Source organism: Meleagris gallopavo, chromosome 6 (genome assembly GCF_905368555.1).
Source record: "Meleagris gallopavo chromosome 6, MGAL_WU_HG_1.1, whole genome shotgun sequence".
NCBI lineage: Eukaryota > Metazoa > Chordata > Aves > Galliformes > Phasianidae > Meleagris > Meleagris gallopavo.
In genome coordinates this window covers 1,937,352-2,505,433 of record NC_139409.1, presented here as the reverse complement: position 1 = coordinate 2,505,433, position 568,082 = coordinate 1,937,352, and the positions used below count along the sequence as shown (strand labels likewise).

Here is a 568,082-nt window from a genome sequence, read left to right as displayed (position 1 = left end):
CGCCTGGGGAAGGGGTGGGAGCTCCAACCTGGGAGGTTTTTGAGAACAGGTTAGGCAAACATCTGTCAGGGATAGCTTAGGCAGACTGGATCCTGCCTTTAGGCAGAGAGGGGCAAGGTCCAGCTCTGATATTTATGATTTTAAGCTTTTCTGGATCTTTTCTGAGCCGGTCAGTGCATCTCTAATGTGCTTTCCTTCAGAGCAAAGTACTTCCAAACAACAGCTTCCTGCAAAACTGCAGGAAGTGAGGTGTCTCAGAATAATAATTCTCTAACAAGAGGCACCCTCAGTAACACTGGCTTAACTTCTCTTCTCCTTCCACAACATCAGACAAAGGCCTCTCTAATTTAGAGCAGGCCAAGAGGAGAATCAAGCCCCATATTTTTCTGCTGATGGCCAAACTACATTTTCTGCTTTACCAGATTTATTCAGTAACTGATTTTCAAAGACATTTCCTAAGGGTTCTTGGTTGTTTTCTTATTTTTTTCACTCTTCGCATACCATCCGCCTCCACTTATTACATAGGGCAGTGTCAGCGTTGTCACCAAGGGAGATTACATTTAATAGCAAGAGAGAAATCTTCCGCAGCTTCCATCCCAAGAGACCACAGATGCATGACTTTGATTTGCTGCTGTAAGATAGGCAGGGATGAAAGCGATGTGTGCTGTTAGGAAACCCTTAAGGTACTGGGTTCATCCAGCAGCCTGATAAATGCCTTCCACTCCCATTAAAGTCACTGAAGACAGTGGATGCAGATCAGGTCATCATTCTTCCTTCTCATCCCAGTTGATGTGTTGGACCAGGGGTCCTGCGTTATTCCCACCAGCTCTGGGCTGCCCACACTCCAGCTAAGGGATGTGGATGCTCTTTTGCACCCTGCATAAGAGCTACAAGAGCATTTGGGATGCAAAATCAGGAATGACATCATGATCAGTTGTCAGACATGAAGGCAGGGCTGGTATAGGAGCAAACAGGCATTTAGTGTATTTGAAACAAAAAGAATAAGAGGTATAAGCTGGGAGTTGCAAGATTTTGTGCTAAAATAGAGTCATAGAGTCATTTGAGTTGGAAGGAACCCTTAAAGGCCATCTGGTCCAAATCCCCTTCAGTGAACAGGGATGCCCACAGCCCCATCAGGTGCTCACATCCCCATCTGCCCTGACCTTGAGTGTCTTTGGGGATGGGGTACCCACCACCTCTCTGGGCAGGCACCTCTCTCAAAGCTCTGTAGCAGACGCACAATACAAAAGAGAAGAATCAAAATTAGTAGTGATGTATAGCCTGAGGAAGAGACTGCTTCATCAAAGCAAAGGTTTTCATTTGGCTTATGATGGATTAATGCAGATGAACCCATAGACAGAGGTGGAAGCTGGAACCCTACATTTCTTCTGCGAAATAAAACCCACAGCACCTGTCTCTTCTTCCCACTTGCTCACACACCTTGTTTTCAAAGAAGCTTTCAACACCACCTGGCAGTTATGCAGTTTATGTGTCCATCATTTTCCTTGCCTGGAAGGATCAAACCCATGTGCAGATCAGGCTGGAAGAGATCATCTCCATAGCAGAGCATCTCCATAGTCTGCACGCTTCCAGCTCCACTCACCACAAGGACTGACGAGTGTATGACACGGGGCTGGGTGAGAAAAATGCATCTGTCTAACTAGGTGGGTGGGTGTTGTGTGAGTTAAGGAACCTTAAAATAATTTAAGCATAAGATTAATGAAATTGGCTTGTTTTGTGAATACAAATGATGACTGGTTGAGAAAGAGTTGTCTGGAGGTGTTAGGTATCGTTTGCTTTCGCAGCAAGTTGGGTCTTTTTGAGGTCAGGTCGCTATCTCATGCTGCAACGACTCTGCTGCCATTCTGATTATGGGAAGGATCAGGTAGCAGGAGACCAAAGCTTTACAGTACTAACAGCTATTCCTAATTTTAAACATGTTCGCTGGTCACCAGTTCAGAAATCTGTGTGACTCAGTGAGGAACAGAAAACTATCATGTCTGAAAGTTTCTTGGTGGGCATGAGGTTGCATGTTCCAGTTGAAGACGTATTGCTCATGGAGCTCATCCCTGCAATAAGAGAATGTTTCACAGCAGGTCGATCCTTAAGGCCCCTTCCAACCTAAGCCTTTCTATGATTCTACGCTTCTATGACATTTGTCATAGAATGTCATGTCTATGTCATGTGGAATGAGAACTGTATGGCATCCATCCTCAGGCACATATTTGGTGGGGCCTACCTAGACAGTTTGTGTGAGATCTTCCAGTATTTAAAATCCCAAGTAGATCCAAGCTACAAACTTTGTATTGTCGTTATTGCTATTGAAACTCTGTCTAACACTTGACACCCTAATTAAATAGGCCAACATTGACAGTGAAGCTGAAGGAGACCTTCCATTTATCTAATTTCTGTGGTCTTAGTATTTATCAAGAGCTAAAGTCTTTGGCTTTACATTAAATATGACAGACTGCCAGATGATCTCCTAGCCAAGCATTCACCCTGCATGCTCTTGCTCAGCTTCCTGATTCAAACTGATGACATATTTTCTATTCTGCAGAGTAAAAGGCTAACTCTTCATGGCAGCTGAAATGAACCATTATGGACATACATGCAACACAGGGAGAGCTGTAGGTTAAAAGCACTGTGTTCAGATTCTCCTCATCAGTTTTCAAGTAGAATGACCCATTTCTCCATGACCAGGACCAAGACCAGGATGATCACCATTTCACAGACTTCTCTTAGCAAAACTACCTTTGCACAGGGATGTGTGGCCATAAGATTTATGCATGACAAAGTTCAAGATTTACACCCACCCACCCATCCAGCAGATGTCTTTATGGAGTAACAGAGCTATTTCCTTCAGAAAAGGGTAGTGTATTTCCATTCTTGAGGTTACAGCTTTGATGAACTTATAGATCTCTTCATTTGCACATCTTTAGAAAATACACTCCGTGCTGTATTGTCCTTACATGCACTCTGATGGACAAGTACAGAACTGAATACATTTTTAGACAGATGTTCCATATATTTAGCTCACTTTTCCACTTGCAGATAGTACAACAGCTTCAACTATAATCAGAATATCTGTCATCCAGAGCTTATCTCCTGACTCATAATTGCTTGTAAATCATCCAGTCGGTGTCCCAGGCTTTGTAATTTTCTTATTCCTCTCTGTCTAAATAGATGTTCAGTCCCATTGCTTCAGCTGCTAGCTGAAGTACCAGGGATCAGAAAGCAGGGCAACTGAGGCAGAGGCAGAGCAGGTGAGCTGCTCTGAAGTCAAGCTGTGAGAGTGAGCCCCTCATTCACCAGGAACCACAGATCCAGACTCCAAATCATGTGTCCTTTCCCAAGCTATTGATAGTGTATTGTGTGCTCTGGAAGTTGCATAAAACGTCTCTGCCTCTCCAGCTATGTGAAACTGAAACCCAAAAAAGAAAAGGAAAGAAAAGAGGAAGGGAGGGAGGATGGAAAGAGAGACAAAGAAAGAGGAGGAAGGAAGGAAGGAAGGAAGGAAGGAAGGAAATGGAAGGAAGGAAATGCGGAAAAGGGGGAAGGAGGAAAGGGAAAGGGAAAAGGAAAAAGGAAAAAGGAAAAAGGAGAAGGAAAGAAAGAATTGTCAAAGGTTGCTGGGGAGTGAGCAGTTCCCCTGAAGTTTCTCCAGCACCCAAACCTCCTTCCTTTTTCAACTGAAGCCTGCAAAGCAAATGCTTCTGCAAGCCGAAAAAAAAAAAAAAATTGCTTAATTGCCTCAAATTGATTCCATGGTTTTATTAAGATATTTGCCCAGCTCTATTATGGTTAATTATTTGTGTTACAGTAGACTCCAAGGCCCCAAGCAGAGATCAGGGCTCCATTGTGCTGAATACTGTACAAGCACATAATAACAAAATCACTCCTTGCCCCAGATAGCTTACGATTAGGTGGAAAGCTGCAGTGGAAGCATACCACAGCTGGTGTGAACATCTTCTGGTAGAGGCTAGTGTAGATTTCCAAAGCTAAAAGGGAACTTGGAGAGAGCATGGGCTGCTTTCAATGTGGGTGAGCCTGCAGCCCCTCTCTTTTTGCAAGGGAGAATATTGAGCAATGGAAGAACCCTTTCCAACCAACACTTCGTGTTGGAATGTGGGGGAGAAGAGGGAATAGAGAAGAGCAAAGAGGGGAAAAAAAAGAGTTCCTGTGCATCTCAAAGCTTTGGCCTTGGAAGCCTGGCTGTGGGAGGTTCATGAAAGAGATTGTTTCCCTGGGGATTTCCAGGTACGTTTTGCAGATGCACCAATGCAACACGTTCCAGTGTTTAGGTAAATGCTGAAACGGAAGCACTCGATTCTTCCTCAGCCTTGTGGAGACCCTGTGCCTGCTGCCACTGCCTGCCTCTGCTCCCCAGCCAGAGCGAGAAATAGGAGCAAAAACCACGAAGGGGAACCCTACACTTCTCCTTCCTCTCCACTTGCGCCCTGGGTGCTGCTCAAGCTCTGGGTGCAGCTCTGGGCTGTGTAAGAGGCACCTTGCATTGCCCATCACTTGCTTGCACTTTCCCTCTCAGTGCAGGGTTGAAAGGATGCAAAAGACAGCAAACTGTAGGCAATAATAATAATAATAATAATAATAATGGGAAAATCCCACTGTTTCTAACACCAAACTCAAGCCTCAAGTGGGAACCTAAGTAGAGATAGCTCAGTGCCTGTGTGTGTGTGTGTGTCTGTCTGTGTGCAAAACGGCCCGGCAGAATCCCCCAGCTTTAGCCAGGCTTTGAAAAAGATCTGGGTGGTGATTCAAAATCCAGGTTACGACCTGTGACCTTTGGATGAGAAATTGTTGCCATTTAGGATGTGTTAGGAGGTCCATCCTTTTCATCAAATGCGTGTTTCTTCTTGCTGCGGGAGGCAATCACACCGGTATATCATTAACTCGCAGAAAAGGAGGCTGTAAAAGAAGTTGATGGGGGACCTTAGCCCACACCCTGCTGGGGTCTGCTCGGAGCACAATATCCCAGCGACCATGAGATTAAGCTAAAGAGAAAAGTGAAAATGCTTTTCACGATTCACACGCCCTTTAGATTGTTTTATTAAACCATTTGAATAGGGATTTCCCTTTCGGCCGACAACGGGGCCCGGCCAATGCATAGTTCTAGGTTGCTATGACTTAGTTGGTGCTGGCTAATCACAAGTGAGGGCAAATTTCATATAAAATATCTGGGGCCATTGTCAACCTAATGCGGCGTGACAGTGCCAGCACAAAGGGGGATTCATTCACCCCAGCAGGTAATAAGGACGATTTGCCATACCAACCAGGCAGTCTCGAGGGGGGCTGTCAAATACGATCAGAGCAGCAAAATGGAGCCTTGCATTCCATTCTCAGGTGGGCGAAGGCAATCCTTTTGTTGGACCATGTTGCTTCTGATAACAGAATACAATTATTTTTCTTTTCTTGCTCATATCCTATTGACCAGCGGGGCTGTTTTGCATAGCACTCTTTGGGACTTGTCTTTTCTTCTTGCCTTCTTTCGAGGCCAGGAGAGACCCCCGTGATCCCTTTAACCTGGAAGGCGCCGCGGAGAATTTCAGCCTTGTCCTTCCCTGCTCCCTCTCCGCCTTCCCCTTTCATTAAGGACTCAGTCCTGCCACAATGAGCATGGTGTATCTCTGCTAATAACCCCCAATTGGCACACAGCTTCCTTTTGTCTCAAGCCTTCCAGGGACATCAGGCGGATGGGGAGACAAGGGTAATTTGGGGCAGTTTGAGAGACCCTGAGTTTCAGGCCTTGAGACAGAGATGAAATATTCAGAAGACATTTACTGGAGGTGGGGGGGAACCACCGCTGAGCTTTTCACACATGACCAAGCCAACAGAAAGACAGATAAAACGTGCTTGCATTGAGCAGAGTAGGTAGAGAGACATACATGACAATGATTAGATCGACAGAGAGATTGGGCGATAGAGAAGGAGATAGGGGGATGTTTGCTTTGCGAGCAGCAGACGCGGGTTACTGATACCAGACCATCCTGCTGATTTGCTTATCTTGGGGGTCTGCTTACCTGCAGTCACCTGGGGTTATTTTGACAGCAGCTAATTAGCGAGAGCATTCCAGCCCCCGACCCACCCTGCTCTGCTCAGCAGGCAGCGCGCATTGGCCCCGCTCCATGAGCTGGCTCTACCTGTTTGGGAGCGCAGGCACTGGAGGTTGCAGCCTCAGTGTGCTGAGTGCAGTGATAACCAGGAGCAACCAACAAGGGAAATAAATAAATAAATAAAAGAATAAATAAAACCACTGTTCACATGCTTTAGAGGAACTCGGCCATCAGGATTTTACAAACTGAGTTCATCCAACTTCATTCCATCCAACGTTCGCTCTTATCCTTCGTGTTCCTTGGCAGGAATTGCCCATTTAATAATTTCCCTCCAATGATCTGAATCACGGCTAATCTGATCAAATGTCTTTTTAGGGCCTTTCATCTTTGCAGGGATGTGTTGACACTAGCACGCTGGTTCAGAGGAAACAAGAACTCAATCAGAACTTCGTTCAAAACACAGATGGGACCCAAACCTAACCTTTCCTTTGAGATATGCAAAAGTGTGGTTAGCTTCTTGTTATTATGCTTTGCATTTGCATAAGTCTTTGCATTTTGGGGCCTGATTTTTACGAGGATAAAATAGTCAAACAAACCCTGGAGCTGGATTTTGATGAGAAACAGTGCAGAATCAGCTGGGCATGGAGTTGGCATGGCTTCTTGTGGTGAAGGGCAGAGGCTGTGGCATCATGCAGAGCCCAGCGTGGAGCTGTGGGGGAGCTCTGTGGGATCTGTGGGTATTCTGCACTCATGGATGCTCTGAAGCCTGTGGTGGGAGAGCTGCATGTATTCCATCTCTTTTGGAGGTTAGACCTAATATTGTTGTTTACCTGCAGCCACCAAACACTGGGATTTTTGCAAAGTAGTCTCCCCTAAGCACAGAGAGAAGCCTGCTTAGGAAATGCACCTAAAGACCAGGGGATCCAAGACAAACCTATACATCTCCAAAAGGCAGCAGGTTCAGATTTCAATAGCATGTGGCTCCAAACCATTCAGATCAGTCTGTAAACCTATGCCGAGACTGTCATCTTACAAGGGGCTGGTAGGGGAAAGGATTTGATGATCCTTCTGTGTCCAGGGATCCTGTGCCATAGTAGATTCTACTCTCTTGGACTCTCGTCCAAGGGATCCCATGCAATCCTGCTCTTCTGGAAAAGATTGATGGAGGCTTGAGTAGTTGTGGACATGTCTTCCCTGTGCAGTACAGAGCTGCTCTGGAAAGTCCTGGAGGTACTGCCAAGACATGCAGTAGCTATAAGTCCAGATGAGGTGCTGATTAGAAGGTAGCCATGGTCTGCAGAAATCAGCACACATGCACTTTGAGGTACCAGTGCTCTCCTGGAATCATAGAATCATAGAATCACTAAGGTTGGAAAAGACCTCCAGGATCATCCATTCCAACCATCCACCTACCACCAATATTTCCCCACTAATCCATGTGCCCTGGAAGGCTCTATGCAAGAGTGACCCAAGCATGAGAATCACTCTTTGTGTAATGAGACATGATGCAGTATAGAGCAAAGAGAAAAATTCTCCCTTTTGCCCTTCTCCCCCGTAGGCTGATAGAATACTTAAAGCTCCAGCTATAGGGTGTAAGCTGAACTTTTTGACTATCCTTTATGGATAGTGCACCAAATCTGCTCAGTGGTGTGAGTCATTAGAGCACATCATTTGAATGCATCCATGAGTGTTTCTTTGTATATATATCTGAGTGTTCCATGATATATGAATTTAGTGCATTTCTGCAAATAGAGAAACCGAGGCAGGTTACATGGTTGCTCATATCCAGAGAGGGACTTTGGTCAATATTTGTAGCCTACTGTGATGCAGTCATTGGGATCCAACCTTTTTGTAGTCTCCCTAAAGCCCCCAGAGATATCTGAAAATAACATGGACTTTGAAAGCTTCCTGCCTGACTGACAGTGTTGTGATTAAATGGAAACTCAGAGCCTGGCACTTGACTACTTGGCATTTAGACTTGGAGGACCACCAAGTACAGAAATGGAAGCTTTAAGCAAGTTCAAGATCTCTTCCTACTGCTTTGACTTTGGAAAGCGCTTTTATAGTCAGCATAATTATAGGCAGAATGAATACAGCATGCACTGCTGAAATTGGGAATGTGCTCTTTGGAATGATTTGCCCTACCACCAAGAAGCACAGCTTGCCCCTTTCTTTCTTGTGATGAGCACATCCAAGGCCACCGCTTGCTCCTCTTCACCATCCCTAATGGGTGGAAGGGGAATCTTTAAAAACAACCCATAGCCTTGGTAAAAGGATCCCCTCTCACTGTGCTCAGGGTGTAATTGAGGAGACTCCAGCGGCAGGCCTGGAGATGCTGATGGAAGTCAATGTGTTGAGGTTGGCAAGGCTGGGTTGAGGGAACATGAACACTGGGACCACTCTTGCGCAGAGCTAAAGGAAGCCTGAAGCTGAGCCAGTTAGCTTCTATAAACTCTCTTAGTTGGTTTATCTGAGCTGAAATCTTCTATTGCTACAAACAGGAGGAATACATCTGAGGCTATGAAAGCGAATATTTTGTTTCCAGCATTCCCACTATTTTCCCTGTGACACCTCTGTGATCCTCTCCCACTTTTACTATGGGAACAACTCTTGTTCCCCTCCAGCACTTGGACACTGGCTCTGCAGCATGGATGGATCTTTCAGAAAACATGTGCCATGGGGCTCCCTGTTCCCCATTTTCACCTGGTGCTATGCCAATATTTAATAGTTCTGATTGGCATACCGTTTCTTCTTTGTGAACATAAAAATAAACTGCCTTTAGACACTTTTTATTTCACCTTTCCTCCTCCTTTCCCTGGGGGAAAAAATGCATCCAATGATCAGAGGTGTGACCCTTCACTTCTTTCCTCATCAGTTTTTGCAGAAGGAATTGACCTTGTGCAAGGAGCATCACATGGGGGAAGACTTCATCTCCACGTACTGAATCCTTGGTCCTTGGCTCTGAGGGATCTGTTGGTTGGTAGGTTTAGCACCAGAGGCTGACTGAGTTGTGGGGACTTGAGTCAAAGACTAGGCTTCCTAATCCCTCAAAGCTCATATAACAAATTCCTCACCGTCTTTGGACAATTCCTTCCATCTCTGTAGTATCCATGATGTCTTATCTGCAAGAACTCCCTACCATAGTAACTAGGAGGAGGCTGAGCCACTAAGAAAGGCTCTCAGTATAAGAGGTGGGGCTGTGCTGACTCCAAATTCTAGAATCGCCAGCCTGCATCCAGTTTTATTTCCAGTTTCTTTGGTTGAGGGTTTTATTTAGATTATTTTTTAATCCAGAGTAAATGTAGTGTCAACTCTTGAGCAAATCCAAGCATGAGAGCTGTGGGTTTGTATTCCCTCAGGCCAGGGAGGGAATTCAAACCCTTTCTCACACTCTCTGGGTGCATGCCCTACCAGACAAATGTTGGAAAGGCTTTACACTTTCAAACCCTCAGAGATGAGTTTTCTGAAACAGGTTGCCTGGGCATCTAAAATAGCTGACACAACAGTTAGCTTTCTCTTCTGTGTTAGCTTTGAAAAACAAAGCAGAGTGCTCCTCCTTGAAGTCCTGTTCAGCAGTGGGGACATTTTCTTCATTTTAACCTGCTTCTTAAATAATTCTCCCAAGATCTCTAAAGAAATTGCTGGAAATTTGATGTTTCCAGCCACATCACTGCAGTGCCATTCCTAGTGTGGGCTTGGGAGAATGATCCTCTATTCAAGAGCAGAGAAGCTTATGATCAACGAGGAGGAGTGCCAAAAACCTGAAGACTCTTTCCTTCACTGTTATATATCTCCAGGGGCAATCTGTGACACTTCTATTGTTTCCATGACGTTCATACATCACTCAGACCAAAAAGGTACCGAGTCAGCGTTTCATACTAATGTTTTGAAAAGGATGGCAGCTAGATCCTGGCAAGTAGAATGCTGCTGGCATGGGAGGTTTAGCTCCACAGAGTAGTTGAGTAGCAGTCCTAGAGACATCAGGGTCCCATATACTGAGGAACTTCCATACTTTCAATAGGAGCACCCAGAAAAGTGGGATGCTGAGTCCCTGCTGCTCATCTCTCTGTTCTCCAGGTTGCTGAGGTCTCCTTCCTTCCTCAGAAGGTGTACAGCCCAAGCAAGAGACCCTCCTTTCTTTTCTTTCTAAGAGTGCACAGATCTCACTGCTTTCTTTTAAGAAGTCCCCAGTTTAAATAGAAGTTCCTCCCTCATAAGAAACATCCTAGCTCTTCCAGCTGTGGTCCAGGGCAGAGAATTTGCAGTTTCAGTTCCTAACATACCTGAGGGTGGGTTATGTGGCCTCTCACCAGGAGGCTGCTGCTACCTCTATTCAGCTGAGCAGAGAGCAAGGAAAGATGTAGGGTGTCAATGTCAACAGCAGAGAGAAGAGGGCTCAGTGCTGTGAGACAGAAGTAGTGGACTGCGGATTTTTAAAACAGAAATGAACCATTACATTTGTCCTTCTGCTTCACCATAGCCTTTCTTTCCTCACATCTGGAATATCTGTCTGACCTGGGGTTAATCTTTTAGTCACCAAGAGAAAGACTGAGGAAAAATAAGTCACTGTCTGGGCAGCAGAACCTATAAGAGCAGGTTTCGTATGTCAGACAGTCAAAATATTTATGTGGTTATTCATTTGCCTTTCTCATCCCACATCTTGATGGAACCTTTGTTCAGCTCCAATGCCTTCTGCCTACGGTTCTGAAGACATCACTAAACTGAGCATTGCAGACTCCTGGGGAGATAGGCAGGATTGTTTTCAGGTGTGTGGATAAGGAAGCAGAAGCACAGGCTGACAAGTCACGTAAGAAAGCTGTGCAAAAGCAGGAAATCGAATCTTATGTTACATCATCCTCAGAACTTTGAATTCTTATACCACTACTGCCCAACCGTATCTTTCTGCATCCTGAAATGATGCTCCTGCTGAGCACAGGGGTGTTCTACATTGACCATTCAGACTCCCACCCCCACAGAATGGGCTCTTTAGAAAACAATTTCCAGAAATGACAGTGGATTGGTTGGACAGTCAAGTTGGAAAAGACTACTATGATCCCCAAGTCCAACCCCAACCTATCCCACCGTGCCCACTGACCACATCCCTCAGTGACACATCTCCACAATCCTTAAACACCTCCAGGGATGGTGACCCCACCACCTCCCTGGGCAGCCTGTGCCACTGCCTCACTGCTCTTTCAGAGAAGAAGTTATTCCTAATATCCAATCTAAAGCTCCCCTGGTGCAACTTGAGGCCATCCCCTTCCATATTATTGAGAAGAAGCCAACCCTTGTCTTGCTCCTTTCAGGCAGTTGTAGAGAATGATGAGATCTCCCCTGAGCCTCCTCTTCTCCAGGCTGAACCATCCCAGTTCCCTCAGCTGCTCCCCATCAAAACTTCTGCACCAGACCCTTCACAGCTCCATTACCCTTCTCTGGACAAATTCCAGAGCCTCAATGTCTTTCTTGTGGTGAGGGGCCCAGAACTGAACACAGTATCAGGGTACCTTAGATCCCCACCAAGTCAGGGAAACTTGAGAGCAGGAGCAGGCAGGAATTAAACAAACCAGAGCTATGGTGACCTTGTGCTGCACTGAAAACAAAGTGTTTAAGATGCTCTTAAGCCAGCATCCCCATGAGATATGAGTCCCTAGCAACCTTCCCTTGCCAGATGACTTTCCAGAAGCCCTCTTCAAGTCCTAACGAGATGCTTGTCTCCTGCTACCAGAACCACCCAGAGAGGAATGAGGCGACCTGACCAACGTACTGCACTTTCCTGTTATCTTTGCTAAGTCTCTTGCATTTTTATATGGCACCTTAATAACCCCTCATTTCCATTACAAGTGCATGCTTTCCTTCTGCTTATCTGTATCTCTATACACTCCTTCTCCATTCCTGCAGCCACACCGCCTCCAGCTACAACCTGGGGAGCTCTCTGGTGCTCCATAGGGTCAGGTCTGCTCGGTAATGGGAGTTCAGTCCCATAACTGGGGAGGTGGCAGGACGTGATTCAGGCGATGGCTCTCCTCCATCTGCGTCAATATTGAACTTGCTGCCTGAAGTTAGGGGCAGGAGAAGTAAACCCAGTGCCCTAATTTCATGCAGTCATTAAAGAGATTGGCTGCAACTTTCTCAAGAGACAAACTCCTAACCTCAGTGCCCGGGGCCAGATTTCAGCTTTGCTCTGCCTGCCTGCATTCCCCAGGTAGTTACCATCAGATACAATGCTATTTGCTTCCTGTTGTGTGCTGTTAAGTGGTGGCTGCACTCCACCCCAGGGGTGGCTGCATTTCAAAAGCAGGGGAGTGATTACCGCATATACAGGCTGTAAAAGGCAGTGGGCTTTTTTTTTTTTTTTTTTTTTTTTTTTTTCTGGGAAGAGAAGAGCCAAGCATAATTCGGAGCTTCTTAAGGCAAATCCTATCAATACCCTCCCGGAGCTGAAGACTTTCAGTAAGGGCCAGCAGCAGTGCACAGTTGATGCAATGGACTGGGATTTAGGCAGAGCTGGGTACCTGCAGAAAAAGCTGTGCTTCTGTGCTCCCCTGTTCAGTTGTGCCCAAGTCCTGGAAAAGGCACAGGTTTTGCAGCCCCTCTGCCAGCATTGCTTGATGTTCCCTGGGTTTTGGAGAGCTCTGCAGCTGCATGCAGGGAAACACCTCTTTTCTGAGCTCACGAGTCCCTCCAAAGCTCAAGTAGAATGCAGGACCTGTGGACTCCTAACCCTCCTAACACAGGGCTATACCTCTCACACACACTCAGGATAAAGCCTTCTGCACAAACACTGTGGTTGCAGCTGCTTTCTTTTCAGTCCTAGCATGGTAGGGCCCAGGGGATCTCCAAGGCATTTGCAAACATCCTCTTCTGTCAACCTCTTCTCCCATGTAACAGCAATAAGACAAGAGAGGATGGCCTCAAATTGTGCCAGGGAGGTTCAGGTCAGATATTTGGAAAAACATCTCAGAAAGAGCAGTGATGCAGTGGCACAGGCTGCCCAGGGAGGTGGTGGGGTCACCATCCCTGAAGATGTTCAAGGACCATGGAGATGTGGCACTGAGGGATGTGGTCAGTGGGCATGGTGGGATGGGCTGGGGTTGGACTTGGGGATCATAGTAGTCTTTTCCAACCTGAATGATTCTATGAGTAATCTCTGATCATATGAAAAAAATTTAGGATTAGTTAGGCTGCAGCTGGAGGCAGCAGAGATGTTTCAGCTATTCTCTGGTCACTATATCCTCCAACTCTCTGCCAGAGGATAATGGAACTCATCCCAGCAGTTTATCTGACTGGATTCTGTGAGAAGCATTTGCCTTTCACAGACCATGGGACTGGCCATCGATCTCCTTGGAGACACCATATCAACCTCACCATGCCAGAGGTTTAGTTTCTGGATCCCATTTGAGCTTAGGCAAGAGCAAAGTGCTGAGTCCTCAGTCCTGTTAGAACTGGACTCACCTGGTCATGCTCTGAAGCCAAGCTTTTGCACAACCAAAGAGCTGCATGGTCACTGCATTGGGAAGCTGAGATCCTTCAGGGTGGAGAGATGCTGAATAGGGATTTTTAAAAATCACATTGTGGAACGGAGTGTTCCTTTGGTTCTGGCTCCCAGGGACTTACTAACCTCAAGATGCGCAGCAACGTTGTGTTCCAGGACATTGCTCATACCTTCTGCTTGTAAGTTCATGCACAGTATTTGATTTGCCTATTGCTGTGTTTGGTAGTCTTCCCAAAGCAAAGCAGCACTGCACAAGTTCTTGCTTAAGCCTTCAGACCAGATGAGACTTCTCTGCATGCATGCAGGTTTGATTTCTCCCTGAGAACATACTGGTATTTTGGCTTGGCATATTAAACTCTCCTTGTGTTTGTAAAGCCTGGAAGCATCTAGAAATTAAAGATTAAGCCAAAATGCCCTGGGAAAGCTCAGATCAGCAAAAAGTGGTGCAGAGAACATTAGGGAGGATTTGTGGAGTTCTATGATCAGATGAAGCAAAGCTCGATGAAAGTTGGTGAAGCTGCATCAACTGGAACCTGACCTCCTACCTTCATGGGTCCAGTCATATTTCAGTGCTGTCCTACTCTGATCATTCAACCATTCAAAAGGTTCTTGGTCAACTGGTCTATAGGCAGGAGGTGAGCTCATGTGCTAAAATATACAAGGTTAAAGGAGGCAGGTTAGCAGAACCATAGTCTTCTTAGAACTGCCTCAAGGGATTGAGAACAATCTTTTGAATGATAAAATGTCATTTTCCTGAAGCCAAAACACATTGCAGAGGTGTTTTCTGAGGTGTAGTGCTGAACTCCATAGTCATTTCCAATGAGTGAAGAAACAGAATGAAATGAAAACTGAAAATAAAGCCGATCCTTTGGTATATTCCTATTTTCAAAGCAGTTTGAAAGGTTTTCTTTTCAGTATATTGTGGAAAAAGCACTGGAAACCAGGAAAGCCAGGCCAACACTGAGCTGCCCTTCTCCTCTCATCTCTATCTATGATGAAAGGCTGTAAAGGAAGGTTTCCTCAGAGATTTACTCAGAAACTTTTGGCTGATTCCATCCAGCATATGAGGCAATGGACAGAAAAGGAGAGCTCATTCCAGTCCCCTTGGTCTGGAATTTAGTTAGGCAAAGTGAGCAAAGCTTTAGGTACCTGCACAGTGCCATATGCTGAGCACCATCTCCAAGGTGGCTTTAGAGTGGAGGGTGGGGATAATGCTTAGTTAGATAAGGAAGCATCTGTCCATCCTGATATTTACCCACCTTCCAGCCATCAGCAGCTCTCCCAGAGAAGGAGCATTGAGTGTTGGTCTCACCATGAAATGCAAAGGCTGATGTTAACTGTAGATTTGCATTTTTATGGCCCAAATTCTACTCATCAGAAGCCAACACTGAGGCTCTGTGCATGGCTAAGTGATGCACTGCCTGCAAATTAGTACGTAATATAATTTGTATGCCCTGAGATATTTTGGTTTTGATTGCTTTTTGTTTTGCCATAACTCCATCCTAAGAACTTACACAGAATCACAGAATGGCCAGGGTTGGAAGGGACCTCAAGGATCATGAATCTCCAACCCCCCACCACAGGCAGGGCCACCAACCTCCACATTTCATACCAGCCCAGGCTGCCCAGGGCCCCATCCAACCTGGCCTTGAACACCTCCAGGGGTGGACGGAGCATCCACAGCCTCTCTGGGCAGCTGTTCCAGCACCTCACCACTTTGATAGTACAGAACTTCCCCCTGACATCCAACCCAAATCTTCCCTCCCTCAACTTCAAACCATTTCCCCTTGTCCTGCTGTTATCTACCCTTTCAAAGAGTTGATTCCCCTCCTGTCTGTAGGCTCCCTTTAGGTACTGAAAGGCTGTAATGAGGTCACCCTGCAGCCTTCTGTTCTCCAGGCTGAACAAGCCCAGCTCCCTCAGCCTGTCTTCATAGGGAAGGTGCTCCAGTCCCCTGATTGTCTTTGTGGCTCTCCTCTGGACCCTCTCCAACAGCTCTCTGTTTAACTTACTTAAATTGTGTTTTCTGACCTCAGTGAGCTTGCATCCAGCCTGGTTACTCAGAGAAACTGTGAATGCCCCATCCCTGGAGGTGCTCAAAGCCAAGTTGGATGGGACCCTGACCAGCCTGACCTGGTGAGGGGCAACCCTCATGGCAAAGGGTTTGGAACTGGATGATCTTTAAGATTTCTTCCAACTCAAGCCAATCTATGATTCTATGGTTGCCTACTGTAAGACAATGTCTTTGCACCACAGATGAGAGGAGAGTTTCGTGGCTTTCTGCCACGCCCTCAAGAGAAGATGTTCACAGCACTGATCACGGCCACACGTGGTCTTTTTGCTGGCCAATGTTCACTGATTTCTTTCTTTCACAGCTACCAGGGAATCCGCCTTCGTCCATGCCATTGCCTCTGCCGGAGTGGCTTTTGCAGTGACCAGGTCCTGTGCTGAAGGCTCGGCCACCATCTGCGGCTGTGACACTCGTCATAAGGGCTCTCCAGGGGAAGGCTGGAAATGGGGAGGCTGCAGTGAGGACGTGGAGTTTGGGAGCATGGTGTCTCGGGAATTCGCTGATGCCCGAGAGAACAGACCGGATGCTCGGTCAGCCATGAACAGGCACAACAATGAAGCTGGAAGGACCGTAAGGACATTTATTTTTACCTTTCTTGATCTCCTATACTGATTTCTTACCTCCATAGGGAACTAAGAGGAGTAATCAAACATAAATCTGGGCTGCTTTATGTCATGAAGTGATGATACATGTCCCAAAATGGTTCTTTGCTGGGAGGTGACCAATGGATTCCTGTGCCTGGTCTTAAAGTAAATTCACCCACTCAGATGTAAATGTCTAACTTGGAGTTCATTGTCCATATCATTCCGTAGTAAGTGGATTAAAACAGGCAGCACTATGGTGGAATATGAAGTTTTGGATCTTGAAATAGCTCAGTTGGGTGATGCCCTATTTGTACCTGGGTATAGGAAGCTGTATGGCCAGAGATGTCTGTACTGCAGACATCTGAAGTTAGGAGAGATGGACCAAAGTTTATGGGCAGGATTCAGCTGGTTAAGCAAAGGCAGTTTAGTTTAACCCAAGAAAGATATTCTGAAGCATCCAGTCTGTCCTTGGACTTCTAATGGGAAAGACTGTGGGCCTTCTGGAGGTTCTCTTCCATCTCTGATCTGATGCCTTGGACACTCATGGAGCTTGGAAGCGATGTTATGTCCTTGTGTTTTGGCAGCTGAATCCTAATCTGAGTGCAGCAGTCATGCAGAACACGTGCATCCAGGCCTAGCTATAAAAGAACTCAGCTGCCTAAAGTGAGATTTAGGTAGCCAAATGTACAACTGCAAGTCCCTTCTTTCATACTACAGACCTATAAAATCTATCGATATCTCAGTTTGTGCCTCAGAAGTCCCCAGCATTTGTACCACTCCGGGCATGTTGTCTAGAAGGGCCCATCCTGGTGGAGAAAGCTGAATTGATGGTGTCTGTGGAGTGTGATCCTGCAGGAGTTCTTGAAGGAAGCCAAATGGCTTGGAGCCTTTTTCCCTGCTATCCTTGTCCCGCCCTGTAGAATTGAAGGTGGGGAAAAGCAGGAGAGCATTTCCCACCACCCCTCTTCTCAACAGTGTTCTGTTTCCCAGGGAATATTTAAAGGAGAATGAGAATGTGACTCTGGTGCCTTCAGATTTAACATGGACCATGCCGCAAAGCCAGCTAGTGCATTTTCACTTCTGCCACTGAAAAAAATATACTGAATATATATATAGGGAACTGAAAGTATAAAGTTTTGCCCTTATCATAATGGCTGACTCATAAACAGTGATTCTTTTTTGTAAGGTGGAAAAGTCCCTATCACAGGATATTCTCTTTTTATCTCAAGAATAGTCCATAAATGCCCAAAGAACATAATTTATGGGAAGCAATTTGTGAAATTAAATCACAAAGCTTTTGCTAATGTGGACGATTCCACTGCTCTTATGAGAAAGCTGCTTTTCTTTCTCATGTAGTAAACTCAAATTAGTTCATCCCTCAGTGGAAGAAAGATACATCACTGCAATCAAAAGAGGTTAATGTGGTCTTTTTCCTTCAGGATAAGCCCTCACACGTGCCTAGGAAGATGTATGACTGTGCAGAGCCATAGCAAAGCCAGCACAGTTGTGCAATGCTAGGAAGCCTCTGTTTTGCTAGGATTTTGTGTGAGATCTTCAGGTAGATGCTGTCTAATCTCTGTGGAGTTATTCCACCTCACACCATAAGACAGCTGGTCTGAAACATGGAGTACAATCTATCAAGATAAAGAAATACCACCTGAAACAGAACTTGTCTGCAAGACAAATACAAGGAGTAATGTGGTTTCCTCGAGCCCTGACCCAAATTATCCTAGGTATCTCAGGAAAAAGATGTGCTGTGAGCAAAATCCCTGTGATCTCAGGTCTGGAGAGGTCTTATGACGGTCAGTTTTGGCACTGATTTATCTCTGGATCTTCTACATATTTCAACAACTCTGAACATCTGAAATCCTCTGTTTTATAAAATGGTGTTTGTTATTCTCACCATGCCAGCACCCATGGGTAGCTGTTCCAACCCTCCATGCTCAAGTGGTTTGAGCTAAGCTTGAGCCCATAGGCAATGTTTCATATTAGTTCCCATGTTAGTTCAAACCCTACCACTAGGCCAGCAGCTTTGATTAAGTTCAGCATGATTACATGGACCAAGCATTTTGTGGTTCTCTCTCATTGCTAATTACAACCTCTTTTGTGGCATGTGATACTCTGTAAATAACACAGGAAAGCACCTAGTGAACATCAAGGTGCTGAATCATGGCAAATCTCTTGGACTCAGGCTGCCACTCGTCTGTTCATGTACCCAGAAATTTGCTGATCAGTCTGAAAGTGCAGATTATCAAGTGAGTTGCATAAGGCTGAGAATACCTGAGGGCAGCATCAATAGAAACCTCTGGACTAATTTTATGAGTGGTGAGGGCAACCAATGATCAATAATCTCCTTCCTCATATATTCTAGGGCGATGCTTTATGTTGAAATGTGAGCTTTTCAAATTCAGAAGTTGAGCTCCTATTTTTTTTTTTTCCTTCTAAATGGTTTTATGAAAATCATATTTGCTTGAAAATAAATAATGCATTAGTTTTCAGGTTTCTGAACACAGCCACCAGTAATGCTAGAAACTTGTTTGATGAAGCAAACATGAAAACATACGTAATAAATGGAGTTATGGTCTAGATGTTTAGGACGTTTCTCATTCCTTTGATTTCCAAATGGAATAGCTGTATATTTCACTCCTGAATGCATTATTTTAGTAGCTTTCTCCATTCTTTGTTTTTCTGCATGGATATCTCCAAATTGTGTTCTTGGGTGACAACACTGAAATATTCATATATGAACACAGGTAGGAAAATGTTAATGTATGCGAAATCACTTCAACCCGTACTGAAAGCAATCGATAGATGTTTAAAATTGGGGTGAGAATCTGAGATAGCTACTGAAAATAACAAGTTGTGAATGTTTTGTTTGCCTCAGTAACTTACAGTGCACTGACTGAGGGAAAAAGATGATTCTTGTTCACAAGGTGCAAATGTATCTATGGAAACACTTACAGCTTTAGATATGTAGGATTCTATGATTCTAAATCCTGGCTGAATTGGAAAATGCAGTATGTGTTTCGATGGCAGGCTAATGTCTTCCCTCTTCTTTGCTTTTTTCTCGTCTTCTCTTTTCCAGTCTATTATTGAACTCATGCATCTGAAGTGCAAATGTCACGGCCTCTCGGGCAGCTGTGAAGTGAAGACTTGCTGGTGGTCTCAGCCTGACTTCAGGGTCATCGGGGACTACCTGAAGGACAAATACGACAGCGCTTCGGAAATGGTGGTGGAAAAACACCGGGAATCCCGTGGTTGGGTGGAGACCCTCCGGCCCAAATACAACTTCTTCAAGGCTCCGACTGAGAAGGACCTGGTTTACTATGAGAACTCACCCAACTTTTGTGAGCCCAACCCTGAAACGGGTTCCTTCGGGACTCGTGACAGGATCTGTAACGTCACTTCCCATGGGATTGACGGTTGTGACCTTTTGTGCTGCGGCCGCGGGCACAACACGAGGACTGAGAAACGGAAAGAGAAGTGCCACTGTATCTTCCACTGGTGCTGCTACGTCCGTTGCCAGGAATGCATACGAGTCTACGATGTCCACACGTGCAAATAAAACGGGCAAGCCCCTTTGCAGGGCTCCAGGAGGAGAAATAGATTCGAGCCTACTTTCTCTGAGGTTGGAGACAAGAGAGAAGTCTACTTTTTTGATAATAAAGGAATAATTAAAAAAAAAAAAAATTAAAGGCTAAAAACTGGTTGGATAGAATAGGTCTAATGACTTCTGGGCTATCCTGAGGTACACCTGGCAGTCACACAAGTTACACCGCAATGATGCATCCCATAGGAAACAGCGGCTTTTTAGCTGGCCGACAACGCAGAGCTGGAAAGAAGAGCATCAGCAAAAGCATGGATTGGCTCTGCTCTCGCCCACCCGAAGTGATTTGTGTGATTAAGTGTCCTTTGAAAGACTTCCATCTTCCTAGATATCTCCTTTTCCCTCAGCCAGAGAAAGGCTGTGTTGGACACCAGCACTAAGCTTTCTGAGATCTATCTACATACTCAAACAGCCAGACTCTGTGCATAAGAGCAACAACAACAACAGCAAAAGAAATAAAAGCAGATAAGTTAATGATGTTAAAAAAAAAAAAAAAAAAAGAATGAAATTCTCCTTTACTTTTGCCCTGGAACCAGAGAAGTCTAGAAATATATGATAGAGCTGTAGAGTGGGCAGGCTCTTCGCGTGAACTTTTTAGCATAGTAGCTTCTGCCAAATTTGACATAGGATGCAGTGGCACCTACATAGAGGGAGGGAGGGAGAAGGCGAAGAAAAGGGAGAGAGAACTGCCGGTGGTTTCCTGCAAATGCCTTGTTGGTGCACAGGTGACGTGCATGGTACAGAAAAGTTCAGTACCTGGTATGTGAAGGGAAGAGGACTCCGTGTGTGCATTGAGAAGGAGATGGTCCCACGATGGGGCATGTTGCTCCACCTGTGTCCCACTACGAGGCTCAGCCAGTGAGTTTTCCTTGGGGACATGGTGCAGGGCAATTCTCCTTGGGATGAACTCTTGCTGCTGGGAAGAGGACATCTGGCTCCTCAGCATCCTGGCTCGCTCCAGAAGAGGAGGAAAGGGAAAATGTTTATTTCCCCCACGCCATCACCAAGAGTGGAAAGTGCACTTAGTCCATCCACTCTCCGCACCTCATGCAGGCTTCCCCTGGGCACTTAGCAAAACCCTTAGACCGCAAATGTGTCAGGAATTTGACTCCGAATGACAATTTGTCACCTGTGCATTTACATGACAGTGACCCAAACTTCACCCCCAAAGCTGGAGTGGTTTCAGCCTCTAGCCAAATTTGGTTCTTCACCTACTTTCTACAGCCATTCCCATCTCTAAAAGTGGCACAGATTAAGATGTATGGAATCCAGACTCCAAATCAGCTCAGAGTTTGGACACAGAGCCAAATCTCTACTGTGCAGTGTTGCCCCATCTCTGCTGTACACTTCCAACTCCCCTTCTATACATGTTACTCTACTTTTAATTTCATATTGCCAGGTACAGAAAGAGCTTTCACTTCTGATGCATCATGGCTTCCGTAAACCATGTGGATATTGGGCCAAACTCTCAGCCTTGGTATTTACAACACCAGAGTTATTCCTGTTCATTATTGGCATAAACGAGTACTGAATCAAACATGGAGTTGTAGTCTGCTTAACTTCTAATGTGCTTGCCCAATGTCCTCTTTGTCTTTCTCATACCTTGAGTTCCTATCTTTGGAAAAAGACCAAGGATTGACATTTTTTCTTTCCTATCAATACAGGGAGTGAAATGGGTTGTGATTCATCTCTCAGTGAATCACAGGAGTCTTTTCATGGACATCAAAGCAATGTAATTATGACTGTTGGCTAGTTCAGCCCTGGAAGTTTATGTAGAGAAATCAGAGTGCTCTTCTCTCCCAGAATGTCAGCTTATTCCCAGAACTGAGAGAGAGAATATGCAGAAGAGATAGGGAATGAACAGAGCTTAATCAGAAAGAAAACAGTAAGAAATGAGACCTCCAAGGGTTGGCTCTGAGTCAAGGCATCTCCTGAGACTACTCCTAGGCTGGTGCAGTTTGTGCATCACTGTATGTCTCAGGGCTGTGCCCAAGGACACAAGCAAGTTCTGTGTATTGGTGGAAGCACTTCTACTGGTGCACTGCAAAATAGCTGCAATGAAATGAGAGGAGATATACAAGAGAGAGGGAAGGAAAGATCAAGAGACAGAAGGAAAGAAATGGAAAGAGAAACAACTGATCTGTACATGTGAACACTGCATACAGTGGATGACCACACATCATCTGGTAGAAAGCAACAGATGACTAAAAATTGAGAAAAAGACGAACCAATGAATGGATAGATGGCTGATTTTTATAAAGCAGTCAAGTGGAAAAGGAAAATCTGATCATTATATCAAATAGAAAAGAAGGCCATTGCAGGGGGACATTGCCACAGTAACAAATATTGACACAAACTGTCAGGAAAGAAAACTCTGGGAAGGCATTGATGAATTGTAAAGATGGGATAAGGGAGATAAGTCTGATTTATTTAATATAATGCAGTGCTAGCAGTCTCAGCAAGAGATGTCAGACATCTTCTGCCAGAGACTTCTATCCAAAAAGAATGCAGATGATGCAGATGATATTCTGTGTCAAACCATTGACGTCAGCAGGATCACACCCACAACTAAATTTACCCAAATATCTTTAAGGAAGGTGCTTTCACATTCCTTCTTGTACACCATGTCAGTGAAGGAATGGCTCAAAGGAGCTGGCTTCTCTGAATGGAAGTTGGATTCTGACCCCGTGCCATCCACAGCATGCTAACATTCACAGTTTCTGCATTTGCACCAGAACCAAGCCCAACATCATTAGTGGGTGGAGCTCTTTGGGAAGCATGGGGAAAAAAAGAGACATCTGCTGAGCAATTGCCTCTTATGGTGAAGAGACAGCTTTGGCTGCAGTAGTGGGATCTATTTCTATGTCTGTGTCAAAGTCAAGCATCTACTCTAAACTATTTGTCTAATTTTCTACTAGGATCAATGGCAAGACACAAACAAGTGCAGAAGGTGATTCATCATGGGCTAGGATGGTATCTAAGCTGGGTTTGGTAAATTGCCCTCTGGATGTACCTCTGTCTTTCCACTGACCTGAGCTGATGAGCTCATACAAGATGATGAACTTTCAGACTGAGTACAGTCTGATGATGTGAAGTCCACCATGAGTCAAAGAGGTGAAGCTACAATCTGATCATCAGCTGAGATGGGCTGGAAACTCTACTCCTTCTTTTAAATCTGGGGTCAGGCTCAGTGCTTGGGGACTTCCAGCCCATTCAAAGTATTTTTAACAAAGCCTATGCATATTTAATAGGTTTTCTTATGTAATTAGTCATCTACTAATAGTAGTAAGGGGTTGTATAGTGTAAGGGATTGAGCAGCTGCTATTGAAATCGATGACGTATGCCTCTGTGTATTCTGCTCATGACCTCATGTCCATCTGAGGGTTCTAGTCCAAGGTCTGTCTCTACCCACATGGAGGGGAAAGGACGCACCTGGTATGGGTCTAGGACTGATAAGTAGACATGCTAAGCCTGCATCTGGCCCCATGGCTTTGGAGAAATCACTCTGAACCTCAATAGTTCATGCACATCAATTCAGGAAATGTGTATGAAAAACTAAGATCCCACTCTGCTATCTTCTCTTGGTGTCTCATATCAGGGTTCCCACTGCAATGAGCAGTGAGGTGCCATCCCTCCCTATCTGTCATCTCAGATACATGGGGCCTCATTTAGAGAACTTTCTAAATGCAACCCAAACCCTTCTTCTGCCTGTTTCTCCAAGTTTTTCAGAATGGTAGGGTCTTCCTCACAGAGGAGATTTGGGGTTTTGTTCAGTGATACAAACATCTAGCCACATTTTAGGCCCTGAAATGTTCTATCGGAATGCAGCTGTTGCTGCAGTGGCATGGGACTCCCACAGGTCCTGTGTCACACGTGCTAAATCTAGTCAGTTGTGTCAGAGACCATGGGGTACCTAAAAGGACTCATGTCTCATGATGCCTGTGTATAGATGCTTGAATTGCTCACTTGTCTGGTGATGGTTTTCTGGAAACTTCCTTCCCCCTCAGCTTGTGCTTGTGTGTACTCAAAAGGAAAAGATCATTCATCCCCAACTCAGCCTCCATGGTCCATGGTGCCTTTCCCTTCAGCCTTCACTTGTGGTGAGGTTTATAGTAAAAATATCATCCAGAAAAGTAACACAGAAGTAAAAAATAAAAATAAAGGTATATAATTTAATTCCTCTTACATGCTGCTATCCAGCCTTTCCTTTTGCTGAGCAGATGGGCTTGATGGCCACCATCAGTTCTGCAACCAACCTTGTTCAAGTTAGCAGAGTTACATGCAAGGGGTGAATTTGGTCTCATCTCTTCTCTTTCTATGAAAGAAATTGAAAGTGTAGTTTTTATTGTCTCAGTTTAGTTCTAGAATTTGGAGATTTCTCATTCTCAGAGAAAACAAACAAACAAACAAACAAACAAAAAACATGAGGAGGAGAAAGCACAACGTTTTCTATTACTGGTCTCCTATGTATCTCTTTTAGCTGAGTGCCATGCTCAGCACTTCTCCAAAATATTTCAGAAGTCTCCAAAATTATCTTCATTCCTTACAAGGAACTTCATGTGCACGATGAAAGCAGTCAGAGTTTAATCTTGAGAGGGGACTGCAGGGACTGCCACACCACAAAATGCCATTTGAGGCAGAAATCTCTGAGTTAGCACCAGGCACATCAACCCTGTTAACCTCATAGTACAATTTCATCTGATATTCAATCTAAAATACGTTTGGATTTTCGGTGCATTTAGCTCTATTTCTGCAGGAATATCCATAGATTGTAATGCACTTGTCATGTGTGTGCGTGTTTGCCATTTCCCCAGCCTTAAATTCAAATATTGGAGAAACGCTTCCTTGTCTTATGGTCACATTTTAGCTTCAAGGAAAGGCTTCAGTGCAAAAAATCTGTGGGTATTCAGAGTTACAGCTTGAGTACTATGCAGGAGCTGGGAGTCATGAATCCAGTCCTGGGTTCTGTGCTATGGAAATTAGTTCGGGCTTCCCTCTATGCCTTAATTATAGACTTCAGGAAGATAATATAGGGCCACAAAAAGGCCACAATCAAACTGCACTTCAGCCATCAGCCACAGGCTAAAATTAATAAACAGCATCAGATGCCCATAGGAAAATGACTCCTGGCTCCTCCTCAGAACTGCTGGTTGTCTGGGAGCTGTACAGAGGGTGCAGATGATGAGAGAGAATGTGAGCTGGGTGGGAGGAGGCCCTGTCTCTTCTCCATAGCTGTACTTCTGCTCTCCATCTCCCCCCAAGCTAAATCTTGTCTGTTACAACAGAGACTTAGCACAGGGGAGAATCTCTTCTAGATTTCCCTTATCCCATGGGGCAGCAGTGGTGGGATCTGGCTCCCTTTTTGCACAATGGTCTTTCTGCATGGCTTAACCCCCCATTACGTTTCCAGCTCTCTTTTATGTGCTCTGACAAAAGCTAATGAACCGCACTTCATCAGTGCTCAGCACTGGGACAGGATCTTGCTGTCTCAGTTCTCTGTTAGCTGCTGCTGGGTGCAGATGCTTCCATTTGGAGGGAGGCAGAGGCTCTGGTGGCCTCTATTTTGAGAAATGGGGAGATTTTTCTCAAGCACTAATGAGAGGCCAGAATCTGACTCCCAGGCCTGAGAATGGGATTCAGGAAATGTAGGTATCTACATGTGAGCTGGGTCCTTGAAGTCCCATAAAAGCAATGATGATGAGATCCATTTGCCTAAATGTAGCATCTAGGGCTGAATTGAATTATTGAAAATAGGCATCTAGGTCATTTTGGGTACCCCAGGGTATCCCAATGGCTTCTGGCAGCTGCTCTGGAAGAGTGCAGCCTCCCCTTAAATCCCATGGCATATTTGCCAGCCCTATGCAGATGTCTCAGAAACCCTAGGGCATCTCAGATGGCACTAGATGTCTATGCATGAGCAACCCAGTTGATCTCCTACTCAGTAGACAGTGAAGGCTAGAGAACAATTCAGCTGGCCAAATGTAAGTGGCCACCATAGGGCAGGTTGAACTACTTTGGGCCCCACTGACTATGCTGATGATCCCCATAAAACATGGGTCTTTAGACATCTAACTGATATGTAGACACATGCTTGTGAGCATCTACAAGTGGGTTTCTCAATCTCTGAGCTGGACTCCACTTTGGAGACTCTAAGATGGAAATCTGTGTCTGAACTCAGTTCTACATCATTTCCATAATGCCTGACTTACAAGCATTCCAAAGGGAGCAGAAATAGGACCTATTCTATAAAAATAGTTGAAACCAATTTACTGAATGGTATGTAATGTGTTTGACCCTAAGAGAGGGTCTCTGCTGCCCCTCTTAGTGAACATATAATGAAAATAAACAAGTCCCACCAAGTCATCTGTGGGCAAAATCTTGCTCTTATGTGCATACTATCTAGATAGAGAAAGCTCCTGAGGCACAACAGTCACAAGCATGTTCTCCACCTGACTTTGTCTCCTTGTCTCTCTCTGTATACCTTGCTCTTATACGTGTTCTGTGGACCAAGGGAGGTCTTGGACAGCCCTGCATGGAAGTGGAGAGTGGAGAAGATGTGAGGAGATGCTTTCCTCATTTTCCTCTCTTTTTTCAAGTTCCTTTTCCTTATTTATTAGTATTTATTTATTTCTCACCACTCGTTCCACTCTACCAAAAAGCCTGAAGGCACATCTGCCACAGACATAGGCCAGCAAGCAGCCAAGTGTCACCTATGCTTTTGAGGGAAGGCATCATTTCATCAGAGCTTCTTCCCAACACGCACTTGCACCACTTGCTAAGCACTGGAAGTGTTCCCACAGCAGGCTCCTAAAACCTCCCATATCCTCCTATATGTGATGAAATCCTCCCCAGTGGAACCTCCATTCCGTTGATGGCCATTCCTCCGTACCTGGTTGTCCCACTGCCCACCTGTCCCCCACTGACTGCAGCTCAGCCTTACACCTCTTCATCTCAGTGAAGATGTCTCTATCGTGGCATCACTTTCAGTCATTCCTCGGCCAAAATCTGCCCAAACAGGAGACCTCTCATTGCTTTGGACTATCTGACGAGCCCACCAGCATTGTCAAAGGCATAAAACACAGCTCTGTAGCACCACAGGGGATTTCCCCATGGTATGAAACATACTTGTCCAGAAGTCAAGGACAAGTATCTTCTTGTAGGTGGGTTTTTTGCTGTTACTTTCCCTTCCCACAGACTGTCTGCCTGATCACATCACCCTGTTCAGAGCTACGTCACTGTCTGTAACCCTTCCCTAGCCTGCTCCTGCCCCCACCCCACCGAGCACCCCTTTGTACAGAATGCATGTATGATACAACCTGAAATTCCAAAGCTATTGTACAAAGTAGGATCGTCACTTTTTTCCTCAGTATTTTGTTAAGTCTGATGATTTTTTTTTAATGATTATTTATTTTATGAATAAATGTATATATTAGTAAGAGTATATATTTGCGGAAATAACTCATCAGGACAGTGTTGTTGCTCTGCTGTTGTGCTTGTGACCTCATTGGCTTTTCCAGTTTTTTCCAATACCCTCTTTTCTACTGACAGCACACTAGAGATGTCTTGTAACTGTTCTTTTGTTATCAGTTAAGTTTGATAGATGTGTTAACTTTATAATGAAAATTAAAAAAAAAAAAAAAAAAAGCATTAATTTTAACCTGCGTTTGGGTATTTCTCCAACCATACCACAGCCCCAGTTTTGATGGGATGCTATGCCATATCGTGGGCTGAAATATAGCTGGAAAGAGGCCAGGAAGGAATATACATATATTCCCTTGTAGGACAGAAGCTGTGTGTTATGAAAGAACAGATGCCACTTGAGCTGGTGCCAAACCCATGCCCACTTTCTGCAGTGACAATCCAGTTCAGAATAGAACATGTACACTTAAACAGCCACGAGCCCATTTCTCAGCTGAGCATCTCTGGGGCAGGGAACCATAGAATGGTTTGGGTTGGAAGGGACTTAAAGAACAGCCAGTTCCAACCCCCTGCCATGGGTAGGGTTGCTCCCCCACCAGACCAGGCTGCTCACGGCCCCATCCATCCTGGCCTTGAGCACTTCCAAGGATGGGGCATTCACAACATGCATCAAGGCCTCTCCACCCTCTCTGTGAAAAACTTCCCCCTGACTTCTAATCTAAATCTCCCCTTTTTTAGTTTAAAACCATTCCCGATTGACGTAATTAGGGTAGGGCAGTTCTGATTGGGAAAGCTCTGGTGTTCTTTTCACTGGATCCCCGTGCTTGTTTGCTATCATATTCACAAAAACAGAAGCAGATCACATCCTATAGGTCTTCTTGCATCCTTAGCCACTCACTTAGGAAGGATTTAAACCACCCAGCTTTAGCCCTCAGGCCAGATATCGCCTCTATGTCCATCCTCAATGACCTCCTTATAGAAAATTGAGGGAGCTGAATACACCCAGAGATTCATTTCACTTTTTTAAAACAAATTGCTGTGATGGTATAGATCATCTTCTGGAGATTTCTGGGTTGTTTTTTTTCTTTCTTTTTTTTTTTTTTTTTTTCCCTACAATGTTTCTAAATAAGAAAAAAAAAAAAAAAAAAGACCATTTCCTATGGTTGGACAGGATGATCTTGGAGGTCTTTTCCAACCTTGGTTATTCTATGATTCTATGGGAAAATCCTGGGTGACAAGTAGCATATTGTGTTGTCCCAGACACAATATCCCCCCCCCCAAACACATACCCACACCTTGTTTCAAATAACACAGGTCAAACACCACAGAGAGCTCTCGGCATACCGGGCTCAGCATATTTTCCAGAAATAAATGATAAACATTCTTATTAAAGAGCCCTTAAGATAAGTTTGTGAAGCTGAGCTACCTGCTTCCCCAGGTTCAAGCAAGAGTATTGTTTGGGTTTATTTTGGCTTATGTAGAAAAAAACTAAGAAATCTGTGTACATCTCAGTGATTCTTACCTTCTCCATGAGGGCATATTTGCTATTAACCCCTATAGATCCTTTGTGAACTAAAGAAGAGAATCTGGTATTGATAACCCATTGCTGCCCCATGCCCTGAAATTTTCACCATGGGGGGATCTGCCAAAATCCTCTCTTTTGCAGAACAGTCCCTTTCCTCTGTAAGGTAGGTAGCATGGTCTAACTATAGTCACATTTAGCCATACCAGAGGGTTTTGCTCATGACAACATAGCTCATAGAAGTAATCTAAAGCCATTCCAGTACCAAGTGGCAGCTCTTAGATCCACACAGACAGGGTTTAGTCCTATCTCCAAGTGAAATTTAAGGACTAATGTACAGACATGTTGACACATGGAGAGAATTAAGTATCTATCCTCCTTGTGAAGAGCAGAGTTGAGATTTTAGCATTTCTTTGACAAACAATGCTCTGAACTTGGGCAAAGACCTCATTTCCAGCAAAGAGTTGGTACTGGACTGACAAGACTACTTCTCCTAACCAAACTCGTGGCCAGGCTCACATGCCACAATGCTGGTAGCACATCACCTCTTCTGACTTCTTTCATTTATGAGATTCATAAATTCATAAGAATCATTAAGCCTAGAAAAAACCTCTAAGATCACCAAATCCAGCAATCAATCCATCCCCACCATGCCCAATAAGCCATGTCCCTCAGTGCCACATCTCCATGGTACTTGAACACCTCGAGGGATGGTGACTCCATTAATCCCTGGGCAGCCTGTGCCAATGCATTACCACTCTTTCTGAAAATAAATTTTTCCTAATGTCCAACCTTCCATGCACAAGCATCCCGTTCGCATACAAACAGTAACTCAAGCAGGTGTGAGATATGTTAGATCCACAGCACATGTGCAAATTGGTCTCTATATGATTATCCCAAGGCTGCTGAGAGCCCACAGTGTCCTTGTGCCTGAACACAAGCCTGGTGGAATCAAGACACCAAGAGTCAGACAAATCTGCATATGAGCAAGGTATCCAAAGCCTCCACAAACTTGCAGACTTGACACACAGGCTTCACTGATTACAAGGAGTGGGATTCAGCTTGCAGACTCAAACACAGAAATGTAGGTGTCCACAGAATCACAAACAAGCCTATCAGTGTCCTGCAGGCATTTCAATCTGGAGCAATCTGCCTGTCCTCCAGGAGCAGTTCCAGAACCATCATGGATCTATGTCATGCCTGGCAGCTCTAGGAAGATGTCTCAGATGACCCAAGATGTGCCAAAAGCAACAGACCGTTGAGATTTGGCAGGTGAATTGAGCCAAAATTTCCAGTGAACTTCCTGTTTTATGTTCCCATTTTTTTGTCAGTAAAGTCAAGAGAGGGCTTTCTTTCAGCTTCCCTAGGTGCAACATTGCCTGGGCTTGGTACTTGTTACACCAAAGACCCTGTAGGAGACCCATGCCCTTTGAATCATTAGTTGGATACTCAAAGAAATTACCCCACGTGATATCAGATACCTGTGTTTAGGCAAACACATTGAAAATTCAGTCTCCAATGGCTGTAGCAGGAGTTTAGACTCTCTGAGCACATGCAGTGCTCTCCTACACATATTGAGATGTTTTAATCTGCAAGTTGAATCCTGCTTGAGCAATCAGTCTAATACAGCATCCTTTGAAGCTGCGAAACCCAGCAGCAAGCAATTCTTTGACCAGCAGCTAACCAGGCCATGAAGAAAGAAGCTGTGACCCAATGTAATTTGAAAGCTTTGCCGTTTCATTCTACCCAGCCTGGCTTTGGAATTTGCTTACTGATCTCTTTTATTTGCAGGTGTGGATTATTTTCCCTCATCGTACAGTCATTTGGAGGCACATAGCCAGATTTACATTCCATAGGGCTACAATCCGGTCTGGGATTTGCCTGCGAGTGTCAACAGGTGAAGTGTTAAGTAATGAACTTGGTGGTAGTGTTAAGAGGAGGTCAGCTCCACTTCTCTTCAGGTTGGTTTCATGCAAGGTACCTGCAGCATTAGGTAGATTCAAACGGCCATCTAAAATAGATCTGTGCTCTGAGCCTGACCCTTTGAAGCCTTATTCCATCTTCTGCATTTCCCAACACCCTAAATTGTGTTTCCTTTTGTCAAAGAGGAGGTATAACAAGGCTATGTTGAGAACCTCTCAGCTAGCAGTTGAGAAATGAGAAATAAACTAGTTCTGTGATATTCCTTCCTGAGATACGTGAGACAGTGGCCATTCCCAATTCTGCAGCACTGATGTGTGCAGGAAGTGGTGGTAGCCATGAGGTGCCACACTGTTATAGTGAGGATTTATTTCAGGCAAGCATCCATGGTCTTGGACCTGTTTTTTCTGTCCTAGTCATTGATGTTGGAAGTATCAACCAGGGAATATCAAGGCCACTGTGTAAAACTGGGTATCTTTAGTGAGAAAACTATCCCAGCACAGCCACACAGCAAGGGCAAGAGGCAGCAGTTAGAAATCCATGTGCAAGCCTCCCTTCCCTATCAGACAGGGTAGAGACTTGAACCATAGTAGAGACTTGACTCCCCTGGCTGAGTCACCAGCCATCCTGAGTGACTGATAACTCCAGCCCAGTCTTGAGCAACCTTACAGGAACTCTGATTTCAACAATCTGTAGCTTTCCCGAGGAAAAATTCTTCCTTTGAAATTGCTGCTCCCCTCTCTGTTTCTCGTGCTGTTACCTCACAAAGCTTGGATTCCAAGCGCTCTCAAAATAAAGAAGTAACTGGGTCCCACCCCTCTTTTAGACCCACGTTCACGGTTGAAATTGCAAGTAGCCTTCAGCTAGTTGGTGTGAATGAAGATAGGTTGTTTTTATTTTAAATATTGATTACCATCACACCTAGACTGAGATGATACACAGCACCTTCAAACACCCAGGAGATGGTTTTGTCCTCCATGCTGCCAGAATAGAAGATTGGACTTTGCAGGAGTTCTCTCAGAGGCATGGTTTCTGCAGTGTCAGCTCAGACAATAGAGTGTCTTAATGAAGTCGAGCTGGGAGGACAAGTAAATAGCCCTGAAGTGGGTACGTGAAGGACTTGGGCTGATATGAACAGCTAAATCAATAAACATACATTTACTGGTTCAAATGCAGAGTGAGAACACCATCCCCCATCCTTCCTCGCTGGGTCACCAGGGAGGAGTTTGGCATAAGGAGGGCTGTGAAGGAGCTAACCTTTAAGCTTGTTAATTAGTGATAATTGAGTGGTCCTCAAGAGCTCTGAATGAGTTCCTTGGCTGTTACAGGTTGGCAGAGCCTGCTTGGCACACCCAGTCTTAACTGCAGATGTTGTTCCTGTGAGAAAGAGGAAGGTTACACGTGAAAATGCAGCAGACGCTCCAAATTCACACGGAATGACACGCAACCCAAAGGCTGGCTGCGCAACTCCGTCGAATTAGTTTTTCCTCCCCTGTAATTAGGAGGGTTTGAGATCTGGCTGCTACTGTTGTGATGATAGTCTCGATTACAATCATACCCCCTGCTTTGTGGAGGTGTCTCCAGTGCCCACCACCACTGAGGACCACTCCTAGTGCTAGGTGATGTGCAAATACAAGACAAAGCAATGGACCTGATCCTAAAGCTTTCAAGTCCAAGAGATCTTTTTTTACCTAACCCCATTTACATCCATCAGTAATGATGGCATATAAACACCCCCTGGCTATTAGTGTAGGTTACCTGAGCCAGTTTGCCTGCTGGCAGAACAGCCATAGCCAAGGAGGCCACCAAGTCATACCTGTCAAGCAGATGTTTTGTATGTCATCTAAATGCAAAACTAACATTAAAGTCATAACAGTAACATGGTCTGGCTTAACTAGAGAAAAATGAGGCTCACCTTTTAGCAACAGTTATCAGAAGTGTTATATCAAGGAAATTATTTTTTTCCACGTGAAGTTTGGAAGTAGTACAAGTCAATAAAAAAGTTGTTGGAATTCTGCTAGCTCACCAAGCATGTGTTTATACCTTGCTGGCATAAAGAAGGTGGGAACTGCTCTGCAAGTAGAGGCCATGGGCTAAAAGCTGACATGATCTGCAAAAAAGAAATCCCAGAAGTAGCCAGGCATGGAGAGACAATACGTCTGAAAAGGGAATAAAGCACAACCAACCACCATTTCTCATAAAATTAAAACTAGGAAACATCTACTGCAATTAACAGGTCAAAAGCAAAAGAGAAGTGTTTTTTTCCTCATGGGACATAGTTCCAACAGTGGAACTCATTGTTGCTGGGATCCGAGGATAAATATTTAAATTTATCTGGGTTTAAAGGTAGTGAAACAAAATTCATTGAGGAAAAATGCGTGAAGATTTTTTTAACTCGAAGATAGAACTCAATTAGAAATCTCTGTGCTGGAGATTGCTGGAAGTACCCACCAGTGGAACCCTGTGTTTGTTCTGTTCTACTCTTCCCAAGGCATCTACTCTTGGCCTCTGCTAGACACAGGAGGTGTTAGATACAGCCAACGCAACCTGCCCTCTGATCCAACATAAAAGATTCACCAAGAGGTAAATGGCCATAAAAAAAAACCTGGGAGAGGTTAATGTTCTTTTCCGCACTGGGGGGGAATGGCTCTCAGTAAAAAAGTGATTTATTCTTTCAACCTGACTAAAGAACGTGAAGACTGGGTTAATCTCACCTCACTTGAAGCAATAAAAGAGTTCAGTAAATAGAACAGGACATGTCCAGCTGATGATTTGTGTGACCAACCTTAGGTGTCTCTTTTAGAGATGAATTTCCCTCTAGGGGTGGCTCTTCTCTGTCTCTCGACTACGTAGAAAGCCTGGGCCAAGTAACATCTAAGTTTTAGAAGCCTGTGTTAGGACGGATGAAACTCTCCCAGAACTGCAAGACTCATCTCAAACTTGCAGGAATCTCAATTGTGGCAAGAAGGTAGAACATAGGAAAAGTTAAAAAAGAAAAAAATATATATATATGTATATATATAAAATATATATATATAGCATTAAGCACTGAATAAAATACATGTATGTGAGTAAACAGTGTTGTGTTGGATAACTAAATTTTGACACCAACATTTATGTCGGACCATCAGGTTAGCGTGTCATCTCCTAGCCCAACAGTAGTTTTTACTTGGGAATTTTAGAAGTCTACAACGTTTCCCATGATCACAGAACCATTGGCTTGGTTTGGAAGGGACCTTAAAGACAGTGTAGTTCCAACCCCCTTGCTGTGGGCAGGGTTACCACCCACTAGATCAGGCTGTCCAGGGCCTGATCCAACTTGGCCTTACTGAAACTCTTTAGGTTCTTATGGGTCCACTTTTCAAGCCTGCCCAGATCCCTCTGGATGGCATCCCTTCCTTCAGTTGTATCATCAACACCACACGACTTGGCAAACTTGTTGAGGGTGCACTTGATCCCACTGTCTGTGTAATGGATCACACAACAGACCCTTGGGGAACACCACTCATGACCAGCCTACAACTAGATGTAGATCTGTTGACCACAGTGCTCTGGCTGCAGCCATCCAAACAATTCTTTATCCAGAGAATAGTCCAGTCTTCAGATCCATCTCTCTCCAATTTAGGTATAAGAATGTGGTGCAGGACCATGTCAAAGGTCTTGCACAAGCCCGGTTAGATGACATCAGCTGCCCTTTCTTTGTCCACTGATGCCATCAGTCCATTACAAAAGGCCACCAGATTGGTCAGGCACGATTTGCCTGAAGGAAAAAGCTCTTGAAAATCACAAGAATTTCAAGTAAAGGCCATTTCTAACCAGGGATAAACTCACAGCTGAAAACACTGAAGTAGATTTCATTTCTGTCCCCAGAAAAGGCCTAGAAGTCTGTCCAGACCACAAGACAGTGTATCCTTAGCAGGACTAATCTGAAGATACAGTACTCAACTACAGACAAAGCATGAAAGTTTGTGCTGAGTCAGCTGGATTTTGATCCTGTGGTTGCAGTGAATCTAGATAGTTCAAACCCTGCACTCACCGTGCTAAGCCTTCCTGTGACAAGTCTTTCAGAGCATGAAATGAATCCTCTTTCTGGCCCAAAGTCTTAAGAGCTGTGTTGTCTTTTCACTTCCACAAGAGAAGATCTTCTTGACAGATTCAGGTGCTGGTTGTAAATCCAAATTGTGTGTGAGTTAGAAGAGTCTGCAAGTGCCACAGACTCAACTCATATTGCAGGTTTTTAAAGAAAAATATGAATGTACTGTGGAGAAAAAAGAAAAAGAAAAAAAAAAAAAAAGAGAGAGAGAAAAAGCTTTAGGACATTTCCTTCCCAACCTGCTATAGACTAACTATCAAAGAGAATAAAACAATCTGTTCCTAGAAACCGAAGTCATTCACAATTTGTGAGGACATAGTAAGTTGCATGTACTTATTCCAGGTCTTTGATCCCTTAGCATCAGCAATTTCCCCCCTTCTTTTGTAATACTCCAAAATATCATGGTGTCACAATGGTCTTTAATTGTAAAATTCTCAAAATAAGTAGGATGAAAAAGTTACTTCAGACTCCAGCTCGTGTAAATGCGGGGTATTTGAAGGATGAAACGCTTTAGAATCAACATTCTGGAGAAACAGAAATGAGACCTCTGTTGCCTTGTTCTCCATTCAATAAATTGACATTTGGATGTTCTTTAACTACTCCAGTCCATCTCAGATGCTCCAAGTGATGATAATGCTTTTACTATATCTCCCCTTTCATATTCACTTAGATGCTCTGGGTTACCAAATGACTTGTGCCCTTTGTTTTTAAACCTTCTCATTAAAGGTCATCTCCTCCATAATGCTCCCCCACTTCTGACCTCCTTAGTGACCTTCTTATTGCTAATCTTTCAACATTGCTGTCATGTATAGCCATGGGCAGACAAAAACTTTAGATTCACAAAGCCTTGGGGAATATTTATTCTGTGCCCCTCAACCGAGGGAAATCTAGAAAAGCCCACCCCTGAAGCAGAGCATCTCTTGAGATGGTGTAAAGCCAACTCCTGGAAGAAGATATTAAGTAAAAGAGTTACAACTCATAAATAAGCATCTTGACTTGAGTTCCAGAATTGTCTTCCTTGTTCACCAGGGGAGCACGGAGAGACATCTGGCGGCTGAATAATTTTCTGCAGGTAAGCACATCTTGGGACATGTCTTTGTTAGGCAGGTGTGCCATTTAGTTCACACGAAACGCTATATCAAATCTCACATATCCCAACTCATCAACAAATCTGTTCAGTGGGGGCAAAATGTCAAAAATGTGTCTGATTGCTTCTTGATTTCTTCAACAGTGTGTTTTGCTGGGAATTACTACCAGATCTGAAAGGAACTGGGCATGGTTCTCACCTCTTAATCCACTGAGAAAGACTATAGATTGGAACATGAGCAAGTCTGGGTCTGACGTGTTTGTATAAACAGCTTCTTGTACTCATCATACACAAATCCTTTTGCTCTAAAAACCTCCTACCATTTAACCTCAACAGTCAATAATCTCAGAACTGCATGTGAGCAGATACATGAGCATTGTCCTTGAAGAAGACAGTGGTGAGCATGTCCATATTGTACTCTGCAGTGATAGTCACAGTATTCTGTTCAGGTAGAGCATGAACGCCACAATTATGTTGTCTCCGTTGTGCCAGGGGTAAATCACAGAAATATGTTGCACTCTCAGAGAGAGAGCTGCAGAGTAGCAAGAAATAGAAGCAAAATCTTAAGAATTCCAGTCCTGGCCTCAAGACTATATCTCTCATCCCCAACCCTCTTTGTGTTCTCTCATTTCACCTTGAAGACATCCTGAAGGTGGTGATCACCAAGGTCTTGTTTTCTCCTTTTGTCAACTAAACGTTAGCAAATCTTTTCTCCCACCAGGCTTCATAAGAAACTCTTCTATACTCAACAGTAGAGGTTCAGGTGAAGCACAAGATTGGTTAATGCTTGCAGCCTTCCTGAGCAAAAGCTAATTAAAGAGAAGAGCTACGAAATTCTAAGCAGCAACAAGAGAGTAATCCAACAGAGGCACTGTCAGTAACTCCAGCTAATCCTCCACTGCATGACTGGTGCGGAAACTTCCTCAAGATCTTTAGATGCTAGACTTGCTGGAGATGCCACACCTTGTCTGATGGTTAATCCCTCCTCAGACTCAACTTGAAGACTCATCAAGATAGAAATTTACTTCTGGGATGAAATAAAAGGCAAGAAAATATTGACAAAAATGAGCTTTTGTCTGCTCTGCATTACTCTATTCTCCTGTTTCTTGACATCCTGGAAACTGAAGTGCTGCACAGAGCTGGATGACTATCACTATCTCCATCTTGCTATGGGATTCACTAAGGCACAGCAGTCCACAGCAGCTGTTTCAAGCTGTAAATACCCATCATCAGAAGTACTGCAGTAGTGGCATACACTCTTTGCCCATCTGTGCCAGAGAAGGCTTTTAGAACAGCTCTTCAGTTGGATTCAGGAAAACAAACTGAGGAAGATACAGTCAAAGGAGAAGGTTAAATTCCTTTTCCCACTCCAGCTTCCTAACAATCAAAAGGCTTTTTGGCTCTCACTAAACTCAAAGGTTGGAAAAGACCCACAGGATCACCCAGTCCAACCATCCACCATTTTGTCTCCTATTATCAGAATTACACTATTTTGCACTGTTTCCCCTTTACAAATCCTCCTCAACACTCATGACCACTTCAGAGGGCAACAGTGAGTAGCAATGCAACAAGAGTACAGCCACTCTTTACAGAAGCCTGGACATAAAACCAACAGTTAAATTTGTCAGTGAACTGTTGGTGTTGACAAAATGGAATAACTCCTCACTTCTATCCATCTCAAACATGATTTTTCAGGCCTAGCAAAGACCACACCATTCTAGTTTTGTTAAAACTCTTTAGCACAGACCTTCTGCTTCAGTCAAAGGGACTGAGCATGGAAAGGACCTAAAGTTTAAGCACAGTGATGGGCCAACCTACCCACAAGGCCACACTAGGCATTAACACCAAAACCATGGCAACTGTTCTCTACGTCTTTCCACAACTAGTTCTTCTGGTAGTGAGCCAATATGTACATAAATTCCTTAGTCCATTTTATTTCAGGCAAGCAGATACACTTCCTTATCTCAGGACCCAACTGGTTGTTTCACCAACAGAAGTGCAACCCCTGTGTAACTGAGACTCTCTGCTACCAGTGATGCCTCCCAGTGGTAGCATTTGATTTTGGCTACTGAGCATATAGGAAAAGGGACGACTTTCTCTGAACAACATGCTTTCCCTCACTGTCCAACAAAGCAAAAGACAGCAGATGCTGGGATAATTAACCTACACTGCCCTTACAGCTTTGTGACCTCAGCATTTGAGCACCTCACGGTCTTTAACATATTATTCCCCACATCTTCTCCATGATACAGTGAAGTAGTCTATATTTTATGAATGAGAAACAGAGGTATCAAGAAACCAAGAGGTGAGCCATTTCACCTAAGTTCATTCCTCTCAACATTAGGTACTAAATCTCCTGCTGCCCTCGAGAGAGACAGATGGGCACATCTCCCTCTACAAAGCCTGCTGAAATGAGAATTTGACTGGCAGCACCTTGAGCTTATGATCTTGCTCTGCCCTTGAAATGGGTGGGATAAATCACTTTCTGGACAACTAGATCTCTCTAACTGTAGGAAGTGAAAGACTAGCTCAGATTAATGTGTTGTGAGAGGTGCCCCATTTCAAATAACGTCCCCACTGTTACATTAAGGAATTGCATCACAGCTATCAAACCCCTTCATCCAAAGAGTCCACCTTTCAACCTTTCTAAGATGCCTTTCAGCAAAAAGGGAAAATATTTGATCCATGTATTGGGTAGGGAATGGGTCTTGCAACAGACTGACCTTGCAACTCCTTCTCCTCCTAGATGTCAACTGACGTCCTCAGGACCTTTTTCTCAAATAAGGTGAGGCAGTACAAATGATTGTAGCTGGAAAAGGCCCCGAAGCTTCATTCTGAGCGTAGCTTGATGAGATAAGGCTCTGCTGATGCTACAGCTGGGAGGCTGAAAACCATTTAACACCACAGGGCACAATCTAATCTACCTATTTTGTTGGTCTAATCTCTCCTAATTTTGAGTAATCTGGATAAGGAGATGTTTTGTACCCAGAAGTACTTTCTGCTCCAGGTGTATCAGATGGCTTACATAAGACATCTCTCCTCCCTGCAACCTCGAAGTGGCCTAAATCTGTTGTTGTAGTGTTGATTTTCCCCTGCATATACAGTCCATTTCTCACTACAAGTTCAAGGTCCTGACTAAAGGAACATCTCTCACTCTCCTTTTCCCCTATAAACTGCCCGGATTTTTAATTTTCTGTCAAACTACCAGAAAACACATAGGCTGCTCTCTCATGGAACAGCTGCCACGAAGGCCCAGAGGCTCAGAGATGCTTTCTGATGCTGCCTAAATGCATAAGCCTCATCATTCAAAAGGCTGATGAAACAGAAGCAACACCTCCACCAGGGTTGGATTGGGTGATCCTGGAGGCTGGTCACTAGCCAGCAGCAGAGGCCAGTTTGCCAGCTGGAGCCAACTGACCTGCTTAAACACATACTAGATCCAAAGCAGAGTCCCACCCCCTCTTTCAGAATAGAAGTCACCTGAGGGAGGATTTGCTTTATCATTACTCTTGCAAGTCTGTGTCTAAACCAAGCAGTGCGTTTTGGCTTCTTCTCTCATCAGGATAGAAGTGTCTACAGAAAAGAGTTTGCCCACCCTACGCTACCTCTCCAAGGCATGTGAGAGCACCAGGCTCCTGGAGGAGCCTCTTGGACCCTGTTATATGTAGCTCACCTTGGATGACTTGCTTTTAGACAACTACATTTTAACCAAGAATACCCTGTTTTTGCTGGGTGCACGAAACCCATACAGTGCTCTAAGAATGGCATGAATGTGGCCACTTTGTTCCTGACCTTCATTAGTTCAGAAATTCCAGTTCATTATCACTGTTATCTTGTTCTACACATACACATTTCAACTGCAAAACAGCAAGGGTTTTCCTAAGCAGAGTAATTAATTGGAACAAAATTGCTTTCCTTTGGAATAGTGGAAAGCTAATTCTGAAATATCTATTCCGGTCACATTTGCCATGAAGACAAGTCCTAAGGAGATGTAAAACTGGCAGCACAGACCTTAGCTTCATATCCCCTGTAGTGAATTTCTCAAAGAATGCCTATTGTCTTGCTCGCCTCTGACTGAGAAATGATAAAACCAAGGAGCTGAGGGGAGCGCAGAAAGGAAAAGCTCTGCTGCATAGGGAGTGCTGCACATTGCATGGGAAATCTGGGCTCCTTTCTGGCAAATGTATTTTAATTACCTCCTTTTGTTGACAGGACCAGTTCTCGTACTGCCCTACAGCGCTGCCCTTGTCAAGCAACCCAACCTCTCCAATCCTTCCCCCATCGAAATGATAAGATCTATTTAGAAATTGTGATGCTTTAGGAATAGTTCAAGCTGGATTTGTGTCACTTATTCTGATTTCTGAGTCCTTGTGACCTCAAGTCTGGCTCTGAGTACTGAAATTCCAGGGAAGATATATATATTTTGACTTTTCAATTCATTTATCACGTATCTGACAATGGGAACATCAGCAAAGTCCAACATGACAGTTTTCTAGTGTAATCACGAGTTACCATACGCAAGGAAAGAGTCAGCCAGAAGATACGGATCATTGGACACTGCACACAAAGATAGATATGTGTATGTATAAAAATGCATGTATCGTTCATCCTAACACTGATGTGGGTGGGCACCTACACTATAAGGCACCTGTTATAATGCATCTCCAGTGAATTTTGCCCACCCAAAAAAATATCTATAAATTTCTCTTTTGCAAATTGCCCTTAGCCAGGATGTAAAAGCTCCAGCATGTGTCTTGGGGAGAGCAGAGGCTCTGTACAAGGGGACATGCTGGCATACAATTTATTCCAGTGAAACTCAGAAGCCACTCAAAATGAAAGATGAGCAGCTGAATAATTTCTGGTTGAGAATTCATTTGTGGACCCAGAGAGAAAGATCTGGATTTACTGAATATTTCTGCTGTGCTGATGCTTCCCAGCACCTGTTGCTGTCCTTGAATTTTTCCATCCTTTTGTCGCTGTTTTGAATTGTCATTCTATTTATCCAGGCCAGTTCTTGTGCATGATAGTAGATCTATCCATTTTGATACGAACCTGGAGTGAATGACGAGTGCCTGTGGTAAGGCAGCCAGGAAAAGGTCTGATCCTCCACTTATCTCCAGGCAGGGACCTTTCATTTCTAAATTGTTAATAAAGGGACGTGTGCACCACCAGCAACCACCACCCACCTATTTAACAAACTTAACTGTGAAATTGGATCCTTCCCATTTAGCCTGGTTTTGCCTTTGATGCAGTTCCAAAGCTTAGGTTGCCTTATTTGCCTTTAATTTCTAATCCAGGCATATAGCCAAGTTTAGGACACATTGTATGTATTACAATAACCTCAGCACCACTGTTACACCAGCATCCTACAGCTCAATAACAGCTCTGATGGGTCAGACCAAGAGTCCTCCAAGCCCCCAAACCTATCTTCATTAGTAAACAGAAGAAGATGCTTAGAGATGACTGCAAGAAGCAAGAGAAGGATCCCTTCTCCTGCTAGCCCTCCTCTGAGCCCCACAATGGTGAAGAGGATGGCTGGATATCACCAAGATGAGGCCTGTCCTCATGAAGGTTTTGCTCAACCAAACACTGTTGTGTCAGTTGTCCCTTCTTGGCCATATCCAGATGTTCAGCCTTCATCTCTGATGTGCCAAATTGGTGTAGAGGTGTGGCTGTGGGGTCGGTAATGGGAATCACAGTGGGGAAAGCCATGGAGCTTCAGGGCTCTCTTTCCTCCGTACCCATGGGAGTTATCAGCTGGTATTTCTGTATGATGTCTGACAGCAGGCAGAGAGGGATCCAGACACGGAATGGAGAACAGGTTTGGCTAACTAGGAAAATAGATGTATGGCCATGATCTTATATCCGTGCACTATCTAGGATGGGGTAATGATGTTCTTTAGTCAGGAATATTCGTATCATCAATGCTGAAAGACGTGAGGATGCTTTGAAAAGGCTCAGGAGCAACAGTACCATCAAAGGTGGTGCAAGTAAAACACTTGGGTTGCTGCACCATCATCTCAGATGGAAAGAGAGGTGATTTTGCCCTGTCCTTCCCTGAAGTAAAGATGGGATGGGTAATAAACATCTTGCCCAAAAGAGGGTAAATCCACAGCTTCTCTGTGCATGGCTCATCACAAGACATCTCAGTGTCTTGGACCATAGCATAAGATCTGCCCACACTGCTGGTGACTCATCTGTGAGATCCCTCACCACTGCCAACCTCAAAGACGCCCTTTGTTCTTCTCCCACTGTTGTAGAGGATTCAAGCAGGCAAGGGGGGACTTGTTTTCTTGAAGAGTGACAGAAGAGTAAAATCATAGAATCACAGAATCATAGCATCACAGAATGGCTTGAGTTTGAAGGGATCTTACAGACCATTCAGTGCCAATCCCCCCCCTGCCCTGGGAAGAGTTGCCACCCACTAGACCAGATTGGCCAGGGCCCCATCCAATAAAAAGGACTTTGCACATCTCCTTCCTGAGTAAGCCTTGTGCCAGGGATACAGAGAGACAACTCCATCTATGCCAAAAAAGACCCAACTTAGGAAAATACCACGATAATGCCACTCCTCCCTTCTCCTAGCTGGCAAGCAAGCCTTGCATCCCTCCACCTTTCCCCCAGTTTAAAACATCTCAGGCTTCCTGGCTGAACTTGGCTGAGGTCTAAAAACATGAATAAGCTTCCCCTGTCCAAAAGCCAACTGGCAAGGCCAGCTTGGATGGGACCCTCTATTTGTTATGGGGAAAATGGCTGGTCCAGTTCTCCTTGTTCAGCAGCGCGCTGCTGGTTGGGAAATAAAGACAGAAGGTCTGTTTGTAACACTGAACACACAATCCCTTCCAGCCTCAAAGACACTGAGACGGCAGAAAATCTACCCTATTCACCAAGATGACCTAGTTCTGTTGTCAATAGGTTAGAGTGGAGCAAAGTTGAGGGAGAATATCCTGATTAGAGGGATCTCCCACAATGGGACAGTGAGTACCCTTTTGTCCTTTAATTTACCCCCCACAGCCCCATGCCCTAATGCCAGGCTTGCTATCAACACATAGCCCAGTGAGTTATGGACTCGTCCTCTTCACCTCCTCCTCACTGCGTTGGCATCTCAAAGCAACTTTTTACACTGGGGCAGATCCTGCCTCGTGCTTTGTGTCACCTGGTGTGCATCGCCACATGCAGCAGAGAAAGCGTCAAGCAAAGATATATAACTCATGCCTGGAAAGCTTCAAAGTCCCTGAATAAAAGAGCAGGGATTAAATTGCTTGTCTGCATCCCTCCAGTGGATGGAGGATGGACAAACCGACAGACAGACAGGCAGACAGTTTCCTTTCCGTTCTTTAATCACATTACACCAAAAACCTTTTCCAAATTCTAAATGCTGAGACATCTGAAAACATGACGTGCTGCAAAGCCATCCCTCTGGATGGCACACTAATGATTTATCGATCGTTAATAAATGTTAAAAATAGAAGGTTGGAAGGAAGCGTTTCCCATTCCTCTCCTCCTTTTCTGGTGGCAACTGTTAATAAGGGATTTAATCACCCGTTTTACATCCTGTTTGAAAGAGAAGGGGCTTTCCCCATAACAGATGCCCCTCTGGCCAACTGGCAGGGAAAAGGCAAAGATATGGGGTATATAAATCTGTTTGAGATGAGAGGGAACAAACTGAGGGAGAGGGGAAGACAGAGAGAGTGAGAAGGAGGGAGGGAGGAAGAAGAGGTTGGGGAGGGGGGGGGAGAAAGAAAAAAAAAAAAAAGAAAAAAAAAGAACCTGAAAGGATTAGAAATGAAAAAGAAGGTATTTTGTGCTGAGCTAAATATTATTTTGTTTCCATTGAAAGGGTTAAGAAAACAAAGACAGAGTTGACAATTTCTCCCGACTGGAAGCTGGGAATGGCCCACGGTGGCACAATGCTATTATTCTTGCATGGGCCCATTCTCACTGGATTTTCCACAAAATCTTTAATAATTTGATTCTTTTCAGCCTCAGCAGCCAGCTGAGCTCTTTAAGAAACAGTAACAAAAACCCAGAGAAAAACCCACTACTGAGAGGGGAGCTTTGGCGGAGAGCTGAGCTGAAGCCGATTAGTTTGGCCTGAATAGAGGCAGCCGGGTCCTCGAGCTCTTGCTCAGCCTGGAGCCCTCCGCCTCATTCATCCCAGCACAATATCACCACCAGAGCCCGGGCCTAGACACTAAATTACACTATTATAAAACTAGATTGATACACAAACTTTCCCTCCCAGGCCGAGTGGGGGACTTTGAAAACAATGTTTTTGGGGGCTCGGGGCTCTATTCAAGCATTTCGAAGCATCCCCATTCATATTGAGCATATCAATTCTTAATTGTGCCACACACACAAGTTGAGGGGAGGGGATGCAATCCTCACCGGGGGGGGGCTCGTATTGTCCCCAGGAATTCACCTCAGAGCGGGGCCAGGGGAACGCGGGCGCTTGGCCCTCATCCCATGCCGGTCCTCAGGGCTCTGTGGGCATGCCATGGTTGTGCCCTTCCCCTGTGTCTTTGCTGGGGGGGGGAGGAGAAATAAAAGAATAACCCCTCTCGTGGTGCCCGGCGGGGATCTGTCCTTCATTTTGAAGCTGTCCACAAATGGGTTTTGCTGTGCGCTCCTAAATGGCGTCATGGAGGATCCCCAAAGGTGCTGCATGGCTCCAGGTGGACGGATGTGGTTTGGGTCACAATGTCCCATCTTGCCTTCCTACAGCTGATGTCTGCTCTTTTTTTTTTTTTTTTTTTCTCCAAAAATACTAAATCTGTATTTAGGAGAGAGGTGTCCCCAACAGGCTCACCTCCTTCCTCAGCCTGCAGGGAAATAATGCTCGTTTCAGGCTGTGAAAGGCAAAATTAGAAACACCACGTGGAAAAGAATCAAGTTTGGGGAAGGGAGAGGGTAGAAGGGGTCGGGAAGGAGGTGTTTTAAATACTAGAAATCACAGATGTGTCCCATATACCCAAAAACATGGCACTTGGATGTGTCCCAACTCCATGTACCCTCATCCTTATGGATAGCCCCCACTTGGCAAACCCACACAGACGTGCAGGACTCAATGATGTGTCTGGAGATCTTCACCTTTGTCTCTCTGTGTCCCTTCTTCAGCCCATCTGTGGGCAGTATTTATGTGTCTTCATTCATTATCTTTCATAAAACCATAGAATCATAGAATCGTAGAATCATAGAATCGTAGAATCATAGAATCATAGAATGGCTTGGTTTGGAAGGGGATTCTTCCAAGGATTCTCAGCCTTGCCTTTTATTATTATTATTACTTCTTTATTTGTCATCAGTGCAATGATTACTTTTAAAGGAGATGTCATTAAAGAAATAATTATAAAGAAGGAAGGATAGGCTTTTTAAGGATTTTCCCTGGGAAAAACTTAGGAAAAAATCACTTTCCTTGCCAGTGCTGGCACCTGTGGAATTTATTTTCTCCATTTTTTTCATTTCTTTACTGAAAGCCACATTCACCAGTGGAAACAATCTCACTCTCCAAACCTCAGGCTTCCCAAACACTATGAATACATTAAATGCAAGACAAAAAGAGCAGCAACCCAACATGCAAATGAAATTAAAACTCCCTTTCCGCAAGAGGGAAATAAACAAACAAACAAAACCCCCACAGCTTATATATACACACAAAGAGGAGAAATTAAAAGAGACTTAACAGTTCCAAGGAATTTGGACGCTTTTCAATGGCTTTGCTGAATGGGAGCTGTTAAATGACATCAGCACTGAATTTCGGCCATTTCTGGAAAAGAGAGATTTTCACGAATCATTCATTAACCGGAAAGTCCTTTCAAGTAGTTCCCACTTCACATATTTTGGACACAATAAATATCACGAAAGGCAATCTTGGCACCGGTTATCAATGCTATCTATCTCCACAGTTTATAAGTGCTATCTCCAGAGTGAGTGATACAAATTTGGTACGCGGCCACAGCAGACTTCAAGCTTGGGAATCACTCTAATTGAGATAGCACGATTACAAAGCAACAGCAGCATTGCAGAGATGGGGTATGTTCTCAGGCACCCAGATCTTGGCTTTGCTTCATCCTACGTGTGCCCATGGGGAGGTTTCATCACGGGAATGTGACAAACATAGACCAGTGTGCAGCATGGGCAGCATGGCCAGGAGTGATACCTGAAAACCCAATTAGGGCTGAAGAAGTCATTAGCTTCACAGCATATGGGGGAATGACCCTAAAGCTGCTTGTGGAGAGAAAGAAAAGAGGCAAAAGGGAGAATAGCAATTAGAAAGGAGAGAATGAGCTGGGCTGCTGAACCACAGATCTGCAAACAGACACAAAATTTTTTTCACTGGCTGAGCAAAAAGTCGTGTAGCAAGGATAAGATCAGCCCTACAAACTCAAGGACCAGGGTCCAGTCTCTCTGGGTTAAGGCCAGTGCAGATTCTTGGATTTTAATTCAGTTAATTCTGATATTCACCAAAATTACTGAAATATATTCCTGGGAAGGAAGCAGACATTTCCTTGAAAAGGTGTGGTTTTAGAATATAGTGTAATCACAAATTACCATTCTTTCCAAAATTATACAACTCCCATGCTCCATCAGCTCTCCTGTAACAAAACAAAAACCACGTGTAGGACAAGGCAGGGATATGGAGATGCTCAGCAACTGCTTGGCTCTGAATCAAGGCACGAGGTGGCTTCCTCCTTCCAATGGCTGAGAGGAGGGAGCGGGGAGCAGCATCTTGGCTGCTGTATGTTATCAGGGAGGGAACATGAGCACTGGCATTCAGCAGTATCCAGCCTGACAAAGACACATTTTGCACTTCACATGAGGTAAAAGATTGGAAAAGAGAGCAGATTGTATTGGCATTGCTGGGTTAGCTAACCATTAGGGTAGGTACCCTGAAAACCTCCAGAAACAGAGGAAAAATAAAAACTCATGATAATTTTGGACTTCTCTGCCACTGCAAGGTGCCCAATGGGAAGTGCACAGCAATCCCCTCAGCTTCTGCTGCTGAAAGTTGATATCCAACCTGGTAGCCTTCTATGACATCATAACCAGCTGGGTAGTTGAGCGGAGAGGGTGGGTGTTGTGTACCTTGACTTCAGCAAGATGTTTGACACCGTCTGCCCCAAGGACAGGTGTAGGGCTCTGCACCTGAGAAGGAATGACTGCACACATCAGTACATTCCAGGGCTGACCTACTGGAAAGGAGCTGGGTTTGACCCGATAGGCAACATGTTGACCATGAGTCAATTGGCTAACACTGCCAGTGGTGTGACCCAATGGGCACAAGGAGGACACTATGAGACTGATGTCAACCAGAGGGTTTCGTTCTGCAAAGAAAAGCAATAGAGGACTACAAGCAGCCCCATGGGGGACAGGATGCTGAGCAGGAGCCTTGCGTGTTGCTGAGTTTTTACCATCCTCTGACATCCCATGGCATCAATCTGGCAAGTTGGACAAGTGCCAGAGAGGGAATGAGTGTTTTTATTCAAGGCTGGTGCAGATGTTGGCTACCTATCTGCATGCATTTCGCCAAGTCACTCAGCACACCTCTCCATGCAGAGGGCTTCACAGCATGGCCATCCCTCCAAAGACATTTTATGGCAGTAGGGACACCGAAGCTTCAGAGATGCTCCCACACCAAGATGGGATGCACAAATTGCAGGTTAGATGCTACGGATTCCTACTTCACTACAACCTGAAATGTGAGCATTTTCAAGCCCTTGGGTTCTGTCCAAGCAGACTTTTAATATTTTTTTTATTACTCTGAAGTATTTTTATTATTATTTTATTTGTTTCAATGATACCACAGCAGCATCCTGCAGCAAGCAGTTCCCCAGATGGGAAGGTGGCACAATGGCTTTTGCACTGTGCTCACAACCCTCACTTTCACTCTGATGGAAACCCAGATGATCCATCTTCAATACAAATGCCTTTCATACCACGGACACTCCTTCCCAGCACAGAGAGAAGGGCAGAGCCAGGCCCTGGGGTGCTGGGCAGCCCCATCCAGCAGGTGCTGAGCCTTCTTGGCCAAGCTTAACCAATGTCCCATGCTGCTTCTTCACCACCACCCCCCAAACACACTTTTTCTTTTTTTTTTCCCCCACTGCATTTTTCTGGCATTTCCTAACGTGTTTTTTCTTGCGTTACATTTCTCTGCCTGATGAGCAGCAAATCATTATTAATTCCTCAGGTATTTGCTCTAATACATTTAACCCCTATATACCATACTTCAAGCTCTGCTTCCCAGAGAGCCTCCAGCCTCCATCCATCCCTAGTACACCATGGTGGTGATCAAAACCAGTCCATGGGTCAAAAAATGTGTGAGAGAGGGATCCACTGCTCTCCAGACAGTAATCAGAATCATAGAATCATTAAGGTTGGAAAAGATCACTAAGATCATCAAGTCCAACTGCCAGCCCATTCCCACCATGCCCACTGACCACATCCCTCAGTGCCACATTTGCCCTTTCTTCAAAAACCTCCAGGGATGGTAAATGTGAAAGGCCATTCATCTCTGCTGGACATGGATTTTTAAAGACCCTGTTAATATCCCATCCTCTTTTTCTGAGATTTTTAAGGGACAGTGTCCCTGGCTTCATGTCCACAAAGATATTACCCTGTACTGTCCTCAGGAGGCAACATCTAAGCACTTTGGAGTGGAAAGTGCCTATTTCTCTTGGGGAAGCCCCTGTGGATAGATAAGGAGTGACAGAACCCAAACAGTCCCTTGCTATCCAGAAAGGCACTTCTTTATGGTTCCTTGATATTAAAACTTTTCTTAAGTTCTTCAGCAGTGTTGCTCTTCTCTACAAGGTACCACCTTTCTGTAGGACATGCACTGTCCTTACACTGTCACTGTAGGCAATTTAGTAGGACATCGCCCTGAGCAATCTGACCTAACACTTGATCTAGTGGTTGGCAGAAGAGAATTAGAATTAGAATTAGAATCATAGAATTAGAATCATAGAATTAGAATTACTCAGACCTCAAGGATCATCAAGTCCAACCGCAGCCTAACCAGCCTAAGAGCTGGAACTTGAGGTCCCTTGCAACCCAAGTTATTCTATGATGTCACTGAATGTTGCAGGATGTTGTGATGGGATTTCTCTGAGCACCACAGAGGAAATTTTTCTCTCTGCCAGTCCCTACAAGGGGCTTCAGCATCGCAGCCTGTGGGAAGGAGTCAAGCATGCAATAATGCTGTTGAAATAGAAATTGTTTTGAATGAATGAAGAAAAAGATGGATAGATCCCCTGCCAGTGTAAAGCAGGAGGAGAGAGAACATAAAGCCCTTTCAAACAAAACTGCATGGCCCCTCCCAAAATTCAGCTCAAAAGCTGTGACTCACTGCCCCTGTTGTGCCAGTGGAGAAAACGAGGCAGGAAGGCTTGCTGGCAGCAGGCAAAAGAACTGCATGGTACACAGACCTATAGGCTCCCATACATCCTTCTGGAAGCACTCTCCACTCAGTGACTCTAGGAGCTGTTTATATACATATTTTCTACTGTGGTGTCTGGAGATGCCAAGGTATTCATTTGGTGTGTGGACCAGCACATCCTTCCCTCCTATGGCTGGGGTGAGACAGCAGAGCTAATTCTCTCCATCACCTACAGCAAAGCAAGGAGGTAGAGCAGACCTGCTGCCTTCCTGAAGCCACAGTCAAGTATTTAGAGAGCAGAGTGACCTCCTCTGATGGAGAAAGGTCTTTGCAAAACTGCTCAGAGAGTGCTAACCTTTTTTCAGTGCTATCTACAGCAATTTCTACAGGCATATGCAACGTTAAAGGATATCCACTTCAATGTTAACAGTCAAAAGTCTTTCATCTATTTCTAAATCCTCAGCTCTGGTACTTATGTGGTGAGCAGGAGATACCTCCACAGGGTGAATGCAAGTTGTTGTCCCCTCCCCATAGCCCACCTGGGACACTAAAGGGCACTTAGATACCAGAAAAGCATGGTTTCCTATGGATTCATGTCTCACGAGTGGACCTTCTGGGGTCTGATGAAGGCTGAGCTTGGCAGAAGGAGCATCCACTCACACCTTGTTCCCACTCTGATTTTGGAAAGGGTGTGTGGGCCACACTAATGATTTGAGCTAGAAACAGTGAATCTGAGTCAAATCTGGGCCTGATCCCTCACTGCTCCCAATGCACTGGGAAAAGAGCTCACAACCAAGTTGGGAACAACCAGATGAAGAGCAAAACCATCCGAATGCCAGGCTCTTGATCAGACTCCCATTGCAATGGTTTTGCTGCTCTGATTCACAGCCAGACTCTTGGCTGGTAAATCCAGAGCTTTGAGGCCAGCTGTGCTCCACCCAGTTCTACCTCCAGTGGTTCAACAGAAGGACAAGGAGGATTTTCAGCCCTGTCCAGCTACAGTATGCCTAAAGGGGACCCTGCCCCAAGCCTGGGCATCATTTGCCACTGCAAAAGATGGGGAAGTTCCTGGAAAGACTCAATGGATACTGGTCTGAGAGCAATGTGGATTTGCACTGGTATCACCAGAAACAAGAAAGGCTGTCCCTCAGATAAAGAAGTCTGTTGACTTTTAACACCACCTGGGAGGAAAGAACAAGGAAGCAGAAAAACAAACCCAGAGAAGGAGGAGAAAAACAAGAGGTTTATAGCTTTCCTTGAAAAGACCAAAAAAAAAAAAAAAAAAAAGAAAAGAAAAAAAAAAAAAAAGAGTGAAATTCTTGGCTCCCCTCACACCTCTTAGCCTAGGAAATGGTGCCCGGTCTCCGCTGAGACCTGACTGAGACCAAAGGCAAGGCGACCTGTTAGCAGGTACTTGAGAGAGGGGCTGCTGGCTGGATTGGGCTGGAGGCGTGAGAAGCCCCATCAGCCTCCTCCATTCAGGTCTCCTAATGACCATATAAAAGGGCCAGAGTGGCTTTCACGGCAATCAGCTCCCTCATCCCATCCCATCCCATACACAAAACCCCACGGCCATAACTGGCGGCCCAGGGGGACCGCGTTCCTGCATATCTATACGTCCCCACCGCTGCGGTGGGGTTATTGGAGCTGTTTTCCCAAGCTGGGGCCGTTCCTCCCAAAAGTCACACTCCTGGCCGAATAATTCGGCCTTTGATGTTGGGAGCATCGCTGGACGGCAGACAGGCTGGGGAGGTCCAAACTGGCTGCAGCATTCCAGATGTCTGTCCCCAGATAAATCAAATCCAGACCCAAAAGATTTGTTGCAAAATTCCTCTTGCTTTCTCCCAGACATGCAGTAATTCTGGCAGTGAAAGCAGCACCCAGAAAAGTTTCTATTTTTTCCAACCATCTTCCTTTTTCTGCCCTATGTCTCTGGCTGTCAAATGCATCTCAGGAGTGCATTAGCTGGGGTTCCTGGTTTAGTTTTTCTTTTTCTTTTTTCTTTTTTCTTTTTTTTCTTTTTTTTTTTTTTTTTTTTCCTTCCTCCTTCCCTTCCCTTCTCTTCCTTCCCTTCCCTTCCCTTCCCTTCCTTCCCTTCCCTTCCCTTCCCTTCCTTCCCTTCCCTTCCCTTCCCTTCCCTTCCCTTCCCTTCCCTTCCCTTCCCTTCCCTTCCCTTCCCTTCCCTTCCCTTCCCCTTCCCTTCCCCTTCCCCTTCCCCTTCCCCTTCCCCTTCCCCTTCCCCTTCCCCTTCCCCTTCCCCTTCCCCTTCCCCTTCCCCTTCCCCTTCCCCTTCCCCTTCCCCTTCCCCTTTCCCCTTCCCCTTCCCCTTCCCCTCTTTTTGTCCTCTCCATTTCTTTTCTTTTCAAAAGATATCTGTCCATGGGCAATCAGATGAAAATGGAAATGTTTGATATGAGTATTTCCAAAGAAAAAGCAATGGATTCCAATCTTAACAAGACTGAATGCTATTTTGGTTATAAAAATTGTTCTTTTCATTGTCCTAAACAAATATATCTAAAATAAGGAAGGTTGAAAAAAGTTGAAAGAACAAACCAACTTTATATGCATCAGTCCAGAGCCATTTTCTTTTCACTCATTTAGTTGACTACAAATACTGCTTTTGGTTTTCTCCAAGCCACAGCCCTTTTTGTTGTTCTTTGGCTTTTTTTAGAGGGGAGGAGGTGCAGTTTTGTTGAATGGGGGAAACCCCCCACGTATCACTATAAGACATGAAGTTTTAAACATACCTCTCCCATAGAGGCCAACATTCACCTTCTAGGATTCAACCTCCCAGACCCATCTAAGCTCTCCATATGCTCAGTGTGAAGTCTCAGTCATCTCAAGAAGTCGAGACATCCTTTCACCATCCATTTGCTTTTCTACTTCACCTCATATTTTGGCTTAACTTTGAACTTTGGTTCATTATTGAATGTTCTGCCCCAGACATGCTTGTGGGTCCTTAGTACACGTAGGTACACCCAGTTTTCTCTTTCTCTTTGTCCCTGTCCCCAGCCACAGAGTATTAAATCTGACTTTATTTTGCCTTCCCTCTCTCAATAAGTCCCGTATGGCTTCCGCTGTTCTCTTCCTGGTCTTTAGCCCTGCAATTGGTAAGGAATTAATTTACTCAACCACATCCCTTAAATTTAAATCCCCAAGTTTTATTTCATTTGATTGTCTGCGAGCAACACGTTCTTCTCATGGAATGAAGACAAAAAGGAGAAAATGAAAGCAACCAAAAATAAAAAGGACAGCTCACCTCTCCAGTCACAACATGCTGGAAGCATTTGCTAAAGCTCTGATTTCAAAAGAAAAAGGTGCTGCTTTCTAAGTCATCCCTATCTTATGCCATGACAGCCTTAGCAATTATTTAAGCAACAGCAGGAGAAGCTGTGGATTTTCCCCATAATAAATCACACACTTCTGCTTTCTTGGCTGCCCAAATAATTTTTCCTTCCACCCCCAAAAATAAAGGATTCAGAGGTTCTGGAGCTGCAGCAAGCTCCCTGCAGGGGGAACACTGCCTTCATGAAGTGAGAACCAAGCTCTGCACAACCTGTCCATTCTCCATGGCCAACCCAGATGGCTTCACCTGGTCCTCCTCACTCTGACTTAAGGAGGGAAGATTTAGATTGGATACCAGGGGGAAGTTCTGTACTATCAAAGTGGTGAGGTGCTGGAACAGCTGCCCAGAAAGGTTGTGGATGCCCTGTCCATCCCTGGAGGTGTTCAAGGCCAGGTTGGATGGGGCCCTGGGCAACCTGGTCTGATATTAAATGTGGAGGTTGGTGGCCCTGCATGTGGTGGGGGGTTGGAGATTCATGATCATTGAGGTCCCTTCCAACCCTGGCCATTCTATGCTTCATTCTATGATTCTATGACTCTCTGAATAAAGAAGGCAAACCAGTTTCCAGTTTTAAGACCAAGAAGATGGCTGAGTTTAAATGACTCACCCAGGGTCATCCAAGAGATCTTCCCCAGGGGAGTAAGTGGTCAGAACACAGAGCTTGCTGGAGTTAAAGCAGCATCTGGATGACACTCTCAGTTTTTTGAGGGGTCCTGTGTCGAGCCAGGAGGTGGACACTATGGTTCTTATGGATGCCTTCCAACTCATGATATTCTATGACTATGAGATCTGTGGCAGAAAGGAGAGTGTATCTCTATTATTTTCACCCACAGATATTGCCCCAAACACAGATCTATTCTTTGTATGTCTTTTTCAGCAATTTAAGGGTTTGGTATTTTGAGACTTCAATGGTAATAAGAGCAATCGAGCATCTATGGATGGACACTGCAGAGGACCACGGGAACTGCAAGGTCTCTGCATGTGGCTTGGAGGCAACTGAAACAGAGCATGTTGTCAGCCACTGAACTTCATCTAAACACCAAGGAGGCCAACAGAAGGAGAGATTATGGCTTTCCCCAGCACACTGAATTTTCACTTCAGGAAAAAATCTGTCCAGGATGAAACTGGCATCCCATATGCAAGGGAACAAGTGCTCCTTATCTGCTAAATATTTCAGCACAGCACAGGCATGGTGCTTCAGAGAAATACGAGCCATATACAATAGTGGGACACTTAGAACCCTTGACCAGGACTTCAGAATTTAGCAAGGAGTTCTTGGGTGGCAAAAAGGGCAGCCTCTGACAATTCCAAATCCACAGAACCATGGAATTGTAGGGTTTGGAAGGGACCTCTGGATATTGTCTAGTTCAACCCCCAATTCAGTGTAGACAGAAGCACTGAATATCCCAAGTTAGAAGAGAATCATAAGGATCATTGAGTCCAACTCCTGGATCCAGCTTTAGAAGAAGCTTCCTTCTCACTATGAGGCCCTCCTATGAGCAGGGTAGTCAGCCAGCTTCAGCCTTACACCAGTGCTGGAGATTTCAGCTATCCCATGGAAATTCAACCTGGGAAGGTCAGGAGCAGACTGAAAATGGAAACACAGTGGTTTCAGCCCCTGAAGATTGCTCACCAAAACCCACCCAATTTGCACATCTAGACCTCTCAATGAGCAGAGCACACTCAGGAAAGCTGTTCAGTGGGCGTGTTATGCAGATGCCCAGCAGGGACTGAGGATGAGAAGCCCATCCATAGCTCTGTGCAATCCCAAAACCAACACTACCTATTTAATGTGAAAATTCATGTTGCAGTGTATGAAGATGCTTTGGGTGCTCTTGGCTCACAGCCTTAGAGGTTCACCCCAGGAGAAGAACAGAGCTCTACTCAGTACATAATTTCTTTGATGTTCCTTTTCTCCCTGCGAACAGCTGGGAGTTCAAAGCATTTATCAAAAGCTGAGGGAATTCCCTTGCAATATAAATGTGTGCTTTAAAACAAAACAACACAACCTTTTTTTTTTTTAAATCCGAGTCACTCTGAAGGCTTAACCCAGCCACTTGTTCCTGCTTGCAACCTCAAGTCTGAATTGTATCCTGCTGGCAAAGGGAAAAGGCAGCGCCAAGATAGGAAATGTCTTGCCTTGGAAATCCCAGCTGTGTAAAAATAGTGGTTTGTAAGATGGTTGCTTTGTGTGTTTGCTTGCTCCTGGGAAAGCTGGTGCAGGATAAAACCCTCTTAGACACATCACTGGGTCTGTTTGTTGGCAAGGGCATCCCACCTGTTGGCCATCTCTTCACTCTGGTGGAATTTAAGCTCACGAGTTTAAGCTCACAAACCTAATTTTTCCAAGTTTGGAGTTCCCATCACACAGAAAGAAAGGAAAAAAACGCACTTCAGCCAACCTTTTAAAAGCAGCAATAACTGCACCATAGGGCACCACAGCCTGTCAGGGCTGAGCACAGTTTTGATGAGTTGGAGACCAGTGTCTCCTTCTGGAAAGGTGTGGAAGTCAATGCTATGACTGAAATATCTACTCCCTTACTTATTTCAGTTTCAGTAGTCCTCATATCAACCCTGGCATAGAAAAGTTCCCAGGTACACTTAGGGAAAATGAGAAAGCTGGATGGGGCTCTGAGCACCTGATGGAGCTGTAGGTGTTCCTGTTCATTGCAGGAGCCTTGGACCAAGTGGCCTTTCAACTCAAACGATTCTATGATTCTATTCCAAGAATTAGGTTCCTTGAACAGGAGAAATACATCTGAGCATAGATCAAGATGAAGATACTTAGCCTAAAGGTATTATCATTTGGAAAATAAAAATAGAAAGGAAACTAGAAAACAGCACAAGTAAAAGGCACAAAAAATGTAATCAGGAAACTAGGGCAGTAGAAAGGTTCTCAGTAAATAATTCTTGCTTTGCACTGATTTATTTTCCAGTGGTGAGCATGGAGCCCAGAAAGCAACCATGGGTGTCCCTGGGCCAGGTATGTCCCTGGGTCTCACTAAATCATCTGCAGTGGGAGAATGAGAGGCTCAGTGATGGACGGAAGGGGGACAAGAGGAGGGGTGAGAAGTGCAGATGGCCACAGTGATGGTACCACTGCATGGCTTTGCATGAAACAGGGTTGAGGCTCTGGTGCAAGGTCCCATCCAAGCACCTTCCTCCTTGATGAGTCCCAACCAAACAAAACCAACTGAGCTGCCCTCAGCTGTCATTCTCAGGCACCGTTTCTCATTTCTGCTCCCTCCTAAAGAATGGCTGGTCATGAAGTTCACCATTTCTTTCCTATTTTGCAGCTGCCATTGCTGCTCATCAAAGTTTTGCAGTCTGCCAGAGCGAAAGAAAGATGATGGATCTTTTGCAAGGAGAGGGAAAAAAAATTCCCCAACCCATAAATAAATAGTGAAGGAAGTATAAAAGACAAAGCTTTCTCAAAGCAATGGCTTGCAGCTAAGTATTTTCCGTCACCTCTACTGACCAGACAGGTTATCCGGAGTCGTCCCTGCCCTAGAGATGACATTTAACATGACATGTACATGAGATGTATCAGTTAGGTCACTGTGCTAAAGCACAACCACCACCCCTTCCTCCTCCTGCCCCCAGCACCCCTCAGGGAATACAAAAGTTCAGGGTCTTTAAAGTTGAATTCCCCACACAAGAGTTCAGCACCTTTCAACCTTTTCAGACCTATTACAGGAAGAAAACCGGGTGGAAGGAGTGCAGGGAGGGAGGAGTGGGGTCAGGGGTTATTTTATGGACAGGTTTAGAAGCCTGAGAGAAAAAGAGACTTGTTGCATTGGTCAGAAAGGAGGTAAATGTCACTAGATTGGTTCACGACCAGGACCAGCGGCAGAGTGCAGACTCCTACTAAAAGCCTTATAAATACACCTTTAATTCTACAGTAATCCCTGTATAATTAAGAGATAAAGCCGACAGAGAGGGCTGTATCACCACAGGATACCAGCACAGTGGATTAAAATTAAAATCAAAGAGTTTAGGAAGAAAAAAATAATAATGCAGAGTGATCTGTCAGTCACAATTGAGTCATATCAACTGATTCACACTTGCAGACACGCTCAGGGGTGCTGGTCTGGCACGGAATGACAACTTGGGATGGGAAGGTGCTATCTGGGTTTCAAACAAACTCACGTTCACTATTTGATCAGTTACTCTGACCAGAGCACACAGCAGGAGGATGAACCACCCATGAGGTTCAGTTCTTCATTCTAAATCCTTTGGTATTCATATTTCCACCCTGTTGCTTTCTTTCCCCTCACATTTTTAGAAGCTCCACTCATTTCAGAGGAAAGTAACAAAACAATCAGTGTTAAGGGTACGGTCCTGCAGGGGACACAGTATTCCAGATGTGGCCTCAGCAGGGCGGAGTAGAAAGGGAAGATCACCTCCCTCAACCTGTTAGCCATGCTCTTTTTCATGCACTCCAGGGTCCCATTGACCTTCTTAGCCATAAGAGCATAGCACTAGCTCCACTAGGACACCCAGATCCTTCTCTGCAGAGCTAATCCCCAGCAGCTCAGCTACTAACCATGCACCCATCATCACCCTGCCCTCTATACCTGACCTGGACAGGCTTCAGAGGTGCACCCATGCCAACCTCATGGAATTCAACAAGGCCAAGTGCAAGGTCCTGCATCTGGGTTAGAGCAATCCCAAGCACAGATACAGGTTGGGTGGAGAATGACATGAGAGCAGCCCTGAGGAGAAAGATTTGGGAGTTGTCAGTTGATGGCAGATTCAACATGAGCTGCAGTGTGCACTTGCAGCCCAGTAGGCCAACACTATCCTGAGTTGCATCAAGAGAAGTGTGACCAGCAGGTCAAGGGTGGCCATTCTGTTCCTCTACTCTGCTCTGATGAGACCCCTCTGGAGTACTGCATCCAGTTCTCCAACACAAGGAGGACATGGAGCTGTTGGAGCAGGTCCAGAGGAGGGACATGCAATTAATCAGAGGGCTGGAGCACCTCCTCTTCAGGGACAGGCTGAACGAGCTGGGGCTCTTCAGCCTGGAGAAGTGAAGGCTCCAAAGAGACCTTATAGTGGCCTTCCAGTACTTGAAGGGGCCTGCAGGAAAGCTGGGGAGGGACTTCTTATAAGAGCAGGTAACAGCATTACAAGGGGAAGTGGTTTTAAACAGGAAGAGGGTAGATTTAGACTAGATATTAGGAAGAAAATCTTTACTGTGAGGGTGGTGAGACACTGCAACAGGTTGCCCAGGCTGGATGGGGCTGTGAGCAGCCTGGTCTAGAGGGAGGTATCCCTGCCTACAGCAGGGGGTTGGAACTGGATGACCTTAAAGGTCCCTTACAACCCAAACCATTCTATGATTCTGTGATTCAAACTGTGCCCACACAAATGGACATTGCCCCTCAGAGAGGCTGCCATTTCACTAGCATTTCAACTAATAGTTTCCCTGCGGTGTCTGGCTGCATCCCAATTTGCAATATTGCTATTTATGATCTATGAGACTTCTCTAATTGCATGCCTCACAGCTGGATACGCTACTCTATCCCTCAACACCAATTGCCTTACTGAAGGGGCCAACCTGGATTTCAAACAGCCTTGAGCCTGGAGGCAAGCTTGGATCCTGGGGTTCATGGAATAGAACTGGAGAACACATTGTGACCTTACAGCTCCATAGCAGCATCAGCGGACAGCAGCTCACATTTTGGAATGTGAATATCTGCATAACTCCTTGTAGCTCAGAGCTCATTCCCAACCAACAAAATGCTTTAGAGGGAAACAACTTTGGCAAAAGTTGAAAATGCCTTAAAAAATCTGTGATGGCTCATCTGTAGATCAGTATTTAATAGTGACAGCTGGTCATATCTGGCCTCATTCATAGGCAATTGAAATGAATTCAAGTATTTCATCCCAAATGAAGATCAGAAAAGCATCCATAGGTATGTCTACTTCTACCCATTGGATATAAAAGGAAAAGTAAGTTGTCTTATTTGACATGAAGTTTTTTGACATCTCAAGCTGGCTAATATGATTTGTTAACACAGTTCCAGGAACAAGAAATTTGCCTTATAAGACATTTGTTAATTTGTGTCTTTACCCCACAGTTTTTCATTCACTCCATTCCATTTGTCTTTTCACACGTTGAAACAAAGTGCAAACTATTTCTTCTCCTTACTTGCAGAAAGCCTTGGAGAAAAGGGCCAATGGACATAAAAAAAAACGTATAAATCTAAGCATGACCTTTCAGTGAAACACTTTTCATACTCTGTTCTAAAAATGGACACTACTTTGTCTGGATGCAATTTCTTGGGTAACAACCCTTTGTCATTTCCTACTTCAACTTCTACACAGTGGAAAAGATCTGTGTTAATCATGTTACCTCTGTCGTCTTATATTTCTGCATCTATTGTTGCTTCTGACAGCTGCCCATGCCTGGAGTCTAGCCCTGCTTCATTTGAGATCATCAACAGTTTTTCTCCATGAGTTCCTCAGCAGTGAGACTCCAGCCTTGGGTTTTCAAAGCCACTAAACCTTTTGGAAGGACCTTTGCAGACCAGAACTTTTGCAGCACACTGGGAGCTCCCGTGTTGCATTAAGGAATAGCAGTAGTGCAAATAAAAAATAACGTGTTTTCCTCCCAGCCCCATGCCTCACCTTGTCCCAACCCATCTGCCAAATATAAAAGAGCATTCGTAATCTAATTAATCTAACCATTGCCTGTCACGGCTGGAAGGCAATTTTGAAAGACTATCGCCTTGTGTTTTACTTTGCTGGAAAGTTAATCTCCTCAAAGCAAAGGGACTTCCCACTCCCTCAAGCTCCACAACCCTTAATCTTTCTTCTTAACCAGTTGCTGGTGAATGTGCCTCTGTAGCTGGATGTAAGAATGTGTAAGAGGAGGCATCCCCTCCTCCTCTACCGCCATACAAAAGAAGACTTGTGAGAGGAGATGCCATTCAAGAGACACTTCTCCCAGTGATCAGAATCACAGCTCCCCAGCATCACTTTGTGGTTAACCAGTTAACCTATCTCTCCCATCACCCAGTTCTTTGTTTCATTTTTTCTCTCTCTCTCTTTTTTTTTTTTTTTTTGTTAAGATTAAAAGATCTCACACGTTTGGAGAGAAGAAAGAGCCCCCAGTCCATCTCCACATCGTCAATTATAAGCAAAGGTCTAGGAAGGGGGAGAGGCAGGTTGCACACTGTTATTGACTTAAGCACTTTGGAAAGGTCATCTTCAAGGTCTGGTCCTTCCCTTTCCCACTCCACGCTCACCTGAGCCCATTAAGGAGGAATTTCTGGGCCCTTCAGTATTTCATTTTGGGCCCACTGGCACTTCTGAGGAGTAATAGAGAAGGAGGAGGTGGGATGTGGGGAGCGGAGGGGAAAATGAAGGCAGGTGAGGGGAAAGAAAAGTCATTGAGAGACTTCAAAGCAGAACAAAGACCCATCCAGATGTGAATAATTGCTAGGTCAGCACGTTAATCACAGGCAAGGGCTGCAGTGCGAACCATCCCTGGTCACTTCACAGGGGCAAAGAGGGGAGAGGGGGGGACACACAGGGAGAGATACAGAAGTAAGGCTTTGTGACAGCAAAGAACAAGCCTGAGAAATACATTTTCCAGGTGATTATGTGAATAATGAGCCAACCTCTGCTTTATTAAGGGCACACCGGGGCTGTAATTGCAGCTGAGCTGCAGCTCAGAGGGCAGTGAGGGAGGCCCTGCACACACAACCCACCGCCCCACAGGAGCTCCATCTCACCATCCAACAGAGGATTTCCTGCATTGCCCACCACAATATCTGGCAAGTGGGAATGGTGAGGGTTTTGTCCTGTGTCTTTGAGGTAAATTACTCTAGCCAACTCTAGCCAACAGCTTCTAACCAAGGGTTGGGAAGATGCTGGCTTGTCTCCTTTGCCTCTTTTTGTTGTTTTGTTTTTCCAGTCCTGTGTTCTCATGCCACAGCACCAGCTGTGTTTATCTTGGTAACGTCCTTCTTCTAAATAAGGCCACAAGGTTCCACTGAAGGTAGACAAAATCCCTTCCCACGTGGCTTTTTGCTGTGTAAATAAATACATATTTACATTGCATTTACACAGCTGGGGGTATTGCTGATATCTGCATATTCAGTGATATAGAGGAAGTTTCTTATTGCAAGTGCATGAGCTGCAGTATTACTACAGGGCAGTTACCAGTGTCTCTTTTTTCCTATGCCCGCTTCTAAACTGAGGATTCTTACCAAAATTCTTATCTTTAATCCTATGTTCTCAGTGTAATATCAGAGTCCCTTCCAGAATTACATGACATGACTCATCCGGGATTTTTGCTTGGCCCCACAGATGTTTGTTTTGGTAGGGTATTTTCATTTGCTAGGGTGTTTTGGGTAGGTAGGGCTGTGGTCCTGCTGTGTTGCATGGGGTCAGTGTAACCAAGGACAGAAGAGGGAAAATGTTACATCATCCAGGACTCAGGAGTCTCCTGCAGATTTCTCCTGATGGTGGAGCCTCCCTTCAGGTTGTAAATGACATTTCTTCATCAGTCAGTCCCCTTCCATTAATCACTTCCAACTCCTGTGCCAGCACCTGCCATTCCTTTTGGATGTAGTCACTCCACTGTGAAACACTTCTAAAACACAACTTGCTCCAGCTGTGACTTCAACATTGGCACAAAAAGTTAAAACAGACAAGTAAAATGAGGTTCTCCCTCATCAGAGAATCATAGAATCATTAAAGTTGGAAAAGACAATCAAGATCATTTAGTCCAACCATTTCAACTGGATTCTTGACTTGCAACCCAACATGAGTAGTTTGCACCAGAGGTCTTCCAGACTGTGTCTCACCTGCCCAAAGACCACAGTGCAGAGCTCAGACAAAACCGAACAAGAGGGATGTTTGCATTTATAAAGAATGTGGCAAAGACTCTGTCCTGAGACTCTTCTTGAAATAATTCTCCTTTAATATTATTTGTGAGACACTGTGAGATACTCAAAGGGTCAACAAAGGCAGACCCTTGTACTAAGGGATGTGGGTTAGTTGGGAAATATTGATGGTAGGTGGATGGTTGGGCTGGATGATCTTGGAGCTCTTTTCCAACCTCTGTGATTCTCTGATTCTATGGCACTGGGGAGCTACAAGGGCTGGAGAGAATGACAAGGAGAGAGAGAAGCTACTTGTCTAAAACTTATTTCCTGAGAAAGCGTATGTATAAGGGGCTAAAGGTCTAATGTGGGACACTAATGTTAGAAAAGATGTAAACAAACTGGAAGAGGTTCAGAGTAGAGAGAGGAAAATGCTAAGGTGCTTAAGAAAAAACTGACTATGAGGAATCTTAAAAGGATGATGAAACTCAGAAGGTTAGACAAGCATCTGTCCAGAATATCTGGACTTTGGATGAAAGGCAGCTATTGTTAAGAAGCCTTTCTCCCATTAAGATCTGATGGATCTCAGTCATATAGCTTCTGCGTGCAAGAGGTTCATAAGATCTCCACAGGACAAGAAAGAATATGATACCAGTGCAAGTCAACAGCTCATAATTATTTCCTATTAAAAATTAAATGCTAGAAGCATACAAGACCTCAAATTCCAAGGTCATAAGACCTCAGGTCTCTGAAGGCTAAGGTCTGAAGCAGCATTGTAGTCCCCACATGAGGGCAAGCTGCAAGGGTAGCAAAGAAGCTGTACTTTCAGGCTTACAGATTAGTGATGAAAAGGCACCAAGGCTATTTTTCTCTCACAGATTTTTCTGTCTTCTTTGCAAAGTCTCTCCTACTGCCAGAACATAGTTTCTTCCCCATCCATCTCACCACTGGGTTAATTGTAAAGAGTGCTTCATCAGATGCACCAGAGAATTCAATAAGCTCTCCTCTGCAGCTGAGCCCGAAGAGATGGTTCTGTGCCAGTCATTGCTTAAAGGCACTATTTGACTTTGGCACCACCACTGCCTCATAAATACCTACTTGGCCTCTGCCTCATAAACATCTCATAAACAACTGTTTGGCGTGGTGTGGATCTTCCAATTAATGCTTATATCCATGTAGAGAGAAAGCTGTTTGCATAAGTAATCCTGAAGCAAAATTTGCCTTCTTAGCAAAAAATAAAAATTAAAAAAATGAGGTGATTGCTTGGCTGTACCCACTCATTTGCTGCACATGCATAAAGGGACCCTGGTGTTACCAGCTCTGTACATGGCATAACCCAAGGGAGAATGCTCTGCTCCTATAACCTAAACCTTGATTTCTTGAGTTAAGGGATATATTTCACTTTCCAGGACTAGAATGATGTGTAGTTTCCAGCTACTTGCACACAGTGCAACTGTATTGAGCTGAACAAGTCTGATATTGAAGCTCACACAAACCAGCCAAGGGCAAGCAGCAGGGATGGGGTTTGTCTCAGCTCACTTCAGGTGTGAGCTACCCATGCAAATCCTTTTGGTGTCAAAAGAGAGAAATAAGCACCACTAGAGAGCAGTTTATCTGATTTATTTTAGATGAATAGGCTTGGGCAGAAAAATGCATAGGGAATCAGAGATTGCAGCACTAAGGGGACAGAGTGAGAAAGCTCAGGATCTACTGCACTACAGCAGAGTTGTTCAATCAGGAGATAAATTTAGCCTCCATGACTTTTTTCAGTGTTTTCTTTGAGCAAACCTCAGCTACCTGAATTGTACGATTTTAACAGCTTCATTAAAAGCAGTCAAGCTGCTGCCTACTGTGGTTGAAAAGAAAGAGATTTAAATGTGATCTCAGACCCTCAGAGATACCATGGGAAGTGGAATTGGATGAGAATATGCAGTTCCTTCCTAAGAAGAGGATCATGCATTTGGCCCCGTGACCGAAGAACAGCCCTTGGCCTATACACAAATGCAGAATTCATGCTCTTGGACTAAGCTTAGCACAATGGAGACTTTGTTCCATTAAGAATTGAGGTATTGCTCTAAAACAAAGGTTAAAAGGACAACATAAATACACTCCCTCCTGTGGTTCATGGACGTCTTAGCCAGTGGTGGTACCTTCATCCACCACTTTCTTGTTCACTTGAGCTGCAGTATCAGCAGTTCATTTCTCACCCTTGGGTTTACAAAGGTTTAGAGAGGTGAGCATTGGATGAGGAAATGGAGCACTGAGCTGAAAAAGAATGTCCCTGCTATCTGCCATATATTTCTTTCAAGGAGATAGTTTAGTGAAACCCAGGGGAAATGAGAGCTTTGGTTGGGCACATTGAGGCCAACAGTGAAGCAAAAAGCAAATTAGATGCTATAATCATGTTTAATGGGGTGGAAGCAACTGTCCCATCTCTCTGTAATGTGTGGCCCACCTACAAGATAAACATTTTCTGGGACCAACAAGTGAGTTGCTTCTTCAGCTCCAGTGATCTGTTTTGTGGTACGGAGATCCTGGGATTGTAGTCTTCTGTCACTCCTGTTCTTCTCAGAAAGGGTTATTACAATCACCCAAATGGCACAGTAAACCACAGTAAATATGCTCTTAAGTCTTAGAAACCATCCCACCAGGTGGGACACAGAAGCTTCAGTTTCACTGTGTATGGGGCTCACTATCAGAAGGAGAAAAAATGGATAAAGAGAGTTCACTGGTTAAGACCAGTCAACGTAAGGAAGCATCTCATTCCAACCTGTATGTTTATTTCTTCTTCTTCTAAAGAAAAGTCAAGGAAGAGCTCAGAAAAAGAATGACAAATATATTGAATACTTTTGCATTTTCTCTTTGCCTCCCCAGCCAAATTGCCAGTGGTATGGGAAGTGTTGACCTGACAGTTCCATCCTCAGCAAGAAAAAAACTATACAAAAAAAATCTGAATATTCAACAATTCTTAATTCTTTACCTACATAATCCAGAGATAGCATTGTGATATGTTTTTTCTGTTCCTCTTGGAGTTCTCAGTCTTTCTGGAATGTTCTCATCAGTCATTGAGCTACTGCAACCCAGCAAGAAAAGGGGTTTTCATGTTTCTCACCATCACAGTGGAAATATGATTCATTGTGATGAGTCCATGCAATGAGTTGCCCCTCTCAGAGGATTTATGCTTCTGTGACATTGCTTTGTCTACTAATCATATCCTTCCTTAGAGTAAGCGGTGCTGCAGTCCAAGTCTAGGAGACTTCAACCAGCCTCATAAATGGGTGAAGGAAAACATGGAAGGATTGGGGCTTTTTATTTCCAAGTGGGATGAATATTTTGTGAATAGCTGTCTTGGAGCAGCATAAGTTTTAAAGTTTGACAGTTCATGGCTCAGCAATTCTTATCCTCTATTTTCACACACTGGTACAAAGTTAATTTGGGGCTTAATGGCTCCTTCCTTTTCTCTTCCCACAGGTTGGGCAGAAGTCCATGAGAAACTCACTTGGACGCATCATTCCCTTAGGGCATTGCTCAGCTAAAATGAACGTAAGAAGTAACCCTTGACTTACAGCTTGATCAAAACAAAGGAAATAGAACTAAAACCTTGTTGCCCACCATCATCCCAAAGAGGGTTCAGAATTTGCCTCCACCAGTGATTCTTTTCCCAGCCTGGAAGGGACAAAGTTGGCCATTTGACATATCCTGCTAATCCTGAGAAGTGTAAATGTCCACTTAGACAAGAAACACATTTAAGATCTTACCCTGGCAGCAGCTGTTGTTCAAAGATGGGAGATGAGATTGAGACCAGGATATTGCTGATAGAAATCAGTCATCATTTTGAGTCTGTGGTCACCTGGCAGCAATATTTTGTTACTCCTGTACTTTGCAGGAAGACTTTGCACTTCTGTAGGCTTTTTCCACAAAAGATTTTAGAGCACTCTTAGCCCTGGGCAGAGACTTTCACAGGTATTGGGTTGAAAGTGGGAAAAGCTGTTCCCACTATAAAGAAGAAAATATAATGCTCTGGTAACAAAGAATGTCTTGGCCCAACCTTGTACCTCTAGAGAGCATTGTTCATCTTGATCATTAAAACTACCAGTCTTCTCATACCTTCTTTTATCAACTTCTTACTACATCTAGTGGAAGGAAACACTTTTTATTGACAGAAAATATCCTATATCCTATAATTCTGCATTAAAGTTGGGATCTAAGTCAGGACTTCATTTGCACTATAAAATACATAGTCTCATGTGGTGTTCCAGGACTCAAGATGCCCTTTGGATCCCTTGCCAGGTCTTTGTGTCTCACCTGGCCTCCACCAGGTCCACCATTGTGAGGTCTCTAATAGGCCAGGTGCCATGGCTACCAACATTCTCTGGCTGTCATAGCTACCTGATGCATCTCAGAGGGTTCTGAGGTCATCTCCAACAACTGACTTTGTTCCCATAGCAATCAGAGTGAAAAGAGTCCCGCCTGAAGAGGATGCATTGAACCATTCTCCAAAGGTACTGGCCCATCTCCACTGGCTGTAAAAACAACCTGAGTGATCAGCATAGATAAAAAGCCTAAATTTCATGCGGCTAAAGTCAGAGGAACCCACTCCCACCATTTAGAGATATCCACCTTCAGAAGAGGCAGCTGACTCGGTTAGGACTCTAACCACCAGCGTCTTGTTCTTGTTTCTGCTGTAAACTTGCCCTGGGGTATTTGCATGCTCCTTCATGCTCTCCTCCCCCAAGGGCAGCAACACATCCTTTGTTGTCTTCTCTGTCTGTTCAGATTGGGAGCTCTCTGGGGCAGAGACACTCCTTTTGTGCATGTCTGTTGAGCATCTAACACCACAGGACTCGATCATGACTAGGGTTGTAACTCAGAGAGTAAATAATAATAATATGCATTAGCTGCTAAGTAGGAGAATTAGGGGTTAGCTTATATGTAAGCACCATGCATGGTGTAATGATATCCTCGTGCTAAATGCAACTGGATCCTTCCATTATTAAAGCAGCAGGCAAACTGATGTTTGATCTACAGGGCTAATTCTAGTTTTTGGAGACATCAAACAGCTGCTTTTCTTTTTTCTTGGCAAATGCGCATGTTCTAAGCAAATCTGAAATTACCAGGTTCACAAGTTGAGTTTCATGCAGAGAAATGTTTACTTTGATGCCAAAGAACCTGGCTCCTTTCCATTTACAGTAAATGAGGAAGAAAATTGATTTGCAGCAGCAGGAGGGGTGTCAAACCTTTATTGCTGTTCGGAACATGTACGCACTGCTAACCAGGAAGATAATTAACCTAAATTAACCTTCTGCCTTCAGATGAGTCATAGTTTGGGGAGGGGGGGAGGTGGGAAGTGGGGGTGGAGAGGGTGTAGGGAGGAGTATATAGTGCTATAGAGCTGTATGGACATGTCCTGTGCATTTCCAAGCAAAGATGATGGGCATGTGTAGCAACTGATTAGATTTAAGTGGAAATTTTGGACAGGCATTTTTACCTTATGAAGGTGAAGAAAAAAAGCTCGTGGTTTAAATTAGGTCTGGACTATGTAGGAGCTGTGCCTGTAAAGTGGGGAAGGAAAATGTATTTTCAGGTCCTGCTGACAGCTGCTGAGTTAGCCCATCCAGAAGAGGCAATCTGACCAGACATTAACACCGAGCAGCCTTCAATAAGGATGAAACACTGTGATTTCTGTTTTAAAAGTGGCTTTGTGCTTTGCATCAGCCAACTGCATTAGTTGTATTGTGAATAAAAAGGTTATCCGTTTCCTAAAGCAATGGTGCCTTGCACAGACGTGGACGTGGTCTGATGGGTAGAGCAACCAAATAGGATTTGTGGTGGTTGTTCATGGGGTTGGCCCTACAGCTGGGAAAACAGGAGGAAGACCACCTCCGTGCCTTCTTTTACCCATTTGTATAATGAGAATTACAGAATCATGGAACCACTGAGTTTGGAAAAGACCACTAAGATCATCAACCCAAGGTCAGTAAGGGTTATTTACTGGCCTTATCAGTGGATGGAGAGAGTTGAGAGAGGGCAGTTGCCAGTCATGGACCATTTCCTCTGGGCTGTGTGCATGAGGTTCCCAAGCTGATGTCAAGACATGAACCTGTCTGCAGTTACCCACCTATCCCAAAGCTGTTCTGTGTTTGCTTCAGGCTCCTCGAGGAGGAGCAGCAGGTGGGGCCGAAATGTCCCTTATCTAGGTCCAGACCATGCACACAGTTTGGGCCATGCCAGAGGACAAGATAAACATTACTCGCACTTTCTTCACCACGAGGTTCTGATCAGAATTAGAGGACAAGACCAAAGCTGGATTATTATTTTTTTTCCTTTGGGATTTAGGTGTCCAAATGCCTTTGGCACTGCTCCTGTAGGAAATCAAAGTCATGGGCTGTACTTGGAAAAGCCTGTAATGCAGCAGCAACAGGATTCTCTAAGCTGGCAGAAGGCTGCCCTTGGCTCTGCTGGGTTCTTCGCTTGTGCCCGTTGCTAAGCACATCTCAACACGTGCCCTCAGCTACAGCCCACTTTCACCAGGCTCGTTCTCTGTTCCCACCTCCCAGCTGCAAATGCAACCTTCACTTTGATGCAGCAGTGCAGAACTCATCCCGAATTAATCCTCATTGCCAGCAATCTCTTCCCACCCCAAAGGAATGCCTCCACTTTGTAGGTAACATCCAGGGTGCTGGGGAAGAAACGTCCAGTTTGGTGCCTTTTCTCCACCACCCATGGAGCAGGAGAAGTAAAGACAGTGAGACAACACAGTTTTGATTCATCCAAGAAGGTTCTGTGTTTGAAGTTATGCTGATTTAAACAAAAAGAAATTAGGGAGGGAGAGAACCTCTCAAATAATCTTGATTTTTGGGGGTTTGGGTTGAGTTTTTTGTGTTTGGTTGTTTTTTGTGTGTGTTTGTTTTGTTTTGTTTTGTTTTAACAAACTGGGAAAATAGTGAACCAAAAAACCAGTAATACTATGTACCACCCTCAACCTGCCAACTCTGACACTGGTAGCAAAGAAGACTGGTGTGGGAGCTCATGCATCCTGCGTCTCTGGCTCCAGCTGCCTGGACAGATGTAGCCAAAAGGGCTAACAGTCCACAGGCCACTCTCCATGATTTTAAAGCACATAAGTCAAGCCCTCCTTTTCTACTAAGCATTTTCAAGCTCGTTGGCCACTTTCAGCTGAACCCAGCAGCAGGTTCACAGTCCCAGCAAGGTTGGTCACTGCACATCTGGTGAATCTGTGCAGGACCTGCAAGCGATGGCCTGCACTCACTTTCTGAACCCCAAACCCGGTCCTGTTCCTCCTCTAAAGACAAACACACGCAGGATTTCTTTTGAAGTCTGAATGTCTGTTCCTGGGCCATTTCGGCATTTTCCCAGCAAGAAGGTAAAGGTGGTGAAAGGTGCTAGCATCTCCCTGTGAACTGCAATTAGCAGCTTGGTGAAGGGGGAAAGTGTTGGCAGAACAAGGGAAGGCGATGGCTGTCTCACCTCCCTTGAGATGGGCCAGATGGGCTGGGCACCAGACCCAACACCAGGGCTGGAAGCAGCCTGGTAATGCAGCCCTGGGGTGGTGCTAAAGGGAGGCTGAGGGGTTTCCTGATGCCGTATCTCATCCTGCCAGTGACACTTGATGAGGGTTATAGGACCAACAGGGAATAGGACCTGCATCCAGATACTCATTAGCAAGGGAGCTATTCATCTGCCTTAGCAAATGGAGGCATCGTAATTTTCCGCAGCCTTGTGAGCTGCATTTTACACGAGAATGGCCATATAACCAGATCCAGGCCTATCTCATCTGATCTCCAGCTACTAAGGAGGAGAAGTAATAAGATCTGTAGTTTCATGGCCTTCTTGAGTTGTCCGTTGTCTCAGAATGATGTGGATGTGGAGGGAAGCAGCTCTGCTTCAGGAGAAGAGAATGGGAGAGTGCTACATATCTGGAGGAGAACTGTGGCTGCTGTAAGAAAAAAAAACATGCAAATGTTGCTCTGTCATTGGTATTCCAGATAGTTTCAACAGGAAGTCATGTATCTCTTCAGACAAGAGGAAAGGAGGATAGGAAACTGCATAACACAGGCTGTGGTGTGTAAGCCTCCAAAAGCGTTATTACTGGAGATGATGGTAGTGATAATTTTGGTACAGACTTGGGAGCCCCTAAAGCATTGCTTCCATCTCACCCCTTTTGATGAAGTCAGTGTCAAGCCAACAGGACAACCCAAGGGCATTCACCAAATCAAATTTAGCCTCTCCACATGATCCTGTCTTTTTGTCAGGATCTCCTAGTAGTGCCAACTGGCCATCCTGTATGCCTTTAATTTTAATCCTGCTGTAGAAGCAACCAAACTCAGCATTGCTCTAGCTGATCAAGCTCTCTGCACTCAACACCATCATGCCTATATATAGAATCCCTTGTATCAAACCTTATTAGCTGGGAAGCATCTCTTTTTTTCAGGACTTTCATGGACCAAACATGCATGAAATCTGGAGTTTGCACATCTGTTTCTATCAACAGACAGTTCACTTGTACAAACACATCCAGTCTAAGGGCAAGGCGAATCCTTTTCAATAATAAGCCACTAAAAGACAGGCGCATAGGTTGAGGACTGGCCAGCAGCCAATGGGGTTTGCAAAACAGTGGAATCTAATAAAAATAATTGAAATATTTAAAAGCAGTTGCTTCATTTTATAAAGAAGCACCTGCAATGATTACCCAAAACATTTGCAGGTGGAAAAGGGCTGAGCACGTCATTGGTGTTAATATCGTTTTTGCTCAGAGGGCAAATTAGACATTGTAATTGTGAGGAATCATTGGAGCTATTTCAATACTGCGATGACTCTGATAATGAGGATGATTCCTTTAGATCCCCTCTAGTGTGTTAGCCTGCAAAGCCAAGGCTTGGCTGTATTAAAAACCTAACATCAAGGTGAAAGAAGTTCTCTGCAGCCAGGCACCATCTATCAAGGATTATCCACCTGCTTCAGCCTGTTAATGTCTTGAGAAAACAGAGAGTAATTCACCTAAAACCCCTACAGCCAATCCCTCAGCTGATATAATTCAGCCTGTTTCCACTGACTTCTGTAGGAAGCTGCCATTTCTTGCCAGCTGAGCATGTGGCTATTTGGATGTTAGTTCAGGTGCTGATTCACCACCTCCCATTGCCTGGCTGGATCCCAGGGCACTAAGGCATAGCTTCAAAGCACAGCAACACTAGGTAGAACCTTACATGCCATTCAGCAAGAAAGCAAAACTTCATCTCCTAATGGAGCTACAGCTTGTCCTCCAGCCTCAGTATCAGCCTGTGACCAAATGTATTGAAAGCAGGATCACATATTCTCTTTAAAAGTAGGTGTGTTTAAACATCCACACGGGATCCCCATGCTTCTGTATTCCCAGGTGGATATGGACACCCTTCAGGACCTGATCCACAGCCCACTAAAGTCCATGGAAAGAAACCTTGTATTCAACAAAATTTTAATCACTCATTATTAAAAATGATTTCAAGAGATGAGAATTAATAGAATTGATCCTCTGATTGTGTTTCACATAGGCATCAGGAGAAAAAACAACACATGCAATAAAGCCATCTTGGGCTAGGGAGTCCCCATGGGCTTCTTTTATAGGCTCTGGAGACCTGGTTGCTACTGTCAGTGGATGTACAGTTTATCTCACCCTGCAGCAGACAAGCTGAACCCCATCCTTAGTTCCCACTGACTTTAAGGACTTGAAGAATTTTGGAGGGATTCGTTGTTCCATAGGGAACATCACAAACATGAATTGCAGAGGTGTCCAAGAAACATGTGGACGTGGCACTGAGGGACATGGTTTAGTGGGCATGGAGGTGACGGATTGGTGGTTGGACTTGATGGTTAATGGTCTTCCCCAACCTGAATGATTCTATGATTCTATGTTCTCTCAGAACCATAGGCTGCCATCTGAGTGAAAAAGTTGGATGTGCTATTTCCCTTGAGCCTTGGTGCCCATGGATGGGTACCAGTGGGTAACGAAGATGGGCATCCAGCCAGCTTTTGTGCGGTTACTCTCACACCAAACTTTTCTAAAGATCTGTAGATTCCTCCCAAAATACTGTATGGCAAAACATGACAAGGTTCTCAAGCAGAAGAATTGTCCTTAACCTAACATACAGAACTGAGGATTACATGAGACAAGAGCTAAAAGACACAGCTCCTACACTGGATAGCTTTCATGTAACTAAATGTGGCAGATGTCTCTGAGCTAACCTCATTCATTTCTCATTATGGTCAGTGGGGATCTTACCAGCAAAGTCATCAGTGGCATGGGATTTAATCACTCTATCATAAAACGGATATCTAAAATAGAACAGATGACTCACTAAATCAGTCAGGGCTAGAAATAAAGCATACATTTTTTGCCTGGAGTAGAATTAATTTACTAGCTAATGAGATAAATCAAGGCCATTCTTTTATTCTAAAAAATGATATTTTGACTTGGTGTTTAAATCTCGCCCCAGGAATCACTGGATGGGGTCCTCTGGATTGTATGATGCCAGGGATCGGGCCAGGTGAGCATTTGTATTGTTACCTCCCAATTTTAGGACTCTGGGGGCTCATACTTCTATTCTTATGGTTCAGAGTGTGCAGTTGTCAAAACCACTGCAACCACAGGCCATTGACTTTGCAACAACCATTCAAGACAAATGCCTTGCTAGGTTAGTTCTACATTTTTAGGCTATCAGACTGTGGATATGAGAGGAGACAGACATTGCCCAGCTACTGTAGGAATTGCTGTGTCTGAACAGCAATTAAATTAAATAATTAAAAATAAATTAAAAAAAAAAAAAATAAGCAGACACAGCACTACCCAGGAGCTTGTTCTCAGGAGACATCCAATTCCACAGAGTCAGCAAGCTGAGGCTTTTGGAGGAGTTTTGGATAACATCTAGTGCCTCTCGCCTTGCAGAGCCATGCCTAGTCCCCTCCATAACCTTCTGAAGCCTGCTGCTTCTGCAGCACCAAGGGGTATTGGACCAGGTTCACAAACCTGAAAGCACCATTAAGAGAAAATACTACCAATATCAGCATTCTCTACTCACTTACACCTATTTTGCATTTTAAATACCAGTAAATGACTGCCCAAGGGAACAGAGAATCAGAACCATCAGCATAGGTGTATTTCAGCAACCCAGACCCCAGGAATTTTGGAAGTTCACCAGCATTAAGGATTATTAATGTATATTGAAAAATAGCTGGAAATCCACCCAGCATTGTTAAAGAATCATTTAATTATTATTAACTGAGTCACAGAGGGCAAGCAGGGAAGTTTATGAAACTGATACACTGAGTAACCACGGACTCTAGACAAGGAGTTCGCTATATACCACAGCCCGTAATTAAGTCTGTGGCCCAAGGACTCAGTCTGCTGCATTCTGCAAGTGCCCTCTGCTGGGCTCTGGTCCCAGCTGGGATCACATCTTCTGCATCCAGCCTGCAAACTTCTCCCCTGACAGGCTGTGTGCACGACAGCATCCTTCCAGCATGGCTTCCAGCCCATTACAACAGTCACTTCCAATTAGATTTCTCAGTAAGAGCAATTATTAAAAGAAAAAAACAACTCAAAACTAATAAGTTACACCCCATGTCACCACAGCTTGGTTAGACTTGAAACATGGGTGCAGCTCTGACGAGTTCGTTGCCCTTTCCTATCCCATTCCCACCAGCTCACTTTGGTGACTGGGAAATGTCCATCTTCACCAGTTAGCTCATGATGACTAAAGCAGGTGGGGCATGCACCGTGAGGAGATATGAGTGAGAGAAATGAGTGCAATTAAATAAGAGAGCTTTCAACACCCAGCTCTCAGGGCCTTATTTAACTAATTAAATAAGCCACGCTTTCCCTGCAGTGTTTCCAGTGCCCTCATGAGGAGTCTCAAGGTCAAATTTGCTGCTCATCGTTCATGATGCTGAGCCATAAGAGCCCAGTTAGATAGCATTGGGATTCCCTGGATGGAAACTACCTGGAGGGGACCAGAGTGCTGGGGAGCTCACCAGGTCACTCTCAAATGCCATGAGAACACCCTGCCCAAAGCCACCTGAATATGTCATTTCCCCACCTCACACCTCTTGATGCACATACGCTGTGTATAGCAATGCCCTCAAAGCAGTTCACCAAGGGTTATATGTATTTTTCCAGCCACCACCAACTGATCCTGCGTGAGATGCTCTCTGTGCTTTTTGTTCCATTCGTCTTTTCCAGGTCCTTTTTCTATTTTGGCCAACAGGTTTGTCTTTTGTTAGGTTTGCAAGGCCTCTAGGCATGCTTATAATGCAAACAGAAAGATTAGATTGAGCCTGGCCTCTCTCTCAAGGCTATGGGCAGCAGAAGAGTGAGTGTTTGCCTCTTATCTGGAGTCTCAGGGGAATTGGCCCAACATATTGACATAAACTTCTGCCAATATCAGTTTACACTAAGAAAACCAGGTTATAAAATGTGTTGGCTCAGAAGCAAGATCAGAGTCCTGGTAAGGCATCACTCTGTAGGGCTGGTAACCTCCAGGAAGGAGGGAGAGGAAGGGACTGTGCAAGGCACAATGGTCGTTTCCAGGGAAGAGGGGACCTGGGCAGGAGATGTAACTCAGCCAAACCAATGAGTGTGGGAGTGCTGAGGATGCATCCGTGCTGGGCTCAGGGTCTTCAGAGAAACATGTAAAGCAATTTTTGGATATCGAAATCAAGGGGCAAAAGATATATGTCAGGCAAAATAGTTGCACAGCAAGAACTGCACTTTCACATTAAGAAATGTCACAAAAAAAATAAGATTGTGTTGCTTTATTGAGTCAGATCAGCAGTTGGTGTAGCTCTATATCTTCTCTGTGACCACAGTGACAGCAGATGCTCTGCAAGGAGGCCACTTTCTGCAGTCAATTCCCTCATATTGCTCCAGCATCCACAGCCATCACATGGGAATGCTGGAGATGTACCTCTACTGACTCCTTCTATCTACAGGTGGACCTGCTGCCCACAGATTTGTCTAACCTTTTTTCACTGTGTCAATACTATCTGCCCTAAAAATCTCCTCTATTATCAAGTTCCAGAAGTTCATCAATGCTTTTTTAATATTTATGAATTAAAATACGAGAGAACTTCTAAACAAGAGACGGGAGTCATTTCCAGACTCAGTCACCAGCATGCAGGATGGCCCCATGTGCATTATGTGTCTGGGTCCCTACTGCAGTTGTCTCACATCAAGTGAGATGTCCTCAGGCTGTGGCTGTGAAGGGCACTGAAGTCCCCACAGGTGAGAGCAATCCCACAAGGCACCATGTATCCACCATACAGGCAATTCAGCAAGTAGATCTTGGAGATCCCATGCAATTCCTCCACGTGTCTGGTTGTCCAGATAGCTCTGTAGGCTCCAGTGACTGAATCTCCATAGTTCATCTGGAAATCTCAAGCACTAGGTTTGTACGGCATAAACATCTAAATCTAGACCATAAATCACAGAAGAGTTGACATTGGAAGAGACCCTTCAGATCATTAAGTCCAACCATCCATCTTACTACCATGTCCACCACTAAGCCATATCCCTAAGCACCATCTCAGTAATTTTCCTAAATACCTCCATGTATGACGACTTCACTACATGGGCAAATCAGATACCTGAGTCTGGTGTTCAAGTTTGACTAGGAAATATATTTTAACTAGAAGAGGAAATGTCGAAATTAAGACAAAATTTTATTTCTTTTTTTTTTTCTTTCAAATATTCTTTTATTTATCACCTTTAAGTGAGGAGATTAGCAAAGAATAATAAATAAATAAAATTAAAAAAATCATAGGCTTATAGGATGATAAGCCCTACAAAAATAGGCTGAGGGAGCTGGGCTTGTTCTGGAGAACAGAAGGCTGCGGGGTGACCTAATCGAAGCCTTCCAGTACCTAGAGGGAGCCTACAAACAGGAGGGGAATCAACTCTTTGAAAGGGTTGATAACAGCAGGACAAGGGGAAATGGTTTTAAGTTGAAGGAGGGAAGATTGAGGTTGGATGTCAGGGGGAAGTTCTTTACTATGAGATTGGTGAGGTGCTGGAACAGCTGCCCAAGAGAGGCTGTGGATGCCCCATCCATCCCTGGAGGTGTTCGAGGCCAGGTTGGATGGGGCCCTGGGCAGCCTGGGCTGCTGTGAAATGTGGAGGTTGGTGGTCCTGCAATGATCCTTGAGGATCCTTCCAACCCAAGCCATCCTACGATTCTATGACCCAAGTGGTCAAGTAGTAATTACTTCAACAAGAGAGACTTTGCATGTGTCAATAGGTGAACTATTCAGGAGTGCTTCCCCTTACTGATTTAAAACCTACAAACCTTATCAACAAAGGAAGAGACCATACTATTTTTTCTCTAAGCTAGATTAAAAATGAAAATAAAAGCAGGCGTTTAAGATAAGGAATAAAAAATAAGTATGTTGTCCTACTAAAGCAAAACTAGTGTAATGCATGGAGAAAAAAAAGACGTCTTTGTTACAGCTGGAATTCGAAAGTGGAGAAAATCAATAAGCGAAATAAAGGACTTCAAGAAATATTTGTAGTCAGCAAAGCTGAAGAGAAGGTGTTTTTCCTGTACACAGAACAAAAGAAATCCTGATGAGAGCGTTAATTTGTTCCTCTGGGGGAATGGCAGAGCCATGGGTAATAACTGAGAAAAGCCACGTGTGTTCAATAAATACTTCAGTTCTGCATTTTGGGTAAAAGCTGCACCAGCTACTTCTACCACACTGCTGATGATCACATTTGCAGCTCTAACCATAAGCAAGGGAGATGGTAATCAGCATCTCCCACAGCTAGCCATTAATAAATCTGCAGATTCAGATCATTTGCAGCCAGGAGCTTTTAAAGAGCTGGCCAAGAAGGGACTGGAGCCTCTTCAAAATTCTTTCAGCCCCAGGGAAGTTCTAGAGGATCAGAGGAAAATGTTCTGCTAGAGTTTTAAGAGTGGATACAGGACACCACGGGTTCTAGGCTGTCAGCCTGCCATTAATCTCAAAAAAAAAAAAAAAAAAAAAAAATGGAATAGCTAATATGAGATTTGTTTATTATGGAATCAAAGCAAGGTAATATAATTGCTGCCAATCAACTTGGGTTTATGAAAAATAGATCTTGTCAAATTAATTTGATGTATTTTCTGATAACAGCACAAGCGTGGTTAATAAGGGGAAGAGTGCTGATGTAATTTTACTTAGCTTTTCCTCAAGGCAATTGCCTGGGTACTGTATGATATTTTGATTAAGGAACTCAAGTACCAAATATGGCACACATTAAAGAGATTAAAAACAGGCTAACGTAGGTCTCGAAGTGTAACACTAAACAAGGGATCATCGCCAGATGGGTGTGCTCCTAGTCGGGTCCCACAGAGAACAGTACCTCACTGCTCATTTTAACATTTTCTCTAAAGCATGAACAAAAAAAGAATAATAATAATTGCAGGTGACTGGTGACAGCACAAGGTCTACAGGATTAGCATATAATAAAGAGGCCGAGGTCAATGATATGGAGGAAAAAGGTTCACTAGGTAAGCTATGTGCAAGCAGACAGCCAGCAGCTAGGATCAAATGTTATGGGAGGGAGATGTGCAGAAGCAAAGAATTTTACCACGTTCCCCCTACTGAGAAACAGCAGTGTTGGAAAAAAACAGAGGCATTACAGCAGGCAACCTGGCTGGCTTGCAGTAGGGTTTTGTTGCTAAAAGGTCTAGTGATCTTCTGTGAGATCTTGGATGCTCTTGCTGGGCAGGATCCAAAGCAGGCTACCAGAGCTCTTTGTGAAAGATAAATCAAATGACCCAATTCTCTCCTCCAAGGGAGTAAAAGGACACAGACTGACCGGGTCCTCCTGCTGTCCAAGACAGGCCAATAGTGGGTGCAGGTGAAACTCCCCCTACAAGCTCTTCAACCCAGGCTATAAAGAGGGCATTGCTTCTTTTCTGGGAGACATAATCCCGAAAAGGATGTTGTTCAGTTGAAAAGAAGTTGTAGAAGATTTCTGAAAATGGAGGCAAGGTTGGAAGCCCTTACAGCAAGGAGTTTGGTTCATCAACTCAGTGAACAGGAGGACGATAGTCAAATTGACCAGAGCTCATGAGTGCCAATCTGTGGAATGAAACTTCAATAATAGAGAGCTGTTTAGCCTATCATGCAAATGTACAAGATGATTTGAATGCCATAAATCAACCCTAGTCATAATTCAACACCAAATGTGGCATATACTTTAATACTTAAGTTTACTGTCTGATGGAATAACTTAGCAGAGACTATGACAATTCACATAACTTAGATTTTAAAAGGAAAGCCAAATGTTTTATTTAAACATATTTTCCAGTTTAAGCTGTAACTTATTCAGTGTTCTGCCCTGCTTGTCTTACACAGGAGGCCTGGGAGAGTAACCACAGTCCTTCTCTCTGACCTTTTAAACTCTGTCCCTAAACTGAGGCAGAGGATGGGGAGGAAGCCTGACCTCTGAGGACCATGGAAGCATTATTACCCGAGTCACACCCAGTCCACGCAGCCACCATAAGTGGGAATTTGTCATGACTTGACTGGAGATTTAATTATTTCTGTGAAGACTGCAATTTTCATGTTGGAGTCCTCCCATTCTTTCTGTCAGTTGGAGGTTTTCATCATATTCTTCCCATTTCTTGCCTACTCCTTACAGAATGTGAGTGTATACACACATACTCCATTGTACCTGTCCAATTCAGTGGAACCAGCTATGTCTTCTTTACACATCACAGATGGGCAGATTTGGTCATGCCTGTTGAGAAATAGTCACCTGCCACCTACCTTCCTGTTTTGTTTGCCACCACATCTCAGACTGGTTTTTAGACCTATGTAGTTATGTAGAGTTTCCGGCAGAGAGATGAACATTTTTATGTGTTGAATAGGAATTGAATCAGCTGTATAGGAAGATGCCATCCTTCAGCCCCTCCTGGGCATCATGGAATTATAGAATGGCTTGGATTGGAAGGAATCTCAAAGATCAGCCCCCCTGTTGAGGGCAGGGTTGTCAACCACTGAATCAGGCACCAGATCAGGCTGCCCAGTGCCCGTTCCAACCCAACCTTGAACACCCCCCAGAATGGGGCATCCAACAGTATAGGGAAGGCAGACTGACATAATGGTGTGCACCTAAAGCAAGAAGAGCCCACGGTGCTTCTTGTTGGATATCAGGAACATCTCCAACACATCGGGATTACCCCATGCAAGGTGGCAAAGCCTGAGGAGCAGCACTGCCCCACAGCCATTCCTCACCCCACGACCCCACACACCAAGCACAACCAGTCTGGGGTTGAGGTGGGGCCCAGGAGGGACTAAGAGGCTGCTCCTCAGCAGGCCCCGACGCTTCTTGAGGAATGCCTAATGAAATCTGCTCCGGAAAGCTATTTATATAGATATTTATCATGCAGATATCATGCAGAGTAATCAGCTCCAAAGCCAACACTATAATCTCTTCACATGTCAGAGCAGTGCACGAATTGTTCCAGGGAGAAGTCAGGGAATAGGAAATCAGAGCCAAGCCCCACTCTCAGCCATGGCAGCACTAAGCCACAGAGGGTTTGGTGAAGCCAATTAAGCTGCACAAGTGCCTGTAAATCAGTCTCAAACCAAATAAAGCAGAATGCATCACTTACTGCAGTTTCTACCACCCACTGCTACGAGGATCATAGCCTTCTGGGATTCACACAGCATAAAACTGTTCCCCCTTCTCCTATCACTATCTGTGTAAAAAGTTGGTCTCCATCTTTTTGTAAGAGCGAAAGAATCTGATTCACATAGTCGTTTGAGGTGGAGGGGGTTCTTAACGGCCGTCTGGTCCAACTCCTCTGCAATGCACAGGGACAACCACAGCTCCATCAGGTGCTCAGAGCCCCATTCCCTGACCTTAGGGCATCCACCACCTCTCTGGGCAACCTGTGCCAATGCTTCATCATCACCCTTATTGGAAAAAGAGCGCGTTTCATGCTATTTATAGAGAAACAGCTAGGCACGCAGAATTTAGGCAGATACACATATGCTACATATACATACCATTTTTATTTGTGTGCACAAATGCACGTTGTGTCTAGCATGATGTGCTGTATGTGCATACATGAGGTTCTTATTTCTTCACTTACTTGTATGCAGAAGTGTGTGCACAACTCACAGTGGCACAGAGCTGGCAGATCTCAGACCATCCAGCCTTGCAGGCATATCAGCAGATTAAGGGGTTTTCTGTAGGGCTCCTGAATCACTTTGCAAGAAAACCCAACTCATCTCAGCTAGCTTTTTCCTGGGGCATACCTGGACCTCTGGGGCCTCTCCCCACCACAGGGCTGTTCCCTTCTGGGAGAATTAGTTCCCAGTTGTCTGAGGAATCTATTTTAGCCAGGATGTGCCACCCCCTAAACGGCACTCATCCCTATCCACTGATTTCTGAAAGGGTCATAAGAATGGCTTCAGCTATCTGCCTCCCTTTAGACGGGGTTAAATCAGTCCTATCCAGAATAGGTAGAATCATAGAACCATAGAATCATTCACGTTGGAGAAGATGCCTAAGCTCACCAAGTCCAACCCCAACCACCCCCACCATACCCACTGACTGTGTCCCTTACTGTCACATCTCCACATTTCTTGAACACCTCCAGGGATGGTGACTCCACCACCTCCCTGGGCAGCCTGTGCCACTGCATCACCACTCTTTCTGAGAAGAAATTGTTCTGATACCCAACCTGAACCTCCCCTGGCACAGCTTAAGGCCTCTCAATCTGTCTCTGTTACCTGGGAGAAGAGACCCCCCACCCGACTACAGTTTCCTTTCAGACAGCTGTAAAAAGTAACACTGCATCATCTCTGGCCATGAACTGCAGTTTAGTGTGGTCACAAAAGGAATAAGCAGGGAAATGGAGTCAGTGAGGATGGTAATCATGAATGTATTTCAGAAGAAGGTTCATTTTTCAAAAGGATCTACCTGACTTAGAGCCCTGAACTCTGTTTCTAAAAGTGACAATGGCAGTCAGTCAGGGACATTCTTATGGAGGATAACTGGGTCATTTGAGAAGGCACTGGGGTTAGTGAGCCAAGAAATGAGGAGAAGGGCTCACCACATTATTTTGTATAGGGTCTTCATTCCTACCCTCAGCATTCAACATGAGGCAATGCTGGCTATGGCTGGGGAAGGCTGAGAAGGAAAAAACATTTTTCAAGGAGTTGCAAGACATCACCACATCAAGTGATCATGGTCATCAAATCTGGTGATGTTATGGTCACATCCCATCAAACTCTTATCACCTTACCAAGGAGAGAAGCATCACACCATCACAGAAGGCAAATTGGTTCCTTTGGGCCCAAACCAGCTGTTGGGGTGGTGAGGGAAGACAGAGGGTGTTTAGCATGGTCGATGCTAAGGGCATAGACTATTTTTCTACAGTCGTTGCCTAGCACCTTTCTCACCTTCATGCTGGGCTGCACTGGGATACCTTCCCTATTCCCCTTCTAGCTGATGGCCCTTTGAAGGAGCTGAGCCCAGGGTTTATCTCTGGGATTTTTCTAAAGAGCACTTAAACCTTCTATCAATGACACATTCCATCAGTGGATCAAGGCACCTAAATAAAATTGACATAAGGCAGGGCCTTTTAATTATCCAATTACTTTGTTTCAAGCAGCAGCTGGTAAAAAGTAAAAAGACTTAGTGTTCTTCTTTCGTCTCTCTTGACATAAAATCAAGGATCAAAGCACCTTAATTTTTGGCTTCTGATTTTTCTTTCCTTGATTTAAACACGGCTGTTATGAGTTCAGCGGCCTTCCTGCCCCTTTGCTCATTTAGCAGTGATTACTGAGTGGTGAAGCTCCAAAGCCTCAGAGTTTGCTGTCATGAGATGACATGGTGCTGGCAGTGTGCAGGATAGGCTATTGCCCCATTGCCAGAACAATTCTCTATCTAAAGAGCAGAACAGTGAAGATTTGCTGATGGGGAACCAACACACACAGAGACTGAGTCCTTTGTGCAGCATCATATAAGAAGTATTTTGGAGACCTGAGCTTATTGCCACCTTCACAGAGCAACATGTAGATCCAGCTTGAGAACCCCTTGGGTTTATTCTTCACTAAGAATGGATTTGTGTGTTCTCATCCCATGTTTGGACCCTGTTTGCACCCTCTAAGTTTCACTTAGAGCTGTGGGGAGAAAGAGACACTTCACCCCAGTGAGCAATTAGGGCTACCCCAGCTCTGACTTGCAACCAAAGAGAACTGTCCCTCTGTAGGGGGAGGTGATTCTGGGTTTTCATAAGGTAAAAGAGGTTTGAGCATAAGCTCTGCGCTAGCGTAGCAAAAAAAACCCCACATTACCCTGGTTTCCTTGTTTCCCCCTCCCAAGCCTGGACCTCCAGATGTGCTGGGGTCTGAATGGAGAGTCTCGAACATAGGAACAGAGTCCATGGCCATGTGCATGCAAGGGCATTGGTAGGTATGCATACACGGACAGATGTGAGGGTGAAGCAAAAACTCAAGAGAGTGTTTCCACTGGGCTGACATAACAGCAGGCTTTGTATGAGTTTGTATGGAGCAGAGCTTCACCAGCATGAGCACACCAGAGCATGTCAGCATCGGATCCTGCATGCACTGGCACATCTCTGGGTCGACAGCTGTGTTAATGAAGATGTCTATGGATGAGATCCAGCAGACAGAAACACTGTGAGAGAGGAGGTCTCTTTGGAAAGCTCTACCAGCCAAACAATCCTAGCAGCTCCTGCTGTGGAGGTACCTCCTGAATGAACAAACAAGTTCTTGGGTTGATGTTATGTACTCCCAGCTCCTCCAGTGACATTAGATGTCATCAGATGAAGACATTTTTTCTCTGATAGAGAAAATTTCTCTCTTGCAAGACTGGTACAAAAAAAGGGATTTGCAGACACAGCCCTAACAACCTAGCAAGGTTCTTAAACTGACATGAGCTTTGTGCTGATAAACATGATCTGAAATTCTTATTGTCACTGAGGTCAGCCATGTTAGAGCACCTGCTCCTATTTTATTTTCTCTCATCCAGTCCTTTCAAACCCATACAAAAACATCTCTCCTTCTGGAAGACATTCCAAATTCCAGGTTTCCAACCATCAGGAAAATCGTCCATTGCTCCTTCTCTAGTTGCAGCTCCAAAAGAATGTCATAGTGCCAGCCATCCTTTTGTCACTAGCATGGAGTTCATGTTAGATTTCTAATCAATTCTCACAACGTGATGCTTCATGAGATCCTCTAAACATGTGATGGGTACTAAATCAGCTCATTTGATCTGTGTCTGGACACTAAAGCTTCAGGGAGTCCTTTCTAAGATGAAGCCATGAATGGCTTCATGCTAGTTTTATGAGGAGGCTTTGCTTAGGATGCTGGTTAACTGAAAGTCTCCTGTTGGAAAGCCCAAGGAAGCATTTGCTCATTCCCTCAGCTGTGAAACATGATGTCTAGAGGAGCTGGAACGCAAACATCAGGTCCATCAGCAACCATGCATTCTGCTATTGTTGTCACAAAGATGAAGCCATTGCCTCAACCAGCACCTCTTCCTTCTTCTGTCAATCAGTTTGACTCCTACTACAACAAAGGGCAAGCCCCTTTGCTTCAGGCTGTTTCATTATGCACTGTAGAAAGGTATTTTGAGGCCCTAAACTCTAATCAAAATGTATGTCAAAATTGGTGTCCACCTGTACAATATAAATAGAGTTAGCTACTTGACCACCTTAACTTCACCAAGAACACAAGTGTAACCATGATGCTGTCTTACCTTCATTGTCAAAAATGGGTCCCCTTGGGGCAGATTAAAAGTTCTAATAGGAGATAAATAGCTTGGGAATGGTCCAAACCTCTTAACTTCGAACATCTACACAACAACAAGGTGGCAACTTCTTTGATGTGTCTTCAAGGAAACACAGAATTGTCTGAGTTGGAAGGGACCTTTAGAAGTCAACTAGTCCAACTCCCCTGCAGTGAACAGGGACACCTGCAGCTCCACCAGTGCTCACAGCCCCATCCTCTGACCTTGAGTGTCTCCTGGGATGAGGCACCACTACCTCTCAGCAGCCTGTGCTGGTGCCTCACCAACTTACTGTAAAAAAACTTTTCCTAATAACCAATATAAATCTCTCCTCTTTTAGTTTGAAACCATTTTCCCTTGTCGTATCACAACAGTCCTGGCTAAAGAGAAGTTTTCTGGGTTGTCCTTTCTACCCTTCTTATAAACAGATGTGACATTGCCTTTTTCCCGCTCATCAGACTTCACCAGACTGCCAGGACTTTTCAAATATCATTGAGATTGACTTGGTGACTATAACAGCCAACTCCCTCAGGAATTTGATGGAACCAAGGAAGACAAGATTCCTCTCTTCATTTTTTGAGCATCTGCCTCTGATGGCTTTGGGTTTCCCAAAAGTTCTGTGGTATTTAGCAGGGAAATGACCACAGAAGCACGGAAGCTCAAATAGGAACGAGGCTCCTGTGCCTCTACAGCTGCATCCCCCAACTCAAAGGCAGGAGTTTGATCATTGCAGGAATTCCAAGCTACTCCTTTCAAAATGATTGAATTACTGAAGGAGCATCTCCAAGATCCCATGGCAAAGGTTAGCACAGGGTCTCATTCTGTGGAACACGTACATGACACGGCAGACACAGGAGTGACAAACCATCATTAACATCTGGGAGCAACAGGCAAAGATTCATGAGGGAAATATTCCTATTTTAAATTAAATATCAGTTTGGTCAGAGGATCATTAAAAATATGCTTTCACCTGCTCCTAATTATTTTCTGCACTACAATAGGCATTTGTTTCCACTCACAGGAAACAGCTGGAGTTGTAAGACATGGTATGCAGAGGGTGGAATTGCCTATTATCCATAGGGTTATGACCTGCATAAGGCAGAAGCCTGTTGCATAAAGGTGCTTTTTACTCCCATGTAAAGCTCAGAGCACCTGAAAAATTGCATATTAATCAGTGTCCTGACCCATGCTGCTGAGCTGTGCATGCTGCTCGATGGCCCTGCCCAGGGGTGGCTGCAATCCAGCTGCAGCTCAAACCCTCCTCATCTGTGCAGCGTGCGTTCATGCACCTACGGGAATGGGCATGAAGTGTGCACAAAGAGCTCTCCATGCAGGGGATGGGCATGCAGTGTGCACAAAGAGCTCTCCATGCAGGGGATGGGCATGCAGTGTGCACAAAGAGCTCTCCATGCAGGGGATGGGCATGCAGTGTGCACAAAGAGCTCTCCATGCAGAGTTTGCAGCGTTTCCAAATATTATAGAATCATAGAATGGCCTGGGTTGAAAAGGGCCACAATGATCATCCAGTTCCAACCCCCTGCTGTGTGCAGGTCACCAACCAGCAGACCAGGCTGCGCAGAGCCACATCCAGCCTGGCCTGGATGCCTGCAGGGATGGGGCATCCACAACCTCCTTGGGCAACCTGTTCCAGTGCCTCACCACCCTCTGGCTGAAAAATGTCCTCCTAATATCCAACCTAAATCTCCCCTGTCTCAGTTTAAAACCATTCCCCTTGTCCTGTCATCATCCACCCTCACAAACAGCCGTTCCCCCTCCTGTTTATATGCTCCCTTCAAGCACTGGAAGGCCACAATGGGGTCTCCCCAGAGCCTTCTCTTCTCGAAACTAAACAAGCCCAGTTCCCTCAACTTTTCTTTATAGGAGAACCTTTCTTCATCATCATAAAAATAAAACTACTCCCCCTCCTAAAAGAAAAAATAAATTAATTAATTAAGCCTTCAAAACGAGCATTCTTTTCAACTCACTGGCAATTACAGAGAGGTCCTGATCCTTTCTGCATGCTACTGTCAAACAAGTTTTCAGTAGGATTCAATAAAGCGATCTGACATTTCTTTGGAGATCTTTACGCACAGTAGCTCAAGCCAGGAAAGAACTTCACTCCTGGCAGCTATGTGAATATTTTATTTTGCCCAAAGCTAGACAGGTGTGATCAAGAACAGCGGGAAAAATATATTAGCAAAAGGCCTTTCAGTGGCAGTACAGGTGTTTGCTGGAGTGCAGTCGGTTTGGGCTTTTGTGTTGGTTTTGGGGGTTTTTTTGTTGGTTTTTTTTTTTTTTTTTTTTTTTAAGAAGAAAACCTTCACAGGGCAAAATTAAAGGTGCAGTGCGTTCATTTCTTATACATTGAAAGCTATAGAAGCATTTGTGAAAGCAGATTACAGTGTTGCTGGGTGGTGAAGCTGCTAATTTTGAATTTCTAGCCAGCAGCTGTTGGCGTTTGTTGGTGAAATGGGTATTTTGAACCAGAGCTACAGGAAGGATTAAGCTGCTCATTCCTATAAGCTTGAAGGGATTTCGGCACATTAGGTAACTCCTGTATCAAAGCTTTTCTCATCGTGGAGGAGTCACTAAAGGGTTAATGGAGTTTATAATTCACGGAACAAGTCAATGCACTCATTCAAACAGTTATAGAAAGGTCACAAGCTGAGGTGCTTGAAACATTTTTTTACTCTTGGGTTGAGCTAAAGCACAGGAGATATTTCCTGGAAGAGGTCAGAGATGTTGCTAGAGCAGGAGCCAGGGAAAAGCTTGGAAAAGACCTCCAAAGTCATCACACCCAGCTGTCAGCCATCACCACCATGCCACTCACAGAAGCAGAGAATTGTTAAGGTTGGAAAGGATCTCCAGGAAGTATCCCCAAATCCCACTTGCAGCTTCTCTCCATGGAGGAGCCTGGTAGACTGTTGTCCTTACATCCTGTTTGCATCCCAGCTTCAGGGGACACCAAAGAGCAAAGGTAGGAGGGAAGCTGTTGGCCAGTGGTTCAGGTTTATGTCACTGAAAAGGAATTTATCAGGAGGTTTTATCATTACACCACTGTACACAAGTTGTCAATGACTGCAGTACAGCATTCTTTAACATCTCTCACAGACATGGATAAGATATTAATCTTCATCCTGGGCTGTAATGTGAAGTTTCCAGAGTTTCCAGAGAACAGCCCTGATGCAAAAATAAGACCCTGAAGGAAGTGAAATCACTGAAATAATGAAGATAGTTCTGGAAAGGACACTAAGGGGGTCCTCAATCAGTACAGTCTGTGACTGTATATTTTCTATCTACATTTTGTAGACAACAGAATGTTCCACAAAAAGAGACAATATTATCTTTGTGGTGCAGGGGAAAAGAGTAAGTGTGATAACAGGCACTGCACAAGTCCAGCCCCAGTGTCCATGCCATTGTTGTGGGTACCCAGCACTTCTGGACCGTCTCCAGGAGGAGCTCTTTGGAAAGGAGAGAAGAATGGGTGTGCTGAGTACCTGTGGGCTCCTGCATAAACCCAGCCTTATCTATCCCATAAATCCTTGTGGCAGTGAAACAAAGTCAACCCCAGGCATGCAGAATGACCCAAGGCCACCTCTACATGGAATCAAACCTGCCCAAGATGTTCCATGAACAACTTCAGACTGACTGTATAGTCACTGGAAGGATGCCTTCATCTGGTTGGTGTCCTCTGTTACACCTCTTAAGGAAGGGTGACCCACAGCTTGTCCCTGTGCTTTCTCAAGATGAGATAGAGGCTTTGGAGCTGGGGAGTACGGGTAGAACACACAGGACATAGAGAAAGAGAGCAGTGGTTGTTATTTGAACATAATGAGTCTGGAGGGATCTGGTGTGGATGTTGTCATCCCTCAGAGCTATGGGTGACATTAGGGACTGCAGTGACATGCCATCAGCTCATGAGAGGCCACACAGGACTGTGCTTGGGAGGAAAGGACTGTGCTTCCTTGGGCAGCCCAAGGTTTCCAGTAAGAGAAATCACAGGTTGAACCCAGCCATGGGAGAGTGACCAATAAGTGCGTAAGTCATTGTTCAGAGGTCAATCTGAGGTGAACTCAGCAGAAGAAAAAAGAAGGGTGAATCATGACAACAGGTCATCAGCAAACACCATAAGTAATGGGAGAGAGATGACCAGGGAAACCAGGAGAGAAGCCACACACCTGTCTGAAACCAATGCCTCACCTTGCGCTAGCATGGAATTCCCCCCAATGTCACTTGTCTGGGAAAATTTTGAACAACTGAGTCAGCAAACTTTACTGCTTGTGATATCCCAGGCCACAGCTAAACAGTACTTATAGTAATACTTACCTGTGTTCCAGTAAAAGTGATGAGTGGACAAGACATGGTTCATTTCCCAGCTGGGAAACTGAGGCAGGAAACTTCACCTGTGCTGCTGGCCTCATGGCTGGGCCAGGTTGTTCATCTACAAACCCACCTTCCACGTTCCCAAAGGGGATTTATAATCCCTAGGATGAGATCTTTTGCAATCACAAGTCTTCTAAGGACAGCCTTGAGCCCGCGGCTGAGAAAGTGCCCAATGCCTCTCTGCATTGCTAAAATCATCTGTTCTTGTTTGGGGGATGGAAGTAAGAGAAAGGCACATTTCTTGTTGATGCAAAGCAGTTGCTCTCAGAAGAAGAGGGCTCCTTGCTTGGAAAGCTGCAGGGTCTAAAAGCCTCTCAAAAGCTTTTTAATTACATTTGAAGCAGGACAGACCTCACTCTTTGGGGAACATCATGAGACCTGAGAGCAGAAAAGAGCTGAGAGAACTGGTCCCCACCAACTCCCAGCTCCAAGCCAAACAGGTTTGGCCAGCTCTAATGAAGGTAATTAATATCCTCAAACCTGTTATTAAGCAAGAAGCAGTAAAAGGGAGTCTCCCCTTTACCTCGGGGTCCTGCTGAACACCTCAGCCCAACAAGAAGCCCATTGTCAGCCCAGTCCATGGCCTGCTCCCCCTGGGCCATGGGGCTGGAGCCTGCAGCCCAGGGGGTGGCAGGGAGTCACTAGATGAGCCCCTATCTCCTTCTCCGTGTTGGGAAGCCTGTTTCAGGCCACATCTCACCACCCAAATTAGATGCAGCATGTGTCGGTGAGATGTTTGGATGGTGCTTGGAAGGTGGCCCATCTTACTCACTGCTATCAGGGTGAACAGTGATAGGACAAGGGGGAATGGTTTTAAATTAAGACTGGGGAGGTGTAGGTTGGATATTAGGAGGAAGTTTTTCAGTCAGAGGGTGGTGAGGCACTGGAACAGGTCACCCAAGGAGGTTGTGGATGCCCCATCCCTGCAGGCTTTCAAGGTCAGGCTGGATGAGGGTCTGGGCAGCCTGGGCTGCTGGTTGGTGACCTGCACACAGCAGGGGGTTGGAACTGGATGAGCACTGTGCTCCTTTGCAACCCAGGCCATTCTATGATTCTATGATTCCCATCTGAAAGAGTAGATCAGGTGGGACCATCCAGAGGGCAGGGTCAGGTCTGCACACCATCTCCAGAGACCTGGGGTGTATATTTGGACTTTAATTCAGACCTTTGGGAAGCAGACTATGAAGGAACACTGGAAATGGAACTGAGCTCAAAGATCCTAGTTGGTCTTCAAAATAATATAATTAATAGGACTTGAACTGAAAAGCAAGAGATTCCATTTAAATGTAAGGATAAGCTTTTTTGTTTGTGAGGGTGTTCAAACAATAGATGGGATATACCTCCATCCTTGGAGGTACATAAAACTTATCACAAAATCACAGAATATGCTGACTTGGAAGTGACCCACTTGGATCATGGAGTCCAATCCCTGGTCCCACACAGGACAGCCCAAACCCAATGTCTGTGTGCAGTGTCTCAGTGCTCCATGAGCTCCTGCAGCTTGGGCTGTGCCCACTGCCCTGGGAAGCTGTGCCATGCCCTCAGGGACAAAGCCTTTCAGCACCATCCATCCAGTTCCGTAAAAGCAGAAGGAAATCAGAGTGTGATGCCCAACACAAGGTACAATGGCAATCTCTGATGCACAGCACACACAGGAGGGATTCCAGCTGCCGAGGTGGACCTGCCCTTTCATTTGAGCAAAGAAAGGACCTGATAATCTTTTCTAACCTCATACCTGTCCGTTTAAGTCCTTTCCCCCTGTCAACCCCAGAGAGGAAAATTCCTCCCAGTGGTAAATACTATTGCAATCTATTTTTCTGTTAGTTGAGTGCAACAGTTTGGTTGGTTGGTTGGTTGGTTTTTTTTGTTCTTTTTTCCACTGGAAATTCTTCACTGATTCCTTCTCTCAAAGGTACCTAGAAGGAAAATTTACTTTTCCGCTGCTGCCCCATGAGAGCTGGAGGTGTCAGCCAGCCCACCGGAATGCAGGGCTGATACCAGCAGTGACTGATCTTGCAGGAGATGAGCAGCACCCAAAGCAGCATGCCCAGGGCCCTGCTGAGAGCATGCATCCATCTCATGAACAGCTGCTCCACTCCAAACAGCTATAAAGAAGGAAAGAAAGAACACTGAGGCTCAGAAGAGTCTCGAGATCCTGGAAATGGATCTTCTAATGGGAACTCAGACTGACCTCCATTAGAATCAGTCAGAAACCAGGACAAAGTGCACGGTGCAGCCTGATTCTCTCCTGACTGTCCTTTGCAGTTGGGGCCCTCCTTGCTCATTCGTGAGCTTGGCTGTTCCCACAGCTATTTTGTATTCAGACCAAGTCTTTCCCATGCTCTTCTGGATGATGCCACCCGTTCCTGTCTTTTCCCTGAGATATAAGGGTCACCTTGGTTGGGTGTCGGGACCCAAACCCCTGCACCAGCTTCACATTCCTGCAATGCCAGAGAGGAAAGGCACATTCATCACTTTGAACACAACCTGCTGAAACTCTGTAGAGGTGGGTAAAACATCTGCATGTCAGCAGAAATGGTAATGTCAGAGTTATTAAAAAACATCTCTTTGTGGATGGACATTAGCCCTGTAGAACAGCGAATGCTTTTCTAGTTTCAGCAGGCTTCAAAGCCAACTGAGCATTGATATAGATGGAGATGCAGAAGATAACATCTTCAATGCTTAGAGTGGAGCAGAAGCATCAGCTCTCTATTTCCCCATTGCATTTTAGTGAGGGACTTTGGAAACAATAGCTCTCTTCATTTAGAGATATCCACTATCAATTCTTTTCCTGCTCAGATATGAGTCTGCGGGCTCAGACCCTGGCTCAAAACCCACGATAGCATTGCACTGACTTTTCAAGAGGCTTTGGATCAGGCACAGAGCGAACTCAGAACCAACATTTTCAAGCTTCCTAAAGAGAAATTCCCTCTCTCAACATTTCTGAAGCCAAGCAAACACTTTAGCACAGTGGCTGCTTTCAGAGCCAGGCTTAGGTACACGCTGTCAAGTACATTTGCCACAGCACAGAGGAAGCTCTCCACACGAGTATGGGGTTTTTTGTTGATGGAGGACAAATCTCTTCAACAAAAAGTGTCTGAATGGATAAACATCCTTCCTCAGCGTAGTCCAGCCCTGATAAGATCCCAACACTAGACAGGGCAGAATCTCTCCAGAAAGTTTCTCTCGTTCCCTTTTGGGCAGATGCCAGTTGCTGTTACTCGATCCTGGTAATAATTTGCCTTGTGAATAAGTGCACCCAGACCTGCTGTGCATGACCTGTGTCATTTCTGGAAAATTAAGAGCAATCAGGGAACCACATTGGTATCAGCAAGCCTAGAGTGGCCACTTGGCAGAGCCCTGCTCCCAGTGGGTTGTCCATGTTGAGTTGCCCATCTCCTACTGCCTCATTAGGGTTGGGACCCCGCAGCCTCTCCAGGATGTTTATGCCCTGCAACAACTATATAAAATCACTGCACAGTGCTGTTCCCATGAAGACAATAGTGCTGCTGGGGAAAGTTGGATTATATTGCAGATTCACAGCTGGGAGAAAATTGGAGGCAGTGGTGCCAGCAGAGGGAATTTGCCGGCTAGCAAGATTACTGGAGCAGAGAGCCAACAATCTGTCAAGAGAGATGGAGGGGAAATGTACAGACACCAGCTCTATATTTTTCAACAGATTAATGAAATCAAACCAACTCACCTCACTTCGTGCATTCAGCAATCTATCACAAAGCAAAACAAAAAGGCAAACAATAAAAAAAGGAGGAAAGGAGATCAGCCAACTCCGTTACCTCTGATTAAGCTGATGCAAATTCTTCCCCCTGTGAAGCCCAGAGGCTGCCAGCCTCCCCTGTGTGCCCTACCTATGGATGTACAACGTGCTGGGGAAGCCCATTCAGATGCCTGCAGGGAGAGACGAGTGGCTAATTACAGTCCTGACCATGAAGGGCGCTCAACAGCTCTCTGAGGGACTCTCCCCAAAAAGAACAAATAGCACACAAGACACATTGCCAAAGAAAAACGTGCCAAGAGCAAGCTGGGAACTCGCCACACCATTCATTTCCCTTTCCTCTTTGGTTTTTTTTTCCCCTGGTGTTGTGATACTTTTTTTAGTAGCTATCCCCTTCAGTCACCCAATGCTAACCATCTCATAGCAGCATGGGGCTGACTGGCCTTTTTCTTCCACTCAGCTTTGAATCTGTAGTATCTCCTTTTCAAGGCCTGCCACACTGGTTTCTCCAAAGGGGAGCTGATCTCATTTGGATTTGTTTTGGGAGATCTTCCCTGAGATCCCCATCAGGAGACCCCTCTGCAATATTTCTGCCATGGACTAGTTCAATCTTTTCTTGCAGAAAGCACTAATCATTTTTTGCAGTGTTTTTGTACTGTTCTTTACTAGTTTATTCCATTCAGGCTTACCAGGAGAAGTTTGACCCATCAAAAAATGCAATTCAGAGAGCACGTGAACGGCAAGTTTTGTTTGGAGCCTTTTTTTGAGTTTTTTATTTCATAAAACAATGGAGTCTTCTGAGTTGCATCTCAGTCCACACTACATTTGTCAGGAAATATTCTTTGGTCCCAGAATTTCCAATTACAAACAAAGAAAACAATGTCCATCCCAGCAGTATTTCATGCTTGCTCAAATGAGTAACTACTCACACTGTCAAATCACCCCCTTCCTTAAAGAGTTTATTATGGCAGGAGCAGGGTGAAGGGTGGCAAAGAGCTTTGAACTTGAACCTCTGGGTCTAAAAAGGACTGGTCTCTCCACCAGAACATCATCATCTTGTGGAGCTACTCTTTGCTCTTTCCTCAGCGACCTGGAGTTCACCTTGCTGAGGAATGGGAAAATTGCCACCATCATTATTTCCCACCCTGTTCAAGCTGGAAGACGCCTGTGCACCCCTCACTACCCCCTGAAAGGGATGGAAACTAAGAAAGGGATGGAAAATAAAGGCTGTCCTCATCCTTATGGTGGATCCTACCAAGGGAACAGGAGCCTGGCTGGCCTTGTGAGTGTCAAGCAAGACATTACAAGACTTTAAGCTGTACTTAGTGCTGGATTTCCTGGCATGTTTTTATTTTTTTCAGTGCTGAACATTTACTTCTTGGCACTCAAGCGGCATTAAACCATTGACTTAATCCATCTGATCTGCATCAGTACATGACCTGAGTGCTTTGGCTAAAAAGTGGTGAGGAAAAGAAGAAAAGGAAGGAAAATTTGACTCCTGGTTTTATGTTGACAGCTTCACCCATTGAGTCGGTGAAAAGAAAAATAACCCCAGACCACACAACAGTATAATATTTTGCACCCTGTGCAGATCCCATGTAGCTGGGATCTGTCTCTGTGCATGAGGAAAACGAGCACAGACACTTTAATGGAGACCTGGAGTGTGGTCCCACTGCTGTTGGTCATAGTTGTAGTGGGACGGATCCTACCTAGTGTAGGTATAAAAGTCAGCAGGCAAATTAAGGCATCCAAATTGAGGTGCCTACATAGATGTCTTCTTGGGCACCCATTGAGACCAGTGGAGATGATGAGATTTTCAGGACAACCAAACCTCACTATATAGACACATTCCCATTTAACCTACTGTAGGGAACAAGCTTTAGCAGAGGATTGGACTTGATCTCCAGAGGTGTCTTCCAGCCCCTACAATTCTGTGATTCTGTGACTCAGTAAATGCAGTCAGAAGGAGTTTTGCCGTAGTGAAATGAGATCCTGAGCAAAGATGCATTGAAAAACTCTTCCTTGCTTTCAAACTGGTGCAGTTGGGCAAGCATGCATGCATGCATGCATATACAATCCATGAATCCATTGTTTCCTTTCTGCCTGTCATTCGAGGAGGCAAAGCAGAGCAGCAGACTCAAGTATCACCAGCACTGGGGATAATCTGTCTGCCTGGGTTGGCTCCATGTGACGCAACACAAGCATGCTGAAAATGGCAGGAATTGCCTCATTTTGCTTCAGGGAGGGACGTAATTAGATAATGTCTGCACTGCACTCAGAGACCATTGCATGAGAGAAGCCACAGCACCGCAAAGCATTAGAGGCATTTCAGAGCCAGCGTTTGTCACTCAGGGGTAAACGATATGGGGAAAGATGGCAGCTTGCCACAAAAATGTTCCTGATCTTCACATGGCATTCAGAGCTTAATGCCTCAGACGTGTCCCGACATGGAACTGGAAGCCTGACACGCTTCAGAGCATTTAACACCACATCTGGGGCCTGGAGAGGCCTCGGCTGACAGGCAGAATTCCGTTGGAGAGGAGCAAGTGCTGGATCTGACTGCTAGACCCGGAATCGTAGAACAGTTTGGAAGAGACCTGTAAGGATCATCAAGTCCAATCTGTCCAATTTAAGCCCCACAATGTAAATCAGGGGCTTAAAGGACCACATCTGTTTGGAGAGTGGTTATCCAAGAAGGAAGCATCTCCACGAGGGAATTCAGAAATTGAGTGGAGCAAGTTGCCTTGGAAAAGTGCCTTGGTGCCATTCCCCACTGACCGTGGCCAGGGAGAGAGATCGTTTCCCTCTACTGGAATGTATGGACACACTTTTGGTTTGGAAATGTTGATTTCTCACACAGGGGAATAAGATGGGATGGGATGGAGAAGGATGGGTTGGGATGAGGATCTGTCTCTCTTTTGGGGCATACACTTCTCTCTGTTCAGGAGACCCTCCCACCCACACCTCAGTGTGCAACAAAGTAGGTTTGATGTCCTGGGAGTTGTCAGGATGCAGGAAGGCTGTGCTCCAGTAGAGCTGAAAAAACCTCTGCTCCACTTCCATTGGCATAGAGAAGACAAAGAGAGCTAGGGATGCAAAGCTAGAAGAACCAGCAGGATCATCTTTGCTAAAGCTGACAGTAGAAAATATATTTTTTTCCTAATTGTAAGCATTTGTTTATAAGGTAAAGAGGAAGGAGAGGTTTGGGGCTTACAATGACTACAGATCCAATAAGAATAGCTCTTCCTTATATATTTCATCTCATTATAGGTTTAATTGCCATTTATTTCCACAAGTGGCCAAAGCTGCCCTCATTTCTTTTCAAAAAGCAGAAGTTGAACAGTTTATCTCCCCTCAGACAGTGTGCATATAAGAAGCCAAAAGAAAAAATGACATCAAGCTAAGCATGTCCAACAGTCCCATGAAGACCAAGACAACGCACAAACCAAGTCAAAACAGGCCTTTGGTCACTGAGAACCCCAAATGCACTCTGAAGTAAGACTCCAGGGCTGTAGAAGATCTCCCACAACTCATTATGTAGCATGTATTCTTGGATCCTGCTCCGTGGCCCTGTAATGTAGCCATTATTGTGGATGGTAATGGTAGCATTGCAAATCTGGGGGTCTGACCTTCTTATAACATCTCCTTCTTTGTCATCTTCAGCCTGTTGTTGCCTTGCTCATGTAGGTCACTGAAGAGAAATGTGTCAGTATTGAATCCTTCACTGAAAAAAAAAACCAACAATATTCCCAAGTGCCCAGCCCCCCGTCTCTTTGCCAAGATGTACCCAACTTTTCCTGGGAAGTGTTAAGTGTCACAAGTTGACTTTTTTCAGCGAGGGAAACTGAGGCACACAGCAGATGTCTTTTTCTTAAGGAAGGACAAAATCCACTTGCCATTAATATTGCAAAAAAGAAAGTTTGTTGGCTCGGTTCAACGTTCAACACCATGGACCTAAATCTCCAGGAGATACAGAATCATAGAAACATCGAGTACTAGCTGAACTGTTACAAGTAAGCTGCCATTGGCTGCATTGGTACCTGTGAGTATAAGATGATTACACAACCTTACACCGTTTGGAGACAGAAGCTGCTTTTCCACATCTGTCTTCACCTGCACAACTTGGTCTGAAATTCTGCTTGGGAGGATGCGATAAGGGGATGCCAATGCTATATGCCAGCCTGTTCAGCAGCAATGAGGCAGTTTGACAGCCAGGTGTCATGGGGAAAGGAGGAGAAATGGAGCTGGCTGCCTATCATGGGAGCAAGGCAAGACATTGAGGATGGTTTTGTCCGTCACACTCTGGAGATGGTCTTGGGGCATCTGAGGATCTTTGGTCAACGCCTGGAAGAGTGACATTCCCAGGAATGTTGTAGATGGCCACAAATCATCATCATCATCATCACCATTATTGTGATTACTGAGAAACTGCTGTCAATACCTCCTATTACTGAGGCTTGCAGTGGCAAACACTGTGGTGTTCCTAAGCCACTGGGATCCCCAAGTCCAACTGTCAACCCATCATCACCATGAACACTGACCATGTCTCCCAGTGCCATATCTACATGGTTCTTGAACATCTCCAGGGTCGGTGACCCTACCGCCTTCCTGGGCAGCTGTGCCAATGCATCACCACTCTTACAGAGAAGAAACTGCTCCTAATATCCAACCTGAATCTTGTCAGGAAGTTCCCAACTAGGATTGCCCAGGTGATCTCATAGAGACAGGCAAGAAGAGCTATGGACATGAAGGTGGGAAGTGTTGGACGGAGACCTTGTTCACCGCTAATCACTTCTGGTTTAAAAAGTAAAAAATAGATATTTAATTAGTCTTAATTAATTACTGCTATCATACTATTATCCCCAGCCTGCGTCTCCCCTGTGCTGGCATCTGCGTGCTCTCAAAGTAAATTTGCTTTGCAAGGAGGCTTAAAACATGCACTTGGAGATGAAGGGAATAGACCCAACTCGTTTACACAAACAAGCAGGAGAACAGGCTTGTCACATTCCAGGCGTGCTTCCCCAGGCCACCAGCCCCCTCCTGCTCTAGTGGAGGAAAAGCTATTTTACAAAAGAAATCCAGCACGGAAAGCTCCCCCCTCCACAATAATCCAGAAGGGAATCTATCTGTATACATGCATATTTTAGCTCCCAGGCCAATTTTAAGTCCTCTGTCCAGGTTGTGAAGCTGTTTAGCATCTGAATGCCATTGGCTTCACGGGGAAGGGTCCCCACCCTGACCCCACTGCAGATACTGGCACCGTGCCCACGCTCTCCAACGGGACAGAGGAGGACCCAGTGCCTCCGTTTGCAGAACTGGGAAAAGAAACTATGGGATGGAAATCAGATAAGGTGCATTCCTGGGCGAGCATTACTGAAATGACTTCACATCGCAGCTCAAATGCTCATACTTGACCGGGGAGCCGTCCAACTCCACTTGATTTATAGAGACGGAGGAGCAGGCAGGGAAGGGTGTTTCCCCACCCCTGTTCTCCCCCCCCCCCACCGCTGAAGGAATGGTGACAATGTGCCTCTTGTGCTTGAAGTGTGGCACAAGAGAAATGGGAAATGCCAGGGGAGTGATAAGAAGCATTCCAGCCAGAAATGCAAACTCGGCGTGCGCCCGTCACTCAGCGGCTGCTTCCCAGCCAGCCAGGCACTCTCACCACAGCAAATGTGCCTGCTCAGGGCTTGCCACCGTGAGATAAAGTCCTGACATTGAAGAGAGCTGGAAAAGGACCACAATGACCATTTAGTTCCAACTAAATCACCAGGGTCACCAACCAGCAGCCCAGGCTGCCCAGAGCCACATCCAGCCTGGCCTTGAATGCCTCCAGGGATGGGGCATCCACAACCTCCTTGGGCAACCTGTTCCAGTGTCACCACCCTCTAGGTGAAAAAATTTCTCCTAATGTCCAACCTAAACCTCACCTGTCTCAGTTTAAAACCATTCCCCCTTGTCCTATCACTGTCCACCACCTCAGTAGTCTTTTCCAAACTTAATAAATCCATGATTTTATGATTCTACCAATTCTCCACCCTCCCCAGGTGCATCAGTCCCTATCCATTTTCCAACCCATGCTTGATTCCCTCCTCAGATTTTCTCCTTCCCTCAGAAGGATGAAGTGCTCTCTCTGCTGCCTTTTGTCACTCAGCAGAAATAAATTAACAATGCCATAACTACATCCAGAGCATCCTTGGAAGAGGGCAGTTTCAGAGATCTCATTCTGCATAAGGAGAAACTGAGGCACCAAATGTGTGGCTCAGCACTGTGCAAGTCCCCTCCTGATTTGGGAAGTTTATGGGGGGATAACTGACCTTCTTTAGGTAGCAGTTGGGTGAGACTTGTTTGCCTTCATGCCTCAAGCTGGAGGGGAAATTTTGGAGGGGTGGGATGGAAAAAACCCTGCTGGAATCCAGCCCTGACAGCCAAGCTTTGGGGCTGTTTATTTTCTGCATTGGTCTGGCAGAGGGAAGAGAGCTCAGGGTCATGGCAAGGGCTCAGGGGTGTGGGGAAGAGCCTGTTCACAGGTAATGCAGTGAGAACGGGGTCTCAAAAACCCACAGCAGGCTGGAGATGGGATTGGCCCAGCTCTGCCAAGAAACACGAGCTACCACTGTCCTGCCTCAGTTTCCCCAAGCACTGATCTCTGGGAGGATGGACTTTGCTCCTATTTCCTCCCCCTCTGATCTCAGGGAAGCACTGTGCCTTTTCCTACTGTCCCAGCCCACAGCCCTGGCAGCCTGGGTGTTCCTCAGCAGCACTGCCTAAATGTGCCCTGGCCTCACACAAGAGCACAGCCTGAGGTGCTGTGATTATCAGCTGAAACCTGCTACCTTAGGCTTCATTGCTACTGTGCAGACATACCAAGCCACTGACTTTTACCTTTGTCCATCTCCACGGTGGAGTTTCCTGGCTTGCTGCTTGTTTATGCACGTTTCCTTCCCCCGCCGTGACTCAAGCCTCAGGTATTTGGGATTTGGTCATCACTGAGCTAAGCCACCTTCCTAGCACTGGGGAGATGCAGGGCAGGTTTTGAAGACTGTGATTATGATCTGTAAGGTGCCTTCCAATCCAAGCCACTCTGTGATTGATTATATGATTGTATGACTGTATGGTTGCATGGTTCTATTACTCTATGATTCTATGAATAAAGGTGAGCACCCAAGCTCTTGTTGTCCCAGCACATGCACCCCATAGCTGAGGATTTAGGAAAAGGAGGAAATTGTGATGCTGTTAATGGCTGTACACTTCACCAACATGCTGAAGGTGCAGTGGTGAAGCCTACAAGGCCCGGTGTCCCCAAAGTGTTTCACAGTGCTGGAGGAAAGATTTAGGTGTAGAGTCAGGCCAGAACAGCCAGAGCCACATCTACCTTCATGAGGAAGCCTAGCAGGAGGGGGAACATGCATCTCCTGTAGGATCTGCTGGGCAGGAGTTGAAGGCAGGTGGCCTTGAGGTTATTCCACGTGAAGACCCCTAAAGCCATATTGATGCTGGCATCCATCTCATCAAAGAGCAGGAACTTGGCTGAGCTGCCTCACTGGGAGCTGGGCACTTTCTTGAATCCAAAGACATACAGGAGCTGAATTCAGGTACAACCACCAAGGGTGCAGAGCCCAGCAAAGCAGACTCAAGGCTGAGCCCACTACACACAGAGAACAATGGCTGGTCTCCCTGCATAAGATTTGGGACCAGCTCAGTTCAAAGCCCTCCTCTTTAGCAAATGGCGAAGGTAATGGGTGTGGATGGACTGTATAAGGTCGCTCAGGGTCTTATCTTCTGGAGTTGACATGGACGTTTGTTACCATCAGGACATCTGCCCTGCTGCACCACAGGTGCCTCCCTGGTATACCAGTTCCCAAAAGGCTGATGTGAAGGCTCACTGCTAATTCACACCAGTACAACATATGAATCAGATGAGACATAGCCCACAGACGGCAAACATACAACAGCCATGAGACAGGAAGGAAAGGAGTGGTGAGGTTCTGGAGCAGGCTGCCCACAGAGGCTGTGGATGCCCCATCCATGTTGTTCAAGGCCAGGTTGGATGAGGCCCTGGGCAGCCTGGCCTGGTATTTAATGTGGAGGTTGGCAGCCCTGCCTGTGGCAGGGAAGTTGGAGCTTGATGATGCTTGAGGTCCCTTCCAACCCAGGCCATTCTATGATTCTATGACACCAGAGACAATGAATGTAGAAGGAGCCTTGTGATATGGAACTCCTAACACTTTCTCAGCATCTCACAGCACCTCCAAAGAGCTGGTTGTCTTCTAATAGCTTTCCTTCAGCTTGCAGTTTCATCCTGGAGGCTCCTGCTCATCTGATGGAAAAGGTTTATTCTACAGGGCTGAGGTACCGCAGCTCGTGTACTCTCCAAATGTGAGGGAAAATGCAATATATTGGCTAAATCTGCCCCATTAGGTCTAACTACAGATACTCTACATGGATGAAAGATGAGAAATATGTTGGAGAAGGAAGAAATGTGCAGAAGTGCTTTCCCTTTGGCTCTGCATGTTCAGAGCTTGCATGGTATGTAGGGATGAGCCAATGTGAAAGGTATGGAGCTCCCTCAGCTCTGGAGAAAACCCCAGGTCTCTTCACAGCCAGCTTGCCCACAAAGCAGGGGACTGTCCCCATTCCGTGCCTCTACCACCCCAGAGTAGGTTCAAGGGGCTGAACCCTGCCATGACAACCTCCCCAGTGGGTCCCCACTTCCCAAGGGACGGTTACCACCACCATCACTGCCATATTGCCACTCTTAATCCCCAGCCCTTGTGTGGGTGAGGGAACATCCCTTGTGTTAAAGCAAAGAGGAAATGACCCAGAGTCTGATTTCCCCGATCCCCACAAGAACTCCTCCTCTTTACCTCCCAGTTGCCAGTCCCCACAATGGGTGATGTCCCCAGTGGCAGGACCTCAATCCCTCATCCTCCGCAGGGGGCAGCTCAGGGAGGGAATGTCCCCACTGCAGGACACCAAGGGCCACCAGGCTGATAACCAGACCTGTGTGAATAAGGCCTGTTCTGCCCCGAATCCTCTTCCTAGCTGAGATACAGGAAAGGATTGACTTCAAAAAGAGAAGGATGGTTTTGCTCCTTCATGACCAGGGCCACTGCTCCATCTAGTGTTGGAAATGCCCACTCGGCTGGCAGTGGCCCCACAACTGGCCCCTCATGGCCATGCAGCCCCTCATGGCCCTACAGCTCCACACAGGGAGCAGACAGGCAATACTGAGTTCTGCTCTCTGGTGACCACAGGGTTGGAGGGAACAGCAGATAAAGTCCAGAAACACAGACTGTCAGCTGTCATGCTGAAGGCAGAGCCCACACTTCTTGCATGCCTGTTCCCATGCCAGTGGAGAATATGCCTGGATCACAGGCATCCATTGCCAGGATCCTCCATCCATTGCATCCAATCAGGCTACAGTGCGATGGGTTGAATGCCCTTTTGGCTTCCCCCCACTGAATGCAATTCCCCAGCAAATAGCAATCTGGGGAGGTTTGACCACAACATGAGGTAGCCCGGCCCTGGGGCGTTTATATCAGCATTACACACTCTGAATGCTTCAAGACAAGAAGTTACATAGAAAATGCCTTTTGTCCGGCGACACAATCTGCTTTTTTGTTTGGGCAGCCAAGATAATTGGAGCTGCGAAGCACTACCTTAACGCCCTTCCACTGGTCATGGACTTAATTCTGGGGAGAATAACTCCCCGCAGTTATTGCCATAAAGCAGTGCAGTGCTTCAGAGAGCCCCTTTCACTCGCCGATGCTGGGGGGACCACCCAGGCTCCAGCAGGACAAAGCTGAGCTCGTGCACCAGCTGCAGAGGTGTCTGCCACTGATGCATGCAAATATATGCATATAAATACATACACCTTAAGAAAATAAATAAATAAATAAATCTTTTCCTTTGTATCTATCATTTGGGTTTTACAGAGTGGGACCGGAGAGTTGTTCGTGCTAATGGTAGTTATGTAGGAACCTCAATTAACTGCAGCAGAAGTGCTGTGCTCTGTCCCCAAGCAGGGATGCTCAACAGGAGCACACCAGTGTCCCCTTCCCTCTATAAGGATCAGGACGGTCTTTGCCACTGATATCTCATCCTTGTGGCCATTGCTTGTTCCATAGTGGCACCAGGCAGAAATCCCATCCACTGGTTGTAAAGGGCATTTTTCCAGCCCTGAATGGAGTGGGAATAATTGGATCAATTATCCTATGGCTGTGGAGGATGAACACACATGCACAGACTCCATGCCAGGCATCCCTGGCTTTGGAAAATAAAAAAAAGAAGAAAGAGTGGGAAGGAGAAACACAATCATTACGAAGCACAAACCAATTAAGCAATTGATTTTCCAGTGGGAATCGCTGTTGCGGAGAAATAAGGATCAAGCTGGCTGTGTCCCAGCTCCAAAATACCACGGGAGGTGATTCAGCTCCAGCATGAAGTCCTACACACTTCCTAAAACATGATGTTTGGGAGAGGAGAGATGTACACACCAGGACCCCGAGAGAGGGAAAGGATGCTTAACCGCTCTATTAGACACCAGCAAATCCACACAGCCAAGCAATTCGAAAATGGGTTTCGATGTTTTGCTCCTGAAGAACGGGCAGGTTTCCATGGTGGTTGGTTCAGGGGTGGGGGGTTTTGTCTTGATCCTTGGGCAGAGGGCAGGGTGAAGGTGATGCTGAGCATCACCGGGGCCCCGGTGCCTTTCACAAAGCCACTGCTGCCATCTGCTGTAGGAAACCTCCCATTGAACCAGCAGCAAAAAATAAATTAAATAAATAAATAAAAAATAAAACGGCATCCGCGTTTGAAATTGCCTGCACAGTTATAGAATCACAGAATCATAGAATTGCTCAGGTTGGAAAAGATCACAAAGATCATCAAGTCCAAACACAGCCTTACCATACTACCCTAACTCTAATAACCCTACGCTAAATCATGTCCCTGAGCATCACATCCTAACAGTTTTTAAACACATCCAGGGATGGTGACTCAAGCACCTCCCTGGGGAACCTATTCCAGTGCTTAACAACCCTTTCTGTAAAGAATTTTCCCCTGATATCCAACATGAACCTTTCCTGGTGCAACTTGAGGCCATTTCCCCTCGTCCTGTCACCTGTCACCAGTGAGGACTCAAAAACGATAAGGGACCTCATTAAGACCTGGGGACCATTCAGCATCACCCAAGGATTAGAGGATTAGACCTTCCAGGAGTCCAAAACCAAGAGAGGAGCTTGGTAGAGTACCAGGGATGAAGTCAGAATGATGGTTTCTAGTTTAGGAGATGCTGTGAGAACATATGCTGGGGAAAGCTCTTTATTTTGGCACATCTTAGAAAAGCTGATTGAAGGAAGGCAATCCAAGGAAACTCACTGCTGTAGTTTGTTCCCTACAAAAAAAAAAAAAGGGTTCAGAGCCAATTTTGTACTGGAGATATTGAATGGAGTGGCTGCAGGCAGAGGAGCCAGCAGAGTGGGTGCTCTTCCAGCATGACTTAGAATTAGGACCTTGCAGCTGCCCCACATCTCCTCTGATGGACACCCCATGTTCTATAAGCAAGGAGAATCGTAGAATCATAGAGTCATAGAATGGCCTGGGTTGAAAAGGACCTCAATGATCATTGAGTTCCAACTCCCTGCTGTGTGCAGGGTCACCAACCAGCAGCCCAGGCTGCCCAGAGCCACATCCAGCCTGGCCTTGAATGCCTGCAGGGATGGGGCATCCACAACCTCCTTGGGCAACCTGTTCCAGTGCCTCACCACCCTCTGTGTGAAAAACTTCCTCCTAATATCCAACCTAAATCTCCCCTGTCTCAATTTAAGTTTCCCCCTGTCTTATCCCCATCCACCTACATAAATAGCCGTTCCCCCTCCTGTTTATATGCTCCCTTCAAGTATTGGAAGGCCACAATGAAGTCTCTCCAGAGCCTTCTCTCCTCCAAGGAGAAAGGTGTTAGAAGGAGAGCTTAGCTAAGCAGTATTTGATAGCTAAAGAATTCCCAACGACTCCTCCCAAACCTACATCTTCTCTGCTTAAGCCACCAGTCAATCTGGTGACCTTCCTCCCAACCTTCATCCCTGTGCACCATCCACGTGGCTTGTCTCAGAGCTGTGCCCTGTCACACTCATGCCATGTGCAGGGACCAAGCCCACGACGGGCTCTGCCAGCACCTTCTGTGAAGTCCCACCATGCTCCATGCCACCTACATTCTCCTGGTCTCATTTCCACACCTGCTGACCTCCAGCAATTCATGACCCATCTGGTTACTGCTCCTTGGATAGTGCAAGTTCCAGAGATGCACTGCTTCAGACCTTGGACCCCAGCTGCAAATAGGTTGGGATTGCTGCCCTGCACCCCAAAATCTCAATTTTTTTCCCTCATTTTCCAATGTGATGGCAAGGGGTAGATGGTCCCCTGCAGCCTTTCCATCAAAACACCAAAAGCAACCCCCTGCAGCAAGCCCACACCGCCAGCTTGCACCAATGCCTGCAGAATAAAATAGGAAATCAGCCTCTATTTTGGTTTATTTTCACATCACCAGCTCTAATTTAGTGAGCAGCACGTGCTCCTCGGGCGCTGCTCAGCAGATCAGGGAAGGGTGGAGTGATTTCAACAGTGCCAGCATCAGCCACGCGTTATCTGCTGGCACACGCGTGTGCCCAGCTCCCACCCAAGTGAGTTTTCAAAGGTTACGGAGCTTATTAAAAGGCTGATTCATTATATTGCCTTTGTAACCACATCACGGGTATGGGCTTAAATGTTAATTGCAATCTAACTCCGCAGGATAAATCACAGCTGTTTCCCTAGAGATAAGTGCAGGGCATATGCTGCAAATGTAAAGAGATAATTGAAATAAATGAACGTTCACCCAAGGGATGGCTAAAACAAGGAGGCCAGACCACATCATAGCATGGGGTGGGCACAGATTTTACCCTGCATCCTGGAGGGAATGAAAAAGACACCCCAGGGTCTGGAGTGTGCGGTTAGCCCTTGGCCAGTCCTTGCTTGGGAGCTGGTTGATCCAGTTCTTGCTCTGCTAATGCACTCCAACATGCTCTTGGGCAAGGAAGATGTCCTTGCAGATGATGCCCTTGCGAAGAAGACCTCCCAGTACCCTCATTTGTGATCACAGAATCATAAAGGTTGGAAAAGATCACTGTGATCACCTTGACAAGCTGTCATCCCATCACCACTGTGCCCACTAAACCTGTGATGCTCACAGGCACTATACAGAGCTGCCCACGGACATCGCAGCCACCCTAGGGCAGGCCAAGCAGATCCTCCCCAACTTCCAATCACATCTGATAGGTTTCATAAAATCATAGAATGGCCTGTGTTGAAAAGGACCACAATGATCATCTGGTTTCAACCCCCTGCTATGTGCAGGGTCACCAACCAGCAGACCAGGCTGCGCAGAGCCACATCCAGCCTGGCCTTGAATGCCTCCAGGGATGGGGTGTCCACAACCTCCTTGGCCAAACTGGATGCTCAGGTAGATTAAGGATCCTTGATGGGATTTCCATTTCATGAACTCCTTGGACCTCTGTGAACTTGTAGCACTGACAGCGTCCTTAAACAAGAATGCCCTCATCTGCAGTTAAATGGAAGGTTGCTCAAGCACTACTGGGCCATACAAGCCAGGAGCTGAGCTTAATTTACACTTGAATTTTAACTAATGGGACCTTGGGAGCAGCTGTTTGTTCGCTAGTTTCTCTGCATTGCAAGCCCAGCCCCACATGGAGGTCAAACTGTCTTTGACTTCAGGAGATTTGCCTTGGGCTGGAGGAAAAACTCATGACCTGCCTCGCATGTGACCTCATCACACTGGTACTGCCCTCACAGATCCTACTATCCATGTGGTCAGGGCAAGAAGAGGGGGAAGTTCCTCAGCTCTAGGTCTGTGGGACAGTGCAAAAACTATGACAAAGCTTAAAAAACACACGGGGACCTGTTACATTGCAGGGTCCAGGCTAGGACAAGCCATTCACCAGGAGGAAAACCTGTTGATGATTTTGGGACCTGTCTGGCAATGCAGGAGTTTGAGACCCAAAATTTGCATGGGGAATAAGCAAGCCTCCTCCACGGAGGTGGGGACACTGTGGCTACGAGGTTTGGATTGAAGCTCTCCTGGGAACAGCTGCAAGATCCCCCAGTTCTCATCTGATCTTTGCATGATCAGCCCAGGACCTCTCTCACCTCTACCCCTGCTCACCTTTCTCCATGCAGGAGTTTTGATGAAACAGAGACAGCACTCATTGAAGGCTCCTCAGGAAGTCCAGCAGTCATCTCAGGTATTTAGAAAAGAATGGATGAATCACAACCTTGGGTCAATGTTCCTCCGTAACAACTGTAAAAAGGAGCAGGGAATGTACTTGGCTGTGAATGGCTACCTTGTAGTTAGGCAAAAAAGAAATTAGATGATCCCATTTTGGACTGATTGAGGCCACCTTTTTACCATACCATACCATACCATACCATACCATACCGTACCTTTTTTCTACCTCCAATGCCTTCTCTGCAGTCCTTCCTCCTTGCACCAATACCGACTGCCTCTGCTTGGCAAACCTGGCTGCAGGCAGCCCAGGATTTCCCTTGAATATTGGCATTTCTCACTCCTACCATCATTCTAGTTGCAATTGCTCTGCAGTGTCTATCTCCACACTCCCACAAAATGGCTCCTGGATGAACAAAACTCTTCAAAGTGAAGTTTTTAGTCCCGAAAAACCCAAAGAAGCCAGGACATCTTGAGTAGTTTCACACAAGCTGGATCCCAACAGCCGCCGTCTGTTTTTTTTCTCCATCACGCAGGTGTCCAGCGGGGGTATGTGGCCTGACATTGATGTTATAATTAGGCTGGCTTCCATCTTTCTCCTCCCAACTGAAACAATCACTGCCATTCTTGCGGGCGGTCAGAGTTCAGCGTGGGCCTGGGATGGCTGTGACATTGATTGGCGGGTCCCAGGGTGAGTGCCGTCTTCCCCTTTGACACAAGTTGCCAGGTTTGGGCATGTCAATTAGTGACTGCATAACATAATGAGGTTTTGATGATGGAGAACGGCCGAAACTTCATTCCCATCCAGGAAAAAAACTCTGATAATAACCTTGATACCTCCTCTTGCAGATCTCTGTAGCTGAGGTACTTCATATGGAAAGCTGAGGTACTCTCTGTTACAGCTAATTAACTGGAAATCATTTTGGAAAAAGCCAGGGATGGCAGAACGCAATATTGGTGCTTCAGAGGTGTAATTAGTCTTACTAGCAGACCAAAGAATTTCATGGCAATGTGCTGCTACAGGTGAAATATTTCAGCCGATCATTCTAAGTCCTGTTTTTCTGTGCGTGGTCATTAAAAGCATAAGGACATCAAAACCTACCCAACAGGGTAGCACCATGGAGGTGGAAAGATAGCTTTCCCTTATGGAGCACCTTAAAATTGAATAAACCTCTCCAAATCTGACATTTTGACGTTCCTGTCTTTTGTCTTTGCCTTTGGACAGCATCTCCCATCCATGGGAGAACCTGGAAAAGCTCTGGCAATGTCACTGATGGACTAGGGATAGGATAACTCAAAGGAAGATTCTCTGGCATTGCTGCACTGCCCATCCCACATACCAAATTGGTCCCAGAGATCAGACCCAATTCAGCACACCCCACAAGACTCCATTGGAAGAAGAGCTGCCCGTTAAACTCAGTGTCACTGCCCCAGGTTTGTCCGTAAAGTTAATGTGAACAGAGCGAGCCCAAGCAGTGTTGGACCATCAGTCCATACCCGTGAAAGTAATCCCATGGATCTATCATGCTTCTGATTTGGAAGACCTGGTAGCAATGGGGTGGCATGAGTGGTGCCAAGGATACCTAAGATGAGGTACAGTGGTGTTTAAGCAGCCCAGAGGAGGGAAAATAATTAGAGTACTGGAAGGCCTCTCCTATAGAGACAGGCTGAGAGCATTGATTGTTGTTCATCTTGAAGAAGAAAAGGCTCAGGAGAGATGTTATAGCATCCTTCTACATGTGGGCCTACAGGATAGCTGGAGAGGGACTATTTACAAGGGCACGTAGTGATAGGACAAGTAGTAATGCCTTTAAGCTAAAAGAGGGTAGATTTAAATTAGGCATTAGGAAGAATTTTTTTGCTATGATGATGGTGAAGTACTGGCACTGCTGCCCAGAGAAACTGTGGATGCCCTATTTCTGGAGGTGCTGAAGGCCAGGTTGGATGGGGCTTTGGGCAACCTGGTCTGGTGTCTCTGCCCACGGCAGGGGTTGGGATCAGATAGCCCCTCCCAGTCCAAACCATTCCTTGTTTCTAGGACTCTAGGAATCCAGGATGATGACTGTAATTCTAGGATTCTGATTCTATGATCTGAGCTCCATGGATTGGGCTGCCTGATGCAGCCTCATTTCCAGCTGCAGCACCACCAGCACAGGTCTCTGTACCACTGGCACATCAGTTTCAGCATTAAAATGCTGCCCACAGAGTAAACCCAAAATTGGAGAAAGTGGAGGAAGAGACTTCTCATGGTACCAACCAATGCCTTTATCAAGACTCGAGCTTCTGCTGCCCAAAATGCTATCAGATGTAGTCCACATTAATGGTAGCACTTTCATTTTGAATGTGTTCTGTGGAGAAGGTGCACCCAGCAAGCACCACTTGACCACAGATATTTGATTTCCAGGGTAGGCTGAGCAGATCACAAAGCATTTCTCAGGCAAAGCATCATTCTGGTATTTGTTTTTCAACCCAAACGCTGAGTAAATTAAGTATGTGGAGTTTAAATGATGCTGGGGGCATTCATAGGCCCAGGAGGGCTGTGTGATCATGGACATCTCTGGAGCCATGAGTGGCTGATGGAGATGTAATGGTACAGATGGTTTATGGTCGGTGATGGAGGACCACTGAGGCGGGTTTCTGGAATAGGATGAGTGAGTCACTCCCTTCTATCTCCAATTACTCGAGGAAGACCTGAAGGACCTTCTCAGCAGGGATATCTGCCCTGCAAGAGCTAAAGGGAGGTGAGATGGATAAATGACAGCAGAAGAACCAACTTATCCTTTCTAATCCATCTTCCCCAGGTTCTGAAAGACTGATTAACAGCCTATCATCCCCTTGCATGTGCAACAGAGAGCATTGTGGCCCTAAAGTTATCACCTTAAGTTGTGCAAGGGGAGGTTCAGGCTGAATATTAGGAACAATTTCTTCTTAGAAGGAGTGGCAATGCATTGGCACAGGATGCCCAGGGAGGGGTGGGGTCACCAACCCTGGAGGTATTCAAGCACTGTGGAGATGTGGCACTGGGTTCAGTGGTCATGGTGACGATGGGTTGGGGTTGGACTTGATGATCTTCGTGGTCTTTTCCAACCTTACTGATGCTCCTGCTCTATGATTATCCAAAGGTGTCAGCAGTGGTGTTAAATATTAGCAGCACTAGCATTATACAACATTCTGCTCCCAGCTGCACGTCCCTGAGTCACGAAACGCAGCTATTTCTGAATTAAGGAGAAAAAAGTGAGGCAGAGAGAGCTGCAGTCATTTGCCCACTATCCCAAGGGAGTTGGTGTCATAGGCTGCTCTGCTTTCATCTCTCTCTGTGCTTCAGCCCCACATCTGAGGTGCTCTTGGGAACGTGGGTCTTTCTGCCACAGATAAACTTGTTCTTTTTTCTGCCTGCCGAGTTTAGCTTGCTTTTATCCTCATTTTCACCCTCCAGGATGGTAAAACATGGTAGATCTTCCAGACTATACAGCAAAGACTGGAAGTCTTCCTTTGCAAACCACCAATAGGTGACCCCAGGAACCCCAAAAGCAAGGAATAATTGCTGTTTTTTTTTTTTTTTTTTCTGTAGATAATGTAGCAAACAGATGTTGGGGGGGGAGAGTATCTCAGTTCCTGTGAGTAACTGTGATTCTCACCCAAATGTGAGAGACTCAGAGGTGAGACAACGCCGACCTGCTAACACAGCCCTGCAGAGCAGCACAAAATAGAGTGGCTATCAACCCAATGTCTGCCAAGCCCCACAGAAGCCAGGGCATATCTCTGCAGATTGGTCACCCGAGGCTGCCAAGAAGGAGGAAAGCTCAGCAGCTCTAAGGCAATCGGATGGCAAAAAGCCACCCCAAGAGCACCCAGTGTCCACATCACAGTGTCCCAGAGAATCCTATGTTGTCCTTTGCCCTGAACTCTCATTCAACAGAAAAATAAGGTGGCCACACATCTGCCCTCCCAGCTGCACAAGGAAGCCTATTTCCTTCTTCAAACGCCATGAGTCACTGGCCACCATGTTCATCTTGCATCACAGCAGCTGTGACTCAGATAGGGACACGTTGCTGCCAGCTCTGTACACAGCATCACCTCTGCTCTCTGCAAGCACTGGGTTTCTGCATGCATAACTGCGACAGGGGTGGTTTAGGTTGGATATTAGGAGAAAGTTTTTCACCCAGGGGGTAGTGACACACTGGGACAGGTTGGCCAAGGAGGTTGTGGATGCCCCATCCCTGGAGGCATTCAAGGCCAGGCTGGATGTGGCTCTGGGCAGCCTGGGCTGCTGGTTGGTGACTCTGCACATAGCAGGGGGTTGAAACTGGATGAGCACTGTGGTCCTTTGCAACCCAGGCCATTCTATGATTCTATGGTTCTATGGTTCTATGATTCTATGATTCTATGATTCTATGATTCTATGATTCTATGATTCCATGATTCTGTGGCTGAGATGCCATCAGACCCCTAAAGCCATGCACCCTACTTGGATTGACCCTGTTGACCCTGTGCCAGTCAGAGTTTTGCAGGGATAAGGAGAAAGCAACAGGACGAGCAGCTCCTCCACGCTCTGAGTCAAAATGAAGAGCTGCTCTGGGTTAAAAATAACAGAAAGTGGGGGGAGGGGGGTGGAAGAGAAGGGTTATTTTTAGTGCAGAGCACCCTCCTGATCTGGTTCAGCAACCAGGCATGGGGATCACACTGTTACACCAGCCAGTGCTCTTGACCAAGGGGATACATGTACCAATGGGGTTTTATTCTCGGGGGTGATTCTGAGACATGTAAATGCCAGGAGTTCCTTGGTAGGAAATATGGGGAGAAGGAGGGATTCAAGCATGTGGAGACCTTCAAAGCCAGGCTGGAGCAGGGCCTGGGCAATTGAGCTTTGAGCCCTTCTTCATTGCGGGGCAGTTGGACTGGATGACCTTGGTACCTTCCAACTCTGTGATTCTATGATTTTCCTGGGTCCTTCTCCATGTCCTTTGCCACTAAGTGCTCGTTTAGCAGAAGCATCACTCTGGGATGCTTTGCTGACAGCAGTCTGAGCCGAATAAACACGTGGGATGTGTCGGATGTTGAGATCATGAAGACTGGCAGTATTTTATATGAGCATGGGCTGGGAAATATGGGCTGTTCCTCAAAGGTTTGGCATGAGGTGTTTACATCCTTTATTGTCACTTCAGTTTATGTGCATGGGAAGAATTGTTCGTGGAACACTATTTGATGGGCAACCCTGTGTGGGAACAGAGAAAATTGATTTGCTCTCCTTGCAGCTGCTGGGTAAGGAAAGGAAGGATGCTGAAGGACTCAGTTTGCACTTCAGGTTCCAGTGTATGGGAATGCTGAGTGTGCTCGGCTGGCGGGCACTTACAGCCCTGTTTGAGAGCTGGATGGAGGGCTTCAAAGTGTAAATATGAGCACTGTGGAGAAACCCAGAATAAGCCGTTTTCATGGCTGCCTGCTGTCTTTTAAAACTCCTCTGCCTGTGTTTATAAAGGCAGTACTTAGGAGTTAGCCTGGGACGGCACATGGCCTCAATTTACCTTGAAGTAACTCAAAGCTGAAAGGAAACCATCCCCAACTACCAGATGTGTTCCTACTCCACTCTCTGGAGCATTCAAGCCACATTAATTTTATTTTCCACACAACTCACTCTGCGTCCCCATTCCCCCCTGCCCATCCATCATTAAGGGCGCCGTCAATCAAACCCCACACGTCCAGGGGCGTGGGCGCTGATTGGGCGTGGTTAGACGGCGGGCGGGGTTTACGTTAAGCCCCGCCCCCTCGCATCCTCGGTTACCCATGCTGCCCCGCGTGCTGGCACTGACGTGGCCCCGGAGCGCCGCCATCTTGTGTGCCTGGGCGGAGAGCGGCTGAGAGGCGCGGGGGGAGCCGGCTCCGAGCGGGACAGCCCGAGGACAGCCAGACGCACTGCCCGGGGCAGCAGCTGACACCGGTGGGTCTCCGTTATCTTCTTTCCGTCCCTTTTTCATTCTCGTCGCCCGCCGTATCCGCCCGCAGCCGCTGGGTGGAGCGGGGGAGGCCGAGGCCCGCGGGCGGCGGGGAGGCGCGGCGGCCCTGCGCTGAGGGGAGGCCCGGGGCTGCGGCTTTCCGGCTCCCTTCTGCCTTTGTCCCTTCCTGCCGTGCTGCTGGCGGAGAGGTAAGCCGCGCTGCCGTCCTATCTGCCTCCGTTCTCTCGTTGAGGGCGGGGGGGTCGGGCCGGGGGGGTGGATCGTTCACAGGGACTGGTTGGGGGGGGGGCCGCGCCGCTCCCCTCCCCCTGCTGGGAGCGAGGCGGGGTGGCCTTGTCCTCTCTGCTTCCCCAAACCCATTCTGGCCTCGGCCCCGCCCGCGGATAGGATGCGGGGAGAGGTTGCCTGGTTTTCGGGTTAGCCGAAAGCTGTGCTCCTCGCAGTTCCTCTGAGCCTGTGTGGGGCTTCGTGCTGGGCTGCTGGGAAGAAGTTCAGCTTCGGCTCGCCGCAGGCTCGATTTGGTATCCGTTGCTCGGGTCTGGTGCTCTGGGAGATCAGTTTTCCTTGGCACAGTATTCCCCCAATGGGAGGATATTACATTCTGTCCAAAAACACGATGTCATGGCTCTGAGTGGTTGAGGTGATACTTCAGGTTGATAACTTCCATCTGATGAAGTGGTAGGTTAGCAATGGGAATTTACAGAATGACTAAAATTTCACTGGGCCATAAAACCACCAAAATGTTGTGTTTGCCATTGACCTTGCTGATTTGCTGTTAGGTTTTTGCCAAAGTAAATTCCACAGGTTGATTAGAGTTCTATCTAGAGTTCTTGTTTTGAAATGTAACTTTGTCAATAAATAAAATGTGAACGATTTATCTCATACTTTGAACTTTGTTTTGCAAGCTGTAGGGCTGCAATGCCCCTCTTCTACACATTCTCTTAACTTTATTTTTCAGGCAAAGAAATCCAAGTCAAAGTAAATTGCTCAAGGTCATTTGGCGATGTGGTTATTACTGTTTTTACAGCTGATTTGAAACCTTTCTGTAAGAGAAAAGAACTCCAGCAGGACTGGAGGATTGCTTCACAGGTTTTGTAATCAACTTGTCAATACAAGTACTCATAATCTTACAGGTACAGAAAGAAAGGGATTCTTTGAAACCCAAGTTTGAGAGGCTGGTATAATACTTAGGGTTTCTTGTATTTAAAATACACTTAGTGCTCCAGAACCCTGTTGGACTGCTTTGTCTGTTGCTGCAATTACATTGGGTGAAAGGGTGAGGTAGCTTGCCTCACTTGAACTTCTTCAGCTCTATTGCTTTGCTGTGTTTGATGTCCCTTCTACTATGGCATGAGGTGGAAAAATGACTCGAGCAGATGTCATCTCTGCTCAGAACAGCATTCACTGCTATGGTAGCCTATGGTGTATGTGATAGTTGCTGGACCATACCACTGAGAGCCTGGAATTGGGGGTAAAACACAAGTAACAGAAAGTAAATCTCTCCCCAGCAGTTCTTGGCTTTTGCTGGGTTTTGGAGACTGCCTGGTTATGAAATACAGTACAGATCTGAAAAGGGTTAGGGTAGAAGTGCTGTGTTCTTGCTTGGCATGTGCAGCTCCCTGTGTTAGTCAGTGCAAAGGGGCAGGCCTGGAGCTGTGCTTTTTCAAAGCAAACACAATGAGGGGGGAAAGGGGGCTGCATTTCAGTCCTTATAATTGTAGCACTCCAGTTACACCTGTTGGAAAACCTGCTTTAAGCAACACTCATACATCACACTGAAGTTATCAGGTGAGCTATTGGTTACATTAATTGGTGAAAGGAGGAGAAGCTCACAATGCAAGGCTTCAGCTGAATTGGCAGTGCTGAAGCTGAAAGAACCTTTCTTTAAAAATAGAAGACCTGTGTAGAAATGAAAGTCCACCTTTGCACTTATCAGCAGCTTTTAAAGGTAGATTTCTTACAGATTTCATCAGCCTTCACAGGAATCGGTTTTGTTTCCTTACAGTGGATGAAGTTGGTGAAAATCAGTGCACTTTTTCTTAGAAGGAATAGTTGAGATTCATTTTTAGAAATCTTTGGAAAGCTTTGCCAAAGCTTTGCTACTGGAATGCTGCAGAGCTTTTATTAGATGCGCTGCCCTCTGCCATTATTCCCTATCTTAATTGATGAGTAAAGAGGTTTATAACTGGCTTCCTACTCCAGCAGCTGCTTTTTCTGTTGTTCAGCATATTTCTCTTTTTGCTCACAAGTATCCATTTCTGTTTCTTGTTTCTAACACATGCAAACACTGAAGGACTGTGGCAATAGCTCTGCTGATGTTTCATTTCTCATTAAACTCATGCCTAACGAAGCTCTTTTTCATACCCTGGTTCTTGTACCCAGTTAGCTGTGTAGGCACTGCTTTGACATTTTCCCCAAACCAAAAGCCAGTTTCATTACTGAAGCTCTCCAGCGAGTTCTTGCCATTTCTAATAGGAGTGTAAACATTGATTTAGTGCCCAGCTGGTATGAATGAATAACAGCTTATTTGGCTTAGAACTGGAGATTTAAAATGTGTGAAAATAGTTCAGCCTTGAAAAACTGTGCAGAGCCTGACTGAAAAGTGCTTTCTCAGTGCTGTGTTCTCACACCAGTGTGCCCCTATCTGACAGGTGAACGTGGAGTCAGTCAGATCCTGGTGTTATGAATTGTTGGCACTGCTTTATTTCCTGAGCAGTCTGCAAGGAAGCCATGAACAACTTCTAAAGCCATCAACTGTGGCCCCTCCTGTGCTCGCCCGCATGTCTCATAAAGAAAATATCATTCAGACCAGATGTACAAACCAATACATTGGAAAAATACACTTTAGAGTTCTGTGTGGTGGTGTGCCGTTGCTTAAAATAGTTTGAGATTTGGCCGTGAAATAGAAGTTGCTACATCTGCATCAAGGTGAAAGTAAGGCCAGGGCTGGCTGGCTTGAGTATGGAGTTGAGCAGCCTGCCATCTTTGCTTGATGCTGTTTTGTTGTTGGTTTTTTTCTGTTTATCTGCCTATTTTTTTTAGGATTGAGCTCTTGTGATATTGAGGAAGTAGTCATCACTCTATAGGAAATCTTCCCTCTTTCCTTTGCCCTTGCCTTGATCTTGTAAATGGAATTATTTTCTGTTTTCCTGCCACTCTGAGCCCGGCGCTCTCTGGAGACTGGTACAGCATTTGGGAAGTGCTATATCTGGGTAATGTGTACAGGCAGCAAGATGTTCAGCCTACTTCTGTTGATTGAAGGTGCTACATCAGAAGCAGCTCCGTGTTGGATTTTCATTACCTCATTTCTTGCTGGCAGTTGACGTGTCCTCCATCTGCCTCAAGCATGCACTGTGTGGTTGGGTGCCTTTCAGTTGGTTTCCTCAAACCTCTGCAGACCACATCCAGCTGTGCCTCTTCACATGGGAGTGCAGTTATGTAACTGCATCTTTTATTTTGTGATGCTTTGTGTAAGTACTTCTGAGCTTCTCTGGGAGGCAAATAACAGGCAGTGATTGCTGGGGATGTCTGCACCACCAGTGCCAAGTGGGGAGATGCATTTCTGTTGATGGAAGCCCAACAGACATGTCAGCTATTCCTGGATTTTGTGCTTAATTTATGCCTAGTGGCATCAGGATGCTCTGAAATCTCAAGTAAATCAAATCCAAATAATCTGAGCTAAATACCAGTGTTGAAGAGGCCTCAAGATGGTACTTGGTCATCTCTCACTCAGGTTACCACATCTGGAAGGCTGGTAAACTGTAACAGAGCATCTTAACCTGGGAGGAAATTGCTTCAAGTTCCAAAGAGCACAGCTGTACTTCACAGCCTGTGCCTGCAGTGAGGTGATATGAAGAACTGTGGGCCTGAATTCATCTCAGTTTTAGCAGTGTTTTAATCTTTGCTGGATCACTTCTCACGTTCCCTTCAAAGTCACACTTTAAATTGTAAAGAACAAGCTGCCAACTTGGATTTGCACTTAAATTGAAGCTCTTTGCCCAGTCTCATGTGTAACACCAACAGCTGCTGTTCTACTTGGATTTTAAAGTTTTATCACCTCTCATTTACACGTGGGTTTGGTGCTCTTTTGTGTATGATTTTGTGCTTGTTTTTGCATGCTGAGCTTCCAGTGTAGATGCTATAAAGATGGTGCAAGCCAACTAATGATAACGGGCTGGATTTCAGATCAATATTTCTGTTAAGTAACAAATTGATCAGCTTTCGTTTGCCTGTGGCTGATACAATCAGATTGTATTAATTCCAGTTTAGGAATTATGAGTTTGGTTTGGGTTTTTTGGTTCTTTTAATTATGGTAGGGGTGGAGTCAGTGCTGATGTCAGGTTGGTAGGCACACTGGTGGTCTCTGAAACAGGCATTGAAGCGAAGATGGGAACCTCTTGAGGGAAGCTCCCAGCTCAGAGGCAGCAGGTGCCTTCTGCATGGCCGTGTGCTGGGGCTGAGCTTTTCTTGCCTGACCTTATTGCTGCTGCTGTTTATCAAAGGGAGCGAACAGATTGCCAAAATGATTGCATGAAGCAACTTCTGTTGCACCGCCTGCCAAGTTCAGAGCCCTTCTTCAGCCGCTTCAGAAGTCTTGCGTGCTAAGGGTTGGTGTGTAGAAGGGAAATAAATATATTTCTATATTGCAGGCAGAATTTTGCTAATTAAATAACCTTTAATTTTGGTCTTTTATGCTGTGTTTAAAGGCAGAGATTTCGAGACACAGCTGTGCTTTCCTCGATGCACTGCATGCCCCTGTGGTCATACTGCTGTGGGATGGCTCTTTAGCTAGCAGTGCATCTGGAAAGGCGTGTGACGTCTCAGGGTAAGGGCTCTGAATGAAATGGCATTGAAATGCATTAACGTGTGGTTAAATACAGAGTGCTACAGAAGATTAAATGCTGAATGATTATTGGTCTTGAGAAGCTCCTCAGAGCTCTTACTCTAACCCCTTTCAATTAATAAAGACAATTTCTGGTTGTTACTCATGGGCTGTATTGCTTTAACAGGCACTGGCGTGCCTGCTCTGGCAGATGCTCATTCATTTTTAACTCATCATACCAAGCCTTTCTGAAAAAGGCTCCCTGTCCTCCTTATGGCTTATCTAACCATATCACTTACTAGAAAACAGGCTGCTGAAAATACCTGACTTCCTTGAAACAGAGCTGCAGCCTTACGCAGAGAGTGTCTCTTTCTTGCTGTTTACCAATGACATTATAGCTTTTCTGAACCTGCCCAGCAGGTTTCTGCTGCTTCACACCTCTGGAGGAGTAGGCCAGGTGAAGGTGAGCAGAAATGAGAGCTGTGCAGGCATACAGAGGTGGTTGGGGGCAGTGCTGGGCTTCCATCTGGAGGAGCTGGACTTGTGCTGGGGCATTGTGCACACTAGCTCTGCAGAAGGCTTTGGCTGTTGATTCAGATTGCTTTGAGTAGCCTGGTCTAGAGGCAGGTGTCCCTGCCTGTAGCTGGGGGGTGGAATTAGATGATCTTAAAGGTCCAACCCAAACCATTTTATGATGCAGGTTGCAGAAGTTTTAAGATGGCTGAGAAGTGACAGGATTACTTGGTAAACCTAACAGACTCTTAAATTTCCCCATATTTTTGGAATGTGTATGTTGTCCTGGTCTGACTAATTGACTGAAATGAGAATTGAACTAAGCAGATTCAGCTCTGAAGTACACTGCAAGCAATCGCATGATCCCTCAGCTGAGTTGTATTAATGGGTGACAGCGGAGTTGTGGGAAGCTGTTCCAGACTGTGGCAGCACTGTCTGCATGCTGGTGGAGTTTGGGCTGTCAGATGGCACAGCCAAGAGCAGAGACCAGGCTGTCAGAGGGCTGGGCAAAGTCCTGTTGCTTGTTTGGTTAAGGATTTTGCAGGCAGGGAAGAGGTAACTGAAGGTGCTTTGGCTCATTTAGTGTGGTGTTGCACAGTGGTGGCAGAGATGGCCTCCTAACGGGAGCAGGCATGGGGCAGGCTTCTCTTTCCTGTGACAGCAGGCAGACGTGCTAGCTGCTGTTAGAGGAAGGACACACAGACAGACATCTTCTCTTCTGCCTCAGCAGCATCCAGCAGCTTTCTGGTGGGAACCACAGCAGCGTGGGGGAGTTCTGCACGTGGGCTTCTCGTGATATCTTGCACTCCTATAAAGCAGAGCTGCCAGGAGAAGGGAAATCTGGTGGGATTCACCACTCTTAGAGCCAAGGCTGTGCAGTGTGTTTGGCAGTGTGGCTTTTCCAAGGGGTGGAGTGAGTGTTAAGGTTTGGTTCTGTTACCTGATTGCTGCCTTTGGTCCCAAGCATTTAACAGCTGATTATGATTTTACTCGTGGGGGGGGGGAATCTCTTGCAGGGCTTACGGCTCTTCTTCTGCAGAAGCACCATTTTGTTGTACTGTAAGAGCTCTGGTCTGAGGTAACGCTTCAGCCCTGGCGTTTTTTTTTTCAGATAAAGCAGCAGATAGAGTCAGCACAGGCAGCAGACAAAGGAAAGCCCCACAGCCTCCATCCCGGCCAGAGCTGCTGGGGAGAGACATTTCCTGCTGTGAATGATTTGGGTAAACAAGGACTCCAGCAAAACTGTTTTCTCTACTTCCTAATTAACTTTCCTGTTTATGTAAGTTCCATAGATTGAAGTGGCTGTTGAATATTCATGGTAGTGGTTCAGAAATGTGAAGGAAATGGTGAAATAATAGAACTTCCAAAACTTCCATTTGGTTTTAATCCACAGGCTGTCCTTCTGGCTAATGGAGCTGTGAAGTTCCAATCGCATTGAGCTTCAGTGTGTGAAATGAACAACCTGACACGAGTTACAACTTCAGAAGTGCTGTTTGTCGTGCAGAAACTTCGGGGTGGACTCTGCACTGTGAGGCTGCTTTGTGCTGAGACATGTGACTCCATTCACATCGCAGTGCTCAGCTCTGGGGTTCAGAGTCTCTTCCAGCACACTTCCTGGGAGGGGCAGAGCAGCTCTGGCCTCCTGGTGCTGAGCAGGGCAGGCAGAGCTGAGCAGTAGGGCAAGGCTTTAGTCTGCAGCTTCGCAGCTTGTTAATCGTCTTGAGCAGCAATTCTGGAAAACATGTCCTGTGAGAATTGTATTTCAAGCGCACAGCTGCAGTGTAAAGCACAGAACAGCTTTGAGAGCTGATTCAGAGTTCATATTTGAGTTATGACTCGATTTGCAGGAAACCCAACCCCTGAACATTACACGTCTTTGCCCTGTATGTTTCTGCTGTCTTAAGCTTGGCTTTTCAACTGGACTTGTTTTGTTTCAAACTTACATCAGCGTTGCTAGACGTGTGTAACAGCCCTAGCCACATCCGACAGCTTTCAGGCTGCTTTGTTCATCTCATGCAAGCAGAATAATGGTTCTTGGTGATGACAGTGCTGAAGTGTGTGGTGGCAGGGCTTTGTGGAAGAGCAGCACTGGGGCTGCAGTCCCTTCCCAGAGTACAGCATGGTGGTGCCCCCCGGCCCCAGCAGGAGCTCTTGAAGCTGCTGATCTCTTCTGAGTGTCCAAAGTGAAGGGAGAAACCCCTCCAATGTAGCAGTCATTTCTGATAGTTAAGGTTTGGAGACAATTGGTTCTGTAAAGAAGTTCTCCTGTGTCAGTGAACGTAATGCTGCTTTGTGTGGCATTGTGTTCACTGACCACTCCCAGAGGTTTCAAGAGGAAGGAAACTGTTCTGAGTAGAAGTGAATCCAAGCCACGTTCTCAGTTTCCTTTTCAAAAGAAGGAACAACTAAGCAGAAGACATGAGCCTGCATTTAAAGCTGTACTTCAGGTGAAGTAGTGCTTTATGGTGAGACCTTAAGCTGAACAGTGAGGGACAAACTGCCCCAAGTTGTCTGTTGTGCTGAAAGCCAATAACAAACAAACAAAAAGAATAGTTTGAGAGCAGAGTTTAATACTGAAATCAGAGCAGTGCCTTTTTATCAGGGATAACTTCTGGCAGAGCTGTTTGTCTCTTGGTTTGGCTTCGATATGGAAAAATTCCTGGTCTTCGTGGGCAGGGATTCCACAGGTTTGTATTGTCCAGTACCTTTTTGGTGGCTGGTTGTGCCCAGGTCTGAACACAGCCCTTGGTGACTCATGAGTGATACTGTGATCTCTTTCTCCAGACTTCACTGGCCAGTGAAAGCATATCTCAAGATGGGAAATATTTTTGCTAACCTCTTCAAAGGCCTTTTTGGCAAAAAAGAAATGCGTATTCTGATGGTCGGTCTGGACGCTGCAGGAAAGACGACTATCTTGTACAAACTTAAACTTGGTGAAATAGTAACTACTATTCCTACTATAGGTAAGACATTTGTCTATTAACTGCTTGCTTTGGGATCAGGGTGCAGTGTTTGCAGCAGTGCCTCACCTCTGCTGCCAGCACTGCTGGTTTAAGTGACGTAGTGCTGCACTCTGACTTTGCTATCAGAACAAACAGTTGCTGAGGCTGCTATGAGGATAGCACAGCCAAATCTTTTCACACAGGAGGAGATTTGTTTTCTTGTTGTTTTTTTTCCCCTGTGCGTTCCCTCCCTTCAGTCATCTATGGGTTAGCCCCTTGTGGGCTGGGACAGCCTGCCTGCCTTCTGCTCAGTGCACTGTGACCTCAGGTGGTTAAGGCTGAGAAATGGAGGAGTGCCTCCATGTTACCTGGGAGGAGAGTGGCTGAGAACTGTGATTCAAGATTTATTTCCTGCCCTCAGAAGCCTGTGGGTTTTTTTTGTTGTTATTTAATATAACACAGTTTGCTCTGATTCTTTTTTCACTGCTCAAGTAGCAGTTACAGCTGTTAGGTTTGTTAATTTAACTAATTGGGGCGAGGTGGTGGTGAGAGGAGCAGTTGTAGAGAGCCCACGTTTGGCTCTTCAGAGGGCCTCAGTGTAAGGCTGCTTATTTAAAGCAGACTTCAATTTCAAGGTGATGTTTTTAGTAGTGACTCTGAACATGAGTTGCTAAATAAACATGGTTGACCTGTACCCATTTTAACTGAGATTTTGCCACGATTTCTATTTCAGGTTTCAATGTGGAAACAGTAGAATACAAGAACATTAGCTTCACAGTGTGGGATGTAGGCGGCCAGGATAAGATCAGACCACTCTGGCGCCATTATTTCCAGAACACACAAGGTGAGTGCTAACACTTAAATCACCGGCTTCAGAGCAAGAGGGGTAGAAAGAAATCTAGAAAGCAGTCTTTTTTGTCCGTCTGAATCGCTGAGTTTAGAATTCCTGCTCCTCTGTAAGCATCACAGCTCCCACCCAGCACTTCAAAGCAGTCCTTACTTCTTGTTTCCTACAGGCTGTAGCAGCCTTGTGAACTGAGAGCTTGTCATTTCTCCCACTGCTGTGCCTTTAATGTGCATGCGTTGTCCTGTCAGGATTTTAAGAGATGCTTCTCATTGGAAAATATTGAGTGGTCCTGTCGCTGGAGAACGAGCTCCAAAAGCATGCACATCAACATCAGCTTGTTCTCACCAGCTCTTGGCAAGAGCAGGCTTTCTCTCAGACATGAGATTACAACAATATGAACTTGATCTTTTCGTATAGTTTCTCTTCACAGCTTAATTCTGATGTCTAGAACCAGGTATCGGATGTAAACAGCACATGCTGTGTGCTTATGCTTATTGTCTGCTTTCTCCTAGGTTTGATTTTTGTAGTTGACAGTAATGACAGAGAACGAGTGAACGAGGCCAGAGAAGAGCTGATGAGAATGCTGGCAGAAGATGAGCTTAGAGATGCTGTTCTATTAGTGTTTGCTAACAAACAGGTATGCCAAAGGAAGGTGTCTGTATTTGTGTTCTTGTCTGAAAAGCACCTTCTGTGGGTGAACTTAAAGGAGGCATAGCTTGCTGCTCCATCAGCTGTGCAGGCTCACTTGGGAAGGGTGAAAAAGCTGTGAGTCCTTTTCTAGGAGTAGGAAAATGGAGTATTAAGTGCTGAGCTGAGTACTGCTTCGTGGTAGAAGCTGAGGTTAAATCAAAGCTGCAGTTGCAGAAAATATTTCCTGAGTGGAAAGTGAATGAAAGGATGTGAACTGTAACTGTGAGCTTTCCTAACTTTATAAAGTGGGTTTAAAGCTGACAGCCAGTGAGAACTAATAGTTCAGGACGGGCAGGTGTTGCTTCTCAGCTGGCAGGAGAGAAAAACATCTCTTGTTCCTCTGCAGGACCTGCCCAACGCCATGAATGCAGCAGAAATCACAGACAAACTCGGACTGCATTCTCTTCGTCACAGGAACTGGTACATCCAGGCCACCTGCGCCACTAGTGGAGACGGGCTCTATGAAGGACTGGACTGGTTGTCCAATCAGCTCCGAAACCAGAAATGAAACCATAAACCTTCCTTTTCCCTCTTTTTCCACCCCTCCCTCTTATTTCCTCCTATTCGCCCTTCGCTTTACTCTAATGTGGCAAACTGTGCTACTTTGTGGTATTGAGTGCCGGAAGCTGTTTTCATTTCTTTTGTCACAGTATATATTGCATCATGCTGTAAATGTGGCAAATACAAGCCAGAAAACAGTTAGGTTTCTTATTTAATGTAAATAGTTTTTGTTTCCAATGAGGCAGTTTCTGGTACTCCTATGCAATATTACTCAGCTTTTTTATTGTAAAGAATCAACTCACTGTTTAGTACTTGGAAGGGATGGAGTGGCTTAACGTAGGGGTTGCCAGCAGTCCTTGTGCAGTAGAGCTGAATACTATCTCGGATGGGTTGTGAGATCTGTGAGGTCCATTTTGGTGGTTGGTTTTTAACCTGAATACTGTATTTTGTTGTTGTGTTTTTTTTTTTTTAATAGTCGAGGAAAAGTAAAAACACTTCAAGACACAAAGGTTTGCCATAGCTTCTGCTGTTCTAGCTCTGACGTGGTGGTTCCTGATTCTTTGGAAACAGTGAAGCTGCGGTTGACACCAGGTTAGCTCCATTGAGTTAGAACACAGGTCCTAACTTACAGATCTCTGGCTCTTTCTGTAGCTCATGTTTGTTCATACTAGCTCCAAGATTTGTCAGACCTGGTTTAGATGAGTTGGCAGACTCAAGCTAAACCTCTGCCTTTTGGTTCAAGTGAGATTGGTCAGATCCGTTGAACTTGAATCATTTCTGGAAGTCACATTTCTAGCCTGTTGTATTTGTCAAAAGTGTTTTGTACTTTTGTGTGTAAACCACTCCAGAAGGCAAACTTTTCCACAGAAAGCACAGCCTGTACTAGTCCTAAGCTCTATAGTCAGAAAGTACTGTACTTAAGTAAGAATTGCCATGAAAAACACCAAACATCTATGTATAGTGTCTAGGGGAATAAAAAAAAGCATGAGAGTTAGGAGAGTCATTCCACTCTAGAAGTATTCAATCCCATTTTGGAACAATCCCATATCTGTATATGTGTGAAAACCCTTGGCATCCCTCATACTGCAAGGTTCAGATTTGCCATCAGAAAAAAAGACCTCTTTACTTTTCTTTTGTATTTTGATAAACACTGAAGAAGCTGGAGCTGTTCAACTTTAACTTGAGGAACTATCAGAACTGGTTTGTTTAGTGTTGTGGAAACCTTTATTGCTTTCAATACACGATTAGTAATCAACTGTTTTGTATACTTGTTTTCAGTTTTCATTTCGACAAACAAGCACTGTAATTAAAGCTATTAGAATAAAATCTCTTAACTATTTCATGTTTTTTATGCCTTGCTGTTCATTTGATCATCTTGGCAAAATCATAATGAAATACTTGTTGAATAAAAAGTTTCATGAAACTTGCACTGGTATCGTGTTGTTCTGTATCATCTTTGTACAGTCCCCGTTCTACCTGAAGGCATCCATCAGGCTTCCTGCATAGCCCCATCTCTCCACCTCTTTCACGATAGGCTTTGTGAGCGATGCACTTCTGGGAGTGAAATCTGCCTTCCTGAGTGCTGAGCTCTGTGGGCTGCTGCCCTGGCACTGCTTTTCTCAGAGTTAATTGAGATGGTCTTCCATCGAGCTTCGCATCTGCTGGACAGATTCCACTTCCCCTCATTCCCCAGATTTTGTTTCCTCTCCAAGCAGCTGCCTCATCTGAAGGGTGTGTGTGTGTTTGCAGATAGGCCCAGAGTTCCAGCATTGTTTCATTCTGGGACTGGCTGCCTTTGTACAGCGGGAGGCTCAGAGTGAGATGCTTCTGACTGCTGTCTTCAGCTGAGGGTGCTGCAGGCAGCAATTGGGTTTATTCAAGGTTCCCAGCAAGGGCTATCTGGGCCCTGCTCCTGCACTCTGAGCTCATCTTGGTAGTAATCAGTGTTAAGCAAACAGCGAGAAGGGATTGCAAAATTCTTGTAAGTCAGGTTATTCTTTCCAAGCTGTTTGTCTCATCTTGACTTTCAAGCTCTGAATCAGGCTCTGTGCGTGCCTAGCTGAGCAGGGTATCTATTTACTCCTGTTCTGGGAGGGAACTGAACCTGAACGGCCAGCTCTCCTGCTGATGTCACTGAGCAGAGCCCCCAACTCCTCTCTCCTCCCACACCTCCTTGAAGGCGGGTGCTCTGCTGTACTCCAGCACTGTACCACCAACAGCAGAGATCCTGCTGGCCGTGTGGGTGTCTGTAAGTTAACTTCTGTGCGAGGCGTGTTGGTGTGAGGGTTGCACGATGTCCGGCCTGCCCCAGCCGTACAGCCCACGCTGGAAGGAGGAAGTGATGGGGAATGTAGTGATGTTATCTGGGATCAGTGAGCTGTGGGAGTAGCCCTCTGCTCGAGGCAGCACCAGCTTTGTTCTGGCCTGGGCTCGGCCAAGACCACAGGGATTTTAGCCATCCATCCTTCCCTGTCCACAGGAACCTGTGTAGCAGCTTGGGCAGGAAAGCAGAGGCGGCTGGATGGCTGCGCAGCCCTGAGGTGAGGATCCTTCACACCCCTTTTTGCCTTTTTTCAAAGCCTTTTGCTCCTTAGGATGTGGGGTTGGGTATGAAATAGGCATAGGTGCCTTCTTCAAACAGCACTTGGAGATGGGCTGATGGGAGTGGTGGGAGCGGAAGCAGGGACTGCAGGAGGGGACGCAGCCTGGGATGGCATGCATGAGCCACCTCAGGGGGCTTCTCTGACCCTCACCTTCAAAGCGCTCAGCTCACGTCCCCCTCGGGAGGATCCTGCCCTGCTAGGAAATGAAGCTGAATGAGGGCATCAGGGAGCAGTGTCCCATGCTGGGCCCTGGGATTGGTGCAGACTTTGTGCTTATAGTTCCCTTTATAGCCGTGCTCCACTTTCCCACCACTGCCCTGTGCTGGGATGTTCCCAGTGGGCATCGGACACTGCCCAGACCCCAAAAAGCAGCAGTAGGTAACCCTGAAGGCAGCGAGCTCAGGGAGAAGGCCTGGACTCAAATGGATTGCATGTGGACACAGGGCTGCAGCCGCTCGGATGAAGAGGACTCACGCCATGGTCCTGCTAACAGAGCATCAACCCCACCCAAAAAAACATCTCAAGGGAAAAAAAAGAATCCATGCAACATCTGCTGCCCGCACCAGCTGGGTTAAACACATGCTCACAGCCGGGAGGGGAGCGGGACAGAAGGGCTTTATTCCAGCTCATCCCGCTGCAGTGAATGCATCCCTTGTTCCACGTGAGCTGCAGGCAGTGCGGTGGCGCAGCCCCTCTGGTAACAGAAGACCCTGAAAACCACCCAAGTGCAAACTGACACCGGTCCCCGGCACGAGGTGTTTGTCTGCCAAGACACACAGACCAGCCCTGTCTTGAGTGGGAGGAATGGCATCACGACTCACACAAATGCGGCCCTTGTGCTCCGTGCTGTTGGCCCTATGAGCAGGAGCTGCTCGGGATGTCCCCTTTTCACATGAACCAATATTGCTAATTATGGATTTAAGACTCACACCCTGCACTCTGTGCGCTGAACACACAAATACCCGTATTTCTGTAGTGAGGTTTCAGATGGGAACAGCACTCTGCGTACACGTGCAGGAGGTGCCCCAGCCACATCCATCTGCCAAGGACTTATTTCAGCACTTTCCTTTTTAGTCAGAGACCATTTCTCAGCCAAAAGGGACGCGTGTCACCCTGCCATCCCCGTGAGAGCTCCCAGCTGTGACATCTCTGCTTCATCCTGCCTTGCTGGTGGCTCACGCCCAGATGTCCCCAAATTAAAGACTTTCAGGGGTCAGAGCTGTATGCTGGACCCCACAGAGGTCAGTCTGGAGAGGACAGATCCATGGAGTGAGCACCTGGCACCTGCTGTATTTTGCTCCCATTCTGTAATGGCGTTATTCTGATTTTCCATATACCACAGGTGAAACAAACAGCAGGGCGAGCTCCTGGTGCTGCCCCAGGTTTAACTGAGGGGAAGTGAAGGTGACAGCTACAGATCCCACAGAGGGGATGTGTTACAGTGTCCATATCGTAACACGCAGGCAATAACCAGTCTGCACTGAGGCCAGTGCCCAACAGCCAAACCCAGCCCCGGCAGTTGTAAAGCTGTGACTTTAATTTAGATAATAACCTTAAAAAATATATAACCTATGGAACATCCCTTCCAGGAAAACCCCTCAGTCACCCGAATCCGTATCGTGACGCTGTCTGACCCTGTGGGATCGAGGAGATCGGCTCCTGCTCCTCCTCCTGCCCTTGTGCCGCGGGGATGGGTGCCGCTGGCCGTTCCTGCTGCGGCTCCGTGCCCTCCGGCGGCGGGAGGAGGGGCTCCTGCCCGAGGCTCCGCTGCTGTGGGAGGAGTCCGTGTCACGGCGGTGCCGGTGCCGCGATGCCTCCGGACGGCCGCCGTGGGATGCAGGGCGGTCCTGGGCTTTACTCCGGTGGCGTCTGCAGGGACAGAAAGATGTCACCTCGTGGGAACAGCCCTGCTGTGTGCCTCCCCCTCTGACCCCACTACCTCTCGTCCCGGTCGGGAGAGGAGGCGGAGGATGATGGGGTGGTGTCCCGCTTGTGGTGCTTGTCTTTCTTCTTCTCCTTCTTGTGTTTCTTCTTCTTCTTTTTCTTCTTCTCCTTTTTGGATTTCTTGCTGCTCTCCGTCCTGTGGGAGCAGAACAGGGCAGCACTGATGGGTTCCTGCACTGCAAATCCCTCCAACCCTTTCTGCGCCAAACACCCACCCCTGCTGGGCCTTCATCAGGCCTCTTTAATAAAGGAGAAGCAATTAAAAACAAGGAGTTTTGAGGGTGATTCAGAGGTTTAGGGGGATTCAGACCGAAGCAGGACAAGCCCAAACCAAGCTGCGATGCAAAATGTTCAGTTCAGCACAATATTGCCAGGAAAAGCACAGCCATTCCTGGCTGGTTCTGACCCACCAACCAGGGCTGGGCAGTGCGGGATGCATCCCGGTCCTCACCGCTTCTCCTCTGCCTTCTCCTCCTTGTCCTGCTTCCTCTTGGAGCCAGATGCCTCGGGACTGCTGCACACCTTCTGATGCTGGAGCACGGGGAAGAGAAAAGCACAGAGCGAGTGCGTGGGCCTGCCCAATGCTTTGAGTGACACATACAGAATAAAAGGTCTTTCTGCCTTTAAAAAAGAACTTTGGGAACAAACGAAAATGCTCACAGCAGTCGCTTCCGACCTAAACACTCGTGGATTTTTCATGATCACATATCAATTCAACGTACCGTGAAGACAGAGAGCCCCATCTTGGCTGCCTCCTTGTCCTCCTTGGAGAGCATCACCCGCCCGGCGCTGCCGCTGCAGGCAGAAATCACATCCACGAGCCACAAAATTAAAAGACCAACATAAAAATGGCATTTTGTTTTTAAAGAGTCGCTCTGAAATGCAGCGTTTTGGTGCCCACCTGGAGCTGCCCAAGCCCACCACCCGATCCACATCCTCGGCTCGCTCTGCGCTGTCCCGTTTGCACACCTCAGCCAGGTCCTGTGGGCAAAGAGTTGAGACCCCATAAAAACACAGAGCATGGGGGATGCCCTGACCTATAGGGACAGCAGGGACGCCCTCACCTCCTTGCTGAGGCCTGTGGGCTGCCTCTTCACGTTCTTGTAGCCCCTAGAGTCAAAGAACCATGGAGTCACAGCATGTCCCCAGGAAGAATGGACTCACAAGGATCCTCAAGTGCATCCCCCAGCTCTGCACAGCACCACCCAAATCCCATCCCTGTGTATGAGAGCCCACTGTTCCATGATCTCCATTCCATACCCACTGTCCAATGGGGCAGAGCCTTTCCCTAATGCCCCGGAAAGATCTGGATCTCTCCACCCTCGATAGAGTCAACAGCTCCTCCCATTCTATCAGCAGCACCAAACTTGCTCAGAACACACTCCTGTCCAACATCCAAGTCACGGATGAAGGCATTACTGATAACTGGGCACCAGCAACGCGTGGTTGCCAGCCAAATGGAACCCCATTGGCTGTACCCCTTTGGACCTGTCAGCCTGCTGCTCACCCACCGCCCCATGGTTTTGCCTGCCTGTGTTTCTGCATGCTGTGAGAAACAGCATGGAAAGCTCGACTGGAATCCTAAAAGATAACATCGACTGGCTTCCCTTGGTCAACCACAGGGGCAACCTCATCATAAAAGGGCATTCAGTTGGTTCAACACCATGAACTCTTGGTGGTGGTGACCAACGACTACGTGGTCCTTCAGGTATTGTTTTGGAGGGGGGTTCAGAGTGTTTATTTTTGGGGGAGTGTCACAGGGGATTTGCAGGGGGGTGCTCACAGCGCTGCCATCATGGCCTCCTGCTCAGCCAGGCGCACGGCTGCCAGCTCCTCCTCACGGGACAGCGGGGCGGGCTCCTGCTTGCCCTTGGCGTACCACGTCAGGTCCTTGCCCTTCTGCCAGCGTCCCACCGGTGCCATCAGAGAGTTTCCTGCAGGGACACAACCGCCCCGTGTTGTCCCCAGCCCCTTATCTTCACCCCACACACAGGGCCAGGGATGAAGGCCTTACCCAGGTAGTTCTCGCGCTGTTTGTCTGTCTTGACATCTTCCCAGCTGAACTGGTCCTGGCCCCCCCGGACCCCTCCTCGGGATGAGCCGAACATGGTGACGGGGTGCTGCAAGGATGGGCCCTGTTATCATGGCAGAACAGCAGGCTGCCCCTGCAGTGCAATGGGGTGAGGACAAGGGAGGTGCTGGGCTCCCCCAGCAATGTACTGTGGGGGGATGAGGGAAATACAGGGCTCCCCTGCAGTGCAATGAGGAGGGGGACAGGGATTAGGATTGCCCTATTGCAATCCTAAAGTTATAGGAAGCTTTAGGTATCAAGCAAGGGTTAGTTATGCTGAGGTCCTGGGGGGGAAGTTATAAAGAATAGGGGGGAAGGGCAAAGTATGGGATGGAGGTGGAGGGGGGTGCAAAGCTTTGGGGAGGGTTGCATGGCCAGTGGGGTTGGAGTCTGGAGATGGGGGTTTCAATGGGTTTGGGGGGGAGGGGGAGAAGTTGCAAAGTCTGGCCTTGGGATCTGTATAGAGCTGGGGGGGGGAAGGCAACTGTATGACCCACTGGGGACGCATGGGCTGGAAACGGGCTTGCATGGATTAGGGGGGGCACATAGCCTGGCAGTAGAGGTCTAAGTGGGCTGGGGGGAATTACCTGGGTTGGCAATGTGGGTCTGCATGAGTTGGGACGGCCCAAGGGGGGGCTGCACGGCCCGGGGAAGGCCGCCCAGCGGTAGGGGAGAGAGGGGGGGAAACCGCGACCCCAAGGCCGGTGCCGCACACTCGGGATCACAGAAGCGCTGGAGGGGAAAACGGCCCAACCCGCGACCCCCCCAGCCCGGCCCGGCTCCCCCCCGGCACGCACCTCTCCGGGCCGTGGGGCCCGCGCGCTGTAGCCCCGCCCCGGGCGCTACCACCGGGCCGGGAGGGGCGGAGGGCTGTACCACAACGCGGAGGGGAGGGGGGAAGGGGTGAACGGCCATGCTGCCCTGAGCCGCCCAAAGCAGGCACAAAACCACCGAAAAAAAACAAATTCTTAACAAAACTGCTCTTCTCTTTATTTCTATAGCTGTGTCCATCAGCCACCACTTAGTAGAGAGTCTTGGTGCGGGGGTAATCCCAAATCGGTGCCTCATTTCTTCCAAAATTTCTTGTATTTCTCCAAGTCCAGATCCTCCAAGACCTCCTCCTGCCTGGCCTGCAGCTTGCTGGGGAACTGCCGCCGCAGCCGGGCCTTGCGCTCCGCCTCAGGCAACGTGCTGCTGTCCATGGGCAGCTGCGGAGGGAGTGATGGGAGAGAGTGAGGCTGCAACACCCAAAGCAACACACACCCCCGAGTGCCCTTATCTCTAGTTGTTGGGCTGAGTGCCTTACCATGAGGATCCTTTTGGGCTCCTTGTAGCGGATGTGGATGGTGGAGCCATCGGTGCGGACCAGCAGCAGGGGGTAGAGGCGGCCGTACACCTGGCGGCGGAGGTGGGTGACGGAGGTGCGGTTGGAGTTGTGGCGGCTGCAGGCGGTGTGCAGGCAGCGGGGCTGCAGGCTGCTGTTGGAGGCAAAGCAATCATGAACTATAGCACTGTTTGAGTTGGAAGGGACCTGTAAGGGTCATAGAATCATAAAATCATAGAATGGCCTGGGTTGAAAAGGACCACAATGCTTGTCTAGTTCCAACCCCCTGCTATGTGCAGGGTCGCCAACCAGCAGACCAGGCTGCCCAGCCTGGCCTTGAATACCTGCAGCAATGGGGCATCCACAACCTCCTTGGACAACCTGTTCCAGTGCTTCACCACCCTCTATGTGAAACACTTCTTCCTAATAACCAACCTAAACCTCCCCTGTCTCAGTTTAAAACCATCCCCCCTTGTCCTATCACTATCCACCCTCACAAACAGCTGTTCCCCCTCCTGTTTATACGCTCCCTTCAAATACTGGAAGGCCACAGTGAGGTCTCCCCGGAACCTTCTCTTCTCCAAGGTAAACAAGCCCAGTTCTCTCAACTGTTCCACCCCTGAGAGGTGCTTCAGCCCTCTGATTATCTTAACGGCATTCCTCTGGACCTGCTCCAAGAGCTAAAGGTTCCCACTCCCTGCAGGGCACAGGGTCACCCACAGCTCATCAGGTGCTCACAGCCCCATCCATGATCTCTGGTGTCTCCAGAGATGGGACATCACCACCTCCATGGGCAACCTGTGCCTCACTGCCATAACCCTCTTCCTAATCTAGATGCACCACTCCAGGTGAGGTCTGACAGCAAAGACAAGTGGGACAGACCCCCTCCCTCATCCTGCTGGTCAGATATGGCTCTGGATGCACCCAGGGTACAGTTGGGTTTTGGGGTGGGAGGGCACAGTGCTGGCTCATGCCCAGCTGCCATCCACCAGTATCCCTAGCTAGCACTCAGCAGGGCTGTGCCCCATCCTTACATCCCATGATGTGACAGTGGAGGTTGCCACAAACCAGGTACAGACTTTGCACTCGGATTTGTGAACATCATGAGGTTCACCTGGGCCCACCACTCAGCCTGTCTGGGTCTTTCTGGATGGCATCACAGAATGGCTTGGGTTGGAAGTGACCTCTGAGATCACCCAGTTCCATTGCATTAGGTGTCGGAAGAACAAATACTTGCTATCCTTAACCAACAACCGCCCAGAGGCGGGAAGCCTTGAGGAGAACATTAATCAGGAGTGGTCGTTTCACAGAATCACAGACTGGTTTGGGCTGGAAGGGACCTCAAGAATCATGAAGCTCCAACCCCTGCTTGCAGGCAGGACCACCAATCTCCACATTTAATACCAGACCAGGCTGCCCACGGCTTCATCCAATCTGGCCTGGAACACCTCCAGGGACAGGGCATCCACAACCTCTCTGGGCAGTCTGTTCGAGCACCTCAAGAACTTTTCCAGCCTTAATGATTCTGTGATACTTTGGGGGACGCTGCCAACTTATAAAGAAAACCCACAAATCCTTCACTGCAATGCCTTCATTATAGCACTAAAAACAAAAGCCAGGCAAAGGCTCTTCCCCTGAACAGGTAGTAATGGAGGCATACAGCCAGCAACGTTATAACTGTATGAAAAACTGCAACCAATCATGGTAAGAATTGGAAAATTACTCACTTTGTAACTTCTGCAAATAAATACTGTGTCAACAGTTTCCTGTCTGAGCTTGATCTGTGGGAAAGCACCAAGCACCAGGCCTGGACCTCTGACTGTGGCAGAGAGGTTGGAGATTCATGATCCTTGAGGTCCCTTCCAACCCGAGCCACTCTGTGATTCTGTGGACAACTCCAAAATATAAAATGTCTCTCCTGAGAGCATGAGGATTGATTACCACACAGCAGGTGATGAACACGCACTTCAGACCCCAGACTGGGGCTCCCAAGGGCCAAGCACCATTCTCACCTCAGTGCTCTCCACACAGCCGCCATTGTGCTCTGCGTGAGGGGATGCCGCGCTGCCTCTTAAGGACAACCTGGGGACGAGGAGGGCTGAGAACAGAACCAGGGGGTTAGCGTGAGGTGACATCCCCACAGCACAGCGCGGGGACACCCCCAACCCTCAGCCTCAAGATGGCGCCCACCCCCACATCAGCCCCAAGATGGCGCCCGCCCCTCACACCGGATCCAAGATGGCGCCCGCCCTCACACCGGATCCAAGATGGCACCCGTCCTCACACCGCACTCCTGCCCCCAAGACAGCGCCCCCGTCCCGCAATGGTTTGGCCCCAAGCAGTCTACTCCCCCCTCCAAACACCCCTTCTCCCACAATGGTTCAGCTCACGGTGATGCCCTCCCCACGCCGCCCGTAACACCAATGTCCTCACCGCCACCGCCTGGCACCGCGGTGCCCTCAACCCACACCCTCCGCTTGTTCCGACCCCTCACACCGCCTCCTCCTCACAAGAAAAGCACATACCCTCCCCCGTCCCCCCCACTCCGCGGTCATGGTTTCTCCCCCTCACGTGACCTCACCCAGCGGCGCAGCCTCCCGCCTGGCCGCCTCTCGTGACGTCAGCAGGGGCTGACGGGAACCCCCAGCGCCGCGCTCCGCCCCTCCCCCCCCCCCGCCCTCCCCTCATGAGCTGGAGGTGGCTGCGCGGGGCCATCGCCCGGGCGGCGGGTGAGCGGCGGGAGGAAGCGGCTATGTGTGGGGGAACGGGCGGGTAGAGGGCGACGAGAGCGAGGGGAGGGGGTCGGCATCCCGAGGGAGCTGTGTGTGAGGGGTGTGGGGCCTCCTCGCGTTGGTGAAGTCACTCAGCCCAGTCATACCCTGCCTGTCCCCCAGGGAGCCCTGCAGGCTTGGGGAGGAGGTTCTGTGTTCAGTTTTGGGCACCTCAGTACAGAAAGGACATGGAGGTGCTGGAGCAGGTCCAAAGAAGAGCAACAAGGCTGGGGAAGGGCTTGGAGAATATGGTCTATGAGAAGAGACTGAAGGACCTGGGGCTGTTTGGTCTGGGGAAGAGGAGGCTGAGGGGAGACCTTACTGCTCTCTTCAGGTACCTCTGTCAGGGCATTCTCTGCCCAGGGAGGTGGTTGAGTCACCATCCCTGGATGTGTTTAAAAACAGCCTGCATGTGGTGCTCAGGGACATGGTTTAGCAGAGGGCTGTTAGAGTTAGGGTAGTATGGTTAGGTCGTGGTTGGGCTTGATGATCTTTAAGGTTTTTTCCAACCCATGATTCTAAATTAGCACTTTTTGGTGATCATTTGCAGGTAAAACGTCGCTCGGTGTGCCTGCCAGCTGCATGGGGCTGCTCAGCTCCTGTCAGTGCTTCTCTGTGAAGGAGGAAGGAACTGCCAGCTGTGGGTCAGAGAAATCCCCGTATAGAATTAATGAAGGCAGGAGATAGTGCAGTGAATCTGCTTTTGATTAGCAGCATATCTGTTTTGGATCCTCATTACTTCGTTGACAGGCTGAGGGAGCTGGGCTTGTTCAGCCTGCAGAAAAGAAGGCTGCAGGGTGACCTTGTTGCAGCCTTTCAGTACCTAAAGGGAGCCTACAAACAGGAGGGGAGTCAACTCTTAGGGTAGATAACAGCAGGACAAGGGAAAGTGGTTTGAAGTTGAGGGAGGGAAGATTTAGGTTGGATGTCAGGGGGAAGTTCTGTACTATGAGAGTGGTGAGGTGCTGGAACAGCTGCCCAGAGAGGCTGTGGATGCCCTGTCCCTGGAAGTGTTCAAAGCCAGATTGGATGGGGCCCTGGGCAGCCTGGTCTAGTATGAAATGCGGAGGTTGGTGACCCTGCATGTGGCAGGGGGGTTGGAGCTTCATGACCCTTGAGGTCCCTTCCATCCCTGTCCATTCTGTGATTCTGTGGTCAGGCGCTGGAGTAGACTGCCCTGGGAGGTGGTGGAACTGACCCTGGAAGTGTTCAAGGAATATTTAGATGCTGTGTTGAGGGTTTAGTGAGAACTATTGGCAATAGGTGGACGGTTGGACTGGATGATCTTGGAGGTCTTTTCCAACCTTGGTGATTCTGTGGTTCTAAGACTTGTTTCACATGGCTGGTGAGACAGCCCAATTGCTGGGCTGGTGCTCAGGTGTGGTTCTATGCAAGCAGAGAGCTGCCCTTCTCTTCTCATGTATTGCAAGTGGAACCACTTGATAGGGCAAAGAAAAAGTTTGGAGGAAGGGTAAAAGCTAGTCGTGTCTTTTATTAAAACAACCAAACAACCCACAGTGCTTTCAGGCAGCCTCTCCTCTTAGCCCCCTGTTCTGCATAGTTCCTGTGGCTCCTGTTAATGATTGTGTGTCCAGCAGCTGTTAAGAATCAGTCCTAAAAGTTAGAAAGGAGGAGTTGGGAGTTCATGGAGAACATGCTAAAAATAGGGAATGGGATTTTATTCCTAATCCAGGAGACTTTAGCTGGGGCTCCTGACAAACTGTCCTTTAAGCTGCTTTTCTCCTTTGTAGCAGGGCTTTACCTTCTTTTCAAAGCTGTTCTGCTAATCAGCATTGATTATGTTTAACTCTTTGTGATGTCTGGTCTTTGTCCTACTGGTCGGCTTGCCACCTGCCAGGTAAAATTCAGTGTGGCTGTAGCAAGCAGGACCAGAGGGAGATTTGCTCCCTGCCTTTGGGATGGCTTCTTGTGTGCTTCTTCTTTGCGCCCTGTATCATTTTGCAGCTCAACAGCATCTCTGTGGCCTTCATCTGCAGCTGCAAAACCACACTGCTGTGGGTTTGGGTACCCGTGGTGGTTAGGCTGGGTTCAAAACCACTTTAGGAGAGATCCTTTGTGTTTGGGAATCAACTGCTCTGACAGTGCCAAAATCTGAGCAAAGGGGGGGAAAAAATAAAACCGGTGCTGAGCTGAGCTGGTTTTGTTCCACAGTGATGTGGATTTCCAGTTTGTCAGCTGGATGCTCACTGTTTGCTGCACACAGAGGACTCAGCTTCTTCAACTGGCAGTGAAAATGGATGGGGTGTTTTCCTGTAAATTGTCTTGTTTTGCTGCAGAGGTCTCTTGCAAAGAAGATGGGGTACATTTGGAGGGAGGCAGGAGTAAACATCTGTCAGTCTTTAAGTTTACTTTCAGCCTTCTTAAAGAAGTGAGACCTGTGATTGCAACACCTGTCTCTTCTCAGTATTTCAGTGGGGAAAAAAAAAGTAAAGGGTGGGGTTGCAGAATGTGGAGGAGTGTCACACAGATCAGGAATCCAGGTCCTCAGGCACAGCTCCCCGCTCAGCCATCCTTGGCTGGTTCACCTGCAGCCTTCCTCCCTCACAGCCAAGTGCCAGCAGCCTTCATTGCAAACCAGGACCTCAGCAAGTGGCTGGCACCCCTGGCTTTCAGTTCAATAACACCACAGGTGCAAGATTCTTAACATCCAGATGTCCAGAAAAGGAAAACTGGGTGTTGGAGGGGTTTGGCATTTACCCTGGTTGGGCAGAACGTTTGGCATCTGATGGAGGGGTGTGTTCTGAGATCAAGAGCCTCCAATTCAAGACTTTAAGGAAACTTAGTCCTGTCCACTGAGGATTTTGGAGGCTTAGGTTTAAAGGAGGCTTGTAGAAACACAAAAGCTGGAGTTATAGTTTGAGGTTGACCAGGCTAGGCATTCTCTGGGGATGTGGAGCCACGTCACTGCTCTGCCCTTTGCCTCTGCCTGGATGTAGAGCCATTGGCAACAGCCCTCTCATTGTCACCATCTAACCAATTCTTCATCTGCCTAACAGCCTGCCCTTCAAATCCATCTTTCTCCAATTTAGAGCTAAGAACATGGTATGGGACCACGTCAGAGGCCTCGCACAAGTGCAGATAGACATTATCAGTTGCTCTTCCTTTGTCCACCGATGCCATTGCTCCATCATAGAAGGCCATTGTGTTGGTCAGACACCTTGAGTGCGATTTTTTGTTCTGATATTGTAATATTTTAGCCAAAGTTCCAGGCAGAGAGCTTGGGTGATGTGCTATGTTGCACTGCAGAGGGCCTGGAAAAAGTGCTGGTTGGAGGTTTGGGCAAGGAAAGGAATTCATTGTCATGATAGGCAGTTGTGTAAATCACTGAGCTGAGCTCAAGCAATGGCTGGAAGCAGCAGCCATGCCAACTTCAGTCCAAAAGAAGAACATTTTCTGCAGAAGGTGATATCCCAAAGGCAGTGGGTTCCACGGCCATGCCAGCAAGTGCTGGCATCCATCAGCTTGTTAATGGTGATTGACTGTGACTTTACCTGCCAGGAGAGCAGGGAGCAGAGCAGAAAGTACAAGAGGAGATTAAAGATCAGCGAGCAATTTCCATTGGCTGTCTTAAAATCGCAGCGTGGTAATTAGGCAGCTCACAAATAGCTCAGCTCTCTGCCTGCCTGCTCAGATTGAGAGCCTGTCACCACTCTGAGGAGCTGGGCTTGGCTGTGAGGGAGCAAAAAGGTAGGGATGCACTGGAAGCCAGCACTCAGTGAGTACTGTGCCTGTTTGTTGCTCCTTCCCAATTTCCCTGGGCTTGGATGAAATAATCACAAATGATTTGAGCAGCTTTACATTCCTGTTTGCCTGATAGAGGGTAGAAGATTCCAGGGGACGGAGAGGGGAGCAGCATCCTGGCTGGGATGTTTCTCTTCTGTTGGTCAGGGTTCACTGATGTTCTCCTGCTGTTTTATGGGTGGGAGGAACAAGGAGAGACAGATGCTTCAGAAAAGTCAGCAAGAGCAGCGTTGCTTCCCTGCTCCAGGCATCGAGTTTGGTGGGGTGGTGCAGGGGGGTGTTTGTTTTATGTATTGAGCAGTTAGGGAAAACCTGGGCTATTCAGAAATTACCAGAGGCTCAGGAAAGAACAGCACGGGTCTGTACCCAAGAGGGCTTCCTAAAGATTTGTTCATCATTTATACTTTCTTTGTGGGATGATGGAGCCTCATTCAGCAGCATGGTAATGCATGTATGGTGGGACTAACCCTGCAGCAACAAAACAGTTCCTTGACAGCTGGTGATCAAACTTAGGTGTTGTTATGGCCATGTATGCACTAGATATCTGTGTTGTCTTTGGGTATCTGACCTTTTGTTCAGGCTTGGATTGCAGGTAACTTGGAGGACTGCTGATTTGCTGCTTGATAAGTGTGTGAGAGATAACAGAGCTGTGCAACAGGGATCTGAGGATAAGGAGGGACCTGACTCGGGTCAGGTAGGCAGCAGAGCCACATAAGCCAGCCACACCATCCCTGGCAGCATCTGCTTTTGTAAGAGGTTGAGTGTGGCTTAAGGCTCTTTGAAATGTGATTTGTAAGGTCAGGATGACATTGCTATGGTCTAATTTAAAATGGAAGGGCATTATGCTGTCTGTGTGCTGAATGCTCCTTGGGCCAGACTAAAGCCTTTTGGGGGCTTCACTGCTTGTGGAAGAGAGAGGATTTTAAGTAGGAAAAGTAGACCCATTGGGTTTGTCCTGCTTTTAGCATCACCTCTGCCTTAGAAGCTGCCCAGTTGCTGCTGGTGGATGACAGTCCCCTGAGAAAAACCTGCACTGTACTACAGAAATTTCCTCCTAATTCACATACTAGTAATTAACCATTTTCCCTCCCCAGAGGGGCAGGTGCATGAAAACACCCACTCTTTTCCTTCTGGCTGAAGAAACAATAGAGAAAGGTCGGTGTAACCCAAGGTTGCCTTGTTTCTTTGCTGGGAGCCAAACCCTTCTTGCTTGTTGCCACACCTCAAGCTGCAGTTTGTGCTGCAGAGTGCAGCTGTGCCCTGCTGGTGCCTGTGTCCCCAGGCACTGCTGCAGGGTCTTGAGGTTTATTTCCCTTGTGTTATGCTTGCAGACCAGGACCAGAAGCAAAGCAGAGTGATGCTGTCCTGCTGCATTGCTGGTGGCCCCATCATCAGCTTTCCAAATGCAGCCCCTCAGAGCCAGGCTGGTGCCCTTTGTCCTCGTGCAGAGGTGACAACTTTCTCTATTTGTGGCAGGTTTGCTGATGTAATTGTTCTTTGGATTTCCCTGGTGTTTCCTGCACTCCTCGGTGTTTTCCATCAGCTCTCATCTTCTGATTTCTCATAATTTAACATTTTTCACCAGAAACTTGTGTCAAATAATAAAAGACAGGCACTCGTGGTCCTGAGATGCCACTGGATGCCTGTACCCATGTTTTCTACATATTTCTAACCAGCCACGTGTTTGTTTGTCTGTGTAGCCATGCAGGGACCGAGACCAGTGGTTCTGAGTGGCCCATCAGGTGCAGGGAAGAGCACTTTGATAAAGAAATTGTTTAAGGATTATGAGAACATCTTTGGCTTCAGCGTCTCTCGTGAGTATCTGATGGACGGGCAGTGAAGGAGTTTGAGGCTACAAACCCAGAGCCCAGTTCTCTACCTCTATTTGTGTCCCATATAGCAAGCTTCTGTTCTTTGCCTGCATCTATCTGTGGGCTTTTGGTCTCTTTAAATGAGTGCAGGGGATCTTTATTCGACTTAACACGGTTCCCTGTAACATGAAAATAGCCCTGGCTTGCTGACATGACCCACTCACACCTGGCTGCAGGCAGTGCTGGCAAATACTCAAGAGAACATCTCTCTTAGTCATGGGAGATGTGGCTTGCAGTGTTGGAATGTTGCATCCTCTGCACACAACAGGTGGGTGAATGCAGCTTCTCTGTCCTTGGGAGCCTGTGGGAAAGGGGCTTTGGCTTAGGACAAAATGAGCACAGATTGAGGGATTTGTATGATAACCATCCATTTACACGAGCAGAATTATTTTAAATCCCCTTCCTCTCCTACTGAATTCTGCAGAGGGATGTGCTGCTCTCCTTGGTGTTTTGAGAGGGACTGTAGGGTCTTAATGCAGCACTGTGGTCACAGTGTTGCTATGTGCTGTTGAAGCCACGGGAGAATGCAGGGAGTTTTCCTTAGGCAGCTTGCTTGTTGGGAGACAGATGTTTCCTTTTCCCTTACTGACACCTTAAAGATTACCTTCAGAGTTTGGGCTGCACAGGCAGCTCATTCACTCCATTGCCTTACTGCACTGGGTTAACTCTTACCAGTCCTAAATAAAATAACTGGCATTGCCTTTGACTCTGACCATCAGATTTCTTTTGGTTTGCAGAGAATCTTCTTAAAATAATGCAAGTTTGAATGACTTCCAGTAGGTTTCAAAAACAGTCTGACTTATTCACCTGCTTCGTGCAGCACTTTGCCCTTGTTCCTTAAACCTGGCTATTTTAAGTATGTCTGTAGGTGCTGCTTAATCTTTTCCAATGAAGATAACTTTGCAAAGTAGGACATTGTTAATTCCTCTGCACCGAGGCAGGGATCTGAATACCAGGATTACATAGGAGGTCTGTAGCAGAATGGGAAGCTAAACCCAGTGTGTAAGTCCCAGACTGCCTGCTGTGCACCTAACAATCACAATTGCTTCCAGATTATCTAGAATTCTTCAATTAATGGCCAGTTGTGGAGTGGCTGTGCTTTACACTAGCTGATTCCAGAAGCTTTGATTGTTTTTGATCAGCTTACAGTGTGATTGAGTTAATTTCTATGTGTGTGCTCTTTTGTCTTTTATACTACTGCTTCCTTGTTCCTGCAGTTTCCAAGGCTGTTTTTTGCTTGCAGATACAACGAGGCAGCCGAGACCTGGAGAAGTAAATGGCAAAGGTGAGTGTGCTGTGACTGGGCATGTCTCACCAGCCTCATTATTGCTCTGAGAACATTTAAGTTTTTATGGGAACTGCAGGTAAGTGATGGTCCTACATTCATGTTTATAGGGTGCATTTCTGTAGGCAGAAGGAGGGAGTAGTCAGTAATGATCTATCTAAATGTATATACCTTTTGGTTTTGACCTCAGTGGCTGTGAGACTGTAGTGACTGCCATTCTGCAGCATAGGTTGTGCGCTGGGGAGAACTGAAGAGGAATGGATTTGAGAGAACAAAACTATGATTGAATTAAGCAGTGAAATGCTAACTGAGGCAGAGCGTATGCTTCCTGTCTTTCTAGACTCTCTTTCTTTGAAAATCTTGGTCTCTGTGTCAGTGTGGGGCTCTCAGTTTAAGCACTGCAGTCTGTATGCAAGCACTGAGTGGCTTGATTTCATGGAACCATAGAATGACCAGGGTTGCAAAGGACCACAATGCTTGTCTAGTTCCAACCCCCTGCGATGTGCAGGGTTGCCAACCACCAGAGCCACATCTAGCCTGGCCTTGAATGCCTGCAGGGATGGGGCATCCACAGCCTCCTTGGGCAACCTGTTCCAGTGCCTCACCACCCTCTGGCTGAAAAACTTCCTCCTAATATCCAACCTAAACCTCCCCTGTCTTAGTTTAAAACCATTCTCCCTTGTCCTATCACTACCCACCCTCAAACAGCCGTTCCCCCTCCTGTTTATATGCTCCTTTCCAAAGTGTCAAGCATCTCTGGTTAGCTCATCCAAGGCACAGTGTTTTGGGAAATGCACCTACTTAATGAGTCTTTATCTGAGTTAAAAGCTTGTGTGCACCTGACAAGATGCTTTTCCTGGTTTGTTGCCATATTTCAGAAAGAAACAAATGAGTTTTGCACTTAATTTCCAAAGGAAGCCTCCTTTCTGAAGTGAAAGGGAGATGTTTCAATAAAAGACAGAGAATCATTTCTGTTCTTTTATATTTAATCTTCCCTTTTATGTATCTCTCTGTCTTTCTAGTCTTTAATCATAAATGCTTTCAAATCACTGGCCTTGGCAGTCCTGCTGTAACACGTTCCAGGATTGCAGGGGAGTTTCTCACTGCACAAGGAGGGGAAGTGGGGAGGAGTGAGCATGAAGAGGAGTGCACAGCAGCATGCCTGGCCACACAGCGCTCCAGAAGCATTGGAGCAGGTGTGTGGTCAGTTGGTGTAGAGAGGGACTGCTGTATGTGTTGATATCTACTGTCTGCCAAGGCTGTCTGAAGCAGATTTTCTTTGTCCTGAGCATCCATGCATGACTTTGGCCATCAAATTTACCTTCCAAGCTGCTAATTTGTGTATTTTTCCCATTTTCAGATTACCACTTTGTGACCAGAGAGGAAATGAAGAAAGAAATCGATGCTGGTGAATTCATTGAGCACGCAGAGTTCTCAGGAAATATGTATGGGACGAGGTATGCATTCAGACCGTCACCACTGAGCCCAGGTGGTGCTGGAGGAGAAAATGTCTAACTTGGGGAGGCTTCCTGTCCATACATCCCACATTACCTATTGGTCTGAATGTGATAAATCCAGGGGCAGAAGGGATGGCATCCCTACTGGCTGTTATTCTCACTCAGAGGGTGGTGATGCACTGGAACAGGTTGCCCAGGGAGGTTGTGGATGCCCCATCCTTGGAGACATTCAAGGCCAGGCTGGATGTGGCTCTGGACAGCCTGGTCTGGTGGCTAGTGACCCTGCACATAGCAGAGGGGTTGAAACTACAAGATCATTGTGATCCTTTTCAACCCAGGCCATTCTGTGATTGTGAAGCAAGTATGAGTACTTCTTTACTGAAGCAGCTGATTATACATAGATATGTTGTGTGCCACCCTTGACTGTGGTTAAAGAATTAAGTGGATTTTAAAATAGCATTGCTCTGGGCATCAGAGCTGAAGATCAATAAAACATTAAGCAGCAATGTTAATTAGAAGTCAAATATCTTATGTAATTATTGTTAGGAAATTGTGGCACTGCAACAAAGGACCTGCTAAGGAGGAAAGTTAAGTATGTCTGAGAGATTTAGTTGGTTGAATGAAAGGCAGATACCTGGAATGCTTTTCAGGAAGATCTGCATTTCCTTAAGGACTCAATGTGCTTCTTTGAGAATTTTTTTGGAGACAGCAGAGTGAGCTTCTGAAGCTTGTTTCCTTATGGGATACATCAACCTGAGGCCCTGAAACAGAATGTGCAGCTCTGAAGGAATGGTTGCTGACTTTGCATTCCATTAACGTGGCTCATTCATTAGCAGCACAGTTTGGGTTTTAGTAACCACCTTGAAGTGTCGGAAGGCCACAGTGAGATCTCCCCTAAGCCTTCTCTTCTTCAGGCCAGACAACACCAGCTCTCAACCTTCCTTCCAAGGGGAGAGAGCTGTTTGAATGCACTATGCACTGACATTACTGCTTTCCCACAGCTTGGGAGTCTTCCAGGGATGTGGCCATGGCCCCCTGAAGCTGCTAGAGGAGGATGGTCTCTGCTTTGGCCTTGGTGCTTTCAGCATTGCTCATTTGGCAAGAGAATCCCAACCTGACAACTCATCTTCCAGTTTACCTCCGATGCCCAGCGCCAAGGAGAAGCCAAGTTCAGACTCCTTAATCCCAGGGTTTATGGTGTGTAGGACAGGCTTCCTTCCTTTGCGTGCTCCCTGAGTAATCCATGCTGCTTTGTGCAGAGGAGGTGGCAGTTCTCAGATGTCTGCTGTGGATTGAAGAGGTGGCAGTGCCCTTCCATCAGGGTGGGTGCTGGGAGGGCTCCTTTCTGCAGCTGATTCCCATGGAATTCAAACAGACACGAGTGGAAAAGGCTAACATGAGTCAAAAGTTACCAGGAGGAAATGGGATACCTGAACACCCTTGGAAAAACAAGGTTGTGTTGGTGTGAGCCCAGAGTATGTCACTTTGGCTGACCCTGGGCGGAGCAGAGAAGAGTGAGGGGTGTGTGTTCCTTCAATTTCTTCTGCATATGCACACAGAACATGCAGGATGGGAGGCTGAAGTTAACCCAGATCAGAAATTAACCCAAAGCATTAAATACCCCTTGGCAGACAAAATATATATCAAAACTATCCAAGTCTACAATTTCCATACAAGTGCCTATGGATATTTCTGATGAGATATGTGCTATGTGGAGAGTCCCTCATGCTTATCAGGGGAATTGAAGCTTTTGCCATCCTTTGTGCTCCCTAAATCTTACTAGCTAATGATATTTAATATCTAAATTAATTTCTTTCATAGTCCTGAAAGAGTTGAAAGATCTTTTTTGATAAGACCACAGAAACCAGGACTTCTTGGAAGCTGCCTTAAATTACAGCTGTGGTCAGGATGTAAGCATGGGGTTCTCTGCCCTGTGCTGAGAGCTGTTGTTGGCTCTTAGTGGATTGCTTGCAGCAGGAATTGCTGGACACCTGTTGATAGCAGGTGAAGCCTATAGCAAAAAAAAGAGCTCTTTTGGGGAGATCTTGTGGATTTGCTGTGGATGCTGCTCAGGTCTGGGCTTTTGCTGCTGCTCCCTTGGGCAAGGTAGCAAATCTTTGTATTCATACAGGTCACAGTGCTGGTCTCAGAGGATCACTGCAGCTTTCCCCTTCCTGCTGGTGTTTAAGTGACCTGTGCTGTGGGACCCTCATGGCTTCATGAGAGCCACCAGCTGCCCCCTGTGACAGCAGTATCTCTGTAGACAGCAGTCTGCCACCAAGCAGGTCAGCTGTGCAGATGGACTGCCTGTCAGCTTGCTCTTCCCTTCGGTCTGGTGTGAGCAGCTCTCCTCATAGGTGTGCTGAGCTGCTCCCTTGCTCATCTCTGGGGTTTTTCATTGCCACTTTCCCCATTTTGGCTCTTTGTATTCTTCTGAGAGGCACATTCTGCTCATGCTGCTTCCATCCTTTCTATTAGTGGTCGCAGAAAGTTGTACTGAGGTTGTGGCATCCATAGGCTGAGGGCTCTCCATCTATGTTACCACAATTTTCTCTGCTCATGCCCTGAAGACACCTGTGCTGTGGCCCTGAGTATCTGCTGCCTGACACCCATGGGTGCTTTGTGCTGGTGAAGGCTTTGTCTTCTCCAGCCCAGGGCACTGCTAACCAGGGAGCAGCACTAGAGAGAGCTGGGGAAGGAGTGCTGGCAGTAAGGAGTCCTCCTTGGCCAGAGCTTTGCTTCATTCCTAGGGCACAGGATGGGTCAGGAGTGCTTTTTGGAGGCGGTCTGTGTTCAGCACATCTCTGTGGAAAGCTCTTTCCATCACAGAGCAGATTTTGCAGCTGCATGTTCACGAGGAGAGATCCAAAGAGATGCCCTGATTACAGGCAAGGAATTGAGCAGGTTTAGGGCTGGCTGTAGGGCAACATTTTCTCTTTATCTCTGCTGCTTCTCCTTATTCAGCTCCCTTCAAACCTCTGCAGTGGCCACCTCTGAGCTCCTAGTGCTGTGCATTGCTGTTGTGCCTCTGAGCCCTGTCTTGGAGGAGATCCTGCCTGCTGCACTGTACAAATCCTGCCCAAGGAGTGCCCTGATGGGGCAGGAATTAATCCAGGCACCTCTGGTGTACTGGCAGAGGGATGGAGTTGCTGCTTTTCAAAGGATAACTGGAAGTATTCAGGAAAAAGCTGGAGGCAGTTGTATACAGCCCGCTTTGTAGGAAGGTACAGTCACCTTTAAGTGTATAAGAGAATCATTACAGAATTTTCTTGACTGTGCATCTTGTGGAGCAGTCCAAAGCATCCATTAAGCATCCTTCAGGAGAGTGCATGGGTACGAAATCAGGGAAGGAAAGTTCTCTGTTCTGTTCTTTGGTGAGACTGCTCCTATATTTGTCTAAGCTTAATGGGCCGTGCTTGAGCCACGAGCACAGATCATAGAATGGCCTGGGTTGCAAAGGACCACAGTGCTTATACAGTTCCAACCCCCTGCTATGTGCCCAGAGCCACATCCAGCCTGGCCTTGAATGCCTGCAGGGATGAGGCATCCACAACCTCCTTGGGCAACCTGTTCCAGTGTGTCACCACCCTCTGGCTGAAAAACTTCCTCCTAACACCCATCCTAAACCCCCCCCCAGTCTCAGTTTAAAACCATTTCCCCTTGTCCTGTCACTGTCCACTCCTCTTGGAATAGCCACGTTGTCCATTTCCACGCCCTCCATCAGGGCTTTGCCCTCTGCACTACCCTAGGACCCCAAAGGACACTCAAGGAAAGAGAAACTGCTTAGGAAGAGCAGAGCAGATGTTCTTCCCTCCTGCAGCAGTTTGGGCATATGGGAGCCCTATGAGACCTACTGCTGGGGAGCCCTAAACCTCACTGCTGTGCTGGAGGCTCTGACCCTCCCCTGTTTGGTCTGTCCCTAGTAAACGTGCAGTGCAGGCTGTTCAAGCCAAGAACCAGATCTGCATCCTGGACATTGACATCCAAGGCGTAAAGAACATCAAGAAGACAGACCTGAACCCCATCTACATCTCTGTGCAGCCTCCGTCCATAGACGTCCTGGTGAGCGGCCGCCTTCCTTTGCCGTTAAGCGGTTAGAGGTAATCGGCGTCTTGCTCTGAAGCCATGAGAGTTTCCCCACCTTGTTGTTGAAGGGAGATATGTTCTTAGGGACTGGGGGAGTGGGGAAGAGGTTGCCAAGCGTGCTGTTAGCTCTGCCCAGCCTGGGTCCCTGTGATAAACCTTTCCCAGCCCTGTTATTTGTGTCTCTCCTGCACAGTTCCCACGTGTCAGTGTGGTTGCTTGTGCTGGGTTATAAGCTCCAAACACGTTAGCTGTGCTTACACTGGGAGGTAAGCAGAGCTTGTGATGAGACTTGCTTCCAGTTATTGAAGTTAGACCTAAGGAGGCTGTCCCTCTGCAGCACTGATATACACCCCTTCCTTCTTGTGTGGTCCTGTAGAGCAGTGATCACTCTGTGCCTCTGGGAGAAGTGAATCCCTGTCGTGGTTCAGGGAGGAATGTGGGCATGAATATAGAGGGGAGAAGGAAAGACTGGGAACTGGAGCTGTGGATCAGACATCCACAGCCCAGGTTGGGCAAAGGTTTGGGCTGGAATTGAGGCCCCCAGCCTTCTGCAGAGTGTTATGTCACTCCCACTGTTGCTGACAGCAGCAGATATCTCTGCTTTGATGATGGGATGGGGGTGTTTCCTGCATGCAGTATTTGGGATATGCATTTCTTTAATGTATTTGTCATTGGGTTTAGGAAAAAAGGCTGCGTGACCGACAGACTGAGACAGAAGAAAGTCTACAGAAGCGTTTGACTGCAGCCCGTGTAGATCTGGAACTTAGTAAGTCTGGGAGTCTTTGAGCAGAGTGCCCAGGGAGAGGGGTGCACTGGGAATGGAGGACCTGTTTTCTGCACAAACATCTGACTTCTCTTCTCGGAGGAACGCTGGCGGGGTTTGGGCATTAGCTGGGTTTGATCTAAGCATCGTGCTGCATCATTTCCCATTGCAATTCCTGAGGGCATTTAGCAGAGAAGCGCATAAGCAGTGGCTGAAATGATGATAATAAAATGCTGCAGGAACTCAGGTCGGGCATGAGAGATGACACAGGAAAGGAGCATGTTCTTCTCTAAGCCCTCTGTCCTTGTCTCCTTCACTAGGTAAAGAGCCTGGCCTCTTTGACTTGGTCATTATTAATGATGATCTAGAAAAAGCCTATTCAGAACTGAAGGAGCAGCTCCTGAAGGTGAGTCCTGGGGGGCTTTGCTGCTTTCTCCCTGGGTAGGCCTGGCTGAGCAGTCAGACCACAGCCATAGAAGTGTGCCCATAGCAGATCCAGGTTGAGCTGCTGATTGATGGTGGATTTGTGGCCCAGGAGTGGGAAATGGATCCAGTTCAGTCCTGGACTGGTGGCAGAACAGGGGTACACCTCTGGAGAGCACAGGAGGGGTGTGCTGTTGTGAGGAGCCTCTCAGTCACACCTTGCTGTGTTCCAAGGCCAGTACTGACATGGGAGCCTTGATGCTGTGATGCTGGGGCTTTTCTGTGGGGCTGTTCTGCTGAGGTGATTTCTTCTGCTCTCCATATCTGTGAAACTACTGCTTCCCAAAAGTGACGGTGCTCAGTTGTTTTCCTGATCTTCTTGCAGGAAATCCAGAAGGCCCAAGAATCCAGGAAGTCCTGAGCTGAGCCTGCCTGGACGTTTTAACTTTATCACATCATTCCTGAGCCACATCACAGCATTTCATTCCAAGAGACATTCCCTTTAGGCCCATCCTCCTCCCACGTTACTCTAGGTTATTTCTATTAAAAGGAAGGAAAACAAAACCTGCTCGTGCTCATGTTTCTGTTGGCCAGCTGCTTGGTGCGTGCTCTCAGGTTTGTACCTCAGGCAGATAATTGAGAAGCAATAACACAGCACAGCACCTGCTGCTGGGGGCAGAGCTGCCAGCCTGGGCAGGAGCTGCAGCTGCTGGGCAGTGTGGGCAGATGGGCACTCATCTTTGCTGGCAGTCAGTGTCACAAGCATTGGCCTCCCTTTGCTCCCTCTGCTCTCTTCTGTGGATCTGCTACAACTCCTCTGGGCATTTCTGATCATCTCTGCCTGCACTCCTCAGGCTCTGTGCTGTTCTGGGTCTGTTGCTCTCACAGAGCAGCACGTCAGCGCAGCCTGACTGCTCTAACCACAGTCCTTGTGAACAGATGGATTTGTCTAATAAGCTGAGAGGGGATGGGAATAGTTGCAAGATATGATCTATCCACAGATATATATATTTTTTTTTTTCCTAGGAGAGAAGTACTGTGAGTTTTTCCTTCCCTCTGTTAGTTCGGCAGCAGTGTTGTAATTCAGACGTATTTGTACCATTCGACTATGGATGCAGGTAGATTTTTGGTTACTCTTATAGCTGCAAATGGGAGAAATTTAGAGAAATTGAAGCACATTTATTGGGTGCTCAAAGCCCAACATGGTTGGTGAGAGGCAGGAACAGGGATGCAGCACAGCTGCTCACAGCCTGGCTGTTCTGGAATCTCTTGTGGAGCACACAGGCATTTGGGGTTTGATACTGGAGAGTTGAGTCCCTCAGTGTCCTGCAGGTGGTTGCTTCCAGCCATCTCCATGAGGGAACACAGGCTGATGTGTAGTGCCAGGCCTGTTTGCACACCATGTCTTAGCAGGGCAGGCTTACACTTCTAACTCTTTAAGGTTTCATCCTCTTTATATCTCATCCTTGTTTACCTAGCTACCCTGCTCCAGTCCCTCATGCCAGGTCTCCTAATGTACTGAACTCAGTCCTCCATGTTGGGGATGGCAGAAGGCAGAACCAGCCCTCAAGCAACTTCTGCAGTACAGAACTTCCTTTTAGGAGGAAGTTTTTCCCCCAGAGGGTGGTGAGGCACTGGAACAGGTTGCCCAAGGAGGCTGTGGATGCCCCATCCCTGCAGGCATTCAAGGCCAGGCTGGATGTGGCTCTGGGCAGCCTGGTCTGCTGGTTGGTGACCTGCACATAGCATGGGGTTGGAACTGGATGAGCACTGTGGTCCTTTTCAAACCAGGCTGTTCTGTGATTCTATGAACCAGACCTTGGGCAGCCCTTGTAGTACCTCACTAATGTTTAGAAATGTAACAACTGCCAATTATATTGATCATTTGCCCCTCCTGGGGTGTATCTGTCGCAGATGAGCAAGCTTCTGTTGTCAGGAGTTTCGTGCAGCGAGGTTATAAGTTTTGCTTATGTGACCACAAAAACTCTTCTTGGGAACATTTTGGGGTCATACCTAATGCAGAGCATCCTACTCTCCCCATCGTGGCGCTGAGCATCTCAGTTGTGACAGCAGACGCTGATAACGCTTTGTGAGATGTTTGCAGTGGGGAAATTTCCCCTCTAGATGGCAGAGATGACAGCAGCAATAAGGCAGGGGCCCACGCTGCAGAGCAGCATAACGCGGAGGTGCGCGGCGCTCTCCCCAGTGCGGAGGTCCCCATCCATCGCGTGGGACCTGCCCAGCTGCCACCAGATGGACGTGCCCAGCAGCGTGCCCAGCCGGCCCGACAGCCCCACGGTGCCCAGAGCTGGGCTGCCAGCCCCGAGCAGAGCCTGCAGGAGAGGTAAGCAGCACCCGGTGATGGGAGATGACAAAGGCGATGCTCTGTTGGGGGGAAAAAGTCATAAGGACGGCTTCAGCCGTGGGTCTCTCCTCCTGCTGTGCTCTTCCGTGGTGGTAATGGGGAGAGAAGTCCTCAATAACCTGCTCTGGATTGGATGACCTGCTTTCCATCGCTGCCTCTGTGTGTGATGGAGTGAAGCAGCGAGTGTCTCAATGCCTGTGCTGATGTGAAGCGATGGGGTGGGCACTGGGATGGTGGTGTATGAAGGAGGGAGCGGGCGCTGCCGAGGCACGGTGAGCACCTCTGTACACAGAGCTCTGGAAAGGACCTTCTGTCCTTAAAGTACAGTGGGACTCGGGGCAAAAGAAAAGCAGGTTCTGAGGGTGTCGTGTGCTCAGCTCGTGTCCCATTCTGGAGGTGTGTGGTGTGCCCTGAGGGTCCTATCCCAGCAGATGGAAGAGCTGAGGTGTTTCCTCCTGAACTGCTCCTGTGCTGTGATGTGTGGGATGCTGTGGGATGAGGAAGCGATGGTGATGGGGAGAGCAGCTAAGAGTGGCAACCTGGGGAGCACCGGCAGCAGACAGAGCTGTGGCTGGAGGGATGCTGAGGGCAGGGACAGCCCTGTGGCCGGGGGCAGTGGCAGCTTGGAGTCATAGAATCATCATTAAGGTTGGAAAATGCCACTGAGATCATCTGGTCCTGCAAGGCTGATGGCAGCCATCCCACCTCTTTGTACAGTGACCCTAATTTGCATGCAGGGTTTTGGGCAGATATCCACAAATGAGGGGGGAGTGCGTGTGGACCCTGAGGTCACCTCCTGCTAACAGGTCGAGCAGAGGCACCTGTTGTGGCATTCCCGGTGTGCCACCAAAGCCACAGAGGGTCAGCCCAGGCAGAGAGGACAGGAGGGGACAGCCACCCCTGTCTGCTCTGCCCTTTGAGGCATCAGACAGCGGTGATCGATCTGCAGAAGTCATTTTCCATGCTCTGAACGCAGCAGCTGCCCTCGGGGGAAGGCTGGGATGTTCTCCAGCTGCATTGCTCTTTCTCAGTAGTTCTTTGCTGGCTCTGCTGTTGCTTGCATTGGAAGCTGTCCCTACCAAAAGAGCAGTTTGGGCACCCTGGGGGTCTTTATGGGTGTTTATAAGGCAGCAGAATCATGGAATCATTAAGGTTCAAAAAGATCTCTAAGGTCATCTGGTCTGACCCCACCCCTCAGTGCCACGTCTCCATGGTTCTGAAACACCTCCAGGGACAGTGGCCCCACCCCCCCCCGTGCCCATAAGGGGATGTTTACACCCCACTTCCCAACCTTCTCACATGGGAAGATTCTTGGTGCCTCATCCCACGTCCCTCCTGCAGGAAGATGCTGTGGGACAAAGGTTCATCCCTGCAACTGCGCTGCTGCACTATTTTTTGGCCGTGGACTGATAGCTTTTCCCACTTTCCTGCTCATCCAAGGGCTCTGCTGATACCAATGCAGTTTTAAAGGCCAGTGTCTGGGCGGTGGCTTTAAGATGTGCAATGGCAGGGATCTCCTCCACTCTTTGGACAGGACACCGAGGTGCTGCTCAGCAGTGACATGCTGCTATGGCAGGGACACATGAGGGCAGGCAGTGCCTCAGAGCCCGCTCTGGGTGTCCCAACCCAAATCAACCGAGGGGAAGCCAAGAAATGCTGGAGCTGTGCTCCAGGATAGCATCGAGCAGCCCAAATTAACCCAAAGCCCATCCACCAGCCCGTGGCTCTTTCCATCATCACGTCCACCCTTGAGCCCATGGGCTGCAGTGCTGTCCTTGCCGTGGCTTTTCTTGGCATTGCTGCTTTTGGAGGCAGCACTGATTTTCAAGCTTGCTTCCGTGTGATTGCAAAAAGGGCCCCTGGGGGCTGAGCAATCCTGGGAAATAATTGGGCATCTGTAGCAGAAAATAAGCAAGGAAAAAAAAAAAGAAGTGGAAAACATCATGATTTCTTGCTTTGCCCATTGTGGTCGGGTTTGTTCTGCCGTTCACTTTGCCTTCAACTTTTGCTGCTGGGCGTAGTGCTGGCACGGGGCACTATGGGATGGAGGTGGTGGTGGGGCTCAGTGGGTCAGGTTCATGATTGGGCTTGATGACCTTGAAGGCTTTTTGCAACCTAAATGATGCTGTGGTTCTAAGACCAATAGTTTTTGTCTTTTTTTTTTTTTTTTTTTTCTTATGATATTCTAAATCTGCCATACCAGCCCTGACTTTGCAGCAGGAGGGAGCTGCCTGGATGCACTGGGATGGTTTGGGGGCTCTCATACGGAGGGTAATGCAGCTCCGAGGGGAATGCGATCCCTACCTGTGCTGCTGATGTCTACCTGTGCTTCCTGCAGGACTGCGAGGGGAGTGCTGCGTGCAGGCTGCTGCCACCTCACCCTGAGGCACCAACCCGGAGCTCCACAGCGAGCAGGTAGGTCCCAGAAAATCCCAACCACTGATTAACCCTCATTTGGGATAACCAACCCCATTTGGATCCTATCCAAGGTGCTGCTCCTCCAGACACAGGTCCAGTGATGCTCTTGGAGGAGACTCTTTGTCCCCTTGCTGTGCTGGGAGGAAAGTGGGGCTGAGGGCAGCCCCACTGTGATAAATTTGGGTCATCTTATTGAGTGAGCATGCTGTGTCATTGCTGGGGATTGAGGGACACCAACCCGTGGGGTGGCAACGCACGGCACCGTGCTCGTAATTCCTCAGAGCCCAGGCATGAAAATGAGCAAAAAGCAGGGAATTCAGTATGGGTGCTGCTTTTTCTGACAATAGCAGCTGTGATTCTGCTTGTCTCAGACGTGGCTCCATCGCCATAAATAGCCCAGAGCCATCTGCAATTCAGATTGTGTGCAGTGGCAACTGGTACAACAGGATGCTGGTGCAGGCGGGGACGTGGTCCCCTCCTGGCTCTGCATTTCTTCCTCCCTGGGCATGAAAGGAGGGAGGAGCAGGATGTTTTCTAGCTTTTTCATTCCCTGTCCCGGCTGCCAGAGGTCGTGGCGGTGATTTAGGGAGGAAAAATAAAAAAGAAAGGAGGAGGAAAAGATCAAATGCTGGTGCTCACATTGAGCTCAGCACACCAAGGTTTTGTCCCACAGTAAGGAGATCCCCTGGGAGCCAGGTCCTGCTCCCGGGTCCAGGTGGAGTGGCCAAGTCCTCAGAGCAGCATTAGGCACACAACATTTCTGCTTCTCTCTGCTATGAAGTAAGTCTCAGTGATGGAAAGCAAAGCAGTTTCATAGTGGGCATCCTTTCCCCAGCAATGGTTTGATGATTTTACTGTTGATATTAGGAAAAAAATACTTTTCAGAGGGAGTGGTATTGCATTGGAATGGGATGCTCAGGTGGCGATGGGGACATTGTCAATGTGTTCAGGAACTGTGGAGATGTGGCACTGAGGGCTGTGGTGGGGATGGGCGTGTGGTTGGACTGGATGATCTCAGTGGTCTTTTCCAACCTTAACATCTCTATGAGTGGGCATGATGGTGATGAGTCTTGGACGGTGGGACAGCTGGACTTGGTGATCTCAGAGGTCTTTTCCAACCCACATGATTCTGTGAATGCCCCTTGCTTTTAACTTGTTCTGTTGCCCACAGTCATAGAGAAGGAATTCCTTTACAGAAAGGTGGAAGCTTCTTTCCCACCTCCCGGCACACCAATAGCTGCCTTTAGGTTTCCCCATCTCTCCTGCAGCCCTCTCCATCCTGGTTGCCTCCTCCCCTTGGATGCAGCATCCCACAAGGATCCCTCCCAACACCAAAGGGGCCATCCCTCTCTTTCACCCATCTCAGCCCCATTTTCCAACTACTGCTGCACCCCTGGAGTATTTTTATTATTTCCAGGATCCACGCCACGTGCATGGAGGGGGGACAATGGTAGCATTGAGCGCCCAGCAGGGCTGTGGCTGCATTGTGCCTGGCAGAGAGATGCCCAGGGATAATCGCCTCCTCCTTGGCTTTGTTGCAGGGCTGCGGGCAGCTGAGCAGCAGGGATTTACCCCCCAGGGCTGCGGTTATGCGGTGAGGATCCGCATCTTTTTTCCTGGCTGTGAAAGGTACGGGTGGCTGTGACACGGTGGGATGGGAAGGGAGATGTTGGGATGGGGGCAAAAGGATGCTCTGCTCCTCATCCCTCCCTTTGTAAGGCAAGAGTTGGTGGGAGCTGTGAAGATTATTTTGACATATGAATTGCTTTGTGCCATCCATTGTGCACATCTGTGGGGTTTGCCTGGGCATGGTCAGCCTGCACCTGGACTTATCCTGGGCTGCTTACAAAGAGAGGAAAGTGATAAAGAATTGAAGAGAACAAGAAATAAATTCATTCTTCAAGGAGAGAAACGGCTCTGGTGGAGAGCTCTGCTTTTCAGAGATGGGGAGGTAGCAGGAAGGGCAGCTGTGATCCCTTTTTTCTTTCCAATTTAAGCTATTGACATCAGGAGGAGGCTCTGAGGGAGAGCCTCATGGGTATGGGGACACTGCTGTGCTCTGGGCACTGTCTGATCCTCATCCTAAATCTCTTCCACATCCCAGAGCCACTGGAGGCATTTCCTAAAAGGGGATGAGGAGATGCCTCAGGATCTGGTTTTCCACCTGCATATGTTTGGTTGGAACCGGATGATCTTTGAGGTCCCTCCCAGCCCAGGCCGCTCAATGAACTTCAGACACAGAGCCTGACTCTTCCTCATCCCCTCTGCAACTGTGCTGCTCCTCATATACCAAACAGAATCCTATTATTGGGCCCTTGGGTTGTGTTTGTGAGACTCAGCACAGCCAGCTCTCAGGTCTGCAGCCTGCTTGCTTTGCTGCTCCACTTTGACATTGCTCCTTACAGCCCCAGCACTGATGGGAACTGGTGCATGGAGCTCAGCCCAGCAGAAGCTGCAGTTTTGCAGCTGCTGCCTTTAACCCAAGGACAAAAGGTCCATTGAGGGGATGATGCTCTCTGTGAGGTGCTTTTGTGTTGTGTATTTTTTTTTTTTTAAAAGGATGTGAGCTCAATTTGTCATCCCTTGTTAATGCCTCTAGGTCCTTAGATGGACCTAGCTTAAAGATGCTGTTGCATTTCCATAGCCTTCATTGTCTTCGTCCTCATGGAAAAAATGATCACCTTCCCCCTGGTTGGTGGGTGACCCACAGCTACATCCCTCCTCTCCCCAACTCGCTGGTATGATCAGAGTGAACGTGGTTGGGGTGGGCATAGTAAACTTGGTTGCAACTAACGTGTCCAGATGGATTCCCTGAATGCTGGAAGGACCCTCTTGAGTCCTGCTGGTCCCAGATGGAGGTGAGGCATTTCTCCTTTTCTGCCCCAAATGTCCATTTCATCTATACCAAAGAAGTTGGTATATGAAGTTGTAATAACTTCATTTAATCCATGCTGAGCAGGAGAAAGCCATGTTTTGTGCTTCCAGGTGGTGAGCAAAGGGTCCAGACCACAACTATAGAATCATAGAAATTGCTCAGGTTGGAAAAGCCCTTAGAGATCATCAAGTCCAACCACAACCTAACCATACTACCCTAATTCTATCAACACTCTGCAAAATCATGTCCCTGAGCAACCAGTGGGGAGGAGAGTAGAACCCTAATCCAAAAGTGCAACCCTTAACCCTAAATCCAACTAACAGAAAAATAACTCTTAAACCTAACTCCAAAAGGCTATTCCTTAACTCTCACTCACAAGAGTCACCCTTAACCCTAACCCAGAAGGGTTATGATTAACCATTAACCTTAACTCAAATGTGTAACCCTTAGCCCTAACCCAAAGTGGTAACCCCTAACCTTATCCCAAAAAGACTTTTAATCTTAACCCAAAATCCTACAGGCATCTTCTCATTCTGCCCAAATTCCCTTGCAGTGCCACAGGAGGGCAATCTGTCTTCCACCAAAAGCCTCCTTAGAAAGCATCCCAAGGAAGGAACTCCTGCAAACTACGCGAGCTATTTCTGAGACAATCCTTGGGTGTTCTCCAAGACAGAAATACCAGCAGATGTTTGTCAGTGTCTGTCATAAGGAAACCCCTCCTTCCCCTGTAGCGGAGGTGGAGCACGGCATGCGCTGAAGGCTCTGCTCCTAATTTATGGCTTGTCTGGAGCTCTTCCACCTGAGGTTCATCCAAGCAGCACAAGGGTCGTTTTTAAGGCTGAGCAGCTCCCTCTGACCTGCTCCGTTGCTTGGAGATCTTGGTGACTGGCCATGTAAACTGCTGTTGTTTCTGCTCTTTGTTGCCAGAAAAAGAGGAAAGACTGCAGGGCTGCTGCATGCTGTCTGTGCAACTCATAGAGAATGGGGATATGGAAACTGGGAGGAAAATGAGGATCCCTGTTTCACTCCTCCCCTATAAATTAAGGCATAAGGAGTGAAATTACTGTTTCTCACTACTAACTTTGCTGGAGCAATTTATCTTTCTCTCTGTCTCTGCAGAGGGATCAGATGATGTTTGGGGATGTTTTTTGGCATGGTGGTGTATCCCCTCAGCTCTCTGGTTGCCCTCCCAGAGGTTGGGACCCCAGTGCTGCCAGCCCCCAGAGCTCTGGGCTGTCCTTAAGGCTCTGTATAGGCAAGCCAAGCATTTGGGCGATGACTTAAGGGTCTCTGTAACCTTTGTGTCCCCTCCTGAGGTCCATCTCGTTCCTCTGGGGCAGAGCAGTGTCCTGGGGAGGCTGCCCAGCCCTCCTTGGTGTGTGTGTGAGGGATGTTGGGCAGGGGACAGATGGGAATGGTGTTGTGTGCGATTGCAGGGTGACAGGGGCTGAAGTTTCCTCGGGTGGTCTCGGAGCAGGGCCAACTTTGTTGGATGAAATTGCCCAAGGCCCTGTCCAAATGAGTTATTTCCAAGGGTGGAGATTCCACCAACTCCCTGTGCCAGTGTCTGTCATGGAGAAAATGATTTTTTTGTGTGTGTTAGGTTGAATTTTTTCTGACTGTAGCTTATCCTTTCACTCTCTGCTTCTGAGGAGATCTGGGACCATCTTCTATAGAACCTCCCCTGGAGCAGCTGTACACGTCAGCAAGCTTGTCCCCTTTTTTTTCTCTCAGAATCACAGAACATCCCGAGTTGTAAGGGACCCTCAAGGATCCCTGAGTCTAGCCATGAGGTGGCTGCTATGGAACTACAGGCCACCATGAGGGGCTGTAGGGCCATGAGGCCTCTCCTCAACTTCCTCTGCTGTCGGCCAACAAACCAAAAGAAAGGATCTGCCCTCCAGATCCCTTCCACATGGTTATGAGCTGCTCCACAGGGTCAGGACAGGCAGTGAGGCCGTATTACTGCCCTCTCCACTCGGATTAGCTCTGTCTTGACATAGTTCTCCCACCAGCGGGACACAAACAGATAGAACCTGGGAACGTGGCCCGGAAACGCAGCTCATGGCGGGCGGCCGAGCTGGAGCATCACTGCCGACCCCAAGCATCTCCTGCTTCCTTCCCACCGGGAGGGCTGGGATGTTCCTGCTGTGCTTCCTGCCCAGGGGCAGGTTGCAGCTGCAGGGTGGGAATTTTAGGGAACAGAGGAGCTGGGAGCCAGCACCCTAACATAGAATCCTAGAATGGCCTGGGTTGCAAAGGACCACAGTGCTCCTCTGGTTCCAACCTCTTGTTATGTGCAGGGTCACCAACCAGCAGACCAGGCTGCCCAGAGCCACATCCAGCCTGGCCTTGAATGCCTCCAGGGTTGGGGCATCCACAACCTCCTTGGAATAATAGAGCCATTAGGGCTGGAGAAGTCCTCTAAGCTCATCCAGGTCTGACCGTTCACCTGCCACTATTGCCTGCTGACTGTGTTCCCAAGTGCCATATCTCCATGATTCTTGAAGACCCCTCGGGACAGGGACCCCTCCCTCTCCCCCCACCTCCCTGAGCAGCCCCTGCCACTGCATTATTTTCAGAGAAGTTCTTGCTAATATCCAAGCCTGCAGGCTGAGTGGGATGCTGCTATCCCTCACCGTGGCTGAAAACGATCTCGAGGACCACATCTTTGGGTATCTGATGCAGTAAATCCAACAATAACCACTAGTGACACTCAGCCTGGGAAATGGCCCTACCCATGCATCCGATGCTCTCTGCTTTGGAAACCTGCTGCTGGTTCCTGAGCCAAATTCTTTTGGGCACGTTTTTATCATCCCGTTTTTCCTGCTGGGGACAATGGTTCTGCTGGCTGCTCTGCTCAGCCATATCCTCTTCTTTGACAGACAGAAGCAGTTAACTGGGCCTACTGCAAAGCTCATGTCCTTGTTTCCCTCCCAGGCTGCCCAGCCGTGGGGAAGAGTCACTGCACGGTGACACGGTGCAAGAGTAGACGTGCATTCCCTCACTCAGAGAGTATTTTGGGGACCTGTGTGAGCTCTGCCATGTCCCCGGGGTTTTCTGAAGCAGTCTGTGCTTTCCTCTGGCTGGGGCTGGCAGTTTAGGTCCGGTTGAGATGTTTGGGACATCTGCGTAAGCACCAATGTCAGTCCTGCAGACACCAAATCCCACCAGCCATGCAGAATCTCCAGATGCTTCAACCTGCGAGCTCTGCTGTCTGCAGCCCTCAGTGCCATCACCCTTCCAAAGCCCACCCTTCTGCCCTGCACATTGCTTCCCTCCCCACATTCAGCCTCAGGAGTTGGACTCAATGATCCTTGTGGGTCCAACTCAGGATATTCTGCATCAGGGGTTAGCCTCCAAGATCAGCTCCCCATCCCAATGCCACGTTGATGATAGAAAGGAAACGAATGCTTTCCCTCAGAAATACTGCTCCCAGGCAGGAATCTTTCAGCTTTCGACCACTTGAGATATCCTGGCTGTGAGTGCTCAGTTCTGGAAGGCTGCTGGCTCACACAGTCCTCCCGCTGCTCCCAAGGCGATGCGGTGCTGGGGAGGAGCAGCCTGTCCCTGATGTAGCCACCTCTCCAAGGGCACGAGGGGAAGGCTGACATTCAATGGGGCTTTGTTGAATGCTGACGAGGTGCTTGGCTTGGCTTAGCAGGAGGTGGGAGCTCTCAGGCTACCAGCAACTCAGGCAAAGCATTTTTCGTGCGTTGGGGACAGAGCTGGAGCAGCTGGATGTGAGTGAGGGTGAAGCAGGTGCCTGGAGGTAGGGGTGTGTGCACCCCCCTTCCTTTGCTGAGCTTGCTGCTCTATCCAGAAGACCTTTGCTGGAGAAGTCAGCTGGTTGGTTCCTGGTTGAACAGGCCTAGATGCTCGCACGGGATGGACACAGCGTTTGGTTGAGCAGGACACATTCCATCACTGTGACCAAGGCATGGAGAACTGCCCAGCATCCTTGTGTAGAGATGAGGAGATCCATTGGGCCGGCGGAGCTCCAGCGCACGTCCCCTGGTGAGATGGACTGCACATCCTCGTGGTTTTGGGAGATGTGTCTGTCCTGTTGGCTTGCCAGATGTCCTGGGGTTGATGTTGTCTGCGTTGCTGCTCTTTTGATGTGTTCTTGGGTGAGACCCGTGGCCAAAATAACTCCATCTTGGCTCTGCAGGGTGCTATAGGGTTTGAGTGAGGATGTTTCTTCCCTGAGACTGGAAAAAGCTTCAGTGGCCAACAGGGGAGGACAGGACTGCCGGGTGAGTCCATGCTGGACTGTATGTGGTGTGTAGCTGTGATCTAAGGAGGTCCTTGGGAAGGTTTTGATCTCCTGCTTTGATCCTCTAAATGAGTGAGGGCACTATCAGGTTGGATATCAGGAAGAATTTCTTCTCAGAAGGAGTGGTGATGCAGTGGCACAGAGAAGTGGTGGGGTCACCAACCCTGGAGGTGTTCAAGGACCATGGGGATGTGGCACTGAGGGATGTGGTCAGCAGGTATGATGGGTGTCAGTGGGTGGACTTGGTGATCTTAGTGGTCTTTTCCAACTTGAATGATTCCATGATTCTCCTGAGGAGTCCATGAGAGGCTCGTTTGTAAGAAAAGCTTATTTCTAGATGCTGTTGTATGGCTGCCCTAGAAAATGGAAGGAGATGGATGAAAAAAGCTGACATCCCCACTCCTCAGGGCAGCGAGACTGGGAGAGCAGCAGAGGAAAGCAGGCAGCTTTCTGCAAGAGCTGTCTAGCAGCAAAAACATGTGAGGTTTTTACATGCTGGTCAGGATGTGTGTGGGTGTGGAACTGATTTATTTGATACTCCAGGAGCAGAGTTTGCCTGGAGATCCCAAGGTGGGAGGATGAGAAGAAATCTCTGCTCCCGGCAGCTGACCTGCTGCAAGGTTTGGACTGGCAGTGCTCTTTTTAACTCAGACCTGCAGTCCTGGAGCCTCCAGGCAGGTCACAGCACTTTTTGGTCAGTCCAGAAAATTTTAGCAGCAGTTTGAGTGATTTATATCAAGCATCTCAGAGTGTTTATGTTGGCGGTGTGTAGTTTATCTACGGCTTGAAATATTTGTTGATACCTCTTACAGCTGGAGTTTAATAACAACAGAGCACTGCTGATAGACCTGCAGTCACTTGGGAAAGAGCTGATTTAGGGAGTGGAGTGAGAGCCCCATTGGTGGAGGTGGAAAAGGGGACTTCACCCACTGTTCCCAGTGAAGCTGTGACACCAATGACAGCTGTGTCCTGTGCCCAAAGAGACCAGACCGCAGTGCCCAGGGCACTGCCTGCCTGCAGCCCCTGACCTAACAGGACAAGATGGTCAGCAAAAAGGCACTGGTTTGGGGAACCTCCAAAAATAATTGCTCAAAAGTGCTGTTATATAAAGGAAGCCAGCTCATCTGTACACTCATGCAGGGGAGCACCTTCTGCTGGTATAAATACAAATCACTTCCATCCCCCTTACCTTCTCACTTTGTGAAGTTGCTGGGATCTCAGCGGCATAACTCAGGTTTTACTAAAATGAGAGAATTTAGGGAGATCCCATCAGCATCTGTGGGGTTTGGAGGAATCAAAGCTCACAAACATCCCACAGAAAGCATCTTGCTGCAGTCTTCTGCTAAAGGCAGGGTGACCCCTCTCCTGTTGGACCTAGCTGAGCTCCAAAGGGTGACTCAGCACCTAAATGGAGGCAATGAAATCCCACCCAAGCACCCTAAAGGACACTTTAGGATCCCACCTAAAATGTCCTGAAGCATCTCATCTTGGAGGACACAACGGAGTGTGGTCAGGGACTGGGGCAGGTGTTCTGCTGGAAGAAATTTCCCCCTCCTGCTTTCACATCAATCCTTTTTGGGGAGAAGCTACTGTGCTGCACGTGGCCCTGCCTCTGCACCACTTGCCCCTACAGCCCTTTTCCTAGAAGCCTCTGCAGAGCCTCCCCATCTGGGGAAAAGGGCACTTTGTCCCCAGCCAATTGATTAGGAAAGATCCCGACGTGCTTTACACCATTGTGTCCCAACAGAAAGGGAGGGAGAGAAATCCACAGGACTGGAGGCACAGCTCTGTGCCTCTGATACTAGAGAGCTGAGTAAATTTGGTGGAGACCGGCTCACTGGAGCAGTAAAACTTTGGTATGTGTGAAACCTCTATTAACCTGTGGCCCCTGTTAATGTGCGGAGGCAGAACCGAGCCATAGAGCAGGAGGGCCCATCCTGCTGATATTCCTTGTAAAGGGAAGCTTCCAACAGAGAGGCCAACACAAATATTTGTAGCACGGACAGGGGCTGCCTGATGCAGGAATGCTCCTGTGCCTGGACGGGAGGTGACATCATCCAGATTCCTTCACTGAGGAATGCAGGGTTTGCCTCTTCCCTTGCCAGTAATTGCTTCTTAAAAACAGACCTGCCCAGGGATGTACATCTGACCCTGCTCTGCCTATTGCATAGTCTAATGTCCTCCTGTTCTTTTGTGGAATTTGCAGGGATAGGAATGAAAAGTGTTGGAATTGGTAGTTCACTAAATTATAGGCAAAAGCTCCTAAAAAGCCATAAGCAGGGAATTATCAGAAATCTGGGGAGGGACTGGAGCAGATGGGGAGAGTGGACCTTGTCTTGGAGCTGGCTGGGATGGATGGAGCCAGTGATGGGCTGGGGATGTGTGTGATAGGATAAAGGGGAATGGTTTTAAACTAAGACAGGGGAGGTTTAGATTGGATATTAGGAGGAAAGTTTTCACTCAGAGGGCAGTGAGGCACTGGCACAGGTTGCCCAAGGAGGCTGTGGATGCCCCATCCCTGAAGGCACTCAAGGCCAGGCTGGATGTGGCTGTGGGCAGCCTGGGCTGCTGGTTGGTGACCTGCACATAGCAGGGGGTTGGAACTGGATGAGCACTGTGGTCCCTTGCAACCCAGGCTTTGCAACCTAGCATTCTATAAGAGCTGCAAGAGGGGGTGATTTGCATTGCTCCTTGATGACCGTTGGTCCTAGAACCCCCATTTCCTGATTCTGTGAAGCCCAGCAATCAGCTCACAACTGCAGGATTACTGTGTCACAACTGCACTGGATATGCTGACACGCAGAGTGTTCTGGCTAACCACCCTACACCCCCCTGATAGACTGATAGGACTACCCCAAAGCAAAGCCTAATTCCTCCTCCACACAACCCTTGACTTCTCCGTTGGGTTGAGCATTGTGGCAACGTCCCATCCCTGAGCTCACACCCCTCCACCTCTGCCTCTGCGTTGGCTTCAGCTCACACCACTGGAAAGTTGTCACGGTCACTGATGTCCGCATGTCATCAACACTTCCACCAGCCCCTGCTACAGCAGAGGGGTCAGTTCCTGTGGGATGAAGGCCGTTGTCGTCATTTCAATAGCTGGAACTAGGTGTAGCTGAGCTGTGCCCCCATTATGGATCCAAGGAAGGGATTTAGTGGTTGGAAAGACACAAAGCTATTTGCTCCCAGTGCTTAAAAGAGGATGGCTGGCAGGAAATGAAAGCACCCTTCTCCAAGGCTGGAGTGGTTTTACTCCTGCACTGGTTCTTTAATTTTCCGTCAGGTTTTGGAAATTCTTGGCCGTTACAACTGGACAATTAAATCCAGAGCAGAAAAGAAGGGCTCCAGCCAAAGAAATAAAACACTTAGTCAGCCAGTTTTTTGAAAGGGGGATGGAATGAGGATGCTCGAATGGAACGCAGCAGAGCAAGGGCTGCAGCCCTGAGGATGCTGAGAGGTGGCTTCAGGTGTGCATGGAGAGGACCTGCTGGATTTTGGTTATTGCTGGAGCTAGATTAAATCAGAAGGGCCAGAAGTAAAGGGGATTATGGTCTGGGGTGAAGTGATGACATTTTGGGAAGGGTGTAGGCAGGAGACACCCATCCAAGAGGGAGGCAGTGGTACAGCTGCTTTGTGTCAGGACCCACATGAGACAGAACTGCAGTAGAAGAATAGCAAAACGGTCACCCAGGAGATGGTACAAAGGCAGCTGAGCAGCACTGATGTTGGCTCTAGAGGGCTGAGGTGAAGGCTCCCAGGCTTCAAAAGCAATAGGGACCCAAAACCCATCCAGGAATAAAGGCTGAGGTGGATGAAAATCTGCATTCAGTGCAAGTCTCTGGGTACATCACAGCTCAGTGAGCTGGATGCTGCTCCTCCAGCCCCGTGCAGCAGCACCCATGGCCTGAAGGTCTCTGCCTTGTCCATCTGTGTGCAGATTGACCCATTGTAAAGCAAGGCTGCCGAGCACGGTTTGTGTTTTTGGTTTGTGTGTCTGAAGTAAGGGGCAGGGACTTCTGTAGTCACTCCTCAGGCTTCCTCGGAAACACAGATGGTGTTGTGGTTTCTTTATTATTCCTGTCTGGAGGCTAAAGGGAGGATGCCTTGCAGAGAATCATAGAGTCATTAAGGTTGGAAAAGACCGCTAAGATCATCTAATCCAGCCGTCACATGGAAGGGAGGGGAAGGGAAGGGCCAGATGTGGAAGGAGTGAATTTTCAAGAAGGTTCTCCTACAACTTCATCTTCTTTCCTCAGTTTCTGCTTGTGGCCAGGTCACTGCTTGCAGCTATTTGCTCCAGAAAGTCTCCAGAGGGGTTCAGGAGTACCGAAATGCAGTTTGCCAGGTGCCCAGCTAGTGACCAGTGCAGGAGACCAACCTGCTGTAAACAGTGTCTCAGTTCTGCCTGTAGGGTAACTGATACCTTGACTTGGCATTTCTAAGAGCTGTTTATCAGATGGTGAAGGAGGATGAGGGATTTTTCTTTTGCTCCTCTTTCCTTTGCATTTTACATGCTGTTTAGCTCTTTAAACATATCAGTGTTGACTGGAACAGTGTATAAGGAGGTTGTGGATGCTCCATCCCTGCAGGCATTCAAGGCCAGGCTGGATGTGGCTCTGGGCAGCCTGGTCTGCTGGTTGGTGACCCTGCACATAGCAGGGGGTTGGAACTGGATGTGTATTGTGGACCTTTGCAACCCAGGCCATTCTAGGATTCTATGAAATGCAAGCAGAAAACTGGGAGACCAGTTGATGAATGTCAGGATGGGCTTCTAGCATTACTGAGGGTTAAACTGTGCCTGTAGCATCCTCTGTGTCCCATCTCAACCTGGCAGAGGGGAAAGCTTGCATCACACATCTCTGCTTGGGAGCCAGACAAGTGCCTGGTACAGGGATGTGTGACCCCTGTGCAGCCCCTGTGATGCTGGCAGTACCAGTGGGCTTGTTGCTGCTCAGTGCTCCACCAAAACTCACACCCGTGCACCTGGTGATCTCTTGGAAACATTTCTACCTTCGTGAGTATTCTGTTCTATCAGCAAAGAGATAAAAAAAGCTTCATCTTGCTTTCCACTTGCTCAGCTTGCTGGTCAGCCCCAAGCATTGCTGGTTCAGCCCTGCAGCCTCTGTGCAGAGGCTTCCCTGTGTCAAAGGTGAGGAAGGGCTGTCCTCCTCCTCCCATATCTCCCCCTCTTCCCCTTCCGCCTCGACATGCTCATTCATGAAAAAACATCTGCTGGATGGATGAAGAGACAGAAATTAACACTGGCACGTTTTTCCCACTCGTTGGCCAAGGGAGGTTGTAGGCTCAGAGTGTTTTAATCTTTGTTTTCACAGCTGGATTCAATATTGCCCTTTCTTCTCTCCAGTGTTTCATTGCTGCTCATTCCCCCGAGCAACCTGCTGCAGAGCAAAGTGTGCACTCACATTGAAGGACAACCCACAGTCAGCTTCCATGGGGCTGCCTGCACCTCAGGACTAATGACCCTCACAGCCCCGTCTGCTCATTAGGGATTGTGCTGAGATTTATACTCTCCTACTGAGGGTCCAGAAGGGCAATGCTGCAGTGACGAAGGTGCCATCCCACGAGGATCCTCTGAGAGCATCTGGCTGCAGCTCAGCTCTCCCAGCTCCTTTCCACCTGACTCCACGTGGGGTGAAGAGGTCCCAGCAGCAGGGACCAGCTTGGTCCGTCCTTTGGTAGGGGCAAATGTGTGGGGTCTGCCTTAGCCCTGTGCACGTGGCCATAGCAAACCCTCAACCTATGGTGCCAACCTAGACATCATGGGTTGAGGTGCTGCAGGGTTTGGGTATAGGGTGGAGGGTGTACAGGATGGGATGTAGTCTGTGGTGGAGATGGTGGAGGGTTTTGAGACACTCATGTAGGGTTTGGTGATGGTGATGTAGGGTTTTATGATGCTTGTGTAGGGTTTACTAGTGCTTGTGTAGGGTTTGGTGGAGTTGATACACAGTTTGGTGGAGGTGGTGTAGGGCTTGGTGGTGGTGTAGGTGAAGCTTGGTGCTCCTGTAAGATCTGATGGTACTGGTGCTCCTGGCAGTGTTTTGGATCCCTGGATGCCCAGCACAGCACACAGGCAGCTGTGTGCTCATGCACATTGCAGTGGCTGGGGTGGGGAAGGTGCCATCAGCTCCCCATTGGGTGCCCAAGGGCTCGGACCTCAGGCTCTGAAGTTCTTAATGTCGAAGCTTCAGGCACCAGCATGGCCTGATGCCAGATGGGACTGGGCTCCATTCCCACTTGAACACCAGCCTGAAGGCATCTCTCCACCTCACCATATATCTCCAGGCAGAGACAGCCATCCAACACCATCCCACCCATCCTGCGAGCTTTGGGGACGAAAAGACACGTGTCCCGCCTTCTTGGCATGGGGATCCAGCTGTGAGGCTCAGTGCAGAAAGCCTCACACAGGGTGGGGGCCCACCTATATAAACAAGGCCAGGAAGGCTCCCAGCCATTCCCACTCCGTGCTCCCCTTTGGATCTGACCAGCCATCCTCCGCCGATGCTCCCACCCCCAGGTCTGCTGGGGAAGGTATTGTACCGCTCCTCCGGGCATCTCTGTCTGATATTTCTCTTTTCTGCATGTAGATACAACTGCTTAAATATCTCTGTAATTACCTAAGTGTCCATTTAAATATTTACTGGTGATACTGGTGCAACAGTAAATCTTGGTTGGGTGAGTAGAAAACTGCACCATTCGTGTCGGTACCCAGATCAAAAGGTAGGAAATCTCTCATAGTAGTATCGTTTCCTTTTTACTTTGCTTTCAGTTTTCTCTGTTATCTAAGAACACACATCCAACCTGTTTATTTCCACACTTATCGTGTTTTAGGCTCACACTCTCTTCCCTTTCAGCTGTGTTTAAATCTTATTAGTACTGGAAAATGGGTCATAAGGTTGCATCCAGGTGGGTCGCATTCCCACACGGATTGGTGGGGGATATCCTCGTGCAAAATGCATGTCTTTTCTGTGTTGTAAATACTTGCACTTGGCAAACTGCAGTTATTTTTGGAGTGGTGAAGAAGCCTTTATATCTTTGTACCCAGTTCTCATTGCTGCTGCTTTCTGGCAGGGACATAGGGCTATATTGACCTAGTTAAATCCTGGTGGGAGAGCTGTCCTGAGAGCTGTCCTGAGAGCCACATGTAATATGGGACTTTGGTCACAGTGACACTTGTCCCCACCCTGTGTCTGACAGGAGAGGTATGTGGTGTGAAGGTAACACCATCATTTTTCTGACTGGGGCTGCTAAATATAATAGTCAGACTCTCAGAGTCAGCAATCTGCCATGCACAAATGAAATAATGTATTTTCAGTATCTGCAGGATGAGGTGAGGAAAGCAGGAGGAGGTGGCAAGCATGTTCTGGTTTGCTTGTGTGGTATCACAGAGGACACAACATTCTGCCCTTGCTTTGGGACTTTGTCTTTATCTCCAATCTCTAAGATGTCCATTAATGCTGAGTTGCATTTCCCAGCCTGGTTGGGTTCACCCTGCAGGACACTGCACGAACCTCTGCTCTTTGCTCCCCTTGTTCCTTCTCCTTTTTCCTGGGGCTCTTCCAGGCTCCCCTCTAACACCTGCCTCTGCCCATGGACAGGTGCTAGAAGAAAAACAGCTCTCTGGAACAGTCAAAAATAGGGCCGTTTCTGATGCCGCTTGAATTTTTCCAGAGTTCCCTCATCTTTCCCATCCACCCTGGCCTTTCTCCTCTCAGCGCATCTCTGCTCAGTGAACCACTAAAGGAGGAGCTAAGGGCGATGACGGGTGGAGGTGAACTGTTGCACGGCCACTGTTTGCCTGGGGATCCACTTCCTCTGGTTTCTTTTGATTTTTTTTGAATTTTTTTTGCAAGTTCAGGAAGGTCTCCAGGAAGTCAAGCCTGACTGGGTTCATAGGTCTGCACTGGCAGCCAGCAGAGCTGGGAATGCCGGCTGGGAGCTTTATTGCTTCCTGTTATGAGGGTTCGGGAGATGCTCTGGGTTGTTGGGAGAGACGTGGTCCAGCACCAGCGCCAGGTTTGGCCCCAGCACATGGGGTGGGGTTGGAAATGTGCTTTTTTTTTTTTTCCTCTTTGCTTCCCTGGCTGCTTCAGGAAAGGGAAGCAAATAAAGGGAATAATTGCTCGCTTTGGCCTTTGCAGAGACCTCTGGCTGTTGAAGCAGATCTCTGCCTTGGGTCTGCTTGCTTTGGAGCAAGAACAGACAGAGAGAAGAATGCTATAAAGGGCTGTGTCCCCATCACGGTTCTTTTCTTGCCACCTCTTTGTATGTCAGCCTTGAAAAAAAAAAGGTTCCATCATAAAAAAATACGGGATTTTTTCAACATCAAAATTTATCTCAGGAATGTGTCCATTGCAGCGAAAATTTCAGCCGGGAAGGGCTGGAATAAATATCTTCTGTGCTCCTGCCCGAGCTTAAATGCTTCCTCTGGGCTTTTGTGCTTTGTGATTTAAATCTTATTGTTATTTCCCTTTATTGGATTTTTCTTGTCATTTTCAAAGAGAAGTGCTTTTACCTTTCCGCAGTTATGATTCAGTGAAATCCCAGGGAAACATTGCACTGTTTTTCAGCAGGAACATTCTTCATCCTGCTAACATCTGGCTTTTTCCTCTGATCACCAACCAAAGCAAATTTAATAGAAATTCTGTTTTCTGACTTATCTTCAATGCCAAACCGTGCTCCAAATTCAGTGGTGGTTGGGAGCGAGAATTTATTTTTGCACAGCATGTTAAAGAAATCAGCCTTCACCTTGTTTTCAGGTATCCTCTTGTCACACAGCCAGAAATCCTTATGGGCTCTTTTTCTCATTTTGGTCCTCGCAAGGAGCAGAGACCCACCACAGTGTTGTCATCCAGGTTAAAACCTTGAAGAGATTGTAGAATCATTGTGTCGTTAAGGTCCAACCATCAGCCCATCCCCACCATGCCCACTCCTAGAATCACTAAGGTTGGAAAAGATCTTTGAGATCACCATGCCCAACCATCAACCCACTGTACCTGCTCACAGAATCACTGAGGTTGGAAGAGACTCCCAAGATCACCAGGTCCTGCCATCATCCCATCACCACCTTGGCCACCAAATGGATGCAGAGAGCAGAGAGCACAGAAGAATGAACCTGATGATGATGGGGGTAACGTGCCATATCTGCAACAGGGTTGTCACCATCATTCTTCTGAAAAGTCCACACAGACTTTTGTGATGGAGCAGATTTGAACATGGGCATGATTCATCCTGCCTGTACATTTTTATTGTGAGACTGTTGAGGTTTTGGCTGCATCCTTACAGTGTGAGCCCTGATTAGTCCAACATCTTGGAGAACACCCAAAGCATCCTGGTCTAGAGTGAAATGTCCCTGCCTGTGTCAGAGATTGGAATTGGTCCCTTCCAACCCAAACCGTTCTGTGATTCTACATCAAAAATGAGCCCATAAAGCCCACTTTGTATGCGAAATAGGGTGTAAATGGCAAAGTCAGAGTTATTAATCACTAGTGCTGCTAAACAAGAGTACAAATCCACTGATTCTTGCGACTAAGGACAAGACTGTGATCTTCTTGGCCTTCTAGAGGTGGTGTTTGAGGAAACACCAATTTTAACGACCCTAGGAAGGGGACAGGTGAGAACCCACAACCTGGGCTGCATGAAAGTCAAGTGGCAGGCATGGGGCAGTCCTCCTCATCTTCCTCCCCTTCATCTTCCTCCTCCTTCTCCACACCCAGCAGTGCCCGCCCAGGACCAGCAGAAGACAATGCAGATAATGGCAGGAGGAAGGGAAGCAGAGCGCAGGAGGAAGCGCTGACACGGAGGCTGCCCTTCCCTGAAGCACATGTTTACATCTGACAAAGATCTCTGCTGAACGCTGTTTCTGGAACAGCTCTGCTGGAGGCGTGGGGCTGCAAAGAGCAGTGCAACAAACCAGAAGCACTAATGAAATCAAAACCTGTCTCTTTTTCCCTTTTTTCTTTCTTTCTTTTCTTCTTCTTTTTTTTTTTTTATTTATTTTCCCCATTTAGCTCTTATGTTTTGAAGTGTCACTTCTGCTTACAAAGCCAAGAGCTGAGCCTGTCTTTCTGTGGCTCTCACCATCACTTACTGTGAGCCGTGGGCTCCAGATTCCTTTTTCTCTCTAGATTCTGTAAAATAAGTCTCCAAACTTATGTGATGCTGCTTCATGGGTCTTCTTTTTTAATAAGCAAGCTTGTTATTTGAATGCATTTCTTCACTTTGTGTAGTTTTGAAACAAATCAAATGAAAATCCAGAAGGTGAAAATTAGAGGAGAAACTGAACTCAGTGTAATGCATTACAGAGCTGTGTTGGTCTGGGGCCAGACTGGATACTCATCACATAGCAGGAAGATGTAACACCAGATAGAACTGTAATTAATGACTGCAGTTATTCATTTCAATGGGACGTCAAGAGAAACACGTCAGGAATACCACTGGTGTCAGCTTGGTGAGGTGACCCCCAGCAGCCAGAAGTGTCCAGGCTTTTGTCACATCCATCCCCCTGTCCCTTTGTTTCCTGTTCTCAATGCCAAGCTCTAAGTGAAGCCCAGGGCACTGGATGCTGCACAGGGAGTGAAAAGGTTCCTACTGCTCTTTTAGCCCATAACATTTATTTATGGCTACAAAATCTCTGTTTGCTCTCCAGTGTCTGCCTTGGAAGGAAGAAAACACAGGCTGTGTATAAGTGTGCATACCCCTGCTGTTCTGTTATTACCCTGGATACACGCAGCCAAGGTTTTGGCCCTTGCATAACCTGCTCAAATGGTAAAAAACCAATGAAAGCAGGCAGGAGGAAATGCTCAGCCTTCCCCAGGCGATGGGTTGGGTTGGTATGATGGGAACGACACAGTCCCCAGAGCCTGGAGCAAGAGCAGATGATGTCCAACTTGTTTGCAGCGTGGATGCTCCAAGAAGACGTCCACCAGAAGAGATTACTGTGTGTATAAATAACCTTGCAAAGAGTCTGGAGAGGCTGTGTGACCCATGGGACTGGAACTGTGCTGAACTGCCTTTTATCTCAAAGCCACTGCCTGTACTCCCGCAGAGTCTGGAAGTTGCTCTCAGCTGGTTATTTTTAAATAACTAATAATACTGCTCCACAGCTCCATCCTGCACCAGCTGGAGCTGCTGGAGGTCTCACCCCAGCCTGTGGTGGGAAGGAGATGCTGGCGGCCATCCCTCAGGTCTGGTGGGTCTCACGGTCCTGTAAAGGCAGGTGTGAAATGTGTTGGGAGTGGGATGGGAGAATGGAGGTGACAGCCAGGTGACACACTGTGCTGTCCCCAGATGTGAAGGATCATGCAGGGGTGAGTATTTTATCCTTCTTGGTCTGGTCTCGATGGGAGATATCCAGGAATTTTGGGAGGAGATCCAGCTCCATATCCCTCCAGCTCCTTTGGCAGTGCAAGCTTTGTGAGTGTGCTGAGCACTGAAGCATGCAGGCAGGGTCGTTTTGCCCAAAAGGGTTCTAGATGCCTCGTCCCTGGAGGCATTCAAAGCCACGCTGGATTGTAGCTCTGGGCAGCCTGGTCTGGTGGCTGGTGATCCTTCCTATGCAGAGGGGTTGAAACTAGATGATCTTTGAGGTCCTTTTCAACCCAGGCCATGACTATTGAATCTCTTTAGAAGCTTATTTCCCCAGATCCCTCCCCAGACCTGTTCTTCTGAGTGTGACAGCCATCCCTCAAGGGTATGTTCACCTCTACTTCTGACTTCCCTGAATATGAGGCTTTTTCCACCTACCTATCAGAGGTAGCTACTTCTGAACAACGAATTAGCTTATCATTGTACAAGGGTAATTAGTTTATAACTTAAAGTTACCACAATACACCTGGATCTGCGGACACAGTGGTTTGGCTGAAGTGCTCTGCCAACATGAAGAGGTGCAGAGGATGCTTAGTGGGCATAGTGCTGATGGGTTGATGGTTGGACTCAATGATCTTTTAGGTCTTCATGATTCTGTGCTGCTGCTGCTTGCCTGAGATGCTCCAGTGAGCAGGAATTGCCACCCCACATCCCACTGGGCTCTTTGGAATATCCAGCTTAGTCAGAACCCTCTTGGGATGAAAGTTCCTGATAAATCATATGTCCCCTTTGATCAAAATGTGCATCCTCCCATGTTTTTACCCCTCAAAGGCTGGGTCTGATCCTTTCTGCTGTTTCTCTCTCCTGGGGAGGTTTTCTGCCTCAGCTCCCCACTTTGACCCCGCAGCTACCTGGAGCCCTGACCCCACTGGTGACAATAAGGTTCCTCGTGGATGGAGCAGGGATGAGAGATGCCCCCAGGGACAAGGGCTCTTCTCCACTTGCCTTAGGCTTCACGCACATTCCCACACTTATTAATTCTTTTTCCTCCCACAAAGAGACCGAAAAGCCCTAAAATGTACTCAAAAACTCTTTTCCAGCTGTCCCTACCCTTGAACAGGGGAAGCAGCAAGGCAGGACTTTCAGATCACTTCTCACTATAGAGCCTTGCCTCTTTTTCTTCCCCAGCTCTCTACCCAAGGAGCTTTTGCCAAAATGCGTTTTCCACATGTTCCCTATTAGTCATGCTCTCTGTCTTACAAATCTGTTACCAGCACCGCGAGCCGATGCTATTAATTTATTTCCAGTCCGCTCGAGAGCTCGGCAGCAAAATTCCAGGCACCGTTCCTAAAACCAGACCCGGCGGTTTGTTTGGATTTAAAAACCGATGCCTCCTTCCTGCCCGGTATATATAGCACCTTCTCCCAAAGCTTGGGGACACCCGGCGAGGAGAGGGGCTGGGTGGGAGCTGGGCTGCCCCAGAGGCGGGGTCTGCAGAGCCTTAAATCCTGCCCCAGAGCTCGGCGTCCCAGCGGAGCATGGCGTGAGCACGGCGGGACTTTATCTAGGGCAAGGCGCAGGAATGCTGGTGGAGGAGGGCAAGCAGCACCATGTCTCCGTGAGTACATTTTCCATTGTTTTGCCTTTGGTTTGAACAACTGGGTGGGAAGCGAGTAGAAAGGAAGGACGTCAAGCTAGCTGGATCTATATACTTTTTTCCTCTTTTTCTTTTTTTCTTCTCGTTCTGCTTCTTTTAGACTCAAGTTTTAAAGTTTTTCCCAGTTCCAACAGCTGCATCTGCAATTGCACAGAGGGGATTTTGGTGGTGAGAAAGTGGGACCAAGAGCTAATTGCTGGCTCCGTGGGATTTCCACTATTTTAAGGCTGAGCCGAAGGCACTCGAATCGCCGCTTGTCGCATTGAGAGATCCCAGCTTCTATTTGTAGCTGTCTGGAAGTGAAAGGTGTGCCCGGTGCCAGTCAGCCTGATGTGTGCAGCTGGAATGAATGGGTTCCAAGCTGCAGGGACGCTGTGTCCCCCCTGGGACTCTCTGCACGTAATTGAGCCACACAAACCCCCCTCACCCCATCCATTCCGTGCTGCAGCCCCACACATTCCTTGCCCCAGTGGGCTGATCATGGGAGGATTCTTCCCTTGTCTCCTTCAGCTGCAGTTGTGTGGCTGGGTACGGGGGAGCACAACGCGGTCATTGAGGTGCAGTCATGCCCAGAGGCACAGCAGGGTCCCAGCAGAGCAGGAGCAGCTGGGGGCTGTTTCCTGCAGATGTTGCTGCCTGTCCAGATGTGCACAGCAGGCTGAGCACAGGCTGTGGCTGGTAGTTGGTATTCACAGACCGTGTTTTCCAAGCAGTGGCCTTCTGGTTGTTCTGTTAGTTTGTGATTTTTCTCCCTGATGCTGGGGGATTGTGAAGGGTTTAAGCCAATGTTGCCAGGTGCTCCAGTCTGAAATGTGCTTCCTGGAGGAATCAGTGTGAGCTTTGCTAACAAACGTTAGGTCAGAACTTGAATGTTTGCTCCAAAATCCATCATTGCCTTTGTCAAGTCCTCAGTGCCCCAGCAAAACTGCTACTGGGAGGTAACTGACCTGTGGGAACTTGTGTCATGGAATCACAGAATCACAGAATTTGGGTTGGAAAGGACCTTAAAGCCCATCGAGTTTCAGCCCCTGCCATGGGCAAGAACACCTCTCACCAGGCCAGGTTGCCCAAAACCCCATCCCACCTTGCCTTGAGTGCCTCCAGAGGGACATCCACAGCTCCTCTGGGCAGCACTGCCAGTGCCTCACCACCCTCATTGTGAAGGACTTTTTCCTGCTAACCAACCTAAACTTACCAGCTTTAGTTTCAAGCCATTATCTCCTGTCCTGTCACTACGCTCCCTGACAAAGAATAAGCTTAATGTGGAGCTTGCAGCTGATGGGGGATGCTGATGGGTGGCACAGAGACCACCAGGCCGGGTCGACTACCCAAGCCCCAGCCCTGCCCTGGCTGCACAGATGCTTCAGGGATGGATGTGTCATGTCCCACAATGGGCAATCAGCACCCCAGTGCCTTCTCTTGCCACCCCTACCTGATGAGTCTTGGCCAAGGGCCAGTGTGAATCCTGCAAGTTGGGTAATGCTCCATTCTGCTCATACTGAATAGGCACACAAAGCAAAGGAAGGATTGGGATGCTTTGAAGAGGGACTTACTGAGTCTGAAAGAAGCCAAAGGCATTCACAAGGGGTGATGTCCCATCCCTGAATAAATAGTCATAGAATCGCGGAGTCGTTTGAGTTGGAAGAGATCCTTAAAGGCCATCTGGTCCAGCTCCCCTGCACTGAACTGGGAAACCCACAGCTCCACCAGGCGCTCAGAGCCCCGTCCCCTGACCCTGGGTGTCTCCAGTGATGGGTCACCCACCACCTCTGTGTGCAATCTGTGCCAATGCTTCATCACCCTTACTGTAAAAAATCTTTATCCTTATATTCAGTATAAAATTAAATAATGCAATGCTAAACCAAATTTCTCCAATAAATAAAGAATAGTGCTGTGGGGATCACTTTACACATTATTCTGTGGTTGAACCACTGTGTCTGCAGCGGTATTTCTTTACTGACTGTTGGGTCCAAGGCATCATTTCTGAGGCAGGAGATGGGGATTCTGGTTCCTGTAGCATGGACAACTTCAGCAGGTAACTTGAGGGGAGAGAGGAGACCTTCTCACCTCTCCTCCCAGCTGGGGCATGCTGCTTCCTTACTCCTCGCCTCAGTTTCCCCAGCTGCAGGACAGGAACATTCCTCAGCACCATCTGCAGAGTGCTCCCACAGTCCCCCTCTGGTGTGTGAAGACTCGGAAGTTTGGGTTCGCAGAGGATTTGTTTGATCTAGAAATAGCAGGGTTAGAAAATTCCATCTGCTGGCTCTCGGGAGCCCTCGACAGTGGAAGAATTTTGCTGCATCTTGAGCCTTGGGCCGCATCGTTACCTCCCAGGGCAGCAGCAAGGCGAGCACTGAGCAAACCAGAGCTGCTTGGCGCCCATCCTAAGAAGCAGCAGGAACAAAATAACATTCCAGGAAAGCAAAATGTGGAGAACAGAGCAAATCATGTTGCATTTCTTGCTCCTTTGCTCTTGGTTGTTCACACTCCAGGCCCAATCCATGGGGTCAAAGCCTCCAGTGCAAACCTTGGGGTGTGATTTGGTGTCTCCATGTAAAAGTGCTGCAAAGCTGAGCTAGGACCAGTCTTGTGTCTCGTGGCATGATTCGTCCTCCTTGACTTTTACCTCTGTAAATGAAAGGGCTGTGGGGCAGCACAGGGATTTGGGTAGGTTTGCTGTAAGTTGGGCTTTCAATGAAGGTTACGAGCCTGGTGCAGAGCAGGAATGCAGGTTTAAAGAAAGGATGAGCCCATTCTCTGCTGCTCAAGGGTGAGGGGCCGTCGTCCCCCCAGCATGATGCTCTTTGTGTCTGGGAGCTTTCCCCATTGCTCTCACCCCTAGGTGTCTGCCAGCCCAGCCATACTATTACCACCTGTCTTTAATGATGCCTGGAGGGCTGAGGTGCCCCAATGATGCCAGGGAGCTCAGGCTGAGACCTCACTGCAAGGCAAGCTGAGCACAAAATGGTTCCTCTTCCTCTCCAGCTGTCCAGGTCTTCTAATAAATGCATGGTTTTCTCTGAAAGCTTTTGAAGGTTTATTTATAAAAGAGTCTGCATTTGATTTAAGCATTTGTTTTTCAAGAGGGACTTAAAAGGGACATCAGCCTGTAAATATAAATATTCCCATTCTTTTTTTGATTCTTTGCATTTTTCTAGGTTCACTAATGAAAGACATTTCAGCATCCCCTGCTCCCGCATTCACCCGGATGCCTGAGCCCATGGCATGTGAGCAGCTATCACAAGTTGAGCACCTTTCTGTGTGCCTAAGTGGCTTCCATGTTGTGTTGTATTCATTATTAGTTACCCAAGAACTTCCCATCTTGAAGCAGGCAACAAAATGTGTTGGGATGTTAACTTACAGCTGTGTGTTTGTTTTTTTTTCCCCCTTCTTCCTGCAGGTTATAACTGAGTAGCCCTTATGACCAACATGAGCTGGAGCTTTCTCACCCGCCTGCTAGAAGAGATCCACAACCATTCCACCTTCGTGGGGAAGGTCTGGCTCACCGTGCTCATCGTCTTCCGCATCGTCCTGACGGCGGTCGGTGGAGAATCCATCTACTCTGATGAGCAAAGCAAGTTCACTTGCAACACCAAGCAGCCCGGCTGCGACAACGTCTGTTACGATGCCTTCGCCCCGCTGTCACACGTTAGGTTTTGGGTCTTCCAGATCATCATGATATCCACACCTTCAGTCATGTACCTGGGCTACGCCATCCACCGGATCGCCCGGTCAGCGGAGGAGGAGAAGAAGTTCAAGGGCTTCAAGAAGAAGAAGCAGTTTGCTTTGAACTGGCAGGCGGTGCGCAACATGGAGGACGCGATGGAGGCGGATGAAGAGGAGCCCATGATCTCCGACGACGCAGCAGAAAATGAGAAAGCCAAAGCCAAGCCCAAGAGCAAAGAGCAGCAAAAGCATGATGGGAGGAGGCGAATCCAGCAGGAAGGACTGATGAAAATCTACGTCTTCCAGCTGCTTACCAGAGCTTCGTTTGAAGTTTGTTTTTTGATAGGGCAGTATTTGCTCTATGGTTTTGAGGTAGAAGCTTATTTTGTATGCAACAGACTGCCTTGTCCTCACACGGTGGACTGCTTTGTGTCCCGGCCAACAGAGAAGACAATCTTTCTGCTGGTGATGTACGTGGTGAGCTGCCTGTGCTTGCTGCTGAACATGTGTGAGATGTTCCATCTGGGCTTCGGGACCATCCGAGATGCCATCCGCAACCGGAAAATCAACACCTTCAGGCAGCCCCCCTACAACTACGCCTACCCTAAGAACATCTCCTGCCCCCCTGAGTACAACCTGGTGGTGAAATCAGAGAAGTCCACCAAGATCCCCAACAGTCTGATGGCTCACGAGCAGAACTTGGCTAACGTTGCGCAGGAGCAGCAGTGCACCAGCCCGGATGAGAACATCCCAGCGGACTTGTCCACCCTCCACAAACACCTGCGAGTGGCCCAGGAGCAGCTGGACATAGCATTTCAGAGCTATGGCAGCAGCCAGGGCAACGCGCAGCCCTCCCGGACCAGCAGCCCTGCCTCGGGTGGCACGGTGGTAGAGCAAAATAGGGCCAACACCGCCCAGGAGAAGCAAAGCGCTAAGCCCAAGGCGTCCTTGGAGAAAGGCAGCTCCAGCAGTAAGGATGGAAAGACGTCTGTGTGGATATAGCTTGTCTGGCAGCAGAGAGGGCAGCGTAAGTGGGGTTTTATTTTAGGTTCTGGTTTTCAGTATGTCTTGAGTTTATTTCACAGGGCACAGACACATTTTTTCTGTGGAAGTCAAGAGAGAAAAGGAATTTCAGACCAATTTAGTACTGTCTTCCGGTGCATTAACAAAAGACATTTCCTTCCTCTTTCCAACACGTTCTCCAGCCGGGAACCTCCAGTGAGTGACAGCGACCGCTGCATCCCGCTGAGGCTGGACAGCCTGCTGTGATGGAAGCAGAGAGCAGCTCCCACACACAGTGCTGCAGTCAGACGGCCTTTAATTACTAAATATCCTTAATAAAAATTAATTTCCGATCCCTTGATTAGAAAGGAAAGTGACTGATATGTCGATGAACTCTCACGGCACGCTCCCAGCTAACGTCTCGCCGGAATTTTTCAGTGCACAGCAGGCAGCACTGGAAGTGAAGGCAGCAGAGGTGCATGCATAGCACAGCACTGATGGTCTTCATCTTTTATTCTGCGCTGAAACAAAAAGCAAACACGGCCAAGCACTCCGCAGTGTGAGTTGGCAGTGACATTGCTGCTCATACTGGTGCCTGCGTAGCGCTTGCTACAGATGGGAATCACTGCAGTTACAGTGTTTTTAACAAACTGCTGCTTCACATCATCAGAAAGTGCCTTTTTGCAACCAGGAAAACAAAGTCATAAAGGGTTTCAACTTCTTCATGTGCTAAATTTGAGTAAAGATGGGAAGATCAGCGTTGGCAGATTTGTTTTTCTGTTTAATCAAACTGTTATACATAGTGGCAGACAGCAGACCTATGCATAGCGCGTATACGATGCGTGTGTGTGTACATGTCAGTATATATATGGACACATGAACACGTGTGTGTGAATATAGATACATAGATATATATATATAAATGTGATATCAACCCTCTGGTAATTTTACAGCCTTCCACTTTCCCTGGGAAAACCTGTTGGATCCAGAAGGAGTGTCAGTGGGAAACGGGCAGGTTTCCATACCCTTGCTAGGGGGCTCAGCAGAAGACCTGGTGGACAGGACCCAGGGCAGCAGCAAGAAGTTTGCCCCTGGTTTATGGAGAGACTTTGTTGGCTTTGCTTGGTTCTAAGGCAGTCTCCTTGCAGTTGCAGGACCTCCAAGGCTCCTGCTGGTGCTGGATGTGCTTTGGTGGGTGGTTTCATCCTGGAGCTGAGGCGTTCTTGAGATGCCTGTGGCAATTCACCACCATGGAGGCAAAGTAGGCAGAGCCTTCCAGATCAAACTTTACAAGGAAGAATTAAATCCTTACAGAACACAGCATCATTCCTGTGCTGAGCTGCTCCCTTACAGCCATGCCAGCACACAAGCCCTCATGCCACAATTCCTTCCATATTACTTCTTAATGGGCTCTTACTCATGACCCTGAGATCAGTCTCTGGAAGCCTTGAGGGCATCTGCTCTCCCCAGCCAGCATGAAAGCTGTGCAATGCCCCTGGAGAACAGTGCTGGTAGCAAATAGTAGGTTTTAAAAGGTGCAAAGAAATGTTCTATGAGGTATCCAGCTGCAAATATTCGGTATGGCTTTGAGTAACAGTCTGGAGACAGCTCCAGGCTTGTTCCCGATCCTGCAGGAGGCACTGCCTGGAGCTCTGCCTGCTCTTGCTGCTGGAGTTGTTCTCTTTGGATAAAGGCAACTGCATCCCACAGGAGGCTCAGCGCATCATGCAGCAGCACTGGTCTGTAGCAGCACACACCCATCGCGTGCAGGGATGCTTTGTAATGTGAATTTTCCATGAAAGGCTCAAAAAGTTCACAGCATGGTGGTAGGACAAACATATCTGCCCGTGCTGCTCCTTGTCCTAAATACGGGCACCCACCCACTCGGGCAATGCAGGGAGACTGGGTGCTGCTGGCAGTGCTGTCGTGAAGGTATAGACAGCCCAGGGCTTATTCCTCTGAAGATTTGCGGTGTTTGAAGACTGTCTTATCTCCTTTAGCTCTGCCGTAAACCAAGCAACCCTACTCTCACCAGCCTGTCATTTCCATGCCATGAATCCAGCATGCCAAGAGGGATGATCAGGCAGTCCTGCAGCAGATTTGCAGCCTCCTCCAGGCTGGTGTCACCAGCACATTTAATACGCACACACTGTTTTCCATAGTGGGAGTCAATAATTGCAGTATTGATGAGCACTAGAGCCGGGGCAGACACTTGGGTGTTCGATACCAGCTCCTCATCAGGCAGGGTAACTGCTCGCTCTGCCGTCCTCCCAGCCAGCCCTGCTCATCTGTAGGGCTTAAAAACTTCCTTGCATAAAATGCTTTGCAAATGAGGGCTGATCTCACTTTCCCATTTTTTTTTTTCCCCAAGCTTTTTGACATGGACTGAAGCAAAAGGGCACGCTGCTGGCAGGACTGCTTGATGCTAGAATCTTGTGGTGGGCTGCCAGGCTCCCACTCACTCCTCTTATACCAAGAAGGAGCCACCCCTGTTCCTCCAGCCACCAGCATGAGTCAGATAGCCCTATAAATATGGAGGTTTATTATTATAATTAGATATTTCGAATTGCTCACTTCCCCCTTTCCTCCACTGCTTGCCCTCTGGAGCTCTTAGGATGTTGTATGCTCCACTGAGTCACCTCCACCACCAAGGCACCGACGTCTCCGCAGCAGTGACCCCTTCCAGAGCAGGAAGGGAAATCCCGTCTTTACTGTGTCTGTCAGGGCAGGAAAAGGATAGGAAGGCAAAAATGCATATATGCATAACCACAATTAAAAGCCCCACCACAAACCAAACAGGCGGTTTGAGGAATTTCAAGCAGACGATGGGCAGCATCGGCCATGGAAGAAATGCCAGTAGTATAACTAATGCTTTGCTTTCTTTTCTGCAGGTTAGTCATTTAGTTCACGCTCCAGACGGGTTTAGCTCTGTAGCTGAACTAATCATAAATGTTGGTTCTCTCACTAAGCTTTGCTGGATAAAGTGCCCGCCCTTGCATTTCTGTTCTTACCATTCAGAGCCAGGAATGTCCCACGTAAAAGCCAGATTACCTTGTTGCTTGCATTGCATTCCACTGGAAAATACTTGAACTTAACTCAAGGCCATAACCAGTCTGTGCTGTTATGAAGTTTCTGGGATATTTTTTTGTTGTTGTTGTTCATTTTTTATGTACTAACTGTATTTGTACTAGAAAATTTTTGAGTATGAGGTTGAATCTCTCTAAGTATTTCTCAGTGTAAATGTTCCATCTGGACTGTAGTTAGGTTAAGCATTGGTCAAAAGAGAATGAAACATTAGCCCGAGTCTTCAACCGGCTATTCCACGTCCATTACTAATAAAACGGAATAAAACTTACATTTTGTTACAGTATGCAAAGAGTGTGATGTTTCCGTGAGAAGGAGGACGAGTGTTGATGAGAAGAAATTCTTCCCCATCTATTGTTTGCCTGCTTTGGCCATATAAGACCTCTATTTTCCCACATACAGCTATAAATCACTGCAAAATATTTTTGCCTTAAGAAGTAGTTGACCTTCTGGTTGTTTGGGATGTGTTGTCTCTCTGATGAATCACTGCCTGCAGTTCCTTCAGGCATGGAGCTGAAGCTGCCTAGGAAAGCTTGTGCTCTGAAAAGTGAAAAAAACTTTGCTGAGTCCGGGAGAAATTACGGCTGCAGCAGAGGAAACGATGGGACGCCCTTTGAGAAAACCTGCCTTGCAAGAGAATCACAAAAACACAGAATCGTTCAGGTTGGAAAAGACCTCTGAGTTCCCCAAGTCCAACAGCAACCCATCCCAACCATGCTCACTACCCGTGTCCCTCAGTGCCACATCTCCATGGTTCTTAACACCTTGGTTTTCTTAAAGACCTCAGTTCCTGCTCCTGCCATGAACGGACAGGTACATTCACTCACCACCTCTGTCCAAAGAGGTTTCTGCAAGCCTCTGGGTGCATTTCTCTCCATTCCTCTGGCAGTTGCGGTGTCTCCAGGATTCCATTGGCTCCTACCAAGAGGCAGAGAATAACGGGGCTCTGCTGGGAGTCCATGGGGAAGGTCCACAGCCAGGAGTGCCTCAGTGCTAAGAAACCAAACGAAAAAAATTGCTAATTAACAAGGTGTCCTTAATAGAGCATGTTCTGGGAAATAGGGGGAATTCATCCTTGCTGTTGGGTGCTGGGTTGATGTCAAAGTGAAGCACACTTTGGTGACTGAACTTAGCACGGTGCTGCTGTGGCACTGACCTCTGCAGCCTTCATCCCACGTGGAGTTGTCGGGAGGGTCTGGTGGGGATGAGAGAAAGGTTCTTCCCCTGGAAGAGGCTGCCCAGGACAGTGGAGCATTTAATGCACAGGGCAAGAACAACTGTAGCTCATGAGAGTTTGTGGATGACAGCTTGTGCACCCCAGAGAAAGGCAGGAGAAAGTAAGCTAAGCTGTTTCCGAGGTGTCTGAATATGCCTGCTTGGGATGCTCCCAAGGAGGTTTAGGGGGATGTCCCTCTGTTCTTGGCTCTGGTGGGGCTGCACCTCCAGTGCTGCGCTCAGTTCTGGGCCCCCCGCTATGAGAAAGACATTGGAGCACGTCCAGAGAAGGGCAGCGGAGCTGTGAAGGGTCTGCAGCACAAGACTAATGGGGAGTGGCTGAGGGAACTGGATTGTTCAGCTTGGAGAAGGCTACAACCTGAAAGCAGTTGGTAGCAAGGTGGAAGTCAGCCTCTGAACCCAGGTAACAGTGATAGTAAAAGAGAGGATGGCCTCAAGGTTTGTCAGGGGAGGTTCAGGTTAAATATTAGGAACAAATTATTCTCTGAAAGAGTAATAATGCATTGGCACAGGCTGCCCAGGGAGGTGGTGGAGGCACCATCCCTGGAGGTGTTCCAGAACCATGGAGATGTGGCACTGAAGGAGGGGTGAGGTTGGACTTGGGGATCTCAGAGGTCTTTTCCAACCTGAATGATTCTAGGTCCTCTCTGGAACAGGGCTTGGTCAGCAGCCTTGTATTTTGTCACCCGGCCACCAATGCTCCACTGAGAGCCTTAAGTGCAGAGGAACGATGGATTTTCTCCATCTGTTCCACTCTCAGACCCCAGCTGCAGTGCTGCGATGGACTCAGGGGCATGGAGAATTAAAACAAAGGCTTCCTGTTTCTTTTCCATTTTCACTATTTTTTTTTTTTTTCCTCTTGCCACTCCCACCAGCAGCCACCCCACGCCTGACGCACGGACCCTCACGGCTCCGCTATGGGGGCGTGGCCAGCCAGAAGGGGCGTGGTCAGGCAGAGGAGGGCGTGCCCCGCTCCCCAGCGCTCCTCCCTGCCGCGAGGTGGCGCCGACACACACAAGATGGCGGCAGAGGCGGCAGGAGCCGACGGGCGCCCCTGACAACCGGCCGCCATGTTGGTGAGGGCGGCGGCCGGCCTGTCCGGGCTGCGGCGGCTGTGGGGGCGCGGTGGGAGCGGGGACGGCGCCTGGCGTTGTTTCCCGCTGGGCCGGGCGCTGCTGAGCGTGCGGGGCGCCGAGGCGGCCGTTTTCCTGCAGGGGCTGCTCACCAACGACGTCACGCGGTTGGTGGCTGTGGGGGAGGGCCCCGCTGGCCCGCCGCGCGCGCTATATGCGCATGCGCTCAACGTGCAGGGCCGCTGCCTGTACGACCTCATCGTGTACAGGTGAGAGCGAGGGGAGGAGCTGGGTGAGACCATTGCTGGGCCGGGGGGCGGAGGGCAGGCAGTAATTCCACCTTACTGCCACTGGGCTGGACTTGGGATCTTAGTGTTCTTATCCAACCTTTAAGGTTCTATGAGTTGTGATACAGGGTGCTGAGTGCTGTCCCTGGCATTTGCTATATCTGTGGATTCAGATCAGGATTGAGATAATAGAGCCTGATTGAGTCGTAGAATCGTTTGAGTTGGAAGGGATCTCTAAGGGCCATCAGGTCCCAGACACCCACAGCTCCATCAGTGCTCACAGCCCCATTCCCTGACCTCCGGTGTCTGCGGGGATGGGGCACCAGTGCCTCTCTGGGCAGCCTGTGCAGCACACTTATTATAAAAAACCTTTCTTTGTATCCAGCTGAAGTCTCCCTTCTTTTATTGTACTTCCTCTGTTGGGGGTTTGGCTTTCCTGACTTTGTAGGTGTTGCTTTTTTTAGGCTTCACGAGGGTCAAGAAGAGCCACACATCCTGCTGGAGTGTGACAGCAGCGTGCTGGATGCCGTACAGAAACATCTGAAGCTGTACAAGATCCGGAGGAAAGTCAGCATCAGCCCTTGCCTGGACCTCTCATTGTGGGCTGTCATCCCTGGGGAGCAGGCCGGGGACATCAGTGGCTCCCTCGCACAATATGCAGAGCGGGCTCTGGTTTTAACTCCTGACCCCAGGGCAGAAGTCATGGGCTGGAGACTGATTGTAAAGGCCGGAGCGAATCTACCAGAAGTTATCCCTGGAAGTCGTATTGAAAACATTCAGGATTACCACAGGCACAGGTATAAGCAAGGTAAAGCCACATCCTGTTTGATACTCTGTTGTTGGATTTGGGATAAGTAAATTTATTATCAGGATCTCATGATCAAAATGCACATTCTGATATCAAGCAGTGAGCAGTGGGTTAAAAAGCCACAGGGGTGTGTGTTGGTGTGTTTAACTTTGTAATAATGCAGGAATTGTTTGATGCTTTGAGGATGCGAGTAATCCAATGCTAACAGCTCTGTCTTGTGACAGAATCAAGAACTATTCATTTGCTCAGAGAGAAACTTCAGTGGTTTGAGTCATCCTGATTATTTTGGAATGATATACCGTTTGTGTTTTCTTTGTTACTAAGGAAAGAAAATGAAACACTGCAGTGTATGTTCCTAAAAATATACTGCTGGATTTGCAGAGTTAACTCAGAGGCCAAGGCATGTGTGTTTGATTTGAAAAGGAACTCAGTCCTGAAGGCCTCTGCAGAGCTCCCATTGATCTTAAAGTGTCCATGCAGACAGGGGATTAAATTCATTAGCAGACTGAAAGAGGATGGTCCTCTGCTAATAACGGCAACCACGACCTGAGTCCATCTGGTACAGAAAAACAAGCTGTTAATGGGTCAGAGTGGGCTGCACTGTGGTGGTGTGCTGCCTGCACTCATCCTGTGTGACACTGCACAAACCTGGGTCCAGCACTGGTCACAAAAGGAGCATTCCTAGCTTTAGCAAGGACAGTTGGCCGTCTTGCTTTCATGAAAATAAGTGTGACTGACATTGAAGCCTACCCGTGGGATGCAGGCGAAAGCGATTTTTTTTTTTTTTCCATTGACATTAAATGTTGATGTCTGTGTGGGAGTCTGTATTGCTCTGGGTGCTTTGCATTTCCACCAGTATGTCTGTGAAGTGCTATAAGTTTCACAAAATTAGGTTTCAGTGCAGTTTTTCCAATTACATTTTAAAATAATCTTTGCTAACTCTGAGTGTTTATAGCTAGTGATGTGTTAACAGCTAGACTGGGGTACTGGCAAGCTCATGGCTTTGCATTGCTTCTTCTCACCTCTGGCTTTATAACACAGAGGAAGAATACTTCAGAAATCTGAAATGCCAGAGATCTTACTGTATTTCCTTTCTTTACCTAGGAATTCCTGAAGGTGTGAAAGATCTCCCTCCTGGAGTACCCCTCCCACTGGAATCCAACCTGGCCTACATGAACGGCGTCAGCTTTACCAAAGGCTGTTACATTGGGCAGGAGCTAACAGCCAGGACCCACCATATGGGTGTCATTCGCAAGCGTTTGGTGCCCGTGCAGTTTTCAGTTCCTCTTCCTCAGGAGAGCATTCCTGAGGGTGCTGAAATCTTGACTGAAACAGGAAAGGCAGCTGGCAAGTTCCGGGCTGGAGGAGATGAACTTGGCATAGCTTTGCTGAGGCTGGCTAATATAAATGAACCACTCTGCCTAAATGTAGCAGGTAATAAAGTGAAGCTCACTGCAAGTATACCTGAGTGGTGGCCAAAAACTGCCAGCAAATAAATGAGGAACCACCACTTGCACATTTGCCTTACTGAAAATATATTTTGTGTGACAGGGTTAGAAAGGTGACTGCCTTCAGCTGTTGTTTGTGGTGTTGATGAAGGTGTATATTAGTTGAATTCTGCAAGATGGGTTTAAACTGCAGGAATGCCAACCAGCACCAAGTTGCTGTTACGTGTTGTGGAGTGACCTTTACAAGGCAGGGTACACAGGAGACAGCCCTGCTTTTATTTAGGGGATGTCAGGTGCTGCTGGGTTTGACTCTGGCTGAGTTTCGCTGCTGTATGCACTGAAATCTGTTCATGGTATCCCATCTGTGGTATTGTGTTTGTTTATTGGAGAGCATGCTGAATTTACCGTCAATAGGATATATTGTTGCTATCTGAACTCAGGCTGAAGTGTTCATTGCAAAATATTTGTTGCATTGAGCTTGTCATTAAACTTGCTGATTGGATGGGTGTTGTTTCCCAGCACTCTAACTGCTAATTAAGTTTGGGAAGAGGAATACCTTCTGCTTTCGGATCTGCTTTTAATACGTCACCCACGATGAGAAATGTGGGAAGACTCACAAATGTCCCCTTCCTGTGCCCTGCTTCAGAGCCAGCAGAGGGAGCGCAGCCAGCAGCAGCCTGCATCTGAGCACCTCTGACCATGCTCACCTTGGCGATGCACGCTTCATTCACTCAGACAACTGTTTCAGAGAGGAAAGTGATATTTTACAGAAATGAAGTTTTAGGGCACTCCCAGCAGTGACTATTGTATTGGTATACTGGTCCTTGGCTGAATAATCTGTTACTATGTTTATCCTACAGTGTTACTGATCAGGTTACCAACAACAGTTGTTGTCTTGGCATCTTAGTGATTTGTGTCTGATTGCACAGTTACACAGGAGGAAAGATTCCTGGTGCTGTTTTAGTTACACAGTTGCAAATGAAGGTAATGCCCAGGTGAAGGTGCTGTATCTAAATGCATGAAGCAGTAGGACTGTAAATGGATCCTAATGTGAACTTTCTTGAAGACTTCAACATGGCTGTGGTCTCTGGAGGTGTCAGTGCCACCTTGCTTAGCCTGGAATTCATGGCAGGATTTTCACCATACTCACTTCTCTGGCCACTCCTGTTCTCCTGAGACCAATCTGTACTCACACAAAACAAACTGTCCCTAGCTGAGGTTTTCTCACCCTCCCGTCCCCCTGTGGGTTTTCAGAACAACCCAAGACTTCATTGTTGCTTTGCTGCTTTTTATTTTCTCGCTCATGCTGCTCTTCTGCCTTCCAACTTGTTCCTGCTTCTGCAATCACTGCATCCCTCTCTGCTCCCCAAAGCCAGGCAGGTTCTGTGCTTACTAACCCTCTCAACCTGTGGTGATTTATAGGAGGCCAATTTATTTTTATATTACAATAAATCCCTTGTGTCCAGTCTGGTAATGGCATGAGTGGTGAGAAGGAGGTGATGAGAGAGTGAGCAGGTGACTGAAAAAGCTCTTGTATGTGTATTTGTAATAAAAAACATCCAAAGTGCATTTTGTTACTGTGAAGAGGAATTATCTGTGAAAAATGCTTTTATTGTTTAAAACTCCTTATGCTTGCTGTGAAAGGAATCTGTGAAATATCTCATTAAAAGTTTATTGGATTGATAATTTAAATGACTGGTCTGAGAGACTAGCTCTTGTTTACCTTGTGAGGACAAACAACAGATGAGGTTTTAGAGTTGGTTGCTGATCAGAGAGATGTTCTGCACTGCACTGACCTGTTCTGATGGGTTTGGGATTTCTAACAAAGTCTCTGTGCTGGAAAAATAAATTGCAGTTCTTCCTGCTTTTAGGATCCTCTGAATGTGAGCCTGTGGTGATGCTGCTTTGTCAGAAGCAGCGTTTTCTCTCAGCCATCCCTTGCATAAAGCCTGCCCCAAATGGTGCTATTGCCACAACGTATGTGCAGCCTGAATAAGAACAGCTTTTAATCTGCTTGGGGAAGCCCTTCACCTCATCTCTAGTGTCACACATTTCTGAAACATTTGCAAGGCTTTTCTGTTGCTAACAACTGTTTTGTTGGGGGTTTTGTTAGTTTGTTTCTGAGTGCAGGTAGTACATGTGTATGCCCAAAAAAACCACGCTTAAGTTGGGTCCTGGGTTGGTGTTGGCTCGTAGGCCACTTCTGGAGGTGATGAGGGACATAGAGAGAAGTCTGAGGTGCAGCCCCATCCCTGCCAGCCTCATTTTTTAACGAGGTTCTCCATCACTATGGGCTTTGGGCTGAAAGGTCAGAGTATCAGATGCGCTGTGCCAGGTGGCACTCATAGTGGCATGCATGCTCCTTATGGACAAGCAGTGATAAATTTCATTCAGTTGAGGCACAGCTGAATGAAGCATAAAGATATCTGGTGCTGAATGGATAAGCCGTCAGGCAGAAGCCAGTCAAAAAGGAGGTTAACCACAGCCCTTCCTGTCGGTTGCATGAGCTAACAGGCTGAAAAGGGACTTCTAGCAATAGATTTCAGCAGGAAGAAAGAAACATTGAGAAATAAATCACTGGAGAGCCACTGCCTGCATGATCTGATGCCTTTAGAGGAAGGAGTTGCCTCACTGCAGACTGCCCATATTCTTCTCAAACTGCTTGCTCTGAAATGCCTAACCAAATGTAGGCTGCAAGAAACGTCACACAGTGCAGCCCAGGCTGAGAACGGTACACTTTTATGGTACAAATTCACCACTTTTCTTTGCTGTTTTCACCTGCTGCCCCAGTGTGCCCAGTTCAACTGCATACATTACCTCAGGGATGAGGTAAACCCACACCGGCGTTGTTTGTCTCAGACCAAACATAGCTGAAAAATCTCAGCCAAAAAAAACCAACAAACAAACCCACAACAATTTGCATTTGTAAACGTGTGTAGGGATTCGTTGTTGTGACTTCTAAGAATTGTGGCAGCTTTGTCTGTAAGAAGATTCTGGGCTCTGTGTGGGGAGGGGCTCCATGAGTGCCAGGAGGGGATAGCAGGAGAAGGGCTGTTATTTCTGACAAAAAAAAAAAAATTATCTCAGAATCATTAAGGTTGGAAAAGCCCCCTAAGATCATCTAGTCCAACCGTCAACCCATAAGCTCTGTAAGCGCTCGGGTCCCTCTTAACCTCCAAAGCTATGGGAATCACCTGGTTCTGCTGAAATCAATGGGATGCTTTTTTTTTTCCTCTCAATCGCAACAATTACAACGGTTACCCTGTGACAGCAAGGAGGTAGGGGATGAGGAGATGAGGTTTATAGTGGGAAACGCTGCTCCGTAGTAACAATAAAGCACTTAGAGATGCTTTAAGCTGTACGTGCGTTCGGTCAGCAGATTCTCCTCAAGGCTCTGAGGGAGACGCGCCGAGGAGGCGGGAAAGGGCGCGCGCTCAGGGCGGGAAAAAGGGGGAGGGGGGGAAGGCGCTGAGCCCCGCCTGGCCCCGCGCGGCGGGGAGGATAAAATGGTGGAGGGCAGCGCCCACCCCTCAGCCCTACGGCTCGTGGGGCTGAGGTGAGGCTGCTACTGTGCTGTGTGCTGAGGAGGTGGACAGGGAGGGTATGTGGGGATCCCTGAAAGCGAGGTTGGGTGTGAATAAAGGCTGGATTTGCAGGAGCACCAAGCTGCTCCTGGCTGTTTCACAGCTGCTAAGCCCGGTTCTGTCTGCTCCCACCCAAGCAATGAGGGCAGTTTGGGTGTTATTACTTGGAGCTGAAGCTGTAGGTGCTGCTGTGTAAGGTCGGTGTCCGAAGTGTGGCTTTTGCTGCGTGGAAGCAATGAGATTTGCTGCGTTTTGGCTTCAGGCTTTTCTCAGCCATTTGTCTTTTATAAAGGCTGTGAGCCCGTCTGAAAGGGCTCTTCTGTAACATGCTGTTCTCAAGCGAGCAGAAATAATTCATACTTCTTTTTTTTTATTATTGTTATTATTTGTGTCTGGATTTCCTCTCTTTCCTTCCCCCTTGTCCAGGTCAAACAAGAGCAGAGTTTGCTGTCAGGCTCTGTTTGAAGCTGTTGGGGTTTATCCGTATCCATAAGATGAGTGTCAGCACTGTTTGTGTTGCCATAACACTGGGAATGTTTGCACTGTTTCCTCAATCCCTCCTCAGAGCGTGGCTGGGGATCAAACAGCCTGAAACACTTGAATTCAGTCTGTGTTACTGGCAACATCGGTGCAAACGTGCTCTTTTGGAAGCCTGGCTGTGGCAGTGAGTGCGAAGCTTCCTACGTTGTGTCTGTGTGTGCTGAGAGCCTTAAATTTACCTGCAGCAGATGTGGAGAAGGACAGACCTTCACTCTGTGCCAGTACAGCTCTGTGGAGGGTAACCAAAGGGAGAACACTGATAATGTCAGCAAGGGCTGAGGGTTTTGGAAAGGATGGCTTCGTTTTCTATAGGCTATGATGTCAGGAAGACTGTATGGAAATAACTTAATTAATATTTGGGGCAGGTCATGTGCTGTGGGAAGTTCTTCAGTGTATTTTAGGAGTGTTGTCACTGGGCAGTGCTGCAGTAATGCATCTTGATGATGATGCAGGGGGCTGCAGCACCTCCCCTACAAAGACAGGCTGAGGGAGCTGGCTTGTTCAGCCTGGAGAAGGAAAGACTGTGGAATGACCTCATTGCAGCCTTCCAGTACCTAAAGGGAGCCTACAAACAGGAGGGGAATCAACTCTTTGAAAGGGTTGATAACTGCAGGACAAGAAGAAATGTTTTGAATTTGAAGGAGAGAAGATTGAGGTTGGATATCAGGGGGAAGTTCTGTACTATGAGAGTGGTGAGGTGCTGGAACAGCTGCCCAGAGAGGCTGTGGATGCCTCGTCCATTCCTGCAGGTGTTCAAGGCCAGGTTGGATGGGGCCTTGAGCAGCCTGGGCTGGTATTAAATGTGGAGGTTGGTGGCCCCCCCTTTGGTAGTGGGGGGTCTGAACTTCATGATACTTGAGGTCCCTTCCAACCCAAACCATTCTGTGAAAATGGGATGAAGTCACTGTAACTTAGTGAGAACACCCTGGGGACAGAGGAGATATTTAGAGATTATATATATTACATATATCATCCTTTTAAGATCTCTAGTTTTCAGTTTGCCTGCATGAAGTCATTCAGGAACTCAGAAGAGTTTTCTGATTTCTACTGTAACACTTGTAGCTGTCATGGGAGCTTTCTCATATTCTGTAAGATGGATTTTGGAGCATGGGAAGTGCCTCAGTGTTATTGTTCAGGATGAGCAATGTATGTTTTTAGGTTTAACTCAGCTGAAGGATAAACTGAAGTTTTTAGAAAGATTTGCTAGCAGCTTGCTGGCGCCATGCTTTCCTTTTATTTCAGTCTCAAGACTTTGCAGTAATACTTGGCTGACGATGGATGACACATCCCAGCAACTTATCTGTTTTTGTATTATAGCAATCAACTTACCAAAATAGCTTTTTTTTATTATTATTTATTAAAGATGAAAGAGGCTCTGATAGCCTCTTCTGTTGTCTGTATGGATTTCTTAATTTAAAAGATTAAAACTATTTAGACTTAATTTAAACTATTCCTTTCCTAGGTTAGATGTTAGGAGGAAGTTTTTCAGCCAGAGGGTGGTGAGGCACTGGAACAGGTTGCCCACGGAGGCTGTGGATGCCCCATCCCTGCAGGCATTCAAGGCCAGGCTGGATGTGGCTCTGGGCAGCCTGGGCTGCTGGTTGGCGACTTGCACATAGCAGCAAGTTGGAACTGGATGAGCACTGTGGTCCTTTTCAACCCAGGCCATTCTATGATTCTTTATTCTGTTATAGTACGTGGTGCGAAGGAAGCACCAGCGTTCGTTATCTGTCTGAATTAAGGCATGGAGCTGTAGAAAAATAACTTATTTATTAAGGAAAAATGTGTAAAAGGTGATAATCCATATGCAACAGAGGTCTTTGACTGAAAGTGTGTTGAGGTGTGTTGAGCACTTGATCTTGCAGGAAAGCCTTTGACTGGAGTAGCCTTAACTTTTAACTCTTCTTGCAGGAAGCCGAGGGCTGCATTTGCTCACACTGTGCGTCTTCATAATTACTTGGCTGAGTGAGCCCAATAGGAATCCAAGCAGCAGATGCATCATGAGCAGTGACAAAAGCACTCGTTTGGGTGAGTTACCTTTCCATGTGGAGAAACCAAACCCCCAAGAGGCAATGAGCTTGTGGTAAGAACTCCTCTATTGTTCAATTGGAGCATCGTTACACCTTGCAGCAATTAATATCTCCTTGCTAGGTGGTGCTTCCTGGTTACAACTGGAAGGGTTTGTAAGTATGTGATCACCAGAAAGTGGTTGCTTAGAAGCTCCTTTTTCTCTGAGAAGAAGGTGCACACTTGCTGAAAGAACCAGAGTGCTTTTTCCCATTTGAGAAACAGTTCCCAACTAAAGGAGTTGATCTGCATTTGCCAGCAGTTTCCTGCAAGCCTCTGTAAGAGGGAGGCTGTTCCGAGGCCCCTGGGTCCTGTACTGTGTATCTATTGCCCAGCTGAGGAAACTACAATTCCCATAGTACTTCCACATACTGGTCCTGCAGTGACATCAGACGTTACATGGCACAGACTGGTTGTAAAGCAAGAAGACCAAACATGTAAGCTCGGTGTTTCTTTCACTTCTGCAGCAGGGCCTTTGGCAGTGTGAAATCTTTGCTTGCTAGGGGCGGATTTTAGTTGTTGCAGAGCTATTTGGCAGGGCGTGTACCTGAGGTGATACTCAAGGGCGAGCAATCCGTTGCAGTGCAGCTCTGGGACCTCTCTGTCCGGGAATAGCTCCGTGCAGAAATCTCTCAGCGCCAGCGCTGACACTTTGTCTCTATGGACGGCTTCCACGCCAGCAGCCCGAAAACCGCTGCTGTTTTGCTGCGTTCGTCCCGCCGCTTGGACGGGTGGAGGAGGGACGCAGCCCACAGCCTGGCAGCGCTGTGAGTGGCGCCCCGGGGAGGTGAGCAGCGCGGGGCTGCCGGGCGGTGCCTGCGCTGCTTCCCGCTGCCCCACAGCCGCCCGCCTCGGGGGGAGGGAGAGGGGGAGATCTGAGCTGCTTTGACTCGGCGGGAGCCGCTTCTCACCGCGGGGTGAGGCTCCTGTGCGTGTTCGTTGGTCGGGAGAGGTGGTAGGAGTCCATAAGGAAGCTGGAAAACAACCCAGAGAAGAGATTTTTGCAGTGTAGTGTTTGCTCAGGTTGCTATGATGCTGCACTTTGAAGCTCAGTCGTTTGTCGGTCCGGCAGTGCTCAGCCTCGCAGGAGGTTGTGTGGAATGAGTAGCTGAGAAACCTCCGCACACAAACGCCTCTTAATGTGGACCTGCAGAGCTTTCCAGTGAGGGTGGTGTTGTGAACCTCATAAAGTGGTTGGGAAACTTGAGGGTTCTTGCTGTTGTACTTGAAGACGCTGAAAAACTTGGAAAAACTGAATAACAGGTAATAGTTCCCCCATTAATTTCTGCTGAGAGACAGTTTAAAGCTGTTGAACAGCACTGTGACCTGATGTGCTCAAGCCTGCAAACTTGAAGACATCTATTTACTGCTTGGATTTCACAAGCTGGGGAAGTGACCAAGTGGGAAAAGCAGCTTTCTATCTCAGTCTAATGAAATTGAGATACAGTTGTCTCTAATGATATGAGACGTATGCTAATCCTTGTACTGTTAATTTAACGATTTCTACTCGGCCCCAATTGTTGGTTTATTACCGTAAAAGTCTCTTTAGCTAAATGCTGAAATTGTCTGTGACTTAATTATGTTTGTTTAAAAATAACTCTAAAAACACTTCATTTAGGAGGTTAAATTATAGTTGATAATCCAACACATCTGGACAAGTATTTCCTAACTTTAATTGAAGTTTTGTATTCCTAAATGAAAAGACTTACTGAGAGTATATTAGTACCAATAGTATATATGAAGGGACACCATCTACATCTTTTGCTCTTATTTTTAATATATTTTGGCCACTTTAGGGTTCGTTGTAGTGATTAGAAGTTGAGGTAAAAAGTCAGTTGTTTGCATGAAGGTCCCTTGTGTGTCTCTGCTTAAGTGTGTGTTTGCTTGCCGCATATTGTGGTGTCATGGGCTGCTTGGTGATAAGAGTAACAAGTTGCCTTCATAACACCTTCCCTCAGCTGTCCCAGGTGTGAACTTTTTGATGATGGCAGCTCACAGCTGAGTTGGGTTTTCTGTTTTTACAATTGGCAGCTTGATATCAGTGCTTTGTGAAGAGCAGTTTTTCTTTAATTGGGGATGAGTGTGTTAAGTTTTCTATAAACCAACCCGTCCTCAGGCACCTCTGAGTAAGGCTGGGAGGCCTATGTTGTTGTATGCAGATGTACTTAGGAGCTGTGGGACTGCACTGTTTGAAGGACTTGTATGGTGTTGGATCACAGTCCTGGTTTGCAGATCTTTAATGTTGTAGGATTGTTCTGCATGCTGTCCTTTGGAAGAAGAACCTCACAAAGGTACTGGTGTGCTGTTCCAAGGATAATGCCTTCATAAAGCTGGAACTGAGGAGCAAACTGGAGATCTGTTCTACAACAGACTTGGGCTTGTGGCTTTGTAAAGCAGATAATCCTAAATATAACAAGTCCAAAACAGATGTGCCAAAAAGAGAAGCGAGGGCCTTCAGGCTTTGCAGGAGGTGTTCCCGTGTAACCTCACCTCTGGAACCTGTGTCAGTAGGGTGGGCTGTACATACACTGATAGTGCTCACTGTTGGCAAGGTTCATCTGGAGTTTCTAGTGTTAACTTTTTCAAATTAATACTTTTTTTTTTTTCTTTTTATAAAATGGGAGGATTAGCAGATGTTACACTGGTGTGAAGGGTTGTGGGATTGCATGACTGTTGGATATTGTGGGTTACATTGTCAAGAAGTGCGTCACTCTTCTGGTGAGCTTTGGACATCTATTAAATGGGATGGGGTGAGAACAAGAAGTGGGTCACCAGTTTTCCCTGCTAACAGGACAACTTCTTGCCATCAGGTATTGGGTTGTTGTTGCTCATCTTTTTGCTCGTGGCTCTTGGACAATGTCAGAAGAAAAAAAAAAAAAAAAAAAAAAACAATAAAAATAACCCCCCACAACTTAAAGCTGTATAAAAATTCAGAACGTGTTAAAGTGCTCCATGAAAAAGCTTGTCAGTTGAACAAAACACAAACTGGCAGTGCTTTTTTAACTAAAGCATTGCTTCTAACAAAGCTCTAACGTAGCACCCTCAGGTTGTGAACCCTAACGTGACTCCTGCACTGCTTTGAATGCTGTCTTTGGCTCGAAGTAGCGACTGATTGAGATGCAAATGGACTCTTTGGGTTTTCAGCTATCAACCGGCTATCAATCCCAGTTAAAAGGTCAGTCAAGATTAACAGTTTAGACACACTGACTGAACAAACCATCGCAGGTGGTGCGAAGATATTACCAGGCATCTCTTGGGAAAGGAAACTGTGTAAAAAGTTAGTGCCTGGGAGCAGTTGTATTCACCTGAATCGCTTCAGTGCTGAGCTTTCTGGCTTAGCTCAGCTTAAATACCGGGTGCACAATCTTCCTTCTGCAGGGCTTTCTGCAGAGCCAGGAGTTGTGTTACTGCAACTCTTCCCTTGCTGTGGGGCTGCTGTATTGTACCAGCTGGTGTGAGAGCAGCAAGCTCTGTGTACCTGCACGCCTCCTGCAGAACTGTTCTGCCGGACTTTGCTGTCAGTCTGAGCACACTTCTCTGCTGCATGGTGATGGAAATACTGTAAGAATCCCAAGGAAACTGACAGTCAGGAGTGGATGAAACTAATTCATCGTGCTTTTAGTGCCTGTTTCCAACAGGGCCTTGGGAAAGAGAAGAGTGAAAACTTCTCTGTGTGCTGAATGAAATGTTGTAGCAGGTTTGTGGATGAACAACAGGTTGGGTAAACCCTTAGTTCTCCCATCCAGCCACAGTTGGATGTGGGCATCGTCTGACATAATCTGATTACTTTAGAAGTGTGTGTGAAGTTTTAAGAATTGACCATGATATGACAGTCACACATCCTAGCTTCATTTGTCTTGGCCTTTAGAACAGCTCCCTCCCCATTCATTTCTTCCACCAATTAAAGTTTTGTGTCAGCTAGGAAGAAACCCAACATTTTTGTATTGTGCAGACTGGCTGGCTGTGGGCATTGTTTTACTGTACCCTGCAACACAAGTGGCTCAAGTTGGAGAAATGGCACACATGCAAATTGCAGGAACTGAATGAGCTGCTTTTCACTAACAGCAGCAAAGGAGATTATTCTCTAGTGTTTGTAACTGAGTTTCCTGCCTAACAAATATGGCATTGACAGGCCTGGTAATTGTTTCTTTTTTCTTTCTGATTGTTTTTAAATAGGTTAAGTCTGCCCTTAAGAATCTGAATTTCTGCTTGGGTGGCAATGCTGCTTACATTACAGAAGAAATCTTGCATGTTGGTAAGGAGGACATGGTCAAACCAACTGCCACACATGGTCATTACAAGTCACAGGTGGGTCCAAAAAGTGAGTTTGCTTAAGGAAACAAACGCTTTTTATGTTATGTTGCTTTTTATAACTAATATTGAATATGAAACAAACAAAAGAATCCACCACCAAAAAAAAAAAGAGAGAGAGAGAATGCTACATTACAGCTGGAGCAGATCTCACTATTACTTTGTGTCAGTGCAGGAGATGAAGCCAGATGATGGGGCAGTCAGCACTTGCTCATTCAGGGTGACTTTGGGAGCCTCTTGTTGTTTGTGAGACTTCCCACTGAGTGTGAAGAACAACTGCTGGAAATCACTTTGGATAAAAACTCTTTGGCTATGTGAAATGAATCAATTTAGGTGGTAGTGCTGAAAACAGAGAAACAAAAAAGAAATGCCCCAGAAACCAATGAGTTCTTAATGGTAGTTGGGCTGTGGAGCCCCTAAAAGCAGGAAATGCTTGTCTAGCTAATAAATCAGAAAATACATTCAGTGTAAAAGTAATTATAGTGTGCAGTGCTGTCACTTACTGGCATTACAAATAAGTTTGCTGTTTATAAAAAGCATCTGTAACCAATTCTCTGTAACAGCATGTTCCTCCAGTTTTAGGATAAGTGGCTGTAAAAGGACTTTTTCCTGATTTAGGCCAAATGTTTTGAATATTCAAGTTTATTTACTCCTGAGCTTCTCAGAAGTTAAGAGTCCTCTGCGTGCGTTTGAAGACATTGTGTGACTTCATAACAGCGATAGATATCTTGTTAAAAAGCATAGGGGAAAAAAGTTTGCTCAGTTAGGCTTGGAGGGAGAGAGCTTAGTGTGTGCATATTTCTGTTTTGCAGAAGTGAACTGAAGCTGTGTCTTGTTTTATGCTTTGAAAGAAGAAAAATCTGCTGATATGTCCTATCTAGGTTTTAGATATGGTCTTATTTAGTGGGAGCAGTGGTTTCTCATGACTTGCAGGGTGGAAAGAATGAAGTAGGAATCCAAGTGAAGACCATTAAGAGTTGCTATTTGGTTTTGTTAGAGACAAGCATCTTGTTTACTGATTTTATTTTGTTTAAGATTGAAATTCTGAATGAAGCACATCTGTGGCTCTGCAGGCAGCCCTTCCTTTGCAGAGCCTGGTAAAGAAGGTATCACTCTGAAATTCAGCAAAGGACTCTGAAAACAAAGCAAACCATAGGAGACAGCACACTGCTTTACACCTTTTTTACTGCAGCTTGCTACTGGCTGGTATGTAAAGCACAGAGCAGAGTTTCCCAGTTGTTTAGGAACTCTGTTGAACAAGATAGAAAGAGAAGCTCCAGTGTTTTGGAAGTGCTAAGAGATGAGGCAGTATCTAGGGTACATGAAGTACCTCTTCTGCTGAGCTTTAATCACATCATGCTGCACAGCTCATAGTAGCAGTGACTATCAGCCCTGAAAATAATAGACAAATCCATTCGTTACAGATCCTATTTTTAATCTATGCAAAAGTATTTTGTATTTTGGCCAAGGAACATGATTTATTTGTGTGTTGATTCCCCAGGGACTAAAAAAGACCAGAGCCCAGCGTACTTGCTGATGCCACTAAATTATTACTAGAATTTTAGTCTTGGTGAGCTCCTGCTTTCTGAAATGACCCCCATCAGCCCTTTGTAGAGGATAGTTTGGATACCACACTTCCCATCTGCAAACACAAGAGCTGCTCTGTCACCTGAGCAGTGTCGTGCTGTGGGACAGGAAAAGGATCTCATCTCTGCTTACTGACACACATTAGTAGCATATTCTGTAACATCACACAGAAATATGTCCAGACTCTATAGGGTAAAATAGGAGGGGAGAGAGAAATTAACTTGTTATTTTCTCTTTTAAGTAAATGAGGCATGAGAGAGTGCAATGATCAGCAGTGAGGTTTTGTTCTTCTAGGTTACAGAGACATAAATGACTTTCAAAGAAGCCTGACAGTGACTCTAGAGAGACTTAACACACACAGCTATGTTCAGGCAGTGTAAATTTCCCTTAAGCTTTTTTTTTTTCCTATTCACTTGTTAAGAGCTTTGGAGATGTTTCTCCAACAGCAAATGCTGTCTCACACGGTTGGCAATTCTGGCCATGTGAATATGGCTCCAAGTGAAAATGCAGTTTTTATCTTAGAAGCAGAAAAATGAGAGTTAGTACAACAGTTTAAATGTTTGCAAACAAGGCACACTTGTCACTGCAGCATTGCTTCTTCCTTTCATTTTCTGTTTTTTAACACTCCAGGATTTGAAGTACACGATTGAGATCTGTGTGCAGTTTCCAAAAGGGATTTAGCAAATGATTATTTTGATCCAGGACTAGTTTGACCATGCCAATGAGAGAGTTCTCTTCTTTCTTTCTTAAGCTAGGAAAAAAAAAAGTCTAGCACACTGTGCCTTCTCCAGCCATGTTTATAATGGAGGATTGTGAAGTTTATTTTATCCTCAGTCTTAAAAGAAGTCTTGCTCTCTATCCTCAGCTGCCAGGTAACCAGAGTCCAGTATGGCTTCTGAACATTACCATTTTTGGTGGAGCTGTTTTCTTACAGTCCTGAATTCTCCCTGCTGCCAGTTGTACACACAGGACATGTGCTGGCAGCAGCTCTAATTCTTTTCCATTAATTTTCTAGTGTTGCACTCTTCTGTGTCATCTGTACCGAGACCTGGATAGACAGACAAAGCTGCTTGATGGAAGGGGCTGTTAGAGCAGTGATGTGCACACCGTCCTTTTTTTTTTTTTGTCTTTTTTGACTCATGTTTTTGTTGAAAATCCTTGACTAACACATCCAGATGAAGCTGGGGATGCTTAGACAACATCCAGGTGGTCTCATGGCCACAGAAGTGATCTTAGTGTATAAATACATGGAATTTCCAGTCATTTAATCTGAGAGTTTCTTCCTTTTTTTTTTTTTTTTTTTTTTTTCCTTCTCCAGGCACTGCTCTCCATACATCAATGGGCCGTTAAGGTAGCCCATTTTGGGGAGTGAAGGGGAAAGGGGAACTTCTCTTAACCACATTTTTCTTTGTAAAGTTTACAAAAGTCTTCCCCTGCTTACGTGGGGTTCTTTGCAGGAATATCCTGTGTTGTCAGAGATCTAGCAGGGGTTATTTCTCTGCTCTGTTTGCTCAGAAGGGATGCCTGTGTGCATTTCCAGTCATAGGCTAGAAGACTCATCTTGTGAACTCGGCGTGTGAACATCTGCAGTGTGAAATCTGTAGAGAATTCCTGTTACTGTATAGTATGTTATTTATTATTTACTTTTTTTTTTTTTTTGGAGTGTCAAATTAGTGTTTTAAGGCAGGGAAACAAGTTTTAAGGAAGGGAGCGAGTTTCAGACTGTATTCTGGTGATTCCCATGTTACATTTTCCTGAAAAATTACTTAGCTTGAGCTATAAAAGGGAGGTTTTACTTAGTTAACTTTACTGCTCATTGACCTAAACATCTAACATTTATTTTCACCTTTTCAACATAGGTAAACAGCAAGAAACAAAGAATGGACACTCAATTAATTTCCCCATTATTAGGAGCAATTCCCAACCCCTCACCTCCGTTAGAATCTTCCTGTCTGCACAGTGATTGCTCAGCACATGGGGAAGTTGTTGGCACCAAAACTCCTTTCCAAGACTGCACCAAAAAACGGTAGGTTTACACACTGGTTGTGTGTGTGTGTGTGTGTGTGGGGGGGGGGGGGGGGGAACTTAAGTTTTGTAAGAATAATTTTGAGGGAATTAAATAGGAAACAGTTATATGTAAATGAAAAGCTGTTAAAGACAAAGCCTTCCTTGCCTCCCTCCCTTCTCGCTGTGCTTCACCTCCCGATGGCCCTGCTGATGGAGCAGTGTGTCATGGGATGTGAGCAGCAGTGTTAGCTGCAGGTCAGGTGGAAGCAGCACCCCTCTGCTGCTGACAGCATCAATACGTGCAGTGCTGCTCTTGAACATCTGCCAGCCTGCTTAATGTGCCCTTGAAGTAATGCATTCGAGTGTGAGTTTATATAAAAAAAATAAATAAATAAAAATCACAGTTGGATGCTGGCTGAATGCGAAGTTGTTTTTGACTTGCACCATGTGTTAACGTGAATGATGTATTAAGAACAAGTGAGTGACCTTAAATGTCAGCTAAAATTAGGTAGTTCTTGTTTCCTTGGCATAGGAGATCAATGTTCTTACATCCTTTTGTGTGATAAAGGCTTTGTTTCCCCCTTAATTAAAACAGGTAAATTTGAAGTGCTTACTAAGAAGGGGAGGATTGTTGAGTACCCATGAAATTTAACACTTTCCCATCTTCAACTTTTCTTGGATTCTCAATCCTAACTATTTTACCTTTTCAACCCTCCGTGGGACTTTTATGAAGTCCTCTACAGTAACCTCTGAAATATTAATTATTTAGCATTCTCCAGAAATATAAATACATCACTTTGAGCCTCATCAAGGGGTAAAGATGATCATGAATTACATGAGCATTGTGAGAAGCAGGGAATGATTGCTTCACAGTACAGAAACTACAGTAATCTCCAAAATGATTTTCTCCTTCAGATATATTCTTTATGGCTGTATTGTGTATAGCAGTTAAAATTATAATGTTGAAATTATTGCAACTTTAGAAATGCATAAAAAGTAATTTAAGCTTCCCACTACCTTTTTTTTTTTTTTTTTTTTTCCCCTGATACCACATGATGGCAATATAATACTGTCTTGTTTGTAGGATTGGTTGGCTGGTGCAGATTAGCATGGTAGCTTTCCATTCTTGCTACCCAAGCTGCTGCTGTTAACATTTCTAGTGTCAGATATCTACTATTTAGTACCAGCAAATATCTCAACTTGGTAGGCACCACAAGGATCATAGAGTCCAACCCCTGGCTCTACACCAGACCACCCCAAATCAAATCCTATATCTGAGAGCACTGCCCAAATCTCCTTGATCTCTGGCAGCTTGGGGCTGTACCCACCACCCTCTGGGGCATCACATTTCCTTCACCCCTACCTGACCCACCCTGACACAGCTCCACGCAGTTCCTTTGTCCCTGCAGATGTCACTGGAGAGCAGAGCTCAGTGCTGCCACTTTGCTCCTTATGAGCAACTGTAGGGCTATGAGATCTCCCCTCGGTTTCCTCTTCTCTGGGCTGAACAAACCCAAGTCCCTCAGCTGCTCCTCACACTCCTTATCCTCCAGACCCTTCACCATCTTCATAGCCCTCCTTTGGGTGCCCTCTAGCAGCTTCATATCCTTCTTGCATTATGGTGCCCCACTGCCTCATCCCGGGTGCAGAATCCAGCACTGGGTCTTGTTAAACTTCCTGTAGTTGGTGACTGCTTAGCCCTCTAATGTGTCGAGATCTCTCTGAAGGTCTCTCTACTGCTTTCAGACATAGGGTTTGATTTTTGGGTAGTCCTCTGTGGAACCAGGATTTGGACTCCATGATCCTTGTGGGTCTTTTCCAATTTCAGATGTTCTGTCATTCTATATCCAAGGGAGTCAATAATTCCCCACTTGTTCTTGTTTTTTTTTTTTATTACTTACCAATAGGAAAGAGGAAGTTTGATGTTGGGAAAAGGGGAACTTCAGAGGTTCATGAGGTGCTGTAAGATAATAGTTAAAGAAGATGCACGTGTTACAAAAGTTAAAATGTGGAGAGGTCTTAAAATCTAGTGAGACATCAGTGGCTAATCTTCATTGTGGAAGAGATTAGCAAAGTGACAGTTTTAATTGTCTCACAGCCCTGGTCTTTGTTAAACTGCAATATTAGCATGAATAATTCTGTAGCAAAACAAGCAGTGTAATTGTTTGGATAAACTGACACCAGGGGAGGGCTGAGAAAGCTTCAGGGAGGCAGAAATGAATGAGCTGAACAAGAACAGGCAGAGTGAAATCTGTTGAAGCAACATATAGCATCTTAATTAGCGTGTTAAGTTTTAATTAGTTTCTGATGTGAAGTTAAATGTCACTGCAGGCAGCTCTGTGAAGGTCTCATTTTGCACCTGAAGTAACAGATAGAAGTTGTGGGTTATCTAAGGGAAGTGATAGTTGAACACCTTTGATATTATCAGTAATAATTAAAGCTGTGACCAATCCTTTTCTAAAAGCAGATTACAAAGGGGCTCAACTGATTCTTAATAAAGAAAAAAGGTTAAATTTAAAAGGTATTAAGATTAAAGTAACAGCTCTTCAGTATCAAAGTAGAATAAATTCAAAACCACAAGATTTTGAGAAGATCATGTTGACACTACAAAGGAGGCAGTCAGGATGTGAAGAAATGTTGCGCTCTGTTATATAGCAGCATTGATTGGAAGGAGGAAAATCTTTTTGGTGCTTCTGTCTCCTCACATATCAGCAAGAGAAACGTTCTGGGAAGCAAGAAGTTAGAAATGCTAAGGGGAAATTTTCTACTAGTTTTAGGCTGTAGAAGTCACAAATGCAGGAAGAAATTTGTATGTGTGTGTGTTGAGAATACATTGAATTCACTTAAGAGACACTGCTGATATGAGTGAAAGGTTAAATTAATGCTTTACCTTTAGTATGTTTTATTTAGAAGGGAAAAAAAGATTTACTTACGTTGTTTTTATTTTTCAGGGCACAGATAAATCTTTCTTATTCTGGCAATGGCCCTGATATGTTCGGCCTGGTGTCGAGCATCCTAGAGGAGCCAAACAAGGCAGAACCAGCTACAGATTGGTCAGTTTATTCTAAAAATCCTTACGTTGTTTATCACTTCTACATCCTTTTGTCACCCATGTGTATGTTTAAAATGATTGCACAGAATTTAGAGATAAAGGACTTTCTTATAAAGAAATGTGAAAACTTATTTTTAACTAGAAGTAGCCTGTTAGAAATGCAGCAATTTCAGTCTTCCATTGGGTCACAGCACTGGGAGGGGGGAGGGGAAGAAATGTTTAAAAATCAGTAGAGAGTTGTCTATAAATCATCACACGCAGAATAGTTGAGATCTACAGTTCTGAATGTGTATACCATAAACATCAGAGAACAGCAGTGGCAGTCAGATTCCATTTAGCGTTTATTTAACTGCAGTAGAGATTTCCTCCCCTTAAATTTTGTAGAGAGCTGGGTACCCTGAGCCAAGAATGTAAGGGGAAATGTGTCAAGGGGAGAAGATAACCCTGAGATGTGAACTGTTGCAATGTTTAAAAGTGCACTGTTGCTGGAGGTTTGTTAATTCTGTTACAGGAATTCACTTTCAAGATTGTTTCCACCATTGTGGGCTTCTGATGTAGGAAACAACGGTGAATTCTCAGGGCTTTCATCTGAGCACTCTGTAGGCAGCGAGGATTTGATGTGCACACAGAACTGCTACCGAGAGCAGCTGCTCCAGTCGCACGATGTGGAGCTGCTGCACAGAGGTTTAGAAGATCTTTATCTGATCCAGTCTTGGCTTTCTCCATCTGACCCCTGCAGTCAGCCTGACAATGCTCTGAAAAACGGTTACCTTGCAAATTCCTCTTTGGAAAACAATAATTCCATTTTCCAAGAAAGCTGTGCGTTTCAAAGTGCGGATTATAATCAGCGTTGGAGCAGATATGAGCAGCTGAGCTTAAATGAAGACTTTGAAAAAAATGGTTCCAGTTTTAGCACCTCTTCTCAAAACAGAATGAAAGATAGCTCTATCATTCAGAAAGGGTGTTGGAGAACTGAAAGAGCAAGAGGCAACGTGATGAAAAATGGTGTGTATGAACAAATTAAACAGTCTCCTGATCTTTCTAATCGGTCTATTGGTGACTCTTGGGATGAAGTCCTCCAGAACAGTCACTTCTTTTCTAAAAGTTGTGAAAACTTTACAGCTGCTCAGAAATCCCAGTCATCTGTTCATCCATCGCTGTATTTTTTCAGTCAACCAACGAAGGAAAGTTTTTCTAGAGTGACAAACAGAAAACCACAGGAAACCCATGTGCAAAATGGTCATCAGAGCTTTACTTTAGGGGATGTTTTTAATAATAATAATGAATGTGAGAACCATGTTAGTACTGAAGAATACACTCATAAAATTTCTGAGTTTGATTTGTCAGTAAAAAATGGGAATTACTTGTTGTACCATGGACATACATGGGTGGATGGGAAATCTGCAAGTCCAACAGCTGCATCAGATGTTGTGTTTGGAAAGCAGGTGGTAACAAGCACGCAGTCATCACCCGGACCTTCAACCACATCTGGGGGCTCCTCCCCACATCATTCTATGGCATATCCCTCTTACTACTCACAGACCTCACCAGTCCTCCCACTGGGAAAAGATGGAAGTTTACAAACATCAAATAGTATTTCTAACAATTTGGGAGTTTCTAATTTTATCTCAGACATTCAGAAGCAAATGAGCCCCTTTGGACACTCGCAGCATGATTCTTTGACTAGTAAAGAGGGGCAGCAATGTAAATTCCCTGTTAATTTTTCATCCAGCTGGTTAACACAGCAGAATGTTCTAAGTGAAGACTCTGAAATGTGCCACAGGTTTCAAAAAAAGCAAACCCAGGAAAATGGTAATAAACATGATAGAAGAAGCAGAAGGAACTGGATTCCTCAGTTTGGATATGCAACCCCAAACTGCCAGCAGTACAGCATGCTCCAAAAGAGCCACGAACAGAATGGCAGTATCATGTCAGATTTTACCAATCCTTCTTTTCTTCCTTCCTTCCCATTCATGTCTGATTTGAAGCAAACTCCCAGCTTTTTCCCATTTAATCACCATCTGTTTTCATTAGCAAAGAACCTCAGTTTTCCTCCTTCGCCTTTTCCATTCTCAGAACTTGTTGATCTTCTCCATTATGATGATTTTAACCACTTGAATCCCTTCATCAGTGATCTCTTTTGTGGGGAAATAACTGCCCCATACTTTGCCTTTCCAATGCCATTTAACAAGTGCAGACCTCCCAGGAGCCGCAGCGGACCTTCTAATGAGCTTCACACCCAACTGGAGGAATGTTATGAGCAGTGGAGGGCTTTGGAGAAAGAGAGGAAAAAGGTAAAGCATTGGTGATAATAACTTTTTGTCCAAGCTATTGATTACATTAAACACCTTGCAGGGAATGCACACCCTGGCATTCCTCCTCTTTTGAGGAGGAGACACTTCAGTTAGTTTTAAATACTTAAAACACCATCCCCCAAAAAAACACCATCCCCCAAAAATCTGCTTTGAATATAATGTTTGTATTATTTGGCATGACTGCTTTTAAACCGTACGTGCCTTCCAGCTTTGATTTCTAAGTCTGTTCCCACTCAGGGCTGCTAACAACATTTTCCTCTATGAACCTGCAATATTTGCTACCATAGAATCATAGAATGGCCTGGGTTGCAAAGGAGCACAATGCTCATACAGTTCCAACCCCCTGCTGTGTGCAGGTCACCAACCAGCAGCCCAGGCTGCTCAGAGCCACATCCAGCCTGGCCTTGAATGCCTGCAGGGATGGGGCATCCACAGCCTCCTTGGGCAACCTGTTCCAGTGCCTCACCACCCTCTGACTGAAAAACTTCCTCCTAACATCCAACCTAAACCTCCCCTGTCTCAGTTTAAAACCATTCCCCCTTGTCCTATCACCACCCACCCTCACAAACAGCTGTTCCCCTCCTGTTTATACGCTCCCTTCAAGTACTGGAAGGCCACAATGAGGTCTCCTTGGAGCTTTCTCTTCAAGCTAAACAAACTCAGCTCCTTCAACCTTTCCTCATAGGAAACGCTTGGAAATGCTCCTGTTTTGTGTTGTGACAAATACAGCCTGTTGGTGCAGGTCTGGGACTTCAGTTGGGTCATTTGGGATGACTGAATTTGTCTTCATCTCATCAAGAACATTTGTGTTTGCCTGTAATTGACTTTTCTCTTAGAGGTTTCCTTTGGCTATGTGCTTCATTTTTGTGGTTAAGCACTAAACATGCAGAAGGCTTCATTAGTCAGTGTAAGCTGTTCTCAGTCCTGCAAGTCAGCCTCCATAGCACGGTTCACATTCCTGCAGCCAAAACACTTTCTCCCCACAGAGGATGACTGCATCCTGGTTGCCTGATAGGAACGTGCCAGATCTGCATTCGTTGCTGTTTGTGGGTATTGTTTGGGAGAACACTGGTTGGCAGGGATTAAAACTTTGTGAGGAGCTGTTCTAACAGTCTGATCTGCCCAAGGACAGGGCTGAAGCCTCTGTGTCAGTGCTGTTTAGCTCATTAGTGTGTGTGTGTAGCTCACCTTTACACAGGAGGAGATTTTAAGTTTCTCAGCCTGTATGCATTTCTCAAGAGGACAAACAGAATCTTTCTCCAGAGAAACTTGCATTTAATTCCAGCTTGTCTGATCAGCTGGCTGCTTCAGTTCCCAGAGAGCTGTATTGAACTTCAGTGGCAGTGAGCTTGTTTCCTTCTCTAAAAATCTCACTCTTCTAGGGATCTGTTATTTAGGAACAACTGATTTTGTACTAGGTGAGGGCTGGGATATTAAGGATGTCAGTAAAGCAGAAAGACAGCACATGTTGAAATGTAACTGTGGACTTAGCCTTAGCTTGAACAGCAGCATGATATCTAATCTCAATCCATTGTACACTGAAGAAGGACGAAGACAGAATCCACTGCTTGCTCTGCCACCTTCTATTCCAGGTTTAAGAAGTTTCTATGCAAAAAATAGTCACAGTGGTGCTTTGTCACTGTTTGTGTTACACCACGTTTTGGCTGTTTTCCTTTCTCACTGGGAAGCTTAGCAGTTATGAGCTGATACCAGACTATGTTAAATGTGGCTTATTCCTGATGTCCTTCAGTTGACCTGTGGTGGTGTGATCACCTGTTTCATTTAATCAATAATCCAAACACGTAACATTTGAGAGATGCAGTGAGAGACATGGATTTAAATGCTTGGGATATGTTGCAAGAAATTCTTTGCCTCAAACTGTGTCCCAGGTTAGTTAAAATGAAGTTGTGCAGATTTGAGTGCTGCCTAAAAGCATTTCCTCTAAAGTAGAGCTGAATTAAGGAAGTATTCCTATCCTACAGCAGCTGGTTGTATACCTCGAGAGATACTTGGGAGCATTTTACTGTAAACACAGAAGTAAAGGTAGAAAACTCTTCCGTTCTATTTGAAAATTCTTAAGCAAATGGAAACATGGATTTTCATAGTAATTTTAAACTACAATGTTGTTTCCATTTCCCCTTCAGACTGAGGCTGACCTTGCAAGGAACTTTCCAGGAAGGCGTGTTTCTAGCTCCAATAACACTCCTGTGTCTCAGCTCCCTGCCCACCCATCACGAGTGGATCGTTTGATTGTAGACCAGCTCCGAGAACAGGCCAGGGTGAGTTTTCCAGAAGGGAGTCAAAGCACCAGGTGAAATACTTTACTTCCTCTTTGTTTTCTTTTGTTTTGGTCTAATAGAGTTGCAAATACATGGTGATTTTTGGTGTTTCCAATGTGTCTGCTAGGTGCTCACCTTAATAGGGAAAATGGAAATGCTTTGTGGTGCCCCTGTGCACAGTAATGTATCTGCTGCCTTGAAACATCACATGGAAGCCATCCATGTAACGCAGGCACGGCGTAAGGATGAGGTTGTTAATGCTGTTAATCCACAGAGACAAGGAGCGCTGCGTTACAACAGTGAGAAAGGTAAGTGCTTCCCATTCCAGCAGCTCCAAAAGCTTTTATGAGGATTTAGTTGTGGAAAATATGTAGTTTGAAATGCATGGTGGCAATAATTTATTGCATCTTCTGCAAAGAAGTTGCAAGACTTACCTGCCACTTGTGTAAAATTAAGCTTAAGAGATTTTTTTTTTTTGCTTTTGCTACTTGGAACACTTTGAAGCCTTCTCTTCCTTATTAAAATATAACTATAAAAACTGTTTGGTGATATTATATAAAAATAGATAGCCCTATAAATCAAAATGTGCTTGTTTTTAAACAAGTTTAATTTTATATCCATGCTATTTGACTAGTCTTTCTTTTCAGCTTATAAAGTAATGAATGCTGTGCTTCTTCATAGTGTCTACGTTATCTAAATCACAAAACTACCAGAAATTACACTTTCTAATTCCAAATTGCTGTTGAAGTAAGGCCAGATTAATTTGCAGCTGGAGTGTGTACTTCTCCAGAGGCTTGTGTGCTGTTCTGCAGTTTCACTGTCACCAAGCAAAACTGCTTCTTAATTAGACAACTTGCTTCACAAATTTGTCATAAATCTGCTTTCTGTTGGTGACTTTGAAAGCATGCTAATTGCTAGGAAGTTAACAAACTATAGCTTGTTTTCTATTATAAATAGCTGTAGGAAAGCACTTGTTAGAAAGAAAGCCATGTGATATAAAGCTGTGGAAACCAGCATGTTTTACACCTTGTTTTCCATTAGTTGGGCAAAGCTGGCTCTTCCTGAAAGTAACGTGTTAACTGGAAGAAATGTGCTTAGTTCATAGCAGCACGGTCTGCCATAGATTTTTGTCTATTACCAGTGTTTCTGTACCAACACAAGCAGAGCAACTGCATTCCTTTCCAAGAGTTGAGGATGAGTGGAAGCTGCTATTCAATATGATGATTGCACAGCTGATATCTTCTGGTATTTGGGTTTCGGAGGGGAAGATGATATTTTTTTTGAAAGAAGACACTTCTCTCAGAAAAAAACTTTCTGAGAGGGATGTACCTCAGCCTCACTGCCATTCTTTGTTGGATCCTTTCTCAGCACTGTTCTGCAGTGTCTGATTTCCTGTCGCTACACAGGGATGGCAGTGTATAGCTCTTTGGCATCCAGCAGTGTTTGAGACAGCCCTGCTTGTAGGAAGGGAAACTGACCAGTAAAGTGTCAAATGCTTGACACCCACTTGTCAAAGCAAAACACCTTCTTAATGATGTCATATCCTTAAATGTAGTAGTCCTATAAGCAAATCTATAAGCTGATGGCACAGCCAGAGCTCAGCTGCGAGTCAGTGCCACCAGCAGGTAGACAGCAGGCACCAGGGATTGCATGGAGCTCATCTGACTGCACTGTGGTAGGTAGACTTACTGATCGTGCTGTGTAATATCATTGTATCATTGTATTTCTCCTATGATGACATCAATTAAATAAGCTTAATTATTCTCTTGCAGGGATGATGGGTAGTTAGTCCAGTAAATTTTGGACACAGTTCTGGTTGCTATTAATGTGAGATGTTACAGCTATCGGTTGCAAGAGAAGAATAGCTGTTGGAGTTCAACAGTTACAGTAACGGCACAAAATTAGCTGTTTCCTGATCAAACATTGTGCACTAATGATGTTAAGTGAATTCAGATAGCTTTTCTATGTATTATTATGAATCAGGCTCATGTATGAGCTTTACCCAGAAGGTATTTTTCTGTTGCAGATGTTCTGGCTCTGGCAGCTGCCATTAGAGATCTTGCTGCTTCCACACGCAGGGCTCGCACTGCATTATGGTGTGCATTACAGATGGCTTTGCCAAAACCCTCCCCAAGCAGCCTGGTAAAGCATGAAACTGAAGGGACAACACAAGAGCTTTGTACTCTAAACACAAGCACACAAGGATCCGACAGCATGGAGAACGACAACACAAGAAGCAGAGAAGAAAAGCCTGAGGAACCCATGAGGATTCTGGAATGACAGCTAATAGTAATAATAATAATAATAATAAAGGGAGGCAGGAGGCCGAGGACTGGGGGAGAAGGGTGAAGTGGCCTTGTTATACTGACAGTGTTTTCCATTGGTTATCAGAAAGCAAGAAGGTTGCAACAGTTGATCAGAGCTACAGTTCTGTTACTGTGATTCTGCATCCCTTACTAGTGTTAATGCAGTGGTAATATTGCTGGTATTACAATGTCTGCTACGTTAGAATGTTAAGAGGAACTAAACAGTAGCTGAGCGTTTCCTTGTCTGCTTATCCAAAGCTACATATCAGCTGTGATTCAAGCCATGACCTGAGAAATCAGTGTGGTAGAACTTCCTTCTCCTTTCTGTGTTAATGGTATAGTCTAGCATACTGAAAAGAGGGGGGGAAAAAGTCATTTGAAAGGTATTTCATTCAGGTGTTGATTTGTTTGGCACTGAAAAGAACTACGTAATGGTGCAAAAGTGATCAGTATGTGGGTAGCATCCTATCGTGGAGCAATCCATGCTCCTGTGTTGTTTTTCAGTTGAGGAATTTGGGTTATTGCTATGTTTGAGAATAATCAGCTTGTAATGGTGGTTCTATGAGAAGCTTCAGCATTTGTGCTGCCAGGTTCTAGCTAAACCAAGGTAGATTGAGCTTTCCTACGTCTTATACCAAGTATCAGCACGTTTTACATCTTAAATACAAGGATTTTGGAGACTTGCAGTGAGTACTGCATTGAGATGCATGTTAACAGGAGACTGAAAAAAAATTGTGGCTCAGGATTGGAAAAGAGATTTATTGATTTCTCACTGGGTTATAAACCAGTAATTACACAGCATAGTGTGCACTTCACTGAAAAATGCTCTGTGTTATTAGTGTGTGTTTCATGGTACTACAGATCTTTGGAAACATTCCATATTTATTTTAATGTGTTTATTGAATGTTTATTTAAAATTCTATTTTAGTAATATAAAGTTGAATCTTTTGCCAAACCTTCCAAATAATCGTATTTAACAATTTACTCAGGAAATATGTCTATTCTTATATAAATATACACGTATACATAGGGGTTTTGGGGGGGGGGGGGAGGGATGTTAGCAAGATACTTACACAAAGTTAGCTATATCCTAGGTTACCAAAGCTATTTAATGGTTTGTGTCCTGCGTGGAAGATTTCACATATTGCATTGCTGTTACCTGGTGTCCATTCTGTGGCTTAGACAATCAGAAATGCTGTGTGTTGGTGTGAATCTTCAGGATGAGAATAAGAGCAGAATGAGTAATTCCGGTTTTCTTCTTATGGCATGTAAATATTTTAGTGCTTTAACAGCTGTCTGAATGCAACACCATCACTTACATGTGACTGCTAACCAGCTGTGGCTCTCAGCTATTGCTGTAGCAATGAATGGCTTTGGAGAGCAGTTCTTACTTGAAAAGTGAATTAAGCATAAGGGAAGTTATTGAGAGGTATAAATAGAGATGTATCTGTGCTCCACAGTGTTCAACATGAAGTTTTATGGGTAAATCCAGAATTGTTTTTGTTTCCATACGTATGCGCTTGCAGAATGTTCAAAAGCAAAAAAACATGGGGCACTGGAGAGTGTTGCTTTGAGTGTGAGGGTTTTCTTTGTGCAGGTGCAGCATTTTGCACAAATTAAGATGGTGAAATTGGCTTTTGAGAAACTGATTACCTGTATTACACAGCTGGAAAAGTGGAGTCTGCAGTATTTCAGCCCGTGGCTAATTTTTAATTGTGATTGCTGTACTGACAGGAAGGCAGAGCTGGGAAAAACAACTGTGGTCCTGCAGGAGTGCACTGTAGCATTGTGTGTAGAGAGCATGGTCCATCTTATTGTACTGCTGACCATTAGCCATTACTCTCAAGGGACGTGTTCTTAACTGACTCCTAATGTTGTTAATGTGCCTTCAACAGTTTTGTTTCTGAGCACAGTAAGTAACAGTATGCTCACCTCTGTTTTGCACTGCTGCTTAATTACCTGTTTACAAAGAGTTGCAGCGTGGCTGCAGCTGACTACAGCTAACAGCTGGGGTGGGCTGGTAGTGCTGTGCACCATTGCTGCAGGGAGTCACAGTGCACGGGATGTGTATTTGCTTTAGTTGCTGATCATCCCCACATTTGCTGACTTCAATGAGAGCAAAGCTTTGGGCTGTTAGCTCACACTTATCCTGGAGAGGTATCTTCATTTCACAGTCTGTACTGGTTTCTTATTTATACTGTTTTCTTCTCATTTGTGAAGCAATAGGGTGAAATTACTTTGCTTTGTTTCCCTAAATAACTTTACTGGGATTTAATTTATTTCTTTTCCTGGGCTATTTTTTGAGGTTTACATTTTTTGAATGAATTGTAGCAGTGATACAGATCTGCTCCCACATAAGGGAGCAAGATGCTTTGAAGTCCCCTGTCAAGTCCCAGTTATTGCTAAGTTAGGTGTTTTTTCGTTCAGTGTCGATCTGTCATGTTTTAAAATCCCAAATTGAGAGTCCAACACAAGATAAAACGTAAGGATCAGTTACTTCTGGGCACTGCAGTAGCCATTGGGTTCTTGTGGTTTGGTTCTGCTGTTTCTCAGAAGAAGGCCCTGCGTCAGAGCTGGGATGTCACTTCTGGCAGCAGGTTTGGCATCCCTGCTTTTCTTCAGATTCCACAGATAGCTCTGGAAATTAAATGAATCTGGTGGGATTTATATCAACTTGCACTAAGAAGTTTGCATTACTTTGTCTCTACTTTCCCTGTAGCAACGTGCAGGGAAGCAGTCTGGGCTCATGCTCTTTGGACTCGTGCTCTTTGTCTCACTGGGCTGTTTTCAGAAATGTTTGTCAGACTGAATTGTTCCTGAGCTCCTCTTGTTGCTTTTTCTTCCCAGACTGAATGTTTTCCTTTGCTGCTGGTATTCACTGCTGCCATAAACCACCTCTCTACCTGGGTGTGCATCTTTTGGAGCTGATTTGCCTTACAGCACAGAAGCTGTTGCTGTAAGCTTCATGTAGGATGTTGGATTTTGTTGTTGCCACGTTTGAACTGCTATAGAGGTTATGCAACCAACAAACCTTAAGCCTGTATGAATTTCTTTAAAGCTTATTTTCTTACCTGTTCCAAGAGCTGACTTTGTTTTATTCTATTCAGGAGTGATGATGTCAAATGCTGCACATTGGAGCAACCCTAAACAGTGGTGTCTTGAGGATTTTGCTCCTAGCATCACTACTGCTCTGACGTATTTGGTTCTACTTTATGGCCCCACTATTTTATGTTATCTCTGTAGTGTCATTAAGGTGGAGAAAACTTCTTCAGGATTATTTAACTCTTAAAAACTGTACACAATATTGGACAAGAATAATGAATATTGCACATTGGTGAATGTATGAGAGCAGTTGACCTTGGAATGCATATATTTAATTAATGTTATTTTTAAATAAGTGCACTAGGCTACTGAAGAGCTGGGTGTTGTGGCCCTGCTTCCACTAAGCCAGCAGCTTGGAAAACTGGCTATCAAGAAACTACAGCAAAGTGTGTGCCTGAGCTTGATTTTGTTTCTCTCTATGCTGACAAACGTGGAATTAATAGGATTGTTTTCCTCCCTCTTAAAGCTGAGGAATGGACCCATAGCAGGAGCTTTGGCTGAATTAAATGTGTGGGTTTCTGAGGATTTTGCACCTTGTTTCTCTCCCACTTGCTTGGACAGAAATGAGCTGTAGCCATCAGAAGGCCTGGATTTATTTCTGGAGCAGTTCATTGCCACCAGCACTCCTTGTTGTTTAAGGAATGCATTATGAAATTAGGCATCCCTTTTGTTATAAATCACTTTCTAATTAAAAAAATATATATATATATATCAGTTTCCCAATCAATTTCAGTTGCATAAAATGGGAGATCATTATTTTTCTTCATTAGCAATACTGTAATCAGAGGTGCAAAAAATGTGTGTTGTCTGTGCTTTTAGAGACCAGAAATACCTGGGGTTGGAGCTACTTGAAAAAATGTGGACAAGTGGAGCTATAAATCCTCTCTCCTTGTTTTCCTTTCTAATACTCATTTGGCAATTATTCACACTTGGTCTCTCAGAAGAGGGTTAGAAAGGATGAACAATCAACTTGCAGTCCTTGCCAGCTGGAAATTACTGTACATTTTTTAGTTATATGAAATACAACCACTTTAAAACTCATTTATGCACAGTAATAACTTACTGAGCATAGTTTTTTCACAAAATTAGGCTGTTTCCCATTATAAATGGGAAAGGTTTCCTTTTGTTTTATATGACATATGCAAAGATGAACAGTGTCTGTATTTTAATATACTATTTGGTGTCTGGAGCATCTTTTACATGTTTGTTGTTCAAACTCATGTATTTTATAGCAAGTTTGACACTGCTGGTGTCGCACTGCAGGAGGACTCAGAGCTGATCCATTCAATAGCAATATGTGAAAGTGCAATTTTACTATAATTGCTTGTGATACAACAGCCAAAGTTGATGAGAAGGTTTGTGTTACGTGTGTGAGAGTCTCAGAAAGGAGAGAAAGCTGTACTTAATAATGGCCAGTGTAATTTATTAGGGTATTATGAATGTGATTGATTCCTTTTAAATAACCAGCTGTGTTGTATGCCTCCTTAATAAATAGTTATGGCTTGTTGTTTCATTTCCTTCAATCTGCACTATTTATCAGCTGCTGTTCTTCAAGAGAGTTTAACTTGTTTTGTCATTCTGCCTTGAAAAGATGTTGTGTGTTCTGCTTCAACACAGTTTAAAAAAAAAACAAACAATTAAAATCTTCACTTTTTATGACATTGATTTTATTATTTTGACACGTCCTGTGGGTGAAGGAGGAGCAGTTTGGGTTTGTTTGTATTGTGCTTGGAAGATCCTTTGAGCTGGATGCAGTGTTGTACAAGGCTGCTTGTTGATGAGCTATAAGTGGCAACAGAACTCCTTTATGCTGCATGTCCTGAAAGATGGTGAAAGAAGGCAGTGCTTTGCAGATCACTGATGTGCAGAGCTGTACTTCCCCCCCTTCTCAGCAAGATGGTTTTGGCTGATCTCAGGTATGTAGAAACTCCAAAATCTGGGTTTGCACAATGGCAGGGTGTCTGTGTGCACACTGGGTGGTCTTAATAAGCATCAAAAACCAAAGTGTGTCATTGATAAACTACAAACACTTAGCACACTGAGTCAGACACCCTTCTGCATACAATAGCTAAGCAGTTTTTAAGGGTTGAGGGTGATTTATCTCAGTAACACAAAGATGTTATACTGCAAGTCTGGCCAGTTGCTTTGGCTGACAGAGCCCATGGTTCCTCCACTAATTACAGATGGGTTATAAGCTGCCCCTTGTTAAGTATGTTGTTGATGGGATTAATCCTATCTCACACAGTGAATTTGTTACTGGTAGCAGTCCAGGCATTGCACGGCTCATAGGAGGATGAATTGGTTTGTCTTGAGGAGTCTGGCATGAGATTTCCAAGGGGCATGCTATGTTACTGCTCAGAACCCAGGGCAGCAATGTCAGGTGTGAAGAGAACTGGATTTTTGAAGCACTGTTCTTGAGCATGCCCTTAGGTAAACGTGCCTCCACTGATGGCTCTCTTTGTGTTTACTCAAATACAGCCTGGTTGCTTTGATACTTGTTCCAAAACACCTGCAATGGAATAATTGCAACTGTTTTAGTATAACTATGCTGGCAACTTGCCTGCAAAGAAGATACTTGTGAAAACAGTCAAACATTTTCCTCCTAGCCCAGCCTATTTCCTCCTCCGCAGCCTCAAATTAATCTGATAGTTTAGTTATCTGACAGATTTTTAAATAATGCTAATTGATGAAGACATGTAGTTTGGTTATACTGTTGAGATTTGAGTTATCACTGAATATCCCAGTTTGGAAGGAATCCATAAGGATTATCCAATCCAGCTCCCGGTTCTGATATAGTTCTAAAAATGAAAATTGTTTCCATAGTGCTTGTTAATGTTGCTGAGAAGGCTTCTGATTTCCAGCTGATGAATCGTGATGTGGATGGATACATAAATTTCGAGTGTGTTGAGTAAGGAAATGCACAGCTCAGCAGGACAACAGATGGGTGAGCTGGAGAGGCAACGTGAAGGTAAGGAGGTGTTTGGGAGGTGCTGGGACATGCTGAGTCACAGGAAAAGGGCTGGAGACGGTTTGAGATAAGAAAATGAGATGCTTTTATCTATCTTTATGCCTCTTCCTCAGCTGTAAACCTCTACCAAGCAGGAGATTTACACGTTTGACTAGCTTAAAGCATCTGACTAATCCCACTGGCACCAGTGGTACTGCTTAATCACTTAAATAGGTATTGCTTTTAAGTAACTTTGAAATGGTTTAAACTTCTCGTGTTAAAGACATCCCATAAGGAAACCAGCTGCTCATTTCTTCTGATAGTTTAGTATTTTCTAAATACTTACATGCAATACCTTCTGCCCAGCTCCTGTCTGATCTCTCCAGATGACTGTGTGTGTGCCAGGATGTTGGCATATCTTTCAAGAGCTTCACCACTCTCAGCAAAGAAGTTGTTCACAAACAGATGAGTACTTCATTACGATTAAATTCTATTTTATTCAGTGTAAAAATCTTCTAACCTTGCAGCAAAAGGTGCTGCTCATGCTGAGTAGCCAGGAAATAGTTGGCAAGCTACTGGCACTTGGTGATGTTTGGTCAGAGGAACCTGCTGCAGACATGCTTCTGAATCTAGCCTCCATGGAAATGTCACTTCTCAGGAAGCAATATCACTAGGGCGAGAAGAAAAGGCAAAGAAATAAACTCAACCACCCAAAAAACCTCTGCTCTTCAGGAACGTGTGTTTTCAGGAAAGGTGGAGTATTTACAAGTGAATCTGAAAAAGGGAGGGATCAGAAATACAAAGAAAACCCCCATGGGAGACATGGCGATTGCTTAACAGCAATGGAAACATTTTTGAGGAACAGTTTTATTTTTTAGAAGTGTCTGTTTTCTACAGAGAATATTATTTAGCAATGACAACTGCTAAAGAAGAAATCAATCCACTGCAAAAGAAGAAATCAATCCAGTACCTGTGACTAGCAGCATCACTGGGTTTTTTTCTTCATGAAGAAAATAGTCTGTGGAGAAAGGATGGAAGCCTGGTCACAGGTGGATCATATATAAATACCTTCGTTCCCTTGATATTAAAGCTGAGCCATGCAACATTCAGGAAATATTAGACAACTTTCATGAACAGAATCATAGATTATCCTAAGTTGGAAGGGATCAAGTCCAACACAATGACATCTCATATGAACTGGTGAGCCCATAGGATCACAAAATACTGTTGCTTGGAACGGACTTCTGCAGTATCTGCTTCCATCCCTGCTCATAGCACAGTCAGTTTCATAGCTCAGGGTCTTGTCCACTCATGGAGAAATTTGAATGAACATTACAAAGCCTCTCTGGGTGCTTGTTTCAGTGCTGCACCACTCTCATAAAGAAGATATTCACTTTTCTCCTGTCCTGTTTGGGATTTCCTTGACTTCTGTTGGTTTTTCTGTGCCTCTGAGAAGTCTGGCAACATCTCCTATAGCTCTCTCCCTACCCTTTGGCTTCTGGTATGTGTCAGTAAAGCTTAAGAGGGATGTGAGGTCATGTAATGGAAAGTAGGTAATGATGAATGCCCGTTCAAAAGTTTATCAGCTGTACAGTGGGAGCAATTTGCGGTTGTGCTCTATATCTGTATTTATAGAAAAGCTCAAGGTTGGTCATGCTTTCACCTGGAGCCTTAAGCAGGTGCCTGGGGGAAGGAGAAGTTTGATTTCATAGCGCTTGTGAGGACAGGGTTTTGTCAAATGAAATCAAATGAGCTCTGCTGCGGGCAACAATTTGTTACTGAAAATTTGACTTTTGTGAAGTCTGTCACAACCCTGGTACATCAGATTTAGAGTTCCACAATCACAAATCTGAGAAGTCTGAAAAAATATATGAAGTTCTCAGAGGGAAAAGGTTAAAAAATAATCCAATGGGCGATGACAGCATAGGAAATGGCTGTGCAGGTGCAGTTCTGTGAAGGATTATGGGATTACTGGGGAAGACAAGCAGATTTGGGATCAGCAATACCTGGCTGCTTTGAAGTAGGCAGAATGGGATGTACAAAGGGATGGAGCAGTAATCCTGCTCTTCTTCCCCTGCACAGCAGTAGTGGAACTGTGCCTGGTTTTGATCCTTATTCTCCAAGTTTAGTGGATTTAGTCCAATTAAGGGTAACAACTCATAGATTCATTCAGGTTGGAAAAGACCTCTAAATTTCCAAGTCCAGCCCACCTCCTCTGACCATGTCCCTTAATGCCAGATCCCCATGGTCCTTGGACATCTCCAGGGCTGGTGACCACACCGCCTCCCTGGGCAGCCTGTGCCACTGCATCACCACTCTTTCTGAAAAGAAATTTTTCCTACTATCCAACCTGATCACTGATCCAATCAGTGGGTCAGAACCAGAGCTGCTGAAGATGAGCGAGAATGACAGTCTGCATCTGTGTCAAGGATTCCTGCCAAGGGCATGGAGTGTTTGTCTTGTTCAGGGCCTGCAAGGTTAATTACAGGACAAATGGTTCAGATCTACTGCCTAGAAAGGGGTTTATGTTAAAGATGCAAAAACACTGAAAAAGATGGCTATATGAACCTTTTATAGGCTATTTTTGGAAGCATTTAGTACTAAGCATGTACTAAATGTTTATTCTTCGTTGCCTATCCATAGACAGATTGCCTTTTCTTCACTGTCAAGATATTTGAGTCAGTCTATAAAAGCTGCTGAGAGATGTTCTCTTGTTTGCCCTGAGCGCTGGCAGAGACTGTAAGGCAAGCTGCAAGGAGATGAGTGAAATCCTGAGGCAAATGCTCCTGAATATACATCGAGGTGGGAGTAATTCGAACAGGGATCTTCTTCCATGGATAAATTGGATAAATGTGACAATTTTTTGGAGTTAAATCCAGTTTTAGTGCTTCCTGTAATTTTTAGTGCTTGACTGTAGGAAAGATTCTCCCACGTAAGATGGTCTCTCATTTGTTGACCAAATTATGTCTAAAAGCTCTCCTTAAAACAAACACCTTTGAAATGTAACAGATGAACCACAGTATTGGCTGCACAGCTGGAAGCTCTTCCAACGATGTCTGATGTTTCTTGACCTTTCCTGGAGGTGTGCAAGGCCATGGGTGGGGTCCTGGGCAGCCTAAATGTGATTGGTTTGCCTATTGCCAAGTATTTTTTCTCTTACAATAAGGATGAGTAGAGAAGGACAGCACAGTGGTATTTATGCTCTTGAACTCTTCTGATATGTCTGACATAGTTCACAAATGCTCTCTCAAAAACTGCGAGTAAATAGGTGGTCACTGATACTTCATACCAAAGCTGAGCTGCCACAGACTTTCTTTCCATTTGTTTCACCTTCTGTACCTGATGGTGGTTGGGATCTCCAGAAGAAAGCAACTTGTATGGCTTCTATTTACGACTTTGGGTGGTTGTCCTGATGTTCTTGCACAAGCAGCTCAGGTGTGACTAGGATGAACTCTTTTAGGAGGAGTATAGAAACAAAAAGTAGAGACCTAAAGTAGGTAAAGACCCCTATGAATGTTTCAAAGATGGTTTGGAAACATGTATTGCTAAATATCCTGACCAGTGTGCAAGTTACGTCAGGTTTTCATAAATTCTCCAACTGGATCTCACATTTCACCTCGTTTCCTATTGTAAAATTTTACAAAGTATGGGAGGAAGCGTGACTTTGTTATTCAGGCTACGTGTTTTAACTCCCAGTCACATTTGGAATCGTTTGTCCATGTTGTGCCTAGTGAGTAAATGACTGAGACCGGAAGCAAGAAGGGATATGGAATAGAGTTAAGTAGAAGCTTACAAGGCTGCCTGCAACTGCCTTGTAATTAACCTGCAGGCACAGTAAAACCATGCAGCGGTGCTTCAAGTTCCATGGACAGCTCAAGGTCAGTGGTTCCATACTGAAAATCAAAATGCTTTCATAGAGTCAACGAGATCCATCACCTTGTCGACAGTACCTCTATCTGCAGCAACTGACCTAGATAGGAATGATTGTTGGGCAAAGCAAACTGAAATTGAACTATGCAACTGAAAAAACTACGGAGGAAGTCTTCCCTGTGGCCATATCATGCTCCACGAAGGACAGAAGGTGATTAGGAACAGTTGGTGTGGATAGATCAACGGTTGATGGTGCCAGAACCAACCTGGTGGCCTTGTGCAATGAGGTAGTTGGGGATGGGGCAAGCAGTGGATTTTATCATGATTTTTGTCATTTTTCTCCTATGCTATTCTTATCTTCAAATACAGACTGGATGGGTAGAGCGTAAACTGGGTGGAAAACTGTCTGGAATCCTGGACTCAAAGACATTCAGGGTTTCCCAGTCCAGCAGATCATTTCCCCTTCTGTTGATAACAAAGCCTTATGGTTTTCCAGTTTTCCTGTTCCCATCTCCTGAGACTTGGCATCAGGTAGCTTACTTCTCTCATTTTTTTTGCCCACCATTTCTGACTTAATTGTCTTTAGAACGATACTCTGATCTGTATTGTGAACTTCATCTCTTCGTAGTGTTTTCTGGTTTGGAGTTGTGAAGCTCTCCCAATGCCGCCATAAGCCATGATGCATTCGCTTCTTCCTGGGCTTTTTCTGTCAACGGGAAGATCTTTGGGAAACACCATGTGAGATCTAGGTATGGTTTTTTCCACCTCAATCCTACAGCTTTAGAGTCATTTTTGAGGGTAACTTGATTATATTTGGACTCAAAAGGAATGGGGAACGTGAGCAGAAACATGCCATCTCTCCATGTCACATTGGTGAGTGGTGGGCTGTGGCCACGGAAAGATTTGAGAACTGTGTCCTTTCATCTCCCTCAGAAGAGTCATCAGTCAGCTGTGTCCTGTGCCCAACTTCTGTGCAGAGAAATCAGCCCTCCTTGTAGCACTGGATGGCTTCAGTATCTTTTGTTGGCCAACATCCTTGGTCATCCCATTGTGTATATTCATGGAGTCCTTCTGATCTTACTACTTTTCTTCGTCACCTTCTCCTTCAGCTTTTCTTCCAATGAAATCTCGCTGGCATCCAGATCATACTGGGTTTTAGTTTTCACCCAACACAAACCCAATGTGAGACTTAACTAGAGGCTTCAAAATTAAGGTTTCTGCTATGTGCAGAAACACCAAGGCAGAAACAGCTTCAATAATTGGACACTGATATTGTGCATTGCACAGCTGCCACAGCCCTCTGCCTTTGGTCCCTCTTCTTCTTTTCAACCCCTATTTTCAACATTTCTAAAGTCCCCTTTGGGATTTTCCTCTGGAAAGTGACTGAGTAAACGTCTCATGGCAGGTATGGAGTGGTGGTTGGGCTGCATGATCTGACTGGTCTTTTCCAACCTTCATGTTGCCGTGCCTCCAGCTGATCCCTGCTCTCAGACGCTCAGAATGTTATCTGCTTTGTTTGCTGCCATAAATAAACGTATCTTGTAGTTCCCTCCTGATGGTCGTGTGGAGGTGAAGTGGTGGAGGGGCAGCCAGTTGAGTCTGTTCTAGTTCTCAGATCAATAGTGGGACTGGGTTTTAAATTCTAAATAGCAAACTTTGATTGGAAAACCTGCTTTGAGAAAATAGTTTTAAATTAGCAGTTTTACTGCTATGTAGAAAGTATGATTTTTATATCTCTGAGATGTGCAACTCAAAGCCATTTCTGCAGTGTTCAGAAAAGATTCATGCTGCAAAAAGGAAGTTATTGCTGCTTATTGGCCACTGTGGCAACTTTGCCTGGAAGGTTCTGAATACACCTATGATTGAGCTGGTACCTTTGAGAAAGGAGTTCAATCGATGTGTAAATGTGGCACTGAGGGACGTGATCAATGGGCACAGTGGGGATGGGTTGGGCTTAGACTGCGGATCTTAGAGGTCTTTTCCAACTGGAACGATTTTATGATTCCTTTAGTGAGGAGCGGTGTCTGAAGTTGGTATCTGCCTGTTCTCAGTCCCTGTGTATTTCTCAGAGACCCTTTTGATCGCCGAGGTTGCTGCTTCGGAGCTGCCCCAGGCAGAGCTGAGGCGGCTGATCGCGGGGTGCATAGGGGACTCGCTCGGTTTTCCCTCATCCAGGGATTCCCGAGGCATCGGTGCAGCCCGGCACCTCTCGCGAGAGCGGCTCACGTGGCGGGGGCGTTGCCAGGGTAGCGGCGGGAGATTTAAACGGGCGCAAACCCGGAAGAGACCCTTTTGATCGCCGAGGTTGCTGCTTCGGAGCTGCCCCAGGCAGAGCTGAGGCGGCTGATCGCGGGGTGCATAGGGGACTCGCTCGGTTTTCCCTCATCCAGGGATTCCCGAGGCATCGGTGCAGCCCGGCACCTCTCGCGAGAGCGGCTCACGTGGCGGGGGCGTTGCCAGGGTAGCGGCTCTCCGTTCCCTGCTCCCTCCCCCTCCCTAATAAGGCGTTGAAGAGGGCAGTGGCGTGCCACTGCCCACCCAGACGGGAAGGAGGAGTTTTTGTCTCTGTGAAGAGGGTGGTAATTGCGGTTGCACCCATCGACGACCTGTAAAAGAGCGTGGGCAGATCCAGCACTTTCAGTAACAGGGTGGAGCTATTAGTCACACTTGGTAACACTACTCTGATTGTGCTGGTGCTAGTGGGTCTTCTGGATTGCCATGGCTGCGTCCCGACGGAAGGCTACTGCCAGGAAACATGTGGAGACCCAGACAGAGGTCTCCTGCACACGTAAGAGGAGGGCTGTAGCCAAGAAGAGCGTGGCGACCCAGACTGAGATCCCAAAGCAGCATGCTAGCGTTCAGGTTGCTGGCTGCAATGAGTGCCAGAGTCTGGCCCTTGAAGTGCCAGGCGATGGAGGCAATGCCTGTGTAAGGTGCGACCAGATAAATGACCTTCTCAGTCTGGTGGCCTGCCTGAGGGAAGAGGTGGAGAGGCTGAGGGCCATCAAGGACTGTGAGAAGGAAATTGACTGGTGGTGCCAGGCCCTATCGGCCCCGAGGTCCCAGCATGCGACTGTGGCTCCCTATGGGGCATGTGGCCTCCAGTCGCCTTGCAAACAAGTGACGGAGAGGAATCGACAGACAGACTGTGCTCCGGATATAGTGAGCCCCCAGTCTGCCCCTTACCCTCACAATACTTATGTAGAACTAGGGGGTGTGGGACTGGGACAAAACTCTCTCCCAAAAGGGCAAGGTGATATCCACTGCTCAGTGGCGGAGCCTCTGCCCTTTTGTTGCCGAGCAGAGCAAAGCTGTTTGAGAGAGAAGGATGGGTGGAAACAGATACCTACTCGGCGTTGTGGGCGTCCCCCCCCCAGATCATGCTCGGTTCCCCAGGTGCCTCTGCGGAATAGATTTGAGGCCCTGGAACCCGAGGGAGAGGTGTGTGCAGGTGTGGAAGGAGGCCCACCTGTGAGGGTGCCTCGGGGGAAGCGGTCAACCCCGCGCCTCAAGACTTCCTACACCCGAAAGGATAGAAGGGTGGTTGTCATAGGCGACTCCCTGCTGCAAGGAACTGAAGGCCCTATATGCCGGCCCGACCCTACCCGCAGAGAGGTGTGCTGCCTCCCTGGGGCTCGAGTCAAAGACGTTGCTAGGAGAATTCCCAGACTGATCTGCCCTTCTGACTACTATCCACTATTGATAGTACAGGCTGGCAGTGAAGAAGTTGGTAAGAAAAGCCTGAAGGCTATCAAAGATGACTTCAGGCGACTGGGGCGGGTAGTTGAAGGAACAGGTGTGCAGGTAGTTATTACATCTGTACCTTCAGTGGCAGGAAACAATAGTGGGTTGAGCCTAAAAACCCATCTCTTGAACAAATGGCTTAGGAGTTGGTGCAAACGCAGGAGTTTTGGTTTTTTTGATCATGGGGCAATTTACTCGGCACCTGGCATGATGGCTGCAGATGGATGCAGCCTGTCTTCACGGGGAAAGAGGGTTCTAGCTGAGGAACTGGCGGGACTTATTGACAGGTGTTTAAACTAGGTATGAAGGGGGAAGGGGACAAAATGACGACCGCTGGGACTGAGGGGGCAGTTCGAGGCTCCAAACAGGACTTGATGGGTGGAGACAGTGGAGTTCAAAGGCTTGGAGAGAGGTGGAGGGATGCTGCTTCTCTTAAGTGCCTGTATACTAATGCGCGTAGCATGGGGAATAAACAGGAAGAGCTGGAGTTCTGCGTGCGGTCGCAAGGTCATGATCTCATCGCGATCACGGAGACGTGGTGGGACAGCTCGCATGACTGGAATGTTGTCATGGAGGGCTATGTGCTTTTTAGGAAAGATCGGCTGGCTAGGCGGGGTGGTGGAGTTGCTCTTTATGTGAGAGAGCAGCTAGAATGTATTGAACTTCACTTGGGGGAGAGTGATGTAGCAGTGGAGAGCTTATGGGTGAGAATCAAGGGGCAGGCTGGTAAGGGTGACACTGTTGTGGGGGTGTACTACAGGCCCCCTGATCAGGATGAGGAGGCTGATGAGGCCTTCCGAAAGCAACTGGATGTAGCGTCACGTTCCCAGGCACTGGTGCTTATGGGGGACTTCAATTATCCAGATATTTGCTGGATGACCAACATAGCCAGGCACGCACGGTCCAGACGGTTCTTGCAGTGTGTTGAAGACAACTTTCTGATGCAGGTGGTGGAGGAACCGACGCGGGGAGGGGTGTTACTGGACCTTATTTTCACCAACAGGGATGGACTTGTTAAGGAAGTAAAGGTAGGGGGCAGTTTGGGTTGTAGTGATCATGAGATGGTGGAGTTCAAGATCCTGAGCGGAAGAAGCAAAGCAATAAGTAGGATTGCTACCCTGGACTTTAGGAGAGCCAACTTCGATCTCTTCCGGGACCTACTTGGAGCTATCCCGTGGGCTCGGGTGTTAGAAGGTAAGGGGGCCTCTGAGAGCTGGTCAGCATTTAAACAGCTCTTCTTCCAAGCTCAGGATCGGTGCGTCCCTGTGAACAAGAAATCGGGAAAAGGTGGCAGGAGACCTTTGTGGATGAGCAAGGAGCTCATGCGCAAGCTCAAAGGAAAGAAGAAGGTCCATGAAATGTGGAAAAAGGGTCTGATCACTTGGGAAGAATATAGGAATGTAGTCAGGGCCTGCAGGGATGCGACGAGGAAGGCTAAAGCCCGTCTGGAATTGAATCTGGCTAAAGTGATAAAGGATAATAAAAAAGGCTTCTTCAAGTATGTTAATAGCAAAAGGAAAACTAGGGAGAATGTGGGCCCCTTACTAAGTGAGGGGGGGGTCCTCGTAACGGGGGATGCTGAGAAGGCAGAGATACTGAATGCCTTCTTTACTTCTGTCTTCAGTGAAAAGGCTCCCCTGCAGGAATCCCACACCCTGGAGGTTAGGGAGAGGGTCTGGGGAATGGGAGACTTCCCTTTAGTCAGGAAAGAGGATGTGCGTGAGCGCCTAGGCAGTACTAAGGTCCACAAGTCCATGGGACCTGATGGGGTGCATCCACGTGTGCTGAGGGAGCTGGCGGAGGTCATTGCCGAACCGCTCTCCATCATTTTTGAGAGGTCTTGGACAACAGGGGAGGTCCCTGAAGACTGGAGGATAGCCAATGTCACTCCGGTCTTCAAAAAGGGCAAGAAGGAAGATCCGGGTAATTATAGGCCTGTCAGCCTCACCTCCGTCCCTGGAAAGGTGATGGAACAGCTTGTGCTGGATACCATCTCCAGACAACTGGGAGAAAAGGAGGTTATCAGGAGTAGTCAGCATGGGTTCACCAAGGGGAGGTCGTGCTCGACCAACTTGGTGGCCTTCTATGATGCTGTCACATGCTGGGTGGATGGGGGAAGAGCGGTAGATGTAATCTACCTTGATTTTAGAAAGGCGTTTGATACTGTCTCCCACGACATCCTTATAACAAAGCTGAGGAAGTGTGGGATAGACGAGTGGACAGTGAGGTGGGTTGAGAACTGGCTGACTGGCAGAGCGCAGAGGGTCGTCGTTGGTGGTGCAGAGTCTGGCTGGAGACCTGTAACCAGTGGTGTCCCCCAGGGGTCTGTGCTGGGTCCGGTCTTGTTCAACATCTTCATCAATGACCTTGATGAGGGGATAGTGGCCACCCTCAGCAAGTTTGCTGATGATACGAAGTTGGGAGGATTGGCTGACACGCCTGAAGGCTGTGCTGCCATTCAGCGAGACCTGGACAGGCTGGAGAGCTGGGCAGTAAGAAACCGGATGAGGTTCAACACAAGCAAGTGTAGGGTCTTACACCTAGGGAGGAAGAATTGCATGCACCAATACAGGCTGGGGGATGAGCTGCTGGAGAGGAGCTCTGCAGAGAGGGACCTGGGCGTCCTGGTGGACGACAGATTGGCCATGAGCCAGCAGTGTGCCCTCGTGGCCAAAAAGGCCAATGGCATTCTGGGGTGCATTAAAAAGAGCGTGTCCAGCAGGTCGAGGGAGGTGATCCTCCCCCTCTACTCTGCCCTGGTAAGGCCTCATCTGGAGTACTGTGTCCAGTTCTGGGCTCCCCAGTACAAAAAAGACAGGGATCTCTTGGAAAGAGTCCAGCGGAGGGCCACAAAGATGGTGAAGGGCCTGGAGCATCTCCCCTATGAAGAAAGGCTAAGTAAACTGGGTCTGTTTAGCCTTGAGAAAAGAAGACTGAGAGGGGACCTGATCCAGGTTTATAAATATCTGAGGTGTGGCGGCCATAGTGGTGAGGCCAGTCTCTTTTCAGTGGTACGTGGAGACAGGACGAGGGGAAACGGACATAAGCTGCAGCATAGGAAGTTTCGCACGAATGTGCGTAAGAACTTCTTCACGGTGAGGGTGACGGAGCACTGGAACAGGCTGCCCAGGGAGGTTGTGGAGTCTCCTTCTCTGGAGATATTCAAGTCTCGCCTGGACGCCTACCTGTGCGACCTGGTGTAGGGAACCTGCTTTGGCAGGGGGGTTGGTCTCGATGATCTCTAGAGGTCCCTTCCAACCCCTACAATTCTGTGATTCTGTGATTCTCCCTTGCCTGTGGGATGGATCTGAGCAGCTCTGACCCGCTCTGTCCCCCCCACACCACCTCTGATTTCCCCCCTGTGCCACCCACCCCATCCACTCCCCAAACCATGCCCTTTTGCTTCTCTCCTGCAGGAAACCTAATCTCTCCGGTAAATGACACCCAGAGCTATTTTGGAGCTGTGCTGTGGGGGAAAGCAAAGCACGTCAGCAATGTGACAGCCAGGAGGGGTGGGCAGGGGGTGGCACAGCCTAACCCCGAGCGGCGAAGGCACAGCGGGGAACTCGGGGGGACCTTGTGCCGTGCGTCCCTATCGCCGCTGGGGTTTCTGTTTTATTTTGCTGAAGGGGAAAGGGGGGAACCAAGGCCAACATGGTGTCCCCACGTCCTCTGTTCCCCTCTTCCCCTTTCCACCTTCTGTCATCTTCATAGGAAGCGGCTTTCTGTCACCCTGCCCACGGACTTCTATCTCCTCAGGCTCCAGGTAAGACCGAAACCTTCAGCTGTGGGGAGGTGTGAGATTTGAGTGTTTGAGATAAAAAAAAAGAGCAGCGTTTGTGGCTGTGGAAGGGGTGAGGTTGTTTCTGTGTCAGTGTTACTGCACTGGAGCGTGGTTTGTGAAGCACATTTGGAGATGGAGCTGAGGGTGGAGATGGTAAATCCATCCTTCAGCTGGGGAGCAAACATGGATTGCATTGCTTACTTCTGGCTGTGTTAAAAAAGAAACACGGATCAAGTTAGAGGAGAAAATAGGGGAGAGTCAGCATTCTATTGGTCGTGTTTGATGTAATTTGTCCCCAAACTAGTGATAGCAGCATGAATGAAGAGCCTGGAAAAATAAGAGAAGTGACAGCAAGTAGTGCTTTTTAGAATTTTATTTGCAGGGCACAATCCTCAGTGAGAGCTCTTTCCCTCTGAGCTCCTCGCCGGTGCTGACACCGATTCAAACCACTGCCCCCACCCTCCTCACATTTCTCCAAATGGCTCTGATGGGCAGAGATGGAGCCCGACAGCTGAAACTATTTTCGTCCCCACAGCTCAATGGGGTGGAGTGGCTGTTAGGGCAGTGACGTCCTCGATAGAATACAGGCGCTGGAGACGGAGGATCGCGGCTCATTGAGGGAATTCTTTGTCCCTATGGCTGTTGTCATCTTGCTGCTCCCTCCCATAGGAAATACACTTTAAGTCTTCCAGCTTAATATAAGTGAGTTTATTTCTCTGTTAATGCTGATGGGAAAGTATGTGAGAGGTGGGGGTGTTTGTTTCAGGACTGTTTTATTTATGGATATCTGTATTAGAAGTGATATATTGCAAGGACATGGTTGCAAGTTGTGCCAGAAGAGATTTAGATAGGATATTAGGAAGGATTTCTTCAGGGGGAAGGTGTTGGAATGGGCTGTCCAAGAAAGTGCTGGAGTCCCCATCCCTGGGGGTATTTAAGGAATGCATAGGGGTGACACTGAAGGACATGGTTCAGTGGTGGCACCTTGTGATCTTGAAGGTATTTTCTAATCTAGGTGATGCTGTGATTCTCTTGCAAGGGAGAGAGAAGTCTGTGGAAAGGATTAATTATGTGATATAAATCACTGTGAGTCCACTGTGCTCCCAAACCTCCCAGGTTCACTTGTTCAAGCTCCCAGTCTTTGCTGCCTAAGCAGATGTGGGTGTTCTGCCACAGCCACTTGCATCCAGGATATGGTACACAAAATCCAATTGGAAGAAATTTGTGATGACTTTACTAGCACTTACATCACCCCTTTTCTGTCCCCAGAATTATATTTCCCCTCTATTTCTGTCCCTTTCTCCCCCGTGAAGCAGCAATGAGCATCACCCTGCACCTAAGGCCTCCCCTGTGTTGTAGATGTTACTTATGTTTGGTCAGAGCAGCCTGGGTGGCTACAGGCTTAGGAAAACAAAAGATGCCGTGTAATCTGGAGTGAGGATTATTGGATTTATACTGATTAACTCATCTATTTCACTTCAGTGTCCCATGTGTTATGCCAACTGTGTAACCATCACACGTTGCTTATGTGACTGGAAGGTGACCTGACTACGTTGCCCAGTGGTTGCACAAACCATGTGGATGATGCTTGTTGGAGTTTTCTGAAGGTGTGACTCTTTTATTTGCTACCAGTTGTTAGAAATATTCAGTGTATTGAGAAAGGATTTATTCCAGGAGTGTGAGTTGATGCAGTTCCCTTCCTAGATACTTGCTGCGTAATTAGCCCTAACTGACTTCTGCAGGTCAAAATGGTAAAATTGTCATGAGCATAGCCAAATTTTGCTCAGGGTTGCTCATGTTGAGCACCACGTGTTAGCAGATAGCCACTCATGAAGCTTCCCTTAACCTCTCCTGTAGGCTTTAGCCAACTACAGAGGCAACATGGAGTGCAAGTAAGCCCTACCCTGAATTGAGACAGAAGCTTACTGCAGTAGGCTTAGTTTATTGCATGGACTTCTCTGTGTCCTACATCTCCTATAGCACCTATCCTCCAGCCACCACAAAAAGCTCTTCCATTGCTCATCCTGTGACCTTTGGATGTGCCAGATTTGCTGTCCCTCACTGCAGTGGAATTCAGAGTAGCCCAAGCTCAGCTCTGCGTCCAGCTCCTCAGTGACAGATCCCATTCCTGCTCTGATGAAGCAGGCGCCAGATGAATGCCATCATCTCAGATCGGTCTATCTGCAAATCTCTGTGTGCACCTCGTTTGGAGACATAATGGGCACGGAGCACTGAGTGAGCTGCTGTGCCTTTCATCTGTGAAGCACCACTGTAATGGTTTGTAGGTGTCCACTGCTCTGACATCACTGAGCTTACAGCTGACACCGCACTCGTGCCGTTTGCTTTCTGACCTCTGTTCCCTGAGAGGTTGTTAGAAGCAATAAGGCAGTGAGATTATTGCCCAGCAGCACTTAAAACATCAAAGGAAAGCTGCACTGTCCGTTTTATGACCCATCAGCTTCCCATCCCGGCCACAGAGCAGTTTGCTCTGACTTTTAGATGGAAAAACACAGGCAGATATATCATGTAAACTGCACAAATACCATCAGTGCCTTGATTTTATCTGAAGCTTGATGTTTTAGTGATATTCTTTGAAAGGTTCGGGGCTCAGAAACAGGAGCTTCCATAATTACGTTGCCCCTTATCTCAGGAAAGGAGGGATAGCAAGACTGCAGAAGTAAGTCCAGGAAACATGAACTCTACAGCAGGCACAGGACAGGTCTTAACGTGGTTTCTGGAGAACCTCTGTGCTTTTGGTTTGCATTAAGACTTCAGCAGTTGTTTGGATTTAGGCAGATGTTAGAGTCACAGAATCATTTAGGTTGGAAAAGAACTCTGATATTTCCAACCCTGACCCACCCCCACCACGTCCCTCACATCTCCACGGTTGTGGAACACATCCAGGGAAATCCTGACTGTGTGCATGGCTGTCTCTTGTTTCCTGGGCAGTGATTTGACTTACTTGCATTATCTGACACTTGTGCTGCTTTCCTCAAAACATGAAAAAATGGAAAAATTGAAAGGATAAAGGTACAGGCCAAATGATGTGTATTTTGCTCAGAAATACCCACATGTGAATGTGATCTCTGCTGCAAACGATGCGTCGCAGTGGGATTATAAAGTGAAATGTGGCACTGGTAGATGTCAGATTAATTGGAAGGGGCATTTGCACTGATGAGGTTTACTCATGTTTTGTTGCCCTATGATTATAAAGAGAGCAGTCCTCACATTTGCAGAGAGTTAATATTGCCGTTGAAATTTGTGTGTGCCTGTAAGGAGTCTACATTAGTGTATTTGCTTAATAAACTTCTTAAAACGTTGCACTCTAGAAAAATCAACTGTTGGCCTTACAGCAACATGCCCACATGGCTCTGTGCTCCCTCTTGCTCCTCATCCATTTCTCAGTCTAACCAAGGGAGATGCCTTTTCTCCTATTTGAATGTAAAAAATGTGTTTTTACTAGTCCTACCTAAGGAATAAGGAATCATAGAATCACCAAGGTTTGGAAAGACCACTTTTTTTTTTTTTTTTTGCTCTTTGTGATATCATGGGTTCGAAGCTGGAATGGAGTTGATGCGGGAAGGATGAAATAGGACAATGTCTTCCAAAGACAGAGCCAAACAATTTGATGCTATGATGCAGCCTGAAATTCAGCCTAATGGGCAGGGAAGGTTGAGGCATGAGTTCCAAGTCCGTGTTTTAATTTATTCTTTATTACTGTAGTGAATGCTACTGCTTGATTCTCCAGGGACGAACTTCAATCCCAGCATCTCCCCACCCTCTATTAGAATTCTACTGCCTCAAATGAGCAGAAGGTTCTGATCATCAGTCAGTTGACTTCAGTGGAAATTTCCACTGACTTCAGTGTACTTTGGCTCCAGCCCAATGCCTGTGTCTGCATCTTCCAGCCATTGCAGCCTTGTAAGTGTTTATGAGAAATATACTTTAAAGCTCAAGTGAGGACAGAGGTTGGATGCAGTCAGAGGGAATAGGAAGTGCAAACTGGTTCACAGATTTCTGTGATACCATCTTCAATAGTAGCAATGATTCATATGAATACCATCCCAGGTTTTCGTGCCCCCACTTTCCCATTCTTCAATTTTAATGTCAGTTTGTGTCTTCCAGCCTCCACCAGAGTAATTGGAATGAAAAATAATTTGCTATTAACGTCATGCCTGATTTGTTGTACACAGGTGGTTGGATTAGATGATCTTAATGGTTTTTTCCAACCTCAATGTGATTCTAGGTACTGTGGCAAGTACCTTGTCATATATGCTGAGTGTGAGCCTGTTTTGACATGAAGAAAAGGGAGGAAAACCAGGGCATAGGGAAACAAGCAGTTTCCCCAAGGCCATGGTGCAGGTGAGCAGCCCAGCCACCTCCCACCCACTCTGCCATCATTTATTTGCTTGTTCACCTTAAGGCACTGCAGCAGGAGTTGGAGGAGGGGGGAAAACCTGGTGAATCCTCTGCCCGAATTGTGCCTAAAGCAACGAAGCAGGTTTTTGGCTTGTTCTTACTGCTTTCTGCTGGAGGTTGGAGGGGAAAGTGGTAAGGGCATCTGCCATTGGGTGAGAGAGGGGGTGGATGTGTGGCCAGCAGGGAAGCCAGGCTGCCATAGGATTAAGCAGGATATTTCTGTCTTGGTGACTGATTATTATTTCCTTTGAGTTCCTCCCAGCACAGCGCCTGGTAGCTTCACTGTATGTGGCAACTTTGAAGGTGAAAGAGCACGGAGGTGAGGGCTCTGCAGACCCCCTCTGAATCATTCCTATGGCTCAGGAGGTGCAAGTTGCTAATGCAGAAGTGCCTGGCATTGTGCACCTGGAGACAGGGAGTGATTAGGGAGGGACTGTGCTCAGAAGCAGGACTCTCAGAGAGGCTCAGATCTGGGGTTTGCTCTCCTTACACAGCTCTATTCTGGTGTCTAATCCTTTTTCCAGGCACAGTTAACTGCTGCACTTGGGTTTCTGGTGGCTTTAGCTGTGCTTTGCTCATCCAAGAAATGCTTGTGCAGAGAGCAGGGCTGCTCCTGAGGGATTAGAAGTAGTTTCACTCCAGCAGAAGGGAAAGAACATCCAGGAGTCGTGAGTGAACAGAGAAAGTTTGTGTGCCATGCAAAGTTCAGGTGATCTAAAACGCTGTGCTCTGCTGTGATGTTCTCCAGCTGCACAGGAACAGGTGGACTCTGCGAACAGTGAGTGCCACTGATTGCTTCTGGCTTTCTCAGCATGCAGGGGTGCCAGAACTGCTGTTAGCTTTAGTTCTGAACACTGCTGCCCCTGGAAGTGCTCAAGAAATGCGGGGATACAGCACTGATGGACATGGTTTAGTGGACATGGTGGGGGTGGGTTAACAGTTGGACTAGATATTGGTGGTCTTTTACAACCTTAATGATTCTATGGTTCTTCTCGGTTGATCTGTGCTGCCAAACAGCTGGTATGCAGCTAACCCTGAAAGCAAAGCACAGAATCACAGGGATTGGAAAGGACCAACCCCCTCCTAAAGCAGTTCCCTACAGCAGTTTGTACAGGAAAGCACCCAGGTGGGTTTTGAATGCCTCTAAAGAATAGACTCCACCAGCTCTCTGGGCAGCCAGTGCTCTGCCATCCTCAAAGTAAGGAATTTTTTTTTCTTATCTTCATATGGAATTTCCTGTGTTTCAGTTTGTGCCCATTGCCCCTTGACCTGCTGCTGGGCACCACCACCAAGAGCTTGGCCCCATTCACTCGACTCCTGCCCATTGGATATGTATAAGCATTGATGAGATCTCCCCTCACCCTTCTCCAGGCTGAACAGTCTCAGGGCTCTCCTTGTTTCCCCATAATGGAGATGTCCCAGATCCCATCATCTTTGTAGCCCTCCCTGCACTTTCTCTAGAAGTTCCCAGTCTTTCTTGAAGCGAAGGGCTCAGAACACAATAAGCAGGTGATGAGATGTCGTTCCAGCAAGCCCTGAGCAACGTGGTGCTTTTTCTAGGAAGCCTGGCATTGTTTGGATTCCAGTATATGTTACCCACGGTTGTTCCTTCACGTGCCTTCGTGCTCCTGTGATTGAGAGCAAGAAGGCGAAGGTGGGAGTCTGCCCAGGCATACATAGTGCATGTTCTCTGCAACATATAGGTGAAGCTCTGTATTCAGCTAGATAGATACTTGTTGGCTATTGGCACTGTGGCCAAAGGGGTTGTATTTCAGAGTTTGTTCGATTAAAAACTGGGAATAAAGAAAAATGGCATCAATAGTATGGCACGGATATCCGTGCCCCACTGCGGTTTGCTGTAAGGTCTGCGTGGACATGGTTCAGAGAACAAGGCCGTGGGGTGGATAAAGACCAGAGTAGAGATGGGGTGCTTAACACCGGCAGAATTAAAACAACAAATGCAAGGAAAAGGGAGAAATATTGAAAAGACTCAGGGCAATGAAGAGGAAAAAAAAATAGGTGAAAGGAAGATGGGCACAAAGAAGGTATTTTGATAGGTAGACTCATCGCTCAGAATTTCGTGTCTTTATGACTACAAAACCAGCCCATATGTTATATTGCATTAGTACTGATCACTTTCTTAGTGCCATCGTGCTGTTTCTGTATGAACTGCCTGAAGACTTGTACTTCACCCAGTGACTTCAGTGGGAAAATGGGCTGCTTTCTCAGCAGATTCACATCACTCAGTTTGAACGTGAGAAGTATGCAAGGTCTTCTCACTCCTTAAAAAAAAAAAAAAAAAAAAAAAAAAAAAAAAAAAAGGACAGTGGAAATGTACTCTAATCAGATTGTTCTGGATGACAAATGACCTGATACCACAAAAGTGCAGCAGTTGTTTGCTTGTACCATCAAATCTGCTCGCTTGTGACATTTTTCTTTCTCATCCTTTAGGTAACCAAGATGGATTACAGCTCGTTCAGTGGAGTCCCCCGCTTCCTGACCCGGCCAAAGGCATTTATAGTGTCCGTGGGGAAGGATGCCACACTGAGCTGCCAAATCATTGGAAATCCCATCCCAGTTGTGAGCTGGGAAAAGGACAAACTTCCCATCCAGTCTGGGGGAAGGTTTAAAACCACAGAAGATGGGGACCTCTATCAGCTAACTATCTATGATCTGAGCCTGGAGGACAGTGGCCAATACATCTGCCGTGCCAAGAACACCATCGGGGAAGCTTTTGCAGCTGTTAGCATCAAAGTCGGAGAGGAGACCACAGTCACAGAGTCAGCCCCATATTTCATCCAGAAACCTTCCTCCATCAAAGTAACTTTGGGAGAGGATGCCATGTTCAAATGCAAAGTCCAAGGCAGCCCTCCCCTCTCTGTGAACTGGGAGAAAGATGGCAGACACCTGAGGAACCGGGCTGACGCTGGCCGCTTCCAGATAGAGTCAGCTGGGGAGTCCAATGCTCTCACCATTCAGTGTGCCCGGCTGGGGGACAGTGGCACATACACGTGTCGGGCTGAGAATCCCATCGGCTCTGCCAGCGCTTCCGCAGCGCTGGTTGTGGAATCGCAGGGCTCTTCCAACCCGGGCAGCCATTTCGATACCAGCTGTGGCAAAACCTCCTCTTTGTTGTCTCATTTGCAAAAGAGGCGGGAGGAGATCAGGAAGATGGACGTTTCCTACGGGGCTCTTGATGCCACATCAGCACAGTCTTACTCCAAAACAGAAGGGCTGTCTGGCATCGGTTACAGCCTCTCCAGGGATTACGAGAGGGCAGCCGGGCTCACCACCAAAGGGGCTCGCAACGCCATGTTTGGGACGCTGACGCGCAGCTGCAGTGTGACGGAAGGGAAGCACGCCAAGCTGAGCTGCTACGTGACTGGGGAGCCTAAGCCAGAGATCGTGTGGAAGAAGGACAACGAGGTCATTGTGGAAGGGCGGAGGCACGTCATCTATGAGGATGACCAGGAGAACTTTGTGCTGAAGATCCTCTACTGCAAGCAAGTGGACAATGGGCTGTACACCTGCACGGCCTCTAACCTGGCAGGGCAGACCTACAGCTCTGTGTTGGTCACTGTCAAAGGTGAGTGCTTCCACCTGCTCCTGCAAGCGGGAAGGCGATGCTTCTAGCTTGGTGTGAAACTGTGCAAAGCTTCTGCCACCAAACTGCAGGAAGGGAGCATGGGTTGGACATAAAAACCCCTGTAGATTGAAATGGGGTTATAGCACTGCAACAGGTGACCCGGGGAGGGGGAGTCTCATCACTGAAGGGCTTTAGGATGCACAGTAAACAAGCTTCAGTCGGGAACGGCTGATGTTTCAGGGTGGATACTAAGAAAAACTGCTTCTCCTGATGAGTAGTTGGGCATTGGAACAGGCTGCTCAGGGAGGTGGTGGAGTCACCGTTCCTGGGGGTGTTCAAGAGTAGATGTTGCCTTGAGTGACGTGGCTTAGTGGGCATGGTGGTGACGGGTTCATGGTTAAGCAAGATGATCTTAGTAGTCTTATCCAACCTTAATGGTTCTATGTAGAACTGGCACGTTGTGGAGCAGCTGGGATGAACTAGATCTTTACTATAAAACCTGGAGAGATGGGAGCTTTAATGTGAGAGATCAACTGCCATCCTCTGATTCCAGTGAGTGCCGAAGCTTCATCTTTCCCTCCAGGTTTTAATCATATCTGGGTTTAAATTCACCACAGGGCTCAATCACACCACATTCCTAATCTCACCGCACGCCATTAAACAGAAGTAGAGAAAACTCCTCCCTGCAAACCGAATATGTCAGGCTGCATTGGACCCTTCAGGGGCCCTAATACAACTCCAATCACAGCTTCCTCTGTTCTGCCCAGAGTGACCCACCAGCAGCCCTGTTATTGCCAGGCTGCCTCAGCCTTTTCCCAGCTTGTGCTGTTGGGCAGCCTGCAGTCCTGGTGTGCTCCCAGAACTCCATCAACGCCAGGATGCCTCTGCTTGCAGCGGTTGAGGGGTGATGAATTTGCCTTCAGAGCATCCCTCAGCACTGCTGCAGGTCAGATCAAGGTCCTCAGAACATAAACAAACGCGGTGCACGTTTTCACAAAGGAAACTGTGTATTTTCAAACTTCTATTTGGCGAGGCTTCAGCAAGCAGTTTGAAACCCAGGCAGCATGAATTGATTCTCAGATGTAAAAAACAAGCTAAAAAACAAAAAACAAACAAAAACAACAACAAAAAACAACAACAACAACACCAAAAAAAAGCAACCTTTTGCATGGCAAAATTGACTCTTTGAAATGAAAGCAAATATGTCAGAAATTCCAATGCATAGGAAATGCCTGCGTTCCATACTGGTCTGTAAGACATACTGGTCATTTAGTTTTGTGATTTTTCCTCTTCTGGATATTTCTTCATTCTCACTGTCTTTCCCAGCAGTGACTCATGCCCTGTGTCCATCAGTGACACTCAATCCATGCAGCTCGCTGGCACCAGTCCCACTCATTGCCATCCCGTGGAGGTGCTGAGTGGTGTAGAGAAGAGCATTTGGCTCTTCCCTAAAGCTGTGATTACTGTATGAGATGGGATTCAAAGGAGAAGACCAAGACCCCAGGATCTGGGGTGGCTGATCTTACTGAGAATGGCTCCAGCTCCATTCCTCATCTAGTGTCTGTCTGGCTCTGAAAAGCACTGCACCATATTTGTTTGATAATTCCCAAGGGGTGCAGCCTGTTCCAAAGAAGACAAAGAATGCGAAGCAGCAGGCCTGGGAGCAAGCACCATGGCGAAGTGCTATTCATCAATGTCCATTGTCAAGAGATGTGAGTCAGAGGGCTCAAGTGGAAATGTTTGTGGTCTGTTTCTTTGTGATACTATTCCATGTAGGGCTTTCTGACCAGGCCAAGGCAACCATGGAAAATCTACTTGTGTTGGTTATAATTAGGCTCTGAATAATGGCTCCCCTTTGTGTCACAAGAAGTGCTCATCCATTCAAAGACAGCTCAGGATGATGTAGCAATGAAGGGAGCTTTTAATTTCGTCCTTTATGCAACTGATGATGCCATTAGCTCATCTGAGGTCATGTTTTGAGGAGTAGATCATCTTGCCCCACAATCCTCTCTTTGCTGAGTTGTACAGAAGAGAATGAATGATGTGACCGCATTGGACTGTGTGCAGATAACAGAGTATTTAGGGAGCTTGTGATGCTGCTTCCTCCATGCTTACCCATAGGCACAGATAGATACAGATCCACAGATAGTTGTGGATGCCCCGTCCCTGGAGGCATTCAAGGCCAGGCTGGATGTGACTCTGAACAGCCTGGTCTGGTGGTTGGAGACCATGCACGTAGCAGGGGGGTTGAAACTAGGTGATCATTGAGATCTTTTTCAACCCAGGCCATTGAAAACCTGGATAGGAAAGCTTCATGGGTCTAACTGCAATTTGGGCACTCTGGTTCATGTACAGCACATAATTTCAACACAAGACTTTGTGTGACAATATTTGTGGGTGTTTAAAATGTAGCATTAAGAAAAATTACCTAGCCCAGCATCCTGTCTCCAAAGTGTCTAATGGCAGCACCTCAGACCAAAGGACTGGGCACAGCTTCTAGCTTGCCTCTTACATGTTTTCAGTCTAGATCCTAAACCTAAAACATGCATAAGGCATGGGCTTGGCAAAGTGCTTAAGTATTGAACTGAAAGAAAAAAAGAGTTTTTTTTTTTTTTTTTTTTTTTTTTAACTGTTCCTGGATGGGGATGTACTGAATTAAATAGAGGTCCCAAGGAAGAGGCTACAATGAAGAGAGTCACTTTCACAATTAAGGAAAACCAAGAGTTTATTACTCTTATCCAGTAACGTGCTGGTTTCTAATAGCTAGAGCAGGGATAAAAACACAAGCCATGCACTGAAATGTGAGCTGTAAAAGCAGTCAATAAACTTTTCCCAAGGAAAGTTCCCCTTTAACAAACCAAAGAGCAGAGATGATGGGAGAAACATGAATGAATAACTTGAATTTCCTGAAGGCTTTGAACATGTCCCTAAGCCACATGTATAGTCAATAAGAATAGTGTACAGGTCTCTATCCTTGGGCCTGGACCAAGCAATATTTGTCTGAGTAAAGGAATACAGAGGCACTCAGTAAGAAGCTAAGTAACCAGATACTGTATGGAAAGATTAAAGGTTGCTAGCCAACTAGGATCAAGGCTGGAAAAACAGATTGGTGCCAAAACCACTTCTTTCTTCCTCTGATACAAAATGATGTTGGATGACTGCTGGAGTGATCTGAGATCTGAAAGAGAATGGAAACGTGAGAAATATGGAGGTACAAAGGCAATTTGGGAAGCACTGTAACTAAGGAAAGGAATGAAGGAATGAGATAACGAGAGTTTTCCTGTATAACTTTAGATTGTTCCTTTTTGAAGTATCTTCTGTGTTCTTACTGTCATTGGATGACTTCTGGGAAAAAATGACCCTGGAATAATAAATGGAGAGAACTACAAGAAGCCCAAGAGTAGGCAAGAAGTGCAGGCAGGTGAAAGCCCAGGTTGGGAGGGCCAGTATCCATTGGGAAGGTTAAGGGGACTCTAGCTTCTTTGCAGGCTGCACCTATTCTTAGCAAAATATGTTAGCAGGGCCCTTATTTAAAATATAGCATCACCTCATTGCTGTGCTGGTTGGTATGGACCAAAGAAAAGCCTATGATGCTGGAGACACGTGTTTTCAAGACGAGCAGCCAAATTCATAGCTGGTTTAAGCTCTTGCAGTTCTAACTAACTCCATGAGCTGCTCTTGCTCCATGCTCCCTCAGGGCTCTGCTTTGCTTCTTTCCATTTCACATTTTTCCCAGTAGACTGAATTTTGTAGATCTCATATTTCTCCTTCTATAGAAATGCTTTTACTGCCCTCATACGCGTTAGTGAGCATTGCTGCTTTGACTAAAAACAGACAAATAGAAAAAAACGTACAGTAAAAAAACTGTGGAGAAATCATCATTTAAAAGAAATTCATACTGACAGTAGAGATGAATTTCAGTGACCTGTCAGGGCACTCTGTGTGAAGGAAATGAGTCGTGCTGGGAGCTGAGATGCTGTAAGGACAAAGTAGAACTGGTGCTCAAATTCAGACCACTGAGCTTGCATGGAAGGAAATGCTTCTAGAGAAAGCTTGGTTTGGAGTTATTGCAAAGACTTTGTTTCATACTTTTGGTGGCACTTATATCAAACAGATGTTGTTGAGGTAACAATTATGTTGCACGTGAGCTCAGATGAGCATGCTTTCTGCTTATCTTCCAAGGACATTTTTTTAGGTATTCTGAACATTTTGGATAATCATAGAAAGGCCTGGGTTGAAAAGGACCACAATGCTCATCCAGTTCCAACCCCCTGCTGTGTGCAGGTCACCAACCCAGAGCCACATCCAGCCTGGCCTTGAATGCCTGCAGGGATGGGGCATCCACAGCCTCCTTGGGCAAAAGGAGGAAACCAGCTGGTTGTCAAATGGCTGTATCTTCCATATTGGAATCATACTTAGGAAGACCCTATAATGAGAGTTACCTTGTGGAAGAGTAATAGATGACAAACAGCCATTTAGAACTGGGCAGCTGATATTTATGGAGTCTGACAGATGGAATGCGATGCCGATATCTGCAGCACCCCTTCCCGAAATGCCTCTGATAGTTACAGCACAGAATGTTTCTGAATTGTGGTGGGTGCTGTAGGGAGGGTTCCAACATCGGAGAATTTGCCCAATCTGATAGACTGCAGCCCCATATGGTGTGAAAGAAGATAATGTAGAGGTCTTTGCTCCACTCATTATCCTGACCAGTGCATTAATGCGTTTAGTTATTTTCCTGTTTAGCTAGTTAAGTAGAAAATACGCTAAAAGTCTTTCACATGTAAATATTACCCAAATTAACTCCTTTTGTCTTGTGGCTGACCAGGCACGTTAACATAAGCAAGATAAAGATATGTTCAGGAATTAAAAGGGTGGTGGATTTCAGAGCCTCTCTCGCACACTCGCACATCTCCAAAGCAGGAAAAAGCAACGGGCTGGGAAAATAGCAGTCTTTAATTTAATTTGTCAGCTGCTGTCTCTGCTGTCTCCCTGAAGCCTTATTCAGAGCAAAATAAGATGTGTGCATATGTCAACACAGTGGAAGCAAAGTTGTTTTCAGATGATATCTGTGACCGCTCAGCGGCTGTAAAGAGAGAGGTGTTAATGACATGGCTTTAAGTATGGAAACAAGCCTGTGTACTTCTCAGGTGTGCCTTATGTTTCCTTCTGGTCCTTGGGCACATCACTCTGCTCTCATAGTCAGCTCTAAAGTGCCTCCTATCTCACACAGCTGCATTGCATCCACTTCTTCAATGCTGGCATTGTTATGATAAATGCATTCTTGACGACGTCATCCTCTTGCTTGGTCCCCTGGCAAGAGCATTGCATCCACTTAATTCCCCCTGACCACGTGGGGTGCTTTCAGATGTGAGACACAGGAGTCCAAGCTGCCTTTTGGGTAGAGAGAAAGAGGTAATTAATGTGGAGAAAGGGCTGTGTTGCCATAGCTGAAGAGTTTTTGAGGAAAGATTTTGACTTGCCTTGAAATGAGACGTTAACCCAAAAGGCATGTCCTCTATTGTATGGGTTTCCAATGAAGTTCCAGCTCCAGAATAACAACCTAAACAGTGTTTAGCATCAGTGTCTCCTAGTCCTTTCCTAGTGATGGGGCAGGAGGGACAGACAGTGGCTCAGCTGCCAAAAGATGCAGGGACAACTTTTAAACCATGCTCTGTCCAACAGAAAATGCTGCAGGCTGCAAAGTCGGTTTTCATGCTCTACGTGTGTGCTCATGTTCACCCATCAGCCTTTCTTTCTCAGAAGTGATTTATGTGACCCTTCTACTTGCAAACCATAGCATGCCCAACACAGATCCCAGCGTTACAACATGGAGGGTTCTGGTCATCAGGGCTCAGGACCAAGGTATTTTAGGGCCAAGGTTTGATGTGGCTGATGATCACCGGTTGTCCTGCTCAACTCAGTGCCCCTTTCTCTGTTGTTGAGGTATCAGGGTAATTTCACAGGTCAGTTTCACTGGAATTAAATGGTATCTACCTTCTGTTTGTAAAATATCTCCCCTCACTGCCATGCAGCTGTTTTCCTGTTTCATCTGTGCTCTTCTTTCTCCCTAAGCCAGAGTGGTGCCATACAGTTGGTGAAGGAAAGCAGAGGCAGTTGGCAAACTTGGGCCCAGTGCAGAGGATGCTGAAGGGAGGGCTCCTGGTGCCCTATAGCCCCCCGTGGTGCCCTGCAGCCCCTCGTGGCCCTACTGCTTCTCACAGAGTTTGAGTCTTTCTTACTGAGGTATTTTTTTAATGCCTCTTATGCTAAGCTGCCACAAATTCCTGTTTCTCCTTTCTTTTTAATCCCCTGAAGAACCACCAATACCCTTCAAGGAAAAACTGAAGGACCTTGAAGTCTGGGAGAAGGAATCTGCCACCTTCCAGTGTGAAGTGCCTGTTCCCAGTACGGAGACATCTTGGTTCAAGGAGGAAACCAAACTCCGTCAGAGCAAGAAATACAACATAGAAGAAGAGGGCACGTATCGCCGGCTCACGGTCCAGAATGTCACTGCAGATGATGATGCTGTCTATATCTGTGAGATGAAAGAAGGGAGCAGGACCATTGCAGAATTGTCTGTCCAAGGTAAGAAAGAGCGTTACTATTTTAGATGGGCCAAGTCTCATCTACTGAGTGAGATATGCACATGTGGGACTCCAGACTTGAGCTTACAAACAGCATTCATCCCGTACACACAGAGAAGAACAGCAGAATCCCTTACTACGTGAGAAGAGAGCAACTTGTCTGTGGGTCCCTGAGTCTCTTATCAGGGTTTATCTGGGACACAGGGTCACAGAAAAAGAAGAGACTGCGTTGCTGCACAAGTCATGTCACGAAACAGAGCCCTATGCTTTAAGTGTTTTTCTGGAAGGCAAAGCCTTTGAGATATAGCTCAGCATTGTAGACTTTCCTTGACTTGATCCCAAGCAATGGATGTGTCTCCTGGCACCGTCTCATATAGTCTTGTCAGGTGTCTGGTAAACACAGTGGTAAATCTTGTCTGAGAGTGGTGCAGATCGGACTGGGAAGTTGGCTTGGCAGCTGTTTTATGGTCTGATGCATGGTGCAGGCTGTGGTCATCCGTATGATGTCAGACTGCAAACCTGATTCATATTTTAGAGCCCTGACATCTGCTTTTTGAAGTTTGAAAGGCTGATAAAATGTAGATATAGGTCTGTGTCCAAGACCTCTGAGTCCAGCGGTTCAGCACTGAGTTTAATGTAAGTGTAGAGTTGAGTACATCATAGGTGTCTCAACAACAACATGCACATCAGAGACAGTTGGCAGAAGGCAACATCAGTTCAGAACTCATTTGTTTGCTATCTGAAAAAGTACTCAGCTGCACAGCTCCAGGACCTGCAGTTTTTATGTTGATGCTGCTTGCTCTGGTGTCATTGGCGCGTCTCCGGTAATGCAAACTGGAAACCTACTGGATCACACTTGTCCTGTCTCTTTGAAACCTGAGTTTACTCCATCTGGAGACAAAATTCTCATAAATTGGTGCTGTGAGTCATTGTGAGAATTCCTTTCTGCCTAATTAGCACAGACATAAGAGTTGACATGAGTGAAGGCAGAAGGGGTAATTTAGTTTGTGGGCACTTGAGAGTTCAGATAGACATCCTTTTGTTTTGACTTCTGCTGGGGCCAAACCAGTCAAATGCTTTAAGTGTGTTTGGCCCTACTAGGACAGCTGGTATTTGTTTTTACTTGTTTGTGCTATGGTTCTATGACATGTTCCATTCAAAAGAGATTGACTGAGCCAGGTGGAGCTCTCAGGAGGGAAAGGAGGCAGAGCCTTCCTGAAGGAGCCCTGTGCTTGCCCAGAGGGAGAAGATTCGAGAGAGCAGGGTGGGGTGGGGATAACGTGTGAGCTTGTCAAAGTGGGCAGCTCAATGGCACTGCTTAGGGCAGCACAGGGCAGACACATGGCCAAGCCTCAGAGAGGATGAGCAGAAAACCAGAGTACTGAAAACTCCTGCTGAAGTGTGCCTGCTCTGTTTTATGAGACAGTTCAGCACTGCTTCCCATGAAATACCTCTAGATGCTTTCCTGTTAGAGGGCACTTCTGCCTTGCAGAGACTGTTCTGGGGCTTGAGACAGTCACTCTCTGCTGATAGGGGTGATTTTCTGATTTTTCTGAACAAACTCTCCTGTGGATAGTCACATTTGGTAACTCTGACATTATTCTATTAATTCATAAGCATGGTGGCATGGAAAAGCTACACGTCAGTGAATACATTCCATGTGAATTTTCATGTTCACTTTAAAGAGATGTGATGGCTTTCCATGTATCTTCTGTTAAGTTTGGTCATCGGTGCGCTTGGCAACTATGTCATTTATTGATCATTTGGTGGAAGCAAAATACCAAAGACAGCTGAGGACCTGTCTGGTTTTAAAACTGACCTATTTCAGCAAAGCATTTGTAAGAATTCCCAGCATATGCAGAAAAAAAAGCCATATCACTGTCAAACCTATTCTTGACAAAGCCAAATGCCTACCCAACAGGAGACACTGCATGTTAGACTAGGATCGTGAGTGACTGTAGTCAAATAAAATTGCTTTTCTGTTCTTGAAGGGCAAAACGAGTCCTTGGGATTATCTGTTGTGTGTAACACAGAGCCCATGATTTCACTGGGGGATGCATGTATGGTATCTACCATGTTTTATTGGGTGACAACTATTGACTAACCTGGCTGTTGTCTGAGCGGTCCACGGTTATTGGACACCTTTACATCTGCTGTTTGTAAACCATAATTACTTTCCTATTTAAAGGGAACATCATTAAAAAACTTCCACGAAAGACTGCAGTTTCAGTTAATGATACAGCCATTTTCTGTGTGGAGCTGGACAATGAATGCCAGAACATCCGCTGGCTGAAAAACACCGAAGAGGTGAAACCCAGCGATCGAATCTCCATCACGCGCTCTGGCAAACAATACACCATGATCATCCGAGAGTGTACGATGGAAGACGCCGGTGAGATTGTCTTCCTGGCTGATGAAAGCAGGACTTCTACCCAATTCACTGTGACCAGTAAGTTTCCCTTGTATTCAGCCCTGGTGTTGTCTCAGAGGGTGGTGAGGAGCTGGCACTGCTGCCCAGGGAGGAATGGGTGCCCCATTCCTGGAGGCGTTCAAGGCCAGGTTGGATGGATCCCTGAGCAGCCAGATTTTGTGGGTGGCAACGGGGGTTGGGTCTTTAAGATCCCTTCCAACCTAAACCCACCCATGATTTTCTGATTCCTCAGTACTCCTGTATTAAAGGTGTTCTTTATAGATACAGCTATGATGAGTTGTGTGGTGGCCGAAGAAAGTGGGAAGTTGGCCTGTCAGAAATGCCAACAACCTGATGTTATGGAGAGATCAAAAGAGAGAGAGAAGACAAGTTCTGGGGAAAGAGCATGGTAGAACACCCCAGGGCATTCTCATTCACACAGAGGGTGATGAGGCACTGGAACAGGTTGCCCAAGGAGGCTGTGGATGCCCCATCCCTGCAGGCATTCAAGGCCAGGCTGGATGTGGCTCTGGGCAGCCTGGGCTGCTGGTTGGTGACCCTGCTCACAGCAGGGGGTTGGAACTGGATTGTGCTCCTTTTCAACCCAGGCCATTCAATGATTCTATGGTTCCATACTGGAACCGATATAACATGATAACTGTGTAAAACATGGATTAAAAGATGTGTGATTTGTCTGTACCAGGAGGTGATTAGAAAACAATTTGTAAGCTACAAAGCTGCTTGCATTAAAGGAAAAGAAATTAAAAAGACTGCAAGAAAAAGGGAAAATATTTCTTCCTGAAAATATGACTTCCTTCATTTTGTGGAGACCACAAAACCCTATCCTCTCTCATCCTCCTTTTGACACAACAGCACTGGGAGGACCCTGTGCATTGGTGGTAGCTATGCTAGAAGTGTAGAGGCCTTTGGATTGTTTCGCTTTACCTGGAAGCCTGAAATTATAGGTAGGGTGGAGGATTTCTTCAGTTGGAAAAACTGATCTGAGCAAGGGTCTCAAGCTAAGGGTCTAAGCAGCAGCAGGAGCAGTGTAGCAGATAATGGACCTGACACAAAATTTGGGTGAAGCTGCCTGATTTTATGAAGCTATTCACATTTCTTTTGGTGCTATGCTTCCCAAATGGGTGATTTCTGGCTCTGCTGCAGCACCATTCTGCATAATCTGAACATAATTCTACTCACCATCTGGGAAGATTAGTACTTCCTTTCTCCCACCAGCACCACCGAATTACAGTTACTCAGTGGTGAAAAAGGAATCCTTAAAGAAAGGTTTACAACTGTTGTGTTATCTGAAGCACTTGGAGCATTCTGGTGCTATTAAGCTATATGTATTAATGAGGGGGAAAAAAAAAAGGTAGGCATCTTACTGTTGTGACAGTTCCTAAGTTATTTGGAAAGCTGTACCATCCAACCACTCATTCTATTTGATGGAGGTGACAAAGCTCAGTTTAATTTCTGCTGTTTAAATTATGAAGCTAGAGCTGGTTCCTAGAACAGAAAAAGCTCAGAAGCTGTCTTCCTACAAGCAGGAACCTCTGAGCAAAATATGACATCTCAATTTCTGATGGTAAGGTCAGGAGATCTGATTCCAGCGTCTGGCTTTTGGCTTCATGCTATGTTAGTGGCACCTTTGGCATCTAACTCTGACCAGCAGCAACCGACAGGGTGGTAACAGTGCACCCCAAAACAGTTGTGTCTATTTATGTAACGAAGGAAAAGTGTATCGCATTGAGATTTCCTATTTTTACACTTTGCATATTTGATTGGCTGCTGGAAGAATCCTGTACACCATGTCCACGCCATTTTCAATTAGCTGGATGAGTCTTTTGTTGGCAATTTAATACCATTTACCAGGCAGGCAATGTTTATGTATTATTTGATCAGGCTTCTGCATTTTTATTATGCCTGTTTTACAGAAGGGTAAACTGAGGCAGAGAACAGCTCAGCTCCTCCAGTCTTTAGTTTTCAATCTAGACTCAGCACACAGGCTCTCTCTACAGTCATGAATACTTAAATATCTTCAACTTGTGGCTCATTACTTCCATTTCTGGCTGCCCAGAGAAGCTGTGGATGCCCCATCCTTGGTGTTCAAGGCCAGGTTGGATCAGTGCTGGGCAGCCTGAGCTGGCTGGGGGGCAGCCAGCCCATGGCAGAGGGTTGGAACTAGATGGTCTTTAAAGGTCCTTCCAACCCAGGCCCTTCTATGATCCTATGATTCTATGATTTCAAGCATGTTCTTTAAGATGAGATGAGTTCTCCTGAATGTGCTGTTCTCCATAGGGTTATAATTGGAGTCTGGATGGCTGACTTAAACCAGACACCAAACTTTCTGGTGGCCAAAATTAAATGAAATCAATCCTTTACTGTGTCAGTAGTCTGTAACTAGAGTGCATCAGGTAATTCCCAGCCTCCTGCCTGTATCAGTGGCTGCACGTAGTGAATAAGTCTGATGGGATTTTAACCTCTAAAATGTTCAAAAGCAACCAGAGGGTGAACGTATTCACTATGCAAATACCTGCAGGAATAAACTTGTCATATATGACCTCAGGTACCATCATGGCCACATCTCTTTGGCTGCAGGTGAGGATGTGCCTTTGTGTCATTTCCTTTTGAACTGAATTCCTCAGCCACCAAACTTGGCTCTGCATAAATTGTTAAAACATGTCTTTCCTGACAGAGATCCCTGACAGCTATCACTCTTGGGAGACAAAGTTTACAAAATGCCTTCTGTGTGGGAGTGGCACAGAATTCAAAGGCAGAACAGGGGGCAGACTCCCAGAAGAAATTGGCTGTGGAGAACAGCCGAGCTCATGGACCAAACAATTGAGACCTCATGGAGGAATGGACTCCAAAACCACTGCACAGCTCATTCATATCTATCATTTTACCTATAAAATGTTGTAGCTGGGCCACGTTTAGCTGGTCTGTGCTTAAACCTGTTAAGAAACCAGACTAAAACATTTCCACACTTTTGGAGCAGGTTCTTGAAAAGAAATGTAGACCGTAGGCTCCTGGTGAAGGAGTGGGTTTACACTGCCTCTCAGGATGCCACATCTGTGCCTAGAGATAGCAAAATATCCCTGTGCTTTTCCTTATGTAGTCCATGGTGCTTTGCCACAAGGCACATCCGTGCTCTTGTCTGTAGTTCTGGAGGTTCTGCTGTGGTTGAGGAGATGTGGGCAGCAGATTAGTACTAGTGCAAGTCAGTCGCTATTCAATGATGTATAGTAGGTGGATGAAGAGCAAAATCCCTTGCAAATTTTTTTTTAAAGCCTGTGGATTCACACCACAGACTTTTGGACAATGTCTAATGGTGATTTAATCCACTTTCTGAGTGCAAATAACATGCAGTATTAGCCTGCTTTATCCAGGAACTGTACAGGAAGTGATATGGGTCTGTATCTAGCATTGAAAACTTCACCCTATGAATCGTTCATAGTAAACTCCGAAAGGATCTTCTATCCTTTCTTTTGCTTTGCAATGCAAAAATTTTACAGAGATTTATTAACCCAGGATAACGTTTGAGACCACTGTAAGCTCTAGTTTTTCTCAGTCAGATACAGTGGGTTTCTCACTGTTTTTCACATTTGGAGCCTCCCATCCTTGGACGTATTTAAGAGACATGGGGACACAGTTAATGGTGGGACTCAGTAGTTCATGCTGAAGGTTGAGTTTGATGATCTTGAAGGTCTTTTCCAACCTAAATGACTTTACGATAAAATTTCTGTATTTCCGTTCAGTTCCCAGAAAACCTCCCACTCAGCCCCCAGTTGACCCCGTGGTGAAAAATAAAACAGAAACCTCAGTGACGCTGGCATGGTCCCCTCCAAAGATGCACCGCCCCATTCCAATCGATGGCTACGTTGTGGAACGCAAGAAACTGACTGGCTTTACCTGGGTGAGGTGCCACGAGTCTCATGTCCCTGTCCCAGAGTTCACGGTGAGCAATCTGTCAGAAGAGGCTGATTATCAGTTCCGAGTATCCGCGGTCAATGCGCATGGACAGAGCCCGTATCTGGAATTCCCAGGGAGCGTGCACCTTGGTAAGCACAGAAACCCCAGCTGAAATGGATCAGTGTGTGCTGAGCAGCTGTGTTGGTTTCCTAAAGACATTTCCTTGACTTTAAGGAAAGTAGTGCGTTAACACACCAAGGTCTTTCGTTCTCTCCTAGTTTTCCTGTCTCATTTCAACCTCCACCTACTGCTAAGGTGATGCAAGTTATGTTTCTGTGACAGAGCTGTGAATATCCTTATATTATCTCACACGTGCAAGAAGCAGAGCTTTCTGTAACGGATCTTAAGCATATAAATGCTTCTTCCAGTACTCATGCAAGGGGAGAAGTAGAAATGTACTCATGATTTAATCTTCCATCTATAAATGAGATACCAGACTTGCATCTAAAGAGTGTTAATGTGATGATCATGATGCCATGAAAACCAAGTTCCAGTTGGTTTCTCTTTAACCTCAGAGCAACTAGAAGAAATGCAGGATTACACTTTATTTGTAGGGTGCCAGCGTGCCACAGAATCACTGTGTGCCATGGGGTTGTTTCTTCCTCTGATTCATTGCACTGAACAGTCTCTGCTTAGACTCTGGTCATTTCTGTTATTGTGTCATTCTTTTCCCTTTCTGCCTGAATACGCTTGTGCTTTCCTAGAATATCTAGAAGTGATTAATGGGCTGGGTAGAACTGCTGAGTATCTTTCTGAAATATAAGAGCAATACTTCTTATTTTAAAAAAAAAACAGCATAACACGCTTGTTAGGCATCCTGGGTGGTTTGAGATGCTTAGCAGGTCTGTTATGCCTTGAGTGAGTACTAATTAACATATACTTGTTGTTTTATCTATGCAGAAAACAGGAGTTACTCTTGTGCCACAGGTCAGTTAACTGCAGCTGTAGAAACCAACTCCCATTCACCAATCGTGCACTGTATTCAGTGCATGCAAAACATGTGCAGGATTTTATTCTCATGACTCATTTAGTCTAAAAACTTTATTCTTAGGAAGATCTGTTCTGCTGCATGGCAATCTTGTGCCTTTTGGTCTCAGACATACAAGTTGTTCTTCTTCCTCAGAACCAGTCCTGGCTGTGAAATCCCCCCTAACAACTGGTGAAGCTGTATCTGGAGGGGATGCCATGTTTACCATTGACCTTACAACAACATGTTCCGGAACTTGGTACCTCAATGGCAAAGTCTTACAGGAAAGTGAGACCTGTATCATCAAGAGAACCCAAACTACTCACAGTCTAATCATAAAGAACGTCACCAAGAACGATGATGGAGCAGAAGTGAAATTTGTTGCCAAAAATGTTGATGTCAGCACCAAGATGAGAGTGAGAGGTATTTCCTTTGATCGAATGATCAAGCATCTTTCAGTGAAGGCATAGTTGCTGTGATCTGATGATTAGGACTGGGGCTGCAGGCATTCACTGTCTGTACCAAATATCTGAAATCGCATCACATGGACTAATGTGGGTCCTGGTAATGACCTAAACATGATAGCACTGAGTTTAGAGTAAGCCAATCTACCCAGCTGGGTAGCTGAACTAGAGTGCTTTGTGCCATCTGCTGAATGTCTGCAGTCCACAGCCATTGGTCAGTGCATTCAGTCACCAGCTCTACCACTGCATCACCTTAGAGCAGTACTTTCAGCTCCAGGTTCAGCCAGCCCTTCTGATTGCACTGGAATCATTTAGAAGCAGAGGAGCAATCATGCCAAACAGCTTTGCATGACAAAAGGTAACGAGTAAACATTCATTATGGGAGGACCTGTTTGTCTTTGGGTGAAAACCTCTGCAGAAGCATGTCTAGAGCATTATTAATCAGTAGAAAGAGATGTATTTTTTCTTAGTGAATATGGCAAGAAGACCAAATTAAACATGAATGGCTTAGTATTGACACGATATGAGTGCAGGAACAGAACATAATACTTTTTCAAAGATCTTGCAGCAAGCATTGATCATGTTAGCCTGATATAAATCGAAATAACCAGGCCTTTGCTCCTGACAGGTGCTGCAGTGAGATTTACCAATAAGAGCAAAGATGTAGAAAAGATCTCTGCTCGGCTGCGTGAGGAAGCCAAGCTTCAGGCTGAGCTTTCAGACACAGATGGTACTGTGAAGTGGATGAAGGATGGGAAGGAGCTCAAGGCCAATGAAAAATATGAACTGCAGACTGTGGGGAAGAGACGCATCCTGAAAATTCACAACGTCGCAATGGAGGATGCTGGAACTTATCAGTGCATCTGTGAGGGGGATAAAATGCTCTATCAGCTTTCAGTGAAAGGTATGTGACGGTCTGGGCTGTCTTCTTCCTGCTCAAAGCCAACACACTGCATTCACCTGACTCCCTGACATTGCAGCTGCTTTCAGATAGCATCTGGGGTGTTTTCAGTGGTTATTTTGACTTGAACTGGCAAATCCACTTTATAGAGCCATTTGATTTCTGTATTCTGTCCTGTGATTCGTCCCTAAGATACAGAAGGAATCAAGGGAAAGATAGGAAAAAGAGCATCCTAGCCTTCCTGCTCCTCTCTCCACAAGAGATGATGTAAATAGTTTTTTTGTAGCAGTGATCCAAACTGTGGAAGAGACCTGTGAGGAGTTGCAGGGGTGTTGACCTAGCTGTCATTCCATGGTGGTTTTTTTCTTACACAGATGTAGTGAGAAACTTTTCCACTCAGCTCCCTGTTTTGCTGCAGGCTGTAGGTCTGATCTCTGAGATCCACATGCTGGGCCTTGATTACAGTAAATGAGAATCCTTTGTTTTCTCCGTTGGAAGATTTTCTATTTATGCAGAACACTCTGCAGATTGCAGGAATACAAATGCACCTTCTTTCCAGCAGCGATTGCCTTTTTTTTTTCTTCTTTTTTTCCCCACTGAGTATGTATGAGGCTCTTCATCACATTCTACTGGCTTGTCACCCTTGTTGATCCATGCAGAAACAACAAAGCCCTAAAGTAGTGTATGCACTTTGGCATTGGAGAGCTTACTTAATTGGTTATTCTCAAAGAACAAACTGCAAAGAGGCATGGAGACAGCTCCAAACAAAATTGAAAAATGGGACTAAATTTATGGAGAGCAGAGCTTTCTGCCAACACTTGTCAGCTAGTCTTAATTTTGCTTTTCTTCTCTCTCTCTGTCCTGTTAGCATAATATTTCACGCTGGCAGATCTGCCCATAGAATTAATTGAATTAGCTGATGGACGTTTCCATGTGCTTTGCACTGTAATGTGACTATCAAATGAGTAATCAATGCTGTTATTTTAAAATCTGTGTTGGCAAGCTGTAAGACAAGCAACTGCTGTTGTTAGATTGGTTACTGCAGAATCAGCTTTCGTATATCTCAAATATAGGGAAGGGACCCTTAAGGGTCAGCTAGTTCAACTCCCCTGCAATGAAGAGGGACACCACAGCTCCATCAGCCCTGTCCAGCCTGACTTTGTACATCCCCAGGCTCACAGATCTTATATCCATGCCAGTATTTCACCATTCAGCATCACCGCCTGTATCTTTCTGTTCCTGTAAATCAGAGCTAGCTGGTAAATCATCTGATGTGAGGATCAGCTGTGTCTATCACATGGGCATCACGTGGCTGCTGGGAGGCTCTGTCGAGCTGCAGCCAGAGGTGTGTCACCCCTGGGCCTCGTGCCCGAAGGAGCCCACAGGAAAGTGTTCTTGCAGTTTGTCATGCACTGCACTGCCACGAGACTTCACATGCCAGACATTCTCTGATATGTGACCTCCTGCATCCAGGCAGGACATCTGAGATGTCCCCTTCAGCCTGCTGTGGCTGCTGTTTCACCCTGGTTTTTCTAAGGAAGGGGAAGGCACGTGGATGAAACTGTTTGCCCCCCACACCTTTCAACCTGTGTGCCATGCTGGTGGAGAAGCAGAGATCTCAGCAGCATCCATCCTTTGCACGGAGGTTGGGTAGAAGAGGTGTTGTTATCCCATAAAGGAAGGTGGTGGGGTCATCATCCCTGGAGGTGTGCAGGAACTGTGGATGGAGATGTGGCCCTGAGGATGTGGTCAGTGGGCGTTGTGGGGTGGGTTGGGATTGGAATCAAAGGAGGACCCCCATGTGTTTCACCAGGAAGCATAGCTGGTAACAACACCTTTGGAGCAAATTCTCGTAGGGTCGTGCTCAGCTGGTCCAGTCCAGAGGCTGTTCCTCCTTGGTGCAGTATCTGCAGTGAAAACCAACTTTGGTGTGGCTGTGCTCACATCCAGCAGTGGTGAGGGGACTACGATTATAAGAGACAGTTTCTGAAAAATGAATTAAATTTGACTGCGTTATAGGATGGAGTTAAATGTATTTACAGGATCTTGGGCACCTCAGTGTCCATCAGCTAGCTTTTGAGCTCCTAAAACACAGGCGTTCTGTAAAATGTTTTGAATTTGTATTATACATGCATGTTCTTGGAATTGCAGAACAAATGCATGCATAATTCAGACTTTGATTTTAGCAGCTTTGACTTTACACTCTGAACAGACCAACTCAGTTGTGTGCACTGTTTTAAAATGATATGTTAACAAGAAGTTGGAAAACAAACTCCATTGCCTAAAGTAAAACGGGGCTGTGGCCTTAAGCTTAAGCTTTTGGCAAAGATAGTGGTGAGGTTTTGAATATTTGCAGTCAATTATTCTGCTATGTGTTAATAGGGGCCAGTTTCATCATCTAACTTCCGTGCTCCAGTTAATTTCCAGAAAGGAATTCTGTTTTTCTTTTCAGTCCTAAGTGATATCTCCATCTTGATTTGTTTGCCAGGAGGTTACAGTGCAGTAATTGAACATCCTCCATTGCTTTTCTTCCAGTTTGCTTATTCCAATTCTTTCCTCGGTTTTCCTATTTCAAATATTTTCTTGAAGCCTAGGACTTCCTCTTTTGGCACAGTCCCCTGTGTGGTGTATGTCCTTTGCCTGTTAAGATAAGAGATAAGATAATTTGGTACATGGTTTATAAAAGCTGCCAATTTGTTGGCTTCTGAACTGGAATCGAGCAATTAGAACCAAGAATGAACGTGTACACTTGGTCTTATGATATATGAATACCTCATGTTCACCAATGTCCCTGCAATTATTTACCATCACTGCGTTATCCATATTTTGTTTCAGCACTGGCAAACTTCATAAACAAAGAGAAAACTGGAGGAGTTATCAGGGCTGTTGCTGGAAAACAAGCTGAATTTGTTTCTGAGACCTCAGAAGCCAATGTCATGGTTAAGTGGTACAAAAATGGCAAAGAAATCACAGCCAGTAAGAAATTCACAATGGAAGATAAAGGGAAACTGCATAAGCTCGTGGCTTCGGCTGTGACGAAAGAAGATGAGGGAACATACATCTGCAAAATTGGAGATGACACTCTGATTTTTGATTTGAAAGTCTCAGGTAAGTTTGTGAGGCAGACGTGGGATCAGGATCCGTGTTAAGCACTTAAGACTTGGTTCATTTTACTTGTCTAGCCCTGTGGCTTTCCAGTGTTTAGGACAAAGATTGCACAGTACTATTTAAGCTGTTCTGACCTTACTGTGGTCCCTATGCAAATCCACAGTATGAGCAAATAACATAACCATGTTGTGATGAATTCAGGTCAGCTCTCACTCCAGCTGGGGCTGGAGTCACAACTTGACCCCTCACATCTGGGCTTCATTCTTCTAGTTCATGAATTGCCTCAGCACTTGTATTATCTTTGAACCTATGATAGATGTCCTAAATTCTTAGCATGGGAATCTTGTCTCCTCTTTTGACAAATTAAACTCCATGTTTGGAGAGTTCAGTGTCTCCTACTGCACCCAAAGGACGTTCTGATCTCTGAGGTGTCTCCCTGAGGTGCTGTAAGCACAGCCATTAGCTCATGGCATGTGCCCATCAGCATAAAGTACATGTAAAGCACTGTCAGGTCAAGCCTGCAGGAGTAATGCTTGTTGCTGACATGTTCCTGTTCAGGGTGGAGCTGGAGGGTAAAATAACACAAGAAATTTTCAGTGAAATTCAATATCTGTGAAATTCAGCTGAATACATTCACAGAGCCTGGTGGGAAGCTCTATTTTCTGGCTTATACCTTGAGTCTATTTTCTATAACCCAGTCCTCAGTCACAAACTGAAACTCTACTGAAAGCCTCTCGTTGTGTATGCATGTACTGCAGTGCAATGCTTGTGACCTTTAACAGCACAGCCATGTTACTCTGATCAGAGATAATGATCCTCTAGTCCAGCTGCCCTGCCATCACCACCATGATGCTCACCATCTAACTAACTAAAAACTCAGCAGACCTGATAAAGCAAGCACAGCACTGGATTTGGGGTCACTAGGGTTTCCTAAGATATTGAAGGATTGCTTGCAGGTGGTGTTGGCTCAGGTATTCACTCTGCATCCCACCTCCAGTTCTGTTTGGTTGAGAATCTTACATTTTGCAATTTCACTTTGAGTGTAATTCGAAGACTCTGGATTTATCTGTTGAAAAACTGATCTAAAACAAGCCACGAAGACTCTAGTTGAACTGGTTGACGCAGAGCAAAAGATATCCCCAAAAGACAACTTGCACTCTTTGAAGAACATTATTGGATGAGAGATAAGATTTAAAAAGTTCTGGTGCTGTCTTTGAGCATCAAATACAGAAGAAGCCTGCATGATTCCCTCAGATTGGATGCCTCCTGCTTCGGTGACCATGTGTATAGGATTAAGGGAGCCATAGCTGTAACTCCTATCACAAAACATCACGTGGCTCAGACAGAAAAGCCATCAAGCAGGGCTAATTAGGAGCACCAAATGGTCACAAGACAGATTACTTTGCTGCCCCTCAGACTATCTGTATGGTATTGATTTATGCTATTAGTTCTCAACAGCCTGACTCTAGAGGGACTGTTCCTCTTTGGTCATCTAGTTTTAAAAGAATAGATGTCTCCAAACTATTACAATTTTTAACGAAATATTTGTTCACTGCCATAAATGTGCCTGGCATAGCAATTGGCCTTGGTATTTTCAGTGACTGAAAGCAACAGTTGTTGCTAAAAGAAATGCAATACTAAGCTAGGACTGCCTGTAGCTGACAGTCATCAGTTTGCTCCTCAGGCAGGTTCTGTCTGGATGGAACGAAGGGCATGAAATACTGATGTGCTCATCAAATGCTGCTTGTTAGCTTGGAGACAGGGTGTTGAATAGGTTTGTTCACGTATTGCAAACACGTTACTTAGCTGCCTTCATTTTAGCTTCAGAAAAACGAGCAGAATACAGAATTGATTTAAAAAAAAAAGAAAAAAGGAAGCATCTGCATAGAACTTACTCTATACTTACACAGGTCTGTCATTAATGCCTTGGTGCAAAACCAGCAATCTCATGACATACTGGAATACGTGGGTGCATTTTAATAGGATGTCCACCAGCACTGAGGCTAAGCACTGCTTGAGAAGGATGAAAACAGAATTGCAAAGATTTTCCAGTTCCATGTGTTTGGCAAAATATACTGACTGTTATTCTGCAGCAATTTTACTTATGGAAACAGTCACATTTGGAGGCTTAACGTGTTAATAGAGAGTCATAGAATAGCCCAGTTGGAGTGTACCCACCTGGATTAACAAGTTCAACTGTGTGTATAAGTGTGTACGTGTATGGAAGATTACTTTATTCATATGTATCAGTGTATAAAGCATTAATCAACAGCCAGCTGCCAAACTGGAGGCCGTTCTCTCTGGATGACCTGGAACTTGAGCAATGAGTATCCCAGTGCAGGTAACTGCAGTATCTCAGCTGGAGGACTTGCTGTGTAAGAGCAGCTTTAACACTGTCAAGGTTAAATTGCAGCAGAATCATGCACACGTTTGTATGCGAGTACCTCCAGAGATGAAACTTGATCACCCAAGTGTGATGAGCAGAGAAATTACAATCAGTTCTAACTGTATCTTAACTCTGTGCTGAATAAGCCTGAGTCAGGATGTAAACCACTTTCTCTTTTTCTCTTCAGATGAAGCCGTTAATTTTGTCAACAAGCCCAAAACGACTCCAGAAATATCAGTCAGTCCTTCTGAAGACCTGGAGCTGGTGTGTGAGGTGTCAGCTGCAAGCGGAGCTGTCGTCTGGAAGAAGGATCAAACAGAGGTAAAGCAGGACCAGAGGACAACCATCATCTCCCAGGGGACACACCGCAAGCTCATCGTCAAAAACGTGACCCTGAAAGACCAAGGGAGCTACAGCTGTGAAACAAAGGATGACAAAGCAACATTCCAAGTCAAAGTCAGAGGTGAGAAAATGCTTGGAATCCCAGGGATAAAGGAATGCTTCATTTTGTGTGTCTTGAATTTGAAGGATCAATTTACAGCCTCTCTGGTGCAAAACGTTTTGGCTGTAGGACTTGCTTTGCTGTCAAGTGTCATAGCAACACTGTTTTGCTTGTGCTTTTACATCCAGCAGTGAATAAATGCAACAAATGATAGGCAAGGAGGGTAACTTCTGCACCTCTCACAGTCAGCTGCTGTGTGCAGGGTTACAGTGCAAGAAGACACCAAGCCTGCAAGGAGAGAGAAAAGGGGAGGTGTTTGAAGAGGTCTGGTTACGAAATTTGAATGACACAAATAGGTGGAAAATGCAAATAATCATAGACTCATAGAATCACTGAATGGCCTGGGTTGAAAAGGAGCACAATGCTCATTCAGTTTCAACCCCCTGCTATGTGCAGGGTCACCAACCAGCAGACCAGGCTGCCCAGAGCCACATCCAGCCTGGCCTTGAATGCTTGCAGGGATGGGGCATCCACAGCCTCCTTGGGCAACCTGTTCCAGAGGGCTGTTCCCTTCTGGTTTAGTGGAACTATAGAGAGACATCAGAAGAAAAAAAGAGATGAGGGAAGAGGGTTCAGGCAGTGCACGCAGGTACTCAAAATCTCATGTCCAAATCTGTGTTCAGACTATGAAATGTTTAGCTTTGTCCCATACACCTTTCATTTCCCAAGGCAAAATAGAGAGAGGAAAGTGCTTTGATGAGCACTTTCTTAAGTCTTAATGAGGCATCGTGATACTCCCTGTGAAGGGCAAGTAGAGTGAAATGGGGAGCTGGAGTAAGCTCTGCAGCAGACTACAGCAAAAATCTCTGTGTGACTATTGTGATCCCCCTGCAGAGAAAGAAGACGTGTTTACAAACAAGGAGAAGGTGCAGAAGGAGGTGAAGGCTGCAGCAACAGAAAATGCCACGCTGAGCTGCGAGGTGGCCCAGGACAAGACTGAGGTGAAGTGGTACAAGGAGGGGAAACTGATCACCTCGAGCAAGAAGTTCAGGGTGGAGTCAGAGGGCAAATTGCGTCGGCTGGTGGTGAGCCAGGTGGAGAAGAAAGATGCAGGGGAGTACAGCTGTGAGGCTGCTGGCCAGAAACTGACCTTCAAGATTCATGTCACAGGTGAGAGAGATGTTTCTCATCACAGAACGGTCCACGAGTCTCAGAAAGTGCAAAGCAAAATAAATCTCTCTCTAGGCTACAGGGACTGGGTAGATCTTCACTGAGCAATGAGAGATCAGGCAACCAGTTTGTGTGCTCTGTCACAGAGATGCTTATAGCTAGATCTTAGTCTGTGTGCTGAATCCCACTTAACAGTCCTTTTTTTTTTTTATGAAAAAGTAGCGAAGTAAACAAAAATATAAACTGTTGTGATTTAGAGGGATTAAAGTAGGGCTAGCTGCCTTATCTGTAGTAAAACAGGGCTGGAATCATTCTCAAGCAAACATCTAGAGTGGATGAAGCTTATGTCTGAGTACCAGCAGCAGATGAGGTTAGATACCTACTTGTGCATGACATCATGGAACAAAATGACAGGTATCATGTGCATCCATAGAGATGGAAAGAACCTGAGCTTCTCAGGCACCAGAATATTTTGCTCAGAAGCAGCTGATACGTTGTCCTCAGGTTGTACACAGGGCCGTGTCCCATCTGGGCCGTCTCCTCACTATGATGGGGCCATTCTAAAATGACAGAAAAATGACAAAAAGTTCTTGTAAGCAGGAGTTTGTATTTAGAATGAAAACTATAGAATGTATGAACATACTTGTGCACTGTAAATTGCTTCTCCCAATCTGCAGAAGCAGAGGATGCTTTTATCAACAAGGAGAAGGTGCAGAAGGAGGTGAAGGCTGCAGCAACAGAAAATGCCACGCTGAGCTGCGAGGTGGCCCAGGACAAGACTGAGGTGAAGTGGTACAAGGAGGGGAAACCGATCACCTCGAGCAAGAAGTTCAGGGTGGAGTCAGAGGGCAAATTGCGTCGGCTGGTGGTGAGCCAGGTGGAGAAGAAAGATGCAGGGGAGTACAGCTGTGAGGCTGCTGGCCAGAAACTGACCTTCAGGATTCATGTTACTGGTAGGAAACACATTTTGGTTGACATTTCATTTCCTTTTCTTTGTGTCTGTATTTTCTTTCCTCCTTTTTTATCTGTCCAGAGAGTAAAAATACTTTTGAGATGCCTTTTGATGTTTGTCTAAGCTAACATTTCAGTAAGGTTTTCTAGGGCACAAGAAGTACACTTGTTACATGTAGGTATCCTGATATCAGCCACTCAACTGCCTGTAATTCTCCTGATGCTCTGATGTTGATTCTAGAGTTTTTGCTAGCAGGCACTGCTCTGTAAAACCTGTTCCAGGGTGGTATTCCTTCTCTTCTTTTTGCTACTCCTGCATGAAAATCTTCGTATTTTCTCCTTTTCATTAATCTTTTCTCTGCACAATGTCATATCTCCCAGAACAGAAAATTTCTTTGATTATTCCACAGTCTGGCCATGGAAATTTGTATGTGAACATGTCCTTTGAACTCTGCCATGAAACTGTTTTCAGAAGGATGAAAAAGAAATGCTTACAGATGTGTGCAGCTAAAATTATGATTTATTTTTAACAACATTTCATCCAGCTCTTCCCCTACGACTGCTTTCAACATCTGTCTGTGGGTGTCCAACTGTGATGTATGCAACACTGCTCTACCAATCAATACTTCAACAGTAGTATTTACAGATCTCTACTGTGGCTGCACTGAGAAGGTTTGGTTGTAGGTGGTAGCATGTCTAAGAACTTTTGGCCAGATGCACTGCACTTTGCCTATGGCTTGTTGAATCCAAAGTTGATGACTATTCATTCCATGTTCTGTAGACGTAATGACCAGTCATTAATCCATTTATTTTTTCTATTTGCACTTTTCTCATTAGCCTGAGAGTTTAGCACAGAGGCAGATCTATCACTCCAACTGCAGTAGAGATTGCTTTGGTGTCAGTATATTTTGCACAAAATCCAGTAAATTTTAACTTATGCTCCAGATAGTCATGGGCACATCAGATTCTTTCTGAGTGACCATTTCTGAACTGGCCGATGACACCGTTTTTTCTTTTGTTTTATTCATTGTTACACTCTACTGGCTTTGCTCATAAGTCAACTTATTTTCTATTATCTTTACAGTTCTTGTCTCATATGCTGAGCTGATCAGGACAGGGAATCTATTTTCTCCTTTCTTACGGCATTGAACACACTGGAGCTTAATCCTGGTGGTCAGGGTTTGGCATTTTATTAGCTATGTGGAGGAGCAACTGTACTGGGAGTCTACTGACTTTCTGCTCACACACAGACTGGAGACCTGGAGTGTTTGCAGGGCATAACTTGCGTTCTGTTCCCTTGTAAAGGTTGCAGTCTTTGCTGCTCTCTGTCTTGAGGCATTCTGCTCCTTCTGTCTCTGGTGTGCAACATGCCTCTGCTCCTGTAGTAGACAGATTTCCTTCTGCCTCTGGTGTAGACTCTAAACTATCAGCTCTTACTGTTCACACACCACGTGGATGTGATTTGGGGCCTTTGGATCTTTTTCATGAGTTGTGTAGCTCATGCTTTTGGCTCAGGAAATTGACAGCTGGATTACAGGAAGGGTAGGTTTGAGAGGAATCTGTCAGAGAAAACGAAGCATGAACAATGATGGAAAGACCATGGCAACAGCTGGAATCAACCAAGTTAATCCTCAGTGGCCAAAGCCAGCCCACGTATTACTGCAGAGGTGTAGAGAGAAAACACAGAAATGTATGCTTTTACACTTGAGTTTTGCTAGCTGAGGGCTATTCTTAGCTGTTTGCCTCAGAAACGAAAGGTTTTCTGTTCTCTTTCAGACTGGATGACCTCATGGCTGCACAGGGTAATGTAATACCTCCCCCTCTGCCATAAGTGGAGAGTGCTTGCCTAGCTACCGTTGCTGTATTTCTCATGTGTACCACTGTAACGTGACGTGCAGGTCCAGCACTCACTGCAAAATGATCTGGTGTGAAAGTCAGGAGGGATTATGAGTACTCTGAGTGGTTGGCTCTTTCGCTGCAGAAATCCTCATCTTACAAGCTTATCCCAAAGTGCAATGGCTTTCTGAGTCTTAATTTATCCTCTTACCATTGCACTCAGAAAGCATTTTAGGGTTTCTGTACCCCAGGGTTCCGCTGGTAGCACAGAGCCATCCCATTTTAAGGACATCTTGAAGGTTAGGTGCTCAGTGTTGAGCATTATAGGATGCAGATAGGGCCTTCTTGCTTATCATAAAGAAAAAGTGCTGCACACCTTGGAGACCTATAGAAAAAAATATAGTAAAAAGGGCTGATTCTGCCATCTCATTATCTCAATATTTGTGGTGTACACTGAAATCCTTATTTGAAGTGGGCTGAAGCTCCATCACCTTGATTTTAGTGGAACTTTACTTGCAAATGATGGTAGAAATTGGAAGTGTCATCTACAGTGATTACTTGCTTAGCTTGAAGATGTGTTTCTGAGGCAGATTTCTGGCTAGTATAAGTCATTTTGTAAGCTCATTGAAAGATACAGTCACATTTTCCCATTGCTATAAAAATGCTTAGTGTTGAAGGGCAAGAATGCAGAGGATGAGTAACTCCTTCTGTGCTGCTGTGGTTGAACCCAGCAGCAGCTCAGCACCACAAATTCTCTGCTCACTGTCCCCAGGTTGGATAGGGGAGGGAACTGAAAGGATAGAAGTGTGAGAACTCATGAGCTGAGGAAAAGGTAGTTGCAGCTAAAGCAAAAGCTGTGAATGCAAGCAAAGCAAACCAAGGAATTGATCTGCCAGTTCCCATCAGTGGGCAGATGTGCAGCCACTTTGAGAAAAACAATTCTCATAATGCATAATGGTTTCTTGGGCAAACAAGATTGCTCTGGACATCTCTCCCTTCCCCCTTCTCCCCCCCAGCTTTTATTGCCAAGCATGATGCCATATGTTTGGTACATTCCCTTGAGCTTTCTCCCAGCCCGAACCCAGGACACTTGTTAATTTTTAGCAAGTAATATTAAACTTAGCACTCACACAAGTAAGTGGAACTTGTTTGGTTAATGCATCCTCCATATTTATCATCCAAGTTTTGGATAGAAGCTGAAACGCTTATGTTTTTTTCATCCAGTTTTTAATGCAGACTGTGGTGTGTCCTTGAACTCTTACCAAAGTGTTGCTTGATCTACAAGTTGACTGGAATGCATTTGTGAGAAGTTTTGCATCATTTGCTTGGTATAGGCCACGTATGTTGTCTTGTTAACAAGCAAGCCTTCTGATCTTCATAGAATCATTCAGGTTTGAAAAGGCCACTAAGATCCCTGCATCCAGCCTCAACCCATCCCACAGTGCCCACTGGCCACATCTCTCAGTGCCACATCTCCATAGTTCTTGAACACTTCCAGGGATGGTGACCCTACCACTTCCCTGGGCAGCTGTGGCACTGCATCACCCCTATTTTTAAGAAGAAATTTTTCTTAACATCCAACCGGCACCTCCCCTCAAAATCATCAATCAAAACCGGGGCTGTTGAAGACGAGTGGAGACAATGGTACTTCTACAGTCAGTACAACCAAGGGAGCTCAAATGTAGAGCATATAAACTGCATTCTTGCATTGGCTTGCTGCCCTGCTTCCTCGCCTTCATTGGACTGCAGTGCTGGTGGCAGAGCCGTGGTGTGAATCCTGGCATTGCATGTACTGCGACGGTCAGCAGCACAGGAGCTTGACCTGAACTTACCCTGCCAGGCAACTGCTGCCACTCAGAGATCAGACAGCTTGCAGAGGAGAAAGTCATGAAGGAAGGGAAAAGGATGGTAGCAGGAGGTTTCACAGGGTTACAGTGGGGAGGAAGGCGATAGGAAAGGTCATGGAGGGGTTTGCCATGACTGCTGGGGTGCAGGAGCCTTCCTGGTCACCTGAGCTGGGTACGCCTGAATATGGTTGCATGAATGATCTGGATGAATGGTCTTTCATGTCTGCACTGTAAATAAAGGGCAGTGTCAGTCCCCCCATACCTGCTAGTCCTGCATTCATCCTTGGAGCCTGTGCATCTGTAGCAAGTTCAAGACCCTGGGATCTTTTCTGGGACCCAAACAGGCATAGGAAGCTTATTCTAAATTGGGCTGTTGTTAGTAGCTGGCACTAAGAAGTCCATCATGTAAGTGCATCAGAAACACTCTGCACTTCTACAGCTTTTTGTAGGGCAAACCATGGGGTAAAAATGGAAGCCCGTTTGTTTAGGGTTTTTATCTGTTTTCCAATCTGCAGAAGCAGAGGATGCTTTTATCAACAAGGAGAAGGTGCAGAAGGAGGTGAAGGCTGCAGCAACAGAAAATGCCACGCTGAGCTGCGAGGTGGCCCAGGACAAGACTGAGGTGAAGTGGTACAAGGAGGGGAAACCGATCACCTCGAGCAAGAAGTTCAGGGTGGAGTCAGAGGGCAAATTGCGTCGGCTGGTGGTGAGCCAGGTGGAGAAGAAAGATGCAGGGGAGTACAGCTGTGAGGCTGCTGGCCAGAAACTGACCTTCAAGATTCATGTCACAGGTGAGAGAGTTGTTTCTCATCACAGAATGGCCCACGAGTCCCACTTGGTTTCCAGTTTTACCTGAAATTCTCTACAGATCCCTGCTGGCATTCAGCTGCTGTGTTTGAAAGGGAAGGCTCTCCTGAGAGTGCCTTGTATGTTTCCCAGCCTGACAAAGATATTTTGGATGCATGGGGCATGTCAAATTGCCCAAGATGCCTGTATGTGGGCAACTGAAGTATGGTCAGTTGTGGTCAATACAGCCTGAGGAGTGAGCTGCCACCATCAGGTGTCTGCTGTAGGGTGAGGCGAATTACCCACTGCCTTCCACTGAAGGTCCCCACTGAGTACAGCTGAGCTTCAAATCCCTCATTCTCATTGGGAAACTGAAGCTTGAATGCCTTAGTCTGGGAGCTGAGATCAACCCTAACTCTCAGGTGGCTGAATTTAAGTGCAATTAGCTTTTGTCATGATGTCATATTCATTACTACTGAGAATCAGCAGCGGCCTCTGAGTTTCAGTAATTAAACCTTATTTACACTATTGGGGATTTGGTAAAGAATTGAGATTGGTTTGTAGGTATGCAGTAAAAGAAGTACTCCTGTCGACAAGGACAGAAACAAATACCTAATCAGGGGTCATATAAGTACTGCATGAGTACATTGTTCTGTGTAAATAGCATTTCAGTTTTGAATAAGCAATATTTAAATTACTTTTTTTTCTAGAGAGTCATTCCTGAGACCTGCATATCACACATGCTTATATTCGGTATTTTCTTTTGCTTCCAATTTTTAATCGGTGTAATCATAAAAAATCACCCCCTTCTAAAAACAGATTTTTTAGGAACAAGTTATGCACAGCTCCAAGAACACATAGAAATGGAGTTAAGGAGGATCTCAATAGATTCACGTAATGCATCCTTCTCTGGTGTGTTAGTGTATCCAGATTCCCAACCACTTATTGGGGGAGGTTGCAAGGAGCTCTTTTAGAAACAGCTCTGGGCTTAAATAAGGAAAATATTTGCTCAGAAACCTTAATTATTAGAAAACATTGAAGGTATGAAGAATATCTAAAGGTATGATTATGAAGAATATTTAAAGATATGAAGAATATGTGGATATAGCAGACAATGAATGAAGTGTTGGGTTATTGGTAATTAATAGACAGAACGTATTTAATCTGGATCACCTTTAGTACAAACGAGACCATTCTAAATTGACAAATGTACCTGAAGTTGTTATATGCAGCATTTTGCATTTGGTTTTGAACACACTGGACAGTGTGAATATACCTGTGCATTCTAAATGTTCTCCCAATCTGCAGAAGCAGAGGATGCTTTTATCAACAAGGAGAAGGTGCAGAAGGAGGTGAAGGCTGCAGCAACAGAAAATGCCACGCTGAGCTGCGAGGTGGCCCAGGACAAGACTGAGGTGAAGTGGTACAAGGAGGGGAAACCGATCACCTCGAGCAAGAAGTTCAGGGTGGAGTCAGAGGGCAAATTGCGTCGGCTGGTGGTGAGCCAGGTGGAGAAGAAAGATGCAGGGGAGTACAGCTGTGAGGCTGCTGGCCAGAAACTGACCTTCAGGATTCATGTCACAGGTGAGTGAAATCGCTTCATCTGTATTGAACCCCTCAAAAAAAAAAGGAGGGGAAAGTTAAATGGCTTGACACATTCAACCCCAGCAGTCAGTGATGTAGACAGAACTTACATTCTACTGTTGAACTCGTGTACTTTTCACAATCTGTTTGCCTTCTGAAGCTGTGAATGCAGAGGAGTTTGGCAGCCTGAGCTTAGGACACGCTGGAGATAATTGGATCTCAGGGAAATGCAGTGATAGCAAAATGAGAATTCAATAATTACAGGGGAAATTAAAGAATATTAAAAATATCTTCAGAGCACAAGCACTCCCTTGCAAGTACTTCTTCCTAAGTAATCTCAGAGACAGCATTTGGTCTCAATGCTGGAAGAAGGCATTAGTGGTTTCTATTAAATTAAAGAAACCTATACCTATAAATGGTATCCACGTATTTTCTTTTGTTTGCTCCTCTATAGCAGGTCTGAAGGCAATAAAAAGGCTTAAAGCTGGTGCCTTTCTTTCCAGAAAGACAGGAAGACAAACTTTCAATATATTAGGAGAGTCTCATATGAAAGATGGAAGAAGACTTTTTACCAGGGTCTATAACAACAGAACAAGGGGCAATGGGTTTCAAGAGTGAAGAGGGTAGATTCAGTTTGGACATAAGAAAAGTTCTTTATGATGGGGGTGGTGATATACTGGAACAGATTGTTCAGAGAAGGTTGTGGGTGACTCATCACCAGGAGCATCCAAGGCCAGGCTGGATGGGGATCCTGGGCAGCCTCATCTAGTAATGATGTCCCTGATATAGCAAGAGGTTGGACTGGATGATCTTTAAAGCTTCCTTCTAACCCAAACCGTTCTATGATTCCATAGGGGAAACCATTTTATTATGGCCTCTGAAAATTAATGAGATATTAGAACTGTTTTCAGAAATAAGTAGGAGAGAAAAATAGATTTCCTCACTATGACTTAATCACAAACAGGATTTAACCTTGACCCTCACCTGTGTCCTGATAAACTTAAAGCAAACTGAGGAGTTCATATATTAGTTTGTTTTTGGTTCTGAGCTGGTGCAGTGCTGAACAAGTACAGTACCATGGGGCTAACTAGTTTCAGTACATTACAGACACACAGCCCTGGGTTGACACATCCCTGGAGCACTGAGGAAATAAAGATAATAAATACACAATGTTAATTATTGCGAAGACTGCTTCTCAAGCCTAGCTTGGCTTTTGCTGGGAAAACAACTTATAGCTGTCAGCTTGTTTGGACAATTTAATGCCTGTCCCCTTACATGAAACAAACTTTTCAATGACTATGTATGCTGGTGTGCTGCTGGACACTGGGGAAATGGGTATTTTTCTGAAGATTTTGGAACATGATACTAGTAGAAATGAAAACAATTTTAGGGCTATCTAAGCTGTTTGGGGATGTCAGGGAGGAAGTTCTTTGCTGGCAATTGATGTAGTTCAGACGTTGGCATTCAGTTGATAGCACTGGCAGGAAATGTGAGTGAGGGCAGCTTTGTCCTCAACAGTACAGCCCAAAGACTAACGTGGGCATTTGGGGAAGGCTGTGTAGAAAAGATTCGTGTTTTAAATTTGCCCATTTGCCTTCAATTCCAGAAGCAGAGGATGCTTTTATCAACAAGGAGAAGGTGCAGAAGGAGGTGAAGGCTGCAGCAACAGAAAATGCCACGCTGAGCTGCGAGGTGGCCCAGAACAAGACTGAGGTGAAGTGGTACAAGGAGGGGAAACTGATCACCTCGAGCAAGAAGTTCAGGGTGGAGTCAGAGGGCAAATTGCGTCGGCTGGTGGTGAGCCAGGTGGAGAAGAAAGATGCAGGGGAGTACAGCTGTGAGGCTGCTGGCCAGAAACTGACCTTCAGTATTCATGTCACAGGTGAGAGAGAACACTGTTCAGCCTTTCTTTCCTATGTCTGGACTATTTTAGAAAATGACTGTTAGTCTGTAAGTTTTTCCTGTTATGCCGATCTTCGGGGTGGCTTATTTCTGATGAGGAAATTGAACAAATTATTCCAAATGCAGTCTTGAGGCATCTCCATCCTTTAAAATCTACAGGAATTTCCCTTTGCTGTGGGAATGAGGCCATAGAAAGGAAAGTTCTGATTGCACTTCTCCATTCTCACATGCTGGTACCACTGGTACAACTCTGCAATGCAACTGATTCTCAGGAAGTTTCAGAACAGGGGCTTTGTGTCAAGCACTAGGGTGCGCGTGCCCTATTTCTTTGTTTGGAAGGTCTCATTTCAGCTTGTGAGAATACTACAGGAATGTTTTGCATAAGTTAATGTTTCTAAGACATGAAGTAAATTGCAGCTAGGGGAGGAAAGAGACATGGAGAGTCATACAAGAAGCATCACAGAATGGCTTTTGTTGGAAGGGACCTTAAAGATCATCCAATTCCATTCCCTGTCGCTGACAAGAATACATTCCACTACACCAGGTTGCTCTAAGACCCATCTAGCCTGGACTTGAACGTTTCCAGGGATGGGGCATCCACACGTTGCACAACTTCTCTCCACATCATTCTACTGGGACATCAGAGAACTGATTCATTTTTCTGACTCCTTCCCAAAATCCTGCTCTTCTTCCAAGTGGCCCAACTAATGTATCTCTCTCTTCTCAGAGCCAGAAGTTGTATTTACAAACAAGGAGAAGGTGCAGAAGGAGGTAAAGGCTGCAGCAACAGAAAATGCCACGCTGAGCTGCGAGGTGGCCCAGGACAAGACTGAGGTGAAGTGGTACAAGGAGGGGAAACCGATCACCTCGAGCAAGAAGTTCAGGGTGGAGTCAGAGGGCAAATTGCGTCGGCTGGTGGTGAGCCAGGTGGAGAAGAAAGATGCAGGGGAGTACAGCTGTGAGGCTGCTGGCCAGAAACTGACCTTCAAGATTCATGTCACAGGTGAGAGAGAACACTCTTCGCCCTTTTCTTTCTATTTCTAGAATAATTTCTAGAATATTTAGAAAAACAATTATTCTTGTATATTTCCTATTAGGTGTCATATTTTTGGAAACCATGACTGGTATTGATTAGGTCTGATGGAGAAATGATGAAAAGAGTTTGAATATATTTCCCTTTATATCTCCTCTAAAAAGCTTTAGAAAGTCCTTAGGACAGGCAGCTCCATCCTTTAAAAACTTCCACAGTTTCCCTTTGCTGTGGGAACAGATCCATACACAGGAAGGTTCTAACTGTACCTCTCTATCCCCACACACTTGTACAACTGGACAACTCTGCAATGCAGCTGATTCTCCAAGTGTTTTAGAAGAGGGGCAACGTGGTGAGCATTTGGGTATCAGCCCAATGTCTGATCGCTTTTTATTCATCTTGGAATGGCTCATCATCCTGTGGGGAAGATATAACTGGAAGGTTTCGTGTAGATTAATATTTCTAAGGCATCAAGTAGTTGGCAGCAAGGGGAAGAAAGTGGTGTGGAGAGTCATCCAAGATTCATTGCCCTGTTGCTCCAGAGTAGCAAAAACAATTTTGTTTTCTGACCTACCCTCTGCCTCCTAATTCTCTTGCAAGTGACCTGACGAATGTGCCTCCTGGAGGATGAGGGTATTTCACCATTTGGATGCAATAATGTGAGATAAGCTAAGCTTTTCTCAGGGTGGGATGGGAAATAGTGACAAAGTCCTGAACATAAAGTCCTGAACATGAAGTCCTGGGTCTGTCACTCTTTGCAGTGAACAGAATGACCCAGTGCTGATAGCAGAGGCAGCTGTTGGGAACAAAAGAAATGAATGATATGGGTCTCTGATGCAGCATGGTGCATTTCCTGACACTAGGAATTCGTCAATTTGCACTCAGCTTCAACCAAAATTATTTCTTCCTTTGACTGCAGTACAGTGGCTTTAAGAACCACCCAGGTGATATCCTAGCTTGCTGCACAGAGATAGTTGCTTTATCACAAAAAGATTATTAAAAGCTTCTGTTTAGGAAACAGAACTACAGCAGACAGACAAGCAAATGAAAACCAAGCAAATCACCTTCCATGGCACAGTTTCCATCTTTTTTCAGCAGATTTAGGTGTGTTCTGCCAGGTCAAAGAGATGGCTTTCCATTGTTCCTGTAAGCCAGAAGGGCAATGGGCAAATTCATACCTTGGACATGAATCTTTTTCTCCTCTCAGAACCAGAAGTTGTATTTACAAACAAGGAGAAGGTGCAGAAGGAGGTGAAGGCTGCAGCAACAGAAAATGCCACGCTGAGCTGCGAGGTGGCCCAGGACAAGACTGAGGTGAAGTGGTACAAGGAGGGGAAACTGATCACCTCGAGCAAGAAGTTCAGGGTGGAGTCAGAGGGCAAATTGCGTCGGCTGGTGGTGAGCCAGGTGGAGAAGAAAGATGCAGGGGAGTACAGCTGTGAGGCTGCTGGCCAGAAACTGACCTTCAGGATTCATGTCACAGGTGAGACAAGTATTGTCTGTATTACAGCAGAGAATAATAAAGCAAAAACTGTAGTTGCTGTTATACAGTGATCCAGTTGCAATTGTCTGTGCTGAGCTTTTTCTTCCCTGCACTTGATCGCCTGGATTTGTAGCAAGTGAAGTATTTGGTTTTAGTGTGTCACAAAGGCCTGTTTCAATCTGTAGAATAATAATTGCTGATATACCTACAATGGAAGCAATATTCAAGATATTATTCAAATCCCTCCTGTGCCTGAGATCCCAAATAGTGATTCTTGTTCATTGAAACACTCAACCAAGACAAGTATGTCTTGTGTGGTGAGGCTGGAGTGCAGTTCTGTGTGCAGCCTGTCATGGGAGGAGCAGCAGGAGCTCCTCCTAGCAGCACACTGCCTGCTTACTGTGCCTTTATGTTGGAGGTTGCATCTGGAATGATGAGTCTGCCACTCACAGTAAGAGACCTGATAGAGCTGAGCATTCCTGGAACCCAAAGTAAAATATCTGCAAATCACGCACAGGAACAAAGGACTGGGTTGGTGAGGCAAAAAAATAGAAGAGTAAGTTAGGAGCCATCAGGATGAGGAACAGAAACATTTTCAGCTGCGTTTAAAGGTGGGCAGTGGAGAGACGTATGCCCAGAGTGCTCCTGCTGTGAAGCATTTCTGAATGCAGTGCTGGACCAGCAGAAAGCAGCTGAGCTAAAATTTCTGCTGATAACCAGCAGAAGAGCAGTGTTAAAATGAAAATAGCTCCAAATGGCAGTAAATAGGCAAATAAGTAACAGAGGAGCATTTTTCTGTTTCACATTTTGCTTGCTTGGTTTCTTCTCTGTTCTACTGTAAAGCATCTACTTATCACAAGAAAACATTCCTTAGAAGAATCTTTTCAGGAAAACACCTAAGTATTTTTTCTCATGCATTTTTTTGTTATAAGATTTCCATTGTGAGAGAGCCATTGAAAAATTCTTTCATGTCACACTTTCAACCTCATTTCTGAAAGCTTTGTGGCTGGAACGTGTTTTGTCATTTGCCATTCTGGCATTGGCACTCACTGTGATAGGTTGCAAATGTTTCTTTTTCAGTTTGTGATATAACATACTTGAGATCTCAGCCTTCAAGATGCCCTAACATTTTGCTGGGTGCTTAATGGCCTTTGGTCAGGAAAGGCTCCTAGCTGCTAGGTTCCCAACCTATTTTAAGCTTGTGATGTCAAAAGGAACCATGAAGTTGCAAACATACTTGTGTACTTTGCCAGCCACTATGCTGGGCTACCTGAGTGCTCTAGGGAGAGCATATTTCCTTTGTGCCTTTCACAGTCACAGCTGTGGCAATGAAAGAGGCCATGAGGAGTGTGTTCAAGAAGCCAGGAGTACTGTTCTGGGGCATGAAAAGTGAACCAGGAAGCCAATGGCTTTGCTACCACACGTTTATGTGTCTTTGATGTTTCACTGTGGGTCTTTAGTAGAAGGAACTCAGGGGCTTTTGGTTGCCTGGAGGAAAGATGTTCTTTGGGAACATTTGGGTTAAATATGTTTGCAACCATGGGACTGGTGTGAAGGCTCCTCTTGGTTCCTTTTCAGTTCCTAGGCTCTTTCTTGCCTAGATTTGGCATTACAGTTTGCTTAAACAGAAGAGTTGATATAGTGAAGGCAATCAGTATGGGCACGATTGGTAACCTAAAAGTTTTCCAACCTGGACTACAAACCAGTAAGATGGCTTCATTTCAGTCCCTCAATCAATACTTTCTTTCTGTTCTGCACTCAGAGCCAAAAGCTGCGTTTATAAACCAGGAGGAGGTGCAGAAGGAGGTGAGTGCTGTCCTGGCAGGAAGTGCTGCCCTCAGCTGTGAAGTAGCACAGGATACAACCGAAGTAAAATGGTACAAGGATGGAAGACTGCTTGCCTCCTCTAGAAAATTTAAAATGGAAACTGTGGGCAAAACCCGGCGTCTGGTTGTGGAGCAGGTGGAGAAGAAAGATGCTGGAGAATACGTCTGTGAGGCTGCTGGCCAGAAGCTGACCTTCAAGTTGGAAGCAACTGGTGAGCATCCACTCTGTGAGCACTAAGCAGCAATCCATGTGGCTTAGAGGAAGACTGGCTATCTTCTACCCTGTGGGCATGGTGCAGCCACGATTCCCCCTGGAACAACATCAATGAACTGCACCACACATTAGATTCTCCTTTTTAAGGTAGTGGTAGCAAAGTGAAAATCTGGTCGTGGAATGTTTTTTGGCTAAGAAAATGCTAGACAGATTTTGTTCATCTTTAGTCACCTCATCACCTGATCTGTTTCAGTGACCAGGAGCTGAAAGTAGGCATGGGAAGTTCTGAAGAGCAGAGAGAGAGATAGGGAGGAAGGTGATTAGGACAATTCCCTTTGCTGCTGTGTGTTCCAGAACTGCCCAGTTCCGTGGCAAAGCACTGTACGAGATGGAGAGGCCAAGAGAAAGGGAGTAAAATGAATAGAAAATAAGCCATACTCAGCATATTAATACTTCTCAATTAGTTATAGAATTCTGGAAATGGCAGAAGAATTACACAGGTAACTTTACTTTTAAGAAACACATTTTCCCAGGTAGCAAATAAAATGCACACTTTAATTCCCATTCCTTTGCTTCTCTTCTAAGCAGAAGCTCTGGGTTTCCTGATGGATCATTTTCTTTCTTTCTACTCAGCAAAAGATTGTATTAGCCATATTCTTACGTTGTAACAGATTATGGAGCTGGTGTGCATTTGTGAGTCATGGAAACTGAAAACTGCTGTCTTTGAGGATTTGAGAAGTTATTATTAGTTTTCCTATTTCAATATCTTTCCCAGAACCAGAGGCTAAATTTGGAAAGGAATTTGTCCAGAAGGAACCTCTCGTTGTACAAGAACATGAAAGCATCACTCTGACTACTTCAGTAACACCTGAAACAGCTGTAGTGAAGTGGTACAAAGATGGAAGAGAAATCAAGGCGAGCAAGAAGTATGAGATCAAGAGTGATGGGGCATCCAGGACTCTGACAGTGAACCTGGCAGAGAGCACAGACACTGCCGTGTATGCTTGCCAGACAAAGAATGACAAGCAGGAATTCAAAGTAGAAGTGAAAGGTGAGCAGATAGCAGCCTGCAAATTGTGTTCCTTCCTAGCAGCTGCTCTTTTCTTATGGGAGGATGAAGTGAAGAAGATTGATCTCTCTTAAAAGCTGTTCCAACCTTTATACTTTAATTGCTGTTGCAACTGCTGTGGCATCCCCAACATAGACCAGAAAAGTCCTTCTTGCCTCCAGAGATCCAAGTTTGTCCTCTGCTGGCTGCTTGAGAGCTCAAGAACTATGATGAGCTCTTTTCCTAGTGTTTGCTTCCCTCCTAAAGCAGTTGGTAGGGCACAGGCAGAGCCTCAGCTCTTCCTGACTCTGCTAGGCATGAAAAATCTGATGAGAAAGATGTAGAATGGGATTTATGTCCCTTCAGACACCTACGCTGGAGAAATCTGCAGCTGGGTTGCACCCCACCAGCTCCATTCAGCTGTGACTGCATGGGAGTGGTTGCTAGCAGGTCACGATCCATCCAGCAGGTTGAATGTGTCACATCCCATTGGCTGTGTCTGCAGTTACATGAGGTACAAATGTGGCTGCTGGGGTTCTAGCGTCTGTACAGATTTTTAATTGTGTTCAGGCAAATTAGACTCTGATGTTATAAAAAAAAAACACAAAAAAACCCACACAACAAAACAGCAAGAAGAGACAGTCCCAACAACCGACAATAGCAACAAAAAACCACCATGCATCTCATCAGGTAGAAGATTAGAAACATAGGAAGGTAAACTTCAAGCCTCTTTAAGGCACTGTTCTTGTGTTGCAGAATGATAAAGGTAATATAATTCCATGTCAGTAAAATCTCTCCAAATTTCCATATTTTGGGTTAATTTCAGCCTACTCCGATCCCCAAGTCTGTCTGTTTGCGGATTTTTTGTTTGTTTTGATTTTCTTGTGGTTTTTTTTTCTTTTCTTTTAAATTTGGCTCTAATAGGTTTTGTAGAACACGTTTCTTAACTCCTTCTTTCTCATAGTTCTTTTCTTTCCTCTCCATCTTAGAAATCCCAGTGAAGTTCACCAAGAAGCTCGAAGCCGTTAAGGCTGAGATTGGAGGCAGTGTCACTTTGAGCTGTGAAGTGAGCCATGCCAAAGGCAAGGTGGTGTGGCGCAGGAATGCAGTTGAGATCAAACCCAGCAAACGTTTCCAGATTCACGAGGAAGGGGTCAGAAGAACCCTGACAATAACAGGGATCAGGGCTGAGGATGAGGGAGAGTACTTCTGTGAGTCCAGAGATGACAAGAGCAGCATTACCATCACCCCCAAAGGTATGTCTCTGGAAATGAAGGGTGACAGTGTGGAAGGATTCTTGGCTTCCCTCATCAGCCATTACAACCCTGCAGAGCTGAGTTTATTCATGTGTTTATGCTGCTCCCTGTGTTAACAACCAAGCACAAAGCTTCACTTCCTCTCTAAATAGCTGTGGAACATCTATTTGTGAAACGCACAGCTGTTGAGCTCATGTAGGTGGGCAAATCAACCTTCATGCCACATCGAGGCTGGAATTAAGCATCCCAAATGTAAGATGGGATTTTTTTTTTCCCCTTCTTTTCCTCTTTTTTTTTTTTTTTTTGCATCTTTATAGATACAGCCTACAGACAGGAGATGTGATGGTGCGTTATGGTGGTCACTTACTGCGAGTTATAAAATTTGATGCTTCCAATAAAATCATTGACCCTGTTGGGTCTTTGAAGGCACTCATACCTCATCTCAAAGATGTGCTCCTAAGTGGTTTCTTCTTCTCCATCAGCTCCCAGAGTGGTGAAATTTGTGACGAGTCTCAACAACGTGGCTTCTGAAGAAGGAAAAGAGGCTGTGTTCAAGTGCACTGTTTCTCCCAGTGATGCTGTGGTCACCTGGTTCAGGAATGGTGTCAAGATTGAAGCCAGCAAGAAATATGTGATCTCACAGAAGGACACCAACCACAGCCTCACCATCACTGATCTGACACTGGAAGATGCAGCTGAAATCTCTGCCAATGCTGAGGGCGTAGAAAGCACAGCCAACCTCAGAGTCCGAGGTAAGGGGCAGTAATGCCCTGTTGACAGGTTGTCACTGGTACTGTGGTTTGTGGGTTTTATGTAGTCTTTCCTCTGATTATGGTAATGGTATGGAATTTTGTTTCCCCAGAGTGCACTGGGACTGGAGCCACCATTTAAATTCTTTCTAAAAAAAACTGTTTTGTGGATTCTCTACATTGTTGCTATTATTTCTTCTCATTTACCAGAGGCCTCAATCTCCTTCAAGAAGAAACTGGAGCCTAAAACTGTTGAAGAGAGAGACACAGTGACCCTGGAGGTAGAGCTGACCAAGCCTGGAGAAGTCAAGTGGATGAGGAACAGCATTGTATTGAAGCCCAGTGAAAAAATAGAGATCAAAGCTGAGGGAACAAAGCATATCTTGATAGTTAAGGACATCTCCTTTGCAGACAGGGGCTTTTACTGCTGTGAGAGTCCTGATGACAAGACCCAAGCCAAGATCAATGTGGAAAGTAAGTTGAATGATTGCAAGATCTGTAAATACACTGGATTCGGTTTGAACTTGGATTCGGGTCTTCTCCATTATCACAATGGCCACTGCCACCCCTACTTGCCATGGGGACATGGGGTCACAGCTGTGGGCTTGGCCATCAGATAAATTCCTGAGGTAAGGTGGAAGAGAAGGCTTCTCATTGACCATAAGCTTTCAGCAGATTCTTCTCTTTCTTCTGCCCCATCCCTGGAGGCATCCAAGGCCAGGCTGGATGTGGCTCTGGGCAGCCTGGTCTGCTGGTTGGTGACCCTGCACGCAGCAGGGGGTTGAAACTAGATGAACGTTGTGGTCTTTTCCAATTCGGGCCATTCTATGATTCTGGTATTTCTCACTCTGGTACAGTCTGCTTTTTTCATTTGTATAGCTATTAGCAACCTATTCCCTGCTTTACCCATCCATTCGTCTCTACAAAGCACATCTTTCAGAGAATCTCTTTATATTCAGTCAGAGTTAAAAAATCAAACTAAAAACACAACAGCAAATCTATCCATGGATGCTTTCCTTTCAAGTAAGCTAATGGTGCCTCAGGTGTAGCCCTGTACTTCTGTCCTGTTTCTGCATCCTTTTGCCATGATTGCTACAGAATAGACAAGGACAGAATTTAAGCACTTAAGGTCTACCTAATTTTGTCTACAAAGCCCCTGCCACAAATTGCTGCTGTGTAGGTCATAAATAATAGGTACTGAAAGACTTGATAGCAGGCTTATAGTACATAAAAGGCTCTTAGAAAGTGGAAGCAAACAATCTATTCTCCATGCAGAAATAATGGACTTCAATTGCAATGAGAAAGATACAAGTCATACAACAAAAAAGCTTTTTAATGGTTGGATGATTGAATAAGTCATTTGGAGGGGCTTTGAAGCCTCCACCACGGGTTTCAGAAAAGGTTGGTGAAATATCTGTCTGGGACATAAAGAGCTGAGCATGTCCTGGAGCAATGGAGAAGGGCTGGGTGATTTTTGTAGGTATTTTCAGCCATAGAATTTTGTGTTCTGGTGGTGTGAGTGTGTTCTTTCGTACAAGATGGACAGGTTGATTTGTTGCATTGCTTCAGATTTTTGTACTAGAATCTCAGCAGTGCATAGATGTTAGAGCAGGTTAAAGCTCAGACTTCTGCAAAATAAACAAGCCTCTGCAATTCATTTCTAAACTGTTTATCTGTGGATTAGCTTTGCAGTTCCCTTCCATGGGATTACTTATATAGAGTGAGTGCTTAAGTTTAACTCTTGCTTCAGGATTTTGGGCATATTGTTAGGGGAAAACATCACAAATAATTTCACCAACAATTCTCCCCACCTATATGTAGCTTTCCTTTTTCACTGGAAAGTTTTACATTTGCAAATAGGTTGGGCATGAGGAAATTGCTGACAACAACCCCATTAATTCTCATGAAGCTCTAATTTCTCTGACTTTGGCCTTTGTTTTGTGATTCTGCGTGCACGCCCCATAGCTAAAGCCTGGGTGTCTTTCCCAACCTTCAATCTCCTGTTCTTACTTAAGTTACTCCACTGCAAGTCTTTCTGCTGGTACAAAAGAATTTTTTATTTTGCCCTTTCTGTGAGGCAGCAGCTGGAAAGGGTGAGATGAGGACTGGGTTGGTTTTTTGTTTGTTTGTTTGCCTAAGAGCAAACTGGGGATCAAAAATATCAAAAATTGATGACAAACTGTCTCATACAGAGCAGGGTTTGTCAAATTACTGGCATGCACTGTTAGGACAGCTTCATCACCAACATATTCTGGGCTGACAGCTGTCACAAAACTCTGCTTCTGAGTCCCAAAATGTGCAGTTATCACTTCTCTTGGCAGTTGCTCATCTTTTCTCCAAACTGGATGGTTGTAGGAAACAAAACAAGCAAGCAAACAAACAAAACTACCCACAGATATTAACCTCCAGCTAATTGTCATTGCTAATCTATGGGCCGTGTGCATCACTTCAGATCCTTCTGTGGCCAATAGAGATTGAAAATACCAAGACCTTCAGAGACTGCTTTAATTTGTAGAGACACTTAATTACCCTCTAGAATGTCTTTCTGAATATTTAAGGGACCACAGGTGACTACGATCCTGATTTATATTTAGGTTCAGGCTTACTGTTTCAGTGAGATTAGACGAATGGCTCCACATAAAATCTGAGCAGCAGTTCATTGAAACCACCTGTTGGAAGAATGCAGCTCAGCGTTGGGCAGTTTGCTGCTTCATTCTCTCTTACAAGTTGCACCCCGAGGCATTTTTTTCCAACTCTGATTGTGTCAGTTTCCTTCCAGCAACATCATCAAATCATTCAGGTTGGAAAAGATCACTGAGATCCCCAGGTCCAACCCCAGCCCACCCCACCGTGCCTGCTAACCATGTCTCTCGGTGCCACATCCCCATGACTCTTGAGCACCTCCAGTGACTGCCATGTATCGGCATGGTTGCTTCAGCTGTGTGAGTTTTTAGACTCTGGCTGTTGTTATAGCCAAGCAAAAAAGCAAAACTGGTAGAACAGTGTCTGTACAGGAAGCAATTGGCTGTCCTGATAGCTGCCAACAGTGTTTTCACAGTTTTGCACGAGGTGTGTCATGCAAGCTTGCATGAATCTGGATTAAAAACTTCCTGTTCTGATGGAAGGAGAGGATGTTGGTACAAGATAACTACAGGGCTCGTGCTCTCCAGATATCTAGTTGCAATCACAGCTTATTGTTGCTATAGAAAATAGCTTCTCTGTAGATGAACTGAGATAGCTTCATTAAGTGGCTGAAGCTTTAGGTGATCCAAGGTGAAGCATGATCCAAACTGGAATTTAGTTAATTGTAGTAAGGAATTACTGTGATCATACAAGCCGTAGTTATGGGATGCACAGGAAAGGTAAAGCCTCATTCAGCTGTAGTTATTTTAATTCCAAATCCTCCATCTAAAACAGCACTGAGCTCTTCTCCTGGTTTATGGTAGAAGCGAGAGTTTAACAGCAGAAGACTAAAGTTGTGCTCCATATTTCTTGTCACTTAAGCAAATATTTGAATATATTGTTTTCTTTGGCTATACTAGAGCTCGTATTGAGGTCAGCAGATGTTCTTTAAATGCTGGCAGTGAGCATCACTCCTGTCTCTCTCCCTTCTCCTTGGACTGATATTGCATGGTTTGAGAATGCTTTCAGAGCAAAGTAAATGAGGAATAGCTATGTGAAAACCTATTGCTTTACTCCACTGTAAAAGGCACTTAATCAAAAGACAAGTGTGTGTTCCAAGCTTAAGACTGCAGGAGATCCTAGCAACAACTGAGCTGCTCAAACCTGTAGTCTGACTGAATATTTTATTGTCAGTTATGGTCAGGAGGAGATGTTTGAGTAAGACAAATAAAAAAGCCATAGGTAAATTGGTCCTTCTTGTGATACACTTCTAGGCTTTCATCAGGGAAAAGCGTAATTAGGCCAAATAATTATAGCAGAAATTATACCAAGAACATGAGAATTAAATTTCAAATCTCTTGATACGAAGTTAAACTTTAGCTAGTTGTACTATTCCCCAAATGTTTGTTGCCTTATGAGAAGAAGAACTTTGCAAAAGTAGTTTTTTTTCGGTCTTGTGTGCAATACAAAGTGGGATAATATCTAGGAGACCGCTTGAAACTTTTGCCTGTGACTGTTTTTTTCCATCTGGAAGGATCCGTTTAAGAAGAGCACACATGATCTGATTATGAACAAGTTTTCTTTTTTGTAAAGGTGGTTGTTTAATTTGCAGATACTGTATTTGAGGGAGGGACAGGGAAGTGACTTCTTTTGGAAGTCCTGATGCTATTCAAGCATTCAAGGCCAAGCTGATGGGGCTTTGAGCAACCTGGTCTAGAGGGAGGTGTTCCTGCCTTCAGCAGGAGGGTTGGAATTAGATGATCTTAAAGATCCCTTCCAACCCAAACCTTTCTACGTTTCATTCTATGATTCTATTTCTCAGCTCTTGCTGTGAGATCTCCAACCTCTCCCTGCTGTTTTTCAGTGAGGCAGATCAAGCTGGTGAAAGGTCTGCAGCCCCTCGAAGTCTCTGAGAAGGGAACTGTCACCTTTTCTGTGGAGGTGTCCCATGAGGATGTGGAAGGGACTTGGCAGAAGGATGGCGTGAGGCTGAAGCCTGCACCAAATATCACGATGGGCGTCCAGGGGAAGAAACATTCACTGACACTTTCTTCTGTGACTCTTGAAGATGCAGGACTCGTCTCCTTTAAAGCAGAGGGCATTAATTCATCGGGGAGGCTCACTGTGATAGGTACTGCTTGGTTTGGGATTTGGTTATCTGCTCCTGTTCCAGAGTACTTTAAGAGCACAACGAGCTTTCTTTGCAGCTGCAGAGAACGTTATGCACTGAGCCACCAGAATATCCCTCAAGTATTAAGAGGGTTGCTGTAACATCATTGTCCCTAGCACAAGTAATGATAACGTGCTCAGAACAGTAGGTTTTTGTTGTTAATTACAAGTTATATTAAGCATGGAAAGTAGGCCCTGCCTTTTATTATTCCTCATGCCAGATGCTCCTACAGACCTCATTCCCAACTAAATGCGCATCCTTTTTTTTTTTTCCTTCTCAGAATTGCCTGTGAAAATCAGCAAGCCATTGGCAGATATTAGTGTCACTCAGAAGGACAAGGTCACATTCGAGTGTGAGCTGTCCAGGCCCAATGTGGATGTCAAGTGGTTCAAGGTATGGCACGCAATGATATTTTAATTTCTGGCTTCTCTGGAAATGAATGAGAGCCTTTAATTTCACTTGCAAGGGATGCGAGTCTGAGCTTTTGCTTTATAGCTTTGGAATAGCTCTCTTTCCTTTATACTCTTTTACTTGCCCAAATCAGCACTCTCTGTTGTTATATCCTGAGTTCATTTATCAGCTTGAGATTGAAATTTGTCTCGAGCTTATTGTGAACTCCTGAAGTCTTGCTGCACAAAATGTTGTTGGTAGGAGTACAGCTTCAGCTCTCACATAGAAATTGTCACCCAGAATTTGTAGCCTCGTTGTGAACTGAGTTTTAAGGTAAAACCTCAGTTTTCTTTGCACTTGACAGTCTGACAATTTGCTCAGGCACTCTGTGTGCTTTCCTGGGGCTCAGCTGATTCTTCCCTTACGTGGGTATAATGTCATTTCTTCAAGATAATGTCCAAATGGGCTTGTTGCCAATCCTCTGCAGTGCTTTAAGTTGTTACAGGTCAGCCAGAATTTCTGTGTGTTCTACAGCCCTCCCCACATGTTGAAAACATTGCACTGTGCTTAAGTTTCAGCACATGTTCCAGTAAGCACAGTTCCATTAAGTCTAGGGAGGCAGGTGTATTAAGCACGGAGCTGAAGTCTCCTTTTGCTCAGTGCAGATATGGAAGGACTGATGGAGGTCTGACTTGGCATTTTCCCTTCTAGGATGGGAAGGAGCTCCGGCAAAGTAAAAAAGTGGGCATTACTTCCCAGGGAAATAAGAGAAGTCTCATTATCCACAAGTGTGAATATGAAGACCAGGGAACCTACACGTGCCAAGCAGCTGAAGACAAGACATCAGCTACGCTAAAGGTTCATGGTATGTTTAACTGAAAGAGTTAATAGATAAATCCTATTGAGGTATTTTGCTCCACAGCAAGAAATGCTTCACGGTCATTTTGAACATTTCTTGGTTAGTCATTTTTGGATACTTTCCTCTTTTTAGTGAGAATGCTGGCAGAACTGCTGTGTGCTTGTTCTGTCCTTAGAAGAATATTTTTGGAAGAAGCTGTAATTGAGTTTTCCATCTACTAGAAGTGATTTATATTTTCTGGAATTTAAAAAGTATTTCTAGATAAGCAAATGAGCAAAGACTGGACAGACTGGCACAGATCAGGGATTCAGTGTCTGGTATGCCCATGGTTTGGTTCAGCTTCTGCCAGTGCCAAAGGAGGACTTGCATACGTACTTGAATACAAACTGGACAGTCCCTGAGTACAATTTCAAGTCTTGCCATACTTTTTACCAGTGTAGTAAATGCTAAAGAAAATGCCATGATAGCTAACTGCCTCTCTTCTTTATGCTCTAGACAGATTTTCCCTCCATGTATTGCACTGGTTAAACCCCAGTTGTAATTCATCACTAGGCTCTGAAGCATCAGACTGGTTACTGAACGTGCAGGTCTGCTATGCCCTGCTAGATGCCATCTTCCAAAGGAACATCTGAAAGGATCCTTTTTTCTGGTTTCTTACTAGATGCTGTCCTCATGTGGCCGCTTAGGCTCAGTGTTAGCAGTCTCTTCATGAACATCTGTCCTGTTCCATTACTTTGGTGAACTCTCATTTTCTCTCTCAGTCTGCAGCCAGGTTGGGCTGCTGTGTCAGTGCTGGCTGGCTTATGCAGGAACTCTGCTCCTGAGGTTAATCCAAGTTGTATCCAGGCCCTTCAGAAGGAAAGGGAAGCAGTAGCACGGAAATATGGTCCGGTTCTGACATAAATAAGTGCAGACCTGGAGAGTTAAAAGGGATTGTGCCATGTTTAAGAGATTTTGAAGCAAAGGTCTCTTTAGATAAGACTTGTGCCTGAGATTCCCCGTACGTTCTGGGCACACAAGCTAAGGAGAGACTGGGAGCATGCAGAGAAGTATATGAATGAGAAAGGTTTATAGTGACACAAGAGATTGTAGAGTTCTGTCTAGTTCTCCTTGGCATAATTTGGAAAATAAAGATGAGGTGATTGGTGGTAACCAATATAGCTTCATCGAGGTCAAGTCATGCCTGACAAACTTGGTGGCCTTTCATGATGGAGTAACAGCATCAGTGGATAATGGAAGAGCAACTGATGTTATCTACCTGGACTTGTGCAAAACACTGCATGACATCCTGATCGCCAAATTGGAGAAAAATGGATTTGATGGATAAGGATAAGATTGCATAATAAGGAATTGGCTGGATGGTCACACTCAGAGAGTTGCAGTTAATAGCTCAATGTCCAGGTGGAGACTGGTGTTGGGACCAATGTCATTTAACATCTTTGTAGGCGACATGGACAGTGGGATCAAGGGCACCCTCAACAAGTTTGCAGATGACACCACACTGAGTGGTGCTGTTGACATGCTGGATGGAAGGGATGCTACCCAGAGGGACCTGGGCAAGCTGGAGAGGTGGGCTCACAGCAACCTCATGAAGTTCAACACGGCCAAGTGCCAGGTCCTGCACCTGGGTTGGGGCAATCCCAAGCATAGGTACAGGCTGGGAGGAGAATGGCTAGAGAGCAGCCTTGACCCTAAGAAGAGTCGGTCTGGAGGGATGTGTCCCTGCTTGTAGCAGGGGGGTTGGAACTAGATGATCTTAAAGGTTCTTTCCAACCCAAAACATTCTATTTTATGTTTTTTCTACCCTTAATATGACTGGTTTTAGAATAAATGAGATTCTGGCTTCCATGAAAACTATTTGCAGTATGGTCTATTGTAGCTATTAAGTCTATCTTTAAGTTCAAGGATGATAATGTATGTACTGTGTTGAAGAGAGAAATGACTCATGAACGGATTATGGTTTAGAATAAAATGTAATGCCATTTATTTTCCATGCAAATATGTGTAGGGTAAAGATGGTGCACCCAGTTCTGGAGACACCCTGACAAATATATCTCTACTGTTTCACAGCTCGAGATATCAAGATTGTTAAACCACTGGAAGACGTGGAAGTGAATGAATATGAGAGTGCATCTTTCGTCTGTGAGATTTCACACGATGAGGTTCAAACCCAGTGGTACAAAGATGACGACAAGCTGAAGGCTGACGACAACATTAGAATGCGTCAAGATGGTAGGGTGTAAGGGGGGATCTTTATCCTGAGTGGGGAGTGGGTTGGAGAACAAGCAGAAAGGACATCTGAAATCAAGTTAAGAAGGCTCAGAAGGGAGTTTCCCTTTTGTTTTGGGATTTTGTAGTTAGGCTGGAACAAGTGGCGTGGTGGGAACTTTAGTGCGGGCAATGTGATGCTATCCCACCATCCCATGCTGCCAGGAGCAGGTAGGAAATCAGTGCAATTATTTCCAAAGTGGGTGTGAACAGGGCAGTCAGTTCACCTCTCAAAGGAGTTTTTGTCTGACAGTGGGTGGGATCCTTCTGTCTCAACTACTTTACAGATGAAGCCATGTTTAGATTACGCTTTGATGGGGCTGTGGATGCAGGGAAATGTGTGGCTTCACTCAGATGACAACAGGCAGTGGTGATGTGAAACCAGATGGATGATGCTCAGCCTGGCAATGCTCAAGAAAGCAATGAGTGGTTGTGTGTCTGCTCTCGAGAGTTTGGTGGGGGTGGGTTGGTAGTTGGGCTAGATGATCTTAGTGGGCTTTTTCAACCTTAGTGACTCTGTGGTTCTCTGCTTCAGGAAAGACCTACTCGCTGACTTACACACGTGTCCAAGTCAAAGATGCAGCAGAAATCAAATTTGTAGCAGAAAAGGCAGAATCTCGTGCCCATCTTACAGTTAAAGGTAATTATGCTTTTGATGATGACTTTGCTTGAATTATCTCATGTTTTAAACCAGCTAACATCCTTTGCTTTAATATCAAGGAAGTTAAACAACACCTGGACCTTTCACTGGAAATAAAAACCTTTCTGCCTGTGAAATATACACCTTGTTGTTTGGGATTTATTTTTGCTAAGTAAAGTAGTTTATTTTCTCATATTGATTTTCTACCTTTAGACTTCAGATTTGTGTTTAAATGTTGAGGGATAACAAACATAGCTTGACTTCTTCTTCGTTTTCTCTTGTTGTTTGAAAAGAGCACAGGTCTGTTTGTATATATAATGTTAAGCTTAAATAGTGTGATAGAGAAAGAAAAGGAAGATGTTTGAGTTAGCACGCTACTCAAGAGCTCAGGAAATCTGAGTTCAGTCCCTGACTTTGCCACTGCATGGCCGTATGGTGCTGAATAATTTACTCTTTGTGTCTGAAATCTGGCTATCCAAGTGGTAAAATAGGGATAACAAGCCTTTTTATTAGCTCTTTATTTGCTGTGCATTAGATCAAGTGCTTAACAGAGTGTTGCCATCCAAGTAACCATCCATAAAAGAACTATTGCTACTGAGTTTAATTGGCCTCTTTCACAGAAACTGTGCTGATTAGTGTATATATATACATATGCTTGTTTGTTTTAGAGCTGCCTGTGAAAATTGTGAAGCCCCTGCGAGATAAGATTGCACTTGAAAAGCATCGGGGATTCCTGGAGTGCCAGGTGTCTCGTGCCAATGCTGAAGTTAAGTGGTACAAAAAGGATGTTGAAATTCATCCTAGTGACAAATACGAAATTGTGAGCGATGGCGTGTATCGGAAACTCATCATCAACGATGCAGGCTATGAAGATGAGGACACATACACTTGTGATGCCTTTGATGACAAAAGCAGTGCTCATTTCTTCGTTGAAGGTAAAAATAAAAATAAAATAAAATAAAAAAATAAAAATGGAGTGCAGATAGACTTATACAAAAGCCATTGTCACTTACTTTGAAAACACAGCACAAATTAAACAATTATTTACATTCAGAGAGTTTTTTGTTTTCCCAAAGTCCACTGATATTCTTCCTGCTACAATTATAAGGGCAAGAACATCCTGTAAAATGAATTTCTCCTAAGTAGAATCATTAAATTTGAGCTACAGAGACCTTTACTAGAAGAAAAACTTGAGATAAGTTTCCATAGTTAACCAGAGTGATTATCAATATCTGTGTTTCGTTGAACCTCTATTCCATTTGATAATGCCCAGAGTTTGATATTGGGATGGGAAGGTCATGGTTTGCTTTGCGTATTGGACTGGGAGTCAGAAGATCTGGGCTCTCTTCAGGTTGTCAAAGTCTTATTGTCTGACTTCTTAACAACATTCCTTTTTTTTTTTTTTTTTTTTTAGAGATGTTTTAAGGCATTTTAGCTGATAGATGTAATGTTCATGTGCAGTAATGCTGGCATGAGAGAACAGGGTGATAATGTAAGGGTTTTTTTCATTCCTTCTAAATCTCTGCTTTCTCTCGTTCCATCCTTCTTAAAGAGCAATCCATTAGCATAGTAAAGGAGCTGTGTGATGAGGATGTCACCGAACCTGAGGAAGCCAAATTTGAATGTGAGATTTCCATTCCTTCTGTGAAACCTCCCAAGTGGTATCTACGTGGAGAAGTCTTACAACCTGGCAGAAACATTATCATGCAGCAAGAAGGCACCATCCACCGACTGACCATACTGAAAACCAGCACTGATATGACAGGCACCATTCAGTTCTCAATTGGCAAATCAAAATCCACAGCAAATCTGCTTGTCAGAGGTAACGTGTCCTAGCTTGGATTACATCATGAGGATGAAGAATTAATTAATGTACGGTCTTCCTTCCCTGGGGGCTTTGAAATATTGTGTGTATACGTGGAGTGTCTGCTCCATTCCCAGTTAAAAGTTGTTGGACACTAAATGGGACAGCTATGTCTCAGTAAGGGATCTATCTTAATAGGAGTGATGTGCTTAGTATTCACATCTACAGAGCTAAGATTTTTTCCCTTAGCTATACCAAAGAAGTCAAATCAGGTGAAATTTATTGTATTTCTGAACTAGACAAGTTTAAGTTTGGTAGCACATATATTTGATGCAGTTTGTCATTGATTTGATCTGGAACAAAGCTTCCAGGCTTTTTATCTTCTGTTGTCCCCAGAGTAAGAGTCTCCATTCACATCCTGAAGTCCTTGTTATGTCTTCAACTCACTCTTATTTGAATAAAATCCTCAACTGAGAACAATTCAATAAGCACAGAATAAGGTCTGGACTGTGCATTTGGTAGATAATATGCAGTATTATTTTATAGAAATATAATCAATAGCATTCCCTATAGATAATCATTTGTTTTATCTTCACAGAACCGTTGTGAACAAGAGCATACATGAAATTAATTGAACGGAATACATACAAGAAACTTTCCTCTTCTTCCAATTGCCCTCATCCTTTCTTCTCTTCCAACCCTGCTTTGCAGATTACCATATACAGATCACCAGGAAGTTGGAGGACAAAACAGCTTTGGAACGTCATTCTGTCATCCTGTCCTGTGACTTCAGGCCTTCTCCAAAGGTTGTGAAATGGTTCAAGGGCCACACACCCATTGAGCCCTCTGAGAAGTACAAGATCAAGAGGGATAAGCATTCAGCAGAGCTCAAGATCCTGAAGCTGAAGCCTGATGATGCTGGTGTGTACAAGTGCAAGGCAGGAATTGCAGAGACTGAGGCCACACTGACAGTTGAAGGTATGAGCCGGGAGGGTGGCACCTTGCATGTCCTTATGGCTTAGTATTTTCACCTAAGATTTCTCTTCTTGAGGTTGATTTCCACAGTTTCCTCCTGCTAACTTATAAATGTACAATCTGAGTTGTTAATATTATGCAGAGTGCAGAAGTTACAGCACACTGAAATCCAACGCTTACACTCAGGTGGGTTATGCACACACAAGAGCAATTTCTGGGCAAGCTGATGGGATTACATGGAAAAGAAAGATAAGTTCAATTCTCGAGACATATTATTTTCCATTTTGTCCAAGGAACTGAATCCTTTGAGACTCTTCAATAATTCTAGGTAAAAATGCTGGGTTTTTTTTGCGTGTGGATTGAACTGTGACAGGCCTCTGATTTTTGGTGCATGTCTGTGGTTTTCGTTTCCACTGACCACTGTGTCAGCTCCTACCTGTTGTTCATTTGTTGATCTTAATGGTCGTAGATTCACAGAGTAATTAAGGTTGAAAAAGACCACGAGATCATCCAGTCCAACTATTCTACCACATCCCAGCATGACAATACTGGTTTATAGTAACATAGGTGCACCTTGTTCCCCTGCAGCCCGCAATGTAGAAGTAACCAAACACCTGCAGGATGTGGAAGTTGAAGAAGAGAGCTCTGCTGTCTTCTCCTGTGAGCTGTCCCATGATGACGAGGACGTGGAATGGTTCCTGAATGGCACCCTCCTTTACACCAACAATTACAACGACATCAAGAACGTTGGCAGTTGCTACACGCTGACGATGAAGCAGGTCAAGCCTGAGGATGCTGGCACGGTGACAATGAAGTCAGACAAGGTGTCAGAGAGCGCGCATCTGAAGGTGATAGGTGGGTCTGATCACACCCCTCCTGGATGTGAATAAGAGATGCTAAGGAGCTATAGTTTCCTATATCGTGCAGCAGTCCTGCTTCTAAACCTCACCTCTCTGGAGTGACAAGTCATCAGGGGCTTTCTTCCAGCGGAGGGTTCCATTGTAGCAGATGAGTATCAGCAGAGGAGGATGGTTTTGGTGTCCTGCCAAAATATTCCATAGCTCATTATCATCATTTTACTTAACATAAGAGTTTCGAGAGCAATTTCTTTTACTGCTTCAGTAGCATGCAGTGTAAATACTGTTGTCTCTAAGGATTTATGACTGCAAGGAGCAGAGCTTGTGTTTACCTCCAACGGTAGGACACAGCTTTCAGTATATCTGTTCTTGAGTGGCACCGATTCAGGACAAAGAATGCAGTTTGCACAACTTAATTGCAGAGATTTGATGAGTTCTCATATCACCTTGGCCATAGTAAGTTGCATGCTGAATCTGATCAGTTCCTTGGAACTCCTTGAAACACAAGATAAAAATTTCTTTAGAAGCACATCAGTACATGGATGCTCAGGTAACTGATAATGATTTGTTGTCCTGAGTTATCTTCACCATGTATCTGTGTTGATGTAGAATGAATGCATCTGTGGGAAACAATTTGAGAAATTCTGTCTGAAAGTCAGTCTGGTATCTTCCACATTCTTGTAGGAAACTGGGGAGATCATTCTATGTGTGTTTTGCATCCTGGTATGACTAAGCAACCTGATCTAGCAGTGGATGTCCCTGTTTATTGCAGGGGATAGAGAGCCTTTAAAGGTCCCTTCCAACTCTAAGTATTCTCTGATTCTAATCTACTCTCCCCAGCAATAAAGCTCTTGTACTGTATCCACTCAGAGTTTGAAAGATTTCCTCTTCCTCTTTTCTTTTATATTTGGTGGATTTTTTTTCCCAGTATAAACATCTTATGTGTGAAATAGAAGATAGATAAAAGGAGTCAGTAAAACAGGAAAATCAAAAGTGTTCAGCAGCATATCCTCTTAATGATGCTGCCTTCTGCATGAGCTCTGCTTTGTGAGAGGGCAGTGCCAGCTCTCCAGCTTTAGAAGAGCTGCATCCCATTTACTTCACATGATATCAGTCCCACCCGTGGCAATGCAGGCTGCCTCTCCTGTTCCCTGTATTCTCCTAGAATTCCATTAAAACTCATTCAGTTGTCAAATACGAAACTGCTTTAGGATCTCTATTGGCTTTGTCAGTATTGGTAAGGGTTTATTTATCCCTCCTCAAAAATCTGAAAGCAACTGGAAATGTCTCAACTTAAATATCACATTGCCCTGTGTTGCCTGTTTAATTCCAGAGAAGCCTGCTGTCTTCATGAAGTCCTTGGATGATGTTTTTGGTGAGGAGCGAGGTGTGATTAAACTGGAATGTGAAGTCTCCAAAGAGAAAGTCAAACCGGTGTGGAAAAAGGATGGTGTTGTGCTCACTTCTGGCAACAAATATGAACTGGTACAGTCTGGGAAGACCCTATGTCTCCTTATCCACGACCTCGAGAAAGCAGATGCAGGTTTATACACCTGTGATATTGGCACTGATGTTGCCAAGTCAAAGGTCGGCGTTCAGGGTAAGTACTGTGGACAGTAAAGGGATGCTGAAAACACATTCAGGTTGGTCACTATGTCTTACACCTATCCTCCCATGAGGCTGAGTGGTCTCTACAATAAAACAGTGCTACTGCGATTTACCACAGTGATGTCTGGACAGTTCCCATTGCTTTTGATGTAAATATATCTCATTTTTCCATGAAAATCACTGAACGTGTCAAGAACGTCCTGGACGTGTTTCCTACAAACATCCCTAAAATGGAGAAATGGTTTGAACACCAGTAGGGGTAGGATGGTAACAAATTAGCAAATAGAAACGTTTAATTTCTTGTCATAGGCAAAACTCTTTTTCTCACACAGCATCCTAGAGTTGTCCTCTCTGTTAGGTTTTTCCCTCTGTAGCTCATTTGAGTCTTCGCTCTGCTCCATCGAGTGAGCTGCTCTCCATATAGTTGTTCCAGAGCAAAGCCAGGAGATTCACATGTCTCTTTTTCTATAGCTTTCTGGTAATTCCGAGTGGAGAGTGAGGAAATTCTTTGCAAGTCAAGTACATCAGTAAGGAATACAGCCATGAACTGCAAATCCTGAGTTAAAACACCAGAGCTCATGTCAATCATAAATACCTTTTCTCCATATAAACCTCATATTAACCTATCTCTTATCTTCCAGAGCTGAACATTGGCATTACCAAACGGCTGAAGAACACTGAAATCCAGGAGGGAGAAGACTGTACTTTTGAATGCATTCTGTCCCATGAAAGCATTGGTGACTTCAACTGGACACTGAATGGGAGCAGAGTGGAAAGTGGTGGGAGATTTAAAGCTTCTAATGTGGGTCGGAAGTATACTCTCAGCATCAAAAGTGTGATTCCTGCTGACGCCGGGGAAGTCGTTTTCACTGCCCGTGGTCTAACCTCCAAAGCCTCTCTGTCTGTGAAAGGTAATGAGATCAGAGAGGTTCTGGGGTCCGATTCCTTCAATTGTCTTCTGATAAGATTGTCACGAGAGCTAACTCATAATATGGTTAAAGTAAATAGCAACCTTCTACGTGAACCTTGAAGCACTGAGAATTTCTCTTAAAAATAAGTGAAAGGATGAAACATTTTACACAAATGCAAGGAACTGCCCAAGACAGTGGGGTAATGTTGGAAATGGGCATCTCACTGCAGAGCTTGTTCCATTAACAATAAATCAGGAACGATCTGTTCAGGAAACTGTAGGAGCAAGTATTCTCTAAGTATAAGCTGAAGGGATGGCCTCCACATCATATATCTGTACAAAAAATTCCTATCTAGAACATGTGCATTTGAGAGCATCATCTGGGGCTCCCAGTGCGATCAGTGGAGAGAAGAAAGAGGCAGTTTTCAGTTATGGTTCATCATCCGCAGTTGGGTAGAATTAAGACAAAATAAATGGTGTTTTGATTTCCATTGCCCATAGTTAGCAGATTACTGCTGGCTGGAGAACAGCCTCCATTGCAACTGCCTCTCCAACTTATAGATGCATGTATTTACAGAGAGACATCCTACCCTAAGTGTACATGACTCAAAATGCATTTTTTCTTTCAGAAAAACCTACTGAGGTTACAAAACAGCTGGAGGATAAGACATCAGCAGCAGGGCAGGACATCAGCCTGAGCTGCGAGCTGTCGAAACCCGATGTGAACATCAGGTGGTACAAGGATGGCAAAGCAATCCGAAAAAGCCAGAAGTACGACTTGCAGCAGGAGGGAACGAAGGCCATTCTGATCATCCATGACTCCACTGTCAAGGACAGCGGGGAGTACACCTGTGAGACAGAGGACTCTAAAACAAAAGCCAGGGTCACTGTGCAAGGTGAGTTGAAAAGCACACTAGGGATGGCATGTAGAGAAATCGAGGTAAATATCTGCAACCTGTGGGAGATGTTCTTCTCTTCTGCTTTTTTTAAGCAGGATCAATTATTAGTTTTCAGAAAATATTACGGATTAGAGTCTTTTATTTAAAATAATCTGGAAACCAAATGATCCCCACAATCATGTGGCTCTGGGCAGCCTGGTCTAGTGGTTGGTGACCCTGCACGTAGCAGGGGGGTTGAAACTTTGAGTCCTTTTCACCCAGGCCATTCTATGATTCTATGATCTTGGATGTTACTTAATGAGCCAAGCAAAGATGGCAATCTGAATTAGTCTTTATTGAATATGGGTAATCAAAACTATACACAGTTAAACAGATGAGATCCCACCAGCACCTGTATAATGTTATTAAATTTTCCAGGTATTTTCTGGAAATATGCACCCCATGTCAGTGGGTAGACTTAGTGGTCTTCTTCAACTCTTTCCATCTCTATAAGTGGTTCTATAAGTGAGGGCAAAGGAGATTCAATATCCCTCTGTATGCTTGGGACTTGTTGGGGTAACAAACCTCTTCATCCTACACCTTCATCCCTCTTTTTTTTTTTTTTTTTTTTTTCCTTCCAGAAAAACCTAACTACTTTATCAAGGAACTTTCAGATCTAAAAATTGAAGAAAGTGGAACTGCAGTTTTTATATGCCAGAGCGAAAAAGCTGCATCTTCTGTGATATGGAGGAAAGGCATAGCTGAGCTCAGGCCTGGCAGGAAATACGAGATGACACAGAAAGGACGAGACCTGCAGCTGACCATAAAAAATCTGGAGAAAAGTGACAGTGACACGTACACCTGTGACATTGGTGATGCCCAGTCCAGAGCCAAGCTAGTCGTACAAGGTATGCGTGAGAGCCATATGACTGTGCATCCTGTTTCTCCATTAACAAGACATTATCTTGGTAGGATGTGTACATTTATGGCAGATCTTTGGGGCTGCAGCTTTCTGGCCTGAATAACAGTTCACAGGCCATGCACAGAGCAAACTACACGAGAAGGGAAGGAGCTGTACCACCTAGAGCAGTGCTGTTGCGTGGCTGTGTGTGCAGATGTTTAGGTACTGCCATCCATGCACATGTAGATCTATTTCTCAGCATGTGGGTAGCACATTCACTCATTTTTGGCTCAGACTCATTACACATACACTGCACAGGATATGGACAAAGATATAGCAACATGGAACCTGACATGTAGAGCAACTGGTCGATTTGGAGCATTTGGGAACTTTATGTATCATTTAAAAACAAAAATGCTGAGATAAGTTGAGGCTGGTGACCCTGGAATCAGTGTGAAGTTTCTATCTCTGACCTTCCTGAGTTAAAAATAGTTCTCCATCATAAAGTTCAAGATAAAAATAAAAAATTCCCTGATGCTGCATTCCAGGTAGTTCCATTAGGAGAAAGCTCGTAATATTGGATTTGCCTTGTGCTGGCTACTTGTCCTGCTATATGTGTTCTGGTACTCTGAAGGTGTCTTCATCCTATTTTGGTGTGTGTCTTGCACATTTTATCTTTTTGTGAATAGTTTTTTTGTGTTCCATAACAGGGGAGTTGTGTTTCAGTCTTCTGTATCATGAGTGTGTGTCCTTCTTGAAATACGTGGAAAATCTTGGAAGTTTCCACAATGGTTTTCATGTTGGGAATGGAAGATTCCAGTAATTGATGTATCTGTGTTCATTTCAGGCCAGAAAGTGCTAATAACAGAAGACCTGGAAGATGTCACTGTGTTAGAAGGAGAATCTGCCATGTTCAAATGCAGAATCTCTCCTATAGAGTATAGCAAAGTGCAGTGGTTTTTGGATAAAACCCCACTCCATACCAATGAACTTAATGACATCCAGTCTCAGCCTGGCGGATATCACCTGCTAACCTTGAAAAAACTCTCTCTGAAGGACTCGGGGCTCATTACATTTGAAGCTGGTGATAAGAAAACATCTGCCAGTTTGGTTGTTAAAGGTAATTCAAGCATTAAAAACTGCAGGAGAGAAGAAAATGCTTAGAAATAACTATGGGATAATGTGAATAGCTGAAAAAAACACTACAAATTTGGCCCCATCATTTATATATCTATATATTTTTGAGTATATTGTTACCTATATAACAAAACCAGGACTGGAAAATTAGTTTCTTGCAATATTGGAGAACTGCCAATATGTTTATTGGACCTTGGGAATGTTATACTATAACAATGATACACTGGACATTGCGTCTAGTTTTCCTTCAGCTAAGCTCATAGGGCACCACTGCAAGGGTAAGTGAAAAGAAATTGATTAGCTCATAGAAAAAAAAAAAAGCAACAAATGTCTTAAATTTAATTTTTGTTGTTTGAAGGGCAGCACTGCACATGTTCTCTGCTATTTATGGTTGACAAAATTTTCTCCCGAAAAGTTAAACTAGGCAAAAACTACAGTGCTAGCCTACTTTCGTAGGGAAGGAATAAGGCAAATGCCAGATAACCTAAGAGTGTAAGTTTAGAGAAGTGTTGTTTTCTTAGTGGAAATATAAATATTTCTTATTACCCAGAGATGTGTAACATACAGTCTCTGTGTCAGATCGTATTCTCATTCTTTTCAGAATCATCCTGTTTCTTGCAAGGAAATTTTTTTCAAAATTCAAAAAATTTGCCCCAGTTGGCAATTTTTACCTTTCTACAAAAGTGCAAGTAGATATTTTTAAAGTGAAATGAAAGATGTATTTGCAAAGGGTTGACTTGTTTTGGTAACACCAGTACGTGATGCTGTATTGCGGAGAACAGTTCCTGATTTTCCAATTTATTGGGTTTTTATGTATTAAAAAGCCAGAAGTTAGGAGGTGTAAGACCCGTGTTGGTCAATTTAGCTTTTAGTATCTAGCGTAGGCTGATTCTAGGAGCTATAATATACTTCCAGAGAGCATTTCAACTCCTCTATCCTAAAAACATGTTTTGGAAATAAATGCCCCATCCTTGGAGAGCTGTCTGTTGTCTTCCATTTATGATACCCTACATGACCAGTCTAGGATATCTGCTTACTTTTTAGATGGCCTTGTAATGATGAATCATAGAATCATATGATGAGGTGAGCCCTCCTTTATATGACTGGCTGAGAAATCTGAATTGTACCTTGCTTCATCAAGAATTAGCCTTCTGCACTCCATTGGAAGGCCCAAGCTAAGAAGCACACATGGAGAAGTGTTTAAGAAAGTTGAGCCTCTGTCTTGTTGAAGTTCAATGAGATGTGAGAGATCTTATGTTTTACAGCATTTTCTTTCCAGTTTCTCCCAGATATCACTAAGTATTTACTAAACCAGATTTTATGGCATGATTAATGCCCTCCTGAGGGCTTTGTAGCCCAAGTTATTCATTGCTAACCTGTGGTTTTAATGCAAGTAATCTTGGACATAAGCCTCACAGATTACTTGTGATTTGAACATCTGCACCTCTTGTGAAAATCTCAGACCATTTTTATGTGATTCTAGAAAAGCCCTGCATCTTCACAAAGGAGCTGGTTGATACTGAAGTCACTGAGGGAAAGGATGTGATTCTTCACTGTGAAACCTCCAAATCAGACAGCCCTGTAAAGTGGTGCAAAGACGGGAAGAGCCTTAGGAATTCTTCTAAGTATAACATCAGTCGGTCGGGATTTGAAGCCAAGCTGGTCATATATGGGGCAGAAGAAAGAGACAGTGGCAGATATGAGTGTGAGGCTGGAGCAGCTAAAAGTAGTGCGGTTATTACTGTCAAGGGTAAGAACGTTTGGAGTAATGGTTTGAGTTCTACTTTGTCATCCACCACCAAGTTCAGAACAATGCACAGAACTGATGAAAATGTGAAGCTACACCGAAAAGGAGCCTCGTGTCTTTGCAGCTCAGTGCGGGAAAGGTTCTATTAAAATCACCCAGGATAGCATCCAGAGAGGTGGCAGAATGTGAAGCAGGAAAATGAAACAGGAAAATCCTTCATTTTATCCAATTTTATCTCCGTGAAAGTATCAACTCTCTAGAGCTGTCAGGAGAGGATGGGTCATGAGAGAATGGTGGCAATCTCTGTAGAAGATCATAGAATCGTTAAGGTTGAAAAGACCTCTAAGATCATCTAGTCCAACTGTCCAGCTACCACCAACATTGCCTCCTGACCATGTCCCTCCGTATCACATCTCCACTGTTCTTGAACACCTCTAGGGATAGTGATTTCACTGCCTCCCTGGGCAGCCCATTCCAACACCTGACCACTCTTTAGGAGGAGTTTTTCCTAATACCCAACCTGAACCTGCCCTGGCACAATTTGAGGCCATTCCACTTGTCCTATTGCTGTTACATGAGGAAAGAGGCCAAGTCCCACCTCACTAGAGCCTCCTTTCAGGGAAGTGTAGACAGCAATAAGGTCTCCGCTGAGCCTCCTCTTCTCCAAGCTGAACCACCCCAGTTCAGCTGCTCTCTATGAGACTTGTGCTTCAGATTCACCCAGCCTGAAAGATAATTCAGAGAAAAGATGAATCACCTTCTGAAACTCTTTCCAGTGCTATCTCTGTCCAAGGAGGGAGCTCATACACCCACATTTGTCTAAGAATTGCTTGAGGCAGCTGAATTTATTGAGTAGTGCATCCAAAAGCACTTCTTCCAAAGAATGTGGTCAGGGAGAAGTCAATAATTGAAAGGTGGTGTTTGAGCTGAAATAAATATTCTCTTCTAAGATATAAGAGATTTTAGTGCACTTCACAGAGCACGTTAGGAAAGTATGTGAGGCAAGCATTGGGACTGAGCTGGGCCAAAACCAGAGTCACTGCTGCTCACACTGTAAAACTTCCCCTAAGAGAAGCCAGCAAGAACAGGAAGCCTTTGGCTCATTGGAAGAGTCAACCTGAACCTCTGAGCATGAAGAGGAAGGGAAGCTGCTCACAGCATTTGCCGAGCACAAAGAAACCACATCAAGGCTGAGGTCTACAGTGTAAGGAAAGAGAAGAACTTGATATAATGAGGATGTCCCAATTGCTGTAACTGTCCATAGCACTGCAATACTTTTCCAGTACCCAGTACACACAAAGACAAGGTGCTGAAGGCCAGGCTGGATGGGGCCCCAAGCAGTATAATCTGAGGAAGGGATTGGTCTTGTTGTTGGGGGATTGTTGTATATTATATATTTTTTTTAATTATATGAAAGGAAAACACTTAGACATTTTTTTTCCTTCCCCTTTTCCCCAGTAAATGCTATCTCCACGGCAGCTCACCTTGAAGTCTTGAATCCCAGGCAGTGATAGAGCCTGCACAGGAGCATCCATAGGGGCCCTCTTGTGTTCTACATTTCTTTGGTGCTGTTTTTAAGTCTGCATTCATGTCTGATAAAAATCTGTTGTGGTTTCTTATGGCAAAAAATTAACGCTGTTGGTCACGAGCAAAGGTGCTCTGTCATTTCTTTGTGTCCTCTGTGTTATGTACCAGGTGATATTTATTGTGCCAGTTGCAGGCTCTGACCACAGATCTGCAATCTAGTTGAGTGTCTCCCAAACCCGACGTCACCAAGGCACGTCTAAGTTGTACCTGTGGAACTGGCTTTGGTTGCTTTGTATACTCTGTGCATTGCTCTGTGGATTTGGCTGTCTCCTCAGAAGGCCAAGGGAAGCTGAAGCAGGGCATTGCTCTATGTCTGTGCCCTGGCATTACATTAAATCATTTTGATGTTTACTACTGAGGGGATGGGAGTGGAAAATTCCAATAACCAAGCGTTAGGAAACTGGTGAAGATCTTGAAGGTTTAATTTTTGCCACTGCTCCAAGTACTGAGACCAGTTGCACACAGTTGGTGCCATTAATAGTACTGGAAGCATCTGCTGCTGTTGTTAATAAAAACAGCAATTGCCTTTTAATAGTGCAAATAGTGATTAAAAAGAAAAAAAAATATGGTTTCAGATACTTTCTGCTGTTGCAGAGTACATTTTCATTCCAGAGGTTTTCTATCTGAATAATAACCATTAAAAATAATGAAACAAAAAGGAAACAGTGATCTGCAAGCTTGACTGTGTGCAATGTCCCTTTTCAGAAATGCCAGTTCTCTTCAAGCAAGAGCTTCAAAACCAAGAAGCTAAAGAAGGGAAAGAAATCAAACTGACATGTGAGCTCAGCAAACCCGATACCCCAGTGAAATGGATGAAAGAAGGCACTGTTTTGCATGCCAGCGAGAAATATGAATTTAAACAGCATGGTACTGTGGCAGAGCTCATCATTCGGGATGTGACATCGATAGATGCTGGGGACTACACCTGTACTGCTGGGGAACTGAAGACCACTGCTCAGGTGAAAGTACAGGGTAAGCAGTGTTGGGTGCACTGCAGCACTCGTTGCATTGCTCTATAGAGCAACCATCTACAGTCTCATGATTAAAATCTAATGGCAACACAGCGTACTTGGAAGTGGTTGTACATATTTTTCATGTAATTTCATGTCTTTCATCTGGGATTTTAAATCTGACTCTTCCTGCTGAGCAGAAAATTAGCACAGATGATTTGTTTCCTATGCTCTGTGTGCTGATTGGTTTGCTGTTATACACAACCGTGGGACTGGAGTTAGAGATCAAGAGCATGGGAGCACAGGCAGAACATGAAAATTTAACATGGGAGAGCAGGAAGGAGCACCGTGCAGTCAAGTCCAGTCTCTGGCAAGCTGCAGGTGGCAAACTGGTTGATGTTTAGATTTCCTCAAATTCCCCAGACGTGCTCTTTAAAGGCTCTCAGATGCTATCAGCAAGAAGAAATGGCTTTAAACTGGAAGATGGTAGATGTTAGAAAGAAATCCTTTAGTGTGAGAGTGGTGAGACATGGAACAGGTTGCTCAGTGAGGCTGGGATGCCCCATCTCAGGAAGCTTTCAGGGCCAGGCTGGATGGGGCTGTGAGCAGCCTGGTCAAGAGGGAGGTGATTTGGAACTGTGTGATCTTAAAAGTCCCTTCTAACCCAAACCATTCTATGATATTGTGATTTATGTCAATGAACTACCATGTTGTACAGTGGGAGCTGATCCCTATTTCTGTATCCCAGCTGTTCCAGTCCTTTTTAAACAAACCCTGGAGAACACAGAAACGGAAGAGGGGAAATCTGTCTCTCTGCGCTGTGAACTCACAAAAGCAGATGCCACTGTGGTGTGGAAAAAGGGAGAAGCCATGCTCCAGGCAAGTGCCAAGTATGAAATGAAGCAGAAGGGGACAATGGCAGAGCTGGTGATTCATAATGCAGAGCCAGAAGATGCGGGAAGATACACCTGCGACACTGGAGACCAGCAGACCACAGCCCAAGTCAAAATCCATGGTAGGAATGAGACACCTGCTTGTGAGCACTTGTTATTGTCCTTGCCATGGTCTGCATATTTACACTGGGTGCTCAGAAAAAAAGGGATCAGTCCAAAGGAAAGGCAGCTCTGGCTGTGTCCATTAGGTTGCCCGTGTTCTAGGACAATAACTTCATACTAAAACGTATCAATCAATTAACCCTGACCTGATATAAATATATTTTTCCTCACCTCTGAAATAACTGTTCTGCTTTCTGCTCAGGTCATAGACACTTACCTGAGTTCTAAGCTGGGAGGTAAGAAGGTGATAAATATGTTCTATTTAAAGAATGTGCATTTCTTTTCTTTACTTATTGAACAATTTTTTCACATGCCTCTGACCAACAGCATTTGGGCAGCAAAGGAATGATTTCTTTGATGTTCTAATTATTGAAATATAGTTGTTTTGGTTTTAATTCCCTATAAACTCATGGAGTGCTGTTGTGAGTGCAGGTAGAGTCCTGGAAGTGAAGGTAAGTCAGAGCCCATTAGCTATGCCAAGAGAATTTGGTTTGGTCTTTTGAGTCTCATAAAGAGGTAACCAGTTGTTAATGATGCCCTAAAGTAAAATGAGAATGCTTCATTCCTCAGCCATCTCTGTGCTCTTTGAAGAAGAGCTTAAGAGTCTGGAGGCTCTGGAAGGTGGGACAGCCACCCTGCACTGCCAGCTGAGCAGAGAGGCCCCCGTAGAGTGGAGGAAGGGGCACACTGTTCTCAGGCCAAGTAACAAGTACAGGATGAGACAAGAGGGCACGGTGGCTGAGCTACTGATCCATGACCTGGCGACAAAGGATGCCGGAGACTACACATGTGTAGTGGGAAGCCAAAAAACCACAGCAACCTTATCAGTGAATGGTAAAAAGTCAGAAATAACTCATGAAATTCTGGAATATTTCTGTCCATCTATTCTCTCTTCCTTTCTATATATTCCTTTTCAACTCCTACCTTTATGTCCTCTGTCTACTCTTCTCAACCTTCCACTTGTACATGTGTAATGGGAAGCCAAAAAACACAGCAGCCCTATCAGTGAAAGATAAAATGTCAGAAATAATTCATGCAATTCTGTAACATTTCTGTCTATCCTTTCCTTCTTCCTTTCTATGTATTCCCTCTCAACACCTGCCTTTATGTCCTGTGTCAACCCCAACCTTTATGTCCTGCGTCCGCTCTTTTCATCCTTCTATTCTTTCACATTGCCATGTCACTCCTTTCCCCAGTCTTCATCTGCAATCAGATTTAATCACTCTCAGTGTTGCATGTGTGTTTCTGTAACGTCTTCTCAGAGGCCTTTCTCAAGTGAAGGGCACTGGTGTGCATGTACACCTTCCTAAATTAGTATGGAAAAAGATACTTTGGGATTTGCTGTTAAGGAGGATTCTTTACCTCCTGTCTGGATGAGATTGTTGTTTGTGTGTGTGTTCTTGATCAAATCTCTGTAGCAGAACTATTTGCTAGAGAACGAAACCAAAAAAAAAAAAAAAAAGATGGATATGGTTAGGGATAAGGGTTTGGGAATAAGGTCTGGGGAGTCCTTTGTAAATCACAATGCAGCCTCTGACCAGAGGGGCATTGGGGTGCAACCCCTTGTTCATTCTGCATCTCTCAGCCCTGCCAGTCCACTTCAAGAAAGAGCTAAAGAACGAGGAAGGTACAGAGAGTGGAACAGCCACACTGCAGTGCGAGCTGAGCAAGGCAGTCAGCACGGTTGAGTGGAGGAAGGATGGGAAGGCACTGATGCCAAATGGCAAATACAAAATGAGACGAGAAGGGCGCTTTGCTGAGCTGGTCATCCAAGACCTGGACTTGACCGATGCTGGGAGTTACACCTGTGTGTGCGGAGACCAGAAGACCACAGCTACTTTGAGAGTGAACGGTAAACGTTCTACCTATCTTGTTAAACCCCAAGCTTAGTGTTTGGCAGCATTTTCTGATTGTCTGATGCTTGGTCAGTACGAGTTTATAGAGGTTTCATGTTGTCAGCTCTGTGGAGCCAGTCGTCGTGCTAGAGAGTATTCCCTTGTTTTTGTCCTTTGAGACAGCTCAGCAATGTTCTGTATTGCTCTTTCTAATTTGCTTCTCTCTGCTCCAGAAGGTCTTCTCCCCTCATATAACTTAGCAGTAGAACCTTGGGTTAAATGTATACACTGCAGTCCAATAATTCATTGAAAGGTCCGGGTCATTTCATTACATTTCTGATTCCATCTCTATTGGTATTGCATCCTTCAGCCTTGCCTATCCTCTTCCAAGAAGAAATGGTGGACAAGGAAGCTACAGAGGGCCAGGCAGTCACTTTGCACTGCAAGCTGAGCAAATCGGCTCCTGTTGAGTGGAGAAAGGGGAATAAAGTCCTCAAACCGAGTGAGAAATACAAAATAGAGCAGGAAGGCCCCTTTGCAGAGCTGGTGATCCAGGATTTGGATTCGGCAGATACTGGTGATTACAGCTGTGTGTGTGGAAATCAACAGACTACAGCCACTTTGACAGTAAATGGTAAAAAGAAATTCTCAGCACACGTTTCTGAACTCTTTCTCGTTTTCTCCCACTGCATCTACCTCTCCACACTTTCCCATTCCCACCCTTGCAGATAGATTTTTCTTTCCTGTTTTTCTCCTCTCCCTATGCTCCACCACTCCCTCCCTCTCTCTCTCCTCTCACCTGTTCCCCTCTTGATGTGCTGTGTTTGAAGGACCTCTGAAGTACAGGTCTTCCTCTCAACACAATTCCTGATCCAGTGCAGCTGCTGTTTAGATTTTTTTTCTCATAGGGATTGTCCTAGAGGTGGGATTAATATCTGCTCTTAGTTTCCTAGGCTGCTACGTCTGTTGCTCCTAAGTAGAAAGTGTTTTCATTAAAGTATGATGCTAAGGAGTATCTTAATGAAGAAATACTCTTTTTTTCACGCTCCTACTGTTCCCAACCCTCTTTTTGTTAAGCAGTTTTGTTTTAATTCTCACCAAACGTTTGCTGTATCTGCAGGAAGCCAACAGCACGTTTGCAAGGGTTTGGCTTAGGGGATCCATTTATAAAATTACAGACAGTGCCTCAGCTCAGGTACTTCTGTAGAAGTGTTGTTTTGTTCAAGACAGACAAGCTGCTCTGGGTGTCCTACCGAAATAGGCCTTTAATTTTATGACCTGTAAAATAAAGGGTAGATGACTTGTTAGCTAAGTTAGTAGATAGAAAAAAAGCTTGCTTTAAAATAAACTTTTAAAGCATGCAGACAAGGAAAAAAAGTTAAACTGAAGTATGAACATAATCCTGGAGTGTGGGGAAAGCCTTGTGGCGTGCAGGTTCAGGGAGATGAAGGAAGAGAGCAAGTAGACTGTGGGTCGGCCTTTCTCAGCTTTGATGCTATGTCCGTATTCCATTTGCTCTGCAGTCCTACCCATTCTTTTCACCAAAGAATTGAGCAATGAAGAAGCTACAGAAGGTAAAAGTGTCTCTCTGCGCTGTGAGCTGAACAAGGCTGCTGCTAATGTGGAGTGGAAAAAGGGACTCAAGACCCTCAAGTCGAGCGACAAGTATAAGATGAAACGGGAAGGCATCACTGCAGAGCTTTTAATCCAAAATCTAGACATGACGGATGCTGGAAACTACTCCTGTGTGTGCGGAGACCAGCAGACTATGGCTGTTTTAACAGTGCATGGTAAAACAAAAGAATCAAGACAAATGCTACAATTAACTACTGTGTTTTCTCTGTCCACGTGGACAACAGACACCTCGTTACCCTGCCACATCCTTCCTCTGCCAGGCCTTCATCCTCAGCTCCGTGGTGTCAATGATGTGTTTCTGTTGGCACCAAGGTGGCTGGTGTGCGTGGCACAGGAGGGGTGTCAGAGTATGAGCTTGGGGAGAAGATAAGGAACCAGGATTGCTGCTACCCATTTGCTGAGGATTGGTATCTTGGTTTTCCCTCTTTCAAATCAGAAATCAGAATCCCCATTGTGCTCGATAACGTTGAGTTCCAAAAAAGGACCACAACTTGGTGTTTTTAAGGTTTCATCAAACTCAGACTGGTTAGGTTATTCCCTGAAATCTTATTCCCACTCTCTATTTTCCTGGGATACCGAAGTAGTTTAATACATACAGACCAGTGATCACTGTGATCTGTTACTCTTCTGTGCAAAGCAAATGCAAACTGGCTAAGTGATTATTATCCCAAGTAATTTTTATTGTGACTGACATGTTTGAAAGAACATGTCAGTGGAAGTGAAAATGCTTGTTGCTTGTTTTCCCCATCATGTATTGAAATGAACAATTTCACTTCAAATCAACTTCTAGAATGAAACTCATTCTTTCATTTCATTCTTTTTCTAGTGTAGACTTCCTTTCCATCTGCTTAATGTTCAAACTTAACAAACATCCTACTTCCATCATGGTTTAAAAATTCGTGTGAGAAACCCTTTTTTTTCTTGCCAGACATTTCAGTTTAATTGTTTTTAGTGGAAATTTCACAGGGGAAAAAAAAAAGGCCTTCTACTTCTGTCTATATTGATTTGTTTCTCTGAGTGAAACACCTCTGGGTTAGAGCAATCATTGGATCCTTTCCTGGTGATGGCATTTTGCTCCTCATACTTACTCATGGAGAATACTGGCAATTTATGTTCTTTGTATCGATAAATCCATTCAAGATAAGAAGGAAAAGGGAAATTAAATATCGCTGTTTAATTTGAACTCCTTGGAGCTCACATCTCACTGCTCATATTGCTGTCCTCAGCTTTACCTGCGTTTTTCAAAGAGGGTTTGAAGAACAGAGAGGCCACCGATGGTGGAACCGCCACACTGCGCTGTGAGCTGAGCAAGGTTGGAGTGCCAGTGGAGTGGAAAAAAGGAAATAAGATGCTCAAATCAAGTGATAAGTATAGGATGAGACAAGAAGAAACCTCTGCAGAGCTGTTGATCCGAGACCTGGACGTAGAGGATACCGGAGAATACACCTGTGTGTGTGGAGATCAGAAGACCTCAGCTGTCTTGACAGTGCATGGTAAAAAATCCCATTCTCCTTTATCGTAGCTGCATCTCAGACGTACACTTTTTCCCTGGGAGGTCTCCTCACTGGTTTTGATGTTTTGATTCTGCAGCCTTTTTGTGGTTTAGAATGTCTTGTGTTGGAAGGGTCCTCAAAGACCAGCTTGTTCCACCTGGTTTGCTGGTATTTCATCCTGTCTCCCAAAGTCAGGGTGAAAAACATCACCTAATGGCAGCATGGAGTTGTGATGGTTTTGTTCCCTAGAGCCTTCTGAATGCTTTTAGGGTGCGAAGAGCAGTTGATAGGGTCCGAAACAGCTAGGCCTCTAGCTACAAGCTTGTTCTCAGAGGGTTTGTACTCTGTATCTCTGATATCACTGGATGCCATTGCTAAACTTGAAGGAAAGTTCATTAAGAATTCTGAGCTCAGCTAGCAAGAGGTTTTTTCAATGTGGGAGCGAATGACTCTTTTGCAGCACTGTGATGTATTTTACCAATGAAACTGTACTTCAAAAAAAAAAAATCCATAACCAACAACCCACCAACAAACCATTACTCTGAAGGTCCTGGATTTGGGAGAAGTGAGCCAAAATTTGTTCCTGCCTCTGCTGTGGCAATTAGCGAAAAGCTCTGGATGCCCCTCCAACAGTTCACAGCAGTTCCAGTAGATTAAAGGAACACTTCTATTTGAGGTGCCTCTGAAGGGTGAGATGATTTTAAGAACAAGAGCAAAACTGGAGACAAACATCTCTCTGATTTCTCTGCATGCTTTTATTTCCTTTTATTTCTTCCAGTTAAAGGTATTTGAGTCCTTTCCTTCCTCTGGGCTGGTACTTGCTTGTGCAATTGGTGACACCACACAAGGCAACTTGCAGAAAACCATGGCCTAATGGTGCACAGGACCTTCTATATCCATAGTATCACTGAAGTTAAAAAAGACCTCTAGGATATCCAGTGTCAAACCCCTACCCATCCCCATCATGCCCACTAACATGTCTCTCAGTGCCACATCTACACATTTCAAGGTCCAGTTAATGGTTTGATGTACTCTGTTTATGTTACATCCCTTAGCTTTGCCTGCGCTTTTCAAAAAAGAACTCGTTGATGTGGAAGCCACAGAAAGTGGGACAGCTGTTCTGCAGTGTGAACTGACTAAATCCGCTCCGGTGGAGTGGAGGAAAGGACAGGAGTTGCTCAAGCCCAGTGAGAAGTACAAATTGAGGCTAAAGGATACCATTGCTGAGCTGATAATCCAAAGCCTGGAGGAACAAGATGCTGGAGATTACACGTGTGTGTGTGGAGACAAGACAACTACAGCATCTCTGACAGTGCACGGTAAAATACATACATTCAGTAGGGAATTTCTGCATTGCCATCTGTGCTTCCATGCAGGATCACAAATTGGCATTGATTCCATCTATTACTTTAGATTTTTATGATATGTGTCTACCACATTCTTTTACTGGAAATCCTTCACTTGGGAATGATACATAGCATCTTACAGCCTTTTCTGTTCCTGTTCTTTCACATGAATGCAGTTTGGAAGCAGATACTGAAGATCTTGATGAAGTAGTAAATATCACTTTCCATTAATTAATTTCTAGGCGCATCATTTAGCACTGAGTTTTCACCTCTTTCTCTTAGATATAATTGGAAAGTGCTCTGTTAGGTTAACACTTGAGAAAGGCAGGTGAGAATTATGGATTGCAGCCTGGAATTTTAAGTAATGGGGCTCCAGCTAATTGTTCATCTAATCTCAAGACAGAGCTGTGCAAGTTCTTTTAAAGCCCGCCATCAGCTTTCTGCTGCTTGCATCTTAAAATGCCTTCAAAATATACATTCCAGTACTGAAATCACAGTTTTGCAATCCTGGTTTCTGATTCATGCTGTAGTGAGTGAGGCAGAGATGCCCCCAAAGTTGTTTGTCTCTCATGAACTATGTGTTAATGAAAACTTTTTGAGATCAAAGGGTTTTGAGGCAACGGAGCAGTCAAGATACGGTACTTCCTCAATATTAAAATGCTCTCTCTTCACTTGTGATCTTCAGCCCTCCCTCCACATTTTAAAAAGGAGTTGAAGAACGTGGAAGCCACAGAAAATGGCACGGCCACTTTCTGCTGTGAGCTAAACAAGCCTGCAGCTTCTGTGGAATGGAGGAAAGGAGACAGAGTCCTGGAGCCAAGTGACAAGGTCACCATCGCATGCAAGGGCACAACTGCAGAGCTGGTGATCCATGATTTAGATCTGGCAGATGCTGGAGATTACACATGCTGTTATGGAGATCAGAAAACCACAGCTGCTCTAAAAGTGAATGGTAAAAAAATCTTATACCCAATAAAGTAGATTATTTCCAAACAGATTAAAAAAAACAAACAAAAAATAAAACACCCCAAAAGCAGTATTATTGAAATTGCAGCCTCATTTCAGATGAATTTAGCTACATGTGGTTGAACTTGTGCATAAAGTCCTGAAGGTGCTGGTGAATGCCAGGTCAGATGTTTATTGCAAAAATTTCAGTTATTCCTCTTGGTTCAAACCGAGTTCTTTTTGATGTTCGTGTTACCAAGTATTTGCTAAAGAAGGGAAATCACAGTTCTTACTATGAAGTTGATTGTAAAGATGGTACGGTCCCAAAACGGAGGTGATGAGTTTTGATAAACAGTGTGGTGTTAAACATTCTTGAGAATAATTTCACTACCAGAACATAAAACTCATGGAAAAGTGAGGTTGATGCCTCAGACATAACTCAATGTATGAGCTTTTCCAGTAATGATCAGAGTTATGTCGGGTCTTAAATGCCCCAGTTTGGCTTTATTTTCCATTGCAGTAGGCAATGCCCAAAGTGAGGCAGGATTCAGTCTTGCAGAATCTGAGGAAATATCTGGTGTGATTCTCCATTTCAAGCCACAGGCCATGCCATAAAAAAAAGCTCTGCCTTACGAACAAGACTTTCCAAAGTCACTATCAGATGATTCTCAGAGCAATTATCAATGCTACCTGGATTAGGGAAGGCTTTGCTTGTCATACTGGTCCGCAGGCCACAAACAAGTGGTTACTTAATGGCTCCCATGGTCACACGTTCTCTTCATTTTAAACTCCTCAGCATTGCCTGCATATTTCAAGGAAGAGATGAAGAACGAGGAAGCCACAGAAGGAGGAACAGCCATGCTGCAGTGTGAGCTCTCTAGGGCCGTCCCCGTGGAGTGGAAAAAGAAGCACAAAGTGCTCAAATTGAGTGAAAAATATTCTATGAGGCAGGAAGGTTCCACAGCACAACTCCTGATCCATGCTTTGGAAGTCAAGGATGCTGGGGAGTATACCTGCGTCTGCGGGGACAAGAAGACTACTGCAGTGCTGACAGTGCATGGTAAAAGAAAAAACACCAATAACACCACATTATTTTTATCTAATTCTAGCTAGAATTCTAGTTCTGTTGATTATTTAATGTTGTTCCCAAGTTTCCTCTCCCTGCTCCCATTAGTGCATGACTATATTTATTGCTTTGTACCACACTGAAGGATTCCACACGCTTACATGTTCTGTTCTGTTACACACATCTGACTTGGGCATGTGCATTCTGGAAACGAGCAGCCTTAGATTTCAGGTTAAGTTAGGATGGGACAGATTGGTATGAATAGTACAGACAAAACTTGATCTCAGTGCAACTTTTTAGTATAACTTTGATCAAGGATTGTGTAGATTGTATACTCAGAATACTCAGCATTGTGGAGTATGAGACTTCTTCATAGTCCTCAGTGAAATACTTCTTTGAACTTTTTTTGGAATAGAGGAGAACACGATTTCCACTACTAATGCAGGACAGGAGGAAGTAGTTTCAGCCATCTTTCTCACCCAGGAAGTCAGTGAATCGAAATCATTGCTTTGCTTCCCAGACTTTGTCATTTTGATGTTTATGTACAGCACAAGGATAGGTTCCATCTTGAACCTCCAATTTAACTGTGGGAAATAGAATTAGAAAGGGCCACTACAGTCATCTAGTCCCAATTCCTCATCCCTGTGTAACCTAGGCTTAAAAACCTCTGATGGTGAAGAATCTGCAGTTCCCCTGGACACCCAACCCACCGCCTGTCTGTCATTACTGTTGGAAAGTTCTTCCTAAGGCCAATAGAAACCTTTCTTGAGCTAACTTAGGTCCTTTCTTCTTGTTCCATACACTGGGAAGAGGAAGAAATCTTGTCTGTAAAACTGCTTTACAGATTTGAAGACTTCTATCAAGTCTCCATCTCTAGTCTCTTTTCTGGATTAAGCAGTTTCATTTCTTTCACACTTTGTACGTAGACCATGTTTCGTAGACTTCGGCTCATCTCCATTGCAGTCTGGAATGCCTCCAGCTAATCCACATCCTTCTAGAAGAACACTGGCCAAAAATGGACCAACGTGCTCCATGTGAGGCCTTCCAGGCTGGAGCAGGGTAGAAGTGTCTTGGTTCACATGTCACGTATCTTGCAATGACACTCCACTTTATACGTCCTATCATGATTATTGCTTTCTTCATATCAGAATTGCATTTCTTGACTTGCATTTGAACTGTGATCTCCCATAATCCCAAACCTCTCTCTGAATATCTGCTGCCTGTTATTTCCATTATTTCCTATCTTGTATTTGTGTGGTTGATTGCTTGTAAACATATTTTGCACTTGCTCTTACCAGAGTGCAGCCTATTTTTTTTTTGTACCACTGTTTCATCCAGTTCACAAAGTGCTTTCAGTTTTCAGTTTCTCTCCCAGCTTGAGTTCCCCTGCAAAGTTAGTAAGACTAATCTATATCATTGGCTTCAGATTTCTATTTTCTCTTAGTTATTATTAAATATTCAAAAAAAAAAAAAAAAGGAATTTGAACACTTTGTTTTTCTGTACGCCACCAACTATCAACATAGATTCCTGAAAGAGGTAGACCAACCCCTTCTTTGTTGTTTTCCTTTCTTCTGATCAGCTTACTGACTGTCATTATGTTATTTCTGTTCCTTCTAGTTCAAGCTGGCCAGAATTTCTGGAATTTACATACTAATATTCTGACAGAACCAAGAGCCACAAGTTGAACTGTGGGCAGAGGTCACAAATGGGTACAAATGCACGGAGCACACAGCTGTGTCTGGAGACATTTGATGTCAAAGTCTCATTGTAGATTATTTTCCAGCTCTTCTCTCTGCTTGGTCTCTTTGCCTAAGAAGTTCCCAAGTCCAGAATTTGGGAACTGCCCTGACCCTGCTGAAATGCACAGAGAACCTGACCTTTCTGACTTTGCCTTTCTATTCTCTAGTATTTCTTTCACACAGATCTAAGATCATTATGGTCCTTTTCAACCCAGGGCATTCTGTGATTCAACGATTCTATGTTTTATGGCTCTCTGAATTTCAGGACAATGAGAAACTTTTCACTTAGGCAGACTATTCCTGATAGTCCTTGTAGCGGGACAGTCTGTGTAATTATGCCCTTAATATAGCTTCTTTGAGAAGCGTTCTGCTGTCTTAAACCTTGTAATTAAGATTGCTTCTACTTGGTTGCATTTAACAATTCTAAAAGAATTGAAGCTTTCATTGTTTCCCACATGTTTTCCTTTCACCTTGCTCTGTCACTGCCTGTCCTAAGACCCATGAGCTCCTCTGCTTCATAATGGGTAGCTGCCCAGTTATTCTCCACATCTGTATTCTCATATATTTATTTCTTGCTGGTCAAAGTCAGGGCTCAGAGATCTTCCTCTTCGACTCTTTCATACGTATTCTACAACCAAACGTGGTCTCCATGTCATTCCAAAGACTTAGCAGACACTGTCCCATCCTACGGCTCCCAGGTATGTACATTGCCACCCAGTGTTATACTCAGTTATTCTATTAGTTGTTCCAAAGGGTGTTAGGACACTCCTGAATCTCCTGATATGATAGTCTTGTAAGAGTCCACAATGGAGACATCGTACTTCTTTTTCCTTTCTATTCTATACTTTCAAGATGCCTGCCTATTTTACCCATCAGCCTTTTGCATTCATTCTAACTCTTGAGCTAGGCATCTTTAGTGCATAAATCTTTTCTTTAACTTCTTTTTTCCTGATGATAGTATAACCTTCTGTACCAATTTTCCAGGCTGAAGTACAGTGAGGAAGTTATCGTTTTGGCCATACGTGAAGTCTTCCTATTCCTGCTGTTTGTGTCAATAACAAGGCATGGATAGATAGTGGTGAACATCACGTTAATCTTTTTGGTGACCAAAAGCTGCATGTCATGAAAATGTTTGCTCTTTGTTTCTCAGCCCTTCCTGCTCTCTTCAAAGAAGAGTTAAGAAACGAGGAAGCCACTGAGGGTGACGTGGTCACTCTGCGCTGTGAGCTGACCAAGGCTGCACCAGTGGAATGGAGAAAGGGGCACGCAGTGCTCAAGTCTAGTGAGAAATACAAAATGAGGCAGAAGGATGCCACCGCAGAACTGGTGATCCATAACCTAGATGAGAGTGATGCTGGTGATTACACCTGTGTGTGTGGGGATAAGCAGTCCACAGCTTCCTTGGCAGTACACGGTAATCACATTTTTCATCTAGATGACCTCATCATCAAGCTCATGGTGTTGATTCTTTTTGTTTTTTTTCCCCCATGTTTGTTGTTGTCTCTGCATACTTTCCTCTGAGTTTGACATTGCACATCATGGTAGTAATTAATTTGCATTTCTTTTATCTAACGGGAAAACCAACACCCTTCACCCCTAATACAAAGTGGCCTTAGGACTTTATGAAGTATGTAGATGTGAAAACAGACCCTAGGACATCACCCCATTCTTGCTCCAGCCTTTCCTTCCCCCAGCTCTGCCTTTCATCCAGAGGCTGTTTGCAGCTCCATTTAACCCTCCATCCGTTGCATCCTCAGCGCTACCTGCACACATCAAGGAAAGCCTGAAGGGCGAGGAAGTAACAGAAGGACGAACGGCCACTCTGCGCTGTGAGCTGACCAAGGTTGCTCAGGTAGAGTGGAGAAAGGGAAGCACTTTGCTCCAAGCCAGCGACAAGTACAAAATGAGACAGGAGGGCACCGTCATGAAGCTGCTCATCCACGACACAGAGCTGAAAGATGCTGGAGAATACACGTGTGTGTGTGGAGAACAGGAGACAACCGCTGCCTTGATAGTGAATGGTAAAAAAAAAAAGCACAACAACATACCTATGTGTCTGTATCACTGTGTACTTTTTTGTCTAGCTCATCACTATTTGTTGTGTGTTCACCTGCAGCTGGATTTAGATAAAACTGTAAGCTGCCTTCAAGCTCTGGTTGCACCTGGGCTTCTTTTCTGCCTATGCCTATTTGTTTTTCCTGTGCCTTAGGATTACAAGGAATTTGCAACTATTTCTCCACTGAAATGTTCTCTGTTTCTTTATGTCCTCATCCATCATCACTTGTGTGACGTGTCATTTTTTAATGTCCTCTGTCCATTTCACGACCTTCAGCCTTGCCTGCACTTTTCAAAGAGGAGCTGAAGAACCTGCAGGCCATGGAAAACCAGACAGTCACTCTGCGCTGTGAGCTGACCAAGGCTTCACCTGTCTCATGGAAGAAAGGAAACAAAATCCTCAGAGCAAGTGAAAAATACATCATGCGGCAGGATGACGTCCTTGCAGAGCTGGAAATCCGTGAGCTTGATCTGCAGGATGCAGGAGATTACACCTGTGTGTGTGGAGACCATCATACCACTGCCTCTCTGACAGTGAATGGTAAAATCACTTTGCAGATGGCTGTCCACTCTTTTGTTCTCTGCAGCGTTCTGCTGTGGTGTGAAACGGTCACCTATCAGCTTCTGGATTTTCCCTAGGAATTAATTTGTGTTCAGAAAAGGACAACTTTATGTTCTGGCTTTTTTTTTTTTTTTTTTTTTTTTTTGGTCAATTTTCCTGAAAAGGGAGCTAAAGAAATAGCTGTTTTTGTCATGCAGACTGCGTTGTAAATTTAAGTGTATAGTGCCAGTGAGTTTGGAGGGAGTCGCAGGATGTATTGGGGCATGGCAGGGTGTATCAGGGCATGGCATGAGATACTGGGGCATTTTGAGGGCTCAGAACCCCTTTTTGAGGGCTTATGGCCCTATTTTGATGGATTGTGGCTCCAGTTTGAGAACTCAGCCCAACTGCCAGGAGTTGGACTCTGGTCCTCATGGGTCCCTTCCAGCTTGGGATATTCTATGAAATGCTCATGTTAGGCTGAGATGTTTTAGAGGGCAACCCTGTGATATATTCTCTAAGTTGCTTCTTGCATCCATCTAGCCTGTGGTACTTTGATCTTTCAGCTCAGCACTTCTTTTCTTACTGTCATTGGTGGATCTCATTTTCCACATCATCATAGTGGAAACCTCAACATCTGGACTATCTGACTTGGCTGTTCTTTAACTTAAATCGATAGTGATGCCAGTCACGAGTGCAAAGGTCATAGTTTAAATACGTTGTCTATTGGCTTTCTATTCCCAGCCCTGCCAGCAGTTTTCAAGGAAGAGCTGAAAAATGAAGAAGTCGTGGAAGGAGCATCAGTCTCTCTGCGTTGTGAATTAAGCAAAGCAGCTCCAGTGCAGTGGAAAATAGGGTCCAAAGTGCTCAAAACGAGTGAAAAATATCAAATGAGCCAGCCTGGCACCATTGCAGAGTTGGTCATTCGTGACCTAGATGTAACAGATGCTGGAGATTACACTTGTGTTTGTGGTGACCAGAAGACAACAGCAACCTTAACAGTTCATGGTAAAAAGTCTTCATTAAAATTAATAGAGTTATAGGTAGACATGAGTCTGGATCAGAGGTTATGATCTAGGCTATCAAAAGAATGGGTTGGAAAGGGGAGGCATAAGGGGGAATAATCCAGAGCAGGATTAGAATTCTGGTTTTCTAGTGACCATTTGTCCGTGTTGTGTCCTTCAGCTTTGCCACCACTCTTTAAGGAAGAGCTTAAGAATGAGGAAGCAGAAGAAGGCAGAGATGTCAGCCTGCACTGCGAGCTCACCAAGGCTGCTCTGGTAGAGTGGCAGAAGGACCAGAGGGTTCTCAAACAGAGTGGGAAATACCAGATGAGGCAGGAAGGGACCAAGGCAGAGCTGGTGATTCGTGGAGTGGCTGAGGATGATGCAGGAAACTACAGCTGTGTGTGCGGAGAGCACCAGACTACTGCTGTCTTAACAGTACAGGGTAAAACTGATCTGACCTGTTTCCTAACTAGACATGCCTATCCTCTGCTAGCAGGTGTTCACTTCCCCACGTCTGTTTGTTCAGCCTTATTAACTGCCCTTCCATTTGTTTGAAACAGTATTTCCTGTCTTTGATGACCTCCGATTGGAAAACACTGCTCTATATTCTTCTCCATCCTTTTGTTTTTTTCATTTCCTTAAACACAAGCCTGCTATCCTCTCATCTTTCCCTTCTGCCTCTCCTTTCATAGCACATAAACCCACTGTTCTTTTATCTTTCCTTTTCTGCCCTTCCTTCCTAAAGCACAATTCTGCTTGTTCTTTGCCTCTTCCTTCTGGCATTCTCAATCTGTGCCATTTGACTGTAGGCTATAGTAAGACATATTCTGAACATGGCCACGTTATTTCGACTGTGTTGAGTGATGTTTATGTTGCTCTTTGTGCCCATAGCTACCATCCTAATGCAAAAAGATAGGTTTGCACTAGAAGTCCAATCTTCTAGGCAGGAAAGGATGAATTCTTTGTGACCTCCTCTGGTCTTATTTAGGTGCAAAAACCAGTTGCTATGCAACCAAAACTGATGTTTCAGCTTAACACTGCTGCAGATGAGAAGTGTGCCAAATCAAGACTTCTAACCTAGGTATTTTAATTTAGCTCCACCGCCATGAATGAGTTGTGAAGTCAGAGATCTGAGATATCCAACCTTGTGAAACGGGTGGAATATCCCATCATCTCACCTAGTTAATTAGAGGGACATACGTGAAGTTCACCACATTTATTTTGAGGACACAACTTGCAGTGGGTACTAGAATTAAGCAAGCAGGGAAAATGTGTTCTGAGACATGAATACAGGCTTAAGATTCAGTATCTGGAGACTTTCTCTGGGGTCATGAGGCATCTGTGAGCCCTGGTTGTGTCTTTTCAATGACACCTCAAGGAACAAGGAATGATGTTGAGGAAGGAGTTGTGCCAACACTCGGAGCCCAACATGGCTACACTATAACCAGGAAAAGATGGTGGAAGATGTTATCACATGCATGAGCTAGGGAGCTCAAAGGTGCTGCTCTTGGTTCTTCTTATAAGGAAATTGGGAGAAAGCAGGGATACATCTCTTGACTACAGTGCAATTATGCTAGTAGGAAGCCAACATAAACCCCAAAGAATTAAATGCATGTATTCCCACTAGGATGTCTGTTTCTCTTTCCTCTCTTTGCTGCTAACGCTCTGCCCTTCCGTAACCTTCACAATCGTACCCCATCACTTCCCACTCCCACCCACTGCAGAAGATATCCTCAGTTTGTAATTCATTTTACCTGCATCCTTCAGCTGCACCTCCATTTTTCCAAGAAGAGATGAGCAGCGAGGAAGCAGTAGAAGGTGGAATGGCCACTTTGCACTGTCAGATCAGCAAGGCTTCTGCCCTTGTTCAGTGGAAGAAGGGCCATCGCATCCTCACCCCAGGCAGGAAGTACAGCATGAGCCAGGAAGGCTGTGTTGTGGAGCTGGTAGTTCACAATTTAGACTTGAATGACACTGGAGAGTATACCTGTGTTTGTGGAAACAAGACCACCACGGCTGCCTTAACAGTGCATGGTAAAGTAATCCTTGGGACTAAGGTTCTCCACACCTTAGACCTGTCCATGTCTCTATTGCTGTAGTCTCCTGTTTGCTTGGGCTTTTGTTTTCCATTGGAGGTAGCTTATATGCTTCTTCCTACTCTTAGAAATGGGAAAAGCAGTGCCTGTTTTGTATCTGTCCTCCTGGTTCTCTCACTTTCCTTGCCCTGATGCAGTGTCCAAGGAAGATGTTTCCACTGACCTGTATCATGCATCCTTTCCTACTGGACTTCAACTAGCTGATTTTTTAAGGAATATTCAGCCTATATATGGTAATTCTTTTACTCTTCAGCACTGCCTCCAGAATTCAAGACCTACCTGAAGGACCTAGAAGCTGTAGAACGTGGGACAGTTACTCTGCACTGTGAGCTGACCAAACCTGCTGCGGTGGAGTGGAAGAAAGGACAGGAGGTGCTCAAAGCAAGCAAAAAGTACAAAATGAGTCAAGATGGTGCTGTTGCAAAGCTGATTATCCATGAGCTGGATGAGGAGGATGCTGGAGATTATACCTGTGTGTGTGGAGATCAGCAGACAACGGCCACTTTGACTGTCAATGGTAAAACAAACGAACAAGCTGTATTTTGTATTTTACTTGTTTCGTTGTCACTTGCAGAGAAGATATGGCTGTGACTCGTAAGGAAAGTGCGTGGAATAGCATGGCCTTTACAGCAACAGTAGAGTGATCAGGTAGAAAATGGGATATGTGATGCAGAAGGAAATGCATTGTTTCAGTCTCTTACTGTCGGGGTAATTGTAATCTCTCCTGCAAGTGTTCTGCCCTGAGAGGGGATCCGAATGCTTACAAACCTTGCTGATCTCTGGAATATCTCTTCAGCAGTGGTAGAAATATTCTGCTATTTTTCAGTCTTAGATTGGATGAAGCTAGAATAACCTTTGGGACAAGTGTAACTTCTTGAAACTGATTTATTCTTGTCCTGCAGACCTTCCTATTATCTCTCTGAGGAAACACTCTGTACTTTGAATCGAGAGCATTGAGATTTAGAGCCATCTGCAAATAAGCTCTCTTGGCATTTCCTTTCTTTTCCTGCTTTCTCTTTCCCAAACCCCCAACTGCAGCATGTTGCAAGTTGTATTTCTATTTTATAGCCCTACCAGCACTTTTCAAGCAAGAACTTCAGAATACTGAGGGAGAAGAAGGTGGGACAGTGACCCTGAAGTGTGAGCTTACCAAACCCAAGGCTCCAGTAGAGTGGAGGAAAGGAGATGTTACTCTCTACCCTGGCTTGAAATACGAGATGAAGCAGCAGGGCTCCTCTGCAGAATTGGTCATTTATGACTTAGAATTGGATGATTCAGGAAAGTACACCTGCGACTCCGGACATCAGCAGACAACAGCTGCAGTAACTGTACATGGTAGGCAGAGTACTGACCCTAGGCTCAATAGTGATGAAGAAAGGAGCACCTTTTAGTATCTCTACAGATACTGATTTGTTTTACTCTCTGCCAGTATATGTTTTCTCCCTCAGTCTGAAACATGGTCAGGACAAAGAGGTTCTGCTTGCAGCACCTGGAGTGGTTAATCAGCATCAAAGCAATTTAATATTGTCATGATGTCAAAGTGTGATGAGCTCTCCTGCCCTATGAGCACAGAACGTGTGGCTGCATATGGTGATTCAGGAAAGGGATAAGAGGAAATAAATTAGGGAGATTGATTCTTTGGGGTTGCTGACTGCTTCATTAGACATGAGAGATGCATAATTGAGTGTAATGCCTGATTGGGATGATTACAAAAACAACAGCTGGTAGATAAAGGTTCTCTGTAATACATGAATGTACTGTGTTACTACTGGAGACTTTCTGGATACAACCCACGTGTGCAAACAATTGCATCCACATGTTTTCCTCAGTCCTTTCTGCCATTACCTGAAACCACTCCATTTATCACTTCCTTGCCAGCTCTTACCATACTGCTGCTGCTTATGTTTTGAATGCTGTCTTGCTCTTCTATACGTTGGTGGAATATATAGGGCATGCACGGGGAGGGAGGAATACTCTTAGCTCAATATTGCAAGCTTCCAGACTTTCTTTAAGGAACCAGGGTCCAAGTAGAGGGAGCATGTCCTGCTGTGTCCTGGTGGTCATTGACTGAAGCACCCCTAGTTGGCATGGAGAGACTTTGATAGGAAAATCTGACAACTTCAGATGGCATACCAGGCTGTGCTGGGATCTGCTCTTTCCTGACTCTTTCTTAACTTCACTGTCTGTCCTCAGCTCTTGGTTCATACAGTGCTTAAAGAAAGATGCTGCCAAGAAGGAGAATGGCAGCCCGAGGATTTTGGAATCATTAGAATTAGGCTGTTTCAGAAGCACGATGGTAGGGTTGGGTCGTTTCTGGACTGAACCACTCTTAAAACATTTTCCTCTCAAATTTTGCAGCACTGCCTGTCACATTTAAGCAAATGCTCCAGAATAAGGAATCAGAGGAAGGAAGTACAGCTACTTTCTGCTGCGAGCTGTCAAAACCCAATGCTGCAGTGGAATGGAGGAAAGGAGGAGTGGGGCTGCAGCCCGATGAGAAATATGAGATGAGGCAGAGGGAGTGCCTGGTAGAGCTCTTAATACATAACCTCCAATTAGAAGATACAGGAGAATACAGCTGTGATACTGGGGATCAGGAAACAAAGGCATCTTTACATGTGAAAGGTATGTGATGTGAGCTAGCTCAAAAAGCAATAGATTTCATCTTACACAAACCAACGACTTGAATAGGATTACCTGCCTTTTTTCTTTATAAATATTTCCAAAGAAAATGGACAAGGATGATACTTTCTTCTTCCAGTAGTGTGAGTCTTGATTTCTAAGAAGAAATACTTTCTGGCTCTACAGTGGAAGAGAAATAAAAGAAAGAGCAATGTTATAATGTAACGTGTGAATATTTAATGTGATATGTGACCTAAATATCTGAAAAAAAAAATAAATTCCTTCCGTATCCTGGAAAGAGAGTGACAACAACTTTCCTGCTCTGTTGAGGCTGTTCACAGAATTTTCAACTGTTTTACTCCCAAGCTCTTTGTGACATCAACTGAAGGATAAATTCATTCAAATAATTCAATGCTGGGAAAGATTGGAGTCAAGGAATGAAGGAAGGAACCTTTGTTAGTGCTGATGGCTGCCTCTCCTGCAGAAATATCTGCTACCACAACCAGGTTTATTAGAAAACGTGGATCTTGCCTTGGAGCGTAGCACTTGCAGAGCGCAGTATCTTGCTCCCCCAGGTGTCAATCTAGCTGTGTTAACCAGGAGTTGATTCTGGATTGAATAAAAGCTCCTGTTCTTTGTTGTTTTCATTTTTCTTTAGCCCTACCAGTTCTTTTCAAAAAGGAGCTCAAGGATGAGGAGGTTGAAGAAGGAGCTGCGGTGAAATTCCAGTGTGAGCTGACAAAGGATAACGCAGCAGTGGAGTGGAGGAAGGGCACCATGGAGATCTTCCCATGCTCCAAATATGAAATGAGATTAAGTGGCTGCACAGCTGAGCTTGTGATCCATAATGCAGAACCAGAGGATGCTTCTGATTATACGTGTGATACAGGAGACCAGCAGAGCACAGCCATCCTCAGAGTGAATGGTTAGCATTACACCAAGATGGATCAGAGGATAAAAGGGATTTGTGAAGCTGTGTAGATAACATTTTGTTATTCTCTGGTGACTAATTCCCCCCGAAAAGTAAGATAAAGAGGAAAGGTTTATGAGGTGTTTAATCACAAACCAGAATACAGAAAAGTGGATCTTTTGGGACAGGTGGATAGAATGGCTATTTAAGCCCGTGTAGTTCTTAACTTTTGGTATTCATTGCTGGCTCACTCAGCTCAACAAATGCTTGTAAGCCATTTACAAAAAAAAGCATCTTTAAAATGGACTGTTTTCAATTCTTCTCTGGTCCTCCCATGAGGATCCTGAGAACAGTATTTTTAGATAAAGCAGAGTAATGTCTGCACATAGTCAGCATTGGTGACATGTCTGTGGTTGCTTCTGACATTTGGGTGGTACTTGAGGCTTTCATCTAAGCCACAATGTTCCAAACTATGTGTGCTGTGGGCTGAATCCCAATCCGGGAAGAAGATGCTGTCCTGTGATGAGTGAAAGAGTGCTCCCTTTACATGCATCCTAATAGGTCTTAGATAACAGAACCACAAGCACTGAGCTTTCACAACTGCTCACTCATCCATGGGATGGATATTCTCTTCTTGTTTCCATCAGTGGTGAGCTGTGGTCTGGGCTGTTCCCATCTGTGAGCACATCATATGGAAGGATGTTCTGCTGCTTGTGTAGGGTCTAGAGGTGATGGTAGAGAAATGAGATGTGCTCAAATCTTTATAACTGTTGTTAGAAGTCAAAGATTTATGCTAGTTTTAACAAGAAAGTATGACGTTCTGTTCAGTCAAGATCTTTTTGTGTGGGAGTTTTCTATATTCAGAGCAGATCATAGAGGATATAATGAAAGATACCCTTGACTCTATTGGGAACAAACACATTTGGGGAATTTTATCTCCCTGCCTGGATATACAAAACTTAACTATCATATATCCACTTAACTATCATATATCCACAAGCAGACTTGTTCTACAGCTTCAGACCTCAAGTGCCTTGTGCTGAGCTGCCCAGGCCTGACGTTCATACATCCAAGCCAGCAGTTCATTGCACTCATTGCCTTTTTCACTTTGCAGCCATTAAACCCCGGCTGAAGCAGCAGCTGAAGAATGAAGAAGTGGAGGTGGGAGGAACAGCTAAGCTGCGCTGTGAGATTTCTATAAGCAAAGCAGAAGTAGAGTGGAGTAAAGATGGAGCTGTGCTTCACTCAAGTTCCAAGTATGAAATGTGGCAGCAGGGCACCATCCGTGAGCTGCGTGTTCACCACTTGGAGCCCGGTGATGCTGGAGAATACTCCTGCAAGGCTGGAGATGAGACAACCTCTGCAAAGCTGACCGTGAAAGGCAAGAGATACTTACTGGAACCAAGGGGATTTTCACTTTAAGATGCTAAGATTTGGAAACATCCCTGCTACTGCTGTGTTAAATGCACATAGGGCACAGGAAGGGTCTTGTGAAGTAATATGAAATCTTGTTGTCTGTGACTGAAGTGAGGCAAAGAATCCCTTGGTGGGCAGGCGAGGATAATGCAGCTGTAATTTTTGACTCGGGGCTTGAAATGTTTGCTTGGCCTGTGAGTAAGCAGATGGTTCACCCCTAGCTTCCAGTCACAAGGCAGAACTACAGGCAGATCTTGCTTTCAGGTTTGATCACTAGTGTGGAGCAGTCACCTCTAGCTACTCCACAGGCTCCTCACTGTTACAGATGCTCTGTATGCTGTGCCCCGCTGCACCATTTTTCATGCAGAGGATGACTTCAGTGGAACAAATGTGTAATCTCTTTGCTCAGATGGAGAATGATGTACTGCCCTTTAGTATGTGCACCAGATTCAGGGAGAAGTCACTGCCTATTGCAGGCTGTCTGTGTGATCATTGCACAGATCTGCAGGTGCCCAGCTGTCCTAGAAGCAGGACTTGAACCAAACAAAGCACAAGCACCCTGTGCACTGATCCAGTGAGCCCTGCTGTGAGTACTGTGCCACCCAGATACTCCAGCCCAGAGAATAAGCAATCCTTTGCAAAAAGGCAGGAGAGGGGATCAGTATTTAATGTTGTTCTGTGAAGGTATCTACAGATGTAACAAATTTCAAAATCCTGACTTTCAAATCTGGCATTCAGGCTTTTTTTCCACCCAATTAGAGTATCAAACATAATTTAAAAAAAAAATCAGTACGCAGCACATCTCGGAGACAGAGCAAATGATAAAACCACTGACCGAAAGATCACAGAATTGCAGGGGTTGGATGGGGACCTCAAAAGATCATTGAGTCCAACCCCCTGCTAAAGCAGATACCTTACAATAGGTCACACAGGTAGGTGTCCAGATGGGTCTTGAGTATCTCCATAAGAGGAGACTCCATCACCTCTCTGGGCAACCTGTTCCAATGCTCTGTCACCCTTACCGTGAAGAAGTTCTGCATGTTAGTACTGAACTTCTTATGTTCAGGTTTTAGGCCATTGCTCCTTTTCCTATTACTGTGCACCACCAAGAAGACCCTGGCCTCATCCTTTCACCTCCCACCTCCCCATATTTATCAGATTCCCCCCAGTCTTCTTTTCCCCAGGCTGAACAAACCCAGGTTACTCAGCCTTTCCTCATACAGGAGATGCTTCAGGTCCTTTATTATCTTTGCAGCCCTCTGCCGGACTCTGTCTGGGAGATCCCTGTCTTTTTTGAACTGGGGTGCCCAGAATTGGGAATAGTAGTTTAAATGTGGCCCCATCAGGGCAGAGTAGAGGGGGAGGATCACCTCCTTTGCCCTGCTGGCCATGCTCTTTTTAGTGCACCCTGGGATCCCATCGGCCTTCTAGGTTTCTATGGTCAGTGAGCATGGTGGGAGTGGGTTGATGGTTGGAATTGGTGATTTTAGAGGTCTTTTCCAACTTGACTGAGTCTGTGATTTGGTCCATATTTTCCATTTTGTATGTTGACTGTTTGCAGAGCCTGACGTGACCATTGTGAGTCACCTAAAGGACATGGTGGTATTTGAAGGGGATGATGTCACGTTTCAGTGCCAGGTGTCTCATGAGAACGCAAGGGATGTAGAATGGAAGCTACAGGATGTTGCTCTGCAGAATAATGAAATGAATGAGATCTCAGTGGAGAAAGGAAAGATCCACAAGCTGACACTGAGGAAGGTGACTGAGCAGGACCTTGGCACCATCACTTTCCGAGTGGGACCATACACATCCACAGCAGAGCTCACAGTAAAAGGTAAAGCACTCTGTGATGCAGTAAAGATCTGTGAGAACAGATGACGCTTTGCTTTTGATGTATTAACAAATTTAAGGCCATTGTTCACTTCTTGTTAACTCTTGTTAGTAGTGTGCTTGTGCTTCAGAGCACACGTGATGCACCATGGTGTTCTCGTATGCTGTTATCACTATAGATGGAAAGTCTAAAAATCACCAGGATCCTGAAGCTAAGTATTTGTGAGTGGGTTTCATCAGAAATCGATTCACTTCTTTAATCTCCTCCAAAAATATAGAAGTTTAAGTATTTGCTTAACTGTACAGCTGTCATTTTTTAACAGTAGGGAAGCAAAATAAAGGTGACTGTTAATTCCTTCACTGTGTTTGCAATTTCAGTGCCACCTCCAGTCTTTGAGAAGAAATTACAGAACACGGAATTCCAGGAAGAGCAAACAGCCATCCTGCACTGCGAGGTCTCCCAGCCTAATGTTGCCGTGGAGTGGAAGAAGGATGCCCAGGTGATTTCCCCAAGCACCAAATATGAAATCAGACAGGAGGGAACAATCCACACTTTAAAGATTTATCATTTAAAACCAGAAGACTCAGGCAAATACACCTGTGATAATGGGAACGAGCAAACGACAGCCACTTTAACTGTTAAAGGTAGGTTGGTTTGCTTTGTTTTGTTTTTAAGACGAGAAGCTCCTTCCACATTCTTGGCAAAGTAGTAATGAGTGACTGTTATCTACAATCTTGACTTCAAATTTACTGACACAAAGCAGATGAGTCCTTTTTCTTTCAGAAGTTAAAGTCCTCCTGTCCCAGGCATAGTAACTTCTTCCACTATTCCAGACCCAAGGTTTTCTTTATGCTCACTCAAGAGACCAACCCTGGAACTAAATATAATGATGCCATTTTGTTTCTCAGCCACCTTTATTTTTTGAGCTGTGGTCCCAGCTGAGCAAAGGGTGCCTAAGATTCAAAGTGCTCAGTGTTACCTGGGCTCTCAATTCCAGCTGAAGAGCGAGATACCTAAGGAAGTTCAGTGCCTACAGTCTAAAAAACAAGTCAAATGTGCCAATATATCCATTTAAAAGAATCTACCCTGCTATAAATACAGTCTTTTCCTGAGCTACAAGATCAGCTAAAATGAAGAGGAGCCAAGAAGTTCTTGTGAAGTGTCATCTTTTGAAATATCTCTTGAGGATGTATCACCTGCCTGCTCTCACACCAAATCCAGGATGCAGTGATGCCAGAATATTGGTATTGCAAACCCATCCTCTGACAGAGACTGTGCACCTGTGTTTCTATGTATGGTCACAGCCATGCCAGCACTCTTTGAAAAGAAACTCCAAAACCAGGCAGCTGAGGAAGGTTCTGCAGTCGCCCTTCGTGCTGAACTCTCCAAACTCGATGTACCACTGAGGTGGAAAAAAGTGTCAGTTTTGCTCCAGGCCAGCAACAAGTATGAGATGAAGCAGATGGGCTCTGCTGCGGATCTACTCATCCATGATCTACAGCTGAAGAATGCTGGAGACTACACCTGTGATTCTGGCAATGAGCAAACTATGGCATCCTTGGTAGTGAAGGGTGAAACGAGCTTTCACTTCACCTTTTGAGCTCTAGGTTAATTTAGGAATTCTGTATCTAAGATTTAGGGACACTGTCTCAGAGAGTTCATTCCTTTTTTTGTGTGATGAGGGTTTCTCATTCAGCAGACCAGATCTTCACAAATCTTGTCAAGACATTATCTCTGTTCTTCTTTTTCCTTTCTTGGTTCTTAAGAATCGTTGGACTGCAGGAGTTAGCTGCACAATGAGATGCCCTTTCTGCAAATGCACCTGTACAAAAATCTGACTCAAGCCATTGCCTAACTGTCCCATGGAATGCATCATCCATTCCTATGCCATCTGCAAGCACCTTCATGCCTCTCTCTTCATATATACATCACTCGGTTCCTATGAGTTAACTGTGTTTTTTATGATCCCATCCCCTACCTTTGTAAATCTCAGTTCAGCGATTTCTGTGGAGCTACCATGGTTCTTCTGTGCAACTGGGCTCAAGGAACACAAGTTCTACACGTTGTATGTAAATCAACCCACCAAACCTCTGTCTAACCCCACCAATGTTTACACCTGCATACAGGAACGTTCAGACATCGTTTCTCTTTTGGGTCTAATTTTCAAATGAAAGGCTTTATATCACAATCTTTTTCTATGCACCCTTTTATACAGCCAAGAACTTGGATATCAGGCGTAGGCAATTGAGTTGTGGCTTTGACATGCCTGTCGGGAGATATATACACTTAGATGCTCAAGAGTCAACAACTGTGGCCACTCCAATGTGAAGTGAAATTTATTGCCAGAGGTGGTCAATATGCACAGTGCCCCCTGGGGAGTGCAGAGTGCTTAGTGCTCCTGGAAATCTAGTGCTTTTTCATCGTTCCTCTTTTGTGCCTTCAGGTCATTGAGTTTTAATCAAGTTTGGAACGGCCCTACAGTTTCACTAAATGCAGTCAGGAATGAAACTCTATTTTCCTCTGATTTCTCTTGGTTTAGCTTTGCCAGTAATTGTCACAAAACCACTCCAGAACCAGCAAGCTGAAGAAGGTGGCACCGTCACTTTGAGCTGTGAAATCTCAAAATCAAATGCCACCGTGCAATGGAAGAAGGCTGGGAAAGTGCTGCAACCCAGTGATAAATACAAGATGCACCAAGCTGGGTCCGTGGCTGAGCTGACGATTCTCAACTTGAGTGAAGCTGATGCAGGGGAGTACATGTGTGATACAGGGGACCAGCAAACCACTGCAGTTGTGCACGTGAAAGGTAGGACTTCATGTGGGGAAGAGCTGAGCAGAGCTCATTACTATGGCAGTGACACATGATTAAGAAATTTGATAGCTAGACATTGTCCTATGCCCAAACTGAGTCATAGGGATTTTGGAGATAATGTTGGTTTCAAGGGAACGGAGGATGGTTGCTTCTAGAGAATCAGAAACAGGTCTTTAATCATGACCTTGTGGTTTTATGTTAACGTCAACCACTCAAATCTATTGACAGTGTTTTCACAATACGTATATTGTATTATAAATGTAATGTGTCTTGTGGGTATTAGTTCTTTCAAATAATGCAGTACTGTCAAGAATGAGTATAACGCAATGTTTAATGTGGAAAAATAGGAAGTATCACTTGAACATAGCTATCAAACTTTGTTGACCTTTCCATAAAGAACCAGCACCAACCATAGTGGAGATGCTGAAGGACGTCACTTCATATGAAGGGGAAGATGCAGTCTTTGAATGCAGACTGTCCCAGGAAACAACTCAGGATGCTCAGTGGTTCCTGGGGGATGTTCCCCTGCAATCCAATGAAATGAATGAGATCAAAGTCCAAGGGACACGCCACACTTTGATCCTGAAAAAGGTGACACTAGAAGACTGTGGACCCATCAGCTTCAAAGTTGGGCAGCATACCACAGGGGCACAGCTAACAGTCCAAGGTGAGCTACTTACCAAACAGAAGGATTTAGAAAGTACTGGTAAGCACTGTCAGTGTTGCCTTAGCTTTTGGAGAAGTGTATTTTGGAGGAAGGGTCTCTGCAAATCTTGGGAGATTCATCTAACACGGCTTGGGCATTTTAGAGTTTGAAATGACTGGCTCAGGTGTGCATATCTGACCTTTTTATAGTCTATGGAGTGAAGCAGAAATCCTTTGAGGACTAGTCAACCTATCCCCAAACAAGCATCTAAGATACATTAAAATCAACACTGAAGAACATCAAGAATAGTTTCTGAATTCATTTCCTACTTGTCATGTTTTCAGATCCTTGCCCTGAAAACAAAACCCTTCAGTTATTCTGATTTGGAAAGATTGGCCATGTCAATGCCTTATCTTGTTTGTTCCTCTTCCATCTGGTTCCAAACGCAACTATCACAGAATCACAGGGGTTGGAAGGGACCTCTGTGGATCATCGAGTCCAACCCCCCCAAAAGCAGTAGGTTGCACAGGAAAACATCCAGGCAGGCTTTGAACATCTCCAAAGGAGACCATAAGTGTACAGTTCTGATCTCAGGGCAGTGCTGGATTCCACACATGCAGCAGTGTTTGCATCTCTTCTCTGCAGCTGCTCCAGTCACCTTTGTGAAGGCTCTCCACAGCCTGGAGCTGCAGGAGGGTGGCACAGCCCACCTGTGCTGCGAGGTGTCCCGACCCGACGTCCCCGTGCAGTGGAAGAAAGGCACATCTGTCATCCACTCCAGCCAGAAGTGCAGCATCAAGCAGGATGGGAATGTGCACACGTTGGTCATTCATGATTTGGACTGTGGAGACTCAGGAGAATACAGCTGCCACACAGCTGATGGGAAGACCACTGCCAGACTAGAAGTTAAAGGTATGATTTCCTCTTTGCTCAGCAGCTCTGAGACAGCTGAAAGAATACATTGCGCTCTTTGGAGCATCTTACTGTGAGAAAGGCACTGAAGCTCAGGAATAAGTGGAACAGAGGCCACAAAGTTTGTCATGGGACTGGAGAAGGTTGACGTATAAGGAGAGGCAGCTGGGTTTGTTCAGCTTGAGGAAAAGAAAGTTGAAGGAGGACCTTGTTGGTGTCTGCAAATGTCTGTTGGGGGTCTACAGAGAGGAGAGAGACAGACTTTTATTTGGGTGTGCAACAAACTGATGAGAGACAAGAAGCACAAGTTAATCGAGAGAAATTCAGGTTAGGGAAGTAAAACACCTTTTGTGATGAGAGCTACTCAGATGATGGAGCAGTGACACAGAGAGGTGGAGGAATTCCCTCCTTGGAAGACCTCAGTGGTCCCCCCAGCCTTAACCATTCTCTAACTGATCCTTTCCTGCATGATCTGAAATTGTTCTTGAAATGGTGCGGTTTTGGGTCAGCAGGAATGTATTGTTTGAGAACTTCTATCCGTTCTATTGTCTTATTTTTGGATGAAAAAGCATTTGGGCTTCAAAAAGGATTATTGAAATTAGTTGGGAACATTTAGGATATAGAGAAAGAAATGCAGCTCATGTAGAATTGGATTAACTCTATCCCTTCTCCTCCTCTGCCTGGTTTGGAAATAGACATCCTTCTTACCCAGGTACACAAAGCCAAAACTGTACACGAACTTCAATGAATGGCACTACTGCTCCAGTTCTTACCAGTACCTTGTCAACAAAACAGTCCTCTATTCTCTATCTGTGTTTTGCCTGTTTGTTCTCTTTGCACCGCTCCCCCCTTGAAGCCCTCCCTGTGCTTTTCAAACACTGGCTGACAAACGAGGAGGTGGAGGAAGGGCGCACTGCTGTGTTGCACTGCGAGCTGACAAAGCCCAACGCACCTGTGGAGTGGAGGAAAGGAGATACGGTGCTGCACTCAGGTGACAAGTATGAGATCCAGCAAGAGGGGACACGTGTCGAGCTCTTCATCTACGATGCCGAGGCTCAGGATGCGGGTGATTACACGTGTGATTCAGGGGATCAACAGAGCACCGCATCGTTGCAAGTCAAAGGTAGGTTAAGCCTTGCTGGAAGGCAGAAAACCTGTGGCTGCCTTCTATAGAACTGAAATTATAGAATCACCAAGGTTGGAAAAGATCTCCAAGATCACCCAGTCAAACCATCTGTCTATCACCAATATTCATCACTAATGGAAATTTAATCACTGATATTCTGTGTTTGTGAATTCAAAGTGCAGGAAGGGTTTTGATCCTAAATCTGCTCTTTAAAGAAGAATGCAGGCCCATTTTAAGTGAAGCTGTTATAGCTATTTGTGCCTAAGCTGCACTAGATCTGTGGCTCTGTGTCTTTTTCTAGTGGCTATTCTTCTGGATTGTATAGTTTTATTCAATTTATACTGAGTGCTGTGTATTCTAACTCGGGCAGCAAGATCATGCTTCTAGATCCTGAGCTTAGCACCCCTTTACCAGTGTTCTGCACTACAAGGAAAAACATTGAGATGCTGGAGAGTGTCCATGGAAGGGTATGAAAACTGTGAAGGGCTTGGAGCACAGTCCTATGAGGAGCAGCTGAGGGAAATGTGACTCAGGCTGGAAAAAAGGAGGCTCAGGGGAGCCCTTATCACTCTCTAGGACACCCTGACAAGAAATTGTAGTGAGGTGGGGGGCGGTCTCTTCTCCCAGATAACAGTGATAGAATGAAAAGTGATGGCCTCAAGTTGCACCATGGAAGGTTGGATATTGGGAACAACTTCTCCCAAAGAGTGGATAATGTGTTGACACAGGCTGCCCAGGGAGGTGGTGGGGTCACCATCCCTGGAGGTGTTCCAGAACCATGGAAGTGTGGCACTGAGGGATATGTCAATAGGCATGGTGAGGGTGAGTTGATGGTTGGACTTGTGGATCTTAGAGGTCTTTTCCAACCTGAATGACTTTATGATTCTCCTCAGTATGTTGTTTCACTGATTAAATGTCCAAATGCTGCTATTGGTGGTTTTTTTCCTCTAATTGTTTACAGTGAATATTGTGGGTATGCACAGGTGAAACCCCTTACCTCAGCCAGTGGCCTCTGCCAGTCCTATATCAAGCAGTGGTCATCTTCACATCATCAGTGTCCAGGGCACAATCCCAAAGTCCTGCTCTGGGCTTGGTATTGTCCTCAGGGAGCTGTGGTTCGGAAAGGTGGGGAATGCCAAGCTGCAGAAAACTGCATGCAAGTCCCTCACCTTTGGGCACAGTCACTGTTGAGACTGCTTCTCCACTGCAGTACTACCCGTGCTGTTTAAGGAAGAGCTGAAAAATGTGGAGTCTGAAGAAGGGGGAACAGCTATCTTGCACTGCGAGATTTCCAAGCCAGATGCTCCCGTTGAGTGGAGAAAAGGAGGGGTGGTCATCCAGCCCAGTGAGAAGTACGAAATGAAGCTGAAGGGCTGCACTGCAGAGCTGATCATCCACGGCGTGGAGCTCGATGACTGTGGGGATTACACCTGTAGCACTGGATACGAGATCACCACAGGTTCTGTGTATGTGCAAGGTAAGATGAAGGCTGGTGGCAGTGCCCTGGTTTTGCTGCCTGAATTTTTTTACTCCACAGTCTTTGGCAGTACTGTCCAAACTTGTCTCAGATGCAAACCAATGGAATTCAGTTCTTTTTGTCCCTGATTTAAGTGACGATACAAACACTTATTTTCAAGTTCTGAATTAGTGCTTATAAATCTGATTAGTGCTTATAAATTACCACAGTTCAGAGCAGTGACTGCACTGTGCACCAAAGGAGATGGTGGTGCTTAAAAACCAGTTGGCTGGACCAACTATTACAAAAAATACTGAATATCTGATGTTGTTCAGTATGGCTTCTATCGTTGCTGATATCTGTTTTACTTTTTTAGTATACTGAACATAAATATCCCATTTAAAAGTTAAGCTTCCCATCCGCCTCACACCGCCTACAAATGTCGGTGCAGATGGCTGCAACACACAGGAGCTCCTCATGGGACATTGCCCTTGCAATGAAACAACGTTTGCAGACATTCATGCTACCCTACACGTGGTAAGGTAGAAGGTGGGTGAAGGGTAGAAGAAAAACTAAGCTTATTTTTAACCCTGGAAGAGCATTACAACTTTAATTCTCCTGGACAACGCGCACTGTTGCTTCGGTTAGTTCTACAGGCAGGGACTTGTGTATGTTTATGCTTTTCTTTTCCTTTGGCACCTTCTCTTGCTCTGTTATGCAGAAGAAGAAGCAGTCATAGTTTCTGGTTTAAAGAACACAGACGTCTTTGTGGGTGAGTCGGCCACTTTCACCTGCGAGCTGTCGCACCCAGGCGTGAAGAACGTGCAGTGGTGGCTCGATGGATCTCCCCTTCACAACAACTCTGTGACTGAAATCTCTGAGCAGGACGGGATAATCCACACTTTAACCCTAAATGATGTGGCGTGCCACGACTCAGGCACTGTCACCTTCAGAGCTGGCTCTCTTATATCTTCAGCTAAATTATTAGTCAAAGGTATTTTGTTTTTAGAAAGACAGAGATGACCACCTCTGGAATTGCTCAGTGTGCAAGTGCTTCTGCCTTCCTGGCTACCCTTACTAAATCTTTCCATAATTTCTCTGTGGCGCAACAGTCCTGCAGCTCTGCGCTTCAGCAGGGCAGCCATACTCACTCCAGAAGTCTTGTAGGTACAACCACATCAATGCTTTAATGGTTGAGGTGAGGAAGGGTTGCAGGGCCAGGACTACTGTTTGTACTGGACATCTCAAAAGAGCTGAACCAATACAGGAGAAGAAACTGTGCTTTCACCTCAGTGGTAGTGCCTGATTTTTTTTTTATTTCCCGTCAACTTCTTTCCTTATAATACCACAATTAACCAAGACAAGGCCTTGTGCTCATATGCTGATGGCTTCAGAGCTCACTCTTGAAACCAGATGGTATATGACATTGCTGCATCACAATGGCAAAGTGGGCCACGTTTGTTGATTGCCAGAATGCTAATGGTCATTGTTGTACTAGCAAAGTCTTGTCTGTTGGATGAATGTTGTTTCTTATTTGGTAAGGGTAGCCACAAACTGCAAATAACACTGAGCTCCAGACTTCATGGTAAAGCAAGCTGCTTCCTGTTCAGTCCTTTTATAGCCATTGGGAAAAGTTGGGTTGGTTTTTTTTTGTTTGTTTGTTTTTAAAAAAGTAACACATTCCTCGCTTGGAAATGGGATTTTTATATAAAGAGATAGAAGGCGTTAGATGTTCTTTATTAAAATCTACTCTCATGCTGTAACTATTCACCATAACGATCCACAATATGGCACTGAGTCAGAGACTGATGTCTCCTTCTCTGCCTAATGGTGACCCTCATGCATTCAGAAAATTTGTCTCTGTGTAGTGATAAAATAGCAAATTATTTGTTTCTAGCATCAGAATAGTGCAGCATCAATGCAGTGTGTAAAACCCAAGAAGCACCTGTCCATGTGAATAGATTCTGAGTTCCACATTTCCAGGGGCAAAATGTCAAAATGTGGTTCCAGGCTCTCTAGGCAAAGATCTCCACTGGGCATAAAGCATAAAATAAAACCAAGTGCATCAATCAATTAGATATTCTATTCAGCCAAACAAGGCGCTCCAGAGAAATTTTAATTTCACATAATAACAGAATTTTTCATGTTGGAAGCTTTGGAGATTATCTCACCCAAGCCCATAGCTCACGCCTTCTAGACATGTGGATACTTCGTGCTTCTATTAAGGCATAATTTCTTTAATGTAAACTTGAATCCTGGTAGCATATGACTATAACTGGATTAGGATGAAAGGTGGTTTTAAAACACCTGTTACACTGTTGTCAATAGGACAGTAAAAACTAGTCAAATTCTAACCATGCTTGTATAACAGCCAACTTCCTACACTTCATTTGGCCAGAAAAATAGAAACAGATCTGTCGCCAGACTATCACTGTTCCAGAACTGCATTCACTCGGTGACCCATCATGAGGAAACATTTGTGTATACGCAGGAGGAAATGAGAAAAGGCTGAGAGCTGCCTCCTCCTTACCTCCTTGGGCCGGGTGAGGATCACAGAGCCAGCTGCAGCCTTTTGGCTCCTAAGGCCCTAGGAGCTTCCTGCTGCTGGGGCTGCCAAGGGTTTAGCCCAGTGGTGGGATGTTGCCACTGGGTCTGGGACGCCTTCTTTCTTCAAGACCACAGGTGACATTTGCTGTGAGGAGAGTGTCTGCATCCCATGAAATGGGATGGTAGCGTATTCCTCCATTTGCAAAGACACCTTCTTGCTTCTTCAGTCCTGGTGTAACAAAACATCTCCAGGCTCTGCCATGGACGCCTTCTCTCCATTTGCACACTTGCAGACGCAGTGAATGGTGGAGAGAGACTTAGAGAGCAGGATCAAGACTTGGAAGAAGTTTCTAAGAGACGTTAGTAAAACATTCTTTGCTTCCCAAGGTCTTCCAATTACACACCAAGCCCTCCACCTGATTCACCAGTTTCAACAGGAGCATTCAGACAGAGTTGCGGTGTGGTTTATTCGAGCTGATCTGTGATCAGAAGAACAATCTGGAAGTAAAGGACAGTTATTAGCCTTCTCTGTCATCTTTTTATGCTGAGCTGCCCTATCAGCAGCCCTACCAAGTTTTTAAAGGCATTGATGTGGTCCTGCTGAGAAGGATGCTGCAGAGAGACTTCACTTTTCAGATTTCATTAAGATTTTTCTTTTCAGCGTATCAATTGAAGTTGTATGCGGGTGATCCAATTTGACATCTTGGGAGATACTCCTGGGCTGATTTGGAAGCTCACAATGTTTGGAGGTTAGATTTACTCTGCTTCTCCAAGAAGCAGAAATACTCTTTTAAAAGAAAGACTCTGAATGTTTAAAACCAACCCCCATCTTCAGAGGAGCTGCTCCCAGCATTTTTGGGGCTCTCAACTTGAGATTGCAGTGATTGATGGGGGAGAGTTCAATAGCTTCACATAGCTGAGTCTCTAGAGCAGCTTCTGCGTAGAGCAAAAGATTATCCTTTTTCTCCAAATTACATCTCTCACTGGGACATGTCAGGAAGGAATATTTGCATTTGTGCATTGCATTTCTGTTCAGTGAGTGGTTGCAGTCTGCTCCAGATGGAGCCTCCAGTAGGGTTCCTGGCACTGAGAGATCACGTACCACAGGGAACACCTCACTGCAGCCCACCTTCTGCACTTTCTGTCTCAGATTTGCACTCCTGCCGTGTTCTGGGAAGCACAAGTGTTTTCACACCCTATGTGAAACCTCTCATCTTGAGCATCTCAGCAGTGCTGGGAGGAAAATTAGAACTGGAGGGGATCTTGGCATTGAGGCAGTGGGTAAAACCCAAACTCTGCACAGAAGTTCATATTTGGGATGCTCAAAGTGCAGGCTGGTGGTCCATTGCCCATTGTGACAGTTAAATTTTAACGTGCCAGTTTTGCTTCAATCCTGCTTGATGCTGACACGAGCACAGACTAAACTGTTCGTGCCCAGTGTGTCCAGTCTGCTTCCTGCTTGCACTTTCACTCTGCTTGCTTCCCATGGGCTCTGTGCTTGTCAAAAGTCTCTAAGTTGCCATTTCCATGAGGATCCACTAATGCATGTCCTTCCTGACGTGTTGGTTGACAGATCCAACCATTGAAGTGGTCAGTCCCATGCAGGATATAACTGTTGATGAAGATGGCACAGCAGAGTTCATATGCCAATATTCTAGGCCAGTACACGCCATATGGAAGAAAAATGATCAGGAAATACTTGCAGATGGGCAGCGAGTGATTATCGATCAGGACTGGAATGTAAGCATGCTAAAAATTAAACCCACGGTACCAGAAGACAGTGGCGTCTATTCTTGTGAAGCTGAAGGCACAAAAGTGATGGCTGCACTTGATGTTCAAGGTGAGGTCTTCCAGCCAAAGAGGAAGACTATCGTGGTTTCCGACTAAGAGGTGGAAAAATCATGGCAGCATCTTTCAATAAGTGACACGTTAGAATCTTTTGTGTTCCTGCCAGTGCTGATAACGATGCTGAAAGTAGCTAGGAGCTATTGGGAACTGAATATGAAACTGCAGCATTTAACTGGAGCTTAGTTCTAATTAATGCTCACTTATTACACCACTTACACGTCATACATCTTCCACGTGGAACTGGATTTGGCTGCCACATCAGCGCTATGGAATGACTCCTGCTGAATTATTGTGAACTTACCAATATAATGTTGGTCCAAAAGAATAACGATCACATTTTTTGTGCTCTTACAGAGTGCTTTTTACACACGAGTTCTCTAACATAGGTAATGGATAGCATCAAATTCATTTTTATTTCCAACTAAGCTAAAATAGCTTGGGATTTTATTTATTTCAAATACTGATCACTTGGGAAACACCTTCTCACTTGTAATTAATCAGCATTTGTAAGGGTCCTGAGGATCAGCAGATAAAATTAAGAGTAGGTTTATGATTTGATATTGATGTCTGTTGTTTTTTTCCTGTTGTCTGCATATGGAATTTTGGTTTTCAGTCACCAAGTGAATTAACTCAACAAGCAAGGATTTGGATCTGATTTCTGAACTGCTGTGTTTTGTTTATAAAAATTATGCCTTCTTGTCTAATTAGAGTTGTGAATGCAGAACTTCTGGCTATTATTAACTGTAGCATTTTCTATGTTGATGAACTTTCCATTTTGAGCTAAAAAAAGTATTAATGAATATTATCTAAAAGCAACCAGAGGAGGTAGGATCTGCAGTTATCTGCTTTTCATAGTTAGGGAAAGTAGTGCTCTGAAAAGGCACAAAGAAAAGGCTTGGATTGGTCCTAATGAAATTATACGCTCTCCAAGGCTTACAAAACCCTCCTTGTTCTCCAGAAGTACGAATATTGTAAAATGCCAGAATGCTTTAGTAGCTCGTGCCTTTTTCTGCTATCGAATGAGTAGATCTGCATTATTTTTTACTTTGTGTAGAAGAGTTCTAATGTCTCAGGGCATTGGTTTATGTTGTAGATGGCGCTGAGCATTGTATGATATCTGTGTGAATTGTATCTATCTAACTGCATTCCCACTGCTGTGCATTACCCATGGAGTTAGTCTCACAGAAATCACGTTTACAAGCACCAGCCTGTGATTAATTTGGCACCAGGCTGGTTGTTTACCTACAAAGACCAACAGATGCATGCACTGACTGCAGGCAAATGGAGTGTGTAGACATGGGCACATTTCTGACCACACAATTAACTGCACATGCATGAGAAAATAAATCTAATCCATTACCACTGAGCCTTAGTAGTGATTCAGAAACTTACAGTTGAAAATCCTGTTAATATAGATTTTAATTCTTTGTGTGTTTCCAAGAGGCAGATGTGCAAAATGTGTTGTTAATTCAGATGGCAGTTTTTTTCGCCAGCTATAATACTCTCTTGTATAGCTTTGCATGAGAGGGAGTAAGGCTGCACCACGAGCAGTCATTTGGTTGACATCTCCCCAGATCTGATGGCAGTTATACTGCCTGGGAGATCTGTGAGAAACTTTTCCTGTTGTGAGATTGAAGAAATTTGATTATTCTTTATCTTCCTGAGCTGTCCTTTCCTATCAACTATTCGACTGGTTCATAGGAACACTAACATTTTTTATCTTTATTTGCAGAAACAAAAGTCAGGTTTCTGGAGGAAGCCTAGATGAAATGAGGGCCCATAGGTTTATCATTATTTTTAAACAATCTCAGCAGTTACAATGTTTTTATATATAGTATTATGTAAGAACCTGGTGGAAAAATAACAGCTTAAGGAGCTGGACTTGATGATCCTTGTGGGTCCCTTCCAACTCAGGTTATTCTATGATTACAAACTAAGCCTTCAAGCACAGTCTATCTCATCCCCACCCTTTCCATCAGCTTTCCAGCAGTGGGAATCATCCGATGATCCAAGGCTTGTTGATACTCAACAAGCCTTGTATGCAGCAGGCAATTAATGCTGTTGGTTTTCTTTCTTTGCTAGCCAAGAACAGTATTGTCCAGGGCCTGGAAAACGTGGAAGCAGTGGAAGGAGGGGAAGCCCTGTTTGAATGCTACCTTTCCAAGCCCGAGTGCTACAACTACAACTGGCTGATTGACGACGAGCCTGCCAAAACTACAGAAAACACGGAGATGGTTTACTTTGAAAATGGGCGCAGGCATCTGCTGCTGCTGAAGAACCTCACTCTGCAGGACAGCTGCAGGGTGACTTTTATGTGCAGTGATGCAGTGACATCAGCCTTCCTCACGGTGAAAGGTAACTGCTAGACTTGCGTAGGAGTCTTACCTTTCTGATGGGGGAGGGCAAATGAGTCAGGAACGTGTTAGGGATGGCAGAGAGGAAGTTCCTTTAGGCATTTCCATTGTATTTTTCTGCTACTTGGCAAAGAAAGGCATTGCTTGGTTGGATTTTGCAGGTTTTGTGAAGCTTCAGCCAACAAGGATATACCATTTGTTCAGGTGTTATATGTAAGCTCCATTTTAGTGATCTCCTTGTTCTCCAAGGCCTGACTGTTCAGAGATTCAATATGAATATCCACCTCTCTTACCTCTGTTTGTTTCTGTGATTGATTGAGGGTCTGATTACCTATTTTCCTCTGTAGGGTGGCGTCTGCAGATCTTAGAGCCTCTCACGGATGTGGAAGTCTCTCCAGGGCAGAAAGCTACATTCAGCTGTGCTCTAAGTGAAGCTGTGCCAATTAATGAAGTTACCTGGTATTTTAACGATATAGAGATCCAACCAGATGAGGACTGGGAGATACAAGCAGATGGAAACAAATACAAACTTATTCTGAATAAAGCCCAACCGCATCATTCAGGAGAGGTGACGTTTGCTTCCAGAGAAGCAATTGCCTCAGCCAAGTTATCTGTGCTAGGTAAGTCCATTTGTTGTCCATGTCTGTCATTCTAGCCCAGCAACACAGGAAATAGAATCTCCTTTGGAACTGAGCTACAACCTCAAATTTTCTAATCTTTGTACTGATTTTTTTTATCTTTGCTTTTCATGTCCCGAGGTAGCTATCTTACTCTAAGAAGATGCTACAGGGCAACTTGCTCTTTGACCAGCAATAATTGAACCCATCAGAAGAAAATTAGATCAGGCCAGTGATGGTAGAGATGTTCACCAGCTTCCTAAAACATAAAACAGTCACATGGAAGTCAATTTACTTAAGAGTTCAACACCACCCTCAGCAAACATGTGGAAAAATTAGTAGGGGCAGAAGAGAACCCTTTGAAATCTGCTGATCTACTCCAGCACAAAGGCAACCAGTATTTCAGATTACTGAGCTGCATTTTGCAGTCTTATGGAATTCAACCACGTGACATCCACCTCAAGCTTCAGAGATAGGAAAGTGAGAACCTCTTGGAGTACTTTGTGAGTGGAGAAGACAGTAGTTGCCAAATTCCCTTGTAGGGTGTGTTGTACAAATGATTTGGCAAAGTCCATCCCAGCACCCCAAGACCCGTCTCCCTCCCACAGTGGGATAGGTTGATCACCCAGGAGTGGCATAGCCCCAGGGATGGTTATGAGATAATTGCAGTTTGTTTTAGCTGTACTTGAAGGTGTTCAAGAGCCACTAACTGACCATCCTGTCTTTAAATTACTACAGGTAGTCTGTCATTTTATTTAATTCTGATACTTCAAAGATCCCTGGTATCTTCAACTTAAAACAATTTTGGGCAAATGCACCTTAGGATTTTAAAAATGTTTTTCTCATGAACTTCTTCTGTCGATTTTCAGTATGAAATTTGCCTGAAAATGTAGGAAAGAAGTCTATGTAGGCTATGTGGTGTACAAAACATGGCCAATGGATTGTGGTCAATTGCTCATCATCCTTCCATGGTCAATGATCAATGGCCCTTGGTCCCTCCTCCATGGTCAATGGCAACTCTCACCTTCTCAGCTCCCAGCAAAACCAGGAGTTGGATGGGTTTGGGGGGTTTTATGGTGGTGATACGTTGACAGTTGGACTTCGTGATCCTAGTGGTCTTCTCCAAAGAAAACATGATGTCCACCAAGACCAAATCTGAGCTGTATAAAATCAAAGCCCAAATGCACTCAGAGCTTTCAGCCAAGTTCCTTAACAACACACACGATATAGAGTCATTTTTATTTTGAGTTGGGTGGGACAAAGCAGCAGGAAAAAGTCACAATAATAATTGATACTGAGTGTCTGAGAGGGCAGATGGAAGATGAGTATTTGTTCTCAGCACTGTAGATCAGTGCAGGAGAAATCAGTGGGACAGATATTCATCTCATGGTCACAGGCACATACACTTGACTTTACAATGAAACAAATGTTGCGTTTGTTGTACTTCCATCTCGTCGTTTGTAGAAGGCTCTCAGGTTGCTTTAGTAGAAAGCAATATTGCTCACACTGTGCATCACTGGACCTCTGTTGTGCCTTCAGCCCATCCCGATCCCCCTGAAGAACCAAAAGTTTTACGTACGAGCAGTCACTCTGTGACTCTGTCTTGGTACAAGCCGCTGAGCGACGGTGGTTGCGACATCCTAGGCTACCAAGTGGAGAGAAAAATCCCAGGTGTTGGCTGGCAGTCATGCAACAAGAGCATAATTCAAAGCATGGAGCTTGTGGTGGACAATCTCACTCCAGGCGAACCCCACAGATTCCGCGTCTCGGCTGTAAACAAAGTTGGGGCCAGCGAGCCAGCACAGTTCCCTCAAATGGTGCAGCTAGGTGAGAAAGGAAAGATGGCCCCATGGAGAACTGCAAGCTGCTGTCGGCCTGTTTCGCATGGCATGTCTGCTTCTTCCGTTCCAGGTATCTCCTGGAAGAGTCCAATCAGCAGCATCTTTCAGTGCTTTGCTGCCAACACAATACTGGAGAACGAGCTTGGACAAATTGTTCTGGGCTGCCACAAAGCAAAACCCGCTGTTGTGTTACTATCCAAAACTTTCTCTAAGCTGCATCAAGCTGTCTTGTGGCCCGCACTGCATCCATGTGTTGTCCAATCACCACGAGTTTCTTTTCTGGTGGAGCTCAGGTGGAATGAGTCAGAAGGGGCATGTTGGGATGTGTTTGGGTAACCAAGGCTGGTTACTGTTGGCACTGATGTGGGCCTGGGCACTGTTGTCTTCTTCACCCATCTTTCTTTATATGATTGCATATCTTTTGTGATAACCCCTATGAAGGAGTACCGGAGAACACAGTTTCTTTGCTGCATGTTGGTATGACTTTGGAAGTGGAATGGTGAGCCACTCCATCAACCTTTTCTTGCAACTCCTTCCATGATAACTGAGAGCCCAGAAAATTCCCCAGAATGACAATAATAATAAAAATTAAAAGTCACATTTTTTTTCTTTAAGGTCAGATTTGATATTTTTGCAACATTACTTCCAGTGTGCCAGCTAGACCTCAGGAACTGTTCATGCTCACTGCCTGCAACAAATCCGAGGGATTTGGGGCAGAGATTCCCTCACCAGGTGCAGTGGGCAGAGGGGTGGATGGCACTCGGATGTGCACTGACTTATAAGGTCCCAGTCAATATCTCAGCATTTAATGCATTTGTCACGACTTCATTTTGATTATTGCTCTCATACAAGCAGCATGGCACTGGCAAGTCTTCTTCCAAAGTAAAGATTTTATTTTAAATATTCTTTAAGCTTTCTGATATATTTTTTGAACTCTTCCTAAATTACCATGATTATATATTTTTTTTAATCTTTTTGAGCAACCTGGTCTTGAGGGAGGTATCCCTGCTTATAGCAGGGGGGTTGGAACTAGATGATCGTAACGTCTCTTCCAACCCAAACCATTCTAAGATTCTATGATTGGAATGAATACAACTTTTAACAATCTCTTTTCTTTTTTATTCTTCTTTCATTGTTTTCTCACATCACTTCTAAACTTTTAAGATCTGCTAGGATCCATAGGACTGCTTTGAATATTGGTTGTGATGGGTAAATGAAGGTCAGCAAAAGAAACAGAGGAAGGGGAAAAATGCAATGACTTTTGCATGTATGCATTTAAACGGAATTGGTTTCGCCCTTAGGAGAGCTTGTACAGTTATTTTGGAAGTGCAAATTTTGGATGCTGCCAGTGATTTATTTATTTTTTTTCCATTTTCTTTTGCTTGTCTGCAGCAGTTAAAGAATCCGTAAATGAACGATGGGATGTTCGAATACTTATAGAGTGCTCTGGAATGCCTTAAAGTTTATGGTGTATTCTTTTTGTTAATTTACCTGTTTTTTACAATTACAGAGCCTTCAGTTACAGTCACCCATCCTTTGGTGGGTGGATCAGTCTCTGAAGGGGAGGTGGCTCGTTTGGAGTGCAAATTGTCAAGTGAAATCAAAGAGAACGTGACATGGCTCAAAGGGAAAGAACCAATACAAACTGGAGGAAGATATGAAATCCTCTCTGATGGAAAAAAGCAGATACTCATTATTCACGCATTTAAAGCTGAAGATCAGGACACATACACCTGCATGGTTTCTCCAGAAGTCAAATCTGTTGCCAGCTTGTGCCTTGAAGGTATAGAGTGTGCACTGCTGTGATGTTTAATCAATTGTCTCTATGGACATCTAAGGGCATCTCCATAGCCTGGACTGGAATTTGTTTCCTTTGACAAGCTATATCTAAAAATTTGCTAATTAGTCTTTTCTTACTCTTTGGTTTAACTCAGTATGTTTTTTAGTCTCTGATAGTTTTGAACTACTCAAATGAGATTCTCCTGGGTCACACAACACTCTCAGATATAGGTTTGGGTTTGGGGTGGTCCACTGCAGAGTCAGGAGTTGGACTCAGAGATTCTTGTGGTCTGTTCCAACTTGGGATAATCTGTGTTTCTATTTATTCAAATGTGTAAGGAATTAAAAACATGTCATTTGGCCCTGTTTTATGTACATGTTACTTGGATGTCGCAGGATAGCTGCAGGATAGCTAACTGCCACCAATAGTCTTCTGCCCAGACTTCAGGAAAATGATTCCGCGTGCTTTCTCAGAGCTTCCTCGTATGCTTTGTCATTTAACATCTTCAATTCTCCTCAGTTCCTACAGTGACAATGCTAAAAGAGATTGCCAAGGAAGTCCCCCCTGTAAGCCAACAGGAGGAGCTGGTGGATGGCCACGTCCAGCCCAGTTTGCCCCCCGAGGCTGCCCAGGAGGGAGACCTTCACCTCCTATGGGAAGCTCTGGCCAAGAAGCGCCGGATGAGCCGGGAGCCCACCTTGGATTCCATCAGCGAGGTGCCAGAAGAAGAAGAGAAGCTTCAGAAGCTGAAGAAGGAAGAAGCAGAGCAGTCTCACTATTACTCAGAGGAGTACTCCACCTGTGATGAGCTGGCCAGGACAGGAGAAGCAGATTTTTCTTTCACAAGTTCAGATGATGAATCTAGAGCTGGGACTCCTTCGCTAGTAAACTACCTCAAGAAAGCTGAAAAGAGAAGTGTCAGTGTTACCACCAAGGTTCAGTCCATCTCCTCAGGCAAGTTATGGAAACAGTGGGAGAAATCCAGTGTGGAGACTGTTGTGGCTGCCCCAGGTGCTAAGCCAGTTGAACCAGAAATAGTAGATTTAGATGATCCTTCCATGAACAGCGCCGCTGTGAAGATCCAGGCTGCTTTCAAGGGCTACAAAGTCAGGAAAGAGATCAAGCAACAAGAGTGCCCGGTGTTTACTGAGACCTTCAAAGATTTCTCTGGTGAGCCTGGAAGCACCCTGCATCTCGAGTGTGTGGCCCACAGCAAGACTGACATGAAGGTCCGCTGGCTGAAGGATGGGGAGGAGCTGTCAGACGGTCGCTACTATCACATAGACAACTACAGTGATGGGACCTGCTCTTTGATTATCACTGGCCTGGATAGGAAAGATGCGGGTAAATACACCTGTGAGGCATCCAATAAATTTGGGAAGGTTTCACACAGCGCGAAGGTGGTGATCGGTGCTGAGGAACCTGAAGCGCTTCCAAAAGAGAAGCGTATTAAACAAAGCACTGATAGCGAGACAGAAAGCTCCTCTGGCAGCGAGCTGGATGATGCTTTCCGTAAAGCTGGAAGGAGGCTGCACAGACTTTTCAGGTCCAAGATCTCAACAGAGATATCCGATGTGGAGGAAGAGCTCTTTGTCAGTGCAGACGAAGGGGACGTAGAAGTGGTCGACCATCAGACGTATCGTGAGGACGATCAGTACATTTACATAAAGTTTGAGGTCTTGTCCGAGGCAAAAACAGCTGCCACTCGTTTCAGAGAGATGTTTGGTGCTCTGGGGATTCCCGTGGAGATTGATATTTTGGAACAAGGCCCAAGGAAAGTTGAATTACGCATTGGGAAAGCAACGCCACCCACCCATGGGAAGTTTGCTCCACCAGTTCTGAGACCACCACCACCTTTGCTGACTTCTGATACAGGTAGGTAAAGCAGACTGGTTTATTCTATGAAAAAGGCGATCTGGAGCAGATCAGAAAGTAATCTTCTCACTCATCAAGTAATTTCTAAAATCTGTTTATTTTTGTGCAGATATGTTTACATATTTGGGAAAAAAAAAAGATTTTTTAATTATTTTTCACAAGAGTCAGTGACAAGGGAAGGGACTGCAAAGTATTCGCTTATTTACAAAGCTGCTTTTCAAGGTAGAAATGTCCTCAACTATAATTACATGGCCATGAATGCTGTGATTATTGTATTTAAATCAATGAAATGCATTTCAGAACAGCCCCAAGGGAGAAAGGAATTTGGGCAGCAGAGCTCCTAAAATACATCTTCTAACACAGTTTTTCTTTCTTCCCTCCTAATTACCCTGGCTTTAGCTCCCATGTTCCTGACTGAGCTTCAAAACCAAGAGGTACAAGATGGCTATCCTGTCAGCTTTGACTGCATTGTTGTTGGCAAACCCCTCCCCACGGTTCGCTGGTTCAAGGATGGGAAAGCTATTGAAGAAAATGATCACTACATGATCAACGAGGACCAGGAAGGGTGCCATCAGCTGATCATCACAGCTGTGGTCCCCACCGACATGGGTGTTTATCGTTGCCTTGCTGAAAACAACATGGGAGTGGCTTCAACCAAGGCTGAGCTTCGAGTGGACCGTAAGTCTCAAAAGCACTGCAGAAAAAACAGAGCAAAGAGGTCGTGTTCAGAGGTGGATATACATTTTTCAAGAAGAACAGTCTACATTTGAAAAAAAATTATATGTACACATTGCCCACAAAATACTATGCTCCCAAACCTTGTGGGTTTCCTTGGGTTTTGCCAACAATAAAGTGTGGCTCTGAGCAAAGCTTTTGAGATAAAATGAGACATTTCCATAAATCAGGGCGATGTGGGGATCTGCTGCTTTAGTGTTATGAAATCGATTACTCACATTAACAAGGAAATAATAATTATAGTAACATGAAGGTTTCGAAGTTCAACTTACAGAAAACATTTCCTTTTCCATTTAACAGTGACCAGCACTGACTACGAGACAGCAGCAGATGCAACAGAGACATCGTCTTATTACAGCGCCAAAGAATATGTTTCAAGGTAAAACATCAAACTCTTAACTCTTTTACCTTGGTAAGATGACTATGCATATTTATATTAAGCCCATTTTTTGCTGAATCTGACATGACTGGATTAATGTCATAAAGGAATACTGACCAGCTGAGTTTTCAGATGAAATAATTACAGCAGCGTTCATTCATTGCCTTCATGGTGATCTGAATATTTCTCCACAATATCTTTGCTTTTAATGTCATATGGTGGTGAATCTGCAGCCATGATGATGTATCACACAAACTGAATTAACCTAAAATAGGTGATCCTGATTCCTAACTCTTCGCTGGTTTGCTGACTTCCTTCTTTCTAATACAAATCACTTTTTAGTCGAGAACAAGAGGAATCTACCACAGAAGAGGAGCAATTGCCCCAGATCCTCGATGACCTTCATGATATTCATGTGGCACCTGGAGCACCGCTGGCTAAATTTCACCTGAAGGTGAAAGGTGAGAGGAGCCCACAACGCTACCTGTTGTTTCAGGTTTGCAGTCAGGGTGAAGTGCTGGACAAATTTTTCCCATGTGCTCTTGGAGTCACAGAATCATAGAACCACTGATGTTGGAAAAGACCTCCGAGATCATCCAGCCCAGCTGTGCAGTTGTGCCCCCAGTCTGTGCACCTCGCACCCCATGTGCATGAGGCAGCTAGAAGGATGTCTGTGTGCTGATGAGCATTGGCTTTTGCAGACTCAGACACACTCAGACACATTAAGCATCACTGTGTGCCTCTGCCTGCAGAGCTGATTGCACACACACACTCCCAAAAACTGAGTACAGCAAATTCTCTGAGCACGTTATTTATGGAGGAACAATAAGGAGTAAAAGAGACATTGAGAGTGTCATTTATTCTCTTTAATGAGCAAAACAATCCTAGACTTGCTCTATGAGGGAGTCACCACTACACAATAGAAGCTGCAGAAATATCCCAGTGATAGTGCCTCTCCACAGTAGGGAGAGGTGGATATTCTCCTGTTTGTTTGTTTTTTTCTGATTTCTGCCTGTAAAAATGATGGCAACTGTTTTGGCTTCTGTGTTTTTGAAACTGGTACTGAAACTGTGATAAAATCCAGAGACATAGGTCCACATTTTATTTCACTGAAGACTTCAGCCTTTGGCTTTGTGTGCAATGCAAGGCAAATATAAGTGTTTCTTTCTCAATGTGGAAGGTGTTTGGGTATGGAAAAAAATATAGGCAGTGCCAGCGACAGAAGAGATAGGAAAGAACTTTCACAAATAAATGCAATTCCCCGAATTTTCAGCCAATTCTAATGTGGTAGTCCTTCAAATCAGCATCCGTGGGCAGAGCTCGTTGCCCGCAAGGATCTGCCTGGATGCAGATGTTCCCAAATCAATGATGGTGATTCACTCTTTGTGTCTGTATCGGTTCCTCACAGGGTATCCAGAGCCTCGTCTCTATTGGTTCAAAAATGGGCAGCCACTGAAGGCCTCGGATCGAATCCTGAAGATCGATAGAAGGGAGTTCCACTCACTGGAAATTCTCAATGTCATGAAGTCAGATGCTGGCCAGTACTCAATATTTCTCATCAATTCTGCTGGTTCTGCATACTCATCAGCCAGGCTGGTAGTCAGAGGTGGGTACTGGCCTATTTTGGGTACCCAGTTTTTGCTCTTCCAGTGAGTCTTTCCATTTCACAGTTATTTTTCTTGAGAAAGCCTACCAAAGATAGTCAAGGGAGGTGGGGGAGGTTGTACTTAAATTATTTTGTCCTTTAATCTTAGTTCACCTGTAAATTTACTGTGAGTCCTAAAGATGAGAAATGCCTTGTCTCTAGGATCTGCTTGTCCCATAGACATACATCTCACGCCTGCCCAATCCCATGGACTTTAATGACTAATTTTACTAAAACCAAGTCCTCCTATAAATCATTCTTGAGGCTATTCTAGTAAGACACTACAGTTTTGAAATTTGGACTATTTTTGTCATTTGTGTTCATAAATATACTTAATCATCATATTTTAATAGAACTAAGATTTCCATGGAATATGTCCTGGAATGGATAAGCATCTGAAATCATCTTTCTATTTTTATATCGACTCAATCACAGAAAGGTATTTGTATTTGTCATTTTGCTTCTTTCCATTGTGTTGCAGATCCTGATGAGAAAGAAGAAGAGTCAGAAACAGGTGAGAGAAGCCATAGCAGGTGACAGAACCCCTGGGAAATTTTCAGTGGTGTGAACTCACACAGGACGTGTCACCATGTTTCATCAATGTCATTTTCAGATTCCCACGAGCAGCTGATACCACCAAGGTTCCTAGAAAGGTTTACCAATAAAAAGGTGAAGAAAGGTGCGAGCATCACATTATCTGTAAAAGTTGAAGGTAAGTGGATAGTTACCTAATCTCCCTGCATAATACTTGGGTTGTATATCTTTATGACTCGTTCTGGACTTTCTGGGCTCAAGTCTGGGCCCAAGTCATTGCAGCATCATCTTCTATATTAAACTGAGGTCTGGGGCTGTACTCTTAACCGTAACAGACTTCATGTACGCTGAAGGAAAGCACATCTTCACCTCCATATTCCTGTTTGTAAAAATAGGGATAATAACACTTAATGGTCTTATGAAGACGTGTTGGTTAACGGGTTTGTTTTTAGAAAGAGTCTTTATAAGTGAGCCAGATAAAGATTTATGCTCCTTTACTATATGTCTTAACTTATTTTTGGAGAAGCAGCATTTTTTCACAATACAGCTCATGATTGTGTGTGAGTAACACCATTAGGAAAATTGAAGTTAAGTGCTTTGGTTTTCCTTCAGGACATCCACCACCAACCATTACTTGGCTGAAAGAAGAGTCTCAGGAAGACATCCTGTGGATCAAACCAGACACTCCTGGATATAAGCTCGCCAGTTCCAATATGCATCACAGTTTAATCCTGTTGGATGTTAAAAAGAAGTACAGTGGAGCTTACACATGCATTGCTACCAACAAGGCTGGCCAGTCCATCTGCACTGCCAACCTAGAAGTTGCAGATGGTAAGTCATATGTTGAAGACACTTTCTCTACATTACCTTTCATACAGTTCCTAAGAGTGTGACTGATAAGGAAATTAACCAAGAGTGTGACTGATAAGGAAATTAACCAAGTCACAACCAAAATAAATATGTTTTCCCAGAATTAGCCACGAATTTTCTTGCCTTGTCAGTGACGATGCTCTTAACTTCTATAATGTTTTAGATTTTTGAACCTAGCTTTGATTAAAAGCAGCATCTTTTCTGTATAAAGAGCTGACAAGTCTGAGAAAGAACCACATTAACCACAAAGAAAACAGAAAGACTATTTAAAATAACTGTCATCATTTACTGTGCCAAGAGCTACAGCACACAGCTTGAACAGTGTGGAGATATGGGACAGACAGTCCTACATCTGTGTGAGAACAGAGAGTAGCAAAGTGTTTGTGTTGCACAACTGATAGTATGCATCCCAGCTGAGGAAATGTTAATGGGTTGGGTTCACTATGTCAGTATTCCCAGTAATCCATGTCTAGAAAATGTGTCTACAGTAAGCAGAACATCCTACGTCTGCTGTCCTCTGATTCTGAACCCTAATCTTGCAGTGAAGGAGGCTGAAGTCCTGACCCAGGAGCGTGTGATGGTATCAGAAGCCATAATGACCACCCTGGGGTAAGTGGCTGAAGCAGAGCAGTGCAGCTATCGTCCTACATAAGTAAACCAGTGAGAAGTGAGGAGCTTAGTGTCTACAAAAACAAACAGCCTACTTCCGATGGGGATCCTGTACATAGATTCTGAGTGCCAACATCTGTAGTACTGACCACTGTCTCTCTGTAACTCATCTTTCTCCATCTTTAACACGGGACTGGCCCTTACCAATAGTCCTTGATACTGGGCATACAGAGCATTTATTGATGGACACTAGCAAAACAGTTGGAGGTCCTGTGAATGAAGCATCCTATACATGCAGTAATGTGAATGTCAGTCATTTCTTCACAATTATCAAGGAAGATGGTGACAAGAACAAAAAAAGATTTAGTTTGTTTTGTAAAAAAGTCTTGCTCCTTTTTGTCCCTGCATATAGCAGGGGGGTTGGAACTAGATGATATTAAAGCCCTTTCAGCCCAAACCATTCTATGATTCCTTTTTGTCTCCTAACCAGAGGGCCAAAAAGATTAACAGGGTTAAGGTCTGCATTATCAAAAGGTTCTGCTCACCAGCTTCTCACCTGCAAATGCACATGAAGAACCTATCAACTTGCCATTCTTGGCTTGGATTCTGGGGAGATACATTCTGAAAAGTGGTACCCACCCTAGCTTCTACAGTGCATCTGCCCTAAAGGAACTGACCAATTTTACTCCAGGATGTCAATTTGCAGAGCGAATTTCCCTTCCAAAGCATCAGTTTGCTATGTGGAACTGTCTGCCTCTCTCCATTAGGACTGTTTTATCGTCAGTTAAAAAGCAGGGTCCTAGTAGAACTAATTGACACTAGTCTGTATTTTCCAAAGGTTTATAGCTGGTATTCCTCTCCACGTTCTGTTTGCTACACGTAGTCTTTATCAAAGCTGATAACTGAAGCTTAGGAGATGGGTGGTTTAACTCTGAAAGCAGTGCATGCTTCCTTCTGCTTCCTGTGCACGGCAGAGATCTTTTCTCATTTAGGGCTTATTACTACACATTTTAATTTAACTTCTAATTCTGCTTTTCTCTTTTTTTTTCTTTTCAGAGCTGTTCATCCCTCTGAAGGTAAGATGAATTTCTTTTTTCTCCTATTACTGCCTTTCACATCTACAGCTGAGATCACCTATGTCTGCCATGATAACCACCTACTTCTGTCCTTCTGTTCTCTTACAACTCTATGAAATATCATGTTTTTGGGGGGGCTCGGTTCAGGAATGAATTGTTTGGAGGAAATGTGAGCATGCAGTGTTAAGAGCAGGGGAAGCGAAGAAACTGAGGCCTTTCTTCCACAGAAACTTTTATCTATAATCATCATCATCATCATTATCATTGACTTTCCAATGCCATACTGCATGCATAATAGAAAATTATATTTTCCAGGAGACCTTGAAGCTGGTAGGGAAGGTGTACCCAGAACCCCTATTTCATTAGCTGACGTTGGAACTGAAGAATTCTTCCAGAAGCTCACCTCTCGTATCTCAGAAATGGTATCTGCAAAAATAAGTCAGGGTAAGCAACCTGGCAATTTAATTAGTATAGAAAATGTAATGTTTTCTTAGTCAGCATCTGGTCTTTAAGTATGAGCAAGATTTGTAAAGCAGGTTTTGAGGCAGTCCTCTTGCATAAGTATGAACAGTAACAGATGTTTAACACCAAGAATTTTTGGATGGGGTGTTTTTTAGTCCAGACAAGGCTGACAACTGTGCTGGTTGGATGAATTACATGGAAAAATCTAGTTTGTTGAGCCATTTTTCTCGTAGTAAATTTCTTGAAACAAAAGTGCTCTTTGAATGTGATGGTAATGCACCCTGGAGGCATGTAGCCTTATGCATGGAGACATTCCAATTGTTTATTCAACCCTACGCATCAGAAGAATACCATGTTCAACAATCCAAGTGCTCTTCTTGGGCAGTGCTTGTGTTTTTAACATTGAAAGTTATTACATACTTGCTTAATGTTCAAACAGGAGATCTTAATTTCACACTTTGTGGTCTCTCTGCCTTTTAGCTACGCTCCGAGTGCCAGGTGCAGAAAGCGATGATGAATCCAAAACCCCCTCTGCATCTCCCCGCCATGGCCGATCCAGACCTTCATCCATTGCTCAAGAGTCCTCCTCTGAATCTGAAGACGGGGATTCCAGAGGAGAGGTACGATATCTCTCTGAGTGGTGCTGTGTGGAGCCAAAAGTTGGACTTGATTGTCCTTATGGATCCTTTCTGACTTGGAGTACTCTATGATTCTATGACCTATATGGACAAATTTCACACAAGGAGAAAGCCTCACTTATAGTGATCAGTCTCCAGAGTTTTAAGGATCTCCATCCCCTTTTGGAGTGTACCTCCCTGCAGTAGGCAGTACATTTAGAAGTACAATATATGGGACGTGATGTAGAGCACAGCGAATCAGATTCTCTTGACACTCTGTGACCTTGAACGAATCATTAAACTCAACGTGGTCAAAATTTACCATGTATTTACTTTTTTCTTCACCACTCAACTTCAGGAAGTAAAAGCTTGATTTTCTGTGCCCATGGATACAGTTGGACAAAAGAATTTTGTTGAGAATTTCTTCCCATGAGAATAGCAGTGAAAAATTAGTGAATATCCATATGTTTGGGATGTTTATATCAAAACATTTCTCAAAAAAGGAGAAGATGAAGAAAAAAAAATGGAACCTTTGAATATGTTGGCCATTCTTCAGGGCCACTCTTCTCCTTTGTCACAAAATTCACTCATTCATTATACATAACCCAACCCCTTTGACTATTCTGAAAATAAGATGTTCCAATTGCAAAAAAACAGCAAACAGTGGTTCTCTTTGCCATAAACCGGCTGTTAGATAAAATGTAGATAAACACTTCTGTTCTGCTGGTGTTTCTGTATTCACTTCAGAACTCCAAATAACTGTTGTTTCATCCCTGCAGATCTTTGATGTCTACATGGTCACAGCTGACTACGTGCCCCCTGCGCCTGACAAGGAGACCATCACTTTGAAGGAAGGCCAGTATGTGGAAGTCCTTGATTCAGCTCATCCCCTAAAGTGGTTGGTCAGGACCAAACCCACAAAATCCAGCCCCTCTCGGCAGGGCTGGGTATCTCCAGCTTACCTGGACAAGAGATTAAAGGTGACTGATCATGCTGTACTTATTTTCTATCTACAATTAAGTAGTTTGGTTGCCATTCATAGACATCACTCTTGCACAGTCTGACAGGGAGGAAGCTATTGAAGGGATCTTGATGAAGCTTTTTTTATATTCTCCATGATTGCAGGAGTACCTGGGTTTGAAAAACCTTATAATCCTCCAATTAATTACAGACTTCTGCTTTAGTAGTTATTGAAAGGGACGTGGGGGGATGTTATTCAGCATCTACTGACAAAATCACTATCAGATGAATATATTTCTTTTTTCTTGTGTTTTAGTTGTCACCAGAGTGGGGAACAACAGAAGTTCCCGAGTTCCCTGGAGAATGTGTTTCTGAGGATGAATATAAAAGGAAACTTAGGTAAGCTCTTGTTGTTTGATATTTGCAATGCTGATTCTTGTTGTCTTTTAATGTAACATGAATGTTGGCATTGAGGTACTCCTGCCAGAGATGTTCCTCTGAGATTTGCCATCTACTCTTTCTAAGACTTAGGATTTTTGATGTTTGAATGATTTCTGCCATAAAAAAAGCCAAGGAAAATTCCAGGCAATCTAAATCACATTGGGAGACTTGAAAGAAGGATTTTAGTGATGGAATTCTGGAGGCTTCATATTTCACACACACATACACGCACACACAAACAAACAAACAAACAAAAAAAACCCCTTACAATTTGGTACCTCTTAGTTCAGTGTGCTCTATATCAGATAAACAGTTTTCTGATAAATAGTGAAAGCTCTCGCAGAAGCCCCACTACAACCTCTTGTTAATCTCTTGTAGTGCAGCGTGTTCTGAGTGTTCTATCATAGAGATATTTGCATTTTTTGGTGGCATACTGTGGCACTAAAATTGCTGCTATTTACTTTACACAGGTCATTTTGTCACTTGTGTTCTGTTCCATCTGCCCTAGCAGTAGATACTTGTGAGGTAGGAGTAGGTGTCCCAACATAAGTGGGGTATCCAAGTTCCCTTTGTGATCAGATCCCTTACAAACCTCTTCAGATCACTCCAGGATATCTATTCCTCCGATCAAATGCCTCTACTTTTCATGCCAAAAACCCCTCAGTATGTTGAGGATAATAGTGATGATTGTTTTTTTCTTTTTGCTTGTTCGTTTTCCCTTCAGTGTTCTTATTCAAGAGCTTTTGATCTCAGAAGAGGATTACATTCAAGATCTACAGTTCCTCCAGACTCATCACCTTAGGTACACCGAGACCTGTCCCAGTGTCCCAGGAGCTATTGCCAGTCAGAAATCCACCATCTTCAGAAATATCGATGATATTACTCGCTTCCATTCCAGGTAGGCATCCCCATGTGTCTTCCTTTAAAACCAAGAAGTGGCTCACTTACTGGTTTTATAGCTATGCCAGCTATGGTTACAGAAATTCAAGCAAAGAGGGACAGCACCGTGCTGGGTAAAGAGACACTGGGAAGCTTAATGTGAACACGTCAGCATCCCTTGGTCCCCCAATCATTTCCTTCGGTCTGTGTTGACCTGAGCTTGTGCTGATTTAGAGATCTGTCTGTGTTCTACCCTCATTGCATCGACTTCACCTCTTTTCTCTTTTCTTCCACAGTGCTTTCCTCCGAGGCTTGCAGAAATGTGACACTGATGATGATGTGGCCATGTGCTTTATTAAACACGAGGCAGAATTTAACAAGTACATCCAGTACCTGGTGGGGCGGGTGCAGGCGGAGTCAATTGTTGTCAGCAAAGCTGTCCAGGATTTCTACAAGGTAAACAGCAACCAAAATACCTCTTGAACGTGTGTGAAGCAGTACCATATGAGCATTTTTCCAAGCATAATCCTTACTACTGCTTTTATAATAATAATTACTCGTTCTTCTACATATTTTTTTTTCCAGAGATACACAGATGAAATTTTAATGAAGGAAGACCCTTCACAGACACTTATCCCACCATTGCAGCACTATCTGGAAAAACCCATCAACAGGATCCAGCAGTATCAGACTGTTATCAAGGTGAAGAGCATAAGCTATATGCTTGTTTCTGACAGCTTTATATTCTGCTCTGTGCAGAACATCCTTCTTTATTTTCCATTTCTTAGCTTCCTTCTGGTGTAACTACTGTCAAAAGCTTGAGTAAATTGAGGCAGTAATCACTGTCAGTGATGGTACTCTCTGAATAGTTTTATGACTGTAAATCCAGATGAAAGTTCACAGTTTCCAACACCACAAGCCAACTCCAACCCCTAGACCACAGACAGAAGTTTAAATACATCAATTTTCAATAGTATTTTTCATGGGAAGTAGCACAAGAGTATCCAGAAACAAGACTGTCTTGCCAAAAAAACAAAATGTACTTTAGCTGTACAAAAGTGAGCAGTTTGGATTGTTTGAAGAAGGATCAGAGTGAATTTCTAATTTTGAACACCTGCACACAAACATTAAAATTTTAAGGATGTCTTGGAACAGAGAGCAAACATAGATGCCTTCCCATGTCTTCAGAGCTGGAATAGAGGCACGTGAACAAATATGAGGGGAAAAAAATAACTGCTATTTCATACTTTTTCAATCCTCTCATATTTCTATCTGATGTCTACTCTTAGTTTAGCATTGCCCCATGAATGATATTGTCAGGGTGAGCACTAGAGGAACTACAGTGGATACATTTAGGATTGTACTTATTTTTTCTCACTGCACAGTAATATTTGCATTGTTTCTCTACAGGAATTAATCCGAAACAAAGCAAGAAACAGCCAAAACTGCACTTTGCTGGAGCAGGCTTATGCCATCGTGTCTGCACTCACCCGAAGAGCAGAAAACAACCTCCATGTCTCACTCATTGAGAACTACCCAGGGACCTTGGAAAGCCTTGGTGAACCCATCCGACAGGTAACTGTGATATGTGCACCATTGCTAGTGCAACGTATGTCCTACAAGATGCTCCATTAGAAGCTCCATATATGAAACAGAGTACTTTTTTATTGCCTTTCTTGCTGTTCAGTGTGACACGTCTCATTATGTAGGAAAGATGGGTCTACTGGCTTGACAAAGGTTTAAAGAACAAGAGTACTGATGCTCATGGGCCAGCTCACATGTGATGTACTTATTTCCTTTTCCAACACTCTCTTCACATAGGAAAGGATTTGATTTGGCCAACTCCCCCACCATGATCTTTAAAGTATTTTATTATCTCCTATTATGGGCAAAGTGCATGGACCAATTCCACCTTCTTTTAAAGAGACTAGTTTGCTTGCAGGGCATGTCAGTTCAAGGTAGCATACATACTTTGTACATGCTCCAGTAAATTGAGCATTTTGTCATTTTAAAACTCATTTGTGTGTCTTCAGAAGAGCTGTGTGCTTCTCCAGGTCACTCTAGGAATGATGACCTATCTATTAAGAAACCAGTTTAGGACTACAGGGGAGACCTTATAGCTCTCTACAATCACTGGAAAGAATGCTGTAGCAAGGTGGGAGTTGGCCTTTTCTTCCAGGTAACAGTGATAGGTTGACGGGTAATAGCCTCAGGTTGCACCAGGGGAGGTTCAGGTTGGATATTAGGAATAACTTCTGAGAAAGAGCGGTTAGGCACTGGAAGAGGCTGCTCCAGGAGGTGGTGGTGTCACCATCCCTGGAGGTCTTCAAACACTGTGGAGATGTGGCACTGAGGGACACAATCAGTGGGCATGGTGAGGGTGGGTTTGGGTTGGACTTGGTGATCGATCTTAGAGGTCTTTTCCAACCTGAATGATTTTATGTTTCTTGACTTCTAGCATGCTTACTCAAATTTTGGTCTCTTTGTAGACTTATTGTGTCACACTGGGCAAGTCATTTACTCTGCTTCTTTGTGTCCCCTCTTTCATGAGAATCACAGTGTTCTGCTGAGTAGAGTTGTAAGGTTAATTGCAGCAATTTTGAGACAGTCTGGTATAACTCAGCTGTCTGCATTTAGACATCTGATAACAAAAACCCATTGAATCACACCCCAGATGTGCCTGCTTCTCCCCAGTGGTGCCAGGGGGAACCTATTAAATGGAGTTGTCAGTTCACGAGGGTACAGAAAACGAACATCCTACTCTGGTGAAGGAGATCAAATGAGTGTGTAATAAACCACGTTGTAATAAAACAATGGTGCATAGGATAAGGATGTAATGGTTAAAATTGTTATCTCCCAAAAATTTGTTATCTCCTTGCTGAGAAATGGTATAATGTCACCACAGCAATTATTCCAGTGTAACTATGTGCTCTTTCTTATTTTCCTGCCAGGGCCACTTCATTGTGTGGGAAGGAGCTCCAGGAGCGAGAATGGCATGGAAAGGACACAAAAGACATGTCTTCCTCTTCAGGAATTATCTTGTGATCTGCAAACCGAAGCGAGACACAAGGACAGACACTTACAGTTACATCTTCAAGAACATCATGAAGGTCAAGCAAATAAAAAGCCTTTTAGAGTTCTTGACTAAGCCCAATGTCAACCCTACGGCATTATGCACTAGGGCGGTTATGTGCCCCACCCTGAAATACCCTTTAATACTGGACTTTCCTGACTTGTAATAATTTCCTGACTTTCCTGAAATGTAATAATTACTGCCAGGAAAACGTTTATTTGCTATCCAAAAGTCAGAAATTCCATTGAAAGTGTTGCACAGTGACTCTGATTGCTGTTCAGCCAAAGCCACGTTGCATTTCTCCCCCTGTCTGACCATTACTCTAATTTCCTCTTTTGCTGTCAGAGCACGTAATATAGCTTTGATGGGAATGGCATAAGTAGTGTCCACTGAAGAGTATACGCACTGACAGCAGCAGACTTGCTGGTATTTAATAATTGTTTCCATTTAAAACCTGTTTTGATAATGGTTCTGATTCACAAAGGCTAGGTCCAGATCTGAATCACACTAAACTCTGAGATTTCAGTTCTGGCTGGAATGCAGCCCGACCTGAAATGAACGAAGGATTTGTGTTGACTCTCTTGCACTCCTCCTGTTTGCAGCTGAACAACATAGATGTGAACGACATGGTGGAAGGGGATGACCGTGCCTTTGAGATCTGGCATGAGCGGGAGGACTCAGTCCGCAAGTACCTCCTTCAGGCTCGTACAGTGAACATCAAGAACTCCTGGGTGAAAGAAATCTGTGGCATACAGCAGCGAATCAGCCAACCTGTCTGGAGTGAGTATGGCTTGCTTGGGACTGGCTCCCTGATTGAAGAAGGACACTTTTTTTCTAGGACAAATGGAAACCACCTGGAGTCATCTGCCACCTCCTCAACTGAATGAGGGTTGGAGGCTTCCCACAGGTTAAAACCACATAGCTGCTCTGAATAGCAATTCGCACAGCCTGACTGCAAGCAGTAAGCTTTAACTGGAATGGTTATAGTTAAGTACTCCATCTGAACTAGGGTAGGCACCTTGATCAAGTCCGTAAGATATGACTCTCTCCATTTACCATCTAGAGAACCAAGACTGTATATCTCCAAAGTGATCAGCTTTACGTGACAGAGGTCCCATAGGACCTGTGTGATTTGGAGGCAATAGCAGAGCAAGTGAATATCTTTCTTATCACTCTTCATGTCCATAGACAAAATTTGTAAAACACGGGGTGACGAGCTGAGAAGAGATGGCTCTCCACTGCCATTTCAACACCCCCCTTACACAGGTTAGCTTTGATAGAGGATTAGCCATAGGCTGAAGTAGTTGCTCAGTTCTGTCTTCATATTTAGAATCCTTGCCAATAAAAGGGGTGTTTTTCAGCACAGAGTCATGGAACCTCAGAATCACAGGGGTTGGTAGGCACCTCTAGGGATCATTGAGTCCAACCTCCTGCTGAAGCAGGTTCCCTAGAGTAGGTTGCACAACAGTTCCGAAGATGTAGAGGGAAATGAAATACTGAATCACCTAAAATACGAACTGCAGTTGGCACTAGAGGTGCATTTATTCTGGCAGGGATTGCAGGAAGGTAGACAACCACAGGATTTGGTGACAAAGACCCCAGACCGCTCCATTGGAAAGATCCACAAGGTTTGAACTAGAGCCCTACCTCTAACCATAAAAAGTCCCTTATTATTTATAGGGTGTCAAACATTTCACCCTCAACTTCTGGCTGACAGCGCTGTGTCTGGGCACATGGATTTGCTTGGATCTTTATGTTATCATCCAGGTTGCTTCATTCTCACTGTCATTTCAAGACGATTTTTAATCCACACACTTTTTCAACAGGGATATTAGATTTTTATTGTACAGGTGTAAGCTAGAAAAGGCATAATTTGCATCATAGGAAATCTGGCACTTTAAAATGCCAGAACAGAATTGGTTTTAGTGTATATATGCTGTAAAAAAAAAAGTCTGAACTCTTTATTGGGCTTTTAGTGAGATGCTCTAATGAAGAAGACTATAGGAACAGTATTATATAGTGTTGTGTGCTAGGAATAAGTAAAAAAATCTCTTAACAAAGCATATATTTGGCTGTATGGAGACCAACAGAGTATTTGTTTGGCTATCAATGGTTTATTTTAACTGGGGAATTACTTTGGCAGCTTTGTTCATCTTTCCTTTCTGAACCTCGCAGAATTCCAGAAATGCTGCCTATCATCTTACCTTGCAGCAGCCATGCCATAGTCACCCTATCCTCCTCGGAGCTAACCTGTTGATTCTGTTTCAGTTCCTCCAGACTTTGAGGAAGAACTGGCAGACTGTACAGCCGAATTGGGAGAGACAGTGAAGCTGGCTTGCAAAGTGACAGGAGCTCCCAGGCCGTCTGTCAGCTGGTACAAAGGTATGAGAAGCACATCAGGAAACACGTACTCCAAGTTTCTTCTCTCTGTGCTTTGCTCTGTGTCAAGCTGTCAGTGAGTAATCTAAAGGCTGGTCACCTAGAAATACCTAATTCTAGCCTTAATCTTAGCTGTAGGTAATATAGATCTTTCTGTGACAAATGATTTACCCAAAGAGTGATTTATAGAATCATAGAATCACAAGGGTAGAAAGGACCTTACAAGATCATCCGGTCCAACTGTCCTCCCATTTACCTACAGGAAGATTTCCTTTTGAGGGTGATGAAGAGCTCATTCTTCAATCACTAACATCAGGTGCTAAAAAGCAAATGCAGCTCTCATTCCTCTGAAGTGAAAGTACTGGATAAAATTCCTGTGGAGAAAACATAAAACTGGTACTGAACTATTTACAAAGAGTTCTTTCCCTTAATTTTTAAGATGGAAAGCCAGTGGAGGTGGATCCCCATCACATTATAATAGAAGATCCCGATGGCTCCTGCACGTTGATCTTGGACAACCTAACAGGCGTTGACTCAGGACAGTACATGTGCTTTGCTTCCAGTCCTGCTGGAAATGCCAGTACCTTAGGAAAGATCCTTGTTCAAGGTAAAGACCTGCACAGATGTGTTGTTTCAAAGAGCAGTGTAATTCCCTAAGCATCAATATGAAGACGTTCCAGAAGTTCTATATAGCATGCAAGAGAGATTAATTTTTCTTGAAGATACAGTAGCAGTGAAATCTCAGGTCAAAAATGAGGTCTTTACTGCTTTGTGCACTGAAATCCTGAGAATTATCTGGTCAGGGACACACCTTTGTATCTGTTAGAGCATTGTCATATTCCCAGCTGTTCACTACCTCTATCTTTGCTCTGCAGTGCCACCACGGTTTGTGAACAAGGTCAGAAATGCTTATTTTGTGGAGGGTGAGGATGCTCAATTTACCTGTACTGTCGAAGGAGCACCGAGGCCTCAGATCAGGTCAGTTCCTCAAGCAGCTTGGGAACAAATCTCACATTCCCATTTTGTATGGTCTGAAGACCCTCCTTGCTTTTTTTTCCCAAGTTATGACTCTTTCTTCTTTGAGTTTTTCACCTTACTACCATCCCCACGCTGGTTCTTCCCTATCCCACCCTTCCTTAGTTTCTCAGTATTTTTTTTTTCTGGCTAGAATCTGAAACAATACTTACAGATAATGCTTAGATATAAAAACTCATTCCCTGACAACATTTTGTCATTGCTTTATTCTCCTTGTCCTACACTTGAACTGAGCAAACCGTCTGGAATAATCAGAAAGCTCAATATAACTTCTCATGATTACAAGCACATTTCCCTGCATTGGCTGATGAGATTTCTTGAGAAGGGTCTCAGCACCCCACGTGTTTCAGTATCCACATGTGATCTACCTTTCTGCATGACTGTCTTCCAAGAAACAAGCATTTAGCTAATGATTAACTCCTGAGTTGTATGCTCACTGGTCTGATAGAAGGATCAGTGAACTGGGAATCTCTTGATACTGCTTTTTTTTCTGGTTCATATGAAGTGTTTTCTCCATGCAGATGGTACAAGGATGGCATATTGTTGAAGGACACAAATAAATACCAGACTTTCAGTGAACCACGGAGTGGTATAATAGTCCTGGTGGTCAAGAACCCTTCCAATGAAGATATGGGACACTACGAATGTGAAGTAAGTTCAGAGAGATGTAAAGATCTGCTGACATGATGTAGACTGGAGAAGTCACTGCACTGAGATTCATTGCATGAGATTAGTGACTGAGAAATTGTTGCTGCATGCCATATCAAAAGAGTTTATACAAGTCAGGTTCTCCCTTGATCTGGACCTTGAACGTCTGAAAGCTTAGGACGACTCTGATCTGAGAGTTTGGTTGTTCTAGTAATGATAGAGCGAGTTTACTCTGGAACTTAAATCCAGACCTCTAGAGCTGCATCTTTTGAAGTTTGGGATCATTCTGATGTGATTATTTTCTCAGGACCACCTTTAAACTAGAACAGATTTATGTCACTACAAATCCAAAAGGAAGAAGTGAAGTAAATAGGAATGGAAACTACTGCCATTCCTGTATATTTAGCAAGCATTCATGAGAAGTATCTCAAAATAAGAAAGAACGTGCTGTGAAATATTTTCTAAAAATTAGTCATAGTCTGTGCACTCACAGTTATAAAATAGTAATAAGCTCTCAGGACTCAGCAATAAAAGGGGATGTGGCTGAGCTCACAGCAACTTCACAGTTTTTCCATTGATTTTTTCATGTGATCTGATCCAATTTAAAGACTTCTACTAGAATTTTAGCAAAAGCACATCACCTGGCTTCTGCCATTAGCTAAGATCCAAAGATCCAGTGTTGCCTTGGTTGAGTAAGATTCAGTAGACTGAAGGATGATGAAACAAACAAACAAACAAACAAAAACACACAACTGCTTAACTACCACTTAAATGGCAGGAATCTGACCTCTTGGTAGAGATAGTTACCTTAGGACCAAATCACAGAGCAAACAATGAGTAACTAAGATAGCTGTTGTACCGTGACTTGTTTGTGTAAGTCATTCATGGTAAGGCATTATAATGAACTTACTGAGCAGCACGTGTTCATTGAAACTGTGCTCAGATCTAGGGGCACAGGTTTCATCTGTTTCTGTTGTCATGTAATTGCAAAATACTTATTGTTACAGTATGGAAAGATTTTATTGTAGAAAAGCATCCTGCATTTAATTCAGTACCGCATGATTCTCTTTAGCTGGTGAACAGATTAGGGTCGGCAAAAAGTGGAGCAGAACTTTACCATCACACTGCTGCAGCCCTGACCCAGGAGAGAAGAGGAGACCAAGCCATTACCATTGAAGGTATGGTCCTTGTCCAGCTCTGTAAGTACGTCAGTGTCTTACTCTAAAACCATCTCATTGAGGTTCAAACATATTTGCCATCTTATCCATGTTGATTGTTGGTGTCCATGTATCTGTATGTCCATCAGGATGTGCATGGGTATACTGCAGCTCAGCCATATACCCATCACCATCTGTTGATTTCCAAATCTGGCAAATCAACTTCATCATATAATGTTCATAAACACATTATATGAAAAAGAAGGCGTAAATGAAGAGTATGTCACACCAGCCAAGTGAAAATGTTTCTATTCCTGTTGCAGTACTTGGAAATGTATGTCAGCCTGGCAGAACACGAGTTACGTATTTCTGACAGAGAGCACGGGCCAGTAAATAAAGCCACAGATATATTGTGATCCTTTCCTGAAATGCTGCTGAAAACCTTCTGGAATTATTAGGAAAGGAGGACTGACTGCTGTATATCCTGCACAATAGTTCAACCCTTTGCTAGGACTACTCACATAATCATAGAATCTGTTCCATTTTTTCCATGCATCTTTCAACAGAATCAGTAGGGTGATATGGGCTGATCTTACACCATCCAATAACACATCTCTTTAATAGCACTCTAACTTCCTAAGTTGCCTTCCTGAAGATACCTTTTTACTAAAGTAACTTACACAAAGCAGTCTGCTAGGTACACAAATTTAGATTAGTGGCCAAATCTGAGAATGGAATATTCCCTAGCATTCAAAATTGTTTCTTCATACATGCTAGGAGCATCCTTGCATGGCTGAGCATGGGACGACCAGTGCTGTCTCTCTTGAGCAGCTCCTAGAAGCAGTTCAGGAGATAATACAGCCAAGGAACAGTAGATAGTAGATAGCTTACTGCTTTTAAGGGTGAGAGAGAGGACTCGGGTAGGCATAGGTCATTCTATGCCAACAAGCATCGATGTCAGAGAGCTCTTCCAGATGCAGGTATTTGGGACACAAAAGAAAGCCAGAGGTTTGCCAAGAACTGAGGTATATTCTTTTCTCATCATCGATGTTTTCATATTAACTCAGGATAATAACAAGAGTTCAAGTGTACTTTTGACACAGGGTTTGAGTGTTGCTATCCACATCCAAGTGAGAGCCATCAAATATAAAGACCTCCTGACTCGAGCAGCAAATGACCAGATTCTGGAAAAATACTCAGGGAAAATGGTACTCCACAATCCTATTTCCTTATCTTTCTCCCCACGTTGGCTCTGTCTGAGAGAAGGTCCTGGTCAGGATGAAGCGTTGGGTCAACCTTCTGTAGACACCAATAATGCATTGCTACACATTAAGAGGATTCAGACACACCAGGGCATTAAGGGCAGTATCCAGATCTATGTATTCACGTGTTTTGGTTTTATTCTTGCTTTCCTTGTGGTTCTTTACCAGAATACTGTAAATCATCAAACAGCACTGCAGGGAGAATGGTATTTGTAGAGCAACACTACAATTGTTTCAGTGGCATAAATGTTGAGGTACTTTAATGCTTTGTCCTTGCTGTGACACAGAGAGGAAAATAACTCACATGCAGTATGTAGAGGAACATGAATTACTGTTAGGATGGCATATCTTCATGAAGTTTCCTTGTGCCAAGTATGCTATAAAAGCAGAGGTTGTAAAACAGCTCACGGGGTTACAAATTCAGCCCTGAATTAATCATGCAATGTCACTCCCACAGCCATAAACAGAAAGATTTTGTGATCTTGTTGGAAGAAATGTAATTGGAGCTTGTTGTTATGAAATAGTCTTTGGTCTGTGATTTGCAATTGACTGAGCTTGGTAATAGGAAAAGAAATAGATCCCTGAGTGACCCCCGGGGTGAAACAGTGGGAGCTGCTCCAAGCCAGCCAAGAGCAACGAGCAGGCTCACCCATGGACCATGATGGCTGTTCTGAGCAGAATCATATCAGGGATAAGTCTGGTATAGTACACTTGTACAAGGAGGGAGTTCATGGCTTCTCCGGGAGTCAGTGACCACTTTGATCTACCTATTGAAAAATCAAGCTCATTTGGCAAAGAACAGGAGGATGGATGGATCTCAGGAAGGCTTTCACTTTCTATCCTTACAATCTTTTGTCCTTGTGAAAATTGGTCTATCTATAACTTCATCAAGACGACTACATTACTGCTGTGTGGTTTTACTACATCAGAAAATGGCTGCTATGTCCGTTTTCCAGTTTACCTGATTTCTTGTTGGTTCTGGGAAATGACTATAATAAGAGCCTCCTGAGACACCCAAGGGGCTTCAGTTGCAGTTGTGTTAGTTTTCACTTTCCTGCCTTTCCTGTACTGCGTATTACACCAAGTCAAACCCACTATCACAATTGAGATTCCGTTAGTACAGTGGTTTACGGGCCCTGACCTGCAGCCAGTGGTGGTCATCAGACCAACACTTAGGGTCTCAAAAGCAAAATTCTTGCCATTAGGTTTAAAATCCTGGTATGGAAATTTGCAGATCCATTGGAAGGATCAAAATCAAAAGGATGGAAACCACTGAACTAAGGGATCCCCTGACTTCTGCCTTCAGTCACACTTGGTTTTTGCACTGAAGTCAACGGAGAGTTGCTTTAAAAATCCTCTTTCTGTGGATATTTGAAGAATTTTAGACACTTTAAAAAATGCAATGGAAAGAAGATCTGTCTCTTTGACTTCAAGTTGACTGTCTGCTTTGTGGCCACCCGCCTTGCTGCTTAACCTCTGTACAGCAGATCTGACCCAGCGTGGGCAGGCGTGCTCTGGCATCCCTGTTTAACATGTTGTTATTGCAATTCCCTCATCACTAACTGGTTCATTTTTTTCCCAGTAAAAACCCAGTGTTTCTGAGAAGTGCTGAATTTTCACCTGGGCGGGCAAGTCTAGAACAGTGAGTAGCAGGGGAAAGGATGGGATATTCAAGTGAAGATAAAACCTTAAAGAAAAGTACCCAAAATATAGCACAGTTACAGCAAGGCAACAAATATCCTTATAGCTTTCTCTCAGTTCTCATGCAGAGCTTAGGGCAGATTCGTTACTCAGTAGTCACCATTCCTGGAGGTGTTGGTGAAACGCAGAGATGTGGCACTGAGGGACGTGGTCAGTGGGCATGGTGAGATGGGCTGGGGTTGGACATGAGGATCTCAGAGGCCTTCTCCAACCTTAGTGATCCTATGATTCTACCTGGCTTTTGATAACATCCCTCTTGCAAGCCACGTATCCCGGGGCTCTGAAATGTAAGACTGCTTTAAATGCAGAGGAGGCTCAACTTCCCACTTTAGGGAACTGTTTTATGCCCCTGAGTTTCCCACATTACAATTGGCTTTAGCATTTCACGTCAGATTTGTGCATCCCATGCTGTGGGTCCATCTCTGAGATATATGCACTATGCAGGGAAATAGGTTTAAGCTTTAGGGAGTGGGAAAAGTAGAACTTAAAGTTTGTAAGAAAGGCCACATTGGAAATCACCTGTCAACCATTCAGAGCAACCAGAGCCGACTTCCATTCAGACTTAGCCGAAATGTTCCATAACTCACAAGGCACTGATTGAATGCATTAACCAAGGAGGAGTCTGGCCCTACAGAAGCACTGGCTGACCCTAATGCTTACAGCTTTTAACCTGCTTCTCAGGGCCTCCTGCTTTGCAAAGCTGTTTTCCTACAATGCTCTCAAACAAGTTGAAATGATAAATCTGGTGCTAAAATGGATGCAGAATATTTTCCTCTCGGGAAAAGAAACCCAGATTCTCTCATCCTACTTTCATGTGGTTCTATCCTTTACAGAGGGCTGTGTAAATCCTCCCTCACACCTCAGATACAGCACATACAAAATAGATGTGTTCTGCAGTGAACTATGAGTCATCAGGACCCACTTGATAGAGGTTTCAACAGAATTGAATTTCTTGCTTTTTGTGATTTTAGGGACATATTTTTTTTTTTTATTTGCAGTTCACTTTGAGTTGTACCAAATGGAAATGATCAGAGCTGCTTGATCATAGGCTGGCTAGAAGGCTGCAAACCAATTGCTGGAAAATTATTTTGAGATTAAATTAAGTTTCTTACTTAAACTTTTCTAACTTATTCAAGAAGAGATGGGGCTTGATGTTGATTTTTTTTTTTTTTTCCAGATCTCACATAGGTTCAGTAGTTCAGAATAGGTTCTAAACAGTCCAGTTCTGTGTCTCAATTTTATTCCAGCAGATAAATATTTATAGACATTAGGAGGAAGTTTTTCATGCAGAGGGTGGTGAGGCACTGGAACAGGTTGCCCAAGGAGGCTGTGGATGCCCCATCCCTGCAGGCATTCAAGGCCAGGCTGGATGTGGCTCTGGGCAGCCTGGTCTGCTGGTTGGTGACCTGCACACAGCAGGGGGTTGGAACTGGATGAGCATTGTGGTCCTTTTCAACCCAGGCCATTCTATGATTCTATAAGTTGGGGACCTGCTGAAAATCTCTATTGGCTCTTTACATGCTATGTTTTGTAGCTTCAAAAACGTCTGTTTGAACAAATATTTGCAGTGTCATTGAATCTTCTATCATTTTTTTCCTATATCTTGGCATGCCTTACAAGATTCGAGCTCAGCATGGGGCAGGGCTCACAAAAACATGCTAGAACAAAAGGGAAGGAGCAAATGTAAGTGTGTTACAGGGCTACCTTGGGGCTTCCTACAGATTTTTGATGCTCATTTTCTGTTCTGATGATAATGATTTTCGTTGTCATTGTTGTCAGCTGGTATTTTGCATCTAGTCCACAGTAGGAAGTGTTCAGTGTTTGGGGGAAAACCTTCAAGTAAGTGAAATCACAGTTGAAAGCATTTCAGCTCTCCAGGATTTCCCATCTCAAAGCATTTCCAGGTTTCTTACACCATCACTACTGTATTACAGGGAAAGGGAAGAGGTAAAAAATGCAGTAACTTGTCTTCTCTATTTGGCCTTCCAAACAAAAGTCAGGATCTCATAGTAGCAAAAAAACGACAGTTTTTGAAATATTGTTCTCAACACAGTAGTTATTAGCAAACCTAAATTACTCAAAAGGCATTTGAATCCTCATTCTTGGTCATAATCACTAAATGTGATGCTGGAAATAACCACAGAAAGCATGGATGGGATGGTACAGGCATTTTTTTTTTTTACTCCAGTCTATTTTGATTAACTGAGCAAAGTTAATTTCATCATTTCAGCTTTTGCCTCTCTTTAACCCCATGCTGTTCATACTGTTTTCTTTGTAGTCACTGAACAAGAGACTAAAGTGCCCAAGAAAACCATCATCATGTAAGTGCTGATTATTTTTTGTTGTTTTTCTGGTAACATTTGTGTTTTGCCTTGCTGCCTCTGCATGATCCAATAACAAGCTTGTGTTTATTGGCCATGCAAGTGTGTTCGCCCCTATTCTACCAGATCTGATGGTATTTTGTGTTATGCAAAGTGACCACCTGAAAAATCTTACTGTCCCTTTCAAAGAAATAGCAACATTGCAGCTAGGCAGGGCGCAGGCCAAATTTCTGTTAGGATACAATATGAGAAGTAATTCCACTGAATATTGCAGGAGTTGCACAAGAGCTCAAGAAGGTACAATCTGACTCAGAGCTTTGAAACCAACGTTTCTCAAAAAGACAAGCAAACGTAACAAATACAGCCTACAGTGTTTTCTTTGCAGGAGCTCATTGGCCATTAAAATCTTTCAGTATCTTCTTGGTTTTAAGTAACGTAAGCAAGGGCATAACTGAATTGTATGATACTGGAAGACTGCACTTACATGTTAGGTTGTCAGAGCTCCCTCAAGATATTCGACTTTGTCCTTGGGTGAGTGCTTTCCCACAAGAGTCATAATTTTGCTAGAATCAGCCCTTGACTTGGACATGACTCTAATGGTTGCCTTTTTTTGAAGTACTTTTGTTAAATGATGAGGCTAATTTGTGAAACAACAGCTAAAATAAGACTCAACACATGATTTATCTTTCCTTCTATTATTTTCTGTGATGACTTTCAGTTATCATCCATGTCCATCTGGAGCCAGTGGTCTGTATGAAGCCATGGCCCCACCACCCAGCGGCTTCTACCCTAAGCCAGCAAGTAGGAAGAGGACAGGAAGGATGAACAAGACTTAGGTGTGCCTTTGACTAAATTCCTTGAGTTAACAATTTGAGTTATTAGCTTTTTTAACCTTCCAAATACCAGAAAATGAAGGTGCAAGGCTTGGATTTCCACTGGGTAGCAGAACTGAGACATAGTTCTTGATATTGCGTTCAGAAACATCCCAAGAAAGTCCTGAGCAGGAAGCAATCTCTCTCAGCCAGACCATGTTTAGTAAATCTTACCTTTCTACATCTCTGCACCTGGAAATCACGTGGAAAAATGCTTTTTTTCACATCTCAGTAAGCTAATAGTAGCCCTTTCCCCTTTATGATTTCAGATCAGAAGCAGCAGCTTCTGTTGGTTGATTAAATAATATAAAATAATGCAAAATACCATCAGATAAGCTGAGTTCTAAATTTCTAACACGCTGCATTGGACAGCTCAAGAACTGATTCCTAAATTAAGGGCTGCGACCCCAACAGGGTTTGGGTTGGTACATTTATGTGTGGGATCTCAGAACAAGGTTGAGAGTTGGACTGGGTGATCACAGTGGTCTTTTCCAACCCTAGTGATTCCATGATTCCGAGGGAACTTGTCCTCCCTTTGCTGGTAGAATGGGGTCACGAGCTCATCTGGGAGGCCCTCAAGCTAGAATGAGGGTGGTGATGGAGTATGGTTTGGGATCAGGTTGTTAAGGGCACGTTGCAACTTTTAAAACATAGCAAGCTGAGAAACAGAAGCATTTTTGAAATTACCAGGAAATTAGCAGGAAATAAATTGACGGATAATTTAGAGACAAGATTGAGCAATGTCCCTGTAAATCCCAGAGCCAAAAAAGCATTGAAACTTTGCAATGTAGAGCTAAGTCTAGTGCAAATACAAGTGGGTTCATTCATATCTGTATCAGGAGGGACTTGGTTTTGAGTAATTCAGAAAGGCACTGTGGTCATGATGAAGGCTCTGCAGAGCAGTGTCAGCAGACAAGATCAGCGTGGGAAGGCAGAGCAGAAAGGTGATGGTAACTTGTGGGAAAGAGCAAAGCAGGAGCAGATGAGCCTAGTCAAGTTAGGTGCTGAGGCTACTGAGGGAACTCAGAAAAAAGTATAAAAATTATTGTTTTGTACATAATCACTCCTTCCTTGATCTGGTGGTTGTCTTTATCCTTCAGTTTGTTCTATTTTTTTTTATTATTCAAGTCTCTATTGCTTGGAGGTAGAATGAAAATCTCAGGGCAGAAACAAAATCACCTTTCCTCTTAGCTCCACTGAAGCAGCCACCTCTGTAGCAGAATGTCAGATTCCTTACACTTGCAAATCAAACTCTGTCTTTACCTTCAGGTTTTTCCATGTAAAAAAAATGACCCCAGAAAAATTCGGCAGGAAAACTGCATGTTCAGCATATAAATTAAGAACATTAAAATCTGACCTTGGATATTCCTGTCCCCAAATGCATTTAAAGTCAATTTGCCTTGGGATAGGAGTAGACAATTATGTTGATACAAGCAGAATATATCTATGCACAGGCTGTGAGAAATGCCAACCACACTGGATACCTCGAAGAATGTAAAGACCAGCAGAATTACTCTGAGAAATAACAACTAGGCATTCCAGATTGATCTGGTATTCCTATATCAGTTGCTGATAGTAGGATCAGGCTGTGTCTGCAGTAACAGTACTATGAAGAGTAAATATAAGTGTATTTTGGCATAGGTGACTTTTGCAGGAAGTATTCTAACTTTCCTGGCTTCCAAATACTTAATGCCCTTTTAGCATTACTATTCTGCCTGTGAAAAAGAAGATCTCTAGCCTATAAAGAATCTTTAATCAATAAAATAGAGATAAGATAGACTTACTAAAAGAGAGGACTTTACTGTAATAAAATACATTTTGCCATTTTGTTTGACCTAAATCTTAGCCGTGGACATTTAGGAAATGGGTAAACCAGAGTGCGTAAAACCTTTGGGTGCAACTGCTATTTGGGCACAAAGTAGGTGTTCACTGCAAGCGTATGAGATACAGTAGAGTCCAGAAGACCATTTCTCATCTGGACATGTGTTTGTGCACACAAGGAGGCTGAAGGAGCTGGGATCCACTTTAAGCAAAAAGGCTTTGGCTGGTTCAGCAAGTAAGCAGTGATGGGCATGTGGGCGTGTGCGTTGTGTGTGTATCCATTCCAAAATGACACGCTTCACTCAACTCTGGAGTGCTCCTAAGACTAACCCCACTACAGCGCCTTGGTCCACACTGGCATGTGCAAACGGAGCGTGGCTCCCCAAAAAGTCTTGTCTTCCTGCCAACACCATTTCAACCCTTTCCCTCATCAGAGAGGAGACAATAACTACTGTGGTGAAGAGCCCAAGGCAAAGGGGAAGGGTTTCTCCTGCTCGTTCTTCTTCAGGCCATTCACCTTCCCGTTCCCCAAGAGCGGAGCCAACTCCAGAGCCAGTCTTTGTCTCAAAGATCAGGCAGCCTGTCCACAGGCATGAGCAAGAGGCGACCTCGAAGTCTGCTGTCCCCATGCTTTATGTCACAGAGCCAGAGGACAGGCAAGGAGCAGCAGCAAGAGAGATCACCGTGGAGACCAAGATGGAAGAGCAAAAGCCCAAATGGGTTGAAGTGGAAGAAATAATTGAATTCAAGGTGAAAAAATCACCAAAGCCTGCAAGGAAAAGAGGATCTTCCCCAGTAAAACAAGAAAAAGATGACTCAGGGGTGTTAACGTTCACTTTTCCCAGCTCAAGGCCGACCCGTTCCCCAGATGATGATCCAAACACAAACAATTCCAACAATAAATTGGTGGAACAGTCAAAATCTTCTTTGCCCCAAGAAAGTCTCTCTGAAGTCAATATCCAGCCTCTGGTGTATGCAGCGGATCAGGAAGGACCTCAAGGCAGCAATGAAGACAGAAGCTCCCCGTGTGAGTCGGAACAACTAGGAAATAACTCCTGTTCTGATTGTGGATCTGAAGGAAGGAGCTGCCCCCAGGAAACAAGTGAGCACTGTGGGGCAAGGGTTGCTTCCCCACTGCTTGCCTGTGGGGGTGAGCCTTTGAGCTTCAGCTTTGAGACAGCTGCATCAGCTGAGCATGGACATCTCTTCTCATCGGTGAGGCCAGAGGTTGAAGAAGTGGATGAGTTAGACACATCTTGGCCTGTTGAAGAGGGGATGCCCCAAGTGGTTGCAGATGTCCTTCCAGAAGAGGAGAATGTCATTATAATTGATGAACCAGAGGAAGTACAGGCGGAAGACATCAGCACTCGGAACCTCAAAATTTTAACCCACAACGGCAAAATGTTGACTTTGGAGGATCTTGAAGATTATGTTCCAGGAGAAGGCGAGACCTACGGGTGTGATGATAAGAACCACAAAACAGACAGACCCTGCGAGATCTCCGTGCTCCAGACAGAGATCAGCGAGCCCACCATCGGAAAGCCAGTGCTGCTGAACCTGGGGAGACCCGTGGTGTCCGAGCCCAGGCAGAGATTTTTCAGCACGTTGGAGGAGCACATTCCAGGGAGCGTGTTCGTCTCGACATCTCGAGTAACTGGTGTGCAGTCTGTAGGCTCTTCCAACATCTCCATCCATGTGAGTGATGCCTGCATGGAGGTGAAGCCTGGGGTGCACGTGGCAGCTTCCTCTGCTCCCTCCTTCACCGTGAAACCATCTTTCTGCACTGAAGTCCAACTCTCGGCAGACAATGGGCAGTCAAGCTTTAAAACTGAAGTTTCCACGAGAACCCTCAGCTATGGGACTGTCGGTGAGCCCGTCACGTTGCACATCAGCACAGAAGACCTCTCCCAAAGCTGAGCAGAGACAAGCATAATTTTCAATGCAAGAGGAAGCAGTGTTTTAGAACAACAACAACAACAACAAACACCAACAACGAATGATCACAATTTTTGTGGGTGAGGGGAATTGGTGAGAATGATAAAATGATGACAAGGTAATGTGTAAGAGGGAAAATCTTTGAGTAAAATATATTTAATTATGAGCTTTTCCAGTCTTAAAGGGAACACGTCTGTCAGATCAGTTTGTAATTGTAAAAGCTTTGATCGAGGTGAACATATATCATTCCATAGAGGAGCTGCGGGGGTAGGCTTAGAAAAAGCCTGATTCTCCTACCTGTGACACAGATACACGTGGATAAGTGTTTTTTTGTTCACAAACTTAAGAATTATTTCGAGTGCAAACCTGTAAATGATAGCATGGCAAGGAAGTGAAAGAATCGACGCTTTTCAGCATCCTCCAGCAGCAGCACGGGAGGACTGTTCCCTGCTAACGCCATCTCCTGTCACTGCGTGCACTGAAGGTTACGAAGCTCCACACTGCTTTGACTCTACGCTTCTGACACCAGTTAGCTCCATCAAAAATGTCTTCCTAAACCTTTCAGCGTGCACAGTCTTGGTTAAATTGTTATGAATTTCTGATAGAGGAAATACTGCATTTGCACGGAGCGCAGAAGGCTGCTCAGACCTTCCAGCTGAAATCCTGACTTGGCTGAAGTCAGTGGTCCTGGCAGCTCTGACTTGAGGAAGCCAAAGACTTCACTGTTCTCTTCCACCTTAAGAAGAACTACAAAAAAGGCCATTTTTAACAATGACTGCTATTTTCAAGTCCACGATAGGTGTAGGTTTCATTTTTCTGCATACTAGCCTAGTGGGTTTATAAACCATACATTTTAAAATACAGGTTCACTTAGTGTGCAGCAGAAGATTAAAGAGCTGCACAAAATGACTTCTGCAACTATAATCAATTGTTAATGCATACAAAGAACCACAAATGTGGTCTTTGTCAACATATGTTATTGGAAAAATAATCTGGTATGTTTGATCTCCTCCTTGTGCCAGTGGTGAAACTTTACTGTTAACAGATGAACGTCTCCTGATGTGCCAGGAGTTCAGCATGGATCTGCAGCAAAGTGACAGGAGCACAAAAAAAAAAAAAAAAAAAAAAGAACAAAACCAAAGAAAACCACAAACAGATCTTTACCACTAATGCCTGGTTGAAAAATAAATTGTAATAAGTTGGGCTGCTTGGCAGCACTGCCAGTTACAATTGCTTCGTGTTACTGAAGCAGTGTATGTTGGATCGCATTACAGAGGTCACCTTGCTGCTTTCTGATGAGTTTCTCTGCAGCTTTGCAGCCTGCTTGTGAGGCTCAGATGCACTGGGCATGGCCCATTCCTGTTGGCTTCACTAAAGAGGATATTGTACAGAGAGCTCCAACACGTTGTTCAGCCTTGAAAAGAAATTATCTGAAAGGCCCAAGCAGTGGTCCCAGTTGAAGTCAACTGGAATTTGTCATTGATCTCAGTAGGACCAAGCACTGGCCCTCTCCATCCAATGGAGTTGTGGGGTGAGGGGTCCCAACACCTTATCCCTACTGAGTTGTGTGGCCTTGCTGTAGCAGAAAATGTTTTTATTTAGATGGAACAGGGAAACCAGAAATGCTCTCAGATGCAGCTTCTAGCTGGCATGAATAGAGAGGATGAGTGAGTTATTGCCTTGGAAGCGTTGGTGTGTGATGCTCTGTCTCAGTGTTTCCCAACTAGGTAAAATTGTGAAGCTTGTTCTGGAGTCCAGGCAATATTCCTGCAAACAGGGTCTGAATTTACAAGGGGTGCTTGTAGAAAAGAATACATTTTTTTCTTCTGTGGCTGAACCTTGATCGTGTGGTGACAAAAATGGATGCATTTCTCAGCCTTTCGCTTTTCAAGATCCATGAGGATATCTTGTGTAATACCATGTGCACTACCCTCAAGATAGAGGGCACTTTCCTAGTGATTACATGTGGTGAAAGAAATGAGACCTCTTTTGTGTTACTCTCCTGTTTTTGATAAGAGTTCCTTGGTTTATACTGTTTTATAAGTAAGTAATGTAACCTGTGCTTCGTTCATATACTGCGCTCTGCATTGGAAAGCAACAAACACAAAACAGGGAAATCCTTCTGAAAATGAAAACGTTTTTGTATCAGGCCTGGTTCTGATCTCAGCTCTTCAAGTATCTATCCAGAATAACTCCGCAGCAATAAGTGGATTTCTTTTGGATTACGGTTGGACAGGATGATCTTGGAGGTCTTTTCCAACCTCTATGATTTACATAGGCACTACTGAGAAAGGAATTTGCTCTGTGGTGGTCTTTTAAAGCATACTCTCACCCAAAAGATAGTAAAGAATTGTGAAAAGATGTGGAGGTTCTATCTGATGTGGTTGATGCTCAGGTATATACTTTTTTAAAGAAGCTGGAAAGCTGCAGTTCCATTGGTCTTAGAAAAAAAAATAATTCATTAACTCAAAGCAATTAACATCTGCTTACACTTTCATTTGAAATCTAAGCAAAAGAAAATAAATCAGAATGAATGTCTGAAATCTGTTGCAGAGCTCTGTTCACAAAATGAAAGGTTTCTGAGCAGTCTGCTACATACACATTCAAAATATTTTCCTAGAGATTAAAAATGATGCTTGTAAGTGATTAAACTGTGTAGATAACTAATGAGACGTGTGGGGGTTTATTTCTTGTAGACGAAAACATGCAGCTGTTTAAAAAAAATAAATAAATACAAGAAATGTTTTGCCGTAATTCCTGCAGGTAAATGGGTATTAATAAAGTGGAAACTTCAGTTTGCTTGAGATTAAAAATCCAACAAAAAACCAACAAATGCAAGATGCACTGTTAGATGCTGAGTTGATATCAATAAATGTCTTGCATCGGCTGTCTCTAAACTTGCTGGGTTTCTGTTTTCTTCTCTGTTCTCTGCACCTGATACTCCATTATCTCATCAGCTTCTCCCCTCAACTTAAGCAGGAGCATATCTGCAGCCCAAGGACAGCAATGCATTCAGGTTCTGGCTGTCATTTTTATAGACAGTTCCAGAAGCGTTGAAATGGAAGAACCTCTTTTGATGGACACTTCCCGTTCAGCTGTAGGAGCAAATAATTTTGAACAGTTTTTGCCTACTTGGGTCCCCTGAGGCTGATTTGGAGGCTGAAAATCCACAAAGTTCTTGTGGTTTTGGTTATTGGCTGAAGGAGATGTGAGGTGGAAAGGTTCATGGTCACCATTTTGGAACTGGTGAATAGGCTGTGCATTGCAGATGTGTCATCATTACAGGGTTAACCTGATGTACCATAGCTAATCTTCATGCTTCTCAGGTCAGCAGCTTGGGTTATAGCACATAACATCACTAAATAGGGAAGAAAGCAGTACCATACCAACACAGAGGAGAAGAATCCCACGTTGTCTTGTGGACCAGGAGCGTTTGAGAATCTCTTGGCTTAGTAGTCTGTAACGAGCTTATTACCACATTTTACCACAATGCCACAAATCCAAGTTAAACTGAGTTATATTTTCTCCTTGATAGACAGTAAGGGCGTTTCATGCAGCTCTCTTGTTGGCAGCTGCCCAGCTGGTAGGGCAGCACAATTGGAACTCCAGGAAATCCAAGTCTTTAAAGATCTTTCCACCCAGCCCATTGCTAATGGACACCAATGGGGCAGTCTGGGGCACGTGGTATGAGCAAAACTTGCTTTTTCCGTCAACAGCCCCAGAACAGAAATATTCCATCATTATGGAGAGGACACTGAAAACAAAACAAAATCTAGATGCCCTGGAGGCATTCAAGGCCAGGTTGGATGGGGCCATGGACAGGCTGACCTATTTGTTGGCAACCCTGCCCATGGCAGGAGGATTGGAACTAGATGATCTCCAACCCAAGCCGTCTGATGATACTATGCCTAGAAAGGGGCTGACCCAAGCAAGTTTTCCTGCTAAGCTCTATCATGGGAATTTACTTTCTCAAGGCTGAGAAAGAAGCAGAATTGAAACAGAACTGCAGGGCGTGCTGTATGTGGATGGCATGAATTGAGTCAGAAGCATCTGAGTGCAAGTACTCTTACTTTTTTTTTTCCAGCAAACTCCCAATTGCTCTCCCTGCATCTTGGCCCACAGGCTTGCAGATCTGTGCCCACTGGCACTTAAACAACACCATGCATAAGGCTGCTGCCTACTGGGAATCAATTCCTGGTATGGCTGGGAGTCATTTTTTCTGCTCCAAGAACATAGTCGGATTTATTTTTTCTTTTATTCACAGAAAACACATTTTTATACACATGGGAAGTATGTTTAAAATAATAAAGGCTTGGGCAACCAGAATGGGGTGTCTAAAGCAGAGCTTTTGAGCCAGATTTATCAAGGACTGCATGTTTATTCAAGTTTGTACTCTTTGTGACTATGAGGAATAGTTGTAATCTGATATGGGTTTTGTCTTTCTTTGATGGGTGTTTTAGCATCCTTAGATTTCTCCCTTTGTTGTGCCTCATTAAGAGTTGTTTAAAGAGTGCTGAGCAGGAGATTGGATAAGATCAGCTCCTGAGGTCCCTCCCCATCTGATTCACCCAATATCCCCACCTTGGCCTATCCTCTGCAGTGCTGGCTGGGGATGAGTGTGTGCTGTTTGTCTCCTGGGTGTCTGTTCTGCAGTGATGTGCTCGAGAATCTACTTTTATTAGGAAAGCTTTGTCATCTCTCTTCCTTCAAAGATGTCGTTTCTTGAGGCAGAAATTACATCTTCCTCTACAACGCTTCTCTGTCACTGTCATTTTGCAGTACTGTATACACAAACGATCTTGTCTTTAGAGCTGGCTTGCAAAAGCACCATCAGGTGCAAATTTAAAAGTTTCAGGTGTCACGCAAACCTAAATGCCACAAAGTAGGACAAACATGTTCTCCTGCAAGCAGTAGCTTCAGGGCCTTCTGTGCCATCCTTCCTTGCAGGCTCAGGAAGCAGCAACCCTTCTTCAAGGGGCACTGGTGAGTCTGGTAAGTGCTCACTCCTCCTTCCCTGAGATAATAACATCCTCCTTGCACCTAGCCTCTCTGTGTGTGCAATGCATCACCACTGGCTTTGTTTCACCTCAGTGAAAGTAGATCTGCCCAACCAGACAATGTAGGGCTGAGCCAGGAAACAAATCCTTCTTTCCATTGTCTGGGAGTGTCCTTGTCCTGGTGGGATGTGTCTGTCTGAAGTCTGTGTGCCTGTCTCCTTATTGTGAGCTCTAGAAGGGTAAGGACGCGATGACAGATGTTCCATCTGACTGCAAGGCGTTGCATGCTGCCATTGTTTTCTTTTTGCACCAAATAGAGAAAAGCAGTTCTTCTTGTCTGTAGGAAAACCATCCCCAAAGTCAGAGCTGGAGACCTCCGTCCAGGCCTCCCTACGGCGTGCTGATAAGGAGATCAAGACAGCTCTGAAGAAGCTCGTGGACTCGGCATCACTGCTTGTGACTCTTCCCCCGGACACGCCAGGAGGTGACCATGGAGCAGCTGGACCTCTGCTGCTCCATGAAGTCAGCACCCAAACCCAGGCTGCTGGGGGGCAGGGTAGGTCTGGAATGAGAATGGAAGATAGTGCATGGAGATTGATAGAGATAAAAAAAGGTTGAACACAATTTCTTTCCCCCTCCACACCCCTCGCGGTTCTCTGCTTTATTGTTTTGAGCAGTTACGGGTTGAAAGAGGACATGCAGAGACAACAAAACATGGGGCTGTGGGGTGGGGTTGGGTTGGGCACAGCTTTAGGGCAGAGCTTCCTGGAAACAGGAGCTTGAAGATTGTGTCTGAAGCGGAGTTTGGTTCATCAACTGCCCAAAATGAAGAAGGAAAGAATTTTTTCCATATATGGACTTTTAACCTTTATTTTTTCCTTTTTTTCCTCCCTTTTTCCTTTTTCCCTTTTTTTTTCCCTTTTCCTTTTTTCCTTGCTTCACTTTTCCTTTTTTTTCCCCAACTTCCTTTTTTCCTTGTTTGCCCTTTTTCTCCCTGTTGCAACCACAGAAGTCATTTGGTTTTGGATGTGCTGGGGTGGGGAAGGGCTATTGATTTTCTTGTTGTCTGCCAAAAGCAAGCTGGAAATTTGAAATCCCTTTACCAACTGCCAGAGAATGTACCGCATGTTGGGCACGACAAGTTCCCCTGCAGTTTCTTGGCCCTGGAGCTGAACAGACCTCTCAGCCATATAACTGATTAATGCCAATGATGTGTGTCACAATGTCTTCAGGTTTCACGTCTGTGTTGTTTTTAAAGCACGTGAGCAAACTGCAGCCCTGCCGCTCTCCCTCCTGCTTCTGCCGCAGCAACTTGTCCTTCTCTGTTTGTGTCAAGTCAGAGGATCTGGCCTCCACCAATGTAAACCTAAAAGGACAACGTCATGCAGCCCACAGCCCTCAAACTAAAGATGTGGTTTCAAAAAAAAAAAAAAAAAAAGATATTTTTGCCTAAAGCTGTAGGAGAATAGAAGCATTTCGTGAAGTTAGATCAAAAATAACTGCTTAAGAATGACAGGGCTTTAATTTTTCTTTTTTTTTCTACTCCTTTTTCATGGGAGATCATCCATGCAAATAATCCTGTGGTGAAGAAGAATGACTCAAAAATCATCAGAAGTAAAATGTGAAATGGATTACATCTTTAGTCTCAACTGCAGAGAGGAGATGGTTCTGCAGTCCTTTCACTTGAGGCAGCTAATTAAGTTATTAATAGAGGGATTATTGTAATAAGATGATGACAGTCATCTCATTAATCACATTTGAGTGAAAAGAAGGCAAATATTTTGATAGTTCTGGTAACGAGAAAGCCCAAATCCATTTCCCACCCAGATGGGATCTTTGACCCTATTTCCTTCTTGTTCCTGCTGACCACCTGTCCTACCGGTGTCTGCATGTGTTTCCCTATAGAAAAACTCGTGTTGCCAGTCAGCATTGTGTCCATTCAGCCTCTCTGCTGTTGTTCAAGGCCTTTGCTTTATATGGCTGCCTCAAAAGGGCTGAATTCTCCTCTTAGCTTCAAGGACTGCACTCAGCTGAGGTTAGAAAAATTCTGTTCTGACACAAGGCAGACAGAGATGGCTTCACAGATTTGCTCTGGTTTTCAGATGTGCCCTCGTAGCTGATGTGTCTAACTTTCCCTATTTCTGCTATCAGACAAAGCACAAGGGCAGATTCCAACTGAAGAACCAAGGGTACCAATGCCCAGCCTTGGTCTTTCCCATGAAGAGACATCTACAGGAGCTGAAAGCACTCAGGAGCGCACTGTTCCCATCTCCAGGTAAACATACATTCTAATACATAGATTTTCCTCTGTAGGGAAGCTAGTGGTGACTTAAACTCATTCTTGTCTTCTGCACTGCACAAGAAGGATGTAAAATATTGGAGAGAAACGAACCCCACCAGATCAAAGTTCTTCCCATATTAATTTTAAGTAGATACTGGTTAGTCTGGTGGTTAAACACATAGTTCAGTGAAATCCTATAGCTCTGCAGCTGTGTGACTGGGTCTTTTCTCTTGGGCTTCATGAAAGAATACCACCGGCTGCGGGGACAGGAGACTGGTGCAGGAGAGAAGGGGATGTGGTCTGGGACGTACACAGTGAAGTTTATATTGAGACCACGGAAAGAACCCGTGTGTATAAGACTGAGGAGAAGACCCCAACAAGTAAGGAGGAGCCTCATCTCTATTTCTCAGGTCCTGTGATTATCATTGTCTTCCCTGTGGCTTTGTTTGAAATAATTCATCTTCTTCACCAGTAACTGTTTAATAAACAAAAAGTAACAAGCACGAAGAAGTCTAAAAGTAATGCAACCATAAAGAAACCCAAATATATCGCTGTGATATTTCTTGATTTGAAATTAAGCCAGTGTCACACCCGGGGTCTGGAAATCCCATTAGAGTCACTGAACCTACATCAGCACAGCATGAACAAAGTCATGGTACAGCAAAGCATTGTGTCTCACCAGGTCCTCCCTATATGCAAGTGACAATAGAGGATGTGCAGGTGAATTCTGGGGAGCGTGCCAAATTTCAGGCAGTCATCGAAGGAACCCCTCCACCTACTGTTCTCTGGTTTAAGGTAAGGGAAAATGTGTTCCTGATGAGGATGAGGAACACGGAAAGGACTACAAAACAACACTTGTATGGAGAAAGCCTTTTGATTCTGTCATTCTACACCTGTTACACTGAATCTTATCTGTAGATGTTTTTTTTTTTAAATTAGCTGCAGTTCTCCCTGGATCCACCACACTTGAATTTTGCCTTGTGATGATCCAGTGTCACTGGGGCTCCTTCCACAAGATCATTTTGGGTGCATTAATAGGCAAGAAGGGAGGTTGGTGTCTGTCTGAGAGCCACCGGGTTGTGTGCTGTCATTTTTAGGGTCAGGAATGGGATTAAGAATGGTTTACTCCAATTGTCAACATGACTTTCAGGCTCTGTATCTTTTCCATAGTTACTTGGTAAACTGAGTGCAAGGACAGTAAATAATGCAATAGAAGGTATGAGAAATCATTTATCGTTTCCCAGAATATTGTTTTCCCCCTCAAATATTGCATCACTGTTAAGTCAATCTGTATTAGATTTCATCTGATGTCTTCCTGCACAGTCAGGCAGGCTTGGTGTGCTGGAAAAGCCAAAGATTGAACCACATCACCTGGGGATCTCTCCTCAGCCCTCGTTCTAATGTATAGGCTCTGAAATAGAAATGTTGTATAAGCAGAAAAACATTTAGCCATGGGGTCTTCTTCAGCAAGCATTTTGTTAGTGACTTTGGTAGATGGAAAGGTATGTCTTGTAGCTCTGCTCTTCTTTCTCATTTCTCAAAGAGAAGAAATGTCTGTTTCCATCTTGGTTTTCCAGTAACACAAAGTGGTTCCATTCTTTCAGGGCACTACACTGCTGACAGACAGCGTTAGGCTCCATCAAGGGAAGACAGGAACAACATATTTCTTAATCCTGGACAACGTTGTCTCAGAAGACGGTGGTGTTTATACCTGTGTTGCCAAAAATGCAGGAGGGGAGGTTTTGTGCAAAGCAGAGCTTGTTGTACATGAAGGTAACACCATTCTTTGAGCTGCGTGAGTTGCTTCAATAACCTCTGCAGTGTGTACTCTGTTGTCATCTTCCTTTGGTATCTGCTACATGTTCCAGCTTAGCATTTGCATGTTAGCAGTATGGCACTATCCTGTATAAAGGGAAATCTTCTAATGACCTGCAAAGAGCAAATGAGTTGGGTTTTTTTTTTTTCTTTTATCTCTGCTTGAGACTACGTGATAAACAGATACCATGGGCCGCAGAAATAAGCATGGCCCTGCTGCAGTGATCACGTTGGCAAGTTGTGTAATCCAACAGCTATACCAAACTCTGCAGAAGTTTAGAGGAGCCCTATACGTTTTCCTGCCTTTAGCTGCCCTGAAATAACTTTGTACACCATCTGAATATTAACCTTCATATTTTTCTTCATTTCCAAAGCTAAGAAAGACCAAGCAGCAAAGAAAGTGGCCACCCGGAGAAAACTCCATTCGCTGTATGAGGTTAAGCAGGAGATTGGAAGGTAAATGGATTTTCCAGCATCCAACATTTTCCAACATCCAGTTGCCCACCCAAGCTGCCAAGCAGCAGGAACAAGAGGCAGAACCATGAATAAATCCAAGTGGGAGATTGCCCCGATACAGGGGTGCTGGGAACTCTGTTCTGAAGTTTCTGACATGTTGGAAGAGTCCGTGGAGCCCACAGGTCACTCCAACTGATAAAATGCTTGGGGGTTTTGAGGTCGCACTGAGTGACATGGCCTATGGTGATCACAGACATGGGCTGATGGTGGGACTAGGTGATCCTAGTGGTCTTTCCAACCTTAATGATTCTGTGAGTAGGTGCCCAGTATGGCTCTTGGGCTCAAAAGACCACAGCAATGTAGGCACCGTGTCCATCCAAGGGATCTGAGAGCATCAGCCTTTGTCAGCACACATCTGGAAGAGGTTTTTTCTTCAATGGGAACTCACTGCTTAGTCTTAGAGACAGCCAGGAGAGGGCAACAGCAGCTCACACTCAGAGAAATCAGAGCTGTGTTGGAGAATGTAAGCCCTGAGCAGCAGGAGCTGTCAAGGCTGGGGCACGGAAAGGTCCTCCCCCGCTGTGCAAGGGCTTTGAAGAGGGGCTGAGCCGGGTTTGTCCTCTGATTCTGCACAGGGGCTGCTTCAGCTTTGTGAAACGAGTTGTACACAAAGGGAACGGGGTGTCTTGTGCTGCCAAATTCATCCCTCTGCGAAGCAAAACGAAGGCTCGGGCGCATCAGGAGAGGGACATTCTGTCCTCTCTGTCCCACGACAGGATTACCAGGCTGCTGGATCAGTTTGAAACGCGGAAAACGCTGATTTTGATCTTGGAGTTGTATCCTTTTCTGTGCTCCTTCTCCAAGGAGGCTGGAAAGTAATGGGCAGGCGTCGTTTATTAAATAAGTGTGCTAATAAGCAATTTTTAGCTTTTGCTGAGATAGCAGAACACACCCAACCATTCCCCACACCACGCTATAGCACAGCTCTGTGAATTACTGTGTTTCTGCTGTTGTAGGAAAAGCCACGATACCTGCATATATGAGTGTGAATGAGATGTTAAGCACCAGAGCTCTTTTCTGGAAGGGAAGGACTTTGGTCCCAATGAGATCTCATCTCATGAATTCTGGCCTCTATCAGTTGAGATGAGGTAGCTACAAAGTGAAAATATCGATTTAGCTTCTGGATGCTAGGAACCTCCTGAAAAACAGAACCTGAGGCTTTCCAGGCAAGCAGGCGTTCACATGAACACCACTAATAAGAGCAAAACGGCTACTCTGTAGGTGAGAAGGGAAGATGAGGTGCTGGGATTTGGGAGAAGAGACAAGGCAACACTGCAAGCTGGAGACCCAAATCCCCAAACACAGCGCTTGGTCTTTGTGCCTTGGTTTTGAAGTGGTAGCTTTGCATAAAGACATGGAACAGCATGGGATGTGTTACTGGGAGATCAGCATGAGCAAGGCCAGCCTTGCTCTTCTGGGAAGCAACCACGATCTCCAGAGCCTTGAACGTGTTTCAAGAACTGTGGAGATGTGGCATTGAGAGATGTGGTCAGTGGGCATGGTGGGATGAGTTGGGGTTGGACATGGGGATCTTAGAGGTCTTTTCCAACCTGAATGATTCTATGAGTCTATAACTGTGGCTCTGTTTTATCTTAACGCTGTTGTGAGATGCTCCAGCGAAGAGCTCCTCGACCGTTTATTCAAGAAGAGTGTGGTCACTGAAGCAGAGGTAATCTTCCCTTCTTGTTTCAGTGTCCAAAGTTGGTGGGAACCACCTGATCCTTCAGCACGGAATAACATTCATCTGCATTTTCTAATTCCAATGTGAGAAATATACTTGAGTTAGTGATAATCTGTCTCTCTATATCTTCATTTCCTTTGTCTCCATATACCCAACTCCTTTTCTGCCTCCAACGATCTGAAATGATGGTTTCTCAGATAGTTTTTGTTATTGTTATTATCATGGTTTTTTAAATATTGGGTGCTCCAAGCTCAAAGGGTTTCAAATCTCCCATCTAGAAGCCAGGTTTCCCCTGTTTGTTGCTAAAACTGATTTTTCTTGGAAATGCTCAGAGGGAAATGCCAGTTAACACTTCAATATTGGAAGGTAGAGGACTTCCAAGTTGAAGGTGGCTGTAAACCTTCTGGTTCAATCTGTCCCTTTATCACATTAAAAGAAACAAAGAAACATTGGTGGAATCAGGGATCCTCCTTATACAATATTAATATTCAGTGACTTAATGGCTGATTGCTAAAAATTGTGTTTTGTTTTGTTTTTTTAGGTGAAATTGTATATAAAGCAAATTTTGGAAGGAATCAATTATCTTCATGACAACAACATCCTTCATTTGGACATTAAGGTAACGTGGAGTGGCAGGTCTAGTCTGCCAGTAAGCCAACCTCTTGTTGGCTTAAGTATTTTCCATTTGAATTATTCTTATCTGCAACTGAAAATATTGCCTGATCTCAATAAAAGCTTCCTTATATTTTATTTTATTTCATCTTCTAGCCTCTGAATATCCTCATGGTTTATCCCGAGAGGGAAGACCTTAAGATCTGTGACTTTGGGTTTGCTCAGAAGATCACACCCCTGGAGCCTCAGTTCAGTAAATATGGGTCTCCAGAATTCGTTGCCCCAGAAATTGTCTCTCAGTCACCAGTGTCAAAGGCAACAGATATCTGGTAACCTTTCTAAAAAGTTTTTGCACTGAACAGCCTGAATTTGGGTCATCTGGGTTAAAATAAGTGTTTCTTTAGGAGCATGTAATGATGTACTGTGTGTACATTCACACTACAGGGCAATTTATTGCAGTTACATCAAACCGTTTTGCAGTTTTGTCACAAGCTCAGTTCCTTTGGCTTTGCCAAAATGAATGTGTAGAACTATGGGGAGTCCATTATGTAGAATCCTGTGCTGCTGAACAAACCTGGAATGTCTATGTAGCAACTGTACAATGTACTAATTGTTTATACAAAAAGAGAATTAATGAGTGAATAATACTGTGTGCTGGTAGAGATGGTGCAGTTAATAAAGGTGATTCCATGTAACGAAAGGGAATAACAAGGGAAACTGAAAGTGAACTATGAGAGTCCAAAACACATTGAGGCTATTTAAAGCTCCTTTTTCTTCTATTTTGGTCAACAGTAATTGATACTTGACAGCTAATTAATGCAAAGAAGCATCTCAAGGAAAGTGGTCTTTAATAAAATAGCTGGTAGCTCAAAAGCATGGCCCCAGGAGGCCCTCTAGAAAAGAAAAATAAACTCCTCAGAAGTATTCTGAGCCGCCTTCTTCCCTTATGCTTTAAAAATGGAGGAATACTTGAGACAGTTATATAAAAATGCTGAAAGAAAGGAAAAGAAAACAACAAAAAACCAACACAGGGTGAAAGCAAAAGCTTTGGGGATTTATGACCTTGGAAAAGGGGCAGTGAGCCCCAAAAATCTGACATTTTTGTTCCCTCTGTCCTCAGGGCTGTTGGAGTCATCACCTACTTAAGGTACGAACATCTGCTTGGAAGTACTTGTTTGATGCCCTTTTGTCAGTCAGGGCCCCTCCAGCTCCATCAAGTGTGGGCTCTGCGGGAGTGAAGCACTGAGATCTTCAGTGATTTATTTTGTAACACTCTTCATTGGTTGCTCTTTCTGTGTTGCCAAAGGTCTTTTGGTCATTGTCCCTGTGTAAAGTCTCGAGCGTTCAAGTCTTCCTCTTGCCCATTTTAGCCACCGTAGCCATCAACCTTACCTGTCAAGCAGGGATAAATAATTCAGTTGGTTATTGAAAAAATGGGGAGAAAGATGCTCTGTAGTGGATGCTCTGTTGGCAAGCACTGCAAGTCCCACACGTGGAGTCCCTCAAGCAATTGAAAGCCCCACGTAGATGTTTGTGCTTTGCTCATCTGGACAGCAAACACAGCTCTAAAGTCTGTCCTCTTCTGTTTTACGGTGTTCAATAAACAAGCCTGACGTGCAAGTCTCCATTTGCTGGGGAAAATGACAGAGGAACACTTCTGAATATCCAGAAAGGAGACGTTTCATGGACCGCTCCTGATTTTGTTCATCTGAGTGAAGATGCAAAAGATTTTATAAAGCGGATCCTACAGCAGCAGCCCAGGTAAGTGTGTTTCAGTGCTTCCTAAAGGCAGCCCGCAGAGATGCCATGATCTCAGGATCAGTGTTGAGCCTCAAAGCAGCCAGAAGGGTTGTTCCACCTCAAGGGAAGGAAACCTGGGGCTGAACGCTGCTTTCTGGATGGCTTCTCAGCTCCAAAGCATCAGTGAAAGACCATACAGAAATGTGTCTGCACAGCGTGGGCACCTTCTCATGACCTCTGTTTGAAGTGATTTGCTTCTAACGTCGTGTTCTTTTCTCTGATCAGAGACAGGCCTGGTGCTATGGACTGCCTTTCCCACAGGTGGTTCATGGTAAGTTGGTCCTGGTTCCTTACTACAATCAGTTGTTGTTGGGTTTTTTTTGATTGGAAGAGACTCTTAGAGCAACTCTTAAGGCTATTTGAGAACTGTTTGCTGTTTTATTCCTTCTCTTGGTCTCCCACTTTCTGTCCTACACAGAAGTGCTGGTTTGGCTCTCCTGGAAGAGGAGGCACCTTGGTGTTGACTTGTCAGGATACCCTCCCTTTCAAAAGATTGCTACCAACATGAGTAAATACAGCATCTCCATATAGAGAAGAAGCTGTGGCTTTGCAGAAGGAGGTTATGTTTTACATCCCAGTACCTTAAATCCCTATGGGCAAAGAGCTAAAAAAAAATTTTTTTCATAGGAACTTTGTCACATTCACTGAACAAGGCTTGCTCTTATAATTGAAAAGCTGATGTTGCCTACAATAATGGGGCATTATTTTTGATAATTGATCTGTTATTTCCCAAATAAAGCAATTGTGGAAAACGTCACTCCTTTGAAAAATAATAGTAATAATAATCAGGAAATGCAGTCAGGATTTTTTATCCACTGATTTTCCTCTCATTCTACCTGGCAGCACAATCTTCCCCTCGAAGCAGCTCATTTCATTAACACCAAGCAGCTCAAATTCATTGTGGCTCGGAGCAAGTGGCAGGTGAGTTGGCCCTAAGGTACGTGGGTTCTTTTTAGATAATTATTTGTAATTACATTAGCATCTTTAAAGTCTGTTGGGCTAAGACAGTGAGCACAGCAGAGATCTCAGCATGGCTACGAATAGGGAATAAGCCAAGAAGCCAATGAATGTGGCAGAAATAAACTGCCTGGCCTTTATTATCGTCCTGGGTTGTGTGCAGGGCTCTTCCACCAGGCAGTGACACAAAGATTAAGGCACTTGTCTTTAGGTGGGTAGATGTGAGGAGATGTCAGCATTCCTGCTCACAACAGAGAGAGCAGTGGAGTCAGAAGAAATTTTGTCTTTTACTTTGTTGTTTTTTTTGAAGTATTTCTATGGCATACATGGACTATGCCACTGCAGCATGTGTAAGAATAGCATAGCATGGAACAGAACAGGACAGACCATAATAAAGTAGTTTAATTGGAAGGGACCTACAAAAATTACCAAGTCCAACTGCCTGACTACTTTAGGGCTAACCAAAAGTCAAAGCATTATTTGAGGGCACTGTCCAAATGCCTCTTGAATACTGACAGGCATGGGGCATCAAATGTCTCTTTAGGAAGCCTGTTCCAATTTGACCACCCTTATGGTAAAGACATTTCTCCCAGTATCCTGTCTGAACATCCTGTGGTGTGGCTTTGTGCTGTTCCCACATATCCTTTCATTGGACACCACGGAGAAGAGAGCACCTCCCATTATGTAGACCCAGTCCCAGTAATGTAGGACTTGGAAATTAAAAGTACTAAAAAGCAAACAAGGAGGAAATGACCTCCCCAGTGCATGTGCCCATACGATAAGAGGTTGTGTGTAAGTTGGTTCCCCTCAGCTGTCTTTGCAATTGGTGAACTGCAAAGAGACATGTCCCAGGACGTCTCCTCTTTTCTTGTAGCTGTCTAAAATAATCAGATTGATTGCCTGCTGAGGATGCCCAATTCCCTCTGTTGGCTGTAAATGAAGGCCAGCTGCTCAGCTTCAACTGCTTCGACTGCTATGTCTGACACAGCTGAGGTTGGAGCGGATGATTCCCTCTGCCTGCAATATGGTGGGGCTTCCACTGGCCCAAGCCACTGCAGGTCACACCACAGTCAGTGCATTTAAGGCCATTTACTCCAGCAAGGCCTTTATCTAATGTGTTCAGTTAAAAAAAACTTTCCCATCTGCTTTGAATGGTTAGATTGTCTTTATAAACCCCAGGCTGTGTCCTGCTTCTCCGATCACAAGAAGTGTGCCCTGAAGCCAATATAGTTTTATTGCTGTGAATGAGAGAATAGGGATGTTCAGAGAACAACTAAGGCCTAAATGGACGTATATAGTCTATTTAGTATCTACTAAAGGGTGGCAACATGCTACTGAAGTAGTCTGAGTGGTCTTGAGTGCAGAAAATCATTTCTGTATTTTTGCTTTGCCATTCTCCTCCCACGTTTCCATCTGATTGCACCGCATTTTGTTTCTGTTTTCAGCGGTCTCTGATGTGCTATAAATCCATACTGGTGATGCGATCCATCCCAGAAATCCTGGAAAGGACTCATGACAACACCTCTCTGGCCATCTCCCGGCACCTGATTGAGGAGAGCACTTCCTCCAGTACCAGCGGCTCGTCTTCGGACAACGAGAACTCACACTTCCCCAAGAAGAGGCATTTTGGCTCTACACCCGAACTACACCTGTCCATATTTGATGCACCAAGCAGTCAGGAGCCTCCAAGGCACGTGAGAGAAGAGAAGCACTCCAAATTCTCAATCCCTCCAGTGAAACCCATGAGGAGGAAGTATGCTGCAATGAAAGGTGAAGCGGGGGACAAATCACCTACAGAAAGCCAAGAGCTTGGGGCGGGTATTTTAGAAGGGAGAGAGGAAGGGCTTCATCCCAGAGATGAGATGACCCAAAGAAGTCATGCAGCTGAGCCTTCATCGGTGAAGACTTCCGCAGAAAGCCCATCAGACGTAAAACAGAAACCAGACATAGTTTTATCTGAAATGGACAAAATTGAAAAGGCCGGGGATGGGACAGAAAGGCCACCGGTGTGTGTTCCCAGACAGAGTGTCATTAAAAGCACTTTCTATAGCCAAGCAGCCGAGCTCCCTGCGAGGGCACCTTCCTCTCCAGGCAGGGAGCTCAGGAGGCACCTGGACAGGGCCAGGAGGACCTTTCGGAAAGCTGGATATTCCAAAGTGCCCCTCAGTGGTCTCCGTGAACCCCTTCTGGAACAGTTTGAACTGGAAGAAGAGGAGAGCAAGGATGGAGATGAGCACAGAGAGAGTCTGCTTGGTTCCCTGACCAAATCAGCTTCATTTGATACTGCAAGGAAACCCCCACATCCTGCCATTGCTGGCTCCAGCCGAAGCCGTTCCCTGGATGACTACAGGCTGAGAGCCTCCAGATCCGTGAGGGAACAAGATATTTTGGAAGAAGACTATGATGTCATGGCACAGGAAAGTTGCCCTGAAGGCAGTGAGCACTGTGATGTTTCTGCAAAGCCAGGCAAGGGAGGTGCTGGAGACATTAGGACAGCCAGCGAGGACTGCTCAGAAGAGCAGCTCTCCCCTTCCACACACTGTGAGGGCAATGGGTGCCCATCTGTTTCTGTGCAGCAGCTAGAGAGACTTCCAGTGTCACCTCATGGAAGCGAGAATAGGAAGCATTTATTGAAGAAGTCAAAAGCTGCTTATATTGATGAGGAAGATTTGGAAGGCAAAAGCCCCGTTCTGTCTGCCCCGCACTCAGACCTAGCTGTGCCAACAGCTCAAAGACATGAAACCCTGAAGGATAAATCTATCCCTGTGGCTTCTGACATGGCTGTGCAAGAGGGTAAACAGGCCACTTCGGCTCTGCCACAGTCAGAGACCACCTCCAGCTCTGCCCCTGGAGTGTGCCCCTCACCCCAGGATTCTGCTCACAGCCATCCTGACCTACAAGGGGAAGGCTTCCTCATCAAAAGGACAGCCCCAGCCGCCCCTTGGATGGAGAAAAGGAGGAAACAATCCCCCGAGAAGCCTTCTGCTCCCAGTGCTTCCAAGTCTGATCTCATGGAGCATAAAAGCTCTGCTGCTTTAACAAGCTCGCAGACAGAAATTGGTTCTTTTCCAGTAGATAAAAACAAAACGCGGCAACTTGCTGATGAAAGCATTCTGGCACCTACTGCCTTGGAGGGCAAACAGCCAGGTATCCTACACGTTCCACAGAGAGCTGATAAAGATGCTCACCAGAAGCTGAAGACCTCTAAAGAAGTGAGACCTACTGTCCTGGGGGATGAAGGACCAGCTGTTGCAGGGATCACCTCACTTGCAGCCCATGATGGTGAAAGTGTAGCCCACAAGAAGGCTTCTCCTCATGCAGACACATCAGCCATCCCAAAGGGGGAGCATCCGATTGTTCCCAAAGTCCCACCACCAAAACCAGTGCGAACTTCCATCTCTGGTGGAGCTCTGCACACTGAATGGCCAGCTCACAGCAAGGAGAGGCTTGCTGCTCTGAGGAGTGAAGGTCTATCTGTCACAGAGGTTGTTCCCAGTTTGGTCCGTGAAGCTGAAATCAAGGGAGCTGTACCCCAGAAGGCTCCTCAAAGCAGTGGCACAGTGCCTGCTGCTCTGGAGGGCAGACACCCATCTGTAACTGCTTCATCCCAAAAACCACATCTCCCTCCAGTCCGTGAGAGTGAAAGGCAAGAACACCCAAAGGCAACATTTCCCAGCAAGGTGAGATTCATCGTCACAAGCGGAAGCCCAGAGGCTGGACAGGCCTTATCTGCTCCATTCCCCGAGAGTGGAAGTCAGGTGTTGGAGCAGCACAAGGCTGCTTATCCTAGTGGGAAAGTTTCTGCTGCTCTGGAGGGTGTGCACCCAAGAATCTTAGCTGCTCCACCACCAGAAGTTCAGTCTCCAGCTTCAGTCTATCAGCTGGAATATGAGGAACAGCTGATGGTTTATGGCGAGGACAGAGATACTGCCTTGGGAAGTGAAAGCCATGATGCTGGACAACCTGTGCCACCATCGCTCTGCAGGGATGGAAGTCAGGACCTGTCACAGCACAGGTCTTCTTTTTACAGTGACGAGGAGTCTGCTGCCCTGGAGGGTTTGGTGGATGAGATGGTTTCCCTCTCTGAAGAGATGAACGTGTGGGCAGAGTCAGTTGCTGGCCAGGAGGAGTGCAGAAAGCACATCTCTGCCACGGATACATTCTACAAAGACCCAGATGGCCAAGCACCCACAGACGTCTCCTGCCATTCCGTACAAGGGGGTAAAATAGGAGAAGTCTCTGAGCTGGAAGATCTTGCTGAATCCTATTTTGCACTGAGTGAGAAGCAAGCAGTACTGCAAGGGCAGGAATGTGAACACCTGGAGGACTCAGCACTCGAGAGCCCCAGTTCCAGCCAAGAGAGCATTCCCCCAGCAGACAGCTCAGCTGTTGGGAAAGCCCCCAGCCAAGCACCAGTGAGCAAGGGCACTGGTAGGCAACCAGAAGTTTCTTTGGTGAAAATCAAAGACCTGTCAGATGAAACACCGTGTCTCGGCAGTGGAACTCCCAAACTTGACATCTCGGAGGTGGAGCCCGCCTATTTGAATTTCTCAGACTTGTATGACATTGTCTATTTTCCATTTGAATTTATGAATTTTAGGAAGCCTCAGCCTAAGCCGACGGGCAGACGGTTCATACCTTTAAGTGAAAGGTCAAGGTCACCTCCCGGGGGACATCTGCATAAGGATAAGAGGCTGTGCATCAGAGAAGAAGTGGAAGAAAAGAAAGGGAGGAACCATTTGGAAATAACTGAGGATTCAAAGGGAGGGAACCTGTTAGCTATGGGAAAAGTGGCAGAGAGTCATAGGGAAATGTACGGCCCCCAGAAGGACTCGAGTGGTAAGCAGAAAAGCTCCTTCTACAGCAAGCCAGGGCTCTTTAAACCTTATGGAAGGTCTCATTCAGCGGAGCGGTCAGTGGAGCAGAGCCTGAAGAAGAAAGTAAAAGCTTCTGTTGCCCATATTTCAAGAATCCTAAAAGGAAAGATATCTCCAGAGCCAGAGTCAGAGGAAGGTAAGTATTTCACTCTGTGCCTTCATAGGTTCACCACTATAACTAGGCACTGCTACAACTGCCCTTTTGTCCCCAGTGTGTCTGAGGCTGTGGTTAGACAGCCATTGCAAAACTCACCTCCTTGCAGAGTCAGCTGGACTAACCTGCTGATGGCAGCAGCTAAAATTCCCCTGCCTGAGTTTTCACGAAAACATACTGGGGCTGAATGACACTTCACTCACTGCAGCATCTTCTGCAGTTATCAGCTGAGCATGACAAACCCTAAAGACTGGGCAAAGTTGGTGAGCTCACTCTGGCTACCTGCCTTGATGATACTCAAGTCTGGACAGCAGAACCTGTCCTTATATCTCTGCTCTTCCTAACTAAGCCATGTTCAATCAAGTGCCATTTTCCTCGTACTACTTGTCACAGCCTTCTCTGTTGACTAGTTGATAAGAACTCCTCCCACTGCTGAGCTATGTCTGTGTGAATGGCACAACTGCCTGCTGTGAATGACGAGGAACGATGGCCTTGAATGACTTCTCATCCTTTCTTTGAAACAGAGTTTGGTGAGCTGGGAAGTGAGGCAGCAGAAAAAGAGCCCTTAGCAGGAGCTGAAGGATCTCTGAAGTGGAAATCAGGACTTCCTTCATTCAAATTACCAAGCCTCATGCCAAAAGAGAAAGGTATTGCTGGTGCATAAGTAGTGTTGTGTACATGGAACTGAACACAGCCTCATTGCCTGCGTGCCATGAACATCTCTGAAAACCCACGGTCAGAGGAATGCCAGGGCATGAACCAAATGTTTACTCTAACTGATTTAAAATGTTTTACAGTTTTCTTCTCGCACTTATTCACCGCGTAGCGCTCCTGGCCGTTCTGCATCAATGTTTATCTCTTCTTGGCAGCACCTTCGTTTGTTGAGGAGCTCCTGGACCAGGCAGCTGCTGCAGGACAGTGCGTGACGCTGTCGTGCCGGACGGCCCCGCACTCCTCCCTGCACATCCGCTGGTTCAGAGGTGAGCTTGCAGCCCTCCGCAGGTCCCTCCAGGACAGGGGTGGCTTAGGCACCTCTGGATACATTGCCAAGGTACTTATTTCTCATATACCTTGCAGATGGGATGCCAGTCCACAGCAGCAGTCGGATCCTCATCTCGTCCACACTCAAGCACTTCCAGCTGTTAACTATTCTCTCTGTCAGTGCTGAGGATTTTGGCATTTACACCTGCGTGGCCAGCAGCTCCCTGGGCTCAGCATCCACCTCTTGCGTTATAAGGAAAGCAGGTAACAAGAGGATTTACGTTTTTATACTGCACGCACTGATTCTGAAGCATAGAATCATAGAATGGCCTGGGTTGAAAATAATCTCAAAGATTGTCTAGTTTCAACCCCCCTGCTATGTGCAGGGTCGCCAACCAGCAGCCCAGGCTGCCCAGAGCCACATCCAGCCTGGCCTTGAATGCCTGCAGGGATGGGGCATCCACAACCTCCTTGGGCAACCTGTTCCAGTGCCTCACCACCCTCTGAGTGAAAAACTTCCTCCTAGTATTTAACTTCAACCTCCCCTGTTTCAGTTTAAAACCATTCCCCCTTGAAGTTGAAGGCAGACCCAAGTGTAGGGATGGCAGTACTTCTCCCACCATGAAAATGTGACCTGTAAAGCATCTGCAAGGTGAGATTCCTGCAGAAACATTCAGGGGGAAGTTTCTCCCTTGCCTGCTGTAGTCCACAACCCTTGCTAGCTGGTAGCATGGCACATTTTGCAGTGCTGATTTGCAGAATCATAGAATGGTTAGGTTGGAAGGGACTCAAAGCCCATTCAGCCATGGGCTGGGTGACCCCACCAGCTCAGGCTGCTCAGAACCCCTTGGGCACCTCCAGCGATGGGGCACCCACAGCTTCTCATTCCCTCTTCTTCATTCTTTAACTTTTCTCCTGGGTTCAGAACTCAGCTAGTAAACACAGACATAACATCAGACTTCAAGACCTTAATATTTATTTTAAAAAAGGCACAGTTAAATTTTTGTTCCATGAGGAATGGTCACGTACATAAATACAAACGCATATATATTTGAAGTTGAGTATCTGCAACACAGAAAAGCTGTTCCTGTGCATAACAAAGCTAACAGTCACTGATTTTTGTCTCGTTTCAACAGAAGTTCCTCCCAGCCCTGCACCCCCTGACGTTGTGGAGGTCTATGAGGATGGAGCACAAGTGGTCTGGAAACCTGTGGAAATCAACACTTCTGTCCGTTACACTGTCCAGTGCAAGAGTGAAGGTAATTGTGGAATATCCCAAGCTGGAAGGGACCCATAATGGATCATCGAGTCCAGCTCCTACAGCAGGGCTCTGCCTTCACACCTAGCAGAGAACATCCCAATTTGTACGACCTCTCCATATATATATATGGATATATTAATTTTATTCAGAAACAGCCTCACTTGACCTCCCTCGTTTATAGATGGGAGTGAAATAATTGTACACTAACAATGCCCAGCCCAGTGGTTATCAGATAATACCATCATATGCCTAGGCTTTTCTCTGTATGGAGAAAGATGGCCATCAAAAAGGCAGTTCTCCCCATGCCAAACAGACATGCTTTCTTTTTCTATCAGCTAAATTCATGGTGAAGAGCCATATGACAGAAGTTTGCTAAACCTGCATGCCATCCCTTCAAAGTTCTCTTCCAAGGCTTGATCCAGAGCACAGTGAAGTCAGTGGGTGTTTTCTTGTTTAATTCCATGAACTTTGAGTCAGTTCCCTCTCTGCTATGTCTCTCTTGGGATTGGCTTTGCTGCTCTTGTGAATACTATGACTGACGTCATCTCTACTGCAGTCATGTATACATAAACCTTTGGACTGAGCTGCTCCATGTACTTTCTTTTAACTCTCCCAGTATATAATGCACTTCATTCTGGATAACATAAACACAGCTTTTTATTCTGGAGCTAATAACATTTTTCCTGTACTGCAGCTTTCTTTACTGTTTAATCCTTTTGATACAACTGCAGACAATGCTCCAGGGAGGATGTAAGATGCAAGTTGTTCCAGGTGGGAGGAGAAATGGGAAACTGCATCTACTACATACAATCACATTCTGTGTGTTTGGCAGCGACATGTGAAATCCTACTTTCTGAACACAGTAGGATTAAGATAAGCAGAAAAAAATATCCTTGCCTCATTCATTATTTGATAATGTTTTGATAATTTGATAATAAGCCTTTGCATGCTGCTTCTGCAGATGCTTCTCTGATTCTAAGCTGTATCTGCTCCTTCATACGTGCACACACACTCAACCAGAACCCTGCAAAGTCATTGATACCTTTATATTAAGAAAAGAATTACTACCTGTGCTAAGATTTGAGGCTCTCTGTCTGCGTTTAGTTGAATTGATGGATTTAATCTTGGACAGTTTCAGTAGCAATGACAAAGTAGGACACGGCATCACATGAAACGTTTGCTGCTGATCTTCTGTTTCACACCTCAGTCCCAAGACAAACCTACAGTTTCATTTCCCTGAGACATCTATATGTTATAAATGCAGAGGGAATTTGGCCTCAGATTCAAGTACTGGGTTAGCTAGAAGGGTGTTAATGGATGGCTGTGCTCTGAAATCCTGCCCTCCTGTTTTCAGTCAGTTTCAAGACAGGACTGAAAGGATAAAGCAGGCTTTTCTTTAACCTTTTGTTCAGAGCTCTTGAGGTCTATTTACATTCGAGACTGGTGGCATGAAGTTTCACCATTCTTTTGAAGCAGTGTTGCCACACCTTGGACTGATCAAACAGAAAACTGCTGACTTTGGAAGAGGTTTGATCACATTCACAGCTGGTTGCACCACACACAAAAGCAGCCCATATCAGATCAGTTTTTCCTTCACTTAGAGATTCCATTGGTTTTCCATACTGCCAGCACTGTGAGTTAAGTTGAAAAAGAAGAAAGAAAAAAGCAAAAACCAACAACCAACCAACGAACCAACAACAACAAAAGACTTGACCATCTGAAATGAGTCCTAATCTCTTTCTTCTGCCTTTCCTTGGCTCAGATGGGGAGTGGAAGACTCTTGCTGCTGACATCGCTGACTGCTGCTACTATGCCAAAAATCTCTCCAGAGATGTTATCTACTGCTTCAGGATAGCCTGCACCAGCAAGGCAGGAATGGGCCCTTACAGCAGCCCATCTGCCACAGTGAAAATCGGCAGGAAGGATCAATTGGGTAAGAGCACTGGGAGAGCACTGTATTCCTCTGGCATCTAAATAATTGCACTCTTTGTTTCTTCCCTGAATACTCTGTAATATTCAACTGCTTTTTAAAAGATCCATAATCGCATGAAAAAGTTACCCTTACAGCAGAAGGTTTTCTTTAAGAAGCGGAAGGATGGACCAACTGGAATTTCCTCCCAGTGGAGAAGAGATCTCTGTAAAAATCTGTTCACAGAGATATTTTTAACCCACTCTAAATCATCTGCTTTCCTTTGGCCTGGGAATCATTAGCGAACATACTTTGCAGTCATCCCATCCAGGGCCCACAGCATCAAATCCCTTCATCTGAACGTGTCCAGCATTCCCAAGCAGACACTTCAATATGTCAGGGCATGCTGACATCAAATGTGTTTCACAGAATCACAGAAACACCAAGGTTGGAAAAGATCTACAAGATCATCCAGTCCAACCGTCCACCTATCACCAATGGCTCTCACTAAACCATGTCCCTCAACACAACATCCAAATGTTCCTTGAACACCTCCAGGGTCGGTGACTCCACCACCTCCCTGGACAGCCCATTCCACTGCCTGACCACTCTTTCAGAGAAGCAGTATTTCCTAACGTTTCTCATCCTCTAGCAGTGTCTTAGTGTACTCTGATGATTTGCTTTGCTGTTTGATATCGTACTCATAGAATCACAGAGGTCTTTCCCACCATTAACGACTCTGAGATCATCAAGTCCAACTGTAAACCCATCACCACATGCAACCTACGCAAGTCTGGTTCCACCAGGGAATTGCTGGGTATCCATTCCAGAATCTGCTGCATTCACATAGAACTTTGTGCTGCAAGCAGGAGCCAACATGCAGACTTCCACACAGAAAGCCCCACCGTCACCTTTATTTGTCCATAGGTGGTGGAGTGGTGGAGGGCAGCTCAGAGAAGCTCTGGTTTCCACACAGAGTTGTTTTCCCATGTAATCATTGCCACTTTTTCTCTGCAGAATTTCCTGCTGCAACGCAGAACTTCCCAACAGCTGAGGAAGAGAGTGAAATAATTGCACCACCCGAACCTTTCCCAACCTACCAGACCTATGCCTTCCAAACAGAGATCAAAAGGTAGGGAATCCAACTAAGCACTCAACCAGCCAGCAGGAAGTGCTGCACGTGCTGCAATTTGAAGTGACTATACAGTTTAGAGACACAGGAGGATGTGCAAAGTGTGACAGTTGCCGCAGTAACTCAACATAAGGGAGGGATGAAAAACACAGCATGGGATCCATATGATCTTGAAATACAGAAGTCCTGGCTCTTCCAGGAGTAGCAGAGAAGCTTAACTTGCCTTTGTGTTCCTTTGTACCAGGGGGCGGTTCAGCATCGTCCGACAGTGCAGGGAAAAAGTAAGCGGCAAGACTTTAGCTGCTAAAATTATCCCTTACTGGCAAGAGGACAAGCAGAGCGTGCTGCTGGAGTACCAAGTCCTCAGGAAGCTTCATCACACCAACATAGCTCAGCTGAAGGGAGCTTATGTCAGCCCCCGGCACCTGGTGTTGATCCAGGAGATGTGTGTGGGACCAGAACTACTCCACTCTTTGGCATTACGGTAATCATAAGTGAAGGGAAGGCTTTTCCCATCAGGGCTGGCGTAGGTAGCAAAGCATGTATTGCTTTCGCTTGTCAGGCAGGATCACCTCTCTCCATCTGTCCCAATGTGCTGTCATAGCATAATTGCCATTGTACTCTATCTCAGGAAGCCTTGTTTCCCCTCCATGTTGCTTCTCACAATGGCAGAAAATGAATCTGCTGGAATCCCCTATTTTAAGGGGGTGGGAATGGTGGGCATCAAATCTGCATTCTGACTTCTGCTTTCTCTGACATGCGGCTCTCACAGCCTGCTGAACCTCTTGCATCTGTTGCCCTGACTCACAACAGGGGCAAAAATCTCTGTGTAGATTAAGGGAGTTTATAGAAGGGAAGGAGATTGACTTTTATGTGGGCAGAAAGTGATAGGACAAGGTGGAATGACTTCAAACTAAAAGAAGGGAGGATTAGATTAGATATTAGGAGGAAATTTTTTTACTCAAAGAGCAGTGAGGTGCTGGCACTGCTGCTCAGAGAAGTTATAGATCCCATCCCTGGAGGAGCTCAAAGGCAGCTTGGATGGAATGCTGGGCAGCCTGAGCTGGTGGTTGGCAACCCTGCCCATGGCAGGCAGTTGGAAGTAGATGATCCCTGAAGTCTCTTCCAACCCAAGCCATTCTATGATTACATGATTTTTGAAATTATTAGGGTTGTTTCTTGAGAGCTTAATTGGATCATACAGCCAGAGGAGGATAACAGCAGGGACAGAATGATGTTCTTGGGCACGCAGATACGACACCTCTGGTTTCTACCACTTTCTTCTACCAGGACATCATACTCAGAGGTGGAGGTCCGAGATTACCTGTGGCAGATCCTCAGTGCAGTTGAGTACCTCCATGCACACAGCATCCTGCACTTGGATCTCAGGTCTGAAAACATGATCATCACTGAGCCCAACCTGCTGAAGCTCCTGGATTTTGGCAATGCACAGTTTTACACACAAGACAAGGTCATTACCATGGACAAATGCATGGATTATGTTGAAACCATGGGTGAGTACAGAGTTCATTCACGGCAACCTTGATGTTGTATGCAATCTGCAGTATAAACAGATAGGCTGAGCCATTGGGCAAGGCACTGAGACTGCAGCTGGCCCCAGCAAGAAGTTTTGTGGTGAGCTGATGGGCGTGGGTGGTGATGACAGCAGTTCCCAGGCCATGGAGGACAGAGCCAGAAATCATGGCCAATGCTGTTCTGGTTGGTGTCCATGTGTCCTATGCTCAAGGTTGTAGTGTTACTGCCAGCAAGCCCTGTTGTTTTGATGTTCTCATGGCTTTGTTTCAGCCATGACTGAGATTAGTTAACCTCCCTGTACTAGAAAGATTTTCTCCATCCTCAGGAAGGCAGCAAAACATAAAAGTGCTAAGTGCTGGCTTTGGTGCTGTAGCATTGGAGGGGAGCTTGGCTCACACCCATTTGCTTTTCTAGCTCCAGAACTGCTGACAGAGCAAGGAGCCCTCCCACAGACTGATATCTGGTCCGTTGGAATCACGGCATTCATCATGTAAGTCAGCCTGTCCTTCCATATCCCTGGCTTTAAAAGTGCCATTTCCAAGTCATCAACAAAGGGAGCTGTACCACTCAGACATTAACATCAGTAGTAGTCTCTCCCTTGAGCAATGCCACCAAAGACATGTGGCAGAGGCTGTGGAGCTGGCTGCACTGTGCAAGGATGCCCAGTCCCAATCACATCTCCAAGTGGAATAAGGAGGTGGTTTTGCAGCCCAGCAGCTGCTGTTTTTCTTGCTCAGCCTCATCTGAAAAGCCCCCAGTTTAACAAGAAAATTCAAATTACACCAAGCAGAAAAGCAGCTGAAGTCATGAAGCCCACTGAAGAATGTTGCACTTTGGGATTCTGTTTTCCATGTGATGTTTCTTTGCACTGCCATGACCTCCTCCTGGATGGGAATTCCCAGGAGAAGGAGCATCTCAAGCGATGCCCTTTGTGCTGATAATGCTATTGTTTCGGGCTAGGCTGAGCGCCAACTACCCCGTCAGCTCTGATGTGCCCTGCGAGTTCCTGAGAACCACCAGGAAGGGGAAGGTGAAGCTGACGCGGTGCTACGCGGGTCTCTCCGGAGGAGCAGTGTCATTTCTCCAGAGCACCCTGTGTGCAAATCCCTGGTAAGGCAGCATCTGCTCACCTGGCCCTTCTTCCTCTCCCATTTGGGATTTGGGAGAGAAAACCCAACTGACCTTCTCCCCTTTGTCCCAGGGGAAGACCATCAGCCTCCGAGTGCCTTCAGAGCCCGTGGCTCCAGGAGACGGGTTTGGACAACAGGCAACAAGCGCTGGTTACCTTTCCCACCACCAAACTGAGAAATTTCCTCACTGATCGGGAAAAGAAAAGGGGTCTGCTGTGCTCCAAATACGGCCTCATGATTGCACAGTGAAGGGAATGTGGTGATAGGCACGGATCATCTCCCCTTCTGCTCTGTGTTTGGTAGCAAACTGTTCTGTCGAGTTACTGCGCATCAGCTGATCTGAGCTGACTGTTCTTCCTGAATGCAGTTTAGCACAGCTAAGCAAATTAACCCACTGCCACCTGGTAAGAGCTGAAATTTAGTTAACGTGGCTCAGCTGACAGGTGGTAACTTGACAGTACGTGGGTGACTTGGCTCTGTGCTTCCAGGAACAGGCAGGAAAGGTTTTTGCAGAGCCCCTTCTGAATGGGATTAGCTGCTAGCCCTGAGCAGCTTAGCAAATCTTTCCCTGAAGTCAGTGTGCAAACACTGGGTACTGACTTCTGTCCTGTCCCCAGGATGCCAGCACCATGCACTTTCAGATGCTACTGGATCGCTTATCCCATTGCTACAAGGACTGAGAGACGGGTGGGCTTCTTGCCTGCCTCCTGGGGTTGGACTTGATGAGCTCCAGTGGTCCCTTCACTGTTCTGTGATTCTGCCTACAGTTCTGTGATTCTGCGAAATCCCAAAGAAAATGGAAAACTATTGTAAAGGGAAAACATCTCTGATATGAAAAGAGCTCCAGGAAGGTGATAGTAGGAGTGGGGAAACAGAAAATAAGTCAGAAAGATTCACTGTGGGGAAACAGTGCAGAGCACAGCGCTCCTGGGGTCTGATGCCAGGCAGCAACGTATCCTAATGTTTTGGATGTACAGATCCAACTGGATAAAGCCCTGAGCAGCTCAGTGTGAGCAGGGGGTTGAACCAGAGACCTTGTGAGTCCCTGTCAACAACACGTGCTGTGTTGCCATGTCTGTGATGTGTCCCGTGATGTCTTTGCCTTGTGTCAGACACAGAGTTTGGCAATGGGACCCGGGTGACATCGATTGGCCAGGCTCAGCACATTGCACCTGTAGCACAGGGTGAATGCAGGGAGGGAAACAGCACTGGGGCTTTCCAGTAACTGATAAATTGCACATCTGTCCCACCCTAATCCTCACAAAGCTGTAGCCTGCTCTCCCTGGGGCTCAAGTTAACCACCTGTCATAGAGCCTACTGGCTCTCCATGGGCACTTGCACTGCTGTTGCTGCAGAGCTGGTCATGTTCCTCAAGGGGTTTGTGGTCTGTAGACACCACACCACAACACTTGTTTTTTGGGGGGGCATGTGTATTTGAAATCTCCCATTAGAACTAGATGACTGGTTTACCCATCACACAGGACTTTACAACAACCCCTCATCTGCCCCACTGCATCTACATCAGTTTGTCTTCAGATTCTTCAGGAAAGCCCAGGGCATCCTGAACGCTGCAGTCCTCTTTCTTCAAGACCTGCTGAGGACGGATGGTGTTCGCTGTGTCGTTGCTTTGTACCTATAACCTCTGTGTTCCTTTGGGTTTCTCTGATGTGAGTGATGTATTTATGGGTGCAGTTGGGTTTCTTGAGCTTTCCCTACATGCAGCATTTAAGCACAGGCTTTCCTCAAACCACACCTCACTGTGTTCAGAGGGTCAAGGATGGGAAATCAGTTCCTACTATGTTACAGCTCAATGCTAGACATGATATTGTTTAGCCAGTGGGGATCTTTTCCAACATATTTAACTGATGTTGCCCCAGACCTGAAGCTTGCAGCACCATGGCTGCTCCTCCTGCATTGTGTGCGGAGCAAACTGGGAGCAAAGCAGTTCCCACTGTGCAGTGCAGAGCAGACACTGATTTCTCAGACTGTACATCTTTGAACATTAAGGTAATACTTTCTTCACAGTGCATTGGAGAAGAGAAAAGCAAGGTCTTAGGGCCAGATTTCACACTTGGTTCTCTTGGGTTTCGAGGAGTTATGGAAGACAGCATGATGAGGTGTGGTCTATGAACCTTTCAGGACCTATAAGGTATCTGTTGGCACAGTCTGGTTTTTCCTCTTACTGCTACGCTTTGGGATGGACTGCTCGGTGCCAAGGGACAGCCCATCCAAGCATAACCTTTGATTGCAGATTAACCCATTTGGAGCTTTTACACTATTCCTCAAATTAAGTGATTTTTGCTTCTCATACTTGCATGCGTTTGAGCATGTCTGAAGTCTTTTATAGACTCAATATTGTTTTGTTAAATTACCTATTCTGACAAGGAATTAAAGCCAGATATTTTTGCTGAATCATTGCCATTCTCATCGTTTTTCTCTCTCTTTCCCAAACCCAGTCCATGTTTGTTCAGAACCCACTCTCAACTCTGATCTGAAGTCACTACAAGCAGTAACTAAACGCACACACTGACTAGAGTACAGCAAAGCACTAAAATGCAGATTATTTTTTTCCTAGGGCAACTCTGCCTTCACCAGGAGGAGAAGTTACAACAGTTGCTCAGTTGCTGCAGTTATAACATAGCCCCATCCTTCACAACAGAAAGCAGAATCTGGCTTTGATGTTTTGAGACATATTAAAACATTTGAGTTCTGGTCCTTGATTGTACATAACAGAGGGACCTTGGCAAACTCAAAAAGTGGGCAAACAAGAACCTAACGAGGTTGAACAAGGCCAAGTGCAGGGTGTTGCACCTGGGTTGGGGCAGTCCCACATATGAGCGCAGATGGGAGAAGAGCTCACAGAGAGCAGCCCTGCAGAGAAGGACCTGGGGGTTCTGGTGTACAAAAAGGTGGACATGAGCTAGCGGTGTGTTCTTGCAGCCTGGAAGACCAACTGCATCCTGAGCTGCATCAACAGAGGAGCAGCAGTGGGGCAGGGAGGTGATTGTCCCCTTCTGCTCTGCCCTTATGAGGTCCCATCTGGAGCAGATCCCCAGCACAGGAGGGATGTGAACCTAAGCCATTCTATGAAAACCTCCAAAGGCAGCGTCTGCATTAAGTTGGTTCACTGTGCTGTTACTTAACTCCTGTGGGGACTGATGTTCCCTTGGCTGCTGAAGGAAGAAAAAAAAAAAGAAGGGAAGAGGTACCCCCAGCAGGCATTAGATGGGAACAATGCCAGTCCATGAGTCTCAAGGAAAGGCTGGAAGGACATCAGGAACCAGGTTTGCACACCAGACCCCAGCTCTCCACTCACAGAAGGGCAGTCTTTAAGGAAAGATTGGGAAAAATCTGGAAAGGCAAGCATATGGATGAGCTGACTATTTTCACATACCTGCACATTTTTAACTCTTTATAACTCTACTTTCCTCCCCGCATCACCTAAATCCCTCCTTTTCATCATTTTGGTTCCTTCCTCAAGCATCCCACCATAAACCCATTGCAGACCCCACATGCCTCTCCTCTGTGCCCAACAAAATGCCTCACCCCTTAACAGCAACCCACCTTAATCCCAATCCCTGTAACTAATCTCAGTAGCCCTCATGCCTGGGCTGTGGGGTTGCTGCTCTGGTGGGACAGACCCAAAGAGATCCAGCTCAGGCATTCATCCTTAATCTGGATTCCCAGTTGTCCTTAATTAACCTACCGTTACATCCCCATTCTCCTCTTGGCATGTGCAAGTTGGTTTCTGACAGGCTGGTAGCCGTTGTGAAGAGCTGGGAGTAACCCAGCAGGGTGTTATTTGGGATCCTCCACCTCACTGTTGTCCCTCTGGGCTCCCCTGTGGGTGTGCAGGTGAGCTTCTATTGCCCTACCCAGACAGGGTAAGGGGTGACGCAGGGCAGTGCTACATGCAAAGAAGACAAAGAGAAAAGCCACCATACTGTTAAGCAAATAAGAACATATTGGCATTGGCTCCACACGGATCCAGCAGCCACCAACTCGGGCAGTTTATTTCATAGCAACATCTGAACAAACAGAACACCACAGCTTTTTCAAACACGTTGTCGGTATCTGAACTGAACATCATGAACAGGCTGCATGGTTCCAAATCCCCAGCGGCTTGAATCTATGGCTGGAATCTCCTCTTTGTCGTTGACCAGCTCCAGGTCATAGTGGGTCAGCATCAAGGACACAAACAATTTAATTTCAGCTGTAGCAAAGAACCGCCCAGGACAGATGGATACACCAGCCCCCCAAGGCATGTTGAAGTATTTCAGCCGTTTGCCATTCTTGTAAAAATCTTTCTTGGTGCCATCTGGGTTGACAAAGCGGTCATACTTAAATTCGTGGGGTTCAGGGTGGATTTCTGGGTTCATCTGCACAGAGAGGTGGGGGAACAAAGCCAGTCGGTCCCCTTTGCGCAGAGTGTACTCTGTGCCACTACTCATTTTGAGGCTCACATCCTGGAGGACGGCTCTGATCAGGATTGGGGCTGCCACCAGCCTCAGGGTCTCCTCCACGGCACTGTCCAGAAAAGGAGTCTGGGCTAACATGTCTCTGGTGATGTTAATTGGTGGGCTTCCTGGCTTCACTTCTTGGCCATGCTCCCTCAAGACTTTCTCTATCTCCCCCTTCACAGCCTTCATAGCTTCTGGATTCTTCATGAGATACAAGAGGAGCCAGAAGGAAGTAGGGCCTGTATTGCCTTGGGATGCCCACAGCATCATAAACTTGAAGCGGTCCCGCATGTAGTCAGGGACACCACTTTCTGCCAAAAACTGGTCTTGTTCACTTATCCACCTACTGACGTTTTCCTTCTGAGAACTCTTAGTCACGGACAGAGCATTCCAGAAGAACCTCTTCAGCCTCTCAGCTTCTACTTTGTCCTTGGGAGGCAACACGGCATAGGCCAGGCGGGGAAAGAGGCGGTCGTACTTCCGAAACTCGGTGTACAGCTGGTTGGAGTGGATGAGGTCTTGCTCGTGAGCTTTCTCCTTGTTCCCCGTCCCCTGGTGCGACTCGGTGCCGTACAAAGCCAGGTACCCAGCTCTGAAGACGATGTTGTAGCAGAAGTGGAAGAGGCCAGCCTCTTGCCACGGTCGCTTCTCCTCTCCCGAGCTCAGCTTGAAAAGCATCAGTTTCTGGAAGTTGTCCATGGTGGCTTGTGTCAGGAGACTGAGTCCTTCTCCCATCAGATGCTTCGTGTTAAAAGCATGCAGAGCACTATTGATGTTCTTGTCGGACTTGTAGCCAAAAACCTGGAGGACCAATTTAGCTGAAAAGGTCAGAAAGTCTAGTTTAGACCGTGATTCCTTCACAATGGCTCCAAAGCAGGAGGGGTCCATCACAAAGGTAAAGTAATAGCCTCCGATCAGCACTGTGAAAATATCTCCATGTTTTCTCTGCATCTTACTTAGAAACCCTGAACTGTCCTTTCTGAAATCCAGTGCGTAACCCAGCCAGGGAATGATGCCTTTGTCCAGAGGTGGCTCATTGGGTCTTCGTCTCCGAAAGACCCCCAGGAGGTAGAGCCCCCCAAGCAGCGATGCCACCAAGGTACAGAGGAAAACTGTCCAGAATGCCATCAGAGCCCTTTTCCTGGCGGGGTTTTGACCCAGAGTGAGGAGAGTGCTTTTTATCCCACTCAGCTGATACGCAGATGCAGAGCTGACAGCATCTGCCCCGATTGGCAGCAATTATTTGCTTTTCCAATTTGGATGAGGACATCTCTTTCCTTGGCTGACACACAGAGGCTTTTAAGGTGAAAGGTATGTTAGATTCCACTGCAGTCAACAGGCTGCTGCATAAAGTGGATGGGTGTCAGCGTGAGCTCTGCAGCAGTATAAGCCAAACCTTTTTCCCAGGCTGCGCTGTTTTTGAAAAAGGGTCTTTGGAGAATTCCTCTCACCAATTTCTGCACTTAACACTCAGCTACATACATGCAGTGCAGGTTGGAAAAAAGAGAGGAGGACCACATGTTTGAAGTGCTGCTGGAACTGGGATCAAGGTGGGGACAGAGCTGAGCTACTTTGATCTCAAATGCCAAGAGAAGGAAAGGTCTCCAGCAGCTCCACTCATTTTGCCTTCTGCTCCTCACTGTCTCCTGTTGAGGTGGGGGGACCCCAGGAACTTCGTCCCTTGTGTCCAGTGCAGCACTGGGCATCCAGCTGCTGGCATGCGGACCTTGCAGCAGCATCATGTGGGATAAAGGGGCATTACGTGGTGAGATTTAGGGAAAAGGATTTAGTAAGGAGATGACCATGCACAGGGCAAGCTGCTTCTACCTGCTCCCTATTTTCCCACCCTCATTCCCACCCCTCGTTTTCTCTACCTTCACCTCTTCCCCTAAGCATCCCATCATAAGCTCTTTACAGTCCCATGGGCCCTACCTGGGTAGATCAGGAGATGAAGATCTCTATCTATCTCAGATTTGTTAGCCAGCTGTTCTTTCCTTCCACACCCCCGCTGCTGACCTGATCCATGTAGTGAAGGTCACAGCGTAGCATCACCTACATATTTGCTTTGTTTTTTTTTTAAGTGAAGATCCTAGCTTTACTATTTTGGAAACACACGGCAGTGATGATGGCAATAACGGCAGTGAAAACAAATGCATGTTTTTTGTTCAACTGAAAACCCTTCTCAGTCCTATCAGTAACACTGTCTAGCAATAAAATCAAGAAGGTGATGAGTATTTGCTCTGAAGGTATAAACTTTATTTGCACATTTCTAGCCAACTCACATGCTGAATTGATTTCTAGGATGGAAAAAGCCCAGCTAAAGTTCAAAAGCATTTGGGGTGAACAGTACCTTTTAAATAAAGGTCAACAAACTAGTAACCTTGAACTGTAAAACCACATCAGTTATAAGAATTGGCTAATAGCCATCCATGCTCTTCAGTTTAAGGCCATGCTGCCACTGTGAGGAGAGGTTAAACTGATGTCTGTTAATGATGGTCTCCATTGAGCTTTTTCATTTTGTGTTTTTTTTTTTCCTCTCTCTTACTGATAGTTACTGGACTGAATTCTGGTACTGTGATGATCAAACTGATCACAAACCAAGGATCCATCCCTTGGGTAGACACAGTGTCCTGCTCAGTACGCTTCAGTGTGGTTCAGACCCACTTAAAAGTGCCTGTTCTTCCTGTTGTCTCTCCTGGTAGGCTAAGGGGTGAGCCTGGCTGAGCACATTGCCTTGGCACGTGGCAAAAGCCAGCAAGAATTTATCATGTGTTGGTGATGCTCAACATTTCTACCTGATCGGTGTATCTGCTGCAAGAGCGGCTTGTCTCTGAGAGCTGGATGTCAAAGGTGCCCTTCCTACAGAAAGCCTGAGAGATCTTCTGTAAGTACAACCTGAATCGTTTCTTCACAAAAGCGTAGAGCACAGGGTTGAGGCAGCAGTGGACAAAGGACAAGCTCTCTGTGATCTGTATGGCATAGTCCAGATGCCTACTCCTTTCACAGCTCTGGATCAAACCAACGTATTGCAGGGAGTGAAGGACGAGGACAATGTTGTAAGGGAACCACAGGATAAAGAAGACAGCCACCAGAGTAAAGACGAAGCGAAGTGCTCTCCTCGAGCCAGGCACCCGAGACGTGGTGAGGATACACATGCTGCGGGAATAGCAGAACACCATGAAGAAGAAAGGCAAAAGGAAACCTAGGATGTTTTGAGTGACCTGAAAGACAACTTTCCAAAATAAGTGCTTCTGGCCGTAATCATGCATGCACAGGATGGTTTCGTCATGCATTTTCTTTGTGCTGCTGAAGAGGGCATCGGGAATGGAGAGGAGTATGGAGAGGACCCACAACACCAACAAGAGGAGGAAGGACTTCTTCCGTGTCACAGAGCTGTGAGGAGAGTAAGCATGAACTATCTGCAGATACATGTCCAGACTCATGCAGCTTACAAAAAAGATACCGCTGTAAAAATTCATGATGTACATGGCATTGAAGACTGGGCACAACAGATCCCAGGTAACCCACTGAGAAATGAACAGGACCCAGAAAGGAAGGGTTAGCAGCAAGAGAAAATCTGAAACCACTAGGTTCAGCAGATACACTTCTGCCATCTTCTTTTTCTTACTGACATACATGAGGACAGTAAATAGGAGAACGTTCCCAGTGAATCCAACTAGGAAAACCATGGTGTAAAAAGCTGGCAAGAATGCTTTGCCAAAGGAGACCACCTCTTCTTTGGTGCAAAGGCCATAAAGCATGTAGTCTTCCTCATTCAGGTACTCGTAGGGGTAGTCACTTGGATTGGCAGTGTAATCTTGGTCACCCAGCAAGGCTGTAGCTGTTGTTGTCAGCTTTGAAGCTGTATAGGGCAAGTGGCTGTCTAGGAGCAAAAGACAAGAGAAGGGGATCACCAGGGCATTTCAAAAGGTCACTCCAATTGCAGGAAAAGCAAATGTGGAATGTTTTCTTCAGTTTATAGGTTTAAATCCATGCTGCATGTCCTGCACTCTTTGGCCTTTGCGTACAGCATGAAGACAGCCATAGACACAAACATTTAAAATCATACTTTAGGTTTCCTCGCTCCCATGCACGAAAAGCATGGTCTCCTCTGAGCTGATTCACCACTTCCCTCTGACACCACGGCAGACTTTTGAGGAAGTTTCTACCCTAAATTATGTGAAGTGCAGCACCACACCCAGCTGTGTACTGCTCTGTATTCACCAGGATTGCTACTGAGAAAGTGGCACAGAATCACAGAATCATTCAGGTTGGGAAAGATCACTAAGATCACCCCGTTCAGCCCCAACCTATCCCCACTGACCATATCTACACTTTCCCAGGGACTGTGCTGGTGCATTACCACTCTTTCTGAGAAGAAATTTTTCCTAATATCCAAACTGACATCCTGCTTTTCAGCATAGCAGAACCTGCCACCAGCACCTTTAGCTTGGTAGGGTTGCTCTCAGAAGCAAAACAGCAAAAAGTATCTGCTCCTGGTACAACACGGTCCCCTCTTTGTGTCAGTTCTAGGAATCAAAGGATGAGACAAGAGGTGGGTTGAAGCCCCTGCCCAAGGCTATGCATTAGAGTTGCTCCTCCTGTGCTCGAGGACTGCACACTGGTTCCAACAGCTACAGACCAGACTTCAGGAAATGGTCAATAATTGAGAGAACTTCCTAATTTCACAGTCTGATTCTCAATAAACTCCAACCACGAGAGCATCACGAGGAAGTCGTCTTCCAAAAGTCACCCAAATGGGGTAATGTCTGTTACTGAAGAGATGAAATCTCCTACAGTGGGAGCTGAAATCTGCCTGAGCCACCTCCAGTTGGTATCATGAAGGTCAAAGTGGGTTTTAATAACCAAGACTCCAGTCTCTAACAGCAAACCAAGGCTGTCACAGAAGTCAGACTGACTGTAGATGTCCCCACCACCCCTGGGGCACACATCATGGTCAAACCTGCCTTCATTTCCTCTGAGACCCATTTTTCCAGCAATCCCAAAGCATGTATAGTGCAGTTCCCTGCCTGCGGCCTCTCCTGTCTTGCTCTCCTCGACTGAATCACCAAGTGAAAATGAAGCTACTGTTCCCAGGACAAGCTGTGCTAATCCTAACCCTACCCATGACCAAGATCCCCAAAGGCAGCTAGGACCAGAACCAGGCCTTCCTCGTGCAAGGGCCTGAAGCAGGAGCCCCTGCATCTCAGAGAACCCAACGCTTGGAGCAGGGTTCTGAGGATCCCTCAGTGCAGAATTGCAAAAGGTAAAGATACGGACATACCTGTTGTGATCCTGCGTCTGACACTGCTGAAGAGTCCATCCCAGGCTGGCTGAAAAGGAGAGAAAGTTCAGCGTGGCCTGAACTTCAGCTGTGATGTTTTCCTCCTGTCTCACCTTCCCTTGGCGAGCACCAGGTGGCAGCCAGATGGATGCACAGCACAACAGCACCGAATAAAACTTTCCGAGAATGAGCTTTTTTTTTTCTGCTTCATGTTTTGGAGGAAACTTATCTGCAGCTGAATGCATTCTGCACTACACGTCCATGGGAGGAAGCCAAAGTTTTCCACCCACTCTGATATCCAGTGAGACTCCCAAACAGCTCCAGCACTCCCTGCACCCACACTGGGGCAGCCACCCCACAACCCCACTTCTGGGGCTTTTTCAACTCTCTGAGATGCTGCTTCTCTCCTGGCTCTGTCGTTCCTCCTCCATACAGCACCGGCACAGATATTCACACTATATCCCATGCTGCAGAGTAAAGAAGTGATTAATCCTCCCAAGAAATACGTAGGCTGAGCTCTGAAATTAATCCCATCCCAAAGGAAGCTCTCCAGGTTTTTCTATTATCTAGAAGAGCAAAAGAGAAAACACACTTACGAGAACCGCTGCTCCACGGCGGGCAGTTCCCATTGTGCCAGAAGTTTGACTCAGGCTTCTAGGAACGAACCTCTCGTAGTGGTGCAAGAGGAAACGTGAGCTCAGCGTGACCGCCCTAACTTTATTTTGCCTTTCCTGGAATCACTGCAGCGCTGACACCACCCCTGAAAAAAGCTGAAATAGGATTTGTAAGGAGGTGAGACAGACTAGGCTTACTTAGCCCTGCTGCTTGCTTAGAGGTAACCGGCCTCTTTTGCCTGTCTTCTCTTTGTTTTGCAACATGCGTTTGTCCCCATCCATCCACGATCCCTTCCTTCTTCACCCCTCTCCTCCTTACCTCTCATTTCTTTTTCCCTGTTGGCCTTGGGTTTGCTACATCACAATCCCAGATGTGGCAGCACGCTCCTTCTAATTTAGTTTTTTGTGTAAAAGCTTTAATTATTGGGAACATCCACTGTAGTCCAAGACCTACTCAGTCCTGTCACTAAATCACATCCCATATTTCCATGTCTACATGTTCTTAAATACCTCCAGAGATAGGGATTGTGTGGAAAAAAAATCAACACAGCTTTTGGGGAGTAAAATATCAAGAACTGAGGTATGAGCTGGATGTCCTGGAGTCCCTGGAGAAACTCAAGGTCAGGGGCTGTGATGGAGCTGTGGGTTTCCCTGTTCACTGCAGGGGAGTAGGACCTGATAGTCTTTAAGGGTCCCTTCCAACTCAACTGATTCTGTAATTCTATGATTCTATTCCACATCAGTGTTCTTAAATAATGGAAGAGTAGCAAAGACCCACAGAATGGGCAGAAACCTCCAATAAATGAATAAAAGCCTCACAGCAAGGAACCTCCACGGTTTGGGTTCTTCTTGGCACTCTGCAGGTGACAGGGACATAAGTGTTGTCACCATTGCATGGGCTCAAACCAACTCCAAAGCACAGCGGGATGGAAACAGCATCTCACAGAAGACAACAACCAACAGGAAATCCAGTGCTAACAGATGGAAAATGTCAGGAAACCATCCTGCAGTGAGATGTCAAATATCACTGCTCAGGAGCTGGAGTTGCCTCCAGCCTGATCTCCATGTTCTCCTTTCTGTTGCTGTGGTACTTTGAGACACATTTTGTTGGTTACTTCCTTGTCCACTATTCCAAAATGTCTTTTGCACCAAAAATACGGGTGTTACTGATTTAAAACACTCTTCAGGGAAAATCTATGCATCTCCCAGCCCACACCTCAGCTCCTCCAGCTCTGCCGTTGCATCAAACCTGCATTTCCCTGCAATGCCTATGCAGGATCAAAAGCTGCTTGTTTCTGCTGCCAGAGTAAGACTCGGGTTTCCAAAGGGTACCAAACCAGCCATTTAGCTGGTCAATTACAGCAATTAGCTGCCTCACAGGCCTGTGCAAGCCCTTGAGCACGTCTGGGCATTGTACATTAGCAAGGAGTGAAAAGCAGAAGCTTTGATGGGGCTGTTCCAGGTGACAAGAGCTTCGTTAGCCCAGCAATGAAAACAAAGTGAGTTTGGGTTTATAATTGAGTTTCTATCCTTGAGCACAGAGCTCAGAGTTGTAGGGAATTAAATGTGTCTGTAACAGCCATGGCCAAGAGCAGCCCTCGCTGTTGCATTTATTACCAGATTTTAACTCCATTTGGGAGCTGGTAATTGCAGATTCCTTTTTTTCCTTTTATACTCTGCAGAACCTTAATGGCTTTGGCAATTAATGTAACCAGATTATCAATAATGGAAAGCGCATTTAGGGATGTTCAGTAGCATGAAAAAAAAAAAAGGGTTAGCAGAACTCCTTGTTTTTTGCTGCCTAGAAAAGCAGGAGTCTGCTTTTTCTGGGGCCCCAGCCTGCAGAAATGGGGTGGGGGGTTCCACAAAGCACTTTTCTATGCTGTTTTTCTTTGGAAAATTGCCTCCAAGCTCAGGAGAAGGTTTTAGGCATCTTCAGGATACTCAGTGGGGGGGGAGGGGGATTGTTTGAGCTCCAGGCACTGCTTCCATAATCAGGAACGATTTCTATGCTGTCTTTAAAATGCTTTAAAATCCCTGTCCCACTGTAAGGAGGGGGCAAACTGAGCTCAAATTTAGAAAATAAAAATAAATAAAAGGTAAAAAGGCAAAAATCAGGTGGAAGCAAAGCAGGGTCCTGCTATCCACTAGAGAACTTCTATTTGACGTTGAATGTGTGTTTACATCAACATAATTTTTGAAGCAAAAAGCCAACAAGTTGCTGAAAAACTATGTTCTGTTTTGCTTCCTGAAAACAGCAGCTTAAAAACCCACTCTTGGGAATGCAACAATGTGCTGAGTTCATCCCCCAAATCCCTATGGTTTTGCAAATACTGTTTGTTCTTAGTGATGCATTAAATATTAAGGGAAAAAGAATAATAATGACAATCTACAGCTGAGCACAGGCACTGCCTTCTGGCCCTGCTGAAGTCCTGGGGCAGGCAAAGTAATGACAGCACTGATGGCATCAGCTTCCCTGCCCCATATCTCAGGCCTCTCTGAGGTCACACACAGCTGCTCCTGACCCCATGGCAACGTGCCTTTCTATCACAGGGGGACTTATGAGTTCTGTATGGGTTTCACTGGCTGTTAAGTTCTTTACAGAGAGTGTGGTGAGGTGCTGAAACAGGCTGCCCAGAGAGGCTGTGGATGCCCCGTCCCTGGAGGTATTCAAGGCCAGGTTGGATGGGGCCCTGGGCAGCCTGGTCTAGTATTGAATGTGGAGGTTGGTGGCCCTGCATGTAACAGGGGGGTTGGAGATTCATGATCCTTGAGGCCCCTTCCAACCCTGGCCATTCTGTGATTCAGGGTTTCCAGCACCCAGTACTTGTGCAGCCCCACAGTGTGATGCAGCCACTCCAGACACCCCTGCCCACCACGTCCCTCGAGCAGACATCTCTTCTTTGTGTATCAATGCTGTCACCTCCCCACTGTTTGATTTTGCCCTAAAAAAGCAAAATCCTCCCTGCCCCCCCCCTTTCTCTATTCAGTGCTGGGCATAGGAAGCAGAATCCCCTCTGTCCCTTTGTTGCCAAAGTGAATTTAATGCAAAAAGATCGAATAGAAGGGCTGAGCTGCAATCAGAAAAGTGCAGAAGGGACGGCACTGAAGATCGCTCGGGATGGACGGGTACCTATGAGACCACACCGCCCATCCTGATGGGGGGGAGGGGCGGGGCTCCCGCCGTAACTCAGCCCCGAGCCGAGTGACGTCACGCCCTGCCTCACCTCCTAGTCTATATAAGGACTTCACTCCATATAAGGAGCAAAGCCACGTCAGGCGGCGCTCGGGATTGGCTGGCGGCGGGCGCGCGGGGCTCTGGGAGCTGTAGTTCTCAGGCGGGGCGAGACTGCCGGCCAATAAGCACGGGGGGGCGGGGCCTGGTGCCGCAGACGCCGGCCGGTGTGGGGAGCCGAGTGCGGAGTGGCGACTTCAGTGTGTGCTGTGCGGTGGGAGCGGGGCGCCGGGTGCGGGGGTTGAGGGTCGTTTTCCGGCCTGTCTCTTTCCTATCTTTTTTTTTCTGGTTCGCCTCCTTCGTGCCGAAGCCGTTCTCGCGGGCGGCCTTGCAGGCCTCGGTGTGTCCCGGGTGTCGAGCAAGGTCAGGGCGGGTCGGGGCGCTGGGTGCTCCCGGCGGCTCGGTTGGCGTTCCCCGGGCATAAGGTTCCCGGTCCCACGGGAGAAGGGCGGAGCGCAGCTCGGCAAAGCCTTGGGAGCGGTTTGAGCGCTTATTGTAAAGAGCTCTGGGGTGAAATGGGTGTGCAGGAAATGCTGCTCGGCCCGGGCGTGCTGCCTCTTCCGAGGTGTGCTCCGGCAGGTCCCCGGCCTGCCCTTCGCACAGCTCCGCGGTGGGCTTCCGGGGGAGGCTGGGTTGTGTTTGGTATCGAGCGTGTTGGGGCAGCGCTGGGTTGATGGTGGTAGAGATCCTTCCTGAGCTGGCTGTGGTAGCAGGAATGGCCGCTGATTGTTAAGTGATGCTTACAGTGGGAGGCGAACGAGGAGCACGGCGTGGTGTGGGATCAACCACGGGGAGTTCTGGTGGTGATCTCCCTAGTTTGTAGGCTCAGTGAGTAGAGCTCTTGTAATGTGATGTTTGGTTTTATTTGTTTGTTTTTCCTCTCTGGGGAATCATCTGTGCTGCAATGGAAACTGCTTGTGATGCTGCTGTATCCACCAAGGGCACGCTCCTGCCCTGCTCTCCAGCAGGATGGGCTGCAGCTGTGACAGAGCAGCCACTAAAGGCAGCACTGACTTTCTGCTGCTCTTTCCAGCTGTAGCACTCCTGTTGCGTTTCCTGATGGGCAGCAAAAGGGAGGGATGAGCTGAGGGCACGGCAGCTATTAGGGAATCCTCTGGTAAGGAGCGAAGCAGTGTGGTGGAGCACTGAGAGGAAATGTGGGCAGAGACCAAAGCTTTCAGCAGCCTCTTGCTGCCCGTAGGCCTGTGGGAGTGCTAGGATCTGTTGTGGGGTGAAAGATTCAACAGAGCAACAAGTTTCTGCCATCAAACTTTTTTTGAATAGTATACAAGCTTCCCAAGGCTCTATTTGAATTAAATCATCTGTATGCAGCACCTCAGCTCAGTGTCAGCTCTTGTAGCTTGCAGTGAACTAAGCTGATCTTCAGTTCTTGTGGAATACACAAGGGATTTTCTTTTTCCGAAAGTTCCCTTTAACTTATTTATAAAATCTCAAGGGAGACTCCTTGATTTTGCAGGCACCATGTCGTCCGGTCACGAACCTATTTACCCTGAGTATGAGACTGAAACCAGCCAGACGTCGAAGCTGCTACAGAAATTTAAGGAGACTCCATTTGTACCAATCGGTGAGCTTAAGTTTGGGTGTGAGCTTTACATGGGCTCTCTCTGCATGGGAAATCAATATGGCAAACACAGTCCCATACTGTGAATGGGTAATTGCTTTGATACGACTTCCTCTTTGAAATGACTTCCTCATGCAGGGTTGTTATGTGGTAACAGCAGTGCTGCTCATACCTGCAGAGGTATTTGCTGCTGTATAAAGAGAGAAATCGATGAGGCCTCTTGTCTTAATAGCAGACCCAGAACCTCCAAAAAAAAAAAAAAGCCCAAAACATTTCGGTGAATTTCAAAAAATGTACTTAGGTGGTCCTGTGGCAAGAAGCGCACCTACAGCTGTTCTAAAGTAGTTACTGGCCATGATGTGATTGCTACAAAGCTAACAAAAGAGCAAATGCAAAGTATCTAGAATTCATACCACATGCTAAAGATTAGATAGTTCTCCTTTGCCATCCTGCAAATGCATCCAAATGCATTTTCCCGCTAGGCTTAGTGGTTCCCCAGTTTGAGGAGACTGGTCGAGTTCTCAGCCTCTGCTGAGCCACTAGAAGAGCCTCGAGGAGAGGTTTGTGTGCACCCTGGGAACTTTCCTGTGATTGGGAACCACCTCTAACAGGAGGCAGAGTTTGATTTCGAGCTGCCTTAAATGGACGGTGTTCAGGTCAGTTGGGGTGAGCTGTTCCACAACAGCTGATTGCTGCTTCTGGTTTCTGTGGTCACAGGACTTTGCTCTGTGGCTCATTGGAGCAGACTGCATACTCCATGGGCTGGGTTCCCCCAGGCAGATCAACTCACCCTCAAACTGTATCAGAGCTGACTTGCACCAGAATTCTTAATTTGTATTTAATGAGCCTATTCTATAAATCATGCACAGAGAAAGGCTGTTAGCTTCTCAGGTGGAACTGGTAATATTCTTTTTCAGGTAGCCAAGCTGTCTGGGCTTTTGGCAGTAAAATACACACAATCCTTAAAACTTGGCAGCCTTCCTTGAACTATGTAAACAATCATCCTAAATGTGGACTGAAGTGGTGGGGATTGGAAATGGTTGTGTTCTGTGAGAGCCTTTCTGTATACCAGAAGGAAATGGTACAGCTTGGGCTATGTGGTTTGTAGGACTAAAATTAAGTGTCTCTGTGAAGAGACATTGCTGAACTTCTGTCCTGTAGTGTGGGAGAGGAACTTATGACTTGTGTCCTGGTGAAAGAAGGCCAAATGTGACAACACTCAAAATAACATCCTTGGCAGGCAGGTGATATGTTAGGATGCCTCCACACACCATTAGCACTGAATGTCCCAGCCAGTGCTGAGACGTCTTCTTGAGTGTGAGCTTCCTTCCAAGAAAGCAGGCAGCACCTTGTACTGAGAAATATTGAAGAAATTCTGACACCTTGAGAATGATCCCTGAGTTTCTGCTGTTGTGTTTTAACACCACTGGAAATCGTCATTGTCTTCCCTGCTGACTTGTGACTTAAATGAGGTGGAAAGCAGTGGGAAGGACTGTGCGCTGTGTGCAGAGAGAGATCAGGCAAAAACGTGCTTACTCTCAGGATTTCTTGAGGCAGATCAATGTCACCAAGATGTGGGAGGTGATCTTTACTCACATGGATGTTTTCCTCCTTTGCAGGGATGGCTGGCTTTGCTGTGGTGGTGGGCTATGGGCTGTACAAACTGAAGCACCGGGGGAACACAAAGATGTCGCTTCACCTGATTCACATGCGTGTGGCAGCGCAGGGTTTCGTTGTGGGAGCAATAACGTGTGGTACGTACTGAGCTGGGAGCACCATGGGTTGTGGAGACCTTGCCCCTCTTTTCCTGCTGGTGGATAGTACATGTGTTGAGTATTAAACTCCACTAGCTTTGAGAGTAGAAGTTTTTGACTGCTTTTACATATGGGAAGCTTCTGGAGGTATTGAAATTAGAGGCAGAGATAAAAGACTGCCTGCTGTTAATGTTTTCCCATGTAAATATGTTGCTGTTTCTGAATTTAATGCACTGGAAAGCCAGCTTGCATAGACAGTGATATTATTGCCAGGAATTGTCCCTGAATGTACTGAGCGATCTGTACTTAGAGGCCCTATTTAAGTATTTTAGCTGTGTGTGTGTTTTGAATGAGTATCCCACAAAATGCTGCTTGCCTAAACTGCATTCCCAGAAAGTGCAAGAGCAAAGCTTGACTTTGGCTGCAAAGTAGACTAGAGTTGGCTGGGGATATGTGTAAAACATAGAAAATTTCTGTGTACAAAAAATTCTGTAGTGCTCATCATGACTATTTAAAACAAATAAAAACCAACCAAACAAACCACGGATGACAGAAGAGGAAAGGAAATGCTATTTCTGTTGCTCAGAATCTCAGAGTTCAGGTTTTGAACACTTTGTATTCAATCCAGCTTTCTTTTTCTGTGTTTTTTTCTGTCACATAGGTGTGCTGTATTCCATGTTTCGGGAGCATGTGTTAAAGCCCAAGGAGTAATAGAAGAATGACCTAAATCTGACCCGGTGGTGACCTGTGTACTGCATCTATAAACCTTATATCAAGGGGTTCTTGAGGAAAAAATATATTATTTTAGAGAATTGCCCTATATTTTTGTATATGGTACGCTGTTCTGAGGCTGGCAGCCTAAATACTAGGCGAATGGGTATGGCAGTCTGGTTCTCTCTTTGATTGGTGCTATCATACCCTGCTGTTCAGGGGATAAATAAAGCACCCATAGTCTTCCCCTTGGCTGTTTTACTCAGCCCTACAATTGGTGACTTCTCATGCTGCCATTGCCCAAAATGACAAAGTCTGAGCTAGCTTTGCTAGGCCTCAGCCAGGGTGTAGAGGCCGTATCTGTAAGATAGCACTGTATTTTCATTCATCTTCTGTCCTGTATATTTGCCAGCCTCCAGCTTTGTAATTTAGAAGCTTCCAGTAGCGCTGACTGCTAAAATAGAGAGATCTACAAACATCTATTTTATTTTTTTATTTAAGGCGTGAGCTTATTTGGTGTGTTTTGGCTATTTAAATGTTATATTTATTCATCATTAATGAAGACACAGGCTCCTTATTTTTACCATAGGCTTTCAGACCCTTGGAGTACTGTATTTTGTAATGTTATTTAGTGTTCTTCTGGCTAATATTTAAATGTAACATTTAAAGTATGTCTGGGTTTGGTATTCTAATGCTTTTAAAGCGTGATCTAGCTCTGACTTACGCAGTAATGTTTTCCCATAGAAATTTTGAAGCATTTACATCTGAAAAGCCCCTTGGGTGAGGTGTAAAACCTTCATGAACTGCCAGTGTGATTTTATGTAGGAACCCCTCCTATCTCTAACAGCAGTCTCAAAAATAAATGTGTTGATGAAATGAGTTGGTTAAAAAAGAAAAAAAAAAACAAAAAACTGTTCTCTGACTAGCCTACATTCCATCGTGCCAATATGATGTCTAACAAATAAGGTGTGCCCTCCTGCTCTGTGATATGTTGTTGTGGGGAGGAGTGTGCGATGCAACGTGAATAAACAGCTGAGAGCACTGCAGATAACCAATGTTTGTGTGAGGATTTCCTGCGGGGCCGGACTGGGGAGCGGTGTGCTGAGTCACGGGGCTGCTGGAAAGCACCTCCAGCTGCTACAGGGCAGGCGAAGATTCCGCCGCTGCGTTTAGCCGTAAACCGCCCTCCTCTTCCCCAGGATGGAGAAATGGTCGGCGGGAGGCCGAGGGCGCTAAGATGGCGGCCGCACTGAGACCGGCGTTCCGCTCGGTGCGCATGCGCGGCCCCGCGCTTTGCTCCGCCTTCGGCGCGTTGTTGCTATAGGAACGGCGTGGGCCGGCGGCAGAGCCGGGAGCCGGAGAGGCTGGGTACGGCCGTGCCAACGCGGGCTCTGAGGGCTCTGCCGCCGGCCTCGGGGCTGGGGGAGGCCGGGTAGGTAGGCAGGTCCCGGGGGCTCGGAGGGGGTGGGCCGGCGGAGAGAGGCTGAGGGAGCGGCGCGGCCTCTCACGGTGCGCAGGGTGAGCTGTGGCGCATCCCAGAGAGTCCTGAGGAGTAACGGTGCACGCAGGTTGTAATTCGTCCTCAGTGAGGCTTGGTGCTGAATAAAGTCCCTCACAGACACGCAGGTGCACTTTGTCCTTCATTGGGCTGCTGGCTGCCTCAGAGTGAGATAGGCCCTGTGCTAATCGCTGTCTGCAGGGAGTGCCGCGCCTGTGGGAGCTTTAGCCATTGGTTTTGTCAGGCCAAAGGTGCACTTGGTTTTAAACAGAAGGAGAGAGGGCTGGAACGCTCTAGAAAACAGATTGCCTTAATCACACTGAAATGGGGGTAGGCATTGAAATGGCTAGTGATACTGTTGCTTTAATGTTACCACTCAGTGCTTAGAAAGATTGGGGAAGGTTGTCAGCCGTGCTCTCGGTGCCCAAAGGCAGCGTGTGGATAAACAAGGACCATAGAATCATAGAATGGCTTGGATTGAAAAGGAGCACAATGCTCATCCAGTTCCAGCCCCCTGCTATGTGCAGGGTCACCAACCAGCAGACCAGGCTGCCCAGAGCCACATCCAGCCTGGCCTTGAATACCTCCAGGTATTGGGGCATCCACAACCTCCTTGGGCAACTTGTTCCAGTGCCTCACCACCCTCTGTGTGAAGAGACTTTCAGTCTCTGTAACATGGTTGTTACATTGGCTTCGATTCAGCCCCAACTTGCTCTTCTCTAAAGATATTTGTTTTAAACTGATCTGTTTAAAAAACATTTTAAAACACTTTTTTTAATGTTAGAGTGAAGATAGACCTGAAATTTTTTTTCTGTTTGAAAGGCATTTGTGGTAAAAGGCTGTTAAAGTGAGGCTGTGAGGCTGAAGAGCGCAGTGATTGAGAGGAAGAGGTGGTGGCAGGGAGACTGTGCAAAGGTCGGCGTGGAAAAACTACAAACCAGCTGTTAGAAGAGGATGTTTTGAATGTGATATTGATCTCTGCTCTCTGTTGCTCTTCGTTTTCTTCTTGTGATGCTTTTAGTAAGCAATGGAGTCAGACATAAGTGGGAACGAACATTTTAAAAGCCAGTTTAAAGCTCTTCAGGTACAACAGCAAAGAAGACTACAGAATCTAATGGAGAGGAAGAAGGAAAAGCAGAACAGTCAGAAGGGTAACAATGGCAATGGAAAGGAGACTTTCAACATCCCAACTGATCTAAACTTGTTTGAAACCGAACAACCTGTAACTGAAGATGACAGTAAAAGGTAAAAGTGTAACAGCACTGCTCCTTCAGGAGATCACCAAAAGTATGTTTAGCGTATGATCTTATGAAAGTCATAGTAGAAGTGCACTTTATCTTCAGTTTCCATTATCCTGAGAAGACTCTCACTGTGTCTGATATGTTTTGCACTGTGATACGCTCTTTATTTTTCAGCATTTCACAAGTAGAGAGCTGCAGGACAGAGGGGCTAAGGTACCAGCTAGGTACTACCTGACCACCTCCAGACACTCAGGGTGACTGAACTGCTGGTTAGTTCCTGCCTAGCTTTGTAAACAAGTTCTCTACATGACTAATTTCCTTGAGACCAATATGTGCAAAGCATCACGCAGCTAACAGGTATAAACCAAAGGCCTGCAGCCCAGAGAAGTGTTCCTCCATGTATTTTTCACATATGACATGATTTAGTGGTCAAAAGACAGCCATAGGAGATGAAGTATATGTCTAGGAGAGTCTCGTAGATAAGGTTGCCTCGTGGGTGAGATAATTGACAGGGATAGAGAAGGTAGGATTTTAAATGATAGTAGGGTCAGAGGTTTGGGTCTTATCTCACCCACTGAGGGAGTATCTGGGTTATCAGGATACTAGACTGAGTGCACAATTCAATTTACTGGACCAGATTTGAAACCCCAGCTCAGATCATTCATCTTCCTCCTAGGATGTAGTCACTATCTCCTGACACAATTAATTTATTTGTATTTTTATGAACTAGAACAGGCTTGGAGTTGGACAGATTCCAAAGATGTCTACTGTTACTACAGTGTTGGCTCTTGTGTGATTTTCTCCCTATTAAGTGGTGTAGACAGCTTAAAGAATTCCTGCTTTTGCTCACCACTTGCAGCTCTACTGATACAGCTGTTTTCAGGGCTGTGCTGGAAACTGAAATCAGTTTCTGGGGCAAGGCTATTTTTATTTCAGTGATCTAGATTATAGCCTTAGCCACACAAACTGTTTTATTGCTGCCATGATAGGGAGGTGGCTGTGGAACATGGATAGGTAGAAGGAGCTGCCAGCTCTGCTAAAACCTGCAGATCACAGGTGGAAAGCCACACAGGTATGTACCTTTGAGACAATTTTCCCTCCCATAATCTATAGTGGGGAAAGACACTTCTAGCAAGGCTTATCAGGCCACTAACCAAGCTTTATTGGGCCCTAAATGCTGTTATTCCTTCTGTGTTACTCTGGGCAGCTTGTTTCTGAAGGTTGCTTCACATCCAATTATGTATGGTACAGCAGAACCTGGGAATGAACCAGTGAAGTTTTCAGGTGCTTCTGGGAATATGGTGTTCATGCTGGAAGAGAAACCTGTGTGGAAGCAGGAGCTGAGCTTTCAGAAAGAAACTGAAGCTCTCCTTCTTGCTTTCCATGCAAAGATGGAAATCTTCACACATAGGTTCCTCTCCAATTCCCAGTGTAAGCTTCTGATCTGTCCTCTTACCAATTGTCCCCTTCAACATTTTTTTAAAATGATAGTACGCAAAGTACACTGTGGAGATTTGATTTATTACTGCAGAAGGAGACTGATTTCCACATTTCAACTATGAATTTGATTGGGGGAAAGGAATCTGAGGAGTTGCTGTGACATACTGGTGGAGTGAGGTGCAGAGTACAGGAGAGTCCCAGCAATTCTGGCAATGCTTCTCTGACATTTGCAGCTCAGTAATTTAGGTCTAAGCAATTCAAGAGCTGTTACTTAGCTTTTCTTTTTTTTTTTTTTCAGTAGCATTGACCATTAAAAGTCCTCATTTGACATACCAAGCATAGCAGACTACAGATTTATCTGGATTGTCCTTTGTTCGTGTATGTCTACATTTGGCAGAAGAGTAGTTATCAAATCCAGGCAGGATTTGCTTCTGGAAAGAATTCATGGTTGTGTACGGATACTGTGTTGCTGTATTCCCATGACAACACATTAGAAAGTCGTTCCCAAGTACAAGGACTCCCTCCATATGGTCTGCAGCAGCAGTGATTTCTGTATGTCCACGCTGTTTACAGCAGCAATTCCTCCTCTCAGTTATCATCCTTCCTGTGGGCCTCAGGAGTTCATTTTTCCTTCCTTCCGTTCCTCCTTCCAATTTTTATTCAGGCATGTGTCTAGCTGACATTTCTGTCTTTCTGTAATTTTATCTGTTTTGGTGCCTTTAAGATTAAGTGATTTTCACCATCAAATGGAGAATCTGTAACAGAGTTGGGAAAGATACCTGAATATCTGTTATAGACGTTGCTCACAAACTTCTGGCTCTGTTTTTTTGAACTACAGTAAAACAAGTGAGCTTTCTGCAGCATGTTTCTTTTGACTGTTTTTCCATTGCTGAACCACTTGGGTGGGAACCTCCTTTGTAATGCATCGAGTCACTCTGTGATGGGGTGGGAAGAAATCTCTCAAATGAGACTCCAGCTCTGTGCAGTTGGGATTTCCAGCCGTTTTACTACAAGTGCTGTTTGTTAAGGTTCTGAAGGCAGCTCTGAGGAAGAGATCTCTGATCAGGTGTGCTGTGAGCTCAGAACCTTGTTTACATGTTCATTTCATAACAGTTGAAAATGTTTTTGTCCATGTATCCCTCATTCAATCAGCACAGTTTTGTTGCTAACTTCTGTGTGTAGTACATGTGGGAATAACTTAGTTTTGTCTTTTCTCTGCTCAGATTGCCTCTTGCTTTCTTCTGCTTTGTAAACAACTAACTTTGATCTCCCTTTGATTTTCAGCTTTGGAGCAGAAGTGCATTGCTTAATTATGGATTGTGAATCATCTTATGAATTGCCTCTGTAGTTTATAACAGTGTTTTAAAGGGTCATTCATTCTGACATGCACATACAGAGCATGCATTTAAGAGACTGGTTTGAGCAAAAAACTTGCTAAAACTTTTGAGAGGAAAGAGTTAGGTGACTGTTGAGATAGCTGACATCTGGCTCTGGTTGTGCTTATAGCCACGTACTGAAACAACTGGCCTTCATTCAAATCTCTGTGATCACCCAGGCTACCTACTTCCTTTACCAGCTGCAGGCTGGAACAATCTGCCTGTAGACTTAAGGCGTGGGACTGTATTCCAGATTAAGTCACAAAATGCCTGTATTCAAGGTCACAGTGCAGGCTGCTTGGTGCCCTGTGCTATCTGGGGTGCCCTAGGGTATCAGGGATATCTACATGGGAGTGGCAGGAGACCTGTGCCTTTCAGCAGCAGCAGCTGGGGGCTGGGTGGGCAGCTCAGATGGCACCTATGTGTGGATAATCAAATTGCATCTCCTCACCAGATAGTGGGCTCAGATAACTCTGGGACATCTTGGATAGATGTCTGTGTTTTCACAGTCTAATTGAGCCCCCAAGGTCCTAACTTCCAGATTTTACATTTGAAGGAAATGTCATGAAAGGACAGCAAAGAGATTAAAGTTCTTCAATCCCTGAATGTCTGAGAGAAATGAAACCCATAAATGTTACTAAATGTAACAGAGAATCGGAGGAGCAAAGCTATTTCCTCTCATTCAGAGAGCTTTTTGATCATCTTTTTTCCTAAAAGAATTCCAAAAAGTAACAATACAAACTGATGGTAGTCCATCCTGGCAGGGTTCCAAGAAAATCAAAGGAGGACATGGGAAATTGGTCTTTTTTTGAATTGCTATGAAGCGTTCATTTTTGAAGAAAGAACCTCAGTAGCAGCTTTTGTAGCTTGTGCTCTGTTGGCTTCTATTGGCTTTGGTAAGCATAGAAAGTAAAGCCTGAATGTCACGGGTGCTGAATGGCAAGCCCACCTGTTTCCTCTGAAGAACCAGGTAGGTAAGTTTGAATGAGATGAGACTCTTCAGCAGCCTCAGGAGTCCTGGAAAAAATAACTGCTCTGTGATGTTTTGCTCCTGAGAACACAAGGAAATGCAGAATTTTTGAAAAAGACATAAGCTAACTGAATAGGTGAAATATCAGATGACCGGCTGGTGTTCTGCTTAATTCAGTAAACCCATTCCTGGTGAGCTCAGCTCATTCAGCATACAGTCGTTTCACTACTTTATTTCTAGAAGCATCTCTTTGAAACACATTCTAGTTACATCTGCCATTATGACTTCCTTTTTTTTTTTTTTGTCAGATTGCTTGAGGTTGAGAATGAAGAACTTCAGGATCAGCTTCGAGAGATCCGGGATGAGAACTGCAGACTATACAAACTGGTGACAGAGAAAGATTTTGAAATAAAGCAACTGCAGAAAAAAATACAGGAGGATCGATTGGCTTTGTCAGGTAAACACAGTAGCTTTGTGTTCACGTTACACTTCCAATGTTTGTTTGCTGCTGACAATAAAAGGAGAAAAACAACATAATTGTGAGATAAATAAACCTCCTGGCAGTAAAATATTTATGTGACATCTATTTCACCTGTTCTGTGCTAAAAAGGAGTATTTCAGGCATAATGTGCTTGCCTCCATTTCCACTCCTGTAATAAACTTCTGCTAAGAAGATCCAAATTCAGCTCTTATAACTGAGAAAGAATTGCAAGGCCTAAGCTGACACTTTGGCATTTGCAGCTATCTAGACATCAGTATCTCTCCCACTTAGGAGTCTCACTGGCAGTGGGAAGTTCCTTGCAGTGATTTGACATGATAGCATGTACACATGGATTGATGTATGCATCTTACTTGCATCTTCCTTCAGTTTCATGAGCTGCAAAATTTGAATGCTACTGCTCCCCTTTTTAAAGAGCTCCTTGAAGGACAAGAAATGGTCTGATATTACCAGACATGTCAGGCCAAAGACATAGAATATTGTTATCAGTAACTGTAAGTCCCTTTAAAGAATTACTGTGCTCTTTTGGGATACACGGTAATTTGTGCTCCTCACAGATCTACAAACTTGGCACTATCAGCACAAAAAAATGATGACTCAGAAAGTTTAGAAGCCTTTTTATTTATGTCAGAGAGCAGTGTTGCAGGTTTCTCAGCTACCTAGTGTTACATTCCTTATTCAGGCTTCTTTTGTTTAAATGCCTGAATAAGATACATGCAGAATGCTGGTTCAACAAAAAGTCCAGCTTTAAAGTTGTTTGGACGGCCTTTGAAGATTGAATTGTGCAGTTTGAACCTCCTCCACTGGGTGCCACTGTTGTGCAGGACAGCGGTGATGATCTGGCTGGTAGTGAAGGGGAAAAGCAGCAGTAAGCAGGACTAAATAATGTATATATTATATTTTCATTCTTAATAATTAGTTGCAGCTTTTATTTAGGGTAGATGATACGGTGTTACTAGGTCAAGACAGGAACAAGAAATGCTGTTGCAGCTTCTTGGCTGGCAAATAACCAGCCTGTGGCAGTTTGTCCATACCTCTGTCTTTCCTGTTTACTTTGTGGCAAGAGACTTCCATGCTTTTCAGGGAAACAAGAATCTTTAATTAAATGTGTGCCATGTGTTTGAAGACGTTGCATGGGAGCCTGAGCCTGTTTCTAGGTTAGTTTAGTATGTATTGTTGTCCTTAGCAGCCATTATTTGTTATGAAAGCTAAGGAATAAATAGCTGCTAGAGGAAACATATCAGATAAAGAAGTAAGAACAGTGGAAATGCTTTTAAAAATAATGAACTTCTTATTTACTTTGCAAGGTTTTAAAATAGTGACATGGGGTCACATTCTGTTCTCACCTGTATTCTGCATAGCTTCTGTGAGCTCTCCAGAGGTTTTATGGGACTCAGAATTCATTTAAGAGTAGTCTGTCATCTTTGCATCTCACTGTAGTTCTAGAAATTAATTTTCACAGATATCAGCAGAAAAGTCACTAGGAATACTGAAGGAGGGTGAAAGAATTAAAAGGAACGAGAACAGCTAATTCATTGTACAATGTCCCAGTCTTCATCTAGCCCAAATGTAAGGTGTTATTGCAGACTGATACTCACTGCTGAGCTAGAGGTTTTCTTGAGCACTATGTGTAATTATATCAATTTTGCACTTGTACGAAAGCTTTTCTTCACCTATGTGGTATTAACAAAAGCCAAGACTGCAGAATGCATTCCAGGGATTTCTTTATCTGTGACACTAACTAACCCTCTCTGATGAGGAAGTGAGTGAAGTGTCTGTTTAAAAGATCACAGTGAAGCTCCGTGTGTAATCACAAGGGACACATAAATAGGCACAAAGAAATCTGGATGTTATCCAGCACCCAACTGCAGTAATGTCCCTGACCTTTAAGGACAGATGTCTACCAAAGTTTGCACCTCTGTTTCAACAACTCCAGAAGTAAACAACCAGCGCAAAGTAGAGTGTTGTCTTTTTCTGTAACATGCCACATTATGCCACCTGGTCATAGCAGCCCTTCACAACGGTGAGCAGAAAGCACCTCTACCATTTCCATGTAGAAATATTGCTATGACCACTGTTGTGGTCTTTTGTAACGTGGCTGTTGCTAAAGTGTGAAATGTGGCTTTGCTAGCCACATTGTGGTGCTTGTTCAAAGAACCAAGCAATCCAGCTGGAATCACTGTCGCCTCTTTTCCCTCTATTACTCATTTAAGTGCCTGGCACAGCGCTGAGAAATGGCTTAGACAATAACAGTACGCTGTGAGCTGGACAGAGAACAAAAGCATCATCTATTGTGACTCTTGCCTGTAAGAAATATCCTTTGCTTCTTTGTGTACTTTCCAGGGACGTCTGGTTTAGCGGGGGATGTTGCAGCTACTAAAATAGTTGAACTGGCCAAAAAGAACCGTGAGATAATTGCCGAGACTGAGAGTGAAAAAGCCAAAGTGAAGCAATTGAATAACAAAGTCAGAGAGCTGGAGAGAGAAGTGAGACATTTTCCATGTTTTCTTTTTCTTTATGCTAGAACACAGAAGTCCAGCTTTTGGGATTGAGGAGCTGTAGCAGCTGTGGGGTTGATTCATGTTGCCATTTTGAATTTGCTCTTGCATCCGTGCTTGGAGTTCTCATCATTTTTATCTGTGCTGGGAGGGGAGGGATGTGTGCCCTCAGCTGTTTCCACCGTTGCAGAAAGGAGGAGCTAGGAGAGGACATCAGTAAGTTGTAACAAGCCAAAGATGTGTGAAATGCCATTTGGAAATGTTCACTTGTATTTTGAAGCACAAGTGGCATAAATGCTGTTTGAACTGAGGTAGGAATAAATTATATCACTTAAGACAGCAGATCTTTACTCAGGCAGATGTGTTTTTTGGTTTAGTGTGACTTTCTTATATGGGCTGACCTTTGACAGGACTAATTTTTCTGAGATGAAATGAAAATTAGATGCCCTGATCGCAGTGTTTACTTTGTTCATTGGCTCCTACTGTTGTTCTTTATAGACTTTTGGTAAATTTTTGATCATTTTTAATGATCTTTGCCTCCTCGGAAGACATCACTTAAATGTATCAATAACATTTATTTTGCTATCTGACAAATGCATTTTGACTCCATCTTCTGCAATCACATATCGTCATGAATGATTCATCCATTGGAACTGTACCTATTATTTGAAAGATGGAGAAGTGTTGGATGATATGTTTAAGAACTGCACAAATGAAGAGAATTCTGGTCAGAGGGTCTTCTGAAAGACCCTTCTGGCTGGATGGCTAAGAAATATCTGGCATAGCTGGGGACCTCTGAAGTCTCACACGTAGGGAAGCAAGACATAAATAATTACAGGAAATATTCCAGAAAAATTTGTCTTGGTTATAATCCTCTGCTGAAGAAGTACAATGACCATTATTCAGTCAGAAACTTCAAACATTCTCTGATATTTACCCAAAAGAAAAGTACTTCAGACACTTCAGAAAAGGAGGTGAATAAACAGTAATTGCTGATGGAGGCAATGGTAAACTTCTCAGATATGAACCAATCTGTTCCTTGGACATTAGCACCATCAAAATCCAAACCCAATGAAGCAACTTGTCTCTTCTGAGATAGAGATGAACTTTAATGTGGGGGTACCTATCAGAAATACCCAATCCTGGAGGCATTCAAGGCCTCGTCCCTGCAGGCATTCAAGGCCAGGCTGGATGTGGCTCTGGGCAGCCTGGTCTGCTGGCTGCCGACCCTGCACATAGCAGGGGGTTGAAATCAGATGAGTATTGTGGTCCTTTGCAACCCAGGCCATTCTATGATTCTATGAAATGTTCACTGATGTGTAAGAAAAGCCACCACAGATAGGAACCTGTGCAGATTCACATCTATTTAGTGATTTGAAGCTAAGCTGATGATAGAAAGAACCAAGACATCTAAAGTACATTTCAGTTCTCTGTTCATAGGCAAAAAAGCAGCATTTGAGGCAGTGCTTCACCTCTTAGACACTCATACAGGCTGATGTGATAGGACTGGCTGTCTGGGTGTTATAGCTGTAGGATACTTCAAACAGGACTGGACAGCTGCGTGTGGGCAAAAACAGAGCCCTCAGTTCATGCATCCATTTGACCTAACGTAGACCTGGCTGAAGAGTAGACTTCCATGATTGTATTGACTAAATTCCATGAGTTATGAATAGAGACATTCACAGTGAGAGCAGGAAAAGCATTGATTTATGTGTTGAATCTCATCCCATATGCCTGCTCCTAGATGGCTTAAACTCAGTGAAATCATAGAATCATGAGATTCAGGATCCTTGAGGTCCCTTCCAACCCTGACCATTCTGTGATTCTGTGTGATTCTGTGAATCATAGAATCACCAAGGTTGGAAAAGAGTCCGACATCACCCAGTCCACCTGTCTGCTTATCACCAATAGTTCCCACTAAACCATGTCTGAAATGAATTATATTGAGGGTACCTCATAAATACATCACTAGCACACCAGTGGAAAACACTGTTATTTTATAGTTAGCTCTTTGCTTGCATGAGAACTGAAAAATATGGAAATCATGAGTGTTTTAAGATGAATGTGTTCCCACAAACAAAATGCACAATGTGGCCATTGAGCAATTGCTTAGCAAAGAGTGGTACTTATAAACAAAGACTATAACTGGATCTTTGCAGAAAACATGGTTAGAATTTGACCCAGTAGCTGCCACCAGCTAAAAGTTTATGATCTGGATAGAAGGGTACCCTAAGCTTGGATTTCTTTGCAAAGTAAGGCTCAAGTGGCCCTGAATTGCACTCTCTCCACATATGGCTGTAATAAAGAAGCTATTCCTCAGAGCCTTCTTTTATTCAGGTAAATTATCAAGATTTTCTTCCCACCTCAAAGAATGAAATCTCAGCCCCTTAAAGCAACATTTCCCAAACTTTTATGCTCCAAGCTGCATTCTGGTTCTATAAGAGATCTTTACAGTCTCAACAAAAAAGTACATGATTCAGAGGGGGGATGACAGTGCCTCTGCCTTCTCATTCTGTGTGCAAGCAATAGCAGACATATGCTTTACGCACTGAGAAATACTACTTTAAAGCTACACTAGCTAAAGAAAATGGGTGTTGACATCATTACTAAATCACAGATGTAGGGCATGAAGTCGTCATGTCTCCTTTTAAATTCCTCTGGTGGACAGAGGTATCTGCTTTTTATGGAATATCCTGATTTTCTTGAAAAGTGAAAACTGGCAACAACATCATCCTGATCTGCACTGAACTGGGCATTCATTGATATATGTAAATACTTATTTTATGAACCTCTGATGATAAAATTCCCCAGAAAACACTGAAGTTGTTCCACAATAAAATACTACAGTTGTAGTACAGTTTGGGAAGCATTTCAGAACAAGGGTTTTCTACTGGTTATATTTAAAAACAAGGGGGAAATAAGGTCTCTTTTTTTTTGTTTTTGTTTTTTTTTAGAGGGTCATTAAAATTGCTGTTATTTCTTTACCAGTTAATCTTCCATGAAGGTGTTCTCTTCACTGTATTTGCTTTATAATAGTGCATTTTTTTTTCCAGCTACAGGCAGCTGTGGAAAAAATACATTCTCTTGGTGGCAGTGATGCAGGAATCAAACAAACAGCTCTGAAGAAGACAGAAGAAAACTTGGTATGGATTGTACCTGTGGAGAGGAAATCAGATCAGAAGTAATAGCTGATATTTAGTTTTTTGCTGTTGTGCATTTCTTCTCTTATGACAGAGGTGTGTCCCCATCACTAATTTTGTAGCCAGATTGCTCTGTTTTTACTTCCTCTGTACCCTAGAAAGTAGGGAATGCATTTTCATGGGTCTGGAAGGAGATTCTGTTGGATCTGTGGATTATAATAACTTCAGTTTTTCACTGCAGATTCTGTTCTTACCAAATTCTTTTCTTCAAAGGCTGAAAGTCCAGAGGTGAAAGCATTGCAAGAAAAATTAACTACAGCCAACTTCAAAGTGCTGGAGTATCGTAACCAGCTGCAATCTGCAAAACAGGAACTGAAGATGACCCAAAAGGTACTGTTCCAGGACAAAGTCTGTGGCTGGGATCCTGGGCACAATCTCACTCATGTGAAATCAGAAGATGGCTTCTTTTTCTTGGAGCTTTCTTTAGCCTCCATGATTGCAGTGAGCTCTGAGTGTATAAGAGATCACAGATAAAGTAGTTGCATTGGAAAGATGCACACATGGACACACACTGATTTCATACTCTGCCACCAGAAGGTGGATGAATGTTTCCATTATTTCTGCTATATCATTGGTAAAGGTACTTGAAGGTTTGAATCTTTCAGTCCAGCAAAACAGGTTTTGACTGACCTGAAGCATACATTCAGATCCATTCCTCTTTTCCAAAGCATTTAATTATGTATTTACTTTTAATGTAGGTTTCAGTCCCATGAACATTAATGAGATTAAAGATCATACTTGAACTAAAGCACGTTTAAACAGCTTGGTGGAGTGACATCCAGAGTAACCTTTTCCTTTTTGATTCATGATGGATTTTAATGCATTACTTTGTACTCTGCTTCCTTTAGTTTCATTACTTTGCGTAAGAGACCTGCAATGCAGATCAGAGTAGAGAATATGGTTCTAAAAATAGAACTCTGCTGACCTTTTTATAAATAATTTAAATGCTCATCATACTAACTTTAGCTCTTGTTAATGTGGCTCTTTCAGAATTGTGTGAGAGAGATTGGCTTAATGCCTGGTTGCAGGGGTGTGTATTAAGACAAGATCTCTATTCTGTTCCTGCTTAGTTCTAGTTATAGATCATATATAAAGTAATTAAATACTTTGAAAACTGTTAGTAATGCTTAGTAAATCTTGGTGATTAATTTGAAATGCTCTTCTTAAAGAGGTAGCACAGTTTGACACCTTTCTCCTGGTTTTAGGGGAACAGGCAGGTTCCTTTAGAGATCACTGGTAGAATAAGTTGTGCCTGCAAGTTAGTGGTTGTAATTAGAGCTGTATTATTGCATAAAAATCTTAGCAACCATCATAGCTTATTGTTACATTGATTCTTTTAGTATTGTTGCTTTCTTATTATTTAGAATTTTTAGTCACCTAGAATTTTTTATCACCTGGATCCTCTGTAGATCAAATTCCTACTAATCAGCATGTGATAGTCTATAGTCTAGACTCTGAATTCACCTAAAGGAACACGAGCCACTCACTCAGACCTTAGAGAAGGAAAGCACTGGTGGAGGCATCCCTGACCATCAAGGGAGGCACAGGTTCCCACTTAGCACTTGCAGCTGCTTGATTTTGTAGTCAATATCTCATGTTATGCTTCCCTGATTCTTAACAACTGTCACCATATCTGGGAGACTCAGTGCCGTTGCTTTGAGAGCATCAGTATTTCTTATCAGAATGCCAACAGCTGGCTTGTTTGTTCTGTAACAGGGGTCACCACATCCTGGTGGCAGTGCTGGTGGCAGATGTTCTCATCACAGTGCAAAGAGGAGATAGGAGGGGAGTGATACATGATCAGGCCATTTACATATTGTGGCCGTTTGATTCATGATGTCTATTATGCAAACTGTATTGGATGTCAGGAGTAGTGGGTACTGTTCACAACACCCAACTAGATCCAGCTAGATGGTCCAGTTTGGCACTCTCCATAGGCAGGCAGTAAAATATGGATTAGTAAAAAAAATAATAATAATCAAAGACTAATACCTAAACATTGAAATACTGAAAAATCTACCTTAACAAATACAGGCAGTTTTGTTAATCAGACCCTCCTAAGCAGCAACAATCTGTACGATGATAATGATTTGAAAGAGCTTCCATCACATGGGGCACTGGACATCAGGTACAGGTGATAAAGGCTGTAGTTGTGTATAAACATACAGTATTTTGTGTGTACCACTAGAGAGTTACTTTTGCTCCTCTCTCCCTAGCACATGTTTCAACCTAGTCTTGTTGCTAATGTTAATCCCTTCTTTGTAGCTCTTAGCAAATGAAGTTGGTGAGGATGTGAATATCCAAAGTCTCTTGACCAATTCTGGCAGCTGGCGTGGACGAGCCCAGCAAATCCTTGTTCTCCAAAGCAAGGTGAGTTCAGACTCTGCATAGTGTGCTCTGCAAGCTGGGTGCTGGATGCTCTCTGTAGGGAAGATGTCTGAGGTAAACAGTTTTTTAAGTCATTCTTAACATCTATACCTGCTTATGTATCCCAATTCAAAGTATTTACTGCAAATAAATAATCAGTCTTCTCTGTGTTGAGGAAAGCAGTTGTTCAAAAAGCTTCATGGTAACTTCTGGAATGTTATTTTAATGCACATGTGTGCATGTGTATTGTGGTGATGTGTTAAATTTTAAATATGTATTGATGTGTGCAATCTTTCAGAATTCCTAGAGAGTATATTAATTAGTCTACTGCAAACATGCAAACCCCAGTATTTATCTACTGTGTTGGAGGAGAGTTTGGTGACCTTGGAGAGCTGTGGCAGCTTAGTTAAAATCCCAAGGTGTTGTGAAGGTGCCTCTCCCCACTGAGTACAGAAGGAGCCTTGTCCATCCCTGTGCTCTGACTTACACACCTTTGTTCAGTGCTTGAAGTCACGTGGGAAGAATTGAGGCCAGATAAGATTTTCAAGTTGTTCCCCCAGGAAAATAAAGTCTTCAACTCTAAAGAGCACAGTGTAGCTGAAATGTCAGATCAGGACAGGGAGGCAGTTTGTCGGTGTCTTACATAAAACTTCTCTCATGTAATTTGAAACACAGTCTTCCTGTTTTTCTGATATTGAATTATATGTCAATGAACTGTGATTTTTGCACTCTTATTGACTGAAATTGTTAATCTCTGTATTCCCAGAGGCAAATTACATTTTCCTTTCATTAGACCCCCTGGCTGAGATTCATCTGAAGTCTGTACATATTGCACTGTACTCTACTGCAGAAATTTGTGTCTGAGCAGACTCCACAGGCCCCTTTTTTGTCAGTAATTACAGTCAATAGATCAACAGGGTGCATCTTATCTCAGAAGACACCTCCAAAAAAGAGCAGAATAGATGTACTACTGTAGTAGTAGTGCCCACTTCTTCCTCCTGGCAATAAAATAAACCTGCAGTGAATAGCTGAGATGCAGCAGTTTTGAGTTCAGCTGCCCACACAGATATCTAATGCCAGCTGGGATGCCACAGGGTATCCCTTTGGTCATTGTTCCAGAGGAGTATGGATGTCCTATAGATCCTGCGCCCTATGTGTCTCCAGCATCCCAGAACACCTCAAACAAGGCTAGGTACCTTGTGTCATATCTCCTCCCTTCACAGATGCCCTGGGCAACCACATGTTTGTTAGCAGCTAACAAATGTGGGTGTTTTTTTTTGTTTTCAAACACTCACTGCTCTGTCTTTTAGCCATGACAATGGCAAGAAGTAAATGATAAGATGCTGCGGTCTGAGCTCCCTTTATTTATGTGCTTTTTGATGCTTGGCCTCTGTATTGTCCCCTAGGTTAGAGAGCTGGAGAATCAGTTGGGTCAAAACAAGAGCAGAACATTACTGAGTGAAACGGATGAGGAGCTGCTGGCTCTTACTGACCTGAGGAAGCTGTCAGCCCAAGAGAAGAACTTGCTGAAAATTCGCAGTTTGGAAAAAGAAAGGAAAGAAGCCTTGGAGGTAAAATCCTATGAGCTGATCTGAGTCTTCCTGGGATATTTAGTGTAATATCCTGCCTTACCTTCAGGGTATGTGTTACATATCCTACCTGGATACCATTTTGGAAGCCCGCCTGATCTGCTTGAGGAAGTTCTGTCGTGCTTCATAGACTGTGCAAAAGACTCCCATGCTTGTTTTCTGCATTGAACTCTTGTTTGGCCAGGCAAAACATTCAGTACATGATTAGGTCTTCCCTCTGCCCCTCCCCACTTCATGATTCACGTGTCAGATGCATCTACTTGGCCTGAGATGTGGCCACTTGACAACTCGGCCTGGTATATGACATTAGGCAGTAGGAGGGAGGAACAGGGATGCAGTGCAGCTGACACAGACTTTGCACTGTAGTCACATGTAGGAAGAATCCCTGCTGCATCTGCATCCAACCTTTCTAGGATCTCTCTCTCCTTATGACCAGGTGTGCATTCTTTATGAAGTGTTAAATACAAGCATGCCCTTCATACCTCATGTATCTTTATGGTGATGGACTCCTACATTTGAATAGAATAAAGCTGAGAATTACACCAAACTCATTTCAAGAGGCATTTTGAAAATGGCTCTTACCCTCCATCTATTGTGTTTAGTTGCTACAAAGATAAAAAGGCATCCAGTGTTTATGGATTGAGAGGGGCTACAGCTAATAGCATGTGTTGTAAACCCTAAAATGGGAAGGATACAAAGTTCTGTGTCCACAAGAAACTCGGGGGATGCAGTGTGAGGTGTCAGCTGTACATGTACAGGCTAGCAAAGTACATTTCCCTAAGCTCTTTTCCTGCATTCACTTCTCCAAAAGCCATCTGACACCACTGCAGTGCTTAATTAGTTGCCACCACAATTTAACTGTGCAGTAGAATGAGCAGTGGGGTAATACACACCTTTCATTCTCAGCTGTGAGAATGAAAAAGGTTTATAACCATGGGCAGGCAGCACAGGGAGGGTTTCCCTTGATAACTGTAATCTGCATGGTTTCACTCTGCCTTTGTATTTCAGGCTTCACTCCCCCAAATTCCTTGTACTTGTCCATAACTACAAGGCTATTAGAGTGCTCTCTGACCAGTTCCAACCAGGTGAGGGCATGGCTCAGCAGACAGCATATGGCAGGCACTGCTTCTAGTAGGCACTGTGACATCACCAGCCTGTATCTGGAAATAAGAAAGTTTCCCCACGGAAGATAATGAGGCAAATAAAAGAGCAGGAGCATACAGAATTACACTGTAACACAAAATTATTGTGTGCTTCTTGACATACTGAATCAACCTTGTCTACTTGTATTTCTGATCAGACTGGTCTTTTTTTGATGGTGGCAAACAGAGAGTGAGCAGTACTATTTATAATTTCTACATATTTAGGAAGAGTATGATATGTCAATGCCTTTTTTCTTTCAATTCTTCCAGTCAACGTGTGACTCTTTTTGCTCACCAAAGTATGCAGGGCTTGGTGACAGGCTATAACTGTCATTTCTTCTAATGTGTTTGCATCACTGCAGAAACTCACTGTGGAACATGATGCTCTCAAAAAAAATCATGAGGAAGTGAAAAAAAACCTCGATGCAACAAAAGCCAGGAACAAAGTGCTGTGCAGCGAAGTGAAAACCTTGAAGGGACAGATCATAACCCTGCTGGAGAAAGGAAAACACGATGATGAGCTCATAGATGCCTTACTGGTATTGCCCTTGCAGTCAGCCCTCTTTCTATAAATGATGAAATGTGAAGTCATTTAAAGACACAGTGACACAACCTTAGGGTATACGGAAACTGATGGATCACACTGTGATGGCCAGAGGTTTCACAGTTAGCAAAAGCCCTTCTACATTTTAGGTCAGGTTATGTGAAGGCTGCAGAACAGCACCAGGAGTGACAGCTGGAATCGAATGGTTCTAAGCTGTAAGCGTCGTTTAGAAACATTTTGCAGAATTATGGAAATAGGGGAGTTGAGTAGTTAGAGGAAGGGCTTCATGTCTGACTCAAAAAGCTGGACTGTATTTTCTATTTTGATCTCAGACTTGTTTTTACTTTTTTTTTTTTTCTCTGAGATTGCCTGCAGTCTTGCACTTTAATTTGCTGTGTTACACAACGCAAAACACATGAACCTGTCCTGAATCATGAGTAGTAGACTGTAGGCACATCTGGTTGCAGTAGCTGAAGCTAAGAGGATATGGTACCTTCAAAATTAGGAATACTGAAAGAGGAGGACTCAAGATGGAGTGGTGCTGAAATATATGCCCACTGTCATGCTCTTGCAGAGTTATTTATCTCAGTTGCTTGGATCTTTCTAATTTGAACCATCCTGTTGCTAAAGCCTTGATATGACCAATGAGGACAGACTGTCCTTATCCAGCAGAACACATCTGGACATTGCAAGCAGATGTGCTGTGCAATTCTTTTAATGGTTATCTGCTGAGAAAAGACAAGGTAACCTCACACTTAAAACATAATGGATGAAATTCTCGGAGTAGATAGTGACATCAATTTGCTTACACCAGAGAATGAGTTTGATAGGGCAGTGGCTTGCCCTAGCACTCATAAATGTGTATATTTTTCTTGGATGAATCTAAACCATGCACAGAGTCTTCTTCTAATCATTGTGTACAGAAATGTATATTTCACTCATTATTTCTATTTTATCAGAGCCAGCAGAAACAAATGCAGGAAATCTTAAAGCACCTGAGCCAGCAGGACGAGAAGAACAAAGAATCCCAGCAGTTGCTAGGACAGCACTTGAACAATGAGGCTCAGAAACAAAACTGCCTTATAGAGCAGCTCAGGCAGATGGTGGCTGAACGAGAAGCAAAGGTTAAAGAGCTGGAAGAGGAGATTGGGCAACTTGCACTTCAGGTAGTCAGAAGAAATGTGGTCAGTCAGAACTAGAAAAGCACACTTGTAATCATTTCAGATCTGCTTTTCCACTTTCTTCTCTGATGTTAACCATGATGGTACCTGCCCTACTGGCAGTCACTTCAGTTGGAATGATGGTGCAAGAATTCTCTTGTAACTCTAATTTTCTTTCTTGTTTGAACACAACTTGTTTAAACGGCAGAAAACATAGGGATATTAATGCCATCAGCATGTGGCTCCACATCCAGGATGTGGTACATCTGACAGCAGGGATGGGGCCAGAGCAGGGATTTCTCAGTATTGCCCGTCCTTGGCTGCTGAAGGATGCAGGCAGGCAAATGTAGGTGAGGCCAACATCAGCAGTTTGCCATCATGCCCAAAATCGGAAAGGTTGGCTGCTAATGGGCTAGTATGTTAAAATGTCTTCAACAAGATGGTACTATTGCTAGAACACAGGCATAGAAATTGACAGGAAGTTCACTAACATATCAAAGGCTTCTTCTGTGGTCTAGTTTTGTTAAGAGTAGATATCCAGTTTCCATAGATATAAAACCCTTGTAGGTTTATGGTGAGGTTATGAATCTGTCAGATACCTTGGAAATGGGGGCTAGAGTGTTAAATCCAAGATAAATCTTGTGATAGGGACACGAACCAACCATACTGGCAGTGGTGGTGCTGCACTGTAGGTTTTCTCTAGTGACATGTATACCCTATGATTTACATGAAACTGTACTTCTTTCTGACATTTGCTTTGTGTTCTGCGATGATTAGAAAGTAAATAAACATTTCTGAGCAGGTCCTGTATATTAAAAGTTCTGGCATGCTTCTAGCAATAATCATGATTTGCTGATCAGACTGATGCAGCTCTTTTTCTTTGAACTGTGTAATTGGTTTTGTAACCTGCTCCAACATTAACAGAAGAAATCTGCCCATCAAGGGGACAATTCAGGAGCTGTTGTTACACCACCCTGTGCACACTCAGAAGATCTACGTTTTTCTGGGCTTAAGCCCCTGACATCAGCCAGTGATCAGGTTGGAAGGAGTGCATCTGCTCGGTAAGAAGACCCTAATGTCACTCTTTAAAATTGCTGTAGTTATTCAGAAGCATGGTTTTCCCAGACAACTTTATCAGGCCACTAGTGCTGTCTGCCAGTGGTTGTGGCAGGCTGTTTACGATATATGGGAATCTGTAATCACATTGTCTCTTGGACATTTGTCCTGGAACAGAAAAGGATACACAGACTTGCAGACATTACTACATTTGGCATGATGGTAGTGCAGCTAATTCTCTTTCTCCAGCTCAGATAATGTTTATGTGGTTAGCTTAAGTGCCTGTGATTCTTCTCTCTTAGGGGAAACAGGGCTTCTAATGAGCAGCATTCTGAAAATAGGGTGGCAAATTAATACACAACTCCATTTTAGGTAAACAGTAAATCACCAGTGCATTGCTTAAATCAATAAAGATGCTTTGAGTAGTGTTTCCTCGCAGATATGTTGAAAACACACCACATTCATTATTCTTAACAAGCATCCTTTTAAAAGCCTTACTGATGTCCATGTAAGTTATGCTCATCTTAATACAACTGTAAGTCTGATTTTTGTTCATGCTAATGAGGCTGTGGCTCAGCCTGGCTCTGTGAAGGTACCACAACACCAGAGCAAGCTGTATTCTTTCCTGTTAAAAGGCTGGGTTTGTTGCTAAGGAGGAGTTGAAGTGGGTATTCTCAGAAGGAGTAAACTTTTTACCATGTTAAAGTTCCAACTAATTTCTCTTTTGAAACCTTAGCTAGACTACCACATTACTTTAGACACCAGGACTGGCTTGAAAATTGCCAGCTGTCTCCAGCTGTGTCTAAGTAGAACATTACCACAAAATTTAAAAAAGACTCTTCAGAGTGTTCTGAAATGAGAGTTAGAACACTGTCCTTAATTGAAAGTTTCTCTTGCAGAGTGGTAGCATCTCCAGGGTTCTGCACTCCCAATTGGCTTTATTCTCTGACTTGTAACTTCACAGATGCAGTGCTCTCATGGGGCAAATCTGTGTTCTATCCACTTATTTTTTTCTTTGCCAGTTACTTCAAATGTCTGCTGATAGTAAGCAGGAGGGTGAACATGAAAGCTGGGCTGGGTACAGGCTTTGTAGGAGCTCCTGAGTGCAATGCATAAATAATTGCTTGTGCATGTAGCTAACACGGTGCTGGCCAGACAATGGCTGATGTCAGGTAGGCAGCAAAGGAGTCTGAATCTGCAAGAGCTGTTAATAATGCGGTCAGCAGGGCTCACTCATTCCATTAACTTTAATAAGCTGATGAAACATCTATTCCATTTTACTTTAGTGAATCATCTTTTCCTATCAAGAAAGATGAAATGAAAAATGCTATAAATAGGATCTAAAGCCCCTTGGAGACGTTAAAATAAAAATCTGCAGTTTAAGACTGGGCCATGTCTGTCGTTACCAACCTTCACTTGGTTTTGGGATGGGTTAACCAGTCACAGCCTAGATAGCTGTTGTGCTATATTAAGGCTTTATCCTCTGTTAGCTGCAGCTTAAAGACCAGAAAACACGGGCTACATCTATAGGGAATTGCCTTCAGATGGCTGAACTCAAGAATTAGTTCTGAACCTTGTTGTGGAACAGGGGTAGGTTGGTTTTGATGGTTCTGCTCACCAGTTGCTCTGTGGCTACTCTTGACACCCACATGCTACAATGTTGTGGTACAAAATGTTGGCATGGGGTGCCAGCAAAGTACCTCTGGAAGCACAGAGATGAAAAACTGAGCTTCATTTTTTGTACATTGAACATTTTTGCAGTGTGTTGTGGGGTTAGACAGCAAGCTGAATTATGGTGTGTGCAAAGCCTGTGTGATATTCCCTTTGGAGGCTCTAGGAGGCTCTCCCCTGCGAGGCAGCACTAAACACAGACATTGGAAAATCAGAGGAGTTCTTGGAGGACTGCCCTCTGTAGAGGTCAGTGTTTAACAAAGCTTTCTTCCTTTCAGCACGGTGTCCAAGATGGGTCATATGCTTATAGAATCAGCAGCTACCAAACCTTCCCTTCTCAGTAGCAACATCACACCTGGAAGGTATGTGTATCAACTTCTCTGAAACAAGAAAGAGAACCTGTTGTACTCCACAAGCTGCTGGCAGCCTTTAGCTGCCTTGTTTTAGTAATGGCAGCTTCTTTTACCATCTGTCTGACACTGTTAGAGGGTTTTGACAAAGGCTGTAGTGTCTCTTGCTGTCTTGCTTTTTTAATCAGTTGCTAGTTTTATACCCCATTTTTTTTCCATTTTTCATCCCCAACCACCAAGGTTTCTCCTGCTTTTGGCTCTAAAGGAGATATTCCTGAATACTTCTGTGTGGAGAGGTAAGAAGAGAAATGAAGTACATAACAAAGAAATACGTGGAAAAAGTGCCCCTTCATTTCATCGCATATTAGGAACAAGAAAGGCCATTTTACTAATGCTGCCTGAAGCCTTTCAGTTAGAGAAAATCAATAGCAAGCCATTTAATAGCCTAATGTAGCACTTTGGAGAATCCTCACGTAGGCTTCTCTTACTTTGGCAGCAGCAGCTGGAGGAGAGTCTGTGAACTGATGGCAGGGGAAGTTTGTTTTCAAGGGTGATGGGAAGGGAGAGCACTGCTGCAGAAGAGTGGCTTTGTTTCCACATATTCCATATATTGCAGTATGGGGATTGATGTTGGGGGGAGGTAGTGAGCCTAGCAGTGCATCTTGGCTGGCTCTTCAGACAAGTGTATTTTGATGTGTTTTTTCAAATGCTGTCATCTCTTTCATTCGTGAAATGGGAAACAGACACTTTTATGCTTCTGCTGCTTTTAGGTTTGCTGGCATTGACAGCCTGGATTTCAAAGTGCTGCAAATGCAGATCACAGAGCACAAGGCCCTGTGCCAGGCTGCAGAAGTGGAGAGAGACAGGCTCCTGGAACTGGTCGCTGTGCTGCAGAAAAGGTAGCAACTGATTCTGCCTGTATCCTTTATGGGATGCTGAGCTTAAGGAGTGGCTGAAACACGTGAGAGTTTGTGCCATGCTGTCTGCTATGCTACGTTCTGCCAGCGTGATACATTCCTTAAATAGTGGCTTTTCAAATTCTTCTGCTCAGTTTCACTGCCTAGTTGATGATTCTTTTTTATTATTATTTATTTATTCCTTAAAGTGCAGAAAAATTGGAGTCATCTTCAAGCCTGCTACACTTAGGTAAAACTGGAGTTGGTGTATTTGTGTTTGTGTGGCGTTACTGAGGCAGCAGTATTATTCATCAGTAAGAAATACTGTAATTACAACCCAACTTCTGCTTGAGAAGCATTTCACATTCTTTTAAGTTTCACCTTTTTAATGAATTTCTTCTGGTTTAACTGAAGCATAGAGGTGATGTTTTTGTTGTCATTATTCAGTTCAATTTGAGACAAGGTTAAAATCAAGCTATGCTTTCAGAGGGCAAGCAAAGCAGTCTTTGCTCTTTAGAAACCATCCAGCCACTGACTTTTTCCCAGTCAGAGACTGTATAATATCTCATTCCCAAATCTCTATTCCAGCTTGTAAGAAGATATTTTTTTCTCTGTGTTTTTAAAAATGATAGGAACCACTTGCTTGCTTGCTTTATTTTGCACTAGTTATCATTTCTCACTTATCTAATTTTTGTTCTGTACAATTTATCACAGTCAAAAAAAAAACACCTTTACCACAGTTATAAAAAGTATATCATCTCCTGTGCTTTTAAGGAATAAGTCCTAGAAATATGCACTGGGATCATTTTGTTCATGTCTGTAAGCCCAGTGACTTTAATAGAGCTATGCAATTAGATAAGGGTGGAGGTGTGAGTGATTGCTGAATTGGGGCCATTGTGGATATGGGATAATGAAGAATGCAGAGGCAATGAAATGCAGTTATAAGTAAAATGTACCATAGACTGATGATTCAGCAGCTCCACAGTTATAACACATTTATCACAGGCTCCTGCAGGTAAAGTAAATTTTGTGAGATTGTATGCAATAATTCTTGGAAGACCTCAGGATAATATCATATCCAGTTATATTTCAACATGAATATACGTAAAAAAGGGAGGCATTCCTCCTCTCCCCTTCCTCTGTTGGAGTATAGGTCAACAAACTCAAGGGATGTATACAGTGCTTAAGCCAAGAGGAGAGCACTGGGAATGGTTACACAAGTAGGATTTTTCTACAGCAGGCTTTAGAATTTAAGACTGTATTGCACAGCTGTTTACTGCAGAGCAGAATATACTGTCAGAACACCCTGTGTTGTTAGCAGGCTGTAGGGTTGGGCCCTACTTTGGGAAGGGGAAAAGCTAGAGCAAGATTTCAGTTTGCTGCTCATATTGGTGGAAAATTTCATAAAACCCAACTAGTCTTGTCATTTTTCTCCACTGTTTGTTGTATGTGGATGCTATGGGAACACCTGGTCAAACAATAGTTTAATCCATTCAGAACCACCGAGGAGAAATACAACTTCACACAGCTGGTCACCAGCATGGTAATTCACGAGGTCAGAGCCTTGCCTGTAGTTAGATTTTTAAATGCAGTGATATAACTTTATTATAGTTGTAATGTTTTTTTTGGTTATGTTAGTTGGGAGGGAAATAAGGCTAATCACATCTTTTGATTCAAGGAATAATCCACTATCACCCATGGGGTCAAGGGAGTGTCTTACTCTGCACCATCCAATACATTGAGTCCATTCAGGATTCTCTCTTTAAATTTAGCTTTAAATTCCTCTTCATCAGTTGATGTCAGACTCTGCCCCCAGGAGAAGCACCACTGACTGCATCTGTGTGTGCACATTTAGTTAATTTTCCAAGATGTTATGGGAGGTGAACAGAGAGGTAGTTTGCTCTTCCTTATTGTGTTGCAGGGTGAGGCATTGCCTTCTCTTCCACTTTTTTCCTTCCACAGCGGTGTCTAATGACCAAGTTTATTAAAAGTAACATCCAGCTTCTTTTTGTACTTGCAGATAACTGACACAGAACAGTTAAATGCTAGGCATTGTTTTTATAAACTGTTTTCCTTCCAAATTTCCTTCTCAATGTTTAAAAAAATGCAGTTTTTTATCCCTGCAATAAAAGCTCTCTGCAGTTTGGTTGCTCATCTGAGTAGGAAATTCACACAAGTGGCTGGTGTTGAGGGATCTAGGCAGCCTCTATTAATGAACCTGTTATTTATAATTATACTCATTAGTTAATTCTGCTTTTCAAATTGAAAGGATGTCATCTGGAAGAACCGCATTGGAATTTCTGAGTTTGGATGCATGGAAAACTCTCATTCCCTCTGTTGGGAGCTATGCAACATGAAGTAGGATTCAGTGCTAAGACTGGCTGACTCTTTATAATCACAGGATAACTAAGCTTTGAACCACCCTTTTTTTTTTCTTTTCTTTTTTTGTATATCAGGATAGAAGAAGGCAGTGATAAAGTCTTGGAAGCTGAGAAGAGACTTCAGGAAGAGCGGCGGCGATGTGTCATTTTGGAGCAGCAGCTTGAAAAACTACAAATGGATCCAGGGAGGCTCACAAGTACACAGAAACCTCCTCTGAAAAACAAAACAGGTGAGGTGGAGCTTTTACCTACAGCTTTGTCCCCCATCTCACCTCAGTGGTTAACAGACAGCAGCAACATTTGGACTCTCATCTCTCAAACCTACATAAATGCTTGACCTTACACCCAGGGGTTTGGACCAACAGTGGAGTGATACCAAAGATGAAATCCTCGCCACTCTTTGCTCAAAAGGACTCTGCCATAGATTTAAGTGAGACCAGGACTTTCGCAGTATCTTGTTTTCATAGGGTTGGTGGTCTACTGAAAGAACTGTGTCCCCATCATGACCACTGCTCTGTTCCCTTTGTACTTCTGCCTGGGAGATTCATCTGAAGGTTAAGAGCAGAATTAAAGGACGCATCCCAATTTAAGGCCTGTCAGCATCTATGAAAAACTATTGCTGGTGATGTAGTAATTAGATCCGGTGTAATTTATTATCCCATGAACATGTTAATCTTCAGCTATAAATATGAAAGCCTTACTAGCATAGTTAAAGGAGGAGAATTCATGGCGGATGTTAAATTTTTATTTCCCTGATCAGATTCTTTTATTGCTTGAGGACTCTGATTCTGTAAAGTGTCTAAACCAATAAAACGACACATATTCTAAAGGAAACTTTTCCAGAAATTTCCATTTTTATATGTATTTTCATAAAGTAAAAAGGGTTTAAATGCCCACAGACCAACAGCAGTAATAGGAATTTCAATTTGATGAATACTGAGATGGCTGATGGATCAGACTGAGTTGCAGTTACTAGAGAGATCACAGGTTTCTCTACAGTGTTGATACGTGCTCTTGGCCTGCCCCACACTGGAACATGTGATCTTTGGCCATAGAGCTCAGCAGATGCATAGTGTGGTTCTCTACAGTGACTGCATCCAGCACTATTTTGTGTACTAATCCCACCTGATCAGCTTCCTACAGCTGATCTGCATTGAGCACCATGACCTTTATGAACAGTGACCTCCCTTTCCACCTGATGTCTTGTTTCTCCTTTGATGTGGGTTAGGCAAGGTAAGCAGAACTGTTGTGCCCTTAACAAGAGCCCCAGCCAACACTGGCTTATTTTCATGTCTTTTTCTGCTACCACTGACTTTCAGAGCTGTTTTAACTGTATTAACTGACTCTGTATTAAGTGATGCAGAAAAGCTTAGATCCCAATAGAGAGACTCCCTCCAGAAAACAGAAAGGTGCAGTTCAGTGACCAGCACCATGTCAGATAAAACAGGGCTTGGAAGCCAACTGCTGCAGCCTTTGGCTGTGGGATACAGGACATTCATTCTGATAGAAGAGTGTTGCAGGGCCTCACAAAAGTAGTACCATAGGGTACCACTTGTGATTCCCAGCAGGAATTGAATGTAAGAGGTGTTGGAGCTCTCAGACAGTTTTTTCTGAGGAAGAAATCAGAATGTGTGTTGAGATAGGCAGTAGGCAGGTGAGTTTGGGAATAAGCCATCAATGCCAGGCTTTCTCTTCTGACCTATTGCCTTAAATTTATAGTGGCATCTTGGTGCTGTCTTCTAGAGGAGAAACTGATATTTAGAGCTTAAACTTTTATACAGCCTGATTGTGTAAAGCATTCTGCTATCCTGCATGTGGCAAACTTGGATTTTCCCTTGCAAACTCAAATTGATATAGTGATAAACTCTTCAGGTTCAGAGCCATTTTGGCCAAGTACTGTTGTATAGTTTGGTAACTCACCTCTGAGAGGCTGGCATTTCAGAGCTGAAGGAGGCAGGCTGTTCTTACCAGCTTGACAGACCTCTTCTTACTATATATTTCGTTCATTAGCCATGTCTGCTAAAGGACTAAAAGCAAATGTAGAAAAAGATTGGCAGTAAAATTGGTAAGAAGAAATCTTCTGTAAGTCCATGAGATGAGGAGGTAACAGTTTTTCACCACAGCTGTTTGAAGAGAGCTCTGCCCTTTGTGGTGTGCCAAAATTCTCTGGAGTTTATACAAGAAACAAGTCTACAAGACTGTAATATAGCTCTTCAGCAAAGTATGTAGGTTATATAAATTCTTTTATGCCAGATAATTGAGGAAATAAGGAATGAAAACTTGAGCATAAAATAGAGACTAGAGAACCCGCTAATTAACATAATATTTTCTTTTTGAAAATGCAAAATTGGAGTGAGCTGATCTAATTACTAATCTAACGTTCCTAGTCTCTTCATTTCAAGGGATGCTGAGTAGTTAGAAACAACTCAGTTATGTTTTAAAATCAATGATGGTTTAGGGTTTTTTTCTGTCTTATCCAAATTTCTAATTAGCAAAGAATAATCCCAGAGGAGATTAAAAGCAGCTTTTCCTCAGTGCTGTGAAACACAACATCAAGTTCTAAACCATTTCTCCTCATACATTTTGTACTCAGAGTGTTCCCTGACCACATTCTTTTAGATATTCCATATGAGAAAGATTCAATGTTTTAATACTAAATTTGCTTATTAGAAGGTATTTGCATTACAAGGGATTTTAATGTAGAAAAGTGATACAACAATATACTGAAATCATAACACAAGCACAGTGTAGCAATTGCAAGATGCAGTTGAATCAAATATGGTTCACATTACTAGTCAAAGCATCATGATGCTGAGTGTCCTCAGCTACCAAGAAGAACAAATGGCTTGAAGCCTCCTGAAGCCTGTTCTTCTCTTCAAGGGTCAGTTTGGTTGGTTTTTATATTGTTTTGGACTGAGCCACATATGCACTTCCCCCTTATTGCTCTGGCTGGCTCAGAAAGGCAGTACATTCTGTGGATTATTTTAGGGAAAGCCATTTACATTTACTCAACTGACACAGCTGTTTATCTACAATGATGGACACCCTTTGGTGTTGAGATTAGTCCAGCTTCTCTTCCAGTAGTTATAGTTGCTTGCTATGTTATTTTCTGAGCTTTGTGAGCACACTGTCCTTGCTTGTCTTCTCTGAGCCTCCTGTTGTAGGGATTCCTTGGTCACTCCCAGATATGATTCTCCACTCCCAGTGGTAAATTTGAGGTATATCTTCACATAACCCTTCCTATATAATCCTGAAATAAGATTTTGGGTCCATTTAAAATCACAGGAACAACACTCCATGTTCTGAGAGGACTTTATTTTGGAAAGCATTTTCAATTTACAATCTTAATTTGAAATGCATGTTTAACTACTTTACTGAGTTTAATCTGGATTATGTTTATGCTGAGGATCAAAAATTACTTTCAAAAAGCTGTCTTAGTAAGTGCCACATCACTGGCATTCAGTAAGCAACAGCTGTCATTAGCTTAAATGAAATACAGTGGTATACATTAAAATCATACTTTTTGGTTGCTTCCACACTATCACCTATTGTTTTGGGCACTTGAATATTTTGGATTATTTTTCCTGTCTAGATAGGTAAACACACATATTACTTAACACACATTTAGCCCCAAAATGCATATTCATCATGCTTTAATTTTGTTGGAAGGAGGTTAAAATAAAACTGTGTCCTATATATTTACACTGTCTTCCTGGATATACATACAACTGTGTTTATTCACTGTTTTCTGAGATTTAGTTGAAGTCTCACAAGGTGAAAAAGATTGCTTGTGTTGCTTGTTTTACTAACACTGCATTTTGTGATGAAATTTCCAGGTCATTCTGCTGGTCAGTCAAGGCTGTCCTTGAACATGAGTGATAGGAAGGAGCTCTCTGCAGCCCAGCTGTCCAAGCTGCCTATGGAATCACAGATAGAGGAGCTCAGCACAAGGTATGGTTTCCCTTCCTCTATGCTGCATTACTGCCATTCAGTATTACTATTCAGTAATAGCTCAGATTCATTGCTGTCCTCCTAGCAGTGATATTACCTGGACCAGCTCCTCAGAAGGAAAACCAGCAAACTGTACAAATCACAGATCCTCTGGATGGAGTTTTCCTGTATCATTCTTATACCAACTACCTGAAAATGACACAGATACACAGAAATGTAAAGCAACATGAAGCACTTCAAGAGAGACACCTTTATTTTTTTCTTTTCTTAGCTATTGATTGCAAGCTTATTGGTGAAAAAGAAAATTATAATCTTTAACAAAACATCTGAGTAGAATCTTTGACTTTTAATATCTTTTTCTGTCTCTGAGAGAAAAGGAGCAAGTGTTTATAGGTCTGCTCTTTCTCATGCCTGTTAAAAAATTACCAGAGAGCGTGAGTTTCAGTCAATTCTTCCCTGGAGCTGAAGCACTGTTCTAATTTGTTTTGAAGCTCCAAAGCTCACATGAAAATTTCCTTTTGTTTCCTCATAGGCTTGTGATCCAGCTGGATGAGAATGAAGCTCTGAAGGCTGCTTTGGAAACTACTGTGAGAAAGAAAGAGGAGGACTTTAAGCTGTACCAAGACACAATGGACCAAGTGAAGGATATCTTTCTGCAGGCCATTCGGCAGCAGAAACAAGAGAAGAGTTAAGCAAGATAATCAGAGCCCTCTGAACTGCAAAGAAAGGAGAGAGGCCAGGAGTTGTGCCCATGGATTGAAATGCACTGTAGTTTTGCATGTCATGTCTTCAGCTTTTGCAGGAGAGAAGGAGAGATGGAGATGGAATACAGAAAGACTGAAGATTTTGCATGTTGGCAAATTCAGGCTGTAGAAGTTAGCAAGCAGGTGGCTCCCAGGCTACACATGCCAGAGTTTGGTGCATGTAGAGAGCTGCAATTCTGCAGTGTGGTTTTGGACAAAGCCTCCCTAGTTTCATTTAAGAGAGGGCTCGATATCCTTTACACTGCTGCCTTTATCAGCATATGAAGGAATTTGCCTTACAACAGTTATGCAAGCCCCCTTCCAAAGCTCTGCCAGCAGCAAACCAAGTTCTGTTGTTATCAGCACACTGACACTGGTCTGCCTAAGGCTGTCTGTAGCACTTTAGTGCTGAGGAATTGGTTAGCCTAGCCTGAGAATATCTGCAAATGCACTTTGTAGGCTCTCTATTGACCATCCCAGCTTCTTTCTTTGCTTGAACATAATGGCAGAGGAGGTTTCTGAAACTCAGTAGACTTTCCACTGGAAAAGAAAACTTTGTGGAGTGCTCCTCCAATCAGTAAGACTTACCTTAAATGCAGCTCCCTGTAATAACTCATTCCATATGAAACTGGCCATCTGGGTTCTGAATTCCCCAATTTCTCTGCAGCCATCCATCAGGCAGGAGTTGTTCTCATTAGAAAGAAGTGCTGGTGGAAGCAGGCAGCTTTATTACAGTAGAGTAGGGACTTTTGAAAGCGCTGAAAACTCTTACGTCTCTGTCCTTTTCTCTTGCAGCAGGATGAGAGCACCAAATGCAAGCTAATAAGGCATTAGCATGCAGCCTGCCAGCAGAGAGCTAGCCTTGGGGATTACAAGCAAATAGAGAGCTAGTCATTTTTTGAATAGTGCTGCCTTGTTTCTCAGATGAAAGTCTTTTGAAAACTCTTCTCTTTCTGCTTTGCTTTGTCAGCCTCTTTTTGTGAGCGTGAAGTTTGTCAGACTTTAACCCCAGCCATCACCATCCTGTAGTGGATTTGTGGACAGGCAAATCACTGCTCCCTACCCAGCATGAGCAAATGGATCTTTCTACAACATGTGGGGCCAAAACTGCTCATTGTCAGATTCCTCCTGCTCGCTCTGCTGGAAGCACCAGAGGAAAGGCCATCTTGCAACCCACAATACACTCCTGTCAGCTGGAGGAGTGGGAAATTGAGGGTTTGACAAAGTTTTGTCCAAGTGAGCTGCAAGCACTTCCTTTCTGTTCAGCTCCATCCTGATGATGCATGATGCAGCACAGACCAAAGGGAATAATTCAGCCCACCTCCTATAGATATTTTCAGAGCCTGCAGTAGGGAGATCACCCAACAACGTGGCCTGAGCTGTGGCAAAACGTGGAGGTTTTGCTATGCAGAGGCTGCTAAGCTCAGGCTGCCAGCTTGCAGCTGGAGATTCTGATTTCGCTTACACAGAAGTGTGAATCAATAATATTTTCCCGTAAGTACATAAGAGGAAAACTGCTGTCCTTTCCAATGTGTGGTTGGTATTTGTCTCCTGTCCTCATAATGCTCTCTAGCAAAATCCTTCCTGAGGTGGCAGTGAATCAACCGATGAAACTCAGATGAGAAAATGGGAGTGCTAGATGTTACAGAACACATATGGCTTGATAGCATATGGTACAAACCTCTTAAGTGTTGCAACACTTGTTTCTTTAAGCATATGCTTGTTTGGGGTTGCACAGAAGCATTTTTCTCCCTTTTTTCCTGATGCACACAACCAGAAGGTGCCTTGAAGAAGGGGGAAGAAGTCAATCACAGTGAATGTGCAATGTGTAATCTGTCTCCCATCACAGAGTACTGGGGATCTGAACTCAGGCCAAATTCTGCAGACCTTCTCAGTTTTCACCATAGTTTTGAAATAAATTTCCTCTGTACTACCAACAGAGTGACCTGACTTTGACTTTTGCCCATACTGACCCTTGTAGCAGCTGATTCCCATTTTCTCAAGGTATGGGAGAGGCACAGGTCATATAGTTTTGTCACTGAACTTAAGAAACCCAGTGAGATCTTTGAAGCAGCCTTAGCTCAGCTGCTGAGACCAAAACCACTGCAAACACTGGTCTCACTGCAGAAACCCATGCTGCAGGTCTTCAGCCAGAGAATCTCCCCAGCAATTTTGATGTGCTGTTTGAGCTACATTTCTTGTAGGGATGCAGCTGGGCTTGATCTGAAACCTCCCAGATTGCCTGCTTTCCTTGGAAGTTTCTCCTACCAGATCAACAACCAGCCTATTAAAATCTTGTGAGTTAATTCTCATTTGAATCTCACTGGCTTCACTTTGCAGCCAGCCATCACCGTGCCTCTCTCTGCCAGATAAAAGCAGTGTGAACACCCAGCTTTTCTTCACTGGGACAGCCTTCATACAGCACAGAGTTGTGTCACAGACCACTTTTTGAGAAGCTCTGAGTTTTATCAGTCTCTCTTTGCAGTTTTGATGGCGATGACAACGCTCCGTGCTGCTGACGCGGGCTGGTGGCAGCACTTAAGCAGTGAAGAACAGCCCTAAGGTGAATTCTGCTGTAGGTATTTGAAGCTGTGGACACTCCTCATTGGGATTCAGGCAGCTTTTAGCCACCGTGTGCTATGAACACAAGTCCAAAGACCAAAGGTTGTCTCAGCAGAGCGCTTCCACTAAGCAACCAGAAAGTGCCTGATGGATGCATCCCATTTGAAAAGTACAGCTGAGCCATTGGGAATAAATCCTGCTGACCTTCGATTAATTGTCAGCGTTTTCCTCTCGGCCTGTTACAAGCAGCCTTACCTACAGACAGCAAGCATTGCAAGAGTGCAGCCCGCTGCCCCAGCTGGCCGTAACGTGAATTAAGTTGCATTAGCACAGTTAAATATAGATGGTATCGACACACACAAGCTCTCCGTGCCTTGGGCTCTGCTGAGCCAAGCGGCAGAGGATCAGCCAGTAGGTCAAAGCTGATCCCACTGTAACTGCTCCAATTTAGAGCCGTGGATTTGGGCTGCGGGGGGTGTGTGCCCTCCCCAGGCGTTGAACCTATGGAGGTTTTGCATTTGGGAGATGGTCTCCTTTCCAGAGCACTTGGTCACTTTGGTTTTTGGGAGCTTGGCTTGCAAATGCCTCGTTGGAAAGGCTGCAGAGCAGGGAGGTGTGAGGAGGAGATGCGTTTAAGTCCTTTGCAGGGGGAAGCAGGGAGAAAGGGACAAAGGAAAACTGCTTTGCCCGCAGCCAGCAGCTGCTGCTGCCCTGCAAGCACTGGGGCCATCGCCCCGTGCATGACATATGAATGAGCTTTAAATGGAAAAACCCCACAGAAGAGCCCCTGTGCTCTAAATTAAGCCACCGCTGAGCCAAGAGGGGTGTTGGGTTTCTCGCTCATCCTCTCCCCCCCGAGCTCTGCTCAGAGCTGGCTGGTCCCACAGGACAGGGCAGCCTCACTCAACAAATGCCACCTCAATCCCCACGCGTCTCCTCTTACAGAGCAAAGGCTCCAAACCCCATCTGCTGGCACAGGATGAAGCTTTGGGTTTTAGAGCAGTTCATTTGTCAGCAAGAACAGTTATCTGTACTTTTGCAGGAAGGAAAGGGGATCTTGACAAGAAGAGCTAAAGGCAGCAGGCTTCAACTAATGCAGGGTGTTGCCCTTGCCAAGTGCTGGGAGCTTTCTGTGGAACCCTTCCCAGGGCAGCAGGAGATCCTGGGGGGAGTGTGGGGCTTTGGTGGGATCACTGGGGGCCATGGGGGGAAGGCAGGACTGTTCTGGGGGACTGAAAGATGTCATGGGTGACCTGGGATGGAAGGTTGAAAAGTTGGATGGACAGATGGATGCAGGAGTAGATGTGTGGGTGGGTGGGTGGATGGATGGAAGTTTGAATGGATGGAAGTTTGGATGGACATTTCCTACTCCCAAGCTCTGCTAACCAGGGAGGTGCCTGCTGAGGTCTTTGTTGACAAGCTCCCAGCTGCACACGTACATGGGCAGACTTGGTGGGGGAACTTGAAGCAGTATGAAGCAACACATGTTGTTTATTACAATCCTCTCCCCCTCCATTTCACCTCACAGAGAGCAGCTCCAGCAGCAGGGAGGCCGCAGTATGAAGCAGGTGGAAGTGGCCAGGAGGAGGGTGTCCCCATCTCACGTTGGTGCTGTGCCCTATTGGGATGAGGTAAGGCTTTCCATTGAGCCCCACCACCTTCCCACTCACTTCCCTGCACACGAAAGAGACGAGTGCCCTCTGCTCATGTACCACATCTTCCAGCAACCCGACAGATGTTTGAAAATACTGTCATTAAATCAGCTCGAGGCCATAAACAGCCCTTAGCAGTAAAGCTGCAGTACTGGGGCAATAAAACACAGAGGTGTCCCCTGTGCTGAGGAAGGCACGCTGGTCACATTAAAAATAAATCTTACTATATTAGAAATAGAGAGTGAGGGATTTTTTTTCTATTTTTTTATAATATCTATAAATTAAAGCTAAATGATTTTTATCATCGCGGTTCCCAGAGCCTTGTGAAAAACTGCCGCACCTCTGCTGCACTTTCCATCCAGGAAGCTCACAAATTACCCAGGGTGAAAACGAAACATAAAATTAGATAAAAGGGAAGGCAAGATAAAATAACGAAATAATCGAATAAAATAATAAAATAAAAATAAAGGGACCTACTTTCCTCTTTTCTAAGGTGGTGAACGTGCTGAGGGTGAGGAAAAAGATTTAGGGGCAAACACAGCTTTCCCTTCTCTGAGGCACCCTGATGTATTCCGGACACCAACCACACTGCTGTCAGTGAGTGGAGGCTCATCACCATCACATGGAGCATGGTAAATTGTGTCTGTTGCTTATCAACACCAAGCTCTTAATTACTTCTCCTCTGAGCACCTGGTCAGTTATAACAGGGTGCGAGGGGCCAAGTTCCTCTGGGTAGGGATGGAGCTGTGGCAGAAGGATGAAGCTTTGGTGGTTTTTATTATTACATCATTGAGTCGTGGGCTCTGCCTTGCCCTCATCCAGCCCCAGGCCATGGGGAGCCCCTTGGCACTGAGCTCCTGGGGTGGTTCCTCTCTCTGGAGCCCAGAATGTGCCACATCTCTCCCCAATGCAACCAGCCCATGGAGGTGTTGATCACACCTGTCTTTATTCGCTCCCCCAGCCCCAAGGGCAGCTCATGGAGGTCAACCCCACCAGGATCTTCAACCAAACCTTGTAGGGAACGGGCAGAGAGAGCTCAGCTGGGCACACAGAGATGCCAGATGCTGCGTTGTCTCATCCTTGGCCAACCCCAAAATCACTCAACCCATATCCCCAGCCAGCCCCTTCTTTCAGCCACACACAGCGTGCCTCAGTTTCCCCACCTGTGCACCGAGGCCAGCCTCGCAGGCTGGAAGCACAGCCCCAGACCTGGCCCGGGTTGGCTTTGGCAGCCAGCTCAGGTCCTTTCCAGCAGCTGCGGTGACAGACAGCTCCTGAACCAGCCCCTCTGCAGCGCTGCTCTAAAATAAAAATACCTCCCGTTGCTGTGCTCCACTCCCGGCCAAACTTCCTCTGCGGGCACTTTGGGGGGGACAGAGCCCCCAGATCTGCCCTGCTGAAAGATGCCCTAGGGGAGGCCAGCAGCCCCCCAAAGCTCTGCCTTAAGGTTGTTTTTTTTGTCTCTCACTTTTCTCCCCCGCCTATCCCCCAAGCCCTCAGGTTGCATTGCAGGACGCTGGCACCCCCAGGGGCTTAAGGTCAGTAATGGGGAGGGAAATGGGGCTGGGGGAGGGGGGGGGAGGGTGCCCTTGGTGGGGAGGGGATGAGGATGCTGTGGGTCTGGGGGGGGGGGGGGCAAACCCTGAAGGGGAAATGCTGAGCTTGGCAGCAAAAACTAATCTTGTTCCCGTCCCCCCCCCCTGCTTTAATGCAAATAAATAACCAAGCAAATAAAAGCCTTGAGAAACATGGAAAAGGGATAAAAGCTCTTTAAAGCCGCATCCCCCGGTGCCCTCCGCGCCGCACAGGGACTGCAGAGCGATGGCAGCGTGCCCCCTCCCCCCCGCTCCGCAATGCCCGCTGACCCCAAATCCACCCCGCAGCTCTGCGCTGCAGATGTGGGTCCGCTTTTAATTGCCGTCCGAACGCGGAGCTCTGCTGATCGGGGGATGCTGGCAGGGCAGTAGGGCACTGCCACCACGGGGTGAGGTGGCACCGAGCTGACAGGGCAGGACCCCCCCGACCCCAGCCCTGCTGCTGCTCCTCCTCCTTTCCCCCCAACCCCAAAGGGATTTGGGCAGCTGACCACCCGCGGAGGCGATGGGAGGTTGGGATGGGAAGGTGTTGCAGTGCCGGGGTTAATTAGTGTTGGCAGGAGTAATTAGCCCAGGGCTTTGGGAACACCCCCTAGCACACGGGCGCATGCTGAGAGCTCAGGGCAAAGCAAAACACCTGCAGTAAGCAGGCAGTGGGTGGGGAAGGGGAATGGGGGAATTCCTCTGCATCCCCTCCAGTGCCTTTGGGCTTGACCTGCATCCCACCAAGAAGTGAGGGGTGATGCAGGAAGAACCCCATCCAGATCTTGGGATGGGTATGAGCCCACATCCTGTATCCTGGGTGGGTTTGGGGCTCCCCCGGAATTCAGCTGATGCTGTTTTCTCCTCTTCTACCAGCCTACACCAAGCCCACCATGTGGGGTGACTGAGGACCAGCAGTAACTTAAGGCATCAGTGGGCTGGTTGAGCTCTTACCTCGGGTTTTATTCCCTCCCCTTTCCCAGGTCTGGATCCCTGACACCCAGCAGTAACCCACAGCTATGGGGGTTAAGACGATGCTGCCCAGCCACGAGCTGGGCTTCTATGCTCTCGTTGTGACCTGTGCCGTGCTGTACAGCGGCAGCGGTATCTTTGAGGCATCCAGAGGTAAATGTCCCCCATTGTGTCCCTCCTCTCCATCCTTATCAACATCATAGCTTTAATTTTTTTGGTGGATAATAACTTGGGAGTCCTTTAGAGTGGATCTGAAGGGAACTAATACTCACTGCTTTCAGCGTGGTTGCCCACATGGCCCCATTCCCATGGCTCTCCAGCCATTGCCCTGAGCATGCCATCAGCCTGCCCACACAGCATCACTTCCCAATGGTTCCTTTGCTTGGAAGTAGAAAGAAACACCTGAAAAATGCACCCCCCCAAGTGGGGACTCATGCAGGAATGGTTGACATTCCTGACTCCCAGTTTTCCATTAGAAATGGGAACTTTCTGGATGGGGCTGAGAGTGCTTGGGTCCCTATGACTCATCCTCATGGTGAAAAGGTTCCTTGCCTTGCCAAAACGTAGCTCCCTCTTTGCCTTTATCACAGAATCACTATGGTTGGAAAGACCACTGAGATCCCCAATTCCACCCCACCCCACCATGCCCACTATGTCCCTCAGTGCCACATCCTCACAGCTCTCCAGGTACAGTGACCCCATCACATACCTGGGCAGCCTGTGCCACTGCAGCACCACTCTTACAGGAATAAATTGTTCCTGTTATCTAACCTGAACCCTTCTCCCCAGAACTTTGCAGCCTGGTCTAGTGGTTGGTGACCGTGCCTGCAGCAAGGGGGTTGAAAGTGGATGATCATTGAGGCCTTTTCAACCCAGGCCATTCTATAATAACTCTTGTTCTTTTGCAGACAGCATGAACAGAAAAGCCTTTCGGGATGGCATCAAGCCAGGCTGGCACTACTTTGGCAGGAAAATGGTAAGAGGAGGAAGCAGAGCTCTTGTTCTGCTATGGACACTTTTGAAAAGTCCTTGTGTATTTTCTCCCTTAAGAAAGCAGTGGATGTTGTCAGGGAAATGGTAGCCCTGCAGCACGGAGGATGCTCTGATTTGTGTGCACTAGGACATGTCTCTCCCCGGGTTTTATGACAAAGCTAAAGTTCTCGGCAGCCCTGGGTGGAAACTGGGAAGAAAGGACTCTGAAATACATGTGCTTTCCTCTTGAAATGGGCATTGGGGTGGGGACATAGAGGCTGGGGACCATTAAGCAGCCAATGCTGCTCCCACAGGATGTAGCCGACTTCGAGTGGGTGATGTGGTTCACCTCCTTCAGGAACGTCATCATCTTCACCCTCTCAGGACACATCCTCTTTGCCAAGGTGTGCTCCATGACAGTGCCACAGGTAAGTCAGGGCTGGGTTAAAAGCAGTGGGTTTACCTGGCATCCATTGGGCGAGCATGGATGGGATGCTGCAGGATGGTGGGGAGGAGGGAAGGCTGAGGGCTGCCACCCTACTGATGGTTTCCCCTCACAGCACCGGGCCGTGGTATACATGCTGTATGGGATGCTGGCTGTGCTGGGCAGCATGGGGCTCACCTACCTGATGATCATCCTTTCCCACTGCCTCATCCTCTACTCTGTGGCACTGGCCAAGCAGAAGTGGCTCTGCTATGTGGCTGGGCTCTGCTGCCTCGCATCCATCAAGCTGGAGCCCTTCAGCTCCTGGCAGGTAGGTGCCATCCTGAGCCTCCCCTCTGTCTCCCATCCCTCTCCTTGGGTTTACTTCCTTGGGTTTCCCCAGACCCCGAGTCCTTTTTCTGGCCTTGTGGCAGCTCCTTAGGGTTTGAGAGCAAGGGAGCATTGTGACACTGAGCTCAGGAACAGTCCCCTGGGGGCTATGTCACATACTGGTGTTTTTTTCCTTGCTGCTTAGGCAGCAGTTTGTCAGATGACACCAAGCAAGGAATTTTCTTCCCTCATGCCTCAGTTTCCCCACCTGCCATGCAGCACTGGGATGGGTGCCTACCTGTACAGTTAAAGACTTTCTCTCACTGGTGGGTGGGGAGAAGCCCAGGGAGAACCTTATAAAGCCATCCAGTCCCTCTGAAGGGCAGTACTGCCAACCCCTGCTCATCATCACTTCCTGAAATGTGCTCCTGCCTCTCCACTGGGCTTCCACTGCTTCCCTCCTCCCTCTGGGGAGGAGGAGGCTTTGTCACTCTACCCCGGGACAAAGTGACATTCCTATCCCAGATCACAACCACATCTTTACCAAGTGGCTGTGGGCTGTGTTGTCTAAGAGGACCTCCCACTCCTCTGGGATGTAGGAACCAGAATGAAAATGGAGCCCTGGCTTGATCTTTCCAACAATAATGCTCATTAGCTGCAGAGATAATTGCCAGAGCGTAATTAGGGGTTTTGCCAACTGCCCCAAGCGTGGATGTCTTCTGCAAGATGAGGGAGAACCGAAGTGATGCCACGTGCCTGGTGGTAACTGTCCATTTCTCACCCAGAGCGGGTTTGTAACAGGAGCTTTTGATCTTCAAGATGTCCTTTTCTATGGAGGAAGTGGCTTCACCATCATGCGCTGCATGAGCTTCGCGCTCGAGAGCTCCGAGAGGAAGGAGGGCATTTTCTCCATCTTCGACCTCCTCAAGTACAATTTCTACCTTCCCTTCTTCTTCTTCGGGCCTGTCATGACGTTTGACCAGTTTCACACCCAGGTGAGTCTCCCTATGGCTTCCTTGAGTTGATCTGTATGAACTGGAGGTCTAAAAATCCCCACTGTTGGCCACAGCGAAGGCGTAAGCACTTGTAGAGGTCACGTAGCCCATGGACACAGACCAGGCTGCACCACGGGGCTGTGTTTTTTGGTGAGGGGCGAAAACTGATGGGTTTTCACCTTCTCTTTTGGGTTTTTGGCCATTTGTCCTCACCAACACAGGAAGGAGGACATTGTCATGGTGAACGTGCCACGTTGGGATTCAGGACAGGAGGGCTCATCTCGTTCCCTTGCTTGTTGAGCACTTGTGCTGCTGTGTTTTGGCAACCTCTGTCCTGATGCTTCCTCTGATCCAGATGACCAAACTTGGACATCTCATATACTGCACACAACCAAGGGGGCTTTGTGAAGGGCAGAATCCAAACGGCAGACCCCTGGGCTGCTGCATCTGGGTTCTTTCACATTCAAAGATCAAGGAACTGCTTTTCCAGTCCTGGGATCCTTCAACCCCAGTGATCAGCCTTGGTCACCCAAGGAAGCTGGTATGGCTTGGTGATGTGCCAGGAAGCCCAGCTAATGATTACTATCCACACTGCTGCTTCCGTTTAGAGAATGAATACTTTTAATAATTTGAGGGCTCTGACATCTGGATGCAAGAACATTTCAGACATTCCTTAATGAATTCAGAAGAGAACACAGCTCAGGCTTGTTTCTGTTTTCTCCTAATGATGCTGTCAGGTGTAAATAAATCAGGACACTGGACTTGAGGTGCCTGCAAGACACGAGCTCCCATCACCAAACAGGTGATGTGAGTGGGTCTTTGTTTCCTGCTCCTTCCACATAATCCCAGATAGGGATGTTTATAGCTACTTAATGAGCAATCCCCTCCTCTGCTGCATAAAACCCTGTCCCAAAGGCACAGTGAGAGAGTCCAGCCCCTTTCCCACCCCACAGACAGGGGACCTGCCTTGGCCTGGACACCACTGCCACCTCCTGGCTAGGTGCCACCCTGCACTGCTTGCCCTGCAGCTAGTTATAGAGCTAGTTCCTAATTGCCCACTAGTAATTATAAAGGCAGATAGATTGAGACCTTTCCCCAGATGGGGTGTATGGCCTCGTTAGGGAATGGATCTGCCTCCTTGGCTCCTAATGGTGCTGTGTTCTGGAGGAGCCCTTTCACCCTGCATCCCCCATGGGTAGTGTGGATCCAACCTAAATCATTCAGGTTGGAAAAGACCTCTGAGATCCCGAAGTCCAACCCCAGCCCACTGATCACATCCCTCAGTGCCTCATCTCCACGGTTCTTCAATACCTTCAGCAGTGTTGACCCCACCACCTCCCTGGGCTGCTGTGCCACTGCATCGCTACTCTTTCAGAGAAGAAATTTTTCCTAATATTCAACCACGGCTTGGCCAGTCCTTCTCAGGCTGTCTCTCTTACTGAGAGGAGGGAAACAGACTCATTTCTGTGGGGCTGGAATTGTTGGGGACAGAGACCCAGTCCCCATGTCCTCTCCTGCTTTCTTCTCCATCTCTGCGGCCTCTTTGTGTCCTTAAAGCACTTGGCATACAACAGACAGGAGAAAATCTGGCAGAGGCTTTAATTCTCAGGAATCATCTGGTTCTGACGGCGGGGCTGGTGCGGCAGCATGCAGATTGCTTTGAGAGAACTCCCACCTCCCACAGGGAATAAAGGGAAAGTCATAAACATAAGAGGATTTTAAATACAGCAGCAATTCTTCCAGCGATGCAGGGAAGCGAGGCCATCAGTCTGCCCAGTGTAATCCCAGCTGCTCACTCTGATGATTTCTGTGTTACAACATCCAGAGAAATGGCAGCTCCCAGAGGCCGTGTCTGCAAAGGGTGCTGCAGAGAGGAAAGCCCCACTGAGAGCTCCCAAATGCCCCTTGTGCATCTGTCCCTCTCCCTTCAACAGATACCTACAGCAGAAGCTCCAGAGCCCATCAACCATCCTCCTTCTCCTCCCAGATGAGCCCAGCCCAAATGCCCACCTGTCCTGGGCAAGGCTCCTGGCTGGGACCAGCTCTGCTGGATGCCTGTTCTTACAAGCTGTGGCATCCTGTAGATGGGATGGCTATGAGCCCAGAACAAGGAAGTTGTGAAAATGTTTAGGTTTAATCGGATCGGTTATGAATAGAAGTGTAGGCACAGAAGACAAGGAAATGGTATCTCAAACTATCAGAGGAAGAACCTGATACATTAAATAGGCCCATGAAGAACTGATTGGGCAGGTTTTGGAAACAACTACTCAAAGAAATTGCTGTAGCACATGTAAGGGGACATCAAAAAGGAGACTCTTTGGGAGCATGGGGAAGTAGAGCAGCCGATGACAAAGCGATATAAAAAGCAATGAAACTGTCTCAGGTGCCTGAAATAAAGCCTCACTCTATCCTGTACTGAGCTCTGCCTCAACAGCTCATTGTGAACAGCAAACCTGCAGCCACTGTGTAAGAATGTTGAGTAAAGGCTTATGCCTTAGTGCTAGAAGATTTCCACTGCAAAAAGGCCATCTAACACTCACACTTAGTGACCTATGCAAAGGTCAGCCTTAAGCTAAATTAATTTCTTGAGAATGTCCCCAAGGAGAGATCCTAAACTCCGTCTCATTGGTTGTTATGGTGTTCACCCCATCGAGGACATTTCCTCTTCTTGTGGATATGTCTCTTGGATCTTCTTTAAGCAATGGGGATTTGGACAGTGTATGTCATGGTGTGATTCCTAAAGGAATCTCTTAATTCCTAAGTTGAGTCCCTGTTTGGACCCTGAATGTTTCTCCAGTCTTGCTTCCCACCTTGACCCCCAGCTCAGCCCTTCCTGCTTTGCCATCCTGGCAGGTGAGCACTCGAGATCTGCGTCGCAAAGATGATGAGATGAAGAACATTCGGGTCCATGCCCTTCTCCATGTGGGGGCCATCATCGCTGTGGACATCTTCTTCCACTTCTTCTACATCCTCACCCTCCCCTCCGACCTGAAGTTCGTGAACCGCCTCTCAGACTGGGCTTTGGGTGAGTGGTCATGAGGACATGCTCACCTTTGTGCTTAGCTTCAAGGCAGTGGTGAGTGATTCAGACCTCCATCCTACTCCATTGGGAAGCCTCAGCAGTGCCTATGTTGGACATACTTGAGTAGAATCTTTCTTCCCACTGAGCTCTCTGTCATTCCCATTGTATGGACTAAAAGGGAGACAAGGTCTGAGGAAACCTGATCTCCATTTAAAGTTGGCTATTCTATGAGCAGGTCTGGACCAGGGTCTTCCAGAAGCCAAACTCCCAGGATGAGTAGTGGTAGCACATTGGCATTCAGCTGGCAGCGGGGTAGAAGACTTCAGTCTCCCAAGTGAATGTCCAGTGGCAGAATTTGAGATGCCATGGGATATGTGGCACCCACACTAGCCTAGAACAGCCCCATGTCATATGGAGAGGCACCTGGAGGCCAGGAGGAAATCCTAATGCAGTTATGATGGCTCCAGCATTGATTTAGGGTGTCCTAAGAGACCAGGAAGGCCTGATCAAGCATATATGTTACTCCAGATGGAGCTGTGCAGGTTGACCATATCAGCCAGATCTCCCAATCCACAATGGGAGGTGAGGTGTGACTGGGAGCTCAGGTGACATTGTGACCCTCAGAATAAAGCCCCTCCTCTTCATCTTTTTGACTGCTGTTTTTGCTCCAGCCGGCTTGGCCTATTCCAATTTGGTGTACGACTGGGTCAAAGCTGCTGTCATGTTTGGGGTCATCAACACCATTGCCAGATTGGACCACTTGGACCCACCCCAGCCCCCAAAATGCATCACCATGCTCTACGTCTTTGCAGAAACGTGAGTATCCCATGTATGTTGCTGATGGAAGGCAGCATGTTTGACCCTAAAAAAAAATATGCATGGAAATGAGGAGGTCTGAGCTGTGCTTCTGAGCAGCTGGCCAATATGTTGACTGTACTGAAATTATAGACTAGATTTGGCCATAGCCCAAATAAATATTCTTGGGCGGGGAGGGAAGTTAGTGGGATCACACAGTAGCAGAACTTATTCTAGGAAGGAGCATGGAGAACTACTGTGAATGAGGTTCAAAGTAAACCTTGTAGGAGGACCAGGCACCTCCTATGGTTGGAAAGGTGTTAATTAGCCCATGTGTTCTAATGTGCTCTTTGCCATCTGTATTGTAGGCATTTTGACAGAGGGATCAACGACTGGCTGTGCAAGTAAGTGTCTACTCAACTATCTCTTGTCTATTTTGGGGTCTTCTCTTTCATCATGCAATACTGATGTATTAAATACTGTTCATCCCAAAGATGAAAAGCCCTCACGTCCAGGTGAATCTCATGCAATCAGATTTTGTCTGTTTATCCCAAAGACCATTGAGCTAATCAAAACAAAGTACAACTGCTCACCCAGTTCTTCTCTCCCAGAAAAACCTCTCAGTCCAATCAGTTTACTGTTCCCTCAAAGGAGGGAGAATCAAGTTCATCTTCTGTTAGGAAGAAAAGGGAATTGAACCCGGGTCTTGCATCTCCTGGATAAGAAGGGTGGCCCAATCTCCATTGTGCTTAAATGCCATGTCCCAGAAAATCTGGGACACTCTGCAGCTCTACAGATCCCTATGTCTTATCAACCTTTTACCTGCAGGAGAGAGAAAGCATGGTATTTTTTCCCGAAGAAGCTCTAGTTTTATAAGGAACATGAACCACAAGTTAGCTGGACTGCAGGAACAATCAGTTTGTTGCTAGAACATGTCAGCCAAAATATTCTCCCTTTCTCACTGGTGCACTCCAGATTGACATGTTTGTGAGAAGCATGTCTTGGGCAAATGTTGGGGAGAAGAGGTTTTCCTTGACTATGGGGAGCACTAATCACTTTCATTGACCATTAGGTATGTGTACGACCACATTGGAGAGAACCACGACAACGTCATAAAGGAGCTGATGGCCACCATTGCCACGTTTGCTGTCACCACTCTGTGGTTGGGACCCTGTGAGATTGTTTACATCTGGTCTGTCTTCAATTGCTTTGGCCTCAACTTTGAGCTCTGGGTGCAGAAATTCTTCCAGTGGGAGCCCCTCTCCAAACTGGAGGTGAGCAGATGTTCTATGAGGAGGTGGGGGGAGAACGGCAGGCCTGGGGACAAACTCTGCTCCTGGAAACACTTATGACTTCAGGGAGCTCACATTTCTTTAGACAAATGAGATCCATTCAACTGAGACTGAAGAGCAACATCTCCAATGATGTCATGCAGCTCCATGTCCAGGCTTCCTACAGTACTTTCCTACAGACTATCAGCATTATGTTCAGGTACTGCCCAGAGAGCTGTGGATGCCCCATCTCTGGATGTGCTCAAGCCCAGGTTGGATGTGGCTTTGAGCAGCATGATCTGGTGGAGGGCACCATGGCAGAGGGTGGGAGCTCAATGGTCTTTAAGATCCCTTCCAACATAAGCTATTCTTTGATGCTGTGATACCAGCACAACTATGCAAGAGGACAGTCCTGGTGCTCTTTAATTTCTTGCATGGTGTCACTCGTGGTGCAAATCCCCACCCACCCCTACGGTGCTTCATAGGAGATTTAGGCAGAGGATGGAACTTTCAAAGAGAAAAGAAGTCCAGGAGCACCAGGACTGCAGCTCCAGCGAGGCGCTGAAATACACAAATGGATTCCAGAGGTCTGTCTGTAGGGAATTGCTTATACATTTCCATACAGAAATCATTTGCTTTTCTTGTTCTGCGAAACGCTTTGGCATTCTGAGGGCTTTTGATCTGATTTCTGATAAAAGCAAATATTTAGAATGAATTGTTTTCCAACCACTCCAAAGCTTAGTGCCCCATCTTTGTTTGGGACCAAGATGCCTCAGAGACATAGTTGGAAAAAACTCCGTTCTGGGAACAATTTTGTTTTTTATTTGTTTTGCCCAGCCCAAAGCCTGAGGTCCTACATGGAGTCAGTAAAGACTCCTTTCAAACAAAAACATGGGAGAGCAATGCTCCAGTTTGCTCTGCTGTTTTTACTTCCAATCAGATTAAGACACCCTCAGGCAGCCAAATCTCTTTCCCTGCAGCACTGCAACTCTCAGCACTAAGTGGTCTGGGGATGCATCATGCTCTTAGAAGATTGCTGTAAACCACTTCTCTGCTCCTGGGGAGCTGGGAGTGACTGGGATGTAGGGCTAATAATAATCCCAGCAAACAGCAGCATTCATCTGCCTTGAGGAATAGCAACAGATGAAGAGAGGAATGCTCAGCCATCACAATTAGCGTGAAACCATGTGTACCATCCTGATGGATTTGGGCTGCTGTCAGACTAACAACATCTCCTTGCAGCCCCATTTTCCCTCACTCTGTTCTTCTCTCCTACATAGGCCAAAATGTCAGCGGCCACATCTCGGCGGATTAGGGCTGTTTTTGGGGCAGCAAATTTCTGGGCCATCGTCCTCTACAACATCCTAGCCCTCAACAGTCTGGAGTTTGCACTGCTGGTCACCAAGAGACTCCTCGTGACAGGTAAGGTGCCAGTGGCCTTCCCCACTGAGCAATCCCTGTCCTGGTGGGCAGATATGGGGTGTGGGGCTGCCAAGTCCTCCTGTGTCCAAGGCAGCCTGGCCGATGCCATGTTACATGTCTGCTCCCAATCACGTCCATTCTTGTGAAAGATGTAAAAATACGGATTTCTTAGCTCCCATCTGGGTTAATGGCTGGACTAGATGATCTTATTGGTCTTTTCAACCTTAATGATTCTATGATTCTATGATTCATGCCAGTTCTTTGAGGTGTGAGCTGCCTTTGTTTGTGCATTTCCCCGTACAGCCTAACACTGTGATTTGCTGCAATACAGAGGTTGCAGCTGGGGACCTCTCCCAGTTGGGCTGAGTCCCTTGGTGCAAAATGGTCCCTTTGCTGGAGAGAAGGATTTACTCGTCCTATTTCATTTCCCTTTTCTTTAGTAGTTCTTTCTGCGCCAACCTGAAGGTGACATGTACAAATCTTTATGCTAGGCTCCTTATGAATTATCTACATCTTCTTGTTGGCAGATGTTGCACTATTTTGGAGTCTTCTCAAGCAACTCATGGTATAAATAGCCACCTGGAATCCATGTCCTCCAGCCCTCTTTGGGACAGTTCTGGCTTAGGAAATGGATAATGTGACAAGCTGGGCTCTGTGTGCCAGAAGTGCCTGCCCGCTGAGTTAGCTGGCTTTTGTGGGTTGCATTATTCATTGCAGAGGTCCTCTTTTAGCAGGCACAAAGCCTGTGCCTCCTATCTGCTGTGGATACCCAACTTGTTGTTACAAACGCCCACTGACCCTTCCTAAGTTGAAGGCATCCTCCCAGCTCATGTTCCTTATCAAGGTGACAAAAACATGTTCCCACATAGGGATGCAACTAAGCTGAGGTTAACCCTCAGTGTCAGCAGGGTCTAAAGATTCCAGAAGGTTGCAGTGCTGAACAAGGATGAGTGATGGCAGGTTATGTGGGCACAAAGCCAACTGCTGAGTCTGAACTCAACAGGCAAAAAAACAGTTCTGGGGGTCAGCGAGAGCTCAAAGCAAAACTCCAGCATGTTCCCACAACATTAACTGTGATGCAGGATGCCCTCATGGGTTTAGGTGCTTCTTCATCTAAAACCCACCCCCTGGGGATTTCTCTCCTCTCTCTGTGAAGCTGTTTGGATCCACAAAGAAAAACAACTTTAGCCATGAACGTGGGGACCTCCCATGCCCACCCGAGAGGCAGAGGTGCCAGAGAAAAGCTGGCTCCATTAGGTAAGTAGCACACCAAGATGACCATGTCTCCCTTCATCTTCCAGGTTTCCCTGTAAGCACCTTGTCCATCTGGTTCATCACATACTGTGGAGTGCAGCTGATCAAAGAGCGTGAACGCATCCTGGCCATGGAAGAGGAGAAGAGTGACAAACCCAAGGCAGAGTAGAGGAAAATATCAGTGGGCTTGCCCCAGAGCCTGGACTCCCTTCTGACTGCCTCTGCCAGGCCAGCCGCTGTCAGGGGCTCTCCAAGCACTCCTGGCAATCAGACTGCTGTAGCTCACCTATAGAGAAGTCATCTGGAAGGCACCTGCCACCCCTTTGCTGCAGGGATCTCCTGTGGCACAGCAGGCATTTTGCACGCTTCCCACACGTGGCGGACCTCTGAGATAGGCTCCTGAGACACATCTTTAAGGCTCCATCCTTTTTCTGACCCTTTGGCACCGTGCAGACGTAGAGATTTCACCCTCTGCTCCCCAAAACACCCGATCCACCAGCATCTGGCTCTCCCACAGGATCTGCAGCCCAGGTCTCCCATCTCCAGGTCGCTTCCAGCCAAAGCATCACATTTTTCTTTTGCCACAAGAAATGGTCATCATATACCATAAATGGTTCAACATCTGGGGCTGTGCATTAAGGACTGTGAAATGGCTCAGCACAATGAATGCCTACCAGGAGGCTAATAAATAAATAGAACAGTCTTTTATAGCAAAGGGAAAGAGGTTCAGGAACTGCAGAAGGGAAGAGTAATTTTCTTCCCACTGCTGTCGGCGGTGCAGAGTGATGTCTGTTAGTATCTCAAAATAGGTCCCTTCAGTCCTAAACATCTTGAGAAATGATTTAGTGCCAGCTTCAGGTGTAGACAGTGGCAACACAGGGGGCATGCCTGCTTCACAATCAGAGCACATCACGTGCTGCTCGTCTGCAGGGTGGGCATGCGGAAGGAACAGCACGCACAGCTCACAAAGCTCAGCCCAGACCCAGCTCAGCCCCAAAGGGCCCTTTGCAATGGGTTGTGCAATTGGTGTGGCCATCACAACCACCTCACTGTGACACATGCCCTGGGACTCAAACCAAGTACCACTCAGTTTTTTTGCATGCCATGGACAAAGGTTTAAGCTCACATTCCTGTCCATGGCCAAGGGCTCAGTAGTCAAGTCTTGCCCATCTCCAGCCACCCAGCCCGACTTTGATGCTAAGCCTGTGCTACATGAGCACACACACATACATACAACCAAAGGAGGAAGGCACCAGATGAAGGGCAGCACTTAGGGGCTGGGTGGTGGAGGGGAAGTGCCTGATAGCCTCCTTGGAGAGGTAGGCTTTGGGGTACTATATGGGAAGTGCATTGAATAAATGACCCTATGGTGCCTTGGGGAGGAGGTGGGTCTGTCACTGGAAATAGATCCAGCTCTCTTGCACTTTACAGCAGCTTTCAGTGGCCTTATGTCTGAATGGTGTCAATGTGTGGTGAGGGTAGAATGTGGACCACTTTGCAACATGGGTTGAGATGCTTGGTGCTGCTGTGTTCTGGCTTCTCTGTGGATGAAGCAGGAATGGTTCCTCGTCAGCTTTCAGCTCTGCCAAAGTGATTTACAAAGTCCCTGATAAATGTCATTTATTTATGTAGTAAAAAATTGTTGAACATCTATGGTGCCTACCACTCATCAATGTTGTGTTGCTGTGATTCCAATGAACCCTGGGCGACATGCTGATCTCCCTGGAACTGAGAGATCCAGGGGTCTGTTTGCAATTTTGACATCTAAGGACACTGCTGATTTTAAGAGAGACCCACTCATCATTATCAGATCAAAGCCAGTGATGGGTGGCTGTAGCTTGATTTGTATTTAGAGTCTACTGCCATGCTGGTACAATTTTATGGGCCTACTGCTGTAAAACTGTTGTCTGTGTAGCTTTGGAGGTAGAAGTCATGTGGGTTTTCTTTTTGGGAGCCTGGCCCCAAGTGTTGGAAGTGCAGTGAGGTATTGTGCCTTGGTTGCACTTCCAGTCACATCCATAGAGCTCCTTCAGCTGCCAGGCACACCTTTTTTTAAACAGAGGTTTGCTGCTGGACCTTTGGTAGGTGTCGATCCAACGCCTCAGCTATGACATGTTGTGCCCTCTCCTCGTGTAAAATCCAATTTTTCTCCCCCCATGCAGGTGTCTGCAGACAGCTGAACCCTTCCTGAGCTGCAGAGTCCAAGGGCTCTGTCTTTTTGGGCACCCCAAGGTGCACAGGAAGGGAAACAGAGTCACCATCTCCTGGTGTTGGGGAAGATGACTCACATGGCAAAGCCAATGACTCTGCACTGCCCTCCCAGCCTAGATAGTCTGGGAGAGAAAATAACCCATTCACTAAGGATCTAAATTTACTCAGCAGCTACGTCTAGTGGAGCTGTCAGAAGCTAATCTTAGACACTGGTAGAGCAATCTGTTACAGAACAGCTCGTGGGAGAAGTTTGCCCACCTTTGCCTGAAGGTCTCCCCTTAGTTATCACTGCTGTTAGAAGCCCAAAGGGGTCCTATGGGTCAGGAGCACCAAAGCACTGCTATCATGGCCACGCCTCAGTGCTCAGCCTTGTGCAGAAGACCCTCAGTTTCAACATATGCCACTGGGGAAAGTATCTAATCCAACCTTGTTATTGCCTGGCTCTGATAGCAAGAAAAGCAATTTTTTACTACAACTCCAAATCCGGATGAGTAGTTCTACACAAGGCACCTTTTTCAACCTGACACAGCTATAATTCTTGCATTCACCTTTCTTGCTCTACAAGTCTGTATGAGAGGGAGCAATCCTCCTACACTCCATCCCCTTAGGATGATTTACATACGTTTCCACTCACTCTCATCCTTCGTGGGGTGACTGTTGCCCACCTGGAGACAACTGGCAGTCCATTGGTCATTGGGAATACCACTCATTCATTGTAGCTCTGTTAAACCAGGGTCAGCTGGCTGAAAGCTACTCAGAGTTGCCCAGCTCACAGTTGTGAGTGCTGCCTCAGGCCTTCACAAGGATGGCATCCATCTTTGCCAGGGGTAGGAGGCACTGGGAACAGTTAAGAACATCTGGGATAAAGCCATGATTTAAGTGAATGGGGAAAGATGGACCTTAGTGGAGTCCTCTCATCTCAGGCAACTGTCCAACTTGGGTCCAGTGAATCAACTCTCTGTGGCCATAGGGAGCCTAAACAACAGCCCTTGGGCCCTGTTTGCTTGGAAATCTCTCTGTTTTCCATCAATCCATCAATCTCTAAAGTGATGAGACTTACACACAAAAGGGGATCAGTGGTTTCCTGCTCTCACTGAGCCGTTGTTGCTGATGGAATTGAGCCTATCACTTATCTCTTACTGGTGCCAGGGTGGGTTATTTACCTGTGCCAGAGCCAGTGTCCCTTTCCAATCACCTGCACAATGCAAGAGACAAATATGAGTTTGTATTTTCTATAGGTGCTGCCATGTCGGGTAGATCTCACTGCATTTAGTGGTGAGCAGTGAGAAGAGACAGCATCTCGTGACGTGAGGAACATGGAAGGAAATCTGGGATGGCAGCATCCACTGAGCAGCACGGTGAGAAGGAAAGCAAGTCTGGGCTCAAGGAAGATTAAAGGCAGAAGAGGATAATTCCAAATTCCAATAGTGTGACCACATTGGAAAAGTGGAACACTAACCCAAAAAGAAGGGAGAATGGGGCTGTTCAGCCCCAGATATCTGGGAGCAAATGAATATTGCTGATGGATGACCCAGCTGAAAGGTCAGTGCTCATCCTCTGATCGTGTCTCTGATCCTGAACTGATGATGTGAGCTGAAATCAGCAGATGATTATAGCCCTGCTATATTACTGCCTGGGATGCTGCTGGAACCTCAGCAGTATGGCTTCATCCAGCGTCATCCCCTCCCTCATTACTCAGATAACCATCATGTCACAAAGCATACTTATCAACACACCCATGCCAGAGCGAGGGGTTATGTGGCTTTAAATACACCAAGAAGAGTGTGGCTAATGGCTTTGCAAAGATCCAATTAATTTGTTAATTAAATCTGTGCCATCTCCGAGTGTCAGAAAGCCCAGAGGGTCCATAATAACGAAGATAAAACAGACTCTTGTAGAAGTTTTACAATAATTATAAATAATCATAGTTACTCTGCTCACCTATGTCTGCCCAAACCAATTTGCTTCCTTGCCAGCTCCGTGGGAAGAGCTGGACCTGGAGCAGCCAGCTGAGGCCCCGTGAGGCTCTATGATGTCCATGCAGGACGCAGGACCCGACAGAGCCCTTGGCTCTTCTGCAGCACTTGCTGAAGGCTGTTCACGTTTTCCCACTGTGTCTCCAGGCTTCAGCTTGGGGGTTGAATCCCAGTAGACCTCAGCATAAGACCCCAAAACTCACAAGTAAATACCTGCTTTCAGGTGCCTCGATCAGTGAGATGAAGCTCGCTACTGGGGTCTCTGAATTTAGTTCTGCCTCAGATACTTGTGTTTCATTCCCCATCCCCTTCCAGACCCTTGAAAACTGACTCCAGAGGAGAAGAAAGGGCAAACCTGCACAGCCCTGGGGACGAGCTCGGCTCAGGGATGCCACAACACACAGACTCTCCCTTCTTGCATCTTTCCAGCTTTGATTCACGATCTGTTTTTACCACCGCAAAAGATTTAGCAGTTTGGGAATGTTCTGTTTAGCAGTGTCAGAGGTCTCATCCCTGCCATTCATGACCCAGGAGGCAGATTACGGTGTTTGATTCATCTGGAGGACATTTCCCAAGTGCGGTGGAGCTGTCATAGGGTCGCACACGTCCTTCCATCGGGGGACGCGGTGACTCATCAGCTGACAGACGGTTCCTGAAGCACCGAGGCTGAAGTACAGCTGTTCCCCCAGTCCCCTCCCTTCCCCCTTGCCCAGTGTGTCATATTGAAGGGTGATCATCTTACACATGCTCCAATATGGATTCCTTAAGCTTTGTAACACGGTGGCTATATATAAAGCCCTGTGCTGGAAGCTGAAGTACACAGACAGCTGCAACAGTAGAGAGCGCTTCACATTCCCAGTGTGCTGACGGTCTGGAAGAAAGGGAGACCTGCGAGCCCCGCTTTGAGAAAGTTTCTTTACCAAAGGCACACATACAGATATATTTGTAAATAGATTCAAAAGAAAGCTTAGGGAAAAAAAGGAGTTCTTACTCTCCACCATGGGTTTGCCTTTTGATCAAGCGGAAGAACTGCGTCTCTACCAGCAAACCCTCCTCCAGGATGGACTCAAAGACATGTTGGACCACAATAAGTTTCTGGACTGTGTCTTGAAAGTAAAGGGAAAGGAGTTTCCCTGCCATCGGCTGGTGCTGGCAGCTTGCAGCCCCTATTTCCGGGCAATGTTCCTCTCGGACATGGAAGAGAGCAAGAAGAGGGAGGTCAGCTTGGAAGATGTCGATCCAGATGTCATGGGCAAAATCCTCCATTACATCTACACCTCTGAGCTGGAGATCACAGAGCAGAATGTTCAGGACATCTTCTCTGTGGCCAACATGTTCCAGATCCCTTCCATCTTCACTGTCTGCGTGTCTTTCTTGCAGAAGCGCCTCTGCCTCAGCAACTGCTTGGCTATCTTCAGGCTGGGCTTGATGCTGGATTGTGCCCGGCTGGCTGTGGCAGCTCGAGATTTCATCTGCGATCGCTTTGCACTGGTCTCTCGTGATGAGGAATTCTACCAGCTCTCACCCGATGAGCTCATCGCCATCATCTCCAGTGACTCCCTGAACATTGAGAAAGAGGAGAATGTCTTTGAAGTGGTGATGAAGTGGGTGGGCACCAAGGACCAGGAGAGCAGGCAGAAGGCCCTGCCTGTTGTCTTCGAAAGCATTCGCTTCCGCCTCATGCCCAAGGACTACATCAAGGACCACGTGGAGAAGCAGGCTGTAGTGAAGTCCAGCCCAGAGCTGCTCAAGAAACTGCAGATGGTGAAGGATGCCCAGCAAGGCAAATTCACTGTGGTGAAGAAGAAGAAAGTGAAGAAAAGCAATGAAAAGCAAGCAAAAGGCAATGTTGTCAATGGAGCAATAGATGAGGAGGACGAGACAGAGGAGGATGTGCTTCCAGGGATCTTAAATGACACGATGCGCTTCGGGATGTTCCTCCAGGACCTCATCTTCATGGTGAGCGACAGTGGAGCAGTGGCCTATGATCCCACTGCCAACGAGTGCTATTTTGCCTCCCTGTCTGCTCAAATCCCAAAGAACCACGTCAGTCTGGTGACCAAAGAGAATCAGATCTTCATTGTCGGAGGACTGTACTACAATGAGGACAGCAAAGAGGATCCCATGAGTTCCTACTTCCTACAGGTATTAGTCTTTGTTTCTTTATTTTCTTTGGCCAGGAACACGATCAGTCTGTACTGATGTTAGCAATATCCATTGTCATGTGATGCTAAAATGAAAGAGGTAAGTGAAGTTGAAACATTTACGTTGCTTTACTAGAGATTTTCTTGCCACGTTCTTAAAGTACATACCACTAAAAGGGGTTTTTGGTCATTGATGAAGAAAGCTTTAATGGTCCAAATCCTGAACCTGACATCATTTTGGCGAATGCATTTACTCCAGTCCTGCCTGCCAAAGGGCAAACAAGCTAGATTGGAGGCACCAGCTCTTTGCATCCTTTATGCTCCGTGGGCATGAACCCCCAGCAAAACATAGAGATGATTCTGCCAGTTGACAACACAGGGAACAGCAGCAGCTATAGCCACAGAGTAAACACTGCAGGAATATGCCCCTTCCTACCAATATCATCCTCTTTTCCAATGCTGTTCTTGTCCCTGAATGTGTTCTAGTTCCAGCTCAGAGTCTTTGTTTTGGTCTTTTCCATCATGTGCAAGGGAAACTCTGCCGTGACATTTCTGGGGGATATCTAACAGGAAAAGTGGCTATTCTAACTCAGCAATAACCAAAGCTGTGAGCAGGCTGGGCTGTGAGCAGGCAATCTGAGCCCCAGGCTGGGCTGTAACCCAAGAGCACCTTCCCTATAGGGACATAACAGGGCACTGCCTTTCCTACCGACCCTGTAGGAATCCAGTAAATTCTATGATGTCCTTCCCCTCTACCCAGAAATCTCCTGGGTAAACAAGTTCCTATGGCTCACATCTGTTTTGGAAGGAAGCAACAGAGTATTGAAAGGATAAAGCAACATAAGTTCCCATGCTGAGACACAGAAGTCTGATCCTTGCCACGTTGCATGAGTAGGGCTGTGTACCTGTGCCATGTGTGCAGGGAATGTGTTTGTCCTCACCTAGTGCCTGACTTAGCAGCCTATGCAGCCCACGTGAAATGAGGAGTTAATGGGAAGATACGGCAGCCTGAGAAAGCAGAATGGAGAGGGAAGGCAGTGGGGAATGCCTGGGGAATTAGTGATAGGCACACAACCTTTGGCACTGAAAAGGAGCTTTGACCACAGCAGGTAGGGACAATTCCATCCTCTAGCTGTGCTCACATTCAGCCTGTGTCTAAAAATCAGTCCTCCACCTGTTTTGCTGCTGACCAGGCAAGTTAATTCCCTGGGCAGCAGGGAAGGTCTACCATGTCCTGGGCTGTATTAGCACGACTGCAGCAAGCATGTTGAGGGAAGTGATTTATTCCTTTTGATTGAGCACTTGTGAGACTGCATCTGGATGTATGGGAGACTACATTTGTAGATGGGTGTGGACGTGGATGTTGAGTCCAATATGGGGCTTCTCAGTACAAGAAAGACATTGAGGTGGTGGCGTGAGGCCAGCAGAAAGCACCAAGATGGCTAGGGCTGGAAGGCTGCACATAAAAAGGGCAAGAGGCAGTAGCCCTCATCATTGCCCTCAGTGTGTGTTGCTGTATGAATAAGGTGTTCTCAGCCTTTTTCAGCTGGAGCTTCGCATGGATGTAGGCTGGTCCCTGTACAACGAGCCCCTGTACAATGCAGCAGCCTCTTACACCTCCTGGCTCTGTTTCTGTCCTCCCCAGTTTCATGTTCCTCCTTCAGTCAGGGTTAGTTTACACTTACGGACAAGCATCAATATAAATAAGTGCTGATAAATCCCAGAGGCCTTGCAGATTTTGGCAGGAACAGAATGATTCCGTTGACATTCCAGATGGAAAACGGTATCCTTTATTTGTCACTTCTAAGATTTATGCTTTGAAAACAATACTGAACCCATCGAGAAGCAGGAACTCTCCTGATGACGGGGCTGCTCAGGCCTGCACTATAAATAACACAAATGAGGACCACAGCTCACAAAGGGACAAAAATCACAGGCACTCAGCTGAGGCCGAGGCTTTGGAGGCAACTCCTTGGCCCGAGCCCATAGAAAACAGTGCTTCAGGCTGTGCTCCATCACAGCTTCCTCCTGCAGGGTTCCATCAAACGGCTGCTAGATTTCACTCCGGACTCGACCCATGATGTTCCTTCTCCATTGCCAATCTGTCTTAAAAATGTTGACCCATTTTACAGCTCCCACTAAACACCTTGGGGTCCAAATTGCCCCCCAGCCCCCATTCTGTCTCATAATATTTCATGACCTCCTGTTTTCTGGTGGAATAATGCCTTGATCCACAGACATCCAAGGATTTGGTCATCTGATCTACCTGCATTGCACGTCTCAGTCTCCATGTCTTATCACAGATTTTGGTCAGCATTGAAGAGCTCTGGTCTTTGCAGTCTCATCTCTTTAGGTTGGATGTCAGGAAAAAAATATTCTCTGAAAGAGTGGTAGTGCATTGGCACAGGCTGCCAAGGGAGGTGGTGGGGTCACCATCCCTGTAGGTGTCCCAGAACCGTGAAAATGTGACACTGAGGGATGTGGTCAGTGGGCATGTTGGGGTGGGTTGGGGTTGGTTTTGGTTTTGTTACCTTGAAGGTCTTTTCCAACCTGAATGATTCTGTTCTGTGATCTCAGCTTCATTGTACACTGTAGATTTTGGGTAGACAGGTATTGTGTAGAGGGTTTTTGTGCAGATAGGAGCACACGCATTTCATTCACACAGTGAGGTGGTAGGGGACACCAGTATTCTGAAAAGCAGAGGAATAAGCCATTGTTTGATCTTTGTCAGCAAGAAGGAGAACTGGTGGGAGGAGAAAGCATTTTGCTCTTCACTGGTTGAGGTGAGTGAGCTATTTAGCCCAAATTGTAGGCAATACACTATGACCTCGAGGAGATGGAAAACATCAAAATGAAGCACAAATGCTGCTTCTGGAGAGGTTCTGGCAAAATCTCCAAGACTTAAACATTTCAGCTCCTCCAGTCCCAGGAACTATATTTTTTAAGTCCAACAAAGGAATCTTCCACCCAAAGATGGCCAAGCTTGTTCCAAGTCAGGGCTTTGCACAGAGTGGAACATGTCCATGTGACAAGCTGTGAGTGGGAATGGATGCTGCTCTGAGCCTCTGGATTCTGCAGGAAGACACACACTAATGACCTTGTGTTTCCTTTCAGTATGACCATCTGGACTCGGACTGGCTGGGGATGCCCCCTTTGCCCTCCCCTCGCTGCCTCTTTGGCCTGGGAGAGGCAGAAAACTCCATTTTTGTGGTCGGAGGGAAAGAGCTGAAAGAGGGAGAGAAGACCTTGGATTCAGTGCTGTGCTACGACCGCCTGTAAGTGTCTGGGTGCAAGTGTGGGGCAGGAAGAGGTCAGCAGGGGAATTTGGGGCAGCTGCTGTGCAAAGTGAATCCGGCTCCCCAGCAACCAATGCAGCGTAGTGACAGGGCTCGAGCTCTGCAGCCAGACCCTGGGACTCAGGCTGTGCTGTGGGGCACTGAGCTGCTCTCTCCAGCAGCATCGCTTGTTGTAATCGAAGCTCCCAAGGTGGAAGTCGAAATGGGGATATTAAATTACAAAGGAGTGATCTTGGCAGATGCTCACGTGGGACCTGTCCAGAGGAGAAAGGGGAGAAAAAGCTTTTCCTTCTGCTGCTGCCCGTTGGTTTGAGGTCTCACGGGGAGTGCCTTTGGACAGGAAAGTTTGTTTTGAAAGTATTCAGATGTGGCACTGAATGGCCCACCCTGATGGATATCGGGCATAATATCCAATTATTTTTGCACAATGGGCTCTGAACCAGGTTATGTCATGAGCTGTATTTAGAGGCACCGTCCTGTTCTGCTCGTGGGAGGCAGAGACATCCAAAGGCTGCTCCTCTCTGCCCTAAAGAGGCAGAGTGGTAGGTGTTAACAAGCCTCTGCTCCATTTATTTTTAGATACATCTGCTTCAAAGACTGTTTTAGAGGCTGTGATTTGAAACCAATTTCATTTCCCCAGAACATGGGGTATTATCTGGGAAGCAGTGTGAGTCTTCCTGCCACGTGCACAGGGGTGGCTTGAGTATTGGCTGTAAGCTGGCAGAGATATGATCAACACCACTCCTATTTCTGGTGTAATTTAGGTAAAGAGTTCAACTATAGCAAACCTGGAGGGGACAAAGCGCTGGTCTATGGAAGCAACTGGAGTGGTCAGGCAATTAGGAGGCATTTCCATTCTTAGGTAGAATGAAGTGCAGGTCTTTGGAGGCTGATCCTACATGGTGAGGCACTAGAATGGATTGTCCAGAGAGGCAGTTGTGCCCCGTGCCTGGAGATACTCAAGGTCAGGATGGGGCTGTGAGCACCTGATGGAACTGCTCATAGTTGTCTGTGTCTGTGCATTGCAGGGAGTGGGACCAGAGGGCCTTTAGGGTTCCCTTCCAACTCAAACAGTTCTGATTCTATGATTCTTAATGAACCTGAGCAACGTGGACATCAAAACACATCCTGAGAAACTCCAGCCCTATTTGGGCCTGTGTACCTGCCCACTGAGCATAGGTGTCTGGCCTTCCTTTGGGTCTAGGCACCACAAATACACCCAAATTTTAGCTGGCTCAGTTTTTGGCCACCCAGCACAAACCAGAAAGAAGTAAAAATAAAGGCATGAGGTGTGCTAACGCCCCACTTGAGGACAAAGCAGGAGGTTCTGTCATGGAAAAGCTGAGTATCTCTAAGTCTCATTGGATTTAATTTTTTACATAACGCAGAAAAACTTTTTTTCCCTTTGTTTTGTTTTTAAGATGACAAAACTTACTTGTTGAGCATTATCCCATAGGAAACTTCATGCTTTTAAGATACTGTGTTTTCTGTTTGTCAGGATCTGCACTGTGTACTGTGGGCCTCACCCAGCATGCTACAAATCCTTTTTCTTCCCATCTTTCCCTGATCCAGGTCCTTCAAGTGGGGCGAAGCTGATTCCCTTCCCTACGCAGTCTATGGCCACGCAGTGGTATCACACAAGGACCTTGTCTACGTCATTGGAGGCAAAGGAAGTGACAAGTAGGTCAAAAATCAAGAGAAACCTGGAAGTCATCCCCCAGAATAGTGAGCAAAACTTGTTGTAACCCAGCAGAGAAGTCCTGGTCTGGAAGGAATATGACATGCATTCACTTACCTCACACTGCTGTCCAGTGTGCTGGGGAACTTTTGGGAGGGTGTTTTGCAGTGTTAGGTTGAGTCAGCAGTACTGAAACACATCTGAAGGCTGCACACACGGTCCTGAAAGGCAGTTAGTTACGTGGACTCTTTATCCAGGTGTGCACACACAGCACTGAGCATTTAAGATTCCTTATCCAAAGCAGTCACACCAGGAATGGATGTGTTGTACACAGAAATGGTATCCCTGGGCATGGGCAAGCTTGTGTGCCTATCCAAGCAAATGCACTAAGGCCAACACAGAGGGAACTGAAATCCCTTCTAAAGAGCCATGTTCTTCACAACAGGCATCCCCAAACTCCTGCAGTGCAAGTCTGCCCCTGAGCTGACAATTTACGCTCCCCTTCTCTCTCCTCTTTCCCTAGGAAGTGCCTAAAGAAGATGTGTGTCTACAACCCCAATAAGTTCGAGTGGAAGGAGCTGGCTCCCATGAAAACTGCTCGTTCCTTGTTTGGAGCCACTGTGCACAAAGACAAAATCTATGTGGCAGCTGGCGTGACCGACTCTGGTTTGACCAACTCAGTGGAAGTGTACGACATAGCCACCAACAAGTATGTACTGAGCACCTCTGGGGTGTAGTTACACCAGCACCAGCTGTAGGTGTACATTAAGAGCTTCCAACCATTCTTGCAGCTTCTCACATCAGTTTCTCCCAATCTGAATTCCTTGGGCATCAATGAGGCCACATTGAGTAGGACATTATGTAGCACGTTGCTCCTGTCATTAGTACCATTTTATTGAGGATCAGAGAATCACCAATCACAGAATCACCAAGGTTGGAAAAGACCTTTAAGATCATAAGGTCCAACCATCTCAGGATCATTCCAGGCTCAGATTAAAAGTGGGTCATCAATGAGCTGAGCTGTTGGTGCTTTGCGGGGCTGTTCTTTCATCTTACCGCCTTTACCCAGTGCAAGAGATGTGTTCCCTGACTTTGGGCTTTGGGGTCCAGTCCAGCAATGGGACCTGCTGGTCCATGCTAGGTGTACACTGCAGCTCATTTACTCACAGAAGATGAAACTGAGCCACGATGATGAAAACAGCTATTTCTAGCACCCATGATCCCATCCCAAGCAAAGCTACACGAGTTAGCCTGCCATGAATTGATTCAGCTGCTGATTCCCAGTTTGAGACCCAAGGGTGAGCAGGGTGCCCTAACACGTCCCTCTCTCCACATGGCAGGTGGGACACCTTCCCTGAGTTCCCTCAGGAGCGCAGCTCGGTCAGCCTGGTGAGCCTGTCTGGGGTGCTCTACCTGCTTGGAGGGTTTGCCACGGTGGAGACGGAGTCGGGGGAGCTGGTGCCAACAGAGCTGAACGACGTCTGGAGGTGATGACCTTCCCTGGGGCTCTCCATGGGAGATGGGGGATGCTACTCAGTGGCAGACACCGAGGAAACAGATAGTTTTGGTCTTCATGCCTTGAGTCTGAAGAAAATGCTGCTACCCCAACACAAGGCTGCACGAGGTCTCTGGGAGAGATGTGTGCCCTGTACTGTGCTGGAAGGCACATTAGGTGATTCAGTGATTTCTCCCAGCCTCCTATAGGAAAATAGCAGGGAAAATCTTCTCCTTTCTCTTTCTCCCAAACTGCCATTTTGTTTGGAGCTGGTTCCAGACCTCCCCTTTGGCTCGAAGCAGTGTTTGTGCAATGAACACTCTACTTGAGAAAAGCCAGTGCGTGGGCTTGAAACGAGATTGTCTTACATGGGAGCAGAGACAGAAAGCACTTTCTGACAGCTGCTCATGCAGGGTTAGCTCCCATCCCTCAGGTCTGTGGCTGTAGAGCACCTTCAGCAGGCATTTCCTGGCCTTCACCACAGATGTTCCATCTTGGTGATACCAACCCATCCGCCAGGGTTCCAGCAGCTGCTATTGGCCTGTCGTAGCATGGTGCTGTGGAGGTGGGGGGTTTATAAGGTGGAGAAAGGGGATGCTTTCCTCACCACAGCTGTCTGTCTGTCTCTCCTCAGATATGATGAAGAGCAGAAGAAGTGGGAAGGGGTCCTCCGTGAGATCCAATATGCCTCTGGTGCCACTTTCCTTCCTGTGCGCCTCAACGTTTTGCGGCTAACGAAGATGTAGCATCATTTCCTTGCTCCAGTGGACAGGGAGGGATGGGGAGTGGTAGGAGATGTGGTTTCTCTAGATACTGTGCAGGACATTGTGTCTGTGACTGGTACCATTTCACTGAGTCAAATGGGAGAGGGGGAAAATTGACTTGAAGCATTATGGCAACTTGCTGGTGCTCACAAGGTAACTAAAAAAGGATTTTAGAGCATGTAAGGAGCTGGGGAAGACAAACAAGCATGGAGCAATGTGCTAATCCAGTCTCAACTGGCAGAACAAAGAGATTCCTCTCTTGTTCCACTTCTTTCTCCATGTTTTTTCCAATCTTCTCCAGCCAGCAGTGGAGCTAGAAGGGGGTTCTGAAGGCATTAAGCTGATGTTTCTCTAGACAAAAGGGTCTCTGATAAGTTTCCTCACCTAAGGGAGCCGCAGGTTTGGTGCTACAAAGCACTTGAGAGGGAAAAGAGAGGTAGTGCAGGTCAGATCTGGGGGACTCTGAGGAGTTCTCACGTGGTGAAGGTCATAGAGATGAGACAGTTGAAAGAAAAAAGGCATGTGAGCACTGGCGGCAGAAATTCCTTCAACATTGCAATGAACAGGGAAAAAAAAATAGTTCTCCTTCTCCATCCTGACTTTGCATTGAAGAGATGCAAGGAGGTAAGGGCTGCAAGAGGGGCGATGGGTATGACACCCATCTCCATCCTTAGGGCTCCTTGTGGTCAATCACAGACTACAATGTCCTCATGTATGGAGGGACAAGTGCTTTTCTTTAGGGAAAGGTTTATATTTATGCTTTCATTTTTATTGTTACAAACATTTTTTTTTTAAAAGCACTATCCTAATTTGCAAAATTCTTGGAGATCTCAGCAGCGTTTGGCTCAAATAGAGCTTCCTACTGAGACAAAATGCATTGTGTTTTGTTTTGTTTTGTTTTTTAAGTGAACATGATGATGTTTTCTTAGAAACACGACTGTACCAGCAGCAGGACAGAGATGTGTTAGACCAAAAATCTAACGATGTCCATGCTGAGTGACCAGCAGTTCATTTCAGAATAAATCTTAACAATATTTCCCCCAAAATTTCCTTTCTTTGAATGTTGATGGAGCTGTAAATGGATGTCCACAGCAACCAAATGCAAGGACTGAGAAAAAGCTGTGATGAGAAGCTTGGAGAAATCCAGCCCCACGGGGAGCCCCAGCTTCTAGAGTTCTGATTTTCCCCCATTTCAGAGCAGAAGCTTTAATGCTCATGTCCTAAAAGCTTTTCTCAGTAGACATAAGAACTAGAAACTTATCTAGGAAGAGAAATACCAGCTGGATGCCTACATCATCACATGGTGCAACAAGCAGGGGTGATCGTAATGAAGAAGAACAAATACATATCCTGTAAGTAAATACCCTCATAGCAGCACAAACATTATGATATCAGGAGTCTGGCTGATTTGTCTAGCTCAAAATGCAGTCTTGAGAAACTAAAACGAGTTTGGAAGTAAAGACAATTTTCCATGAGTAAAGGAGCCAGAGACTTGTCCTGCCTTCATTGTAAGGATTTTCTAAGAATTATGGGATAATCTCCTTAGAAGATGATTATGTCAGAAAAGCAATGAAACATTTTCACAAGAAAAATAAATCTGAAGTGACTGGCTGGCAGCTGATAGCATTAAAAAGGAAAAAAAAAAAAAAAAAAATTAAGGAGAAAAAAAAAAAAGCAACCAAAATGTTCAAAACGACCAAACATGAAAAAATCTGTGGCCAAATAAATAAATAAATAGTCACCCTCCATCCAGTTCTGGAGAAATTGCCATGGAAGACTCCCAGGCTAAGACAATGGCTGGTGTCAGAAGTGGAAAGAGCCCTTGCCTAGAATTAAAAAGTGAAGTCGTGTTGCAGGGGTGGGACAACACTTCCCACCTGGGACTGGAAACCAATACCTCAGCAGTTCCTGCTGGCTGCAGAATGGAAACCTGTTGTTGCTTGGTCCTGAGGGAGGGTTCCTCCCCATGGAGGTTTCTCCTCATGGCTCAGCTGCTCCCGGGGGAAATGTGGGCCCTTTGAAGCCAATGGCAGCACTGCTGTGCTGTGTAATTAGTGAAGTGTGGTCCCTTGATAATGGCTTCAGAAGCAGTGATGAAGCCCAGTCAGCATCCTGGTCTGCATCCTCAGCTGCTCACCTTGTGCCTGTCTGTTGGGAGTTTGGTTAATAGGAGCTGAGCACTCCCATGTTGCTCACATCCATCACAAACTTTAGGAGGTACCACCTTTAGCACAGAGCAAAAGATACAGCAGTTTGAAATCTCCCATCACGTCGGCAAAAAGGGCCAACGCCAGCCAGAGCTTGTCCAAGAAAGCCAGCACAGTTGCACATGGCCAAGCAAAAGTCTGGCCCAGAGACTGTCCAGCACCACTCACCAAGAGGCTGTTACAGCCCAAAACAATCTTCAGTAAGAAATCCCAGGAGAAATACCCAGGGAGGCACCACTCCTTGCTGTTGCCCAGTGTCTTCCTTGCTGAGATGCACACAACTCCATCAGGACACGTCCCCTATGGACATCTTCTCCAGCAATGTTAGCTGAAAGGTTACATCCCAAGAGTGCAGCAGAATCAGCTCTTCTTCCATTAGCTTCCCAGTATTGGTGCCGGCAAGGTTCCCACAACTCCATTTCAAATCAATAAGGATGCTGGGTGCTTTTGGACGGGCTCTTTGGTTTCTCATTTCCCTTCAAAGGTGCTTGAGGAGCCTTGTCTCATAGTTCACTCAAATTTTGTGCCTTCGGTGGGACTCCGGAGCTCAGTCCTCACCTCCTCTAGCACCTCAGGGCCATAAGCATCCAGCTCTTTCCTCTACCCACTCATCACCCTTCCCTGAAAAGATTTTTTTTTTATTGGTCCCACAACAGTCTGGCTGTCTCACACACACACACACACACACACCTCCCACCAAATCCAACATAAAGTCCACGTATGTGATACAAGAGCAGCTGTGAGAGCATGCCATAATAACAAAGAAAGGGGTAGAGCTCCATGTTTTCTTTTATAAAAGACAAATTGTTTATTGATTCAGTCCTTCCACTTGCAACCTCTTTGGTAACAGTCGTAACACTTCTAGACCGGGAGAACGCAGTGGAAAGGCCCAGTTCTGTCCTCTCACCACTTTCAGGAAGCCCTGAACGTGCCTTGGTGAGAGGCCAAAAGCAGGTTTCAAAGCATGGCCAAGGACCTGGCCTCTATGGACACCCCAGAACAGCCCACCACAGCTCGTCATGCTCGCGGGCAGCCCAGAGAGCAGCTCCAGCACCTGTGGGCAGATGACAGCTTAGGATGGCGATGCATGCTGGGGTCGTGGTGCCAAGGCTGGCTGTGAGCTGTGCTTCGAAGGCAGCGTTGATGCACCTCTTGGGACTTCCCGGGCATCAGCCAATGGAGCCAACAACAAGGCAAGACTCGCCCCTGGTGGCCTCACAATGATGGGCTGAACCAGCAGGGTTGGCCTCCCCCTCATCACACCATCCCAAAGAGAGTAACTGCTGTACTTGGCGTTAGAGATAAACATATATTGATTACACATGGTCATAAAAAAAAAAAAGTAATAATAATAATAATAATAATAATAATAATAATACATTTCCTAGAACGTTACTTAAGACGCTTCTGAAACGCATCCAAGCTTCCCCTCCCCTCCCTGTCTTCCCTTATCTATACAGAATAAAGTGCTTCATTTAGTTTGTTCACACTAGTAGAGCCACCGATACACTCTTAAGTTGGCATGTTTGGGCAACTGATACTGAATGTCATAAAATAACACAGAGCCGAACACCAGGCATGAGAAACTAGTTCTGAGGCAAGTGCTTGGGGTTCCATTCGTTTCCTTCAAGTTCCATGCGACTGAGGTTGTTCTTATTTGTTTTTTTCCTGTTCTTTGAAAAAGTTCTTTCTTTGTAAGTTCAACCCAACTCCATTGTGGTTGTGTCTCATCAGGCAGGGCTGCGTTTGGGGAAGCTCTCTCTGTCCGTGTGAACCAAGGGCATCTGTCCATCTGTCCTTCCCTCTTGACTTCAGGCAAACCAAGAGTTGAATCAGTGGAGTTGTCTAGCAGCGGATGCTTGTCTCTATTGCACTGTCACAGCCGTTCCCACCATCTGTCAGTCCATCACCTTCCCATCGCGCTTGGGTTATGGCTGTGGTCCGAAGGGCCAGCCGCACCTCATGGACTTTATGAGGCTAACTGGTCTGTGCTACCAGGCTCCTGGGATATATAAAACAAAAACAACCCTCCCTGCCCAGCTCCCTCCCTCCCCAGAGTTCAACCAAAGGGAAAATCAAAACCAAACTCCGACAGGTCTGGGGTGCGGGCAGAGCTGTCGGCTGAACGTCGCATTGGGGTGTATTCATGAGCTGCATAATGGGAATCAAGCCCCTCTCCACCCCTGCAGTCTGTCGAAGAAGGGATGTGAGAGATTAAGGTGCAAGAGTTAAAAATAAAACAATAAAATAAAATATAAAAAGCTTGAACACAACGGGCCCGACTCTCCTGTCTCATCCCCCATCTAACCTAAAGGGTGCCAACAGGGTCCAACCGAGATGAATGCGGGACAAGACTCTGTGAGAGCGACTCATTTGAGAACGTTAACGAAAACCAGACATGACAAGACACATCGGGACCAAACAAGGGTGTAGACAAAAGGGCTCGGAGGCCACGCTGGACTCCTAGGAGCTGCCCAGGCCTTGAAGCGGGGAGGGAACAGCAGGGAATCTGGTTCTCCAAAGTGCTGTGTGCATGGTCACATCTCAATGTCTCCAAGTGGCTCTCCGGGCAGTCTCTTGAAGGGGACTGGAGGTGGTCGAGCTCAGTCGTGAGGCTTCCCATGGACGTGGCGAGGCCTAGCTGCTGTAGGATGAGGGATGGCAAGTGCTCTGCACCCTCTCATCTCACCCGGACCAAACTTGGCTTTGTTAGTTCCAACAAAGAGCTCTTATCTCATGTCAACATCCAAGTGGGACAGGTCCTTGCTGGGAGAGGATGAGGACAGGGATGGGGAAAGCCACCTCCACGTGAGCGGATAAAGGAGCACGGGTGTGTTGGTGGGGGGATTTACTTGGGGAGAAGTCCACCAGGAAGGCAGGCCAATGGGGTTCATCACAGGAGACCACACAGGCAAGGTGAAGTCTCCTTGTGGTGCAGGCTCCCATCCCATCTAAAGGCCGAGTGCAAGGGGAAAGAAACGCGAGGGAGCCCAAAGGGATAAGGTCTGGGAGGCAGTGGAGGAGGAGATAGCACAGACTGCTCTACCAAGGCCCTCCAATACCTCCAAAGGTATTACTGATAGCTCCTCCAAAGCAGCCACCTCCCAGGCTGGGTCATGGTCCCTTCAAAAAGCCAACGGCCCCAAGAACTGAGCACTCATGTCCCTCACAGGTGGGTGTTTGAGAAAGCTTTGCACCATGCCAGGGTCATGAAGGACGGAAAGTGGCCAAGCTTTTCATACCCACCTAAGAAGGTTAAATATGTTGAGGCAGCTATGCCATCGCATCCTCCCCTGCTCAAAGGCAGAGGGGAGTGAGGGTGAGGCCCTGATACTGATCCTGGTACACCCGACCCCAGCCTGTACAATGACAAGCAAATTGTTGCTACAAAGTGCTAACAACCCACGAGAACAGCAAGCTCTCCAGGGATGTCAGGCGTGGGGACACCACTCAGTCATCCAGCAGGGGACACTGGTCACCCAAGCTGTTAGTTCAAACATTATTCTTTCAGAGCAGCCAGCATCCCTCCGACCTGTCTCAATGCACATCCCTGTCCAGCAACGCCCCTGAGCATGATGATGAGCTCTCCTGACTCTGCACAGACACATTCCCGTGCCCAGTTCAGGAGATACGCACAAGAGCTTTGCTCATTTGGTCCAGGAGACGACGCACCAAGACTTCTTGCAGGGCCAGGTGTGATTCACCTTCCCCAGCACCCTGATATCTCCCAAACAGGAGCACACAGAAAGGGCTCCCGCAGCCCACCCAATGTCCTCTCTCTCTCCTGACCACCAAGAAACCTCCTCACCACCTCCTCTGCAACCTGACTGATGTCCACATACATCTGCAGAGCTGCCCTGAGCAGCAAGGAATCCCCTACAGCCGGGCTGGCACCTCTCTGCCCATGCTGGAGGCTCTGCAGCTCCTGCAGTGCTCCCCAAACCAACCCACAACAGAGATAGTGTACCAGACAGAGATCACAGAGTCATGGTCAGAGCAACACGTGACATCCCAAGGCAAAGTGCAGCAGCAGGAGATTGGACCCCAGCATTCAACAAGAAGACAACAGCAGAGCCTTAATAGAATTTCAGCTCCTCCCTTACTCAAGACCACAATTCTTCTCTGCTGGCATGAATAAGTGAAATCAAAGGCCAGCTTCACTTCAGCATCATACAGATCGCTGGGAGAGGAACACACAAACACAGTGTGGCCAACGATGTATTAACCCACACCATGGGGCACCACCAAGCCAACCACAGCCCTCTCTGGCACATCAGTCCCTTCTGGTCCCTGTAAGGGACTGCCGACCCTATGGGGAGGTGAAGCTTGGTAGAGCAAAGTGGGCTTTCCTGACACGGCGAGGAAACAGCCTGGCCTCCACTCTAATGCCTGGGATGAGACACAGCAGCTCCCAGCCAACACATGGAGCTCACCCACAGGTCGGGTTTATTTGGATTGTTAAGGCACTATTCTGGGCTGATTCTGCCAAGGACCGGTTGCATCCCACTCCTACACCCTGGTGCCATCCCACTGGTCCTGAGGCCATCCCGGCTCTCCCAAAGCCACTCTGCAAACTCCAGAGTTTCTCCAGAAACCCATCTCTCAATGGGATGAGAAGGGCATCCCAAAGACAAAAGGGCAGCAGGCTGCCCATGCCCCCAAAACACAGCACCAGTGTTGTGCTTTTGTCTGTTGAGAGAACAACCCGCGCTGGGGGAGGAAGACAAGGAGAGGGCTGCTAGCAAGCCAGATGATGGCCATCAATGAGGACACCTGCTTTGCTGCATGCCACCAGGAAGCTAACACACCTCAACTCTTGGGGAAAGAGCTTGATGGAAAGACCAGCTTTACAGTACAGGGATTCAAGCACCACTAGCTAGATTTCTGCTTATAAAGATTGTAGTGCTGGCAGCCCGGATGGCACAGCATGGCGTCCCTCTGAGCCCCACCGACCTCTTGACGTGGAGATGAATGCAATGCACAGTGACAGGGCAACCAGGAAGGGTTAGAATAAGCAACTCAGCTGGGGATGGAGCCAGTGGAGCCTGCATTACATTACTGGATCAAATCACTGTCTCCCAGTGGGAAAAATGCCTTGGGAGAGGCTTTTCTTCCCTGTTTTCCCTATGATGGGGAGTGCTGGTGGAGGGCTACCAGGGGGCTCCATGGCCAAGATGAAATAGAGAGCGACGCCTTATCTGCACCCTTATGGACAGTCCCCCCCCTCCACATCTAAGCTCCTTGGAGACTTCTTCCTGCTCTCCCACTCCCCACAGAGAAAGGCTTTGTGGGAAAAAGAAAAAAAAAGAAAAGAAAAAAGAAAGAAAGAAAAATAAACACCAAAACAACCCCAGAACGAGAAGGAGGAGGAATGGGGTAGAGAGCAAGCGAAGCCACATCTCCCCAGGTGTTTCCAAAGGGCAGAGCAGTCTGTGCAGGGGAAGGGCACCTAATTGTTGTTTGAATTTATCCTCCCCGCAGGAAACAGGGGAGGCGGGGGTGGTAGGTGAGGAGGAGGAGGGAGGGTCTGTGGCAGGGGAGGAAGCAGCGGCAGTGGGGAGACGCCGGGGGGCAGCGGGGCCGGGCTGGCAGCAGGCTGAGGGACCGCTGTGTCCGATGCCAAGGGGTTGCTGACACGGAAGCATTTCTCCTTGTGGGCTTTCAGCATGTTGGAGAAGCGGAAGCGTTGGCCACAGACATCGCAGGGGTAGGGCTTCTCGCCCGTGTGGGTCCGGCGGTGCCGCTTCATGTTGGGGCGGCTGGTGAAGCTCTTCCCGCAGATCTCGCAGATGTAGGGCTTCTCACCTGGGTTTTTGGTGGGGAAAAGGTGAGAAGCAGCACTGGATCCTTCCCTCATCCCCACAGAATCTCTGAATCATTAAGGGCTAGAAAAGACCTCTAAGATCATCAAGTCCAATCCCAACCCATCCCCACCATGCCCACTAACCATGTCTCTCAGTGCCACGTCTCTGCACTTCTTGACATCTCCACTCCCAAATGCCACTCCCATCCCATCCCAACAAGCCAGGAGCTCTCACCCGTGTGCGTCTTCATGTGCTCATCGAAGTACTGCTTCATGTTGAAGTCCTTGCCACACCACTGGCACATGAACTGCTTGTGGCCGATGTGGATGCTCATGTGGGAGCGGAGCTGGTACTTGTACTGGAAGCGCTCGTTGCAGTTCTGCAGTGGGGTGGATGAGTGGTTGTTAAGCACAGGAAACACCCCAACATCCCAGCCCACCCCCACCTCATGTGGGAAAAGGACAAAGTTGCTTTTTCCCTGAGATAATGCAAACAAGTGAGTTTTGGGGTTGCGGAGAGAAGCTGTGGATGTCCCATCCCTGGAGGTGCCCAAAGCTAGGTTGGATGGGGCCCTGGGCTGCTTGAGTTGGTGGGGGCACCCAGCCCATAGAAGGCAGTTAGAACTGGATGATCATTAAAGTCCCTTCCAAACCAAGACAGACTGAAAGCCTCAGTCTAACTCTAGGGTAGGTGAGGCCTTCAGGCAGGAACACAAAGCACGGGAAAGGGAGGAAAAGCCCAAACAGCACAAAGGACTGTGAACTGGACTACACTTCCCCAGCGCTTCTGCCCCCATCTGTGAGAAAGCGGGGCATGGGGAATGTGGGGAGCAGAAGAGACCTCACCTCACACTTGAAAGGCTTCTCCCCAGAGTGCTGCAGCGAATGGACCTTGAGGGACATGCTGCGCTTGAAGGACTTCCCGCAGGTCTCGCAGGTGAAGGGCATGTCCTTGGTGTGAGCTGCAGCAGAGGTGAGGAGTGTCACACACCCTCCCCATGCATTGGCCTCTGGCGGTCCCAAAACTGACACCCAATCTTGGCCAACCCAAAGACATATCCCAAGAAGACGTGTGGTAGCACCATGCCACCAATGAGCCTGGGGCTCACCACTGACCTTCCCTCCTTTATACAACCCAGTGCAAGATGCTATCTGCCAAAAAAAAAAAAAAAACACCCTTTTTTGCTCTTTTTTATTGCCTGTGAGCACAGAGATGTGGCTGCAGTTGCCATCTGTGATTTGCTTTTCAAAGCACAGTGCCGGCACAGGCTCATCCTCTTTTTACAAGGGAAGGATGGTTACACTTCAAACCTTCCTTTGATCACGTCTGATGTCTTTTTTTTTTTTCTGGTTAAATAAAATAAATGAGATTTCCTGGTGCCACACCTGCTCTGCAGCAGAGAACTGCTCCAAAAGCAGCAATACAGAGCAGACATACGCTCAGCATTCAGCACCCAGCACAGCAGGATAAAAAAAGCCAAATTTCTATGCTTTTGCTTTGCCATTAAAAAGCTCGCCAAGAGCTAGCCCAGCCCTGAATTCCCAACGTAGCAGCAATAGAAAAATGTCTTTCATCATCAAAAACCCCACATCAGCACCCCTAATGAGATCCCCCCCAACGAGACCCGGCGCCTCCCGCACTCACCAACCATGTGTTTGCGCACGTGGGCCATGGTGTAGAACTTCTTCTCGCAGATCTCGCAGGAGAACTTCTTCTCAGCGTAGCCATGGACGATCTTGTTGTGCTCATGGAGAGACCAGAGCTTCTTGAAGCCCTTCCCACACGTCACACACTGCAATGAGAGAGGGGCTGGGCAGGGAGGCAGGGGAACGTACCGAGGCATTGCCGGTATTTGGGTTTTGCTTTGGCTGTTGAAAGACAACATCATCACAAAACCTGAAGCTGACAGAACGACAAGCAAGGTTGCCACAGACCTCGCGGCTTCAAGAGCTCCAAAACCCAATTTTCTGCTCATTGGCTGGGCTGATGTGGATCCTTCCTTCCAAGGAAGGACACATCCCTCTGGCAATGGATCTATGAGACTTGCAAAACCTATGGCTCATGCACCAGGGTCTTATTCCCAGCTGGGGATTTCATGCTTGCACACAATAAAGACATTACACCCAAAAAATCCAACCCCACTGTATTAGCATTAGAAAGCTGCAAGGGACACAGGGAAAAAGAGAGGCACCAAACTAGGGCAGAACGACTTTTGTCTTCAGCAGGTATCCTAGCACTAAATGAGCTCTCTGAAAATTGGTATTCATCCCCAAAATTTTACTAGTATCCATGGATTTTGAAAACGCCCATGAATCTCCCAAAATTTATTAACATCCATTAGTTCAGAAAACAGCCATTAATGGAGCAAAACAGACCCCAAACGGGCTCATTTGCACAGCAGAACGACAGGATGTGACAATGTTAATCACCAGCAAAGTCTCCTCCTGGGAATCACAATAAACGTTTGCTCCTGCTCCATCAAGCTCAATACTTGTCAGAAAGCTGCCAGGAGAAGCTGCAACCTGTGCCTCCATGAATGGCTTTTCACCTCCGGCATGGGCTGTGGTTGGCTTTTTATCACATTGCCCACTTTTATCACATGCCCAGGCTCAAAACTCTTTCTGAATTCCACCAGAGAGAGAGGTGAACCCAACCAGTGGTGCATGAAATCATCCTGGAGCACGGGGAAACAAAAAGCATTGCACAGCCATTGCTCTGCTGGTGCAGCCTTCATCTCCCCGCGTACTCTTGTCCAACTCCTCTTGTCCAACGGGGCTCAGAACATCTCTTCTCCTTGTGAGTAATAATTGATGCCTAGGAAGCATCTGGCAACAGCACGGCCAAGCAGTATCAGCAAACCCATGGGGGATTTCACAGGGGGTGCAGGCAGATTTGCCTCAACCTTCTCCACATATCCAGGGGAAGAGATGCTCCTTCAAATTATGCACTGAATGAGGCTGCAGTACCACAGAAAATATACTATTATGTCATGTTGTCATAGTGTCTTTATATTTAGGTGCCTGAAAGGCAAAATGAGGGTCACAGAAGCAATCCCAGCACTCGATTTCTTCATCCTGGCAGGCTTGAATTCCAGCATGAGCAGTCCTCTGAGTTTTACTGGTTCTAAGTAAATATTTCTATAGATCAGAGCAGTTTTATCTCTGCTTTAAGAGATGTTTCGGGACCAACTTCCATATTCTCCACTTAAAATGAAAAAGGCTGCTGGGGAATATTAAAATTAAAGACAGAGGAAGGAGATGTAGGAAAGTCCTCATCTGGGACCAGGCAGCCTCGAGGACAGAGCCCTGTGCCCTCAGGCAAAGGACAAGGCAAATCATCAAATAAATTCTGGCAAGTGAAGAGGAAAATCACACTGGAGCAGGTCAAGAGAGATTTTAAGAACAACGTGATAAAGCAAAGGGCGAATCCTTATTGAGGCAGCAGGGCAGGAAAGCTGCGATGGGGTCATGGGTGTCAATGGGAAACGTTCACAGGGAGCAAAGCTGCAGTGAGGGATTGAGAGCCCTCAGGGTGTGATGTGGGAACAAATCATTAATAGATTTTAGATGACACGAATAGGGTAAAAGGAATGGTCCTTCCATGGATGTGTTTAAAAACTGTCCGACGCAGAGACCAAAAAAATTCCCTTTTCCAACCAGGCATAACTCCATGCTACACTGATAAAGTTATTCAATATTGTCGGGCTAAGTAGAGTGAATTTGGCTGCTATTTATAAAATGCAAAAAGCCTGAGTAAGTGAGAGGTAATGAGCCAAGCCTTCTGCGGAGGGAGGTCACCACAGGGGCAGCTGTGGCTCACCCTATTCCAAAATGACCCAGAGAAGGGATTAAAAAGGGAGGAGGGAAAAAAGCAAAGAGGTGACAGCACTCGCTGATAGCCTCATGTCATCCACCAGGAAAGCAGCAGAAAGTCACAAAGAAACGTCCTGGGAAAATCTTTCAATTGCTTTATGATGGACTCTGAACCAGCCACCAGCACGCGAGAGGCGCTGGGCATGGATTCACCGGTCCTGGTTCAGTGAATGCAAAGTCATCCCAAAAAAGCAGGCATCAGAACTGTGTGCTTTTTTCAGAAGGACACTCCAAAGGGCTTTGTCACCTATTTTATTCGAGATGCAAGCATTGCAGGGCTGCAGCCACACCTTGGTTGCGTTCCTTTCACCAAGGAGGGGTGCAAAATCCCTTAAAATCCCAACGTTTGATAGAAGGATCATTTGGTGGGAAGCCCTCTAGAAGACTTTGTTCTTTTCTTAACAGCAGCAGCCCTGTGCAGAACTGTTCATTGGGAATTAGAAGTTTGCAGGAATGTGCCATTTTGCTGCTCAGCAGGGATGCCTGCCTGTCACCCCAAAGTTGCACTGATCTAACGGAGGCAATTTGCACATGCAGACAAGGATCCCATTAGTGCTAGGCGAAGGACATACAGCCCCTGAGCCTTGCATGGATGTCAAGTGAGTTTGGAAATTTGCTAAATACGTGAGCTAAAGAGCACAAAAGGCAGATTAAAACCACTTACTTATGTCAGCAATTCTTCAAATCAAGCTAAATTGGTTTAAGCCTGGGTGGAACCGGCTGGAGTGCGTCTCCATTAGAGGCTTGCAGTGTTTTATCCAGATTAACTGAACAAACGCAAAGAAAACCTACTCCCCTCAAACCACTCTGCATTTCTACCTGGCTGGCCAAGGGGAAGACACTGTCTGTCAGCACTAATCCTCTGGTCCCATGCCACCGTGGGAACCCTCTAAGCTCGAAGACAGCTCACAGGAGAAGCAAGGTTCCCTCCAGTCCACCACGTCCACCCACAACTTCAAAAGTATTATTTGCACACAAGACCATGCTATGGTGTAACTGGAAGGGATGTTCTCCCCGTTGGGATGTCTTGTCATGGTGGGACATCCTTCTCCTTGGTGGGATGAACCACCTCAGCAGGATGCCCCATCATAGTACGATCTCCCTCCCCAGCAGGCTGTCCAATCACAGTGAGATGTCCCCCCCTTGATGGGATCCCCGTCCCCAGCAGGATGCCCCGCCATGCTGGGATGTCCCTTCCCTAGGGGGGATGTTGCTGGGCTGGCAGGCTCACCTGGATGTTCTTCTCACAGTCAGTCTGATGGTGCAGCAGCAGCTCACTCTCCAGCAGGAAGCGTTTGCCACACTTGTCACAGATCTGCATGCGGCTGTGCGTGACGTTCATGTGCTTCTCCAGGTACCAGCGGTTGTTGAAGACCCGGGGACACTTCTTGCATGGGTAGTGCTGCTTCTCCTCCAGTTTTACCTTCTGGCCCAACCCGTCTTGCTCTTTCTTCCTCTTCCTTCCTCGTTGCCCTTCCTCTTCTTCCTCTTCCTCCTCTTCTGTCTTGGCCATCTCCTGGGACCGGGTGGCCATGGCAGATTTGGTGGCTTTGGATGCTCGGCTTCCTCTGCGGGTCTGCCCACTCTTTTCCCTTTTCACCTCTGATGTGTCTTCCTCCTCCTCCTCCTCCTCCTCCTCTTCTGTTGTCTCCTCCAGGTCTTCTTCCTCACTGTGTTCCTCCTCTTCCTCCTCACCCACCTCTGCATCCTCCTCTTCTTCCTCCTCCTCATCCCCTTCCTCGTTCTCCTCCTCCCCATCCTCCTCCGTGTCACGTCCATCTCCATCGGGCCGCCCCATCACAGCCGCCTCGCTGGCGGCCGCCTTCCCCTCCATGCCCTTAGAGACATTGAGAGTCTGGTTGTTGAGGTTCACCTCCACGATGATCTGCTCCCGGTTGTAGGAGCTCTGGCTGTCTAAGTCCTCCTCGGATTCCTCACCCTCCACCTTGCAGACAGCGCCCGGACCACCGTCCTTCTCCTCCTTGTAGTACTGCTTGGCCTGGCCTGGCGGCAGCGGCCCACCACCCGCCCCATCCTCCACCCGCACCGAGTAGGGATCAGTGCCTTCCCGGGCGTAGATTTTGGGGTGAGGGGTGTCCACCTCCTGCTTGATCTCACAGTAATATGGCGGAGGGCCAGCACAGCCCTCGGCGGGCAGGGCCATGTCGGTAGCCAGGCTGAGCGAGCGCGTGTCCAGCAGGTCCTGGCAGGAGGACGCGATGTTGTTCATCTGCAGCACGGCGGCCGCGTTCAGCACGTCCTGCACATTGCAGGAGTTGACGAGGAGCTTGGAGGTGTAGATGAAGTTGAGGATCTGCTGGAGGCCCTGAGAGGTGAGGGCCTCCAGGGAGAGCTCCACGCGTTGCAGCTGCTTGTTTTGGGTGAAGAGGGAGTGGAAGAACTGGCTGTAGGCTGCCAGGACCCCCTTGTGCGCCGGGAAGATGCTCTTGTGCTGCACCAGCACGATGTCCACGTCGCACAGGTCCGGCTGAAAGAGGCGCTGCTCGTTCAGTCTGTCCATCAAACACGTGAAGTGGAGGGCTACATCCTCCACCAGGGAGTACTCGGCTGAAGGGTAGTCAGTTGTCTTTTCGACTATCAGCTGTGGGCAAGAAGGAAATAAAACTGTTCAAAAAGGCTCTTTCCCCAGGAAAAAAAAAACCCACCCAGCCATGTCACCCATCTCTGTCCACCTGTTCCCGGTCAGAGATGACAACCAAGAGGCTCCACCTCCAGACTAAGCTTGGGAACACCAACCAAGAAGCTTCATCGTGGGGACACCAGCCAAGAGGCTCTACCACCAGACCCAGCCTGGAAACATCAACCAAAATCCTCCGCCACCGGACTATGCTTGCGGACACCAACAACAGAGGCTCTACCACCAGGCCCAGCTTGGGGATGCCAACCAAAATGCTCCACCATCAAATGAAGCTTGGGGACACCAACCAAAGAGCTTCACTACTATGCTCAGCTTGGAGATGCCAACCAAAAAGACTCAATCAAGGAGGAGAAAATTTGCTGTGAGAACAGGCTGAAGAGCCACAAACACTTGTCAACAGCCCCTCAGTGCAGGTGGGAAGTACCGTGGCCATCCCACAGCCCTGGTGGAGGCCAAAGCCTCAACACTCATGGACAGAAGACGTCATGCAGGACAGGGGCACTTTAATACATCCTCAGCCTCCTGAATCAGATGGGGTGGGAGCTGTGGTGGGGATATTCATCAGTTGTAGGCAATAAATGATTCCACCTAGCAAGAAAGCAATTAGGATTTTAAACTTCCCCATTCTTACAACACAATTACGTAAAATCCCACAACACTTGGGTTATGCTCACAGAAAGCAGCCCCTGGGCTGTATCTCCTACTTCTCTTCCTCCCATGAGGCCAAGGAGCCACAGGTGAATCCATGGGCACTTCCCATCACCCTACGCCATGCCGAGCAAATTCCCGGTAGAGCACACGTGCACATTAAGCACATGCCCCTTAAAAGCAATTACCGAATTACCCCACGTGCGCTGACTCACGTTGGCATTATTCACCAGGATGATTTATGCCCCTTTTTTTTTTTTTTCCCCTTAATTAAACTTTCATCTTATAGTTGCCTCGGGAAAGGCAGCACCCAGAACAATCCAAGCCTGGAAACGCTGTGAGCGCTGGGGCTGCTGCCCAGTGATTTAACTCTACCTACACGTGCTTTTGCAAGGGCACAGACCCAGGACCCTCACCCAAGGTCCTATGGAGATCCAAACTTTCTTTCCCCTTGTTCTCCATGCTGAGCACCCAAGACAAGAGGCACGGATGGATATGGCTCTGAGAACGCTCTCTGTCCTGCTAGGGGCTGTGAGAGGGGCTGGGGCACAGTACAGTGATAGAGGGGCAGTGCTTTATCCTGCACCCTCCGCACCAGAAGACTTTCTTACTTACTTCTCTTACTTTTTCTGGGACAAACAACAGTTCTTGATCAACTGAATGATTCCAGCAAGACACATTCTTTTTTTTTTTTTTTTGTTAAGCCAAAGGCAAAAACATACCAGAAAAATGCTTAAATAACAAAAATGGGTGTTTTCTTCTTTGTTTTCTCAACAAACAAACAAAACCCCTCCTCCACCCTGCTAAAATTTTTCATTTTCCTCTGAATTGCTGCTCTGCAGCCATCCATCTCAGCAACTCAGCAGCCCTGGCATGGGGCAGTCCCAGCAAACATTTATGTCCTTGAGAAAAGGAGGAAAATGCAGCTCTGCTCCCAGCTCTGCAGCAGGGCAAGGTGGGGAAGGTATATATTATGGATATTTTGGTTATAAAATGCTGCATCCCAGCTGGTGCATCTATCCATCCATCTACCAACCAATGAAACACCCATCCATCCACCAACCAACCAAACATCCAGCCAGTCATCCATCTGTCCATCTACCCACCCATGCATTCATCACTCCATCCGTGCCCCCACCCATCTGTCCATCTACCCAACCACGCATTCATCCCTCCATCCGTGCCCCCATCCATCCATCACCCACCCACCCATCCATTCATCCCCCCATCCGTGCCCCCATCCACCCACCCACCCATTCATCCCCCCATCCGTGCCCCCACCCCTCCATCCATCATCCCACCCATCATCCCTCCATCCACCTATCGACCCACCCGTCCATCCATCCGTCCCCTCTGCTCTCTAACCCTTGTGACTGCCAAGGACACGTCGACGGAAGGAATTTGGATGGCTCAGCTCCTCCAAGCGAATTGAAAAAAATGATGATATAATGAAAATCACTGTGAACGTTGAAGAAACAGCAAGCTTTCAACCGAGCAGTCTGCTGCTTGCCAGGGACTCTCCCGCCTTGATTTCACTCCAAAAAAAAGCCCTACATTTGTGTTTTTCCTTTAGCATTCGCAACACTGGGTGCACCTCGCTTTGCTCCCGATATAGGATGCCATGACTCCACAAGGTGTGCAGGTGGAAAAACGGGTGCAATATTGGGGAAATGGGGTCCTCTGGACAGCATCGCCTCCGCTGCAGCCCAGTCTGAAAAACAAACGTTGGCTTTTTGCTCTAGATTGAGGCATTTTTGGCAAAAAGGGGCTGACCCCTCACCCAGCACCGGGTCCTGCCAGGCAGCTCTAATCAGTCCCAGCAGCGGCGAGGACAATGCGTGTCTTGGCCGCGTCCCGCCAGTGACTTCAGCCTGGACTTGTCAGCAGGAGGGTTTGCTTTTTATTGCTATCAGATGCTTTCGTGCTCTTGCCCGGAACTGGCGTCCCAGCCAAGCCCTGAGTCGCATCAGAGAGGCACCCATGGGGGTCACATCCCCGCCTCACCCCCAAACAATCCCTCCGGGCTGCATCAGCACAGGGGATCAATCCCACAACCCCTTCCCATGTGCTAACCATGAATATATACACATATTTTAAGTAAAAAAAAAACAAACCATATTTTTGCTCTTTTCTGCCATCACGGCTTTGGCTCACTGGCAGCTCACGTTGCTTTGGTTTAGTTTTGCAAGAGGCTCAGCCTGGTGGGAACAAGTCTCATTTTGCGTCCCCATCTCCATCTCCACCCCCATCTTCATTCCCAACCCCACCTCCATCTTCAACCTTAACTCCAATCCCACCTCCAATCTCAATCTCAACCCCAATCCCATTTCCAACCCCAATCCTGTCCCCATCTCCAATCTCCATCTCCAATTTCCAGCCCCATCTCCACCCCTGTCCCCATCTCCAATCTCCATCTCCAATTTCCAGCCCCATCTCCACCCCTGTCCCCATCTCCAATCTCCATCTCCAATTTCCAGCCCCATCTCCACCCCTGTCCCCATCTCCAATCTCCATCTCCAATTTCCAGCCCCATCTCCACCCCTGTCCCCATCTCCAATCTCCATCTCCAATTTCCAGCCCCATCTCTACCCCTGTCCCCATCTCCAATCTCCAGTCCCATCCTCATCGCCAATCCTTGTCCCCACCTCCAACTCCAACCCCAACCCTGTCTTCATCCCTGTCCCCACCTCCAAACCCCATCCCCAGCCTCCAATTCCTATCTCCAATCTCCATCTCCATCACTGACCCCAACCCCTGCACCATCCCCAGCCCCCTCCCTGCCCCATCCTCACCCCCATCCCAAACTGGGGGTCCCACTGGATGCCCCCGTCCCACCAAACACTCACACCTTCTCCTTTTCCCAAACTCTCCCAACCAAAGCCATCACCAAACCTCTGCCTTCCCCAGCACTGAGCAGAGCCCCATTGGGATTATTCGAAAGCGGCGTGGCCGTGCACTCCCCACCCTGCTGGGCCAGCCGGCGCCTGCAGCCAGCCCCCCCGCGCCGACGCTTCCCTCCAGCTCTATTTTAAGAGCATTTCCAACCAGCGCTGCCAAAGCCCCGTCCCGAAACAGCCCATGGGGAGGATGCTGGGGGCAAGCGGGGCCCGTAGTGCTCACACGTTTTTTTTATTACTCCTATTTTTTCGTGCACAAGTCCCTGTTTCCTTCCTTTCCCTTCAAAGAAACCTCACTGCTACCCTCAGTCAGTGTGCAGCAGCAGGATGTGGGCAGAGATAAGGGCCATGCGGGAAGCACGGATGATGCTCACTGGACCGCAGGGAGCCACAACTGGGCCAGGGAAGCAGCAGCAGTGCTATGTAAACACCCCCTGCCTTGAACAGATCTCTGCTCTGGGAATTCCCTTCCAATTTTTCACGCCCCCAAAATCCCCCAAACTCAGTTCTCCCGTGCAATCATCCCTGCAGGCATTCAAGGCCAGGCTGGATGTGGCTCTGGGCAGCCTGGTCTGCTGGTTGGTGACCCTGCACATAGCAGGGGGTTGAAACTAGATAAGCATTGTGGTCCTTTGCAACCCAGCCATTCTATGATTCTACGAATCTACTTTTTGGTAGCATTTTGCAACTGCTGAAGCACTGAACGTTGACCTTCAATATTAAGCTGCACTAAGGAAAAGCGCTCTGATAAGTAGCTCAGGATGCTGCCTGTATCTTGCTTGTCAAAAATAATTAAAACCTGTCCTATCTGCGATTTGGACAATGCTGTGCTTTGAGGAGAAAGCTTTGCTGAATCCCTGTTTGATGCCACACTTCTGCTAAAGAAAAGAACGGCATTAAAACCTATTGTTGTAGAATTTGCATGACACAAAATTGCATCACTGAGATGATGCCAACCCGTGTGCCGCACAGTGGGGCTTCATCCCTACAATCTGCCCTCAGGTTCCTATTCCTATCAATTGCCCTGTGCCCTTGGATGAGATCTGCATCCTCTCTTCTCTGGCTTTGAGAGCAGATAATGCTAAAAACAGTGCAAAGCTCATGGGAATTAAGCCACCCCATGACCTGCAGCACTGCTGAGCAGCTAAAAAACACACAAGAAATGCCACCAAAAACTCAGGAAACATCCCCAAAAGCCATAAAACCACCCAAACTCCAGAACTGTCACCAAAAAAACATCACCAGGAACCCAGGAAACCACTGGGTTTTGGATCGTGGCCATGCACAGAAGCCCTGTGTTGGAGGAAGGCTCTCCCCACCGTGCCCTTCTCTATCTCCTCCCTTCACCAGCACTGTGGTACAGCTCCCGCGCATTGCGTTCACACAATTTTTTGGAAAAACCCAAGGGCAGAAGGCTGCCAGAGCATCCTCATTGCATCCCTCCCATTGCAGGGCTGCTCTGAGGGCTGGTTTGGGATTTCAAGGTCCGTTCAGAAAAACAAGCAGCAAGGGAAAGCAGTAGAGAGCCCAACTGTGGCACCCCGTCCATGGGGATGCTCCGGGGCATGAAGTGGGGAAGGTCCAAAGGGTTTGGCCCCATTCCTTTGGGCCACCAGCGCCTCTCCTGCCTCAAATCAGAGTTTTCCCTATATTTGAAGGATGGAGCTCCATGCTGGCAGTGGACATACCAATGTGGACGATGCTCCCAGTGCCCATCCCACCACAGGGCATCGGGCACCCAAAAAAGACCTCTGCACCGCCCCAAGAGACAACCAAATTTGGGATTTTGAGGGCAGCCAAAAACTTTCCAGGCTCATTTTCCCTTCTTTGGTTTACTTTTTTTCAAGATGCTTTTTTTCCTAGAAGCCAGCACCCACATTGCCAGGGAACCATCTGGAAAGTCAGCAGCGGGACCAGCCCCGAAGAAGGGATCGGGGACGGCTCATTCCCCATCCCTGGGCCCCGCATAGAGGCTGGGTTGTGGGGCCTCCGCACAGGGGAGCCGGAGCCGCTGCTTAAGGGCTGTTTGTATTTGGGCTTTTTTATTTTTATACTTTTTTAAAAGCTTTTTTTCCCCGCTTTTCTTTTCGAGTACAGAGATGCAAAGTTACAGCGATGTCCCAGCTCTGGGTATGGCAGCACCCACACCTGTGCTTGCAAATAGGATGCATCCCTCGGGGTAACGCTCTGTGCCACCAAGTGTGTGGCCCATGGGAGACCCCAAGCAGGGAGAGATGGGCGCTGGGGATGCACACACATAAAGCCACCGCCTCTGCCTCACTCCTCTGCCCGAGAAAAACAAGAGGAAGGAGGATGAAGGGAGGAAACAAGGACAAACCCCAGTGCTAACCTTTCCAGCTGGGCTGCAGGCCAAGTGGCTGCACCAGGTGCTGGATCCAGCTGCTGTCCAGCCCGGTGCAAGATGCTGGCACAAGGGGGTCAGGGACACAGCACACGTGTCCCCATGTCACCATGCTATGGGGATGTGGGGATGGGAAGTGCACGAGTATCCCTACCGTGGGATCCTGCTGATGTTCCCAGTCCTATGCAGAAATTTCCACAATTCCCACTCGAAGTGGTGGGTGATGGATTTGGGCAGTGGGATGGCAACGTCACCCTTCCCAATGTCACCAAAGCTTCTCATCCCTCACAAGCGCCCACCCTTCCCTCAGAGCCAACCCAACCTCGTGGGCACTGCTGCTCCTCTGTCACCTCCAGCACTGATCCCAGGCCTGAGCCAGCAGTCACTGAGATCCACTCTCCAGCACCCAAAAACCCAATGCTGCTCACACGTGGCCCCAGGCCCCACAACTGCCTGAAAGGTCCCAGTCCGAGCCACAGCCCTGCTAACAGAGTTCCTCCGGTCCCTCTGTCCTCCCATGGAGGCTCTGTGCTGTAATTAAGCCTCTTGTCCATCCCAGATGTGCTGACACCTCCATCCTGGCCCCGTACCCAAAATCATCCCAGGTTGCACCACCACAAGGCCCAAGTGTCCCTGACAAGCGACAGCAGGGATGGCCCTACCGCTCCAGTGAGGCTGTAGGTCACACCAGGTCACACCAACTGATGAGGGACATGGAGACAAGGCCTCAAATGTTCACAATGGTCTTGACAAGAGACAGCAGGGCTGACCCTACAGCCCCAATGGGGCGATCCATCACACCGTGCTGAAAAGGAGGAGGTACATGGTGCTTGGGGATGGGAACAAGACCAGGCTGCCCAGGGCCCCATCCAACCTGGCCTTGAGTTCCTCCAGGGATGGGGCATCCACAGCCTCTCTGGGCAGCCCGTTCCAGCACCCCACCAGTCTCATAGTAAGGAACTTCACTGAGCCCCCAGATGGCCTCAATGAGAGAGACTGGGGATGGTCCTACAGCCCCAGAGGGGTGACCCAACACCAGGTCGCACCACCTGATGAGGGACGTGGGGACAAGACCCCAAGTGGCTTCAATGAGAAACACCAGGAATGGTGGTGCACCCAGTTGGGCGGTCCATCACCACGTGCTGCCATTAGGAGAAAAAAGGGGAAGATGCACAGGGCAATGGGGTCATGAGCCATGCCCTGGGCTCATCCCATCCCTTGATGGGGACATGGGGGACAAGTAGGATGCAAACAGTGCAGCAACAGAAGGATGCTCTGCTTCACGGATGGGTGCAAACCTAATGCTACACCAATAAAAGAAAGACAAAATAATGGAAAGAAACACAGCTCAGGCTGTGGTTCCACACGGAGATCTCGGAAGCTGAATGGGTACCAGCACAAATGCCACACACCCATCCCAGCCGTGGGTAACAACACCGGGGAACCACAGCAGCATCCCAACCACATCCCCATAGCGGGGCCTCCACCCCCATCGCTACGTTCATTCTGGGTGACCCCAGGGCTGCTATCACAGGCACAGAACCACGGGTTGGTCCATCCCACAGCTGCACACTTTCAGGGATAGGGTTGCCTGAAGCATCCTGAGGAATGTTTCTCCCCCCCACCTCCCCCCCCCGGTTCAAGGTTGCTTGGTGCAGGTCAAATCCTTCCCCCACCCCAAAATTACAAAATACATAACTGCTGGCTAAAATAGGTCACCCGTGCAATGTGCCTCTTCGGCATGTTCTTATTTTCTAGCAGCATGCACAGAGATGTTTGTTCTGCAATGGGTGCCCCAACACCCCCCTCCCCCCCTCCCCAACTCCCTGCCATAGGGAGCTGCTGGGTGCCCCCAGCCCCACAGGGATAATGTGGGAGGAAGGGGAGGGGGGGGTCACCGCCGGGAGGAATTAAGCAAAATGAAGGAGTCATCCGGGAAACAAGAAAGGCTGCACAATGCCAGGGGATCCTCTGGCCCTGGGTGAGCAGCAGGCACCCAAACTTTCCCTATCCCCCCTCCGCCATGTTCCCAATGCCCCCCCCCACTTCCCCCCCAGCACTGAGCACAGTCCCCCCATAGGACAGAGGACAAGGAGCCTGGGGTGGGCACCCAGGAAGGGCACCCCGTGCAGAACGGGGCCTGTGCACCATGCTGGGGGGAGGGAGAGCGGGGGGGGCACAAGGAAATAATGATAATAATTATTATTATTGTAAACGCACGCAAATAAGGGCCTCGTGCACCGTGTCCCCCCCCCACCTTCAAACCCCATAAGCGCAGCCCAGCCCCTCTGCACCCCCCACCCCTGCACCCCCCGCCCCATAAGGATGCGCCCCCCTCCCCCCCCCCCCCCCGCAAGGATTCCGGGGTAAGTTTCAGGAGGGCCTCTGCAAAGTCAGCAAAGCCCCGAGCCCTGGGGTGGGGGGGGAGGGGGGAGGATAAGGAAAGAAACAAAAATAATAAAGGAGAGAATGGAAGGGGGGGGGTGGGGGGTGCAGGCTCTACCATTTTGATGCAAAGATCTCCGCGCGGAGTCCCGCTGCTCCTCCGCTTGCCGGGGGTTTGTGCTCTCCATGTAAAACAGCCGAGCTGCCGGCTTGTGTGGCTGCTGCTGCCCGGGAGGGAGGGTTGCTCTCTCGCTCGTTCGATTTGTTGCTTTATTTTTCTTTTTCTTTTTTTTTTTTTTTTGCTTTTTTTTTAATCGCTTTTTTGCTTTTTTTTTTTTTTCTTTTCTTTGCGGGTTTTTTTTTTTTCTTTTTTTTTTTTTTTTTCTTCTCGGGGGTGGGGGGGGGGGGGAAGGAAATTACTGCGCTGCCAGCTCCGCTTGCATCCCCCGTCCCTCTTTTTCTTCCTTTTTCTTTTTTTTTTTTTTTCCTTTTTTCTTTTTTTTTTCCCCCCCCCCTTTCTTCTCCTTCCTCCCCTCCTTCCTTCTCCTTCCCCTCCTCCCTCGCTCCTTCACCTCATCCTGCCCAACGCCATGTTCGCCCCTTTTAGGAAGACGGAGGAATGCGGAGCGGCGGCGGCTGGGGCTGCCAAGAGCCCGAGGGCCGCTGATTGGAGACTCCGCATCAGATGGGGCCGCGGCTGCCCCCCTTAAAGGGACAGAGCCCCTCCGCCGCGCCGCCCACGCGCGACCGCCCCCTCCACGCGTGACCCCCCCGGCATCGCCTCCCCCCCCCACTCCCGTGTGGAAGTAGCACCAACGGCCCTCGTTCTCCGGGAGAGTCCTTAAGTGGCCACTGGGGAAACTGAGGCACGGTAGGGATCGCAGCTTTCCTGAGAGCAAACCCCAACATTTGGCTTTTTGGGTTGGGAAAGCTCAGTCTGGAGAGTGATGGAGTGATATTGAGCTCAGTTTGGTTCAGAAAGAGGTTTGTGGAGCGCTCTCCTGCCATGGTGGGAGTGTGGAGGTGTCCCTGCCTATAGCAGAGGGTTTGGAACCGGACGATCTTAAAGATCCCTTCCAACCCAAACCATTCTGTGATTCTATTTTAAAGCACTTTTGGGGTTCAGAGTGGGCTCTCATGGATGAGGATTTGTGATTTCGCTGCCAGCGCTGTGAGATAGTAAGCTGAAGAATACAAGATGTAAGGGGGTCCATAGCATCGCTTGGTTTTGCTAACTTAAAAAGAACTCACAAATAGCATCACTTAGTTTAACCTTTTGCTAACTCAAGAGGAATTTATTGCTTAGTTTAACCTTTTGCTAACTCAAGAGGAATTTATTGCTTAGTTTAACCTTTTGCTAAATCAGAAGAGATTGCTCAGTTTAACTTTTTGCTAGCCCAAGCACATTCTCAAAAGGGAGTCTTCTCAAGTCAGTGGAAAGGGGCCCCTAAGAAAACAATGGAAAGGGAGGATAAACAGAATAAGAAATTGCTGAGGCATGCAGGGTGGGAGAAGAGCTCAGGACTGGGACAGAGGTTGAAAGGACATGGCGAGGAAGACGTCTGACTTCATCCAGGAACGACCACCAGACGACCACCAGATGGGGAGGGAGACGTCGAGCCTTCATCCAATGGAAGCTACAGCGCATGCACTGGGGAGAGGGACAGTGTGTATGAATGTGTCAATAGGTCTTGGGAAATACTGTTGAATATGTATGGGCTTGGCTTACAAATGTATCGAGATCCCACTCTCTGGTGTGCAAGCTAGGAGGAACCATCCCCCTTGCACCTGGCAGCGCTGAAAGAAAGATGTACCTGCTCTTATAACCTTATGTGGGTCAGAGAGTTTGATTCCGCAAATCAGCTGTGTGGGTCTCAACCAAGACCTCCCCACCTCCCCGTTTCAAATCACACATCTCCCCACACACTTGGGGCAGACACACCAAAATCAAATAAATTCCCATCTGCTGCCCTGCAACCAAAAACCACAGCGGCTCCGATGGGTCCCCAGAACCCCATCTGCTGCATCTCCATCCCACCTTCCTGGCTATTTCCCTCTTGCCAACCACTCCCTTTTGCAGACAGAAATGCAGTAACGTCTTGCACTTGTTTAGACTCGGTTGCCGTGCGCAGTAACTTCTTCCAGATGTGTACGGCCCTTTGCATAATGTCGCTGCAGCCACGTCCTGCCTGCGCTCCGTTTCCTGGGTTTATTTAATTTTTGGTTTTAATCCCGTCTTGCTTTCAACCCTGCTCTATAGGAAAAAAAATCCTGGCTGAGGCAACCGGCACTTTTCCCGTATCAGAGAGCTCTTCCCAAGATGACTGCTTGGCCTGCCTTATGTGTCTGCACGCCTGGAAGCATTTCCAACAGCTCCACGAGATGCTGGAGGACACCCAGCGGACATGCGGACACCGATGGGGTGAGGGTGAGATGAAGGCTGAGATGGGAGCAGGGGTTGAGCTCTGTCCCAGAGCCCAGATCCCACAGACAGGACGGGGTGGGAGCAGCCTGAAGCCCTCTGAGATATGGAGCTCCCGGGTCTGCAGGAAGAGGGGTGCTGGGTATGGGCGAAGCCCATCTGGTGGGCTCCCAGGAGGTCCCTGCGCTTTTTGGGATGCAGAGCCTATCCCTCACGTGCAGACCTGGTCTTTGCCATCCACACTTTTTCCTCCCCAATGTAGGAGAAGCTGTTCCCTCAAAGGTCATTGCCATCAACATGAGGAGAAATGTCCCAGAAGGAGCTCCAGACACAGCTGACAACACATTTTGGTGACAAACTTCATTTGACAAGGGTGACTGCAGCAACATTCCTAAAAGATGAAGCACGCATGGTTTCGTTGGCCAACACTACTCACGGGCTCACGTGGAATGTGCTGAACTGATTTCCTGTATCTCCCAGCAAACCTCACCCAAGCCAGTTTGGTGGGATCCCACCCAACCCCATCCAGTGACTTTGCTGAGTGGGAGAGATGACGTGGTCAGGTCTGTGGCTGTTGTAATGCAGAGTGTCAAGGGAGAGCTTGATGGGAAGGACGTGCCCATGTCCATCCTTCCAACCTTTTTAAGCCACCTCTTCTCCTGCTCCTGTGGTGGATGTGGTTGATGTAGTGGAAGACCCATCCTTGGTCGATTCATGGTCAGGCTCTGAGCAACTGATGGAGCTGTAGGTATCTGTGTTCACTGTAGGGGAGTTGGACCAGATGGCCTTTAAATGTCCCTTCCAACTCAAATGATTCTGTGCTTCTGTGATTCCAGCAGGGTGAGACGTGGGACACCTCTGTTGGGGTTGAGATACCAGGGATCCCTGCACCAGCACGTAGACAACAGATCTCTCTTCTGGGAGTGTTTTTCCTCCTCATCATCTTCTGGGGTTTCTGAAAGAGGATAGCTCCATGCTCTTGGTGCCTTCCTGTGAAGATCTGGAAGGTCTGCAGGCGTCTTATGTGGTGCTGCTTGGGACTTGGCCCTGTCACAACTTGCATAGATCATCAAAATGGTAATGGGTTCTGGCTTCCCACAGAAGGACCTCGGCAAAGCAGACCTACGTTCAATTCATTTGCCACTGTTGCCATTGGGGAATTTCATCTAGGTCCTGAAACATGTCCAGAGAAGGGCAGTGGAGCTGTGAAGGGTCTGGAGCACAAGTCTATAGGGAGTGGCTGAAGGAACTGGGATGGTTCAGTTTGGAGAAGAGGAGGCCACAACTAGAAAGGAGGTGGTAGAGAGGTGGAGGTCGGCCTCTTCAACCATGTAACTGTGATAGGATGAGGGGTAATGGCCTCAGGTTGCACCCGAGGAGGTTCAAGTTGGATATTAGGAAACATTTCTTCTCAGAATGAGTGGCAGTGCCCACGGAGGTGGTGGGGTCACCGTCCCTGGAGGTGTTCCAGAGCCATAGAGATGTGGCACTGAGGGATGTAGGCAGTGGGCCTGGTGGGATGGGTTGGGGTGGACTTCGGGATCTCAGAGGTCTTTTCCAGTCTTAATGATTCTATGATTCCACGGATGGGCCTTCCAGTGGCAGAGAAGCCCTAGAGATAAGGGTAGGTGAGGAGCAAAAGCAGGAAGGCCCTGGTGATACAGAAGAGTGAGTATCATAAAAGGGCCATCTCCTGCAGATCTCATTCTTCTTTTTAATCCTTGGGCTGTGAGATAGCAACCAAGCAAATGGTCACAGCAGGTCTTAACCAGACACAACAATATTGGGGCCGGCAAACATCCAGGGGAACGAGGAGAGGTTCACATTGCCCTGGTTTAACCAATCCCTGATATTTCACATTGTCTTCCCATAGCTTTAGTCCTCTAGGGAATCACCTGTCCCTCTGCTCCCCTGTTTGGAGCTGTAGAGCCATGAGGGTCTGCAGGCCATGAGGGGCTGTAGGGCCATGAAGGGCTGTAGGGCCATGAGGGGCTGTAGGGCCATGAAGGGCTGTAGGGCCATGAGGGGCTGTAGGGCCATGAGGGGCTGTAGGGCCATGAGGAGCTGCAACCTTCCCCTCATCCTCCTCTGCTCTGGGCCCAACAAACCCAGGGCTCTCATCTCTCCTCACACCCCTTGCCCTGCAGACCCTTCCCCATCTCTGCAGCCCTCCTTTGGATGCTCCATAACAGCTCTGTGTCCTTCTGAGATGGCAGCATCCAACCACTCCGCAGCACGGAGCGGAGCTGGAGGTGGAAGAGCCCTGCAGACAGACAGGGCCTCACCTGGAGGATGCAGAGCACAGGACGGAGGGGCACAGCCAACCCTTTGGGGATGTACTGCTGGCCCAGCAACCGGTTTTCACCCTGCAGCTGATTTTCTGGGCAGGCACAGGGAGTATGGAAAGCAGGGATCACATCAGGCCAAGAGACTGAGAGAGAAAAAAAAAGAAAAAAATAGGGAATGCAAGAACATTCCTGGAGGCTCTCTGGTCTCAATCCCTGCAGCCTCCAGAGAGGAGGAGAGAAACAAAACAAAAGGCGTGAGAGAAGAGCGAGCCAAAGGCGAGGAGGTTGGAAGCAGCAGCGCCGGGATGCAGCCGACCAGGCCGGGAGGGCCTGGGGGTCGCACCGAAATCGCTGCCCTTTTATGGCCGGGCGAGAAGGGCCGCGGCACAGAGCCTGTCCTACTAAGGGAAAACGTCTTCTGTTCAGTGTGTGCAATGAGAACACCCACAGTGTGAGTGCAGATCGGCTCCCAAAGGACGGCTGAAATATGGCTGCTGCTTCGCGTTGACCCCAATTCTTCTCTATTTTTTTATTTTTTTTTTCCCTTGCCTGTAATTGAGGGAATTTTTTTTTTTTTTAAAGGGTTATTTGAGCAGTTTCTGGTGTTGGATGAGGTTCATCGAGGCCGTCCGGGGACATGGGCAGGTTGTGGTGGCATAGAGGATGGTCAGCACGCAGCCCCAAGCGCCGCCATTGCTCTAGCTGAGGGCATCCCACCTCACCCTGAGCCTCCCGTGTCCTTTCCTCCCTCAAGGATAAAATCCCACCAAAAACAGCTTTTGCTCTTTGTGGGGAGTGAAGGGGAACACAGGCTGCTCCAGCACGCTGCCTTGGAGCTGTCTCAACCTGCCAGAAGCTGTTGTCCATCCTCCCAAGTTCCTATTTCCCACGTTCCTCCCATACCCCATAATTTCTCCCCCAGCAAGGAGCTGTTGAATCCAAGATTCACCTCTCAGAGGAGCTTTTAGCGGATTCCAGATTCCGTTTCCCTCGAATTCTGTAATAATTAGGTTTGCTTTTTATATGCAGTGATGCCAACGTGAGGAAGTTTAATTAAAGTCCTTGAACGATGAGAAGAGCTAAATACTAAGGCAAAAATTGCTTGGAGGAGGAAGGGGCAGAGTCCCCTCCCCACACTTACAGATTTCCTGAAGAATATTTAGCTTATTTTACCCCAAAAAAGAAATTATGAAGAAAAGAAATTATACTGACTGCTTTGTGCAAGTTCAATGTGGTTTGGAGGGCATGGATGGGATGGGTTGATGGTTAGACTAGATGATCTTAGTGGTCTTTTCCAATCTTAATGATTCTACGAGTGCCCTGCTGAAAGCTGAGGGTTTCTCATCGCCTTATTTCTTCATTCTCAGTCTGAAGGTCTGGAGATAGCACTATATTGGGGGAAAAAAGCTCATTTTGAGCATGGATTAACTGCATGTTTGGAGATCAAGGTCTCTGTGTTGGATGCATCAAGCAAGCCAAAATAAACCAAGCTGTTCTCACCACTTTGCATTGGAAGAGCTATCTCTACTAACAACTGGGCTTGGCAGTTTTAACACTGAGGGGAAAGAAACATTTGGATTCTTCCATTGGGCCTTCCTTCAGCCATTTTTGGCTACTTCTTTCCTGCACGAGCAATTTAACTCCTGTTGTATTCAGGCTGCCAGGCAAATGTAAATTCACCGAGCCTTCACCTTTTCTCATGAAAAACTATATGACTCTGTGTTTTAGGTAGAAAAACCACAGACTTGCATAAATACCTGGGTGTTTTAAAAGCCTTTGAGTAGACGATTAAGGATACTGAGCTACCACAGGACTGGAGAAAAGGTCCTTTTATTGCTGGAAAGCTGGTTAAAAGGCAGGGAGCAAAAGGTAGGGAGTGCTTAATGTTCTCTTTTGGGGATGGAAAGGGTGAGGCTCTCCAGAACCTGGAGTGAGTGCACTGGGTCAGCATCAGCAGCGCCCCGGTGGGTGAGGAGCACATCCCAGCTTAGCTCACTCAGTGTCGCCAAATGCCACTCCAATGGTAAGCAATTCCACCAAGACCTCAGCAAATTGTGTTCAAGGTGGCAGCCAAAAAAAAAAAAAAAGCCAAGATGTCTTCTCTTGGTGCTTTTCTCAAGCATGTCCAATGCAGTGTGTAATTGTGATCCCCAAGAGAAGCATTATGGTTTTGGAGAAGCAGAGAGAACAACAGAACTCATACTATCGTGGAATCATCTAGGTTGGAAAAGACCTCCAAGATCACCAAGTCCAACCATCAGCTTGACCTACTGAGTTCCACCACTGAGCCACATCCCCATGCCAAATGACCACCCGAGGAGAGGTGGGAAGGCCAGGATCGTTCAGCCTGGAGAGGGGAAGGCTGAGGAGAGCTGGTGAACAAGGTGCCCCAAATCACAAAGGCCATGAATATAGTATATACAGGCCTATTACTAAAATGAACAGCAAATCAATTTCAAATGAATAAAAAGACGCAGGAAAGGCGTATCTGCATGGAGCAGTTAACTGGACCAGGCTCTCCCAGGCCATAGAATCACATGGGCTGAAAAAAACCTTCCAGATGATGCTTAACCATCCATGCAAATCCAGCTAGATGCACTTGGATTGCTCCTTATCTCAGCTAGACTTCATCAGGACCTAGCAACAAGCTCCAATCCTTACCCAATCACGCATGTATAGACTGAATTTCGGCACCTATGGATGTCTCCTTCAGTGTCACCCAGAAACCTGGCAAGGAGAAGTCACACTCGTAGCATGGCACCGCATCCAGTCGGTGATAAGCCAGGTGTGAAAGTTGCATGGGTCTTCCCAGCATGGGGCTTGCCATTCAAAGGCATCTTTGCGTACCAAAAGAGAACGTGGTAAGAGGCAGCATTTCATTAGTCAGGAATTTATAAATTGATAGCTTGATTGAAATAATTATCAAGATTAAGAACTACAGGAAATACCCAGAGCTGCATTTACAGTCAAGAGCATCTCCAGGGAACAGGGAAAGCTTCACCAAGGTTGAAGCTTTGATGCAGGAAGCAAAGGCTGTAGGATGCTGTATGTCAGCACCAAGTCCCACAGATCAGACCTCCATCTGCCCTCTGTGCAGAGACCAAAATAATGGTGAACATGGACTGCTTTTCCTGGGTCAGTCCCCAAGCACGCTCAAACATTTATTTATTTTCTTAGAACAAAACGGATTCTTACGTTTCCCTTAGAAGGAGCCCCCTAGCAGGGAGCTGGAACTGGATGGGCTTTAAGGTCCCTTCCAACCCAAACCATTCAATTATTTTAAGATTCCAATTCTGATTCTATGATTTTGAGAGTAGTTTTTAAGACTGCGAAGGGAATGCTGACACTTGGTGGAGTGAAAAAGCAGGTATGTGTGAAGTACATTAATTTTAAAGTGCTTTCGCTCCTCTCTGGCTTTTAGGTCCTTGGAATCCACGGGGAAATTTTCCATCCCATTAGGGATATATATTAGTAATGGAAAAAATGAGATTAGCAGCAAGAAAACCTTTTCTTCAGTAAATACTCAGATATAGAGAATACTCAAATACCAGGAAAAGCAGTGAACTTTCCTTCCTTGCTGAAAGCAATGGGTGGGAGGGAGGTAGCCCTACAATAAATAAATAAATAAAATAAAACACTTCTGGAGTGAAGAATAGGAATAATCTGATTTATATTAACGTTAAATGAAAGTATTAAGAACTGCTCAGTGCTTGTATTGGCAAGCCAAGGAGGATGCTGAAGGGTATTCAGCTGAAAAGGGATGAATTAGGGATTGGAAAAGGGCTGAGGGCACATAGCTCAGGGAGCCCACATGGATACTTGGGTTTTTAAAGGCTGCAGGATAAGGGGGATAGAAATACAGCCTCCCAACAGGCACCAGGCACCTCAGGGAAAGGTCTGCAGCCAGAGCTCGGGTCGGCTGAGCTGAAGGAGGAGTTGAGTTTCAATGGGTGATGCCAACGGTAGGGGATCAGAACTACATGATCTCTGAGGTCCCTTCCACCCCAAGCCATTCTGTGACTCTACAATTCTGTGATGGTGATAAAGGACAGAACGGAATGAAAACCCCAGAACGGCTTACCAAGAATCATATCCAGATTTGTCACTGGTGAGCATTTTAAAATCCAGACTTGGGGAATGACAAGAGACAGTGACATGGAGCTGGAAGCAAGCAGGGCTGCAGGAGGGGACGATGCCTGGAGGAGCTATTTACGCTTCACCATGGAACCAAGGAGATTCACAGCCTGGGAATCCCTGCGGAGATGTTCCAGGCCTGGTACTGCTCAAAATATTTTTTTAATAATTACTTGCATGAATAGAAAATCTGCTTATTGCAGCTGCAAATGATACCAAGCTGGGAGAGACTTTGAGCACTTTGGAGCAAACTTCAAAACCAACTTGATGCATTAGAGAAATAGCCTGGAAAAAATAAATAAATAGGCTGCGATTCACTGGAAACAAAGGAAAAACTTAGTGCTTGTGTAAGAAGGCTGGAGCTGCAGAGCACAAATGCAAACAGCCCTCATCATGCTGCTGCAAAAATGGCAAACTGCAGGCAAGGATGAAGCAGTGGGAATGGGGTCTGCAGGGACATGGAGCAATGTCTGGGTCTGCTTGGGAGCACGGCGTTGGCTGCACAGGGGGTGGCTCAAATACAAAATTAAAAATAAAAAAAGCACCAAAGGGACTGAAGGTATTTGGTCTGGAGAAGAGATGGCAGAGGTTTTCACAAATATTTTCAGGTGGCTAAATGGAAAAGGCTGCTCTCTTCCTTCTTTGACTAGAAGAAGTGATTGGCTTCAGGGGCAGCAACAAACTTTAGCACAGATGTCAGAAAACTGCTTTCTTTGCAGTAGGGATGAAGCCAATTTGGGTTTGGGCACTACAGCTGAACCTCAGCACTGGAGATGTTTACAGACAGGTTGGGTGAAAACATCTGAGATTTACAGCTGTAGCAGTGGTTCAAATCCCACCAAGCCTCTGGGAATGACCAGGAAACACCAGAAGGTTTGGGTGGAAGAGAGGCACCGCTCTGCTCCCCACATCATCTCTCCCCAAGAAGCCCGAGGGGTTTTTCACTCCTGAAACTGAGCAGTTGTTTGTCACAAGGCAGAGATTTTAGCTACAAAGAAGGCAGAGGTAAGGCCCAAGGTCAGTCATAGAATGGCTTGGGTTAGAGGAGACTTCCAAGCCTGTGCAGCTCCAACCCATCCCATCTAGGGCTCCATTCAACACAGCCTCGAGCACCTCCAGGGATGGGGCACCCACAGCTCTCTGGGTAGCAGTGCCAGTGCCAACAGGGCAGTCAGGGGGGCACTTCAGGTTGTGGGAGGGAGTCAAGCAGATGGGGCCAGGCTCTGATCGTGCCTTCTCCCTTTCTCCAAAATCCTTCCAAAGTCGTTCTCGTGGCTTTCACCACTCAGCCCCCAGCTGCCATGAGGAGATGAGAACAAGGAAAGAGCTCATCCTCGTCCCTAAGAGCACACACCATGACTTGGGCTGGGAAGAAAGGCCAGGGAACAGCCAGCCCCTTCTTGGGAGCAGTAGAAAATAAAAGGAAGGGATGTGGCAGCCTTTAGGCCAGGATGAGGGTACATGCTTTGGGCCTCTGCTGCAACTGTGAAATATTACTTTCCTATAAAGGAAACGTACGCACACGTACGTACAGACGGAGATCTGTATCTCTACAGATCACAGGCCGATGCTGTGCACGCAGCCCTATCTGCTTCGAGGGCCACGTGGATGTTCACCAGTTCACAGCTGGGTCTCTTTAATTGCTTACACGATTTCTGACCGTTGTGCCTTCTCACAGGCACACAGCTACAGCCTTTCAAAGCCGGGTGGAAAACCATTAGCTCCACAGATGTATATACAAAGATTATTTATATGGATGTGAGGGAGGGGCGGAGCACGCAGAGCTTTATCTTCTCCTGATTTAAATCCCAGGCAGCGTTGGGTTTGGCAATTGCACCAGATGGATTGCAGAGTGCAGCTCAAGGTCATCTAAATACCACGCCGGGCTCCCGCCGGTAAGAGCCAGTGCAAAACACACCAAGCCAGCCACAGACATTTAATACACCGCCGGATACCCGGGGATCTTCAGAAAGAGCACTTGAAACGCTCCTTACCCTCGAGAACAAGGACACAAATAACCCTTGTTTAAAAGCGATAAAGCAGCAGGAATGCAATCTCTCTGCATGTAGATAGGGCAGGAAAGCTGCGCTGTAAATGCACGCTTTGTAAGATCTATTTGTTCGTCTGATGGAGACCCTCACAGCCAGACAGCTCAACTCTTCTCATTCTGGAGAAGCTTCCTTCCCTGCCTTTTATTATCCCCCCAGATCTCTTCTTGTAGTCCAGTAATAGCTACCTTGAATACACTGCAAGTCTGAGGGCTTTTTAATACAAAAACCTCCCCAGGAGGAAGCGCAGCAGGCTGTCAGCTCCTCTATTTTAACCAGTGCAGGCAGTGGGAGGGGATGGCCTGATCTCAGCTCAGCCCCACATGTGCAGCAAGCAGCGCTTCGGATGCGAAAGCAAGCGAGGTTGTGGAGTACCCCTCTCCAACAGCAAGGAATCCCGTGCCTGTGTCTTCTCAAGAGATGCTCATAAGCCTGTGCTTAGGCCAGGGTAACCAGGTCACGTCAAGGATGGAAGCAGAAAACTTCCTCTCATCCTCACCCATAGGGAAATCCAGTTTGCAAAGCTCAGACCAAGACAATCAGCCCTTCCGTCAGGGCAACGCCAGCATATCCAACGAAATCCAGTTCTTCTGGAACAGAAGGTCTGAAAGACTGACAGGTTTGCGTGCTGAGCCATCGCATCTGCTGACTTCAAGCAGTGTCACATCTCCAATATGCTACGGAAACGATGTGGGAACGCCTGCTTGGGAGAGAATATTTGGCAAAGTAGTAAAACTCAGCACACGGAGATTCCCGCACAGACCTGCTAAGTGGAGCTCTTCACGACGGAGAGAAACCTCTTATGTATCTTGAGGCAATGCTGAGACCTCACATCACCTGGAAATATCAAAGTATTTGTTCCTCCTCCGACTGTTAAGTAAACGTCGAGCAGAGCCTTGTGGAGGAATCGTTCCCTATGTAGGTCAGGAGAAGGAAAGGCAACTTGTAGCCTTGCAACAGACAAGTGGATACCAAAACCGAAGCACTATTTTCATTTTCTCTGTTTCCCTTAAGCAGCAACGGATTTTTCCAGATGTAGAGAAAACAGCATTTTCAGATATGTACAAAAGTTTATTTTTTATAAACAGCAACTACTTTTGAATAACAAAATTGCAAAAACAGACCAACATTAGAAAACCAGCTCAGTGGTGCATTTTCTATTTGGAGCACAATTGAACGGAATTCACTGAGTAAAAATACTGCCCTCCAATTCCCTCCCATCCCTCCCCCAACCATCTACCAGATGGAATTTCTTTATAAAGCTTGAATTCAAGATACGAAACAGATATTGGTAACACTGCAGTAATTTTGGACTGACCACATTCTTATTTCCCTGCCCTTCCTTGGCTTTAGTGATCAATCAACTCAGAACTGAAACGTGACAGAATCAGATTTTATGGCAATTTTCCTGTTGAGTGGCAATGCTTATATTTGAATCTTTCGTTACAATGTCAGACCACTAGTGCTATTTTCTGTGTAAGGGAAGTAACAAAGGATGTCAAACTATGGAACTGCAACAAACATTATCTCGAGTTAGCAAAGAATTATTTGTTTGACTCTGAAATGGCTGCTACTCCGTTAGAAAGAAATCTGCTAACATAATTATCGGAGAAATGCAATTTAACATTAAATACATTTGTGAGAACCTTACAAACTACTGGTTTGGAAGGATTACGTGCACAATTTTTCATGGAGTTACAAGAGCAGGAAGTGTCTGAGCACAGAGCTTTGGGTCCTCCTGGAAAGGTGGGAAAGTGGAGTGACAAATTCAGGCTCAGGAGCCTGTGTACAAATATTACTCAGCTGTTCCCATGCAGCACGTCAATACAGTCTTCAGACTTCCCTTCTGTTTCACGTACCAAAGGCTAAATTTGGGGTTCTCAACCAAAAATCCCATATGAAATGATTACTTTTAATTTTCTAAGATATTGAGTCTTGATTTAAAAAAAAAAAAAATAATCATTTTCAATCTTTGAGAACATTCAAGAAAACTAAAGCATCTTAAGAAATTACAGAAAGTCAGTAATGAAAGTTATTATAAACAACAGTACTCGTTAGCTCTACTAAAGCTACATTAGTCTGTTTCTTCACTACAGACCCCATTTTTCAGGGTATATTTTCTATTAAAAAAACCTGCTTCTTAGTATATAACTTTCTAAACACTGAAAAACATTACAAATGGTTTTATATCAGCTCAATCAGAATATTGCAAAAATGTACGCTCTTCAGCTTTAAATCTTTTTTTTTTTTTTTTTCTTGTGGACCATTTAACTGCAACATGAAGTCATTTTTGGTATTGAAGGTTACTTTGAAAGTAGTTTTCCATGCTTTTTTCAGGCATACGAGCATTTCTGAAACCATACCACTTTGACAAGAGGTAATTCAGTACCCACACACCGACATTCCTATGGCAAAGGGGACACATCTACAGACAGTTTATAAAGGAATCCTTATGGTTCCTTGAAAATTATCGTCAGTTAAGACTTTAAGAAGTGTCCTGAACAAATTCATGATATACTCAACTCTTCACAACATTTGACTTCAGAACGTGTCGAAGTATGCCTAGCACTGCAAGATGAATTGAATTGGGACTGCTTCAAAACAGTTCCTTAGCCTCTGAAGAACACCTCTGTTTATCACTGAATTCACTTTTAAATGCAAAAGTGTGGGCAGGTTGGATGTCAAGATCAAAACTCACTCATCACACTTTTGCTCACAATTCTCTTGTGTGTAATCTCACCCTTCTGAGCAGATTTCTGCCGTATCACAGTACAGAAAGGATTAAGACAGAATGGCAGTCTTTGTTTTCATCACCTACCTGTTGTATATATACCCTCTCTCTCATATAATGCAACGGTCAAACAAGACAGCATGGAACCCATCTTCCAGCATTAAAAAAAGCACGTTAACAAACTAGAAATGGCAGCCTTTGTAAGAAGTCCGTCACAGTTTTTGAGTTGCTAGCATATATTTAATAGTAACAGGCAGAGAGCCCTACGGTGTTTATAAACACACCTCAGTAGCAACTGCTGCACCAAGAAAGCAGTGTCAGCAAAGTCACTCACGTGTCTCTCATGGCTTGGAAAATCCGATTCAAGGAAATCAAACTTTTTTCTGTATTGTGAAAGTAGTGTTTGACATAAAACAAATCAGCTGAGCTTCGGTACATCTCTCCTTGTGGATACAATCAGTCAAGTGAGTTCGCTGCTAAATGGTAAAGTTTCAGTTAGCTCAGGAAACACCCTTCAAAACTTCATTTGCAACACCGTCAAAACTGCTTTTGTTTTTCTTTCTAAATGCAACACTGATAAACTTATTTAATATGGTTTCCATTGCCGAAGAAACATTTTCAGCTGTATCTGCTGCTCTCACTGGGACTTCGGTTGTTGGAGTAACTGCGATCACTTTCGCTATCAGAGCCATAAGATCTACAAATAAAAGATTAAAATGCCTCAAAATTGCATTCTGAATTTTCAACTCAAAATTGCGCCGCATTAAAAAGATCGGCAAGAGATGCACAAGACAAGAAAACATACATTATATCTTATATAACAACTGAAATATACATTATGGGACACTCAATTAAAATAGTCATTAACTTCGCATGAGGAAAACCCAGTGAAAGTCAAGTCAGACTGTGTTTGCAACCATAACATTTCTTCCTTTCTTCAGTGCAGATGAAGAAAGCAGTCACCCCCAAACAATTAGGTTTTTGTTAACATTAATAGCTGACTAAGCAGTATATTCTGACAAATATAGTTTTATTTCTCAACCGAGATGATCTTCTGTCCCTTTGCTTTATGAATTGCAATTTGAAGTCTGGAGAAGAGCCTGAAAAATCAGGTCCCATAGTAACAACAGGAGTGTGTGAGCAGGAGAGAAATAGATTAAAATGTTCTAGCTTATCCAAACCAAGAGTTCCAAGTTCAGCACCTGGCCAAGCACTCAGATTGTTTTAGATAAGCCACAGGACGTGTTCGATTTATATAGTGTTCAAATTATACAGAATAAACCTTTCTCACACATTTTCTAGCCTCATGCCTGCAAGGAAAGCTTTGCTAGGGCAGGGCAGGCACATCCTAACCAAGCAGCGTTTCTCTGAAGTTTCCAGACATCCTAAAACAATAATTTTGAAAGACTACTTTCACACTCATTAATCTCATTCATTGTCCTTCAAACACATGATGAAAGCCATCCTACTGTCACAACTAGATGGCAAAATGGGTGACCGCAACGTCCATTAAGAGTTAATACAAAGTCATAGGAAAAAAAATGAGTATGAGAACAGAAAAATGAAAATTTATAGCAGCCAGAGATCTGCCTGACTTACTGTAGACTAGTAAGGGAATTATTAAAAGGTATGGAATTAATCACTGCTGAACTTATTCACTATATAAAGCTCACTTTCCACTTCCATCTTGGTGAAACGTGCTCACTTACAGCTATGGTAATTCCCCTGGTCTAAGTAGGATCATTTATCCTAAACTTATAATTTGGTGCCAACGCTGAGACAGAAAGCATGCTGGCTTTACTGGTGAAATATTCTTTCAAAACATATTCTAGGAAGTTGAAGATTAATTCTGGATAGCACTAATTCTTCCACTTCCTTTGCACACTTTTTGTTTTTAAATCCACTTTCACAGTCTAGCCAAAAAGCATTCACCATCCAATGGAATTCTTTGCATACTAGGTAGCTTTGAATCCATGACAGGGTACCCACTTTAAATCCGGAAAGCTAATTCACTGCAGGATTTAAATAAAACACCTAAGGGAAGGATTATTAAATATATATATATGTGTGCTTATTTTGACCATCCACGGCCATTTTTGCAATATATTTTATTTTCTGGAAAAAAACATTAGCTTTCATTAACTTAACTACATACTTTGTGCTTTTTTTTTTTTTGCATAAATACAGGGTTAAAGCCATGCAAGTAAATAACATACCTGGATCTTCTGTCATAACTTCTAGATCTTCGATAGCTGTCACTCCTTTTACTTCTACTTCGACTTCTGCTATAGTAACTATCATAGGTGTATGACCTACTTTAAAGGGAAAAGAAAGCCACTGTTGATTTACAGTCACAGGTCTAGAATGCCATTCGTGTTATGTACAAAGAAATAAATTGCTGTATAGAAATTATTCTTAATAATTTCAACAAGAAAACAAGATAATACTAAGTTTTCATACAAGTTTAATGTCAGAATTAAATACCTTCAAAAGAAGAAATATAATCTTAAATTTTTGAATCTACAAGTCCTACAAAGATTTTTCATTACAAATGGTCCATGAAGGAAAACAACTTGTTTTCAGAAGTATTAACCAACGAGTACCAAAATTATCCTAACTTATATTTCAAATTTCATTTTAAGAAAAAAGGAAAACGCGTTCGCCATTATTTATGACATGGTTTGGTTATGTTCAAAGTGTCTCATTTATGCTGATTTTGCTTGGGTTGAAGTTGCTATCACGAGAAGTTTAATTCTAAGTACCACAGACAAAGGGGTATTCTTATACTAAGATATTTTGATAGTAAGTATATCCATTTCAAAGCTGTTACAGAATTATTATCCATACCTGGATCGACTGTGGTACCCATAAGAACTACTTCTGGATCTGCTTCTACTATAGGTTCGACTGAAAACAAACAAACAAAAAACCAAATCACATTAAGGTAAAATCAGGAACAAGTGCAGAACAGGGCCCAACAGGGAAAAAGGCAGAGGGGAGTATTATTTTCCAGAACTCCTTACCCATACTGCTGGACATGAAAGCAAACTGCTTTTCAGTAACAGGAAATTTCAAAATACGACGATTCTAACTTGCACTTTTAAGAGAATGCATCAGATTGTATCACATATGGCCAAGCCCACTTTCAATTTGTTCAGAGATGGAAGCATCAAGAATCCTGGGCACAATTTACTGCTTTGTTAATATACCTCAATGCTGTCTCCAGTAGAGAAACTTACCTACGACTCTTGTAACTGTGGTAAGAACTACTTCGGCTTCTCGACCGATCTCTGCTGTACCAGCCCCTACTTCTGCTTCTTGTGTAGCTTCTCGACCTGCAATCAGTGAACAACTTCAGACAATCCATAGAATATAACAGGTGAAAAGCAGAAGGAAACGAAAAGCAAAAGCGTTTAGAACTTTACCTTTAAAACTAAATACATATTCCACACTCATTAAATTATAAGCATTTTTTAAAAGAAGAGCTGAGAAAGAAAAACATGCCTCAAAATGCTGGAAACTTTCAAGTTAACGTGGTAGGCTGTGAACACACAAACGTTTTACCTGTAGGAATATGTAGAGCTTCGGGATCGACTTCTTGAGTGACTGTACGATTCAGACCGTGTTCGGTGTCTGGATTTAGATTCAGATTTACTTCGAGACCTACTGAGGCTCCTGGATGGACTATTGTCATCTCTACTTGGAGACTCCTCCTCGCTGGAACTTTCTTGGTTCCTTGGCCTTCGATTTAGTCGTGCTGTCTTCCTAACTTCGTCAAACAGAGATCCAGGCCTTACTTTATTTTTAGCTTTTATTTCAATTCTCAAACCTGCTGGCTTAGCCTCTGGTGCTGCAGCCACATTTTTTACTTCCGTGGCAGTACTAATTGTAGCTGGTTGCAGATTACCAACACCTTGCAAGGGCTTCCATTTATTATCAATTGAATTGCTTTGTGTATTTTCAGCAATTTCATTTTTCAAACTACACTCTTTAGCATTAGATGCGGGAACGGAGTTATTCTCTTGCCTTCCTACTTCTTCTTTAATATTAATGAAGTCTGCAATGTTGTTTCCTGGTTTGACAGCATCTTGTTCGGAGGTCTGTAAATCTTTGTTTATAGTAGCACCTAAACTCTGAGGTTTATCAGTGAGAATGACAGGAGACAAAGTGTCCACAACCACCTTTCCTGGTGAGTTACGATCTGGAGTACAAATCTCCATGTTGTCATCTGTCTGAATTACATCCAATCCATTCTGGTTGCTTTCTTCAGCATGCTTAGTCTCGTTATTGCAAGTAGTCACATTTATTCCTGAGTTTAATATACTGGTTGAAGTGTTTGGATTGATGCTATCTTTATTAAGCTTATTTTGATTTGGTGAGGCATCAGGAGTAGTATTTTTAACTAGCAGGTTTTCATCTGCATAAGGTTTTTCACCATTTCCTGTTTTGTCTTTGACCATTTCGTCCTTTTCACAAGCTTCTTGTTTTTTATCCTTCACACCCCTGCTAAGCTGCTTTTCTTTGTCATCCTTGATAACTGGCTTTTCATTTATATCTTCTTCCTCTTCTTCACCAAACTCCAGTGGGGGTTGCCAGTGAAACACTTCTTTTCTTTTCTGAACTTCGTGTTTTTTCTCCTTTTTCCCTTTTGATTTTTCTTTTACTTTTTTGGAATGTGATTTTTTAAGAGTTTTTTTCGACTCGTGTTTCTGTTTTTTTGATTTTCCTCTGGTATGCGTTGAGTTAGACTGAGAACTCTCAGATTCTGAAGATGGTAACTGTTTGCTTATTTTCCATGCACTATCAGAATCCAGAACGCCTTCTGAGGAATTGGATTTTGTTTTTCTCCTTTTGGTAACACTAAGTTCTGTATCAGATCCTGATGTGGCCTCTCCTTCCTCTTTATCAGAGGAGGGTCTGGAATCTCCCCTACCACGATGAGCCTCTCCCCTTTCCGAGTTTGACTCAGAGTCCCATTTACTACATGAATAGGACTTTTGTTTACTTTTTGCACCACCTCTAGGTTGCTCAGAAGATTGCTCTTTAACTGCTTTCTTTTTAGAATGATCACTATCCCATTCACACTTGGATTTCTCCTCCCCTCTCACAGAACGGAAGGTATTTTTATCCTGTTGCTGAGCATCTCCTTCTAACTGAAAATGGCCTTCCTTTTCTTGGGCTCCCTTCACTTTACCAGAACGCTCGCTGTCAGTAGAGAAGTCTGAAGATGATAAACTGTCGCTCTCTTTCACTCCTCGAGAAGACTCATCATAGTCTTTCGTATCCTTATAAGGAAGGGTACTTTCAGAGCTTGTTTCTTGCCTCACTTTAAGAGAACGAGTATTCTGATCACCTGATGCAGATTTTCTTTTGCTTCTGTGTCTATCATCATCACTAAGGGAAAAATAAGATGTTGACTCACTATATCCTGACCTGTCACTGCGGTATTTGTTCAGTGATGGTGATCTGCCAGAAGAACGAGATTTTGTCCTTGAGCTAGACAGACTTCTAGATCTTGTGTAAGATCTTGAGTATGACCTACTTCGAGAGGACCTGCTTCTTGATCTCTGCCAACTATCTGAGCTTTTATCACTACGGTATTTGGAATAGCCGCTTCGATCGCTGTCAGAACTCCCCTGTTGCTTTTGATACGAAGATGTGTTAGCCTCTTTAATAACTTCTAAATTATAATTAATTTGGGGGGGTATTAAATGGGTTGCTTTAGCTTTCATTTCCTGAATTCGCTCATAAGATGGCTTCCATGGTTTTTGTCCAGGCTTCCACCTTGAAGGTGGAGGACTATCACTTAAGGGTATTACAGGGAGGGTCTCTGGGACAACTGGTGGGATGATGACTTTATCACTTGGTAGTATAATTGCTCTTACAGGGTCAGAAGGCTTGTTCAACTTACTTTCATTTAATCGTGCTGAAATATTTCGTGGAGAATTGGAAACAGTCTTTTGATGCCTAGGATTAGAACTTGATCTTGACCTACTTCGAGAACGCGATGATTTAGAGGCTGATCTTGATCTGGAACTTCTTTGGGAATAAGATCTCGACTTAGACCTAGACCTGGATCTGGATCTGGACCTGTAGTATGACCGACTCTCTCTGCTTGAGAAAGTTGATGAACTCTGGTCTTCCTTATCAGATTTAGACCAGTCTCTTCTGGAAGAATGTCTAGAAGACAATGAAGAGGAACGAGATTTCCTCTCACGATCACAGGACGATTTTTTCTTCCTGAATGAACGTGAGGATTCTACCTCTGATGAAGCTGATGCTTTCTTTTTTTTAGTTTGCTTGTGCTTCTTGAAATGCTTTTGCTTTTTAGACTTCTTTTTATGTTTCACTTTCTTTTTTCTGTGCTTTTTGTAGTGACTGGAGTATCTCACAGTACTCAGATCAGAGTAGCCGTTATGCGACCAAGATCTTGATCTCCGTGACGCACTTCTTTCATCCCATCTGCTTGTACATGGGTCACTTAACCTTGAGAAACAAGCAAGCATCACATTAAGTGAAAATTCTTTTAAAAACTTTGTGTTTCCCCGCCACCTCTGCCCCAAGGCAATTAATGAAGCTTAAGAACTGTAAAAATTCCTGCATTTGCTATTAGAAAGCTGCATTTTGAATTGTTTCAATCGCACCAACAGAAAAAAATTATTCTATGACATTATGCCTTTTCAGCATGCATTCATCTGGTGTTACATCTCTGAACCAGAAAGGCTTTAAGAAAGATTCCATTTAAATGCAGAACATTAGGAATGGGGAGATGCCAAATACAAAGATATTTTTACAAATTTTATTTAGCCAAAAAAGAACAACATGGAACATCTACATAATCAAACTGTATTAAAAAGAAAAAAAAAAAAAAAAAGACATCATATATTTGTATTAAGGCTCTTACTTATCGCCTTTACTCCACTTCTCTCCACTAGGTGGTCTGTATGTTCGTAATCTCTGCATTTCCTCTTTCCAGTGAGGAGGAGTCTCACTGCTCTCATCATCATCAGATTCAGAACACGACCGTGATCGAGGTGGGGTGTGATATCGCTGCAAAGGTGAAGAAAAGTCATTCAAGAATATAGTTTCCTTTAAAGAAGAATGAATAATACATAAGCGTATGGTGCCTCATAAAGATTTTGCATGCATCTTCATAACACAAACCAGACAATGCTATTCTCAAACTGTCACAAAGAACACAAATTATGAAGCCCTGCCAAAAATATTCACTTTGGGCACTCATATATCCTACATGTGAGACCAGATTACATAGCTAACTGTATTTCCATTCTCTGAAGGCAGTTCTCAAAGCTTGAGCAGGATGGTGTTGGTTGTTGTTTTTTTTTTAAACACAGAAGGAAGAATTTAGGAAGAAGTCAAATTCCCTTTATGGAGCACCTTTTGGTGCATCATAATTACTGCAGATAACCGAACAACTGTTTTTCCCCATGATGCTAAAGAACAGACGTTTCACTTCAGTTAATAGACACTAAATTTCTTCTAAGCATTAAGATGAGCTCTATTTCAAAAGTCACTGCTGTTCAGCCCTTCAGGAATGGGCAGTCAGGTTAATATCTTACAAGCAAGAAATCTTTTTAAAAAGTGTAATGAAGCTTCATGCTAAAAAATGATGCTTAGTCACAGCACTCAAATGAGCAACAAGAGCTTCTCCTGCAGCAGCAGCAAAGCACTCATAATATTGCTAACTCATTATTTTCCATTACCCAGTAGGATGCACACTTAAGTAACTCATATGAGGAAATTAGATGCTCCTCAACTCAATTAACAAAGAAGAAAAACTTCTGGGTTTTACTCAATTATTTTGAGCCACTAGTAAAACAGTATGTGGAAAAAAAACAAAAACAGTTTGTCTGCCAATACAAAAAGAGAAAGACACGTGTGTTGATTTACACAGAATTCAGATAACTTCAGGCAGAACTCTCAAGCCTTTTTCTCTTCACGTAAGAAAACAAGGAGCATCTGTCATGGAGACCTGGAGATTCCCTACCCTTTCTTCTGAAGCAATGACTGCTTGAAAAAAAAAAAAAAAAAAAAAAGGTGTTGTTCCCCCTTCAGAACCTAAGAGAATTCAAAATTACAAATGAGTACCTTGAGTAGTTGGCTGTAGAGAGAAAGCTAAATGAACTACTAGAGATTGCAGAAAACACGTTCCTCTAACTGCTAGGCTTAAATTATTTCTGATATTATTTATTATTTTCACTCTTCCTGAGAGGATGCAAAAAATCAGGAAAAACAAGACACAGGCACCCAAGTTCTTAGCAAAAGCCAATTCTACTCAGTGCTATGTTAGTTTTCCAGAAATCTCTACTTACATAAATATTTCAAAACATTGTATTTCAAAGGTGTTCTTTAATGGATATCACAGGAGTCAAATACAAATGAAAGCTGTCAGATGTATCAAGGACAACAGCTATCAGATTTAATGTCAAGGCTGGCAAATGAGGGAAGAAGAGGCAATCAGCTGCGGCCCAAACACTGCAGTACCTTGTTTCATCTTAGAGCCATCAGCCAATAATTTTGAGGTTTAAAATCTTTGCTTCACAAGGATGCAAAGCTAAAAAGATGTTCCTCAAATGCAGTGGCTATGACAGAAGAAAAATATCATGTTGAGGGGAGTCTTGGCTAAGAACATCCTTGTGAAATTGTTTTCAGCTAGATAGGTAGATTAATCATTATATATCTATATTTAAGGTCATCCACTGAAGGACCAAATGCACATTTAGGAAAGATGTTTTTATTTTCTCTCCCTTTTCTATTGACTGAAAAACAACAGTGTTTTGGGCCTGTGATTTAGGTTATTAAAGAAGAGACAAGAAAACTTTTCTTAAGAACAGTGGCACTAATGCAAAAGCCTTGTGGTTACCAGAGCACTGAAGCAGAAAAAAAGTCTACATTAACAGTGATAGTCTTCACAGAGGAAGGCAGAAAAAAAATGGACCAAGTCTGTATACTTGTAAAAAAGCCTTCTCTACTAGCAATGCAAAAAACTAACTTCTTGCCCACCAGTGTTACCTGTGAAACTACACAGACTTCATCTCAAGTAGCTGAGCAGATGAAACCTACATTAAGTAGCTTAAAAAAAAGAAACAAAAGATGTACTTCAAATGCCAAAAAGCAGAACTAACAGCTTAAGTGGTCCTGCCAAACTTGCTAGCATTACTGTTGCTTCCCAGCACTGTGTGCACAATCATCAGAAAGTGCATCAGAAAGGGCTGTTTATGCATCAGACGCTGCAGAAGAGTCTTTTCTTTGGTTCTACTCCAGCCCCAGTGTTTCACAGATGCAGTGAGGAAATGCAAAGGGATGAGAGTGCAATCTCATGTCGCTTCTTATTGCTTCAGATCTTGTGGCTCAACTAGGATGAATCCTTGCTGAATTAATTTCTTTAGAAATAAATAATTTTCTTTTGTTTGAAGCTTCCTTATGTTGGAAACCACTCATGAGTGAGTATGCATTTGTTTTCCCAGTGTTTACGCAAAAAGGACATTAATAAGAAGGATGGGGGAAAAAGTATTGTAAAATGAAGTACTTAACAAACAATATTTCAAACTTCTAAGCTTGAATCTACAGCAGTCAACAACAGCAACAACATCACACAGAGCCTTAAAGGAAATTCAAAGTTCAAGGTCAGAGAAAATACTCTGGATGAGAGGAAAGATAAAAGGAAATCACATACTATTGTGCCTCTTCCTTTAATTTTTCGTCCAGATTTAGACACTGATGGTTTCTGGTCAGTTAGAACTGGAGTAGCATCAAGAAGCTTCCTACATAAATTAATAAAATATGAGCTTACACAAATAAACCCACACATAACCATTTTAATTTCAACCTAAAACTAATATTAATCATGCAAAATATCTTAATAATCTACTTTGATAGGGTAGAACTAAGAATTTAGTGCATGATATTGCCATTGGTATTGACATAAGAAGTCAGTCACACACAGATCTGCAGAGAAAGCCAAACCAACACATACACTGGTTTTCAGCCTTCTCAGCAGATCTGATTTCCTCTCCTGATAAATAAATGCTAATGGTGAACTTGCAAAGTACTCTGCTGAAGTGGATTTTCTCAATAGGCCAGCTTGTGTTTGGTGAACAAATTGTTAAGAGACACAGAAAGAATAGCTTCAGGATCTTGGCTGTTACACAACGATGCCTCAGCATAGGGAATGGCAGCTCATGACAATCCACAAGTTCTAAAGCTTTGTTTCCTTCCTCAGTAACAAGAGGTAATTCAGCACTCCTTTTTATAGAGGTTGTACAACATCCTTGAAAGAAACAGATAAGGCTTTGAAAACACCTGTAGCACTTCAAGAAAAAGCTTACAAAAGATTATATAGTTAACCAAATTTAAAGAAAAAAAACAAAAAATTGACTACATTTTTTAGATATGTCCAGGACTGTGCCCATATGAATTCAAAAGTGAAGAAATTTGGGACAAAAAAATTGTGATTTATCAGGCACACTAAACAGAAAGTCAGTTGGGAATGCATGACTTTGTTTCCACAAAAACACAGTCTCCTCTCCTCTAAATTAGAGACTGCTTCTAAGACTCTGCTTCACTGATTTTGCACTAAATTTTCTCCCTTTAGTCTAAGAAGCTGAGAAATCACTTCTCCCATTCAAGTTCACCTTGCAATGACATATTTGCTGTGTTTTTTGTTGCAAAATTTCCTCTTGAATTAGTGAACAATGTATGCAGTGCTTGTAATTGAGTTTAAGGCCATGATATGCATGATCCTTATGGTTCATTGAAATGAATTCATGAGGTTTCACTGAAAAAAAAAACCAAAAAACCACAAAAACAAACCACTCTGAAAGGAAACTACCAAGGAAATACTCAAAGTAGGATACTTAAAGTACCTCCTTTAGAAATCCTGATACTACACTCATTATTTGCTATAAGTTCTGGAAATACATCGTTAGTGGGAAAGTTTTATGGATAATTTCCAGCAATAAAATCAACATAATTAGATAATGTAGTGCTCCTTACGTTTCAGGTTCTGTACTGACAACAGGCACATCTCTTCTCAGCAAAAATCTATTTTCAGGCACTGGGGGAATTTCTTCAGGACGTACCACAGGCTTATCCCTCTTTGTGCTGACATCCACTGTTTTTTCTGTTACATCACTCTTGTCAGAAAGGCTGCTAAGAGGAAAAAAGGAAGATTATAATTCAGAAGCAACTGACAAACACCAATTTCCAGGGTGAATTCCCAAAATAAGCCCACATGAAGAAACGAGCTACAGATGACTCCGAAAACAAAATGCGTTTCATTAACTCATTTTATGCTGAAGGAAGGATGGAGCCCAAACTTCCAGAATAAAAGCACCTTCATATTAATTGCATGAGTAGTTCATGAAAAAGGAAAGTTTCTCAAATTTCTCTGAAATTCTTAAATTTAAGAAACTAGTCACCATCTTTGGTTTGAGGTTCGCTTGCTTCTCAGATCCTCTTTCTTCCTCTCTTCCTTCCTCCGTTTTCTTGACTGTTTGGTTTTAGCTCTTCTTTTACGCTTTCTTCTTCTGCTTCTTTCATCTTCAGCTTCACTTTCAGATGAAGTTTCTGAGGGGTCTGATCCACTGGAGGTTGAGTCTGAAGCTTCTGAGTCAGAACACACTTTCTTCTTCTTCTCCAAAGCTTAGAAACAGATATTTTGAATTTACAGTGTGTACATGTAGTGTGCATACATACAGAAGGTCTGCAACTTTATATATGTAACAGCACATACTTCTCCAGGAGCTCAGCGTGTAAACCTTTCACAGTGAGGTCTGCTAAAGGACAATTACATGAATTTTATTGCATCCAGCATAAAGCACTATCAATAAGATCACACATTTTTCCAATAAGGATGGTTGTAAAAAAAAATCCCTTCGTTTGCTATCAAGTGCAAAAAGTCTATCAAGCATCACTGAAAAGCCAAAGCACTTTAGGTGTGCACTGGAGGTCTGTAAGTGAAGTTAACACTCAGATGATGGGGAGTTGGACAAGATGACCTTTAAAGGACCCTTCCAACTCTAAGGATTCTATGATCCTACATCAGTAGATTTGGTATCCTATTCTTTCTGCATCCTCCTCCTTTTTGCTCTTTTCTCTCTACAGGACAAAAAAAAAAACAACCACTATCCTTGAAGAAACACAAAACTGAAGTGAAAAAAACACAACAACCTTACCTCAAAACAATCCACATTTTACGACAGTTGCCTAAAAACACACCTAAGATCATTTATTTCCTATGAATTCTCATGAAAATCAAGTAGACTTCCTTTACAGCACGTATTAACATTAAAATAAAGAGCACAAATTCCCCCATCAAGAAAAGCTTCTGATTGGACAACTATCTTTCAGGCTCTGAAAAATAACTTCTAATTACTTTTCGAGTATAGACATTAACCACAAAGATTAATTAAGGAGAAGAGGAAGCAGACATGCAAGTTCTAAGGCACAAAGACTGAGCTCAAAGAACCTCCTTTCCCGTGCCTTGCTTGCTCCACCAACCTCTAACTTTTGAAGACTCATTAGAGCCAAATTAAGATTTGATAAGATTCACCACAGTGATTTCTAGATGCTGGCACAGTTTTTAGACTCTGAAAACAATGTCAACATTCAATTAATTTCAGCTTATGTATGCTTACCATCTTTTGCTGGTTTTGTAACAAGCACCCCACAGTCAATAACTCGTACATCTGCATAGGGTCTACTGGCAGCATCAGTTTTCAGATTTTCTATTTGTTCTATTACTTCAAAACCAGATATAACCAGTCCAAAGACAACGTGCACGCTGCAGAAATAAAACAGTTGGGAAGTACAAGCATTTATATATTGCCGTAATCTTTTTCCAATGAATTTCAGATTTAAAAAGTCATTTTCAACCAGAAACATTCAGCTTCACTGGGTTCATCTGGCTCTTAAAAATGTTACATTTAAAAATAAGGTTTCTCCAAATTACTTTTACATTGACAGCAATGCTAAGATTTCATGCAAGATGATCAGGAGGTGTATTTTGCTTCAACTTGATGTCATCTTACTCTTTTCTAACGGGCACTGTGAACATGTCATCATTTATAACCAAGCCTTCTATTTTTGAAATGCTGAGCATCAGGCAGATGAAATAAAGATGGTCACAAATTGTCCCTTTCCCCAGAAATGAAGCATTTATAGGTCTATGCAAACTCAGCATGCAAGTTCCCACTAACACTGAAGGCACAGTTGTAATTAATGAATTTCTAATTCTGTTCTATCATACCACATCTCTTTTTCCTTCTTGCAATTGCCCTGTAACTTGAATTGTGGGCTAAGGGCAACAACCAGGGTTAAATAAATGAGTATGGAAGGTTTTGGGCCTTCCAAGCTTTCAAGCTTTAAGAAATAAGTTGTAATTTGGAATTTTTATAGAACTCAAACTTTAACTTTCCATCTTTTTCTGTTACATAATCTTTCACAGAACTAAGAGTTTGTTTTCCCACTGATCTCTACTTGCAGCTCGGAAAGCAAATGGGATCCTGGGCTCCATCAGCAGAGGGGTGGCCAGCAGGGACAGGGAGGTGATCGTCCCTCTCTACTCTGCCCTTCTGAGGCCCCATCTGCAGCACTGCGTCCAGGTCTGGAGCCCCCAGTACAATAAAGACAGGGAGCTGTTGGAGAGGGTCCAGAGGAGCCACAAAGATGCTCAGAGGGCTGCAGCACCTCCCTACAAAGACAGGCTGAGGGAGCTGGGCTTGTTCAGCATGGAGAAGAGAAGCTGCGGGGTGACCTCAGTGCAGCCTACAGGACCTAAAGGGAGCCTTAAACAGGAGGGAAGTCAGCTCTTGGAAAGGGGAGAGAACAGCAGGACAAGGGGAATGGTTGGAAGGTGAGGGAGGGCAGATTTCAGTTGGATGTCAGGGGGAAGTTGTTTGGTGTGAGAGTGGGGAGGTGCTGGAACAGCTGCCCAGAGAGGCTGTGGATCCCCGTCCATCCCTGGAGGTGTTCAAGGCCAGGTTGGATGGGGCCCTGGGCAGCCTGGGCTGCTGTGAGATGTGGAGGTTGGTGGCTCAGGATTGGTGGGGGGTTGGAGCTTCGTGATCCTTGAAGTCCCTTCCAACCCAGCCATTCTGTGATTCTATGCTTCTACTTTCAACACAACGTGTGAAGACTCATCAGTAATCTCAACTTCATTCATCACTGAAGAAATAGAAATATTCTTACCCGTCAAGATGAGGAGCAGGTTTTGTTGTTCTGTTTGACAAACAGCAAGATGGTAAGATGGTAAAATAAAAATCAAGGATTCAGATGAAGTAAGAGAAGAATGGCACAGGGAAAAAAAAAAAAAAAAAAAAAAAGGTGAAGGTAAGACAAAATAGTGAAAAAATTCAGTTACATACATGGAATTAAAAAAATCTTACAGCTTACAGACACAGTCTCTTTTTTAATCTTTTACATCAAAATTTGCTTAAAGTTTAGCTAACTGTGCATACTTGAAAGTTGTACCAACTACCATTTTATGCATGCAACAAAAAATACTGAAGTCTCTTTAAATACACACTTAAATATAACTAACATCTTTAATCACAGAAAAGATACAACTTGGAAATAAACATTGGGCAACTAATGAAATTTACATGTTTCTCTAATTGTTATTACGCTACACGGTCACTTTGGAGTCAGTTCTATTTAAAAAAGAAATGGGAAAACAGAGTTATCATACGTGATAGATTCTTTGCTTTTGCTTTTTTTTTTTTCCCCTATTAATTTTCACCTACTTGATTGGCCTCATGACTCAGGATACAAAGCAGCACTACCTTTAACTGTCGGGACTAAAGTACTTCAGCTGATGAGCTCACAGGCTTCTCAAAAGCAACAGCAGCACAGTGCAAGCAGACATTACGTGGTACCTGCAGTTTACTTCTATGACAAAATCAGACTTGCTCCCTATTTTTCAGGTTCCCACATTTAGCCTGAAGGGGAAATGGCACTGCATTACATTTTGTGCACTCTGCTAATAGGCATTGGAGGCAGCTATGCCAAACTTCCAGGCTGGATTTAAATTGGAATATTCAAGGCTGTGCATCTGTAAAGATATCTTAAGATTCAACTTTTTGATAGTAACACTACGACTTGGTACCTCTCTATATTCTTCTCTAAAAAGGAAAACAAATTACTTCATCAGAATCATTTATATCTCAAATTCTTATTGGAAAGTATTTTCCTCCTCTCTTCCCCAGGCACTGCCTGTCTTTCTGGCTTCCTTCCACTGTATTACTCTCCCCCAGCATAAAAATATCACAGGGCGTATATGTTTCTACATTTACAGTAACACAGACCTGGTACAATGAAGTCAGGCTTTCACTGCTATAATAAAATAGGGTTCAAGCACGTGGCTGCACTCTACTTTCAACTATTAGCTGACAAGATGCTGCAGTGCTGGCATGCATGCAAAAGGTGGAAGTGCCTATCAGAAGTGCTTACACTCTGATTTCTTTAGGCTCCAAACACCAACCAGACCTGCTTCCATAACCCTAAGATTACAGAGAACCTCTTTAGCTTATATGCAGGGAAAGAGATGCTATCAAGACATTTCATTTCTCAGCAGTAGGGGCATTCCTTGTTTTTCCCTCACTAATTCAGCATCTTGGTGCAAAATGAAACATTCTCACAGCTTTGGAAGTTCTATCAGCAAAGATAACTGCATTAATGACCTGCTGTTAAGTGAACATTGTAAGCAGGCATAATTATAAAGCGGAGTTTAAAGCAGTGATAGAAGTGGGTTACTTCAGTGAAAGCAACAGTAAATGAGACTCAGCATTTAGAATCAGCTACAGAAAGCAACAAGTTCAGACAGCCCTGATACGAATGCTGGAGCAATGTGCTCCTGCCGTGCTGCAGCAGCACTTGGAGACCAATGGAGCAAACTATTTAACTCATCTTAACTCAACTTGGTCCTTGATAGGCAAGGAAACTTGATCACTGGTAAAGCCACTTAGCTTTTCATTGTGCTGATAGAAAAAGTGGACAGAATTCTTCTCATTTGCCTGCTCATGATGGGAAAGCACACAGAAAAGCATTACCCAAGAAGAAAAGTTTCTAGATGCAAAAGGAGGAGTTAGGCAACTTAAATCACTTCCAAAGGGAAGCAGAAACCAAACTCCTCACTGTTCTATTGAACGTTCTCTCATCTCAAGGCCAGGGTTGTAGCACTGCAATCAGCCTGCAAACATTTGCACTTTATTGGAGCATGTCAAAGGTTTTTGCCTACGTTGCACCTTTCACTTCTTGAACATTTATACCTTGACCATAAAAACTTCATCAGGACAAAACCTACTTACTACTTTGGCACTACAGAAGCTTAGAGTTATCATCATTTCCTCCCAAAAAATAGGATTTCATTAAACAATTTCTCTACAGAAGTTTGATAATTTGAAACATTGACAAATAGCTACTATTTTCCAAATTATTTGCAGAAGGACAAATATCTTTATTCATCCAAAGTAATGCAAATTGGTTTAAGGTACTGCTGAAGAGAAGAGCACCTTTTTGGTAAAAGTGTGTTATTGCCCACCCCCCCAAGAACCTGAGGCCTAACAAAGGACTCAATGCACATAACAATATGATCAGAAAAACAAGAAAGATTAAAAACAGAAAGAGAAAAAGGACACAGCCTTAGAGGAATGAGACATTACCTTTGGAGCGCACGATGTAACACTGTTTCTGTAAATTTTACACAAAAATGGCAGAAATAAATTGTAATACATTTTCAGACAAAACTGAGTCTATGTTTTATTAAATACAAGTTTAAAATTAATATTAATCAAGTCGTATGCAGAACAAGGATGCCTAAAAAGAGGGCTCTAAATTTTCTTTAGAATACAAGGCACTTTGAAAACTACAGTCAGTTCTCTTCAACAACACAAAACTGCAGAAATAACTTCCTTGCATAAACTATGAGAAAGACAAACTGTTAGAATCCTCCCAGTCCCCTCCGAAAGGCTCAATCCAGCACAGGTGTTAGAACGCATGCACAACTTTAAGCAAAAGAATAACTGATTTCAGTGTGTCTGTTGATGTGCTGGTGGTTACATCTGTGTTCAAACGCTCAATGGAACCAAGCCCTAATGGTTTTAAAGCGAGACAGGGGAGGTTTAGGTTGGATATGAGGAGGAAGTTTTTCCCCCAGAGGGTGGTGAGGCACTGGAACAGGTTGCCCAAGGAGGCTGTGGATGCCCCATCCCTGCAGGCATCCAAGGCCAGGCTGGATGTGGCTCTGGGCAGCCTGGGCTGCTGGTTGGTGACCTGCATACAGCAGGGGGTTGGGACTGGATGAGCATCGTGGGCCTTTTTAATCCAGCCCATTCTATGATTCTATGCGTGTGCTTCATAGGATGGAGGCTTAACTGTTTTGATTTACAAATGAAGGCTTTATACAATCCACAATTAGCTTACATCTTCCTTGTACTATGAAAGTTCTGTATAATAAGAGAAAAGCTGCTTTCTCTAAAATACAGGAACGGTTACTGGAAGCTTGTGCTTAGAAGTGTAGAGATACAAGAACACTGCAGACACTAAGGGGGAAAAAAACACACCAACTGATGCTGAAGGGCAGCAATGATTTAAAAATGCATCAGCAATTATCCACACATCTAAGCAGGGAGAAAGTGAAATGATCCCTTTGTAACATACTACAGATACAAGCATCCAGTGAATGTTTCTGCATGGGCTGTACTTCCACGTCAGTCTCAATCCAACCACTGGGACCTGCCTGCGTGCCCAGGGCACAAACAGCACTTTTGCTCAAAAATACTGCCAAATCAGCACCTTCCATCGATTTTGTTCACTTCTGTATCTCTGTAAACTGTACAACAATCAGCTGAAAGCTATTTCATCTGCAAGAAAGAAAAAAGGGCCGGCTGCTCAGAAAAATGCCCGGTGTGGCACACTGGAAACCTTTAATAAGAGGCACTTATGAGAAGTCAGTGACATTCAGAAATCAGTTGTAAAATCCTCACCATTGATTTCATCTATCGTTTAGCATTTCAAAGAGTTTGGTTTATTTACATTCAGTAGCTAGGCACACCACACATTTAAAGAATGTTTGAACCAAAAGGTTATTTAGTTTTGAGCAAGGAAAAGGAGCTTGGGAGACACATTACACTGACAATAATCTCAATATCGAGGTGGGAATGTAACACATCAAAACAGCCTCAAGTTTTAAATAAATGGCTTTTGAACACAAAGGCAAGAACTCAACACTGTTTGAACTGGTAAGGAACAAAACCTGGGACTCCTGTTTATGTTGCAGAAAGAATCCCTCAATTACTGAAGCTAACACACAACTAAACAAGAAGGCAGTCATTTAATTACTATCAAAAGCTTCCGAATGACAACTAAGAAGTTGGATACTTATTTGACTCCCACTGCTTTCTTTATGCTTCTATATTCCTTTATTCATTCTGCACATTCACATTTCTGCTTCTGTAGTAAATGCAGCTCAGTTGGCTTCGCATCACTTTGGAGAAGCAAAGTTGAGTATGTGCACTCGTAAAGTCAACAGACTCACAAATTTTATAGTACTTTCTATAATCACTTTCACGAGAGGTGCACTTCTTTTGTATTACAATCTTCCTATCAGGTTGGGCAGGGCCACAGGCACAACAGGTGCTCAAAAGAGCCAAGGTACCTTCATCAGATCAGCTCAACGAGGAGCTTGCAAAAAACATCACCCAACAGGAACCCAGCTGCTGTGCTGACCATTCAAGAACAGGCTTACCATCCCTCCAGCTCAAACTAAATAAGTGACATGAGGACATAAGCTGCATTTGTATAAAGGTCTAGAGGTACCCCCTCACTCCCACTAATAACAGTAATAAAATAATAAAAAAACTTTTAGCAACAGTTCAAAATGGGTACTGGATTAAGGGAAAAAGGAAGTGATTCTAGCATGGCTCTTATCAAACTACCCCCATCCAAGATCTGTACATCAACATGGAAATGGGGTAGTTAAAAAAAAAAAAAGCATAAACACACTACAGTTCTCAGAACACTTTTTAAGTAACTGATGGTTCTGAAAAAACTTAATTCACAGAAAAATAAGCAGTGCTGCTACCTGAAAATATCAAAATCTTGTTTATGTACAGTTGTCTTAAAACTGTTTCAACACTGTCATGCAATAAAATACTATAAAAGATGCCTTTGGCTACAGAAAATTGAAACTCCAAATCCAAGAGCACAAAAGGACACAGCCCGTGCATCCCTCATCGTTTCAGCACGACGCATTCTGTCAGAGCAGGGAGTGCTTCTACAGACACGAATGAACAGACCTGGCATATCTGAAGTGTGTGTCCATGAAAACCAATCCTGCTGTAGCCAAGCCCTTTCCTTTCAACCCATCTGCTCTCTTTAAGTAGGAATAGTCAATGAGCATCTTGAAGGGAGCGTATAAACAGGAGGGGGAACGGCTGTTTGTGAGGGTGGGTGGTGATAGGACAAGGGGAATGGTTTGAAACTGAGACAGGGGAGGTTTAGGTTGGATATTAGGAGGAAGTTTTTCAGCCAGAGGGTGGTGAGGCACTGGAACAGGTTGCCCAAGGAGGCTGTGGATGCCCCATCCCTGCAGGCATTCAAGGCCAGGCTGGATGTGGCTGTGGGCAGCCTGGGCTGCTGGTTGGTGACCTGCACACAGCAGGGGGTTGGAACTGGATGAGCACTGTGCTCCTTTGCAACCCAGGCCATTCTGTGGTATATGTGCTCCCTTTGCTCTAGTTCTGCACCTCCCCAGCTCCTAGCGATGCCCTGCACTCATTCTCCCAACTCTCCACTCACACTTCCTAACTTCACTTGCATCACTTGCAGAACTGATCACCACAGATCACGTTTTAACGACTTTGAGTCCCATGGTGACCAGTTTGCTAATGCAATCTGTAAGGAGATTCACTGCCTGATTTGTTCCTACAGAGATCGTTATTCCTGATGACATTCGGTGCAGTAAGCAGGGAAGGTGCATTTGATGAGCAAGTAAAAACATATATTCAAGATTCCCTCTATAATTTCAGTCTCAGCTGAACAAAGACTTATAAATTAACTTACTTGCATTCCCTATTTGCTACATTTGGCACATACACATTTGAAGAATTTTTCCTCATGATAAACTGCTGAATAATTGGGCATTCCTTTGAGTACAACATTTGGGTTTCAGTTTAAAGTACACCACTAAAGGAAGTAAGTTATGTTATTATAGAAAATCTGTAGGAACACACAGTACATTCCCTAAAGTAACCACACAAATGTCAGCAAGCAAGAATAACTGCTTTAATATATTACTTTTTCAAGTCTTAAGTCAGAATCTAGATCTGACTAGATATCATCTTTAGTAGCTGCCTCCTGCTCTGAATCTTGAAATTCAGACACTATATGCTATGAAGCAGAAACCAAGCTCCACCATTTAAAAAAAAAAGTATGTAACAATACAGACTGTTGGGTCTACATGTTTCACCATCCATCCCTACCTATTCACAAATCAAGTAATTGAAAATGAACCTGACTTCCCCACTGACTGTATGTATGCACATCTGCCACTCTCCTTTGGATGCTGTAATCACACCCACTCCCACAATAAGCTGCAGTGTTGGAGGCCAATGCTGGCATTCAGCTTAAATGCACAAATTTGTTTATATTAAAAAAGGCATCTGCAAGGTTGTGGTGTTAGGCAAGTTTTTGGTGGTGGGGAGCTGCTCTCTGTGAGCAGAGCCCAGCAGCTGTTCCACGCCAGATCAAAGCCAGCTCCAGCTGCTCCAAAAGCAACCTGCTGCTGGGCAGAGCTAAGCCATATGCAATACTGGTTGTGCTCTACTAAAAAATAAAAAAGGCTGTGCAACTGCAGATGGGAGAGAGGAGTGAGAAATAAGAGAGAAGCAGCCCTGTGGCCACAAGGGTCAGTGCAGGAGGTGCTCCAGGCATGGAGCAGAAGCTCCCTGCAGCCCAGGCTATCCTGTGCAGCCATGGGCACCACACAGAGCACATCTCCAGGTGCAGCAGGGGCAGAGAGCAACCATGAAGGAGTGGGAGAGGCCAAGTATTATGGACTGACCCTGCTCCTGTGTGCCACGAGGAGGAAGAGGGTGAAGAAGGAAGGGGCTTTTAGTTGTCACTGCTCTAGTCTACTGACAGTAGTCAATAAACAATGTTCATTCCCTCATGCAGAATCTGTTTTGCCTCTGATGGTTAATTCACAGGTGATCTCCTTGTCTTCATCTGAACCCACGAGCTTTTCTTCACGTTTTCTCTCCCTGTTTAGTTGAGGAAGGGCAGTAACAGCGTGGTGTGGTGGAGTTTTGCTGCCCATCAGTGTGGAGCCACCTCAGCTAGGGACAATGCTCAATTACCATCCTGAGCCCTGTGCTATCCCCTGCTGGCTTCCAGCTGCTGCTCCAGGAGTGCTGGGTGTCCTGTGGATGGTCCACTGCATCTACATGCCCTGAAGTACACAAGGATATCTCAAACAACATTTACTGCATGCATTAAAAAGCCCTGGTCAAAAGGGTCACGCAAGTCTACAGCATTACAATGTGCATTAAAGATTTGCACAGCAGCCCCTAAATCTCACTGATAATCTGGGAATTTACTCCTGCATACGATTCATTCGTGTAACCCTAAGGTAAACTGGTGACATTTGAATATGCTACAGCCAAGAAAAAGAATTTTTGAAGGATATAAGTACCTTTTAAAATAATTTCACTTTAATGAATGCACTCTCAAGCACCGTTCACATTTTACTGTCCTATGTAAATTATAATTTAGCATCTAACACAAGCTTAGGATGTTCCTTTGCATGGTGAGAGACAGGATGTCCATTAAGTACATTAAATTTAATTGAGCAAGTAAGCTGAGCCTACTGCTAGGAGTGAAAGAGGAAGACATCTGAATTAAATACAGGAGCAAAAAGAAACTTTAGAGCCCTCAAATGATAGCTTCTTGATAGATGTAGCACCATTAAGTTTTCATGTATTTTGTTCAGATAAGCTTAAAAATGGAAAATTCGACGTGTATCAAAAGATGTATCAAGTGATAAACAGCAAAGCAGTGCTCTGCAGAGTGCTTTTTAAACCACAGGTTCTTTTTTGTACAGAGGTTGTTTCTCATATTAGTGTGCATATATATATATGTATCTCCATTCAGATTTGCTGTAAGGAGGCATATCACCTAAAAGTTGCTTTGAGGCTAACAGAAAATAAGCCCTCGACATGATTTTCTCTCTTTGGAAAGTCAGAACAGTAGGAACTGTGAAAGACTCTCTCTTAGGTTTCTTATTAATTTTCCATTTTTAGGGCATTCTTTAGGAAGAGACCTAAAAATGCCTCTTATCTGAACTTCATTGTGTCATACTGAAGCTCTTTTTCAGGCAACAAAAAGAAAAGGAATACTCTTCAGGAGAATTTTCTCCTTTACTGAAGACAGTGAAGCGCCATTCACTCATCCCCCAAGAAAGATGGCAAAGAAAAAGAGCTTTTTACAGCTAAGCAACTACAGCAGAATTTAATTTTGAAAACACCAGCATTGTTTCTTAATGAAAGTTCTTAGCACCAGCCCAAAGTTAGGAACCACATCTTCCCAAATACAAACTGTTAAATACTGGACCCAGAATGCAACTACTTCAATCAAAAGAACCTGACTGCCATCACACCTGAGCATTTATCCATGACAGAAACGTGTGTTCTGCAATTGAACAGGATGTGGCTATATACTGGAATGGATTCATTTTTGTTTCTTTAAGATTATGTGGGAAAGCCTGATTTTCAGCACATTATTTTCTACAGCAATGGGACCATGACAATTAGTGCACATGTGTGAACATTATTATTCAACAGTATAGAAAAAAATTATGTCAGGAACAGAAACTCCAGAAGAAAAACAACAAAACTAAATGAGGTCCCCCTCCCCAGAATGAAATAATTAAAAAAAAAACCTTGTCTATCAAAGGAAATCATTTAAATAGCATAAGCAAAAACATACAGGCCATCTCTATCACAGACCTTGCTGCCTCCTACGTACAGTGCTCAGCATTGTAATTCACAAGCACTCTGTGAAGATTTGGTTGGTACAACACAAAACCAAAGAATCTGTTTTTGGACACTAAGCACAATAGCAAAGCCATAATTTTAGGGTAAAAAAACAAGGAACAAGGAGCAATCCCATAGGACCCACTTCTAACCCAAATGAACGCCCCATGCATTGGGTTGTTGTTTCCTATTAGAGCTCTGCAGGTATCCACTCAACCCTATTCAAAGTAAGGTGGATAACATTGTTAGAGATAATTTAGCAATACCATCTTTCTCATGAACAGCGCTCCTCTGTTTAACAAAAGCTCAACTGTCAGATCACATCTACTCACATGAAAAATTGGGAACCATTGGTATGTTTCCCTCGGTTTGCCATTGACAAAAGGAACGCTCTGTCATGTTTGAGAATAAAGTTTTCATCTGTTTGAAGAAAAAATATGTTTGTCAGATTTTCCCTGACAAGGAACGCAAGTCAGATTTTCTTAGTAACTTATGGCTACTACAAGGAGAAATTCTTCCGCTGCTAAAGAAACTTGAACAGGTTGGAAACAGAACAGAAATCTAATTGAGCCCCTCCAAAGTTACAGCAGAAACACTCATGAGACAGAAAACATTCTTTGATACATAAAGTTACAGCAATGCCGTGGACATCTCTAATGAAAATGAATGTAAAGGTGATCCCAAAACGAGCCCTCATGTACACCATGCTGTCATTTATGGGCACCCAGTGAAACGGCCATTTCCCTGGCATGGAACTTTAAGAGAGCAACCCATCCATTCCAAGCTGGATGCCTCAAAACACACAAGAATAAGCAAAACCCTGACTACCAGAAAGAGGAACTAAAGAATACATTCTTCCTTCAACCTCAACGTAAAAGCAATTAAGACTGAACTAAACGTGCCTTTTATATTCCAGGGAATTCAAGAGCACTTCTGGCTGCACGGCACAGTACAAAACCAGATATTGTTCTGAAGCTCCTTTTCAAAGGTAAAAATTACAGTTTGGGTAGAAGAGGCTGTTATTTTTAAGATTATACATCAAAGCACAATACTGCATGTTTAGAACTTACCACCTTTAGTGCATTCTTTAGAAAGAAACCCTAGGAACATCTTATTAACACTTCAATACCACAGTAACTATCTGGTTTTTTGTTGTTGTAGCAAGAAAGAATGTTATGTCCTTAAATAAATACTTCATAAACTCACCATTTTCCTTCCAACAACTGTTTTTAAAAAGAGGTAAATATACATTTAAAAACTCTTTGCAAAGAAAGCAACTTGCGTAGCATATAAACAAACACTTCAAAAGGAACACCAAAAATACAAACCTTCAGTAGGGAAGGGGAGAAAAGGGACGTTAACAAAAGAAGAAAAAATTGTTTAGAACTGAAAATTATGCCAGTGTTCTCTCAGAATAAGTCATTAACCCTCAGAAAGGTTAGACACAGAACTCCTCATTTCTCCAAGCAACACAGATATCCATCTACAAACGGATGTATCAGTTGTCTATGTATTTACTAGGGAAGGTACAAGGGAACAGAGTTTGAATTTGTGTTACTGAGCTTTTGTCTCTTACCTTTTCATTTTGCAAAAGACCACATTCTCTATAAACAAAAGAATATGTTGACAGTTTTAGGCAGGAAGATAGGAGTTTATTCATGAATAAAGTTGCCTAACCTCCATGCTGAAAGTCACGTTTAACCAATAACGTTAGCCTTAATTAATTGTCAGTTAAAGTTAAATATTACAAAATAAAACTATCTGAAAGTCATGCATATAAAAATAATTCTCATGCAATATTAGTTTCATGCAAAAGGTGATCTATAAGTAGACCTCTTTTCATTAAGTATCTTGGGAATCAAGACTTCTCAGAACGGAATTGAGAATCTGTAAAGATATACTTGCTCTTACCTTTAAAATAGCCACCATAAATAGATTCACCTCCTTTTCCATTACCTGTGCATTAAAAAGCACAAATTAAACCTTTTGTTCTGTTTATAAAAAGCGCTGTGCATAACGTGTGCCAATTTATAACACACCAGGACACTCCAGCCAGTTACTAACAGCTAAGCATAAGGCCCTTAATTAAAAGGCAGGACCGTTTATTATGCAGTTCATTATCTTGTTGACACTCAGAATATTGAAAATGAAGACTGCTTTTGTGCCTCTGAACACTAGAAAGCCTGAAGCGAAGCTCCAAAGGCTAATTCTCCCTGCTGTTTGCTGAAGCAGCAGCAACAGAAAATACAACAGCAAGCAAAAAAGCCAACAGTAGGCATCACCAACAATCTTGTCCTGCTCAGAGAGAGCACCACAATGAGATAAGCAAGTAGCCACGTCATCTTTACTTCCACTTGACCATCAACACAAGATAGTCATCCACCACGTACATTTTATCAGTTCTAGTTTATATATGTTACATCAGTTGATAAGACCTCAAGATACAGGGTACAAGAAGGAAGATATTTTGACATGAAAAGCAGCAACATTATGGTTTGGATTGGAATTCTGCTCTAATGTTAATCAACTCTAGCAAAGCTGCTTTCTTCTTTAAATTAAGAATTCTTTCTAAAGTATCAACTTCAGCTGAAACATGTTAGAATTTCAACAATTAACAAAGAAACAGGAAATCAGTGATAATACTTTCAAGGCATTTTAATATTTACATGCTGTATACATGTCTTATAAAAGACATTGTAACCATAGGGATGATAACGTTTGCTCCACAGAACACGTTTTACCTTCACTGAAGTCCCCACCCTGAATCATGAAGTTTTTAACCACGCGATGGAACGTAGTGCCTTTGTAACACAACTTCTTCCCAGTTGTTTTGCCAATTCCTTTTTCACCTGCAAGAAATTTAAACAAAAAACCATCAGCAGATTGTCACTGAAAAAAAAATCAAGGATCTTACCCCTCCTAGAACCCTTGTGCTAGAACCCTTAAACTATAAAAGCAAATACATTCCTGCTTGGTGCCTCTTGGCCTCCCACTAACAGCAGCCTGGCAGGTGAAGTTCAGTCCCAGGCCCTACTAACATTCTGCACTGCCAACCTAATCTCAGATATTTTGCACAAGGTACCCAACAGCAGTCTCCTGTGGAGATTATAGGAAGGCAAGCTCCTGACAAAGCTCCAGAAAGCAAATGGCCTTATGTTTACCTGGCAGATGGACTGACTGAAAGACCTGCAAATGCCAGTTTGCAAGTCCAGATGCTTTTATTTAAATGCAAGGAAAATTCTGCTGTCAAGGCAGACAGCATTCTTTCACAGTAGCCAGGTCTGTGTCTGACAACAATGACAGACTGCAGGACTGCAGCCAGAATTACCCTTTCCTCCTCCACCTGTTTCTGACGAAGACATCCTGGCTTGCCTTACAGAGATTACAGAGAGAGCAGCAGGGGCACAGCCAGAGGCACAGCTTTTGAAACACTGGGATCTGATCTTAGGGCACAACACCTCGCCCTGAAACAAGTTTTGTACATTCTTAAATAAACACAGTCCTTGCATACGACTAGAACAGGATGCCAGCACCAGGAAACGATGCTGTAAGTCTCCAATGGTTCAAAGATTTCTTGTCAAGACCAAAGATAAGGATAGAAGTATGCCTGACAGAACACAAACTTCCATCAATAAATTTCACTGTGCAAAGTGGAAGCGAGCGATTTATTTGGTTGCTGAAGATGCCATTAGCAGCTCCAAACTCCAAAAATGTAAAGCAGCCCTTCACAGGTCAGTTCTGGTTGCCAGAAGCCCATGCAATCTCATCAGTGCACCTTCATCTCCCACCAGAACTGCTGCTCAGCAGGTCCTCTATGATAATCAAGACAAATGCAACAGCACAGCTGGAGTGCTATCCCCAGCCCCGAGGGCAGGGAATAAGCATGTACCAGAGCACTGCTGGATCCTGCTGTGATCTGGCCTACAGTTCCTGGCCATGGTTCTCATCTGTGACTCTATGCTGCAGGCAGCACCCTCGGACAGAAAGCTCGCAGATGCTGAAGCAATATACATAATGTCACGGTTTTAGTTGAGAGATTATTTTCTCTGTAAAGACTGTTATGATGGGGAGGCATTGGGAGTGATGGCATTTGTCTGTCTTCCCAATAACCTGCAGCACAAGGAGGATGTAGAGCTCTTCAGTGAGAAGCATTGGTTACAGGTTGATGGTTGGACTGGATGATTTTGTAGGTCTTTTCCAACCTTGGTGTTTCTGTGATTCTCTTGGAGCGGGTCCAGAGGAGGGCCACTAAGATGATCAGAGGGCTGGAGCAGCTCTCCTGTGAAGAAAGTTGAGGGAACTGGGCTTGTTTAGCTTGGAGAAGAGAAGGTTCCAAGGTGACCTCATTGTGGCCTTCCAGTACTTGAAGGGAGCGGATAAACAGGAGGGGGAACCACTGTTTGTGAGGGTAGGTGGCGATAGGACAAGGGGGAATGGTTTGAAACTGAGACAGGGGAGGTTTAGGTTGGATATGAGGAGGAAGTTTTTCCCCCAGAGGGTGGTGAGGCACTGGAACAGGTTGCCCAAGGAGGCTGTGGATGCCCCATCCCTGCAGGCATCCAAGGCCAGGCTGGATGTGGCTCTGGGCAGCCTGGTCTGCTGGTTGGTGACCCTGCACACAGCAGGGGGTTGGAACTGGATGAGCATTGTGGTCCTTTGCAACCCTGGCCATTCTATGTTTCTATGATAAACCACTTTGCACAACAAGCCCTGCTCTCCCCAAGTGGCTGAACACCTGCCTGCTGCAGGGAAGCCTCAAGCAGGCTTGTTTCACTGTGCCTGCAGAGTCAAGCCACAGGTCTTTTGGCATCCAACACAAGGCACAAACAATCAAATGTGTCATCATCAGGAACTGGAGTGCTAAACCAGATTTATAGATGCTACAGCTGTTTAGTTGCTAATTGGTATGCTCCCATGCTTGTCACAAGGCCTGCTTGCTTTACAGTCCAGTGCTCATTAGCAGCTGCTTTTTCTTTTGCTGTTTGCTCTCTTCCTTATGATCCTGCTTGGCTATGCCTGGGAACATTCTGATAACAGCAGAGGCCACGAGCTTGGGTTGGCAAACAGCACCTTGCTGCCATTCCTGTGCACTGTACTGAATGGCAACAGCTGGAACTCCAGAGGGAACTTAAGTCAGAGAGACTGTGACCTATGGATGAGTCCATAGAGGAGCAAGCCTTGTAAAAACCTTGCAGCACCTGTGATGATAGACAAGAGCACGCCAGAATACCTCAAGGCATCTGTGACCATGGATAAAGCAGACCCAGCAGGTGTCTGGAGGGACCATGGCCAATAGACAAGCCCAAGCTGGAGCTGGAGTGAGGGGAGTTCACTGCCATCTAAAGCCCTGTGGCCTGGTCCAAAAGGCAAGAAGGTGGACTGTAATGGATGCTTCTTTAAACTGTTGCAACCCATGGCTTGATTTACACGTTACAGCAAGTCCTTCCATTGAAGGAATTCCTTGAGCCAAAAGATGAGCCTCACAGGGAGCAATGCAAGTGCAGAAAAGACCCAACTTGAAGTGTCTCTGGCATCCAGTAACTCCAGGTCACTTCTGCCCCACGCAACCACAACAGATAAACACTGAGTCATGGACTGAGACCTGAGACATTTCACAGGTGTAGTCCATACACTGGTGGAATAATATCTGTGTATTAATCAAAGGGAGGTGATTAATGAGGACGCATTAAAGAGCACATGACCTGAGCATGAAGTAAGTGGCACAGAATAAGGTGTGGTTATTGTCAAGGTTTTGGCTTGGATTGAGTAAATTTTCTTCATAGATGCTTGTATGATGCTGTGCAATAGAGCAGGGAAAATCTGCATGATGCAGATAAATTGGCAGTAACAAATGCACTGAAAGAACCTGTCATGGAGAAGCAGAAAGGCAGGCAACAGTTCCTAGGAAGCAACTCAAGCAAACTAAACAGCAGCACAGATGTACTTGATACAAACAAGAACATCATGTTAACCATGCAACCTGAGTCTCTAATCTCAGCAATCCCAAATTCAACCTGGAGAGTTACAGTGGCAGATGGCTTCTAGTGGCAAGACAAAAAAAAAAATAGTACAATTTAATTCTCTTAATCATTGCTTACACCAAAATAGTACAATTTAATTCTCTTAATCATTGCTTACACCAAAATAAGAAATGTGCAAAAATGATGTGCATTTTTCTCTCTCATAATTTAATTACCACGTATTTACCAGCGATTTTTAAAAGATATCTATCAAATCATGGCTGTCCTGTGAGTATAGAGTAGCAAATTGCAAGAATGAAACCAGGGTTTGTGGTAGCTTTTATGTCTGTGAATTTGATCTCAACATTAGAACTCGAGTCTTTGGGCTCTCTCTGTGTTCTCCCAACTAAAGACAGATTCTAGGTGGAAACTTCAATGAAACCTGAACAGTCAGCTGTACAGCAGAGTTTGAACAGGTATGCAAAAGAAAACTGACAAATCTTTGTAACTGTTCTTTTTCCTGCTAAGTACTTGTTTGCTTCACACCTCGTGATCTCCAGCTAACTTTAACCTAGCAAAGCCACTGAAAGGAATTAAAAGAGCTACAGAACACGAGGATCAGACACTACACCAGCCAGCCTACAGGCTAACTTTAATAGAGCCTTAATTGGTGCAGTAAATTTAAGGTATATTTTTGGAGAATTCAGGTACACAGGACAAGACCACCAAGACACAAAGAATGAGTTCTTTGCATAAGTAACACAGCGATTCCTGCAATAATGTAATCAAAACTGATTTCTAACTTGCAGTTGCAAAACCACCAAGGAGCCCCAAGCATTAAAAAAAAACCACTGAGTTCTCACCACCTATTCCAGTCATTAGAAATCTTGTGAAAAAGTTAATTCCTGCTTAAAAGAAAAAAAAAAAAAAAAAAAAAAAAAAAAAAGAGCCAAAGGGTGCTGGATTCTACCCAGAAATTCTTTTGCTAGTGCTGTCTTCGATTTTAGAGATCCTTGCCTTCCTTCCTCCCACCACACAAACCCAGGACTCCTAAGGAATAATGTTCCTTCTCCATCCTTCACTTTCCTGAAAGTAAAGAAGTTTTCTCCTAAGGTTTAATAGACTCCTTTCTTCGATCCCTGTTGTACTGCTATGCACCTAAAACATACTTCTATTGTGTAAGAGTAATCCAAATTTCACATGGAGCCAAGTGAAGCGTCACCACTGCACTGTGCAGTGACATTAACACCTGATGTCTCTCCTGATGAAGTCCTGCTCATCTTTCCCCTGCGTGTCACCTGGGTGGTCAATAATTTCTCCATTGTTTTAGCTGTGTCAATTTCCTTTAATGAAGCCCAAATGAGAACAGATGATCACGTTTTGTTCCACCAAGTGACAACCTTGCACTCTGGAATTCTGTAGCTGCTCCACTGCTGTAACCAGGTTACTTCCAGTGCTGCTAAATCCTCGTGAGCACTACCAAGTCTCAGCTTTGTCCTCACCAGGAAAACACACAGACAAAACCTATTGCTACAATTTATGCTTGTTTAAAGAAACAGTTGTAAGAAACATGAAAGTTGTTAAATAAAAGCGTGCTACTTACCCGAGCACAAGCAAAGGAAGTTTTTGCATGTCTTTGGACATATATCTGAGAAGAGCTGAAACATAATTCGACCAACTGAAAGATTAAAAAAAAATAAGTTTTACAATTCTTTATGATGATAGAAGAAAAATAGCATATGAATAAATCTGCATAACTGCATCACGTGTTAAGGACTATAAATGCAATGGAACCCTTGGCCTAACATCCTTTGGTTTAAACAGAAGGTGTAATAGATGACAATTAAGGAAAGTGAAAGACAGGTGGGACAGCTTTAGCAATTTCAGGACTAATGCTTCAGTTGCCAAATACTATGAATCAAACACTGCTGCCTCTCTGCACAGTTTGAACAGAGCAATCCCCACTCTCAGTACAGCTACTCCCACACCACTGGCAGTGCTCACACTGCCTGCCTTAGAAACTGATTACAACACTGAAGAACTAAGAAAACTATTTTAGAACTGTCTCACATTTCCTATTTCATTTTCTGAGACTTTCTGGGACTTCTATTTCTCCAGTCAAAACATAAATACAGTCGGATGTATGAAATCCTTAACAATAACTTTGTGAATTATGCACTTTTTAATCTCTGTATTGTGAAGTGAGGCATAAATTAAGGGTTAAATGCCACATGGCCAGCCAGCATTGCAGGAAGGCCAGAATCTATTAATGTGCACCACCATCTAGTGGTACACAATGGTAAGACTTCCATGTAATTATTGAACTATTCAGGAATTACTTCTCTCCCTTCCCTTAAAGGAAAAGCGAAATTAAACACATTTTGTTCATTATTTTGGTACTATGAATTATTCGGAGAGGCTCCTAAGAAATGATATTCAATTTGAAGGCCTTGTGCAAACAAGCACAATTGTCAGGTTGGCTTTTTTGGATCACAAAGATGGGGATAAATGAAAAACAACACAGGGACCACCTGTATTTTGTATCTCAGCTAAAAAAATCCAAGTGCCTTCAGCTGTTGAAACGACTATTTCCTTAACTGCAGCGTGAATATTCTCAGAGGATTTATTACAGCAGGCAGAAAAACCTCAAGAACATGGATAGAGACAGCCTTCAAAGAAGGAAGACACGGTAAGGAAGTTTCAATTTGCATTATAAGCACAGTAATTCAGAACAGCAGAAATCCCACTGCTCTGCTTGCAAAAGCACTGAACTGAGGGCGACAGAGCGCTCAGAGAGCCAGGCACACCTTTCCTCCTGCATTCCCTATGTGAAATAACATGTGATGTCTTTCATGAGAAGGGAAACCATCACTATCCTTACTGTACTAAGAGAAGAGCTCTGATGGACCAAGCTGACAGCTGTGGGATGAGCAGGAGGAATTCCCACCTTAGGGCTCCAAAAGGGTCTTTTGCCCCTAGGCAATGCACAGCAGCCATCCCATGGTGGGCTCCTGTCCTGCATACGCAGCACTGCAGGCAGCACTGCAAGCAGCACCCATCAGTTGTGAGTCCTGGAGGAGGAACCTGGCCTTGAACGCCTCCAGAGAACCATGACTTTCAGTGTTTTGTCAGTGAGATCCATGAATGCATCGTGCCTTTCAACTCCTTCAAACTGCAAAGCGCACACCTGGCATCAGAAGACCACAGATTCCATTTAAAAAAAAATAAGCCAACCTCCCCTCCCCATCACACAAAGTGCTGCTCACCTTCTTACATCCCGTTACATAAAATGCTGCAGTGTGTTTATAAATACACCAACCACACACTGTGCATCCATCTGCTGGGCTACTACCTGTGTTTTACCTGATGCTGTCACTGGGAGGTGAGATGTGCTGCTGCCAAACAGCTGAGTACACGAGCCAAAGATCAAACACACTGACACCCTGATCAGGTATGTGAAGTTACTGCTGTTCGTTGAACGTATATTTTTTTGGCGTGTTAAAAGTCTGCTTAAAATCTACAAACCTCAGCAGTGCCTTGAAAACATAAAAGTGCCTCATTTTAAACCTGGAATGAAGCATGAGTTGGTGTAACAAAGGTGTAAAAGGCACCAAAGGTGTTACTGACTTCCTTGAATTTCCTCTTCTCTGCAAGAATCCACTGTCACCACATAAAGCTGCCAATGATTTTTCCAGATTCATTTCCCTGGTATAAAGCTTAAGTTACCCATCTGAGGAATGGGTTTGCTGTAAGGCTCAAATTGTAGCTTAAAACAAAACCAACAGCTCACAAGAGTTGTGTGAATGAGCAAGGATTGCACACGCAGCTCTGCTGAGCCCTCAGCTGGCGTTGGCCAACAGGTGGGCCTGCAGAAGGCTGTGCTGCATCTGGACTAAACCACAGACACTGAGCTGCTCGTTCTTCCTAATGACAAAACTCACCTAACAGCCTGCAAATCCTCCAGCAGCACAAGTTCCACTTGTTATTAGCAGTTTATTCTAATGGATCAGCAGACAGAGTGTTTCTATACTTGTAATTCTGTGCTCAGATGGTTCTCTTCCACTCACAGCTTTGGAGATGCATTCATCCACACCACGCTGCAGTGTTCACAGGACTCCCATTTCTCCACCACAGAGGTTTTGTTAAGCCTGATTTCACATTTCTTGCTAAGCATAAATCAATACTTTGATCAAGTACTCTTAGATATTTTTTTGGTAGAAATTGGAATAAATGATAAAAAGTATTTCTGTTCCATTAATTAAAAACAGTAAATAATGCACATATAAATTCTAAGATGTTTTGAAGTTATTTCATGAAGTGTTATGTGTAGCTAACGAGGCTACATCAATTACAGAAACCAGACAGCATAATGACCAAAACTAAGCCAGTTTCAAAGCTCCATTTTCTGAGTACAAGATGAAAACTATTTCTGCTTTGGTTTTGAACCCTTAATTCTTCATCTACAGAAGCAGTAGTTCTACATTCAATTGAAGTGACAAAAATTCATGGTAGGAACATCCATGTTGTAACTTAACACAGACTCCTGTTAGCAAAGTTTATTAAAATCACTGAATCATCATAGAATCATGGAATGGCCAGGGTTGCAAAGGCCCATAGTGCTCACCCAATTCCAACCCCCTGCTGTGTGCAGGTCACCAACCAGCAGCCCAGGCTGCCCACAGCCACATCCAGCCTGGCCTTGAATGCCTGCAGGGATGGGGCATCCACAGCCTCCTTGGGCAACCTGTTCCAGTCCCTCACCACCCTCTGGGGCAAAAACTTCCTCCTCATATCCAACCTAAACCTCTCCGTCTCATTTTAAAACCATTCCCCCTTACCCTATCACCACCCGCCCTTGTAAACAGCCATTCCTCCTCCTGTTTATATGCTCCCTCCAAGTATTGGAAGGATGAAAACGATCACTTATTTCAAATACTTACCCAGTGATTGCCCCCAGTTTAGATGCTTAACCTGTTCTAGCAACAAACTCTGGAGACAAACATGTAACACATTTTCCAGAGACCAAAGGTCTCAGATTAATCTGCACAGCAATTTAGATAATACCTCACTGAAATGAATGCATTTTTATCTTACATTTTTTATATCTATATGTAGATTTGTGAATCCTAAGTCTTAAATATTTTAAAGCATTGCTTTAAAGTAGAAGCATGGCTACAGACTTCGGAAAAGCAAAAGCTTGCTGTAGAAAAAGACTGTATTTAAAACATCATTTACAAGAATGGAAATTTCCTGTGAGCTGAACCTGTAGAAATCCTGTCCCATTAATGCTTTGATAGAGCTTCCTCACCCTGTCCTGCACTCAAGCAAAGGCTCCCCTCACCAGCTCTGCTGGTTCACTCCTGGAACCACCCCCTGTTGTGGTGTTCCATCATCCTCACAAAAGCAAACACTGAGCATTGCCCACAACAGAAACGTACTGCTTTCAGTTTCACAAAGAAATGCAAGTGAGAAACGACACTATGGCTCCTCCTAACAGCAAAGACTCATCCGTTTGGTATTCCATTCAATAATTTAATCCGTTCTTGACCTCAATATAAATTTGGGTATTGATTCATTCGGCCCATTTCTGTATAATGAGAGGATTTTAATTTTGAGTACCAGTTTCTCCCAGAAGCTACTGATGCTCTACAGCCTTTACACTCCCCAGTAAGGGCTCACCATACATTAGGTCTTCTTGACTCACAGATCACACCCAACTGGTTTGCCAATAGGTTTGCAGTCAAAACATCGATCTGCTTTCCTTTGCCTACCTGCAACTTTTTGCCTTCAAAGGACTAAAGACCCTCTAAGGCCTCCCTGGTTCTACTAATGCAGATGGACCATTATGGTGACCTGTACAGCAGAGTTCAGATCAGAGAGAGAGCTGTGCTGAAGGAACCTCTCCTGTGAGGAAAGGTTGAGGGAACTGGGCTTGTTTAGCTTGGAGAAGAGAAGGCTGCAGGGAGACCTCAGTGTGGCCTTCCAGTACTTGAAGGGAGCGTATAAACAGGAGGGGGAAAGGCTGTTTGTGAGGGTGGGTGGTGATAGGACAAGGGGAATGGTTTGAAACTGAGACAGGGGAGGTTTAGGTTGGATATGAGGAGGAAGTTTTTCACTCAGAGGGTGGTGAGGCATTGGAACAGGTTGCCCAAGGAGGTTGTGGATGCCCCATCCCTGCAGGCATCCAAGGCCAGGCTGGATGTGGCTGTGGGCAGCCTGGGCTGCTGGTTGGTGACCTGCACACAGCAGGGGGTTGGGACTGGATGAGCACTGTGCTCCTTTGCAACCCAGGCCATTCTAGGATTCTATGAACAGACCGATAAAGGGAAGGACACACCTGAAGAAAAGCTGAAGTGGAAGGAAAAATGAACAAGGGGGTAAGCAACAACAGAAAACAAAAGAAAAGAGATGAGAATAAGGAAAATTCTGTTGAGAGCAGGAATGAAACAAAGCAAAACTAAGTGTAATGTATCTTCTGATGGACTAAATCAGGAGCAGAGGTGGGGAGAAATGAGACAACACTGCAAGGCCACATGAACATTCCATGTGACACCACGGCAGCATTCTGCTGCTTCAGGTGTTATGACCATTAGAACGGATCCAAGCAAATTTTTTTCATCAGAGTAAAGCCAAAATTATTTACAAGAGGCATCTGCTGCCATCCCCAGATTCTTGGCTTACTGCATGTAGTTTAATTCTGCATTCCATCCGTGCCCAAATCCATCGGTGCGGGGACACAAAACAAGGGAGAGCTGCTGCCTGTGTCAAAATAAATGCTCGCTCTTGATTTAATCTTCATTTACTTTAGGAAAAAAAAAAAAATCACAATGTGCACTCATAAAAAACACTTAAGTGGCAACTTGTTAGAAGTAGTCTAAATATCAAATTACGCTGAAAAATGCTGATAGAAAGCAGTTTGTGCCTCTTGCTGTGCTGCAAACAAGACATACAAGTTTTATTCCAACATTCTGTAGCTAAAATTAACCAGCTGAGAAGCACAAAAGCTGCGATGCAGTTTCCTGAAAGCACAACCAGTGCTGCAGTATTCATCCTTGTACTTTGTAACAGATATAATGAACCAGTGAAACTAATTTACACTCCGCAGTCCTTTCCTCTCACATACACACACACCACCTTTTTCCTGTTCCTTTTCATCTCACCTACCAGCTGCACTCCTGTTTTTAATTGCTATAGGTATCCACACAACCCCTGGGTAAGTGAATCTCTGCAGGGGAAGCTCTGAGCTGGCAGCTGCGTGCGGGAACATTCTTGGACTCCAAGCAATCAACACTTTAAAATGACTTTAACATGACACAGTTTTGAGTCCTGCAGGTGAGGAGATGTCTCCTGTTGTGCGAGAGGCACATCCTCTTATTCTCTGCCTTTTCTGTAGATACCAGTTCAGTTTTCTTAGAGCAGACAGAGCAGGGGGCAATGCTGTACCTGCTGGCCAGCAAAAAAACTCACAGCTCTGTTCTGTTCAGATCTTTCCCCCTAAATTTAATAAACAAGCAGATAGGCTACTTATAAGTCAAATCAGATAAGCAAAATGTTGATTTGGAGATTGGTGGCGGTTTAAAAGTTAAAATTAGTACTCTCCTGCTGATACGACTGAGATACATCTCTCAGTCAGTGCTTCGTGTAGTCTGGAAGCACTGCTTCATCATTCACACTTGATGCAGCTTCTGAAGGTCATCTCACAACCAAAGGGGCTATATTTAAGCTTTTGAAACATAACTTTAAAACCTAAGGCATGACTGCACAGTAAGCTAATAAACAGACATTAGCACGCAGTGGTATAAGCACACTACTCTCAAGTCCTGCACTAATATTTTATAAATTGGCAGGTTTTCCTGCAAAAATATGTCACCAATCAGTGCAATAAGAACAGCAGGGCTCTGAACCCGAGGTACAGCCATGAGATTCTCAACACCTTAAAGAGAAAACAGATATCAGCAGCAACAACCAGAGCCCTGCACCTACACCAGGTAACCTAATCTGTGCACCACCAGGAATGTGAACACCTCTCTGGCAGCACTATCAGATATCAAATCCAAAAAGGTACGAAAGAAAACAAGGTAAGTCACTTCCACTTGTGATGCATAAGGCAGAGGAAGGGGTAAGGTACTGGGAAATGGAAGCAGAAGAATGCGTGTGAAGGCAGAGCAGTGGAAAACAGCACATGGAAGTTCTTCACAGAAGTCAAACCTAAAATCCTTTCCGAAGATTAAAAGCAAATGAGATAAAGCATGGATTCTCTTCATATATCAAATCTCATCAAACTACCTCTCCTAAGCCAGGAACTCACCCGCCCTACAGCATTTTTAATTGTCCGATTCCACAGTAAATCTGAGATTAAACCAAGGGAACACATTAAAATCCCTTTTACATTAACATTTCTCTGTTCAAAAATGTATTCTGAGACGGTAGAGCATCTCAAATGAGAGATGAAAGATTTACAGATATACCTTATCAGCCACTGGAGTTAGCACTGAAACCCTTTTCAATTTCGGTTGAAGTGTAAATGGAAGTCGAAGGGCTTACGGCTGTATTTGAATACAACTGCAACTTGGAGACAAACTCTTATTTCAAAGCCTTTCAAAGAGACACCGAAGTAGAGAATGAAAGTGAAAGCGCACCAAAGCTATCAGTTCACTTCGTGAAAGAAAGCAGCGAGTAAACATCCCACAACTAACACGGGCTGCCTCCAAAACGGGTAGGTCAGCCCGCACAGGTTTCCATAGGTAATAAAGAAGAAAGTGAAGGCAGGGGGGAGGGGGTCAAGCAGCAAGCGCGGGATTACAACCCACTGGTAGCCCCTCCGCTTTCCGTAGGGATAACACGAGCTGGGAGACGCCGGGCTCCCGTTTCGCAGTGCGGTGACGCCGTTACCTGGCTCGCGGTTGATCTCGATGTCGAAGAAGCACTGCGGTCGGTCCTGCACGCCCATGGCAGCGCGGCCCCGCGGCGCCCGGCTCAGCACCTGCCCGCAGACACGGAGCAGCGCTCAGCCCCTCGGCGCACCGGGAGGGGGCACTGCTTTTAGAACCTTTTTTTTTTTTTTTTTAATATTTACATGTATGTTTTTTCCTTTCTTTTCACTCAAAAGTAGGACAACTACCCCCCCCGCCCCACCCCATTCCTTCCCCCTCCTTTCTTCTTCTCCCTCCCCCAGTCCCCCTCCTCCCTCCCTCCCCTTTCTCACTCCTCCCATCCCACCCCGCTTTACTCTCACAACGGACGCAACGAGGCCGAACCGCTCGGAAGGGATAAAAGAATCAAAGACCCCCACACTGAGAAGAACACCGCGTGGGGGAGGGGAACGGAGCCCTCCCAGCGCCTCCCAGCGCCGCCCACCCGCCCCTCACCCAGCCCCGAAGCAGCCGCACGGCCTTACCTGGCAGCTCGCGCGCTTTGTCCCCGCTCCACGCCGCGCCCCCCGCCCTCTCGCTCTCCCACCCCCCGTGAGGAGGCGCCGCCGGCCCCGAGCGCCATTACCCGGCCGCTGACTGGCCCGCCCCGCCCCGCCCCTCCAGGCCCCGCCCCCCTGTGCGTGCGCGCCCCGCCCCTCCGCTCCGCCCGCCCGCCCACTCCCCCCTCCTCGCTCTTTCCCGCCTTTTCAACGGTTGCGCCGCTCTGTGTGTGGACGGTGACTTGTGCCGGCGGTCCCGCGCCGCTCTTCTGTGAGGAGAACAACGGCTGCTCTCCCTCGTGTGTCCCATGCAGAAATGTCTCCTCTTCTTTAAGAAAATATATATTTTGTGTGTGTGAGCACAAAATCATGATCAGAGGGCTGGAGTAGCTCTCCTATGAGGAAAGGTTGAGGGAACTGGGCTCGTTTAGCTTGGAGAAGAGAAGGCTGCAGGGAGACTTCGTTGTGGCCTTTCAGTACTTGAAGGGAGCGTATAAACAGGAGGGGAACGGCTGTTACAAGGGTGGATAGTGATAGGACAAGGGGGAATGGTTTTAAAGTGAGACAGGGGAGGTTTAGGTTGGATATGAGGAGGAAGTTTTTCAGCCAGAGGGTGGTGAGGCACTGGAACAGGTTGCCCAAGGGGGCTGTGGATGCCCCATCCCTGCAGGCATTCAAGGCCAGGCTGGATGTGGCTCTGGGCAGCCTGGTCTGCTGGTTGGTGACCTGCACATAGCAGGGGGTTGGAACTGGATGAGCGTTGTGGTCCTTTGCAACCCAGACCATTCTATGATTCTGTGATTCTTTGAAAACCCAGAAAACTTTGCATGGGAAAGCCTCTTGTTAAATACTTTCATCACCAAATAAAGACTGCCTTTGCAGGCTGAGCTGCAAAGGCTGCTGAGTTTCCTTTTGGGGTCTAAATAGTGTAAGAAAAGCTGAGGTGCGAATATCGGTTTTATCTTTATAAATCGGAGTTTTCATTGTTTTCCCAGTATCTTGGGATTGTGGTAAATTTTAAGGAATTGTAATGTTCTGTCATGGCACAAATACTGAGTTCTTACTGGGGCTGGAATTCCCCTGATGAATGAAGAGATATTTTAATAACATTGGGTATTTCAAACCTGAATATTTTTACCTGCAGAGAGCAAATCTGCTTGAGAAAGTGCCATTGTCCAAATGGTGTATGATGGTAGTAACAAACACACACACACATATATACATACATATATTAGAATCATAGAATCACAGAATCATAAAATAGCCTGGGTTGCAAAGGACCACAATGCTCATCCAGTTCCAACCCCCTGCTGTGTGCAGGTCGCCAACCAGCAGCCCAGGCTGCCAAGAGCCACATCCAGCCTGGCCTTGAATGCCTGCAGGAATGGGGCATCCACAACCTCCTTGGGCAACCTATTCCAGTGCCTCACCACCCTCTGGGTGAAAATCATAGCAAGTCATAGTTTATTTCTCTGAGTTTGGTGTATCAGGCCATCCCAGAGTGAACACAGTACATGCTTATTAAAAACTGCATTATTAAATTGTTCAGGTGGGAGGTGCCCGGTTTCTTATTAAGTCCATAAATCCTCCTGCTCAGTTTGAGCCTGCATCAATCAGGCCGAGCTGTTTCACATGGAGCACAGCCAGCAGCTTACCACTGTTTCTCATGTAGCCCTTCAGATCCATCACATCTGTGTCATTTGCTCACATCCTTACAGAAATGGCTTTTCTGGGAAGACAGAGGAAGGCAGCCCCATCCCAGCACGCACCTCACACCCTGTGTTGCAGCTTGCATGTACCCCATCAAGACCACTGCTTGGTGCTAAAGATGCCTCATATTACTTCTGTAGCTTTCCCAGCAGTGAGGACACTTATTATAAGTCCTCACCATCTGAGATGTAATGCATTCCTCAGTGCTTCTCAGAAGTACAATCCAGAAATCATTGCAGTAATTTTATTTAGCAGCAGCGTCTGCGGTTACATCCTTCTCTGTGCAAAAATTCAGAGGTCTTCAATAAGAAATCTGAGAATAAGCAAAGGCAATAGTGAAATCAAGGGGTATTCTAGAGGATAGAAATGTAACAAAGTGGAATTATTTTAGATGTAATTGCTCTATAGCTTTTACTGCTTCTGTCCCCGTAGCATTTGAATATCTCATGAAGTGTTAGCCGTCAGATGCTGTCATTTATTGTCTCTAATGCTTAGTTGTGCGAGTGCTCCCTAAGGAAACTTGTCTTTGGAGCTGCATAGGTCCTTTGGGGATACTTGCACTGTAAACTATCAAAAAAAAAAAAAAATGTAGCATAGCCCTAAAATATTTGTCTGTGAAATGCCTTTGTAATGTAGAAGGGTATTATTTACCTCACTTGAAAACTGGACACTGAGAAACAAAGCTACTGAGAAATTAAATGAACTATAGCAGGTCTATAGGAATTCCTTTCCAAACATTTGAAAGCAAGTCTCCTCGGCTTCCTTAATATTGCCGAACAATTAAATTAAGTTTGTATTTTTATGGTTTTGGTCTTTTTTTCCTCCTGAGCTTAAATAAAGTGTTAATTAGTTTCCATTTACCCACAGTCACTTGCTCATCTGTTTTTGGAATATGAGCTGCTTACTGAAGGCAGATAGACAAAGAAATAAGCAAAAGACTCATAAAAGACATGGAAATTTCAAGCCCTGGTTATTTTAATAAGGAAGCAAATTAGAAGGAAGTTTCTGGTCCTCTTGGGAGAAGCTCCTAAGATCATCTCTAGGACTAAAGCTGGTAAATATGCAGCCTGGTGGAAGAAAGACATACAAAAAAAGAACGAAGTTCTTGAAGCACAGTTGAGGCCAATCTTTTGAAATGTGAGACACTGAGTTACAGATGAAGATCTTTCTGGGACTGTTTTGGAAATATCCTCTGCCAACTGAAACCCATGGCAAAGTCCCCATTGATTTCAGTGACTGGATGTAGGCTGTTTGAGGGGGATTACGGCCTGTGTTGCAAGGCAGTGTACGTAGTTATAGGTTAAGAATTGCTTCTGCGTGACACTGGTTTTTGATTAGCCATGATTTTGTGAAACATCCACCTTTATAGCCTTAAATTTTCCTGGTTATGTTCCAATCCTATAGAAAAAAATGCATGCACTCATATAGGCAGACCCAGTTTTATTCTACCTGAAATCAACTTCAAAGGCTTCCAGTTACGTTATGCCCAAGAATTCACATTGACAAATCTTGGCTGGAAGCTGCACTCGTTTCTGGGACAGATCGTGCTTGTCTACAGGAGTTTGAAAAGTAGGAGGGTGCAAGAACTATTGCTGAGCTGTTCTGCAAGCTCCGTGCAAATCGATAAAACTGTTTAAATTTGGACACAGTCTTTACCATCATAGAATCATAGACTCATAGAATGGCCTGAGTTGAAAAGGACCAGAATGATCATCTGGTTCCAACCCCCTGCTATGTTCAGGGTCACCAACCAGCAGCCCAGGCTGCGCAGAACCACATCCAGCCTGGCCTTGAATGCCTGCAGGGATGGGGCATCCACATTTTCCAGAATGTCTCGGACTGTCCTGATATTAGTTTAAATTGGTCATGGAAGCTCTATCACAGAATCACAAAATCACAGAATGGCCAGGGTTGGAAGGGACCTCAAGGATCATGAAGCTCCAACCCCCCTCCCACATGCAGGGCCACCAACTTCCCCATTTAATACTAGACAAACCAGTGTAGTACTCTACAAACCAGCTAATGTTTAGAGGAAATTTTCAACATGGTTTTTCATTGTGTGCAGCATTTCTGTCGAGGTGGTGGTGCTCAAAATATTTCTGTGAGATAAATTCATGACCACCTATTATCCATCTCACTCCGTAGCTGCTCTGCACAAATTCTCATCTGGTGTGAATGGATGCAAAGTGTTGACACTGAGAGAACTGACTCAGAGCTGTTCACAAGAGTCACAAATTGTGAACAGCAAGAGATGCTGGATAAAAGAGCCAGAAATTTCTATGGCTAAATTTAAAAGCTTGAGTTGCTGTAGAAGAATAGATGAGCACTGTAAGTGTTTGCTTCAGTCATTCAGTCATTTCTTTTGGTATTTTTTTTCGGAAGTATAAGTACTGCATACTGAAACAACTGAAAACTTGCTTTAATTATGAAATGCCTCACTGCTGAGCAAACAAGAAGTTGAAAGTGAAAAGCCAACAGGCAGTTATCCATTAAGCAAACTTAAACATTGAAAAAGTGCTTAATTAAAAAACACACATGCCAGCATTTGAGTGAGGAGTGTGGAGTGCTGAAGGGAAGTCAATGGCTTGGGCATAAGTGATAAACAACAAAATCTGTCAGCTTTAGGCTGCTGATCAAAATCCACACCACGTCTGTGATACGTGACATTTGTCCACACACCGCATGCCAAGATGTCAGTGGTCTGCGTATGGCTGGCAAGAAGCTCCTGTCCACCTTACAGAAAACATTATAATGCTAGGCACCTATGGGGACCTGGAGGAGAGGCAGTCAGTGGTCCTGTTCAGCAGGACAGAGTAAACTGGAATGAGGAGAGGAAAGGAGAGGAGAGGAGAGGTGAGGAGAGGAGAGGAGAGGAGAGGAGAGGAGAGGAGAGGAGAGGAGAGGAGAGGAGAGGAGAGGAGAGGAGAGGAGAGGAAATGTATCAGATGTTGGGGTCTCGGAGGGTGGACTACTACTAATGCCTGCCTTTGGTGATGGCTGTCCCATTTGGCACCACCTATTAACAGCTACTCAGCAAGCCCACAAAGGCTACTTGCAATCTCGTACCCTTTTTGGTTACTCCAGAAGCCAGTGCAGGATTGGCCCTGGAAGCTTGCTGTAGAGACTGCTGTGCCAATAGAAATGGAGAGCAGATCTTTTGAAAGCACTCTTCCGCAGATCATGGGCATTAGGTAAAAATAAAGAAAGGGCACATTTATTGCTATGAGCTTGGTAGCACTGTCATTAATAGCTTCACAGTGATGGGGGCACGGAAAGAAAACAAAACCAAATTCCAGCCACTCATACAGCTCTGAGTCAGCTCCAATAGACTGTTCTCTCTTCAGCCCCTGACCAACCCTAGGACACTTATGCAGCTGTCCCATAGCTGAAATCTGTCTCAAGCAAAACCTTTGTCCTAGGACTTGCTTTTGGGAAAAGGAGCGTTTATTTGAGGACTCTCATATCCTCAGACAGCCTACAGGGATGTTTGTAACCTCAACCATCCAAATGCTCCCTGTGGTTCTGTTTATTTATGCTTCCCTTTCCCTAGGGATTTCCTGTGAGCCATAAATCACTCAATACCTGAACTGTTAACACACTTCCTAAAGGATTATTGAGCTCATTCCCCATCCTGCCCTGAAGCTTTCGGAACGTTTCCATCCCTGGCATGAGTAGGTGGAGCCATCTGCTATCCAGGCAGTAAGCAGAATTTGTTAATGACTGTCACAGTGCGATAGAAATATAAGCAGATCATTAATCTGTTATGTGCTAAATTCTGTAACATCACCTCTACACTTTTCTTGAAAATCTTCCAGGATGGTGAATCCACCACCTCCCTGGGCAGCCTGTTCCAATATTTCACCTCTCCTTCTGAGAAGAAATTTTTCCAAATATCCGGCCTGAACCTTTCCTGGAGCAATTTAAGGCATTCCCTCTCATCCTATCTTACTATTAACATTACTACTTGTCTGCAAAAAGAGGCCAACCTCTTTTCAGGCAGTTGTAGAGAGCAATGAGGTCTCCTGGGCCTCCTCTTCTCCAGACTGAGCGATCCCAGCTCCCTCAGCTGCTTCTCATTAGACTTGAACTCCAGACCCTTCACCAGCTTCGTTGCCCTTGTCTGGACATGCTCCAGTGCCTCAATGTCTTTCTTATATATTAATAAATATTTTAAAATATAAAAATTACAAAATCTAATATAGTAATAAACTTGCTCACCAGTATTACCACCTAAATTCAAGTATCTGTATTTATTCTCTAGTCCCTGACACTTGTTTTTCATGTAAACTGCAATACAGGACGTAGATGGGCATGTTCCCTGCAGGTCATTACCAACACCTAGCTGAAACAAGAAATAAAGACAGCCCAATGCTGTCAGGCAAGTCAGGTTTCAGGAGGCTTGAAGATTATGGTGAAAGGAGTCTTCTCTGGCTGCCTGTTCTCTCCATGAAAACATAAATAGCTTCAGCCTCTCTGGCTGACACAGCATAAATCTCAGCAGTGCCAGCATCTTATCCAGAGAACATTCATGAGCAGATGTTGACAAAGAGGCTAAATATGAGGGAATCCAGAAGCTGAAGCACTGCATCAACATCATAGAATTACAGAATATCCCGATTTGGAAGGGGCCCACAGGGAGCACTGAGTCCAAGCCCTGGATCCATACAGGATCACCCCAAAATCAATCCTATGTCTGAGAGTGTTACCCAAATGCTTCTTGTACTCCAGCAGCTCGGGGCCATATTTAACAGGGTCTCCTATAAAATCCCCTCTGCTGCTCCATACCAGTTCCTACCTCTACAATCTGCCTAGCTGCTCATTTGCTCTCTGTCATCAGTATATGAGTTCTCTTGTAGTAATTCTACAAAAATATCTCTGCTTTATTCTTCTTTCAATGCTTTGCACAGGCTGGTGACACTGTTTTCTTAATCCATAACACCAGATGTCTGACACGTGGGATGGTGAATTGTGCAGGTCTGGAAATCGCATTCGGCCTCATCCAAACCTCAGTGCACTTTTTTTTCTATTTATTTCAGTGGATTATAGCTCAGGGCTATTGAAAAAAAATTAAGTCTTACTAGTCGTCAAATCTATTCTTTATTTGAAAGATGAATCCTGTTTCGTATCAGACTTGATTTACCCATTTGATAATGGTTCAATTAGGTCAAAAGAAAAAAGGGGAGCATTTCATACAGCACACAGTTAGCCTGGTGCAGAGGTTAGCGACCCAATGTCTGCTTTTGCATTGGAGTATGGCACAGAACCCAGTGAGAGGGCCATGCTGCATGGCAGCCACACCAGTGAGTTTTTACCCTCACGATAAAATGAGGCTGTTTGTGTTACCGCTCTCTTGCTGTCTCCCATCTGTTTCTCTGAGCCCGTTATCTTTTGTAATTTTGAGCTTTTGGAATGGATGACAACACAAGTCTTTTGGCAGGTACGCTGACAACCTGTATCAGTCTTAAGTCAGTAAAAGAAGTGAAGCAATTTAGACTAAAAGCCTATCCTTATTCAGAAGTGAGACTGAAGGGGAAATCAGAAATAAAAACCAGAACTGAGCAAACAAGAAAAAAGAAGGATGATACACACTGCAGAAGAAGGCTAACTGACCCTGCGAGGAGCTTGGCATGAAATGTGCTATCTCCAGTATCACTCTGATTCAAACTAATAACAGCTTTTTGAGGGGAAAATGGGACAGCAATTCCTTTCCTCTAGTTGTTTTTCTTTTCTTGTTTCTTTCTCTAACATTTTCTTTGCCTTTTTACCTTTGTGCTAGAGATGTATAAGCTCCATCTCACTGTTCTCAGTGGGCATCATCTGCAAACACTGCTAAGCAGCACAATAGAGAGAATGCTTGAAATGGAGTTAGCTCTGGTACATCAGTGCTCATTAGTTATAGCTCAGGCAGCTTGGATGTTTGTGCACCCTGATTGCCAGCACTGAGGACTGTGGGAGAGTTTAATAATTCACCTGTGATGCCAGGCAAGTGTATGCAGCCAGCACTGAAGTACCAGGTTCAGGGCTGTGCCTGCGTTGAGGACGGTGGAGCAGAGGCATCAAAGCAGCTCCACAGGCCAGTCTGCCAAGAGCAATGATTCATCTGCTGTGCTGAGCCAGACGTGCCTTCATGTATTGCTGCTGGGACGCCTTGTCACTGCCCTCCCAGCACTGCTGCTCCCAGTGTGTGACATGTGGCACAGAAGGTGCTTCAACTGGTTCCAGGCGGAGATCAGCAGCTGTGATGCTCTTAGACCCAGTTTAGCCCCAGCTCGAGCTCCATTTGTATGCGTTGCTGATCCTGGTCCAGTAAATCATATTGAAGCTGAGCTGACTCTGCACAAAGACGTCTCAGATACATCTAAATCCTGAGAGCTGGCACTGTTTTACAAATAAAGAATTCAAGTCACAACACAAAGGTAACTGGGGAAATGTAATGGCCCCCACAATCTAAGAGGTCAAACAGATTGATCCAGCACTTTGTTCTGGTGTTAAATCCGTGGATGTGCAGCTGAGGCTCCTAAGCACAATGATCATTAATATCAAGAACAGTGCCAGTAAGGAGAGGTTAGCAGAGCCGTGGCTGGAGCAAGGCATGTAATTCCCAACAGCTCTGAGCAGGGAAAAGGGAACAATTATCTGCCCCTGGCACTGGGGAGAAAGGGAGAATCCTGGGAATAAAAGAGGACACAAGTTCTGGCATGTGGGCAAGGGCAGAGCTGCTGGGATGAAGGGGGATGGATTCATGCAGGGATCCCCTACAAGGAGTGGGAGGTTTCTATAGGAGGAAGTGCTAAGGAATGTAGGACTGCCAGGAGTCCTCAATTGGCACAGAGAGTTTACAATACAGCTTTAATAAAATATGCAGTCCCTCCTGGCAACAGCGTTAGTAATAACCATCAAGATTAGTGCTAACGTTGATATAAATAAAGCTATATGCAATTATGATCAGCTAAAGTCAGGAAGATATTCTTTTCCTGGATTGAACAATTAAGTGCATTGTGTGCACCTACAGGCAGACGAGGCTGGAAGGGGAGGGTTTATCTTCTGAAAGATTCAGCACTGACCACTGCCAGAGCCAGGATCCTGCATTGATCTGTTTGGGAATGACAATTTCTCCTTTCTGCAACAGCTGCAGAATATCTGTGCTGGGAGTTTGGAACGTTTGGCCTCACTTACTTTGATACTAAAAGATCATGGTTGACAGGGCGATATAAAACTGCCAGTGTGATCTACTGAGATTCTTGTTTATGCCTCTGCATAGGAAGAGTTTGTCTTATGAGAAGACAGGAACTTAAAGTAAAACCTGAATGTAAACATATAAATAAAATAGGTTGGTATTACCTTTAAGCTTTAAATTCTAGCTCTCAGAATATAAATAAAATGGTCTGGTATTCAAGCTCTTACTTGAGATGCAGGCTAGATTTCCATAGGTTTGCTCTAGCGTAGCAGCCTGCTAGTAATTGCAGACATACTGTCAGTGGTGCTGGCACACTCATTTAATGGATTACAGTTGGTGCTATTAGCAAACAGTAATTGCTTGCAATTTAAAATATATTGCAACTGCACTTTTAACACTGACATTTCATGATATCAGGATGGTAATTGTAGCATCTTTCATTTTGATCAGTTTATAATATGGACACAAGGGCAATTTTCCAAGGAAGACCAAGAGAAATAAAATGCTTCAAGTCCTTCCACAAAGCCTTCTGTGCTGCTCCCCTTGCAAGGCGCATCCAAACTTCCCGTAATGCAAAAGCAACGAGGCTGCATCTGAAACCACTCAGAGATTTCCAAAATGGAGCCTTCAAGCTTCTTCTGGACATAAAACTTGTTATAACTGGAGGGCATTCACTGGGAGGAAAGAGAGGAAAAAACTATTAACCTCGACACCATTTCACACGGTGGGAGCAGGGGGGATGCTGCCAACTCCACCTCCCTGCACAGCTCCAGCTGCAGCACAGGCACAGGCAGAAATCTCCAGCACTAACCTTTGTCCCTTAGCTTAAGGTTTATGTGAATACCCACTGCTGGCCTGTACCCTTTGCTCTGATTCATCTGAAGTATCCACGAGGGGAGAAGGAAACTCCTATAGGAGCATCAGGGAAGTGCCTGAGGTTAAGCAGGAGGAACCTGAACCGCAGAGCTGAGGTTTTCTGTACCTACGGCGTGGCGAAGGTACCCCGATGGATTTGTGTGATCTGTCAGTCACACAGAGATAAACGTGGCTGTTCTGATGAAGGATTATGGATCAAATGGGAAATGTGATGTGTGTCATTCTGCTACACCCGATTAATTTTAGTCAATGGTGTTCAAATGTGTCCAGCATTTATCTGGAGCTCCCGCCTGGCTTTGTGAGACTAATAATGAAAAACTAAGCATGTTATAATCATAATAATAAAGGAAGCATTAGTGGCAAATTAAGGAACTCAATTTGAGAAAATCCAGCCATGCCACGATTGCTGTCAGTTAGCAGCTAAGTCAGTCAGCGTAGATTCAGTGGCTTTAAGGCTACAAAGCTTAATTTCCTCATCACCTCCTTATCACCTTAGCATCTTGTATTTTCTAAAAATGTGTTATGCTTTCCTGTGCCAGCAGTTGCACTGAATTCTTTACAACACATCCGTATGTCCTAAGAACAGCAACATAGAACTGGGGTAGGGAAAAAAAGGCTTCATGACCACAGAATCACAGAATCACAGAATGGCCAGGGTTGGAAGGGACCTCAAGGATCCTGAATCTCCAACCCCCCTGCCACATGCAGGGCCACCAACCTCCCCATTTAATACTAGACCAGAAACAGTCTATCTTGAAATTATCTAATTAATGTTCTATTTATAATAGCCATGACGAATTTATACATCTAGCTGTTACAAGCTCTAGAAACCTGTGTGCCTCGGCTTCTGGTCGTGGCTACATTAGAAAATGTTTCTTCTACATTCTGTAAAATTGAGCTTCAGTGTTGCTGCCAGATCTGCAGAGCTGCCCAAGTCAGAGCTGCCAACACAGCAGGAACAGGCTTCGGATGTAATTTCTGACCCAGGAATTGGAAACGCACAGGTCTGGTTAGATATACGAGCCAAGGAAAATCATTGGTGAAGTTCATTAGAGAGGATTTAGTTGCAGCTCTGCTGCACGGTCACATTTCCTGTGTGTGCCCTGCTGGCACTGACACGCATGCTGCAGATGAGTCGAATTCTGCTGACAGGCTAAATGGGAGCAAACTGTGTCCCCTCATTCTCAAGTAAAAATACTTCATTTCTTCAGGCAAAAAATGTGTTGCTGCCTCTCTCTTGGACCGTTGCTCTCATCATTTGCTTCTTATTCTCCCCTGTGCCAGAGCAGTGCATCAGTCATCCTTCGCTGAGGAGCTCTCTGCTGCAGACATGGCTCCAGCACTGGATGATGAACTCAGTGCCAGGAGGTGCCTCCTGACGTGTGGCTGCACTGAACTGCTGCTGACCCATCGCTAACCCTGCCCCTACACACTGCTTTTCTGTTGTCCTCATTAGAGGGAAATGAAGGGGAAAAACGTAAAAATAATGTAAGCAACACTGCTGGGGAACAGAAAGCTTGTAGGAAGAACGGTGAAAAATCACACACAGTGGAGGAAATCTCCAGAGAGAACGCAAAGATGTAGGGCAGCCAGACAGTAATTGCAGTGTTTGCAAAAGTCAACATGCCCGCGCCCTGTTCTTTACAGCAAACACTGTGTTCAGGAGGCACAGCCTGCTTTCTGTTCCTGAGGCTCAGGATTATTTTCTTGTTGTTTTGTTGGTTTTTTTTTTTCTCTCTCCCCATTCGATCAGACTTTCCAGACAATTTTCCTGACAATTTCGCCTCTCATTTGCAGTTTCATGGACTGTTATGGGCACTGTTGATACCAGAGGTCCTAAAGCTGAGTGGAGTTGGATTAGTCACAATAAGAGCATTGCATTGTTGTAGTGTCGTAGTGTCTCGGGTGGATAAGTGTGCTCCAGAAGGCTGGTTTCTAGGACAAACAATATCTGTGAGCACAGACATCAGTTGCTGGGGGCAATGCAATGGGAGGAAGATTGAGAAAACAAAATTGAAACCATTTCTGAGTCACTCATCCAACTGTTGTGCAGCTTCCAGCCCTTCTCCAACAGCACTGAATTTCATGGAAAACACAACAGCTCCTGGGCTACGGGATTTGTATAAATGTGGGTACGCAGCCATTTTTCTCCATCCTTAGATGCTCGGTACTCACAAAGTATCCTCCTGGTTGGCCAGCATTTTTCTGCTGCAGCACACACACGATGTGTGGGCATTGCTCAGGCAGCAGCGCCCTTGTTCAGGCTGCACAGAGCTCTTAAATTATGGGGAAGCAAGATTTGGAAGTTTCACTCTGTTCATATTCAGATTTCAGGTTGCACAAGCCATTTTTGGCAGAGATACAGTAAATCATCAATGCAAAGTATCAGGCTACGTGTATGAAAACAAGAGACCAGTATGATTTCTGTATGCAAGTGATTTTTGTTCCCAGAAGATATATTTGTGCATGGTTTAAGCCACGTTGTTCAGTGTGTAGTTCTCAGGTGCGTTCTTTTCATGTCTTACGAGGAGGGCACAGTGTAACCCTGATGCAGGGCTGCTCCTTTTCCCATCAGCGCAGGCGTTATGTGGCTGGCAGGTGACTCAGCTCCTCCTGATGCACCGCACCCAGTGCACAGCTGTGATACCATCATCTCCAGATGCTCATCCCTGCGTCCTGCTCCAAATAATCCCAGAACTGAATTAAAATCAATGAGACTTTTAAAGTGAAGGAGGCTGGTGTTCTCTTAGACTTATAAGGATGTATATTTTTGCTCTGCTCTCCTGTTCTTTCCCTATCTCATAATGGGGAAATTTTTACAAATTTCTTTGTAAAAGAAAGCTGAGATATCTCCAATATTTCATTTGTGCAGAATATTAAGTCTTAAAAATATTACAACCTTGCTAAAATTGAGAAAGACAATTATAGTGCCCAAAAGAAGCTATGTGAACTCTTTTCTTCTCTCTACTTACCAGGCACAGGCTGTCCAATTTGCAAACTGCTTCTCATGTCATAGAATCATAGAATCCTAAAATCATAGAGTCATAGAATGACTTGGGTTGGAAGAGACCTCAAGGATCATGAAGCTCCAGCCCCCCTGCTGCAGGCAAGGCTGCCAACCTCTATATCTAATACTAGATCAGGCTGCCCAGGGCCCAATCCAACCTGGCCTTGAACACCTCCAGGGGTAGGGCATGGAACTGGGGAGGAGACTGGCAAAAAGGATCTCCCTGATGAGGAAAAAACATTGGGATTTAGGTTTTATGGACTGAAATGGATATGGCTTTGGATGCCACATGAGCTGAAGTGAGGGCTTGGCTGGAAAGAGATGCAGCTGGAGGGAAGGCAGTCTCTTCACCCCATAAATACTGCCATCAACACTGAGCTGTGCTGGGACACATTGGTCTAGCAGGGCAGGGTATGGCACTAAAGGTGGGTTGGTGGTACAGCCTTTCAGTGCAATACACCCAGAGTAACCCAAGGTTAATATGGTCTGTACTCAAGGCAACATCACTCTGTTCCCAGGCTTAATGAAAGCTGTGTTGTTTGTCCAATGCAGCCTCTAATTGCTGGCTGAAATTCTCCCTACAATTACAACTGGCCGCTTTTGATACTTGTTTTTAAGTCGCAATTCTCCATACCTGTGTTCAGCATTCCTGTGTTCAGCATGCCTGTGCTACCACTGGGATGCTGTGGGATGTGGGGAAGATGTTTCTCTAAAGTTCAAATCCTGGAGATCCTGGGGGGAAATGGTTCTTCAAACTGCATTTTGCCTCCTGCTAGTGAGGAGAAAATAAGCTCCAGTTTGAATCTTCTTGAAGGCTGGGAGAAAGAAAAGTACCCTGGAAGCAGGTGTTGAAGGGTTAACAAATAAACAGAGGCTATGAAATTGAAATTTTCTTTCTGGCTCAAAGATGGAAGGCAAATGTGCTCATCAAGCACAGAGTCCCTTTATCTGGTATCTCACAGTGCCACAGGGGACAGCGAGACGCCTGCAAACCAAGGTCACTGCTTCCCTCTTAACAATGCACTGCTACGTGTTGGCACAAAAGGAAAAGCAAGGAAGCATGGAAAAAGGCAGAAGTGCTGGCACCCAAATTCTCAGATATTCAGAGCCAAAAGGATGAGGAAATTATTCAGTCTGACCTCATTTGTGATTGGGTTTTTCTCCAGTGTCTGATAACTTTAAAGGAGAACAAAGAAATGCAGCAGTCTATAGATAACAGCTAAAATAAATCTCCTTTTATTTAAGTAGAGAATCAGAGAAGAAAATCAAGCAGGTTTTAGGGCCAAATCCTGCAAATGATCACACATGTACTTAACCCAGTGGACTAGAAGGATATATACAAACCAGTAAATTACACAGAGCCAGACCCCGGTGTGGACTGGTCTGTGGGTGTCTGTCCTGTTCAGTTAGCAATGCTCTCGGATGGCTTTGGCTTCTGCTGATCGCATTGGAGAAGGTCAGGGGCCAGCAGCTCCTCCTGGCCAGGGGGAGGAAGGAAGCAACCTCGTCCTGGGGGGAAGGACTGGGAGCAGAGTTCAGTGATATAAATAGGAGCAGTGACGTGCTATATGGCCTCAGGTCAGAGGAGAAGCCTGACCTTTATTTACAGGTATAGCTGTGGCCAGCTAGCTTCTCTGTAGGCCAAAAAATTGTCCAGGTTTTTAAAGTGGCTCCTGTTAAAGCTTTTTAGATGCCACAGCATCACCTGAGAAGGAGGGGGAATAGCTCTTTGCAAGAAGAGCTGTCATAACATTTGTACTAGGCTGATTGTCCTGCTGGCTCCCAAGAAATAGCAAATCTCTCCAGCATTAAGCAGATGTCACCTTCTGGAAGGTCTGAAGCTACTGTGACTTACAATGAAGAGGGAACAGAGAGTGCAAGGCTCTGTCTTGAGGGATACAAAGCTGTCACTGGCTCCCTCACAGCTGCACTAAATACCAGCCAGCTTGAGAGGGTCCTGGCCAAAGTGTCCAGTCCTAAATGTTAACAGGGTATGACAAGAGGATGTGAAGGACCAGAGGAGGCTTTCATGCGTGTTGCATGCACCACTAAGCTCTGCAACCTCGTCCTTTCCTCTCAAAAAGGGATTTTAGCCACCCGTGCCATGCAATTGTGCAGCTGCAGCCTTGGATCAGGCATCCTGTAATTTTGTTGCCTCTGAGTTTGCCCCACATGGCTGGATATCTACCCAGCCCTGAGCTACCCCAAAGACTGTCACTGCTCTTGGTGGGAGCAGCACGAGGTAACTGCAGTGACTGCCAGTGTCCTCGAAGGGGACGGAAACGCTCCTCCATACTGCCCATATAGCTGCCCCATTGGTTTGATCCCAGAAAATGCAATCTGTTTGGAAATACAATCTGTTGGGAGCATCTCACAGTGGTGCATCTTAAATTGGTTGCCCTTGGCCCCTTCAAGGTGAATCTGGCATGCTGGGGATGGGATGCACACTCAGCTAAGACCTGTGTGTTTCACAATCCATGCCTCTCCAAGCCCAAACCTATTTAAGGTGTGGGGATGAACTGCAATGGGAAGGGAGGTGGCTGCCGCTGCCACAGACCTGAGTGCACCAACAGGCTCTGCCACCTCCCTGCCCCTCCTAGGGCTTTAGTTACATGTGCCCAGGGTCAGCTCTGACATGTGAGAAGTCCTGCCCATTGCCTTCACCCGTGAACCCTCCAACGCTTGGCTTGAGAGCTGTTTCATCACCAGCCCTTGCCCTTGGTCCTTGGCAGTTCTGGGTTGCAGATATGGCTGCTCCCTGCTTTGCCTCACTGCTGCTTCCTGCAGAGGCAATGGGGCAGATGGAGGGCAGGGAGATACGATACAAGTTAAGGTGTATTCCCAGACTGCTCCTTTAAGTTAGAATTAAAGTGATGTGATTCTTTGCCAGTACAGATAAATGCATAATTGATTATTAATTCACTTTACAGAGATTCTGTATCCTTTAGTCCCAACTTCATGCGGATTGTGAATGGAGCACAGAGTGAAAGTGTGTTGATGGGGCAGCATTTAGCAGAAAGCACAGCTGGCACATTGCTTATGCAGTTCAGGTTTTTAAAAGTCAGAGGACGTAGGGCTCCCTGCTGATAAAAATATTCCAAGTTGCAGCTTGACTCAAGGGTGAATGCAATGTGAAACCTCCTCAAAGCCTTCAGGATACAGGCTCAAAGTATTCTCACCGTCCTCCTGCACCTCTCCTTTGGTTGCACCAATGTGCCCGTGGGGCTCCGCTCTGAACAGGATCAGGGAACTGACAGAGCTTTTAAAGAGCAGATTTTGGTGCGCTAACTCTTTTTTTCTTGCTGTGTTCTCTGATCTTCCTCACAGCTGTCCCCACCAAACCCACCCTGTGCCAGGAATGAACATTAGGGTGCTGGCATACCTCCAGCTACTTGTGTCACTTCTATGTCATGTAGAAGCCGGGCAGAAAGTTAAAAGCTGCCTTGAGAAGTAAGCTGCTGCCTCTACCATTGAAGGATGAGTTGAAGATTGAAGGGAGAGAAAGAGGAAGCACAGAGAATGCAGACTTATCTCCCACTGCTGATGGGGTTTAGGCATTCCCTTGGATGGACGGAGCTGACTCTCTGAAGACTCTCGGGTTTCTGAGTAACAAAATCAGTTCAGAGCTACACAAAAAGAAATACAGAGTTGCATTTTTGTGGTAAGACTCCAAGTTCTGTCACACCCAATCACTATTTTCCATGAGCCATTCAATCTTAAACCACCAGTATAAAATGCACTGACTGCATGATTACTTAATTAATGTCTTTCAAAGCTGACTCTATGTGCTGTGAACACTTTGCTGCTAGCAATATAGAAATGAGCTGAGACTGGAGCTGCAGGATGAACTTATCCACTGGTAATTATTCTTCCAGGAATAAAAATGATTTGTTATATTGGGAAGGAGCTGTTGCAGGCTATGTAGAAACAATGGAAATCATCTGTATGCAAGTCATGAGAACATCAGAGACATGCATGAGAAACTCAGGGAAATTCCATCATGTTTAAAAAAACATATGCGAGGAAGTCAGCATGTGTTTACTTGTTTCAGTGTAAATACAGAGAAAGAAATGGTGGCTCTTCACACTGAGGATATCTGAGCTGCAGAACTCTGTGACAGTCTGTGGATGCAGAAAGTCTTGCTGAGTAACAAGGGAAATTAGGCAGGACCTGGGGAGGAGCAAGCTGCTGAGGATCACCAAGTAGACAGATCACATAGAATCATACAATCATACAATCATGGAATGGCCTGGGTTGCAAAGGAGCACAGTGCTCATCCAGTTCCAACCCCCTGCTGTGTGCAGGTCACCAACCAGCAGCCCAGGCTGCCCAGAGCCACATCCAGCCTGGCCTTGGATGCCTGCAGGGATGGGGCATCCACAGCCTCCTTGGGCAACCTGTGCCAGTGCATCACCAACCTCTGGGGTAAAAACTTCCTCCTCATATCCAACCTAAACCTCCCCTGTCTCAGTTTCAAACCATTCCCCCTTGTCCTATCACCATCCACCCTCACAAACAGCCATTCCCCCTCCTGTTTATACGCTCCCTTCAAGTACTGGAAGGCCACAATGAGGTCTCCCCGGAGCCTTCTCTTCTCCAAGCTAAACAAGCCCAGTTCCATCAACCTTTCCTCACAGGAGAGCTGCTGCAGCCCTCTGACCATCTCAGTGCCTCCTCTGGACCCGCTCCAAGAGCTCCACACCCTTCCTATGCTGGGGGCCCCAGGCCTGGATGCAGTGCTGCAGATGGGGCCTCACAAGAGCCGAGTAGAGGGGGACAATCACCTCCCTCTCCCTGCTGGCCACCCCTTTTTTAATGCAGCCCAGAACACGGCTGGCCTTCCGGGCTGCAAAGCGCATCTGGTTCAGGAAATTCCTTGAGATGAAATCAGTGGGAAATTGGAAGGTGAGGGAAGCGTCGCTTTGTCATCTGCTTATGGACTCTGCTGTAAAAGTGTCCTGGACTAATGAGGGTTTGGTCTGAATTAGCACCGCTGTCATTTGTCATTATGACTTAATTATTTATTGGCATTAAACTATTAGTATGATTCAATAATAACTCAGCGATTCCTTGTATTATGTTTAAAACAAACCCCATTTCCTGAGAATGTTTATACAAACCATCATTTCGTTTGTTAAATACATGTGATGAGATGCATTCAGTTCAGTGAGCATAGCAAAACAAATAAATCACTCCCATTTATCAAATACTTACAGAATTGAGGATTTGCATTGCAAATTATATTGTGGTCTTCCACAATCCAGTGGAGCAAACGCGGCCTCACCTCTTGTTACAATAATGGATAACAGTGTTAGAAGTTACAAGTCTATTTTCAAAATCTCTAGAAAATGAAAATGTGAGACTTTGCTTCTTAGCATAGAATCATGTAATCATAGAATGGCCTGGGTTGAAAAGGACCTCAAGGATCATCTAGTTTCAACCCCCCTGCCATGGACAGGGTCACCAACCACCAGACCAGGCTGCCCAGAGCCACATCCAGCCTTATGTTCCTCCATTGTGGATATTTTGGGGACTAATGAAATGAACAAGTGATGTTCCAATTTGGGAAGAAGGCTGATGGTGTCCTGGGCTGTGTTAGGTTGAGGAGGTGATCCTGCCCTTCTGCTTATCACTGCTGAGACCACACCTGGAGCACAGGTTCCCATTCTGGGCTTCCAGTACAAGAAAGACCTGGAGGGAAGGGGAGGCCAAGAGAGCTGCTGCTGCTCAGAAGGATCCCATCCATGTCTGTAAAACCCTGATGGGAGGTACAGAAAGGATGGAGCCAGGACAAGAGGCAGTGGGCACAAACTGGAGCGCAGGAGGCTCCATCTGACCAGCAGGAAGCACTTCCACGTTGGGCAGGTGCCAGAGTGCTGGCACTGGGATCAGAGAGGCTGTGATCCACCCTAGGGATCTTCAGAAGCCACCTGGACGTGGTGCTGAGCACCGGGTGGCCCTCCTGGAGCAGAGTGGGACCTGATGGCCTCCAGCAGCCTGTGATCCTGTGAGCGTTACAACACAGTGCAGGGACTGGCCTTCCAGTGTTTACACTTGTCTGGATGTAGTGCCCAGCCAGTGTCTTACATTAACACAGCTGTGACGCAAAATGTTTAATGATATTTCTCTTGACAGCCTGTCACCCTGCTGATAGCGTGGGAGAGAAATATGGCAGCTACAGAAGAAACACTGGATGGAGACCAAGTCTTGTGCTACCTTGGTTTGTTAGATATTATCAGAGGAGCACCATGAGCCAAGATCTCGGGTGAAGTGACAAATCTCATAAATCATATTTTCAGTGAAGCTATAACGACTGGGTATGTATAAAATTGAACATGTTTAGGTTTTAATCCTACAAATCTTTCCCATTTTGTAAAATGTTCAGATTCACTATTTGAGTAGCTAAATACACACATGCACAAGAAGTATCCACGTACCACAGCTGTGAGGAGCCCCAAAACTGCTATAGCCTTCTCTTTCAGATTAAGGTATACCCTTCCTTGTAAGGAACTTCCTTGTAAGAACTGCATGCTATCAGCTGGGTAACTCACATGTTTATCTTGGAACCAGCACTGCGGCTGTCTAAAAACAAGATCTGTGTCCATTGCTCTTGCTCTGTTAGGAAGTATGGGTGAAGACGTTTGAACTCTGACAAGCTATCATGTCTATTTTGTTTTTAACATCACTGCCAGATGTCAACTTGTTTTATGCAGAAATACGTCAAGGGCTTTGCATGTCAGATCTCTTAGTCAAAGTTTTAGTATTTGTCACGCACTTTGAAAACCGCTCTGATCTTTCCTCCCCAGTCATAGCTAGGATCATTAAACCCTATGAAAATCTGCTAGACAAGCAATCTAATAAAGCAGTTCTTTGTTTTGTGGCTGATGTGATAATTCAAACAGAAGGTCAGGCAAAGAAAACCATTCTTCTCTGAATGCAGTGGTGAAACAAATGGAGGAGTATCCTGTCTCCTTTTAACCGCCATGTCACAGCAATAAGAAGCAAATTTGCATTTAGTGCATGAGATGAAAGTGTAAAAATCCCTTCACTGAATTACCAGCAAGTTATTTCCAAAGCAAGGCCCTTTTCCCGAGGGCTGGCACTTCCACAGGCTCCCGGGGACTGCAGGACTACCGCCTGATTTTGCATGATCACCTTTCCTGTCTGACTCTGAAGATATCGTGGTGCAATACATGCTAACCCCAGCCCAGATCCTCTAGTGGAAGAAAACCTTCAAATACATTCCATGTGGCAGCTCTGTCACCTGTTATCAGTGTGACAATGTGCAGTTTTCCATCAGCTCAAATTCACTGTCAGGAAAGTGTCCTACCTACACAGGAGATGCTCTGGGTTCAGGCTATGCACTCTTGTGAGGTTGTTTGGTTTTTTCTTCTTTCTTTTTTTTTTTTTTTGGAAAAAAAGAAAAGTGGAAAAATGGAATAGTCTGAGTAGGAGTAAGTATTTTTCTGTCTGGTTTGTCTTTGCTAACTGTTTCTATCACTACCTCTCAGCAGATACATAAAACAGCTCTTCTGCAGCTGAAGTTTTCGTGGTGTCTAATGTCAAATGATTCTTCAAACACCAGAGTACTCACTGATGGGTGGTTTTCTTTTCTGTTTTCCTAAATACTCAGTCTACACTTTGTCTTTGACAGAGGATGTGCTGCTTCAAAATAGAAGCAAAGATTGGCTTCCATTGCTGGGCAAAGCTTCTCAGATACAGATCATCTCAGCTTATCTGGTTCAAGCCTGTCTGCACATAACGCTGTTTTCTCTGAAAGTTCAACATCTTTGTTCCGTGTTTCACTGTTCTCATTTCTTATAGTTGGAGCTGTGGCAAAAGAAAAATCAGCTTTTTGTTTCTTTTCTCTTCAGTACCAGAGGGTAAATTGCTGCTGGTGCAGTTGGAAACAATTTTTCTTCACAGTTGTTTGGAGTCAGCCTTCAGACTTCTTGTCTCAAATCCACTGAAAAGAGCAATGATGTTGGATAGTGGAAGAAGACTGATCAAGCAACAGGAAAGGTACGGAGCGTATGGTGGTCTGAGCAGCCTTACCAACTGAGCAGTTGCACAACAGTATTTTTGCTGGTTGGCCACCTCATTTTTTCTGAGAGTAGAAATGGGAAAGAATGGCTGCAGCTCTGCCTACCAGAAATTGCAGAGGGTTGCCAGAAGGGACCCATGTTTACCAATCTTCACAGCCACTCTTGTGCTGCAGCTTTGTGTGGTCAGTAAGGTGGAGCCCCACAGAGAGCTGGCTGTTATTCATCGGGATGCTGCTAAGCAATGGTAACATAAGGAGTTCTTAATGTACAATTATTATTCACAGATCAACCCTCCAGTCTTCACAAAGGACAGAAAACCAGCATTTTGTACTGCATTATGAGAAATGGGTAGCAGGAAGCTTTTAGTCTCTAAGTCAAGATAAGTGCGATCAATTATAATCTCTGC

The 568,082-nt window shown here is 45.4% G+C and overlaps 17 protein-coding genes and 3 long non-coding RNA genes across 76 annotated transcripts in view; 12 read left to right on the top strand and 8 right to left on the bottom strand.

The window, feature by feature from the left end:
* WNT3A (Wnt family member 3A) overlaps positions 1-27,427 on the top strand; it is a 120,694-nt gene extending 93,267 nt beyond the window's left edge. Inside the window, exons 4-5 of the mRNA XM_085226937.1 lie at positions 15,939-16,204; positions 19,304-27,427. Of these exons, the coding sequence (XP_085083063.1) occupies positions 15,939-16,204; positions 19,304-19,783 (746 nt within the window). The 3' untranslated portion in view covers positions 19,784-27,427. The remainder of the gene's footprint in view (positions 1-15,938; positions 16,205-19,303) is intronic.
* Positions 27,428-111,407: 83,980 nt separating this feature from the next.
* On the top strand, positions 111,408-123,321 carry ARF1 (ARF GTPase 1). Its single transcript, XM_010712278.4, has 5 exons — positions 111,408-111,567; positions 119,703-119,881; positions 120,594-120,704; positions 121,220-121,344; positions 121,744-123,321. Exons 2-5 carry the CDS (start codon positions 119,734-119,736, stop codon positions 121,903-121,905), a joined length of 546 nt encoding a protein of 181 aa, XP_010710580.1. The 5' UTR covers positions 111,408-111,567; positions 119,703-119,733; the 3' UTR covers positions 121,906-123,321.
* A 2,695-nt stretch (positions 123,322-126,016) lies between these two features.
* On the bottom strand, positions 126,017-129,416 carry C6H1orf35 (chromosome 6 C1orf35 homolog). 3 transcript variants are annotated; one of them, XM_085226880.1, is made up of 9 exons: positions 129,314-129,416; positions 128,460-128,565; positions 128,229-128,379; positions 127,510-127,555; positions 127,347-127,426; positions 127,168-127,240; positions 126,897-126,976; positions 126,441-126,581; positions 126,017-126,370 (listed from the first exon to the last, which is right to left on the bottom strand). In XM_085226880.1, exons 2-9 carry the CDS (start codon positions 128,551-128,553, stop codon positions 126,100-126,102), a joined length of 936 nt encoding a protein of 311 aa, XP_085083006.1. In that variant the 5' UTR covers positions 128,554-128,565; positions 129,314-129,416; the 3' UTR covers positions 126,017-126,099. The 3 variants fall into 3 exon arrangements, with proteins under 3 accessions (XP_085083006.1, XP_085083008.1, XP_085083007.1); XM_085226882.1 differs by having other exon boundaries at positions 128,460-128,610; positions 129,314-129,353; XM_085226881.1 differs by lacking the exon at positions 129,314-129,416 and adding an exon at positions 129,104-129,313.
* Positions 129,417-129,481: 65 nt separating this feature from the next.
* On the bottom strand, positions 129,482-132,515 carry MRPL55 (mitochondrial ribosomal protein L55). Of its 6 annotated transcripts, none has more exons than XM_003206894.4 (4): positions 132,422-132,515; positions 131,853-131,938; positions 129,823-129,994; positions 129,482-129,724 (listed from the first exon to the last, which is right to left on the bottom strand). In XM_003206894.4, exons 2-4 carry the CDS (start codon positions 131,876-131,878, stop codon positions 129,581-129,583), a joined length of 342 nt encoding a protein of 113 aa, XP_003206942.1. In that variant the 5' UTR covers positions 131,879-131,938; positions 132,422-132,515; the 3' UTR covers positions 129,482-129,580. The 6 variants fall into 6 exon arrangements, with proteins under 6 accessions (XP_003206942.1, XP_085083017.1, XP_010710577.1 ...); XM_085226891.1 differs by having other exon boundaries at positions 129,823-129,991; XM_010712275.3 differs by having other exon boundaries at positions 132,366-132,478.
* GUK1 (guanylate kinase 1) lies at positions 132,441-146,822 on the top strand. Of its 10 annotated transcripts, none has more exons than XM_085226883.1 (10): positions 132,511-132,569; positions 133,162-133,255; positions 137,705-137,823; positions 138,074-138,187; positions 139,488-139,529; positions 140,890-140,986; positions 144,910-145,048; positions 145,754-145,838; positions 146,156-146,241; positions 146,644-146,822. In XM_085226883.1, exons 1-10 carry the CDS (start codon positions 132,527-132,529, stop codon positions 146,677-146,679), a joined length of 855 nt encoding a protein of 284 aa, XP_085083009.1. In that variant the 5' UTR covers positions 132,511-132,526; the 3' UTR covers positions 146,680-146,822. The 10 variants fall into 10 exon arrangements, with proteins under 10 accessions (XP_085083015.1, XP_085083009.1, XP_085083013.1 ...); XM_085226888.1 differs by lacking the exon at positions 137,705-137,823 and adding an exon at positions 137,468-137,528 and having other exon boundaries at positions 132,547-132,569; XM_085226887.1 differs by lacking the exon at positions 137,705-137,823 and having other exon boundaries at positions 133,162-133,251.
* An 11-nt stretch (positions 146,823-146,833) lies between these two features.
* Positions 146,834-179,212, top strand: GJC2 (gap junction protein gamma 2). Of its 4 annotated transcripts, none has more exons than XM_010712272.4 (6): positions 146,834-146,873; positions 147,285-147,376; positions 148,173-148,602; positions 150,962-151,038; positions 152,583-152,670; positions 174,575-179,212. In XM_010712272.4, the coding sequence occupies exon 6, from the start codon at positions 174,595-174,597 to the stop codon at positions 175,840-175,842; it is 1,248 nt and encodes a 415-aa protein (XP_010710574.1). In that variant the 5' UTR covers positions 146,834-146,873; positions 147,285-147,376; positions 148,173-148,602; positions 150,962-151,038; positions 152,583-152,670; positions 174,575-174,594; the 3' UTR covers positions 175,843-179,212. The 4 variants fall into 4 exon arrangements, with proteins under 4 accessions (XP_010710574.1, XP_085083005.1, XP_010710576.1 ...); XM_085226879.1 differs by having other exon boundaries at positions 146,836-146,873; positions 148,383-148,602; XM_010712274.4 differs by lacking the exons at positions 146,834-146,873; positions 147,285-147,376; positions 148,173-148,602; positions 150,962-151,038; positions 152,583-152,670 and adding an exon at positions 164,523-164,741.
* A 1,926-nt stretch (positions 179,213-181,138) lies between these two features.
* Positions 181,139-185,470, top strand: IBA57 (iron-sulfur cluster assembly factor IBA57). The gene is made up of 3 exons (XM_010712343.3): positions 181,139-181,504; positions 181,987-182,330; positions 183,435-185,470. Exons 1-3 carry the CDS (start codon positions 181,233-181,235, stop codon positions 183,824-183,826), a joined length of 1,008 nt encoding a protein of 335 aa, XP_010710645.2. The 5' UTR covers positions 181,139-181,232; the 3' UTR covers positions 183,827-185,470.
* Positions 185,471-187,233: 1,763 nt separating this feature from the next.
* On the top strand, positions 187,234-212,587 carry LOC104911318 (uncharacterized). 9 transcript variants are annotated; one of them, XM_085226873.1, is made up of 9 exons: positions 187,234-187,334; positions 189,814-189,930; positions 194,146-194,290; positions 197,727-197,893; positions 200,826-200,927; positions 201,438-203,220; positions 205,386-205,520; positions 205,648-205,828; positions 207,547-212,587. In XM_085226873.1, exons 3-9 carry the CDS (start codon positions 194,189-194,191, stop codon positions 207,798-207,800), a joined length of 2,724 nt encoding a protein of 907 aa, XP_085082999.1. In that variant the 5' UTR covers positions 187,234-187,334; positions 189,814-189,930; positions 194,146-194,188; the 3' UTR covers positions 207,801-212,587. The 9 variants fall into 9 exon arrangements, with proteins under 9 accessions (XP_085082999.1, XP_085083000.1, XP_085083001.1 ...); XM_085226874.1 differs by lacking the exon at positions 187,234-187,334 and adding an exon at positions 187,353-187,379; XM_085226875.1 differs by lacking the exon at positions 187,234-187,334 and adding an exon at positions 187,891-188,026 and having other exon boundaries at positions 194,146-194,277.
* Positions 212,588-225,006: 12,419 nt separating this feature from the next.
* On the top strand, positions 225,007-395,369 carry OBSCN (obscurin, cytoskeletal calmodulin and titin-interacting RhoGEF). 14 transcript variants are annotated; one of them, XM_010712264.4, is made up of 121 exons: positions 225,007-225,255; positions 232,144-233,278; positions 239,597-239,866; positions 242,054-242,314; positions 246,034-246,336; positions 247,371-247,637; positions 248,307-248,582; positions 251,415-251,687; positions 254,261-254,536; positions 255,410-255,685; positions 256,363-256,638; positions 260,835-261,110; positions 262,414-262,689; positions 264,296-264,571; positions 265,319-265,594; positions 266,829-267,104; positions 268,867-269,142; positions 269,920-270,195; positions 271,182-271,448; positions 271,931-272,200; positions 272,408-272,671; positions 276,684-276,950; positions 277,270-277,382; positions 278,091-278,244; positions 280,309-280,470; positions 281,042-281,146; positions 281,815-282,081; positions 282,699-282,968; positions 283,662-283,928; positions 284,514-284,780; positions 286,116-286,382; positions 287,032-287,301; positions 287,930-288,196; positions 288,820-289,086; positions 289,927-290,199; positions 291,700-291,966; positions 294,256-294,522; positions 295,249-295,515; positions 296,126-296,389; positions 297,141-297,407; positions 297,761-298,024; positions 298,914-299,180; positions 300,252-300,518; positions 301,574-301,837; positions 302,550-302,816; positions 303,606-303,869; positions 306,766-307,029; positions 307,373-307,636; positions 307,948-308,211; positions 308,956-309,219; positions 309,397-309,660; positions 310,986-311,252; positions 311,568-311,831; positions 312,383-312,649; positions 313,673-313,939; positions 314,595-314,861; positions 315,961-316,227; positions 317,824-318,096; positions 318,471-318,737; positions 320,633-320,899; positions 321,303-321,572; positions 322,197-322,463; positions 323,320-323,586; positions 324,800-325,066; positions 325,767-326,039; positions 329,166-329,432; positions 331,523-331,795; positions 332,142-332,414; positions 333,951-334,238; positions 335,763-336,035; positions 336,552-337,907; positions 338,307-338,585; positions 338,943-339,021; positions 339,364-339,482; positions 340,430-340,627; positions 341,148-341,180; positions 341,280-341,378; positions 341,813-342,031; positions 342,613-342,679; positions 343,736-343,755; positions 344,071-344,199; positions 344,698-344,837; positions 345,614-345,814; positions 346,111-346,193; positions 346,960-347,133; positions 347,411-347,570; positions 347,700-347,816; positions 348,525-348,689; positions 350,066-350,224; positions 350,790-350,967; positions 352,456-352,569; positions 353,006-353,173; positions 353,442-353,544; positions 354,123-354,252; positions 355,322-355,427; positions 370,659-370,871; positions 372,467-372,590; positions 372,843-372,976; positions 373,279-373,391; positions 374,201-374,369; positions 374,786-374,867; positions 375,503-375,703; positions 376,536-376,596; positions 377,150-377,227; positions 377,377-377,549; positions 378,341-378,367; positions 378,829-378,981; positions 379,246-379,291; positions 379,864-379,941; positions 381,423-384,990; positions 385,533-385,655; positions 385,878-385,988; positions 386,086-386,253; positions 387,126-387,248; positions 389,013-389,183; positions 390,177-390,291; positions 390,536-390,775; positions 391,582-391,805; positions 392,242-392,317; positions 392,788-392,937; positions 393,029-395,369. In XM_010712264.4, exons 2-121 carry the CDS (start codon positions 232,153-232,155, stop codon positions 393,204-393,206), a joined length of 30,417 nt encoding a protein of 10,138 aa, XP_010710566.2. In that variant the 5' UTR covers positions 225,007-225,255; positions 232,144-232,152; the 3' UTR covers positions 393,207-395,369. The 14 variants fall into 14 exon arrangements, with proteins under 14 accessions (XP_010710566.2, XP_085082984.1, XP_085082989.1 ...); XM_085226858.1 differs by lacking the exon at positions 333,951-334,238 and having other exon boundaries at positions 225,008-225,255; XM_085226864.1 differs by lacking the exons at positions 225,007-225,255; positions 333,951-334,238 and adding an exon at positions 225,886-225,975.
* Positions 395,370-396,898: 1,529 nt separating this feature from the next.
* On the bottom strand, positions 396,899-398,590 carry CYP8B1 (cytochrome P450 family 8 subfamily B member 1). The gene has a single exon (XM_003206880.5). It carries the CDS (start codon positions 398,543-398,545, stop codon positions 397,013-397,015), a length of 1,533 nt encoding a protein of 510 aa, XP_003206928.2. The 5' UTR covers positions 398,546-398,590; the 3' UTR covers positions 396,899-397,012.
* Positions 398,591-399,651: 1,061 nt separating this feature from the next.
* ACKR2 (atypical chemokine receptor 2) lies at positions 399,652-403,468 on the bottom strand. Its single transcript, XM_010712263.4, has 3 exons — positions 403,298-403,468; positions 402,702-402,750; positions 399,652-401,300 (listed from the first exon to the last, which is right to left on the bottom strand). The coding sequence occupies exons 1-3, from the start codon at positions 403,328-403,330 to the stop codon at positions 400,183-400,185; spliced, it is 1,200 nt and encodes a 399-aa protein (XP_010710565.2). The 5' UTR covers positions 403,331-403,468; the 3' UTR covers positions 399,652-400,182.
* A 3,147-nt stretch (positions 403,469-406,615) lies between these two features.
* On the top strand, positions 406,616-411,648 carry HIGD1A (HIG1 hypoxia inducible domain family member 1A). 6 transcript variants are annotated; one of them, XM_010712254.3, is made up of 5 exons: positions 406,749-406,764; positions 407,297-407,378; positions 408,028-408,135; positions 409,752-409,886; positions 410,548-411,648. In XM_010712254.3, exons 3-5 carry the CDS (start codon positions 408,033-408,035, stop codon positions 410,595-410,597), a joined length of 288 nt encoding a protein of 95 aa, XP_010710556.1. In that variant the 5' UTR covers positions 406,749-406,764; positions 407,297-407,378; positions 408,028-408,032; the 3' UTR covers positions 410,598-411,648. The 6 variants fall into 6 exon arrangements, with proteins under 6 accessions (XP_010710555.1, XP_003206929.1, XP_010710558.1 ...); XM_010712253.4 differs by lacking the exon at positions 407,297-407,378 and having other exon boundaries at positions 406,616-406,750; XM_003206881.5 differs by lacking the exon at positions 407,297-407,378 and having other exon boundaries at positions 406,620-406,764.
* A 177-nt stretch (positions 411,649-411,825) lies between these two features.
* CCDC13 (coiled-coil domain containing 13) lies at positions 411,826-443,939 on the top strand. Of its 6 annotated transcripts, XR_014884072.1 has the most exons (17): positions 411,879-412,029; positions 413,117-413,340; positions 417,431-417,579; positions 419,965-420,107; positions 423,173-423,262; positions 423,533-423,649; positions 425,585-425,689; positions 427,093-427,257; positions 428,780-428,956; positions 429,921-430,127; positions 431,046-431,182; positions 433,127-433,210; positions 433,969-434,097; positions 436,551-436,705; positions 440,312-440,426; positions 440,959-442,663; positions 443,655-443,939. XR_014884072.1 is itself a non-coding variant. In XM_085226852.1 (16 exons), the coding sequence occupies exons 2-16, from the start codon at positions 413,123-413,125 to the stop codon at positions 441,116-441,118; spliced, it is 2,151 nt and encodes a 716-aa protein (XP_085082978.1). In that variant the 5' UTR covers positions 411,826-411,965; positions 413,117-413,122; the 3' UTR covers positions 441,119-443,106. The 6 variants fall into 6 exon arrangements, 5 of the variants coding, with proteins under 5 accessions (XP_085082978.1, XP_010710561.1, XP_085082979.1 ...); XM_085226852.1 differs by lacking the exon at positions 443,655-443,939 and having other exon boundaries at positions 411,826-411,965; positions 440,959-443,106; XM_010712259.4 differs by lacking the exon at positions 443,655-443,939 and having other exon boundaries at positions 440,959-443,106.
* Positions 443,940-444,080: 141 nt separating this feature from the next.
* Positions 444,081-460,068, top strand: HHATL (hedgehog acyltransferase like). Its single transcript, XM_085226857.1, has 14 exons — positions 444,081-445,362; positions 445,877-446,015; positions 446,877-446,921; positions 447,944-448,085; positions 448,841-448,908; positions 449,219-449,332; positions 449,465-449,659; positions 450,444-450,653; positions 453,507-453,678; positions 454,347-454,491; positions 454,839-454,874; positions 455,543-455,744; positions 457,022-457,163; positions 458,465-460,068. The coding sequence occupies exons 4-14, from the start codon at positions 447,980-447,982 to the stop codon at positions 458,584-458,586; spliced, it is 1,512 nt and encodes a 503-aa protein (XP_085082983.1). The 5' UTR covers positions 444,081-445,362; positions 445,877-446,015; positions 446,877-446,921; positions 447,944-447,979; the 3' UTR covers positions 458,587-460,068.
* Positions 460,069-463,333: 3,265 nt separating this feature from the next.
* On the top strand, positions 463,334-475,566 carry KLHL40 (kelch like family member 40). The gene is made up of 6 exons (XM_003206907.4): positions 463,334-464,749; positions 467,863-468,023; positions 469,617-469,724; positions 470,246-470,431; positions 471,063-471,209; positions 471,852-475,566. The coding sequence occupies exons 1-6, from the start codon at positions 463,604-463,606 to the stop codon at positions 471,961-471,963; spliced, it is 1,860 nt and encodes a 619-aa protein (XP_003206955.1). The 5' UTR covers positions 463,334-463,603; the 3' UTR covers positions 471,964-475,566.
* On the bottom strand, positions 474,972-495,185 carry ZBTB47 (zinc finger and BTB domain containing 47). Of its 2 annotated transcripts, XM_085226855.1 has the most exons (7): positions 494,934-495,185; positions 488,504-488,588; positions 485,096-486,466; positions 481,637-481,784; positions 480,838-480,953; positions 480,227-480,371; positions 474,972-479,993 (listed from the first exon to the last, which is right to left on the bottom strand). In XM_085226855.1, exons 2-7 carry the CDS (start codon positions 488,513-488,515, stop codon positions 479,638-479,640), a joined length of 2,148 nt encoding a protein of 715 aa, XP_085082981.1. In that variant the 5' UTR covers positions 488,516-488,588; positions 494,934-495,185; the 3' UTR covers positions 474,972-479,637. The 2 variants fall into 2 exon arrangements, with proteins under 2 accessions (XP_085082981.1, XP_085082982.1); XM_085226856.1 differs by lacking the exon at positions 488,504-488,588 and having other exon boundaries at positions 494,934-495,184.
* On the bottom strand, positions 488,595-494,057 carry LOC146544055 (uncharacterized). Its single transcript, XR_014884074.1, has 3 exons — positions 493,093-494,057; positions 489,286-489,369; positions 488,595-488,882 (listed from the first exon to the last, which is right to left on the bottom strand). It is a non-coding gene; the product is annotated as an uncharacterized LOC146544055 (long non-coding RNA).
* A 1,428-nt stretch (positions 495,186-496,613) lies between the features above and the next one.
* Positions 496,614-507,978, top strand: LOC146544054 (uncharacterized). Its single transcript, XR_014884073.1, has 2 exons — positions 496,614-497,237; positions 497,500-507,978. It is a non-coding gene; the product is annotated as an uncharacterized LOC146544054 (long non-coding RNA).
* NKTR (natural killer cell triggering receptor) lies at positions 506,758-546,986 on the bottom strand. 6 transcript variants are annotated; one of them, XM_085226846.1, is made up of 17 exons: positions 546,847-546,986; positions 546,342-546,432; positions 539,053-539,127; positions 534,231-534,338; positions 533,401-533,445; positions 531,822-531,909; positions 522,650-522,679; positions 521,098-521,243; positions 519,880-520,102; positions 519,455-519,610; positions 518,136-518,223; positions 515,343-515,488; positions 512,003-514,924; positions 511,678-511,773; positions 511,286-511,345; positions 510,655-510,753; positions 506,758-509,135 (listed from the first exon to the last, which is right to left on the bottom strand). In XM_085226846.1, the coding sequence occupies exons 2-17, from the start codon at positions 546,397-546,399 to the stop codon at positions 509,057-509,059; spliced, it is 4,419 nt and encodes a 1,472-aa protein (XP_085082972.1). In that variant the 5' UTR covers positions 546,400-546,432; positions 546,847-546,986; the 3' UTR covers positions 506,758-509,056. The 6 variants fall into 6 exon arrangements, with proteins under 6 accessions (XP_085082972.1, XP_085082975.1, XP_085082974.1 ...); XM_085226849.1 differs by having other exon boundaries at positions 510,655-510,750; XM_085226848.1 differs by having other exon boundaries at positions 519,455-519,607.
* Positions 546,987-564,630: 17,644 nt separating this feature from the next.
* LOC146544053 (uncharacterized) overlaps positions 564,631-568,082 on the bottom strand; it is a 5,660-nt gene continuing 2,208 nt past the window's right edge. The window contains exons 1-2 of the long non-coding RNA XR_014884071.1: positions 567,687-568,082; positions 564,631-567,597 (exon numbers count right to left, since the gene is read on the bottom strand). The exon at positions 567,687-568,082 is cut by the window's right edge and continues 2,208 nt beyond it. This is a non-coding gene — a long non-coding RNA (uncharacterized LOC146544053). The remainder of the gene's footprint in view (positions 567,598-567,686) is intronic.

Excerpts from the sequence above, each read along its gene's own strand:
- CCDC13 (XM_085226852.1), top strand. The coding sequence starts at position 413,123 with ATGGAGTCAGACATAAGTGGGAACGAACATTTTAAAAGCCAGTTTAAA. Across the intron at positions 413,341-417,430 it reads ACTGAAGATGACAGTAAAAG|ATTGCTTGAGGTTGAGAATG; the intron begins GTAAAAGTGTAA and ends TTTTTTTGTCAG. Across the intron at positions 436,706-440,311 it reads TCCTCTGAAAAACAAAACAG|GTCATTCTGCTGGTCAGTCA; the intron begins GTGAGGTGGAGC and ends TGAAATTTCCAG.
- HIGD1A (XM_010712253.4), top strand. The coding sequence starts at position 408,033 with ATGTCGTCCGGTCACGAACCTATTTACCCTGAGTATGAGACTGAAACC. Across the intron at positions 408,136-409,751 it reads GACTCCATTTGTACCAATCG|GGATGGCTGGCTTTGCTGTG; the intron begins GTGAGCTTAAGT and ends CCTCCTTTGCAG. Across the intron at positions 409,887-410,547 it reads TGTGGGAGCAATAACGTGTG|GTGTGCTGTATTCCATGTTT; the intron begins GTACGTACTGAG and ends TCTGTCACATAG.
- ARF1 (XM_010712278.4), top strand. The coding sequence starts at position 119,734 with ATGGGAAATATTTTTGCTAACCTCTTCAAAGGCCTTTTTGGCAAAAAA. Across the intron at positions 119,882-120,593 it reads AACTACTATTCCTACTATAG|GTTTCAATGTGGAAACAGTA; the intron begins GTAAGACATTTG and ends TTTCTATTTCAG. Across the intron at positions 120,705-121,219 it reads TTATTTCCAGAACACACAAG|GTTTGATTTTTGTAGTTGAC; the intron begins GTGAGTGCTAAC and ends GCTTTCTCCTAG.
- NKTR (XM_085226846.1), bottom strand. The coding sequence starts at position 546,399 with ATGGGCGTGCAGGACCGACCGCAGTGCTTCTTCGACATCGAGATCAAC. Across the intron at positions 533,446-534,230 it reads GGGTGGGGACTTCAGTGAAG|GTAATGGAAAAGGAGGTGAA; the intron begins GTAAAACGTGTT and ends TTTAATGCACAG. Across the intron at positions 515,489-518,135 it reads TTAAAGGAAGAGGCACAATA|CGATATCACACCCCACCTCG; the intron begins GTATGTGATTTC and ends TCACCTTTGCAG.
- CYP8B1 (XM_003206880.5), bottom strand. The coding sequence starts at position 398,545 with ATGGCATTCTGGACAGTTTTCCTCTGTACCTTGGTGGCATCGCTGCTT.
- C6H1orf35 (XM_085226880.1), bottom strand. The coding sequence starts at position 128,553 with ATGTTCGGCTCATCCCGAGGAGGGGTCCGGGGGGGCCAGGACCAGTTC. Across the intron at positions 127,556-128,228 it reads GAGGCCATGATGGCAGCGCT|GGGCTACAAGAACGTGAAGA; the intron begins GTGAGCACCCCC and ends CTTTGACTCTAG. Across the intron at positions 126,977-127,167 it reads TGGGGCTCTCTGTCTTCACG|CATCAGAAGGTGTGCAGCAG; the intron begins GTACGTTGAATT and ends CCCGTGCTCCAG.
- ACKR2 (XM_010712263.4), bottom strand. The coding sequence starts at position 403,330 with ATGGGAACTGCCCGCCGTGGAGCAGCGGTTCTC. Across the intron at positions 402,751-403,297 it reads GCCGTGGAGCAGCGGTTCTC|CCAGCCTGGGATGGACTCTT; the intron begins GTAAGTGTGTTT and ends TCTCCTTTTCAG. Across the intron at positions 401,301-402,701 it reads CAGACGCAGGATCACAACAG|ACAGCCACTTGCCCTATACA; the intron begins GTATGTCCGTAT and ends TTTTGCTCCTAG.
- GUK1 (XM_085226883.1), top strand. The coding sequence starts at position 132,527 with ATGAGCTGGAGGTGGCTGCGCGGGGCCATCGCCCGGGCGGCGG. Across the intron at positions 137,824-138,073 it reads CCCTTTGTCCTCGTGCAGAG|CCATGCAGGGACCGAGACCA; the intron begins GTGACAACTTTC and ends TTGTCTGTGTAG. Across the intron at positions 138,188-139,487 it reads CTTTGGCTTCAGCGTCTCTC|ATACAACGAGGCAGCCGAGA; the intron begins GTGAGTATCTGA and ends TTTTGCTTGCAG.
- LOC104911318 (XM_085226873.1), top strand. The coding sequence starts at position 194,189 with ATGCTGCTTACATTACAGAAGAAATCTTGCATGTTGGTAAGGAGGACA. Across the intron at positions 203,221-205,385 it reads TGGAGAAAGAGAGGAAAAAG|ACTGAGGCTGACCTTGCAAG; the intron begins GTAAAGCATTGG and ends TTTCCCCTTCAG. Across the intron at positions 205,829-207,546 it reads GCGTTACAACAGTGAGAAAG|ATGTTCTGGCTCTGGCAGCT; the intron begins GTAAGTGCTTCC and ends TTTCTGTTGCAG.
- IBA57 (XM_010712343.3), top strand. The coding sequence starts at position 181,233 with ATGTTGGTGAGGGCGGCGGCCGGCCTGTCCGGGCTGCGGCGGCTGTGG. Across the intron at positions 181,505-181,986 it reads TACGACCTCATCGTGTACAG|GCTTCACGAGGGTCAAGAAG; the intron begins GTGAGAGCGAGG and ends TGCTTTTTTTAG. Across the intron at positions 182,331-183,434 it reads CAGGCACAGGTATAAGCAAG|GAATTCCTGAAGGTGTGAAA; the intron begins GTAAAGCCACAT and ends TTCTTTACCTAG.
- GJC2 (XM_010712272.4), top strand. The coding sequence starts at position 174,595 with ATGACCAACATGAGCTGGAGCTTTCTCACCCGCCTGCTAGAAGAGATC.
- HHATL (XM_085226857.1), top strand. The coding sequence starts at position 447,980 with ATGGGGGTTAAGACGATGCTGCCCAGCCACGAGCTGGGCTTCTATGCT. Across the intron at positions 450,654-453,506 it reads TTGACCAGTTTCACACCCAG|GTGAGCACTCGAGATCTGCG; the intron begins GTGAGTCTCCCT and ends CCATCCTGGCAG. Across the intron at positions 454,875-455,542 it reads ATCAACGACTGGCTGTGCAA|GTATGTGTACGACCACATTG; the intron begins GTAAGTGTCTAC and ends ATTGACCATTAG.
- KLHL40 (XM_003206907.4), top strand. The coding sequence starts at position 463,604 with ATGGGTTTGCCTTTTGATCAAGCGGAAGAACTGCGTCTCTACCAGCAA. Across the intron at positions 464,750-467,862 it reads TGAGTTCCTACTTCCTACAG|TATGACCATCTGGACTCGGA; the intron begins GTATTAGTCTTT and ends GTTTCCTTTCAG. Across the intron at positions 471,210-471,851 it reads GAGCTGAACGACGTCTGGAG|ATATGATGAAGAGCAGAAGA; the intron begins GTGATGACCTTC and ends GTCTCTCCTCAG.
- ZBTB47 (XM_085226855.1), bottom strand. Across the intron at positions 481,785-485,095 it reads ACTGTGAGAAGAACATCCAG|TGTGTGACGTGTGGGAAGGG; the intron begins GTGAGCCTGCCA and ends CTCTCATTGCAG. Across the intron at positions 480,954-481,636 it reads CGTGCGCAAACACATGGTTG|CTCACACCAAGGACATGCCC; the intron begins GTGAGTGCGGGA and ends CCTCTGCTGCAG.
- MRPL55 (XM_003206894.4), bottom strand. The coding sequence starts at position 131,878 with ATGGCGGCTGTGTGGAGAGCACTGAG. Across the intron at positions 129,995-131,852 it reads GCTGTGTGGAGAGCACTGAG|CAGCCTGCAGCCCCGCTGCC; the intron begins GTGAGAATGGTG and ends TGCCTCCAACAG. Across the intron at positions 129,725-129,822 it reads AGCCCAAAAGGATCCTCATG|CTGCCCATGGACAGCAGCAC; the intron begins GTAAGGCACTCA and ends CTCCCTCCGCAG.
- OBSCN (XM_010712264.4), top strand. The coding sequence starts at position 232,153 with ATGGATTACAGCTCGTTCAGTGGAGTCCCCCGCTTCCTGACCCGGCCA. Across the intron at positions 255,686-256,362 it reads CTTCAAGATTCATGTCACAG|AAGCAGAGGATGCTTTTATC; the intron begins GTGAGAGAGATG and ends CCCAATCTGCAG. Across the intron at positions 373,392-374,200 it reads CTACTGTTCTCTGGTTTAAG|GGCACTACACTGCTGACAGA; the intron begins GTAAGGGAAAAT and ends CCATTCTTTCAG.